Here is a 576,716-nt window from a genome sequence, read left to right as displayed (position 1 = left end):
ACCCTTGCTCAACAAGTAGGAAGAAAGAATCTTGTATTCCGGTTTATGCGCCAGGCATATTTCAGTAGAATATTAATCCTTGCTTTGACCCTCACTGCCTTTCATTGTTTATTCCATGAGTTCAATAAACTGCTCTCTTCAGGCAGTTCTTAGAAAGTAAATTACAAAAATAGTTGTGAAGAGTAATTATCTAAGTGTTATCATTTGCTTTGCTTCAGAGAAATTAATTATATCCTGTATTGAGCTATTGGATTCCTGACCATATGGAAAACCAGTGTGTGGCTGGGGAATAAGATACTATTAAATATGCCTTACTCCCTTTGATCTCCTACATTTAAGATTTGTCTATCCAATTAGCAAGACAATAGATAAAAATCTAAGTCATTAGGAAACAGTGCATTATAAAATGTTCTCATTTCTCCAAATTTCTTATTTTGCTCATTTCTGATTTACCATTTTTCCTAAGTTTTCTCTATTTCATAATTATCGGGGACCTGGGCCTTAGGAACCATGGCCAAGCCTCAATGTTGTGCACGACATTGCTGCCCGTTTGCACTATGTGGAGCCTGGAGGAGCTACACAGCACGGCATGTCCTGGAGAAAAAGGAAAACAGAGTCAAGTAGTTCTTCTACATGATTCCAAGGGGCTAGAGAGAAAGTAAAAATTCAGGTTTACAGAAATAAGGTAAACACAGGAGGGTGAGAGCAGATGAAGAGATGAGGATAATGGCAGAAGTAAAATGCACATCTCAAAATCTTTCAAGCAGGCTTCCTCTTCAGGTATGGACAAGGAGAGCCCCCGTACCATGAACTTCTGGAAGAACTATGTAGGCTCATTAGGAAAAAAATTAGACTCAAACCCTGGAGAGACCTAGGTCTAAAACAAATGCACATGATGGCAGTTATTACACCAAGCCTGAGGTTTAAAGTAGACAAAGAATCAGAGCCAAATCTTGTAGGGAATGTAAAAGCAGAGTCCAAGCCTTGGAGCTTCCTCCAGTGTACACTGAAGCTTTTAGTCCTGTCCCCTATGTACGCACTGTGACCACACATAGGCCACTCTTCCCTACTGCTATAATACTAACATTGAGTTGTTAAAACCGTACGGTTTGGTACTTGATCAGTACCAAAATGTGATCGTTTTAGTATTTTTTCCACCATGTCTAGTGCTGCATAATAAGCAAACAACTCAGGAAGACTATTATGCAGGAGATATTTTCCTGGTTAGTCATCACAGAGTTCAGGTTTACTGGTGGACTAGCAGTGGAGCAGCTGATGTGAATGAGGGATGCTCAGCACCTGAGCTTGGATCTGGGGCAATATTTGCTTTTAGAATAGTGGCTGCTACTCCCCACCCAAAGCCCCGGAACAGAACTATATTTTTCCTCTTTGATCAGCTTTTTTCACCTCCCTGAACAAACAAGGGCAAGTATGAAAAACTGGAGGATTATATCAGATTCTCTAGAGAATCTCAGGAGATTTAGAAGAAAATACGGAAAATAACACAGTATTCTAAAAACAAACACACGCCCTTTCTTTTGAGGAAAGAAAAAGTTTAATTTACCCTAAAGTCACCCAAACATGTTGTGAGGATTTCATCTCATTCACTGCTACAATTCACACATGGCTGAACTGGCAGGTGGACTGACCAAGGTCCATTGGCAAGGAGATTGAAAACTTAAGGAAACTCATCCCAAGACAGAAAGATAAGCTGACCCAGATTCGATTTTTTTTTTTTTTTTTTTTTTGAGACGGAGTCTTGCTCTGTCGCCCAGGCTGGAGTGCAGTGGCGCAATCTCGGCTCACTGCAAGCTCCGCCTCCCGGGTTCACGCCATTCTCCTGCCTCAGCCTCTCCGAGTAGCTGGGACTACAGGCGCCCGCCACCATGCCCGGCTAATTTTTTTGTATTTTTAGTAGAGACGGGGTTTCACTGTGGTCTCGATCTCCTGACCTCGTGATCCGCCCGCCTCGGCCTCCCAAAGTGCTGGGATTACAAGCGTGAGCCACCGTGCCCAGCCCAGATTCGATTTTTTAATTGCTGGAGAGGGCAGTGATAGGTTCAGTGTGATGGATAGTATTTGAATTTTCCCTGTTTGCTTTATAGCATTTTGCCTACTTTGCAGGGACAGAGAAGGGCATAATTAAACATTGAAAAGGCAGTTTCAATAAATTCCATAATAGTTTAGGACCCCTTTATCTCCATTGAGACACAGAAGGGCTTGAAACGCTGACATCTGTTTTTATCACAGATACCCTTGAAAATGTAGCATCATGTATTCTTCAGCTTTCCAGTGACAGTACCACGCAAAAGGTGGCACCTACAAGAGTCATGGCAAGTCTACTAGAAACAGACTTATTTGTGAATACCTGGAAATTCTCCCTGGGGATACCCCAAAACAATTTCGAGAAGGGCCTCAAATATTGAAATATGTGAGACATTTAAAATATTTTCAAAGGGCCTGGGTATCTTGCATCAGAAAGTATGAGCAAGATCCAATTAAATTTGAGTTATTGTATGACAATTTACCTACCCAGATATTAATGAGGTTTGGGGAATTTGGGTTAATAAAAATAGTTTTCTATGGCTGACATAACAATTACTATGCAAAAACTGGGTGGCTTAGAACAAACTAATTTTATTATTTTACCTTTTTGGAGGCTAGAAGTTCAAAATCAAGGTATCAGCAGGGTTGGTTCCTTCTAGAGGCCCTGAGGGAGAATGCGATGGAGGCATCTTCTCTAGTTTCTGGTGGGTGCTCTAGTCTCTGCCTACGTCTTCACATGACATTTTCCTCTGTCCTCTTCTATTATAAGGACACCAGTCATTGGATTAAGGGCCCACCCTAAGTCAATATGACCTCATGCTAACTAATTAGATCTGCAAAAACCCTATTTCCAAATAAGTTCACATTCTGATGTTCCAGTGAACATGAATTTTGAGAGGACACTAGATAACCCAATAGAGGAACAGATCTATTAGGTTTTTCTTGTAATTACTTTTTAAAAGCCTATTTTTTCATAAATGAAAAGATGACACTTGCTGTATTGTTGACATATGCAAAACAATGTTGAATTTGGCATCAGTTCTATGTATTATGCATAATGTGGTTTGTACATAATGGACAAGATATGTTGTACATTTTGGACAAAGCATCTTGTAAGATTCAAGGACTTTTAAAGTTTGCCAGAATGTTTATACTTTTAAAATTTCTGACTTGATCAGCAACCCTGAATCATCCAAGGGAATAAATGTCTGTTTCAAGTCACAGTTGAAACAAAACCAGCATAAGTCCTCTTCATAATTCATCTATAAAATGGATTATAGGAAATTCTACTTTTGATTATTCCAAATGGCATTCCCCTGGGTGTCCATTAAGAATTCTATAATTTATGTAGCATTCTATTCTTATGCTTAATTTAGGATGGCTCTTGATCAATTAATTAAAAAATAAAAAATTAAGGTCATATCAGACTTCAGAAAAAGGGTCTAGAGAAGCTGCCCCAGTCAACAGTTTGAAAGAATGTGGCTAGGAACAGCCAACCATGACAAGACCAGATAAAAGATAAAAGAGAGTCTGAGATTCTATAACACCCACTTTCAGTTGGCTTAGTTTTCCTTTTATCCAATATAGGATAAAAAGGAGAAATCTGTATACAATTAATTTATACTTCTAGTACTTTTTAAAATCATCTTAATCTCTAGCTCTAAAGGAAATGGCAAGAGCCCAAAGCCATCATTGCTAGCATTCCCATTTGAAGTATGAATAACCTGTTCCATTCTCATCTCCTTGAGCTACTTGACATTATTCACATCTTTGCTTCATACTACTTTCTATCAATTTCCTTTTGCATAATTTATCAGGAACTAAAATTACCTGGGTTTGTTATTGGCAAATGAGATGTTGCTAGTTTTGTGTAACTATGTATTAAATTTTTTTTCTCTAGCACAGCTTATAAATTCTCCAGTTAATATAAAAACGATATGAAGAAGGAAAAAGCCTTTAAATAAATGAGAAATGATGAGGTAATTTGGGACACCATAAATACATCCCATGTTTTTGCTTTTTCAAACATGGTCACCACTTTTGTTTTATAGTTAGTTCTAAAGGTTTCACCTCCCTTAATTGACTGAAATCTTCGAGGCCAACAGTTGAGGCTTATTTAAATTTGGGGTCAGGTTTTGGCATTGTGCATAACATAGAATAGCAGCATTCGAGGAGCATTTGTTGACTCGATTGGGAAGTCATGTTAAGACCATATACTATTTTTACAGACAGGATGTCTTCTTTTTGCCCCAAAAAAGGAAGTTTGGGTTATTTTCTAGACTTCTTCAGGGGAACAATGGTGGAACATAAGCTCTGAGGAAGCTTTTTTTTTTTTTTTCCTGAGGTCCTCTTTGGTAGTGAACCACTCCCATTACGTGGGCCTGCCCTTTAACAGCTCAGAAATCTGTTCTACAATGTCAAAGAAAGCTGATAAATAGAGGGTTTATAATCCATCATTCTAATTCTACTTGGAGCTTCAATGTGATTGTAAATAAAGTTAATCTTATTTCATTTCTACTGTACTTAGCTTGCATCATTGCCATAGTTATTGTACATTTAAGTGCATTATAACTAAAAAAGTCTAGTTGCTTGCAATCATTTAAACAATTACCAATTGACTATTGTATCACAAGTTTAAATATAAATGGATAGGAATATGAATTTGCTACACAGGAAACAAAACTTTTTGCTGGTAATTTCCTCTAGCAGCTACTTTTATGCCTGAAACCTGGAATAGACAACTCATTTTCTAGCATTCAAAACAAAATATCTAAGAGGAAGAACTCCTATAAACAGTGTTCTTCTATTACTGACAAGAAAAACCACTGCCTTTACTCATGATGAAAACCAAAGTCACAAGAGGGAGAAGTTGATGCTCCTGGCAGGTGAAGGAAATGTCAGTTTTTAGAACTTAGTGAAGCCTGGTTTTTACATCTTTCTTTCACAGCCTCCAGCACTTTCTAAAGCAGTCTTAGGGCCAGACCACAGTCTTGATATGAAATCAGCTCCTCTAGTTTAGATCCCTCTGAGAAAGGATGCTCTATCATAAAAAGTTTATTTTTGTATATTAAAAATAAAATATTGTATTTAAGAATGCTCTAGAATTTACAATATTCCTGAAGGTCCTAGAGATAATGGCATTTAAAGCCCATTGTGCAGTACATTGCTGCTAAAGTACACATTCAAATAAACTTCATAGATTACAAAATTGCTTCTCTCAAAGGCAAAATAATAGCTATACATACAATCTAATATTTTATTATTCATGATCTAGCAGGTGATTGTGGTTCAGCATGCTAACCATAACGTAACAATTTTAAGAGGTTATAGCAGTTTCCATTATAATTATTAGCAGTATTATAATGTTTGCAATGTTATAATAGTTCAAATTAAGCTTATATTTGTAAAAGCAGTATACACTTCATGAGAACGTGGAATTAACTAGAACTGCCATGGTTAATGGGAATATGATGCAAAATTGAACTTCAACATCATCTAATGCTGTATTATTACCATTAACGAAATCTAGTTCTCTGCAAGAACAAATAAATGCAAAACAAGACAAACAGAAAAACCTCAGGGACAGGCCATACTTCTCTTTAACTTGCTAGCAGCACATCTAGAGGGCAAATTTTGCCAATAGGTTACTTAGAGGATAAAGCTGTATTCCATGTCCACAATTTCATCGTTATTATGATTATGTACTAAAAATTCAGTTTTTGACTTGAACTAGAGGGAAATGTATATAACCATAATGACTAATGTAAGGAAGTAGACCACCCTTGAAATATTTACCATAGCTTTTATAATACGGTATTTACTCTTAATTGACATCATGACAATGAATCTTTGCATTGATGTCCTAAAGTACTGACAAAATCTGCTGAATTATATGTAAGGGAGAGGTCAAGGTGCTGTTTATCATAACAAATGATAATTGGAAACAGATTCTTTAAAAACACTGAGGAATCCCAGAACTAAAATGCTCTTTGGGAAATTACCTAGCCCATCTCAAAGCATAAGGTAGCATCATAGCTAAGTATCTACCCTACTTTAGAAAGTGGATAGTCCAATAATTTCTTCATTATTCCAGTGAAATATTTAACAGCCCTTTGATCTAGGAAATTATTTCACCTAATCAAGAAACTGTAGGTGTCAGCAAAAATTCTTTTGTTTTTTTTTATTGTTATACAATATAATAAAGAGAAAACTCTGGCATAAATAGAGAGTGAGCAAGATTTGACTTTTGTATGTCCAAATGAAAATGAACACATGAAATATATTTGAAAGTGGCTCTGGAGGAAATAGCTTCTGGGGCTGGGCTCTTCCTTCTTTTGTTGAACCAACCCACCTTCAATGTCCAATCAATTTTCCTCCTTCAAACTTTGATCATCACTGGCAACCAGAATGACCAAACTGAGTGCCCTAGGTTGGGAAAGGAGGACCATCTTTATACAAGTACTTTTGTAAATACTTGTCTCTCTCAGCATATATCTCTTCTGGATATATTCACATTTTCTTCCTGGACAATTTTTGAGGGCATTTGATTGATATTTTTTTCCATTACTAAAATTAGCAGCATATTCTTTTCCCCTAAACTTTCCTCCATGAGTTTAAACAGGAACTTCCAACTTGTTGTCCTGGCATTTTAATTTTTTAAATTTCAATATTTGTTTACAGTTTTTTTAAAGTAAAACCTATATTGAAATGTACACACCTTAAGTGTACAAATCTAGGAATTTTGAAAACGGCATATACCTGAGTAATTCATACTCCCACCAAAATATGTAACATTTCCATTACCTCAAAAAATCCTTTCATACTCTTCCCGCCTATTTTCTCCCCATCAAAGGCAACCACTTTTCTGACTTGTTTCACCACAGATTAGCTGTACCTGTCCTAGAGTTTTATATAAATGAAATCACACAGGATGTTGTCTTTATGTTTGACTTTTCCTTTAGCATAATGTCTATGAGATGTTTCCTTGTGTATTCCTTTGGAATTGAGAAGTATTCCTTTGTTTGATTATATACAAATTTGATTTTACTATTGATAAATATTTATATGGTTTCTACTTGTATGGCTACTATGAATAAAGTGGCTGTAAACATTATTATACAAGTATTTACCCAGATATGTTTTTTCTTAAGTAAATGCCTAGAGTGAAATTGTTGGATTGTAGAATAGGTATATATTTAACTTTATACCAACTGTCAAAACTATTTTCCATACTTCTTTTACCATTTTACTCTCTCACTACTAATATATAAGGGTCATAGTTGTTCTCCAATCTTACTGAAGTTTGATACTGATGGCCTTTTTAACCTTAGCTATTCTAGTGGACTTGGAATGATGTCTCATGGCTTTCATATCAAATTTTCTGAAAACTAGTGAAGTATGTTTGCATATGCTTATGGTATCATCCTTTGTCATGTATCTATCCAAATCTTTTTTTTCCCACAACTATTTAAGAGGATTGAATATGCAAATCCTTTATATATTATTAAAATTGGGTTGTCTTCCTATTAAGTTGTAGGAATTGTTTGTTCTGAATATAAATATTTTCAGATATATTCTATGTAAGTATTTGTTAAGATTCTTAAAGTTGTATTTTGATGAATAGAAGTTTAAATTTTGATTAAGCATAGCTTACCCTTTTTTTTCTTCTCTGGTAATTGCTTTCAGAGCTCTGCCTGAGAAATGTTTCCTAACCCCAGGCACAAGGATATTCCCCTGGTTTCTTCTATAAGCTCTACATACTAGCTTTTATTTTCAGTTCTGTGATTTTTCTCAAACAAAAATTTGTGTATGGTGAAACATGGAGGTTGAGTTTTTTTTTTCATATGTATTCAGTTATTCAAAAACCATTTGTTGAAAATGGTTGAATTTTCACTGTATTGTTCCATTGAATTGCTTTGGTGGCTTTATAAAAAATAAATTGGTACAACTCAAATACCCTAGACATGATGTAATGTCAAGGAAAGGAGGACTCTGAAAGGCGGGGAAAAAGTTGGACAGCCCAGAGATCTGGAGACTTGAGAAACAATGCAATGAGTCTTTCAGTTTCCTTATTGTCATCCAAGTGTCTGTGGACAGAACACTGCAGAAGTCTCCAACCCTGAAAGCCAACAGTCACAGTTAAAAAAAAAAAAAAAAGCTTCCAGTAAAGTCTTTCTTCCAGTCAATGGGCTGGCAAAAGGGTGGTCCAATGATAACAAACTTTTAGTATCTACCTAACTTTAGTCAAACAAAATGAAAAAAATTCACTCCTACTTCCACAGGTTTCGGGGTGGCAAAGTGGGAAGTTAATATTCCTGTCCATTGTTTAATCCAGCAGAAGCAGGCAGTACTCTGATTCCCATGCCAGGTGGTGGTGGTGAGCCCAAGGAGGAAGCTTATCTTCTAACGTTGCTGGGCTAAACAAGGTTGTATTCCATTTCTCCAACTAGGGTAGTATGGGGGTGGGATATTTCATCAACCGAGATTTCACTGCCACCCAGCAGCAATAAACTTAACACCGCTAGTGGGAGTAGGCAATATCAGGCTTTCCTCCTCACCCCCCTTTGGGGGCCAGGGAGAATAAGATTCTGCTCCCACTCATGATCAATGAAGGTAGGAGGTGGGAGTAAGTCACACTTCGTCTCTCCCATGCTTTTCTATGGTATCAATGGGTAAAAAGTTGAAAATACATACCCAATTAGCCCTAGTGTTACACCTCCACATGAGGACTGCCTACTAAAGACAAGAAGGTAAAATAGGATCTCACAATATCCAAAATGTCTAGAATACAGTTAAGAAAATTATTACTCATACCAAAACCCAGGAGATGATTCAATTGTTGGAATTATCTGACAAGGATGTCAAAGAAGACATCATAAACAATGCTTTAAAAAGTAATCAGAAAAATCTTGTGAAATGCACTCAAAAATAAAAAATTGGGGGAAAGTAATAAAATTATAAAAAAGAACCAATGGAAACTACAAACTGAAAAGTACCAACATCATTTAAAAATTTGATGAATAGTAGGATGGGAGTGACAAGAGATAAAATCAGCATGAAGATAAATGAATTTATGCAATGTGAACAAAGGAGAGAAAATAGATTTTTTTTAAATGGGAGGAGGCAGAGCAAGATGGCAGAATGGAACCCCTTAGCTATTACCTTGCCCCGCCCCCCCTCGCCACTCCCACAGGAACACCAAATTGAACAACTATCCACACAGGAAAGCACCTTCATAAGAACAAAAAATCAGGTGAGCAATTGCAGTACCTCATTTTAACATCATAGCCATGAAGAAGGTAGAAAAGACAGTCTTGAATTGGCTATACCACCCCTCCCCCAACCCCTGGCAGTGGCCACATGGCACAGAGAGAATTTACAGGCTTCAGGGAGCAACGGCACAATGGTCATGGGACTTTGCACTGGAACTCACTGCTGCCAGGCACAGTGGAAAGCAATGCAAGGCAGTATTGAGCCAGCACTGACAGAGGGAGAATTTAGAGTAGCCCCAGCCAGAGGAGAACTGTCGATCCCAGTGGTTGAAATCTGAGTTCCAGTTAGTCCCCACCACTGCAGGCTAAAGTGGTCTGGGGTTCTAAATAAACTTGAAAGGCAGTCTAGGCCACAAGGACTACAGTTCCTGGGCTAGTCCTGGTTCTATGCTGGGCTCAAAGCCAGTGAACTTGGGATGTACATTACCTAGTAAGACACCAGTGACGGCAGCCAGGGGAGTGCTTACATCACCCCTTCCCCAACCCCAAACAGCACAGCTCCTAGCCCCAGGAGAGACTCCTTCCCTCTGCTTGAGGGGAAAAGAGGGAAGAGTAAAGACAGAGGACTTGGTTTTGCAACTTGGATATGTACCAGCTCAGGCACAGTAGGATAGGGAACTAGGCAGAGTCCTGAGGCCTCCATTCCAGGCCCTAGCTCCAAGATGACATTTTCTATACATGCCCTGGGACAGAAGGGAACCTGCCGCCTTTAAAGGAAGTACCCAGTCCGCAGGATTCCTCACCTGCTGACTAAAGAGCACTTGGTTGCTGTGGGCCTTCAGTGAGATTCAGTGCCATGCTGGTGTGACTCAGCACATTCCCAGCTGTGATGGCCACAAAGAGAGAATCTTCCACTTGAGAAAAGGAGAGGGAATTGTAAAGGAGATTTTGTCTTGCAGCTTGGGTACCAGCTTGGCCACAGGGAAAGAGCACCAAATAGGCTACTGGGGTCTCTGATTCCAGGCATTGGCCCCTGGATGGCTTTTCTGGACCCACCTTGGGCCAGAAGAGGGCACACTACCTTGAACAGAGAGACCCAAGCCCAGGAGCATTTACCACAAGCTGATTGAAGAGCTCTTCACCATTGAATGAATATTGGAAGTAGCCAAGCAATACTCACTGTAGGCCTGGGGTGGTGGTGGCCACAGAGAGAGACAACTGCTGCTTCAGCAATGCAGATGGAAGAATGAGAAGAGCTTTTTCTTCTGGTTTGGGTGCTAGTTTAGCCACAGCAGAACACCAAGTAGATTCCTAGATTCCTGACTTCAGATCCTGGTTCCTGGATGGTATTTCTGGACCTGCCCTAAACCAGTGGGGAGCTTGCCATTGTTGAAGGAAAGACACAAGCCTGGTTGGATTCACCAACCACTGACGAAGAGCCTTGGGTCTTGAGTAAACATTAGAGATAGCCAGGCAGCGGTCACCATGGACCATAGATGTGACCCATTGTTGTGCTGGCTTCAAATCTGATTCAGGGCAGATCCAGTGGTGGTGGCCACAGGGGTGCTTGTGTCACTCCTTCCCCAGCTCCAGCTCCATATATCAATGAACATACACAGACATCAAGTCCATCCAAGAAAGCATGACCTCACCAAATGAACTAAAGCATCAGTGACCAATTCCAAGATGACAGAGATGTGTAACCCTTGAGACAGAGAATTCAAAATAGTTCTATTAATAAAGCTCAAGGAAATTCAAGATAACACAAAGAAGGAACTCAGAATCCTATCAGATTAATTTAACAAAGAAATTGAAATAATTTTAAAATATCAACGAGAAATTCTGGATCTGAAACATTCGATTGACATACTGAAGAATGCAGAGGCCCTCAAAAGCAGAATTAAGCAGGAGAAAGAATTAGTAACTTTGAAGACAGACTACTTGAAAACACATAGATGAGACAAAAGAAAAAATAAAAAGGAATGAAGCACACCTATGAGATCTAGACAATAGCCTCAAAATGGCAAATTTAAGAATTATTGGCTTTAAAGAAAAGGTAGAGAAAAAGATTAGGGTAGAAAGGCATCATCACATAGAACCTTCCAAATCTAAAAAAAAATCAATATTCAAGTGTCGGAAGGCGAGAGAACACCAAGCAGATTTAATTCAAACAAGACTATCTCAAGACATTTAATAATCAGACCCAAAGGTCAAGGATAAAGGAAGAATCCTAAAAGCAGCAACAGTAAAGAAATGAATAACATACAAAGCAGCTTCAATACATCTGGCCGCAGATGTATAAAATACAACCAGAGGAAAATCACATTCACAAAAAGGAAGAGAGGAAGGAAGGAAAAAAAGACCATGAAACAACTGAAAAACAACAAAATAGCACCTTATTAATCAATAATAACATTGAATTCAAATTGACTAAACTATCCAATCAAAAGATACAGAGTGCTTAAATAGGGGTACGGGGGAAAGACTCAATCAACTGCCTACAAGAAACATATTTCACCTATAAAGACACACGTAGACTGAAAATAAAGGAATGGAAAGAGATATTCCATGCAGTGGGAGCCAAAAAAGACCAGGAATAGCTATACTTGTGTCAGACAAAAATAGATTTCAAAACAAAAACTTTAAAAAGAAACAAAGTCATTATGTAATGACAAAGGGGTCAATTCAGCAAAAGGATATAAAAATTATAAATAGATATGTGATCAACACTGGAGTACCCAGCTATATAAAGCAAATAACATTAGAACTACATACAATAACTGGAGACTTCAACACCCCACTTTCAGCATAGGACAGATCATACAGACAGAAAATCAACTAAGAAACACTGGACTAAATCTGCACTATAGACCAAATAGGCCTAATAGTTACAGAACATTTTATTCAACAGCCGCAAAATACACATTCTTATCCTCAGTACATTGATCATTCTTAAGGATAGACCATGTTAGGTCACAAAACAAGTCTTAAAATACTTGAAAAACATTGAAATCATCCCAACTATCCTCTTTGACCCAATGGAATAAAACTAGAAATCAATAACAAGAGGAATTTTGTAAACTATACAAACAAATGGAAATTAAATAATATGCTCCTGAATGACCAGTGGGTCAATGAAGACATTAAGAAGGAAATCGAAAAATTTTCAGATACAAATTAAAATAGAAACACAACATATCAAAACCTATGGGAAATAGAAAAATCAGTACTTAGAGGAAAGTTTATAGCAATAAGTGCATACATCAGAAAATTAGGAAAACTTTAAATGGATAAGCTAATAATATATCTTAAAGACCTAGAAAAGCAAGAGCTAGCCAAACCCAAAATTAGTAGAAGAAATAATGAAGATCAGAGCAGAAATAAATTGAAACAAAAAATACAAAAGATAAATGAAGCAAAAGTTTTTTTTTTTTTTTTGAAAAGGTAAGCAAAATTGACAAACCTTTAGCTAGACTAAGGAAAAGAGAGAGAAGATCCAAATAAATAAAAACAGAGATGAAAAAGGAGACATTACAACTGATACCACAAAAATTCAAAGGACCATTAGTGGCTACTATGAGCAACTGTATGCCAAAAATTGGAAAATCTAGTATAAGTTGATACATTTATAGACACCTACAACCTACTAAGATTGAACCATGAAGAAATCCAAGACTTGAATAGCACAATAAAATTAATGAGATCAAAGCCTTAACAAAACATCTCCCAGCACAGAAAACTCTGGGACCTGATGGCCTCACTGCTGAATTCTATCAAACATTTAAAGAACTAATGCCAATCTTACTCAAACTATTCCAAAAAATAGAGGAAGAGGGAATACTTCCAAACTCATTCTACAAAGTCAGTATTTCCTGGATACCAAAACCAGACAAGGATAGAAAAAAAAAAAAAAGTAAGAGAAAAGAAACGTATAGGCTGATATTCCTGATGAACACTGAAGCAAAAATCCTTGAAAAAATACTAGCATACTGAATTCAACAACACATTAAAAGGATCATTCATCATGACCAGGTGGTATTTATCACAGGGATGCAAGAATGGTTCAACATCCTGGGGATCCATGGGGATGGATCCCTCTTGGCTTGGTGCTATACTTGTGATAATGAGTTATTTTGAGATCTAATTGTTTAAAACTATATGGCTCCCCACACCTCTCTCTTGCCCCTGCTCTTGCCATGTAATGTGTCTGCTCCTGCTTCACATTCTGCCATAAATAAAAGCTCCCTGAGTTCTCCACAGAAGCTGAGCAGATGCTGGCACCATGCTTACACAGCATGGTGTTAATTAAACCTCTTTTCTTTATAAATTACCCAGTCTCAGGTATTCATTCAAAGCAATGCAAGAATGGTCTAACACAGAAAGTAATCCCATTTAGCTACAAAAAAAATAAAATACCTAGGAATAAACTTAATCAAAGAAGTGAAAGATCTCTGCAATAAAAACTATAAAACATTAATACAAGAAATTGAAGAGGACATGAAAAAAGAAAGTTATTCTATGTTCATGGATTACAAGAAATAACATTGTTAAAATGCTCATACTACTCAAAGCAGTCTGCAGAGATTCAATGCAAATCCTATCAAAATACCAATTACATTCTTCACAGAAATAAAAACATAATTCTAAAATTTATATGACACCACAAAAGTCCCAGAATATCCGAAGCTATCCTGAGCAAAAAGAACAAAACTGGAGGAATCACATAACTTGACTTCAAATTATAGTAAAGCTAAGGTAACCAAAACAGCATGGTACTAGCATGAAAGCAGACACATAGACCAATATAACCGAATAAAGAACCCAAAAGCAAATTTATGCATCTACAGTGAACTCATTTTCAACAACGTTGCTAAGAACGTACATTGGGTAAAGGAGAGTCTCCTCAACCAATGGTGCTGAGAAAACTGGATATCCACAAGGAGAGATCTAGAGAAACTAGATCCCCATCTCTTGCCATATACCAAAATCAAATCAAAATTGATTTAATACTTAAATCTAAGACCTCAATCTGTGAAACTACTAAAAGAAAACATTTGTGGGAAACTCTCCAGGACATTGATCTGCAAAAGATTTCTTCAGTAATACTCCACAAGCGTAAGCAAAAGCAAAAAAATGGACGAACAGGATCACAAAAAGTTAGAAACCTTCTGCACAGCAAAGGAAACAATCAACAAAGTGAAAAGACAACTCATAGAATGGCAGAAAATATTTACAAACTATCCATCTGACAAGAGACTAATCTAGAATATATAAGGAACTCAAACTTAAAATAAAAATTTCTGACAATCCAATTTAAAAATGGCAAAAGATCTGAATAGACATTTCTCAAAAGACAACATACAAATGGCAAACTGATTTATGAATAAAAGTGCTCAATATCACTGATCAGAGAAATGCAAATCAAAGCTACAATGATATCTCATCCTAGTTTAAATAGCTTTTATCCAAAAGACTGGCAATAAAAAATGCTGGTGAACATGTGGAGGAAAGGAACCCTAGTACATTGTGGGTGGGAATGTAATTAGTACAACCACTATGGAGAACAGTTTGGAGGTTTCTCAAAAAACTAAAGAAAGAGCTACTGTATGATCCAGAAATCCCACTGGTGGTTATATACCCAAAAGAGAGAAAATCAGTGCATTGGACCATATCTGCACTTTCATGTTTGTTGCAGCGCTATTTACAATAGCCAAGATTTGGAGGCAACCTAAGTGTTCATCAACAGATACATATAGCACTGTTCACAATAGCAAAGATATAGGATCAACCTAAATGCCCATCAATGATAGACTGGATAAAGAAAAAGTGGTAAATATACCCCATGGAATACTATGCAGCCATAAAAAAGAATGAGATCATGTCCTTTGTGGGAACATGGATGGATCTGGAGGCCATTATCCTTAGCAAACTAAAACAGGAACAGAAAACCAAACACCCCATGTTCTCACTTATAAGTGGGAACCAAATGATGAGAACACTTGGGCACATAGAAGGGAACAACACACACTGGGACCTTTTGGAGGGTGGAGGGTGGCTGCTGGGAGGAGAGAGAGGATCAAGAAAAATAACTAATGGATACTAGGCTTAATACCTGGGTGATAAAATAATCTGTACGCAAACCCCCATGACACAAGTTTACCTATGAAACAAACCTGCACTTGTACCCCTGAACTTAAAAGTTAAAAAAAATGTGCATATATACAATGAACTACTACTATTCAGCTAAAAAAATTAATGAGATCCTGTCACTTCCAATAGCATGAAAGGAACTGAAAGACATTAAGTGAAGTCAGGCACAGAAAGACAAACTGTGCATGTTCTCACATATTTGTGAGAGCTAAAAAATTAAAACAATTGAAATCATGTAGATAGAGAGTAGAATTATGGTCACCAGAGACTGGGAAGGGTAGTGGGGTGGGGGGCAGAAGGGGGAAAGTGGGTATCATTAATGGGACAAAAATATAGTTAGAATGAATAAGACCTACTATTTGATAGCACAACAGGGTGATTACAGTTAACAATAATTTACTGTACATTTGAAAATAACCAAAGAGTATAATTGGAAAGTTTGTAACACAAAGAAATGATAAATGGTTAATGTCAGAGACATCCCATTTACATTGATGTGATTATTACACATTACATGCCTGTATCAAAATACCTCATATACTCCAAAATATGTACACCTATTATGTACCTATAAAAAAACCAGAGTCTCAGAGAGCTTTGGAACCATAATAACAGTGCTAATATTTTTTATCATTGTAGTTCTAGATGAAGAGAGATTTGAACTGAAAAAGTACTAAAAGAAATATGGCCAAAAACTTTCCAAGTTTCACTAAAGACATAAATCTACAGATCCAAGAAGCTTAACTAACCTCAAATAGGGTAAACTCAAATAAATCCACAATTATATGTCCAGGGAAATATCCTTCAGGATTCAAAGGGAAAATAAAGGCATTATCAGATGACTCTATAACCCCATTCTAATCACAATATAAACATCAGACAAATCCCAATTGAGGGACACTGGAAAATACCTAATCAGTACTCCTCAAAACTGGTGAAGTCATCAAAAACAAGGAAAGTCTAAGAAACTACCATAGTCAAGAGGACCCTAAGGAGACAGATAATGACAAAGCATATTGTAGAAACTTCAGTTGAAATAGATAAAAGGCATAAAGTAAAAGCTAAGGAAATATACATTTAGTTAATATCATTATCAGCTTATTGATTGTGACAAATATACCATACTAAAGTAAGATGTTTATAATAGCAGAAACTGGGTGTGAGATATATGGGAACTCTCTTGCTATCTCTGCAACTTTTCTACGAATCTAAAACTATTATAAAATAAGAATTTTTAAAATAACCCTAAAATGTAAAGAAATCCCACAACTCAATACTAAAAAGCTACTAATCCAATTCAAATGGGCAAAATTTTTGAACATACCCTCAACAAAGAAATTCAGATAGCAAATAAGTACATGCAAAGATAACATCATTAACTATCAGGGAAAAGGAAATTAAAACTAGAATATGTATAGACTAGAATGGCTCTAATCAAGAAGGTGGACAATGCCTAGTATTGGCAGGAATGTGGAACTGTTATTGGAAATGCAAAATGGTATGGCTAGTTTGCAAAATATTTTGGCTGATTTTGTGAAGTAAAATCTACATTTACCATATGACCCAGGAATCCCACTCCTAGATATTTTTCCGATAGCAATTAATTAAAACAGTTCTGCTAAAATACTTGTACAAATATGTCCAAGGCTATTTTATTCAGAACAGTCCAAAATTAAAAAGATCCCTAACATCTAGTGACTGGCTAAAGGAAGAGTAAATTGCCTCATATACAAAAAATATATTACTACTTAATCGATTTTATGGCCTTTAAATAAAAATTTTATTTGGAATTTTTGTGGATACACAGTAGGCATATATGTTTCTGGAGCACGTTTTGATATATGCATGCAATGCATAATAATTACATCATTGAAAATGGGGTATCCATCCTCTCAAGCATTTATCTTTTGCGATGGCTTTATAATGTGCCAACTTGGCTGTGTAAGAATTTCCTTTTCTTATACGTTTCTAGTTAGTATGTACTACTTTTAATGTTCTTATTTGCCATCTGTGTATACTCTTGGATGAAGTGTCTTTTCAAGGCTTTTGTCTATTTTTAAATTGAGTTATTTCTTACTGTTGAGATTTGAGAATTATTTATATATTCTTAATATATTCTAGATACAAATGTTTTGTTGGATATGTCTTGCAAATGTTTTCCCCAGTCTGAAGGTTGTCCTTTTAGTCGCTTATCAGTATATTTCACAAAGCAAAAATTTTAATTGCAATGAAACCCAATTTGTTACTTTTTTAAATTCCATAGACTCTGCTTTTGATATCACGTCTGAGAACGCTTGTCCTAAATCCTGGCGATGGGATTTCTCCTATATTTTTTTTCAAATTTTATTATAGTTTTATATTTTACATTTAGTTCTATGATCAATTTTGACTTTTCCTTTTGTATAGGGATTAGGTTTGAATCAAGATTGTTGTGTATTAATTTCAAATTATTCTAACATTGCTTGTTGAAAAGACCATTTTCTACAGTATTCCCTTTGCACCTTGTAAAACAAAAATTGCCAAATGAAATTCTTCTGAATTGTACACTTTAAAATTATTAAAGTGGTAAATTTTATGTGAAAATAAATCTGATCACATTTGTGAGGATCTATTTATGAACACCATGCTCATTAGAACAGATATGTTTCATTGATCTGTGTCTACTCCTTCACCAGTACCAAATTGTCTTACCGTTTTTTAGTCTTCAAATGATTAGTGTAATACATCTAACTTTATTTTTGAGAACTATTTCAGTTTTCTAATTTCTTTACCTTGCTCTAGTAACTTTACAACCATCTTATACAGTACACATCAGTAAAAATTCCTGTTGGGATTTTGTCAAATCTGTCAGTTAGTATGGCAAAAATTAATGTCTTAACTATTTTGAGTATTTCAATCAAAGGCATGACATGCCTTCCTATTTACTTAGATCTTTTTTATTTCTTTCCTCAGCATTTTATAGTATTATGTGTAGAGAACCTGTAGATTTGTTAGATTTATACCTGTGTATTTCAATTTTTGTAGCTATTATAAGTATTTTTTAAAAATTTCAGTTTCTAATTGTTCATTGCTAGTACATAGAAATATGATTGATATTTGTGTGTTGATCTTGTATCTTGTAACCTACTTAAGGTCATTTATTAGTTTTAGGAACTTTTTTGTAGATTACATGGACATTTCCACTTAGATCGTCATGGAATCTGTGCATAGGAATAGTTATATTTTTTTCTTTCCAACACATATGCCTTTTATCAGGGCCAGTCATTGCTGCTCACATTTACTATCTGCTACTGTCTGATGGGAACAGCCCAGCATCCAAATTCAGGTTAATATTTGCAGCACTATCACCGCACTTCTCATTCAACTGTCTCCAAAGGTAGAATTTGAATGCTTCCTACCTGAATTTCTCTTATGTTTAATGGTATCACTTGAGAACTCCCTTTTCTTCCCTGCAGAAGCAGCCACTCTGTTCATATCGCATCCCAATGATCTTTATTTCTTTCAAAGTTTATATGAGGATGACTGCTATGATTGGAATGCTTGTGTCCCATCAAAATTCATATGTTGAAATCCCAACCCTAAGGTGATATTAGGACGTGAAATATTTAGAAGGTGATTAGGACATAAAGGCTCCTCCCTCACCCATGGGATTAGTGATGTTATAAGACATGATGCTTGAGAAAGACCCCTCACCATGAGAGGACACAGCAAGAAGGGGCCATCTATGAATTAGGAAGCAGGCTCTCTACCAGACACTGAATCTGCCTTGACCTATGATTTCCCAGCCTTCAGAACTGCGAGAAATAAATTTCTGTTATTTATGAGCCACCCAGTTTACAGTATTTTGTCAAAGCAGCCCAAACAGACTAAGACAATGACATTTTAAAATTTATGAATATTCTAGTTGTTTTCTTCCAGGATGACTTGGAGGCCAAGTGGCTTGAGATGATGCTAGAGATGACCATACTCACTGGTTTGAAAGAGTTAGTTGTTAGATTCCTCCCTACTGTATTCACCAACTTGACATTGCCTCTTCTACTGCCTTTGAAATTGATTTGAGCTAGATGATTAATACAGGAGTTTTGAAAAATCCCACTTGGTTAACTGGATTAATATAGCCCATCCTATGTTAATTATTTTTTGTCTACTTGCATATCAAATCCTGAAAATCACATGTTAAAATCAAAATTTATACTAATAAATGTGTTGGAGTCTCACTTTTTGTTTTTTCTTTAAATATAGTGTTATTTGGTATATAAATGATCATTTCTCTCAGGTGTTCTGAATAGGCCATATATTTTATTATTCGACATCTTCTGTCTTATTTGTTAACCTAATCTAACATTATTTGCACTTCCTTTTTTCATCTTGACATTTCCTAGCACATCTTTGCTCCCTCTTACACTTTCTACATCTATAATCTCAAATGATAAATGGTAATAAATGTGTTAATTACAGCAAATTCAATTGCAATGCTGGGGGACTGTTGATAGGAGACTAATAGACTGTAGGAAGATTTCCTCAGAAAAGTATCTTAATCATAGTAACCCCGTATGTTTACCAAACTAGTTAACCAAAGACAATTCATTCATTAATTTGCTCATTTATTCTTTTAATAAATGTTTGTTAACTGTCTCATACATTCCAGGGACCATTCAATTGTCAGGAATATAGTCGGGAACAAAAGAAAAAATACCTGCCTTCATAGATCATACATTCTGGAGGAACAGATTAATAAATAACAAATGAATTCATGCTATAAAATAAGGTAATGGTCACACTATGAAGAAGTAATAGAGTTAAGGGTGCAGATAATTACGTGGGGTGGAGGAGAGACTATTTTATATAGGCACATCCAGGAAAGAATCCTCTGAAAATATGATATTTGAGCAGATACTTGAATGAAATGAAGAATCCAGCCATGTGAAGAATCAGGGGATACGCATCCCAAGGAGACAAAGGAATATGTGTTTTGTAGTAGAGACGGGGTTTCACCATGTTGGCCAGGATGATCTTGATCCCTTGATCTTGTGATTCACCGGCCTTGGCCTCCCAAAGTGCTGGGATTACAGGCATGAACCACTGCACGAAGTCTCGCTTCTACTAAAAATAGAAAAATTAGTTGGGCATGGTGGAATGCACTTGTAGTCCCAGCTACTTGGGAGGCTGAGGCAGGAGAATCACTTGAACCTGGGAGGCGGAGCTTGCAGTGAGCCGAGATCGCGCCACTGCACTCCAGCCTGGCTACAGAGCAAGACTCTGTGTCAAAGAAAAAAAACAAAACAAAAAACAAAACCACTGTGCTTGGAGCAGAGCAGGAGGCATGAAGGAAGAAGTGAACTAGACCAAAACCTGATCATTCAGTGCCTCATAGGCAAAGTAATGACTGGATTCTTTCTAAAGTATGCATCTATGGGCACATTTTAAGTAATAAAGTAATTTGGTAGGATTAAAGTTTTTGGTAGCTATTAATGCTGCATGGAGAACAGAGTATATAGAGACAAAAGTGAAGACAGGAAGTCAATTTAGGAGAGAGACCGTATTTGAAAGCAACAATAATGATAAAAATACATGCCAAGCATGCACGCGTGCTTTGTTTACATTTTCCTATTTAATTCTCATTACAATGCTGCAAGGTATTATTCCAATCTTATAGACAAGGAGAATGAAGCAGAGGCTAAATAAATTGCATGAGGTCACACACCTAGGAAGTGGCGGACCTGGGGTTTAAGTCAGGTATGGGAGTGATCTCACAAACTATGTATTGCCCTATGCACTTTGCCTTTAGGTCAATTACACAAGCAATGCCATTAGTGCACTTCTCAATTTTATGTATTTCTCATTTGCTGTATGATATTCATTTAGGTATCTTATTTCCTCACTGATTTCTTTCAAGGGAAGGAGGTATATCTAACCAAATTAACATTTTGTGGCTATTTGAAATTCTAAATATTTGCTGGAAGGAGAGAGGCCAAGTGTAAAATCTTTAATTAGAACAGATATATACTACATTCTTCCAAGACTGTGGTATCTGATGAAGTACATGATATAATCCATGAGGAGAAGTCATGAGTGACTTTTAGAGTCTTCATGATAAATGTCAAATCAGCATTTTTAGGCTCAATTTTTATCTTATCTGAATTACTAATTAAAACCAGAAAGGGTGTCTATATTTATGTGATGATGCATAACAAATGAAGACAAGCAGTTTTGCATTTGTCTTTTAGGAACAAATGCACCATTATAGGAAAAAACAGATTAGCATCCTTCTTGGCATATTCCAGAACGATCCTATTTATATGAAAGCTGCAAATGCACAGTATGTACAGAGCATTAGTTTGGCAAGATCAACCCTGTGCTCTGGTTTATGGCTGTGATTCAAACTTCCTTATTGTTTCCATAGTTTTGGAATCACTTTCATTTAACAGTCTTTTATGAAATATTTGCCTTTTTTTGTTCAAAGCTTTTTCCAACACCCCTAAGAAATTATCAGCAGGAGCAGGAAGCCTAGTTTTAGGAGAACTATTAACTACATCAAGGGTTAGCTGATGAAAAAGACCACACAGTGGTCTAAGTTTTGCTTATATTGAGGCTTCTTAAAGCTTCAATAAAAATAAACAGTTATATTTTACTAGATTCAGTGTAGAGTTTTCTCATGAACTATATATGTGATTATCAATCAAATACATACATACATACATTTACAGCATGGGTTAAGGGTACAGTTTGCTTTCTCACATACACCTATGTAGAGACAAATCTGACAATTAGAAGGGTCTCTGTTAAGCATCATGGGATGATACAAATTTGTATCAGACATGGAACCTTCCACATACATTTTGAGAGTAGGTGAAACATAATACAGCCAGTTCTGTGGCTGGTCCTAGGTCACGAGCCTACTAGGATTTCAGACGCATAGCCTAATAACATTTTTTTTGTTTGTTTCTTGGAGGACTTGGGTAGAAGAAAGGCTGACATATGGGACAGGCACACAGTATTACTTGATCAAATATAATCTACTAGCACTATAATGTCTGATTTTCAACAATTCCCTCTACCCAGAGATAATCACTTGACACTTTAATAAAAAAAAAATAATAATCACTTTAATTCCGAGGCTTTATGTCTTCTTTTCCTGCTAATCGGTCCAGGAGGGTTTTGTTATTATTAACGTAATGTTCTGAAGTACACATTATAAAGCCTATATTTTAATATAATAATTGCCTTCCATGACACTAAATATATTTTATAACATTTAAAAGTTTGCTTGCATCTATATTTACATATGGGACACATGGGTGTCCAATATTGTTAGTGCCCATCCAACAGCCATTCTCTCTCCTTTTCCTGCTAATTTAATCATGATTTTATGCTTAGCCCATAGGAAATTATTCAAAACTGCTCCAAATCAATCATGAAAATTCTATTTTTCCAGGTACCTACTTTTCCAGACTCCTTGCAGCTGGAATTTGCCATGTGACCCACTTTTGGCAATTGAGAGGTAAGGGCAAGTCGGATAGCATAGGAGGATTTCAGAGGAATGCCACTCCTCCCCAGGATGAATGGAGAACTCTATTTACCATCTTCTTGTTTTTGTTCTCCCAGCCATGTTTTTTGGATCTATGGCTGTAACTTTATGACCCAGAGAAGTGAAACTTAGGAAATGCCATCGAATGAGGATGACAGAGAAGGAGGCTAGAAAGAGAGTGGTTCCTCTATAAGATCACAGAGCCACTGAAGCAAACCCGGAATAGGCAACCTTGAGAATAGAGTTTTCTGTGCCTTGCAGTGAAATAAAACCTATGTTTCAAACCTTTTCCTCTTATGAGCAGAGCTTTTATGAACATTTATATACTGGTGTCTTTATTCATATCTGTGATTATGTCTTTATGATGAACTCCTAAAGATGGAATTACCAATTCACAGGAGATGCAAAACACCAAGAAAGACTTTTGGTACACACTTGTCAAATAGCCCTCAAGAAAGATCGCACAAATTTAGGATTCAATAAACACTATAGAAACTCTTAAAAATGTAATTGTACCAAAAAAGTTGATTTTCCTTAAGGAAAGCCTACATCTCTGCAACTTTTTAGAAAGCCCAGCAAAACTCCAAGAGAAGACAAAATAAAGTCTGGAAAACATAGTAAAACATATAGAATGATATCTTCAATCTGTAAATGCATAAATACATAAAGAAATCATCTAAGTTTCCAGACTTATGGATACCTGGTAGAACTGTCAATTGACAAGGCTGGCTGAGTTTCAGATTTTGAATATCTCAATTAGCCTGTGCAGGATCAGTCACTTTGGAGCACAGCATAGCTCTGTGGATAATGTGCTTGTCCCCTGAAGACTGTCACAAGAGAGCCTGAAAAAAGAAAACTGCCCCTGGAATTCTATTCTCAGACACGTAGTGCTGAGTTTGTGACTTAAAATCCTTACTTCCCCATCTGCCTAGTCTGTTTTCCCTAACAAAGGTCATTTCAAAGAGTTATAAAGGCAAACATCAGCAGTAGCATATTAAATGCAGTGAAATGGTAGTGAAACATACGGCAGGCTGATTACTGCAATATAGCTCAAATTTATGACACAATAGAACCCCATTATCGGGTTAGTTACCTAAAAGGTAAAAGAAAGGTCAAAGGTATAGAATGTCACTTGGAGAAGTTTTATTTGTCAATCTCTGTATTATAGATGTTTGACAAGTTAATTTTTCAATGTACCCCACTGTGACTATTCTCAGTATCTAAATTTACCTGCTCAGATAGGTCTAAGGAAAATCTTGTGACACAAAATGTCATTTCTCCTAATGTAAAATTTATTTCCAGCTTCCTTTGGGGTTAGTTAACAGTATAAATACATGGCATTTCCAAATATCTATCCATTCTGATAAGAATAATAAATTCATGACTACTATTCTTGACTGCTCTAATAAATGAGTCTATTTACTTCTAGCTATATATTCTCATTCTGTATGTCTGACACACGGATGTGGTGTCAATGAAAGAAGCGATATGGGAAGACCTAGGATCTAGGACCAGCACTGTGAACAATACATTATTTGCTTTATAATAATTTAGGTTATTGACACAGGTGTGAAAGAATGACAACCACATGAGACGTACGGTAAAAGTCAAGAAGCAGTAAAGCCCAGAAAAGAAAAGGAAACAATCTCCCTGGTTTTAAAAGGCTTAAGCTCAACGATAAAAGTATTGTTGTTGTTAAAAGAAATAAACTAAGGGACTACTGCATACATCCAGAGGTATTCACATGATCTTTGACCTTGAGATGTTTACAAAGTTAATTAAGAGGAGAGTACAAGTGCATAAAGTCGACTATTATGCCCACACAAAGAAAACAACATGTGAAGATTGGAATTATGCTCTCACAAGCCAAGGAGCTACCCCAAGCTCCTACCCAAAGCTAGGAGAAGGGCTGGAGCAGATCCTTTGGAGACAGCGTAGTCCTGCTGGCACCTTAACTTCAGACTTCAAGTCTTAGGAACTCTGAGGCAATACATTCATGTTGTTCTTAGCCAGTTTGTGATACTTTGTTACAGCAGCTCTGGGAAAGTAATACACCTGTGTCCTCCATATTTCTCACCATCTGAAAGTTACTTAGTTTATTTTTTTATTTGCATCTTATTTCCCGCATAGACTGTCCCATGAGAGGGAGCACAGTCCTTTTCTGTGTGCCAGAGATTCATATTTGGATGATATGAGATACTTATCTTTGAGGGACTTAATGAAGTATTTGTAATTAAAATGTAAAGCATTTCTATTCCATTAACTGAATGAATATTGAAGTCCTGCTACGTTCTAGTTGCTGCTACAAACATGGGATGCAGTGGGTAGCAGGAAAACCTGGCTCCTTCTCTGAGTTTACATTCTGCAGAGAGAAAGATAGTAAACAAAATAAAGAATATAGAACATGATGTAAGAAATATTAGAATTGTGGGATAAATGTAAATGGCTTGATCAAGAAAGGTCAGTCAGAAATAAACTAGATTGGCTTGAGGAACAGAGAGGAAGTGAGTGTTCAGATCAGGTAAATGAAGTAGTAGGTGGACAAATGAGAATGAGAGGAAGAGGTATTTGATCTCATAGGGCCTGTCAAGCTATGGCTAGGGTTTGGATTTTATTCTAAAGCATAATGGAAAGCCATTAGGAGGTTCCAACTAAGATCATGCCATGTTTTCAATTTTTATTTTTTATGTTAATTTTTTAAATTTTAAATTTTTGTGCATACATAGTAGGTGTATATGTTTATGAGGCACATGAGATACTTTGATACAGGCATACAATGCATAATAATCACATCAAGTATCACTCTAGCTGCTGTGGGGTAAACAGACTATACGGAGACAAAATTAAACCCAGAAAGATTATTTGACATGGGGGCTGTTGCTAATTGTGGCTTTGTCTGTGGTGCTGGCACAAGTGTTGAGAAGAGTACCTGTTATCAATTGTATCTTGGAGGTATAGCTAATAGGAGCAGCCATTGGATGGAATATAGAGGTGCTGGAAAATAAGAAATCAGTCCTAATTCTTAGGTTTCTCCATGACCTCTTACCAATTAAAATAAAACTATTTATTGGATGACAATTCTTCAACTGAGAAGAGTTTACTTGATGTTTATGTAGAAGACGGTAGGTAGCCATCTGGGATAGATGATCTTTAAGCTTTTACAACCCTGAGTGCCTATGATCCTTATGTTTAGAGCAGAGCTGCTACTCTACCTTTGGTCAAACAGTCCTAGGAATTAAGCTCACACAGTGAAATGATAGTATGGAACTAGGATGGAGACTCTATCCATACTCCAAACATGTTATTTATGTATTTTCCAATGTTATATAATGCTTTAATAACAATCCTTTTCTGGATACCTCTGTATTCTGGGTTTAGTGTTAAATTCTTTGCATATGCTACCAATTAATCCTCATAAAAATGCTGTGCAGTAAATAGGATGAGCCTCATAAATCAAACAACTGAGTCTGAGAGGACAGTAATAAGGCCAGGATTTAAGTGCCAGGAAGTGACATAACCAGAGTTTTAACCCAGATTTTTCTAACTTCCAAGTTTGTTCTACCTCCCCTCTGATTTGTAAAGACCTTCAATGAATAATAAAGACTATAAGAAGAATTAAAAATAAGGTAAAACAAATAAATACTTTTGTCTTTTAACTTATTTGAAATTTGGTTTGGCATATAAGATAGTATAAATTTGTTTCCGTGTGTGAATATATACATACGAATTATAAATATATACACATGCATAAAATATAAATTTATATGAATATATCTATTGACTCTGTATAGGTATATACATACTATATACACACAGACACATGCACGCACTCTAGATAGAAACAAAATATCTTATTAAAATAGGTAAAATTCCCTTGCCATGAGTGACTTTTGTGATTTCAGAACTAACCAAGTATTCTTACAATACATCAACACTTTTTGCTTATTGGAGAAGCTTCCTCAAAGCCAAAATGAGAGAGAAATCTTTAAAAAAAAAAAAAAGTGGGATGCAATTTTCATTGTTTGCTGTATGTTCCCATTCACTGGTTGCTTAGAGAAATAAATCAAAGTGACAACGAGTTGAAATGGATATCAAATTTTGCTAGCATTTTCATTCAAAGAAGAATTCTTCAAAAAGCCGAAATTAGAAGAAAAAATGAAAGTCATCCTCATTGCTAATGAAATGTTCCCTTGCTGTCTTGCAGGATGTGGCTGCAAGAAAAACAACTTGGACTTAACCAGAAACTCAAAATACACTGCATTTTCAACTTAGTAATTAGGCTGATATGGGATGTCGCAAACAGTTGGACTGGCTTTGAAATGCATACTCTGGATTAAATGGATCTTGAATGGTGAAGGCACATTCTGCAGGCATAGCTAATCTATGTGAAATGATGGTACTGGGAAAGCCACTCCTGCTGGCTCTGACTAAATCCTGTCCCCGTGCACCTGCTGGAAGAGCAGGTGTTTTTTTTCCATAGATCTGATTTTAAAAATAAGGTTAAAAGATGACAGCTGTGAGAAAATGAAGCCATCCTCTAGAGAGTAGCTGCCTTATGGGATAAGGAAAACAGTTCTTGGAAGCAAACCCTGCAGCACTTTATTAGTCAGGTGTGAAAGGAGAGCTGTCTTCTCTGGAACTTAGGCTGAAAATTTTTCTTTTAACCCTCACCTTGGCAATATAATTTTTTACTCTTCAAAAAGTAAAGAAAATGAAACTCTGTGTCCATATATTCATTTCACATTTTTTGACAAATATTTATTGAGTAATTACTCAAATGTTATAATTGACAATACTAATATGAACCTAAAAAACTAAAGAACTCTATGTATAAGGAAATTTTAATGTAAATTAACCAAAACATTTTAATCCAGCATTTAGCACTTCTACACACATGTGAACAGGCTGTTGTTATTATCTGCTGAGGTCATTTGGTGATACTGCTCAGGGTTACTAAAATTTTTACCATGAATAACATTTAAAAATCAAATATATTTTTGTCTGATTTCTACTTATACAGGACATGGATACCATGAAGCAATTTAATGATAAAAAAAAAAAAAGCCCACAAGAAAGCCCACAAAGTTGAGAAACTGGGAAGTACAGCAGTTAGAGGTGATGGGCCAAGGCAGACAGAAGCAGGCAGAAAAGATTGGAAATGAGACTGAACGAAGTTTAGAGAAGGAGACCTGGTTGTTGAAGTCACTCAAGAGGAAGACAAGAGCAGAAAAGGAGAAGAGAAAAATCTGATAACTAATTGGTGTTACTATCTCTATCAGGCTATACGTAGCATGTGCATACATTCATACATGTACATACATGTACACACATATATGTCATGCATCACTTAACTACAGGGATATGTTCTGAGAAATATGCTATTAGGCAGTTTCATCATTGTGCAAATATAATAAGAGTACTTACACAAACCAAGATGGAATAGCCTACTACACACCATGCTATATGGTGTACCTTATTGATCCCAGGCCATAAAACTGCACAGCATGTTACTGTATTGAATACTGTAGGTGATTGTAACACAATGGTAAATATCTGTCTATCTAAACATAGAAAAGGTACGGTAAAAATAGTGTTATAGGTCAGGCTTGGTGGCTCACACCTGTAATCCCAACACCTTGGGAGGCCAAGGCAGACAGATCACATGAGGCCAGGAGTTCGAGACTAGCCTGATCAACGTGGCAAAACCCCGTCTCTACAAAAAATACAAAAATTAGCCAGACATAGTGTTTCATTATCTGTAATCTGAACTACTTGGGAGTCTGAGACACAAGAATCGCTTGAACCTGGGAGGTGGAGGTTGCAGTGAACTGAGATTGCGTCACTGCACTCCAGCCTGGGTGACAGAGAAAGACCCTGTCTCAAAAAGAAAAAAAAAAGATACAGTGTTACAGTCTTATGGGACCACTACTGTATATGTGATCTGTCATTTACTGAAATGTTATTATGTAGCACATGATTATACATACATACATGTATGTATTCTATAATACCTATGAAATTTTAATATTCCTGTTCCTGCTTTTTTCAGAAATGAGATTATATTTGGGGAAGTATTTTCAAGGTCCTAAAATCAAGTTGTTATAATGAGAGAACAGAGAAGACTCTGTAATATTTCACATTATGTAGTGTTTTTGCAGTCATCAGAACACTTACACATATTACATGGTTTTATAACCCTGGGTACTATTTAGGCAGGAATTTTTTTTTCTATTCTGCAAATGAAAAAAACATGTTGCGGCCACACAGATCTTCATATTTTAAAACCCAACCTACAGCACTTTTTACTGTAATCTATATATCACATTGCCTTTCTGCTCAGACTTTAAATGATTTTTTTCTATGCAAAATTAGAATATGAAATATTTTCAGTGTTCAGGTTCTTATAAACTGAGTTTATATGCATATTGGTATATTAATATACTGCTTATAATAATTTTTATGAAATGTCAACATTCATTACATGTTCCTTTGAATTCCAAGAAAATCTTTCATTGCATGAATATTACCATTATCTCACTTTCCGGCTTTCTGAAAGCCAGGCGCTGTGAGGAATGCCTCAGACTGGCAAAAAAAAAAAAAAAAAAGTTAGGACATTACTGGAGAGAAAAGAAACTGCACTTTGATAATATTAATTATTTAGCTGAAAGGTACAGTTCAAATATTCAAGAAGCTTTTGGCATTTCCCACATTACAGTCAGGCACTAGAAAGTAGCAACACAGAAATGTACTTGTTGCCTGAGGCATGTTTTAATTTGGGGTTCAATGATTCAGTCCTACAGGACCAACTAAAATAAAAACCTATATTCTGGAAGGTGGTTTGTGAGGACTTTGGGGTTAGCAACTCTGAACAACTTAAGCACCACCTATCAGAGTATGCTGCTTGTTTTATTTGGCTTAGAACTGTACACAGGTAGAGAATGATGAACATCCATCCAATTGTGACATCTTTTCTTTCTCATTTCATAGAAAAGGGGATATGTCATCAGTTGGCAGCAATAAGAACTGCATTCTTCTAAAGTGGATTTTAAAGTTATTAACCCAGCGTTTCATCAGGGTTCCTTTTAGCAGGACCAATATCAAGGGACAGTTTCTGTTGCATCTGACCTGCAATTTATTTTTTATCAAGTCATGTCGGAACTAAAAAGTGGTGGGGTTAAGAGCATCAGTGCTTTCTGCAATGCCAAGGAACCCATTTTTGAACACTAGTTCTTTCCCCATGGTTCTGTCTCAGGCATGTAATTTAAAAAGTCTTCCATATTATTTTGGAGGTTAAGCTGAGCACTTCTTTGGGTAATTGGGGTCACCTTCCGGTGGGCAGTACTTGAACTGAGACAATTCTGATTTTAATTATTTTTTTCTGAGGATATCTTGAGAGATGGCAGTGAAAAAGTCAGAATAGAATGCTCTATTTTTAAGAAGGATTTATGAATGTTTTTAAAAATTCTTTGTCCCGCATATATCTAATTTTTTTATATGTACAGAATTGTTCATTTCAGAACTTTTTAGGAAGTACTTTTAAATGTTTTTGATATAGTTCTTAGAAGTAAGATTATTCATTCACTCCATTCCTTTTGATTTTCTTTGATATTGGTACATGTGAGGAGAGCAGAAAAAATAAAATCTGCCTTCTAAAAACGCTTCGTAGGGCCAGGCGCGGTGGCTCACTCCTGTAATCCAAGCACTTTGGGAGGCTAAGGTGGGCAGATCACAAGGTCAAGAGATCAAGACCATCCTGGCCAACATGGTGAAACCTTGTCTCTACTAAAAATACAAAAATTAGCTAGGCGTGGTGGGCAAAGGCCACTCATCCCAGCTACTAAGGAGGCCAAGGCAGGAGAATTGCTTGAACCTGGGAGGAGGAGGTTGAAGTGAGCTGAGATATTTTGCATCTTCTCTTTTATTGTAGGATTTTTAAGAATTTACTTTTGAAATGCAGCAGAGCTGTGGTGCTGCAGAAAATGGATATTCAGCATAGTGAGACTTAACTTTCAATATGAATTTGATTGAAATCAGATGGGAAAACATTCTGGATCATTCTTCCTTCTCTTGTCTGCTAGGATATTATCTCTATAAAAAAAAACCCTCCAAAATGATAATTTGCATAGTGATTTTCTTATTGTTTTTTGTAGGAGAAAAAAAAACACAAGAAAATGACCATGGAAAATAACAACAACTGAAAACGGATAAAATGAAGATGTGTGAAAGAGGACAAGAAGGGCAAAACCAAAAGTATACAAGGAGTGTTTATGCAGTAACTACTTTAGAATGCCTTTGCTGACTTTGAAGACTTCTAAACTAGGGCAGGGACAGATCCCAGCAATTACTGTAAGCATAATAAAAGGAGAAGAATGAGGCATTTTCTTCTCTCATATACAGATTATATGTAGTCAGGATGCCTAGGATAATTTTGTAACATAAAAACGGAGACGCTAAGGAGAATGGTTTCACCCTAGTTTATAGAAGGAGGGTATACTATGGTCTATCAAAGAATGAAAATTGTCCTCTGCTAATAAAGCCTCAAACCAGGGCAATTTTTTTATATACTTTAAGTTTTAGGGTACATGTGCACAACGTGCAGGTTTGTTACATATGTATACATGTTCTATGTTGGTGCTGCACCCATTAACTCATCATTTACATTAGGTATATCTGCTAATGCTATCCCTCCCCACTGCCCCGACCCCACAACAGGTCCCGGTGTGTAATGTTCCCCTTCCTGTGTCCATGTGTTCAATTCCCACCTATGAGTTGAGTTAGAGTTACTAGTCTCAAATAAATGCTTGGTAATGCCATACAATCTAAATATGTTGTTATTGTCAATTCACTATCTCGTATTCTGCAATGATACCTTTCTCTATTCTGAAATTCCTTCCCCATTCTCAGCAGATAGCCTCAGATCATATATCATACACACAATTGAACATATCAGATAGAAATTTCATCAGCTCACTGCCTCCAAACCAATGAACCTAACATCTACTAACATCAACACCAGCCAGGAAACCATGACCTCACCAAATGAACTAAATAAGGCACCAGGGAAAATACCAGTGAAACAGAGATAATGTGACCTTTTAGACAGATAATTCAAAATAGCTGTGTTGAGGAAACTCAAATTCAAGATGATACAGAGAAGGAATTCAGAATCAGATAAATTTAACAAAGAGATTGAAATAACTAAAAAGAATCAAGCAGAAATTCTGGAGCTGAAAAATGCACTGGCATATTGAAAAATGCATCAAAGTCTTTTAATAGCAGAACTGATCAAGCAGAAAAATGAATTAGTGAGGTTGAAGACAGGCTATTGGAAATGCACAGTCAGAAGAGAAAAAAGAAAAAACAATGAAGCACGCCTACCGGATCTAAAAAATAGCCCCCAAAGGGCAAGTCTAAGAGTTACTGGCCTTAAAGAGGGGGTAGAGAAAGAGCTCAACACCCAAGTACAAAAAGGTTATAGAACACCAAGCAGATTTAATCCAAAGAAGACTACCTTGAATCGTTTAATAATTAAACTCCCAAAGGTCAAGGATAAAGAAAGGATACTAAAAGCACCAAGAGAAAAGAAACAAATAACATACACTAGAGTTCCAGTACACCTGGCAGCAGACTTTTCAGTGGAAACCTTACACACCAAGAGAGTGGCATGGCATATTTAAAGTGCTAAAGGGGTGGGGAAAAAAAAAGCCTTTTACCCTAGAATATATCTGACAAAAATATCTCTCAAACATGAAGGAGAAAATAAAGACTTTCCCAGACAAACAAAAACTGAAGGATTTCGTTAATACCAGATCTGTCCTATAAGAAATACTAAAGGGAGTACTTCAATCAGAAAGAAAAAGCCATTAATGAGTAATAAATAATCACCTCAGCTACAAAACTCGTAATAGTAAGTATACAGAAAAACACAGAATATTCTAACATTGTAACTGTGGTGTGTCAACTACTCTTATCCTAAGTAGAATGACTAAATGACGAATGAATCACAATTAATAATGACAACAAATTTTCAAGACATAGCCAGTACAATACGACATAAATAGAAACAACAAAAAGTTAAAAAGTAGGGGGACCAAGTTATGGCATAGTGTTTTTATTAGTTTTCTTTTTGCTTGTTTATTTATGCAAGTAGTGTTAGTTGTTAACAGGTTAAAATAATGGGTTAAAAGATAGTATTTGAAAGCCTTATGGTAACTTCAACCCAAAAAACATACAATGACTACACAAAAAAATAAAAAGCAAGAAACTATCATATCACCAGAGAAAATCACCTTCACTAGAGGAAGACAGGAAGGAAAGAAAGACCACAAAGCAACCAGAAAACAAATAACAAAATAGCAAGTATGGACCAAATTCTCCAGTCAAAAGACATAGGCTGGCTGAGTGGCTGAAAAAACTATACTCATTGACCTTTTGCCTACGAGAAACATTCAACCTATAAAGACACCCATAGGCTGAAAATAAAGGGCTAGGAAAAGATATTCCATTCCAATGGAAACCAAAAAAGAGCAGGATCACTATACTTATATAAGACAAAATAGATTTCAAGACATAAACTGTAAGACAAGATAAAGAAGTTCACTACATAATGATACAAGGGTCAATTTAGCAAGAGGATATGACAATTTTAAATATATATGTACCCAGATATATTAAGGAAATATTACTAGAGCTAAAGAGAGAAACAGGCCCCAAATACCATAACAGCTGGAGACTTCAACAACTTACTTTCAGCATTGAACAGATCTTCCAGACCGAAAATGAACAAAGAAACAGACTTAATCTGCACTATAGACTAAATGGATATAATAGATATTTATAGAACATTTGATCCAAGAGCTTCAGAATACTCCTTTTCCTCAGCACATGAATCATTCTCAAGGATAGACCATATATTAACTCACAAAACAAATCTTAAAACATTCAAAAAAGTTTGAATTATCAAGTATTTCCTCTGACCACAATGGAATAAAAATTAATAACAAGAGTAATTTTGGAAACTATAATACATCAATGTGCACCTGAATGGCCAGTGGGTCAAAGAAGACATTGAGAAGGAAATAGAAAAATTCTGTGAAACAAATGATAATGGAAACACAACATCCCAAAACCTGTGGGATACAGCAAAAGCAGTACTCAGAGCAAAGTTTTAAGCTTTAAGTGCCTAAATCAAAAAAAGAGGAAAAACTTCAAATGCACAATCTAACAATCCATCTTAAAGAACTAGAAAAGCAAAAGCAACCCAAACCCAAAATCAATAGAAGGAAAAAAATAACAAAGATCAGAGCAGAAATAAATAAATACAAAAGATAAATGAAACAAAAAGTCCGTCTTTTGAAAAGTTAAGCAAAATTGACAAAACTTTAGCCAGACTAACTTTGGAAAAAATGGAGTAGATCCAAATAAAATCAGAAATGAAAAAGACATTACAACTACTACTGCAGAAATTCAAAGAGCCATTACTGGCTACTATAAGCAACTATAGGCCAATAAATTGGAAAATCTAGCAGAAATGGACAAATTTCTAGTCATACAACCTACTAAGATTGAGCTGGGAAAAAATTCAAAACCTGAGCAGACCAATAACAAGTAATAAGATTGAAGCCATAATAAAAAGTCTCCCAGTAAAGAAAAGCCCAGGACCCAATGGCTTCACTGCTTAATTATATCAAACATTTAAAGAACTACTACCAATTCTACTCAAGCTAGTCTGAAGAATAGAGGAGGAAAGAATACTTCTAAACTTATTCTGAGGCCAATATTACCCTGATACCAAAATCGGACAAAGACACATCAAAAAGAACTACAGGCCGATATATCTGATGAATATTGATGCAAAAATCCTCAACAAAATACTAGGAAACTGAATTCAACAATAGATTAGAAAGATCACTCATTATAACCAAGTGTGACTTATCCCTGAGATGTGAGGATGGCTCAACAGATGCAAATCAATCAATGTGACACATTATATTAACAGAATGGAAGATAAAAACCGTATGATTATTTCAATTTTTGCTGAAAAAGCATTTGATAAAATTCAACATCCCTTTATGATAAAAACCCCAAAAAAACTAGGGATAGAAGGAACATAACTCAGTATAATAAAAGCCATATATGACAGACCCAGAGCTAGTATCATAGTGAATAAGGAAAAACTCAAAACCTTTCCTCTAAGATCTGGAACATGACAAGGATGTCCACTGTCACCACTGTTATTCAATACTGTATTGGAAGTCCTAGCTAGAGCAATCAGATAAAAGGAAGATATAAAGGGCATCCAAACTGGAAAGGAAGAAGTCAGATTATCCTTGTTTGTAGATAATATGATCTTATATTTGGAAAAACCCTAAAGACTCCACAAGAAAACTATTAGAACTGATAAGCAAATTCAGTAAAGTTGCAGGATACAAAATCAGCGTTCAAAATCAGTAGCATTTCTATATGCTGACAGTGAACAATGTGAAAAAGAAAAAAAAGTAATCCCATTTACAATAGCCACACATAAAATTAATTACCTAGGAATTAACCAAAGAAGTAAAAGATCTCTATAATAAATACTATAAAACATGGATGAAAGAAATTAAAGAGGACACAAAGAAATGGAAATATATTCCATGTTCATGGATTGGAAGACATAATATTTTTAAATTGTCCATACTACACAAAGCAATCTACAGATTCAATGTAATCTCTCTGAAAACACCAATGATATTCTTCACAGAAATAGAACAATCCTAAAATTTGTATGGAACCACATAAGACCCGGAATGGCCAAACCTATCCTAAGCAAAAAGAACAAAACTAGAAGAATCACATTACCTGATTTCAAATTATACTACAGAGCTGTAGTAGCCAAAACAGTGTGGTATTGGCATAAAAACAGATGTATAGATAAATAGAACAGAATAGAGAACCCAAAAACTAATCCACTCACCTAGAGTGAACTCATTTTTTGACAAAGTTACCAAGAACATACACTGGGGAAAAGACAGTCTCTTCAACAAGTGATGCTGGGAAAATTTGATATCCACATGCAGAAAAATGAAATTATACCACCATCTCTTGCAATATGTGAAAATAAAATCAAAATAACAACTTAAATCTAAGACCTCAAACTATGAAAACACTACAAGAAAACACTGAGGAAAATCTCCAGGACATTAATCTGGGCAAAAATTTATTGAGCAATACCCCACAAGTACAGGCAACCAAAACAAACAAACAAAAATGGGCAAATGGGATCACATCAAGTTAAAAAGCTTCTACAAAGCAAAGGATACAATCAACAGAGTAAAGAAACAACTCACACAATGGGAGAAAATATTTGCAAACTACCCTTGGGGATTAAACCAGAATATATAAGGAGCTCAAACAACTCTATAGGAAAAAATCTAATAATCTGATCAAAAAATGGGCAAAAGATTTCAAAAGATATTTCTCAAAACAAGACATACAAATGGCAAACAGGCACATGAAAAGGTGCTTAACATCATTGATCAGAGAAATGCAAATCAAAAATACAATGAAATATCATCTCACCTCAGTTAAAATGGCCTATATCCAAAGACAGGCAATAACAAATGCTGGTGAGGATGCAGAGAAAAGGGAACCCTTGTATGCTGTTAGTGGGAATGTATATTAGTACAACCACTATGGAGGATAGTTTAGAGGTTCCTTAAAAACTAAAAATTGAGCTACCATATAACCTACCAATCCCCTGATGGGTATATACACAAAAGAAAGGAAATCAGTGTATCAGAGATATCTGCACTCCTATGTTTGTTGCAGCACTGTCACAGCTAAGATTTGAAAGCAACCTAAGGGTCCATCAGATGAATGGATAAACAAATGTGGTACCTATACACAGTGAGTGTACATACACACTATTCAGCCATAAAAAAGAATGGAACCCAGTCATTTGCAACAACAACATGGATGGAACTGGAGATCATTATGTTAAATGAAATAAGCCAGGCACAGAAAGACAAACCACATATTCTCACTTACTTGTGGGATCTAATAATCAAAACAATTGAATTCATGAACACAGAGAGTAGAAGGATGGTTACTGGAGGCTGGTAAGGGTGGGTTGGGGGGGCTTGGAGGTAGGTGGAGATGGTTAATGGATACCAAAAAAATAGAATGAATAAGACCTACTATTTGATAGCACAATAGGGTGACTATTATCAATAACTTAATTATACATTTTAAAATAACTAAGAGTGTAATCGGATTATAACTCCAATGATAAATGCTTGAGAAGATGAATACCCCATTCTCCATGTGCTTATTTCATATTGCATTTCTTTGCTAGAACATGTCACTTAACTTGTAAATATATACATTTACTATGTACCCACAAAAATTAAAAATATTTAAAAATGAAATCATTAAAAACCCAGCAAACTTACCTATATCTATACTCATCTTTTTCCTCTCTCCTATTTCATCAGAGAAGTCATAACATCTAAATCTAGTTTTTCCCAGTATACGAGGAATGTGCCTCAACACAATAAAGGCTTTATATGACAAACTCACAGCAAACATTATTCAACAGGAAAAACTTGACAGCTTTTTTATTTAAAATGAGGAACGACATAAAGATGGCTTCTCTTAGCACTTCTATTCAGCATAGTACTGGAAGTCCTAGGCAGAGCTATTAGGCAAGAAAAAAAATAAAAGGTATTGGAATGAGAAAGAAAGAAATTGTGTTAAAAGAAAACTCTAGAGACTCCACCCAGAAACTGTTAGAATAAATTCAGTAAAGTTGCAGGATACAAAATCGATATACAAAAAAATAAGTAGCATCTCCATACACTGACAATCTAAAAAAGAAATTGAGAATACAATCTCATTTTTAATAGCCACAAAAATAAAAAAATACTTAGGAATAAATTTAAACAAGAAGGTGAAAGGCCTATATACTGAAAACTGTAAAATATTGATGAAAGAAATTGAAGACACAAAGATTTCCCGTGTTTATGGACTGAAAGAATACTATTTAAATATCCATACTACAAAAGTGATCTATAGATTTAATGCAATACCTAGTAATAATTAGTTTAATTTAGCCATTCTACAATGTATACATATTTCAAAACATCATTTTGTACATGATAAATATGTGTTTTATCTCTATTAAAAATAAATAAATAGAAAAAAGTAAATGTAGTTCTTCCACTGATGCTTTTGTTCTGACTCTTCCAGGTTTTTCAGGAACTGCATCCTACTGTCCTTTCTTTGTGATATTGATTCTTCCTAGAACGCGTTCAAGTATCACAGATGAACCTTCCTTCGAGTCCTCATCTTATTGCCCCTTTTATCTTCTCCCCTTCACAGACTCTTTTCTGGCCCATTTTCTTATTTTCTACTCATTCCTCAATGTACACCCCACCCTCCAATCGCTCCACCAAAACAGTTTTCAAAGTTTACAGATGACCTCCATAACTTTAAGGATCAGTTTAAGAATGTTTCCAAATCTATCTGGAAACTGACCCCTAGTCCTGGCCATCATCATCACTTGCTGGAATTATTTTAAGAGCCTATCAACTGGTCTTTTTCAGTCTGACAAACTGTCCATCACAATCCATTTCTGGAATTATAGTAGGTATAATCTTTTCAAGACAGAAACCAAAACATTCCTTACCTGCCCATTGATCCCAGGACAAAGACCCAAATTCTTAGCAAGGACAAAATGGTTTGATGGTATGGTCCACTGGCTGCCTCTTCAGACTTGTACCAGAATTTTTTTTTTTTTTTTGGCTTTTTAAAAAATCTCTTTTCTCCAGCCCATCTGGTCATTTTTCAGTTCCTCCTGCTACAGAGGTTTAGTATGTTTGCCTCAAACTTCCTGCTCACCAGCCCTTGTCTCATTAACTCCTACCTATCCTTCAGATTTCGCCTCTAGTCACTTACTACCACAATCGAGATCAGCTTTTGTGTAATATGGCCTCACAGAATGTTCTTTTGTTCGGACAATCCCAGTTTGTAATTATTAGTGAGGTTTTTAAAATATTCATCTTCCTCAGTCTGCCTGTAAGCTTCATGAAAGTATAGATTGGGCTTCTTTTTACTCACAATTGTGTCTCCACCATGTATTCCTATATCCTATGCACTTAATTTATCAATTTTTAAAAAATAGAACTCTAAGATACTCATTATCTTCTTTTATTCCCCCATTTTAAAGTTGGATCTCTGGTTGAATCCACCATGGAGGGGCCAGAGGATGGAGAGTAGGCTAAAAGAGATAAAGCAATATTGAGCTTATAACCTATTTTCAAGTTTTCTGGGTTGCACTTGGGCTGAGATTAGTGGTCTCTGATTCCTCCGTATTGTGCTGAGAACCTAAGAATCTATGACTTTCAGGGGAATGAGTTATAGAACAATTATACTGGTCACTTTTTCATGTGATTTCTCCATTGAGTAACCTATGTCACAATATTCAGACTCTCCATCCTTGACTGCAAGGTGTTTTGGAACTGTAGTTTGTATACCCAGTGGAGAAGCAGCCCTCCCCATTGCCAGCTGCTCATCTTTGTTTGCCTTGCCTCATACATTATCCCTTCTTTCCCACTGTGCTCCATGTCCTCTGTTCCATGAGACAGTACCCTTCTGGTGTAAATAATTCTAGAGAGGTTAGGTGTAATAAGATCATGCCTTATTATTTCTTACAACTGGCCTTCTCCACGGACCCATTTAACATCATACATGAGGGAAAGAAACACACACACAAAAAAAATAAAAAATTTTTAAATATAATTTCCAACATATTTTTCTGGGTAGATTTAGATTTACGTGTATTTATGTATAGCTCTCTAAATGTGCTTTGTTGCTCTTCCACATAAATTATTTGTATATCAGGTTTCTACAACACATACCCTGCCTTGCAGCAAACACACATAAATATTGATTGACATCTCTAGAAAACTTTTATCACTGTCAAAAACAGATTTAGCTTTCCTTGAAAATAAAAACATCACTTAAACCAAATTTTTGCTTTGCAATCTATACTAATATATACAGCATATGCCATTATTTTGTATAACCAAAAAGATGCTCAGAAGATTGTATTCATAAAGTGAGTTAGTATAAAACAAGAAATTCTGCCTCCTACAAAACAATTCATCTTTCCTCTTTTCTCACTCTTCAGTTGAGGAGATGACTATGAACTTCTGAAAATTTGTTAATGTATTACTTATGAAAGAAGCTTTAAAAAAGTTGCTTGATGTATCTTTTGGAGTTGGGAGGTGCATGTCCTTACATCAAAGAAATAAAGCAGTGAATAGAAATCTTGTCCACAAGCACAAGGAGATATGTCATTATCAATTTAAAGATTCCATCTTCCTGGAAAATTACAAATTGGAAAATTTCCCAAATTGCTGATCCAATGATGCATTAGATAAAAACTATTTTTATTTGATCATAAATTCAAGTATTCAGTTTAATGTAGAAACTCAAAAGGTATTACTCTATTAAGTTATTGTTTATTGTGTGATATATATGCAGAGTTAGAATAATTATAAATAAAAGTTCTGTATATAAATAAAATTTTCTAGACTACTGAATTTACTCCCTTTTGTAAAACTTCTTCAAAACAGTGAATTTTAAAAGCTGGTCAAGCAGAAGTTGATTTTTGGTCAAACTTATAGAAAAGTATTTTTCTGAACCAATGATACTATGCTTATGAAAATAAGTTGTTTGTTTGTTTTTTGTTTTTTTCTCCCAGATGGAGCCTCGCTCTGTCGCCCAGGCTAGAGTGCAGTGGCACTATCTCGGCTCACTGTAAACTCCACCTCTCAGAGGTTCATGCCATTCTCCTGCCTCAGCCTCCCGAGTAGCTGGGACTACAGGCGCCCGCCACCACACCAGGCTAATTTTTTGTATTTTTAGTATAGACGGGGTTTCATCGTGTTAGCCAAGATGGTCTGGATCTCCTGACCTCGTGATCTGCCCGCCTCGGCCTCCCAAAGTGCCGGGATTACAGGCGTTAGCCACTGCGCCTGGCCGGAAATAAAAGGTTTTACCCAGTGGTAACAAAACATGCAGGTGAGGTTAAATGCTTTATAGCATCTTTTTACACTGGTTCACCTATCTTGGCTGCCTGGTTGCACAAGTATCCTTTTGAGTTGTCCAATGGGGCAGTATTGTCAAACACCTTAATATTTCCCCATATCGGAGAAATTTCTTCCCTAATAGGTGTTCTAGCAATTCCCTCAAATCTTAGCTCTTCTTTTATAATGCAGTTACACTGTATCTAATAAAGCTTGATCAATAGTATTTCTTCGAACAATTACTAAAGTGTTCAGATATAAAGTTTAGTATTACAGTGAAAACCATATACCCAACATCTAGATTCTAAAATGAACACTATCTATTATAGTTTATTACATATCTGTATGTATCCTGCTATCAATACATAAATCCACCTAACTTTTGAGGTTTCAAATTACAAGGATTGGTACAGTTACTCCATAATACATTGATGCGCATACATGAAGTCCCATCTTCGTTTTTTCTTTTCAGATACATTTTACATACAGTGAGATGAATGTTTTTTAAATGTACCATCCTATAAGTTTTGGAAAGAGCATTTATCTGCCTCTTATCCCTCTTAAGATAAAGAATGGCTTAGAAAGCTTCATGCCCCTTCTCAGTCAATCCTGATTCTCAGAGACAAGTTCTGTTTTATCCTAGTTTTCAAGAATTATTAGTTTTGCCTGTCCTAGAAATTTACATAAATGGAATCACACAGGATATAATAGTCCCCTCTTATCCATGGGAGATACATTCCAAGACCTCCAGTGACTGCTTCAAACGACAGATAGCACCAAACCACATGTATGCTGTGTTTTTCCATCTGACAACCTAGACATATACTAAATGATTAACAGGTGGAGGGCATGTACAGCATAGGTATACTGGACAAAGGGATGGATTCATGTCCCATGTGGGATAAAGTGGAGTGGCAGGACATTTCAACATGCTACTCAGAACACTATGAAAAATGTTTATTTCTGGAATTTTTTATTATTTTTAGATTGTGATTGACCACAGGTAACAAACTACGGAAAGCAAAGCTGTGAATAAGGAGAAGCTTCTGTATGCTCTTTTGTGTTATGCCTCTTTACTCAACATACTATTTTTGAGATTGATCCATATAGTTGTACAAGTCAATAGTTTCTTTTATTGCTAAGTAGTAGCTCATTGAATGAACATATCGGTTTATCTATCGCCTATCGATACACACTTGGACTCTTTCCAGCATTTGGCTCTATGATAAAGTACCATAAACGTTCCTATACGAATTGTTTTTCTTTCAATTATTCTAGTAAGTATGCAGTAGTATCTCATTGTGATTTTAATTTTCATTTCTCTGATGTGAACTAATGTTAAACTTCTGTTCATGTACATAGTTTTATTGAAGTGCTTTTCTAAAATGTTGCCAGTTTTTTGTTTTTGTTATTGAATTGTGGGAGTTCTTTATATAACTTACATACCAGTACATTTACATATATGTTGCATAAATATACTCTCCCAGTCTGTGGCCTGCCTATATATTTTCTTAATGATGAATTTTGATGATCAGAAATTTTACATTTTGACAAGTTCCTTTTATCATTTTTTATTGTGCTTCTAATGTCACATTTGCAAACTTTTGGAGGTACCCTAGGTCACAAAGATATTCTTTTATGGTTTATTCTAAGAAAAGTATAACTTAGAGCTAAGATCCATTGTCAGTAATTTTTATATAAGGTATGAGATTTATATTCAGGTTGATTTTCTTGCATATGGGTATCTAATTGTTCCAACACCATGTGCTGAAAAAACACATTCTTTCTCCACTGACTTTCTTCTGTAACTTTGTTAAAAATTGACCATATTTGTAAGCGTCTATTTTTGGACTCTCCATTGTTCCAAGATTTATGTGTCTGCATTTTTATATCATCATGACTTGAGTACTGTAGGTTTATGGTAAGTCTTAAAAAGAAAACACCATCATTCCTACAACTTTCTTCTTTTTCAATATTGATTTAGCTATTTTAGTTTCTTTGCCCTTCCATTTAAACATTAGAATCAGCTTATTTATAGCTACAAAAAAATACTATTGGGATTTCAATTAGAATTGCATTAAATACATAGTTAATTTGGAGAGAACTAACAGATTTAAATGCTGAGTCATCCAATCCATAAACTCAGTACTAGTCACCATTTATTTTAGTCTACTTTGAGTTTTCAGCATGTACATCTTGTACTTTATGTGTTTTGTACTTGTTTTATGTATCTCTACGTATTATGTATCCGAGACTATTGCAGATGGTATTGTTTTTAACTTTAATTTATAATTGTTCACAACTAATGTATAGAAATACGATTGTTTTGTATGTTGACCTTGCATCCTTTGACCTTGCTAAATCACTTGTAAGTTCTAGGAGATTCTTTACAGACTATCATAGTCTAACATAGGCTATCATATAATCTACAAATCAGAGCATTGTTTATTTCTTCCTTTACATTCCATATGCCTTTTGTTTCCATTTCTTGCCTTATTGTGCTGGTTAAGGCTTCCAGTACTATGTTGAATAGAAGTGGAAAGACTGGTCATTCTTGCCCTGTACCTGATTTTATGGGTAAAGTAGTCTGCCACCATCAAATATTATGTTAGATGTAGGATTTTTATTATGCTCTTTATCAGTCTGAGGAATTTCCTTTCTCGGTTTGTTATTACCATAAATATTTAAATATTTCTCTACATCTAGTAATGAGTCTATCCTTCTTTAGACTATTAAGATGTTCATTACATTAATTGAAATTTGAATATTGAGCCAGTTTTGCATTTCTGGAATAAATATCAAAATTTGGTTTTTTAGATTTTATTACTAGATTCTATTTGCTAAAATTTTGCGGAGGATTTTTGTAACTATGTGTTTGAGAAATACTGGATTGTGGTTTTCAGTTTATTTTACTTTCTCTGCTTATGGTATTAGAGTAATGATGGCTTCATAAAATTGGTTGGCAGAATGCTCTTCTGTGTTCTGCAAAAGTTTGTGTAGAGTTGAAATTGTTTAAATGTTGATAAAATGTACCAGTGAAACCATCTAAGCCTGGTCGTTTCTTTTGTGAAAGGATTTTGACTTCTAACTGACTTCTGACTTCTTTTGCCCTAATTTGAATAGCTATAGGATTATACAGATTATCTACTTAGTTTCGGAAGTTTGCAATTATTAAGGAATTGATCCAACTTTTTTTTTTTTTTTTTTTTTTTTTTTTTTTTGAGACAGAGTCTCGCTCTGTGGCCCAGGCTGGAGTGTAGTGGCACAATTTTGGTTCACTGAAACCCTCGCCTCCCAGATTCAGGTGATTCTTCTGCCTCAGCCTCCTGAGTAGCTGGGACTACAGGTGCATGCCACCACACCCAGCTAATTTTTGTATTTTTACTAGAGAGGGGTTTTCATCATGTTGGCTAGGCTGGCCTTGAACTCCTGACCTCAGGCGATACACCCACCTCAGCCTCCCAAAATGCTGGGATTACAGGCATGAGCCACCATGCCCAGCCAATGAATTGGTCTAATTTATTTAAGTTTCAGATTTATGTGTGTAGAATATTTCTTAGTATTTCTTTATCCATCAACTGTCCATGGAAAGTGTAGTTATATCTCTTATTTCTTTTCTGATAGTAGAAATTTGTATCTGGTCTCCTTTTTTTCCTTGTTAGTTTTCTAAGAAGTTTATTAATTTTATTAATTTTTTGAAAGAACCAGCTTTGGTTTGATTGATTCTAATGTTTTTCTGTTTTTCACTTCATGATCTCTGGTCTTACATTTATTCCCTTTCTGCTGCTTGATTTGAATTTATTTTGCACTTTACCTTAAGTCTTGAGGGGAAACCTTAAATATTTTTATATGGTTTGTAGGCTAATTTCTTTTTATTTTAAAAGTTGTTAAACAAAATACTAAGAGTATGGAATGAGACTTTATGTGGCTAAAAAAGCAAAAAGATAAATAAAAATTTGCTATGTGGCCCTTTGCAGAAAACATATACCAAACCCTGCATTAAATTTTTGATTTGAAACTTATCTTCCTAATACAAACACTTAGTGTTATGAGTTTTCCTCTCAGCACTGATTTAGCAGCACTTTATAGATTTTTATGTTGAATTTTCATTTTTATTGAGTTCAATACAAATCATAATTCACTGACAGGTCTTCTTTTGCCCATAGATTATGTGGAAAAACTTCGTTTAAATTAAAAGTAAAGAGATTTTCTGGTTATCTTCTTGGTGCTAATGTCTATTTAATTCTATCACAGAAAACATACTTGCATAATTTCTATGCCTTTACATTTTTTTAAGTTAGTTTTATGACTCAAGATATACCTTGGTGAATGCTTTACATGCAGTTTTAAAGAGTATACATTCTGCTGAAGTTGTGTGGGGTATTTTCTAAATATCTATTTAATCCAATTGGTAGATGGTGTTATTAGTTATTATATATCCTTGCTAATTTTCTATCTATTAGTTCCATAGATTACTGAGAGGTAATTCAGAACTTCACTTATAATCATGCATTTGTGACTTCTACCGTTAGTTCCATCCATTTTTTTTTTTACACATCTGTACTTCATGTATTATGAAGATCTTTTATTTGGCATATAATCATTTAGGATTGTTATGTCTTCTTGATGGATTGACATGTTTATTCCTAATAATTATCTTTGTTCTGAAGACTAGTCTGATATTAATAAAAACCACTGAAGTTTTCTTTTGATTAGTATTTAACATAGGTTTTTCTCAATGCTTTTAACCTATCTATAAAATTATATGCAAAGTGTTTCATGAGTGACAAGGTTTTGTCCCAGTCTCTGAAAATCCCATAAGCTAAGATTGGGATGTTTAATTCCGTTTTTGGACACTGAACATCATGGTGGGTACATTGATGGAGGATACATGGTGGAGACTCTGAATTTTGCCTTCCTCTGAAGAATGATTCTCATTTTACTAAGCAATTAACTTGGCTGGATTCAAACTTCAAATTCAGGCTTCCCTGTTTATATCTATGACAGAGATTCCAATAGAGCAGATAGAATCTCTGCTCAACCTCTTCAACTTCAAGTTTCTGAGTTTTCAGCAGACCTTGCCATTTCTTCCTGCAACTGCATAGTTTAACAATTAGCCAAGAATTTTGGTGACTTTTACATGCAGATTTTGGAGCTCCTACCTATATGATCTCTTCCAAGATTCTCTGCCCCTTAATTTTTATTTGCTTTGCCAGTCTCAAATCTATCTTCTATTGACAAAAAGTCAATAGGCATGTCAATCCATCAAGAAGACATAACAATCCTAAATGATTATATACCAAATAAAAGATACATTATTTTCAGTTTTCTGATGCCCTGAGCCATGGGGACTTTAGGGAATGCACCAGACAAAAATGCTTTAAATTTACACACATATAACTAGGGTCTTGTCTTTCTCGTTTTTCAAATGAAGAATCCCCTACAGTTTCCGCCAGCTTTTAACCACTAGCTAGCACATTCATATAGTTTGGTGATTTTACATATATATCCTAGATTTTATATCCGGTATCTTAGTTTTTGTTGTATGTGCTAGAGGTTTAGTCTGACCATGCCACATTGCTATTACTGGAATCTGTAAGCTCCCTCTACCATTTCTTTTGTGTGTGTTGATATCACATATTATAATCAGTGACCATCAGGGAAAGCTTTGGATCTGCCTCTTGTTGTTTTATGCACAGTTTCACAGTCATTCAGGCTTTGGATCTGCCTCTTGTTGTTTTATGCACAGTTTCACTCTAGAGGAAGATATTTACAGATGGAAGCAGCTAGCCAGCAGTCACCAGGGATACTGAGACTCCTTCACTAAGTCAAGAGGAGCCAGCCCTTTAGTCTGATTCACAGGTCAAAGTGTTAACATAGCTGGACAGAGCATACTCCTGATTACCTAAAGGAAGAACATAAGAGCATTTCCTTTTGGGCTTATGCAGAATCTTGACCCTATTCCAGAAGTCTCCTGATAATATTCCTATGTGAAATTAGATTAAAGATATCCACATTCAAAACTTTCATCATCTGTTGGTTTCCTGTTCTACTCTTTTCTGGAGACACTGAAATTCTTCCATATTGGCAAAGTGAGATAGTAAATAAGAGAAATATAATGGCTTGATACTTAAAATGTGTTATGTGGATCAGCAGTGTTAGCATCATCTGGCAACTCTTTAAAAATGCAGAAACTCAGGCTTTATAAATCCACTGAGTCAGAATGTAGATTTTAACAAGATTCACCAGGTGATTCTTATGCATATTAAAGTCTGAGAAACACTAAGCTAAAACACAGGCTGCTTAGAGAAGAGCTCCTTAAATTATCAAAGGATATTATTTGTTATTCATGACAATCATAGACTAATACCAATGATATACAATAGAAATCAATATAAAAATATATAAAATCTCTATTTTTAGATTCAGTAAACAGAATCATTATAAAAAATCAGATCATACATTAAAAATGAAAATCATAAAAACTATTCATTGAAATAATGCCTTTTAGCTTATTAATATTCACATATAAGACACTAAACATCTGTTGACTTTATAATTCACTACCTACTCTTTCAAGTTATTTTGTTTGAATTTATTTTATAATGCTTTGTATAAAAATTCCACCTAGGTTTTGGTGATTTCATTGCTTTATTAGCCGGTCAATCTCTGCAAATAATACATTGTAGTTTCCTCATTTCAAATATATTTACAAAATGGAATTAAATGTATGAAATCTTTTTGTCTATTTCTTCAGAATCACTTCCATTTTTACTCCTTGCCTTATTACTATTGCTACATGCAGAAAGTGATATCTTTGCTTAACAGACATTCCAATGAAGCTTGCTTTGCCATGTACAAATTGTTCCAAATAAATCATTCAAAACTTCCTTCCTTAGTTACTAGTTGCAAACAATAAATTTGGAAAAATATCTGATTATTCAAAAATCAAAATGGGAATGAAATAAGTTATCAAAATGTTTACTTTTTTCATATTCGTGTACCTTTTGAATGCGAGATGACAGACTAACCTTAAAACATCACATCTCAGAACACTGTCTTACAAGACATAGTAGTATGCAGTTTGTACCATATGAAAACCATACCATGAATTCAACAACTGAACTGGTATAGATCCTGTTCAGAAGGAGAAATCCACCAGCCATTCTCTTGGCTGTCACAATAATGTCTAATTACTATAAAAATATGCAAATGCTTACTCTCAAGTATAGTATTTATCTTTTTGCAGATCTGTAACAGGGTTGGTTGTATTCATCAATCCACAGACCGTACTCTAAGCAGCATTGTTCTCAAGTACTCAAATTAAATTCTGACCCAGTATACCAAGAAAATGGGCATTCCTCATTTTCATATCCACTGTTTTTCATGTAACAATGCTGAGTAATAAACTAGATGAGGCAATGTAGATACAGCAGCTTTGTGATTTATGTCTATAGCTGCCTAACTAGAGTCCACTTGAGAAATGACAGGTTAGTACTCCAAAACTTTAAGACATACAGATTTGGATTTGCAAATTAAATTTAGACCATAAGTTCCCTTTTCCTAAGTTTCTCCTCTACTCTCCCCCAATCCCTTACTGAAATCTCACTTAATATGGTTCTACAGTATTTTCCATCCTAAGGCCATATTTGACCTATACCTCTGGCTCTTTCAATTTTTATTTCATTACATTATAGAGATTAGATATTCCCTTTCTATTGTGCCTCACCAACAATTTTATATGTTAAACAAATCTATGCATATTTGCATTTATTCTGCTTCTTAGATGAAGCTGGTTTTTCTTAATATTTTTATTTGTGTGTTACTTTCTAAACACTCAGACCATCTTCAATGCTTTATTTTAATCACCATAACAAGACCAATAATTTCAGGCTTCTGTGACTTTAGATCATAGTCTGACAATAAATGGAAGACAATTCCACTGAAGGAGGGGCCTGGCAGGTAATGGGAAAGGAGGGATACTAAATGTCTACTACTTAACAAGCCACTTGAGTACAGCATCTCACTGCCACCAGTACTCTCAGTGAGGTACTCAGTTACCTTATTGACTGGAGTGTTGTCTGCTAGTTCTTCCAAAGGCTTCAAAAATCTTTGAATTGACCAAATCATAAGACATTCCCTACAGCATTCAGAATGCCAAATGCCTTGGAGAAATGGAAACAACAGCTGTTTCCTGCTTATATAACATATATTGTCATCTGGCTTCCAAAGCTGCACTACCTAGTCTCAAAGAATACTTACTGAAAGAGACTTTGAACCTCCTTCTGTAATAATTTCAGGGGTGCATTAGGAAGATAAATCCAGATAGAAAGAAATAGAACAGTATGAAAAAGAATAGATTGGAAGTAGGAGTATTATGATAGGATTTTGATTAAAAGTAATGGGGGCCTGAATTAATGTAGAAGGACAAGAGAGAACAGAACAGTTTTGGGAAACATTACATAAATTGATTGGATATAGGATAATAGGGAAAGCATGGCTTTAGAGAGAGAAAAATGTTGAAAGAAGAGTAATTTAGTATATTTTTAAGTAAATAAAATTTGAGGTGGCACTGAGATTCAAGTAGTAGCCATAAATTTAGATATCTGTATAATAAAAATCCCTAAAAGATGTGAAATAATGGCAAGTAAAGGCATTCAGATAAAATTATGGGTAAATCATAAAAACAGCAATACTAAGAAATGACTAACTAATAAGTCAAGAAATAAATGGATGTTTGTTTTCATGCCCAAAGGGTATTGAATTACATGAATTATAGCTTTAAACAATGTCCTACAATGCAGCATATGATAAAACACGGCAATAAAATATATAAAAAACATAAAATTAATCAGAAAAGCAGTAAGACTGTAAGACCCCAAAAGAGCAAAATAGTCTAATAGGCAAAAAGTTGGAGCAAATAATCCATACAAAAGGAAATATAGCCAATGAACATTTGAAACATTCTATTTTACTAAAAATAAAAGAAATTCAAAGAATTCAGATTTCTATACTTAATACTCTTAAGCTTAACAAATTAGCAAAGATGTTTAAAATATTGTGATTCCTCTAAGTTGGGGAATATATGATAACGCAGACTTAGCTATTCTGGTACATTGTTCCTAAAAAGCAATTTAAAAATATATACATCAAAAGACCTAAAAGTGTTTATGTCTGGAATTATACTGCTAGACCCACCCTATGGAAACTATCAGAAATATGAAGACTTAAGCATAAAGTTCACTATAACTTTATCTATAATATCAAAAAATGTGGGGGGATCCTAAATACCCCATAATATTGCCTTGCTTATTTTAAACACTTTTATAGTAGATAGTATCTTCTTGAATTTTGAAACATATTAGGTACATATTGTTACATAAATAATGTCGACTTTAAATTTTATGTGGAAAAATGGTTCTAATGTAATATGAAAATGGACAAGCAAAATAATGTATATGTATTATAATAATTACATTTTGTTATGTTATGTATAACATACACATGAGAGAAATTCACTAACATGTATATGTAACACTTATATGTAGTTATTTGAAGATTTTATAACTAGCAGGAATATCATTCTTTTGTGTTTGTATGTTTTCCAGTTTATATTCATGATATTGCATATAAGTAAATTTTATAGCTGAATAGTAATCATCTATTTTAGGAATAGATCAGTTTGTTGACCCACTGTGGCAGCCATGGAGGTGTGCTCCTCAAGTCTACCTTCAGGAAACAAGCAAATGTGAGGAGTGTAGGGAACTGACAGCCTCAAATTGCGATTCTTTACAAGCTGTTCAGTGTTTGAGATGAGTCATCCTTTTTCTGGGTGGCACCAGGCGATGACTGAACACAGCTTGTATTCTAGGGTTCAGCTTTTCACAGATGTGAGGCCCACATCATGTTCTTAAAGATTTTCTATCTTATTCCAGCTCTCTTGCATTTTCATCTTTTACAGGTGTTTCCCCAATACACACTTGCAATACTCTATTTTGGCATCCACTTCCAATAGGACATAAACCAACAAATCCATTCACGTGTTGATGGATATTTGAGTTGATTCCACTCTTCAGCTATTATAAATAAAACTGCTATTTGTGTACAAGTAGTTTTGCAGGGTGTGGTGGGGGGATGCTTTTATTTCACTTAGATAACCATCAAGAGCGAAACTGCTGGGTCATGGGATATGTTTATGTGTAACTATTAGAAACTGCCCAGCTGTTTTCCAGAGTATCTGTACCTTTTTCACTCCCACCAGCAATATGAAGGTTATTGTTGTTCCACGGCCCTAACACTATTTGATACTGTAAATTAAAAAAGAAAAAAAACATTTTAGTGGGTCTGCATAGGTCTCTCATTGTGGTCTTAATTTGTATTTTGCTGATGACTAATTATATTGAACATTTTTTCCTGTGCTGAATGACCATCTATATATCTTTCTTGGAGAACCATTTTAAAATTTCAGGCCCCTTTAAAAATTTAGGCTGATGTTGTAATTATTGTATTACAGAAGTTTTTATATGTTCTACAAAGTAGTCCTTTCCTAAAAATATGACTACTGTGAATATTTTCTCCTATTTTGTAGCTTGCCTTTTCATTTTCTTAATGGTGCCTTTTGAAAAGAAGGCTTTAACCTGATCAAGTACAATTTATAGTGTTTTTTTTTTTCTTTTATGGTTGGTTTTTTTTTTTTTTTTTTTTTTTTTTTTTTTTTTTTTTTTTTTTTGAGATGGAGTCTTGCTCTGTCTCCCAGGCTGGAGTGCAGTGGCGCAATCTCGGCTCACTGCAAGCTCCGCCTCCCAGGTTCACGTCATTCTCCTGCCTCAGCCTCTCCGAGTAGCTGGGACTACAGTAGCGCCCGCCACCACACCCAGCTAATTTTTTGTATTTTTAGTAGAGACGGGGTTTCACCGTGGTCTCGATCTCCTGACCTCGTGATCCGCCTGCCTTGGCCTCCCAAAGTGCTGGGATTACAAGTGTGAGCCACCACGCCCGGCCTTATGGTTGGTATTTTTTCATGCACAGCAATTTTCCTTTATTTTTTCAAGAATTCTTACAGTCTTATTTTTTGTATTTAAGTCTATAATCCATTTCAGATTAATGTTTGTTCGGTTTGAAGAAGTGTTGAGATTTTTCTTCTCTTACTATAGGTCACCGGTTTACAATATTTGTTGAAAATATATGCGTTATCTATTGATTAACATGTTTGGGTATATCTTTAAGCACACATTGACCCTGCGTATGTGGCTCTATTTCTGGAAAAGCTACTGTTTTGTTGATTCTAAAGTCTACCCTTCCACCAATAACACACTGTATTAATTATCATAGTCTTATGGAAAGTATTGAAATCAACTTTGCTCTTCTTTGAAAAATTGTTTTAGTTATTCTAGTTCAATTTAACTTCCAAGTCTGCTTGTCAGTTCTAGAATTTTTATTTCTTTTTATGCTTTTAATCTGCTGATATTCCCTCTGTTCATTTATGAAGAGTATATGTCTCAATTCTTTGAACACATTTATAAAAAGAAAAGTCAAGAGAAGACCCATAAATAACTCATCTAGTATAATAATTGAAGAGTTTAAAGCAGCTATTATATATGTCTCTTTCCATATATTCTAATAACTCAAGCTGTCATGAACTCTTGACAGCTGACTTCTCAGCTTAGCATGACTGCCATGCTCTACTTGGACCCTGGCTCACTGTGCTGTGGTCAGAATATTATTTCCAGGAAGATAGCTGGTCTGGTAATGGAGCTCACCTTCCGTTTTCCAGCTCTCAAAGATTGCACTCTTCTACTGCCTGCTGTGCAGCACCTGAATACAGTTGCTTCATATATTTTGTTTAGTTTTATGATTGTTGACAAGAAGAGAACTACTCTAGCAGAGCTTTTTTCTTTAATCTGGAAATGCTAGGTTAGGTTTGACGATGGCATCAGTTAGTATTTCTAGGCCAGTGATATGTAATAGAACTTTCTACAATGATTAAAATGCTCTATATCTCTACTAAGCAGTAAGAGGCTACTAGCCGCATGCAGTAATTGACCACTTAAAATGTAGTTACTACAACTGAGGGACTGGATTTCTAATGTATCATTTCATTTAAATAGCCACATGAGGCTAGTGGCTACCATCTTGGACAGTGCAGTTCTAAGTACTAGGGATAAAAGCATTTACCTTGAACCAGCATAAGTGCCTTATGTGAGTATCTTATGTTGATATTGGTTACTTGAGTCAATTTTCTGGCTTGCTTTGTTTCTTACAGTTTGTTTGGTTCTCAAATATCTGCCCACCCCATCACCACAAATCGCTCTCTGATATGTGTGTTGTTCTTATGTTTCAGTTTCGGCATTGCATCTGACATGATGCCAATCTTAACCTTCCCTCTTATTATTTTAATGTAAGTAATATATCTATTATAAGGAGAAACTGTGTCCCAATCATCCCTAAAATTCACAATAGCACTATGTGCTGTGCCTCATTATGACTGATTGTCTATTTTTGACATTTTGACTCTTAGGGTGAAACTGGAGGTTTGTACTTACAAGAGGATTAGAATTAGATAAATATTGATTGACATTACTTGATTTTACCAAGAAATAATCAAAGGAAAAACTGTGTTTTCCTCATATAGTTCTAAATTTATGCCATTAAAATATTGTTAATACTAGAACAACTTTAATCGTAGCTGTTTTTTCCTACTTCAGAATTCTATGTGCAAGAAAAGGTAAAACTGAGTATTAATTTAGATCTAATTGGCCACTCTAATAAAAGTTAAGGTTTCTGTGTTTTAACATCTACCTAATATAAAGTAACATAAGTAAATATATACAAAAGCTAGATATAGGAGAGTGGTGAAACAAGATGGTAGAAAAGGACTCTCTAGGGATCATCCCCCTACACACAAAATAATCAATTTGAACAACTATCCATGTACAAAAATACCTTCACAAGAACTAAAGAAAGCAGGTGAGAGATCACAAAATCTGGTTGTAGCAAAATAATAAAAATTGAATTGAATGGGGTAGGAACAACAGTTCTATAGGAGTTTGAAAAGAGAGAAAGAAAAAAGCAGAAAGCTTAAGAAAATGATAGCAGAAAACTTCCCAAACCTGGAGAAATATGTAAATATCCAGGTAAAGAAAGGTTAAAGATCTTCAATCATATTCAATCCAAAGTAACCCAAGACTTACAATCAAACTGTCAAAAATCAAAGACAAAGAGAAGATCTTGAAAATAGCTGGAGAAAATAAGTAAATAATGTATAAGGTATTCCAATATGTCTAGCGGATTTCTCAGCAAAAATCTTACAGGCCAGGAGAGAGTGAGATGATATACATGCAGATGTTCACTGTAGTACTATTCACAGTAGTGAAGATATGGAATCAACCTAAATGCTCATTAATGAAAGACTGGATAAAGAAAATATGGTACATATACACCACGGAATACTATGCAGCCATAAAAAAGAGTGATATCATGTCCTTTGCAGGGACATGGATGGGGCTGGAGACCATTATCCTTAGCAAACTAACACAGGAACAGAAAACCAAGTACCCCATGTCCTCGTTTCTAAGTGGGAGCTAAATGATGAGAACACATGGACACATAGAGGGGAACAACACACATTGGGGCCTTTCAGAGGGTGAAGGGTTGGAGGAAAGAAAGGATCAGGAAAAATAACTAATGGGTACTAGGCTTAATGCTTAGGCGATGAAATAATCTGCACAGAAAACTCCCATGACACAAGTTTAACCTATGTTATAAACCTTGACTTGTACTCCTGAACTCAAAAGTTTTGTTTTTTGTTTTTGGTTTTTTTTTGGTGTGAGTTGATATATTCAGAGCTGAAGGGAAAAAAATTCTGTCAACCCAAAATACTGAACCCAGCAAAACTGTCCTTTGGAAATGAAGAGATAATGACTTTTCCATATAAACAAAAGCTGAGGTAGCTTATCACCACCAGACTTGTCTTACAAGAATTTCTAAAGGGAGTTCAAGCTGAAAGAAAAGAGTGCTAATAAGTAACATTAAAACATCTGAAAGTACAATACTCACTTGTAAAATTAACTACAAAGTTAAATTTAGAATAATACTATAATGATGGTGTATAAATCACATATCTATAGTATGAAGGTTAAAAGACAACTATTCAAAATAATAGCCAGAATAATTTAACCCTTTTGCCATTTAGAAAGAGTACAGCTTGCTGCCAAGCTAATTTTACACAGACACACTCTTGGAGGCTGAAGCAAATCTGACTTTCAATGTGAAAATAAAATATAAAAACTGTTCTTGAAGTTACTTCTAAACATAACTAATATCAGAATCATCTGAATCATCTGAGTCATCTGAATCATCTATTTAGGAAAAATTAGATTCATAAAATGAATCTTTGGCCAAGAACTATTCAAAAATGATGTTAACATCCCGTATAGAAATGCTGTCTTTTCTAGCATTTGACATTTTCAGTGAATGAGAATTACTCTATTTTTTAGATGAAAATCCCACTACTAAAAACGGAATGCTAAAAACAGAATTTTGTTTCCAAAGTCAACATACTAGAACAATGTGAAAATAATAATAAAAACAAGATATTTCATGGCAAAGTTATCTCTGGATAATTCTGTAGCCACAAGCACTGCTGGTGAGTATCTCAGGAAAACGGGAAAAGAATTAAGGTATATGCAATATAAAAATATGTAAATTGTGACATAAAATATTCAGAATATTTGGGGAGGAGTGCAGTAAAAGTGTAAATTTTTATTGTGATCACAGTTAAATTGTTATCAGCTTAAAATAACCTGTTATAACTATGTTTTTGTACGTATAATGGTAACCACAAAGCAAAACCTGTAATAGATACACAAAAAATGAAAAGCAAGAAATCAGAACCTACCGCTAGAGGAAAATTACTAAGCCACAAAGAAAGATAGCAAGAAAAGGAAGAAACAAAGGCTTTACAAAACAACTAGAAAACAGTTGACAAAACAGCATATATTTTTACTGTCAATAATTACCTTGAATGACAATGAATTAAATTATCTAATAGAATGACATATTGTGGCAGAGTAGATTAAAAACATGATCCAACTAAATATGCCTACAAGAGACTTGCTTCACCTGTAAGTATATACAAAGACTGAAAGTAAAAGGATGGACAAATATTCCATGCCAATAGAAACCAAAAGAGAGCAGGAATAGCTAGACTTATGTCAGACAAAATAGACTGCTAAGAAAGACAAAGAAGGTCTTTGACTATAATCAATAATACATGTTGATAAAGGAGTCAGTTCATTAAAGGGATATGACAATTGCAAATAGATATACACCCAACATCAGAGCATCTACAAAGCAAATATTAATAAATCTGACTGGAAAGATAGATTGCAATACTATAATAGAAGACCTCAACACTTTCAGCAGTGGACAGATCATCCAGACAAAAAAAAAAAAGGAAAATCTTAACCTTAAAATACACTCTTGATCAAATGGACTCAATAGACATATATAGAATATTCCATGCAAAAGCAGCAAAATATACATTATTCAATTACACCTGAGTAATTATCCAGTATAGATCGTATGTTAGGCCACAAAATAAGTCTTAACAAATTTTAAAAAGTTTAAAATAATATCAGATATCTTCCTAATCACAATGGTATAAAATTAGAGATTAATAGCAGAAGGAGCATTGGAAAATTCAAAACCACATGGAAATTAAACAACATACCCGTGAACAACCAATGGGCCAATTAAGAAATTAAATGGAAAATTGAAAAATTTCTTGAGACAAATGAAAATGAAAATACAACATATCAAAACTTATGGGATGATGCAAAAGCAGTTCTAAGGGGGAGCTTTATAGCAATACATACCTACATCAAAAAATAAGATCTCAAATAAATAATGTTGCACCAAAAGGACACACAAAAAATAAAATACTAAGCCCAAATTAAGAAAATAAATAATAAAATCAGAGCAGAAATAAATGAAAGACACTAGAAAAATAGAAAATTAATAAAACTAAGAGTTGGTATTTTTAAAAAAATATACAACAACAAACTTTTAGCCAGACTAAGGAAAAAGAAGAATCAAATAAAATCAGAAATGAAAGGGAAGACTCTGCAACTGATAGCAGAGAAATACAAAGGATTATAAGAGACTATTATGAATAATTACATACCAACAACTTGGATCATCTAGAAGAGATGAATAAATTCCTAGACGCGCGCAATATACCAAGATTAAAGAGTAAAAAAAAAAAAAATCTGAACAGACCAAAAAAAGTAAGGAGACTTGATCAGTAATTAATGTTTCCCATCAAAGAAAACCCCAAGACCTGGTAAATCCACTGCTGAATTCTATTAAACATTTAAAGAAAAACTACTATCGATTTTTCTCCAAAACCAGATAACAACACTACAAAAGAAAGGAAGGAGGGAAGGAAGGAAGGAAGGGAGGGAGGGAGGAAGGGAGGGAGGGAGGGAGGGAGGGAGGGAAGGGAAGGGAAGGAAAAAGAACGAAAATTACAAACAAATATTCCTGATGAACATAGATGCAAAAATCTAAAACCTAATATTGGTACACCTAATTCTACAGCACATTAACAAGATCATCCATCATGATTAAGTGAGATTCATCCCAGGGATACAAGGATGATTCAACACACACAAATCAATAAATGTAGCATATCATATTAACAGATGAAGGACAAAAACCATAGCATCAACTCAATAGATGCAAAAAAGGTATTTACAAGATTTGACATTCTTTCCTAAATACTGTCAAAAAATTAGATTTGGAAGGAATGTCCCACAATATGAAAAAAGGCCATGTATGACCAAAAAACGGTTAACATAATACTCAGTGGGGAAAAGTTGAAGGCTTATCCTTTAAGAGCCAACATTCCTGTAAGACGTGGATGTCCACTTTTGCCACTTCTATTCAACATAGGACTGGAAGTCTTAGCCAGAACAATTAGGCAAGTAAAAGAAACAAAAGGCATCCAAACCAGAAAGGAAGAAATTAAATTGTCCCTATCTGCAGATAACAATTAAAAAACCCTAAAGACTCTACCAAAAATAGTTAAAATAAACAAATTCAGTAAAATTTCAGGATACAAAAATCAACTTATAATAAATTGCATTTATATACACTAACAGTGAAATATCTAGCTTACAAAAAATAAAATAGGAATATATTTAATGAAGGAAGTAAAGTATCTCTATACTGGAAACTATAAAACATTGATAAACAAAACTGAAGACATAAAAGGAAAGATATTCAATGTTGAAGGATTGGAAGAATATTGTTAAAATGTCCATAATACTCAAAGTGACTTAGAGATTAAACAAAATCTCTACAAAAATATCAATGACATTATTCACAGAAACAGGAAAAACACAATCCTAAAATTCATATGGAACCAGCAAAGACCCAAAATAGCCAAAGCAATCCTAAGCAAAAAGAACAAAGCTTGAAGCATCATACTGCCTGACTTTAAAACCTACTACACAAAGCTATAGTAATCAAAGCAGTATGACACTAGCATAAAAACAGACATACAGCCCAATGGAACAGAATACAGCCCAGAAATGAACCCACACATTTATAATTAGTTGATTTTGACAAAGATGCCAAGAACACAATGGGAAAAGCATAGTCTTCAATAAATGGTGTTGGAACAATCGGATACCCACATGAAGAAGAATAAATTTAGATCCTTATCTCACACCATATAAAAATCATCTCAACATGGATTACAAACATAAATCCATTTTGTTTCCCTGTTAGGGGAAAACCTCTGTGACATTATCTGGGCAATGATTTTTGGATGGGACCCCAAAAACACAAAGCAACAAAAGTAAAAATAGACAAATGGGGCTGGGTATGTTGGAGCATGCCTGTAATCCCAGCACTTTGGGAGGCCAAGGTGGGTTGATCACTTGAGGCCAGGAGTTCAGGACCAACCTGGGCAACATAGCAAGGCTCTGTCTCTACTAAAAATACACAAATTAGCCAGGTGTGGTTGCATGTGCCTGTAGTTCCAGTTACTCTAGAGGCTGAGGTGGGAGAATCACTTGAACCCAGGAGGTGGAGGTTGCAGTGAGCCAGGATTGTGCCACTGTACTCCAGCCCAGGGACAGAGGAAGACCCTGTCTCCAAAAAAAAAAAAAAAGTGGGATTACATCAAACTAAAAAGCTTCTACACAGCCACAAAGACTATCAGAGTGAAGATACAACTCATGGAATGGGAAAAAAATATTTATAAACCATATAACTGGAAATGGGTTAATATCTAAAGTATATAAGGAACTCCAACAACTCAATAGCAAAAGACCAAATAACTTGATTTAAAAATGGGCAGGCCAGCGCAGTGGCTCACGCCTGTAATCCCAGCACTTTGGGAGGCCGAAGCGGGCAGATCACGAGGTCAGGAGATGGAGACCACAGTGAAACCCCGTCTTTACTAAAAATACAAAAAAAAAAAAAAAAAATTAGCCCAGCTACTTGGGAGGCTGAGGCCGGAGAATGGCATGAACCCGGGAGGCGGAGCTTGCAGTGAGCCGAGATGGCACCACTGCACTCTAGCCTGGGGCAACAGAGTGAGACTCCGTCTCAAAAAAAAAAAAAAAAAAAAAATGGGCAAAAGATATAAATAGACATTTCTTGAAAGAAGCCATACAAATGGCCAACAGGTATCCAAAAACTGCTCATCATTATTTATTAGAGAAATGCAAATTAAAACAAAGTATCACCTTACGCCTGCTAAAAAGGCTATTACTGAAAAGATGAAAGTGCTAGTTAAGATATAGAGAAACGGGACCCCTGCACAATTGTTGACAGAAATGTAAATTAGTACAGCCATTATAGAAACACTATGGAGGTTCTTTAAAAAATTGAAACTATGCCATATGCTACAGAAATCCTACTACTGGTATACATCCAAAGGATATAAAATCAGTATTTAGAAGACCTATCTACACCCCTATATTTATTGCAGCATTGTTCACAATAGTCAAGATATGGAATCAACCTAAGTGACCATCAACAAATGACAGGATAATTAAAATGCCGTATATATACACAATGGAATACTATTCAGCCTTAACAAAAAAGGAACTCTTGTCATTTACAGCGGCATGGATGAACCTGGAAGACATTACATTAGGTGAAATAAGCCAGGCACAGAAAGACAAACACTGCATTATCTTATTCATATATGGAATCTAAAAAGTTGAACTCAATAGAAGTAGAGAGTAGAATGGTGGTTACCAGGGGCTGGGACAAGTGGGGAGAGAATTGGGGAGATTTTGGTCAAAGGAAACAAAATTTCAGATACACAGAAGGAATAAGTTTAAAACAACAATAGTTACCATATTGTGCAATAGATAATATGTTATATTCTAGGAAAATGCTAAGAGATTAGATGGTAAGCTCACCATGAAATAACTATGTGAGGTAATGCATATGTGAATTAGCTTGCTGTAGTCATTCTGCAATATATGTATTTCAAAACATTATATTGTATACAATTTTATCAATTGTTAAAAACTAGGTTTAAAAGTGCACAATCATAAGAGGATTAAGTATATCTGTCTAAACAAATGAAATAACAGAAAACAGCTTATTATCAATAGTTCTTGATGTTTTTGCTAGCAAGTTAGTGTGTATAGCATGTAAGTGATTGTTGTTGCTTTAATAATTTGGTCACATAAAAGAAATGTGAATTTGACATTTACATGGACTATAGGTCACCTATTTTTTCTTTTATAGTGTGATAATTATACATCATTAAATGCGTATATTGTCTAATCATTTTATTTTAATATTAAATTATGATTTATATATTTATGAACCTCTCTTCATATCTTACGCTTCACATTTTATTGTTTTGTGACAGTCATGTCTTTGCTACCCAGAAAATTGAAAAAATGAAACTAGTGCATCCACTCCATGTATTTGTCACTACTGAAATATACTGATAAGTGTTTCTGTAAATAAAAATGATAATATCAATAAATACAATATAAATGTGATTATATAAATAATATAGCTTATTCCTTACTGTATTTTTGTACTCATTAACCAACCTCTCTTCACTCCCCACTTTTCCCAGCATTATATTACATGTACCTCAAAAATATCTAAAATTAAGAATGATAAAAATAATTTATAGTTATTATCTAAAACACAAGACTGATAAAGAACAAAATAGTTTTTCTATTTTCCAAAATGAAAGCAGAGCCAGTGCTATTTTACGGGAAAACAGTTACTATCTTCTGTTTTACAAGGTGCTCCTTATAATTAAACCCATTGGCTTACATTTGTGTCCGTTTTCTCTTATTCTGTAGTCAGTGAAGATTTACAATGTAATAGTTACTATCCAGAGAAGCATTTTGACATTTTATTTTTTTACGCCACCAAGCAACATGGAACTGATATTTTTAACATGACTTCTATACAATTTGAGTATGAGAATCCTTTTATAAGTGAAGCTGATTACTAGGAAAAAAATGACAAAACCAAACTGATACTTGGTGTGAATTCATAGTAAAAGCTTCAAATCCAGCCAAGAAGTTGGTTATAATCTCTATCAGCTTTGCATTTGACTGTTAAGGGATCTTTCCATCAGCCTTGATATTGCTGAACAGGGCTTGGTGTTGGCTGATAACATTTGCCAAGAAAGCACTCTCAAACTTTGTGATCTTGCTAGGCTCCAGTTTATCAAGATAGCCTTCTTACATGAGTATAGATTGCAACTGCTTGTTTTCAATAGCAATGGAAGAATACCAGCCTTGTATCAGCAACTTAGGCAGATAAACACCAGCTTTAGAGTTGTTGAGTGACTGGCAGTAAAGTCAGAATCAAATTGGGCAAAAGCAGCATTCACAATAATGAGCCAGTTCCAGCTTCATGGTACCTGCCTCCTACTTTACAGCCCTGGTTCGGGCAGCATATCCAATGGAGAACACAGACCAACATTAATGACAGGGCAGATACATTTGTAGAGCAATTCTGTTTCTAAGAAGATCTGTTAGTCAGCAATGGATATTCCATTTGCTGAAATGTAAGCAGATATTACCAGCTTGTGTTTCTGTGACTGGTAAAGCAGTCAAGGAGCCACTGCCAGAGGAATTACTCATTTTGGCTACCCTCTCCAACAGACAGGATTATAAATGAAACATATCACCAGGATAGGCTTCACAACAGGGAGTCGGCAGAGCAGCAGGGACATCTGATAGCAATCAACAGCCTGTTTGGATAGATTATTATAGATGGCGAATGTACATTTGCCATTATCTCTAAAATATTCTCCCATAGAACAGCTAGAATAAGAAGCCAGGTACTGAAGTGGGGCAACATCAGAAGTAGCAGCTGAACCACAATAGCTTACTTCATGATACCTACATGTGTAAGTCTCTTCACCAGCTGGGAAATGATCTCTTAACTCGTTGCAATGTAGAGACAATACAGCTTCTTCTATCAGATCATTGGAGTGTATAATGATTGTGTCAATAGCAATTTAAATTTTGCCAGTCGGTTGCCAATAATCAGTTCACATGGACAACAACTAATTAACACGAAGCAACCCAGACCCTTAATGCCAGTCTACTTAGTTTCTGCAGCAAAGTTTGAGGAATAATTCCAAGGTTTTTCTAACCAACTTGTGTATAGGTTTTGGCACCACTGGACACATATAATTAAGGGCACGATCAAGAGTATCTACTACACAACCCAATAGCTCCTTACCAACTGGAATGTCTACAGTGGCTCCTGTCCTCTTCACAGTATCTCCTCCTTCAGTTTGTCATTTCCAAACATTTTCAGGTTCCAAGTTCAGAGACATATCCTTTAAGCCTGAAGAAAATTCTTCCATTTCTTCTGCTTGAATATTCGTCAGTCCATGTACTTGGGCAATACCACCACCAGTACTTAAGTCAGGCTGAGTGTCTTCAAGGTCAGCAGAGGTATTAACTCTAAGAATATGCTCTTCAAAAATAGAGGACATCTCCACCGTGCCATTCATGAAGAAGAGTGTTAGAGGCATGGATATTCATTGAAGCAATGAAAGATGATCCCAGAGCATTTTTGGAGACCAGACCAGCTCACCAAGGAAGGGTGCCAGCAATAGCCATGGCAACCACATTGCATGAGAGCATCATTGCAGCTTAAGTGGCTTCTCTGTGGCTACAGCCTCCAAACTGGCCAGGTAGACATTTTCTTATGTAGTATGTTGTACTATTTGGCTAAATGTCTCTATGTTTCAACAAGATGACATGCTTTTCACAGATAAACATTCCAAATATCATTTCTCTTGTCCTCTATGGCACCAAGTTTGGTGTTTTGCATAGAAGCACACATGTTATTTGAGACATCACAGTCCTGCCAGCTTACAGTTTTAAAAGGTGGAAATCTGCACCTATCTGCCTAATTGCCTGAAGTCACCATAGGCTCTCCCACCTTATGCTTTAGCCCACTATAGATTTGGATTTAAGCTCTTTATGCTTCTCAACTTGCTTTCTGGCTGATTATTCCCAAGTGGAGGTTGTCGACTGCTTCATGCCCTCTTTTGTGATTGGCCAGCACAACAGGTACCAACCAAGAAATACTCAAGATAGTAAAAGCACTTTGCTCATGCAACTGGGAATGATTAGTATTCATGTGTTGATAGTCCAATTTTCATTCTTTCCAATGGTGACAGGGGCTTTTTATTATGTGACTAGAGGAAGATTCAACACAGGCAAATATACCTGAATTGAGACTTATTTCAATTCAGTTATATTGAATGGGAATGAATGGGAAAAAGAGAAGACACTGTGAATCACATTGTCCATGGTATTTGGAAGATTTGGACAGAGAAGGAAGTGAGATAGGGGATGAAAAAACTAGAGGAGATTTATGCTTTCAGATTTTTGCTTCAGAATGAAATAAATTAATATCAACAAATTGCTGAAATTATGATAATCATTACACTTGATCTCATGTAAAATAAACTCAGGGAAGGGAGATGAAAAGAGATCAAAAACAAGGAAATATGAAGAAATTTAGTGTAGAGAGAGAAAATTTTGTAGAAAGGACTGAAAAGGGGATCTTGGCCAGCAGCTGGACCTCTTGCAGGGCAAACTAGAATCTCAGGCTGTGTCTTAAAGGCATTACTCACAGCAGCGACCTGGTTTAGAACTTCTGCTTCCATGAACTATGTTTTTCAATTTCTCTTCTTCATGGAATTAAAGTCAAAAGTCAAATTTCTTTTAATTGGTGACATTTCAAATATCTTTGTGCATGTTTCTAACACAATTATAAAATTTTATGGCTTTCCTGAAATGTATTAGACCTGAGCATTGATGCCACATATTCCATTGTTGGGATCCAAGGCCAATATCATGTACACATAGAATAAAAAGAATTCTGCAATTGGATCAGCAGGAAAAAAGGAGTAAATGACTTCTACCTGATTCTTTTTAGAACTGCTCTGAGAGGTCAAAAGGAGATAAGAGAACACGGGTATTCTTATCGCAAGGAGACAGAAAATAACATTTTTAGTATTCGGCCATATTATTCCCATAATGGTGATAAAAAAACATAAATAAAACCACCATTTTGAACTTTTTTTCTGATTTTCAAACTCTTGACATCTAAATAAGCCTGTGAAAAATAACTTATTTGCATTTGGAACCAGCAATAATTAAAAGTTGGACTAAGACACGAAAATGCCTTGAGTATGATTTGAAGAAAAAAAAATGTTGACTGCATAGTATCTTGGATATATAAAAGACAACAGCTAATGATGATTATCTGAGACATTTTGATGATTTAAGTTCATTACTTTGATTCATGAAAAGTAACTATTAGTCAGATTTAACATGATAGTCATTCTTTTATTAATGACCCTAAAAAAACCAAGTCCAGTCTAGTTTATTAACTTAAGTCTATAGCAGCACAACTGATTTGATTTGGTGTAAACATTGGCCTGGTGTTAACGATTCATCGGTGTTTTGTTTATGTAATTTGATTTTACCCAAAGCAAACTTTCCACACTCAAGTTGGTCCAGGCAATCAAATTCATCTTGCTTCTATTGTCAGCCTTTAAACAATTATTTACGAATGGACTGGCTCTAATTTTATAATTGTATCATATATTAGCTAAAGTTCCAAATCTGCTGCTCAATTTTACTTCTAAAAACTTGCTCCTAAAGCACAGAAAATTAAATACAAATTATTCCAAACTACTGACTCAAAACATAGCAAGGTTGGTCAAGGTAAGGTTAAATTCCAGCTTCCTCATCTTTGCCTTTAGGATTCTAATACTGTCCTGAGAAGATTTCTCCTTTCTAAGAGCATGAAATTAAAAATAGCTTAAGGAATGCACAGATGGGAAATAGAGCACATGCATGGATTTAAGGAGAAAGGCCGGTTATTTATAACATATTGCAATGTGTTGTCCTTTCCTTATCAAAGTAATGCTTTGGACAACCAAGAAAGTTTTGTCGTTATTTTCACACACAAAAAAGGCAATACATTTACATTTAACTGAGCTGCCCACTTAATCTCTCTCCTGTTGTGACCATGTTGCCACATTTGCAAAGTTACTGGTGTTAACTAGCATGCTGAGATAAACCTCATAGCAGTTAAGCTGTAATTTTTAATCTCATTTGTTGAATTTTTTAACTACCAATATTCAGTTTTCTAAAACTTTTTGTTTTCTAAAGCTTCATTTTCAGATCAGTCCTTTTTAGTTGAAAATGCAGTGTATCCTTTTAAATTGCTCTGAACATACCAATTAAAATTATTTTTCTCAGTTATTTTTAATTTTTTCAGTGGTATTTGTCCTATTACTTCATATTGGACTTCTTTTGTTCTATTGAGTTTCCTCAACTATTTGATAATATTTAATTTATATCATATGATAATTATACATTTAGTTTATATAATTATATAATACTTATAATTATTGAGAGGTAATTGACATGCATACATAATACAAAAGTGTTTTGGTTCAAATAATCATATGAGTATGTATAGAAGTTCTGTTTTCTGTTTGGGTGACATTTTTCTTCCTTTCTCATTTTTACTTCCTAATATCAACTAAAATCAAACACTCATAATTTGAGAAAACTATTTAAATTTTAAATTTATAAAACTAAAAGTCATTGCAGGACTTCTGCTTCCAGACGTTTTATGATAACTGTCATAAGATTTAAATTACAATGAGTAAAAAGACGGGAAATATATGAGCAGTTCTTTAATGACCTGTGGGACTATATAAAATGATCTAATATAAGGTTAATTGGAGTCTCAAAGGAGAAGGTGGTAAGCAGAAAGAATATTTGAAGAAAATGACTCAACATCACATTTGATAAATTTTAAATATACAAAATGAGTGAAGTCCAAGTGAGAGAAACACATTTTTAAGAGTACAGTAAGGCATATCATTGAATTACTGAAGTGGTAATAAAGACAAAGTCACAAATCAATGAGAAAGACAAATGATTTCAAGTGAATACATGAATGAATCCATACAAAATAATAAAAGGTACTGGAAATGGTAAATGTGTGGATGAACATAAAAAGTATTTTTTCCTTCTAAGTTTAAGAGATAATTGACTGAAAAAAATAAAATCAATATGACTATATAACCATATATACAAATAAAAAATATAAAACAATATTATAAGAATAGGAGGAGTAAATGGAAGCATACTGCTCTAAACTTCTTGTATTATTTGGAAATGGTGTATTACTTTTTGAAAGTTACCCTAAGTTGAATATTCATATTGTAAACCATAGAGCAACCACTAAAATTACTGCAAACAGGAATAGCTAATAAACCAAAAGGAGAGATAAAGTGGAATATTAAAAGGTACTAACTTAATCTAAAAGAAGACAGAAAAAGAAGGAAAAAAGAAGAGAAAACAAACGGAACAACTACAAATAAACAATCCTAAAATTCATATGAAACCAAAAAAGAGCCCACTTAGCCAAAGCAAGACTAAGCAAAAAGAACAAATCTGGAGACATCACTTTACCGAACTTCAAACTATACTACAAGGCTATAGTTACCAAGACAGGATGATACTGGTATATTAAAATAAGCCCATAGAACAATGGAACAGAATACAGAACCCAGAAATAAAGCCAAACACTTAGAGCCAACTGATCTTCTACAAAGCATACAAAAACAAAATGGGTAAAGGACCACCATATTCAACAAATAGTGCTGGGAAACTTGGCTAGCCACATGTAGAAGAATGAAAATGGATCCTCATCTCTCACCTTATGGAAGAATCAACACAAGATGGACAAAGACTTAAATCCAGAGCCTTAAGCCCTAAAATTTCTAGAAGATAACATCGGAAAATTCTTCTAGACATTGGCTGAGGCAAAGAATTCATAACCAAGAACCCAAAAACAAATGGAACAGAAATAAAAGTAAATAAATGGGACCTAATTAAACTAAAAAGCTTCTGCGCAGAAAGATAAATAATCAGCAGAGTAAACAGACAATCCACACAGTGGGAGAAAATCTTTGTACGCTATGCATCTGACAAAGGACTAATATCCAGAATCTACAAGGAACTCAAATCAGCAAGAAAAATACAAACAATTCCATCAAAAAGTGGGCAAAGGACATGAACAGACAATTCTCAAAAAAAGATATACAAATGGCCAACATGTGAAAAAATGCTCAACATGACTAATAATCAGGGAAATGGAAATTAAAACCAAAATGAGATACCACCTTATTCCTGCAAGAATGGCCATAATTTAAAAATAAAAAAAAAATAGATGTTGGCATGGATGTGGTAAGAAAAAAAAAAAAAACACTTTTACACTGCTGGTGGGAATGTTAACTAGTACAACCACTATGGAAAACAGTATGGAGGTTCCTTAAAGAACTGAAAGTAGAACTACCATTTGTTCCAGCAATCCACTACTGGGTATATACCCAGAAGAACAAAAAAGGAATTATATGAAAAAGACAGATGAACCTGCGTGTCTATAGCAGCACAATTTACACTTGCAAAAATATGAAACCAACCTAAATGCCCATTAACCAATGAGTGGATAAAGAAAATGTGATATTGATATACATATATATCATGGAATATTACTCAGCCATAAAACAGAATGAAATAATGCATTTGCAGCAACCTGAATGGAGCTGGAGGCCATTATTTTAAGTGAAGTAACTCGGGAATGGAAAACTATCTTATGTTCTCACTTGTAAATAGGGGCCAAGCTGCTAAGCCATGAGGATGCAAAGGCATAAGAATGATATAATGAACTTGTAGGACTCAGGGAGAAGACTGGGAGGGGGGTGAATGATAAAAGACTACATATTGGTTACAGTGTACACTGCTCAAGTGATGAGTGCACCAAAATCTCAGAAATCACCACTGAAGAACTTATTCCGTGTAACCAAAAACCACCTGTTCCCTAAAAGCTATTGAAATAAAAAAAAAGCAAAGCAAAGCAAAAATAGGCTTAAACAGAGCCATATCAATAATTGCATCAAAAATAATATTCCAGCTGGGTGCAGTGGCTCGTGCCTGTAATGCCAGCACTTTGGGAGGCACTCCAGCCTGGGTGACAGAGCAAGACTCTATCTCAAATAAATATTCTGAACACTCAAATTAAAAGGCAAAGATGACCATGCAGGACATACACAAGACCTAAATATGCCAGCTATAAGAAACACACTTTAAATATAAATAAACATATAGCTTAAAAGTAAAAGATTAAAAGGATACAAAATGCAAATACATAAAAAAATGCATCACTGTATTAATAAAAGACTGTAAAACATGAAATATTATGAGAGAAAATAGGTTACATTTTATAATAAATGGGCAATCCATTAAAAAGACAAATATCCTAAATGCCCGTGTAAAAAGGTTTCAGTATAAGAAACCAGAGAACCAAAGCAAAAAAGATAATTTCACATTTATAGTTGGAGATTAATACTCCTCGCTTGTTAATTTAAAAAGTAGACAGAACATTAACAAGGATATAAAACACATGAAATGTAATATTAAAAAACTTGAACTAATAGACATTTATAAGCAGTCCACCCAACACCTACAAAATACATAATCTTTTCTAGTGCAAATGAAAAATTCACCAATATAGAGCATTTTCTGGGATATAAAATAAGACTAATTTGAAAGAATTAAAGTAACAGAATATTATTGAACCATAAAAGATATAAACTATAAATAAATAGCAAAAGATTTATCAAAAATCCCCTATACCTGGAAAATAAGCAAATTACTAAATAGTCTGTGGGTCAAATAAAAAGTAATAAAGTAACTCAAAAATATTTGGGGAAGAATGATGATTAAATACATCAAAGCAAAATTTGTGGAATGTAGCTAAAGTGAGGTTTAGAAGGAAATGTGTAACCTAAAATGTTTGTATTAGGAAAAAAAAAGAGCTAAGTTAATGATCTCAAATTCTACCTTCAAAATCTTGAGTAAGAAAAATTCAAAGTAAAAGGAAGTAATCAATATATTAGAAAAAGATACAAATTAAAAAAAATCAATGAAACCAAATGCATCTTTTACAATATCAATAAACCTCTAGGCTGAGCAAAAAAGGAACAGCACACATGAGAATGAGAGCAGATACAAATGATCAATATCAGCAATAGCAGGAATGAAAGAATGTATTTCACTATAAATACTACAGACATAAAAGGATAATAAAGAGAATTGTACTTAAAATTTTGCCAATAAAATTGTCACATTAGATGAAATTGACAATATCTTTGAGTGACAATTTACTTAAATTGACATACGTAATAGAAAATGTTAGAACCTCATAGCTGTTAAAGAAATTGAATTTATAATTTTGCAAAACTTACAAGAAAAGTCTAAGCCCACATTATTTTACTGGTAAATTCTACTTAACACCTAAGAATAAGTGCCAGTCATACATAAACTTAGTATATGGAGGTGTAAGTAACAATTTTAACAAATTTGAGGCAAGAATTACCCTGCTATTAAAACCAGAGAAAGACATTAGAAGAAAAAAGTTATAAATATTGTTTATAAATGGATGCAAAAGTCTTTAACAAAATATTAACAAATTGAATCCAGCACTGCATCAAAAGGATAAGTCATATGGTCAAATTGGATTTATTTCAAGAATGCAAGGTTAGCTTAACATTAAAAAAATCAATTGATATTATTCATCATTAACAGGATTTTTAAAAAAGGAATATATTATCAACTCAATAGACATAGCAACAGTATTTGTGAAAAGTAAAACCCACACTCTCAAAACTAGACATAGAAGGGAATACCCTGAACCTGATTAGTCTGTTCTCATGCTGCTATAATGACATACCTGAGACTGGGCAATTTATGAAGAAAAGAGGTTTAACAGGCTTAAGATTCTGCGGGCTGTACAGACTTCTGTTTCTGGGGAGGCCTCAGGAAACTTACAATCATGGGAGAAGGCAAAGGGGAAGCAGGCACATATTCACATGGCAGGCAGGAGAAAGAACAAGTGAAAGGGAAAGTGATACACACTTTCAAACAACCAAATCTCATGAGAACTCTATCACAAGAACAGCAAGGGGGAAGTTGGGAAGTCTGCCCCCATGATTCAATCACCTCACACCAGACCCCACCTCCAAAACTAGGAATTACAATTTGACATGAGATTTGGGTGGGGACAGAGAGCCAAACCATATCAGGATGTGCATGCAAAACCTACCACTTTAATACTTAATAGTGAAAGAACACTTTCCCTTAAAACTGGGAATGGAGCAAGCCTATAACCCACACTATATGAGGTTCTAGATAATGTGATTAGTCAAGAAATGACAGATCACACAAAAAATAAGTAAAAGTCTACATTTGTAGACAACATGATTATGTATATTTAAAAATCCTAAAAGATCTACAAATTTGCTAATAGAACTAATTTAATTTAGCAAGTTTTCAGGATATAAGGTCAAAATAGAAAAATCAACTTATTTTGTTTATACTAACAGTGGACAATCAAGAAAGGAAATTGAAAGGGAAATTAGTTGCAATCCATGTATCTGATAAAACACTTTTCTCCAGAATATATCAATAACTCGCATAACTCAGTAAGATACCAAATTACTAAATTTTAAAAATGAATAACAAGAGTACTTCCTGTTTCCAAGCTAACATGACGTTAGAATTTATCACCCTCATCTTCACAACAAGAAAAATCAGAATGAACTGAAGATCTTATTAGATCCATTGGAGTACTGAGGTCAAAGGGCATACTGCTGCCTTGTAAACCAGAGAGACAGACAGGTAGATACAGAGAATCACAGTGTGCAGGAAGCAAAAGCCTTCGCCTGGAGCCAGCATCAGAAGGATTAATTTAAATTATGAGTTGCTAGAGGCTCAGTGTAGACTAGCTTCAGTTAAAAATTTCAAGGAGATCCAGCTTAATGGGATGCCCACACTTCTGTGAGTTTTACTTCCAGGAACCATTGTGCTTACAGCAGAAAGAAGGAAAAAGTAACCAGTTTGAAATATAGCTGGAACTTTCAGTTATTTTTAAATAAGACCACCCGGAAAAGGAAATTATTTTGCCAGAGCCTAGCCAGCTGGTATTTTACCAAAGCCTAACTAGCCCGGGGGGAAGGGAAGCATTCAACTCCAGCCCTTTCTAGTCTTTGATGTGGAGGAAGGGAAATATCTAACTCAGTCTCACTAAAAGACCTAATCACTGGACTGTAGATTGCTTTCCCTCCCCTCACATCAATAGGGCTCCTATATAATAACAGGAGGGGATTATAGCTAAAGAATTCTAAGCCTAAGGCTATTTAAGGAGTCTTTAAGAAAACCCAAAGAAAACAGGGAGACAAAAAAGGGATAACAGAGCAGATTTTAGCCGCTGATACCAGAGCTACAGCAACCACTGTACAGCTAACCACTGCCTACTTCTAACCAGATAAACTTCGAACCTCACACTAAAAGGCTAGCTATTGTTTGACCCCATGAATTTTCTCAGGTGAACAAATGAAACTGGCATTCTCATACAGTGGAACGCTACTTAGCAATAAAAGAACAAACTACTTCATACACACAACATAGATGAATACCAAAACATCATGCTCAATAAAATAAGCCAGACACAAGTGTACTTACGGTAGTGACTTTGTTTACATGAAATTTTAGTCGACAGTGACAGAAAGCAGATCCGTGTTTGCCTGGGGCCAGGATGAGAGAATTGCTACAAAGAAGCTCAAGAGAACTTTGTGGGGTGACAGAAATGTCCAGTTACACATATCTACCAAAACCCACTGAGCTCTTCACTTAAAATGGGTGCATTTAACTTTATGTAAATTATATATCAATAAAATTTATTCTAAAATACCAGCATGAATTTTTTGGGGTGAGATAAGATTAGTGAGGTAATTCTATAGTTCATGTGGAAAAAGTAAGATTCAGAAAGAGTTTGAAATGCAAGAATAAGAAAAAAATTGATATGCCAATTCTGAAAATGCTAAGGCTTTGTTACATAATACTATAAAAATTTAAGTTATAGGGAAATTTAGTCTACTGGGAAATGGGACATATAATTGATGTCCTAACATCCATGAAGCCATAAATGAAGCTGTATCTCCATTTATATTTCAGTGGAATAAATTTATATATATTTTATTTGGATAAAACCCAAATGCATCAAATAGATACATGTTTATATATCCCATGTATCTATAATATCACTCATAATATAAAACATAAAAATTGAAATGACACCAAATGTGACATTTTCACCCATTTCATGGATGAAGATCCAAAAGTTTGACAATGACTATGTTCTAGAGAATAGGGGCAAGTGAGCATACTTATACTTTTCTAATTTTTTCTTTTTACAATATGTGACCTCTATGACAGGCGATCTTTGTACAACTGAGGGTGTTAATCACGTAGAACTGGAAAAAAAATCAACTTTATTCTAATATTAATCTTGCCTATCCTTTTGTCTAAATATCCAACTGAATTTTATCTGTTTCGTCAAGATCATTTTTCTCCAGGGGCACAGGTTTTCGGCCAGTACAGGAAAAAAAAAAATGCAGGTTTCTAAATTGCTATTCTTCCTGTAACACATGAAGCTGTGATTTGGCAAAGCAGGGGTCTCCAAATTTTCAGGAGTTGAAAAATATGAAGTCCAAGTCTTATGATAGCATTTATTACATCTTAAGCCAAAATTAAATTTCTGAGACAGGATTGATAAAACTTCAATATCAAATAGGTTAAATCGTTTAATGTATTAATTAAACTATTAAGCTACCAGCAATATATATTTTATGCTTGACTTGTCAATTTAGCTAAAAATTCCAATATGCTGGACTTGTTAATTTAGCTAAAAATTCCAATATCACGAAACAAAAATTTGAGTTAAATTTATTTTCCCAGATTACGGAATAACATATAAGACAAGTTCATGTACAAAATACCTTATCAACCATGAATTAAATGAGCAGAAATTTGGGTTGATTTTTAAAAGAGCAGTAAGCTTAGTGCAGTTCAGTGCTATTACACTAGCAGTATGCATTAAATATTAAACTCTTACAAAGGCTTGTTAAAAAGCCTGCTTAAAAATATATCATAAGCCTTATTTTACATGGAACTAATCGCTCAGTCTTTAGTATAATATACGATCTAATTGAACTTTTATCCATTTAGTCTCAGTCATGGTGCAAAAATAAATCTAACCTCTTAGAAGAATAAGAAATTGTTCAGAACAAAAGGAAGAATGCTTCAGAATATATATACACACACACACCAATCATACATATGTGTATATATATCCTGATGCACATATATATAGTACACATGATACTGTATACACATATATGTATTACCTATGAGTTACATATATAAAGATAACCTTCCCATGTAGCTACAAAAATATTCTCTCAGTTGCCAAGAAATGTTCGTTAAATTATGTTCCCAGTTGAAATGAGGTCACTGTGAACTCAATTGCCTATCCTAGATTCTTCATATCAGACAAGTTCATAAAACCAAAAAGAATGAGATAGGGGATTCTAAGTTTGGCTACTGAGTGGTTTAAAAGGAAAAATTAACCAGGATTCTTATTACACTTAATAAACATTGTTTTTGGTAGAATGGTTGAATTTCACCTGTAAAATGTACTTATTAAGAAGTTTTTAATTAATGAACATCAAATAAAAAATCTAGATGACTCTTTGAGAAAAATGTGTTCCCTAAGGATGGTGATTCAGAGCCTTTCAATGTACTTTGGAAATGCATGATTTCCTAATCAGTTCTTAGTTAAGAGAATTAAGAATGACTACTTTTCCATTTCCATGGAATAAAGAATGATTTCTGGCAGGTGAATATGGAAGACCTGGGTTTAAATTCATCTATTCTCTAAATCTGACCTTTGTCAAGTTATTCAATGTTCTTGTTTCACTTTCTTCATCTGTAAAATGGGGGAAAGAAGTCTTGCCTTAAACAGGGTGGCAGTGAGGAAATCATAAACATGAAGGAAATTTTAAAATGTGGTTTTGTTTGAAAAGAAATCCATTGATTTTTAAACTTTTTTTCACTTTTATTTGGGCATTTCTTATAGAAAATTCTGTAGGCTTGTTTCCTTGTTTTCAAGTCCTCACCCTTCTATTCTAATACAGATATGGTCCATGCTGCCTTTATTGTTGGGAAAAATACATGTAATGTACAAAAAAATACATTTATAAGAATGCTTATATCCAGAAATAACTGTAAATAAGTATTTTACTTATTAATAGAATTGGGCAGGAATTGTGTTTAGTTTAATCAAAACTGAACCTGTCCTGAGCCAGGCCATTTTAGGCACCTCAGCTGCATCTAATAGGTGGATATTCTAGATTTCATTTAGGTGATTTCCATTTTAAAGATGATTGCCAATGGCAGTGAAAGTGGGAATAAACGCATCAGATTAAGTGCCAAGGCTCACAAATAAAGCAAACTTCACATTGTTGAAATATCCAAGTTAATTAGAGAAAGAGCATTATAAAAACACCATCTCAGAAAACACATTTAAAGGAAAGCAGTAAAATGCCCAGAGTCTGGGGTGATGGAAACTTATTGATCACGTGGTACCCATCACCACTCCAGACATAGGTGACACGTATGTCAATATATTATTTTCAAGAGCATACATTTCCAAAGATATTTAAAGGTTAAACCTTTCTACACTCAGTAGCATCTTTTGCAAGTTCCTACTTTCAGACTCCATCCACTGACCCCCATCACCATAAAAAAACAAATCCCAAAATGTGCAGCAGAAGCCTCATCAGGAAAGACAGACAGGAGTATGTTACAATCACATCTTGATTCTCAAATAGGAGATACTTGTCTTTGGGGATATCGTAAGGTGCTAGCATCATCTAAAAGGTACCTTTTTTGCCACTTGCATGAGAGAAAAAAACAGATTTTATAATTCTGGTACATTTAATCTATGATCTGGGAATGCTAGATGTTGGAGACAATAAGTTTAAGATTAAGCCATATTTCTGAGAGCTAAGATGTTGATCTACCCTTCATTTACCTGTTTTGTTGTTGTGCCATTCCTTTAATGGATATATATATACCCCAATCACCCACATTTTCTTTCTTTCCCTGTTTATGCAGCTGTTTTTTTTTTTTTTTTTTTGATACAAGCTATTTAGAAGAGCTTTTCCTGTCCCTCTTACTGTTCATTCAGGGCTCTGGCCCAGGCCCTCCTCTCATTCTATGTAACCTTATGCATGATCTCGTCTAGACTCTCTACAGTTACAAGTTACAAGCTTGTGATTCTCAAAGTTACATCCTTAGAGATCTTTTATGAGCTATAATACACAGACTCAAATATTCCACAACCTGTTGAGTATCTTAGTTTGAATTTCCCCAGACCCTCAAGCTGATCACATAAATAAGAGAATCCATTTATATCTACCTTGGCCGAATTCTTCCCTTCCAGTGTTCACTACCTCAATGAATGGTGTTATCCTTCTCCAGGTGCCCAAGTCGGAACCCTGAGCATTTTTCCTGACCCCTGTTTTTCTCTCTTCCTACATATAATCTCTAGTCTTTGCCAATTCTACCTCCCATATATCTTTTATTTTTATTTTGTTTTATTTTATTCTCCTTCCTCAGCCTCCTGAGTAGCTGGGATTACAGGTGCCTGGCTAATTTTTGTGTTTTTAGTAGAGACAGGATTTTGCCATGTTGGCCAGGCTGGTCTCCAACTCCTGATCTCAGGTGATCTGCCTGCTTCGGCCTCCCATAGCGCTGGGACTGCAGACTTGAGTCACTGAACCCGCTTTTAAACGAGTCCACAGCTCTCTATCCTTGTTATTACTGCCTTATCTCAGGTCTCCCCTAAGTTTTGTCTAGATCGTCTCAAAGCCTCTCAGTTATACTCTGCCTATAATTTTATTATCCCAAATAGCTAAGTGAGCTTCCACAAAGCTATCATAGCAGTCTTTTTAACACTGTATACCCAGTTATGTCAGTTTACTGTTTAAAATGCTTTGATGGTTGTTTAATAAAGGCTGAAATTCAAACTCACTATAGCATTATACAAGATCTGGTCTCTGTCCATCAAAAAACTCCACTTCTATTCCCTACCACCTACCTTGTGCTACATAGCTACCTGCATAACAAAGTATTTTATCTGTAAATCTAGGAAATTGCCCTGCTCTTAAGCCCTCCTCTTTCTTGGATAAACTTTTCCTGCTGCTTATAGCATTGTTGACCTCTTTGCTTGTTCAGCCCCAAACTGTCGTAATTCTGTACAAAAGTCACTTCCTCTGTAAAGTTGTTTTTGATTTTCTATTTACCCCCAGTACTTGGACTTGATTAAGGGTCCCTTCCTCTAAGCTCCTATATTATGAAGCTCTATATTCAGTTATTACCTATTTCAGTATTTAGTAAGAACTGAATGCATGTGCCAGGCATTGGACTAAGAGCTGGAGGTATACTAAGATGAAGACACAAACTCTTCCCTCTATGATGCACTTGGTCTAGTCTAGCTCCTTTTTCATACTACGTAATGCTGGTTTGCTTGCCTCTTTCATTGTACTATGAGTTTCTTGAGACCAGGACATTTTGGCCTATAAATAGCTTCAGTTTTACCCATATATGGAATGTAACTTAAGGGGCCGTAAAAATCCTTGTAACATTTTTTAAAAACTAGCATGCCTATCTGCAAATGGGCAGTGATGTTATCTACATATTTGTGGTTAAAAAAAAAAAAACACATCTTTTTTGACATGTTGTTTTGGTCTTCTGTTCACATCCGTTAGCATTTTGGCAGAAGCCCAAGCTGTATCAGGGCATTATTTATGTAATGCTTCCTCTCAATACATGCCTTGGCTGAGTGGCATGAAAGCACCAGCTTTCCCATTAAATCAGGTCCTTATCTCTGACAGAATACTCACCTTGGTTTTCTTATTCTGCATTCTAGTTGCTTTAATAGACATCCTAGAGATTTTCTTATTAGCTCCCACTGCTGCAACCATGACAGCTGTAAACCATCAGTTGCTGGGCTTGCTGGAAGCCTGCAAAGTACTGTGCCATGATAGCATGGCTTCATCCAATTCATGGAACAACCATACTTCTGAATTTATGATAGAACTTTAATAGGGATGGTTGGGGTAGAAAGTATCTCAGAGCTACTAAAACTCACTTTTCCTCCCAATCAATGCCACAGTGCATTTAAGAAAGCACTTTTTTTTTTTAACAACCAAAAAGAAAAATATACATCTTCATATTTTTTGCCTGATGAGGTAAATTGTAGATACTTTTTGGAAATGTTTTGCATAAAACAACTCTTCAAAATTTATATCTGTCATTGGGTACATGAATTGTCTGTACACGGAAAATGAGACAGGAGTTAGAAAATGTCTACACCCACTCAATAAAGGATTCCCAGCTGTTTTTATGATAGTTTCTTTTCACCAAGGATGAATGTCACATACTTAGGCAAGTGTCCCTGAGATTCTGAGATCCTGTCTACAGGTGCAATGTTCCCAAAGGCTCTTTGAAGAATGAACAAAAGCTTAAATACTTCACTGCTGTGTTAGTGCTTTAGAAATTAAAGGAGACAGACAAAAGAAGCAGCAAGATACATTTTTCATACATTATCTCAGTACATATCGGCTACTCAATGAAAATATGAAATAGGGATAATGTGATGTTTCCATTGATCCTTGTATCCTTATCAAGTTAATCCCCTCTCCTATGATTCTATTGTAGCAGGAAGCCAAAAGGAAAAGCAAATATTCCCGCACAGTATGACAGTATAATACTATATTGGTTTTTAAATTTCTCAAAAATACATATTTACTATTCAAGCATTAGTAAATTCTTTTTAAGTGACTAGTTGGTGATGACATTTTGAGGAACGTTGAGAACTCAAAAGTGTTCAAAATGAGCATCTCCCATTCCCTCAATGAACTTAAAATGTAGGAAAGACACCAGCATTAAACATTTTCTCATATAAATACATGATTATAGTAAGCAATAAAGGGTATGAAGGGAAAAGTTAAAAGCACAGTGCAAGAACGTAACATGTGAAGCAGCTTTTTCCCCATATCTACACCCAGCATGGATGTGCAGAGGAGTCATCCTAGAAATGGCACGGACTAACAATTTCACAGCTCCAACGTGGGCAGAGCTGCCCACTGTTTTGCTTGCATCAAGGTTCGTTGTTGTGTTAGTCAGGAACAATAGCTAGGGCACCATGCTGCCTGACAGCCAGGGATAGTCCCTCCCTGGCTCACAGGATTGTCTGATTGGCCACTGCCTGGAAAGGTCTATTTGGAGTTTGCCAAAGGAAAACTTAATGTTGGTTGCAAGGCAGAAAGCTTGAAACATACTCTTCCAGTTTTCTAAGACTCCTTGCAGACTGTTCACAACAACAAAGATAGCATTCTTTATACATCTCTCTCTAGTTCCAAACTCAACCACACACATCATTCAGCTTGAGCCTCACAGCTCCCAAGAGAGGAACAGCTTAGTGTTCTTATTTACAAGATAAGGGAACCAAGGCTCAGAAAGGTTAAGTGCCTTGCTCGAGGTCACACAGTTAATGCATTGTGGTGCTGGGATTCAAACCCAGCTCTCCTGAATCAAAAGCAAGAGTTCTTGCCACCATGCCCTGGTGCTTACCTCCTAAGATGTTCATCACCCCAATTCCAGGGATGATTGTTTACATTCTCATTTCTGTTGCCATCTGGTTTTTGAGCACTTCAGGAACAATTCTAGTCTTTCCGGAACCTAAGTGTGGTAGGCAGAAGATGAGTCACAAGGAACAGATATGCTAAAAGTATCCCTTAGTAGGAGAAGGAAATTCAAATGGCCAGCGTCACATTGTCAGAGATGAAAGTTCGGGCAACTGACAAATTGAGTCTTCAACAAAAATCCATGGGAAGCAGTATGTTAAGAGTAAGAGATAAGGAATAGTTTTGTTAAGACATGGGAGTCTCCAAGTGGCAGATCTCATTTTAGAAACTGTTTAAATACTTCACGAAAAAACAAGTAGATTATTTTATCAATGTGGAAAAAAAGTCCCAGGGAAAGGCATACTCATTTGAGGAAAGCATGCATGTATTCATTCATTCACACATTTATTTATTTATGGTAGTTCATACAAAGACCAGAGTTGAGGTATTAAAGCAACAATTACAGCTAGCTTCTGCTCCTGCCTGGTGGGCAGGTGAGAAAGGCTGAGAGTTAGACCTGAAAAAAAAGCTGTTTAGAGGCAAGTGTGATTTACCTTAAAATATTCCATTCTGCACTTGAAGTTGGCCTTTTAAAAAAATTTCTCTGGCTTACATCGTGTTCTCAGGGTACTTTGTTCTCTCAATTGGTGTACGGTTTTTCTAAGGAACAGAGGTAGTGGTCAAGTCAAACTAGTATATAATTATGCATTCAGTCTGGACTGCTGCAGAGTCTAGGAAGTAAGGTGACCTTGGAAGATTAGAAATTAGTATTTAGTGTATTCTCTCTTTTTCTGGCCTGTCAGAGCCTGGAATGCAACAATAGTAGGATTATTTAAAGCACAGAATTGGTGGGGCATGGTGGCTGACACCTGTAATACCAGCACTTTGGGAGACCAAGGCAGGTGGATCACCTGAGGTCAGGAGTTCGAGACCAGCCTGGTCAACATGGTGAAACCCCATCTCTACTAAAAATACAAAAATTTGCTGGGCATGGTGGTGCGTGCCTGTAATCCCACCTACTTGGGAGGCTGAGGCAGGAGAATTGCTTGAACCTGGGAGGCAGAGGTTGCAGTGAGCCAAGATCATGCCATTGCACTCCAGCATGGGTGACAAGACTGAAACTCCATTCCAAAAAACAAAAAAAACCCTAAATAAATAAAATAAATCAATCACAGAATCCGAACTCAGGCTGCCTGGTGCTGAATCTTGGCTCTACCACTTATCATCTGTATGTCTGAGAGGAAGGTATTTTACTTCTGTTATCTCATCTATAAAATGAAAACAGAAGACATTTTTTTCCTGTTCTTTCTTGTCACTTCACTTTTCCCCATCCTTTCTTCTCTCCTACCCATCTTCCTTCCCTGCCTCACTGATTCCTTCCCTTCTACTTTCTACCCAGCATCATACTCCCTTTTTTTTCTTTCCTTTTGAGGCATCCCCTACTTGTAAATCTTCCCACCATGGTAGCCAAAGAGGCCAGATATCCTCTCAACTGCAATATGACCTTGTATGGGGCAACAACTCTGCCTGCAGAGACTTTGCCTCTGGAGGGCACAGCACACACCTGTAAAGGGAGATGAAAAATGGACGGTAAGAGCACAGCCACGGCAGTGTGGTGCTGCCAGGAGGCAACATCCATCTTAGCTGCACTGCTGCACTCCCAGGGCCCCTGATCCCTAGCCCATGCCTCAGCCTTCCTGTAGGCTGGCTGTAGTTTCCTTATGTCCATCCAAGCAATTTCTTTTCTAAGCTAACCAAAGTTACATTGTTTTCCTCCAAGAATGCTGACAGATGAAATGGGAAGAATACTTCACTTGCAAGGACTAAAAAAAAGTGCAAGTTAAGCACTTAATATACCAGGGGGCATACAATAAGCATTGAACAAATATTAGCTATAATAATTATTAAAACTGGTACTATTTTAGTATTACATGCTATCTTACTGTATTTAAAAGAAATATACTTTTTTTCTGGGTATAATTTAAAATACATATCTGATTAAAAGAGAATGAATGATGAAGTATAAGAATTCTTAAAAACACAGAAAATTATGAGGAAAAAAATGGAGATAGTTCTTACTCTCGTTAACTAAAGAGTAATGGGTGTGATTGCTATGGAGGTAAGCCACTTGAATCTCCCTTCCAGAAAGAACTCACAGTACAGCTGCAAGAAGCATAATGGGCTGACAACCTCCAGATATGAAACACCTCGGGGATTGTATTCGTCCATTTTCATGCTGCTAATAAAGACATACCCGAGACTGGGTAATTTATTTAAAAAAAAAAAAAAAAAAGAGTTTTCATGGACTCCCAGTTCCACATGGCTGGGGAGAACTCACAATCATGGTAGAAGGTGATAGGCACATCTTACAAGGCAGCAGACAAGAGAGAATTGAGAGCCAAGCAAAAGGGGAAACCTCTAAAAAAATAGAGACTTATTCACTACCACAAGAAAAGAATGGGGGATGATTCAATTACCTCAGAGTTATAGGAGCTACAATTCAAGATGAGATTGGGATGGGGACATAGTCAAACCATATCAGGGATCCTCTCCAGCTTTTGAGCTGAGGCCATGCTCTTTCCAGGCAAAGCCAGCCAGTAACTATACTTGAGCATGGTGGAGGTACCAGGGCCTGGCCTGGCCAATCTTGCTTAATAGGGAACTTCTCTAATGATCAGTCTTGCTCCAGAGATCTCTACTGGGTTGGCAGAGACTGTGTCACAACTATTTTGTGAATCCTTCCTGTCCAGTCCTGCCCTCCCTCCTCTCTCCTTTCACACACACTTGTCTGAAGGCTTTTTCTGCCCAATCCTGCTTCGTCTTCCTTTTCTCTCTCACAGGACTTATTCCCACAAAGTGCTTAAAATCCTAATTCCATCATAATGTCTGCTTCTAGAAGAGCCAACTAACAGAAGTATATTTGTTTCCACTCATTTTTCTAAATGTCTATATTTGTATGTGTGCATGTGTGTGATTTTTTGTTACATAATTGAGCTCATATGGTAGACCTAATTCCATACAATTTTTATTCGTCTTCACATTAAATATAAAAATGTTCCTATGTCATCAATTTCTAAAGACTAATGACTATGATTATTTTACTTGAATACAGTACCTCATTTAATTCTTACATCAGTTCAAAATTGGCACTACTAACCCCATGATTAGAGATGAAGAAACTGAAGTTCAGGGAAGTTAAGTAACTTACTTGCAGAAACAAAGGAAGTAGACTGGGAGTAGAGCCCCCCGGTCTGTGGTCCCGTGTTAGGGCAGAACTAGCAAATACAGACAAGGGGGCTGACAAGGTAGGAAGGACCTGATTAGGGAGGTCCTTATATGCCATGTGTAGGAGTTAATGCTCTTACTCAAAAGGCAATAGGGTGCTACCACAAGATTTTAATCAAGAAGAGATAAGACAAAATTCACATTTTATTTTTATTGATTTTTGAGATGGAGTCTCACTCTATCACCCATGCTGGAGTGCAGTGGTGCCATCTCCGCTCACTGCAACCTCCACCTCCCGTTCAAGCGATTCTCCTGCTTCAGCCTTCTAAGTAGCTGGGATTACATGCACCCACCGCCATGTCCAGCTAATTTTTGTATTTTTAGTAGAGATGGGGTTTCACCATGTTGGCCAGGCTGGTCTTGAACTCCTGACCTCGGGTGATCCACCCACTTCGGCCTCCCAAAGTGTTGGGATCACAGGCGTGAACCACCGTGCCCAGCCAAAATTCACGTTTTAGAAATGTTTATCTCTTGTACTCAGTGGTTCCACTTTTGCCCTTATCTAGCTCTCCCATGCTGAAAGAAGGTGGGACTTGAGGGATGAGGAAAGCCACTACCAGGTGGCTGGTTCCTATGTATCTGACTAAGCTTCAAGCTGCATTCTCCTGCAATCTCATCATTGGCTTGTCTTTATTTCCAACTTTTTTTGTTCCTCCAAGAATAATTCTTGCAGCTACAACACAGACTTTCTTCCAGGCCACCAGAGTCCTGCCTGTCTCACCAAATCTCATCACTGCTTATGACCCAGCATGACATTTAGAGAACATTGGAAAGACTTATTTAAGAAGTGACAAAACGGAGGTACTTGTAATTAAGAGCTGTCTACAGAGCCTAGAAAGGGATACAAACTCCTCTGGGCATAGTGAAGAACATAGATGATGCCTGTGCAGTGCCCAAACGAACAAGTAGGCAGGAAACTGCTCTCTGCTGTCAGTGTCCAGCCCAAAGCTTTGGGTGGGTCCCAGGTTAATGGAGGAGAAGCTGGATAAAGTGGGTTCATGTGGTTCGGATGACAGGTACAGAGAATGACTATCTATAACTGGATGATTAGAAGAGATCTCCCCTGAACTTCATGTATCACATTGCACAGGCCGTGTGAGGACGTCTTGCTGTTTGTGGGGCATTAAGAGATTAAAATGTTGGCAAGGAAATTGGAGTTCTAACAGGAAGTAGGTAGACCACAAGATAATTATCTATGAACACATGAAGCATCCTCCCCTTCCACCTCGACTCCTGGGGACTCCCCAAGACACCCTGGGTAGTGATAAAGAAGGGGCTAAGTACTTTCATGGAGCAGGTTGCTGAGAGCCTAGGAACTAGTGAGGACTGGTGAAATGTGCCTTTATCAGGTCAAGGAATTACTTAGGTAATCACTGAGTGTCATTCCCCAATTCTTATTGCCGCTCTGTCCTGTTCCTTGTTTAGTGTGTCAGTACTCATACAGCATGACATATATCAAACTATTATATCTCTTTTCTAACTTCTGGTGGGAAATAACGATAGATGGTTTGGCTAGTTTTGCCCTCTGTATGTAACATGACTTCCTCATATATCTCCTTTACTTTTCTACATTATAAAATGATTTTGTAATTAGTAATAGCTTTATTTTATATAATTATGACAGAGTGGGACCAAGGTACTGCTGTTTCCTCATAAAAATCCCCATGACATTTGATATTATTCCACTCAAAGAAGGCAATAAAAATTCATTGTTGCACTCAAAGACAGTTGGGCAGAATACTCAAAAGCCATCATAAATTGAGTAGAGGGGCCTCTTTCTACGGGGGTAGGGACTAAACTTAAAGGTATATTTACAGACTCAGCCGTGGTTAATTCAGGTACTATGGTGGTCTTGTCTGTGGGCAGCATCTTGGCTTACCTTTTCAGCTTCCTGTGGACCACAGATGCTGCCCACAGACAAGACCACCATAGTCCCTGAATTAACCATGTCTGAGTCTGTAAATATACCTTTAAGTTTAGTCCCACTCCTCAATTAGCCTTGGTAATGGTGTGGCAGATTATATTTTTCAAGAACAGTAATGGCAATATCTCTGGTCTCACATGCATTTCTAGAATCTTGCCACTTTTCTACCACATCCTAGAGGCTACTTCCCTTCTCCTTAAAACAGGGCCAGTCTTTGTCAAACAAGTAGAAAGAAGCAGAAGTAATGATATTACTTCTGAGGTTGGGTCATCAAAGGCCATACAACTTCTACTTGGCTGTCTGTTTTTTATACGCTCACTCTAGGGAGCAAGCCACTGTGTTATAAGCTAGCCAAGGCCCCATGGAGAGACTATGCCTAAGTGTTCCAGCCTACAGCCCCCACTAAGGTCCTAGGTGATTGCATCAACCACCAGACGTGTGAGTGAACAATTCTCCAGGCGATTCTAGTCATCGACCTTCAAGCTCACACCGTGTAGACCAGAGCTGTCCCTCCAGGGCCCCACCCAAATTGTGGAGTCAGGAACAAACTAAAAGTTATTATTTGGGGGTGGTTGCTACACAGTCATAGAAACTAGAACAAATGGGCTTGTTGCCAGCATGACATGGTTTTCACTGTGGTAGGGGTAAGGGCTCAATGTTCTGGTACCAAGAACATGAAGTAGCAGCATTCTGCAACTATCTTTTAGGCTGAAATTACATAGTGAGAAAGAGCAAAGTCTTTGGAACCTGAAGAACCTGGGTTCAATCCCAGTACTGCCTCTACCAGTGGTATATTGATCCTCGTTGTAAGAAGAGGACTATTTAATTTACCTTGCTAAGTTTCAGAGAGCCTTGGAAGTACTTAATACACACCGGCATATACTCTGTTAGGAACTAAGATCACCTACCCAGTGGAGCCCAATTTTTTAGGAAGAAGCAGCAGCACTTTGGGGAATAGGCTATTAAAAATAATAATGGGAGGAACACCTTCCACTTCTACCCTTTGATTCTTGAACCTGTGGCATTTTGGCTGTGGAATTTAAAAGCACCACACTGTAGTCACTGGTTCAGAACATATATAACACTTTCACTTAATAAAAGAGTGTTAATGTCCACGTACTTCATGATTTGGTGGATTAGATGTCATTCAGTTGATGATGGGTATCTCAGGTTGTACGATCACCTGGTATTCTAAGGCCAGATATTTAGACTCTATTTGGGCTCATTAAAAAGCAGGAGCCAGAGGTCTGTAGATAGGCCTCTTTGTCATAGATTTCAGCAGCATTATGCCAGCTGGGTCAAAAGCCCTAAATGGTAGACTAGTTTGCACTGCAGCTGGGACCTAATGCAGATCTTGTTTTGCTCCAGGTCTCACCCAAAACTGTCAGTTGCTTAGTAGATGAATGAGAGCGGCACACTCAAATTGGTATATGCTATTTCCAAAATTCAAAGAGATCATTGTGCCTCTTTTTTAATTTTTTTTATTATACTTTAAGTTTTAGAGTACATGTGCACAATGTGCAGGTTTGTTACATGTATATACATGTGCCATGTTGGTGTGCTGCACCCATTAACTCGTCATTTAACATTAGGTATATCTCCTAATGCTATCCCTCCCCTCTTCCCCCACCAAAACACACATGAAAAAGTGCCTCTTTCTTAATAGTAGGCAACTTGTCTTTCACTTTGGAAAGGATATCCCAACAAGCCCCAGACATCTGAACTCTTAGTAACTTTTCCAAAGAGACAGGGCCCTTAAGTTTCATGGTATTCACCACCCGCCCTCTAACACATCTTTGTCTTACTAAGGCTTCTAGGATACTGGCCATATGCCGTTCTTCCGGTCCAGTCAATGTAATGAATGATCTATAGGATGTCAAAAGTGTCAAAGTTCTCCACACCCTTATGACTGAGAGGAGGAGAGTTAATGAGTTAATACCGCCCTTTCCTTGCCAGGTAAAACAAACTGCTTCTGGTAGTCCTTAACGTTAATATAGAGGGGGAAAAAAAAAAGCACTTAATCAGTATGCATATCAGCTGTCAAGGGCTGCGTTGATTTGCTTAAGTAAATATGCCACATCTGGAACAGCAGCTGTAAATTGAAATCACTACTTCATTGAATTTACGATACTCCATAGTCATTCTCTACAATCGATTTGCCAAATGGGGTGGTTAAATGAGGATGTGATAAGAATTGTTACCCCTTCAACTCTCGTCTTCTATGAGGGCATTATTTTCTGTTGTATCCCCATAGATAAGGCAGTGGTTCTGGCTTACATGTTGATAAAGAAGAGAAATTCCTTGGGATTCTACAGAAATAAAAACCACAAATACCCCCACTCTACAGATCAGGGAACCAAGTGATACAGTTTGAGCATTTTGTCCCTTCCAAACCTCATGTTGAATTGTGATCTCCCATGTTGGAGGTGGGCCTAGTGAGTGGTGTTTGGGTCATGGGGGCAGATCCCCCATGAATGGTTTGGCGCAGTCCTCACCATAATGAGTGAGTTTTCATGTTATCAGTTCACACAATATCTGGTTGTTTAAGAAAGCCTGGCACCTCCTCCCTCTCTCTCTTGCTCCCTCTCTCACCTTGTGGCATGCTGGCTCCCCTTTGCCTTTCACCATAATTATAAGCTCCTGAGGCCCTCACCAGAAACAGATGCTGGCACCATGCTTCGTGAACAGCCTGCAGAGCTGTGAACCAAATAAACGTGTTTTCTTTATACATTACCCAATCTCAGATATTCCTTTACAGCAACGCAAACGGACTAACACAATGTAATGATTTTGCCATTTTCTCAGTATGTCTGTTCCAACTCTGCATTTAGGAACCAAGGAAATGTCTACAGAATGACTAGGCAGAACTGCTGGGTCCACTGTGAGATAAACTACTCTAGCCAAGCCATTTCACTGCTGATCTCCATAAGCTCCCACTAAGATTCTTAGAATCCATTCCAACACATATTTTCCAAGTTTTGGCTCTTATAAATGCACATTTTCCTGCTTTCTAGTTTACACTTAGCTCTATCCTAGTTAGAATTTTTACATGTCTTTCCAGAACTTTCTGAACTATGAGTCTGGTAATGGGTCTAGAAGGAATTAGGTACATTGGAGTGGGTCTAGGGGAGAATGAGCATCTTCTCACAAGGCACCTGCTTCAGGGGATCTTCAGGGCAGGTGAGCCTCTGTAGTAAAGGAGGAAGAATTTCTTGTACTGGCGAGGGTGCTCAGGAAATTGAGGGGCTTGTGGTTTTCAGATTTTACCCGAAGGTTTCCTTTTCAATTCTAAAAATTTATCTCCATTTCAATTAAGACCCTAATTTTCACATGAGACTTGGAAAGTGTACAAATACTACTTACAATTTTCAAACCATAGAAACAAATTTTGAGTCTGGTTTTCAGCTCTGAATCCTTGCTGACGCTGAAAGTTTTAAGCCTTACGCTTGTTTTCTTTGTGTAAGCTCTCTGATGCAGTTAGAACTGCTCAAATCATTTCACCATCCTCAAGCCACCATTACCATTGTCACGGTCAGGTTCAGTGTTCAATTGGCCCCCCAAGCCTTGTCCTCTATGGGTGTTCTTTCCCAGGATTCAACAGATAATACATGAGTTACTTGTGAAAATAAAGAATGCCATGGGTTATCAGTATCATATTTTCCACTGGTAATGAGGTCATTTTTTTCAAGTCCAGTTATATTCTTATTTTGATAACCTTTTTCCTGAGATACCTCTGCTGTTACCAAGTATCAGTAAAGACCTACAGAGGAAAACAAACAAAAGAAAACTGAGCATTTCAAGCAGAAAGAACTTAACACAGTAAAACAATTAAAATGCATGAAAAGGGCTGGAGCAGCAGAAAGAAGACAAGATGTCACCCTGAAATCAGGAAATTGCTATCATCTTAGCAGTGAAGCCCATTGGCATGCACTTTTTAACATGCCAGAAACTAGAACTTCCAAAGAATGCTGCCCCTGCCAGAGCTGGAAGCCATGAAGACTTGGCTTGCCGGAGTAAATGCACAGCCATCTAGTCTCCACAACTCTTTAACAACCAGCAGCTACTAGAGCAACTGCCAATGTGTTTGGAGCCAGAATCAAAATTGTTCTTCCTTCTTTCCATTCTCAGACCCCTTATCAGTACACCTCCTTTTTGGCAGAATTTAACAAGAAGCCAGCTGCTAAAAGAGTCTGGTAAACACAATCCCTTCTTACTCAGAGTCCCAGTTCCGGTAGTTCAAAGTAGACTACAGAATAATAGGTATAAAGTTGGTAGAAAATATAAATAACCAAAGATGGCTGGATGGAAAGATAAATTTGGGGATGTTGGTGGCATTGAGAAGTTGTTTTAATAGCCCTGGGATATTCTGTTTTATGAAAAGTAAAATTCCCATTTATTTAAAAATATTTGTATTCAGGGTGTTTAGGATATCCATCACCTCAAGCATTTATTATTTCAATTAGTTTAGGACATTTCAAGTCCTCATTTCATTAATAGCAGTTTTGAAATATATACTACATTGTTCTTAACTATAGTTACTCTACTATTGAACATTACAACTTCTTCCTTTTATTGTTCCTCCTTTCATAAAGTCTAAGAACCCCTTTGTAGAACACTCAATCTCATATCCTCCTGCAGTTGTTGCTTTTCACCTGCATCACCAGTTTTTACCTCTCTTCTGAATCTTTCCCAAAGTCATACAAACATGCACTAATATGTCCTACCTTGATAGCTGCCTAGATTCCACCTTCTACCCCAGTTACTACGCATTTCTGATTCCTTTATGGCAGAACTCTAGTATTGTTATCTCAACTTCACCTCCTTCCCCATTTCTTCAATCAACCCCAAGCAGGTCTTCACCATTCTCCTGCCTCAAAAAGAGTTTATGTCCATTTTTCCGTGACTTCTCAGGCCTCACCTTATTCTGTTTATCAGAAACCACTAATAGACACAGTGGCTCTGATTCTTTCTTTACTTGACTGTAGAATACTATTATCTTTGTCCTTTGATATAACTTCCTATGTCTGGTTAGTTACTTTTCCCAATACTTACCTGTCTCCCAGACCCCTAAACATTGTGTGTCCTAGATCTTGGACTCACATATATCTTCTGTGTATCTTAACTTTTTAGATTATTTCATTAAATTCCACAGATTATAATATTATCATCTTGGCGAGAATTCTAAAATGTCTATCTGTAGCACCAATTTCTACCCTGGAGTTTGGTCTCAAATATATAGAACTGGCTACTTGGCATCACAACTTTGTTCTACTTTACCCTAAATTAAGACTCTCAAACTTAACACGACCTCTACTGAACTCTTCATTCCGCTCAATCCTGTCTCTCTCTAGTGTCTCCAGTCTCAGAAAAACGGAAACAGCTTTCTTCTAGACATTCAGGCCCAAACCCTTTTTTTTTTTTTTGAGACGGAGTCTGGCTCTGTCGCCCAGGCTGGAGTGCAGTGGCGCAATCTCGGCTCACTGCAAGCTCCGCTTCCCGGGTTCACACCATTCTCCTGCCTCAGCCTCTCGAGTAGCTGGGACTACAGGCGCCCACCACCACGCCCGGCTAATTTTTTTGTATTTTCAGTGGAGACGGGGTTTCACCGTGTTAGCCAGGATGGTCTCAATCTCCTGACCTTGTGATCCGCCCGCCTCGGCCTCCCAAAGTGCTGGGATTACAGGCGTGAGCCACCACGCCCGGCCCAGGCCCAGATCATTGACTTCATCCTTTTACTCTCATATTTACTCATACTCCATTTTGTACCTTGAAGCACATCCTATGTGCTCTTCTAAATATTTCCAAAATATGATTATTTTCAATCCTGCTGCTACCACCTGTTTTAAGACACCCTCATTTCTTGCTTGCATTATTGAAATAGTCTATTAGTTTGGTGCAAAAGTAGTTGCGGTTTTTGCCATTGAAAGTAATGGCAAGGCTGGGCGCTGTGGCTCACACCTGTAATCCCAGCACTGAGAGGCTTGGGCAGGTGGATCACTTGAGGTCAGGAGTTTAAGACCATCCTGGCCAACATGGTGAAACCCCGTCTCTACTAAAAATACAAAAATTAGCCAGGAGTGGTGGTGCGTGCCTGTAATCCCAGCTACTCAGGAGGCTGAGGCAGGAGAATTGCTTGAACCTGGGGCAGTGAGCTGAGATGGTGCCACTGCACTCCAGCCTGGGCAAGAGAGACTCCATCTGAAGAGAAAAAAGAAAAAAAAAAAAGTAATGGCAAAAGCTGCAATTACTTTTGTACCAACCTAATATATGGTCTTTATTTCCATGTTTTGCTATGTTTACTCTTCTGCTGAAAATCAGATATGGGTGAAAGAATAGATACACAATTAGTGAGACAGTATAGAGAATTTGGAAATAGACCCACATAAATATGGTCAATTGATTTTCTATAAAGGCGCTAAGGCAATTCAATAGAAAACAGATAATCATTTCAACAAATGGTGTTGAATTAACTAGACATCCATGAACAACAACAAAAATAAACCTCAATCTAGACCTCCAACTGATATAAAAACTTAGATGGATCAGAGATACTAATGTAAGTGTGTAAAACTATGAAGCCTTTAGAAGAAAACTTTCGTAAACTTGAGTTAGAGTTTCAGACATCACAACAAAAGCATGATCTATAAAAGAAAAACATGATAAATTGGACTTCTTGCAAGTTGAAAAATTTTGCTCTGCAAAATCAGAATAAGCCACAACAAAGTGAAAATGTTTCCAAATCACATTTCTGAAAAATGATTTGTATCTAGAATATATAAAGTATTCTCAAAACTTAATTTTTAAAATTAAATTGGTGAGGATTCTAAAATGTCTATCTCTAGCACCAGATTCTACCCCCAACTTTGGGTAAATTTAAAAAAAAAAACCAAAAATAGACAGATGGATATGCCCTGACTTTCCCAAAAGCTTAATTCTGAGTTTTTCAGTTTCCTCTCTTTGGCTAGAGCTGGATCACATGTTCCCATAAATACAAGGGCACCTGAAAAGAAGAATATTTTCATTTACCACATTGTATCCCTGAGGCTGCATAAAACTAGTGTTTTCCTGCTGCATAAATATTTATATATTGCCTATATGTTATTTATATGTTAATAAGAGTGTCCTTGACCTTTAACACTTCCATTTATTCCTGTCTTGTACCCAGTAATTATGTTCAATAAAAAATGTTCCTAGGATATGGAAATTTAGCAACACACTCTCGAAAAAATATTGCATCAAAGAAGAGATAAAAAAGGAAATTAGGTCCAGGTGCGGGGGCTCATGCCTGTAATCCCAGCACTTTCAGAGGCTGAAGCGGGTGGATCACCTGAGGCAAGAGTTCGAGACCAGTCCAGCCAACATGGTGAAATCCCATCTCAACTAAAAATACAAAAATTAGCCGGGCGTGGTGGTGGGCACCTGTAATCCCAGCTACTCGGGAGGCTGAGGCAGGAGAATTGCTTGAACCCAGGAAGCAGAGGTTGCAGTGAGTAGAGATTGCGCTCCAGCCTGGGTGACAGAGCGAGACTCCGTCTCAAAAAAAAAAAAAAAAGAAAGAAAAAAAGGAAATTAGGTAAACGAGACAAAAACAAAAATACAACATATGCAACTCACAGTATGAAGCAAAAGCAGTGCTAAGAGGAATGTTCATAAAAATAAGTCCCTTAATTAAAAAAGGGAAAGATTTCGAACAACCTAATTTTACATTTCAAGCAACTAGAAAAAGAAACCAAGCCCAAAATTAGGAGAAGACAGGAAATACAAAGATTAGAGCAGAAATAAATGAAATAAAGAACAGAAAAAAACATGAAACTACCAGTTTTTATTTTAAAACAAGCAAAGTTGACATATCCTTAGTTAAACTGAGAGGACTGAAAATCAGAAATAAAAATAGAGACATTATAACCGATGCCACAGAAATAAAAAGGATCATTAGAGACTAATATGATCAACCCAGAAGAAAATTCTTAGAAACATACAACCCACCAATAAAGAAATAGAAGGTCTGAACAGATCTATAACTAGTATGGATATTGAATTAGTAACCAAAACCTCCCCAAAAAGAAAAGCCCAGAGCTGCATAGCTTCATGTGTTCATTCCACCAAACATTTAAAGATGAGCTCATACCAATCCTTCTCAAACTCTTCAAAAAAAAAAAAAAAAAAAAATGAACAGGAGGGAACAATTCCAAACTCAATTTATTAGGCCAGCATTAGTCTAATATCAATACCAGAAAAAGACAGCACAAGAAAACTACAGGCCAATATCCCCGAATAATATAGACACAAAAATTCTCAATAAAATGCTACCAAAGCAAATCCAACCACACATTAAAAGGATTATACATTGTTGCTAAGTAATATTTATCCCTAGGATACAAATATGATTCAACATATGAAAACTAATATGATACATTAGTGGAGCAAATCATGAAAATCATATGATCATTGCAATAGATACAGAAAAAGTGTTAGACAAAATTCAACATTCTTTCATAATAAAAACTCTTGATAAATGAGGAATAGGAGAAAATTACTTCAAGATAATAAAGGCCATATATGAAAAGCCCACAGCTAATATTATACTCAGAGAAAAACAAAGTGTTTCCTCTAATATCAGGAAAAAGATGAGGATGCCCACTCTTGCCATTTCCATTCAATAGAGCACGAGAAGGCCTAGGCAGAGCAACTGAAGGGAAAAACCAAAAGACATCCAAAGCAGAAAGGAGGATGTAAAATTGTAGATGACATAGTCTTATATTAATATCTATAAAACCCTAAAAACACGATTATAAAAAAATCCATTAAAACTAATACATGAAGTCAGTAAAGTTGCAGGTTGCAAAATCAACGTAAAAAAATCAATTGCATACCTATACACGAACAAACTATCTGAAAAGTAAATTAGGACAACAATCCCATTTATGTTAATGCCAAAAAGAATGAATAAAAAACCTAGTAATAAATCTAACTAAGGTGGTAAAAGACTTGTATACAAAAGGATATAAAACACTGACGAAGAAATTCAACAAGACAAAAACAAATGGAAAGACAACCTGTGTTCATGCACTAGAAGACTTAATATTGTTAAAATGTTCATACTTCCCAAAGAGATCTATAGATTCAAAGCAATCCCTATATTAAAACCCCAACGGCATTTTTATATAAATAGAAAAATATTCTTAAGTTTATATGGAGCCACAAAAACCACCAATAGCCAAACCAATCTTGAGAAACAAGAACAAAGCTGAAAGCCTCACACTGCCTGAGTTCAAACTATATTATCAAGCTGTAGTAATCAGAAGAGTATGGTAGTCCAGGCATGCTGGCTCATGCCTGTAATCCAAGCCCTTTAGGAGGCAAATGTGGGTGGATCACTTCAGCTCAGGAGTTTGAGACCAGCCTGGGCAACATAGCAAAACCCTATCTCTACAAAAAATACAAAAGTTAGCTGGGCATGGTGGTGTGCACGTGTAGTCCCAGCTATCTGGGGGGCAGGAGGATTGCTTGAACCTGGGGGGTCAAGGCTGCAGTGAGCCAAGAGTGCACCACTACACTGTGCACCTGGGTGACAAAATGAGAACCTGTCTTAAAAAACAACAACAAAAGCCAGGCACGGTGGCTCACGCCTGTATTCCTAGCACTTTGGGGAGGCTGAGGCAGGAGGATTACCTGAGGTCCAGAGTTCGAGACCAGCCTGACCAACATGGAGAAACCCCATCTCTACTAAAAATACAAAATTAGCTGGGCATGGTGGCGCATGCCTGTAATCCCAGCTACTTGGGAGGCTGAGGCAGGAGAATCCCTTGAACCCAGGAAGTGGAGGTTGTGGTGAGCCGAGATCGTGCCACTGCACTCCAGCCTGGGCAACAGAGCGAAACTCTGTCTCAAATAAATAAGCCATATATTAAAAAACAACAACAACAACAACAACAAAACAGTATGGTAAAGGCATAATGATAGACATACAGAGCAATGTAACAGAATGGAGAGCCCAGAAATATATCCAAGTATATATGGTCAGCTGATCTTCAACAAGGCTGTTATGACTACACAATGGGAAAATAATAGTCTCTTCAAGAAACGGGACTAGGAAAACTGGATAGTCACATATAAAATAATGACACATCTCACACCATATACAAAAACCAAACTCAAAATGAATTCAAGACATAAATGTAAGAGCAGAAACTATAAAACTCCTAGAAAAAAGTAAGGGAAAAGCTCCTTGACACTGGTCTTGGAAATGATTTTTCAGATATGACACCAAAAGCACAATCAACAAAAGCAAAAACAGGCAAGTTGGACTATATCAAACTAAAAAGCTTTTGCACAACCAAGAAAATCAGAATGAAATGACAATCTATGAAATGGGATAAAATATTTGTAAACCATATATTTGATATGGGCTTATCTTCAAAATGTATAAGAAATGTCTATAATTCAATAGTAAAAAATAAAACAAAAAAACCAAAACAGTAATCCAATTGAAAAACGGGCAAAGGACTTGAACATACATTTCTCCAAAGATGACATACAAATATACCTGGCCAACACGTATATGCGAAAACATTCAAAATCACTAATCATCAGGGACATGAAAATCAACACCACAATGAGGTTATCACCTCAAACCTGTCACAATGGCTATTTAAAAAACAAGACAACAAATATTGGTAAGAATATGGAGAAATTAGAACTCTTGCATACTGTTGGTGGGAAGGCAAAATGGCACAGCCACTATGAGGAAAACATTATGGAGGTTCCTCAAAAAATTAAAAACGTAACTGTCATATAATCCAACAATCCTGAGGTGTTCTGTTTTTTTTTTTTAATTGAAGTCAAGAGCTCAAATATTAACACTGCTATGTTCTTTGCAGCACTAGTCACAATAGCCAGGATGTAGAAATAACCTAAATGTCCATCGTCAATAAAGAAAATGTGGTACATACATTCAATGGACACTATTTAGGTGTAAGAGGAGTAAATTCTGCAATATGCAACACATGGATGAGTCTTAAGGATATCATACCAAGTGAAAGAAGCCAGTGACAGTAAGACAAATAATGCATAATTCACTCATATGAAGTATATAAAATAGTTAAAATTGTTAGAATCAAAGACTGTAAATGGTGGTGGCCAGGGGTCAGAGACAGGGAGAAGTGAGGAGTTGTTAATAAACAGGCATAAAGTTTCAGTCCAGCAAGTTGAGTAAGTTCTAGTCATCTGCTGTACAACCCTGTACTACTGTCAACTATATCATATTATACACTTAAACATCTGTTAAGAGGATAGAACTCAAGTATTCTTATCAAAATAAAAATGGGTTTCAAAATAAAATAAAAATGATGCCAGAACTGAATCAGGTATTTTACAACCTTGATAAAAGAATATTTAAACAAAATCTACGTGTTAAGCCATGGGACTATATTAAATGAGTTCATACACAAATTTCTAAGCACACAGTAAATGCTCAAGGATGTTAGTGGTATTACTGTTACTGTGGTTGTTTATTGTTGTATTTTAATGCCTAAAGAAATTCCTCAAATAAAATTGGTGGTGTTGTGAGATTCTTGAATATTTACTATTTTCTCTCTACGGTTCACTAAATTACTTTTTCTAGTAACCAGTTTCCTAGTTCTAATCATATAATCACACGTGTTTAGATGGGCCTGTGCAACCTAACTGGGCTACCCTGTTGCTGTACCACCACCACCACTCCCCCATCCACCTTTATTGAGTGCTTTTGATGTGGGCACTAGGATGTTCCAGATTCAGTTTATTTAGATATCTGATTCAACGGTGACCAACACAGTCAAAGATACTTCACACAGATAAGATTCAAATAAAAGGGTTAGATGATGGAGATTATATATGATTTTAAATCCCATCTATGATTTTAAATCTCATCCACTAATTATTCAATGGTGTTTGTTTCATTCTTCAGGAGTTTAAGATCTCCTTTAAAATGATTTTAAGTGTATGTGAATGATTATGTAAGCAGTATTTCTGTAATGCTTTCAGTTATAAGTATTTCTACATTTTTGTATATTTGTTTTCAAAATTTTTTCTCCATATGATCTTATTCAAAAGTATCTCCCCTTTATTAAATATTAAATGTAAATTTTGACTGAGCTTTCCCCCTCCAAAAAATTATGTCAGGCAACATAACAGTTATTTGTCCTCACAAAAATGATCAAATTTCAAACTCTTCCTTTTTATTTTTACAAGTGCATAATTCATCTTCCAGTTCTATAACAATATCATATGTTATCATGAGATTGCCAGGAAAGCTCCTATTAATTACAAATTATTCTCCTAGTTACCCTCCATCTCATTTATGTATTTTGAGGATTCTACTGTGTTGAAAAGTCTTTGTATTTTAAAATTAACCTCACTGATGATACTGTGGCTTCTACCTCATTGCTAAAATACATTGGCTGTGAAAAATGCAGTAAATGAGTTTTACATATGGTACTATCTTGATTAATAATACTGCTTCAGGATCCTTTTCTTGCTCCAGTCAAAGAAACTACTCCATAATATTCATTCTTACACACAACTTCCTTTAAAAATTATGTTTATTGAAGTGGAAGAACATTACTAGTGGTCGTCAGGCATTCAACCCTCCTATATTTCCTAGGCATATAGGAAGTTCTATTACCTACCATCTTGACATTAATCAAGCAATTAACTATGGCCAATGGAATGTAAGCAGAATTAACTGAAGTCATTTGTTGCCAAAGGCAGTAAAAAGCCCCTGCAAGAAACTTCAGCCCTTTCTTTTCCCGCTAGGGAGACCTAGCAGCGTTATCTAAGTTGATGGAGGACAAAAGTGGAGCACACTAGTTCTCTAGGTCATTGCTTAGAAGATACTTCTTAGGAGGAAGCCATTAGACCCATAGCAAACCTAGTGTGACTAAGAAATAAACTTGTCATATATTAAGCCATTACAATTTTGAATTAATTGATTACCAAATTATAGCACAATTTCTCCTAAGAACTACATTAAAGTTTATTTCAAAATGAGAATATATAATCTCTGGGGGATTTTTTTTCCTTTAGCGGTCCACAAAAATGCAGTTATTTGTGTAGTCATTAAAAGAGTCTTTAAAACTGCCTTAAGCTGAGAAATGTTGAAACATTTTTACTTTAATCTATTCTATAACCATTCTCCCATACTGGATAATTTATTCAAATGCTATCTCCTCCAAATCTGCAGCAGCAACATTTTCCCCATGAGTCTTTCCATAGCATTTGCCGAGAAATGAATTTCAGTTTATACCATATTATTTTCCAAGTCATTTCAGCCAATTATGCTGTGGCAAAAGAACAGGTGTTTCCCCAATGATGTATTTTTGTCTTTCCCTATTAGGTTAGAAAACTTCAAAAGAAAGTTCTAAATATTTATCTATAAATTCACTAAAAAATTTAAAGTAATGGACTGAGAATCCCATGAATTTAAACATTGTTAAAAAGTTGGAAAGATTTTCATGTTCTGGATACTAGATGTTCACAAGTTTTAAATTCTGAGTAGTTTTCAGGCTTACTATTATAGCTTCATGCTGGTATCTCAAGCTCTAATACACATTTCGGGTGAGATTCATCTTGAGGTGTGTGTGTGTGTTTTGCCTGGCTTCTTGTCTGATCTGTTTAGATTGTAATTATTTTAAATTCAGGTTGTGTGTGATAATGACCTTGTCCTGTAGTTTATATTTTATATTCAAATCATGATTTTCTTTCAAGAATCATTTTAAGACACTTCTTTTTTATGTGAGATTTCATCCAGTTATAATTAGATATTATAACCAACGAATCCACCTAACCAAGAATATGTAATTTTAAATATATGACCACACTGAAATTAAATAAGTGGATAAAGATGCCTTATCAAGCCTTCCACATTGGTGAACTCTCACACCCACGGAGGGATACCTCCCATGACAGAGTGAAGGGTGACTCAGTGAGCATCATCATAACCCTCTTCCTTCAATCCCTCCATTTTCTCCAACATTGTAGATGGGGAAAAATAAACCCATTATAAGGCCTTCTTTCATCTAGGGTAGCCATGTGACATTATTCTAGCCAATAGGATATAATCAGAAGTCCCTAGAGAAAGTATCCATTCCTAGATAAAACCTTGCTAGGAGAAGGCTTTCAGTTTGGTCCTTTCCTTTTCTCTCAGCATGGAACATGGATGGAATGCTTGAAGTGGAAGTAGCAGCAACCATCTTACCTTGAGAAGCCTCATGTGCCAAGTCACATGGCTAGGAAGGATCAAGGTGTAAGGACTAAGATCCTGAATGTCTGATTTCAAAACCAAAATGTTTTTACTCCTTGTCATTTACTACCCACCATAGCAGAGATACAGTGAGCTTCATGGGAGGGAGAAAATTTCAAATGAAATAAAACTATAGCAATGGAGAGTTAAGAAATGTCTAACTCGGTAGGACAACAGGATTTTAGGAGGAGTTCCACAATGCAAGGCAAAAAAGCAACTGATGTCCTCAGGACATTTGTGGAAGAAAGGTATTTTGATGAAGCATCTTTAGTATTAAATGTGATCACACATAAATTAACTTTGTAGAGATAATCTAATTGTTGGTGACGCTTTAATAAAATGCAGATTGTTACATGCTGATTGTACCGCAGGATTTATTGGAAGGGCATGAAGTAGAGAAATGATTTGGTATCATTTTGACAAGTATTGTCTACTTATTTAAAAGGTATAATGACATATGATCCAGCATCAGATCCCTAGATAGGAACCTGTTTTACATATAGGTATATGCAGGTTTTTTTAAAATAAAGATTAACATTTTCTCAATCTTTTCCATTTTTTTGCTAAGGATTTTCTTATTGTAATGTGGGTATAAATTTAACTCTAATTCTAGCCATAAAAACTATTTAAAACTATTTGGCCTCATTGTGTGGAATTTAAATTTTCAGAAGCGTTTTTTTTTTCTATTGTACAAGTCCGGTACATCAGAGAGACAAGTAATAAGAGACCAGGTATTTTTTGAAACTTTAATTTACTGGTTTGAGTCGAGCAAGGGCTCATAGAATTCGTGAGAAGTAGAAGCTGAGGAAGGCTGGGGCCAGGCTGAGATTTAACTGAAGAAATCTTGGAATTATTGAGGACCGTGGATTTCAAGGGTAAGTATGTGATGATCATCATTGAGTCAAAACAGAAAGAATGTAGTGTATTCAACAGCTATTTGTTGAAAATTTACAACTGTGTAGGAAATTTGCAATTCTTCTATCAGGAATTATGCTTAACTTTCTGTGCTTTATTATTTTTCAAATATTCCAGAATATAATCAAATCTTGTTTTTATTAAGTCTGCAACCAACTTCTAAATATCCCAACCCCTGAGCAGTGATGGCCAGAAGACTAAAGCTATATTGTTCCAAATCAAGTCAGAAATGAGGAGAAATCAGGAGAATACGGTCCTCTGTGGAAAATTCCCTGGCATTAGTTTCATGAAGCTGAATTTTGAGCACTGATAATAGGAACACTGCTGCCAACCTAGATGTCATAGCACACAGGTAGATTTTGAAAGACATCCAGACCGCATACCTCTTAGCAATTTGTAGCTGGTATTTAGCACCTGGTGTTATATTCTGACATACACCCAGAACCTGGTCATGACATACTGTCTGCCACCTTAACCATTTCAAACTCTTGGGCTCTGTGCCAGATGCCAAACTGGCAAATAGTAGACTAAAAAATTCCCCATAATCCAATTATGGAAGTATAAGCCAGGTGAGTCTAACTTGGAGTTTGAATCACAAAACTTCAATAATTTCCTTCCCATTTCATTCTATCTAAAGGCTTCTCAACTTTGTGGCTATTAACATTTAGGCTGGGTAGTTTTTTGGCTGTGGGAGGCTATTTGTGCATTGTGGGATATTTAAAAGCAGCATCTGTGGGCTCTACTCACCTGAGGCCAGTAGCAACCACCCGAGTCATGTTGATCAAAAATATGTGACAACACTGACAAAAAAGACTTGGGGACAAAATTGTACCCCAGCCTCACCCAGTCAAGAAACACTGCTCTATGCAGAAGTTAAACCAATGCTGAAATATTCCAAATAGCTGTAGTCCACAGTATCAAACAGAACACAGAGGTCGCATAGCACAAGGCTCATTCTATTTGACAGTGTGGACACTGCAGGGGATGGAAAGGCATAATTCTGACAAAGTAAGAGGAATGTAGGCTACATTCAAGGTTTGGAAAGGAGATGTGATAGAAGAAAAGTAGAAACTTGCTACTTTTCTGTAAGCTGGTGTGAAGGGAGGGAAGGTGACTGGTATTTGCAGCATTCAGTGCCGAACTGAACAATGTGCTGAACAAAAAGATTTTTCTTGTTTAACTTAAGGACTTGTTTTCTCCAAGCTAGAGACAGCTGAGCAGGTTTAGAGTCAGAAAAGAGTTAATAAAAGAGTATGTAGGCGGACATGGAAAAGGGAAACAGAAGGGGGAAATGGAAGTTTAACGAAAGGAATGGTAGTTACAGGATGTCTGAAGAGGTGGCTGATGTTATGGAGGACAGAACAACACAGCCAGAAGAATTCAGAATGCAGAACCGGGCTGTGTAATTTTAAGTCTTGGGTTTACTGTTTAGATGCATGACACTGGGTTTTGTTTTTTTAAATCTTAAGAGTTTCAGTTTTCTCATCTGCAAAATGGGGATCATAATAATTCCCACTCTTCAGAGTTGCTGGGATGCAAAAATGTGAATGTCTGTAAGGCATATAACAAAGCCTGTGCTAAATATACAGCTATAAAATAATATTGAATGCATGATGAGGTGTCACGGAACACACAGGGCATACATATGCAGAGTGGCTTCCGCAGTGACTGTGAGGATCCTGTGTAGTCTGGGCTCAGGGAAAATTAACAGGAAGATATGAGCATGCCCGAGCAGGCAGAAGGAGAGAGGAAGATTAAAGTCTTAACGTGACCACAGACCCAGGATCGACCAATAATCTTTGGCCTTTCTAATGGCTGTGCTGGAAATGGGTGAGTGCAGAGGAGGAATGCAATAGCTAATCTGCCAGGAGCATTGAAATTGAGAGATGACAGGTAAGTAGCTACGGAAATTGTGGGAGTTGGGGCACCATGGCCATGGTCTTTCTTAACAGAAGAGCAAGGAGAAATGTCTGGTGACTCTATGGTCCAGGTGTGGTTCATAGTGTCAGAACATGCATTCTCTGTGGAGATGGGGCTTTGAGTTAAAATCTCAGCCCTTAAAATATCATCTCTCCCATGTAAGTGCCCAATGCACAGCTGTTGAGTGGACAATTGAATAGGTAAGGGAAACTAGTAGCTTCTTTCTGATGTAAACCCTTCTTGCAAACCTTTAAAATCTTCATAGCCATTACATTTTACCTTTTATGGCTATTTACATATGTGATAGTTAATTCTGTGTCAACTTGACAGTGCCACAGGGTGCTCAGCTATTTGATCAAATGTGATTCTGGGGGTCACAGGTTTTAGTTGAAATCAGCATTTGAATAGGTAGACTAAGTAAAGCAGATTGCCCTCCCTGGTGTGGATGAGCCTCATCCAGTCAGTTGAAGGCCAATTTCAGATCTTGGGACTTCTACCTCCATAATCGCTTGAGCCAATTCCTTATAATAAATCCCTTTATACACACACACACACACACACACACACACAGAGTTGACGCTTGCATACAGGTTTGAACTGCATAGATCCACTTATATATGGATTTTTTTCTGCCTCTGCCACCCGAGACAGCAAGACCAACCCACCTTCTTCCTCCTCCTTCTGCCTATTCAATGTGAAGATGAGGAGGAAGACCTTTATGATTACTATTAAATGAAAATGGATAAATATGTTTTCTCTTCCTTATGATTTTCTTAATCCTTTCTTCTAGCTTACATTATTGTAATAATACAGTATATAATACATATAACATATAAAATATGTGTTAACTGACTTATTGGTAAGGCTTCCAATCAACAATCAAGTTTTAGGGCAGTCAAAGTTATACACAAAATTTCACAGCTCAGGGTGGCTGGGATCAGTGCCCTAACCCCCTCATTGTTCAAGGGCCAACTCTACATCTACATCTGTCTCCTGTTTTTCTAGAGAACCATGACCAATACACACATTTTGCTGTTATTATAATTACTGTATATTTGCCTCAGTTCTTTCACCAGACTCTACATTTGAGATAGTTGACTATAACTTTTTCAGTTTTGTATTTGTCTCATATGACCTTATTTTTAATAGCCACACATCTAGACATTTGTAGAATTAAACGCAATTTCAAAGAATGATGGTGAAAAAAAGACACAAAGCTACAATGTCAGATTGGCTGGAGAGTCACAATTTGGTGAAATGTTTCTTAAACTGGAATCCACTGATGTATTCAAAAAGTTGGGAAAAAATTTTCCTTTAATTTGCTATTTTAATAATCTAAAATAATATTTTATCAGTTACAAAGACAGACTTGTCTTTTGTGGTGAAAAGCACAACTGAAAGATATTTTGATAGGCCCTGAGCTCTTAAGTCAGTGCTTCTGTGACTTCTCAGGCTTTTTATTCCTATTAAAGGAGTTACATTATTCAAATTTAAGAAAATTTTGGTTGGAGAAAGAACCCTGGGATGGATATCAGGAGAGCAGTTTCTAACTCTGGCTCTGCCAACACTGTGCAAATTATTCTAGACCTAAATTTTGGTGTTTTTTTTAATTAAAACAAAGGGTTTAAATTTGATGTTTTCTGAGTTTCTCTCTGCTTCAAATGTCTAAGAATGTTGAAATTAGCAGGGAAAAAGGAAAATAAAAGTGTGAACAAGATAGTACATATTTCGAAAAGAAAAAACAGTATCAGTATCAACTATAGCTATAGAGTAATTACTATATATCAGGCATGATTCCAGGTACTTGATATTCATCAATGTACAAATAGAAGTCCCTGCCCTCAGGAAGCTTGCATAAAGGGCATATTTGGGTGAATGAGTGAGTTAAAAAGAAAAGAAACAGTGAAATAAATAAATTCACATATGATCTAGAAGAAATATGTGAATTTATATTCAGTGGAAAACTAAGCACTACGTAGAAGATATCTGCTTCTAGTCATTCATTTTCTTTGAGCACTTTTACAGATCTTTAAGTTGTAGATAACAGAGAGCAATGTAAAACAATTCTTTTACAGAGAATCCCTGATTTAGGATAGTTCAACTTACTATTGTTCAATTTTAAGATGGTGCAAAAGCTACATACATTCAATAGAAACCAAACTTAGAGTGCTCAGATAACCATTCTGTTTTTTCACTTTTAGTATTCAATAAATTGTAAGAGATATACAACATTATATTATAAAATAGGGTTTGTGCTGGATGATCTTACCCAATTGTAGGCTAAGATAAGTTTGTGAACACATTTAAGATTGGCTGTGCTAAGCTACAACATTTGGTAGGTTAAGGGTATTACATGCATTCTCAACTTATGACATTTTCAACTTATGAGTTTATTGAGGTGTAACTCTTGTAAATTGAGGAACATCTGTACACCTGAAGTTTAGTGAGGTAAAATTGACTTTTCCCTCATCTCTCCCCATCGCAAATAAAAAGCCAGTTTAGTCTCCATTTGCACATTCACTTCGATGTTCCTGATCTATATATAAATTTGCCAGATCTACAGATTGTCCTTTGAACTTGTCTTAACATCTGCTCGGATGTTAATTAAGGGATAAAATAGAATCTTTAAATTGCTCATTTTTATTTATGAGGGTTATGATTTTACCTTTCTCTGAAAGTTATCTTTTAGTCATAAATAAAGTCTACAAAGAAAATAAACCAGATGAATGTGGCGGAGTGTTATGAGGTGCACTGAGGGGCTGAACAGCTTCACATCTGCTCATCAGGAAAGTTTTCTTGCAGAAGGGAGACACTGAACCGGAATGTAAATGATGACAGTAGCATCTCTGAGAGGCCATGGGGAGGAACATTTCAGGAAGAGGCAGCAAGAGATACAAGGATCCTGAGGTGAGCATTTCTTTGCTGGATTCAGGGTATCAGAACACAGCCAAGACTTGAGACTAGCACACACTGTGTGAAGGGAATATGACATAAGGTGAGGACACAGATATAGACAATTGCCAGATGTTTAGGGCATCAAAGGCCATGATACAGTGTTTGGGTTTCATTCTCAATGCAATTGGGAAGACATAGGAGAGAAATGATCTGAATTCCTCTCCTATGAGGCAAGAGAATCGCTTGAGCCTGGGTGGCAGAGGTTGCAGTGAGCCGAGATCCTGCCATTGCACTCCAGCCTGGGTGACAAAAGTGAGACTCGATCTCAAAAAAAAAAAAAAGATTAAGATGCATTGCATTTTATTTGTTGCTGACATGGTAAGTAGTTTGGAGAAGAAATGTGCCAGTGTAACTGCATTATCTGAGTAGTCAGTAAGTAAGCATATTTGAAAGAACTCCCTGTAGCCAAGACACTTGATTTACTGGTTGATCTGCATCACTTGTTTAGTCCTCATGTTAATTCTATGGGGCAAGCATTCTGATTTCCCCCAATCTCATAGATAAGGAAAATGAAGCTCAGAGGGTAAGTGGGCAACTAATATCTACAAGGCAATGACTGTAATCCATCAATGTAAATAGGTGTTTTTACTACTGTTTGCACAATGTTGGTGATTAAGTTGTGAATGAGTTCCATCTTTTATCAACAATACTTTTCCGAACCATTGAATTGAATTAGGCTTTATAGATTTACTTTACAGAGTTGCTTATCCTTTTTCTTTTAAGGTTATTTTCTGGCTCTCCTTTCAGGAAACATTTGTAAAGTTTGATGAGGAATTTGAGTTAATACTACTATTGAATCTATGCTGGCTATTAAAGCCTTGGGAAGCTTATCCAACTTCTGTATTGTTTCTGTCAGTTTTTATTTGTATATATAATGAACCATAGTGTAACTTGCATATAGTCTTACACACAGCAGATGCTTACTTACTGACTACTCAGATAATGCAATTACACTGGCACATTTCTTCTCCAAACTACTTACCATGTCAGCAACAAATAAAATGCAATGCATCTTAATCTTTTTTTTTTTTGAGATCGAGTCTCACTTTTGTCACCCAGGCTGGAGTGCAATGGCAGGATCTCGGCTCACTGCAACCTCTGCCACCCAGGCTCAAGCGATTCTCTTGCCTCAGCCTCCTGAGTAGCTGGGATTACAGGCTCATGCCACCACGCCCAGCTAATTTTTGTATTTTTTAGTAGAGACAGGGTTTCACCATGTTGGCCAGGCTGGTCTCAAACTCCTGACCTCAGGTGATCCGCCGGCCTTGGCCTCCCAAAGTGCTGAGATTACAGGTGTGAGCCACCACACCTGGCCTTACAATGCATCTTAATCTTATTTGTAATAGCTTTTAGGTTGGGTTTGCAATTTAATGGCTATGTGAATGGTTTATTTTTTTCCCCCTAATTTAGTGAATCTATTACAAACTGTATTATCTTCACTGATAGTTCACAATTTAAGGTTTACAATACTCTCACTATTGGAGTAGAAAAATCGCATTTTGGAAACAAAGGAAAAAAAAAATCAGTGGATTGTTAAGTCAAGTCCCACCAAATGAGCTATGCTGAGAAGACTTGTCAATCTTTGCAACTTCTTTAGATACTGTAACTTTTGTTATATATAATTCCTTTATCATGATGTTGTGCTTTTGCTGTTGACTGGGAATATAATCTGCTTCCATTTCAGCTAATTTTCCATGGACCAATTTAGATGCTTTCCCATCTTAAAATACGAAAGGTTTTGAAGTCTGAAAAGACAGTACCAATTTGGACACATACTGAAATGAACCACCAGTGGTTCCCCAGAAGAACTACAATGACTGTTTTGTGTGGAGAACATTTCTCCCTGAGTCTCCCGAATCATCCAGCTTGGCCACATCCCAATTGTTCTTTCAGCAAAAATAGAGAAAAGGAAAAAACTAGCTAAGCAAAACGTTAAGTACAAAGAATATTTCAGGAAGGGCAGTCAGCTGGAAGTTTTCAGTCAAAACTATCAGCCTTTTGGATCCAAAAGGTTTAGGGATTTAAACCTTACAAGGGAAAATAACACTAGTCATCCTCAGCATGTGTGTGTCTATGTTAATACAAACACGCTAATTGTGCATCCTTCCTCTACTTTAAATAAGTTTTCCAAGCAGATGGTCATGATTAAGCAGATACCTTCCACACTCACAGTGGCATGGTGAGAAACAAAAATAACACACTAAGCATATTAAAATGTATAAATATTTTCTCATACTGATTTTATTAGCTGAGCATCTCATATGTGTGTTGCCTCTAATTCAGCACAATAGGTTTATTTTCATAGATTCTGTATTTTACTTCAGGCTAGGCAGAATTCCTCTGAGGTGAAGACACATAATCTCTTTAGACTCTTGGGTCACCCCAGGGAAGGAGTGCTTTTATTGCTTGCTCCAGCTTTAAAAAAGCTGCTTGTTAAGCCTAAGAGATCAGAATACTATCCTTAAAAAGCCCTCAACTAGGGCAGGCACCCTGCATCATATGTGCTATGCTAATCTTCCTGGGAGAAAAAAACCCCATTGAACCAAATGCCTTTTTTTGGGGGGCGGGGGGGGCAGGCAAATAAAGCGGAGTTTAAAAAATGAAAGGAAAAATAGTGGCTTCTCTTCTGCCTAGAACGTGAAGGCTTTAACTCCATTATTCTACCCAGGTGAACTAGAACAGTTACATATTAGTATATCAGTGATCATTTTTAGAAGTTAACCTACTTCTGGTTTTTGTTCCACATCAGCTTAGACTACAAGAAGCCCCATAACTTAAAGTATCAAATAATAAGAAAACATTACAAATTGAGTCAAACAATTGTTTCAACTAGATGAGACTTAAGGTCAGATAAATGTATTATTTTAGAAATAGTAAGAGTTATAACTGATAACAGCATTAATTACTAACAGTCCTTTAAAAATACTTAATGTATTAATAATGCATATTTTATGTGATTGTTAATTACTTAAGACATCTTTTTAGGGTCCTGAAATTACATGTGCCAAGCACCTGTTACATAGCTTCTTTGAAGGTTAATGAAGCAGAAAAATGGAATTCAAATACACGGAGAAAAATATAATGAAGGAAAAAGAGGAATAGACTAGCCTTTTAGAAGCACATAATGAAAAAACATCTAATGATCTTTTATTGTGTTGACATGTATTTTAGGTTTAAAAAGAAACTATTAGAGTCAATCATTATATTACGTTTTACAACCCGTACCTATTTTAGGCCTCCAAACCGTTTTTACCTGTGATTTTAAAAATAACTTAGAACTGCAGTTCTGCCATTCACTGGAGCTGCTTTGCACTCCAAACTCTGTTCTTACCTAATCAGGGCCCCACTTTCTCACTGGGTAACCAAGCAAAAACATGAAAGCAGTGAGCTGCACACAAAGACACATGAGGGCCAAATTGTCTTAAGTTTCCAGAATGGCCAGTGAAGATGATAGCAACTTCTTGCTACATTTTGATAGATCCCTGGCATGGAAAAGCAAGATGATCCCTTATCCTAGAACTATATACTGTCCAACAATGGCATCTTTGTGATAAGATGTTTCCACTTTCAAAGGAAGCTATGCAGGCAGCTTCCAGAATCCTGTGTATCAAAGTATTTAGGTTGGTGCAAAAGTAACTGTGTTTTTTTGCCATTAAAAGTAATGAAATCATTTTTAGGTTGGTGCAAAATTGTGGTTTTTATCATTCCTTTTGCACCAACCTAACAAAACACAAAACACATCATTTGATAAAATACAAATATCAAGCCTGAACTTAATTAAAAATTCTTACAATGTAACCAATTTAGAGACTATCTTATGAACAAGAACAGACATCTCTTATGGAAATAAGAGCTTAGGTTTATATGGATTTAAACTTTTTGAAGCAATTTTACATTTTATTCCATTTGATTCTTCTATCTGTGAGGATTGTAATGACAAACCACAGAGAATATCATTGGCTTAAAACAGCACAGGTGTATTTCTTGCTCATGTTATTTTTCATGGATCACCTGAGGAGAGCCACTTGCCCTCTATTACCCTCACTCGGGTATCCAGGCCAAGGGAAGCTCCATCTCTGTGCTTCTGTGATTGTGAAGTGGGGGGAAAGGGAGCATGCTGAGTGGTACACTCACTGCATCTTCTTGAGAGTGATTCAGGTCACGTCTGCTCATTGTTTATGAGCCAAAGCAAGTCCCATGGTTCCTTCTTCAAAGGAAGTGAGGAACTTAAACCAGCTCTATTCCTGGAAACAAAACAACCTGACTGTCTAGGAGAGATCAACGACTACCACATTCTTCTTAATAGCCCTATGAGGCCCTATGAGGGCCTGGAAACCAGGCAGATTTTCCAAAGATGAAAGTAGACAATGCATAGGCAACTACATGGGGAAAGCCTCTTTATCGTCTCACTATGCCACTGTAAACCAAAAAAAAAATCCCAAGACCCCCAACCAATTAAATGGACCCCTCTTCTTGGGCAAGAGCATTCCTAAATATACCTGAAAAACTAGTTTAGGCCATGATGAGAAAGGGGGATCCACATACCTCATTAAACTCTCATCCCTTTGGAATTCAAGCACAGTTCACCAGCATTTAACATTAAAATGGAAACCTTAAGACTGACAAAGCAAACTCTTTGTGGCAATAAGATACCAAATGACAGATAGCAGGCCCTAAAAGAAATCAAAGTATTTAACCCTAAAATTTATTTCTTTGACATATTTTGAAATGGCCCTGCAAAGTTGTCTCTTGTGGGGAAAATCTATGTTCTGTAGAGAACCCACTTCCCTTTCCAGGCCTTTTTCCTGATCCAATAGAGAATTAATTAAGAGTCTGGCATCTTTTTAAGTCTGATAAGAAACATTTACTATCTATTCACTCTGAAGCCTGCTACCTGGAGGCTTCATCTGCATAATAAAAACCTTGGTCTCCATAACTCCTTATCTTAACCCAGATACTCCTTTCTATTGATTACAGGTCTTTAGATAAACTCTTTTAACCAACTGCCAATCAGGAAATCTTTGAATCCCCCTATAACATGGAAGTCCCTGTGCTTCCAGTTGTTCCACCTTACTGGACCAAATCAATATTTATATTATGTGTATTGACTGATGTCTTATGTCTCCCTACAATGTGTAAAACCAAGCCATAGCCAGACTGCTTTGGGCACATGTTCTCAGGACCTCCTGAAGCTGTGTCATGGCTACGTCCTTAACCTTGGCAAAATAAACTTCTAAATTGATTGAGTCCTGTCTCAGATACTTTTGGTCTACACCACAATGTGTAAAATTTTATTCTTCCTTTCTTTAGACTGAACAATGCCTTGCTTAAAACAAAAATACCTTTCTTAACATCCTGTTGCGAATTGTTAGATGATGGGAATATACTCTTCAAGATGAACATGAAGCACAGTCACGATACAAAAATCAAACTATTAAGTGGTGCACCCCAGGCTGATTCAGCCAGAAGAGATTTCTGGCCTACAGCGTGGGAGGTCTCCCTGACTTTTGTAGTATGGAGTGGAAAGGTGAGTAGGATGGGAGTGGGGAGGCTCTTTTTACCAAAAGGCAGGACAGTCCTGGGGGGAGAAAAAAGAAAAAAACACCTCTGTGGACATTTTTGAAGATAATACATTATGAAAAAGTTAAGTAATGTGTCCTCCTTAAGTAATATTTCTTAGAACTTTATAAAGCAAATTAAAAACAAAGTAAGAATTAAACAGATGATGCGTGTAAAAACTGCGAACTTGTAGAAAAAAAAAAAAGACTGAGAATTTTCTTGAAATAGCTGTGCTAGCCCTAGTCAAGTAATTGACCATTCCAGTGAAACTTAATTTGGGACACTAAATTCGGAATCAGGACCGTGAAAGAAAAGTTGACAGATGGGACTTGGAGACATACTTCTACTGAACACACTGAAGTATCTAAGAATTTGCAAGTTGATACAAACATCGTGCTGTATATTATTTATATAGCACATATATATACTTTCTTATATTGACAAGGTACTTTGATATTTTTGATCATAAAACTTTTTTGAATGAAGCCTTCATGAAGTCCCATATTCCTGACTTTTTGCTAGCATTCTCACAAAATCCTGTCATACTTTTAATTCATAGTTTCTAGCCATCCTTTTGGCTTTAACGCTCAAAAGCTCCATTGGAAAGCTTTTTCCAGGTTGAAGGAATTGCCTTATTGCCCTTCTATTCCTCTTGCCATGTAAAGACACAGTGTTAATCTCCTCCAGAGGATGCACCAATAAGGCACCATGTTAAAAATGAAGACCAGGTCCTTATCAGACACTTAATTGATCAGTTCCTTGATCTTGAACTTCATCTCTAGAACAATAAAAGTTTATTTTTTATAAATTACCTAGTCTCTGGTATTTTGTTACAGTAGTGCAAATGGACTAAGAAACTGATACTAGGAGTTGGGTGTTGCTGTAACAAATACCTGAAAACGTGGGAACATCTTTGAAACTGGGTCATGGGTAGAGGCTGGAATAGTTCTGAAATGAATGCTGAAAACCTCCTGTATTGCTATGAACAGAAAATTAAGGGTGATTCTTGCAAGACCTCAGAAGAACAGAAGAAGAGCTACAGGGAGAGTCTCAGTCTTAAAGAACATCTAAATGGTCTTGAACAGAATGTTGGTAAAACTGTGGACAATAAAGGCCATTCTGATTAGGTCTTCAGAGGGAAATGAAGATTATCTTATTGGGAACTGGAGGAAAGTCCACTCTTTTCACAAAAAGTGGTAAATAACTTGGCTGAATTGTGTCCGTGTCCCTTCTGCTTTGGGAAAGGAGGAATTTAAGAGTGATAAACTAGGTTATTTGGCATGAGAAAACTTTAAGCAAGGTGTTAAGGTGCTGCATGGTTTCTATTATCTGTTTATAATAAAATACAAACAGAAATTAGTTAAATATAGAATTTATTATCGAAAGAGAAACCAACCAAAGACTTAGAAAATTCTCAGCCTGGCCATATAAAGAATAAAAAGTGTTTAGGAAAGGAAACGAAGGGTGTGGTAAAGTTACCCTTTGATAGATTCCTATAGACAGAAGGAAGCCAGTGCTACTCATTAAGACAATGAAAGAATGTCCCCAAAGGCATCTCAGAGATCCTTGAGGCTACCATGCTCATCACTGGCCCAGAAGTACCAGGTCTCTGAGGGAAGAATTATTTCAAGGAAAAAGCCTAGGGCCCCCTGTGGGATCTCAGTGCTATTTGCACATGTTCATGTCAAGTCTCTGTCCCCACACTCTGGCGCAGTGCCCATTGGCAGCCTCAGCTGTGGCCCAAGGCGGCCCAGGTACACCCTGAGCTACAACTCCAGAGGGTACAAGATATAAACCTTGGCACCATCCACATGATGCCAACTCTGAAGGTGCATGGAGTGTTGAATTCAACAGAACATTAAAAGGATCCTATACTATGAAGAAGTGGAATGTATCCCTAGGATGCCAGGATAGTTTAGCATAAATAAATATAAATAAATACATGTGATATACCACATTAACACAATGAAGGACAAAAACAATATGATTATCTCAGCAGATTCAGAAAAAACATTTGACAACACCCGGCATCCTTTTATGATAATAACTCTCAACAACTTAGGTATAGAAGAAATGTACCTCAATATAATGAGGGTCACATATGCTAAACCCACACCCAATGTCATCCTCAGCAGGGAAATGTTCAAAGTTTTTCCTCTAAGATCAGTAACAAGACAATACTCTCACCACCTCTATTCAACATAGTACTGAAAGATCTAGCTAGAGAAATCAAGCAAGAGAAAGAAAAAAACGGCATCCAGGATGGAAAGGAAGAAATTAGATTGCTCCTGTTTTTGGGTGACAGTAAATAGAAAACCCTAAAAACTCCACAGAAACTATCAGAACTAACAAATTTAGTAAAGTTACAGCATACAAAAATCAGCAAACAAAAAAACAGCAGCATTTCTATACACTAACCAAAAGATAAATCAATAAAACAATACAAATTTACACTAGCTACTAAAATTAACTAAAATACCTAGGGACAATTTCAGCCAAGGAGGTGAAAAATCTATAGACTGAAAACTATAAAACACCAATGAAAGAAATTGAAGGACACACAAATAAATGAAAATGCCTTCCATGGTCATGGATTGGAAGAATATTATGATGTCTATACTTACCCAAAATAAATCTACAGAATCAATTCAATCCCTATGAAAATGCCAAAGATGCTGTCCACCAAAATAAAACAAAATTCTAAACTTTGTATGGAACCACAAGAGACCCCAAATAGCCAAAACAATCTTGAGCAAAAGAACAAAGCTGGAGGTATCACACTACCCGACTTCAAAATTTCCTACAAAACTATGCTAACGAAAACAGCATGGAACTGGCGTAAAAAGAGGCACACAGACCAATGGAACAGAATAGAGAGCTCAGAAATAAATCCACACTTTTACAGTCAATTGACCCAACAGCTTCCAAGAACACACCGTGGAGAAAGAATAGTGTCACATTAAATGGTGCGGGACAATTAGATTTCCACATACAGAAGAATGAAATTGATTTTTATATTATACCATGTAAAAGGTCAACTCAAAATGGATTAAAGACTTACAAGCAAGACCTAAAACGATAAAACTACTAGAAGTAACCATACTGGAAAATCTCGGTGACATTGGTCTGGGCAATGATATTTTCAAGGTGAACCCAAAAGCACAGGTAGCAAAAATAGATGGGTGGGACTACAAACTAAAAAGCCTCTGCATAGCCAAGGAAAGAATTAGAGTAAAGAAAACCTACAGAATGGGAAAAAATATTTGCAAATCATATACTTGATAAGGTGTTAATATTCAAAATATATAAGAAACTCAGTGTAAGGAAACAACTCAATTTTTAAATGGGCAAAGGATCAAAAATAGACATTTCTCAAAAGATGACATACAAAGGTCCAACAGGCATATGAATAAATGCTCATCACTAATCCCAGAAAAATGCAAATTAAAACCACAATGAGATATCACTTCATTCCTGTTAGAATGACTCTTCTCAAAAAGACAAAAGATAGTAAGTACTGGTGAGGATGTGGAGAAAAGGGAACCTTTGCACAAAGTTGACCTAATCAGAATGGCCTTTACTACTGTTGTAGAAGGCCCTCAAAAAAATAAAAATAGAACTACAATATGGTCTAGCAATCCCACTACTGGGTATACAACCAAAGGAAAGGAAATCAGTATGTCAAAGAGATACCTGCCCTTCCATTTCACTGAAGCATTCTTCACAATAGGCAAGATATAGAGTCAACCTAAGTGTCCGTCAGCAAGTGAATGGATCAAGAAAATGTATATGAGCTTAAGAGTTTGGAATGAACAAATCACACGTGTATTCTGGTGAAGAGTGATAGAATCCTTTATATCAGTCACCTGGCCTAAAACAGTTATATATAACTTTTTTTAGCCTTAAAAAAGGACATTCTGTCATTTGAGACAGCATGGGTTAACCTGGCAGGCACTATGTTAAGTGAAATAAAACAGGTACAGAAAGACATATATGATCTCACTCACATGTGGAATCTGTAATTGAATTCAGAAGTAGAGAGGAGAACGGTGGTTACCCAAGGCTGGAGTGGGAGTGGGTGTTGGGGAGATGTTCGTCAAATCACACAAAATTTCAGTTACGAAGAATGAGTTCTAGAGATCAGTTAACCATAGCATGGGGACTATGGTTAATTATAATGTATCATATTTTTGAAAATTCCTGAGATTTTGTTCTTACCATAAAAATTTGAATGAACATTAGTTCAATTTAGCCATTTCACAATGTACATAGATTTCAAAATAACATGTAGTACATAAGTACTATATACCATCTTTGTCAAATATTCTCAGATGGTATTGTGACCAAGCGAGTTATAGAGAAACGCCACGCTCTGAGACTAATTCAGGAGTCCTTTATTAGCCGGTGACTCAGAGACAGCTAACGCTCGAAATTCTCTCAGCCCCAAAAAAAGGGCTAGATTTTCTTTTATACTTTGGTTTAGAGAGGGGAGGGGGAATTGAGCTGAAGCAATCTTACAGAAATAAAACAGGCAAAAAAGTTGAAAAGACAAATGGTTACAGGAAAACAAACAGTTCCAGGTGCAGGGGCTTTAAATTCATCACAAGGTGATAGGTGTAGGGGCTCCGGACACAAATGCGGGGACTTTAGAGTACTATCACCCGAGTGAATTCCTGGGAACTGTGGACATAGCTTGCCACAGTACCTTATCAGTTAATTGCACTCTTTGATGTGCTGAGAGACAGCTTGCATAAGTCAAGTCCTTGAGGAAGGGGGTGGGTAAGGAGACCTTAATGTCTTGCAAATGAAGGAGCCGAATGGAATCTGTCTGGCTTTTTCAGCTAAGAGAGAGTCAATCAAGCTAATACAAGTTAGGGTATCACAGTATGTATTTTATAAAAGTTAAAATACATTTTAAAAATGTATTGCTGAAGCATGCCTGTTTACTTTAGTGACAGCCTTATTTTGAATTTTTGTATAAAAATAGGGAGGCAATTTATATCCTTTACTCTTGGCACCATGCCCAGTTGAAGTCAGAAGACCATCAGGATTTGAGTTCTGGTTTTGTCACTTACATGCTGTTAGATGTACCCCTAGCCATTTACGAGATCAATTTTCACACACATCAAAAAAAAAAGAATAACTGCCATGCCTTAGCTAGCTTGTGTTGTGAAGATTAAGTTTGAAATCATAAAAATGGAAACTTCTAATGCGTTTTAGAATTTTAAACTAGGCCAGGTGTGGTGGCTCACGTCTGTAATCCCAGCACTTCGGGAGGCTGAGGTGGGTGGATCACAAGGTCAGGAGTTTGAGACCAGCCTGGCCAACATGGTGAAACCCCATCTCTACTAAAAATACAAAACTTAGCCAGGTGTGGTGGTGGGTGCCTGTAGTCCCAGCTACTCAGGAGGCTGGGGCAGGAGAATCACTTGAATCCAAGAGGCGGAGGTTGCACTGAGCTGAGATCATTCCACTACACTCCAGCCTGGGTGACAGAGCAAGACTCCATCTCAAAAAAATAAAAAAATAAAATAAATAAATAATAATTAAACAGTGACATTTATAGTTTAAACTTAGGTAGGTCTCTTTACCCTGTGGGGTAAAGAATGCACTTTAATTATCATCAGAATTAGAAATATTACTGATATTTTTAGTTTACTTTTGTGGCAGCTGAAAGCTTTGGAGATTAACTGTCTGCATTCTGTGTGGATTATTTGCTGTCTTGTTTCTCGTATGTGTTCTTAGTGAGTTCATGAGACATGTTTAACTGTGAATGTACTAAGGGTGAAACAATAAAATTTCTTGTTTCATATGAAATTTAGGACCTAAAATAGGCAGACTTCAGTAATAATCTCTTCTCAAATTCAGTAATAATCTCTTCTCAATTTTTCTCCTAGAGCAAAATGTACTTCTTTATGCAAGCTGAAGAAATACGGAGACAAGCTGCCAAATAAGGTAACAGAAGTATTTTTAAATTGAAATGAAGGAGGCCAGGTGACTGACATGAAAGATTCCTATCACTCTTCACCAGAATACCCATGTGTAATTGGTTCATTCCAAACTCTTCAAGAAAAGGAATTGAATCCTGGAAGAAATGTCACTGAAACAAAATATAAAAAAAAATTTCTCAGGGATCAAAAAAGCATGTTGAACATAAAGTATTTGTAGGTAATTTTTTAAAATACAAATTTCAAAAATATATGTAATGTCAAATGAACTCACAGGGAGAAAGATTACTATTTAAATATAAGATATTAGATTCTTCTTCCTAAATTTTATTATTGGATTAGCAGATTCCAACACTTAACGCTAAATGCCCCCTAGATAAGAAGGGATACTCCCTAATGTGGTTTACCTTGTTTCTTTACCTGTAACGTAACTATAATGTTTATTTTCCTTTTTTCCTATAGTTTCTTGCCTAAGGGTAATGTCTTATCCTTCACTAAAACAGCAAAATCGCAATGCTCCTTATTTCTGATAGAAATCAATTAAAGGGCCTTTGATTTCTAGTCTCACCCAAGAAAATCATGCTTCACATTTCAAAAGAAAAGCAGACTAAAATTTTCAAATACGCTTTCTCCATTCCTGAAAATTTTACTTGGGCAATTCCAGTAATAAGACAATCATCACATGGGTGCTTTCAGCAAATAACCCAAGGACGGAAATAGGAGCTGCATTTTCACTAATGCATGAGAGCTACAAGAGAGCCAAACTCTACATGGGTGAGACTTCCAGAGAAAACAGTTTTAATACTTATAGAAAGATGAGGCTATTATCACAGTCAAACTCCACATGTATTTAGTGTCAGCTGGACTTGAAAGCAAAGCCAGCCTCCTCTCTGCCACACACCCACATACAGCTGTAGTCAATTCCCTTTAGATTTTGCTTCCTCAATGCTTCTAACGTCAACCCACCTCCTGCCTGTCTCCAGTTCAGACTGCTACACGTGCAAGTTCAGGCTCTTCCCATTTCTGTTTTTGCTCATGCTGTTTCTTTCATCTAGAATCCCTTCAGACTTGTCTGTTGAACTCCTACCTAAGTTCCTTTAAGAGTTAAAAATTATTCTGCCCTGCTGCACCCCCAGCCCTCCCGCAACACACACACACACACCCCTCCCTCCCCACCTTCTACTCTCTCACTTGGGCACTAGATAACCCTCCAATGTCTTAATGACTTTTTTGGAGCATTCAGCATATTCTGACTTCATTTCTCTTAAATCATTTTCCTGCCACTCAAAAGCCTTTCCTCGTTCCCCATTCCTGAACTAGAAGCTTTATTTATCTCACAGACCTATGCGTCCTGCTACTATTTTCTGCAACTTGGGCTGAAATTCCCACCATTCTTTTAACAAATATTTATTAAAAGCATCCTAGCTAAAAAAAAAATTCTTACTTAATTGACTCCCTTGGAAGAGATGGCCACCCTGGTGCTTTACAGAGGGGAGATTCTGTTATATGCCTGAGGGTCACTCAGGAAGAAAGGATTCTTCTTAATTTTCTCCAGCCCTCTAATGAGTTACAGATTAATTTAATAGTTTGTTATTGCTTTAGATGACCTAGCTGTAGGGATAAAATCCAGGACAGGCCAGGCATGGTTGCTCACGCCTGTAATCCAGCACTTGGGTAGGCTGAGGTGGGTGGATCACGAGTCAGGAGTTCAAGACCAGCCTTCGCAACATGGTGAAACACTTTCTCTACTAAAAATACAAAAATAACTAGGCATGGTGATGTGCGCCTGTAGCCCCAGCTACTCAGGAGGCTGAGGCAGGAGAAATGCTTGAACCTGGGAGGCGGAGCTTGCAGTAGGCAGAGATCATGCCACTGCACTTCAGCCTGGGTGACAGAACAAGACTGTCTCAAAAAAAAAAAAAAAAAAAAAAAAAAAAAAAAAACCACCACCACAAAAACCCCAGGACAGTTGTTTTAACAAAACAATGGAGTTTCAGGGTTCAAGGAACATAATAGCCAAATTCTGGGTGTCTGCAGGAAACATATCTGTGCAGAATACACCCACACAGATTCTAATTCAAGTGCGTGGGGTGGGACCAAGGAATCTGAACTTTGAATAAGCATCCCAAGTGATTGAGACATGTGGTCCAAGGGCCACCCTTTGGAAACAGTGGTAGAGACTGTAAGGTTTTGCTTTCAAAACATAACTCAGATCCCAGCATCTACTAGTTAATTTACAGGGCAGACTGCCCATGAATCTGGTGTCTGAGTAGCCGGAAAATATCTAGATAGCTTAATGCATGGATTGCTCACTATTCTTGTTGCCACCAAAGATCCAACTTAAGAGAAGAATCTATAGTTTTGATACATTTAAGTCTTAAGTCCCCATATCTGTTCCATTTAGTACTGCTACATATTCTCAGCTAAAGAGTATCGCATTTTTCTTTCATATTTTCAGTTGCTTAAAATTCAACATCGCACATAGTTTTCAGTGGTAAAGGCTCTACAGATGTCCCAGTGATAATTCATAAACTCACGAGAGCCAAACATGCAAGTACAAACATAATTCGTTAGCTTTTTGACTTTTAAACCATACCCAGAAAGCACAATTAAGTCTCTGTACAGTAATTTTCTCATGAAAAATGGCCAGTAAATTCTTCCCATAGATAATTTATTTTAGTGTTATTGATTTTTTTCCCCTCCTAAAAAGCTGTATTGAAACAACAGCCATTAAGGCTTATAGAGCTTTGCAACATCTGGTTATGACTGCAGACAATTGCTTCATTCTTTTTTCTTGAGGCAGCAAATAATACCGCTGAGAACACCTTCATTAGCCGCCTACTATTTCCCTTTCAGATGGCACCTGGGGAAAGGCTTGCAAAAGAGATAAAGAAATATCTGAAGGCAAAGCAATGGTTATTGTCCATAAATTACTTATGTCATTTACCCGCAGAGTCTGCTCCCTGGTGGTGCGTTAGAAGAACACTTTGCTTCTATGTTCATTACTTGAGATAGCTTTGGCCAATGCATTTAGTGAATTAAATGCATCCATTTTTCAGCTAGATGCATACTAGCACAATCTTCCACTTAAACAATTTGGTGTAAGTAAACTTCATCAATATATTTTTTTGAGACAGGGTCTCACTCTTTTGCCCAGGCTCAAGTGCAGTGGCGCAATCTTGGCTCACTGCAGCCTCCTTATGCTGGGTTCAAGCTATTCTCATGCTTCAGCCTCCCAAGTAGCCGAGATTACAGGCATGCACCACCATGCCCAGCTAACTTTTGTATTTTTAGTACAGACGGGGTTTTGCTATGTTGGCCAGGCTGGTCTCGAACTGCTGGTCTCAAGTGATCAGCGTGCCTCAGCCTCCCAAAACGCTGGGGTTACAGGTGTGAGCTACCATGCTCAGCTCATCAATATTATAGTCATTTTTGCTAGCTGAAAGAAACAAACTGACTCTGGCCGATTGAAGTGAAATGATTTTATCAAAAAGATTGGAGTAACTCAGGAAACTCCTTGGAAGGCTTGAGAATGAGGCTTAGCAAATGAGGAAGAACTAGGAAATATCAGGTAGGTGCCAGGACCAAAGGAAATTAAGGGAGAATACTTCTTCCTCTGCCACTGGAGAGGACGCAATCCTGGCTGCCACCATTCACACTGGGAAACTTCTGTACAAACTTCTGGTGTGGTTTCTGTACAAATGAATGCACTTCACTGGATGTTGCTGCTTCAAAGTTCAAATGCCAGTAGAATCTTGGTCTGGTTAGCTACATCTCAAGTCTCTGGCCTAGATGATGGCAAGCATGAGACTGAATCTAAATGAACTGGGCTTTCCAGATCTCTAGAAGGATGCAGGTTCTGTCTCTCATTAAGGTACACAATGGAAACCTAAGAAGGTTCAGAGGCTGGACAGTCAAAAAATCCTGAAGTGTTCACTACATTTAGTGGCAAGACCCAACATGAACTTTGAAATATGGTTCCTTCAGAAAACATTGACTCAAACGGTTAGTTTTTAACATGGGCTACAACACATCTAAAAGAGTAAAATTAATTACCAAATACCTGTCACAGTATTAGTAGTTTTAAGGAGTGTAAAATGGTAGAGAGTCAGACTTTATGCCCACAAATATAAAGTTTATAAATATACAAATATGTAGCTGAATATTAAAGTTTCCCATTATTCTTTCATCCAATCTTTAATAAACATACATTTTGTGTTTGATAGACCACACACTCCATTAGATACCGGGAAATTAGAGGTGAATTTAACTCTGTTCTTCTCCTTAATGGACCCATAGTAGAAGATGACATAGGTGCAAACACATGGTGCAATGCAGTGGCTTGGGTGCTTTACGACAGGGATCCCCAACTCCTGGGCCACAGACCTGTATTGGTCCTCAGCCTGTTAGGAACTGGGCTGCACAGCAAGAGGTGAACTGCAGGCAAGCAAGCATTATCACACCTTAGCTCCACCTCCTGTCAGAGCAGTGGCTGCATTAAATTCTCATAGGAGCATGAACCCTATTGTGAACTGTGCATGCGAGGGATCTAGATTGCATGCTCCTTATGAGAAGGTGATGACTAATGATCTGAGGGTAGAACAGTTTCATCCTGAAACCTTCCCCTCCACTACCACCGTGGAAAAATTGTCTTCCAGAAAACCAGTCCCTGGTGCCAAAAATGTTGAGGACCGCTGCTTTATGAAATTATGTACCAAGCGTGGTAAGATACAAAAATGTTGAGAGGTCAAATCTACCTAAGCAGGAAAGACAGACTTCAGGTAAAGAACAATAAACTGTCCTAGAAAAGGAAGAAGGGTTCTCCTGGGAAACTAAGAGAATGGATTTCCAGGCATAAGACACAGAAGCAATTGAATGTGATGTGGAAATGGGAGAATGTGTGTATGTTGTCAGGGTTAGGGAGAGCTCAGGTGAGAGAGGAAAGGAGAAATCATGAAAGGAAATGAGACTAGAGAAGGAGAGAAAGTTAAGATTTGAAGAACCTGTTCCTTGTAGAGAATTTGAGTTTAGCATATAGGCAATAGAGAATCTTAAAGGTTTTTAATCAAAGTAATATCATATTTCACGTTTAGGCTTTGTGTTTCATGAAGTATTCTGTAAAGGTTGTTCTGATATGCAGAATGGATTGGAGGAGGTGAGAAGAGACAGGAAGATCTGATAGATTTTTGGGAATATTCCAAGGAAGAGATTCAAAGCTAGTGAAATTGACTATTAATGGAAAATTAGAGAAGGATTTGAGAAATTTTTTTTTTTAAAAAAAAAGGTCTGGCAAGGCTTTCTAACAGCACATAGGGAATAAGGGGAGTGGTAGAGGAGGTTGCTGGGCTAACAGCCAGACTTTGGCAGGGATATGGGTTGCCAGTGGGAGAGGAGTCAAGGATTGGGAGAGAAAAGAAATATCCTGTAAACTTCAAGAGATGCAAACTCGGAATGCAGGAGCTATTTTAATTAGAAGTATCACTGTTAATCACCAGGGTAGAGGACATGAGGTATCTCTGGGAGAATATACACAATAAAAAGAGAAGAGGACAAAGTAGCCCTGAAGCACATTAACATTTGAAGAACTGACAGGAACCTGCAGTGGAAACACAGGATGAATGGTCAGATTGGAGGAATCTGTGGACAGCGGTAACAGAATGAAAGGGTGGAGAGCAATGGAAGAAAAGTGGCATGGCCAACACCATATTAAACACATTCTTTTCAGTGTCTATAAGGCCATCTATCACAGGGACAATACCTTTCTTAAGACTTAAACTACCCAGCATCTAATATCCTTTTAAACATGGTTGGTACTCGTAAATGTTGAGTTGAAGTATAAAGCATGTTTGCTACCAGAGGAGTTGGTGACATAACACCATTCAAAATTTTCCCCTAAAGAAAGTCTGCATATCAGTGAGTTCCCAGGAATCTCGAGCTGAAACATTCATGGTGGTGTCATAGCATCTATATTCTGCCTTCAGAAAATTGCTAGAACTGTTGCCAGCTTTAGTATAATCAGGATGTTACTCATCTAGCCCAAAGAAGCATCTCTTACTGGCCAATTAGAAAAAGACAGTACATTTGCAGAAAACAAAGGGATGAAAAAGTGGCTGGCCAGAGACCTCAGAGTTCATTTTAACGTGGGCTCCAGCGAGACATGTAGAGCAATCACTCCAAGGGTAACAGGTAATCAGTGACAAGTTGGTAGAAAGTATGTAATTAGTAATATCGAATGATGCTTGTGCTGGATGTATAGTAGAATATGTCTTCTCATTCCATAATAGCGGTCTAGCTTGTTAACACGTCTTTTGGTTATAAACCTCTCTTGGTATATAGACATAAACCTATAGAGATGAGATATAGATGCAGATAGATACAGATACATGCATTCAGATGTAAACACTGTATAGGTATGAAAAATATACATGTAGTAATGGATATGGTCATGAATATGGAGATGTTTGGACTAGGTAGGTGCCTCCTGACTATTGCAGGATGGATTCAGATGCCTAGGGCAATTAAGAACAGGTACACAGTACTGTCAAAAAGCTTATTTCATATTATATGTACAAATAAAATGACATGATACCTGAGATTTGCTCCAAAATATTATGGGAGGTAAAATAGGTGAGGCACAGATCAAGCAAGATTCGTTGTGAGTTAATAATTGTTGAAGCTGGCTGATGAATATATGGATGCTCATTATACTAAACTGTCTACTTTTGCATTTGTTGAGAGGTTTCCCACAATTAAATGTTTTTAAAAAGTGAAAGCTTATTTTAGCCTGAGTACTACGTATTCAAATAGCATCTTATTAGCTGCTAAACAGTGTGGTAGAGATAATTAAATCAGTGGACATTCAAGGGGGATATCAAAGAGGGGATGAGCCTAGAAGCAGGACATTGAAGTGAGGGGATATAGTTTGGATAGACAGAGGAGTTGGGAGGGCATTTGGGAAGGGGAAGCAATAGTGTGATGGTTAATACTGAGTGTCAACTTGATTGGATTGAAGGATACAAAGTATTAACCCTGGGTGTGTCTGCCAGGGTGTTGCCAAAAGAGATCAACATTTGAGTCAGTGGGCTGGGGAAGGCAGATCCACCCTTAACCTGGTGGGCACAATCTCATTAGCTGCCAGCTAATATAAAGCAGGCAGAAAAACATGAAAAGGAGAGACTGGCCTGGCCTCTCAGCCTACATCTTTCTCCTGTGCCAGATGATTCCTCCCCATGAACACTGGACTCCATGTTCTTCAGTTTTGGGACTCGGACTGGCTCTCCTTGCTCCTTAGCTCGCAGATGGCCTATTGTGGGGCCTTGAGGTTGTATAATACTTAATAAACTTCCAAATACATATACATATATATACACACACATATCCTATTCTCTCCTTCTAGAGAACCCTGACTAATGCACAATAGGGAAAGAAAAAGGTATTTGTTGAACAATAAAAATACTAATTTAAGACTAATGGATGACTGATATAAATATTGAATTGATATAGTTCTATGTTATGAAAATCCTTGGATCCTACAGGATTCAATTTCATATCCTATCCATAAAGTGAGAAACAGGAACCCATTCATCATTTCTGAAAAGAATAAGAAATCCATTTTAAAGAAGATTATTCTGGTATAATGAAGAATGGGTAGACTAATAGCAGGAAGTCCTACTAAAAAGACTTGTTAGAATTCCCAGGGATGATGTGATAAAGACCTAACTAGTGTGGTGGTGGTGAAAGGAATGGGTGGGTAAGAGAAAACACTTGAAGCGAGAATTAAATGACTCCGTGACTATCCAGAGAGAGGTGAAGCAAAGGAATGCTCATTGTACCTATGTAAAGACATTAAATAAATCAAATTTTTATTTATAATAAAGTAACTTTGGCAAAACCTGGGGAGCTGATTTAAGGTTTTAAGAAACGACATGTTCAGATATTTTTTAAAGATGTAGCTCCATTTAAATTTTCCAAATTCATGTTTTAGAGAACCATATTTCCATTATCACTTTTTTCTTTGGGCAGAGTATAACATCTATGACTGATATTCCAATGCATACTATATGTGGGTAGGTATTCTGAAAAATACAAAAGTAATTACACCAGGGCAGGACCACTCTATTACAAGTTATACTTTGTAGACAAGAAAAATTTTAAATGTACATTATAACACATCCACACAATAAGTTAATATTCATAAGACCCCATTCTCTGATTACATAAGAATGTAAAAGAACATCTCAATTGTCACTTAATGCATCTGAGTTTATTAAGATTGAGCATAAAAAGAAAGAGGCTGGATTAAAAACCACCATTAAAATACCCAAGTGAATTTAATTCAGTATTTATGGAACTGAGTATGTTTTACTCTAATAAGGAACAGCTTAATGCAATTCAGTCTGAACAAACACAATCCTATGCAGAGGATAACGAGTGACAAGATGCCAACACATTATGACAGCTACTGTGCTGTCTGACCTAGAACATTATGCATTTTCTAAAAGTGCATAAAAAGCAAATTTTATTATTGCTTCTAGCACATCAACCTCATATTTTTAGTTTTTATTACCCATAATCCCACAGGCTCTGGTAAAACATCAAACTAGAGTTTATTAGTTAACATTTTAAAAGGACACGATTTTAAGATGCTTTCTCAGGTGCTCTATTTCAGCAATTTTGCTTCATATGCCAAGTAGCAGACATATCACCAGTGCTGAAAACAGCCAACACACTATTATTACCAACAGGGAAATCCACCCACGAGTTGAACCACTACCAACCAACCACACTGAAATGCTGACAGCATCACGGGGCTTTCCAACTGTAGGGACTTGGAAAGCAGCTGCTATACCCCTTCACTAAATGCAGATGGGGAGAAGTGAGTGTGGTTTTTTGGTGCTCAGGAGGATGGATACCGATGGGAAAACCAGCATGAATTTCCACAGAGGTACCAGTGATGTGGCCATTAGTTCCAGATATTAGTTGCAAACTGATCTCTCATCTGCCACCTGCTCCTTTTCCTGTATTTTCTTTCTCAGTTCACTGCATTACCATCTACCCAATGGCCCAAGCTAGAAATCTCCAAATTGACTTTTTTCTCTATCCCTCCTGACTTCCACTGCCCCTATTGCTCCCGTCAAAGTTAAGAGATCAATTCCATCCCTTCTCTGACCCCACTGCCATACTTCAGGGTCCTTACAATTGCCCTTCACATAATACTAGAGGTTTTAATCAGATTGTGTTTAACCATCATTTAATGCTAACTGAGCTATCCCTTGGTACCTGTAGGGGATTGGTTCCAGGACTCCCCAGAATATCTAAATTCAGAGATGCCCAAGTCTCTTATATATAAAAAAGTAGTACTTGCATATAACCTACAGACTTCTTCTTGTATACTTTAAATCATCTCCAGACTACTTATAATATCTAACACAATGTAAATGCTGCATACATGATTGTAATATTGTATTGTTTAGGGAACAGTCTACACATTCAGGACAAACACAATCATTCCTTGTCTCCCCAAATATTTTTGATCTGCAGTTGAATCCATGGATGTACAACACATGCACAACACACGTGGGGTCCTGACCATAAAAACAAGTCTATAATGTGTCATCTAATCATTGATTAAAGGTAAAACCTATTCTCATGAGAGCCTAAAGACAAAATCTTTTTATCTCTATCAATGATTAGATGACACATTATAGACTTGTTGACGCATTATAGACTTGTTGCTGGAAGATTTAGAAACTGTTAATTTAGAAATTAGGAATGAAATTAGCACTTGGAATCACTTCTCTGTGGTGCTTATAACTCAGATTTAATATTCTGAGTTTAACAGAATATTGGCTGACATATAAATTCCATAGACATTTCAAATATTAAGAAATGCTAACATTTTTCAGAGAAAAAGATACCAGTCAGTTAAGTGGCTGACACTGGATTTAAGAATCCTATCCTTCTGTTGCTCTTATTCTAAGGTTGGTCAAGGACGTGTTTCTCAGATTTCGGATTCGTCTCCCTGTACACACTTGCAAATGTGACAAATCTAAGCTCTTAAGGGATTCATTTTCAGAAAATTAACATATCATCTTTGATTTTTAAATTTGGAAGTTGATACAGGCAGTGGGCTATTTTCTGTTCTGCCACAAAAACAAATTGTTATCTCCCAAAACCTGAAGTGGCTATTTTGAGGAATTTAGTCAGATCCAGTCTCTGAGCGACAGCTTTGAAGGAAGCTGTACTGATTACACAATCCCTTTTCACCCAGGCCACTGTTCCCAGCCTTGTCAGGGCAGGCCTATTGCTATGTGCCAGTCACCTTGGAGACACAGCAAGAACAGCTTCATCTTGTGGCCTTTTCTTTAGTTCCTCATTTTGAAAGCCGCTTACACTTGAATGTATTATTTAATATGGTGAAAAATGCATCATTTCTTCCAGACCTTCAGAGCTCTAACAAGCTTAAAAAGCTCTGGAAATCTTTCTAAAACTAAAATAACCTTGCCCTCAGAAGAGCAGTGTATGGTGTTCATATCAGGATTATCAGCAGTGGGCCTGGATGAGTAAAATAATTAAATGAACAGCTTTATGAATGTGGGTAGCATGATGCCCCTCACCTCCACCCAAGAAGCTTAAAAGGGCCATATGTGTCATAAGCCAATTATTCCTCCCACCATGCCTGAAAGAAGTACAAAATTGCTATAGCCATAGCCTCAGAGGTCCTGTTAAATCCTAGACACACAAGAACTGTGCAAAGAGAAATAACTTGGTCCAGCTTCGAGAACAAAGACTAAAAGACTTGATCAGATGTTCAATTTCCTGACAAATGGAATAAACTGATCATGTTGATTGAATCAGAGATTGCCAATACAGTTAGGTCACTTAAACCAGACTTAGAGAATTTATGTACTTCTTTTAACACTCCTTTTTAGCTATAGACTTGAACCAGAGGTAGAAAGAAAGAATGGCATATGGTGTCTCTGTATTGTCAGAGTAACTAAGCTTCAACTTTCTCAGAATTCTTTTCTCTCTATGGGTCTTGGCTAGAGCTGACTGCAAGAGAAATTTGTGAAAAGAGTGGCCTCCAGAAACAAATTAGGATTCTTGTTTAGCTTGGCAGGAGAGCGTAGTGTCAGAAGTGAAGTTCATGTGTGTTGTGGATATGCGGGCTTACCTTGTTGGCTTCTGTCTTGTCTCTTCCTTCGGCTTTCCTACTCCTGGGCCAGGTGCATTTTTAGGACCCTGAAAGACGGTGTCAGCTTCTCCTGAAAGTCATCGGCCTCATTGAAACTAGAGGCTTTAAAGTTGTGAAACCAACTCAGTTTCCAGTTTATCCTTATGGATTCTAATTTGTCCTTGTTCTCTCTCCGTTCACACCTATTTTTCCTTCCCAAATCCCTGCTCACCTCAGGCCTAGCACCAGATGCAAAAGCAACAGCCATACATGAACTGCTTAACCAGCCCTCACAATTGTACCATGCCCAGGTCCTCTAATAAATCCCATATTCTATCACATGCCTAGTGGTTTACATCTCTGACCAAATTCTGAGTGACACAGGAGGTGTACCAGGCTCTGTGATAGGCACATTGCTATAAATTGCACAATCATCCTCACAAAAGCTTCAGTTTTAACTGAATTGGAAGGAAAAAATACACAAAAATGCCGACAGTCACAAGAGTCTCTGTGGCACCAAATTCAAGCTTTATGTTATTAGGTTGGTACAGATATAATTGTGGGTTTTGCCATTTAAAAGTAATGGCAAAAACAGCAATTATTTCTGCACCAACCTAGTATTTCCCTGGTGTCACATAGCTTGATGAAGTCTCCCCAGTCAAAGCACATTAAACATTGTCATTAGGAAAGTGAAGACCTCAGGGTAAAGAACTTAGCACTAAGGGCCAGGCTATAATAGAGCTAGAAGGAAATAAGTTGATTAAAAAGGCACAGAGCTAAGAAGCAAGTGGTAAGACTAAATTCAGGGAGTAAACAGAAGTTCTCAGTCTTTCGGTACTAAAGAGTCTCAATAAACCCTTACAACATTAAAGACAGAAAAATCCTCACAACATGTATTTAAGATTGGGGCAATAAGCTAATAAATTTTTTTTTTTTTTTTTTAAAAGCGGAGACATCAAGTCCAGAGGGCAACCAGGACAGAATGTCAAGAATTTTGGAAGCCAGGAGATCAAGTATTTTGTGAGCAGCTACTTTTGTGGAAGGTAAATTTGGATGCCTTATAGTTCAAAGGACAGAACAAAGTAGGGGGAAAAAGCCAACTCATAGTTGAGAACTAGACTGCAGGGATTGAAGAAGTAGGAGAAACAAACAGGAGGAAGGGTTTGGGAAAGATTGAGATATGGGCCTTTTGGGTGAGTCAAGGATAATTCTCATTAGAGCCTAACCTAAGCCCATCTCTGATCTTGACATTTAGGCACGAAGAATAAAATGACTATCCAGTCAGTCAACAGGACTCAAGCTCAAAGCCAGGTTAGTGGCAAATCAGGGTGACTATGTTGGACCACAAAGTATTTGTCTGGAGATTCTTTCCCTCTTTCCGGAGGTCAGAGTTTGTCCTATCAGGGTTGTACACTGAGGTCAAGTGATTACTGCAGCTGGCAAAAGATAGGGAACCAGAAGGGGTGACAAATTGTGAGGCCTGAAAAACTGTATGAATAGACATATAAATTATACATAAGGCATGAAGCTCAATGATTAAGTGATTTACCAGTTTTATACTTATGATCCATATATGTAATATTTGTTCATATGACATATCTGATATTATATATGCTCCATATACATAAAGAGGCAATGTTGACCATATTTTCACAATTATATTTAGTGCAACTGAGTGCAAAGATTCAACTTTTCTTAGTGATTAACTGAAGTTCCTGTGTTTAAAGAACTATTGCTTTGTCCTAAACTACTTACACTGGAGTAAAGTAAGTCCATAGACTTTATGAAGTATTATTTTTCTCTTCTGATATGAAGATCCATTATTCCACATTAAGTTGTGCTTTTCCAGTTTCTTGCCACAAGCATGTCTATAAACAATTATATTGATTGAACTTGGCTTTGATGTTCTAATACTCCTGGAATTCACACAATGGAGTTTCAAAAGTAATGAGCTCACAGATGTATATCCTGCCACCACCACCACCCCCACACTCACACTTTTGAATATGTCTTCTGAAAGAAATACAAGAGGACTCTCATGCAGTTACCTGATATTTATAGCCAGCAAAGAAATGTTTGAAAAATATGCAGGAATGGCAGCTTTCTGGCTTTTTGGCTTATTAGATCCCTTGCTTAAAAATAACAATTTCAAGACTCAGCAAATAAAAACTCTCATTGCAAAGATGTGATAAAGTTCACAAAAGGAATCTACTTCAGCAGTATTTGGCTTAGGTCCCTTCTTGGTAATGATTCATTTTAATATCCTCAGTCTTGTTAAATTCTTACTTTTATTTGCTCACAGTGTCCTAACCAGCAAGAAAGCTATTAACATGATGGTCATGGATGTTCCTTTCTTTACGTATTGCATTTTCTGTTCCCCTTCACTGGAAGTAACAGCTTCAAAATGAGTATTAGATTATTAGACTTTCATTTATGCATAATTTTAATGCAGTCAATCTGGACCAGGCAAGCCTCTCCTTTAGTTGAGCTATGGGCAGAGAGAAATTTCTAGATTTCTCAGTTCTGAAACTGGGTGTATAGTACAGAATTAGGCTAAGCCGATTTCCAGAGGAAACCTGGGGATAAATCACATCATGACCAGGATTATCCTCAGGCTGGCTATTGGGTCAGACAGAACTCTAGTTTCCACAGATAGTTTCAGAAAGAAATGTTTATGGGAAAAGTTCTGATCCCATGAAGATCATTTATTTATATTGACATTTGAAGGAGATATGGAGGTGGAGGGAGGGAGGACCACTGACTGCTGTGCACCAAAACCTACTCATTTGACCCAAAATACTTGCAGTTACACAGAAGGGTACAGAAGATGCTAACTTGAGGTACTGAGAATCTTCTACAAGCAGGGTGGTATCAAGGCCCCTGATGGGAGAAGTCTGTCCTGGTACAGCAATAAGGGAAAAAAGGAGCTTTGACTCTACAGAATTGAAAAATAATAAAACCAACCAAAAGTGGTTTTACATTTTATTAACACTATTTGTTGGTAATTCCTAACATCAGTGACAAATTCAAACTTTCTTCGGTCTAAAATCTAAACAATCCTGCAGTTACAAGCGAGTTTTAATTATATGTATCAGCCTTGAATGGGGATATAAAAATGCCAGGCATGCCTGCTACAAAAAGGATACCTAAATACAGCAAATAATTCAGGAGTTTTTGTTTTGCTCTACTTAATGATACGTAATATGTAAATATAGCCACTGTTGATTGTCTCATGGACAGGCATGGCTACCAGGATAACACAGAAGCATTTCATTCAAAATTGTTAGTGTATTTTTGTACAGAGGTATGTGATACCTTTGGAAAATATGAAGCTCAGTATGGCCATAGTTGAGTAGAACAAAACTTTCACTGATTTTTATCCCCTTCTTTCATCCACTCTGCTAGAATCTATGCTTTTCCAAATGAGTACAAGAAGCAGAGAGATGATAAAGAGCTTCTTGAAAATGACTTCTCATGTCTCATCCAAAATTCAGGAGGTGTTTCAAGTCCTGATTACTGACTTAATCTTTGTAACACACATCATCCTTAACCCTCATTTTTAACTAATCAAACAAATCAATAGGAGGTAAAGAAGTAAATCGAAGGTGAAAAAGCATAATCCTGCTGGTTTATATGCCATGGAGATCCTATTTACAGATATTAACACAGCAAGGAAAACAACACTCTCCCCCCAGAGTATAGCACATTTTAAAATCATTGCTATTTTTAGAATGTTTCTTTTTGTGACAATGAAAAAGAGTTTCACATATTAATTGGCCTTTACACCAAATTTGGATAAATAACTGAAACTTGGTTCAGGTTTCAACCATGTCACATTCAATCATCACATGAATGAATATTACGAAAGCAAAACTGAACTACTTTTTATTAGAAATGTTTTTCCCTGTGTATATTTTGTATTTCTTCCCATGTCTTGACATTAAGCCAACTCAATAGATGTGTCCTACTAAATTACATGATCCTTATGCAATTCTAGTGTCCAATTAGTAGTGGCAATCACATGTCAAAAGGACACATGCAGAGTCTGTAGTTTACCATCATTACTTTCCTCTGAGCAAGCTGTAATAATCCTTCATTTTGTTTCTCCCTCTCCTTTCTCCTACTGCCTCTCTCCTCATCTTTGACCTCAGATAGCTTCTACCTGCTTTCTTAATTCTTACAAAAAAAAAAAAAAAGTAGTGCTTACTTTTGAAGCCCTCTGGTATTTCATGCCTGCCTCTAATATTCTTAACTTTATGTTCTCCTTGAAAACTCATTATTTCAAGGTAGTATATGTTGAACTAATAGCTTTTAACACTTGCGTAGATTGGATACAAAAATCACTAATATCACTAATAGTCAAGGATTCTTCAACTCTACTGAAGCAAAACAAAACAAAAAAACTGTCCAAATAACATTTAGTATTCAAAATGGAAAATAGAAAAAAAATTAAAGTAAACCCAGATTATTCTTACCACTTTACAACTTGTTGAATATTCTTGAATACCCTTGGAGAGATGATAATAGTAATTAGAGAGCTTGCATGCTAATGCTGGTTAGATCAGCTGGGTTAAATTGACTCTGCCCTTGTTTTAGCTAGGCCACCTTGCACAAGTTTCTAAACATCTCTATGCCCAAGTTTCCTCATCTGCAGAACTAGGAAAATAGAGTTATAAAAATTAAATGAGCTGATATTTACAAAGTGCTTAGAATAGCACCAGGTCTAAACACCAGTGTTATTTGAGACAGTGTGAGTCTTCCTCTCAGAAGCACTAAGTACGTAGATAATACAAGAGAAGTGATTACTTCTTTCATTGAGGATCATGGAAGTTTTCACAGAAGAATGGACTCAGTCCAAGTGGGGTGGGAGAATGTCAGCGCTACTAACACCAGTTGTATTGTAATACATCATAGATGAGATAATGGGAGCCTGAAATGGTAACAGCCATCAGGTCAAATTAAAGACAGCTTTGATTTTGATTGTGTAAAGAATAAATCTACAGAATGTGGCAACTGACTAAGTAAAGCAAGGAATGTCAGCCTTGGCGTCAGGGAGAACGAGTATGTACTCCATGCACACAGACACAAAGCACTCCAGAACCAGGGCACTGGGTAATCCTTGAGCAGATAGCAGTAGCCTGGAGTGTGAGGGCAGAAATATATGTTGGAAGGTGAATGCCGAGATCAAGGAAGAAACAGGCAGTAGACCAAGCCCAGAACTTAGGTGAAGGAATTAGAGAGTTGAAAAAAGGTTGGTCCTTGTGTGGGAACAAAAACCAGAACACAAAGGCAGGGAGGACTCTCAGGGGACCTCTACCTGTCTCCCAGAGCTTCCCAAACCTCTTATCACCAAGAGCCAAGATTTGCCCTAGATACCAGGGGGTCATTGTAATACTGTAGAAGTTCAACTAAGGAGGAAAGAACGATGAAAATGCCAGGAAATAGAAGGAAGTTCTCCATTGTAGAGTTCTGTATAGAAATCAAGAAAGTCCTAGAAAAGAAGTATTTCTACATGCTTTGATGACCGAATGTAGAGGGGTTTTAAGTGAAAATGAAGAAAGAGGAACAACAGGAGTCACATATTTAATAATGACTACTTTGAAGCACATTAGGTACAATATGAAAAGTAACAATAAAGAAACTGCCTAGAAATTCACAGACTAAAACAGCTGGGAGAGGGGCCAGAAGATACTTAGATGTCTACATACTGACATATAGAGATTTGGCAAATTTAACTTAGATCTTTCACCTGGAAAAGAAATAACTCATATGTTATCAAGACACAGCAACAAACATAGCTGTGGAAAACTATGTCCCACTCAAAATAAACACAGTTTTTGCTTTCTTTGGTTTTCAGAAGAATATGAAAAATGTTCTCTGTTATCAAGGCATATAATATACCTCTGTATATTGACATAAATTTACACAAGGAAATTAAGTGTCATGAGTTTCGTTATGGTTTCTTTCTAAGTTGGTCTTGAGGCCTCTGTATCAAGAGCGGACCTAAGTAGGCCAGGCACGGTGGCTCGTGCCTGTAATCTCAGCACTTTGGGAGGCCGAGGCAGGCAGATCACTTGAGGTCAGGAGTTCGAGACCAGCCTGAACAACATAGTGAACTCTCATCTCCACTAAAAGTACAAACACTAGCCGGGCATGGTGGCGTGCGCCTGTAGTCCCAGCTACTCCACAGGCTGAGACAGGAGAATTGCTTGAACCTGCAAGGCGGGGGTTGCAGTGGGCCGAGATCACGCCATTGCACTCCACCTGGGCTACAGGAAACTCCATCTCAAAAAAAAAAAAAAAAAAGAGTGGACATAAGTAAATGTAGCCTCTCTCTAGGAAAGCCTTGACCAGAGAAAAGTTAGGTTCAGTTGTGTCAATCAGGTAAGACACAATGACACAACAAAACGAAAATCATGAAACAGAAGAAACGTGCTACTTACAGATCCCAGAGCAACGAGTGGTGCTGACAGGAGGCTGACAGGAAGCCTGCAGGCAGCAGAAAGCTCAAGCACTGAGTGGGGAAACAAGAGAAAGAAACAGGACCTGTGGGCCTTATTTATTAAGCTCCATGGGTATTATTCTTTAGGGTTTCCCGTGGGGGGTGTGGATTGGCTAGTTTAGAGAAAACACCTGTGTGACAAGCAGGGCAACTTAATTATAGGACTCAGGTGTTGGCCACTAGGTTTATTGTGGCCAGCAGCTGTAATGTGTCAAGCTTGGGATCAGTGAGATGAGAAATAAGCAAACTATATCACGAACCACCACAAACACAGGAGGAGCAAGTTTTAACTAGGCCATAGGTGATGGGTATTATCACATTTCAAATAACTTACATCAGCTAAAAATGGAGGCTGAGGCTGCAACTTTATTAAACAAAGTTATAACACTAAACCTTTGGCTAGAGAATAGAAGGAAAAAGGGAATATGAAGAGGAGGAGCTTCTGGGAGAACCAGCGTCATACTTTGATTACTTAAGAGTTTTTTTGGTTGCTGTTTTTTGTTTTTTTCTGGGCTCGGATCTGGTCATGAGGCTGAGCAGGTAGCCATCTGAAGAGACAGAAGATGGAGTATGGCTTTACTTTCGGCATTGAATACAGTTGTAAGAATGTTGATGCTAAACAGTTGTGCTATCAATAAATCCTGTGTCTTCAGACTTTCTAATGGCCTGGTTGCTCATTAAGATGTGAGTGAGAAATATTTAGCAACAGACTGTTTTGGCTGCAACCTGCCTGCTTCAACATAATGTTGAAAATACAGATTCTGAATAAGAGGTCTAAGTAACTCCCAACCACAAAAGTGTGTGTGCAATTTATCCAGTGCAACCATTATAGCGGACAATGGTTTTAGCCACAAATCAAAAATCGATGTCATGTGGGTGCAGTGTGGGGAGGCTGGCCACTTGGTATCAATCATCTGAGCCACAGCCTCACACAGAGATGATAATTACCATCAGTCATACCTGCAGAGAAAAGGCCAGCACGCTTCTCTTTCCTTGTCCTTTAGAATAACTCCAAATTTATAACGCTGTAATTCAGCCTTGAACTATTTGTAAGTAAATAATAAGAATTATAACGCCACATTTTTAAAATGGAGTCTGGTGGGTTATCTACTTAGACATTGTTTTTAGCGGTTAATTGCCATCATGATAGTAATTTAAAAATAAAAGAACATGACTTTTACAATAATCTATAATTCTGATAGAACATTTCTGAAATGAGTAGGATTACTGAAATGTGTATATATGTATGTGCGCACAGCTTTAAACTTAGAACTTTTCGAGTAGGTTAATCAGATTAAAATATAAAGGATCACTAAGCAATTTAAAATCTTTTTGACAAATGTAAGGAACTTCCTACTGAGTAGCTGCGACTATGGGTGTGCACCACGACGAATGGCTAATTTTTGTATTTTTAATAGAGATGGGGTTTTTCTATGTTGGCCCATCTTGAGCTCCTGACCTCAGCCAGTCTTGAGCTCCTGACCTCAGCCAGTCTCGGCCTCCCAAAGTGCTGGGATTACAGGCATATGTTGCTTATTTTGAAGATAATTATCTGTAAATGCACAGCCATAAAATAGTACTGTAGTTGTATGCCATTGAAAATTAACACAAAAGAGTTTTCATTTGTCATGAAGCTATTTGCAATGAGAAACAGGACAGCCAAAGAGTTTTGTTGTTATGATAATGAGACTTTCAAGTAAGATAATAAAAATATGTCCAATACAGATTACCACCGTGTTCTTAACAGTATTTTCATGTTCGGCCTGTACTTTCCACTATGTTTGATTTACTAGTACTTCATCAAAATTCATCTCTACAAGAAACAACATAATTTCAAAGTCCTTTCATGTATTAGGGGCTATCATGGCTTATTCATTACAAATTACCTTTTAATCTAATAGTATTTAAGCTGAGAAATATTTGGAACCTTTTACATTTTTTTTCTCAGAAAAAAAAGGAAAACTTTATAGAAAAAGGCTTTCTGTTGCAAAGAAGTGTCACGTTTTTAATTTTTTCATGGATATAACTGTGATAAAGCAAGGGGCTTTTGTCCAAATGTAATAACCAAAGCTCACCTGTGTTCATTGTATCAAACTCTTTTTGTGTAATTCTAACTATGGAAGCTGAAGATGCTCTTGTAAAACTTGTTGTCATGACAACAAAATCCCATAAGAAATGACACAAGACTGTACGTGAAGGAAGTATTCATGACATGATTTAACTGAAAGATGCTTCAGCTACCCACTACAGCCCCATTTTTCAGCTTGTCTATTGTTTGCTTATATTTTTTTAACATCTAACAAAAGTTCCATCTGGCATAACTCTTTAATAAATACGCTAAGATTAGCAATTATTTTCAGCTTCCTTTTACCAACTGTTATTTATAATAAGTAGAAAGGAAGGTTACTAAAAGTTGTCAACCTTCATAAGTTATGAAATATTTTCCTTGACCACTTATCCTTTATTTGATCTGAAGAATCTCCTTCAAACATCCTCTCATAGATTTCTCCACAAAGGAAAGTTTTGAAGCTCTGGGCAAGGAAAATTAGTAAGAAAGTAAAGATTTATTAATATTATTTAACAAAGATGAGAAGGTAAAAAGTGAAAAAGTAAAAATAATTTTAAATAACAAAGCATACTTGTTTTTGTACACACAATCACACACACAAAAAAACTTTAAAACTAGTCTCAAAAAAGAAAGCTTTTGCTACTTGACATTTTTTGGATTTTAGATTCTAGACCCTAGAATGAGAGCAAAATTCTAATAAATTTGAAAATGTAAAATATGGGTGACACCTTCCAGTTTTGGGAAAAATTAAGAAAAAGAAATTATGGGAAAACAGTATGGAGGTTATCAAAAGAACTGCAAGTGGGACTACCTTCAATCCAGTGATCCCACTACTGGGTATCTACCCAAAGGAAAATAAATCATTATATGAAAAAGACATATGCACATATAACAACACACTTGACAACTGCAAAAATATGGAACCAACCTAAATGCCCATCAACCAACGGGTGAATAAAGAAAATATGGTGTATATACACCATGGAATACTACTCAGCTATAAAAAAAAGATCGAAATAATGTCTTTTGCAGGAATAGTAAACCAAATGTCGTGTGTTCTCACTTATAAGTGGGAGCTAAACTATGAGGATGCAAAAGCATAAGAATGATATAATGGACTCCGAGGACTTAGGGAAGGTTGAGAGGGAAGTGAAGGATAAAAGGCTATATATTGGGTACAGTATACACTGCTCAAGTGACAGGTGCACTAAAATCTCAGAAATCACCACCAAAGAATTTATCCATGTAACAAAAAACCACCTGTAGCCCAAAAACTATTTCAATAAAAATAAAAATTAATAATAAAGAGAATTATGAAAAACTTTGTAGTTTTCCGATTCAATGTTTCTTATTACTTTCTTAATTTCTTCTTATATAAGAGCTTAACACTTACTCTGGGACTTGGGGTTCTTCTCATTGTAATGATAAACCATCTCACGAGTCCCTTCTTTGCCTTGTAGCAAGAGTTTTCGTACAATAATTTAATATCTAACTGTACACTTTGCTCTTGCCAAGTTAAACTCTTCTTTGTTTCATGAAGATGGCCATACCACCCAGAATCTTTCTTCATCTCCAACACTTTTAGTCAGTGTAATAAGGCAAGAAAAGGAAGAAAAGTCATATAAATCAGAATGGGAGAGATAAAACTGTCCCTATTTGCAGATGACATGATTGTTTACATAGGAAATCTCAAGAATGGTTTGAAAACACTCCTAGAACTAATGAGTAAATTTGGCAAGGCCAGAGAATGCAAGATAAACATACAAAAATCAATTATATTTCGATACAATAGCAATAAACAGGTAGAAACCAAATTAAAAATACAATACTATTTGCAATCACTCAAAAAAAAGAGAGAAAAATACTTAGGTGTAAATTCAACTAAATGTGTATAGGATTTGTATTTTGAAAACCACAAAAGTCTGACTAAAGATATCAAATATCTCTGAATAAATGAAGGGATATACTACATTCATGACTTGGAACTTAATATAATAAAGATGTGGATTTTCCCCCAAATTAATACACAGGTTTAATACAATTTCTATCAAAATCTCAATGAGCTTATAAAATAGCTATAGACAAGATTATTCTAAATTTTTATCGGAAAGCAAAGGAGCTAGAATTGCTAAATAGGCCAGGCACAGTGGCTCATGCCTGTAATCCTTGCACTTTGGGAGGCCGAGGCAGGCAGACTGCCTGAGCTCAGGAGTTCAAGACGAGCCCGGGCAACATGGTGAAATCCTGTCTCTACTAAAAATACAAAAAATTAGCTGGGCGTGGTGGTGCACACCTGTAATCCCAACTACCGGGGAAGCTGAGGCACAAGAATCACTTGAACCCAGGAGGCAGAGGTTGCAGTGGGCCAAGATCAGGCCACTTCACTTCAGCCTGACTGACAGAACAAGACCCTGTCTCAGAAAAAAAAAAAAAGAAGAAGAAGAAAAGAAAAACAAGAATAAAAAGAATAAATAGGGAGAAATTACTCTACCCCATCCTGTCTTATTATACATTTATACATCTCTAGTAATGGAGATCATGTGGTATTGGTAGCATGATAAATGCATAAATAAATGGGACAGGTGAAGAAGGCTAGCTGATGTTTTATAAAATTCAAAGACAATTCAATGGAAAAAGGATGAACTTTTTTCACAAATGGTTCTGGAATAATAATTGGACATCTTTGGGCAAAAAATGTAAACCTCAATCTAAATCTCATACCTTTTACAAAAACTGATTCAACAGGGGTTGTAGATTTAAGTGTAAAACATAAAAAATCTAAAACTTTTAGGAGTTAACCTAGAAGAAAACCTTCAGGACCTGGAACTTCATGAAAAGTTCTTAGACATGATTCTAAAAGCACTAGATATTTTTTTAAATCTGTAAATTGGACTTAATCACAATTAAATATCTTTGCTGTATGAAAGATTCTGTCAAAAGAATGAAAAGACAAACTATAGATTGAGAGAAACTATTGCAAACCATACATTCAACAAAGGATTCATATTTAGAATACATAACTCATTCTCAAAGCTCAACAGTAAATATATATATATTCAATTGGAAAATGACAAATACATGAAGAGATATTTTTCTGAAAATGATACACTGATGGAAAATGAGTTCAAGAGAACACAATCAATATCACTAGCCAATAGAGAAATGAAAATTAAGGCCACCAAGAAATATCATTATATATCTACAGTACAGCTCAAGCAAACAACAGCAACAATACCAAATGCTAGCAGAGAATGAAGAAGCTGGATCTCTCATGTTGCTAGCAGGACTGTAAAATGCTCCCATCACTATAGAAAACAGTTTGTTTCTTAAAACACTAAATATACACTTACCGTAAGACTCAGAAATTTGTGCCCCTGAATATTTATCTGAAATGAAACTAATGTTCACCCGAAAAAAGCTGTACACAATTGTCCATTGAAGCCTTATTTGTAATAGCCTAAAACTAGAAACAACCAAAACGCCCCTCAATGGTGAAACAAACTATGGTGTGCCCATATTGTGGAACATTATGCAACAATAAAAAGGAATAAGCTATTAACATACACAACCACTTGGGTGGATCTTAAGGGCATTATGCTGAATGAAAAATGCCAATCTCATAAGTTCCCATAATGCATCTTTTTGTTTACACAAAACTTTGAGATGACAAAATTATAGGTGTGGAAAATAAACTTGTAGTTATCAGGGATTGGGGATGGTGGGAAAGGGCTGGGATTTGGGTAGACTAGAAGGTATTAGCATAAAGGAGCTCTTTGTGGTGAAGGAATAGTTCTGTATTTTGATTACAGTGGTGGTTACACACATCAACCCCTGTGATAAAATGACTCAGTACTATAAATGCATATTGGACCAATATCAAAGTCCTGGTTTTGATATTGTACTATAACGAGATAAAATGTAAAATGTAACTATTGGGGGAAACTGGGTGAAGGATACATTGGACCTCCCTGTTTTACCTTATAACTGCCTGTTAATTGATAATTATTTCAATCAAAAAGAGTAACTTAAAAAATTGGTGCTAGATTGTTAAGAATTTACATGTGGGTTTGAGTGGAAAAGATGTTAAAAATGCCTTTGCAGCACTGTTTCAGAAGGGTAATACTAAATCTTGGCAAACTTTATTCACTAACAGACAATAAAAGTGGGTGGGGGGAGTTGTCATCTGCAATACTTGTGAACTTCTGGAATAGCACAACACTCACAAAAGCTAGAACATAAAATGGTACATGTGTATTTCTGTAGGCCATGTTTTTCAATCTAATTTATATCCAGTAAAATAACATAGTTTCTATAAACTTTAACTCATAAACCAGCTAATGATAGACTCTGAAAAAGCATAGGTAATATGGTACCTTATTATACTCATGTTCAGAGAAATTAATAGGTCAGATCTGGAAAATTGTATACATCACTGTAACATCCTTCAATCTTGAACTAAGGCAAGGCACACTCTTGACCATTAGTCACATCATTGAGTCTCAGGGGTTGTGCTTTCTGTCCACCTGCTCTCCTGCTCCCACCTCACCTTAAGATCCACCCAAGTGGTTGCGTATGTTAATAGCCTATTCCTTTTTATTGTTGCATAATGTTCCACAATATGGGCATACCATAGTTTCACCATTGAGGGGCATTTTGGTTGTTTCTAGTTTTAGGCTATTACAAATAAGGCTTCTATGGACAATTGTGTACAGCTTTTTTGTGGGAACATTAGTTTCATTTCGGATAAATATTCAGGAGCACAAATTCCTGAGTCTTACGGTAAGTGTATATTTAGTGTTTTAAGAAACAAACTGTTTTCTAGAGTGAATGGAGCATTTTACAGTCCTGCTAGCAACAGAAGGGAATACAAATGCAGGTAGACCACAACACCCATGCTCCCATCTGGAAGTCTGAGGATAATTCTTTGCACAATCACTATTTTCTCTGCATCCTCACCGCATTCCTGCCATTTGTAACCTAGTCCCTTATATTATTTGTATACCTCTCAGGATCCTACCTTGTATTCTAAACTCCTCTGAAGGCGTGAACTCTCTCCCATATGCCTCTGTAACTCTTCCTTTTAAGGCATAGCAGTTTTATGTAGTATGAATCTAGTGCATGGCTGTAAAATAAAACACATTTGAAAAATTACAGGAAAACTAAAATGATATAGTTATATATTGGTAATTCCACATATTCTATAATGTTATTAGCATCATACCAGAATACACAGTGGTGATCTCTTCATTTTAACCTTTGAACCAAAAGGAACAAATCTGAAGAAACCTGAAAATACTGAGTAGAAGGTAGTCTCTCTGGGAGTCAGACAGTGAGGTATTAAGATATTCATTCACCATTTTATGATGTTGACATTTACAATGTTAAGATAACATTCAACATTTGTTTAGTCAACAATGACTGATTACATTCTACACATGTGGCTCTTTGTTAGATCCTGGAGAAACAAGGGTATCCAGGAAATGTGGCCTTGGCCTTCACAGAATCAGCTTACGGGATCAGTAGAGTGAGAATGGGATTTAACTTTGTAAATTAGTGGGAGCCCCATTTGCAATTTACAGGCACAGAACCGGTGTATTTAGAAGCAGTATAGTCTGAGGTCCTAGAATTGTGAAACACTTTTCAATGGGCATCTTCTTTCAAAGCTTCACCGTGGCTTGAGGTATTGCAGGGAAATGTAAGCCAAAAGACTTGGTTTGGAGAGATATTGAATCTCTCCAACTGTGAACAATTCTGCTTTGCTCAGAATAGTTCATGCTCTTTCACATCAAGTCATTCTGGAAAAATGACCCTTAGCCAACAAGTCAAAAGAAAAATAATAGTATACTTTCCTCAACTCTTCCAGAGTGAGTTTACAACACAAAGCAACAAAGACTTTTAAATTCCATGTTATTATAATTCTTAAGCTTGTGAAACAAACTATAATTTTTTATAACAGAATATTATTGTATAGCCATATCACCTGCTTTACAGAGCCAGAAAAATCTTTTTATTTTAGTTTAACTTAAAAAACAATGCACCAAAGAAAAGCAAAGCCTGCTGGAGAAACTAGCAGATAGAACCTTGACTAAATAACTTTTCCATGAAATAAAGATTCTGACTGAGAGCTTGAAAAGTAAACCAGCCCAAGATATTGAGTTGCTTGAATTGCAAGGAATAGATCTTGCCTAGATGTGCAACTATAATGTTTAAGGTGCTTTACTTTTAAAGTTTTTTATAGTTTAATCTAGCATTTATTACCTGCGTGAATGAATGAATACTAGACAACTATAAGTTTAGTTCAGAATAGGAATGCAAAATTCCTCTTGAATTCTTTTCAAAATCAGCTTTTGACATTAATAAAATCTCAAATCTCTCACTGAGATAAATAAAATTTTTGAGATTAAAATCTTTGGCACCAGACTGCTTTGCAGCACCTATTAAGAAATAGTGTAAATGGGTTCCTTGAAATAGTCAGACATATTAAGCAGTGAAGGAAGCTTTGTAATTTAAAGCAATACCTCCCAAAAGTGCTAATGCGTCTGATCCCCCTTCCCAATAATTCACTAAAATATCTGAGAAGTGCCTAGTCTTATAGCTCAGAAACCAATTAATTGTCAACCTATTGGGACTGAAAAATAGTGGCAACGAGAGGCAAAAAGAAGGTGAGAGATTTAAACATTGTCTCAATACAACATATTCAAATACACCTTTCACCAAAGAAGATATAGAAAGGGCACAAATAAAGATGCTTAAGGTCATTAATCATCAGGAAAATACGCATTTAAACCACAGGAGATACCACTATAGACCCACTAAAATGTAACTAATCAGAAAGGCTGATAATACTACGTGTTAGCAAGGATGCGGAGAAACTGGAACCAACGTATGTGTTGTTAGAAGGAATGTGAAATAGTACAGTCACTTGAGAAAATAGTTTGGTATTTTCTTTAAAACTTAAACACACATCTACCAAAGGTCCCAGTAATTTTACTCCTACATATCTGCCCATGGCAAATGAAAACATATAGCTACACAAGGCATTATTTATAAAGCAAAAAAAATTATAAACAATCTAAATGTCTATCAACTGGTAACTAGACAAAGTGGGGTATAACTGTGTATCGAAATACTCAGCAATAAAAATGAACTACTGACACATTCAACAACATAGATTTACTTCCAAAATATGGGTTAAGTGAAAGAAGTTCGGCATCAAAGCCTGTGTATTGTATGATTCTACTTAAGTGAAAGTTCTGTTAAAGGCAAATCTAAGGAAAGAGAAAGCACGAGAGGATTGTCTGAGGCTTGGGAGTGTAGCGAGGACTGACAATGGGCATGAGGGACCAGCTTGGGGGTAACAGAAACATTCTAGAACTGGATCATGGTGATGGTTGCACACCTATATGAATTTACTAAACCCAGAATATTATATATTTATAGTGAATAAATGTATGCTAGTTACACTAAAATAAAGTTATTAAGAAGCAATAAAGTTTCACAATGAAAGGTTCTCCAATAGATCTCACTGGTGTCAATGTACGAATACCAGACATAATTCATTTGTAAGCAAAGTGTGGCTCACTATCAGGACTAAGGGATGCAAGAATCCTACAGTCTAGAAATATCACCTAATTCTCAAACAAATAAGAGTGGTGGCTATCAAGTTAAGATGATTACTTGCCTCATAAGCTTATTTCATTTACATGAATGAGGTGTATGTGTGTGTAATTATGTAGGAGCCATCACATTCAGTCAGATCTGCAATAATAGTGGTAATGGAAACATAAACCTAAGCAGGATTCTCAATGAGTTTTTGCACTGACGTGCACAGGCAAGCCCATATCTCTGCCTCTAAGCACACACTCTCTTTCCAAAGGTTGTGTAATGAGTGAGTCAGAGCTGTGTACACATAAGAAAGGAAAGAGGGCAAGGCAGGGCAGGAATTCAGCTCAATTAAACCATGGAGCCTCCATGTAAAAATGATACTAACGAGACCACAGAAGACATTTTTACCAACATTTATTAGAACCCCTACAATTTAAGCTATAATAAACTGGATACTATCAAAAGTAGGCTCATTTATAACTTGACAGACACTTAAAAGAGTTATTTGATTGCTGAGCAGATTCTTCTTCCAAAATAAAAACTAATCCATTTTTTAAGTTACAAATGTCACATGAAAGAAGCTAGTATCCGTGTATGAATACTTAAATATCAAAACTTAAATATCAAATGAAAAAGACACAAATATTCTGTAAAGTCTATTCTGAACTGAAAGTTATAGCATTGGACTGGGAATTTTTGCTTTGTCATGGCAGAATATGGTTCTGCTCTCTTCGGACAGGCACAAAGGGACTGTGGGGTATAGAGATTATATACAGACTGAAAGGATGAACATGGATCTGCCGTGCCCTAACCCCCAGCCTCTACTGTGGTGCTTTGCACTATTTCTAGGAATGTTCTCAGGAGTTACTTTCTGAATAAGCCAACTTCTGACTGTGGCTGATTTGTGGGTCAAATCATTCACATAATGGTTTGTGTAATTTGAAAAGAGCAAGCAGCATGCCATATGGTCTAAATCAGGGAATCTCAACCTCAGCACTTTGGGCATTTGGGACTGGATAATACCTTCATTATGAGGGTTATTCTATTCATTGTAGGATGTTTAGCAGCATCACTTGTCCCTATCAGCTAGATGCCAGAAGCACTGTTGCCTTAATTAGACAACCCAAAACACTCCCACAAATTGCCAATTATCCCCTAAGAGCAACATTGGCCCCAGTTGAGAACTACTGAGCTACATGATCATTTCAAACTCTTTGGAGTAGTGAAAAGATTGTAAAGAAACTTTGAAAAAGTATCATTGCCTTCACTGTTGAACTGTCCAGATAACTGTAAATCTATTGATACCTTGAAAATGCAAAGTACCTTGAAAAGTGAAGACATTTGCAAAAAGCAAAGTGTCATTATTTCACTTTTATTGCATCAACAAACTCCACCATTAAGCATGATGAAAGAGGAAAACACATTTGATCTAAGCATTCAAACTGGATTTAAAAAGAGATTCATTTTTACTACCTGGCTGATGCAGGTCTAAGCTAAACTAATCACCTTTATTATGAAATCATAGCAAAAGACAAAATCCAAAATTTATACACAGAGTATCACCACGTTTGACTGCAAAGCCTTGTGATATACAGAGATCCTCACTTAATTAAACCATCAAAGTGAGAACAGCCATAATGTGCTAATTTTTATTGAGCAGTATTAGTTGATGGACACTAAAATTCTCCTGAATAAAGTGAATTATCATTCTGTTCTAGTGGCCTCCTGTTCACCCCATTAGTGAGGGATGAATCCCCCACCCTAAATAATACAAGATGGCCAAACTCCAAACCCAGAGCAGATGAAATAGCAATTTGTTGGTCACATATACTCACAGCCCAGAGGAGAAGAACATCCCGTACCATGCAGGGCCACATTGCGGTTGGACTCTGAACAATCAGGGGCCACGGTGAGGCACGCTTTACAGTAACAAGGGGGTGAGATGACCCCTGGTTCCCACAGGAGAATGTGATTGGATTGTTTGAAGAAATTTGTTGGATGGCAAGAAAGTGAAAGCCTGTTAGATTGCAGACTGGTGGAGTGCAGCTGGTCTGACTAATAGGGAAACTAACCAGGTGGAAGCCTTTTTCACTGGGGGTCAAGGGGACACATCTAGCAAGAACAGGGGAACTTATGGTTAGGTCTTTGGGGCCCAGTGACGCACAAAGATATCAAGGCATCACATGGCGTTTTAGGCCATATAATACACATCGTCAGGGAGTTGGAAGTGTTTATGATGGCTCACTCATTTTGAATGCAAAGAGAATACCAAGTGATAGATATATCCTCCTGCATGACTTAGCTGTACTGAAGCTTTTTAAAACAGTAGTGAATCTTAAAGAAATAGACTTGAACTACTCTAAGCATTCTTTCAAGACTTTTAATAGTAGTAGCTATACTGGGTATAGTGCACACTTCTAAGCACTGTATGGAGCTATTAAAGAAGAAGGAACACAGACTTTTCCCTTTTTTTTTTTTTTGAGACGGAGTCTCGCTCTTGTTGCCCAGGCTGGAGTGCAATGGCGCAGTCTTCGCTCACTGCAACCTCCGCCTCCCAGGTTCAAGGGATTCTCCTGCCTCAGCCTCCTGAGTAGCTGGGATTACAGGCACCCACCACCACGCCTGGCTAATTTTTGTATTTTTAGTAGAGATGGGGTTTCGCCATGTTGGCCAGGCTGGTCTCGAACTCCCGACCTCAGGTGATCTGCCCACCTCAGCCCCCCAAAGTGTTGGGATTACAGGCGTGAGCCACCACACCTGGCCACAGCCCTTTTCTTTAAGTAGCTCATGTATACATGACCATAGTGTCCTGCACAGCTATCAATGCTCCTGTGGGACTTTTCCACATAGGTCATCATGCAAAGGAGAAACTAAGTGGATGCCATGAATTGTAATACTCCATATCTGTAAACAGAACATACATGAAGGGGAACCCTAGCATTTTTCCTATTTTAGGAACTTCAGCACAAGGCTAAACCCTGGAATTCTGTAATCAGATTACAAATCCTCCAAAAAATAATTTTAACATTTATTTCTATAGGTCCTGATGTAAAAACCAAGTGCCTAATGCAGGTCTGAGAGTCACTTTGAGGCAAATAAGATCTGAAAGTCAGAGATCTGAGTTTGAAAACATTTTCTGATACTTTCTAGCTATGTGGGTTGTTTATCACCCAGAGCCTATGGGCTTATTTCTCTAATGAGGTTGTTAGAAGCATTATATGTGAAGGTGTCTGAGACTGAAAAATAGTAGATATTTCTACTTATCCAAATATCTGTATACAACATGCAAAATTATAAGAATCTTGGTTTTATATCAAAGTCAATTCAATAAAACAACAACAAAAACACACAAGATGCAGCTCTGTAAAAGGCACAGACATCTTGCCAGAGCGTAGAAGGGAGGGAAGTTGAATGAAGGTATTGGTGTTAAACATGGTTCCTGTGTCATGTTAGGTAAAAACATTTTAATTTGTCAACTCCAGCATTATGTATGACCTCACTGTATCTAAATGGGTCAAAGTCCTAAATTAGCTAAACATCTAGTGGCCCCTCTACATCTTTAGTATGAACTTTAGGAATTGATCTTATAGCGCTGAATCTTAAATCAGGAAGAACTCTGAAACAGCATCAAATACCTACCATGTGTAACAGAGATCTTACATGATATTGACAACTAAGTGTGAAAGTGAAAATGACGAATAGCACCACTATTTTAGAGAATTTCAGATTAGTAAAACTGGGACTATATTTTCATATAGCCTACATGTTAATAGGTTCTTTACATACTTCCTGAAGTGTGGAAGTAGAGGAGAGGCTATTATAGTGTCTGTGTTTGCCCTTATTGTTGACAGGAAGGTAAAAGGACTCCAGCTGTTGTGTCTCGACAAACTTTGAACTTGTCCAATTTTCTGTATGTATAATTGAGAAAATCTTGGAACTTCACTAGGAGCTGTGTGTGACTATATGTTATTAATATTTATGGCTCTTTCTCAATAAGTTCTGGAATCCACCCTTGACTACTGGGAAAATCAATGACAAATAGAGAGAACCTCAAGGTTGTATAGCCCATTATATTTTTCAAAGCATTTTCACTGCTATTATCTCATTTAATCTGGTCCCAATCTACTATAGGCTATACAAGGAATACCACTAGCAGAGGAAAGGAAGAGAAGAGAGGCTCCTGGTAACTGCACTAGCACAGAAATTTCTTATTTGCTGCTGATGTCCTGAAAGGCAAAACCCCTCCCTGCTCTCCTTCCACTCAGCCTCTTCCTTTCAGGGCGTTCAATGGCAATTGTTGGAAATCTTGCTTTCATCCTTTCTTTTCTCCTCGGGCAGGCAGGGAGCCACAGAGCCATCAGCTTAAGGTTGCCTGCAGAGTGTTCCATCTCCTCTCCCTGCTTATAGCAGAATGGAAAACTACAGGGAAGGAAAGACAGTGTATGCATGCAGCAGTGAAAGCGCCAGACCTCTGAAAATCTGCTCCCTGCTCTCCCTACCTGAGTTGTAAAAATTTAGGGAAAGGGTGTTAAGAATGGAGAATATGGAAATTTAAAGAAAGCATGAGAGGCTGATATTCTCCCCTGTCTCTAAAAGCAGGTATTATTCTTCCTGACACTCCTGCCAGTGAGTGAATTCCATAATTCAAAGGTCATTAACATGAAGAATTTCAATAGAATCTTGCTGTTTGTCTTTGAACAGGATATTCGCAGTTGTGGAAGAAAACTCTAGGGTCCACACTTTGGACCTCTAAGGTCCACTCTGCAGCTGAATTTGGTCAGTGTGGAGTGCCTAGAGCAGTATCATACATGAGAGGAATGTTTGTTGATGGGTTGAATGACTACAGGTGACAAGTTGCTAGCACTTCTCCATCAGCCACTGATGGTATTGAACACTGTTATTTATAAACTGTGATCACAGATACATATTTTTTCTTTTCATGGGAATAGTCCTGGAAATTTTAAGAACTGAGGAAGATGTCATCCCCAAACATGCACACACACACACACACACACACACACTCTTCAAGACTTAAGCTAAGCTTGGGTGCCAGAGGACAGTAGAATCAGATGAGATGGAAAGCTGTGTTTGATGCACCCATATGCACCCACAGGAAGCAGGAACCCAGAAGTTCCAGTTTCTGCTCCACACAGAGTGATCTGGGGTGGTCAGCATCCAGCCAGTCTTTATTCAGTCCTCTTGAACTCTGACCCAACTGTGTATCCTTCGCCAGATACAACAAATAACCTGTCTAGTTCTGATTCTAAAACCAGGTGGACAGAGAGTATCATGAGTGTAGAATGTGAAATTACAATCTTCAATATCAAAGGGAGAGAGTACACCTTTTATGGGATATCAGTTGTTTTTTAAGAAAACTGGAATAAAGGACACACACCTTTATGTAAATGACATAGTTGAACACATAACTATCCTTTCTGCAATATTCAGAGATGAGACTAGCAACACTTTCAGTAGCATTAGCTAAAGAGTGTGTGTGTTTGTGTGTGTGTGTGTGTGTGTGTGTGTTGCACTGTGAAAAACCAGATGGCATGTGATATAGTGTAAGAAACATTGGACTTGGAGTCAAGACAACTGAATTTTAATCCCAACTCCTCCCAACTCCCAACTTTAATTTCCAAAGTTGTCACTATACATACAATTTTGGAGAATTGCCTACCCTTTCCAATTCTTGGTTTCTTCATTTCTCAGATTAGGCATGGTGCTAATTCATCCCCAAGGCCCCTTCTGGCTATATAAGGTCAGCTCTGCATCACTAGCCTTGGGCACATCTTTATTTAATCAAATTAAAAGCATGTTACGCTGATTTTCCTAGATTAAACAGAATGTACCCAACTTGATATAGGAAAACTTGGTGTTTTCAACAATCTCACAGGAAGCAAAAGCCTCCTAACTGGGTGGAAATAGAAGGAGCTAACCACAAGTTTGAAGGTTGGAAGGTTAAAGCATGTTCTATTTTTCTTCACATTCCCTGAAGAAAACATCTTATGAGACAAAAACTTCTCATCCTGCTTGTAATGGTATTTGGCCCTTGAGTATTTCCTCACACATCTATAATATGTATTATCATGTTTTGACTTTTTTTTTTTTTGAGATGGAGTTTTCTGTTTGTTGCCCAGGCTAGAGTGCAATGGCGTGATCTTGGCTCACTGCACCTTCTAACTCCTGGGTTCAAGCGATTCTCCTGCCTCAGCCTCCCTAGTAGCTGGGATTACAGGCACCCAACACCACCCCCAACCAATTTTTGTATTTTTTAGTAGAGAGAGGGTTTCACCATGTTGGCCAGGCTGGTCTCAAACTCCTGACCTTAGGTGATCCACCCGCCTTGGCCTTCCAAAGTGCTGGGATTACGGGCGTGAGCCACCGTGCCCAGCCAAAAATTGGTATCTTTCTTAATTGAGTTATTACCATGGAACTTAGAAGGAAAGATTGCAATTTATTGTTGACTGTGTGTGCATGTGGATGTGTGAGTAAGGAAAGAAGAAAAAAAAAGAGGAGCAAAATCAACAAAAAATGGAGAAAGCATTAATTACTGTTCATTTGTGTAGAAAGTTTCACTTCATTTTGACAATTCATTTTGTTATCTGTGATCATCATATCCTTGATTCCTATATAATTGAAAACTAACTCTAGAATCCTCTACTTATATTCTAATATAGCCATAGCAAAGACGAAGCTTTATTTGATTGTTCTGTAATCAAAACGTAATTTTACGTAGCCATAGGTATGAATAATTTTTCAGTGATGTGCCAAAAAAGTGTTCCTCAAACTTGTTTTTTAGTTAGAAGAAAAATCTGCAGTTCTCGTGTCACAGACATCCTATGTTACATATTCAGCTCTTGTTTTTCAATAGGAATTTGGCAAAGCCATTTATAATCTTTTTCAAAAAATGAGAAAAAGTATACTTTTATTCCATGTACATTCTGCCCTTTAAGCCTCTAAGTTTCACTGCTTGGAAGAAATTCATAATGTTATGATATTAATAGAATTTTAGAAATATTGATAGAGAAATATTTTTTAATCTCGTTTTAAAATAAGGATTTCTCCAAATTCCTATTCAGATATGCTCATTATCTCTATCTTTCATGGTACAGAGAAATATTCTAATTCAACCTAATTTACTCCTGGAGCTTAAACTTTTAATTTCTGATATAATACTACTTTAATTTTATCATTTATACCATAATGATACAATTTATCAGAGGAAAAATATTACGAAAGTTTAAGATAACATTGGAATTCTAATATATCAAAAGACTGTTTCCTCTAAACCTATTGCTTTGTGTTTTAATATTGGGGAGCTTTTCGCTTATTTAACTAAATTCAAAATAGCAATTTCCAACAAAGACCCAATTCAAATTGATTCCATAAAATGCACATTTTATTCTGCATCATGAAAAAATATCCACATTTAAATAAAGTGTGAAAAAAAGCAAAGTTAGTCCTCCCTGATGAAATACAGTTTATTGTGCTGAAACCCAGAATTCTTTTGGGCTAAAAGCTTCCACCTGCCAATTCACTTTTCAAAATGACCATTTCTTGAGAACAAACATTAAATAAAGTGAAAATCACCACAAACTTCCCAGAAGCAATTGAATTTTGATCACAATTATTTCATAATTGACCCTAAAGTCACAAAGTTAAAATATTTTCACACATCCTGTCAGCAATCAGGTGATAGGTCAACAGTACATACAAAATTTCTATATTATACATTGCAGTATCTTTGTTTAAGTAGAAAAAAGGATCTGCTTAGCATGAATCAGATTTTGAAAAGAGCCAACAAGTACTGCTTAGCATAATGGTATTAAAAACATCCCGCATGAAATTTTTGCATTGTTTCCTTTGTCAATGCATGAATCAATTATTTCTGGTGAATTAACCCTTAAAGGCAGAGGCATTTTTAATACCCCCAATATCTCACTAATATGGTTGCAGTGACAAAAACATTTAAGAAGTTGCAAAATTAATTCCCATAGTAACATTAGTGTTATAGTAGAATTTACATTGTAGTATACAAAATGCCACAACTAGTGTAAACAAAGTCACTAGAACATAGACTAAAAAGAACTCTATAATTTTCAATGTATCATGAATCTGCACATGTTGTGTTGTTTGAGTACCAAGCACTTCTAAAAGTCATTGCTCTTTCAACAAACTACAATGGATGTTTTAGGGTAAAATAATGGTTCTAAACTGGTTTCCACTTTTCAAAACAATCACTTAAGTAATCTTTTCCTAATATGAAATGCATATTCCCTCTTGCTTTATTAACTGTGAACAGGTTCTAAGGTGGAAGGCGACTGCTTGATGGAAGATGCTGGTGCAGTCAACCCTAAGGAGATGAAAGTGAACACTACACTTATTCCCTTTCTGATAAAGGGTCATAAGAATAGCAAATGTGAAAACATCCCTGCAGAGGTCAAAAAATCAATTCTGACCACTGTGTTTTTCTGAAAATGAAATAAGCTAATCTTGATTTTAAAGAAAAGTGCATTTGGATTTTGTGAAGGTTGACAGTTCATGGCTGTGACATAATATACCAATATTAAATACTTAGGACTATCAAACACTTTAACATGGAATGAAAAATGAATCTTTGTTGTGATTTTGCATAGTTTACTAGCTAGGTATTCTTCCTGTTTGCAGTCTTGGCCTCATCAGGAATCTTTCCCGCTATAATTTGGTTGAAAAAGTTGAGGAGCAAATGAGGGGTCCATGACAACAATGGTTCTAGGAACAACAATAATCTTTATGTTGCCTTTTGCCAAAGTCCAATTTCTCTAACTCAATGGAGAGTCTGACCAAAAGCTTTGGATAGAGGGAAGTGGTTACATTTTATATTATGAAATATGATTTATCAGAGAATGAGGATAAAGTTACTTAAATTAGTTATTATGGATACTCAATCTGGTTTATTGAAGCGTCAAGGTGAATATTTTGGCTTTGACTGCTTTGGTCATTCAACAGTCAGTGATTCCACATGAATGAGAGAGAGTGATCAGATTTTTTTGTTTTCCCCCCATCAAAATGCAGCCCAACCAGCCAAGTGCTTAGGGGATTGGGTTTGTAGGCCAGAACCAGAGGTTCTAAGCTCATTGGTTGGTGGGAGAGCACTTATTTCTAAAGAAGGCCCCAACATTTGACAAACTTTCAAACTGCTTCCAAAGGTTTTGTTAAAACCTTAATGACAATGTGTCATCTTAAAAACAAATAAACAAAAGCTATTTAAAAGGCACCACATACAGAAAACTCATTAAAAGGAGGCAACTGCTATCCCTTCTCCACCCTCCTTTTTCCTCAGTTATAACTCTGGTCATAAGCTGCACTTTTTGGTTTACTGCTCTTTGACCAAGTGCCTTTACAAGTAGTATAAGTCATGACCTCATTTAAATAATCATGCAGTGGTAATGTAAAAGCCAGGATGGAAGTGAGCTGACTATAAAAAGCTTTGGATAGTGTCAGTGGGGTCCTTCACAGTCATTATTTTAAAAGTAGGATTCTTCCTTTCTATGATTACCTCTGGCTCAGTTATTAGCCAAGTGAAAACAAGATGCTTTGGGCTGAAGATTCCAGCATGTAGTGTTGTAATATCTTGTTTTTTTTTCTCCTTATCTCAAGACATTTGCTTTAGAAATCTCAAAGGGTAGAACAAATAAACCACATTCAGAAAATTAACATTTTTTCATTAGAGAAGATTATTGAAACTCTCTGAAGTAAATATACATACTATGAGCTCATTAATTTTGGAAATAAGGATACAAGTTGCCATTCTAAACAGAAATAGTTCATTTGGATAATGCATTTAATAGTGGCTTGGCCAAGAAGCCAACATCAGCGCAATCAATAAAAATATCTGAATAATCTACTTAAAACCCAATGAGTCAAAAAATAAATTTTAAAAATAAATTCCGGAGTCTCATCCAAATCCCACTATTAAAAAGAAATTATAGAAAAAAATCCTGAATGACTCTTGCTTTCCTTAACCATTATGCATTACCTCTTTAGGTTAAAATTCAACTGGAAAAGAAAATGTTGATACCAGTGACCATATGTCAAACATGCTTCTTATTTATAACCACATTTGACAGTTTACTTTGGCTGATGTCTTTCAACTGTTGGGAGAAGTAAATGAAAATTTCACTGTTGGGACAGGGTGCCTTTTGCTTAAGACAGTATGATTTCAACCTCTGTCATTGACTCTGACCTATCAAGAAAAACCAAATATTTACATTCACATTATAGAGTGCAATTTTTAAGAATTATTTTAAGAAATCTTTAAAAGTATGTATCTGGAAAAACCTAGACTAGATGGTTGAACTAGATAGTTCTTGTAATGTCAGTATTCTACAAAATAAAGTTTTCTCCCTAAGGTCTGACTGCCTGTGTTAGAAACTCAACTTTATCATGTAACAGGTATGCTATCCTGGACAAGTTCCTTAACCTATGCCTTCATGGGGTTGTTGCAAGAATTAAATTTGATAACCTAAATAAAATGCTTATCATAGCGAGCACTTGGTAAATATAAGCTTAGTTAACTTATTTAACTTCTAAGCCTAAGAGTAAAGAAGCAGATAGATTCTACACAGTCTTTTCTCAACCCTCACCTTCATCATCTTCCTAGTTCCCAGTCCAAATCCTCAGTGGCCCTGACCCTCATAAAGAATGAAAACACATGGGTCTTATCCTAAAAATGAAGTGATAGAAAATCTCAAGTCAGAATACAGACCAAAACTTATAACACATAGCACATAGTTAAGAATTTTGTTATAAGAGTGTCTGCCCATGTGGAATCATATATTTTGAACAGGTTATGATTATTTTAATTTAAAAAGTTGAAGGATGAACTACTCTAGTTTTTATTTGTATAAATTTAAGAGGTACACATTCAGTTTTGTTACACAGATATATTGGTGAACTACTCTATACCTTGGCCACTTACCAATTTTTTCACAAAATTGAGAATTTCTGCCAAGCAGTATGATTAAGTAGAAATAAGAAAAATCATAAAATTTACCTATCTTTCTCTTCTTTCTCTCTTCCGTCAAAGGAGCTTCATTCTCTCCACGTTTATTTGATTCATAGTTCTAAATTCCCAGATAAATATCAAGTTTTATGCTTACCTGCCACTAATAATTATTTAGCAAACTATGCCTCTCTCCATCAACCTCTGACCAGCTAAATCTCTTCTAAAACCTAAAAGAATATTTAGATAAAAATCACATCACCGTCAATCCCTGAAATCTCTTCTAAATTCTAGAAGAATATTTTGATAGAGAGTACATCATGGATACTCTTCTATGAAAGAATCAAAAAGTGATCATTTGTCATAATGTGATTTTCACCTGCAAGAAAGATAATTTTTTCACTGACCTAATGGCATGTTGATATAAGAAGGCAACAGCTGTTATCTTTGTTTTCTTATTTATTGGCTGGGGAATGGTAGCATTTGGTACACTAGAAAAGGTTAATTTGCCCATAATTACACTTCGAGTTTGTGGTAGAGCTAAATTCAGAATCCAAGACAAAGCTCAGATACTAATACTTAAGGTGTTTTCCAAAAGACTGTTTTTGTCTTTTCCCCCTTTCCATTAAGACGAGAAGAGAAATACTTTTACGCCTAATAGAAAAAATTATAGCACAACATTCACATGATTACAAAATATTCATATTTGAAAGTTATCCATGTATGATATGCACATTCTAGATAAATGTTCTCATTACCTACATGAAATTTTGGAAAACAAACTCAGAGAAAATTGCTTAAAAGATAAAAATTATACAAGATAGTGGAATTCATTAGAAATATGATGAATAATTTCAAATATCTGCCACTGCAAACTTCAAAACAGTCACTGCTCTGAAGGCTAGTATTAAAAAAATTCCAAATGACTTTAGTTATTTAAAAGAAGATATCAAATGGACCAGATCTCATAGGGTGAACAAAATCTCCTTAAACAGAAGGGAAAATGTGATTTTCATTTGGGCTCCAATAAGGTTAATTTTGATAATAGTACTTTAGTTAGCGGTCACAACTAATTTTTCTATTAAAGTGTTGAGTACAACAGAGGTACACATTTCTTCTAGAGCAATTTCAAATCCCAGATTTTCCATTTTTTCTCTGATGTGCATAAAGTTGTTTGTAAAAAATACTTAGGACATTTTTAGTCCTATACTTAATGCGAGATGCAACTAGTGTCATAAAAATTTTCCATTTTAACAATGAAGCATGGGCCTGTATTCAACCACGTCATTCACTTCAACCACTGTGCCTGAACCATTTTCAGTACCATTCATATAGCTTTGGTATTGTCATCAGGCTTTTGTGTGCCTGTTTGCTTTTTATCATAATCTCTTCCATCTGCTAGATCACATTTAGTGCAACAATATCCTGATACAGACTGATAAAACCTGCCATTATGATACATCACTCACATTTCCATTCTAATTTGACTTTTGCTATTATGTTACAACCACCTGTTGAGGATACAGCATCTGATCCTACCTATTAATAACATCATAGAAAAATATTGAAGGTGAGTAAATTGCTTTGGAAAATGTTTGGATTTCTAATACATATCCATTTACTCCTATTAATATATTACTTAGAAATATAATATTAAAATTTTATTCTGGATGCGCCAAGAGCATCTATACAGTGTAGGAATAAAACATGCAGTTATCTGGTCCCCAAAAGAGCATCTACTGTCTATGTGCTAGTTGAGGCAACATAGAACATGATTGTATCATTATTGCATGTATTAAAGCAAGTGTTCACCCTTCATTCAAATCTGAGTAAATTCAACTGCTAAGATTTGTGGAATCTGGGAACCTAAAAGACTACTCTATATACAATGTTTGCTGAAAACATGCACTCTTGCTGAAAACAGCAGGGTGCATTCAGCACCTCTTCATATCATGCACACAGAGAACAGAGATGGCTGAAAAGACACTATGATAACTGCACCATAAATAAACAATTGATAGTTTCCCTCCTTCTTGACAATCTAGAGTAATTCAAAACCATTATGTTTCTCACATATATGAACAATAACATTGTAGGTCGATTAGGTGAAACTCTACATCAATGTCAGAACACAGTAAATATTTGCACCACTAATATGCAAAGGCATGAATTAGAACTTCAAATCATCACGTTGTTCACAGTCATTCTTTTATAGCTTTACACCAGTAGTTAGTTTTGAAGCACTGGCTAAAGTTAAACTAACAACTTCTGTAATCAGATTCTTATTTTAACCACACATTCACCTTTAAAAGCTTACGCCAGACTTGACTTAAACAAATAGAAAAATACCCTGAAATTCAATAAATGTCAGAGGTCAAGAAAAAGATATCATCCTCACCACGAAAGCAACAAAATCCAAGTTTCAAGGCTGATTCCTTACGTCATAATTATTTCATTTTCTTGTGTTTGTGGTAGGTAGATATTGTAGCATTACATGGAGACGTGCTCCCCTGAAAACTTCCATTATGGTTAATGGAAGTTGCACGCACAAAGAAAGGAAAATGGAGCCCATGGCTCATAACATATGTTTTGAGACTCCTAGATTAAAGAGGCACATCTTGTGGGCATGTGAAGTTCAATAGAAATTCTAAAATAGCAACTGTTTTTATAAATCACTGTTTTGCACTTCTCAAGTCTGAATGTGATAACGTGTCTTTCAGTTCTAGTGGCTTTGGTTGGGAATACTGGGAGATAGAAAAGCTCATACAAATGGGTATAATAGACCAAAATATCTCCTTCGATTTTGCCATCAGCTTTTGCATATTCTTAACATATATGTACAGATGGTCCAGTAATATATAAATTACTCGCACATATTTTCAACTTCATGCAAACACTAACTCCCCTGCTCCCCATATTAAATGCTGTGCATGCAGTGACTGAAAAGCATGCTTCCCTGAACAACTTCCTAAAATATAGTTTAGTCAAAAGAAATAAGTTCTCCTGGGTTCTTAGAAGTGAATGTGTATTTTATTCTCAATCCATATCATTTAAGGGACTAGCTATATACAGGACAACTCTTTGTGACTTTTTTTAAAAACTTGATAATAGGCACTTTCTACAAAGAGGATTTGAATTCAAAAGACTAAAATTCAGTCTTTAGTATCCCCCTTTCATAAATGGATCTGCCTGAGCCACAATAGTTTATTGAATCAACTCAGCAGAAGTCCAGCAGTAGAACTGTGTGCAAAAAGCTTTAAAAAATTGTAACCACAATAAAATGATAGAAAAGCAGTTATCTGAGTTGAGCAACTTAATGTCTACTTCTTGGTTTGTTTGTTTGTTTTACCAAATTTCATGTGTTATAACTACAAACACTAGGATTCATGTGTCAATAATCCGTACCAGTGTTTCATTCTAAGTTACAGACATGCCACAAAAATTTATATATCTGTTTACATTCTTTTTTATTTTATATCATAATAGTTAGCATTTTGATATGATTACTTAAATGCTTTTTTTTGTATGTTTCTTTGCTAAGAAGCCTTTCAATGTCACTCTTGAACATGTTTTGGAAATACAAGTTTAGAGCATTCATCAGCTTTGGAAATTCAGCATCTCTTACACAAATTGTCAAAGGGCCCTTATACCCTGTGGTGCAGTGTTTCTATAATAACATACACTATACTAATAGTTTAGTATTTATGGTGTTGATAATGTCAGCTTACAAGATGGCAGCTGTTCTCCAAGAAGGAGGGAGTAGGGATTTCCTTACATAAGAGCTAATGATTACTATCTAAGTATAATGTTAAAAAACGAGAGGTATAGTTGATCAAAAATGTGATTCATGCACAAAACCCATAGCAATAAGTTTTCAATATCCCACACTGTTATCTGACTTAGGCAACAAAACAGTCATTTGAATGGAGCAAACACTGCCTGTAGGGGAAAAGAACCTAACACTAAGTTACAGAAAAATATCCTATGGAAAGAGATCATAACATGGTACTAATAGTTGAAAAGACCGAACTCTTCCTTGGCATTAATCTATAATTTTAACTTAACAGAACAGTGAGAAAATGATAGCTCGATATACATACTCAGCCTGAGATCAAATTTGTCATGGCAACATTGGCAGGTTGGACCCTGATTCTTCAAATATTACATTGCCTTGGGTAACAAAAATCATACTCTTTCATTATAGAATAGAGATTATAAATAAATGTAAAGTGTGCATGCAGTCAACTGCATAATATACAAGCAATATCTATGTTTTTAATCATCATCTTCTTTGGCAGGCCAGAATCCAGCTGGACATGCAATATTTACATATCAAAATCCATGTGTGGTCATCAACTTGAAAGCAAGTGAAAATATATCTATGTATATACTGTATATACAAACGTATGTATATACTGTTTTAATATATTAACAAATATATATGTATATATATTAAAAGTGGATTTCATCTTTGTCAGATTCAGGTGATTCAGGCCTTGAAACACTAAAAATATCCTGACATGGTATCTGGGGGGGTACTTGGAGTGGCATTTGGGATTTGGGAGACGAGGCCTGGGGTACGCTTTTTTCTGACAGTATTTTTAAAATTTCTGCCACCTGCTTTTCTAGGGCAGTCATTCTGCAGCTGAGCAGCTGGATGTCCTCTTTGAGTTCGTGTTTGACTTCCTGCAGTGTGGTCTGTAAGGCCTGCTCGGGGATGGGATAAAAGGGGTGCTTGGCATCAGCCTGGATGGGACTGTGCTCTAGCGGACTTCGGGCCTCCCCAGCCTTATCCAAACGAAGGTCACTTTTTGTAATTCCACTGTCACAAGAATCTGTTTTCCTTAGTGGGTTTTTGGTCACACTGTTCTCTGAATCACTACTCTTGGGGTCCTCAGACAATAGCCCCATTGACTCAGCTTTAGTAACATTATTCCAGTCTTCCTTTTTCTCCTCATGGGCTCCCATATTATTCTTGAGTCGCAGCCACCCTTTTCCATTTCCATTCTTCATTCTTATTGGGCTGTTGACTTTGAGACATTTTTGGTCAGCACCGCCATTGGGCTTGAGTTCCATGGCATCACGGTTGTTCTGCTTAAGGGATTCGCTGGTTTTCACATAGGCCAGAGACGTCTGAATGGGAGTAATCTGTGACACAGTCACCACACTGGTGCCGGTGATGGAGGCTCCATTCTGTAAGGAGCGGCTCTCTACCTGGAGTTGGTTCCTCTCAGGGTCACCCTGTGTTGAGCCCTGATTCCGCAGCTCCTTCTGCTGCTTGAACTTCTGGAAGAGCTTTCTGACTGGGTGGTCCACGGGAATGCTGAGGGTCACCTCATTCTTCTGCCGGAGGCGCTCCTCCTCCTCTTTCTTCACATCACTGATCTTACGAAAGATGATCTGTGGAACGGGAGAGATAGTCACAGCCTGATTATAAAAGCGGATGGATTAACAGTTGTGTGATACTATGCTGTATGTGCTTTGTGTTACAAAGAAAACCCTTGAATATTTGATGATTATTTCTCAAGAAAAAAATTCAAATACCATTTGTGGAATTGCATTTATGAAATTTATGGATGCAATATGTCTTAAACCCAACATAGAAATGTTGGCTACTTATTTACTTAGTTCTAGTCCCCTACATATCAGAGGGAGAATTACTCAAGAGACAACCGAATAGAGGTACTTTGCTTCTAGTTTATATTCCCATTATATTACCGTTTAGTAGGAAATACACAAATACATACATACATACATATTTGTATATGTATATATGTATATACAGATATAAGGAGATACATATTTATCCCTTAAATTTCTCTGTAACGAATTGCCACTTTTGTATGATTTTCCTTATTGTGTAGAAATAAGATTCAAAACCATTTTTAGTATTATCCTCCGTTTGGGTATCAGATAGTAAGAATTCCAGGCTATAAAGGTACTGAAAAGTTAGACAGTTTAGCAAATGGCATCTGAGTTGGGTGAGGGGAGAATTTAAATTGATTTATGTGACCCTAGAAGGCAGAACTAGAATTTGTGAGGAAAAGTTTCTGGGAGGCAACACCAGCTCAGTACACAGACTTCATTGCAAACTTCTCTCTATTGAATAAACTGCCTCGAAAACTCATGATCGTTCTACCACTAAAAGGTTAAAATAGAAGTATGTTTTCCATATGACATGTTCACTGGGTTGGAGGTTGAACTCTTTAATTTCCCAGATTCTTTAAATTTTAAACAAAAAATTAAATACATAGTACAGGTGAGGGGTTAGATATCCACAAATAAATGAGCATCGTTTTATTTAAAATGTATTTTGAAGATAATAATGGAAAGAACTTATGATAACCCCATCAAAAGAAATAAAAAATGTTGGCTATATAAGAAATTGCCACATATATTATCAGAGTTGGAAATAAAGTTAATAAGTGTGAGATTTTTGCTCAGAGTCCTGAAAAGCAAAGTAACTGCAGGTGTAGGCTGTAAGGAAAATCAAAAAAGACTTATATTAGATAAGGCACTTTCAGAATCAGAAAAGTTTATCACTCAAGGAAAATTACTTACCTTGATCACCCTCTGTACGTTGTTGATTAGAGTAGAAACACATGTGAAGCATGCATTCTCTAACCCATAACAGACACTCAACATACGTTGGTTCCCTCTCCTTGAACTCTCATAAAATACTCCTATCTGAAACCATTTACTATCATTTGAGTATTCAGCAGCTGCCTGGAGTAATATACAATCATTGCTTTTACACCAAAAACCAATACTATTGATGGTCACCGTTAACAGAAAAGTCAGAAAGATAGGAATTCCCCTTCCAGGTAAGAGTACATTTTCTAAAATGAGATTGATGCACTAAATTCAGCTTATCAAGTGGTACTAATTTGTATTTTAAAATAAATTCAGTAACTGTCTGTAAAGGCCAACTTTTTTTTCTCATTAGTGACACATGAAATTGGGTCTTTTCAAAATATGTAATAATAATCTCAAATTCTGACATCAAAGCTCCAGCAGTTTGATTAGAAGTCTTTCAAAGGGTTGACACATTTCTTACGCTTCCTAAATAAACATAGGTTGTACTAAGTCTTCAAGTTATGAACATTCTTTTCTTTTTTTTTTTTTTTTTTGAGACGGAGTCTCGCTCTGTCGCCCAGGCTGGAGTGCAGTGGCGCTATCTTGGCTCACTGCAAGCTCCGCCTCCCGGGTTCACGCCGTTCTCCTGCCTCAGCCTCTCCGAGTAGATGGGACTACAGGCGCCTGCCACCACGCCCGGCTAATTTTTTGTATTTTTAGTAGAGACGGGGTTTCACCGTGGTCTCGATCTCCTGACCTCGTGATCCGCCCGCCTCGGCCTCCCAAAGTGCTGGGATTACAAGCGTGAGCCACCGCGCCCGGCCATGAACATTCTTTAGAACCAGACAGACCCAGACACAGGAACGCAGATACTATTTTCCTATTTCAGCCCCTTTTTGAAAAAGTACTCACTTTGATTCTATGGGTGGACATGAGAGGCCTAATATGAATGATTTTCCACATCCCCCTTCCCACTCACCACTTACCTTTTTTATTTTTTTAAGGTGGTTGTTTAGCCTAGGATAGACATAGTGTTGGCTCGATGTGGTAACTGAGAGCAGCCTTCACATTTGGGAAAAGGGAACCATTTCAAAGTCAGTGGAGTGTGACAGGTACTAGGCACACAGGAAGGTCAGGTAAAATGCAGGTCCCCGTGCAATATTTGGGACATACTAAAAACATCAGACATTATAAATCTGAATTGGACATAATGTATCTTTTAACAAATATTCATTGTTTATTCAAATTTTAATTTTACCTGGGAGTCCTGTATTTTTGGCAACCCTATTGGTATATAATAGACAAGGACATTCCTATTTTTGTAATGTCTACATGTCCTGCCAAGCAGAGATTATACTGAAAGATTTGGTATTACTGACATCTGAGAATTTGTGGGCACCTTAGGCAAGGGCTTTATTTGTTTAGATTTTTCAATATAATGGCCAATAATTGCTTGCAATTATTGTGTGCTTACCAAGTTCAGAGTGTTTTGTGATGTAAGACTGTAACATGCCCATGTAAAATATCAATAAAATAAATCTTTCCCAGCTTCCTTGACCATCAGCTGCCCCCCACCCACCCAACCAAGAACGAACAAAAGTGTTTGAATTGCTACTATTTAGCTAGAAACGAAGACTCCAAATACCAAAATACATAGGGCAAAGGGGGTCTTGGCACAGGGCTTGATTTCTCACCTATACCAGGGGACAAATGAGATAGAGCTGGATCTGTATTTTGCTGTCAAGAAATGTAAAAGTAACTGGGAAAGATTAAGAATCGAGCTCTGACACATTAGATGACAGAATTCTGAGTATTGCACATTGTTCCTTTCCCCCTTTTTACTCCCGGGAGATAGGAAATTAAGTAATTTTAAACATAGCTCCCTTGAGGTTTGAGGGTACTTACGACCAACAAGACTGGTCCTGAATTGTTATCAAGTTTGCAGAACAGCAGGACCTACACATCAAATCTCAGGAGCCAGCAATGCACAGTGGAAAAACATGCTCTTTAGAGAGCCAAAGTTCCCCTCTTTGCTCCTTGACCTTCACGTCCTTTATAGCTCAGAGATGCACTGGCTGGGATTCCCTAGAGCTCAGGAAGCCACTGAAGGTAGTCAGTTGTGAATTCAGACTGCTAGAAGCCAGGCAAGGCAAAAGCACTGTGTGAGGTGGGAAAAGTTATTGCACCCTGTAGGTGATCTGCCACCAGGGACTTGCAGGCCATCAATGATGCCACACATAAAGAGAGCCAGCAGTTGGACATGATCAGCTCAAAAGCCAACACTCTGAGGCGTGGCTACAGGCCCTCCAGATCTCAGACACAAGCCCTAGGTCCTGAAGTAGATCCCTCTTTCTCCTTAGCAGCAGGCCTGCTGACAATCTGCAGCCTGGTGAGAGGATAAGCAAGTGCAGGAGGAAGGTTAGAAAGAGGGGGTCATGAGGAGATTTATCACCCAATCTATACAAGTGGAACTGAAGCCTAACCGCAAACAGTAACACTTGGATTTGATCAACTACTTATTATATCCAGGTTTTTTTTTTTTTTTTTTTTTTTTTTTTTTTTTTTTTTTTTTTTTTTTGAGATGGAGTCTCGCTCTGTCGCCCAGGCTGGAGTGCAGTGGCCCAATCTCGGCTCACTGCAAGCTCCGCCTCCCGGGTTAACACCATTCTCCTGCCTCAGCCTCTCCGAGTAGCTGGGACTACAGGCGCCCGCCACCACGCCCAGCTAATTTTTTGTATTTTTAGTAGAGACGGGGTTTCACCATGGTCTCGATCTCCTGACCTCGTGATCCGCCCGCCTCGGCCTCCCAAAGTGCTGGGATTACAAGCGTGAGCCACCGCGCCCGGCCTTATATCCAGGTTTTTAAGAGGTAGTTTTTTTTAAAAAAAAATTACTAGTTTGAATTGACTTTATAAGATTAGATTACATTTATTTTATTTTACTTTTGACCATGGAACAAAATAATGGCATTGTAAAATGATTATACAATATCTGTATATAGCAAAGTGGTCACTTCCACACATGTATTTTCTCACTGAAATGTCATGGAAAGAGATCATTTTACGAGCTAGGTCCTATAATTCTGTACTGTAGGACACAGGTCATATTATTCTTATATCACAGAGAAGCAAATTGAGGCATAAAGAGTTTAAGTGGTTTCCCTTAGGTCACACAACTGTGTGTCCAGGATACAAATCCAAGGGGTCAGATTCCAAACAGTCTTAACCATTCCACTCTCCTGCTCCTCAAGGTAACTTTCACACTTTCTCCTGGACTCTGTGAAAACTCGGATAGATGAATGCGCGAAGTAGGAAGTCATGCAGCAGTTTCACACCCAGCAGGTCACCCTTCACAGAGCGTTTGCCATGGAGAACCGTCCCTGAAAGCAGTGAATTGAACATGATTGAAGCTGTATACTTGCTGGGAAAGCGGTAGCCTTGACTAGCACCTTGAAAGAGCTTTGTGGGAGGCAGTCTCTAGACCCTCCTTACTCTCCAAAGCAGAGCCAGTCAGCTTAAATGCATGCTACCATTTTGTAGATTCCGGTCCCCTTCAAGGATGCCTTGTGTTTTTGTCTTGTTTTGTTTTTAACTTTCTTATATATATATTAAATACACTACCTTTATGGAAGGCAGGGAGCAGGGAGGGTCAAAGAATGTGACTTTCCCTGGACTCTGACATCAACCTTGATTCCACTTACACCTAAATCATTTGTTTATGAGAATAGGGATTTCTGTCTGCTTTGCTAACTGCTATATCTCTAGTGTCTATAACATGCCTGCTACATTGAAATTCCTCAATAAATAAATGTTATTCATTAGTTCAATAACCTTTTCATACATTCAGCAAATGTATGTTTGCGATGCGTCTATGAATGGCGAATGTTACAAATAAGCAGGGCACTTTATAGTTCCTTCACTATGTTCCACTGTCTAAACAATGAATCAGTGCTATCTGTATATTATTATTATTATTAATCATTAATGTCTACTCATTTGGAAGCAGGAGCTATATCATTTGCCTTCTGGCATTCCTAGAACCTACCCAACTACTGAGCAAATGCATACAGGGTAGACTCAGGTTCAAACCTTTGACCCATAAATCAGTCATTGAAAGGTTTTGAATCAGAACCTGCTTTGATTTCATTGCAAGGATGCAATAATATCCATTAGAAGCTTGTTTTCTAGCTTATGACAAAACAAAATTTTCTTTCCTACTGCAAGATAAGAGAATATAGGCACTGATTTTGAAATGGAAAGCTTCATTAAAAACAAATGAAAATGAAAAGGTGATTTAATCATGCTTATGGGCTTTAAACACTAATTTACAAGGTGCTACCACCAGCTGATCCATATCTTGTATGCAAAGTATGACAGTCTTTTGTTTGTTTTAAGTTTAAAAGAACGTACAAATATAACAAATAAGAAGATAGAACATCAGGGATGCCTAACATAAGTAACTCACTGTATTTCAAAAACGCTAAATGCAATTAGGCCCGCTCTATAAATCCTTACAGTTTTAGAGACAGCTTTATGACCTAAGCTCCAATTTTGAGTGACACTGAATATTTATTACTAAGAAAACTACATTTCCATGGTAATTATTATACATTACCATTATGAGTATTCTCAAATTAATTCTGCTGAATGTTTCCTTTTAAGAAGGGCTTTTTGGCTGGGCATGGTGGTTCATGCCTGTTATCCCAGCCCTTTGGGAGGCCAGAGTGGGAGGATCACTTGAGCCCAGAAGTTTGAGACCACCCTGGGTAACACAGAGAGATCCTATCTCTACAATAAAATTAAAAAAAAAAAATAGATACGCATCGTGGTGCATGCCCGTGGTCCTAGCTACTTGGGAGGCTGAGGCAGGAGGATTACCTGAGCTCAGGAATCTGAGGTTCCAGTAAGCTATAATCACACCGTTGCATGTCAGCCTGGGTCTCAAAAATAATAATAAATAAAAATTTAAAAAAGAAGGGCTTTTTACCTTTAGCTTTATTTTTAACATGCATACAGTAAAATGGTTCAACTTAACATAGTGGAAACATTGATAAATTTTATTTAGTTAAACTCTTTAAAATGGTGTGTTTTCATTTACATTTTTAAAATTGCACCCTACACTTTGGCCATTGAAAGAATCTATAAACAGTAAGATTTTTCATAATCCAATTGAATCTTTCATGGGCAACTGGCAAATTGTAACTCAAAAAGTAAAATGTCTCCTGCTAATTCAATATGTAATTTATATAGCTTAATTTTACCCAATTATTATATGGATAATCATTTTTCTCTAGAAAACAAGCAATTTTTTTAACCATGAAGAAATTATTATAGAAAGTGTTAAAGGATTTGAGTTCATAAGAGTTCAACTTGAATGAATTAAATGGTGTGAAAAATGTATATCCTTACTTATCAATGTAGTATTAAAAGAAATCAGCCTTTAAAAACCTAATATTTGGTTTTATTCTCAGTATTAAAAACCTAGACCCTTTTTCCTTGATGTGCATTGTGTCCATCTTTTGTCCAATGGCAAATCAGATTGCTGCTGAACACTATAAAAATTAAGGACAAAATTTAAAAACCAGAAATCAGGCTATGGTTCCAGCTACACATTTATTGGTAGAATGCACAATAACCTGTACTGTTTCTATCAGCAAAGAGGTTTATTTCATTTAAGCTTTTTTTCCTCTGTGCTTCATTATGTTCTGCAGAATCCATGCTGGAAGGTTTAATTTATTTAAATGATAAAAGCTTCTTAAACTTAACAGGGAACATGGCCAACTGAGCTTTCCATTTCAAAAGTAGGACATTTGATCATAAAAGTGATATCAAAATTGAATAATTTGAATGTGTACTGAACTTTGAAATCCAATAAAGGCAAGAAAAAAAAAGGTTAGAATCATTTGTTTAATGACATGGATTTAGTGTTATATAATTTGCGGAAAAGAGAGAGGTGTTTTCTCTCAAATGGTTTATCACTTTCTAGATCTGTGAATCGACTAGGAATTTATAGCTATATGTTACCAAGCAGTGAGTAGCTCTGGTTCATCTGACTCTCCTGGGATTTAGTTGGTTTGATTCTTTGGTTCTTCTTACTGTTTCCATAATCTTAGTCACTAATTCTAACTCTAGCCCTCCAATCCATGACAAACTGAACTAATACAACAAAGCATTATTTATTCAACACTACCATGTATATATCAGAGGCTTTAAACTCTCAGTGAAGGCCACAGTGATGGGGCTATCACAAATGACCATTCTATAAATTTAGATGTGCTTAGGGTAACAATGATGCATGATACTCTGTTTTGAGATGTGGCAGCCTTGTTTACTTCAGCCACTCATAAATCTGTAAGTTCTCCAAGAGCACAAAAGGTGTCATAGATCTAGTCCCGTCTCTTAGGCCCTAAAATTTTTGAAAAATTAATTAATTAAGTAAATGTAAAGAAAAAGGAAGGAAGGAAAATGGGTAGAGAGGAAAAAGAGAGGAAGGAAGAAAGGGAGGAAGGGAGGGAGGGACAGAGGGAGGGAGGAAAGGAGGGACCGGATGGGATAGGGAAGGAATATCTTTTGGTTTTGCTAATGTGGCAGGTAATGCTTAATGTAGGAAGGATTAGTATGATGCAAATGCAGAAGATTCTAGAATTACTAATACAATTACTAAAATAACTAATGAAATGTTCTAAGCATCATTTTCTTTACCATGTAAAAGATCATTTATCTCAATTCTTCAGGCTATCATAAACATGAAAATATGTTTTTCACAATGAACAAAACATTGTAAACTTTATCAATGCTAGCCTAACTTTGAAATATGGTGCTCAATACCTATGTTTTTATTTGTACAAATTTTTCACTTAAAAAAATATAGAAGGAAAGCAAAGTCTTCAAGAGCAAGAATATAGCTATTCCAAGGTTAATCTGACAGGGTTTTGATTCACTGTATCAAATATTGCAGTAGCCCATGAATTGCTCTCCTTGCCTCAATTTTTAGTCTCGTTTTTCTTCATTCTAGTCTTTGCTGTTGAATATAAAATATAATAGCATACTAGGCTAACAATTACAGAATCAAATCCAAACTCCTTAGTAAGAAGTCAGCAATCCAGCAGTGGTCCAGCCCTACCTGTTTCTCTAACCTCTGCTTCCTTCGCTCCTCACTTGGCCTCCACACACCCGCCATACTGAGTCACTTTGAGTTCGAGCATGTATTCACGGTATTTGCATATACTGTTCTCCTTCCTCCTCCTCACCCACTGGAGAACTCCTACTTGTGCTTTGATACTCAACTCAACTGTGTCCTTCTTTATAAGGTAATACTAGCTACATAATTTTCAGAGCCCAGTGCAAAATAAAAAGTCAAGGCCTCTAACATCATACTTTATAGTAAAATACTAGAAGGTTTCCCCCTAATATCAGCAAAGAAGGAGCAGGTATGATCCCATCACTTCTACTTAACATTGTATTGCGGGGTTCTAGCCAAGGAAATTGTCAAGAAAATAAAATAAAAGATATCCGGAATGGAAAGGAAGAATTAAAACTCCTCTATTTAGAGATGACATGATCATGCATATAGAAAATCTTAAGAAATACATGAAAAACCTGCTAGAATGGATACAGGAGTTCAGCAAGGATGCAGTATACACATTCAATATAAAAATCTGTTATATTTCTATGCACTAGCCATGAACCATCTGAAAATGAAATTAAGAAAATAATGTTATTGACAATAGCTTCACGGAGAATAAAAGGAATAAATTTATCAAAAGAAGAAGTATAGGAATTGCACATAGAAAAACTACAAAACATAGACATATATTAAAGAAAACCTAAATAAACGGAAAGACATCTCATGTTTACATATTAGAAAACAATATTGCTAACATGGCAATACTACCCAAGTTAATCTATAGTTTTGATACAATTTTCATCAAAATTTCAATGGCCCATTTTTCAGAAATTGATAAACTGACCCTAAATTTTAGATGAAAATGCAAGGGACCCAGAATAGTTGAAACAATATTGGAAAAAGAGAACAAAGTTGGAGGACTTACACTTAACACTTTTAAAATTTATAACAAAGCTACAGCAATTAAAGGATTTGGTACTGGCATAAGAATAGACATAAATATCAGAAAACTGAGAGTCCTGAAATAAACCTATGCATCTATGGTCAGCTGGTTTTTGACAAGGTTGTCAAAGCAATTCAATGATGAAAGAAGAATAATCTTTTGAAAAAATGATACTGAAACAACTGCATATACACTAACAAGAAATGAATGTGGATATCTGCCTAACACGATATACAAAATTAAACTTATAATGGATAAAAGACCTAACTGCAAGAACTAAAACTTTAAAGTTCTTAGAAGAAAGCAAAGGTGTAAATTTTAGTGACCCTGAATTAGACAATGGTTTCTTAGATAGGTACATAAATCTCAAGGCAGCAAAGAACAAATAAATTCATGGACTTCATCAAAATTAAAAATGCTTGTGCTTCAAAGGACCTGTCAAAGTGAAAAGGCAACTCACAGAATTAGCGAAAATATTTGCAAATAATATATCTGGTTGCATAAAGTAAAGGTGGTATACACCATGGAATATTATGCAGCCACAAAAATGAATGCAGTCATGTCCTGTGCAGCAACATGGAGGCAGCTGGAAGCCATTATCCTAAATTAACACAGAAACAGAAAATCAAATGCTGCATGGTCTCACTTACAAGTAGGAGCTAAACATTGGGTACACACAGATGTAAAGACGGGCACAACAGACACTGGGGAGTCGAAAAGAGAGGAGGGAGGGAAGGGGGCAAGGGTTAAAAAATTAATTATTGTGTAGTTTTTCACTACCAAATATTGAGTACTCTGTTCACTATTTGGGTGATGGGTTCAATAGAAGCCCCAACCTCAGCATCACACAACATATCCATGCAACAAACATGCATATCTACCCCCTGAATTTAAAATATAATAATAATAATATATCTGATATAGGTTTATTATCCAGAATATATAAAGAGCTATTATAACTCAGAAATAAAAACATAAAAGGAAAATAATTTTAAAATCATCAAAAAATTTGAATAGACATTTATTCAGAGAAGATCTATAAATGGCCAATAGGCATATGAAAAGATACTCATCATTAGTCATTGGAGAAATGCAAATTAAAACTACAATAAGCTATCATTTCACACCCTCTAGGATGGCTGTAATAAAAAACACAGAAAATAACAAGTGTTGGAAGGATGTGGAGAAACTGGAACCCTCACACATTGCTGGAAGGAATGTAAAATGGTGTAGCCTCTGTGGAAAACAGCTTGGCAGTGTCTCAAAAAGTAAATCACAGAGTAGCCATATGACCCAGCAATTCTACTCCTATATATCCAAGAGAATTGAAAACATACAGTCACACAAAAACTTGTACATGAATGTTCACAGCAGCATCATTTATGATAGCCAAAAAGTAGAAACAACCCACATATTCATTAATTGATGAATTGACAAAAACGTGGTGTATCCATACAATGAAATACTATTCAGCCACAAAAAGAAATAAAGTATAGACACATAATGCAACATAGAGAAACCTGGAAAACATCATGCTAAGTGACAGGAACCTGACTCAAGGGGCCACATCTTAAATGATTTCACTTATATGAAATGTCCTGAATTGGCAAATTTAGAATCAGAGAGTGTATAAATGGCTGCTAGGCATAAGGGAAAGTGAGAAAGTGGAATGACCACAAATGTTTGTGGGTTTCTTCTGGGGATGATGAAAATGTTCTAGAATTAGATAATGGGGATGGTTGCCCAACTTCGTGAATATACTAAAAAATGCTAAATTGTATACTTAAAATATTGTGAATTGTATGGAATGGGAACTATACTTCGACAAAAAATACAGCTCCACTTGTTCAAAATTATGAAGAATTTCAAGATGGCAAAAACAGAGCATTACACCAAATGCAGGATCTTTCCAAGTGCATGGCCCTGCATATCTGCACAGGTTGCACACCCATGAAGCCAGCTAGGAAGCTTTCACTAGCCTGTCAGAGTTGGTCCATCCTATGCTATACCGCAATAGCACTTACTTTATGCCTGATAAAAGAAAAACTTCAGCCGAATTAAACTGAAAGGAGTTTAACTGAGCAATGAACGATTCGTGAATTGGGCAGCCCCCAGAATCACAGTGGATTCACAAACACTCCAGGGCAGCCACACGGTGAAAGAAGATTTGTAGACAAAAAAAGGAAAAGATGTACAGAATTCGGAAGTGAGGTACAGAATGGCTAGAATGGTTACAGCTCAGTGTTTTCCTTACTTGAACAGTTTGAAGACTCAGCAGTGTATGAATGGTTGAAGTACGGCGCTGGGATTGGCCAAGACTTAGCTGTTGTTACAGGCACATACTCCTAAATTAGGTTTTCAATCTTGTCTACCTATTAAGCTACGTTACAGTTCATCCACAAGGACTCGAATACAGAATTACAGAGTCCTTCTCAGGCCATATTTAGTTCACTTTAACGTGCCTCTTATTAAGTGCTGGGATGCAGCACGTAGAAGATATTTACATTATGGATATGGGTTAAACATCTACCATGTTCCAAGCTCTGTTTTGGAGTTAAGAATATATCTGTAAACAAAGCAAAAATCCTGAGATATTTTATATGATGTCAGACGGTGATGGGGGCTACAAAGAAAAATAAAGTATAAGGACACAGGGAATGGCAGAGTGGTTGAGAATCTATGGGGAGGTGATATTTGAGTGAGATATTCATGAATGAAGAAGTGGGCCATGGAGAGGGCTCAGAGAGGGGAAATCTTAAGGTGGGAAAATGCTTTGTATGTTTCAACCACATTAAGGAAGATACAGTGGATAGCCCTTAGTAAACAGGAGGAGAATGCTGGAAAGGACGTGGAAGAGGTGGCCAGGGACTTCAGATTTTACCTGTGAGGGGAGGGGAAGTCATGGGAAATTTGGAGCAGAGGAGTCACATAATCTCACTTCCACTCACACATTGAAAGGTTGGAAGGATAGAAGAAGAGATACTAATTAAGAGACTTTTTGACCCCATCTCTACTAAAAAAAAAAAAAAAAAAAAAATTAGCCAGGCATGGTGGCAGACACCTGTAGTCCCAGCTACTCGGGAGGCTGAGGCAGAAGAATGGCGTGAACCCAGGAGGCGGAGCTTGCAGTGAGCTGAGATCCCGCCACTGAACTCCAGCCTGGGCGACACAGCGAGACTCCGTCTCAAAGAAAAAAAAAACAGAGACTTTTTGAGTAGTTCAGGTGAGATATTATGTTAACTTAGATTAGGGAGATAGAAATGGAGGGAGTGAGAAGCAGCTTCAGATTTATTTGGTCAGTAAAACTGACAGGTTTGTGGATGTGCTGGATGAATAATCCCAGAGGCAAAAAAAACAAACAAACAAAAAAAAACCAAAAAAAAAAACCACTCTTTTTAGTCTAAGCCAAAGGACAAATGGTACTGCCATTTTCCAAGATAAGGATACCTGGAATGGTGGCCTATAAACTAGAAAGACAAGTTATCCACACCATTACGGATGCGCATGCGTGCACACACACACATACTCACACACAGTGTATACCTATATACACACATGCACAGTATGCAAAAGTGAAGAAGCAATAGAATAACTGACTAAACACTCCCATAAAAATGGCGAAGAGTGATGGCTGCGGATTGGTCTATAGCAGTGATGAAATCTACCAAGCAGACATTCTGAGGTTCCCTCTGCCCTGGCAGTGGGATAAATTCCTTTATTATTCTCTTAGTCAGCTATCAGGGATAAGCTCTTTCATCCATTGTTCTCTGTGTCTCCTGATTCTATGTTCTTGGAGGTTCTTCTTTGTCCGTATTTCTCTATAGTGAGATCTGATATGGGTAGGGGAGAATTTGTCCTATTTTAGGACTGTAGGGCTTCCTCAGCTACTTCCTGCCTGTGCAAATTTGAGGACCCAAAATTTGCTTTTGGGCTCATAGAAAAAAGATTTTTAAAGATCAAACTTGTGGTTTCTTTGGCAATGTAATTTTCTCAAAAACTTTAGTAAGCTTCTGATCTATGTACAGTCAATTCCATGTTCTGGGAACTTCACAAGAAGTACTTTCCTAGATATAATTCTCTGGTCTGATTTAATCTTTTGCTTTCTTGACACCATGTTTCTCTCTCTCTCTCTCTCTCTCGCTCATTCACTCTCTTTCTTTCTATGGCAAATAGATTGGCAGCTGTATTGAAGGTTTCAGGCTTGGTGGAAAGGTCAGATTCCTGATCTCATCTTTGCCCCCAAACTGATTAACAGATTTTTTTTTTATACAATGGATTTTAATTTTATTTTTATTTCTCTTCTACCTAGTCTAATTTCATTTCCACATCTACATACAAGCCAGCCAACACTAACCTGGCATCACCTCTTTCATTTAGTGCCATATTAAACATGACTAGCCACAACCCAAACATTACTAATATTGTTTTCCACCCTTTTCCAATAGAGCTACAGCATTGGAAGGCAATCACAGGTAGCAAATATACCAAATGTTTTGTTATTAAATAATACTTGTCTTCATCTTTCCAAGTCTCAAATATCAATTTCCCTACCTGTTTCCACTCCTGCTAAATCAATATCACATATTTTAGAATAAATGGTGAGAGAGCCCACTACTGGGACCAGTTTAAGTCAATGCCCAGTAGCATTGGAATTGCCACCTAATCATTAGCATTTGAAAATTTGGAAAAAAATTCAGAAGAATATCATCATTTTAATTCTAAGTTCTTAGCATTGAATTTGTAGCACACCTAAGCTCATTTGAATAAAATGATAAAGAAAAACACTCACCCTCATGTTTTGCTGGGAATGTAAGAATATAGCTGCCAGTACTTGCCTGAGGCCATTAAATGAACCATTAGACCACATTGTCTTTGAAACATAATTATTCCAGTTACAGTACAGATTGTTTTCACATGTTTTCATCTTGGGAACATTAAAATAAAATTCCCAGGATTAGGGGAGTTGTACTAAATACTACAAATGGATTACTGTCTCAGTTAATTTTCATAATAATCTGTTATAAAGATGAAAAAAAAAAACTGAGGCTTAGGGAGATTTAAAAATCTTCCCCAAGTCTACACAGTGAAGAGTGACAAAGCAGGGTTTTTCAACGAAGGTTCCTTGGACTTAAGGACTAGGCTACTTTGATTTAAGAATACTTGAACTAAATTTTTGTAACTGGCCTGGAGTAAAGGAAATTAAATGATGAAGGAGGTTGAATCACTTACTCATGAGTCACTAAAAGTTATGACTCCATAGGCTGGAAGTTTAACATACAGAAAGTAAATACATACATATTAATATATACTGGGACTCTTCAGTATGTATGTGAAAAATAGCATCATTTGACATTGGCAAATGCAATACACTTTATAAAGCTCTTCCATGTTACCTCATTTTCCCCTTGCAACTCTGTACATCAGTCAGGGCAATTATTATTATTTCCATTTGAAAGTTGAGGCTCAGAGAAGTTATATGACTTGCCTAAGCTCACCAGCTAGTAAACAGCCGAGCTCTGACTGAAACCCGTTTCCTATTGCCAACTCCAGTGTTCCTTCCACTATTTTATACCAACACTGCTAATGCTATGTACAATTTTGTTTTGTAGCTTGTAATGCACTTTCAAATACAGTACCCTACTGATCTCATTTGATACTATTCCATTGTCCCCAGAAACACATCTCATAGGTGGCTTTAGCTCTCGCCTTGGAAGATAATGGCTGTGACTCACGGGGAACAATTAGTAACCTAGGGTAGATACAATATCTTTAAAGATTTTTTTTTACCATAAAAGAAATTTTCTACAGCTTGTGCTTATAAAGACAAGTCTAGCATGTGTATTTAAATAGTTGTCAATTTTTACATTTGCTTTCTAAAAGAATAATGTAATTTTTACTTAATATCACAACATGCATAAATTCTTCACTGTTACAAAAAACAGGCTGAGTAGGTAAATAATCTTTCTCTATTATTAAGTATTATCTTCTGGAAAGACTTAGAAAAGTATATCTAGAATAGATGATATATTACAATTTCAATTTTTCACAGCTAAATAAAATTTACATAAAATAACATATTTTGGGGGTTTAGTGTTTGTAATATTGTGGTATTTGATAGCAGAAACTCAGAGAGTCAAAGTGATTAGCCACTTGGATGTATAGCCATTCATTCACAGTTTGACCTAGAACTCATTTTTCTGGTTTCTAACCCCACTCTTCACGTCCCTTATGGGGTATGTTATTTCTGGATGAACAGTGTGGGGTAAAGTTTTTAAAAATAAATAATTCTCTGAGATCCAAGAGGCAAGTGTTTGGGTACCTGCACAAATTTGGCCACGCCACTTTGACCTTCTAAACATCAGGTGTACAGAAAAATCTACTTAAGGTAAATCATTCTTTATTTTATCAGAATGGTATAGCTATTCCACGTAAAATAGATATCAACTGCTTATTTTGAATTTAATGAGCGTGTGTTCGCCCAGGTCCAAAATTGAGAATGGGGTCTCTAAGTATTTGTTGGTTGCAAAAGAATCAAATTCTGGTACAGTAGCATTTTATTTGCCATCTAGATTTTCTAACTTTCCATAGAAGCAAACTCAGACATGCAAGTGGCTTTGCCCTGCCTACTTGGATCATTTCCACCCCATTCCGATTCAAGAATTTGATTGTTCAATACATCTAGATAATCCAGAGGAGATAGTGTTTCCTCACCTTTCACAGATCAGAAAGTAATGTGCCATGTATACTAATTTATGTTTTATTTAGTAAAAGGCTATTAGAAATAGCACTGGTTGTTAATACCACTTCCAATTTGATAACTTCCTTTGCCAGAGATTTGATGTTTAGAGTATCTAATATAAAGATCAATGATAGGTTATTTGATGATTGGCGTTCCAGTACTAGCCAGGATTCTAACTAGCTATGTGATCACTATTCTTTATTTAAATAGTGATTAAAAGATGGGGCTGAACTTACTTCTTTTCAGCTCTATCTATCTTTGAATATACGACACAAGAGGTCAGCACCTGAAGCTTCAAAAGAAAAAGATATATATATATAATCTATTTTATACTCCTTAAATTATTCCTAAGGTAACTTCTTGCTAAAAGATAACATACTTGCCCCATTTTCCAGGTGTCAAAATTTCCTTGCACCCAACTCTGCTGAAATTTCTATGGTCCTTAGTAACAATTATAAATCTAGGATACATGTGCTGCTTTTATTTGTGTTTTAATTCTGCTTATTCCGGTGGCATGCTCACATACTGTGCTGAGAGAAGATGAAATTTGCTGCTAATTACCAAGGTTTGTGCTTCTAAACATTGCTGGCCAGTAATTGACCTGTAGTGTCTAGAGTCAAGTACTAGCTAATAACTTTGTTGCTATAGTGTTGAACTTTAATTATTTACGTCAAAGACAAGTATTAGAAGCCACACTGCCTGTTTCTGTAGTGTTGCAATTGCCAGGAATTGAAACTTAGAATTTGAAACAAAGAAGAGCCTGTTTAAGTGATTGACATCTGCCAGTTCATTTGCCCACCAGCATGCAGGCATGCAAACACACAGCAAAGCTGGCAGAGGCCCTACGAAGTACACTTTGAGCTATCATCATTGGAAAGTCTGGTTAAAGAGATTTGAGCTCTGCGCATTATTGAGGCATGAAAAATAGTATTTTAACACGTTAGAATATATGCTAATGTCACTGAAATCTTCCTATATAAAGATTTTTATATAATTGTTACCAAATCCAGTGTTTAAAAAACACGTATGTATCTGTGATTTATTCTATTCGAAAATGTCTTAAAAGCCCAAACTTCACCGCTATACAATTTATCCATGTAACTCAAAGCCACTTGTACTCTTAAAGCGATTGGAATTTAAAAAGAAAGAAAGAACATGTCTTTATACCGTCAAAATAGATCTCCCACTGTCATATTCTACTTATCTTTAGTTGCGTTACTTTTGGGTGGAAGAACCTCAAATTCCATATATTTCTGCAAAAAGAGGTAGTCTCCTATTATCTTCGGGTAGTGTGAGAAGAGTTTTTGCCATTTTCTAAAGCACAGATTCCTTTGGCCCAGTTGAAACTCCAGGGAGTTGCGACCCTGAAGGAAAGATCATCTCTGAAGAGACAACCGAGTATTTCTAGTTGAGGACAGCATGGTGTAAGAATGGGAAAGTAAACTAGTTCAACCACTGTGGAAGTCAGTGTGGCGATTCCTCAGGGATCTAGAACTAGAAAGACCATTTGACCCAGCCATCCCATTACTGGGTATATACCCAAAGGACTATAAATCATGCTGCTATAAAGACACATGCACACGTATGTTTATTGCGGCACTATTCACAATAGCAAAGACTTGGAACCAACCCAAATGTCCAACAACGATAGACTGGATTAAGAAAATGTGCCACATATACACCATGGAATACTATGCAGCCATAAAAAATGATGAGTTCATGCCCTTTGTAGGGACATGGATGAAACTGGAAATCATCATTCTCAGTAAACTATCGCAAGGACAAAAAACCAAACACCGCATGTTCTCACTCATAGGTGGGAATTGAACAATGAGAACACATGGACACAGGAAGGGGAACATCACACACCAGGGCCTGTTGTGGGGTGGGGGAAGAGGGGAGGGATAGCATTAGGAGATATACCTAATGCTAAATGACAAGTTAATGGGTGCAGCACACCAACATGGCACATGAATACATATGTAACAAACCTGCACATTGTGCACATGTACCCTAGAACTTAAAGTATAAAAAAAAAAAAAAAAAGAATGGAAAAGTATGAGAGTTCATAGTCAATTGATGATATCAGAGTGGAAGGAGGGACAGTAGAAGAGTTCACAATTTTGAGAGTCAGCTGAACTCCAGACACATACTATGCACAGGGAACACAAAAATAACAAATGCAGGGATAGGTCATGTCTATGGTTTGGAAGACTGATCGTTATTAAGATAAAAGCTCTTCTCTAATTTGTTCATATATTTATTATAATCCAAATCAAAATCCTGCAGGATCTTTTTGCAGAAATTAACAAGCTAGTTACATAGTTTATATGAAAATGCAAAAGGCCTACAATAGTCAAAGCAATATTCATTAAGAAGAAAAAACTGGAAGATTTATACTGCCCCATATTTTACTACTAAGAACTACAGTAATTGAGATAGTGTGATATTAGCACAAGAATAGACAATAAGTAAATGAACAGAATACAGTGTCTAGAAATTGACTCACACATATTTGGACACTGAATTATGATGAAGGTAATACTGCAGTACACAGGGGAAACTGATCATTTAAATATAAGTACCAGATAAATTGAACATCCATGTCAAAATATATATATATCTTGACCTTTACCTCACACTGTTTAACTAAATCAACTCTAAACAGACTGCAGATTGTAATGTGATACGTAAAAAAACATAAAGCTTTTAAAAGAAAAAACAGATTGTAATGTGATATGTAAAAAAACATGAAGCTTTTAAAACAAAAAAATCTTCATAATGTTGGGATATGATAAGATTTCTTAAACATCACACAAAAGTGGTAACCATAAAGGGGAAAAAAGAATAAATCAGATTACATTAAAATTCAGATTTTTTCTTTGAGAGACACCAAGAGGATAATCAAAAGGCAAGGAAGAGTGAAAGGAGATAAATGCAATGCACATACCTGATAAAAACTCATATCCAGAATCTATAAAAAATTGTTACAAATTATTAAGAACAAAGATAATTCCAATAGAAAATGAGCATTTTACCACAAGAAGTCATGCAAATAGCCATTAAATATATGGGACAGTGTTCATCTTAATTAGGCATCAGAAGAGTACAATTTAAAACCACAATGTATTACCTCTACACACTCATCAGGATGGCTAAAATGAAAAAAAAGAAACAAAACAGTAATATAGAAAAACGGAATTCTCGTAATCTTATGGGGGGATGCAAATTCATAGAGCCATTTGGAAAACTGCTTGATAAGTATCTACTAAAGCTAAAGATATATATGCTATAGATTCAGCAATTTTACTCTTAGGTACTCCTTCCAGAAAAGTTTGTACATATGTAGATAAAAAGGCACGTACAAGGAGGCAGGCAGCAACACTGTTTATAATAGCCCTGAATTGGAAATAAAAATGTTTATCAAGGGTAGAATAAATAAATACATTGAAGTGTATTCAGTTGGTATAAAACTCTACAATGAAAATTGTTGAACCACAACTATAGACAACAGTGAATAATGGCTACAAAATAACATTGAGTGAAAGGTGCCAGATACAAAAGAATACATATTGTATGATTCTATTTAGATAATTCTAAAAATCCAAAAAAGAGGCAAAATGGATCTAAAGTGTTAAAAGTGAGTTGGGGCAAGCAGAGTGGCTTGTGCCTATAATCCCAGCGCTTTGGGAAGCTGAGGCAGGTGGATCACTTGAGGTCAGGAGTTCGAGACCAGTCTGGCCAACGTGGTAAAACCCCGTCTCTATTAAAAATACAAAAATTATCTGGACATGGTGGCACATGCCTGTCGTCCCAGCTACTTGGGAAGCTGAGGCAGGAGAATCACTTGAACCCGGGAAATGGAGATGACAGTGAGCCGAGATCACGCCACTGCACTCCAGCGTGGGCGACAGAGTGAGACTGTGTCTCAAAAAAAAAAAAAAAATAGGTAAAGCTTGCATAGGAGTGTGTAGTGAATGCAACAGAGCAGGGAATAAACTTCTGACATGTTTCTTGTTCTGTTTCTTGAGCTAGACGCTGAGTACATGGATGTGTTCAGTTTGTGAAAATGCATCAAATAGTACACTTATGATTTGCAGACATTTCTATATATGAGGTATATTTTCATAAAAAGTTTACTTAAATAATAAGTAAGAGTTTGTCCCATCCCCAAATATTCCCAGTTTAGTGGAAGCAGACCCTCTCATAAGCATGTAACTATATTAATTCAGTGTATTATAATTCATCAAACATTTATAGGCACCCCTAATCACATGCAGGATGGGCTGTGGGTACTGAGAATATCAAGATGAATAAAATAAGGACACTGCTTACAGTCTGGTAAAAAAAAAAAAAAAAAAAAAAAAAGCAGGAGACATATAAACAGGTAATTTTAACACACTGTGTAAATCTAGAAGTAGGTGAATGCACAAAATACTAAACAGACTAAACGTTCTTTAGCTGACTTCCACTTAATCAACATGACTAGCTTGACCATGATTTTCCATTCTCCTTTAAAATGCACTGACTGATACGCATAGCACACGAAATACTCCAGAGTAGTAAGCCTGTGAACCTCTACTTCCAGCAGCTGAATTGTATGCGTATCAATAGTCAGTTATATGTATGTCTATCAGCAGAGTTTCTCGCTCCACTTTAAAGAAACCAAAACTGGCTGGGTGCGATGGCTCACACCTGTAATCCCACACTTTAGGAGGCTGAGGAGGGCAGATCATCTGAGATCAGGAGTTCAAGACCAGCCTGGCCATCATGGCAAAACCCTATCTCTACTAAAAATACAAAAAACATTAGCTGGGCGTGGTGTCATGTGCCTGTAATCCCAGCTACTCATGAGGCTGAGGCAGGAGAATCGCTTGAACTTGGGAGGCAGAGGTTGCAGTGAGCCAAGATCACACCACTGCACTCCAGCCTGGGAGACAGAGCAAGACTCTGCCTCAAAAAAAAAAAAAAAAAAAGAAAAGAAACCAACATTGGAAACCTCAGAGGCTATGTTATATTATGGTATTGTTTTTATAGGAAAGATTATTAATGGCTCAAAACATTGGTAACTAAACGTACATTTTAAGGTTTAAAGCTAAAATATAATATCTAGCCAATCTTTTTATTAGTTTATAATTACTAAGCCACATGAAATGCTTTGGTAAGAGCATAAGCTCTGGTGCCATGCTGATTGACATTCAAATCATCATTCACATATTCATTAGATATGTGATTCTGGAGAAGTTATTTAACCTTTTTGTGCCTCATTTTCTTCATTTATAAAAGGGGATAGTAACTGGGGCTTATATGATGGTTGCTGGATCTGAAGAACTTTGAAGTATAACTGATAGATGAAATTCATTCTCTTTGTCAGTATTGGTTATTAATATAGTAGGAATTCATCAAAAGGATAAAGCCTAGAAGGAACAGGGCAGAGAGACACAGTTAGTAGACAGGTGCAGAAGACTAAGAGCATGGAGCATTTAAAGAACCTAGAGCTGTTCTCTAATATGTACTTGAAGTCAAGTGTTCTCAAGACTAAGAGATGAAAAGTTAATCTAGAAAGATAATTTTTAATTTACTTTTTAAAATTTCAATTATTCTCAAAAAACAGTGAGTTCCATGAGTGCATTCACTAAGTTTTCTTTTTCCCAAGGCTATGTAACCCCCACACTCTCCTAGCTCATATGCTAGTCCTTGGTCAGTGACTAGCCTCAGTCACCTTATCTGGATCTTCTTCCTCTTCCTGATTCTAAGTGTCAGAGTACCTGAGGTTTCATCACTTTAAATAACAGCTACAGCTTGATTAATAACACTTTTTAATATAGTTACAGTCTCTTCTCTAAACTCCAGATTCTTATATCCATATAATGTAACATCTAAACTTAAAACATTTTAGAGATGAAGGTGCTATTAATAAAAATTATTCCAGGACTACAGACATAAATCAGCACTGTCCTGGGCAAAGGAGGACATATGAACACTACATATATTTAGGACTTGCTCAACATCTCCACTTAAATAGCCAATAGGGATCTCAATCTTTTTTTTTTTTTTTTTTTTTTTGAGACGGAGTCTTGCTCTGTTGCCCAGGCTGGAGTGCAGTGGCGCAATCTCGGCTCACTGCAAGCTCCGCCTCCCGGGTTCACGCCATTCTCCTGCCTCAGCCTCTCCGAGTAGCTGGGACTACAGGCGCCCGCCACCACGCCCGGCTAATTTTTTGTATTTTTAGTAGAGACGGGGTTTCACTGTGGTCTCGATCTCCTGACCTCGTGATCCGCCCGCCTCAGCCTCCCAAAGTGCTGGGATTACAAGCGTGAGCCACCGCGCCCGGTCTGGGACCTCAATCTTAACATGTCTCAAGACAAGCTATTGAGTTTCCAGACCTGAGCAACAGAACTGCACATTGCCTGGAGATCCTGGACTTTGAATGAGATACCGTGCCTGGATGAGACTTGCTATTGTCTACTCTGAGTTCTAGGTGTAAGAAGGATAAGCCATAGAGTCAGTCTCTATGGCAGAGATGACTGAGATCCCCAAACTATTTCCTCTTCTTCCTTTGCACAATGCTAGATGACATTTCCTTGCCTCCCTTAGAGACAGGAATTGCCACATGGCTGAGTTCTAGCTAAGGAAACATGAGCAGAAATAACGTGATCATGTCCAGGTCTAGCCTACTACACATTTTCTGCAAAACTCACTCTTTTGCTGTCAGCTAGAAGTGAAGCACCAGTACATCTAGGGGATGAAGAAGCCAGGAGAAGAGCGGCCCTTGGTCCCTGAATCACACAATGAAAGGCTGTCCACCAAACCCTTGCTTTGAATTGTTATATAAATAAGAATTACAATGTTATCGTGTTACAACACTTAAATTTGGGGTTAGATTGATTTTAGTAGTGGTTATTTCCTTTACAAAACAAACCTGATGAATTTTCTGTGAATTTTCAGTTTGACTTAGTCTCATTGTCATATAAACTTTTTTATAAAATTGAAGTAAAAAATAAAATTAAAATAATCTACACTTCTTGGCATACAAACCAGGTCTTTGTTTCCAGACTGTGCAAGAATACATAGTTACTCTAGGCACTTCCTTTTATATTTAAAAATGAAAATACAGTTTTAGGATTTAATGGATTATATGTAAGGACAAGAAACATGTGGATAAAGTATTATCTTCTAATCCTTATTTTACTAAAGCCAAAATAAAGTAGCTGCTACAGCGTATTTATTTAATTTCAAGCATTGCCTTAGAAAGTAGAGATTTCTGTAGATATTATTATCCTACCTCCTTGGATAGCTATGAAGGAAATGGTTGTAAGAGAACAAAATTAATAATTTTTCAGCAGTAAGGCCCACCATGGATCAATTAGTACAATCAATAACATACTAATCAATTTGCATGACTCACATTCCTCTTCTTTAGTTTCCTTCTGTTACTCTTCACTACATGAAAAGAGATATCTCTCCAAATTATTTTATCTTGTTTAATATTAGCAGAAGCAAGAAACCTCTTTCCTCATCTATCAAGAACAACAACAGGGGAGTGTTTATTTGTTAAATGTATCTGAGAGCATAATAGACTCACAGAAACCTTCATTTCTAATGGGATGATATTATGTAGAATTAAAACCTGTCTTACTGGTGGGCAAAGTTTATCTCCCATGCAAAGACACATATATCAAAAGCTGGTAGAGTAAAACCACAAAGGAATAATTTACAACTGGCTTGTATTTAACTACATTCCAAACACTTAGTATAGATGGAAGGTGGTAGCTATAGCATGTAGAACTCCTTTCTAACAAGACTATTTTCCACTGAATTTATTTTATTTGTAAAAAATAGCGGCCGGGCGCGGGGCTCACGCTTGTAATCCCAGCACTTTGGGAGGCCGAGGCGGGCAGATCACAAGGTCAGGAGATCGAGACCATGGTGAAACCCCGTCTCTACTAAAAATACAAAAAAAAAAATTAGCTGGGCGTGGTGGCGGGCGCCTGTAGTCCCAGCTACTCGGAGAGGCTGAGGCAGGAGAATGGCGTGAACCCGGGAGGCGGAGCTTGCAGTGAGCCGAGATTGCGCCACTGCACTCCAGCCTGGGCGACAGAGCGAGACTCCACCTCAAAAAAAAAAAAAAAAAAATAGCATTTGCAGGATTTTGAAAATTATAATTGGCTACTTTAAAAAAAACTAATCACAGGCCAGGTTCAGTGGCTTACGCCTGTAAACCCTGCACTTTGGGAGGCTGAGGCAGGATGATCACTTGAGGTCAGGAGTTCAAGACCAGCCTGGCCAGTATGGTGAAACCCTATCTCTACTAAAAATGCAAAAATTAGCTGGGCATGGTGGTGGGTGCCTGTAATCCCAGCTACTTGGGAGGCTGAAGCTGGAGAATCTCTTAAACCTGGGAGGCAGAGGTTGCAGTGACCCAAGATCGCGCCACTGCACTCCAGCATGGGCAACAGAGGGAGACTCCGTCTAAAAAAAATAATAATAATAAATTTTAAAAATAAATAAATAAAATTAAAAATTAAAAAAATGCTAATCACATTGATGGGGAAGAAATGAAGGGAAAATGTCACTGAAGTTCAGTGTAGTTCTCTTCCTTTTGAAATACAACATTCTTTAGTTAACTATATGCTGCATGGATATAGCAAACAGTGTTGATGGTTTACACCTGGAATATAGGTATATAAACATACTACAATTTCTACTAAAATTTGAACCTCACCTGAATTCATCTGCCTTTTGCAATATTTGCTTTAATCTTCAGAAGATATTTGTTGTACCAAGAATGAAAATGCTAATTATAATACTTGTAGGAATTTTGTTACCTGAACTTTATGAAATAGTTCTAAGAATGTCACCATTGCCACAGGTTTAGATGTGTTGCAAATACATTTTTTAAAAACAGCACCCAAAAGAATAAGAGGATAATAAAGTGATCTCAGCTGTTTAAGACGGATTTTGAGGAATGATCACCAATGGCCTCCTTCCTTTTGGTTCTGCCCTACCACTGAACTAATCTAATAAAACTCTGATGCTAAATTATCCCTTTAACGGGCCTTCTTGAGTTACACATTCAGGCTGTTGTGCACACACCACTGAATGAGAAAATTCCTCAGCCACACATATAGGGCACATGTGATCGCGTAGAAACTCTAGCATCAATAGGGCTTCCCATAAAATTTGTTTGTTCTTGGCCAACTCCCTCTTTTGCACCCTTCAGTGACTGTATCAATTAGTCAAAACTCTCTTCAAAATCCACACAGATCCCCACCTCTTACTAACAGCAGAAGGCATATCATGTTTACGCCTTCTGTATCAGGAAAAGTGGGGCAAAACAATCAGCTCTCTCAATTTCTTGCCTCTCCCATCTGTTCCCCTCTCCACCTATAAAATGAACACAACCTTGCTTCTCTTTCTCTTTCCTTTCCCTTGGAGGAAATAAAATTTTCTTCCTTCTGTTTAAAGCCAATCATTTTACTGTGGCTCCTTATCTGATTGTCTGAATCTGTCAAGACTTTTCTGCATCAGTTATATCCTTATATCATAAAGTAGCTTTAACTTCCTTTTTATTGGTATCACTTACCTCGGCTTTTAGCTCATCTCTCCCATCCTGATAAACAAAAAAAAAAAAACTCACAAAAGTCAAAACTCAATCGTTTCCTTTTAATTTGCAGCCACTTTAACTAATATCCTCTTCTCTATCCAAAATGATTTTGTGCTGAATATATTTACCCAATCCAGAGCTACTCCCCACCCTTCCCTACCTAGCCCTGTGCCCTGCGATCTTAGCCTGTATGACTATCTTGATGGGCTTACTTATTGCTTTGCTTTCAGTTGTGTGTGACCAATGGGAAGCACTAGAAGAAAATATAAGAGAGAAAGGAAAGTGAGGATCAGGGTCTTTATTATCCCAGCTCCTCCTAGAGATGTCTCCATAGGCTAACAATTTCCTTGTTAAGGATCACAGCTCCTGTCAGGCAACCCTCTTGATATAGTCTTGATACAGTTTCTCTCTCTCTGTCTCTCTCTCTTTCTCATTGCCTCCCCTTCTCTCTTCTATTCTCTCTCATCTCTCTCTCTCCTTCTTCTTGTCCCCCTCCTTCTCTCTCTCTCTCTCTCTCTCTCCTTTCTCTCATCTCTTTAGGATAATAAATGATAGTGGTGTGCTATAACTAGCCCATGCATAGTTTACAATTACTTACATAGGGAAACCATAAGAACTGTCTATACTTTGTAAGTAAGCCTGTTTTTTAGCCAAGCCCAGATTACCCAAGCAGAATCTGCTGTTTGTTTCCTGCTGGGTCCCAGTCTGATATAATTATCTTGAAATAATAGTTTATATAATATAGTGATATAAACTGAATATGTCCTCTTCCCCCCAAATTCATATGTTGAAATCCTAATCCTCACTGTGATGGCATTTGAAGATGAATTAGTCCATGAGGGTAGAACCTTTATGATGGATTAGTGTCCCATCATGAAGAGACGCAAGAGAGATTGCTTTCTCTCTCTGCCCTCTACCATATAAGGATACAACGAGATGACAGCCATCACAAACCAGGAAACAGGCTCTCACTAGACAACTATTCTGCTGGTACCTTGATCTTAGACTTCTGAGCCTCTAGAAGTGTGAGAAATATGTATTTGTTGTTTAAGCAACCCCCAGTATATGGCAATTTAGTACAGCAGCCCAAAAAAAGACATATAGGTACTACTTGTACTCATGCTGTTTGGGCAGCAACCCACATAACTTAGCTTTTGTGTCACTATTCCTACATATAACTGTTTTCTTTCTCTCTGGTCACTATAATTCATTCCCACATAGACAAATCCAGTGGACACTCTTTGGCCCACAGTCCATACCTTAGTGGAGATCACCCTGCTGCATTTGACGCTATTGACCACTTTACTTTTCTAGTAAATCTCTTGGCAACCATGATATCTTCTTGTTCTTCCTTTATCAGCATTCATGGGCTCTCTATCATCCCTTCAAACACTGGTGCTCCCCATAGTTCAGTCCTTGACCCAATGCTCTTTTAACATTATGTTCTTTTCCCAAGTGAGGTTCTCCACTCTTAGGACATTTAACATACCCAACATGGTGCAGATCTCACTATCCAAATCTGTTAGACACAACCATCTATATTTTCTAATGGCACTTCAAAGTCAGCATGTCCAAGATAATCATGTGCTAAAATCATTATCCTAACAAATGATTATCCTCACACTGTGTGCTCTGACTTCTATTTCCCTCTTGGCCAATGGCTCAATATATTCAATCTGAAGTCTAAGCTATCCTATACGCCTCTCTCTTCCCCACTCCCCAATATATCTGCTTCCAGTGATGATTTATTGAAAATCACCCGTCATTGTTCCACCAGAGAGAAATTTCCAAAGCGAAAATCTGCCTATTCCATCCACTGCTTAAACTCTTTCAATGGCTCTAGTTTGAGCTGTTTCAAGGCACACGGGATGCTTTACTGCTGCTCTGACCCTTACCTCTATCCTCAGTTTTAGCAGCTGGAACTCTCACGCCTATGGTTTCTGTGCTATTAATAACAAACCACTTACAGTTTCTAGCTAAAGTCATAATATTTTATGCCTCCATGCCTTTTGAGGTCTGCATCTCTCCCTAAGATACCTTTGACCATGCTGTTTGACTTTGGCCAAGTGTTTCAGGAAAAGCACCATCATTTCTTTCCAGAAAGCCCCTCCTCTTGCCCCTATTTACCCAATCCCCACATACACTAGCATTATGCCTTCTCCACTATCCTCCTGCTCATAAGTGTCCACACATGGGCTTCTAGAACACCATATAATCTCTCAAAGAATTTAAAATTTTATATTGAAATTACCTGTTAGCATCTCTCTCCTCCTCACCAAACTTTAAGTGCTCTAAGGCAGGGAACATGACTTGGTCCTTTTTTCACAACTAGATAGCACAGTTACTTGAATCAAAGCCAAAACTTAACATCAATTTTTATAATTAAAAGTAATTATTATTAATAATAATCCCTTGTTATGCTTTAACCTCAATGTCATCATTTAGAAATATATACATTGAAACATTTCAAAAATCCATGAAAAATTAGTATTCTGATATAGTATAGGACAGTGCCAGTAAAGTCTTGCACTATGTACTCATCTGAAGTCAAGACAAGTGCAGACAAGTCCTTGGAGCAGGCAAGCCTAGATATATATGCCTTAAAATGGAGGAAGATGTCATATCTGTCTCCATGTGTTAGAGCTGATGTCCAATCCTTATACCTGACACCCTATCAGAGTTCTTGCAGGAAATGAAGCTTAATGATGTTCAGTTTGAAAGTGGGAGGAGGATTTTGTAGCACAAGAGTCAAAAGGAAGAGTAGATATAATCAAACCAATGTTGATGATATAAGGGGGTGACAAGAATGCTGAAGCTGTAGCTGTCGTCAGGAAGGGACTCACTTGGGCTCAAGAGTGATAGTAGCCCTGGTTATAGGACAAAGCAGGCAGTGGGGAACAGCAAGGCAAGGCTACTCAGGAACATGTGAGATACCCTAGAAACCCCTTGAACTGAAGATATGGATTAGATGCTTGAGATTCTTCAATTTCACTGTTACTGTCTTCTTCACACAATACCTAAGCAAATATGGGCTTGTTATCATTCAGATGAGTACTGTTACTACTGGGATCAGGATAATAATTTTAACAACAAAAATAATCATATCTAGTACTTATTGGAATTTATAATATGCAGTACTCCACCTTCAAAATACATCCACAATCCATCCACTTCTCACTGATACCACTCTGGCCAATGCCACTGTTATGAATCCTCCATAACAGTGTCCTCCAAATTGTGTCCTCCAACAAAGATATGTTGAAGTCCTGATACCCAGCATCTTCAACGTCACTTCATTTGGAGGTAGGGTCTTTACAGGGATAATTGAGCTTACAAAAAATGGTTATTAGGATGGATCCTAATCCAATATGACTGATGTCCTTTAAAAAAGAGACAGATAGGAACAGTGGGAAGATGACATGAAGACACATAGTGGGGAAATGGCCAGGTGGCTGGAGTGATCCCTCTACAAGCCCAGGAACTCAAAAGATTGCCAACAAACAACAGAAGCTAAAAGAGACAAGGAAGGATTCTTCTCTAGAGCTGTCAGAGAGACTATGGCCCTGCTGAAGTCTTGATTTCAGGCTTTAAGCCTCTAGATTTGTGAGTCAATAAATTGCTGTTTGTTTTGGTGCTTTATTATGGCAGCCCTAGCTAACTCATGCAATTCCCAATGCTTGGGTGGTTGCAAGACTTTTCACTGGTCTCTTCTCCTATTCTACACTTCTGCATCATCTCCACCCCCACCTCTGCAATCTATTCTCAACATGTAAGATGAAAACAAGAGCAAACCTCTTAAACTGTAAGTTAGGTCATATTATTCTTCTATTCAAAATCCTCCACTGGCTTCCTATCACATTCAGAGCAGAAATGAAAGTCCTTACTGACACAGCAGGAGCATCGCCATCTTGGACAAGCCCCTCATTCTAAAGTTCACCTTAATTTAAAAAAACTGCCTGCATCCAAAGGGCATCAGCCTAATGGCTAAGGTCAGCACGACCATAAACCACAAATAACATCTCCAGACAGAAACATTCCAATCTCCACCCAGACAAGAGACATGCTAGTCCCAAGATAACCTCCCTCCAGCCAGGAAGATGCCAGCCTGGAGATAATGCCCCTCAGGCCAGAAAGATGTCTGCCCCAAGATAAACTTCCGTCCTCCCAGAGACATTCCAACCCACCATAAAACTTCTCCCTCACACAGAAACATTCTAAGCTTCTGATAAGGCCCCTCACCCTAAAACTAATTTATATTCTTAGTCTGTAAGAGAAAGCGCTCCTGACCAAAATCAGCCAGAAGTCCGTCTCAGGTTTTATCTAAAGTAAACCTGTCTTTACTGCTGAGCCACAGCTCATGTTTCTTTCCTCTTTCTTTAACTCTTACGCTTACAGTGAATTCCAAGACTACACGTTTTGACCTTATCTCCCATTGTTTACTCCTTTCTCACCACAGTACAGGCTAACTGGCTTCCATTCTGTCCCTCAAACATGCCAAGAAAACTTTTCTCTCAGGGCCTTTATAGTCAGTATTTCCTCTGCTTGTATCCCTTGGATATCCATAAACCTTACTCCTTATCTTCTTTAAGTCTTTGTTCAAGCAACAGTTTTTTAATGAGGTCTAATTATCCTACCTACAACTGCAACCCTCCACAAATGCTTAAACCTTCTTTCCTGATTCATTTTCCTCCATTGCTCTCATTATCTTCACATAGATTATACATTTTATGTATTTGTTGTTCTCCCAAACACAAATTTAATCTCAAAAAGGACTTCATTTTTTGTTGGCTTTGTTTACTGATGTACCCTGAATACCTAGAACATACAGCATTTGGCAAATGAAAATGCACAAGGCATATCTATTGCATAAATAGGTTATGTCTTGCACATTAGAGGGAGCACAAAATAGTAGCAGAATGAATACTGACTACCACTGGAGTCATAATACCTGGGTTCTATACCCATTGCCTCACTCACCTGGCATAAGTGGCCTTAGGTAAGTAGAGTCTCAGTCTGTTTATTCGTCTGTTAAAATGAGAAGAAATCCAGCCTACCTCATGGCGTTGTCCTGAGGATCACCTTGGATGATGCATAAAAAGTGCATCTGAATCTGTACCGTGTTATATAAATATGAGCTATTTTAAAAATAAATCTACTCAGAGTTTTATAGAATGAAAGTGATTCTGTATATTAAGAGGTAAGTAATAAAAGATGACATTCTTAATTATTGAGAAGTCAAGCTTCCCGAAAATAGGCTCTAAAAAAGAAAAAGTAAAAGAAATCCCAGTCGAGTACCACTTTAAAATGTCTAAAAACAGAAGCTATGAAATGCAGCATTCATTATTAACAGCTATTACTTGCTAAGACTTACTAAAAATACTTTTATATATAACAAAATAGAGTAGTCTCTCCTTATCCACTGGGGACCATTCCAAGGCCCCCAGTGGATGCCCAAAACTGCAGACAGTCTGAACCATATACATTTTTCCTATACATGCCTACCTATGATAAAGTTTAATTCATAAATTGGACACAGTAAGAGATTAAAAACAATCATAAAATAAAACAATTATAATAACACTCCAGCATCACCACTCTTGCACTTTGGGACCATTATTAAATAAAATAAAGATAGTTTGAACACAAGCACTGTGATACGATGACAGTCAATCTGATGACTGAGATGGCTACTAAATGGCTAATGTGTGGGCAGTGTACACAGTAGGTATATGCCAGATGAAGGGATGATTCCCATCCTTGGTGGGATGGAGCTGGACTGCTTCAGATGTCACCACTTCTCAGAACAACCCACAATTTAAAACGTACAAAATGGTTTTTTTTCTAGAATTTTACATTTAACATTTTCAGATTGCAGTTGACTGTGGGTAGCTGAAACCACAGAAAGGGAAACTGCAGATAAGGGAGGATGACCGAATTCAAAAGAACTCAGCACAGTTAAGCTTTCTGGGTGCCACAAAGAGCTCATTATGAGTGAATGAGACTCAACATTACTGGCTGAAAGTTTATCATCTCATATAAATAATAATAAAACATTTTAAAATATCATACAATTATTTCTTTAATTTACTTTGACCATTATGATTTACATATGCTAATAAACTGCCAAGTAAGTATTCCATGGATAATATATAGTTTGTGTTTATATCTCTATCAGATCCTACAATCATACTTAGGGTATCTGATATCAACTCGATATTCATCAAACAGTTAAACAAGAAGCATTCCCTTAAGTACCATCAGGCACTGTGCCTAATGGAGGGTGCAGTGATTAATAAAACATGTCTCTCATTTATAGTAGCTCACAATCCAGTTAGAAATATACAGTCATATGCCTCAATACAAATTAGACTTTAAAAGGGTCCTTAACAAAAGGAATACACATAGAAAGAGCATTATGGAGAAGCAAAAGATGAATTCTGAATGAGGAAATCTGGAAGTCTTTAGAGATGGTGTTATTTTAGCTGGGTCTTAAAGGACTTCAACAGGCAGAGGAAGGGAGAGGATGTAAGGGCATTCCAGGCAGAGGGAAGAAATTGGACAGGAGAAGTAAAGGGTTCAAGAAGAACTTAGATTTGTGGTAACTTTATCCATAATTAGATTTTAAGGTACAATATGAATATTTAAGGATCATCTCAAATATGTGAAAATTAAAAATGTCAACAGTTAACGTTCACTCCAATACAAATCATGCTGCCATGCCATATTCAAAGACAGTGGTATTTGGCACTTCTTATGAATAAAATCAAAATCAGTGTTAAATCACTTCTGGAGTCACACACTTTTTTGGAATCTGATAAAACTTTCAAAGCCTCTCTCAAAAGGACCCATTGTCCAAGACATGAAAATATTTAGATCTTATTTAAAAAGTTCAGTAGATTTATTTGAAGCCTACAGTTGGCCAAGGCTCTGTAGGCTAACAATCTACAGTCAAAATAACTATGCTATTTATGTGAGGAATTTGTGTGTGTGTGTGTGTGTGTGTTAGAGTATGTAGGCATTTTTAGAGAAGAAATTTTGAGGGCAATACTACAGTAACATTTGAGTCATTTGAAAAACAAGAGATTATTGGTCAACATACTGGAGAATATCTAAGTTGTCTATAGAACATCAACAAATACTTTTGATATGGAGTTCAGTGACTCATTGAAACTATAAATCTCAAAGGCCTCCCAGCTTCAATCATGGTACTGTTGCACAGACCAAAACACTTGTACAAGAAAGCCCTACATAAACATTACAAGCGGGCAAAGATTTATGTTCCTAGAGCTACAGCAGGGATTTGGAGTGTTACTCTTTGTCATATAAACCTGCAGGGCGCTTGAAGAACTGAAGGGTAAGTTTGCTGCATATCTCAAGGATGCCAATAGAACATTATCTTTGATTTACAGTCGCCTTTTAATGGTATTTTATAGCTAGGCAATCAACATAAAACACAATGAAATGTAAACCTTTCAGCAAAGTAAGATGATGATTTTGGAGGGTAGGGAAATGTTTTAACATCTGAAGCAGCACTGTTAAGAATCTTTCCTCTCGACAAATATAGACCACATAAATAGTTAAGCTGCTTTTCCTTCCCAGAGATCACACATTTAAACAGGTCAGGTCTGGTTAAATCAACAGAAGAAAAACAAAGGTCAAGTAGGAGTCCCTCTGTGATAGACTCATTATAGGAAGGAATAAGATATCAATGAATGTTTGTTAAACAATCATGTGAACACAATATACGGATGATGTGTATGTGGGCATTTGTGAGGATATATTTGATTATAGAAAGATATGCTTCTTGTCATTATACGCCATCTTTTCGGTGTCCATTTTTATTGAGTGTGTGTGCACACACACGCTTGTCTAATCTCAGAAGCTAAATAAGTGACAATCACTTCTCTGGCCTAGGTTGTCAGAGGTGGCCTCATTCTAGCTATAATTTAGCCACTATTGCTCTCCTCCTGCTCTCCAGCCCCCGTCCCATTTTGCTCTCCTGCTGATTTTCTAACAATACACCTAAGCTTGCCCCTTGTTTTTTCGGCACTCTGAAAAACTCTTCCTGAGCCATGAAGCTAGTTCAGACAAAAACATGACATTTAAGAGACATAAGCCCAAAAGGATAACATCCCTATATTTCAACCTCATTCTGATTTTTTCGTTTATTTTTATTAAGCTTATCTTTCCATTCATATATTTTGATGAGCTACACATAAAAGATATTTAATATGGAGGTAGAAATGCAGGTTAGTGAACTCTGCATTGCATAGCTGATTATTTAGTGTCAATAAATCACTTTTGGATAGTACTTAGTAAGAACGGAATTAATAACCACTAACATGCAAAGTTTTCTCCTTGTCTCTTTAGAGCAATACAGACTAATTAGCTTAGAGCAGCAATTTAAAATAAAGAACTCATTGGAAGCTTTTAATAGTCTCATTTCTAGCTTCTATTATTTAGTTAACTAAACTTACTTTGCTAATTTCCAGAAATGTCTTATTTTTAAGCAGAAGTCACAAACATGTGCCTTGATTTATTCTGAGTAGGAAACAAAAGCAAAAATGCTTATTAATGTAAAAGATATCCCTCTCACATTTCTAAGGGCAGCATTACAATTTCAAACTATATTGATTGCTATGTAAAGAAGACTCATAATGGAGTTTTCCCAGAAAAACAAACAAGCATACTGATAAATTAAGTGGCTTGCACGTATTCCTGAAGAACTTTGTAAGGTGTTTGATGTTTCTAATGTAGGAGATTAAAAAGACTATACTATATTTTCAGATAACGGGATAATTGGCAATACAAGGGTCTACTTAATCAATAGGCTGGTTTAGATGGAAGAAGTCGTGTTAAGGGAAATCTCATGACCTTGCAGGTAGAGTAACTTCTAACTCTGTAATACAGACTGCCTGTGGTTGCAACCTACCTGCATACCTAGTAGCACACACTTTTAATAAACTGAACACACCAAACCAACCGTGAGTCAAAATCAATAAATTATCCAGATTTTAGATTGTAAAAGGTGTTGCATCTTTTCTGGGATCTTGTAGTAGCTTACATTTGGTCCCCTCCCCCAGCCCAATGATAACATAACGCATGGAAAGGAGAATCAACCCTTATGAGTGATATTTGCAGCTTACTTAGGATGAACTTTTTAAAGTTTATTTCCACAGAGAGAGAAAGAGTGAGGAAGACATTTTGGCTAGTAAAAGTTGATACTATTTTCTATAAATTTCCTACCTATGTAATCGTTCTTTCCTGAAAATACACAGTAATAGTTTTGTTTCCTGCTTTTATTTTACAGTAGCCTCTACATTTGTGTTTTAAAATAAATCTCTGCAAAGAAAGAATAGCATTAGCGTTTTAAATGAAAAGCATTATAAATTGTTAGTTCTGCAAAAATTGCCCATGAGTTTTCTGTAACTAAAGACAATGTAACATAAGAAAAGATTACTGGTATCAAAGTAAAACCCTGTGGTTTAAATTCTGTTTCTGCTGCTTATCATGGTTACAGTCTTGATGATCCACTTAGCCTCTGTGAATCTCAGGTTTTTGGCTTATAAAATTGAACAGTAATATCTTCCTCAAAGGCCTGGAAGGAGGAAATGAAATAACATCTGGAAACTGGTGGCATGAGGAGAGTACAACATACTTTAGAAGCTTCGGATAGCTAACGTCCTAAGTAGCAAAAAGGAATAAAGTGCTCTATGCAGCATATGGTTCCACTTATTTTAGATTTTTTACAGACCTTAGTTTCTCTTAGGTTTTATTATTAGACTTCTTTAATAAAAACAAAATAACATAATTAAATTTTAACAGGTAAAAATCCTAAATAAGGCATGAATAAAAATAATTCAGTTAAACTTTCATAACAACCAAAAGCAAAACAAAACCAAAAGATTTCATGGATTGATTTTATGTCGATACCTCCAGGTGATTCTTGTGTACAGCTTTGGAATCACTGACCTAGAACAGTGGTTTTCAACCCTGGCTGCACATTAGAATTACCCAGAGAACTTAGAAAAAGAGGTATCTATATACCCTGTTCCAAATTAATTTAAATTAGAATCTCTAGGGGTGAGGCCCATTGTATTTTATTCAAAGCTCCCCAGGTGAGTCTAAACTACAGCCTTGGTGGAAAACCATCGCTTTAAACACATGTCTTTAATGTCATATACATTTATTTACACTTCTAAAGATTATACAATCTCTAGCGATAAAATTCCAGGCAAAGTGATTATGACATGAAGGACTGCAGGCAACATGGAGGAGATGCCATGGCGCCATTAATTTGGCAGAAGGCCCTTAGATCAAACTATAGAGAAAAGTTAGTATCATGGACTACCTACATGAGAATCGCTTGGAAAGCTTATTCAAGTTGCAGGTTTCTGGGTCTCACTTCAGAGATACTGAATCATAGTTACCTGGTACTGGGGCTTAGGATTCACTCTGCATGATTCGTGTACACAGCAGTTGGAAAGCCACTGCCCCAAAAGCAACTGCCTTGCCTTAAAATAGTACAGAAGATGGTGACCAGTTTTGGTCCCTCTCTATTCCCCATGGAGAGGAGACAGAGAAAATGGCTCAACTACAAGGTGAGTTTTCCAGTCATTTTGCCTGGAATTTTACCCCTGGAGATTGTGTAATATTTAGAAGTGCAAATAAATGTGTGTGATATTAAAGACGTGTGTATAAAGCGATGGTTTTCTGCTAAGTTTAGACTCACCTGGGGAGCTCTGAATAAAAGTACAATGGGCCTCACCCCTAGAAATTCTAATTTAAATTAGTTTGGGACAGGGTATATAGATTTTTTTTTTTTTTAAGTTCCCTGGGTAATTCTTTTGTGCAGCCAGGGTTGAAAACCACTGTTCTAGGTCAGTGATTCCAAAACTGTACACAAGAATCACCTGGGGGTATCGACGTAGAATCAATCTATGAAATCTTTAAGAGTTCCTGCTTTTGGTTGTTATGAAAGTTTAACTGAATTATTTTTATTCATGCCTTATTTAGGATTTTTACCTATTAAAATTTAATCATGTTAATTTGTTTTTATTAAAGAAGTCTAATAACAGAACCGAAAAGAAATTAAGATCTTTTAAAAATCTAATATGGGAAAGCATTTCCTGCCTCATTTGTGTAGGTAAAGGTTAGAAACCTGCATCAAAACATAAACTCTCTTTTATACACAAACCCCCTGCTGGGCCTCACAGCTGAGGCCAGCAAGGTCCTTTACCACCATATTCACTGTGTTGCCTATGTCTACAAAGTGTCAAATCTCTGGATCTGTTCCACCCAACTCCACCTCCAATCTGGGCAGTTTCATTCTCTAGGGACTGTGGAAGTCCTAGAAATTTGCTGAATGACAAGGTTTTGAAAAAGAAAGCTCTCTTAGCGAGGAAGAGAAAGCTGGTTCCTTAAACAAAGGAACAAGAAATAAACAGCCGAGTTTTTGAAACTGCCATTCAAAGATTTACCTCTATTTTAATTGCTTTATCATCTATCAGCTTTGAACTCTTACAACTTCAGGGAACTAAAGAGAAAAGTAAGAGTATTGAAAGGCTTTATTAGTAAAGACAATCCTGCTTATTAATATTAACTTCAGATTTGTACAACTATTGATATTTTAAAAATACCTTTGCTATCACCTCACCTACTTCACCCAATAATTCCTTGAGCTCTACGGGATGTATTATATATAAGAGAAAAATTAATAAACTTTTCAAAGACTTGTTTTAGTTCCAGGACTATTACTTTGTCACTTAATATTGAGGGATTATAGCAAATTATCTAACTCCTCTGGTTCTTGGATTTTTCATTTATAAAATGGAGACAATGTTATATTCTCTGAAGGACATGTAAGATACTGCATTTTAAACAGATTTCTAAACTGTAAGAGCTTCAGAAGTGTCAGATATTATAATTATTCTCATTTAAAAATGATCAAATTGAAGCATAAGAGATTAAGGTGGCCACTCAAATTAAGAGTTACTTCCATCATATCAGTTATTTCCACAGCATCATAGACTCAAAATACTGCTCAATGGACTTTCTGACATCAAATCAAATGTAAAAACACTGAGCACTTATTAGGATTTGGGATACTAAATAATGACAAAAAGAACTGTTCATATCTTGGGCATGAATTATGAAGAGAAGTATAACCACATAAGTTTGCATATTATAAATTCATAAGTAGATAATCTAAATAAAAATGGAGTGTCTCAGCACCCGACACCACATTTCACACTACGGTCAGAAACCATGATTGTTCATTCACCGAAATGATCATTCAGAGGGTTCTGGGAAAACCTCTTCTGACTTGAAATAGCTAAAACAGCAGGAATTTTTTTACACACCACATGCCTCTTTCTAAGGGTTTGAAAAATCAGAATCCCTGGGAAAAAATCGAGTTAAATATCATAGTTTTCAGAGTACCTTCCAATCTGAAGGACTGTCTGGCATGAGGAGGAGTGAAGGGAGAAAGAAGGAAGTTGGGAGAAATAACCAGGGAGATTATAAAGGGTACGTCAAGACGGCAATTCAGATGGTGCCCTCTACATTTTGCTTTGACCTGGAGTCTAGCAGAGGATGCTCTTTACCACCTCATTCCCTGTAGGAACCTGACACTGCACAAATTGCCAGCAAGAGTGAAGGTCAACTCTCCAGGCTTTTAATGCACAAAAGTTATCTTGTGCAGCAAATAAATTCATGGCTGGTTACTCAGTTTGCTTGTGTAGATCAGAAGCTCATGAAGCAGAAAATCTCTGAAAGTCATTAGACCCCTATGGTCAGGCCTGTGTTGTCCTAGACATAGTGGCAGCCATGCCAATTCCATACGCTAGCACATTGTCCCCTACCAATGAGAGGTTATCATCCTAGAAAAGAAAACCTTAAACTAAATCAGTATTAAGTGGAGTCTAACTTTCAACGAAAGCTGTAATTTATTAGAATAACATGGTATGAAATGTTCAAAAACACTAAATTTATCAACTCTCTCAACAAGTATAATATAGACAGAAACTTTCACAGAGCCAATCACATATATTTTATTCAATTTTCTTTAAACAGTCCCCGGAATAAGGACTTTGGTCAGAGGCCAGGGCCAGAGAGACTCCAAACATCATGTCTGTAAGGGGTTGGCAAAGGAGTGACCTCTCTGGTTGGTGAGGTTGGAAAAATAAACAGCCTAGCCACTTCCTCTCCCCTTTCGAAGCCATCCTGCCTGGAGGGACGATGCATTCTATTGCAACTGTCTACTGAGGAGTTATTCAGCCATACCTGTGCCTGCATGGTAAGTTTGCCTAATTCAGGGCTAAAATATCAGGAAGACCACTTGATACAGCCCTGAAACCATCTCCACTAATCAGCTGTCTCAGTAATAACAGTCACATTTTGATATTTCGATTGGTTCCAAATGTGGCATGGACATAAGGATTCTGTATCTTGGACCCTTCAAGCCCTACAGCTTCCTAAAGGATGTCAGGCAGAGTCAACAGAAGAGCAGGTTTCTGAGCACCACAAAGCTGTGTGGAGAACAAAATGGGGGAAGTGGCAACAGAGGCAAGACTAGAAGTTCTAGGAAGTGGGAGAAAAGAAAAGAAGTGTGAACTCATCAAATGGAAATTTTACAATTTTCTCACAACGTGGCTCTGTCACACACTTTCATGGCATTCACTTCTCTTCAACAAATTAAACAATTCTAGCCTCTTTCACCTTTTCCTAGAAATATTATTTATGTTAGAGGAATATAAATCCACGTAATATCTGTATTTGGTCCTCTTGCAAATACAAGGCATGCAAATGTTGATTCACCAACCTGCCAAATATATTTAAAACATTACAGTACAAAATACTACTCTAGATGCTGATTACATTATTCACATGCTTTGCCCTCAAGTTGCACACCAAAAATAAAAAGAACAATGCACAAAAAAAGAATTATAATAAAACATTTAATCAACAAGCTCAAGAAACTACTTCTCTAAGTTTCCTGAAGCTTTGAGGCAAAAACACCTCGTGCCCAGATGGCACAGGTGCCAATCAGGGGGCAGGTTAGGGCTATTTCCATTGGCAGGCCAGCCATCTATTCTGGAAAGAATATCACTGAGCTGTATTTTTGGCTGGTGACTTTCTCTAATTCATGAGCTGCTCTTTTAAATTGACAGTTCTCTCTTCCTGTGTTTCTTTTAATTAATAACCCTGTGGAGTGTTTTTCATTAAAAATGAATTTTACCTTTACTATGAAATGTCAAACATGAATAAAATGAGCAACTTTTCTTGCACGGAATATTATTTTAAAAAGGTATCAGTTCACCTTTTCCTTGACAAATCCGACTAGTGGAATGAGCTTGTTGAAGAAATATTTCTCTTTCTTCCCCTATCAGTGGCCTCTCTTTATTATGTTCTTTCACAAACAGATAAATTGAAGCAAATAATGTTTTTAGAAAAATTAAACTTCAAACATGCTATCATGTTAAGATCAAAATTTTATGAAATCAAAATGTAGTTGCCTTCTACTTCTAGAAGTGCAATTCAAATTTAGTTTGAGGCTGTAAATAAAAAAGCAAACTCAGGCCGGGTGCGGTGGCTCATGCCTGTAATCTTAGCACTTTGGGAACCCAAGGCGGGTGGATCACCTGAGGTCAGGAGTTCAAGACCAGCCTGGCCAACATGGTGAAAACCCATTTCTACTAAAAATACAAAAAATCAGCTGGGCGTGGTGGCGCCCGCCTCTAATCCCAGCTACTCAGGAGGCCAAGGCAGAAGAATCGCTTGAATCCGGTAGGTAGAGATTGAGTGAGCCAAGATTGCACCATTGCACTCCAGCCTGGGCAACAAGAGTGAAACTTTGTCTCAAAAGAAAAAAAAAAAAAAGCAAACTCAGCTCTTAATTTACAAAATTACTGGCTTAATACTAAGCACAGATTGGCAAAGCTCTTTGCCATTTTTCCCAATGCTTCCCCTGAGTGTCTCCCATTAACTGGAACATATTTGTATAATAACTCTATTTCTATAGCCACAAAGGCATGGTTATAAGGACAGTATCTCAGCAGATAGCAGGGTTCTCAGCCAAATGATAGATATAATTCAGGATGAGCTTAGAACCTGAAGTTAAAGTGCAAGCTTTAGGTCAAGTTAAATCAACTAATGCTAATCTTAGCACATGCAGCAAAATAGTATGGAAGCCTGTTCATTAACCTAAATTAGAGAAATGCAATTCATGAACTAAAAGTGCCAAGACCCTAACTTAACATCACACCCCCTACCTGTTCACTTAAGATGTATCATTAGCCAAATAATTTAACAAATGTTAGGGAACACAGTTAAGATATTACTCATAACAGAGGTTATGCCGAATGTGTGGAGTTTTTAGAAAATTGGAATTAGATACTGTTTTGTGTTAATAGGAGAAAAAAAAGGCATTTCCTTTGGGAAGACTCAGTATTATCTTAGGCAAGTGTAGAAGTGTTTATTTCTGCAATTTCAAGCACATTGCATTGCTGTATATGAAATTCCTTGCCTCTAAACGTTACACTTAGCTTATAAGAGGGTGATTCTGGTTACAGGAAAGGGTTCCCAATCCAGACCCCAAGAGAGGGTTCTTGGATCTTGCACCAGAAAGAATTCAGGGCGACTCCATAGTGCTAAGCAAAAGCAAGTTTATTAATAAAGTAAAGTGGTGAAAGGACAGCTACTCCATAGACAGAGTAGGACGTTCCTGAAAGTAAAAGGAAAGCATCCACCCTAGGTACAATGCTGGTATATATGGGGAGATACAGTCTGCTACAAGGGTTTGTGATAAAAGGATTAATTTTCCTAATTACTACATTTTGCAAGAATCGATATTATTATCTTTAAAGCAAAATTAGGAATGTCTTTGTTCTCCAGATATCGGGATATCTGGACACTCCCAAGTCTGGGTCTGTTTAGTAATCATTATTAATTTGTTCCCTTAACTGTGAACATCTAGAGGCTCGGATTGCCTACCTTTCTGAACATGCAGCCCAGCAAGTTCTGGCCTCATTTTCCCAGCCCTTACTCAAGATGGAGTCGCTCTGGTTCGAATGTCCCTGACATATCTCCCCACTTCCTTTACAAGAGGACCCTAATCCTAAGGGTTGCAGAGGGATGAAGATCCATCTTCTGTAACTTCTTCAGGCTGAATAGGAGTGATGATATTCCTGCCTAACTATGGTGTCTTGCATTTAGGGTAGAGAGGAGCTCAGTCAGAGAGCGTTGGTATGGTGAAGGTCGTTCATAACTGCGAGTTCTGACAAAAAAATCTTCCGATATCTGGAAGATTAATGTGTCCAATTTAAGAAAGTGTTGAGTGAACTTGTCTTGTATTCCTACACAAAGAGTACAACTGCAATATATTCCACAAAAGCAAAGTAAAACAAGTAAAATCATTCCAAGTAAACTAAACAGGAAGTCTTTCCAAGAACTGGGCAGTTGTTGGAACCAAGCCAATATAGGGTCAACTGATAGCACATCAATGGCTGAGATATGAGTGTCTAAAGCTTTCATAGCTTGGGTGATATTATTTGAATAGTCTGGAACATACATGCAACATTCGGCTTTGATCAAAGCACAAGTTCTCCCTCGAGCTGCTGTTAAAATGTCCATATATCCAACAGTTTGGTTATGTAGAGAGGCTAAAGTCTGTCCCCACTCAGTAAATAAGTTACTTTCTGCCTGATTCCAACTTATATTCCAAAGTAGAATGCCAATCCATATCTTTATGTTACCCATCCCTTTCATTTCTTCTGAACAAGAGTCGAAGGTCACTGATTGGCTCACAGGAATAAACGAGATCAGTCTCTTGTGTTCCATTGGCCTGTGGGACTTCATAAGAAATGAGTTTAATTCAAGATAAGCAGACCCACCTGTTTATTCCCAGAAGTTTAACTGCAGTTGGGGTACTAAGGAGAACTTGATAGGGTCACCTCCATTTTGAGGAAAGTTGACCTGCTGGGGATCCTTCCTTCCAAGTTTTTAATAGGACCCAGTCTCCCAGCTGTGTTGTAAGAAGATTCTCTTCCTTAGTAGGGGAAGGGAGTCTTTGATTTCCATATTCAAGAAGTGTGTTTTGCATTTGTCCTAAGTTGATCACATAATTCCGTAGCTTGAAAGTATCTATGTCTGTTAGGAGGTCTGTAGTTAAGAAAGGCCTTTCGTCCGTTATTTCAAAAGGGCTGAGCTGCAGATTTCCCTTAGGGGCCACTCGAACCCTTGATAAGGCTACAGGTAATAAAGACAGCCAGGTTTCTGATGTCTCTTGGCACAGTTTAGCAAGAGTCCTTTTTAAAGTTTGATTGGCTCTTTCCACTTTCCCCAAGACTGTGACCTCCATACCAAGTGAAGGCGGTCCTGAATTCCTAGGGCTGAAGATATGTTTTGGGTAATTGTCGCTGTGAAAGATGGGCCATTATTGCTCTGTAAGCTCTTAGGCAGCCCAAATTTAGGAATTATTTCCTTTAGTAGCTTAGAAACCTCAATTGCCTTTTCAGACTGGGTAGGAAAAAGCCTCAATACAACCCCAACTGGTAAAGGTGTCAATGAACACTAATAAATATTTAAATATTTTACATAGGGGCATCTGAGTGTAGTCTGTTTGCCAATCTTCACCAGGATATGTTCTCCTATGCTGAACAGGCCTTACTACAGGAGAAGGTGAAGACTGGTTATTTGGGTTATTCCAGGCACATAGTTCACAGGCCTAGTTACCTGCTTTACTGTTTTAAGTAAGCCTTTACATATAAAAAGCTTTTTTCCTATAAAAAGACATTAAGTGAAACAGGGAAGCTCTTCCCAAATGAGTAGAGTCATGCAAATGCTTAACTATTTTCCACTGATTAGCACCTGGTATTAACAGTTTGCTGTCATCAACAAGCCAGCCAGAAAGCTCTTGAATTAAGCCCTGACCTTTAGCCCATTCTTGTTCCTCTTTAGTATATCTAGGGTCTGTCATTGCCGTGGCTGAGGGTACTAACATGCCGACAAGTCCAACTGGCTCCTTTAATGCTGCTGCCTTAGCAGCTGTATCTGCAAAGGAGTCTCCCTTAGCCACATTAGAGTCTCCTTTTTAACATCCTCTGCAATGGATTACAGCTGGCAGCAAAACAGCATCTAATAGATTTAGAATTTCTAAGTGATGTTTTATAGGGGAACGCTTAGCAGCTCAGAGTCCCTGTTCCTTCTAGATAGCAGCAAGAGCATGAAGTACCAGAAAGGCATACTTAGAATCAGTGTAAATGTTAACTCTTAAATCCTTTCTCAATTGCAGGGCTCTAATAAGAGCTATTAATTCTGCCTTTTGAGCTGAGGTAGAAGCTGGTAAGGCCTGAGATTCAATTACCTCGTGTTAACTGACAACAGCATACCCAGCTTTCCTGTTTCCCTGGTGCACAAAGCTACTTCCATCTGTAAACCATTCTACCTCAGGATTATCTAAAAGCTCATCCTTTAAATCCAGACGGCTGGAGTAAACTTGTTCCATAACTTGTATATAAGAATGATCTAGGGTCCCTGTGGGTTTAGGCAAATAGGTAGCTGGATTCAAAGTTTGGCATACTTTAAGTGTTATATAAGGAGCATCTAGCAACAAAGCCTGATATTTATTCACAGAAAAAGAGAAGGAGCAATTTCTGTCTGTTGAGATTTCCAAAAGATACTACTGTTTGCAGCTAACAAATCCCTTCCCAACAAGGGGTGGGCCATTCAGGAGAAAGCCAAAGTCCTTGAAGAGTAGCTTAAAGGATAGGTAAAATGACATCTATGGGCTTTTCCATCTATTCCCCTGACCATACAGTTTTGGGGTAACAGAGGCCCATTATAACAGGTCAAAACAGAATAAGCAATCCAGAAGTAAGTTAATATTCTTACCTGCCATGTCGTCGGTTACCCAAGGCTCCTCTAGAGACGTGCCTAGTCGTCCAATGGGAGCTGTGGTGGAAGGTCTCAGGTCCCGTCACTCTTGGACTTGCCTGGCTATTTCAGCCATCATTGGTTCAGGTGCCAATAGCTCCCTTCTAAGCACTGGGCAATCCCTCTTCCATGGCCAGTTTTCTTATAGTGTGCACACTAATTCATGCCCAAGGCATGGTGACTCAGACACCCAGATTTGGCCTTCCCACCTTTCAGCTTCCCTCATTCAGGCCAAGAGCCAGGAGGGCAGCCCCATGTGGGGGATGAGCTTAAGGCTAGAGCCAAGAGCTGCACCTTATGGGAGGTCCTTCTTGTTCTTTCTGCCTCCTCTGCTTTGTCCCTGTTATTAAAAACTAAAATGCCATATCTAAGAGCTGTTCCATAGAAGTTTGGGGACCCATAGCTGCTTTTTGTAGCTTCCTATGGATATCAGAGGCAGACTGGGTTATAAAATGTACTCCCAAAAGGGTCTGTCCTTCCCTTGAGGTAGGATCAGTGTTAGTATATTTCCTGATTGCCTCAACTAAATGCCCTTGAAACAAAGATAGATTCACATCTTTGCCCTGAGAAATTTTCTTAACCTTCTCATAGTTAACAGGCTTTTGCATACATTCCTTCATCCCTTCCAACAAACAAGTGACCATATAATCTCTCCTCCTCAAGTCCTGATTGCCCCTTTGATAGTTCCACTTTGGGTCTCGATCTGGAACTGCAATACCTCTTGCCTGGTAATGTATATTATGGTTTGGGTTGTGAGCCAATACCTCATCTGCATGGGTCCTAGCCGTCCCCAAAATGTGTTGTTTCTCTTCCACTGCACAACACAGAGACAACAAAACATGCAGATCCTGCCAAGGAGAGACCCCTTCTGCTTGAGAAGAGTAGAGAAAAGAATGAATGAGACTTTATTTTGCAGCTTATGTACCAGCTTGAACGCAGTGGGGAAGAGCATCAGGCGGGCTCTAGGGGTCCCAGATTGCAGGCTTTGGCTATTGGATGACATTTCTGAATCTATCCTGACCCAGAGGGAATCCTACTGTCCTGAAGGATGAGTTCTGGGCCTAGCAGCATTCACCACAAGCTGAATGAAGAAACCTTGGGCCTTAACAAAACATTGGAGGTACCCTGGTAGTACTTCTATAAGCATTAAGACCATCCAAGAAAACAAGACTAACATGATTTGGCTCTGTGTCCCCACCCAAATCTTATCTCAAATCGTAAACCCCACGTGTCCAGGGAGGGACCTGGTGGGAGGTGATTGGATTATGGGGGCAGTTTCCCCCATGCTGTTCTCATGATGGTGAGTGACTTCCCACAAGATCTGATGGTTTAAAAGTGTTTGGCAGTTCCCCCTCCCTCTCTCTCTCCTGCCACCTTGTGAAGAAGGTGCTTGTTTTCCCTTTGCCTTCCACCATGATTGTAAGTTTCCTGAGGCCTTCCCAGTCATGCAGAACTATGAGTCAAATAAACCTCTTTTGTTTATAAATTACCCAGTCTCAGATAGTATCTTTATAGCAGTGCGAAAACAGACTAATACAATGACTTCACCAAACAAACTGAACAAGAAACCAGGGACCAATCCCAGAGAGACAGAGATATATCACATTTCAGAAGCAGAATTCAAAGTACCTGTTTTGGGGAAACTCAAGGAAATTCAAGATAACACATAGAAAGAATTCAGAATTCTATCAGATAAATTTAACAGAAAAATTTAAAAAATTAAAAACAATCAAACAGAAATGCTGGTGTTGAAAAATGCAAATGACATACTGATGAATGCATCACAGTCTCTTAATAGCAGAATTGATCAAGTGTGAGAAACAACTAGTGAGCTTAAAGACAGGCTTTTTGAAAATAGACAGAAGAGAAAAAAGAATAAAAAAGAAGAAAACATGACTAAAGGCCTGGAAAACAGCCTCAAAGTGGCAAATCTAAGAGTTACTGGTCTGAAAGAGAAGGTAGAAAGAGAGAGGAATAGAAAATTTAAAGGGATAATAACGGAGAACTTTCAAACACAGAGAAAGAGATCAATATTCAAGTACAAGAAGGTTACAGAACACAAAGCAGATTTAACACGAAGAAAACTACCTCAAGGCATTTAATAATCAAACTCCCACAGGCCAAGGGTAAAGAAAGGTTCCTAAAAGCAGGAGGAGAAAAGAAACAAATAACATACACTGGAGCTCCAATACATCTGGCAGCAGACTTTTCAGTGTAAATCTTACAGGCCAGGAGAGAGTGGCATGATATATTCAAAGTACTAAAGAAAAAAACCCTTTTACCCTAGAATAGTATATCTGGCAAAGATATCTTTCAAACATACAGGAAAGATAAAGACTTTCCTAGACAAGAGAAGCTGAGGGTTTTCATAAATACCATATCTGTCCTACAAGAAATGCTAAAGGTAGTTCCTCAGTCTAAAAGAATAGGACGTTAATGAGCAATAAGAAATCATCTGAAGGTACAAAACTTGCTAGTAATAGTAAGTACACAGAAAAATATAGAATATAATAACATTGCAGTTGTGCTGTGTAAACTACTCATATCTTAAATAGAAAGATGAAAGCATGAAACATTCTAAAAAAACTACAACTTTTCAAGACATAGTACAATAATATATAAAATAGAAACAACAAAAAGTTAAAAAGCACAGAGATGCAGTTAAAGTATAGAGTTTTTATTAGTTCTCTTTGGCTTATCTGTTTGTTTGCAATCAGTATTAATTTGTCATCAGCTTAAAATAATCGGTTATAATATATTACTTGCAAGCCTCATGGTAACCTCAAATCTAAAAACATTCAGCAGATACAAAACAAATAAAAAGCAAGAAATTAAAACATACCACGAGAAAAAAAAATCACCTGTACTAAAAGAAAGACAGGAAGGAAGTAAAGAAGGAAGACAAACCAGAAAACACATAACAAAATGGCAGAAGTAAGTCCTTACTTATCAATACAACATTAAATGTACATGGAATAAACTCATCAGTCAGAAGACATAGAGTGGCTGAAGGGATGATTAAAAAAAAAAAAGATCCAATGATCTGTTGCCTATAAGAAACATACTTCACCTATAAAGTCACACACAGACTAAAAATAAGGGGTAGAAAATGATGTTTCATACAAATGGAAAATAAAAAAATAGAGCCAGGAATGCTGGCTCATGCCTATAATCCTAGCACTTTGGGAGGCTGAAGTGGGCAGATCACTTGAGGTCAGGAGTTCATGACCAGCCTGGTCAACATGCAAAATCCCACCTCTACTAAAAATACAAAAAAAAATAGCCGAGTATGGGGGTGTGTGGCTTTAGTACCAGCTACTTGGGAGGCCGAGGTGGGAAAATTGCTTGAACCCAGGAGGCAGAGGTGGCAGTGAGCTGAAATTGCTCCACGGTGCTCCAGCCTGGGTGACAAAGCAAGACTCTCTCTAAAAATAAAATGAAGTAAAATAAAATAAAATAAAATAGAAATAGCTATACTTAGACAAAATAGACTTCAAGACAAAAACTATATAAAGAGACAAAGTACGTTTATAAGTGCCTACATCAAAAAAGAAGGCAAACTTCTCATAAACAACCTAATGATGCATACTGAAGAACTAGAAAAGCAAGAGAAAACCAAACCAAAATTTAGTGGATGAAAAGAATAATAAACATCACAGCAGAAATAAATAAAATTGAAACAAATAAAACAATACAACAAATCAATGAAATAAAAAGTTGGCTATTTACAATGATAAACAAAACTGACAAATATAAAAAAGAAAGAGAGAACACCCAAATAAAATCAGAGATGAAAAAGGATAAATTATAACTAATACAGCAGAAATTCAAAGAATCATTAGAGGCTACTGTGAACAACTACATACCAATAGATTGGAAAACCTAGAAGAAATAGATAAATTTCTAGACACACATGACCTGCAAATATATTAAACCATAAAGAAATCCAAAACTCGATAGACCAACAAGAAGTAATTAGATAGAAACAATAACTAAAAAGTCTTCCAGCAAAAAACAGCTGAGACACAATGGTTTCATGGTTGAATTTTATTAAACATTTAAAGAACTAATACCAATCCTATTCAAACTATTCTTAAAAATAGAGGCAGAAGGAATCCTTCCAAACTCATTCTATGAGGACAATATTGTTACTCTGATACCAAAACCAAAGATGCATCGAAAAAAGAAAAAGGAAGGAAGGAAGCAAGTGAGCAAACTACAGGAGAATATCTCTGATGAACACTGATGTAAAAACCTTCAACAAAATACTAGCAAGAATAATTCAACAACACATGTAAAAGTCCATTCATCATGACCAAGTGGGATTTATCCCAGGGATCTGAGGATGGTTCAACATTTGCAAATCAATCAGTGTGATAAATCATACCAACACAATGAAGGAAAAAAATTACATGATCATTTCAATTGATGCTGAAAATGCATTTGATAAAATTCAACATCCCTTCATGACAACAACCCTCAAAAAACTGGGCATAGAAGGAATACATGTCAACATAATAAAAACCATATATTATAGACCCATAGGTAGTACTATACCAAATGGGGAAAAACTGAAAGCCTTTCCTCTAAGAAAAAAAAAAAAAACCTAGACTCCACCAAAAAACCTATTAGAACTGAAAAACAAATTCAGAAAGTTCTAAGATACAAAACCAACATGTAAAAATCAGTAGCATTTTTATATGCCAACAGCAAACAATCTGAAAAAGAAATTAAGAAAGTAATCCTATTTACGATAACTACAAATAAAATAAAATACCTAAGAATTAAGTAGAGAATTATAAGATCACTATGATGAAGACTATAATACATCAGTGAAAGAAACTATAGAGGATAGAGAAAAGTGGAAAGATACTCCATGTTTATAGATTGGAAGAATCAATATTGTTACAATGTCCATACTACGCAAAGCCATCTATGGATTCAACACAATGCCTAACAAAATACCAATAACATTCTTCAAAGAAATAGAAAAAAATATCCTAAAATTCATATGGAACCACAAAAGACCCAAAAAAGCCACAGCTGTCCTAAGCAAAAGGAAGAAAACGGGAGGAATCATATTAACTGACTTCAAATTATACTACAGAGCTACTATAACTAAAATAGCATGGTACTAGCATAAAAGCAAACACAGAGACCAATGGAACAGAATAGAGAATTCAGTAACACATCCATACATCTACAGTGAGCTCATTTGTTACAAAGATGCCAAGACCATACACTGAGGAAAAGACAGTCTCTTCAAATAAATTGTGCTGGGAAAACTGGATATCCGTATCCAAAAGAATGAAACTAGACCCCTATCTCTTAATATATCTAAAAATTAAATCAAAATGGATTAAAGACTTACATCTATGTCCTTAACTTATGAATGTACTGAAAGAAAACATTGTGGAAATTCTCCAGAACCTTGGACTGGGAAGATTTCTTCAGTAATACTCCATAAGCACAGGCAACCAAAGCAAAACTGGACAAATAGATCATGTTAAAAAGCTTCACAGTAAAGGAAACAATCAACAAAGTGAAGAGAAAACCCACAGAATTGGAGAAAATATTTGCAAATTACACATCTAACAAGGGATTAATAACCAGAATATATAAGGAGCTCAAATAACCCCATAGGAAAAAGTCTAATAATTTGATTTAAAAAATGTGCAAAAGATCTGAGTAGACATTTCTCAAAAGAAGACACACAAATGGCAAATAGGTGTATTAAAAGCTGATCAACCAGAGAAATGCAAATCAAAGCTACAATGAGTTATCCTATCACCCCATTTAAAATGGCTTTTATCCAAAACACAGGCAATAACAAACACTGGTGAGGGTGTGGAGAAAAGGGAACCCTTGTACACTGCTGGTTGGAATGTAAATTAGTACAGCACTATGGAGAACAGTTTGGAGGCTCCTCAAAAAACTAAAAATAGAGCTACCATATGAGCTAGCACCTCCACGGCTGGGTATATACCCAAAAGAAAGGAAATCAGTATATCGAAGAGATATCTGCACTCCCATGTTTGTTGCAGCACTGTTCACAATAGGCAAGTTTTGGAAGCAACCTAAGTGTCCATCAACAGCTGAATATAGATAAAGAAAATGTGGCATATACACACAATGTAGTACTATTCAGCCAAAAAAACCCCCAAAAGAACAAGATCCAGCCATTTGCAACAACATGGATAGAAGAAGAAGTCATTATGTTAAGTGAAATAAGCCAGTCGTAGAAAGACAAGATGTTCTCACTTATTTGTGGGAGCTGAAAGTTAAAACAACTGAACTCATGGAGATAGAGAGTAGAATGATGTTACCAGAGGCCGGAATGGGTAGTGGGTGGATGGGAGGAAAGTGAAGATGGTTAATGGTTACAAAAAAATAGTTACAGCCAGGCGTGGTGGCTCACATCTGTAATCCCAGCACTTTGGGAGGCTGTGGTGGGTGGATCACCTGAGGTCAGGAGTTCGAGACCAGCCTGGCCAACATGGCGAAACCCCGTTTCTACTAAAAATACAAAAATTAGCTGGGTGTGGTGGCATGCACCTGTAATCCCAGCTACTCAGGAGGCTGAGGCGGTAGAATTGCTTGAACCTGGGAGGCAGAGGGTGCAGTAAGCCAAGGTCGTGCCACTGCACTCCAGCCTGGTGACAGAGCGAGACTCCATCTCAAAAAAAAAAAAAAAAAAAAGTTACAAATAGTTAATAAGACCTAGTATTTGATGGCACAACAGGGTGACTATAGTCAGTAATAATTTAATTGTACATTTTAAAATATCTAAAAGTATGATTGGATTGCTTATAATATAAAGGATACATGCTTGAGGAGATAGATACCTCACTTACCCTGATGTGATTATTATACATTGTATTCCTGTACCAAAATATCCCATAAACCCCATAATACATATACCTACTATATACCCACTGAAGTTAAAAATAAAATTCTTTTAAAAAAAGAATCATCCAAAATTAACCCAGTGATCCGTAGAATTTAAAAACAATAAATCAAATTCCTCTTTTCCCTCTTTTCTGCTACTCTTCTGTCAGTACTTACTTCCCATGGGTATCAATTTCTACAGCTAGAAAGGGGAGGAGCACACATTGCTTTAAATTAAGAACTCTGTAATATAATTATGCATTTAATCAGAAAAAGTCACTGAAGTGCTGGCATAGAAAAAGCAGCTGGATATATGGGGTAATAGATGTCTCTTTAAGAACATAACTGTCAGTGCATGCGGATAAGTCATCTGTTCAGCACAACATGACCCTACAAAGCAACACACAGTAAATACCAACCAAATGTTACAGCAATTGGTTGTAGGTTAGTATGGAAAAAGGAGAGTCATGTGGAGCTGGAACACATGAGGAGAATAATAGAGGGTGCAGGGTGGAAGACACTGCTCGAGGAGGGAGCTAGACATAGGATAAGATGTTCAGTTTATTTTATATGCTGGCAATTCAAGGGACACAGATGTTTTTCTTTATAATAAATGTTTTTCCCATGTTCTCTTCCATTTGTTTAAATCTTGACGATTTTATTGTCCTGTATTTCGAAGACATGATCTCAAATTTTTAGTTCTGAGAACAAAAGTCTTTATAAGTCAGTAAAGGAATACCTTTGCTCTTGATCCTCATTTAAAACAATGACTTTCGTTACTATATGGATGGCTATGTTTTGTCTCTATTAGAGTCCTGGTCACTTGTATTAGTTTGACTTATTTTGATAAGATATTAAATCTAACTCTGATCTTCTTTCATCAAAATTAGTCAGCTGTGTTTTTGACAAGCTGAAGCACACCTGAGGATTGAATAGTCCCACTGTCTGAAATTCAGACGAGAGTAGCAGTTTTCTAAATTAAGCATATTTTTTCTGAAGAGCCTTTAAGAAAACGAGAGAATACTTAGATAATTTGAAATCCTGTGGCATCAATTACGAATTTATTTCTGGGGCATGGCTATTTGATTATGGAAAATACCGAGGTGCCTGTGCTTGCACAAGGATATTGGCACGTTTGTTTTATAACATTTGCTCAAAAGCTGAAAATTCAAATCCTTTATATTCCATTTGATATCATAAAGCTGGTTTACCCTCCAGGCGTAGGGTATATTTTTTAATAATTACATTTGTTTAAGTCTTTTCTGCTGACAAACTTGTCCTGATGGAATTTTTGAATTTTTACAGTCCTTTCTTTCTCCCTCTCTTTCAGCATTATCTGATCATCACGACTGTTACCAACCTCCATAAAATTGCTGGTTCAAAATTTAGAAGAGCCCTTTAAAGGAGCAAGCCGAGTAGAATGACTTAGGAACCCAACAACAGATATTTTTCAGCTTTGCAAAATTACCAAATCCAAATCTACTTTCATAGTTTTTTCACCAGAGCAAACATCCATTTTGTGACTTTTTTTTACAAACACTTTGAAGAAGCCAGCTTCACCTGAATGGCGGGGATAGGTCCATATTAGGCACTTTTCTTTTCTCCCCACCTGCATCCCCACTCCCAACAGCCTACAGGGAGTCTTCCCAGAGTGTGATTTCAATAACAAGCCACTTGGTGACTCTCAGGTACAAACATGTTGCTATTTAAAAGCTGCCAGTCAGCCTCATTTGGTGGAGTTGTAAATCCAGGAGGCTGGATCTAATTTCTCCTGCTCACCTTTGCTGGCACAGAAGACTCTCTGCTGTGTACTATCACACTCTACAATGGCCAAGTAGCTCATTTGACATCCTAGTTTCTGAATTCTGAGCACTAGGAAACACTCTTTTTTCACATGGGAAGGAGTACATAACTTATCATGGGAAACTAACTTTCAAAGGACCTGTGTTACATATTACCCATGTAATGCTCTAAGTTATAATACAGTCCATAATCATACCTAACACGGTTGCCGAGGTACCAGTTAAAAAAGGAAGCAAATTCCTGGTCAGGGTCCAGTGCTCTGTATTACCTCTCTGTGCTGTCATTAGGGGAAATCGGCCTCTTCTTATGTGCAGAATTAGCAATTTTAGCTTTTACTTGCAGCTTCCATTCCAGATTGCGAGTTTCCTAAGGGACTATGTCTCTGAACTTCTACAGATGAAGTCACTCTCTAGAGGACAAAAGTGTGAACATAGAACATACCCGAGTGAAATCAAATGTCAACTTCTAAAAGTGTTGGATGAATCAAGTACAACCTGATTCAGAGAGAAGAGACAGAAAATGAATGACTTTTTCCAAGAGAAATTACTATAGCCTTGTTGCGTCATCTGAGTGTCTCTGGCTATTTAGTAGAATTGCTTGATTTGATTCCTTTAGAAAAAGATCACCTGAATGGAAGGCAAAATCTATGAAATGCACCTCCCAGCTGGGGAATAAAAAAGATATTGCAGCAAGGCAGATGTTATTTTGGTGAGAATAGTTAAGTATTAAGAATTCAGTCTAACCACAGAGTAGCTATTTTCTTATTTGCAAAATGTATACAATGCTTTAAAGTCCTTTCTATCATATGACATTCATATGTATTATTACGACATTTATTTTATTTTTTTCACAGCCTGAATTCACCACAAACACCTTGAAATCCCTCCTTTGAATAACCAAATGCTCCTCAAAAGATTATGGTCGGCTGGGAAGGGTGGCTCACACCTGTAATCCCAGCCCTTTGGGAGGCCGAGGTGGGTGGATCACCTGAGGTCAGGAGTTCAAGACCAGCCTGCCCAACATGGGGAAACCCCGTCTCTACTAAAAATACAAAAATCAGCTGGGTGTGGTGGCGGGCACTTGTAATTCCAGCTACTCTTGAGGCTGAGGCAGGAGAATCACTTGAACCTGGGAGGCAGAGGTTGCAATGAGCCAAGATCACACCACTGCACTTCAACCTGGGTGACAGAATGAAACTCTCTCTCAAAAAAAAAAAAAAAAAAAAAAAAGATTATGGTCCGTTGTAATGTGTTACAAAGCTACAGCTCAGAATCAGCATGGATGGAAGCTTTTCAAATACATGTCTGTTGAGCTTCTATATTTTTTCAGACACCTCAGAAAACAGAAAAAGCTGAGACAATAGATTCAGTTCAAAAAGTGAAGGGAAGAAATCCCTAAAATGACAAACCATATGATCAAATTTAGATGTTGCCTTGGGGGTTGGGGAGGGAAGAACTCCCAAAAGAACTCTGGCTAAAAATACATTATAATACAAGTCTATAAAGGAATTCAAACTTAATATTGCACATCATTATATTATATATTCAACTGCAGAGAAAAATTATTTACTTTTATTCTAGAAGACAGAAGAAAAAATGAGCCATAAAATGTGGTATAGGAAGAGCCAAAATGGCAAACTAGATGCAGCCAGGAAAAGCATCTCTCACCAAGATACCAGAGCATCAAGAAGACTGGCACACTGTGAGGAGGCCTTTCGAAGGATGGCATTGAGAACGGACGGAGGGAGGATGCAGACCCTGGGGTGAAGGGAGAGCAAGCTGGAAATCCTACATGGAACTGCCAAGCACCAGTACTCATTCTTGGCCCCCAGCAGCTCCCAGGGAAGAGGTGAGTTAAATAGGTGTGGAGTGGCCCATTCTTGCCATGGACCTCCAGAATCCTAGCTTCAGGAGACCCCACAACCCATGGATATTCAGCTGACAGAGATTGCTGCTTGGAGAGGTGGCAGGGACAGAACACTAGCCTGAGCAGAGCCCAGAGAGTTTGGCTTGGGAAAGTCAGAGAATGGCTGGGGATACCCATTCCCCAAGGCTCTCCATACTCTTCTTGGTGGCTTTGGTCTTTGCTGACTGTCACACCTGGACAGAGGAAGTCTGTCTTGCCCATGGAACAAGGGCAGTCTGATCTGAGTGAACCCTGTCTTCTAGCCTCCCGTGCGGTCCCTGCAAGCCCATGCCCACTGCAGCATAGCCTTGAAAGCCCAAATGAGGCATTTCCCAGCAACTGCTGCCAGAGCTCTTTCACCAGCAGACCCCACTTAACCAATGGAGAGTTTCAGCAGACAAGCCCTCACCAACAGGTACCCAGCAGCAGCCTCCCCACACAGCTTTGCCAATGTACACTCCACCACAACGTCGCCCCACCACTTTGTTGGTGCATGCATGTGCAAACCTTACCACCATGCTATCAATGGTGTGCATATGCACAAACCTTGCCATCGTCACCCCACCCACAGTATGCTGTCTTCAAGAGACCCATTTCGCATACAATGACATCCACAGGCTCAAAGTAAAGGGATGGAGAAAAATCTAACAAGCAAATGGAAAACAAATAAACAAACACAGAGGTGGCTATTCTAATTTCAGAAAAAACAGACTTTAAACCAAAAATAATGAAAAAGAAAAAGAATGGCATTACATAATTATAAAAGCTTCAAATCAACAAGAAGATGTAACTATCCTAAATATACACATACCCAACACTAAAGCACTCAAATTCATAGAACAAGTTCTTACAGCAGTGCAAAGAGACATAGATAACCACCCTATAATAATGGGAGACTTCAACACCCCACGATGGTATTAGACAGATCATTGAGGTGGAAAACTAATACATATATTTGGGACCTAAATTCAACACTTGATCCAATGGACCTAAAAGGCATGTACAGAACACTCTACCCAACAACAATAGAATATAAAATTCTCCTCATCTGCACATAATACATACTCTAAAACTGACCACACACTCAGCCATGAAACAATTCTTAACTAATTCAAAAAAACTGAAAACATATTAACCACACTTTCAGATCACAGCACAATAAAAATAGAAATTAATACTAAGATGCTCTCTAAAAATCATACAATTACATGGAAATTAAACAACCTGCTCCTGAATAACTTCTGGGTAAACAATGAAATTAAGGCAGAAATCAAGAAATTCTTTGAAAGTAACAAAAAAAGAGACAATATACCAGAATCTCACAGCTAAGGCAGTGTTAAAAGGAAAGCACTATAGCGCTAGATGCCCACATCAGAAAGTAGAAAGATCTCAAATTAACAATGTAATATCACACCTAGAGGAACTAGAAAAACAAGAACAAACCAACTGCAAATCTAGCAGAAGAAAAGAAATAACCAAAATCAGAGCTGAACTGAACAAAATTGAAAGGTGAAAAAGCATGAAAGATCAACAAACCAAAAGTTTTTCCTTTGAAAGAATAAATAAAACTAACGGATCTCTAGCTATCCTAACAAAAAAAAGTGGGGGAAGCTCCAAATAAACACATCAGAAATAACAAAAGAGACATTACCATTGACCCCACAGTAATATAAAGAACCTTCTTAGGCTATTACAAACACTTTCATGCATACAAACTAGAAAATTTAGAAGAAATTGATAAATTCCTAGAAACATGCAACCTCCCAAAATTAAACCAGGAATAAATTGAAACACTGAACAGACCAATAACAAGTTTCAAAACTGAATAAGTAATAAAAAGCCCACCAACCAGAAGCAGCACTGGACAAGACAGATTCATACCTAAATTCTACCAGACATATAAAGAAAAGCTGGTACCAACACTATTCCAAAAAATTGAGGGGGAGGAACTCCTCCCTAACTCATTCTATGAGGCTAGCATCATTCTGATACCAAAATCTGGCAGAAACAGTACAAATAATGAAAACTTCAGGCCAACATTCCTGATGAACAGAGATGCAATAATCCTCAACAAAATACTAGCAAACCAAAACCAGTAGCACATCAAAAAGCTAATCCATCACAATCAAGCCTTCATTCCTGGGATGCAAGACTGGTTAAACACATGCAAATCAATAAATGTGATTCATTACATAAGCAGAACTAAAAATAAAACTACATGACCATCTCAATAGATACAGAAAAGGCTTTAGGTAAAATTAAACATATTTTCATGTTAAAAACCCTCAACAAACTAGACATTGAAGGAAAATACCCCAAAATAATAAGAGCCACTTATGACAAACCCACAGCCAACGTCATACTGACTAGGCAAAATGGGGAAGCATTTGGCTTGAGAACCAGAACAAGACAAGGGTGCCTACTCTCACCACTCCTATTCAACATAGCACTAGAAGTTCTAGCCAGAGCAATCAGGCAAGAGAAAGAAGTTAAAGGCATCCAAACAGGGAGAGGAAGTCAAACTATCTCTTCATAGATTAAATGATTTTATACTTAGAAACCCTATAGTATCTGCCCAAAGTCTCCTAAAACTGATCAACTACTTCAGCAAAGTTTCGGGATACAGAATCAATGTAAAAAAATCAGTAGCATTTCTATATACCAACAATGTCCAACCTGAGAGCTAAATCAGGAATGCAATCCCACTGACAATAGGCACACACACAAAAATAAAGTACCCAGAAATACAGCTAACCAGGGAGGTGAAAGACCTCAACAGCAAGTATCACAAAACACTGTTGAAAGAAATCAGAAATGATACAAACAAATGGAAAAACATTCTACGCTCACGGATAGGAAAAATCAATATTGTTAAAATAACTATACTGTCCAATGGGATTTATAGATTCAATGCTATTTCCATCAAACTTCCAATGACATTTTTCACAGAATTAGAAAAAACTATTCTAAAATTTATATGGAACCAAAAAAAGAGGATAAATAGCCAAAATAATTCTAAGCAAAAAGAACAAAGCTGGAGGAATTGCACAACCTGACTTCAAACTATACTACAAGGCCACAGTAATCAAAGCAGCATTGTACTGGTACAAAAATGGACACATAGACCAACGGAACAAGTTAGCTAACCCAGTTATAAATCCACACACCTACAATCATCTGAACTTTGAGAAAGTTGACAAAAACAAGCAATAGGAAAAGGACTCCCTATTCAATAAATAGTGCTGAGATAACTCGCTAGCCATATGCAGAAGATTAAAACTGGAACCCGCCTTTTACCATGTGCAAAAATCAACTCAAGGTGGATCAAAGAATTAAATGTAAACCCTAAAACTATAAATCCCTAGATGAAAACTTAGGAAACACCATTCTGGACATAGGTCCTGGCAAAGATTTCATGATGAAGACTCCAAAAGCAATTGCAATAAAAACAAAAATTGACAAATGGGACCTAATTAAACTAAAGAGTCTCAGCACAACAAAAGAAACTATCAACAGAGTAAACAATGTACATAATGAGAGAAAAGTTTTAAAAACTATGAATCTGACAAAAGACTAATATCCAGAATCTAAAAGGAACTTACACAAATTAACAAGCAAAAAACAAACAACCCCATTAAAAAGTGGGCAAAGAAAATTTAAGACCTCAAGCTATAAAAATACTACAAGAAAATACCGGGTAAAATCTCCAGGGCATTGGTCTGGGCAAAAATTTCTTGAGCAATACCCCTCAAGCACAGACAACCAAAGCAAAAATGAACAAATGGGATCACATCAAGTCAAAAAGCTTCTGCAAAGCAAAGGATACAATAGACAAAGTGAAGAGACAACTCACAGAATGGGAGAAAATATTTGCAAACTACCCATCTGTCATGGAATTAATAACCAGAATATATAAGGAGCTCAAACAACTCTATAGGAAATATCTGATAATCCAATCAAAAATGAGGAAAAGATTTGAAAAGACATTTTTCAAAATAAGGTAGACAAATGGAAATCAGGCATATGAAAAGGTGCTCAACATCACTTCGAGCAAATAAAAACTACAATGAGATATCACCCCAGTTAAAATGGCTTATATCCAAAAGACAAGCAATAGCCAACGCTGACAAAGATGTGGAAAAAAGAGACATCTTGTGCACTGTGGGTGAGAATGTAAATTAGTACAACCACTATGGATAACAAATTTGTAGGTTCCTCAAAAAACTAAAAACAGAGCTACCATATCATCCAGCAATCCCACTGCTGGGTATATACCCAAAAGGAAGGAAATCAGTATATCAAAGAGATGTCTGTACTCCCATGTTTTTTGCAGCACTGTTTACAATAGCTAAGAATTGGAAGCACCCTAAGTGTTCATCAATAGATGAATGGATAAAGAAAACGTGGTATGTACGCACACTGGAGTACTGTTCAGCCATGATAAAGAATGAGATCCTGTCATTTGCAAAACCATGGTTGGAATTGGAGATCATTATGTTAAGTGAAGTAAACCAGGCACAGAAAGACAAACTTCACATATTCTCACTTATTTGTGGCATTTAAAAAAATCAAAATAATTGAACTCATGATTATAAGGAGTAGAAGGATGGTGAACAGAGACTGGGACGGGTGGTGGGGCCTGGGTCGGGGCGCTTGGGGATGGTTAATGGGTACAAAAAAGTAGAAAGAAATAAGACCTAGTATTTGGTAGCACAAGGTGACTATAGTCAATAACAACTTAATTGTCCATTTTAAAATAACTAAAAGAGCGTAACTGGATTGTTTGTAACACAAAGGATAAATACTTGAAGGGATGGATACCCCATTCTCCATGATGTGATTATTTCACATTGCATGCCTATATCAAACATCTCATGTACCCCATAAATACATACACCTACTATGTACCCACAAAAAATTAAAAACATAAAAATATTTTTAAATGAGCAAAGGACATGAACAGACACTTTTCAAAAGAAGAGACATACATGCAGCCAACAAGCGTATGGAAAAATGCTCAACATCAATAATCATTACAGAAATGCAAATCAAAACTACAATGAGATACCATCTCACACCAGTTGGAATGGCTATTCTTAAAAAGTCAAAAAAAAAAACAGATTCTGTTGAGGATGCAGAGAAAAGGGAGCACACAGATGTTGTTGGTGGGAATGTAAATTAGTTCACCTACTGTGGAAAGCAGTTTGGAGATTTGTCAAAAAACTTAAAACAGAACTGCCATTTGATTCAGCAATCCCATTACTAACTATATATCCAAAGGAATAGAAATCATTCTGCCATAAAGACCATACATGCATATTTTCACTGCAACACTACTCACAATAGCAAAGACATGAAATCAACCTAAATGCTTATCAATGGTAGACTAGATAAGGAAAATGTGGTATATATACACACTGGAATACTACACAGCCATAAAAAGAATAAAATCATGTTCTTTGCAGTAATGCGGATGCAGCTGGAGGCTAGTACCCTAAGTGAATTAATGCAGAAACAGAAAATCAAATGCTGTATGTTTTCACTTATAAGTAGGAACTAAACATCGAGTACACGTGGACAATAAGAAGGGAACGATAGACACCAGAACCTACTGGAGGGTGGAGGATGAGGATTGTAAAACTAGCTGTCATTTACTATGCCTATTATCTGGGTGACAAAATAATCTGTATACCAAAGCCCCATTGCAAGCAATTTTCCCATGTAGCAAACCTGTACATGTACCGCCAAACCTAAAAGTCAATAAGAAAAACAAAATGTGATATGTATACACAAATGGAATACCATTCAGCCATTATAAAGAATAAAATAATGTCTTTCGCAGCAACATAGATGGAACTGGAGGCCATTATCTTAAGTGAAACAACACAGAAACAGAAAGTCAAATACCACAAGTTCTCACTTATAACTCGTAGCTAAGAATGTGTGTACATGAACCTAGAGTGTGGCATGATAGATGTTAGACACTTGGGAGGGTGCCAGAGTGGGAGGGGGGTGAGGGATGAGAAATTACTTAATGATAACAATGTATATTACTCAGGTCACGGTTACACTAAAAACCCAGACTTTACCACTTAGCCATATACTCATGCAACAAAACTGCACTCGAACCCCTTAAATTTATACAAATTATAAAAAAATTAAAAACAAAGAAAAAGTAAAACAAGACCTAAGTAGTTAGGATAAGAAAATTTGCATGTATCCTAAGTTTAAATCAATGCCAAAAGGCATTAAGGAAGAAAATAATACACACATTTAAGTCTTAACATTAATACAAACCCTTGTTTTCTAATTCAAAAGGAGTATTTTCCTTCAAATGAAAATGATGTGATAGAGCACATCATTTATTAATCATATCAAATATTAATTGCTGAGGATTCATAAGCAGTAGACATTTTAGAAACAAACAGTCTAGCGTCCAGCTAAGATGCCTCTAGAGATGCATTATGGTGAGGCAGGACTCAGACCTAAAATAAAAACAAATGTCTCAAATAGATTGTTGAATAGACATTTGCAAGAAAAATAATTTGTAAAATGTCTATCTTTTTACATTATGTTGGTTAGTTTTCTATCTATTAAAGGCTTATTTATTTTCTTCTTGTTTACTACTAAAATATGTATTTCTTGCAATAAAAATAAACTCTCGTTTTAAAAAGAAGAGCTGACGAAACAACAGACGGTATAATCTATGGTTCAAAATGTTGGTAAATTACTGAATCCAGCCCCAACTTTGAAACTTGTGAAACTGTCCTTAAAGAACTGCTTTGGAGGCATATTCAAGAGCAAGATATCTGTGAACCTCTGTCCTGGTGACTAAATGTGGAAAAGTTTTTATTCCGTCTGGAAGCAGACCAACAGAGAGCCCTAAATAGAAGCAGCTTAAGGGCTTAAAAGACTCCATAATTAGGTCTCTGCTTCATCTAAATGCACGTGACAAACTTCAGGAATTGCTGAAGGTCTGCCTCTTTCTACCCCCATCAGTGGAATCAGAGCCAGCCTGGAGTTGAAAAACTGAGGCTGCAGGCTCAGAACAATTATCACCTGTATGGCCATGAGCGAAGCACCTTACCTCCCTTAACTCACTTGTCTTACAGTGTTGATTTCAAGTTCAAATGCCATCACGCCTGTGGCGTGTAAACTGTGAAGTGACAAGCAGCATCATTTTGGAAGTGAAATTTCTATAAACCATAACATGTAAGCAGAGCTATTGCCAGCAGGGCCAGTAAGTCGGAGTGAATTTGCAGTCCTGATGATCAGTTGAGGTAATGAGAGTTATATCTACACTCTGCTGAGATTCAAATGTGGCATGCAGGGTTTTCAGAGCAATCGTTTTCTCTTCAAAGTCCTTCAGAATGGGAATAAGGCACTACTCTGACAATCACAGCCCCTGGCATGGGGTGATCTCAATTCACTCCACAGTGATATCAAAATTGCTTTACTACTCTGAATGCATTAGACAAGCTGCCGCAGGACTGTGCAGAATGTGCAGGCACAAATGGTTAGAAACAGCATCTGGGAGCTAACTCTAATCATGATTTAACACCAATTAATAATGGTAATTTTCATAATCCTATTACATAGGGCTTATTGCCAAAGTTATCAAAGATATTGTGTGTTTTTAGATAACAGTGATTATTCTGGTCAGTGATGATAAAAACTGCTGGGCAGCGTGACAGATTCACGTTTCATTCATTCATTTAATTATATAGCAGACTCTATTCTGGCCATTGACAATAAAGTATTACAGAAAATACCTACTGTATGGAGCTCATTGTTCAGTTGAAAAATAGAAATGTAAATAAGAAACCAAATACCATAATCAGTGTTATGAGAGAAGTAAACATAGATACTACGTATTATTTGAGAGTTTTGTGGAAACTATATTATCTTTTGTTGCAAGTGTGGACAATGTTTTAGTAACGTCTTTTCCACAGGATCAAGAATTGGTGGATTCGTGGAACAAATGGGCTCTACTATTTTGTTTAGCTAATATACCATTGTGGGGAGGGTGGGTGAAGAAAAGAAAAAAAAGTAGTTGGAAAACCCATTGTCACTCCTAGACCATCTCTTCAAAGATGCTCGTATTGCTACTGAAATAGATGCAATCTGCGACACATGTACACCAAGCAAATACTTTATGCCTGTTTGATCTCCAATGTTTTTCATTTACAAAAGATCATTGCTACTGAGAAGCTTCATTGCTCACAGAAAAAAATGACATTCTGTGCTGCTGGATTCACCATAATAAGGACGTTTTCTGGAAAGAAAAGCATTATTGAGTTCTGAGTCTGTGCTAATGCCAGAGTGAACCCAAACCACTATTTCTTACCACCGGAACATCAAAATACAGGATCGCTACTATGCTTCTCCATAACATTGCCAGCTGGCTTCAGTTGATCTCTACTCAAGAACAGTGTCATCTGTAGAAAAGGACAGGGGCTTTTTAGGGTGAAATGGAATCTACATGTACCTCTATGTTCTGTTTTTCCATTTTACAATTTGGATTGATCATGCCTGGGACATTTTTCTAAGTTTAAATAGCAATCCTTCTTAAATCACTGTAGGACAGCAAGAACACTTTGCTGCTATTGATAATTACGCATTGCCTAGACATTATAAAAATCAACACTGAATGTTGCTGCTGCTGCTGCTGCTGCTGCACATCCATCCCCAGTAATGTTACACTCTAGCTGTAAGTTTTGATTTTAACATATTTTCAAAGTCATTTCTTTATATTTAACTTAAAATATAAAACTTGGTTGTTATAGACTGAATGTTTATGTCTCCCACCTGCAAACTCATATGGGGAAGCCTTAACCTCTAGTATGGCTGTATTTGGAGATAAGGCTTCTGAGAAAGTAATCAACGTTACATGAGGTCATAATGATGAGGCTCTGATCCAGTGGGACTTGTGTCTTTATAACAAGAGACTCGAGAGCTCTCTCACTCTCTACACACACGGGCACTGGGATGCCATGTGAGCACACAGTGTAAAGGTGGCCAGTGGCAACCCAAGGAGAGAGACGTCCCCAGACACCATCCCTACTGCACCTTGATTTTGGACTTCTAATCTCCAGAACTGTAAGAAAATAAATTTCTGTTGTTGAAACTACTCAGTCTATGGTATTTTGTGATAGTAAGCCAAGCAGACTAATACAAGGGTTAAAGAAATATTGGCAAGGGGTCCCAAATGAACCTGTGCATTGAACTGAGTGGTATAGAGATGTTTAATAAAAATGAGTCTAGGTCGGGTGCGGTGGCTCACCCCTGTAATCCCAGCACTTTGGGAGGCCGAGGTGGACGGATCACAAGGTCAGGAGATCAAGACTATCCTGGCTAACATGGTGAAACCCCGTCTCTATTAAAAAACAAAAAATTAGCCAGGCATGGTGGCGGGTGCCTGTAGTCCCTGCTACTCGGGAGGCTGAGGCAGGAGAATGGGTGAACCTGGGAGGCAGAGCTTGCAGTGAGCCGAGATCGCGCCACTGCACTCCAGCCTGGGTGACAGAGCGAGACTCCGTCTCAAAAACAAACAAACAAACAAACAAACAAACAAAAAGACTCTAAACTAGAAACTATGGAGCTAAAGGAAGACGAGCCTCTGAAGCCACAATGGAAGCACGTCTTTGAGACCACAACTAAAGGATGTCAGTTTGACATCATTTTTATCAACATCCAGTGGGCTCCACTCCATGACAGTAGTAAAGGTATTAGAACTCTAGAGCCATTTGCTTAGAAGCTTTAATTACACCAGTGACAAATAAGCAGAGTCATGGAGTGAAAAGACAACACTTCTCTGGCCATGATCACTCAATCTGGAACCACAAGAGGGTTTATACCCACTGATATAACATAGACATGGTATTTAAAAGGGAAACCCACTTGATTATATAATTTTAGTCTGCATTAACATGGTTTGATCTTAGTTATTTTTTTCTTTTTCAAAATTCAGTTTACATTCTTTTTTTTTGCATTTTTGGAATTGGCCGCATAGTAATCTTCTTAGTTTTCAGCCCTAACAACAACGCCAAAAAAAAAACATTCTCTACCTGCTACCAATCAAGTCTCAGATTTTTCCAGTTCTATATGAAAATATTCAATTTTGTATTTTCTTTTTCTCTTTCTCTTGCTTTTTTTTTTTGATTAACTAATATTTTTAGTACACATAATTTAGTACACATTTGGCGGTAAGCTTGTCAATATTTTTCGTAACTTCTAATATAAAAGTATTCACATCTTTTAAAAAATAACTTAAAATACAAAAGTGAAAAAGTAGCAGCCGGGCTCTGTGGCTCATGCCTGTAATCCCAGTACTTCAAGAAGCTGAGGTGGGCAGATCACCTGAGGTCAGGAGTTTGAGACCAGCCTGACCAACATGGTGAAACCCTGTTTCTACTAAAAATACAAAAATTAGCCAGGTGTGGTGTCGTGCACCTGTAATCCCAGCTACTCAGGAGGCTGAGGCAGGAGAATTGCTTGAACCTGGGAGGTGGAGGTTGCAGTGAGCCAAGATCGTGCCACTGCACTCCAGCCTGGGACACAGAGTGAGACTTTGTCTCAAAAAAAAAAAAAAATGATAGTTTTTTTAATGTGAGAATTTTTATCTATGTATTTATACTAACCAGTACAGCAGTATTGACATGTTAACAAAGAATATATCAGAATGCACTATTATCAGCAAGACAATATTACTATATTCAGTAACACTTCTTAAACAATACTGATATGAAAGTTAAATACTTTCACTAAAATGAGATCTTTTACAATGCAGGTGACAGATATGCTGTGGCCACACTAGACATATTGGTTCATGCCCAGATTGAGAGTCCTGTCCACTGACTCTGAACACTGCTTATTGCTTGTTTTGTTTTGGCTTCACTATTAGTTTTATCCTGAACCACAGTATGAAAAACTAAAATCAATCTATGAATCACATGCAAATTCATGCCACATATTATCCTTCCCTACTAAAAATGAACACAATCAAGTGTCGGATTTTACTGACAATCTTCTTCGAAATGCTTTTATTCTAGGTTAATAGTAGAAATACTGCCAGCATGAGATTCCAAGGACTAGATTCCAGTCTCAGCTCTACCGCTAACTAGCTAAGTGAACTTAGGCAATCACTTAATTTCTTGGGTCTGAATTTTTCTCATCTCTAAAGAAAATAAAATGAAATTGGTGATATACAAGACACTTTCTTGTTCTAGATTATTCCTCTATTTGAAATGAAATCCTAACTCTTGTGTCCTTGTCACCTCCTGGAATCCTTCCCTGTTTCTTCCCCTTGGAAAAACTGAATTCATCTCCTTTATGCCCCCTGTGTACTGCGAATAACCCTCTCGTAGCATTTATCTGACTCATGATCTCTCACTAGACTGGAGCCTCCTGGAAAGCAGGCACCTGGTCTTTTATGTCCACAACCCCACGTTATGTGTTAGGGGCTGGATGGATGCATGGCTATATGGCGAGCCAGCCAATACTTTCTGTGCCACACTTCAACAAAGTGTCTCATGAGAAGACGTATAGAAACAGCAAATAAAATTTGTCTCTCATCCTATTTAAATAGTCAATCTGGAGAAAAATATGTTCTTGCTATCTTGAAAGTGACGAAAATATTCAGAAATAATTTAAAATCTCAGGCATGCTTATTGTAGCCAGCAGTATTCATGTAACATATATTTTAAGTTACAAGGAAATGAAATGTGCTTGACTGCCTTATGGACAAATATAACACTTATTTTTAAATGGTTCATTCTCTTTTACTCATAAAACATACTGTCTGTAGGTTTCAGTATCTTTTATGGAAAAAAAAGGTTACAATGAAATTACCAATATATCTGCTGATTTGAGGACCTTTGAGGATACAGATTTCCTATCAACCTTTATATATGGAGCATTGGTGGTCCTCAAGTCCATGCCAAGGTTGGACAATCCACTAGGCAGATTCACAGAATTCTGCATATCATCATATTCACGGCTATGACTATTGCAGCATAAGATACAAAGAAAATTTAGCAAAGGGAAAAGGGGCATGGGCAAAGTCTGGGGGAAGCCAGGCACAAGCAAGAGTATGACAACACACGAGAAATGCTGTCAACCAGGGAAGTTCATTAAGGACTTGGTACTTCTGGTTTTGTACTGGAGATGGTCACAAAGGCATCTTTTGCCTGACATATGCCAAAATTCCACACTTTGGGAAGGAAAGTCAATATTCAGCATCAATCCACCTTGTTAGAACAGACAATTAAGGCACAGAGAGCTACTCATCAGTTAGTGGTGAGAGTCCCCCTGAAATCAAGTTCACAAGAGCCAGCTTTATAAGCAAGTCTTTCAAAGGACAATAGTCATACCTGCCAGGTTAACTCTTTTTTACACAGATGGTAAAAATCATTATGCAACAAATAGGCAAAATGGGAGGAAGTGTAATATTAACTTTAAAAGTCTAATAAGCCTTTAAAATGTAGGTGTCACCTGTGTTACCTTTTTATGTGTGTGTCAAAGAAGGTGTGTTGCTTACCTTCTGTGATGTATACCTAAGAGCTGGTCATCAATTTAACGAATACCATTTTGTCATTCCAGGAAATAGCATCTTGAATTGGTTAAATAAATACATACATAAAATAAGCAAACGAGTCAACTTCCCTCTGCTTCTCTCTCATCCCTTTTCTGAATGTGTTTAAACTTATTGGAAACTAAGGAATTGTGTTCTTACTATTGAAAAAAAAACCCAACCGGTTCTTTTGCTCAATTCAGTTTAGCTTCTGACTCTCACACATGGGATCTTAATCTCCAGTAGTCTGGCAGAGCCTGTGGACCTCTCCTTAAAAGAATTGCTCTAAATGCACAAAATAAAATATGTAGGATTGCAAAGGAAACACATATTGAAATCCTATCAAAATATTTTCAAATAATTTACAGTATAGTAATCTATGTGCTTCTGTCTAGCAGCAAGTCTAATAACTATCATAACTGTTAAATAGTAATGAGCATAAATGGCATTTCAAGATATCTTCAGCACATATGATATATGAAAATATCCATTAATATAATTGCTTTTGGTACTTCTAATAACACTGTAGTTGTCTAGCAACCTTTCCAATTAAAGGAAAAGCTAAATGTCAGTTAGAAAATAGATAAAATAAATTTTTTTTCATCAAAATGTCCAGGCCCCAGGTAAAAATCTCAGGTTTCTAGCACCATGAGACCAGGAGGTCATTAACTGATTCCATTTAGATCTTGAGCTGTTGGACCAATACCAAGCAAACTTATTTTGTTTGACCACAGAATTTTAAAAACAAATCAAATTAATTACCAAACAAATGTGTTTTCCCATAAAAATGTGCTTCTGGCCTCTTGGAGGAAAAAAAAATATGAGGACTAAGCAACACTAGCCCAGCATCCCCACAGGGCAATGTCCTACCAGACTGAGTAACAGCTGTCTCGTTCACATATGAAATGAACTCTCCATTTTCACAGTAACTATAAATCCTGACTTACTCTTTCATGCTATCTGCCTGCTTTGTGTAGCTACTTCTTATTAATATTTATGGCATTTTTCCATCTCATGACCCTCTGAATAGGCAGCAAGTAGAAGAGATTTGCTTTCTAATAAAGGTGGGGTGATTCTATTCATGTGCCCACTGTTGTCCCCATTTAACTTCTTCCAGTCCTCTTTTTTCAACAATTAACACATTTAAGGCCCCTGGCAGTCACCTGATTGTAAATAAAGTAATTGAAACACAATCTTCCTCATTTCTTTATGTATTATCTACAGCTTTGCTATTGACTAAGTTTTACCCCCTTAAAATCCATCTGTTGAAGCTCTTACCCCAGTGTGATGGTATTTGGAGATGGAGGCTTTGGAGGTAATTAGGTTTGGAAGAGGTAATAAAGTTGGGGCCAGTGCGGTGGCTCACACCTGTAATCCCAGCACTTTGGGAGGCTGAGGCGGGCAGATCACAAGGTCAGGAGTTCGAGACCAGCCTGACCAACATAGTAAAACCCCGTCTCTACTGAAAACACAAAAATTTGCTTGGCTTGGTGGCATGTGCCTGTAATTCCAGCTACTCAGGAGGCTGAGGCAGGAGAATCGCTTGAACCTGGGAGGCAGAGGTTGCAGTGAGTCGAGATCGCACCACTGTACTCCAGCCTGGGTGACAGAGTGAGGTTCCATCTCAAAAAAAAAAAAAAAAAAAAAAACAGTTGGGGCCCTCATGAGTGACTTGGTGCCCTTATAAGACACCAGTGAGCTTGCTTCCTTGCCCCCTCCTGTCTCTCTACCTCCCTTTCTTCTCTCTCTTATATGGGAACACAGTGAGAAGCTGGATATTTGCAAGCCAGGAAGAGAACCCTCACCAGGGAACCAAACTGGCCAGTAATTTGATCTACACTTCCCAGCCTCCAGAACTGTGAGAAATAAATTCCTGCTGCTTAACACAGCCAATCTATCATATTTTGTTATGGCGGCCCAAGCTGACTAAGACAGCTGCTTTCATACTACAGTGGAAAAGTAGAGTAGTTGAGATTGGCCCACAAATCCAAAATTATTTACTATCTGGTCCTTGACAGAAAAAGTTTGCCAGCCCAATGCTGTAGTTGTTTGATGGAATTCCTAGTTATAGCTCTAGAATTTTTACATAGAGGGGCTTAAGGATGTGTAGGAGGAGCTATATTTGCACAGTAAGCATCTTATTTTTCCTTAATGGAGATGAAGGCAAGCAGCTAAAGAAGGCTCACTTTCCTCCTTATGGCAGCCATGGAAAGCCACACACTATTCAAACCTCTCCACTGAGCCACTGGATACACATGTGTGGCCAGAACTGTACCATACCATGGCTGACAACTTAGATTCAAAATCTGCTCCCTTACTTAGCAGGAACACACCCTTAATCAATGGCTATGATAATATTTTCTCACCACTTATCTTTTTCATGAGAATATTGTTTCTCTGAAAATAAAGTGACACTGAATGACATGCTTTTCCCACTATTTGCCAAGTTATTGAGACAATGCATCAAGAGCAGAGAGGCTAGAATTATAAAAACTGACACCAGTTATAACAGGAAACAGGTTGTGAGGGAAGAAAGCCGCTTGATGTTACTCCGCAAACTGGCACCCATGGAGACAGGCACAGCGTTTCTGGGTCCCATTAGAAAAACCAACAGCAGTTTTCTGTCTCTAGCTTCTCTTCCTATCAAAAGTAGCCACACCGGTGTGCGCTCAGCTGTCACAACCAATGAATTTGTGTGTGTGTGTAAGAGAAAAAGAGGTGACAGAGATTTTCTACTGGTGATTTGTTTTAATTATCCCTCCTTGGCACCTTGCATTGCAAAGGTATCAGTTGGTTGTTTGATATTAATCCCTCTGGGCCAGAGTTTTCTCATGTGATTTGAAGGAAAAATAACTGCCCATTTTCTTTCACAGGATAAACATCAAGTCCTGAGGAATGTACAGATGTTGGATAGGAGTTTCAGTAATCTTGCAGTATGGGGGAAGATTTTAAAATGCAAATTTTAGACTGAAAGGAACTTAAAAATACAGTCTTCCCTTGGTATATGAGGGGGACTGGTTCCAGAATCCCCTCACACACCCAAATCCTCACATACTGAAGTCCTGCTCTCCGCCCTGTGGCACCCACATACAGGAAAAGTCGGCTCTTGGAATACACACGTTTCAAATAATACAAATACTGTATTTTTCATCCGCATTTGGTAGAAAAAAAATTGGCGTGTAAGTGGACCCTCGTGGTTCAAACCTGTGTTATTCAAGGGCCAACCATACTACAAGAGTCAACTACCGAACAGGTTGCCTTGTTGAAGGGAAATTTGTCACTGCAGAAGGCAGGGCATAGACCAAAGGAGACATTCCTGCTTAATACTGAAAGGGACTCTGAGCTCCCTAACACGTAAGTGAGAAACTTCCACATTTAGTTAATATTTAGTATCCCTCTTCCACATTCATCACTGCCTTCACTTTCAACTATTTGTGTTTGACATAATATTCACATTTAACTATAGGTCGATTGAGCATAGGTACTCTGTACTTAAGTCTGTGTGTTCTCTACAGCTATTCATTCTGTCTCACAGGTTCTGGATGCTCCATCTATTTGGTAACAAAAGTATGAACTGAAAATGATGTTCAAATATAGATCAAATAAATGTGATACAGCCAGTACAAACACTACTCCTGCTAGTCTCATCCTTTCTTGGAACCCTAAGCAGGAATTACGTTGACTTAATTATGTTCATTTCTACGTTGCTGCAGTATAGACATTAATTTATCTCTTTGCTTGATTTCTTCCCTCCCTGTTAACTACAGAGAAGGTTTCATTTAAGCAGGTTATGGAAAGGAATGACTGTTATTTCAAAATTCTTCACCACAGACAGGCGATCATTTTAGATAAAATCACTTAAGTGCAGTTATCCAAACATGTATTTCATTCTTGGCGATAAAAAAGCCCTACCCAATGCCCAATGACCTAGAAACCAGAACTAGGAGATTTCTTCATGCAAATTAAATTGGTGTCACACCCATCAGTTAAAAAGTGGCAATGAAGGTTAAATGTGCAGCAGCAGTGTAAAATAAAGGATTCTTATCCATATTTGTAGGATATGTCAATGTGGCTAATTAATTTTTGAGATAGCATTTTTTGAAAGAGTAAACTTGGTGAATTGATTATGAAATGAGAAGTGCCTAAAGAGAGCTGAGAATGTAAAACAGGCACCCAGCTTGATTAACTTTACCAGCTTTAAAAAAATCCATATAATAAGGTAAAAGACACTGGAATTGATTTTATGACAGTATTATAAACTCCAAGAACTAACTACATCATAGTAGAGTTCACAGCTTGTTTCTTTTCAAGTCTGTTTTTCATTTTGTATCTTAAATGGTAAAGATTCAAATCTTTACTCATAGAAATAGGGTGTTTTTTCCCTTAAAAAGTAAACAAGATACACATAAAGGGAAGGAAAATTATGCCACTTTACATTGACGGAAATGTCGTGCTACAAAACAAAGTATCTTTTCTACTCTTCAGCTAACAGCACTGAATTAATTAATACTCTGGACACTAATAAGAAAAAGCAGACCCAGACAACATACCCGTTTCCTCAGATTGCAAGTAAGAGTGAGATTCCTTGAGAAGGAGTTTGCAAAAGCTGTATAAAAGTCCAGGACTTTAAGCAAGGCTTCCCGCTTGATGATGTGTAGGTCACAGTACGTCAGTGCCCGGACGTTCGCACATGCATGGGCAAGGGTGGTTTCCTTCCAGAAGATGTCTCCAAATACATCACCCTTCCCTAGAAAACAGTATAAGATACATATTCAAGTATCTAACACTGTTCTTATTGTAATCACTCTTGTTATTCAGTTTCATATACAGGATTGACCTTCTAGCATAATTTAGAGCTGAGGATATAACCGCATATATGAACACATAACAATATACAATGCTTTCATGTAATATGTAAACTAACATCACCCTGAATTCAGTTATTGATGAAAATCTGGAGTGGCATGAATAAATGGACCCAACAGAGAAGCCAAACACCTCATTTTAACAAATAATTTCATTATCTTCTGCCACCTTGACTTTTCCTATTTTGACTAGAAGGAGCAAAGGTGACTTCTGAGTTTCATCCTTGCCTCCGGTCCTTCTGGTAAAGATAATAAAATGCAATACAGAAGGATCTGCTGTAACAGCCTTTATAAATCTAGGGCTGATCCAACATATATTAAATACACATTATTCAGTAACTATATATTGCGTCCCAAGCCAATTAAAACTTGTCACGACTTAGTTCCCCAAGAATGCCCTTCCCTCTCTACCTAGCCAAACTTATACAGGTTCTCAGAGTCCAGCCCAAGAGCTCCCCATCCACAGTTACAAAGCTGAAGGACCCAGGTTGAGTAAAACACGGAGACTCAAATGTATTATCCCATGAACAGTTCTATAAAAAGGGCTATACTATCATCAAATGTAGACGTCTTTTAAAAACTCTAGAAATCCCACAAAAATCACCTATTCACTTCAGAGCACTACCCACTGGTGGCCTGAACTCAACCATTTATCATTTGAAATCAAGTACTTAGTTGCCCAAATAAAAAGAACGAGAAAGAGTCTAAGGTTAAAGGTCCCAAAAGGCCGTTCTGTCGAGGCAGTTCCATAAAAGCCCCTGGTTTCTGAAGTGTAGTCAACTGCATTCTTTGTTCAACTTCTGCGTGAAAGGGAAAGTTTTAAAGTGAAAAAGACAGGGGGAATATATCCAGGAGGGAAACATCTTCCTAGAGGCACTCTGTTAATGATTTATTCTTTCTGCACTCAAACCACAGAGGTGAGCAACTATCTGCTGTCATCATGCAGATTAAAATAAGAACTAACAGGAAAAAAAAAAAGAAGAAAGACCTTGTATCACCCTTCAGGCCAGCCAGCCAACCAGAGAGAAAAGAAAATATGTAACCATAGAAATGAGAGAGAGACAAAGACAGTGACAAGACAGAAACAGAGAGGTTGAGTGAGTGAGATTACACATTCTTTGCTCACTTAGGTAGTTGGGAAGCTCTGAGAGAAACATGGGGCTTGATTTCAAGCTTAAGAGGCACTTCAGGGTACAAAGAGAAAACATGCACATGAGTGAAGAGGTAATTAAAACCACCACATGATAATGTGATCAGCATAAAACAACTATCATGAATATTTCATTAATCTTAAGCAATCCATTTGTTTCTGGACCCTCCAAAAATTCCTTTTAGTTCATGACACTGATGAGCAAATTAACCATCTAATAGCCATTTATTTGGCCAAGGAAAGGAGATTGGAGACCTGGTAGCCAAAGAAAGTCTCTAGGGTTATACAGCAACATAATAACCAAAGGGAGGCCGAGGCAGGTGGATCACGATGTCAGAAGATCGAGACCATCCTGGCTAACACGGTGAAACCCCGTCTCTACTAAAAACACAAAAAATTAGCCGGGCGTGGTGGCGGGTGCCTGTAGTCCCAGCTACTTGGGAGGCTGAGGCAGGAGAATGGTGTGAACCTGGGAGGCGGAGCTTGCAGTGAGCTGAGATCGTGCCACTGCACTCCAGCCTGGGCGACAGAGTGAGACTCCGTCTCAAAAAAAAAGTAAAGAAATAAAAATAACCAAAGGAATACTTTAGCTATAGAAACTCTACCTCATTTTATACAGATGAATTTCAGAAATCTGTACACGGTATTCTCTTCAAACTAGTAATCCCAATTATAGGCATTTATTCTAATTGCATAACAAGAAGTGCCAAATTTATTTATAAAAATGCTCACTGAAGTGAAATTTATAATTGCCAAAAATTAGAAATAAATGTCAACAAATGAAATATTATGCAGCCACAAGGTATCATAAATTTTACAAAGTGACATGGAGGTTATATAAGGTTATATAAAATAGTAAAAGCAGGATATCAAACTATACATACAGCATAATCTCATTTTATGTACCCCATCTCCCCACCCCCAAACATACACACATACATGCACACAAAGCACAGAAGTAAATGCATCAAAATGGTAGGTCCTCTCTGCATTATGGAACAATGTATGGTTTTTATTTTGTCTTATAATTTGTGTAATACTTTGTAAACAGAAGAGATCAACAACTGTTATATTACCACAGTTCTTGATGGTACCAAAAAAAAGCCAAGCTTTTAAAGGGCTGCTTTGATCTACCTCTTATTTCTTTTCCTTTTTATTCTTTCCATACTGGATTTTTCCTTCAAGAGATAGAAAACAGGTTACATTTCTCTATGATTCATTTCTGTATCATTTTCTCAAATTTTCAATTATAACCCCTTACCCATTTATGAGTGCTCATTACTTTTCAGCTATTTGGTTTTCATATATGGTACACTTAAGAATAATCAATGCTTTTGACTCAGTATATTCACTTCTGAGAATCAAAAGATTAGAACTACCGCATGTAATATTCACTATAGTGTTATTAATGATAACCCTAGATTTTTTTAAAACCCTATATGTCCAATAGCTATGGCAATTGTAAAAATATGTGTAAAATATCAATGTCCAAAGAATTAAAACAGCTTTTGAGATAACATGCAAAAAGTTCCTAACTTATGTTAATTAAGAAATAAATATATAAAGAATAATATGCATACGGTTACAGCTATAACAAAATATATAAAAATGAAACTGAGGTGCCAAGACTAAAAGAATTGTCAATTAAGAAATCTACTTTATCTTCTTTTCTTAAGAAAATTATCTTGATAGAACCAAAGTATAATATATTTTATAATTATATGTTATTATGTATAATTTATTAGTCTGTTCTCACACTGCTAATAAAGAATGAAGACATACCCGAGACTGGGTAATTTATAAAGAAAAGAGGTTTAATTGACTCACAGTTCTACATGGCTGGGGAGGCCTCGCAATCATGGCCAAAGGCAAATGAGGAGCAAAGTCACGTCTTACATGGTGGCAGGCAAGAGCGCTTGTAAAGGGGAACTCCCACTTATAAAGCCATCAGATCTCATGAGATTTATACACTACTATGAGAACAGTATGGGGGAAACCGCCCCATTATTCAATTATTTCCACTGGCTCTGCCTTTGACATGTAGGGATTATTACAATTCAAGGTGAGATTTGGGTGGAGAGACAGCCAAACCATATCATATAATATACTATGTTATATAAATTTATCAATTGATATAAATTGAGCTAAAAGTCTAAAGGGATACAAGACTAAAGGAAAATGCATTTAAATAATAATAGCAAATGGATGTAAGTGGTGTGTTTATGGGTCTTTTTCTTCCTACTTATGTTTTCCAAATTTTTCTATATTAAAAAACAGCAAACCATTTTTACCGATGTCTTTCATTATACTTCTTAATAAAACTGAATTCATAAAATATATACATAGACTTGTAGATCATAAATAAATATTCATTGATTATTAAGTGCATTGTCAACAGGTAAAAGGTACTCAAAATATAAAGGTAATTTCTTCTTACCAATATGGGCCATTTTTAATTACAGAAGCATTCAAATATCTGTTATATATTTTATTTAACTTAACAGATGAAATTAAAAATTCTTACACTATTTCTACCTAAAATTTTTAAATTTAAATTATTACATTAAATTATTATGTTTTTGGTATCATGAGGAAATAGAAAGTCTATGATACAGTAAGAATAGCAATAAACTAGAATATGTACTCATGATAAATTTTATTTCCTGCTCCTGTTCCAAAAAAGTTTAGAAAAGCATAGCAAAATTAACAAAAGTAGATAATTCTGCCCCCAACATCAGAATTCACTTTACGTAATAAGCAATACTAATTGTTTCATTACATAGAATTTTCATTGGGATATGCAATATGTAAACTGGATATTAAGCTAATCAACGACTTCAAAGTGTGTTTACTTTGTTGGCTTTCTATGTCACCTATGAGGCAATCAATTCACAACAAACTTCTACCACATTTCTGGGACTACGGTCATCTTTTAAACAAATTAATTAATTTACCAGCCAAAGTAAAGTTGGTTAATGTCTTTCTTCAAGCATATTACGCACATTTACAGTGAGTCATCTCAGAAATCACAGGCTGTGAAAATGTGGTGTTAGGCATGGAATATCTAACGTGCATGCATCTAATATGCATGGAATAGCTAATGAAGAAACACTTTTCTTTATTGTATGAAAGATTTTGCACACTTTCAGGGCGGGGAACTCCGGTTCATCTACTTGACTACAGAACATTTGATGCTGGTTTTTAGGTCAGCTCCCGCTGGGTACAAGTAGTCTCTGCTGTAAACATTTTAGAGCTAGAGATAACTAACCTCCCCTCAAAGTACTAAAATTAGTAGAAAGCTTGCGCTAAACATGAAAGTTGTTGTTTGGTCTATTTATATTTTCTCAGTTCTTTTCATCAAGTCTTATGAAGTATTTCACTGTTAAACTACAGGAAAAAGGATTATAAAACAGAAATAAGTGTTAAAGACTCATATAGTAGGAAACTGGAATATTTAAGACAAAACAGAGACAGAGTTACAACATAATTAAAGGAGTAATACAGACTATGGTATGCTTAGGGATTATGGTCCCCTAAGGGGCTGATTTTATAGCCAGATTTATTTTTTCAAATGTGAGACACATTATTTGGTGAGTTAATGACATGAATAAAATAAATGCATAAAAATTACCACAGTTAGGCAGGGCACGTTGGCTCATGCCTGTAATCCCAGCACTTTGAGAGGCCGAGGTGGGCAGATCACAAGGTCAGGAGTTCGAGACCAGCCTGGCCAACATGGTGAAATCCCATTTCTACTAAAAATACAAAAATTAGCCAGGCACAGTGGCAGGTGCCTGTAATCCCAGCTACTCAGGAGGCTGAGGCAGGAAAATGGCTTGAACCCGGGAGGCAGAGGTTGCAGTGACCTGAGATCACGCCACTGCTCTCCAGCCTGGGTGACAGAGCAAGACTCAGTCTCAGAAAAATAAATAAATAAATAAATAAAAATTACCACAGGTATTCATCAGTGAGAACTGCTAACTAATATCCAACAGGTCCCAAACAAAATATCATCTGAATTTTACTTAGGTAGTTTTCTGTGAGTTTAGGGGTGTGATAGTGGCTCTATTTGAAGATTTTTCTATACAATGAACTTAATCCATGGCTTCACTTCATTTTTTAGTAAGTTTTATTGTATATATTTGAGATTTAACATGTAACATTATAGAACACATAAAGATAGTAAAATCACTATAGTGAATCACTATAGTGAAGCAAATTAATATGTCTATCATCTCACATATTTTTGATTGTGTGTGAGACGAAAGCAGCTAAAATCTACCTATTTAACAAAAGTTTGTATTACAATACAGGCATAACCCTCATTTTATTGTGCTTTACCTTACTGTGCTTGGCAGATACTATGTTTTTTACAAATTGAAGGTTTGTGGTAACTCAGTGTCAAACAAGTCTATCAGTGTCATATTTCCAACAGCATGTGATCATTTTATGTCTCATTTTGGTAATTCTCACAGTATTTCTAATTTTTTCATTATTATTATATCTGTTATGGAAATTTGTGATCATTAATCTTTCATGTTATTGTTGTAATTGTTTGGGGCCACTACAAACCACACCCATATAAGATGGCAAACTTAATCAATAAATATTGTGTGTGTTTTAACTACTCCACTGATCTGTCATTCCCCAACTCCCTCTTCCTCTCCTGGGGCCTCCCTGTTTTCTGAGACACAATAATATCGAAATTAGGCCAACCAGCAACCTTAAAATGGCTTCCAAGTGTTCAAGCAAAAGGAAGAGTCACAAATCTCTCACTTCAAGTCAAAAGGTAGACATAATTAAGCTTAGTGAGGAAGGCATGTCAAAAGCTAAAATAGGCTAAAAGCTAGGCCTCTTGCACCAAACAGCTAGCCAAGTTGTGAATGCACAGTAAAAGTTCTTGAAGGAAGTTACAAGTGCTACTCCAGCAAACACATGAATGACAAGAAAATGAAACAGACTTACTGCTGATAAGGAGAAAGTTTTAGTGGCCTGGATAGAAGATCAAACCAGCCACAACATTCCCTTACGCCAAAGCCAAATCCACAGCAAAGCCCTAACTATCTCCAATTCTGTAAAGGCTAAGAGAGGGGAGGAACCTGCAGAAGAAAAGTTTGAAGCCAGGAGACATTAGTTTATAAAGTTTAAGAAAAGGAGCCATCTCCACAACATAAAAATGCAAGTTGAAACGCAAGTACTGATGTAGAAGCTGCAGCAAGTTATCCAGAAGATCTGCTAAAATAACTGATGAAGGTGAATAGACAACAGATTTTTAATGCAGATGAAACAGCCTTCTATTAAAAGAAGATGCCATCTGGAAATTTCAGAGATAAAGAAAAGTCAAAAACTGGCTTCAAAACTTTAAAGGATAGGCTAACTTGTTAGGGCCTAATGCAGCTGGTGACTTTAAGTTGAAACCAGTACTCCTTGATTATTCCCAAAGTCCTAGAATCTTAAGAATTATGCTAAATCTACTCTGCCTGTGCTCTATAAATGGAAGAACAAAACCTGGATGACAGTGCATCTGTTTATAGCATGCTTTACTGAATATTTTAAGCCTACTGTTGAGACCAACTGCTCAGAAAAAAAGATTCGTTTGAAAATATGACTGCTCATTGACAATGCATCTGGTCACCCAAGAGCTCTAATGAAGATCTACAAGACAAATGTTTTCATGCCTGCTAACACAACATCCATTCTGCAGCCCATGGATCAAGGAGTACTTTTGACTTTCGAGTCTTATTATTCAAGAAATACATTGTGTACGGCTATAGCTGTCATAGATACTGATTCATCTAAAGGATCTCGACAAAGTAAATGGGAAATCTTCTGGAGAACATTCAGAATTCCAGATGCCATTCAGAACACTTGTGACTCATGTGAGATGCGAGAAAGCCAAAATATTAATATTAACAAGAGTTTGGAAGAAGTTGATTCCAACCCTCATGGATGACTTTGAGAGCTATGGACTTCAGTGGAGGAAGTAACGGCAGATGTAGAAATAGCAAGACAACTAGAATTAGAAGTGGAGCCTGAAAATGTGGATGACTTGCTGCAATCTCACTAGAAAACCAATGTGTGAGAAGTTGCTTCTTATGGATGAGCAAAGAAAGTGGTTTCTTGAGACAGAATCTACTCTTAGTGAAGATGTTACGAATATTGTTGAAATGCCAACAAAGTATTTATAATAGTTCCTAAACTCAGTTGATCAGACAGTGGCAAGAGTTTGAGAGGACTGATTCCAATTTTGAAAGAAGTTCTACTGTGACTAAAATGCTATCAGTCAGCATCACATGCTATAGAGAAATATTTTATGAAAGGAAGAGTCAATTGATGCAGCAAATTTCTTGTCATCTTAGTTTAAGAAATTGCCACCTCTATTCCACCCTTCAGCAATCACCAATCTGATCAGTCTGCATCTGTCAACATCAAGGCAGGACTGTGCACCAGCAAAAAGATCACAACTTGCTGAAGGCTCAGATGATCATTATCATATTTTAACAATTAAGTAGTTTTAAATTGAGGTATATGCATTGTTTTTCCAGACATAATGTTATTGCACACGTAATAGACTAAGTATAATGTGAACATAACTTTTATATTCCCTGAGAAACCAAAAAATTGGTGACTCTATTGCAACATTGGCTCTATTATGGTGGTCTGGTACCAAACCAACAAAATCTCTGAGATATGCCAGTACAATATTATTAGCTATAGTCTTCATCTATACATTAGATCTCTAAAAATTTTCATCCCACAGGTGTGCTACTTCCTATCCTTTGACCTACATGCACTCATTTCCTCCTGCCCTACTCCACCTCCCCACCACTGTTTTATTCTCTATCTTTGTATATTTGACTTTTTAAAAAGATTCTACACATAAGTAAGATCATGCAATATATTATTTATGTGTCTGGCTTATTTCACTCAGCATAATGTCCTCAAGGTTTATCCATGCTGTGGCAAATGGCAGGCTCTCTTTCTTTTTTAAGGTTGAATAATATTCCATTGAATATACATACTACATTTTCTTTATCAATTCATCCATCAATGGATACTTAGGTGGTTTCCATGTCTTGCCTATTGTGAATACTACTGCAACAAACATGGGGGTGCAGATATCTCTAGGAGGTGATAAATTCATCACCTTTGGGTATTTACCCAGTAGAGGGATACTGGGTCACATAGTAGTGCTATTGTTAATTTTTTAATAAACCTCCATATTGTTTTCCGTAATGGCTGCACCAAACTACATTTCCCACCAATAGAATGCCAGGATTCTCTTTTCTCCACACCCTCATCAACATTTATTATATCTTGTCTTTTTGATAATAGCCTTCCTAACAGGTGTGAGGTGGTATCTCATAATGACTTTAATTTGCATTTCCCTGATGATTAGTGATTTGAGCATCTTTTCATATACCTGATGGTTATTTTTATGTTTTATTTGGAGAAACTTATGCTCAGGTCTCTTGCTCACTTTTTAATAGGGTTATTTATTTTCTGCTATTTAGTTGTAAGAGTTCTTACATATATGCGGTTTGCAAATATATTTTCCAGTCTATAGGCTGCCTTGTCATTTTGTTGATTGTTTCTCTTGCTGTACAGAAACATTTTAGTGTGATGTAACCCTATTTATTTATTTTTGCTTTTATAGCTCAAGGTTTTGGTGTTATATCCAAAAAGTCATTGCCAAGGCCAATGTCAAGGTGTTTTTTCCTGTATGTTCTCATCAACGTGTTTTATGGTTTCAGGTCTCACAGGCGTTTTATCCATTTTGAGTTGATTTTTTTTTTTGTATGGGTGGAAAATAAGGTCCTAATTTCATCCTTTTGCATGTGGAAATCCAGTTTTCTCAGCACCATATATTGAAAAAACTATTAATTTCCCACTGTGGTCTTTGGCACCCTTGTTGAAAATTTGTTGACCATATATGTTTGGATTTATTTCTGGGCTCTCTGTTCTGTTCTACTGCTCCATGTTTCTTTTTTATGCCAGTACCATACCGTTATAATTACTAGACATTTGTAATATAATTTTAAATCAGGAAGTGTGATGCCTCCAACTTTGTTCTTTCTCAGTATTGCTTTTTGTCTATTTGGGTTTTTGCTACAGCTTCATACAAATTTGAGGATTGTTTTCTCTATTTCTTTAAAAATGTCATTGGAATTTTGATAGCAATTGCTTTGACTATGTATATTGCTTTGGGTAGCATGTACATTTTAACAATATTAATTCTTATAACCCATTAACATGGGACATATTTCCATTTATTTGTGTCTTCTTCAATTCTTTCCTTCTTTTTTTTTTTCACTGTTCCTTGTGGAGCAGGGCTAACTTACTGGTGGTACACCCAGAGTCAGCCGATTTCTTTCATCAATGCTTTATAGTTTTCTGTGTGCAGATATTTTACCTTTTTGGTTAAATTCATTCGTATGTATTTTTGTAACAATTGTAAGTGAGATTTTTTTCTTGATTTCTTTTTCAGCTAGGTCGTTATTTGCATATAGAAATGTCGCTAATTTTTATATGTTGATTTTGCAACCTGCAACTTTACTAAATTTATTTATTAGTTCTAAAAAGGTTTTTGTAGACTCTTTGGCTTTTTCTACATATAGAATCGTGTCATCTGCAAAAGGAGATAATTTTACTTCTTTCTTTCTGTTTTAAATGCCTTTTATTTATTTTTCTTGTCTGATTGCCTTTGCTAGTACTTCCAGTGCTATATTGAATAGAAGTGGTAAGAGCAGGCATCTCTGCCTTGTGCTGGTCTTAGTGGAAAAGTCTTTAGTTGTTCCCCATTGATCATGATGTCATCACCACTAGACCATCATATAGGAAATGCTTAATGGAGTTCTTCACCTGGAAATGAAAGGATAATAACTACCAAAATGAAAATATATGGAAGTATAAAACTCACTGGTAGAAGTAAATACACAATCACAAGCAGAATATTCCATCACTATAGTAGTAGTATGTAAATCATCCAAATCTCTAGTATCAAGGTTAAAAGTCAAAATGGTCAAAAATAACCATAGCTACAGTAAGTAACTTACAGTAAGTAAGTCGCAAGAAGGAAAAAAAAAGGACCTACAAAATAACCGGGAAACAACGAACAAAAGGGCAAGAATAAGTCTTTACATATCAATACCCTTAAATGTAAATAGATTAAATTATCCAACCAAAAGACAGGGTGGCTGAATGGATATTAAAAAAAACAAGACCCAACTATATTCTACCTATAAGAACCATTTTAGCTTTAAGGACACACATGGGCTGAAAATTAAAGAATGGAAGATATTCCATGCAAACAGTCACCAAAAGAGAGCAGGGGTGGCTATATTTACATCAGAAAAAATAGATTTCAAGTCAAAAACTGTCACAAGAGACAAATAAGCTCATTATTTAATGATAAAGGCATCAATTTATCAAGTATATAACAACTGCAAATATATATGTACCCAACATTGGAGCATCAAAATATATAAAGCAAATATTAATGGACTTGATGGAAAAAATGCATAGAGATGCAATAATAGCACAGGACTTCAGTAACCCACTTTCAACAATGGATAGATCAATTAGACAAGAAATTAATAAAGAAATACTGTACTTGAACTGTATTCACTTTAATTTATTAGTTGGCCCTTCACTATAAGTTATCATTGCAATTGGCTCATAAACTTCATTATAATTACATAGGCCCAAAAATATTCATTTATAGATGAATAAGACTATATGATTTTTAATTATATTATTTTAAATGGACTTCAACTATGTACAAACTGCAACGGTCATAAAATAATATTTTAAAAAGGAAGAACAGAAAGAACAAAACAATGAGTATTAAAATTAAGAAATTATATAGGTTTATTAGAATAAAATCTTTTAAAACATTTAGAAATGATGTCTGCCAATCTTCAATGATTGAAGTCCAAAGTCATTATGTTAAAAATTATCATAGATACAAGCTTGAAGACATTTTCAGAGAAGCAAATAATAATTCTTATCTATTTAAAAAAACAACTGATTTAGCTTGTAGATTTTTTTTTACACACACAAAGAATGAGCCAAATAGCTCTTATTAAGCAGATAAAGAGAAGGTATCCTGACATCAGTAAGAAGCTACCTTTAAGGAGGTAGAAGAAATGATAAAAAAACATGCTGATTATCCTGAGTTTGGCACTATTAGTGTTAAGAACAACCTGATTGCATATAAAAATCCAAATATGTGCCTAAATCAAGAAAGGGAATGGCATATTATAAAAAAGAAATCCATGCAAAAGACTAATTTGGAAATCAATTACATCTTGAAACTCTCCTGTTTTCTTTTTCTAAGAAAACATTTAGAGTTGAAGCCTACAATATTGTTCATATTATAATTAAGTCTTACAACTTTTGCAACTGTGAAGTGTGAGAAAAAATGGCTGTCTTTTCTACCTCATTCAATTTATGAATCTGACATCCTGACTCAACCCTAACTCTAACCTATGATGCAATAATCTGACTTCTGAGTATGTATCCAAAAGTATTGAAATCAAAATCTCAATGAGATATCTGTACTCTCATGCCTATTGTAGCTTTATTCAAAATAGGTAGACATGGAAACAACCCCAGTATTTATCAGCAGATGAATGGATGAAGAAAACGTCATGTATGCATACAATGGAATATTATTCAGCCTTTGAAGAGAAGAAAATTCTGTCATTTGCAATAATATAGGTGAACCTGGAGAGCACTATGCCGAACAAAATAAGCCAGTTGCAGAAGTACAAATATTTCATGATTCCACTCATATGAAGTGTCTATAGTAGTTATATTCATAGAAGCAGAGAATATAATAGTGGCTGTCAGGGCTTGGAAGATGGGGGAAGGGACAGTTTTTGTTCAATGGGTATACAGTTTCAGTTATGCTAGAGAATTAAGTTTTAGATACCTGCTGTACACATAGAGCCTACACTTAACAACGCAGTACTGTGAACTTCAAACTTTTTTAAGAGGGTAGATCTCATATTAAGTGTTCTTACCATGAAAAAAAGGACAGAAGAAAGCTACGGGAGTTTTAGGATGTGTCTATTACCTTGATTATGGTAGTGGTATTAAGAATGTTTGCATATACACAAACTCATCACATTGTATGCATTCAATATATGCAGATATTTGTGTATCAATTATACCTCAATAAAGCTGTGTTGCTGTGATAGAAATGTATATGAGCGTGGGCAGAGATCACAGAAGCATATAGGGAAACAAAAAGCAATCACAGGGATAAAGGAGTGAGATTCAAAGCACAGGTTTTCTTTCTTTCTTTCTTGTATTATTGTCACTTGTCTTCTGTTTTTCCTTTACCTTATGCTAAATTATTTATTTATAAAATAAAATACTACTACTTAAAAATTTTTTTAAGTTTTTTGAACTTTTTGTTCAAAAGTTGAAACATTTGCTTTATGCTGTGAGGGGATAGGCAGATTCAGGAAATAGAAATCTGGCTCTCAAGAAGTCTTTAATTTTGTGAGTAAGAGAGACAGACCAAAAAAATTACAAAATAGAAGAAAATGAAGTAAGTGTATACAGATCAGGATAAGCAAAGCACAGAAGAAAAATATTGTTTTTAATTTGAAGAAATTAGGAAAGACCTCACACAGAAAGAAAGCTTCATTTCCACTTTAACATTAACCGACTAAGTAGACTCTGAACTCTTCCATAACCCAGATGAACATGTAACATCCCTATCTTGTGTTCTAAGAACTCATGACATTCACACTCTGGGCTCAGTTCTCCTCAGTCCTAAACACCTTCCTCATGGTAAACCAGTCACTTGGAGAAGGACAGTATTTATAGATACTTAGTAGCTGATTTAGCCAATTCATACTTAGTACCTTAGGTAATATTTAGTGAAGGGTCTTTGTAATGTATACTCTTATGGTGCCTAATTCTTGGCAGTGGTATTAGAGAAATCTTTTTTAAAAAATAAAAAGAAATAAATTGGTAAAGGTAATATAGGTACTCTATTTTCCATTAAGATTAAACCAAATAGTTGTACTATAATTTCAAAATTCTATTTCAAAATTTCTGTTTTCCAGAGCATCATTTTTTTTTTGTAATTTGATGGGTAAGAGCATGCACATAATGTCAGACAGGTCTGGATTAAAATCCTGTACCCACTAATTACTTATTAGCTGTGACCCAGGGAGAACCACCTGATATTACAGAGTTTCAGTTTCTTCCTCTGTAAGATGACTACAATAATTACTTTCTTCACAGGGTTATTAAATGACTTGGTATAATAATGTATACAAAATAATGAGCACTCCATTAATAATTTTTGGTATTTTAATTGGACTTTCAAAGAGGTGCAAGTGTATTTTTCAAAAATATACTTTAAAAGTTTGATAAGGAATATTAAAATCAAAATGTATCTCTTAGCTTTACATTTTACTTAAGTGGGTGGGAGCTCATTTACTAATGAAAAATATGATTTTCCTTTCCTTAAATCCCTTTTAATTCTTAAATGCTTATGTATTAATGAAATTAATTCAGATTTATTGAATCATTCATTCTCGTTGACGACAAAAGCAATGCCACTTTAGGAATTAAAGCTAAATTTCCTTCAATGAATGTAATTTAAAGTCTTCTTATTATGGTCAACAAGCAGGTACAAGTTAGATTCCTTCTTGGTACTGGGGATCCGTGATGGAGAACAAGAAAGGAGCAACTTATCAGAGAGCCATGGGTGGTCTGAGATACTTAACACAGTTTCCCCCTCAATTATCTTTGTTCAAATTGCCTAGTTAACAGTAGGAAAATCTTCCTTCTGCCTATAACAGATCTAAACTAAAGTTACAGGCTTTTGAGAAATGCATTTTACTATAAACCTCTAGACAAAGGAAGAACAGAGGGCATAGAGGAAATTGGCAAGTGAGTCAACAGAATACAATGTATTTTTCTGGGTACCCAGAACTGAAACAATTATGAAAAGAGTTTGTTGGCAAAGTATAGCAGAGTTGGCCCTCCATACCCATGGGTTTCTCATCAATGGATTCAATGAACCACAAATAGAAAATATTTGGGGTAAAAAATGGATGGCTGCATCTGTACTAAATGTGTACAGATATTTTTTCTTGTCATTATTCCCTAACCAATAAAACAACTATGTATGTAGCATTTACGTTGTGTTGGGAATTATAAGTAATCTAGAGATGATTTTAAATACACAGGATGATGTGCACACGTTGTATGCAAATGCTATACCATTTTACGTAAGGGACTTGAGCATCCTCAGAGTAGGGTCTCTGTGAGGGTGTCCTGAAACCAATCCCTTGTGGATACCAAGTAACAGCTGTACTAGCTAATCTGTCTCACTCACAATAGCCTTTACGGAAAACCTATTGAAGAGATCCTATCATAGACAACAGAGAGACAAAAAGGAACAAGAAATTTCAAGTGGTCACTGTGCAGTGGGAGGATAAACAGGGGAAGGATAAAAATAGGAGGTACTAAGAACCCTGTATAGGCATCCAAGTGGAAGCACAGAATAGAGGCATCTAACCCGGACTAGGGCAATAAGGGAAAAATAAAATAGAACAAGGAAGCAAGAGACAAATCACTAAAAAGGAGAGAAAAAGTATTCTAAATGAAGGAGCAGTATATGCATCAGCCTGCCAGGAAGAGGGAACTTTGTTAAACTCAGGAAACTTCCTGCAATTCAGTATGGTGAGAATAGGGTAGGGATAGACAATGACACAAATCAGGCCAGAAAGGAGAGCAAAAGCCAGACCCAAATGGCCCCATAGGCCATGCTCATAGTTACATTTTATCCTCAAGATACTGGAAATATGAATGAGGAGATTGACACAGTTATATCTTAGGAAGATTATTCTGGTGGCAGCGAAACATAGAAATGGAGGTTGAAGCTGCTGATAGATTTATTAACTCCTGACCTCAAGTGATTCGCCCACCTCGGCCTCCCAAAGTGCTAGGATTACAGGCATAAGCCACCATGCTGGGCCTACAGTGGATTTTAAATAACTGATTCTACTTAAAATAGAATCTTAATTCAAGTGATAAGACTCTCTTTCGTATTAAGTTGATTTAATTATGTTATTCCTGTCCTCATTTATGCTCTTTTTCCCAACCCCGTAACAATTTCAACCCCTCCATCCAAACCACACATAAACAAGCATAGCTCTCTTGAGAATTTGAAGTTACAATTAAAAGACTTAGATAGAGATTGCCTTAGTTTAATAACTCTAACCCTATGATTCTATGATAGATTTATGAGCAGGTAAGTCTAATGACTAAGATGGTAGTCATGGCCCATGTGAACCCGGAAAATCTGAGACAGGTCTCGGTTAATTTAAAAAGTTTATTTTGCCAAGGTTGAGGATGCACCCGTGACACATCTTCAGGAAGTCCTGACGACGTGTGCCCAACGTGGTCGGGGCACAGCTTGGTTTTATACATTTTAAGGAGATATGAGACATCAATCAATATATGTAAGAAGTACATTGGTTCGGTCTGGAAAGGCGGGACAACTTGAAGCAAAGGCAGGAAGACTGGAAGCAGAGAGGGAGCTTTCAGGTCACAGATAGGTGGTACACAAATGGTTGCATTCTTTTGAGTTTCTGATTAGCCTTTCCAAAGGAGGCAAATCAGATATGCATCTATCTTAGTAACTTTGAATAGAATGGGAGGCAGATTTGCCCCACGCAGTTTCCAGCATGAATTTTCCTTAGTGATCTTGGGGGCCCAAGATACTTTCCTTTCACACCTAGGACCAAAATTTTAAGAGCATTGACTGCGGTAAGGGATATTAAGAATAGGATTAAAAGATACCAAGGGGATAGAATAAATTAGTTTTGAAGGGTGATGGCGAGAGGGTTTGAAGTTTAATCTAAACTACCAAGATTGTTAAACTCATATTTTATTCCAAAACCTGCAGGCTGAGGAACTCTAAAAGTGTCTATTTTGAACCATAGATAAACAATGTTATAATCACTGCTTAAAATGTTTAAATCAAGACAAGTATGCATGTTTTTAAAAGCAAACAACTGATTTGCCCTTTATAAAAATATCTGAATTAAGTAATTTCATCATCATAATATATAGAACAAATGTACATGTTTCACAGCTCAGCATCTAAAACACAGAAGTGTGGGTGCAAAAGAAAATAATTTTCTGGAACTTGGGAAAAACCCTTTTAAGGATTTAAACTGTGAAGCACTTGACTTCTAACAGCAAGTGCACAGGAAGAAATATACCTACAGCATAAAAATCACATTCTCACAGATTCTCAAAATAACGAAATATTATTCATTCACATCTCATTTTTTTTGTAATAAAAATAAGGAGATTTTTAATTTTGAGCAGCGTAATTTATAAATTTTGTTTGACAATGCACACGTTTATAATTTTTTCTTTTGAGACAAAGTCTCACTCTCTCGCCCAGGCTGGAGTACAGTGGTGTGATCTCAGCTCACTGCAACCTCAGCCTCCTAGGTTCAAGCAATTCTCATGCCTCAGCCTCCCAAATACCTCCCAAATACAGGTATATGCCAGCAAACCCAGCTAATTTTTGTATTTTTAGTAGAGATGAGGTTTCACCATGTTGGCCAGATTGGTCTCCAACTCCTGACCTCAAGTGATTGATTAGCCCACCTCAGCCTCCCAAAGTGCTAGGATTACAGGCATGAGCCACCATGCCCAGCCTACAATGGATTTTAAATAATTGATGCTACTTAAAATAGAATCTTAATTCAAGTGCTAAAGACTCTCTTTCGTATTAAGTTGATTTAATTATGTTATTCCTGGCCTCATTTATGCTTTTTCCCAATTCCATAACAATTTTCAACCCCTCCATCCAAACCATACATAAACAAGCAAAGCTCTCTTGAGAATTTGAAGTTACAATTAAAAGACTTAGAGATTGTCTTAGTTTAATAATTCTAACCCTATGATTCTAATAATCAATGAACACAGATGAGAAAAGACAAAATGAAAATACGACAAAACAAATGTCTTAGGAGCAGGGTCTATTGTTAGCAGGGAGATGTCATTTTTATAACCTCAGAAAGGCACAATATACTTGTCAAGACATTGAGAAGTAACCTGGCTATTTCAGCCATACCAACAAATCTGTTCATATTAAGTAATTATAGGATAGGAACTAAAAAGGAATAAGACATTAAAGAATATAAAATATTATGTATGCATCATGAACTTAATTTGGAATTCTTTGTGTTTTATAAAAGGTGGGAAGGTCAGAAAAAGGTGGAGGTGTAGGAACTGAAAGAACTTCAAATTGAAAAAAGACATGAACTGCAATTATATTTCATATGCCCTATTTCGAAAAACATCTTGAAGCCATCCTCCAGTGTTAAAGGAGGTTATTTGTTGACTAAACTTTTTTATCTTTCCATTAATTAGTTATGCTTCAGAACTTATTCATTAAACTCCTTAGCACTTTTGACACACTAAAGAATTATGTGCCTATCGAGAGACTGCTTAATGGCAAGAATCCAAAAAGATGAAACTGCACCTGTTTTTGGATTCAGAGATTCTAATTAATTTTAAAATAACCTCCCTTCTCTACCTTTTAACTGGCAAATGAATCAGTGTAAGAGATAGCAACGCCTTCTTATTTATTCTATCAGACTAAATAGGCAAGTTCCCATTTTTGTGAGGTGTCCTCAGATGTGAGGGATGTAGGGATTTTGTTCCTCTCTGACCCTTGCAAGACTAAAGGCAAAGAGCATTAAACACTATGGCTGTTGGCATATTTCAATGCCAAAGGCCACAGTTGACAATTAAGACGTAACAATCATAAATAATCTGTACACCAAATAACACAGCAGTAAATGTTATATAGCATAAACCACAAGAGATGCAAGGAAACATAGATAAAATGCATGAATAATAAGATATGTTAACCCGCCACTCTCAGTACCAGGGCAAATCAAAAAGATTTAAAAAATACATGAAGTTGGGCTGGGCGCAGTGGCTCACACCTGTAATCCCAGCACTTTGGGAGGCCGAGGCAGGTGGATCACCTGAGGTCAGGAGTTCAAGACCAGCCTCAACATGGAGAAACCCTGTCTCTGCTAAAAATACAAAATAAGCTGGGCGTGGTGGCGCATGCCTGTAATCCCAGCTACTTGGGAGGCTGAGGCAGGAGAATTGCTTGAACCTGGGAGGCGGAGGTTGTGGTGAGCTAAGATCGTGCCATTGCACTCCAGCCTGGGCAACAAGAGTGAAACTCCGTCTCAAAAAAAAAAAAAAAAAGCCAAAAAGAAAAAAATACATAAAGTTATAAAGACTGAATCAACTTAATAAAGCAGAACTTAAAGATATACATATATATCTTTTTTATGTATATACGTTTATATACACACACACACACACACACACACATATATCAGGGTGTGAAGGGATTAGATATATTTAATATTTAATATATATATCTAATCCCTTCACACCATGATAATTTTTGCAACTTTTCATTAACCATGCAATTATTTCAAAATTAAACTATCAAAAATGAGGAGGAGGAAGAGGAGGAGGAGGAGGAAGAGGAGGAGGAGGAGGAGGAGGAGAAGAGGAAGAAGAGGAGAATCAGGAAAAAATGGTGCTGGTAAGTTACTATTTTCCTCTTCCTTTCTTTAAACATCATTAAAGCATTTTGTATGTTAAACAAACCAACGAAAAATCCTGATCTGATGGGCTTTTGAATGAACTAGTCTTTTTCAGAGCCTATAGAAAAAAAGAAAGGTCGCCAGAGAGTTGTCTGTATAATTTGACTCATTAAGCACAAGATGTGAAAAGTCTCTGAATCCCAAGATTTTTGAGGAGAGAGAACAAAAAGCACAAACTCAAAATAATAAAATGTGACAGATATATGATGAGATGGGTCCAATACCCAGGGGTCCTGTGTTCATTTTTACTGTGTCATCGGGCAAAACAAGTTACCATTTTATTTTAAAATGAAAGGAAAATGCATTTTGTCTGTCTCACTGAGCAAATTGTCTCATTTTATCAGACCCAGGCTAGTGGCACTGTACCCAGGACTTTCTTCAACCTTCTTTTAGAAAAGGAGTTACCCAAATGAAGTTGTAATGAAGAAAACGGGACAAAGCAAATAATAATGAGTCTACAGCTGAGGTAATTTATCATGAGGGTACTCATTTTCATGTAATACATTTGATATTTTTTTCCTACCCACCATTGACGTGGACATTCAGGAAAATAAAATACATTTGTTTTGACCTTGTATTTTATCCTCTTCTTTGAGCAAACAAGAATGGTTTGCATAGTGTAAATATGCTTCATTTTACCACAAAGGATTGTTCTGGTGAAATGTACAACTTTTTATGAAGGGTTATATTTATCTCCTTTATACTCCAGTAAACAAAGCAGAACAAGCACTAATGAGCATTAACCATACCCAGAATGTTGACTCTAAAAATGTTGTATTTTCTTCTTGAAAAAAAATAAAAATAGTTCCTAGAGGAGATCTAACTGTAATTCTAATATCATTTGTATGCAGTTAAGGAAAGGCTTACAAACCTCGGTATTCAGTCATTTGCAACCCTGAACCATTTTCTAGAACTCACAAGTTTTACAGAACCTGTTTTCCTACGAAGGGTCATTTCTTTTCCAATCTCAATTCTATATTTTTCAAGTAATGGTGCCTTTTGAAGTCAGTTTTTCATCATATTGTGCTGGATTTTGCTTTTGTAGTTTTAAAAATCTATCAGTTAATCTTTTACTTTTGAGAATAAGTGGCATTCAAGCTATGGTAGGTTGACCTCGGTAGCTGAAAATCCAACAGTTTAAAAATTGAGCTCATTTTTCATAAGACACAAGCCATGAACAATGTGATCAAAAAGCAGTCGACATCCTGCAATTCTAACTTATTTTACCTGATTAAAAAAAAAAAAGAAATGATTCTCCTCTGACCTCATTATTACTTCCTCTTACATTTGTGGATCTCAGGAACCTGCTGCAGATATTTGAGCAGAAAATGATCTAAAAGGTCATTTGGCAATTTTTTTTTTTTTTTTGCCAAGCTATATATCCTACACTGTCCCCAAACATGCAACATTTTTTTATTTTATCACTTCTATATACTGTTACCGCCCTTTTATTGTTGTGGTTGTGGTTAGTACAACTATCTACTGAATTCTAAATTCTAAAATGCTCTAAATTTGAAAATGAATTTATTATTAGCCAAATAATTTTTATGGCCTATTAATATAGATGGACAGAACCAGCTTTATAAACCTAAATTTAATTTACTTATACTGCGATCACTCTGCTATAAAGGGTCAGACTCATTAACCTCCTCCACACTTTCAGCTCACTACTTAGGTTGACCGTGATGAGGGAGAAAGTTTTGGGGTAAAATGATCTATTTTCAAGCCTCCATTCATTTACTAATTGGGAAAGTCACTAAGCTTCTCTGGGCCTCACTTGGCTCCTCTCTAAAGAAAAGGGATGAACTAGACAGGTTCTGTTGCCCTTCTGAGACTAACACCCTTCGTCCCTACCACGTCAATCATTCCACAAGCCATTTTTACACTTACTAACATGGAGCTACAAGGCACGTTAGGCTGTGACCACCTTTAGTGTAAAAGGTACTGTCCTACTGTTGCCAAAGAAAGTTTAATCAAACTCAGCCCATTATTAGGTTGTGACTGATACTAATGTTCTCTGCTGAAATAGCATGATTAGTTTTCATTAAGATTCACGTCTCATTAGTGACTCAATTTGCAAAGTTACCAAAGGAAATTTCTCTTTAAAAATGCGAAAAGCAAAATATCTAAAACTGTTACTACGCATTTGCTACTACATTAGGAAAGTTCACAGTACCTAAAATAGCCACCACCTCATCATCCTGGATGACTTCCAAGGATCCCGACACCACAAAGCAGAGGGCATCCACACTTTCTCCAGCATGGTAAATGAGGTCCCCAGGAGCACAGTGAATGGTTTGGAACTCTACTGCCAAGGCGCGCAGACACCCATCGCTGGCCAATCGAAAAGCAGGATGTTCATTAAAAACCTTCCGGTTTAGATGAACACAGATATCAGCTCTCATATCCTTGGGACAGATGGAGAGGACCTAAAGAAGGTGAGAGATGAATAAGTGAAAAGGAAAGAGAAAGGGGCCACTTCAGAAAAACAATCATCCAACAAATATTTATTGACTATGACTATGTCTGCTACACTGCTACACACCTTGCTAGGTACTGGGAGGGCAAAGGGAACAAGACACAGCTCCGCTCTCAAGGAGGTAATAATCCACTGAGATGGGCTGATGAGCATATGGACCATGACAATGCAGAACCATGTAGTAAATGCTTTGAGAAGAGTATGGATCTCCCCTCAGAAAGAACACAGCCTTGGCCGGGCATGATGGCTCCTGTAATTCCAGCACTTTGGGAGGCCAAGGTGGGTAGATCACTTGAGCTCAGTAGTTCGAGACCAGCCTGGGCAACATGGTGAAACCCTGTCTCTACTAAAAAGACAAAAAAAAAATTAGCTGGCCGTGGTGGTGCACGCCTGTAGTTCCAGCTACTTGGGAGGCTGAAGTGGGAGAATCACCTTATCCCAGGAGACAGAGATTGCAGTGAGCCAAGGTCGTGCCACTGCACTCCAGCCTGAGTGACAGAGCAAGACCTTGTCTCAAAACAAAAACAAAACAGTTTTGAGGTGGTCAGGAAGAGTCTCAGAAAAAAGTTAATATCATTTCATCAAAGAGTCAAGTAAAATAGGGCATGACCATTCATTTTAATCTAGCAGATGTTTCAGAATTTTTTTATAACTAAATCAAAATTCCACATTGGAGGTGGATTCATGCTAGACAGCCATCAGAAAACAAAATCAACAAAAGCACCCTGGCAACTTGACATACTGGCACTGGCAGACTAACTCCACTCTTGATATATTTTTTTCACTCTGAAGATTTTCCTTTTACCAATAAATTCATGTCCAGGAAGGGACAAGGGTATTGACCAGCCTTCTGTAAGGCTTGGGTGGTTGGAAACGTCAGTGCTGGCAGGGTGGATACGTTATTTTGTATGGCACTCCTTGTTCATTCTGGTCTTTGACTTCTGAAGACTGCTGCAGGCAGTAGCAGAATTCACACTGTAGGCATCCTTTAAAAGAGGAAGCAAATGGCAGAAGTATGCTTATACAGCAAGGGGTAGAGAGCTTTTATTGGCTACAGCTTTCTGACAGGGTGATTAAAGACCTAGATTAAAATGGACATTATCATCATATTTAATCAGAACATCGTGGAGCAAGATGTGATTGCGGAAGTTAATACCGCCCATTTTAAAGATGCAAGTGCATACTCATTTAGAACGCTCCTCAAACCCCATTTGTAAACTACTCTTTATAACCAGAAATGGTTTTCTTTGATCGGATTTCAATCCCTCAAAGCTGAAGCTAAATTGATTTACCCCATTAAGTTATACTGCATATTTTAATAAATATAAAATAGTTTTCTTTCCTCTACTAATTGCATTTTAAGCTTTAAAAAATTTCTTAAGGCTTGAAAATGTCCCCTGACTATTCCTTTTATTTGGGGGTCACTATCAATGAAAACTGGGTTGCTTCCCTGTAGAGAAGACAAGCCCATCATAAATGCAAAAACCATTAATTAAATTATGCTTTCAGTATCCCTTCTCTTAACCTTTCTTAATGCTCTACATACATTTCACATTATTTAATCATCTCTGGGTTTTTTTCATACTCCCTCAAATTCCTATAGGCAGCAGCAATCTGCTCACCCACCTTTCTGAAAAATCTGATCTTTGAGGAAAGGAATGCCTAACACAGCTTTAAAAGTAATTGACACTGTTTTCACAACAGTTATTTTCTATAAGGCAATGTTTTATTTAATATATAAACCTTTATTGACTTTGGACAATATATTAGTCATTCTATAGGCACTTACTGAGCTTCCACAATGGGTCACATCACTGTGTTAAATCCTCAGAACTAGAAGGATAAGTAAGACACTGTGTTTGCCTCAGGGGAGCTAACCAGAAAGTGTGGGAGGTGGGCGTGTAAAGGGACAACTGCAATACAATGAAAAAAGTGGTATGATAGGAGCATGGCCAGAGTGACATAAAAGCATGTGCTGCCTGTGGGTCTTTACTTAGAGGCAGCAAAAAAGATCAGGCTCAAGAGGACATAAGTCTGGGTTCAAAACTATCACAACCTTTGTAACCTGGAGCACCTTATTTAATTCCTCTAAACCTCATCAGTGAAATGGGGATAATGATAGTGCTTATATCTTAGGCTTATTGCGGAAATTAAATGAAAGGGCATGAGTTGAGCCTAGTTTAGCCTGGCACATAGCAAGGGCAGAGGAAATACTAGCTCTTATTATCACTATGGAACATCTGTCTTCCTACAGAGTTTATTGCTGCTTAAACTCTCTACAAAAACAATTTTCTTTTTTCACTTTCCACGCCGTCTGCAGTCTTCATCTGTACAGTTTGATAGGTTTCCAGACAGAATTAAGAAAATATTTCAGCACAAACCTGAAGATATTTTAAGCACTGATTAAGGTTAATATTTTTTTTCCAAGTTGAAAATGAAATTAGCTCTAGAAGAACAAAAAAATTTAAATACATACACACATACACAAACATTACACTGAAGACCTTAATTGAAAAATAGACTGCTCTATTTCGATCCATTTACCATACAGGACTTTCATTGTTTTCTATTCATTTTGGTAATAGTCGTGTTATTTCCTTTTAATAACGTTTTTCGGGATTCATGTTGCGAATGAAATCTTCCAGTATTTGCAACATTCTCTGTTTATTGGCATGTCAAAGGAGGATTTTATTACGTTATGAGTACACCTTTCCTTTTTTGTTTCACTTAACATATGACACTAATTGATTTATTATTTTGATTGATGGCATCTACTTATATCCAGATATCAAAACGTGACAAGGTAAAACTAAATGCTAAAAAGATCAACCAAAGTCACACCCACTGGCAAGCACCTTCCTTCCCCAACCTTAGACAGAGCATGTGTGTTACATGATGTTTTTGTCATCAAAATGTAAGTATCTTGTTATTTACTCTGGAAATGAAATGTTAATCACTGTCTTAGCCAAGGCAAAACTTGGTTTTAAGGGATGGAGTAAAATTATCATTCAAGACCTGGCCCACTGGTCTCAGTTTCCATGTATTCTGCCTTGAATATCAGATCCAATTTATTGTAGGTAGGTTTCCTAATGAGGATTTCATAGTTACAAACAAATAAAATTATATTTCAGAAGAAAATACTTAGGTTAAAAGTGACTTTTGTTTGTTTTCAGAGTTGTTTGTCCCCTCCTTGCAACAGAATATTAATAAATTAGACTCATTAAGATAAGCAATAAATTTTCTTGTAAGAGCTATGGTGTCAGAGACATGTGAACCAGAACAACTCCATCTTGAATAGGTGCTGGGTAAAATGAGGCTGAAAGCTACTGGGCTGCATTTCCAGACAGTTAAGGCATTCTCAAGTCACAGGATGAGATAGGAGGTCGGCACAAGATACACCTCATAAAGACCTTGCTGATAAAACAGGTTGCAGTAAAGAAGCTGGTCTACCAAAACCAAGATGGCCATGGAGTGACCTCTGATTCTCCTCACTACTACACTCCCATCAATGCCATGACAGTTTACAAATGTCATGGCAACGTCATAAAGTTACCCAATATGGTCCAAAAAGGGGAGGCATGAATAACCCACCCCTTGTTTAGCATATCATCAAGAAATAACCATAAAAATGGGCAACCAGCAGCCCTTGTGGCTGCTCTATGGAGTAGCCATTCATTTATTCCTTTACTTTCTTAATAAACTTGCTTTCACTTTGTACTGTGGACTTGACCTGAATTCTCTCCTGTGTGAGATCCAAGAACCCTCTCTTGGGGTCTGGATCAGGACCTCTTTCCTGCAACATATTTCTGGCAACCACAGAAGGGACTATAGTGCAGAAACCCTGACCCAACAGCTACCTTTGGGTAAGTGTTGGGGTCCTGTAACGTATTTCTGGTGAACTACAGAAGGGACGATACTGAAGAACCCACCCTCCCTACAAAGGAAACAGACCGTAGCACTGATTGGATGACTTTGGTTAAGTGGTGGGGTACCCAGATAAAGAATGAGATTGGGTTGGAGGCTCAACTTAGGGGAGTTAGAGTCTCTCCCAAGACAGAGTGGGTTAGAGGCCCCTCTTAATAAAAGGCAAGGATGCCTGACTGACCTTGGGTTAGAGTCCCAACTTAGGAGGGTTAGAGTCCCTTCTAAGATTTAGGGGGTTAGAGGCCCCTCTTGGTAAAGTCCCTCTCAGCTAAGAACAGGTTTGGCACTATGGGATGTTAACTGCTATTCTCTTTGCATTAATCTGCCTCGCACTCTTTGCTGATGGCTGTGGGTGACAGGGTTAGGCATGTACAGGATTGTGAGATATGAGGAGGTTTTTCCTCCCTGAAAGGGGAAACTTGAGAGCTGACAGGATTGCTGGAGAAGATCCCTTTGCTACCAAGAAGCAGCAGCCTGAACTTTTCAGTGTCACTGCAATGGGCGGGTCTTTCTCTGGCCTCCTTGATCATTTTGCCTTCCCCACCCTGCCACAGGCAATGCTTTTCTCTCTCTCCTTTCCCTTTCTTATCATTTCTATTACTCAGGGTCAGGGTGACCATCTTGCCCAGAGACCACTTGTTGAAACTCCAAGTCAGAGGTTGGATTAGACTCTGTCAAAAAACAAATAAACAAACAAACAAAACCAAAACAAAACATGAACCTAAACCCAGTAACCCAAATAAGAAACTCAGAAACCTGCACATGAAAAATCTGACAACTACTCTAGTAACCTTCTGTCTTTCTGTGTAGCTATATATGTGTTGTATGTAATGCTTATATAAAAGAGCTCTAATTAATTGGCTGAAACAAAAATAAGCACTTCAATATTTTGAAAGCAAAATAAACAACTGTAATGACTTTTAGTTTATGTAACTTTAATAATCTTTGCAAAATAAAAACAGCTTTAAAAATTATTGATAAAAGCCAGGTGCAGTGGCTCACGCTTGTAATCCCAGCACTTTGGGAGGCCGAGGCGGGCGGATCACGAGGTCAGGAGATTGAGACCACGGTGAAACCCCGTCTCTATTAAAAATACAAAACATTAGCTGGGCATGGTGGCGGATGCCTGTAGTCCCAGCTACTCGGAGAGGCTGAGGCAGGAGAATGGCGTGAACCCAGGAGGTGGAGCTTGCAGTGAGCCGAGATCGCGCCACTGCACTCCAGCCTGGGCGACAGAGCGAGACTCCGTCTCAAAAAAAAAAAAAAAAATTATTGATAAAATAAAAACATTTAGTCTAAATTATGCAGGTCAGATATTAAGTTTGCTAAATGCTTTAAGGTCATAAACTGCTTCTTCATCTTTTAAAAATTGTTCAATTTACCTACCTTAAAGCTATTAGATTATAGATAAGACCTGGGGACATGTGGAATTCGCCATGCCCCCTAGCTATACAAAGATTATAAAGAAAGAGATTTCATATAAAAAAGGATCTTGTATCATAAATTCTTGTCCTAAAGTAAAATGACTGGTTGTTTAAAAGGAGGGATGTTTAGAGCAAGTCAGAAAGTCCAAGAATGTCTCAGATGGTCTGTGTAAGTTGTGAAAGGATTTGTGAAAGGGAATTTATGCAAAAAGTGTTGTACAATTTAAAGGTTGTTAGGCCTCCTAAATGCCTCATAAAATGCCACTATAACTGTTACTGTACAACTTGCCTTCTTAAGTAAGGTAAGGCCTGGGGACATGGGGAGTTAGTTATGCCCCCTAGCTATGCTGGAGAGTTGGCTCTTATCTGCACTTCTGCCTGGTATATCTTAGGCTAGGCTCCACACCTAGTATATGATTAAAATTGCTTACCAACCAGGGTTTTCACCAAAAGTAAAAGTCACTAATAGTTAACAACACAACAGGTAATTGAGACTACTGAAGATACAGTTTTACATGTAAGGTGTGTAAGGAAAGTAGAATGTACTTTTGGTAAAAGATTATAAGAAGGTCTGGGAATGTGGATTTCTTTGTGTGTAAAGGGTTAAAGAATTGTTTTAAGTTAGATAGAATAAAGCTAAAGATTTAAACAGGTTGTGGAAGGTTTGTAAAAATTAACTGTAAAAGATTCTGTGTGTAAACATATTGGCTAAAGTTAAAGAGGTATTATTCAGTTTTTCCGTAAATTAAACACTGGAATAGAAGCACAACAGGTTTTTCTTAGAGCACTGATCTGCTCTTTCACAAAAAAAATGCAAAGTGTTATAAAAGGTTTATAAGAATCTAACTTTATGGTTAAACATTAAAATTGAGTAAATATGTCTATAAAGTTTTATTAAAAATTCAGTTTAACATTAATAGTACATTATTATAAAGGTGCAATTTGGCTTATTTGGTATAAAAACCATACATCACATTATCAAATGTGAAATGGTATTTTGCTTTCTTTGGACTGTATTTGCATAAAAATGTTACTGGCATATGTTCCAAAGTTATGGGAAACGCCTATAATTCTAATACGACTTAGTGTATGTTATTAATAATTAAAATTATTATGTAAAACTTTGTATGCCACAGAAGTAACCAAAGTTCCTTATCAATTGTGGCTTTAATAGTGGCTGTCCTAAAACTTTTTATCATTCACAGTCAACTGTTGTCTTGTTTTAATCCTCTTTAGAAGGTGGTTTGTAATCAACTATAGAACTCTAGCAGGTGTTCTTAAACGCAGGTTTCTAATAACTTTGGAAATTGTAACATTAGAATAGAGAAAATAACTTTCAGAACTCATGAAGAGCTGGAATGTTCATGAATATCAAACAGAACAGGAGTTAACTGAATTAACTGAACCAAGAGAAAACTTTTTAACTTTGCTTAAAACATTGCTTATCCTTTGTTTTGTTGTTCAGAGTCAAGGAAACTTTTCTTTTGAGCTGTTTACAGCTTGTAGCAATTGAGCAAAGTATACTGCTGTGAAAAAAATTTGGAACATATTTGTTTCTACCTGATTTCTCCAGAATTTGGAAACTAGTTATGAGTATTCTTAGCTTATGGCAATAATAGTTATTTGCTTAAGTGCAATAAGAATCTGTTTTCTTTTGTAACAGGACACAACTGGAAAAACTGGTTATTTTACCAAGACTTTGACTGGAATGATGTGCTTTCCTTTAAGGAATCAAACTTGACTTGTAGAGCCAACAAAAGCCCTTTGGGGAACTAGCCTCATACCTTGCCTACACAGTCCCTATACAGGGTTTCTGGCCTATGGTAAGTAAAGAATGTCACTTTCTCACAGGTCCAGGAGCCCCAAGTTATCTTGGAACCTCAAAAGGAAAGGAATTTACCCAACTCATAGGTATTTGAGGGTAGAAACCCATGGCAGGGCTTGGCTTTAAAAAAGTCTTATATGAGATTCCTTGTGAAACAGAGTTCCATCAAAGCCAGTTAAGAAGCTTATGTGAAATATAATTATTCTTGCTGAACTTTATACAAATTATCAAGCCAAGTATAATAAAGCAAATCAGCCTTACCATAATTTGTCTTTAGTAAAAATGAGAAACTGGAGAGAGAAATATTATTTTTCAAGAACTATGGTACACTTAGTATTAAATTCTAGTCTCATTAGTTGTTTTTAAGTTTGTTTCTGCAATTTAGGCCAACCCTGCTCATTCCTGTGAACCAACCAATGATCTCTGACTACTGTTTAGAAGAAACAAGAGGGATGGGTAATATAAAAACCTGGATCAGTATTCTAATTCTGGGCATATTACAATCAGCTAACAACCCCATATCAGCTTAGTTCCAACAGTTGCCTAGCTCATGAAAAGTCTTCTAATTTAGTTTACCTGGAATAACTTTATTTATTTTGCTTTGCTCTTGTGGAATATATTACTGTTATACTCTTCGTGTAGGAATACAGAACAAGCTTACTGAATGTTTTCTTAAACTAAACACTTATTAATCTTCCAGATATCACCTCTTGTCGAAACTCAAGAGTTATAAATGGTCCTCACTATACTGACGCTTTCTGACTAAACTCCTCTTCACCCTGAACACAAGAGACCCTAATAGTTAGGCAGGAATATCATCACCCCTATTAAGCCTGAAGACATTACAGAAGATGGATCTTCATCCCTGTGCAACCCTTATGATTAAGGGTTCTGTCATAAAAGGGAAGGGGAAATGTCAGAGGGATGTGAACCAGAACAAGTGCATCTTGAATAGGAGCTGGGTAAAATAAGGCTGAGACCTACTGGGCTACACTTCCAGACAGTTAAGCCATTCTAAGTCACAGGATAAGATAAGAGGTCAGCACAAGATACAGGTCATAAAGACCTTTCTGATAAAATAGCTTGCAGTAAAGAAGCTGGCTAAATCCTACCAAAACCATGATGGCCACAAGAGTGACCTCTGGTCATCCTCACTACTACACTCCCATCAGTGCCATGACAGTTTACAAATGCGATGTCGATGTCAATGTCAGGAAGTTACTCTATATGGTCTAAAAAGGGGAAGCATGAATAATCCACCCCTTGTTTAGAATATCATCAAGAAATAACCATAAAAATGGGCAATCAGCAGCCCCCAGGGCTGCTCTGTCTATGGAGTAGCCATTCTTTCACTCCTTTACTCTCTTAATAAACTTGCTTAACAAGTCACAGTTTGTACTGTGGACTCGCCCTGAATTCTTTCTTGCATGAGATCCAAGAACCCTCTCTTGGGGTCTGAATTAGGACCGCTTTCCTGTAACATATTTCTGGTGACCACAGAAGGGACTGTAGTACAGAAACCCTGACCCAACGGCTATCTTTGGGTAAGTGTTGGGGTCCTGTAACAATGACAGTATGTAGGAAACCATTTTTCAGAATTCTGCAAAACAACCCTGGGAAAAAAAATGAATGTCATGGTCTGAAAAAGAACACCTTTTTCAAATTATTTATGATATTCACTCAACCCAAAGTCAAGAGGTATCTTAGCAAGTATTCTCAGGTTCCAAAGATCTGAAACATTGTGACTACAAAACTCTTAGTGAAACACAAATATTATCATGTCATCTCTGTTTTCTTAAAATATCTGGTGGCTTGCTTCCCCACCAACTACAGCCAAAGTCCTAACCAAGCATACAGGGCTCTTTATGGCAGAATCCTGCTCCAGTCTTACTACTGTCCTCCAACTGTGCCTTCCAATCACACCACCTTTCTCACCACCTAAGCTTGCCATGTTCTCCCATTACTCTTTGCCTTCACACATGCTTTTCCTTTTTACTGGCATGTCCCATCTTCCCTTTCTCTGTCTACTCATCACTGATTTATCTGTCAAAGCACAGATTATCCTTCTTTCTACCATGAATACAGCATAGACACAGCTGCCTCATAGAATTTAGTAATATATAGAAGAAAATGAGAGTAAGAGGTGTTGTAATTTGTTGTTGTTGTCTTTAAATAATAACCAGAAATAGTAACACAGACTTATCAATAGATATTTCAAACTTGGTTTCAACCATAAAATCATTCTTTACTTTTTTCAATGAACACCTTCCTTTATGCTCAACATATAAATTAGATATAAGCAGAATTATGCTGAGAGAAGATTTGCTGGAAAGGCAGACTCCCAGGCAGCATTGCTTAGGGCACATTCAGTCATTCATTCAGCTCATGACTATTAAGCACTGGTTACGTGTTAGTTATGTGCCCGGTACTATACAGGCCCTCCAGATCCATCAGCAAAAACTCTTACTGTGCCTGCTCCCCTGAAGCATCCAATTAGGCACAGTTTGAAAAGTCATTGTTCCTAGTTCACTGCCATTTTACAGATAAAGTAAATGTGTCTCATAAAGGTTATGTGACTTGCTCAAGTCCTCTCAACAAATTACTAGCAAAACCCCAAACTCTTGAGTTCCAGCTATTAAGCTACGCTCCTTCGTGAAGCTCAACCAGGAAAAAAATATAATATCTGGTACCTTCTCATGTTTTCTGGTTCTCTGTACTAAAAAAATTAAAATGCCAATTTTTGAAAATTATTTAAGGTCCAATTGATCAAATCTATAGTTTATTTATTAGGAAACCATAAATGCCCCGCCACTGCCATAGAACAGCCTAAATTTCATTGCCAATTTATTTCCATCTTTAAGCACTTTTTAATTTCAGCTCCAGCAAATGTATCACATACTTCAATATGTTGATAAAGACATAGGATTCACTGTTAAGTTGTTATATCACATTACTACTCACCCAGAGGAAGACAACTTATTTGAAACACAAGTTTTATTGTATACATGAAAAGGACCTGAGAGGTTAGCATTTGATAAGTGTTACTTTCCTTAGGTCCCTTCCCTCTATCACTTTCATGCACTACAGTATCAATAATGTCACAAAACCTTAGAAGATAAGGGAGTCTAAATATGATAATTAACAGAGAAGGCAATAAATTAAACCAAAATCCTCTAAAGAAATTGTTGACTAGAGAGAGTCAAAGAAAGAAGGCTTTATCTTCTCATTCATTCTTTAAATATACTTAAAATGCTTTTTAATATTCATTATAAAAATATGGAAAATAAAACTCATAAAGAGGAAAAAACTATTCCATTATTTACACTTATCTATGTGTAGATACCACTACTACAAAACTTTTAACTCTACTATTTTATTTCTTGCTATAATGACTCATTATCACATTACAGTCAATTCCTATGCTATGAAATACATATTTTAAAACCAAATTTCAATACTTGTACAATATCCCATCAAATATGGCACAATTAATTTAACCATTACATTATAATTGGATATCAAGATTTCCAGTTTTCCCTTTCATAAATCAAGTTACAACAAATACCCTTATACCTATATCAGATTGTCTAAGCACAAATTTTTAGAAGTAAAATTAGTAGGTAAAATGCAAAAACATCTTTAAGGCTCTTGCCAAACTGCGTCCTAGAAAAGGTAAACCAAATTACACTCTAACCAACTGTGTATGAGAGTATGTAGTTCTTAATAATATCTCTCTTTAATCTTCCAAATGCATTTGAAAGAGGAATGCAAATTTCACCTGAAACAAAAGTAGAATTGTATAGTGTAATGAAGCAGAATCTGGGAGAGCTTTAGTCTTAGTGAAGTTATTCTACTACCACTACCCTCTAGCTCAGTGTTCACAGACTGAAAACTATTAATGAAGCTATAACAAATTTCTAATGTGCAAATGGGGATAATGAGGATAATTTCACTTTAAGTGCCTGAAGGTAGTAAACTGAACAAGGCTTCTTCTTGAGGTCTCCTACTGCTCTAAGTTATTGTATTGATTATCTATAAAATCTTTCTTCAGGAATAATTCAGTATCAGCTATTTTTAATAATAATGAATAAGTTAAATGATCCCCCTATTTTTAGGACAAAGGAATAAATGCATTAATGACATTTTGATAGACATTGAAGCTACCACCAAATCCTCCCTTCTTTTGACACAATTAAGTTATGCACTGTTAATTAATCTCTCTTCGTGAATCTAATGGAGCTGGTATTATTAAGTCAGTGAAAGCCAGTGGAGAAAGTCAAGCAAGTGACATTTGCGCGTAAAATATTTTTACAACCCTTCCTGGGAATGAGGAGCTTAAGTAGCTCTTTACAGGAATTTAATTCTCATTCATTTCTTGGGAAGAAAAGAAAGCTCACCTTTATATTTAAAGGAAATAAAAAGTGTAACCAGGCAGTCATGCAGTCATGCCAAGCAAAAGGAAGTTGCTCTCTGGATGTCAATCTTACAATCTCTAGGGGTGTCAAAACCTCCAAGGAATTAACCCAGGAACAACATAGGGAATAAAACCAAACCAAATTAACTTCCATTATTTAAAAATAAAAGGTCATATTTAGCAATAAAAGGCTGCCGCAACCAGTGAAGGATTATAGGTTAAACCTCATTGGTTTCACTTTAGAGATAAATTTCCTGTGACTAGACTTCATATATAAAAATGAGACCTAAAGTTTTTGTTTCAAAAACATAGGGAACCAATTCTACCAGGCTTTTCACAACATTAGTTTTGCAGTAACAACAAACAGCAATTGTTACCATTTTTTAACTTGCTACGCAGCAAATGTCTTGGGCCACTAGCTTTCCAAAGACAGGGTTTCGATGAAATTTAGAGTTTCTACTGTGCTTTGCTCTTAATCTCGTGTCTTTATTGTCTTATGTGCAGATATTTGACTAAATAGCAGTGCTTTTACATATCTGTGAAAGTATTTTCTAAAATTAGTAACATACTTTTAAGTGTATTTACTGCCCAGAAAAATACAAACAATATTTTTTTCTACAGGCCATGATCTTCTTAGTCCCCTATGACAAGTGATGTTCCCATCTTTAAAAGAATGAGCCAGTCAGGAGCTCGAGACCAGCCTGGCCAACATGGCGAAATGCTGTCTCTACTAAAAATACAAAAATTAGCCGGGCGTGGTGGCAGGCACCTGTAGTCCTAGCTACCTGGGAGGCTGAAGCAGGAGAATCATTTGAACCAGGGAGGTAGAGGTTGCAGTGAACCAAGTTCACACCACTGCACTCCAGCCTGGGTGACAAAGCAAGACTCCATCTCAAAAAAGAAAAAAAAAAAAAGAATGAGCCACCTCATACCAAGCGGGAGTGAACTGGCACCATTGCTTTGGAAAATTATCTGGCTATATTGTAACAGTTGAACATGCATATATTCTGATACCCAAGAATTTCACTTGTAGATATATATGAAACAGAAATGTCTATATATATGCAGCAAATCTTGTGAACTACAGTGGGTATAGCAGCACTATTCATAATAGCTCCAAATTGAAAATTACCCAAAGATTCATTAATGTTGAAATAGATAAATATTAATACATTGTGGCACAGTCATACAATGGACTGCTATTCAGCAATGAGAATGAAAGAAGTAACAACTATATATAGAATAAATCCATGGATCTCAACAACATAATGTTGACTGAAAAAGAGCTTGATACAAAAGCGTATACTCTATATCCATTCATATAAATTTCAAAAATGCAAAACTCATTTCTGGTGCCGCAGGTCAAGGTTTACATTACTCTTGAGGGCCAGAGTTGGTTAATTCCTGAAGAAGACATGGCAGGTGGACTTCTGGGGTTCTGATAATAAGGTTTTAACATCCTGGCTACACATGTGTCCACTTTGTGAAATTTTATCAAACTATTTATTTATAATATAATTTGTTCACTTTTCAGTATTGTGTAATATCTCAATTTTTTAAATTTACTTTAAAAAGTTTAGTTTAAAAAGGAATATTTAAATATTCTCACCACACACATACAAAATGGATAACTGTATGAAGTAATACAGGTTAGTTTGATTGTAGTGATTATTTCATTTTTTATATATGTATATATCAAAGCATCACACTGTATACCTTAAATATATGCAATTTTTGTTTGTAAATTATACCTAAATGGTGAAAAAAGTTTACATTAAAAACAAAGTTACCTATTAAACAAACAGGTAGTATTTAAAGGAAAAAATAAATGCATGAAACAGAAATCAGAGTTGCCAAATAAATTATTTCTTGGAATGACTGTGATTTTGAAAGTTGATGTTTAAATCTACCAATCTTCTAACAGAGAGAGCAAAGTAAAGTAAGCTGTCTTTCCAAATTATTTATACAATTTAAGACATATACACACACACACAACACCAACTGTAGAAAGTAAAGGTAGTCAAAATAGGTCACAGAGTAGTAAAGGAAGCAAAGAATATATTGATTGATTATATTTTTTATATTACATCTAAATCCAAAAAGGATTTGAGAGCTGATGATATAAAAGAATATATATATGTATATTCAGATGCATACCTACATACACATTCTTATATACCACATGTGTGTATATTCATGTGTGTGTGTGCATATAGATTTTTTTAAATCAAGTATATATAAAATAACAGCTACAAAGTTATCTTGAAAAGATGGGGAAATTATTAAGTGTAAGAAAAGCTAAACAAGATAAAATATATTTCAGCAATTGAAATCATATTGAAACATTTTTTCACAACTCTAACACTTACATAGGTTATAGATTTATACATGTATATCAGTGTGTGTATGTATACATGTATACATAGCAGCGTGTATGTGTGAAAAAATATATCAGCGTATGTATGTGTAAAATGACTATGTACAATAAAATCAGAAATCTTTCAAAGAGTACAAGCTCTTCCTTTCACTCTCCCAATATGCTGACATTTATCAAAGCAGACCCTGATCAATATGTTTTCATTTAGTAAGGGCTGTTACATTATTACTTATAGGATAGCAATATTTGACTGAGCTTTCCAGTAAATTAAACTCTTCACTATAAGTAAAGTTTGCCTCAGGAATTTAGTCCTCTGGAACCACTGAAATAGACAAAAAAAGTATAGGTATTTAAATATTTACATGCACAAGTATGCTTCCTAGAATTTTCCATGGCAGTAATACATGCATAAATAATATATAAGAAACAACATATGCACCATAATAAAGATAATCAACATATAATAGATATAGCAAATACATATTTGACATATAGCTGATAGCCTGCTGGCTATTCCCATCAAGTGAACCAGTTCCATAAGCTGTCTTCACCCTTTTTCATTCTTGTTTCTCTTCAAACTGAATATTTTCAAATGACCCATCTTCAAGTTCACAGATTCTCTCTTCTTCCTGACCAAATATGCTGTTGAATTCTCTATTGCATTTTTCACTGTGTTCATTGTATTCTTAAGCTCCAGAATTCCTGTTTGGTTCTTTTTTGTGACTTTATTTATTGAACTTCTTATTTTGTTTATGTATTACTTTTCTGATGTCTCCGAGTTGTGTGTGTGTGTGTGTGTGTATATATTTATTTTATATATATATATATATATATATATATAAAATGGGCATATATATACATACATACATATACATATAATAGCCATATACATATATGGCTATTACTTAAACTGGAAAAACATGGAATCTTGCCATTTGTGACAACATAGAATGAACCTTGAGGACACTGAGCTAAGTGAAGTAAGCCAGATGAATAAAGACTAATACTGCTTGATCTCACCTATATGTAGAATCTATAAAACTCAAACCCATAGAAACTGGGTAGAAGGGTGGCTATCAGGAGCTGGGGGGATGGAAGAAATGGGAAATGTTTGTCAAAAGATACACACTTGCAGTTATAAAATGAGTAAGTTCTAGAGACCTAATGTGCACCTTGTTGACTGTAATTAATAATAACTGTCATGACACACACACAGAACAAAGGGAACTGTGTGAGATGATAGATATGTGAATTAGCTTGCTTGTGGTAATCATTTATATATATATCAAACTCTCACATTGCACACTTTGAATACATACAATTTTTGTAAATTATACCTCAATGAAGCTGAAAAATAAAAAATAACTTTCTAACATAAAAATTTCAAAAGGTTCTAAAACCATTAAGTATGAAAAAGATAAATTAAAATCATAATAAAATACCAATACACACATCACAGTGGCTAATATGTAAAAGGATGACAATGTATCAAGTCTTGAGGAACATGTAGAGCAACCAAAACCTTCAGGTAGCCCAGTAGAAATGTCAAATAGCACACCACTACTCAAAACTCTTTGGTAATTTTCAATAAAACTAAACATCTACCAACCCTATAACCCATCAAACCACTTCTTAGGTATATACACTAAAGAAGTGTGTAGATGTGTTATTAAAAAGATGTATACAAGAATTCCATAAGATTTTTGTTCACAGTAGACAAAAATTAGAACCAACTCTAATGTCTATCAATCATATAATGAATATATAACCCCAGTATATTTATAAATTAAATGCTATACACACTGTATGATTCCACTTATATGAAGATCTGTGTCAAAATAATGGTTACAGAAAACAACCTAAATACTTACCAAATAATGAATTGGTAAATAAGATATAGGAAACCCATACAAAAGAATATTCTTTTTTTATTTTATTTATTTATTTATTTATTTATTCATTTTTGAGGTGGAGTCTCACTCTGTCGCCCAGGCTGGAGTGCAGTGGTGCGATCTCAGCTCACTGCAAGCTCCGCCTCCCAGGTTCACACCATTCTCCTGCCTCAGCCTCCCGAGTAGCTGGGACTACGGGCCCCTGCCACCACGCCCGGCTAATTTTTTTTTGTATTTTTAGTAGAGACGGGGTTTCACCGTGGTCTCGATCTCCTGACCTTGTGATCCGCCCGCCTCAGCCTCCCAAAGTGCTGGGATTACAGGCATGAGCCACCGCACCCAACCAAGAATATTCTTTAGATATAAAAATACAAAGTACTGATTCATGCCACAATATGGATGAACTTTGGAAGCAGGTCAAGTGAAGGAATCCAGTAACAAAAGACCACATGTTATATGATTCCAATTATATGAAATGAGAAGAATAAACAAATCCATAGACACAGAAAATAGAACAGTGGTTGTCAGGGGTGCAGGGCAGGTTGCAATAGAAAGTAACTGCTCATGGGGATGGGCATTCTTTGGGGGATGATGAAAATGTTCTGGAATTAGATAGTGGTGATTGTTGCACAACCTTGTGGAAATACTAAAAACTACTAAATTGTACATTTTTAAATAATGAATTTTATAATATGTGAATTATATCTCAATTTGTAAAATAGTGGCTACTTCAGGGAAAAGAGAAGGAATTGCCTGAACAAGGCATGGAGGAGGTTTCAGAGGACATAAAAATACTTTTTAAAATCTTGATCCTAGTAGCAGTTACATGGTATATATATATGCAAAAATTTATTAATCTGCATACTTATGACTTGAACACTTTATGTGTGTGCATGTATGTAAACCTTTCTATGATAAAATACTATACGAAAAATCATTACTGTCACTTTCTTCAACCACTAAAAATATTGACTTTGGGCAAATTTGATCAAAATTAATTTGCACTATCTGTAGAGAAGAACATCTCATGAGCCATAAGTACTTCATTTCATTTAACAACTACATGGGCCTGGTATAGAATGTCTACCATATGTGGGACATATATAGGAGGTTGCATTTAAAAATGACTCCAAACAGTTTCCACATGCAGGTTACTTGCTTATCTTACTAGGAAGACAAGACAAATCATTGGCATTTTGCAACAGGAAGCCAGCTTCAGGGGAAATTATAGGCAGCAGCTCTGAGGTGGGTATAAAAAAGGACTGCTTGGGGAACAATGAGTTGGTTTACACAGGCTAAAGCAAAGTGAAACTAGTCAATTATGCAATTATTTAATAAACTTTATGAATTGTGAAACCTCTGTCTTCATGTGGTTGATTCAGCTTTTATTTTTTTGTCATTCCATTAAGTAATTTATTTTGTTATATACTTTTTTTTTTTTTTTTGAGACAGAGTCTCGCTCTGTCGCCCAGGCTGGAGTGCAGTGGGGGTTTGTTGTACAGATTATTTCATCAGCCAGGTATTAAGCCTAATACCCATTAGTTATTTTTCCTGATCCTCTCCCTCCTCCCACCCTCCATCTTCCACTAGGCCTCGGTGTGTGGTGTTCACCTCTATGTGTCCATGTGCGCTCATCATTTAGCTCTCCCCTATAAGTGAGAACATAGTAAGAACATGCAGTATTTGGTTTTCTGTTTCTGCTTTAGTTTGCTCAGGATAATGGCCTTGAGCTCCATCTATGTCCTTGAAAAGGACATGATCTCATTCTTTTTTATGGTTGCATAGTATTTCATGGTGTATATGTACCACATTTTCTTTATTCAATCTATCATTGGTGACTATTTAGGTTGATTCCATGTCTTTGCTATTGTGAATAGTGACAATGAACATATACATGCATGTGTCTTCATAATAGAATGATTTATATTCTTTGGGGTGTACACCCAGTAATGGGATTACTGGGTCAAATTTATATTCTTTGGGGTATATACGCAGTAATGGGATTACTGGGTCAAATAGTATTTCTGTTTTTAGGTCTCTGAGGAATCACCACATTGTCTTCCATGATGGCTGAACTAATTTACACTCCCACCAACAGTGTATAAGAGTTCCTTTCTCTCCACAACTTCACCAGCATCTATTATTTTTTGACTTTTTAATAATAGCCATTCTGACTGCTGTGAGATGGTATCTTGTTAAATTTGCAAGAAAAAAACCAAACAACCCTGTAAAAAAGTGGGCAAAGGACATCAAAAGACAGTTTTCAAAAGATGACATATGTGCGGCCAACAATCATATGGAAAAAAAAAAGCTTTTCTTAAATAACAGGTACATGATAATGAATTTCTATAATTAAATATAGGGTACATTGTCTTAACTAAGTTCGTATCAATGCTATTGATAAGACTTGAAAACAGAACAGTAAACACTGCTAGTTGTTTACTTAGTAATATATATGCTATCACAGTAACTAAAATGGTGAGAACCAAAAATTAGCAAACTTTTCTTATCTATATAAGCCCATTTTGTAAACACAGAGGAAATATATTTTTTTAACTTTAAGAAATGCCTTTAAAGTTCATCAGTATTCTATATGTTAGAAATCAAACTATCGTCTTTTTGAAAGAGTATATTATGTTGACATTATTTAAAGGAGCTTTAGGGCAATAAGCCCTAACTTGAATTTTAGTTTATGTATTATTTACATTGCTGTCTGTCACCAATGTCTTCAGAGCTGAAAACCTGGACATGTCAGTAATATTATCTATTCAGACATAATTTTCATTATCCATAAAAATAGCCATGAATATCAGAATAAGTAAAAATATCTATGAGTAGCAAAAAAGCTGTCACAGAGTATACAGGTTTTATATGTAAAAGAGGCCCTCAAGCATCTCTTAAAGGCTCGAATAATTCTATCAGTCTCAAATCCTGCAAACATGATCTACTTTGTGCCCATGGCAGATCAAAGAGCAAATTGATAGAAATGCTCCTGGAGGTGAATGTGCTGATGATAAGGAAAAACCATAGACGACAGCCTAATGCCAAAGAAATATTCCAAAAGCTAAAGCATAATAATGAACATGTGGAAACCAAAGTTAAAAACACAATAACATTTTCAATGTGTCCACACCAAATGTATGACACCAAATGTACAATCCATAAAATGAATTTTATCGATCATTTTCATAAAGTACAGACATTAAAAGAAATAAAATAGAACACCAAAAATTTAATCCTTTAAAAAATTCATACAGTGCAAATACTATTATCTCTATTTTACAAAAGTTAATAATAGATCCATGGTCTGGGTGAATTTAAAGTCCTCTTTCTCTTTTTATAACACAGCATTCCTTCTGGATACAAAAATAATAAACAGAAATTTATTCTAGGTCCAGTTGTAATGGCTGGAGGTGTACCTGACTGTAGAATCCTGGTCTAATGCCGTATGCTCTCCAGTATGGTTCTCACAACTCCACCTGGCTCTTTTGCAAACATTTCCTGAAAGACCCTCAAATTGTGACCCTGGACTCCTCTGTGGAGTCCACCCTATCCTACAACACTTCTATCAATTTATAGCAACATGTCCACCTGTCCCTTCTTCCAATTTTTCTAACCTTTTCATATTATTTCTGTTCCTCGAATTGACCATTGATCTTATCCTACTCACTTCCATAATAAGTTTAATCATTTTCTGCACTTAGATTATCCCTTTTCAAAAGTCAAAAGTTTTTCTGTTTCAGAGTCATTGAATCAGAAAGCTCACACGTTGCCCTGATATGAGGTACAGGTTGTCATGCTACGCCTTATTAGAACACTGAGAGATTGGTGGTATGAGTAATGGAGTCATGGTGAAATTAAATACCTCTAAACACCCAGCAGTCAAATTCATGCACAGTCTCTGTTAGCAGCAGTTCATTAACTTAATTATGATCCCCAAACCACTGGCCATCCTCAACACTTCCACACTATCCATTTAACCCCTCCTGTCTTCACTTTTTGAAAGGCCAGCACAAATTCCTATTGGTCATTATTATAAACACTTCAGATTATTCTTTCTCCATCATGTCATCTCTGATTTACTCCTTTTTGGCTAGATAACATCACATAATTCTGCTGAATGGTTTTGCTTTGAAATGATGAGTATTATCTTAAAATTGGCATTCATCATTATCTAGAATTACTATTATATTTCTCTGACATTTATGCATCCCCACTTGTCAATATGACTATTTCATACATTTTCCCCTTTCTTCAATCTTCCCCTAAATCTACTCATTATTTCCTCTTATTTTTTATTTAAAAACAATAGAAGCTGGCTTTCTTTCAGCTTAATGATCTGCCTTGCAGCAAACCAATCTTTATATGCAGAGCAACTATAAAGCTTGATAAAACACAAAAAGTAAAGAAAAAAAACTTAAAAAAATCTGAAAACATCAAACATACAGAAAAACATCCAGGATTTAACCAATCCCAGAAAGAAAAAAAAATTCACCAAGATAAGCCCAAAATTCTATTTCATTTTTTCCCTATAGACTATATTTACTAATTTTGTAAGTGATGCAGACATAGTTTCAAATGCTGAGCAAAAATTTCAGCAGTTCAGGGCTACCAAGACGACCAATGCTTGAGATCCCAAGATTTTGAAGAACAAGAAACCACAGAGACATGAGCAAGAGTCTGAATACTTTTCCCCTAAAGGCATTCACTCATTCTTAAGCACCACAGGTCAAAACGTGGTAAAACTAAGCAGAGTTTATGGAAATCTTACTGTGCTGAAAATATAAAGTTTGGAGTTCAGGGCCTACAAGGTAAGAGGAGCATTAGTAAACAAAGTTTTAGCTGGGATTCCTGAAATATTACATGCAAAATAGAATACTTCAGTACTTCAAAAAACTCTTTTTTTTTACTTTAGAAATAAAAGTTTTATATATTGAAACATTTTTCACCTGAAAAAGAACATGCTTAATTTAAAAATCCATAATGGTGATTTTTTTATTTTTTATGATTATTACTTTATTCTTTTCTACTTTTACTTTACATTCAGGGGTACATATGCTATTTTATTACTTGGGTATATTGTGTGATGTTGAAGTTCAGGAAACGAATGATCTTGTCACCCAGGTACTGAGCATACTATCCAACAGTTAGTGTTTCAACCATTATCCTTCTCCCTCCCTCTCTCCTCTAGTAGTCCCCAGTCTATTGTTGCCATCTTTACGTCCATGAGTACCCAATCTTTTGTTTCCACTTATAAGTGAGAACATGTGGTATTTGCTTCTCTGTTTCTGTGTTAATTTGCTTAGGATAATGGCCTCCAGCTGTATCCATGTTGCTGCAAAGGACACGATTTCATTGTTTATTTTTATGGCAGTATAGTTTCCCATGGTGTATATATGTATCACATTTTCTTTATCTAATCCACCATTGATGGGCACTTAGGTTGATCCCATGTCTTTGCTATTGTGAATAGCACTGCAATGAACATATGGGTGTATGTGTCTTTTTAGTAGAACGATTTGTTTTCTTTTGCATATATACCTAGTAATTGAAATTGCTGGATGGAATGGTAGTTCTGTTTCAAGTTCTTTGAGAAATCTCCAAACTCCTTTCTACAGTGGTTGAACTAATTTACATTCCCACCAATAGTATGGAAATCTTACTGTGTATATATGTATATATGTGTTTCCTGTTCTATGAAGCCTTGCCAGAATCTGTTGTTTTTGACTTTTTAATTATAGCCATTCTGACTGATGTGAAATGGTATATCGTTGTGGTTTTGATTTGCATTTCTCTGATGATAAGGGATGTGGGGTATTTTTTCACGTTTTTCTGACCACTTGTATGCCTTCTTTTGAGAAATCTCTTACTACATTAAACTAACCAACACCTAGTCTAATTGTCTTCCAGAAGACAAAGAAAAATCTCTCTGGAGAAAGGTGACATCATCAAGAGTCACATCACTTTTTCATCTTCAGCATCTAATAAAAATTTAACAGGCAAACTAAGACAGGACCAAGAGAAAAAATAGGCAATACAAATACATCCATAGGTGATTAACATATTGAACTTGTCAGATTATTGCTTTTTAAAACATAGTCTATATATTTCCAGATGGAAAGATTTCTCTTTCTTTCATCATTGATTCATTCTTCCTTTCTTTTTTCTGTCTTTTTCTTTGTTCCTTTCTTTCTTTCTCTCTTACTTTGTCTCTCTTGCTTTTATCCTTCTTCTCTTGCTCCTTCCCTTACTTCCTCCCTCCTGCCTTCCTGTTTCCCTTTTTTATACTATAATCAGAGAACGAGCTTTCATTTGTTCTGCCTAATTGAAATTTTTGAGGTTGTCTTTGGGATCAAATATACAGTTTAAAATTTCCATATTTATTTGAAAGGAACTTGTACTCTATATTATCAGAGTGCAAATTTAGGTATCTATCAATAAGCTCTATCTTACTGACTTTATTGTTTAAGTTACCTACATCCATTTTTATTTTTGTGTACCTGACTGAAAGTGATGTCTTAAAGTATTATATTATATGGACTTAAAGTGGACTGCAAATGCTGTGTTAAAGTGTGGTATTATTTTTGTGCTATTTAAACTGTTCTTTCATCTGTATTTTCTATTTTATAAAATTACAGCTATGTTATTTGTCACATAAATATTAACTCCTATAGCTTCATTGTGAGTCATGTTCTTTATGTAGCCAAATGCATTTTGCCAAATTTCCTTATTTATTTCACTTGCCTGGTATACCTTTACCCATCTCTTTATGTTTGGCTTTTATTATTGTTCAGATTGTGTGTGTGTGTGTGTGTCGGCATTTTCAAGGATTTTCCTTAGTAAGCCAATCTAAAAATATTTTTCTTGTACTAGGTGAGTTAAGCATAACTGGTATGTTTGGGCTAAGCTCTATTACATCTTATATTTACTACATGTTAGCATATAAATATGTATCTTTATAATATAGTTTTTTGTTCTGTCTTTTACTTTAAAAGATGTATATTGTAATTTATTTCTTTTGGTATTTAAAACTTTTGTATTAAAACTTCCCTACATATAACCCTTAATCTTTTTTCCTTACTAATGGTATCTGTAAGATCAAGTTGATTTTCCTTCTAGTATTCATGTGGTTATCTCTCTTATCTCTCTCTATTTTGGTAATTTTGTTGTATCTATTTTATCAGAGTATTTATAGTTACTTTCATCATATGTATTTTACTTTATTTACTATTTTTTCTGTATTTTATAAAAACTTTTTCAAGGAATTTAAACATGAAAGGACTTAAAGAAGCAGAAATTTTAAAAAATCAGTATAGAAATAGAAATATAGGGGGTGATCAAGATAAAAAGGTAAATGAAAGGAGAAAAGAAAAATAATCTTATAAATGAAGACTAACTTAGAAGGTGCCCACACTATATCTTCTATTATGTAAGGAGCACAAGAATAAATATAGAAGAGTAAATGCCTGGGCAACAGAGCGAGACTCCATCTCAAAAAAAAAAAAAAAAAAAAATTTAATGCAACTAAAACATAAAAAATTGTATAAAAGGTACAAAAATGTAATAAAGAAGACAAGTGTAAAGGCGTTTAAAGACAGGTGTTTATATTTGCAAACAAATATATTCAGTGCTCACCAACAGTCTCTACCAACATTTCCCCAATAATATCTTGGCTGTCTCATTCTTTTACTTTTCTACCCATAGTATGGTTTGTGAACCAGGAGCATTGGCATCACCTTGCCTTGGTGCTTGTTAGAAACACAGATTCTTCACTCACATCTCCAGACTAATAGATCTCTTGCAAGTCTGCTTGCAATTCTCATGTGTATTAACATTTGAAATCACTGTCATAACAGAATCATCGAAGTAAGTCTCTGAACACTATATTCCCTGAGATCATTAATATTTTTCTATTTTCTGTAAACTTTATTCATAAAGGACAGCTTGCTTAAATATAAAATTTTTAACTCACACATTTTTCTTGAGGATCTAAAAAATGTTGCTCTATTGTTGTTTTGTTGTGTATATTACTATCAAGAAGTCTATTGTCAACTTTATCATTTTACACTGTAAGTGACCAGGTCTTTTTCTCTGATTTTATGATGCTTTAAAATCAAACTGTTCTTGTAGAATATACCTTGAAGTTGATTACAACAGGTCCATTTTCCCAGGTATACAATGGGCCAGGTATGTAGCTTTGGGTTTTTGTTTGTTTCAGTGATGTTTTCCTGAAATATAGTTTAGAAGTTAGTGCTGTTTTATTTCACGTTTTGATGGGCACCAATTATACACATATTGGATCTTTACACCTGTCTTCTCTATTACATGTTTGCACCCTTCATACCTCTTTTTATGTTTTAGTTCCATTAATTTTTTTGAATCGCTTCATTTACGCCTCTATATTTGTTCTTATCTCCCTTACATAATATAAGATAAAATGTGGGCCCCTTATAAATTAAATCAGTCTTCATTTATAGGATTATTTTTCTTTTTTTTTCATTTATCTTCTGACCTTGATCAGCCCCTATATTTCTATTTCTATACTGATTTTTTTGGATTTCTGATTCATGAAGTATTTTAATATTTTAAATTCCTTGTTTTTCTATATTTAATTTAATTTGTGTGTTATATTAGTGTTCTGCATTATAGCTCTTTGTGGGAGATAGGCTTTCAGGTTGACAAGTCTGATTTTTATTACCTGATTTCTTTTCTAGTATCATTATGTGAATTATTTCTATTTATGCTTACATTTTTCTTAATTAGCAACAGCTTCTGTATTAATCCATTTTCACACTGCTATAAAGAACTACCTGAGACTGGGCAATTTATGTAGAAATGAGGTTTAATTGACTCACAGTTACACATGACTGGGAAGGCTTAAGGAAACTTGCAATCATGGCAGAAGGGGAAGGGGAAGCAAGGACATTCTTCACATGGTGGCAGGCAAGTAAGCAAGCAAGGAGGGAACTGCCAAACACTTTTAAACCATCAGATCTTGTGAGAACTCACTCATGTCACGAGAGAATAGCATGGAGGAAACTTCCCCCGTGATCCAATCACCTCCCACAGGTCCCTCTATAACATGTGGGGATTATAATTTGAGATGAGATTTGGGTGGGGACACAGACCCAAAGCATATCATTCTGTCCCTGGCCTCTCCCAAACCTCATGTCCTTCTCACATTTCAAAGCACAATCATACCTTCCCAACAGTCCCCCAAAGTCTAAAGTCATTCCAGCATTAACCCAAAAGCCCAAGTCCAAAGTCTCATCTTAGACAAGGCAAGTTCCTTCTGCCTATGAGCCTGTAAAATCAAAAACAAGTTACTGCCAAGACACAACAGGGATACAGGCATTGGGTAAATGCTCCCATTCCAAAAAGGGAGAAATTGGCCAAAACAAAGGAGCTCCAGGACTTCATTTTGAAGTCTGAAATTCAGTAGGGCAGCCATTAAATCTTAAAGCTCAAAAATAATTTCCTTTGATCCCATGTCTAACATCCAAGGCAAACTGATGAAAAAGGTGGCCTCCCAAGGCCTTGGGTAGCTGTGCACCTGAGGCTTTGCAGGATACAGCCCCCATAGCTGCTTTCATGGGCTGGCGTTGAGTGTCTGTGGCCTTTCCAGGGACACAGTGCAAACTCTCCATGGATTTACCATTCTGGGGTGTGGAGGACAGTGGCCCTCTTCTCACAGCTTCACTAGGAAGTACCCCAGTGAAGACTCTCTGGGGTCTGCAACCCCATATTTTGCCTCTGCACTGCTCTAGTAGAGGTTCTCCCTAAGGGCTCCACCCCTGCACCAGGCTTCTGCCTAGACATCTAGGCATTTCCATACATCCTCTGAAATCTAGGGGGAGGCTCCCAAAGTTGGAGTCTTGTCTTATGTGCACCCACAGGCCCTATACCACACAGAAGCCACCAACACTTGGGGCTTGCACCCTCTGAAGCAATAGCTCAAGCTGTACCTTGGCCCCTTTTAGCCATGGCTAGAGTTGGCGTATCTGGGATGCAGGGCACCATATCCTGAGGCTGCACAGAGCAGCAGAGCTCTTCCTAGGCCTTCCTTCCAGGAAGAGCTCTTCCTAGGCCTTCCTTCCAGGAAGAGCTCTTCCTAGGCCTTCCTTCCAGGAAGAGCTCTTCCTAGGCCTTCCCTCCTAAGCCTTCGGGTCTGTCACGTGGCAGGGGTGGGAGGGGGTTGGGGGGGATGGGAATCTGCCATGAAGATCTCTGAAATTCCCTGAAGACATTTTCCCCATTGTCTTGGCTATTAACATTCGGTTTCTCTTTACTTATGCAAATGTATGCAGCTGAAGGCTTGAATTTCCTCCACAAAATGGGTTTTTCTTTTCTACCACATGGTCAGGCTGCAAATTTTCTAAACTTTTATGCTCTGCTTCACTTTTAAACGTAAGTTCCAATGTCAGATTTTCTCTTCATGAATGGATATTACTGTATACTTTCAGAAAAAGCCAGGTCACATCTTGAATGCTTTGCTGCTTAGAAATTTCTTCTGCCAGATACCCTAAATCCTCTCTCTCAAGTTCAATGTTCCATACATCTCTAGGGCAGGGGCAAAATGCCACCAGTCTCTTTGCTAAATCATAGCAAGAGTGACCTTTACTCCAGTTCCCAATAATTTCCTCATCTCCATCTAAGACCACCTCAGCCTGGATTTATTTCATTGTCCATATCACTGTTAGCATTTTGGACAAAACCATTCAACAAGTCTCTAGGAAGTTCTAAACTTTCCCATATCTTCCTGTCTTCTTCTGAGCCCTCCAAACTACTCCAACCTCTGCCTATTACCCAGTTCCAAAGTCACTTCTATAGTTGCAGATTATCTTTATAGTAATACCTCACTCTTCTGGTATCAGTTTCCTGTATTAATTTGTTTTCATACCGCTATAGAGAGCTACCTAAGGCTGGGTAATTTATGAAGAAAAAAGTTTAAGTTACTCACAGTTCAGCATGCTGAGGAGGCCTCAGGAAACATACAATCATGGCAAAGGGGAAGGTGAAGCAAGGACCTTATTCACGCGGTGACAGGACAGTGAGCGAGCAAGAGGGGAACTGCCACACACTTTTAAACCACCGGATCTTGTGATAACTCACTCACTATCATGAAAGAACAGCATGGAGGAAACCACCCCCTGATCCAGTCACCTTCCAGCAGATCCCTCCCTAACATGTGAGTATTAAAATTCGAGATGAGATTTGAGTGGGGACACGGAGCCAAACCATATCAGTTGGTGATCCTCTGTGTGGCAGAAAAGGAAGAGTTAGGTCAAGGGAGGATGCATAGGAAGATATTTTTTCTGTATATTACCAGAATTTTTTTCAAGAGCATCTTCTTATGTCATTACAGTTAAATGCAGTTTATTTAATAAACAATGCTATTTAGATCTGACTTCTGATATCCTGTTCATTAGGTTCCTTATCTAAAACATTTCCTTCCTTCCTTCCCTTCCTCACTAAGCTTCCAAGGAAAGCATTGCTTTTCCAAGGCTTCCCTTATCCCCAAAAGTGTGGCCTTCCCAAACTGTTTCCTCTCATCCTATGCATTTTCTAAGCCATCTGACTGCACAGTAGCATGTCCCTTGATCCACCGGTCTCAGTCCTGTTCTTAGTATTTTCCATTTAGGACAGGATTCTTTTTTCTGCTAGTGAACCCTGGTGGCTATTATTTGTTCTCCTCCATAACTAACATAACCTTTCTCTTCCTCTCTTTTGTGTAATTTCCTTATGACTCTCAGCTCTGATGTGAACCTGGAAGCCTACTTTATTGGTTTGGATAGGTATTTCCCAAGGGTCAGTTTAATGTATCAAATTTGCAGTATTTTCTGTTTTCATCTGAACTGTAGCTACACTATGAAAGTGACTTTATTTGTTCCCCCTCTTAATCTGTAGATTTAGAGAAAAGATTTCTGAGCACATTTAGGCCACCATAATTATCGTATGGAAATCCAGAGGTAAGCACTGGGTTTTTTTAGTTGTATTTCCCTTACTACTGCTGAAGTTAAGCTTGTTTGTATGTTCATTGACCATTTATATTTCTCCATTTGAGAACTGTCTGTATCTCTTGTCTATGTTTCTATTATGTTGTCCATATATTTCTTACTGATTTTCAAGAATCCTTTATGTATTCTGGATGCTAATGCTTTACTGATTTTGCATATTTCAATATGTTCTCCCAGTTTGTAGATTATTTTTTCACTTTTCTTGTAATGTATTTTGATGAATGTAAATTATTCATTTATTTTTTGAGATACAATCTCACTCTGTCATCCAGGGTGAAGTACAGTGGCATAATCATGGCTTCCTGCAGCCTCAACCTCCCTGGCTCAAGAAATCCTCCCACCTGAGCCTCCTGAGTAGCTGAGGCTACAGGCATGTGCCACCACGTCTGGCTAATTTTTTTTCTTATATTTTGTAGAGACAAAGTCTCAATATGTCGCCCAGGGTGGTCGTAAACTCCTTGGCTCAAACAATCCTCCCACCTTGGCCTCCCAAAGTGCTGGGATTACAGGCATGAGCTACTACACTTGGCCTAAATTACTAACTTCAATAGTTATATTTATCAGTATTTCTTTACCATTTAGCCCACTTGTGTCGTATTAGAGCAATTTAAAACACATAATCATAAAAATCTTCTATATATTTTTTTAAATTACAGTAAGAATGTTTAACATGAAATTTACCCTACTATTAAACTTTTTAGGTGTGCAATACAGTAGTAATAATTATAGGCATAATGTTGTACAGCAGTTCTCTAGAACTTAATTATCTTGTGTAACCGAAACTTGTATGCATTGAATAGCAACTCCCCATTTTCCCCGTTTCTATGTGTTTGACTACTTTAGATACCTCAAGTAAGTGGTATCATGCAGTATTTGTCCTTAAATGATTGGCTTATTTCACTTAGCATAATGTTCTCAAGGTTTATCTTTTTGATCATCTATGGCAAGATTTCCTTCTTTCTATAGATGAATAATATATCATTGTTTGTATTTAGCAGATTTTCTTTTTCCACTTACCCATTCATGGGCATTTAAGTTGTTTCCACATCTTGGCTATGGTGAATAATACTAAAATGTTCATGGAAACACAAACATCTGATATTTTGAGTTCAGTTCTTTTGGATAAATACCCAGGAGTGGGATTGTTAGATCACATAGTGGTTCTATATTTTAATTTTTTGAAGAAACTCCATACTGTTTTCCATAGCAGCTATATCATTTTTACATTCCCACCAACAGTATATAAGCATTCCAGTTTCTCTATATCCTTGCCAACACTTGCTATATTTTCATTTTTTGGTAATAGCCATCCTGGCAGTTGACAGGTAATATCTCATTGTGGTTTTGGTTTAAATTTCCCTGATGATTAGTGATGTTGGGCACCTTTTCATATACTTGAGGTACCTGTCAGCCATTTGTATGTTTTCTTAGGAGAAATGCTTATTTAAGTCCTTTGCCCATTTTTAAATTTGGCTGTGTGTTTTTGCTATTGAATTGATGGAGTTTCTTATCAATTTTGGGTATTAACCCCATATCTGATTTATAGTTTATACATATTTTTTCTTATTATATAGGTTGCTTTTTCATTCTGTTAATTGTTTCATTGGTCCTACAGAAGTTTTTTAGTTTGATGTAGTCCCACTTACTCTCTTTTTTTTTTCTGGTCCCCTCACTATCTAGTTTTGGTTTTGTTGATTGTGCTTTTAGTGTCACATTCAAGAATCATTGTCAAAACCAATATAAAAAAGATATTCTCATATGTTTTCTACTAGTAGTTTCAGTTTCACGTCTTATGTTTAAGTCTTTAATCCATTTTGAGTTGATTTTTATGTATAATATAGGGGTTTAAGTTCATTATTTTGAATATGGATATCCAGCTTTCCCAATACCATTTATTTAAGAGGCTATCCTTTCCCCACTATGTATTACTGAAGCTTTTGTCAACGATTAGTTGACCATATGTGCATGAGTTTATTTATGGTCTTTCTATTCTGTTCCACACATCTGTCTGTATGCCAGGACCATACTGTTTTAATTATTCTAGTTCATAAAATATTTTAAAATCGGTAAGTGTAATGCCTCTAGCTTTGTTTTTCTTTCTCAACATTGCTTTGGTTCTTTGGAGTCCTTTGGGGTTCCATTGTTTTTTCTACTTTTATTTTAAAATGCCATTTTTTAAATAGTTAATTCTTAAAGTTCAGAATTGATTGATGTGGTGTAAAGGAGAGATCAAACTAGTTTTTGCCCATACAGGTAAATATTAATCCCAATAACATTCATTAAATGTTTCCTTCTTTCCCCACAGATCTACATTTGCCTGTCTTTGTCATATATAAAATCTCCACGTATGTATGAGGTTATTTTTAGAATCATTATCTTGTGCCATTATTATATGTCAGTTTGATGATCCCTTTGATCAAGTCCCGCTGTCTTAATTACCTTACGTTACTCCTTACCTCACTCCAATGTTGCATCTGTCTCTACTACTCTAACAAATCTGCCTGTATCAAATCCACCAGTAATCTCCATGTTGTAAAATCCAAATGGAACTTTTTTACATTTTACTTTATTCATCTTTTAGAAGAGTGCAAGGCAGTTTTTCATTTTCTCTCTTGGCTTTTATAAAATCAAACAATTCTGCTTTTCATCTAATATCACCAGTCACTCCTCAGTATCCTTTCTGGCCTTTTCTCATCTACTTAACATCTAAGTGTACAAGTACCTCAAAGCTTGATCTTAAGCTCTTTTCCTTTTCCTAGCTAGAATGTCATTTTGAGTGATCATAACTACCTATTCATGGCCTTTTATATATTAATGGCTCCAAATTTATGTGTCTTTCTGAACTCCAGAATTACATTCACAGATAAAATAAATATTTATTGAACACATTCCACTTACCAAACACTAATCTAGGCAATAATTATTCAGCAGTGAACAAAAGATACAAAACTCCCTGCCCCCATGGACTATTTATTGTACTAGAGGGATAATTAACAAAGAATATATAAGTGAACTTGTGTATCATACTTCAGATTTTGATGAGCCTCATGAAGAAAACCAAGGCAGGCAAGGTACATAAAGAGTTTTGAGATGAAGATACTGTAATTTTTAAATAGGATAGAAATCTGACAATTGGACTAGAGATCTAAAAAGTCATAAGTGGAGGTCAGCAAACTCTGAAGGCCAAATTGGACTCATCATTGGTGTTTGTACAGCCACTGAGTATATAATGGTTTCTACGTTTTTAAATAGCTATAAAAAATCAAAAGAAAAATAATATTTAATGGTATGTGAGAATAAATGGAATTCAAATTAATACGCCCACAAATAACGTTTTACTGGAACACAACAATGTTCAATTATTTACATACTGTCTATGGCTCCTTTCATGCTTCTATGGCAAAGTTGAGTAGTGGAGGCAAAGACCATATAACCCATAAAAGCTAAACTATTTACTATCTGGCTCTTTAGAGAAAAAGTTTTCTGATCCCTCATCTTAACCAATATACTCTACTGCTTGCAAACAAAAGGCTTCACATGACAAAGTTCTTTTTGAATTCAATATAATAAGAAAATAAACAAATCTTTAGACAAATGTGTTTATTTCTTTCAATAGACTAAAGAATTTCACTTTTTAATTCAGCTTCCAAAAGACTCGAAAGCTCAATACAACCAAGCAACAACGACATTCCAGGTGGCTGGACACCTCTATTGTGTTTAACCATTTACCAACATGTGTATGTGTAAATGTTGATGTACGTGGTTTTTACTGTCTTCTTTTTACATTGATTTTCATTTTATGAGAAGCCTATAATTTTGTGTGAAAGTCATTACAAATACAAACATAAGGAAGAGTTATATTTGGTGTATTATTTTAAGAGGTCATTCTTAAAATTGTAATGACCCAACTGCTTTTGTCTCTTATAGGATAAAAAATTATGAGATTAAACAAGTACACATCTAAGTTCATGAGGAAATGCATTGCTCCTCCATGATGAAAAATTACCCAATTAATGTAATACATAATATTCTTAGGAATACTTTAAGAAATAATATGTAATATCATAGCCTTTTAAAAAGATTCTTTAAAGGTTGTAGATGGAAGTGTAAGCTTTAGTCAATTTGAAACTTTACTTCAAATATTGACAGCATAACTGATGCCTTGACACTAACATTCACGTTTTATTATTTAGTAAGTAAAGGTCATATCATTAAGATGTGGGTTTCTCTGCCAGCTCTTCTGATCTCATATAAAATATCTTTAAAAATAAAGTTACAAGAAACAAAAATTAGACTGAAGGAGTTTTTGTTTGCTTGCTTGTTTTGTTTTGTTTTACTTTTGCTACATTTGAATTTTTTATGATTGCCCCCCAAAAAAACCAAATAAATGAAATTCTTCCTCTGTACATTTGTAGGATGATTTCATTACAAGAATTTTTTAAAAAAGATAAATTTAATATCAGAAATAGTCTGGAATTCTGCTGAATTTAGATTACAGAACAGGCCTTTTTATTGTATATATGTGTTCTATGTAAATAACAAGCTTGACACCAGGCCTATTATTAATATATTCACTTGGTGTTTTCTTACAGGAGTACTGTGTGGCTCTTGGCTTGAATAAGATCCCATGATTCTCTGCAATCTATTCATTAAAATGATAAGTTTTTAAGGGAATTTAAATGCTTAAGGAATTTCAGAAAATAAAATTTGTATGTATTTTTGAAATGTACCTGTACAAATGAAAGCAGGTTTTCCTAAGACCAATACCAGAAAAGTACAATAACATTTTTTAAATATTAGAAAACCCTAGTATTAATCTGATATTCATCCCAAGTCAGGCAGCATAAGCTCACTAAAATTCCGAGTTTCATTGTTCCTAGTTGTGACTATATCAATTCAGTTCAGTAAAATTACATATCCCTTAGCAATTAATAAAAAAAAAAAAAAATTACAATCATAGCTATTATTTAGCTTCAGAGTACTTGCAAAGTAGTAAAGATCACTCTAACTGTAACATATTCATAAGGATTCAGAGATTTCAATATATCCCAAAGCACAGTATGTTTAGGGATAGTGTATTTACTTACCATTCTCAATGCAGGCAAGAGCCATCCTTCTCTATGTTAAGAAAGAAAACCAAAGTTAAAAGGATAAAAGAATCTCCTCTTTTACCTAAAATACTAACAACTGCATAAGCATTTTAATTTTTATTAGGGAATTGAAAAAATATTAATTATTTATGCAATTATTTTTATCTGTCTCCTCCACTAGATTGTAAGTTTCATGAGCGCAAGGACCATGCCTATCTTGGTCACAGGTGCATCTCCAGTGCCTGATGTACTGCCTGCAACATACGGGGTATGGAGTAGGTGAGTGATTTAGGGCAAAGGGCATAAAGTTTGAAGTCAGAATCCTAAAAATCAGAATCAAACTTTGACTCTACCGTTTATTAGGTGTATAATCTTGGATAATTTATTTATTTTTCAGAATCTCCTTATTGTTTAAATGGAGACTATAACGCCTACCACATAGGATGTTTGTGATCATTACAGGAACTCAGGAATATATAACACTAAGAAGTGCTTAGAGATGGGCACAGTCCCTAAATGTGTGTTCCCTTACCCTCTGACTCTTGGTCTGCATTCTTCCAGGTGGCCCACACCTGAAGGCCAAGTGCCTCTTTGTGTAACCACAAAATAGTGATAGCAGATCAAAAAAAGTAAAAATGCATTTGTTCAGTCCTACTAGACAGTGAGTCCTGCGTGGCAGGAACTGCCTCATATCCACCACTGTTACTCCAGAGACTGGAACAACGTCTTGAATGTAAGCGGGGGCTTAATGGACATTTACTATTAAATACTGAAATGGGGAAGTATATCTTTAAAGTAAATATCAACACATACATCAATATCTACCTAAATATTTGTGAATTCTTGGTTAAACTTCCTGTCAGGCCTCAGCTTTCAGCATAAAAGAATTTTACCTCCTTTTACAATTTACCATTTTTTCCTCTAAGCATAAAATATTTTATTACATAGTTAATAAGCCATCATTAAATCAAAATTTCTCTAACAGAAAACTTAAATGATAATGAAGCATTAATCCCTAAAAGTAAAAGTGATTTAAAATTTGAGGTTTGGAGTTTTGTTTGCTTCCCTGTTACACAGAAGGACAGCACTCAAGTGTATTGAGAATGGCTGAATAAATGAACCACTTCTGATCTTACTGTCTTCTGTGATTTATCAAATTATATGAATCAGTAAAAACATTGTAAAATTATGTGACAGTTGATTTTACTACTTTACCAGGCACTCTGAAACCAAATAATAACTACCAGATTAAACAAGTGAAGTCTCTATGGATGTACTGACATTTCAAATTGTGTTATTAGACAAGAGGGATCTTAATTGAAACAGCTGGATGTAACACTGGGAGTTGGGTTGGGTTGTTTCTCATTTAACAGTGACTGGTTTTCCCTAGGCAGGCTGCTTCCCATTAACTTCTCATTTATTATCAAGATGAAGTTTGATACAAGGGTTACAATATTAAACTATTGATTTAAATTATGTCTTCTGACTTCTTCCTTGGCACCAAAAATCACTAATATTTCTCACTAACTCTTTCGAAACATGCATTTAATTTTCAACCTTAAAAATCTTGGAAAAGATCATGAAGCATATATATTCTGAGACTAAGTGTGATTGGTCATCCAGCTGGAATACAGGAACTAGACTAGAAGACATGTTAACTAGAACACAAGACTCCCTGTTGCTGGTGCAGTATTTTATTCATCATATTCCAACTGCACTACCTCTGATTCGTACTCACACTGTGGAATCCTTTGGTTTTCATGCTGGTTTCTAGGAGTGGAATCTCTAACCCTGCATTAGATAATCTAGGTCCAAGATCTCTAATTGTTTCTCATGAGCCCATCATGCCTCATCTAAGCAACCTGAACTTGTTTTCAGATGGTCTCTGCTGCATGGTTTAACTCAGAGATTAGGACAATACAATTTCGGTCAAAAGCTAATGGGATTTATCTGGGGTGTATAGGATGATGATGAGTGGGAAGGATAAGGAAAGTTTAGAAGAATAAGCACATTTAAAAGAGCCATAATTAAGGTGTGATAAGGAGACACTTTTCTACCAGATACTGATATGCAACAAGCAGCAGAGTGACTAAGAACATTGCCTTTAGAGCACAGACATAGTACAAAATCCAAGTTTCCCTATGTGTGATCTAAGGCACATCATTTAACCTCTTACAGCCCAGTGTCTGTATCAGTAAATGGGAATAATTATAGTATATATATGTTGGAAAGAGTAAACATTAAACATGCTAAGATTATTGGCCTTCTAAATTCACAAAGAATCAAAGAAAATTAATACCTAGTACTGACAATGTTATTCTGGAAAAAGACATGTAAATTAATGTTGGTTGTAGCTCATTTGATATTTTATAAGAAATAAGCTACAAAAATAATAAAAACAAAAAAATGTACATAACCTTGGACTTGGCACCCCTTATTCTCACTGTTTGTCTTAATGTACTCATTAGACATCTTAAATATTCAATAATAGGTGGATGAAGTAATACAGACCTAGAATAGACTACAAATGTTATTATATTGTATACTTACAACATAAATTGATGTTTACAAAATCATACAGATAAATGTGGCACAATATACTTCTGTAAGTCGTAGCATTATGAGTGACATCATTTTTCTTTTTCTAGCTTTTTTTCTAATTTTATGTAACAGTCACGTATTCTACTAAACAAGCACTTTTGAAAACAAAATGGTTATATAAATATTAACACTAATTCATAATAAATAATATATTCTAACATTTATTTATCCTTGAGAGAAGTAGTAGTGGGAGTAAAGCTATACTCTGATCTGAATATATTCTGATATTTGCCCTGCAGACTCCCCTGTGCCATCTGTGCTGTCACAATATATATGAGTTAAGTCTGTGGATAATGCCCTCAAAGGCAGCAGACACACATATTTATTTAGCATTATTCTAAACAAATATGTGATGATTAGTTCAATCATATTTGGGTACCAATATGTCCCTGGATCAATTTATGTGTTGTTATTGATATTAGAGTAATATTTTAAACCATCATGACTATTCAGTGGAAATCATTCTATTATTTACATGGAACGCACAGACCATTTAATATTATTAATTTCTTTAATGAGTTATTAGTAGTTAATAGATTAACTAGGTCTTCGAATTCCCTCCTTTCATTTGTTTTCCACATTCAGACCAGTTATTTGGCTATTAGCATATAGGTAATTTGAATTTTATTATAAAATAGGTGAAAAGTTTCAGCTTCTAACAATCTTTCATGTCCAAATTCTATTGTTTTTTCTATTACTTTTCTTGACCTTCATCTTCGCAGCTTAAATTCGGTCTCTCCTTTTTTAAAATCTGACATGGCTTCCTGTATTGTATTTCAAGCATCATCACAATATAAAATCATATGTTTATCAGGGTAACTATTGAAGATTTTTCTCCCCCATCAGACTCTGAACAACGTAAGAGCAGGGATTATGTTTATTTCTATTTATCACTCTATAGCAAGGACCACAAAACCCTCTAATACCATAGTTTCCTTCGATATGAATGCAAATTTTAAAAATGGCTATGTCCATATTTTTAAATTCCCCCATTATATAGATCTCTCTTAAATTTATATATGCCATCTCTCAGAGATGTCCCAGTATAAACTAGGGACATAAAGACTTCCTCAAGGAAGTATAAGGTATGGAGAAATAAGGAAGGTTGTTATCATGAGAAAAGAAGAAAATGCCTCCTGAAGGTCTTAAGAAAGAAGTCAAGAACCATAAAAAGCAAAGCTGAGAGGAAGCCATCAGGTTGCACAGCCACACAGCCCTCTCCTTGACTCCAGACCCATGCCCAGGAGGGGACATGGAGCAGCACCCCAGGCAGCTGGCAATGAACAAGATGAATCTCTTTCTTTTTTCTTTTTCTTTTCTGTTTTTGTGTGTTTTGTTTTGTTTTTCTTTTCTCTTTTTTTTGAGACAGAGTCTCGCTCTGTAGTCAGGCTGGAGTGCAGTGGCGCAATTTTGGCTCACTGCAAACTCCGCCTCCTGGGTTCAAGTGATTCTCCTGTCTCAGCCTCCCAAGTAGCTGGGATTACAAGTACGTGCCACCACATCCAGCTAATTTTTGTATTTTTAGTAGAGACAGGGTTTCACCATGTTGTCCAGGATGGTCTCGATCTCCTGACCTCATGATCCACTCACGTTGACCTCCCCAGGTGATAGGATTACAGGCGTGAGCCACTGCACCCTGCAGAATCTCTTTCTTACATAACAACTTTTCCCTTTATTTTAATCTATTCACTATATTTTTCTACAACCTGTTGCTGCCTTCTGCTGTGCCAGACAATGATGCCCATGGCTATTTGGCAATACTAGTAAAGGAACTAAAAGTGGATTTTCAGTACTGAATATAAATTATAAAAAATGAATACAAAATCAAAAGCAATCAGCCTGAGCCAAAAGACAGGCATCTTTTAGTCATTACCATTAAAAAAATCAAGAAAGAGATGGGAGAGTGGGTGGAGAGGAGAAAGCTACAAAGCACTGGATGAGAAATGAAAAATAACAAACACAGTCAAATAATAATAACAACAGAAATCAAAGAAGTTGAAACATTGTTTCTTAAAAGTTCAGTTTATAAAATTCAAATCTGCATAATTCTACTTTTACCTTAAAAACTGAAAAAGTCTCGGAAGCATTATGGTCTCATTTAAAAATAAGTGTATCAATAGCCATTACTGCAGATTTACGGCAGTGGGAGTTTGAAAACAGATCAATCAAGGCAGCTCAGTACAAAATAATAGGTTGGATACAAACACCTACTCATAGTATAACACTGTCTGCAGCATGTGGAAGCATTCATGATTTAATTTTTCCCCAAAGTCTAAAATACATTTCAGTTCAATGTGTATATATATATAGAAATATGTCATTCATCCAAATTACTCCACAATTGATGTTCTATTTTCATCTACACATAGATAAAATACTGCCCACTGAATACCAAGCAAAAACTAAGATTTAAAATGGTGCCAGGCATAACACAGTGCCTGTAGTTTATAACCTGTAAAGGATGAAATGTGTTATAACCACAATAGACTAAATTATCTGCTACCTCTTATTATTGCCTACCTTGTGCAAGCACCATGTGGGCATTTTTCACCTCCCAGCCAACTAAGTAAATGTGGCTGGTGGTAACTCCAATACAGATGTGAACACAAAAGTATGAAACCTGATCCTTATGGTCTAGATGAAGTAGGGTACTGAGCAAGATATCCATGGACCTCTGTAAACAATCCTACCTTCTCATTTCTGGACTGTGGCTATCAAATGATTCCTTTGGTCCTTCCTCAGAAGCTAGTATCAGAGTTATGAGAAAACGAAATATAAATTAGCCCACACTATTATGCTAAATTTCAACGTGATACAAGAAAAGAATGTGCTTAATATTATCCCCAAAGATAGGTTTGAATCAAATAACACAGCCTAAGATTTGACACATGAAAAGTTTACTAATGATTATATTAGCTGACAGTAATGTAAAGCTTGCAATGGAACCCTCTTAAACTACGCTAAAAGCCATGAAAACTAATATATACGTTTGAGTGTTCCAAATTACTATTACAAAAAGTATTGCTTAAAGTTTTCATCTGCTTGTAATGTTTTCAATAAGCCACTGGCTGTTATTTTACTTAACTTCTGATATGCGAAACGAAAAAACTGAGGTTTCACATAAAGTCTACTTTCTCACATAATATGTGTAGGTCAGTCAGAAAAGAAAAATGTCAATAATAATTCCGAATGCTTACTTTGTAATATTTCAGTAGGTAACAACTGAGAAACACATGTAGATATAACAATAGTTAAGTTCTCTGATTATGTTTAGGTACTGATGGAAAAATTATAGTTTTCATATATTTATTGCATAATACTTTCAAATAACAAGCTGGAGAATAGCTTCTCGTAATGATACGCCAGTTTCTTATAATAGTTTCTTAATAGTGTTTCTTGCTGAACAAGCAGGTAACTCAAAGACCACAGGGAAAACTACTACAGTTGTCCCATACTGGCCTGGCATAGCCCCTCTATTAGACATTCTGAGTCCTAATTTTTTAAGGTAGTATATGTTCTATCACCTTGGAAAAGCCCTTTCATTTCATATGTAAAACTACAGTACTTAGCTGTCCTAATAAAAAGTTGTTGGAAAATAATTAGTGAATTATTACAGATTTTTATACTATAATTCTTTTTATATAAAATCCTTTAAATACATACATGTAAATTGTAAATGAGATGTAATAGATAATAGTACTCCAAATCATTCAGACACAATCATATAATCTTACTGTCAGGACCTGCAAGTTTGTTTAGTACTATGTTCTACATATGTGCCTAAATCTTTTTCTGGCAGACTGTGAATTTCCTCCTGAAACAGATCATTCCATTTTTAAAAATGCCAAATACTTCAAGTTACCTGTCCTATCTCTCCCAAGTCTTTTCTCAGCTAAACTAAATATTCATATTTCTTTTAACTACCCATCACGTAACAAAATTCCAAGAACTTTGTGCCATCATGCTTATATAATTCTGATAAGTGTGCTGCTTATAGGATGACATTTCTTTTAAAATATCCAGCAGAAGTTGAACACAATATCCGAACACAATCTATGATCTGATTAAAATGGGCTGTACTGGCGTGATCATTATCTTTCTTGATTCAAAGGCTAGATTACTTTTAGTGCATCTTAAGACCAATTCAGTTTTATTTTATTATATTCACATACATATATTTACATGGCTTTTTTTTTTTTTTTTTTTGACAGTGTCTCACTCTGTTGCCCAGGCTGGAGTGCAGTGGGGTGATCTCGGCTCACTGCAGCCTCCTCCTCCCGGGTTCAAGCGATTCTCCTGCCTCAGCCTCCTGAGTAGCTGGGACTACAGGTGCGCACCACCACGCCCGGCTAATTTTTGTATTTTTAGTAGAGACGGGATTTCACCATGTTGGCCAGGATGGTCTCGATCTCCTCACCTCGTGATCTGCCTGCCTCGGCCTCCCAAAGTGCTGGGATTACAGACGTGAGCCACTGTGCCTGGCCCCTACGTGGCTTTTAAATACGGGACATTTGTCGGTGGAGTTTTCTTACAAGACTAGTGCCTTTGCTCTTGGCTTCAACTATGATATATATCATCACGGGAACCTCTTGAAGTATTTTAATATCGAACCAAGAAAATGATGACATGTATGAAAATATAATCCATTTTTCATATCTAGTAATACGATGAAATATTTAAACATCATTTCCCAAATTAAAAAAATATACAAAATTAAACTGTCAAAAGGAAATTAACTTGTAGAAAAAAATATATTGCCTACTGTATTTGAAAGCAGAGTGCTTCTCTGATAGATTCGGTTAAAATATAATAAAAAATTTTAAAATGTTCAAAATTTCAATTTGTTTAAATTCTAAAGGCATACTCCTACCTGATTTTTTGGTGTAATTCTGCTGGGACATTTCATATAATAGCATCTTCCTACTGATACCTTATGTTTATTATAAAACATATGAAACAAAAATGAAGACCAAATAGCTTTTTCTGATTTTTTTCAAGCTACATGTTAGAGAAAAAAGTAAGATATTGGAAAATATAAAAAATAAGGTTTTAGACCTTTCACTGTATGAAACAAGCTGAAAAAAATCCAGTATGATGGGAAATATGTGGTCTACACATTGTTTTACAAGTCTTACATTTTTTCACATGTTCCAAAAATCTGAAAATAAAGTCCCCAGCCATTTACTTCATCTGAATTATTTCCCAGTAAAGTCATTTCAAACTGCAGGGTCGAATTTTTTGAGCTTTAACCATCATCCTTTCTATTTGTTCCAATAATCCCCTCTTCCCCTTTTAAATCCTCACTTATTCCACCCATTTCTTCTTCCTTCACCTACACAGAATATTAGCAAGTAGCAAAGCCCAGAGGATGGATTTGGCTATTAAATTAAAAAAAAATCTAAAGCAGCTGTACTAATGAGCAGTCAATAACATATTTTCAACTAAATAAAATTGAACTAAGCACTGTTCTATATTAAAAAATATTGCCTAAAGCAAACTTTCATGATAGAAATGCTGCAATCTCCACGTCAGTACAGATTTTAATGCCACAATTATATTAGAGAAAGCATTATTCACATAAGGCATGTTAAGACAGAATTAAATCACAGTGATTAATTTGCTTGTAGGTTAAAGCTGAATTCAAAAATCTATAAAACTAAATATGTGGAAATGATAGAAGGAAATCTCAGTCACTGGGGCGAAGGTTTTTCTCTAATTAGCTTCAATGACTCATTAAATTTCTTTGTACAGCAATTGAAAAAATATACAGCTATTTTAAAACTAACCGGAGAAGAGAAGCGTTAAAACAAAGACATTTGGCTTCATATATTACATTTCCTTTTAAAGTATATATTCATAGTTAAATTTGATAACCTCTATTTAAATTATTTGAAAAAGAAATATCAATAAAATATAAAATAAGAAACATAAAGTAATAAAACGTACATTTGGCTTATGGAGGAACAGGAAGTCTAATAGAGGTCTCTAACATTAAATACTGGATAATTGTTAAAATTCAGATAGTTTATTAAAGCTACATCCAAAAGTACATACATAATTCTAAGATGGTGACTGCAATTGTGGAATTTATATTATTACTGTCATCAACCTTTCATTTTATTTTTCCTACACTTGTATTTTAACAGGTTTAATCAATTTAACTCATAATCAAAAGTCTATGGCATAGATAGATAATTGATGATTGATATAAACATAAATAGGTAGATACACACACACATACATAGAAAGTTTTGTTACAAAAGCCATATGTGCTCACTCGCTGCTCTTTTGAGAACAGACTATACAGGGGACAAAGGTGGAAGCACCAGCCAGTTAGTTGGTATTAGAAAAATCCAGGGAAGACATGATGGTGACGTGGACCAGGTGATAGTAATGAAGGTGGTGCGACTCAGAGGTAGAGCCAAAAGGATTCAGCAGAGGTTTAAATGTGGGAGATTTTGTCTTAAGCAACTGAAAGGTAGTGTTTCCATTAATTTCACTGGGAAAAAAATGTCTGTAAAACAGGTTTTTAGGAGATGATTGGAAGTTTGGTTTTGGACAACTTCACTGGACATGAGTAGGCAGTTGGAGGGGACAGACTATAGTTCAGGGAATCAAGTTCAAGAGAAGTATGAACATTGGGTGGTGTTGGTTTAAAGTAATGAGACTGCAGGATATCATGAAAGAATGGAATACAAACAGAAAACAGACGAGGCACAAGGACTGAACTCTAAAATATCACCAAATTTAAAATATTATCTTATTCAAATTGCTTTCAAGAAATGTGCTACCAATTTACACACCTCCCGGAATTATACAATAATGCCAGTCACCAACCTTTGCTAAGATTGGGCATCATCTTTGCCCATTTGCCATATTAAAAATGTTTCTATGTCTTTTTGTTTTTTTTTTTAAGTTTTAACTCTTTGTTCCAAGGGAAAATAAGCCTTTTTCATGCTTATTAGTAATTTGCATCTGTCTTCCATAAATTACCTATGTCCTCAGATCATTTTTCTCTCCAAGTATTCTAATTCTTCTTATTAATTTATAAATCACTTTACATATTAAGGTAACTAACCTTTCACTTGCAAAATTTGTTGCAAATGCTTTATGTCATTTTCATTTTCATAGTTTTCTAGTGTGAAAGATTTTACACTTTTTAGCAAAATCTATTTGTCAGTTACCTTGTTATATATTCCATTACTTTAATATGTACAAACATAAATTAAATATATTCACATATTTTCTTCTAATAGTTTACAGTTTCTTGTTTTTTTGCATTTAATTCTCAGTTCTTCTGATATCTATTTTAGGTCATGAGTGAAGACCCTTATAAATATTTTATTAGATTTTTAGTTCATTTTATAATGATATTAAGTAATATGTCAATTCCATCTTTACAATTCATTCTTTAACTTACATTCAGTTCTTATTTATAGTGGAATCTAGTTCTGAGATATCTATTCCCTCTCTTTTCTTTAGTTACTAATTCTTTTGTCTATGCTTCAAGTCTTTATTATTGTATTGTATTATTATATTGCATCTTTATTATTGTATTTTAAAGTTAAATATTTTTATATATAATATATTTTATATATATATATATGTATATATATATAATTTATTTGTTAAATAGCTGAATGCCTAACAGGCATAGGAGTCTTCTGCTCTAGCTGTCAGGTTCTTTACAAAACCAGACAGCTGAATGACAGTTTTTGTTTTCCTCTTGTTTAGTATAGCATATGGTGAGTAATCTAAGAATCATTTTTGAATTCAGTCTCTTTGATGATGCAATACTAGAAATCCCTACACCCCCTTTCTAAGCCCAGAATTTGGCAGATGTCTTTCCTCCTTCCTTCTCTTTCCTTCAGTGCTGTTAACCTAGAATTTATGCATCTGGGTGGGGATTTTCTTAACAGACTGGGATAAATCAATACAGGCATAGAGTATGTTTCATACACGGACAAGGAAACTTTTATATTTGTCACAATTATTTAAATATGCTTTTCCTATTAGTCAAAAACAACTTTGAGGATTCCTCACTCAATTAAAAGCCACATCCATGATTTTTTCTTATCCAAATGCTAATCAATTTTGTTATCTTAAAATATCCCCTTAAAAAATCTTTTCATTGAAATTAAATTTTTATTTCACTTTTAATATTAGTCTCCCCATATTTGTTCTATTACTCCATTTTCCTTGGCTACCTTGCTAATCAGAAGTACCTTTCTTTAATTGCAAACGAACAAGTAAACAAAAAAAATTATTTAAGGCAGTACATGGTAGGTACCTAGAAATTTTTCCGTCACGTGTCATGTGCTCTTTGAGACACACTGCATGCCAGTGCATCAGACCCTAACTGCATCATGAATCAGACAGTTAAGCATGTCCTCAAGGGGAGGCTTGAAGACAATCTAGTCAGCTCCATTCATGAATAACTCAGTATTCAGGAATATAGAGAGCAAGGACTCAAAACTCTGCTATGTACTAGATTTGTGCCAGAGGCCCTGGCTCAGACTCTTTTCAAATATGTAAAAGGCCATTATTCCATCATTTGCTGATTTTTTATTAGTTACCATGTGGCTCTATTGCATTTTCTGGAAAGGAAAGCTTCTTGCTGAGATAGTGATTGACAAGGCTGGTGGTTGCCTCTTGATCTGTTTCATTTAATGTGGGCTTCAACAGACATCTTGCTTTTGATGACTTAAATTCTGTTACTCTCACCTTCATCCCAAGGAAGATTCTGTTTCTTCTTTGGATACTCTCTCTACTAACCATATATTGGCTCAGATATACATTAATCAAATTCCATAGAAATGTAGTTTGCTTTCTCCCTTCTGTTTTCATGCATACTACTTCAAGGGGCCATTTAACTGGAAAATTTATACTGTATCTTGTAAAATATTGAAAAAGGAGTAAATGTCGCCCCCTTTCACAATTCCTCCACATAGCTGCCCCCAAGTATCTCACCTGCACTCCCTCTGAAGGCTTCTCTCCCTCAACTCCTACGTTGCTCGTCCATTCCCTACACCTCCACTCAACCATCTATTCCTAACAATACCTGCCCTGGCTTAAAACAACTTACTTACATGTTGCTTCAAGAAATTCTCCTAACTAAACATCTACTTTGCTCATTTGCTTTTTCCCTTTGACATTGAAAGATGCTTTTTGAGCAGGTCTTAAAGAAAAACCATAAGTCAACCTCACAAGGTTAAAAGAACAAAAAAAAATTGTGGCAAATGGCCAGGAAGGTATTATGCCATCGAATTATCATATGTCAAAAATCAGTACCTAAAAAGAATAGTCTCCAATGATGTTTATAAAGTAAAATAGCTCAAGACTGGTTTCCTCTAAAACTCTGTGTACAAGCTTTATTTTTCATCATCTGTATTTGATGTGAATCAGCTGGGTGTAGGAAGTGAGGATTTTTTAAAATTTGGTTTTATTTATTTTAAGGAGGATCTTGAGTTCTTCTTTGCCCCAAATATGAGATAGATGAGAAAAATTAAAATCAGCTCCATGAAAAGGCAAGGAAGAGATTAGAGATATCAGATGATTGGAGAGGGAGATATCTATTTTATACATGTGTTTAAGGCAAAGTGGAAAATAAAGAATTATAAGTTCCTTATAAAACATATAAGATGGGAGAAATTTAAGTGGAGGACAGCATAGAAGACACATACATTTTAAATTTATAGCCAGGGAGTCTCTTTCTAATTTTTAAATGAGAAAAAAGTCAAAGGGGAAATCAAGAATAAATTCTAGCAGGAAAAATGGCAACACTCTGAGTTTTAGAGCGATGCAACAAATTACTGTGAGAGGTAATAAGAGTGTTTTAGGGAAATAGAATAATGAGTTATTTTCACGAACTGAATTTTCTAAATTGAATGTGATGACTGGTACTAATTGATGATTAATGGTTCAGTGTTTTGCACCTTCTAAGCACTCAATAAATATGATTGATTGACTGATATGTCACTTACAAATACAGAATAACAGTTACGAAGCAATTATACAAGCAATACGTGAGTGGAAAAGCTTAATGCATCTGAAGATCTTACTAAAATAGAAACTAAATAATAATAATAATAACCCATACCTTTTCTGTGTCAATGCCTTTTGACATGGACCATGTTGAGACAATATAATCCATGACTCGCTCACTAAGGCCTTTTGGGACCTGATAGAGTTTTAGGAAGTCCCGTACATTATTCAGCATCTCATGGTATCGGTTGGTGTTGGCATACATTTGCTGGAAAATTGTTGTAACATTTCCAAAAATAGTTGCATAAAGAAGAGCTGAAAGAGAAGAAATGATAAAAATAAAACAAATATCTCATGTGAAAAAAATACAAATATTTGCTAAATCAATGAATAATTTGACAAAGACATCCTTATAAACTTGTAGGGGTAAATGCATGTTGAATTCTGAGAAGATTGCCTGACACCTGGTATTCACTCAGAAAACGTTACCTGCAGTAGGAGAAACATGACTTTATGAGCATGCGGAACTCTAGTCAACATGACAAAACGTAAGAGTCATCACAATATTTTCTGAAGAATCAGATGATCCAAAGTTATAATTTTGCCTAAGAAATTCTATTTGTTAGTAGATTAAAGTTACCCTCCACTTTGTCCTCCTGAATGAAGCCTAATCAATTTAAATTTTTCAGGGATTGATGATCCAGTTTAGAAACATATGCTCTTTCTCATTGCCTGCTCCCTCCAGCTTTTGGAATACCTCCCTGGTTATAAATATTTTTGACAGAACATCAGAAATTTAGGGAGTGGAGACAAATTAATGTGCTTCATGTTTAGAAGGTTCTGAAGATAAAGAGGTTTGGAGTTTTTAGCTAAAATAAAACTTTGGCAATGCCGAGAAATTCCAGTTATTAAATTCATGTAATTATTCCAGTGATTTTTTTATTCCATCATTTTAATTAAATGTAAAGTTAGTCCACTGACAATTGTCATTCATCTACGGGAGACTACGGGTGGTATAGGGTATTTCAAAGCCCCAACTGCTCCCTCCTGCTCAATCCATAATTCACCAACTCTTCTTTCTCCAGACCTAGTCAGGCTATTAATGCTGACAGGATCCTACAAAAGCTTATTTAGGGTAGAGTTCAGCCTAAACTGAACAAACTTCCAATCTTCAATAGCATACTACCCGCAACTTGCCTTGCCCCTCTGGTTTCACTCCTTTGTTAACTGGAAGCTTTTTTGAAAAGGGGGCAGTACTTTATTCACCTTAATGTTCAGTACACAGGCATTCCATAAGCATTTCACAAATAAGTAGACTCACAGGCAATGATAATTTCCATCCTACATCCTCCAAGCATTTGAAAAATTACTCTAAGCAAAATATAGGCTGTTTCACTTTGCAGTTTCATCAGCCAAATCCCATTTGATGGAAGTGGTATAAAATCAAGCTAGTGAAGCACTTAAGATCTTTAATATACTGCTTTTAGAAAATTATTTGTCTTTTTCAAGAAGAGCTGTTCTCCTCTGAGTATAACAAATTATAATTTCACAACAGAAAGCTATTATTTTATAAAAATTTAGTCAGTTTTTCTGCTATTATTTGATGTCAGTGCCGGACAATTTTTTAAGACAGATGATATTTTGTTAGACCTGAGTAGGAGGAATACAGTGTTGACATTTCCCAACGGAGCCTTTATACCTTTGAATATTCATATTTAAAAACAAAACAATTATCATTTTGTCAGTCTTTCAATGTCCTGTGTGCATAAATTTATTTTAATACTTTGAAATAAATGTGTTTATCTTTAGTGTATCAGTTTTCCATGTTGAAATGAAGCATTTACTAGGATTGTGGTTATAGTATCCTGAGATCTTGATTCTATAAAGAATTATTAAGTTTATTAAAAGATATAGAGTTCTTTCCTAAAAAAAAACAAAAAAACTAAAGGTAATCACAGACTTAACATCGCTATTCCACCTTTGTTGCTATTAAGAAAAACAAACAGAAATAAGGTTAACAAATTAATGATAGCAGAATCATCTAACAAATATGGAATTTTACATTTTCAGAAAAGAGAAATAAGAAAAATTTACATTTTTAAAATAATGAGTATTTTAGGGGTTAATGAAATAATGCTGCAATTATGATTTTTAGTAGTGCTCAGCTATCATAAATTGTCAATAAATGTCACAGAACTACCTATTATTTTGACATGTTTAACTTGTTTGTTTCTCTAAGATGCTTGCGATATGCTACATTTGCCAAATGTCTTATTACTGCCTTCTAGTTTAACAAATTACTACACATTTCATCTTTTAGGGTACATTAAATGTATACACAAAATATATTCTGCTCATATAAAAAGCTTAAGATAAAATATGAAGAACCTGCTAATGTATTAAAAGTTTGCAGCACTAATAAGTGAAGAATTATCAACATCCCATTAAGTTTGGCATATTATAAAAATATCCATTTTGTTCATTTTTCATTTTCATTATTTTATGAACACATAATTATACATATTTATGAGGTACAATGATATCTTCATATAAGCATATATTGTATAATGATGAAATCAGGGTAATTGGTTATCATTTCTTTGTGTTAGGAACATTCCAATTCCACTCTTCCAGTTCCTATGCAATTTACAATCAATTATTATTACCCATAGTTGCCCTATTGTGCTACTGAACAGTGGATCTTACTTGTATTTTTGTATCCATTAACCAACTGCTCTTTATCCCACACTGCCTCTCATTTTCATGTGAATGTAGTGTCCCTACATTGGATAAGACTAAACAAGATAATAATTTAAAGTAAGAGATTCAATTACCTGTTTACATTTTGTAATTTTATTTTGAAATAATTTTAGACTCTAAAGAAGTTGCAGAAATAGTGCAGAAAGCTTGCATTGCCCACATGCAGCTTCTCGCAAGGATGACATCCTACACAATTACAGTAATATCTCAAAACCAGGTAACTGATAATGGCACAATACAATTAACCAAACTAGAGAGCTTTTTTTTTGGCCAGTTTTTCTTTTTTTCGTATGCACTTGTTTCTTCAGTGTATAGTTTTATAAAATTTTATCACATATATAGATTCATGTCATTTACATATATTTTTAAAAAGAGAAATCACTTCTTCCTTACGAATCTCTTCCATCTTGAGTCTGGAATACATTTCAAAAGAGACAGTGTGACAGCATGTATGGTACTCCAGCAAGCAACAGCAGCTGCCCACCACACTTGTGTTCCAGAACAAATGAGCACATCTTTGATGAGAGAGGCCTTGGAGCATGACACACAATAATGAGGGAAACTGATCTCAGTAGAAGCTCCCTCTAAACTGCTAACTTTCAAAATAATACCTTCCTCCCATATTACAGACACACCTATCTTCTTGGATGTCTAATCATTATTTGGATCTAACACATCCAAAAAGGAACTCAGTCTACAGAACCCTCTCTCCAACAGCCAAATGCACTTTTCACCTCTGCAAACAGCAAAGCCATCCTAGTTGCTCAGATCAAAAACCTCAGTTATTTTTCAATCCATTCTTTGATTCATCTCCTATATCTGATCTATCGACAATTCCTGTTCGCTCTACCTTCAACATATAGCTTCAATTCAATCACTTCTCACTACCTCTACCAGCATCCTTGCAGTGTCTAAGAGTGTGCGTCTTTCGACCAATTACTAAACCTCCGTTGGCCTCTATGTCCTCACTTAGAACTTTAAAATTACACTGGAATCTTCACAAAAGGGTTGTGTTAAATGAGATAACGCATATAACACAGTATAAAAAAGAGTCTAGTAGTGACTAAGTATCCAAAAATGCTATGCATCATCACCACAAAAATCATTTCCCAAACAAAAAGAATAATCATATAATATATATATGATCTTGGCCACATATAATCGTAGCACTGCCTCTTCCACTGGCCATCACTCCTATCAGCCTTCTCTTCATTCCCTCTGCTTCAGTATACATCTTCTTGATGCTAATCAAACAACCTGAACTAACTCATTCTTCAGGGCCCATTTACTAGCTGTTCCTTGAACACTCTTCTCCAAGATCCTCACTTGGTCTGTTTCCTCTCCTCATTCAGGTCTCTGCTCAAAACCTGACTAATCAGCGGGGTGCAGTGGCTCATGCCTGTAATCCCAGCACTTTGGGAGGCCAAGGTAGGCAGATCACAAGGTCAGGAGTTCGATACCAGCCTCACCAACATGGTGAAACCCCATCTCTACTAAAAGTACAAAAATTAGCCGGGCATGGTGGTGCACACCTGATATCCCAGCTGCTTAGGAGGCTGAGGCAGGAGAATCGCTTTAACCTGGGAGGCGGAGTTTGCAGTGAGCCGAGATCGCACCACTGCACTCCAGCCTGGGCGACAGAGTGAGACTCTGTCTCAAAAACAACAACAACAACAACAACAAAAACCCTCATTCATCACTGAGGCCTTCCCAGACCATGCTGTCTAAACATCCTCTTCCCCCAGTATCACTATCTTACTATGCTTTATCATTATTTTATTTATCACTACTTTAACTTACATTACTTATTTATTTTTTATTTATTTATTCACTTATTATGCATCTTTTCCCCTAGGAATGCAAATTCCAAGACAGCAGTTGTAGGCCTGTCCTTTTGGCTCACTGCTGTATTTTCCCAATATAGACCAGTTCCTAGAACATGGCAAGTGTTCAAATATTTTTTTCCTGTGAATTCACACACCAAAAACTAAGAAACAGTTTTTCAGAAACGTTTTATTTTCTTTTCTTTTTTTTTTTTTTTTTTTTGGAGACGGAGTCTCGCTCTGTCACCCAGGCTGGAGTGCAGTGGCGCAGTCTCGGCTCACTGCAAGCTCCGCCTCCCGGGTTCACGCCATTCTCCTGTCTCAGCCTCTCCGAGTAGCTGGGACTACAGGCGCCCGCCACCACGCCCGGCTAATTTTTTTGTATTTTTAGTAGAGACGGGGTTTCACCGTGGTCTCGATCTCCTGACCTTGTGATCCGCCCGCCTCGGCCTCCCAAAGTGCTGGGATTACAAGCGTGAGCCACCGCGCCCGGCCAACGTTTTATTTTCATATCAAAATCTCACTACCAGTGTTACAAACATATAGAAGGAATATACACTGTTAAGGCAGGTAGGGGAATGAAACATTTAAAGGCTAAGGTTATTCACGTCCTAACCATATTAAGGTAAAAATAAATTGGAAGTCCCACTGTCATTCATCGAACATGAATTCCCATGGTCTGGCCAGTTTTGTAGAGACCCCTTACATTATTTTACCTTTTGAATGGAGATATCATATAGTCAATCCATGTACTTTACTATTAATAGTAATAATGAGGTTAATTTGTGACAATTTCATAAGGGTCTTTTTATATGCTCTCCTGCAGACTTATAGACTTCAGATAACTGCGAATTGTGCAAGCTAATCATACTTAAGGTCTTAGTAAATCTGGCATACATACCAGCAAATGCCTTACATAAAAAGTCTTATATTTTTCTTATTCACCACAAAGGGATTATTTTGAAGATCATTATAACACATAAAAGATGGAATATAGACCTTGCCTCTCAATGGAAGGGGTCACAAATTCTTTGAGAACTCTTCCATTGAGAGGCAAGGTCTATATTCTGATCCCTTGAATGTAGGCATACCCTATGACTCTTTGACCACTAGAATATTGTGACCATGATTTTGTGCCAATGTCTAGGCCCAGAGGCCTTACAAAACTAGAAACTCCTAATTCCTCACTACTGAAACACCTGCTCTTGGAATCTAGTTTTCATGCTGTGAGGAAGCCCGAGCATTTTTCTGGAGAGGCCCACATAGAGAGGAATAAAGGCCCCTAGCCAATAGCTTTGGCTGAGCTCCCAGCTAAGCACTGGCCATAGCTGAGCAATTTACAATATTGATGAGTATACATTTCTGGTTAACACTTACGACTATGTAGGTGGTTCGACCAATCCTTTTTTTCTTTTCATATTCATGATATTTAATAATGATACTTAAGAAACAAAACAAAATGTTCCACCAGTCTGTGATTGTATGTGCAGGATACAGCTTGAGAACATCAGCCTACCAGCCATGTGGCTGAGTCAACTAAGTAGAGTTTTCAGCACCATTGAAGCCATCCTAGCTGATACTACATGAACTTGAAATAAGTCATATCCTCATAGCCCTGTGCAAATTGTAGATTCATGAATAAAATAAATAATGATTCTTTTCTTAAGCCACTAAATGTGATTAGTTATGTAACTATGATCGATTTAACGTTAATAACACAGAATGGTTCTCAGTTGGGCATGGGTCCTGGAGGGGGAGGGTAGTGAGTCCTTTATGACACACATCACAGCCCAAGAAAATATTCTGAAAAACCATTTTTAATATATAATATAGTTTCATATTTTAAAATGGAAAAATGCCTCTTATTTTTATAATATGAACATTAAAGACATGAAAGAATACACAATGTTATCAAAAAGAGACAGGTCAAAAGATTGAACAATGTTATAACTCATCACAGACATCACTATTCATTCAAGCATTGTTGAATTTAGTAGTTATTTCTTTGACACCTATTATATGCCAGCCACTATACCAACCACTGGGAACACAATGATAAAAAAGACAGACATAATCCCCACCCTCCAGTAGTATCCACTACTCCCTATAGAAAACTATTCATCCTTAATTCTCCCAAATTATATTCTTTGAAAGAAGATGAATCTTTCTCTTTCTATAGTTTATAAAAATTCATGTAATGAATCTAAGCATATAAACAATATAGTTTCTCAGGGTTAAACAATTTGTAGAGTCAAAAAAAAATCATGTTAAGCTAACTAATTGTAACCTGGCCTTCACTCTTATGAATTGCTCATGATAAGAGATCAAATAGTGATATTCAGGTCTCTGAAAAAATGTTGTCCAGTCATTTCGTTTGCTCATTAGGTCAAGCTGCATCTCTCCATCTCCTTATTAATAATCTTTCCTTCTTAGATATTATATTTTGTGCCCCTCCATAATGATAACCAATACTAACTTTTCCTAAATATCTTCCTTTTATAAATCTTGCCAAGTGATATTGGCCTTAGACTAAGCAGTTTAAACTATTGATATGATAATGCATTTCCGGTAACGTTTAAGGCCTCATAGGTGGTCCAACCATCATTCTCTACTTTTATTTCTATTCACTAAAGTTCACCTTTAATAATGACATTTAAGATGTGGAAGGAAAATGTTCCAGCAATCTGTGATCATCTGTGTAGCACACAGCTTGTTAAAACATTTGAAATGGCTCCGGTTGGCCTTAGCACAAAGTGGAGAAGCTGATCTTCAGAAACTTCCAGTTTCCAAGTGCTCTCCTTCCATCTCTCTCATAATGGCTCCTGGCTTTGCTGGATGCTCTTTTGCAGTGACCCATATATGTAGGCACCCTCTATGCATCTGCTACGAGCCAGGCAATTTCTATTTTCCAATCTTCATTTAATCTACACCCCATTGCATCTAGTATCTGGGCTGTGGCAACTGTTTTGTTAGAAACTGGTCTCATCAATAACTTTAAGTGTTAAATACTGAAAACTATTTGACACATTTTCCCCTCTAAGAGATGTTGGAATTTTGAAAGGGAAATTCCAAATAATACAGTGAGTTGACTGAATCAATATTTGAATGAACTGTCAACTAGTAAAATTAGTTAAGACACAGCAGGATCATTTTTAGAACTTATCAAATTTTAGTATAATGTTGGATAGATGTCACCTATCTTAGAGCTGATCCTGTGATTACCATAACTGACTTTGTCAAAATAGCCTCAATAATTACATGGCAATGACTATTGATATTATTTCCTATATGCCCTAAAGAATCACTTAACTTTAGAAAGTTAATCATAAACCTGCATTAATCAATTACTAATGTAACAAAGATGGAAGAAATGGAGAGAGGAAGAGGAATGAAGGGAAAGATGTGGGAAGATTGTTCACTTGAAAAAATTATAAGAAATTAACATTAACATAAAAGTAAAAACAAAGAATCAAAGTATCCAGATGGCTTGATCTCCACTTTATCCTTCTATGATAGTTACTCTCTTTTAGGCCAAGTGTATTAGTCAGGGTTCTCTAGAGGGACAGAACTAATAGGATATATCTTCACTTAATATTAATCTTAATATATAAAGGGGAGTTTATTAAGTGTTAACTCACATGATCACATGGTCCCACAATACGCCATCTGCAAACTGAGGAGCAAGAAGAGCCAACCTAAGTCCCAAAACTGAAGAACTTGGAGTCGGATGTTCAATGGCAGGAAGCATCCATCATGGGAGAAAGATGCAATCTGGGAGGCTAGGCCAGTCTAATCTTTTTATGTTATTCTGTCTGTTTTATATTCTAGCTGCACTGGCAGCTGATTAGATGGTGCCCACCCAGATTAAGGGTGGGTCTACCCTTCCCAGTCCACTGATTCAAATGTTAAACTCCTTTGGCAACACCCTCACAGACATACCCAGGATCAATACTTTGCATCCTTCAATCTAATCAAGGTGACACTCATCATTACCCATCACAAGTCCACCCCTTGTCAACTTGAACCCATACACATCTCCTGAGATCATAATCGTCAAATAAAGACAATAATAAAGTCATAATTACACCTAACATAATACAACTATCCTTTGTACAACCAGAAACACACCAATCCCCAACCCAAATACTATTACAAAAAGTTAACAATACTTAAATGCTGATGCTGATATGAAGTCAACATGATAAAGAAAAAAAAGGAAATAAAATGAAGATATTTTCTTAGTACAAGTATATACGTGTACAAACATGTTTTTAACAAAAGAAGGAGGAAACACTGATGACAATTACAGTCCTCGTTTCTGCAGCTGGTCACATGGTAGTAGCTGGTATTGATGACTACCTTCTACTACCCATTCTGTATTCCTTTTGCCTTCAGCAAGAACTTCAGCAGGTTGTGTTTTTTTCCTGGTGGAGTGACCCAAACCTTCATTCCTGAAGGGTCTGGGTCATTTGTAGTCCTGCCTGGATTGGGTTGTTGTAGTTTCCCATTGACCTTAATCACAGGGCATGGTAATACTAAGAGATGCCCTAATGGATCTCCTGTATTCCATGCATACTCTTCCTTACCTCCACTGGGGAGTAGTAAACTAATTTCATCTTGAAAGTGTGGGACAATCACCCAAGCCAGCACTGTATCTCCCTTCTTAGCCTGTTGACTTAAAGGTAGGAAGAGCCCAAAGTGTCCAGGTGGCAATCTTAACTTCCAGTTTAATGGAATCATTGTTGTGTCTCCTGGTTCCTCCCTCCGGAACTAAGACCTCTAGGTCAGCACAATGTAATATCGCAGGAACAGGAAGTGAAAATTTTGCTAGTGGATCCCTAGGGGTGATGGTGAATGGTGCCACTTCCACTTCCACCCCTTAATTACTAGACCCATGAATCTTGGCTATGGGAGAAACAATACCATATATCAGATGCTGATTCAGAGCATACATGGCCTTCTGGAGAACTCTGGCCAAGACCTGCAAAGTATGATCACCTAGTTGGCATTGTAATTCTGACTTCAAAAGACCATTCCACCATTCTATTAATCCAGCTGCTTCAGGATGATGGGGAACACGGTAAGACCAGTGAATTCCATGAACATGAGCCCACTGCCACACCTCTTTAGCTGTAAAGTGAGTGCCTTGGTAAGAGGCAATGCTGTATGGAATACCATGATGGAGGATAAGGCATTCCATGAGTCCACGGATGGTAGTTTTGGCAGAAGCATTGCATGCAGGATAGGCAAACCTATACCCGGAGTAAGTATCTATTCCAGTGAGGACAAACCTCTGCCCTTTCCATGATGGAAGAGGTCCAATATAATCAATCTGCCACCAGGTAGCGGGCTGATTACCCAGAGTAATGGTGCCATATTGAGGGCTCAGTGTTGGTCTCTGTTGCTGGCAAATTGGGCACTCAGCAGTGGCCATAGCCAGGTGAGCCTTGGTGAGTGGAAGTCCATGTTGCTGAGCCCATGCATAACCTCCATCCCTGCCACCATGGCCACTTTGTTCATGGGTGATAACAGGGATGGCTGGGGAAAGAGGCCAAGGGGTGTCCACAGAACAAGTCATCCTATCCACTTGATTATTAAAGTATTCTCCTGCTGAAGTCACCTGTTGGTGAGCACTTACATGAGATACAAATATCTTCACAGTTTTTGACCACTCAAAGAAGTCCATCCACATTCCTCTTCCCCAAATTTCTTTGTCACCAATTTTCCAAACATGCTTCTTTCAAGTCCCTGACCATCCAGCCAAACCACTGGCTACAGCCCATGAATCAGTACATAATCGCACATCTGGCCATTTCTCCTTCCATGCAAAGTGCATAACCAGGTGCCCTGCTTGAAGTTCTGCCCACTGGGAAGATTTCCCTTCACCGCTGTCCTTCAGGGAGGTCCTAGAAAGGGGTTGTAGTGCTGCAGCTGTCCACTTTCGGGTGATACCTGCATATCATGCAGAACCATCTGTGAATCAGGCCCTAGTTTTCTCTTCCCCTGTAAAATGATCATAGGGAACTCCCCATGAGGCCACTGGTGCAGGCTGGGGGAGAGAAGGCAGGGTGGCAGGAATGGAGACCATGGGCATTTGAGATACTTCTTCATGTAACTTACTTATGCCTTCAAGACCTGCTTGAGTCAGATCACATATATATCACTTCCATTTGATGATGAAATGCTGCTGTGCATGACCCACTTTATGACTAGATAGGTCAGAAAGCACCCAGTTCATGATAGGCAGTTTAGGTTGCATAGCGACTTGATTACCCATAGTCAAATGTTCAGTTTCCTCCAAAGCCCAGTAACAGGCTAAAAGCTGTCTCTCAAAAGGAGAGTAGTTACCTGCAGAAGACGGCAGGGCCTTGCTCCAAAATCCTAGAGGCCTCCACTGTGATTCATCTATGGGGGCCTGCCAAAGGCTCCAAACAGCATCCCTATCTACCATTGACACCTCAAGCCCCATTGGATCTGCTCAGTCACTAAGTAAATTCATTTTCTTTATTCTCTCTAATCCAGCAAAACTCATTTAGCTTCTAATAAAATTAGTACACTTGCCTTGCTTACACAGCTACAGATGTTTTTTGTAACTTTGATTAAAAACTAGCTGGGCAATATAGAAAAATCCCTCTGAAATGGGAATAATAGTAGATGTTCAGGGAATACTGAACTCACCATTTCAGACTCATTTATTATGGATCAAACAATAGTTCCTAGATGTATCAACTATCAGGCCACCACAGACAACCAGAGAGTAAAACTCTATGTTATCTTTAGAAGCCCCCAGCTACCTCTTAGTGCCCATCTTTTCCCAACTTCTTACTTGCCTACCATCACTCTAAGACCCCTTCTTACAGGACCTACCCCATTGCTTAAGGCATCACACCCTCCTAGTTGGTGCAGTTGCCCATCTAATACAAAGGCTAACTTAGTTACTAAAAGATTCTCTGGAGGGGAGCTGTCTTAGGCACTGGGCCACAATCTCAAGTGAGTGCAATGCTATCTATGCCAACCTTGGAACACTCGTCACTTCTCCATGTTTCTCAGAAATTTTAAACCCAGCTTGGAAAGAAGCAGAGGAAGAAAGAAAGTGAGGGAGGTTTTACAAGGAACACAGCCAGAGACTGCTGATGATGCACAGTCACTCAGAGGTTCCCAGAAGGAAAATGAAATCTTTTTTGTTACATGATTTTTCAAAATCTATAGTTACAAAGACTAAAACTTCAGCTGAATACAAATGACTAAGGAGAAATCAGATAGGTTTGTGTTAAGAGATGCAAAGCTGGAAAAGGGTCAACACAAACACACAACTTTATGTTCTCAAGGAGCAGAACACCAACTAGGAAAAGATAGTAGGACTGACTTATTTTGCCGCTGAAATTTTGGTTTGCTTTTATTTTCTATCTCTAAAAATTGATTTTTTTTTTTTTTTTTTTTTTTGAGACAGAGTCTCTCACTCTGTCAACCAGGCTGGAGTGCAGTGACACAATCACGGCTCACTGCAGCCTTGACCTCTCAGGCTCAAGCAATCCTCCCACCTTAGCTTCCAGAGTAGCTGGGATCACAGATATGTGCCAACACACCTGGCTCATTTTTTTGTACAGACAGGGTCTTGCTATGGTTCCCAGGCTGAAAATCTGCTATTTTTATAGATTCAAGGAACAACTGAAAGTATAACATATTTCACAAGTTATGTAGCTGATGACACATGCCTTTGTCACTTCTATTTTGTTTCTTTTTTTTTCCTATGTTAAGTTAGGAAAAGGCACATTTCCCCCCTACCATCTCCATTTACACACACACGCGCACACACACATACACACACACAGACACACACACAGACACATACACACACACACGGTATAATTATGATCTGATCTGATGATTGATAATAGCATGAGTTGTATCTTTCAGGATATTTGTAAGTTCTTAGATTGCATCTTTAAAAAAAACAACTTTAAAACACAAAATCAGAAAACTACAATGATAAGAGTTCAGCTATTGTAGCAATCCATTATTTTGATACAGAGATTTTCCTATGACCTTGAATTTATAAAATGCAAAGATTAGCTTACCTATTTATAAGTCCAGCTTTATCAGCTACAGAAGAAAAAAAAGGAATAAGAAAATACAACGAGTCCTCTCTTACTATGATGAAAAACTGAATTTCTTTTGTTTATGGCTCTTCTCTGTTTATTTTGTACTAGATACACATTTGAATGACCCAGGAATCTTTGCTTTTCCATGGTGATACCTGCAAGCCATTTCTCCAATCATAAGCACCAGCATGTAAAAGAAGCAACAAATACAGAATATAACTTACATCACTTTTTCTATTTATCTATAAAGTTAGTGTTACTATTATACTTACTTAAATATGGAAGCATTAGGATAATACTTACAATAATACTGAATTTTTTTGTTAAAATACAAGTAAGATTGATCCAAGATCCAAAGACTGAAGTGGCCGGCACTGCCAATAACCTAAACAGTTTTGGGGTCCTGAGAATGATCCCTATGGAATAGCCAGGAGCTTCTCATATCTTCTGAGAAATCATGTCATAACATGTCTTCTGGCTGACTCTCAAAAAAATTCATTTTTGCTTCTAAATCTTTGTTCATACAGTTCCCTTGTGGTGGATTTAAAAACACTACCACAAATCTTTCCTCTCTCGGTATTCAAATCCCTTCATGGTAAGACTTTACTGCTTCTCCCACTAAAAGATGGAATCTCAATAAATTAGGTAGTGATTGGACGTATCTCAAAATAATAAGAGCTATCTATGACAAACCCACAGCCAATATCATACTGAATGGGCAAAAACTGGAAGTATTCCCTTTGAAAACTGGCACAAGACAGGGATGCCCTCTCTCACCACTCCTATTCAACATAGTGTTGGAAGTTCTGGCCAGGGCAATTAGGTAGGAGAAGGAAATAAAGGGTATTCAGTTAGGAATAGAGGAAGTCAAATTGTCCCTGTTTGCAGGTGACATGATTGTATATCTAGAAAACCCCATTGTCTCAGCCCAAAATCTCCTTAAGCTGATAAGCAACTTCAGCAAAGTCTCAGGATACAAAATCAATGTACAGAAATCACAAGCATTCTTATACACCAATAACAGACAAACAGAGAGCCAAATCATGAGTGAACTACCATTCAAAATTGCTTCAAAGAGAATAAGATACCTAGGAATCCAACTTACACGGGATGTGAAGGACCTCTTCAAGGAGAACTACAAACCACTGCTCAATGAAATCAAAGAGGATACAAACAAATGGAAGAACATTCCACGCTCATAGGTTGGAAGAATCAATATCGTGAAAATGGCCATACTGCCCAAGGTAATTTATAGATTCAATGCCATCCCCATCAAGCTACCAATGACTTTCTTCACAGAATTGGAAAAAACTACTTTAAAGTTCATATGGAACCAAAAAAGAGCCCACACGGCCAAGTCAATCCTAACCCAAAAGAACAAAGCTGGAGGCATCACGCCACCTGACTTCAAACTATACTACAAGGCTACATAACTAAAACAGCATGGTACCGGCACCAAAACAGAGATATAGATCAATGGAACAGAACAGAGCCCTCAGAAATAACGCCGCATAGCTACAACTATCTGATCTTTGACAAACCTGACAAAAACAAGCAATGGGGAAAGGATTTCCTATTTAATAAATGGTGCTGGGAAAACTGGCTAGCCATATGTAGAAAGCTGAAACTGGATCCCTTGCTTACACCTTATACAAAACTTAATTCAAGATGGATTAAAGACTTAAATGTTAGACCTAAAACCATAAAAACCCTAGAAGAAAACTTAGGCATTACTATTCAGGACATAGGCATGGGCAAGGACTTCGTGTCTAAAACACCAAAAGCAATGGCAACAAAAGCCAAAATTGACAAATCGGATCTAGTTAAACTAAAGAGCTTCTGCACAGCAAAAGAAACTACCATCAGAGTGAACAGGCAACCTACAGAATGGGAGAAAATTTTCGCAACCTACTCATCTGACAAAGGGCTAATATCCAGAATCTACAATGAACTCAAACAAATTTACAAGAAAAAAACAAACAACCCCATCAAAAAGTGGGCAAAGGACATGAACAGACACTTCTCAAAAGAAGACATTTATGCAGCCAAAAAACACATGAAAAAATGCTCATCATCACTGACCATCAGAGAAATGCAAATCAAAACCACAGTGAGATACCATCTCACACCAGTTAGAATGGCCATCATTAAAAAGTCAGGAAACAACAGGTGCTGGAGAGGATGTGGAGAAATAGGGACACTTTTACACTGTTGGTGGGACTGTAAACTAGTTCAACCATTGTGGAAGTCAGTGTGGCGATTCCTCAGGGATCTAGAACTAGAAATACCATTTGACCCAGCCATCCCATTACTGGGTATATACCCAAAGGACTATAAATCATGCTGCTATAAAGACACATGCACACGTATGTTTATTGCAGCACTATTCACAATAGCAAAGACTTGGAACCAACCCAAATGTCCAACAACGATAGACTGGATTAAGAAAATGTGGCACATATACACCATGGAATACTATGCAGCCATAAAAAATGATGAGTTCATGTCCTTTGTAGGGACATGGATGAAACTGGAAATCATCATTCTTAGTAAACTATTGCAAGGACAAAAAACCAAACGCCACATGTTCTCACTCGTAGGTGGGAATTGAACAATGAGAACACATGGACACAGGAAGGGGAACATCACACTCCGGGGACTGTTGTGGGGTGGGGGGAGGGGGGAGGGACAGCATTAGGAGATATACCTAATGCTAAATGACGAGTTAATGGGTACAGCACACCAACATGGCACATGTATACATATGTAACAAACCTTCACATTGTGCACATGTACCCTAAAACTTAAAGTACAATAATAAAAAATTTAAAAAAGATGGAATCTATTTTCTTGTGTCTTCCCTAGCTTTGTAAATTCCTTTGACCAATAGGATGTGGCAGAGATGAGATTATGCAACTTCCAGAGCTAGACCTTCAGAAGACTTGAAGCTTTTGCCTTTACTCTTTTGGGATGCTGCCTTGAAATCATCACGCTGAAGAAGTCTGGGTTGTACTGAGGGACAACAAGAGAGCAAGAATAGCGAAGTCTAGTTATTCTAGTGGTCCCCGCTGAACCTAGCTCCCAACTAATGCATCAGCTAAATGTAGCTGCCTGAGGAAACCCAAGCTAAATGAGCAGAAGAACCAATTGCTCAGTCAACCCAGAGGATCATGGGAAATGATGAATGGGTGTGGGTTTAGGTCACTTTGGAGTCATTTCTTAGACAGCAATAAACAACCGATGCATCTTTCTCCCATGAAAGCCCTCCCTTTTGCTCCATCCTTCCTAAGTCCCAGACAATCTTCAGGACCTATTATTTTCTTCATGAAACCTCTTCTGGTTATCCCGGGTCAAGAAATTTTTCCTTCTATTCTTCTACAGAACCTAGCAACATACCACTCTTTAAAATATTAATCATACATCTTGCTTTATAGTCTTTGATGTGTGTTGACATATCTTCTATAAATCTAATGAAGTCCTTCCATCTCTCTATAATTGACAGCATAGTTCTGGACACATAACCATGCTATATTTACATCAAAGTACAAATGGAATTAAACTTAAATATTCTCCTTGTGTGGCAAAGTAAACAGCAAGTGCATAAGAACCATTCCAGTTTAAATATGACTGAGAATACTTTTAAAGTACTCTGACATGCCAGTCTGAAGAGATGGAAGACAAAAAACAAACCATTAAGAGGGATGAAATCACAAGGCTATGGCTAATCACAAGGTGAAAATTATCTCCTAATCTCTTCCAAGAATATTAAAACCTGGGAACATCAATTGTTGAAACTTGGCAGTTTATGAAAAATATATTATAAGCCATAGTATATAAAGACTTCCTCAGAAATTAATCAAGAAGAGATGCCTCTACCAAGTATAGATTAAAAGATTAAATGGGTTTACCATTTAGTGCAATTATTTCATTTCTTAGAGACTATACTACGGTATTATAAAAATACACATAAAAATGTTCACTGAAATTTTATATGCTATATAAGAAAAACAGTAAAATGTTTCAAAATGAAGATTAGGTGACACAAACATTGGCACCTTAATACAGTTGTAAACCAGGCAGCCATTAAGACAATGACGGGGATCTCCAGGCACAGATCTGAAAAGATTAATGGCATATTTTTGTCTAAAAATTTACTTAATTTGTATGTATACTTTTTTATATGTATTTGAATGTAAGGGTGAATGATTTATCGGCACCTCTTGAGTATACAATTACCTCTTATACTCATGGCCTCCTTTCTATTTACATTCCAAAGTATGGTCTTATCATTCCATAGGTTACCGTAATGGTTTCCTAATTGTTCTCCTTACTTCTGTTCTCTGTTATAATACCATCTGTACCTGACCAAGAGGCAAAATTCCTACAAACACGACTAAGGGGATGCTTACAAAATGTTAATGTTGTTACTTTTGAGCAATAGGAATTGTGGGGTTCTTTTGCTTTAAAGAAGCAAATTTTTTAAAAGGTTTAAAGACTTTTCTGTATTAATTGATTATTTTGCAATAACCCTGAATAATTTTTAGATAAAGAATAGGTACTTATATTTTCCAGAAAAGTAGAAACTATAATTCTCTGTAAAGAGCAATTAGGTCAATTTCCAATTTGGAGAATATCACTCTTCTCCAAATTGGTTTTCACATTCGTCTGAATGAACATAAAGTATAAAAACACAGCTCTAGAACCTGAAACCACTGCTTTCTTTTCTTGCTGGGACTGTACACAGACTAAGCTGACCTGAGGCTTTAAAATGGATAGTGAATTTTGCAAAGTATATGACTGAGCTGAACCAAGTATGGCCAAAGAAGAAAAGATGAGTTGGTCAAGGTGGAAGGAATTTTATTTGATGGAGCAGTCCAAAATTTGCAAACTGTACTCTCTTAGAACACTATAATTCTCTGTGATGGTAACAGATGTTTATCTAAAAAAGTAGTTTCTGGATCAAATAAGTTTCATTAATGTTGCATATTAATTTTTCCTCTTGGAGAGTCCCAATTCACATTAGCATGTCACAATGCATATTAGCATATCAAAAGCTCTGAGAGGCTTTGCAGTAAGACACCATTTTTCATGCTTGTTTGTTTTAGAACCTTTTTTATTCATTAAAAACCTATGAATATTTTGCAGATCAGCATGGAAAACCATTTTACAATCCCTGCAGTAGGCAGGAAGGAGCAGGTGCTGGCACTGGGGCACATGAGAGGCTGTTGCCACAATCCCAGGAGGCCAATACAGGCAGCAACAGAGGAGCCTATTTTAGCAAATCTAAAAACAGGTGTTTACTATACCAACCAGTGTCACAGACAGACAACGAGATGGAACTAGCCATGAAAGGTCATGCCTAGCTACAAGAAAAGCAAGAGTAAGAGTGCTAGGTGGTAAGGCCCAACTTCAATTTCACCAAAAAATAACCTATGTAGTGACCAAGAGCAAGGTGAAGGACAGTCTATGTGAGTTGGCAGGGCTAGCTGTTTTCTTTACAAGGCTTGTTGGGTTTAGACACAGACTCTTTGTATTCCCTGCCACTATGTTCTGTGGGTCTTAAAGCGGAATTCTTTAACTGAGTCTTAAGTCAGTGTCTGGTGAATAAGGGTAAAATGCTATTTAAAAAAAAAAAAAAAAGCTTGTTCTTGCAGTTTTAGACAAGTTGGACTAGAGTGGGAAAGAGACTGAAGACAGGTAAACAAGCCACCAGATTGGTCACCATCTCTATGAGGAAAGAAATGAAGAGAATTTGGAATCGCACAGGTATAGCAGATGAAGAGAGAAATAAGTAAACCAATAGAAATGAGGAAGAATCACAGGACAGAGTGGCTAAACTTAAGTCAGAGGACTCTGATACAGCTACATTCTTGCAGACCTGGAGGGCCTGGGGGCTGTCTGCGCTGTCTCGGCATTCTGCATATTCAGTGTGTACTCTCTTCCTTTATGTGGACTGGTTCCTTTCTAATTCTTTTTTCAAATCCCTTCAGTTGTGTACTTTTGACTGCCCTACATAAAGTGCAAATGCATTGAAGGCAAGAAAACATATTTTCGATGAATTGTGTATTTCCTAGAGCTACCTTGTGCATTGCTTAGAGCAACAGATTAACTGATGTAAAGTTAATTGTTGGTAAGCAAGCACTGCAAGTTATTTTATATATGATGGGGTACTTTACTGACTTATTTTAAAGACAATATTCCATCCTATGTAAAACAAGATCGGATCTTTTAAAGAGCAATCATCAATTGATTATCATACACTTGACAATCATCATCATCATCTAACTAGAACAAATCCATGTGATGACATATGAAGACAGGAAAACTCCATCATCTGGAAACTTAAAAAGCAGAATATATTACTCTACTTATTATACTTCCCCGGAACTGGGATTTGGAGAAACTTTGAGTGTTGTGCCTACAGAATGTTTCTATCTTCAGCCTATTCATTAGAAGCTGGCTGAAAAGTAACCTTAGTTAATTGCTTATGATGAATGGAATCAATAAAAACCTGCAAGGTTCACAAAAATGGCACTAGTTTAATAGGTTTCAAAGACTGTAAGTTTTGACTTGATAAAAATTATCCCCACCTTTCTAATTTTCAAGACTGTGTACCCCATGAAACACTGTATCCTATGAAAGACTGTAAGACACATTACTGAATTTCTTCTCTTACTGTCTACCACATTACTAAGTTTTATTCTTTTCTAGCAACACTTGGTACCAAACGTTCACCTTTTCGATAAATCATTACTGCCAAGGCTTGACATGTATGGAATAAAGCCATATCAAGTTCATTCTACTGGGCACATCATTGTGGCAGAAATGTCAACTATCATAAGCATGTGATGAAAAAGATCTTCAGGGCTCCTGTCAGGTACTACATAACCTGACAGTGGGTTAAAACTGAACATTTACATGAAGAGGTTGCATGACTGAGGCTGACAGCTGTCATTAACAATATGAAGAAGAAGAAATATGCCAGCTAAGTTTCCCAGCTTTCACTTTACAGGTGCTTTCAAGTTCCCATTTAATCCTTCTGACAAATGTAGGAGCGGCATTCCTTTCCATTTACAGATCAGAAATTGGTCACTTCTCCTCATCCACATTACCACTGACCTGGTCTAGGTACTTCTCTCTCAGTTAAATTACTGCAACAGCCACCTAATTTATATTCTTGCAAACAATCATGTCCTGATAGTAAGAACTGAGTAATACTAAGGTTTCCTAAGGAAACAAAGCCTCCTGCAACTCAGTAGTTTAACAATAACCAACTTTTACTTATAGTTCTATAGGGTATATGTGGATCTACCATCTACCTAGGAGTGATGCCCCAAATGGGATACAGCTTGCTTCCACCTGCAACTTACTCATCTCCCCATGGTTACCAGCAAAGAGGAGAGGATTAGAGGGCCACACAGAACACTTCCTCCCGCCTCTCACTGGCAGAGCCCAGTCATGTGGCACCAACCCACAGCATGGGAGGCTGGAAAAGGTAGAGAAGGCACATAGATATGTGATAAGTAAAAATAGCCTCTGCCACAGCAAGGTTCAGTGCAGTCAGGCAGATTGGCTAAAATACAAATCTGCTCATGTCACTCGCCTTCTGAATCTCCTACAATGGCTTCCTAACACCCACAGGTTTAATCTCTACCTTCATCTTCTGATTCTTCGCACCCCCAAATTCAAGCTCCACAAACATTCAACCACTGGCTTCTCATACACTATGCAGTTTTTAACATTTGCTAATGTTTTTCAAAAAAATCATAATTATGACCAATTCTTAACTACATCCACAGCTACCATCCATGCTCAACCCATCTCTTCCCTATACCTCTACAATAGCCTCCTAACTAGTTCTTTATTTTGACCTTTACAATATATTCTCAACACAGCAGCTAGTACATTACTTTAAAATAACATCAGATCATGTCACTGACCTGCTGAAAAGTTTCCAGGGGCTCTTACCACAAGTAGAATAAAACCAAAGGCTGCACAATCTTCATCTCCAAATTCATCTCTGCCCCTCTCTTCCTCCTCACCAGGCACTGGCCCCATGGATGCCTGTGCCCACTTGGCACCTCCTGCTGCAGGAGCTATGCATTTTCTGCTCCTGACACATAGAACATGCTTACATGGTTCCCACCTTAACTTCATTCAGGTCTTCTAAATGTCACCATCTAAAACAGAAACCCCCTTATGCCATACGCATAACTTGCTTTATTTTTCTTCACAACACTTATCCCCACCTGACATTGTATTGTGAATATGCCTTGTTGTCTATATAACCTGACACTCTCTCCAGAATGTAAACTCCTTGAGATCCAGCTGTTCTCTGTCAAATTCAATATAATATTCCCAGGACTTGGTGCAATCAATGCAGAATGAACAAATTAATCATTGAGTGAGGGGGTAAATCCTGACCCTCTATGCCTAGAAGGCACTTTATCTGATGTCATGTGGTAGCTAGTCTATCTTGCAGCTTCCCTGAGGATTTACTCAAGCCTTCCACATTCTCCCCACCAGGAAGGAACTTGCCCAGTCCCAGTGGGATTCCTCCCCTGCGCCCTCGGGTCTCTACTACAGTGTCTGACATGCTGCAGACATTCACCAATTTTACTCAATTCATAAATTCTCCAAGGCAACAGGCCAAATGGCAAGTAGGTAATGAGGTAGGTAACAAGAGACGCAAACCTATTAGGTTGGTGCAAAAGTAATTGCTGTTTTTGCCATTACTTATTTTTATTTAATTCATATTTATCTTTGGTCTATTTCTGGATTTTCTTTATGGTCTCATGATCATTCTGTTTCTGACCCATTACCACACTGTGCTTTTAAAATTTTTTAATTCTATTTTATTTTTATTATACTGTAAGTTCTGGGACATATGTGCTGAACGTGCAGGTTTGTTACACAGGTATACACGTGCCATAGTGATTTGCTGCAACCATCAAGCCATTATCTACATGCTATCCCTCCCCTACCCCCCCACTCCCTGACAGGCCCTGGTGTGTGATGTTCCCCTCCCTATGTCCATGTGTTTTCATTGTTCAACTCCTACTTATGAGTGAGAACATTCAGTGTTTGGTTTTCTGTTCTTGTGTTATTTTGCTGAGAATGATGGTTTCCAGCTTCATCCATGTCCCTGCAAAGGACGTGAACTCCTCCTTTTTTATGGCTGCATAATATTCCATGATGTATATGTGCCATATTTTCTTTCTCCAGTCTGTCATTGATGGGCATTTGGGTTGGTTCCAAGTCTTTGTTATTGTGAACAGTGCTGCAATAAACATACATGCGCATGTGTCTTTATAGTAGAATGATTTATAATCCTTTGGGTATATATCCAGTAATGGGATTGCTGGGTCAAATGGTATTTCTGGTTCTAGATCCTTGAGGAATCACCACACTTCCACAATGATTGAACTAATTTACACTCCCACCAACACTGTAAAAGCACTCCTATCTCTCCACATCCTCTCCAGCATCTGTTGTTTCCTTACTTTTTAATGATCGCCATTCTAACTGGCATGAGATGGTATCTCATTGTGGTTTTGATTTGCATTTCTCTAATGACCAGTGATGATTAGCTTTTTTTCATGTTTGTTGGCTGTATAAATGTCTTCTTTTGAGAAGAGTCTGTTCATATCCTTCGCCTGCTTTTGGACGGGGTTGTTTGGTTTTTTCTTGTAAATTTGTTTAAGCTCTTTGTAGATTCTGGGTATTAACCCTTTGTCAGATGGATAGATTGCAAAAATGTTCTCCCATTCAGTAGGTTGCCTGTTCACTCTGCTGATAGTTTCTTTTGCTGTGCAGAAGCTCTTTAGTTTAAATAGATCTCATTTGTCAATTTTGGCTTTTGTTGCCATTGCTTTTGGTGTTTCAGTGATGAAGTCTTTACCCATGCCTATGTCCTGAATGGTATTGCCTACGTTTTCTTCTAGGGTTGTTATGGTTTTAGGTCTTGGAGGCATCACACTACCTGACTTCAAACTATACTACAAGGCTACAGTAACCAAAACAGCATGGTACTGGTACCAAAACAGATATATAGATTAGCAGAACAGAACAGAGGCCTCAGAAATAATGCCACAAATCTACAACCATCTGATCTTTGACAAATCTGGCAAAAACAAGAAATGGGGATAGGATTCCCTATTTAACCAATGGTGTTGGGAAAACTGGCTAAATTATTGTAAACTGTAAATTATCTAATGCTTTGAATTACATAGAGTTTGAAGGCCATATGCAGAAACTGAAACTGGACCCCTTCCTTACATCTTATACAAAAATTAACTCAAGATTGATTAAAGATTTAAACGTGATGTCATTACTTTTAATGGTAAAACCATGATTACTTTTGCACCAACTGAACACATCTATAGTTTCTAGGTCCATGGCTACTTCTAGTGTATGCTACAGCCACTGCAAAAGAGACCTTTTGTAGCTGAAATTCAGGATGTAAGTAAATTTCTTTTCTTTATAAGTCTCCCAACAAGCTTAGCATTTTGGCCAATGAATCAAATACTCAGCATCACATCTGCTTAGGACAAGTTACATACCAATTAGCCTCCACTGGTTTCTTTGACACACATACATGGAAACACTTCTGTAAATATTCTCATGCATTTCATAAAGTGATGGTGATTTTTTTTTGACTGCTTGGAGCAGTTGCATGTAAAGAATTTCTCCTAAAAATGGATATTTTACCTGCTATATAAATGTTGTGACTTCTTCATCTGAAGAATCAAGCTCTCATATTTAAATGTGAGTAGTAATGAATCATCTGACTAGAAGCTTATGTGTCCAAAGTAGTCATGTCCTAATGGCATGGCACAGAGGGAAAGTCAAGTCCTCTGAGTAGTGGTAGATGATACACATAAAAATAAGTAATAATTTTTTTAACTTAAAAAGTCTAAGTTTTATTCTATTTATAAATCTAGTTATTTTTCTAGCCTTCAGACGTAAAATAAAAGCAAGGCAGTGAGGATCTTTTATAGGATAATGCATGGAAACCTTTAACCACTGGAAAATATAAGGCATAGTTTTAATACAAAGTATTTTGGAAGATATTCTTATTATGCCCACAATTTAATAATAATACATGTACAGTAATTATTACATATAACTTTTATAAACTCACTTAACCTTAAAAAAACTCTCTGGCATAGGTCTATTATCATTTCTATTTTAAAGATGATGAAACTAAAGGCAGAGAGCATAGGTTGCTTGTTCAATGTCAAACCACTAGTAAGTTATGAAGTCGAGATTCCAACACAGGTATTCTGACCCCGAATCCTGTGTTTTGAATCATTGTCTAAAACTGCCTCTCAACAAACACTTTAAAATTGTTCCCATTAGCCATAAGATCTTGAAAGAGGCTCTCTCTGTTTATACAACATAACAGTGAAAACTGTTTTCACTGCAACTGAACATCCACTTGTAAAGAAAATGAAAAGTCAAACATGTCAAGCTCTTGTCTTCAGAGTTTTTTATTGGCTTATTGGGTATTCAATATTGATTATCATCTGTGTATCAGACTCTTCGTGAGATGCTAAAATACAATGGTATAAAAGATCACATCTATCCCCAAGGAAACTATAGTTAACAGTATCCAGTTTAAGAATTTCTGTTCAGTGTCACAAACGCTACATAGGGTGCTATAAGAAGAACTCACTGGAGGGGCACCGAACCCAATCCTGGGGCTTAAGAAAAGCTTCCCAGAGGAGCAATTTCCAAGTATTTGCTAAAGTTGTTTGGTGTGGCTCCAACATCATGACAGCTAAAATTTGTATTAAGCTATATCAATTGAAAGGCAGTTAAATCACTTCTCCATTAATATGAGATAATACATCTCTCCTTGTGGAAAACAAGAAAATGTCTCATTTACAGTTTCATTTAGAGATATGTCTAAACAATAGAGTTGGGTTGGAAATTTAGGCTTTAGTTCTGACACCACCACACATTAGCTGTGTTGATCCTGGGGAATGAGGAATTGAAATGAATAGAAAGCCCTAAGCATTAGGCAAGAAAATGTGCGTTATGGCTTGTTATGATATGTGAGAAAAGGGGGACAAGGACATAAACAAAGGATGTGGAAGGACATATATGCTTCCATGTGCATCAGTGTTTAAGAGATGGGCTGTACAAGCAGTGTGGTAGGCAAGGATTGGTTTAGGGTGGCTCTGCCTACATATCTCAGAAGGAGACTAATCAGAATCAAGAAGAATAGGTAATTTGCATGAAAATCTCAGACTGAGTCATTGTTTGTGTTCAGTGCATCCCTAAGGTCAGTGAATCCAATGCTCTGATCCCATTAAATTCCTTTTTCTAAGAAATCCTGTTATCATCTCTGTCACCCTTCTCCCTTTTGAATAGTAAATTTCTCCCTTCAATGGGAACTTTCTAATCAGCAGTTAAGCATATACAAGCTTCTTCCAGTTTATTGAAAAGAAAAAAAATCTTCTTTGATTCTTTCACAATTTCATTTCCTGGTCATTCATTCATTCACTCAACAAATATTCATTTGGTTTCTACTACGTGTCAGATGCACAGATAACACAGAGATGAACACATAGTCTCAGTTCATGCCCAGTGCTGGTGGTTTTAATCACTCTATTGTATTATTAAGAAAAAAAAAAACCTCTATGATACCTAATTCAACATTTTCCCTAAAGATGGTTCTGGCAAATGTTAAGGAGCAAGAATTAAAGCATTACATTGAAATATCTATGCCAAATAATAAAAGAAATGAAGGAAGATACAATTTATCTTTAAATTCCTACTCTTGCCTGTAATTCCAGGATTTTGGGAGGCTGAGGCATGCGGATCACAAGGTCAGGAGATCAAGACCATTCTAGCTAACACGATGAAACCTCAACTCTACTAAAAAGACCAAAAAAAAATAGCTGGGCGTGGTGGCATGTGCCTGTAGTCCCAGCTACTTTGGAGGCTGAGGCAGGAGAATCACTTGAACCGGGGAGGTGGAGGTTGCAGTGAGCAGATATCGCGCCACTGAACTCCAGCCTGGGCAACAGAGTGAGACTCCACGTTAAAAAAAAAAAAATCCTACTCTTAGCTCATTGCACACTGTGTAAGGGCACTGAATGAATAGAAATTTGTGATGTTGACATATAGAAAAGTTCTAAGAACTTGCCTTCTACTAACCGACAGAGGTAGTGACAAATAGATGAGGACCTTGGAGTATGGTGAGATGGCAGTGGAAATGACAGAAAAAAGAAGAGAAGGTTCACGCCTGTAATCCCAGCACTTTGGGAGGCCAAGGCGGGCAGATCACGAGGTTAGGAGATGGAGACCGTCCTGGCTAACACAGTGAAGCCCCGTCTCTACTGGAAATACAAAAAATTAGCCAGGCGTGGTGGTGGGCACCTGTAGTCCCAGCTACTCAGGAGGCTGAGGCAGGAGAATGGTGTGAACCCAGGAGACAGAGCTTGCAGTGAGCCGAGATTGCACCACTGCACTCCAGCCTGGGCAACAGAGCGAGACTCTGACTCAAAAAAAAAAAATAAAGAAAGAAAGAAAGAAAAAAGAAGAGAAGGTAGAGAAAGAAAATGGTACAATGTAAATTTCTAATTTGGCATGTTATATACCCTCAAGTGTAAAAATTAATTTGTTTTAAGCTATTAAAAAAAGGAATGACAGTTTCAAAATAATGATAATTTAAAAATAGAGGATACATTAAGGACAGCTCTTTATATTGTTACCAATATATAGGCCTAGAATGTGGCTCTTGAGTGAAAGAAGTGATTTTTGTAATTGTTTCTGGTATTAGGCAGACAAATTCGTGTGATTTATCTGAAAATAAGAACAATATATAAATCAGATTCAAGCATGTGTCAATATATTATACCCACTTGGGCACTGATTAAAAATGAGTTGTCCTACTGGCTAGATCACAGACGTTACATATGGGAAGTATAATTGTAAATCATCTAATGCTTTGAATTATATAGAGTTTGAAGGCATTTAAGAAATCATACAATTTTTTTTTTACTTACCTGAAAAGATTTATAGAAGAAAATAACACAATTCCCTATCTGTTTATTATACATGCCCAAAAATCCTCCTCAATATTTTCCCCCCAATGAAAGGAATAAAGTGATCTAGAAGTAACAAGAAATGATAGCAGTTCTTAGAATCTGCAAGCCTTGAGGGGTGACTGTCACCAGTCTGCTGCTGATAGACACAAACTGATGTCTGTGAATGCATGGCTCAATTGATGGTCCATGTTCCAAGGACTGATCTGGGTCTAGTTTTGCTATTTTTAATTATGATCCCAGGCTTGCAACATGACATCATATTTTTGGGGTCTCAATACTCACTAACTCTTAAGCATGCAGGAGACCTGAAACTCCTGAGGCTAATGATAAAAATAATTTTTATTTAAAACAAGTAAACATATCCTCCCACAGAAGAAAGAACTGAACTTGGACTAAAGTTTACCTCCTGGACTTTCATTCCCAAAGAAGTGAGGTTTTTGCAGGACACTTTGCATATCTGTTTACTGCTACAGAAGATTTTAACTTCACAAGGGAACTCATAATAAAAGGAATGTAGCATCTTGTGTATAAACGTGTTTCTTAAAAATGGCTCATAATATTGACAAGAACTTAAACAAATTTACAAGAAAAAAACAACCTCATCAAAAAGTGGGCAAAGGAAGCAAAAAGACACTTCTCAAAAGAAGACATTTATGCAGCAAACGAACGTATGTAAAAAAGCTTGACATCACTGATTATTAGAGAAACGCAAATCAAAACCACAATGAGATACCATCTCACACCAGTCAGAATAGTGATTATTAAAAAGTCAAGAAACAACAGATGCTGGCGAGGAGAAATAGGAATGCTTTTACACTGTTGGGAATATAAATTAGTTCAACCATTGTGGAAGACAGTGGTGATTCCTCAAAGATCTAGAAATACCATGTGACCCATCAATCCCATTCCTGGGTATATACCCAAAGAAATATAAATCATTCTATTATAAACATACATGCATGTGGCCAGGCGCGGTGGCTCACGCCTGTAATCCTAGCACTTTGGGAGGCCGAGGCAGGTGGATCATGAGGTCAGGAGATTAAGACCAGCCTGGTGTTAGAAATTGTCAATGTTATGTTGTTGATTAGGTTTTATTGCCTTCCTTTAAGAAATGTTGGCCTGGTGCTATGGGTCGTGCCTGTAATCAAAGCACTTTGGGAGGCCGAGGCGGGCAAATCATGAGGTCAGGAGTTTGAGAACAGCCTGGCCAAGATACTGAAACCCCATCTCTACTAAAAATACAAAAATTAGCCAGGCATGGTGGCATGTGCCTGTAATCCCAGCTACTTAGGAGGCTGAGACAGGAGAATTGCTTGAACCTGGGAGGCGGAGGTTGCAGTGAGCCAAGATGGTGCCACTGCACTCCAGACTGGGTAACAGAGTGAGACTCTGTCTAAAAAAGAAAAGTGTTGAACACTAGATATTGATGGAAGTATCATCAGAGTGATAAAGGGAATCTATGAGAAACTAATAGTTGATAACATATTTAATAGTGAAAGACTTAAGATGTTACCCTAAGATTCAAAGTAAATAATGCATACTCACTCTCACCACTTCTATTATATATTTTGTTGAAATTTTATCCAGTGCAATAGTGCAGGAAAAAGAAATAAGACACACCAATTAGAAAGGTGAAGTATAGTTTACATGGAAAGGATATGATTGCACAAATAGAAAATCTTTAAGAAATCTATCAAAAGCAATATGAACAATAAAAGTGAATATAGTCTTGTAGAAAGACACAAAAAGAACAAACAAAAATCCAGTTTTATTTCTATATACTGCCAACAAATAGTTGAAAAGTTAGAAAAACTGACATTTAAAAAAATCAAGTAGCAGAAAAATGTAAGGATAAATTTAACTGAATACGTATGAATCCTGGACAATAAAATCCACAAAACCTCACATACTACATAGCGACCATTATCAAGACAACATGGTATTGCCATAAGGGTAAATATGTAATCAGTGAAACAGAATAGAGTCCAGAAATAAAGCCACACCTGTTTGGTCAATTGATTTTGCTGAAGTATGAATAATTAGAGAAAAGACAGTAGTCCACAATAAATGGAGATAGAACAACAGGGTCTCCACGTAAAACAAAAAGAATCCTGATTCTTACTTCACATTATATGTAAAAATTTTGAAACAGATCAAAGACCTGAAGGTAAAACTAAAGCTAGCAATTTCTAAAAGAAAACACAGGAGAAAGTCTTGCTGACTTTGGAGTAAAAATTATCTCTAAAGAACATCATAAGCACAAAATATTTTTTAAAATTGATAATTGGACTTCTTGCCAATTTAAACTTTCTCCACTTCCAAATGTCATTAGAAAAAAAATTCACACCACAGTCTGAGGCAAGGAGGGCAAATATTCACAATACATGTGGTTTATGAGAAAATATACAAAATATATAAAGAATACTTATAGCTCAATAAATAAACCAGCAATCTAATTTAAAATGAGCAAAAAGTTTGAAGGTCCTTTGTATTCGTTTTTCTAGAGCTGCTGTAACAAAGTACTACAGACTGAGGAACTTAAACAATAATTCATTTACTTACAGTGCTGGGTGCTAAAAGTTCAAGATTAAGATGTCAGCAGGGTTGGTTTCTTCTGGGGCCTCTGTCCTTGCCTATAGATGGCTGTCTTCTCCCTATGTCTTCACATGGTCTTCCCTCTGTGTCTATCTGTGTCCAAATTTCCTCTTATTGTAAGGATACTAGTCATACTAGATTAGGACTCCCCCTAATAACTTCATTTTAAATTAATTATCTCTTTGAAGACGCTGTCTCCAAATACGGTCGCATTTTGAGGTACTGGGAACTTCGATGTAGGAATCTGAGGTACTGGGAACTTCAATTTTAGAATACTAGTCAGCCCAAAACATACTTTATTAAAACAGTATACTAACGACTAATAAAAACAAAAACAATTATCAAAATCATTAGTAATCAGTTTAATAGAAACTAAAATCACATTTAGATACTACTACATACCAATCAGAATGGTAAAAATGATAAAGACTAATAATAGAATACGTTGGAGAGAATACAGAGCAACTGGAACTCTCATGCATTGGTGATAGGAATGCAAATTGGTACAATCACTTTGCAAAACTAGTTGGGCAGTCTCCTATAAAGTTAAACCATATGACCAACAGTCCCATGTAATCTCCGTGATTATACTCTCATTATGTAATCATGTACAAATCATTTGTTCCCAGCTATATCCCCAGAGACTCCAACATTATCTGCCACATGTTAAGTACAGACAAACTATTTATTGAATGAATGAATAAATGAATGGGCTTTCTTTAACCCGCAAACTATTATTGAACACTTAGGTTATTTCCAGTGTAAAGGTAAATCTACAATCATGTACCCTGTAATTTAGGCATATTTCAAGCCTCCTGAAGGACCTTCCTGAATACTTTCCAAAAAACTTGTGCCAATTTTTATATTACTATCTATAGCATGATACAGTTATCTTACTCTGCTCTTTACCTAGTATCAGGCATTAAAATTCACTGTACCATTGCCAATTTGATTTGTAATTTAATTTTAACTTGTACTTCCCTAATTATGAGGTATTGATCTTTTTCCATAGAATTTGTTTCTTCTTTGTAAATTTCAGTCTATTTTTATAGTTGTGCATTATGATTTGTTCATTATACAAAAGCAAATGTCATCCATGTCTTCTAATCATAACACAGTCTACATAATTTTTAAATTTACAGAATTAAAGCAGGACTTTGTATCTATTTTCTGCTACATAAGAACATTTTTATTAAAGAACATTTCATTAAGCACACCAAATAATGTGTTTAATACATACATGCTTCAAAAAATGCACTTTTAGTTTTTTGTATTAGAAATGTATTATTTACATTCAGTGAAGTTTTGGATGGTGACTACATGTGGGAGACACTAAACTAAACATTTTATTTCAATTCCTACTTATGCATTCATAGTCAAGGGCATTGCAACAGTTTCTTTATTAGCAACCATTATATAGGTAATTATATTTTCTATGGAATAGACAGTGGCACTAGAAAAGACAGTTCATTAGTGGTGCAATTATATATTAGAGCTATAAATCCTATTCTTTTTGAAAACACATACACATGCACACTCATGTGCTCAATTCCATATACCACTGTGAATTCTCAAACTTAAAGGAAAAAGACTTCAAAAGTATTCGTCTTTCAAAGAAGAAAAGCCAACATTAAGTTTTAAAACTTCTTTCACAAGTCAAAAGGGTAAAAACCAGGAATTGATTTTCAAATGCTGGTGGAGTGAGAAATTATTTGATGTCATTGAGCACACTGGATATTGTGGCACTAAGCAGCCAGGAGACTCTTCGTCAAAAAAAACAATTATTGGGCATCAACTGTTTTCTGGAACTGGAAACTACATATAATCATACATGTTTAGAATGATATTAAAATAAGGATGGGTAGATGTTCTTGGGGACAAGAGAAAGAAATAAGAAAAAGTAGACTGTAGGTGAGCAGAGAAGAGAGGACTGTGAAGAATTTTATCATGATTAGTGGCAAATTAATCACCATGCTCAATATTTACTGTTTTCTCTTTTGTTGAATAATGAACAATCACTGTAAATTTAGTATCGTATTTATTCATTTGAAAAGATCTCAGAAACATAGACTTATTTTTAGAAGATGAAAATAAATAAGTCCTGGATGTTTGTTGCCAAACAGAATTTGGAACTAACAAAGGTCCCGCATAGAGTGCCAGCCAGCCACTGATAAATGGATCAGTCCTTCTCTACATTGACACAGTGGGAGAAAAGAATGCTACAAAACTACAGCCATTTTATAAGAGCCAGACTTACCTAAATTGGTCACTTTTCAATCCGTTGTGTCAACATTGTATGGAAACATCTTTAAGCCTTCAATAAAACGCTTATGCATTAAGGGCCATTTAGGCCACATAACAGACCACATTTTTCTACTCATATTTGGCATTATAGGTAGTCAATGATACCCTGACACAGTGCTTAGACCCCAAGAGCTTAGATTCTAAAATAAGCAATATTGAAGTACATAAAAAGAAACTATATGCACATCACTTGTTTAAAGATTTTCATGGAAAATCTCACCATTTATAAACCCTCATTATAAGAATGTCTCACTTCTTTTTTTTTTAGTAAGAAACTTTTATCCTATTCTAGCCATTATATTTTTTCTGTTTTTGTTTAAAATTGTTTTTCCTGATACATAACTGATAAGTGGGAACTAAATGACGACAACGGAACAACACACACTGGGGCCTGCCAGAAGGCGGAGGGTGGGAGAAGGGAGAGGATCAGGAGAAATAACCAATAGGTGCCTGGCTTAATATGTGGGTGATGAAATACTCTATACAGCAAACCCCCGGGACACGTGTTTACCTATATAAGAATGTCTCATTTCTAGTAGAAATCCCTCATGCTATGAGAAAGGAAAACAATTCATTATCACTATGTATATTACTAGACATGGGTACCATTTAACAAGCATTTTGTATCACAACAATACTCCATATGGTTGATGTAAGTATCCATATTTTACAGACCCAGATGAAAAAGAATATTCAGATTAAATCATTTCTCAAAGTCACACTGCTAGTGAGTGATAAAGTCTTATAATATCAGACTGTCTACCTTCAAAGCCCTAGTTCCTGAAAAGATTAATATACTGTCTCCTAAAATAACTTTGATGGTCCACTATATGTCTATCACTCTTAGAAACATATTTTAAACATTTAACAATATTTGTGGGGCCTTTAAGAAAAAACTGAGGCCAGGCACAGTGGCTCAATGCCTGTAATCCCAGCACTTTGGGAGGCTGAGGTGGAAGGATCCATTGAGGCCCAGAGTTTGAGACCAGCCTGGGCTAACATAGCGAAACCCCATTTCTTTAAAAAAAAAAAAAAAAAGCTGGGCATGGTCATATGTGTCAGTAGTCTCAGCTACTTGGGAAGCTGAGGCTGGAAGACTGCTTGGGCCCATATGTTCAAGGCTGCCATGAGCTATGATCAGGCCACTGTACTCTAGCCCAGGTAACAGAGTGATACCTCGTCTCAAAAATAAAAAAGAAAGAAAAAACTGAAAACCCTTCAATGTCGCTCTTCTCCTAATCCTCTGAGAAGACCACAGATCTTTTTCAGGAAACTAAGAATTCTCCCTACTTAAAGAACTAGTATTGAGCTGCATGCTGTAATTTCTATGCTCCAAGACATGCACAACCATGGGACTTTAGCCAAGTCTCACAAGCAATGTGCTATACACTCAGTAACCAGACTTATGCTTATCATGTGACACTCATAACTGGACAGTCTTCACAAGACTGAGGTTTGCATAGCAGACTGTAGAGTAGGACCACATGGTTTTGTGGTTCTAATCTATGCTACAATATGTGCCCTGGAGAAATAGGGCCACCATGCTGATCCATACAATAGTCGATTTATAACAGGGTATGGAACATTCGTTTTACTGTCTTTCTTTTTTAATGTAGTTTACTAAATTTGTTTTATCATTAGATTACATGCTGAACATGCTTCTTGGGTAGATTTTAATCGAGGAACATAACTCTTCAGAATTGGACACAGATGCAAATTCCCAAGCCATCAAAGCTCTTATTAACATGGGGTTTTAAGGTCATATTGGTCATCTGACTTAGCATTCAGAAAACTGAGCTAAAAAAATTTTTAAGTACCTTCTATACAACAAGAGCCTTTAGCTTTATATTACTTCCTTTCTACTTTGTGGCCTAAGAAATTTTTCTAATATCTCTGAAAGTTTTATCAATAGCTTGCAATGATAGGCTTCTACAGTTAGATTTTAAATCTCTAAACATCAGATTAGCCTAAAATTACATTGAGGAATCACAGTGGGAACTGTTTAATGAGTTATTTAGTACTCATTCTTCTAATAGAGCTGTACTCATCAATCTGGGAGATAAATAGCAGATGCCTGCTTTCTGAGTTATCTTTCTTTTCCCACATCCTTATTGTCCATTTAACTATTTGATCCAATCAGGACAACTTTTTGAGTAAGAACTGGATATATTCCCAAGTTCAGGAGAATTCAATAACCTAGGATGTATCTAAAAAATTTAGCAGTCCTGTTTGGAAAGCTAGTAAATGAATTAGTCCCTTACCCTTAGGAAATGCAATGATTTTACCTGAAAAAAAAAAAAAAGTCTTTACTCTATGGAGGGTGATTACGATTAACTAGGGGGACGACTTCCAGGCTCAGGACAAGGGTAACTCTGCTGCTGCTCATGGAATTCAAATTAAGAAGATCAAAATTCCAGGACACTTTAAAATCACGATGCTGGCAATCTAGTGTTCATTAATACTAGACTTATAAATGGCATATACAGAAAGAAAAATTGAAATTTCTATCATCTAAATGAAATATATATTTGTAGATACAGAAAATTTATGTTAGAATACACAAGAATCTATCAATAGTACTAATTACCTCTGTGGAGTAGAATGACGGGATAATGAGGGTGGAGGGAGACTTTTACTTTTCACATTACACACTGTTGTCCTTTTTTCCACCACAGATATGTAGTACAATAATAATAATAATAATACTATTACAATAATATAATAATAATGAATAATAAGAAGTGGCTCATAATAGGTACAAAGAGGAAAGTTGGAAGATTGTGAGTTAAGAATCTTTAAGCCACAGAGGCAAAAGTCCTTTGTCCCAACTTACATATCTGACCTCAATTTGCTCCAGTCTATATCCCAACATCTAGATATATAATCATAGCCAGTTGCTTCTCTTATTCAGACAGAGATATAACAAGTTTATAAACTTCTGGGATTAAATCGTCCCAGAAGTATTTAATCTGTTAGCCACAGCCCTTCTTGCCTCTTAGAGAACCACCAGTACTGCAGAAAGGGGATGTTTTCTTCAAGCTCTGTGTTAGAATTTAAAATATTTTTCTTAGTGAAATCATAATAAAACTTGAAAATAACTCAAAAAATTCTATTTAACCCACAATGTACCTATAATATAACACTAATAGCACTCAGTATGGATATAGCCCACATTTGAAATTAGATTTCTGAGTCTGTGAATTGCATTCCAAACAATTGACTTAGAAATGAAAATTACTACAACAATTAATTTTTAAAAATGGAAATAACGGCCGGGCACGGTGATTCACACCTGTTATCCCAGCACTTTGGGAAGCCAAGGTGGGTGGATTGCCTGAGTTCAGGAGTTCATGACCAGCCCTGGGCCACACGGTGAAACCCCGTCTCTACTAAAATACAAAAAATTAGCCAGGTGTGGCAGTATGCGCCTGTCGTCTCAGCAACTTGGGAGGCCGAGGCAGAAGAATTGCTGGAACCCGGGAGGCGGAGGTTGCAGTGAGCTGAGATCACGCCACTGCACTTCAGTCTGGGCGAGACAGCAAGACTCTGTCTCAAAAAAAAAAAGAAAGAAAATAACTATTCTAGTCTTGCCGTATATACAGCTTTGAGATATGTGTATATAGGTGCTATTTTTAAATGTGCCAGCTGTTAAAAAAAGAAGTCAAATGCAAACCACAAAGGAGAAGAAGGTTAGATGATAAGATCAGAAAGTGGAACATATTAAAGATGAAAACATTAAAGTTTGAATTAGTGCATATTCAAAGTTGAGAAAATTTTCATTTGAATTCTGTAACATATGATTATGTCACTTCCAACATGAAAGTGAATTAGACACAAACTAAATGCTTTAAATACAACATAGCAAACAAAAGCACATAATCAATTTATGAACTAGTTGTATAACTTTGTAGGATGCCAGTGTACAAAAGGCAACAATGATCTCAAATCCCAGTGCTCTATAAAAGAAGTATTTCACTTTAATTAATGAAAGTAAAGACAAATTCTTGAAGAGTAAGTTGGATAATGACAGTAATAATGATATTTCTATGCTTGATCTTAATGCTCAAAAAAGATTCTTGAAATCCCACCAATTTTTTAAAAAAATATAATTAAGCAACCCACAACTGATAACCAAAACCTACCAATGTTACTAGACAAGCTTTTTACCTTTTTGTACCTTAATTATTCCTCCTGGGGCGATGTGACATCTAAAGTTCTTCTTAGCTCTAAGACAATTATGTTAACTAGAATTATTAAGATATCCCTTATCCTGAGAACACAGTAAGTATTTAATAACTAAGATCATCAGTTTTCACTATTGACCAGGCTCATAAATAATCATTGAAGAATTATAATTGAAAATATTCTTACAGGAAAACATGTTCTTTATTTACATGATTGGACAAGGTATTTGCTAATGGAGAATTATCCTACATGCCCTACTTGATGACAAAACTTTTAAATATTTAAAGGACAAACACGTATTGATGAACAAACAGTGAAAATGACATCATAGTTTATTCATTATATGTTTTCTAAACACTTCCTATGTGTCACACACTGTGTCAGACAGTGGGAATACAAGATGAAATGGCATGGCCAGTGCCCTCAGGGAGTTGGAGCTCAGCAGAGGCAGTTAATTAAATGAGTTCTTTAAACAATTATGAGTGTAAGAAGAAAAATGTGTTGAAGGGATGGGATTTCACTACCTAAACATCCTTTTGTGTTTCAGGGTCATTATTTATCATTATGTAGTAGAGGAGAGAAGCACAATTAAAATATAACATTAAAGAGAGATAGTTTAATATACAGTGTTAATTGTTTTACAAATAAATACAGTGTTGAAATTCAAAAAAAAAAGTTAGAAGAAAGACCTGGGTCTGTGAGGAAAATATTTATAGCCCTAAATCCCATAGCACTTCCCTAATGTAATAATTTCCGCTTTACATTCTGTGTTGCCAACACCTGTCTGTTTGCAAATAAACCTCTCACAATCATTAGTCATGTTTACTCATGCTGAACACTTCTCTCCTTGAAAAATTAGCACCTGCAGAGAACAGACACACACACACACACACACACACACACACACACACACGAGAATATCACTCTCTGAGCATCTTCAGGCTGCAACTTTGGTACAGATGTGCCAAAACATCTCTTAATTGCACAGCTGGCTTCCTCTGGAACCCATCAACCCAAAAGGTAACAGCCAAGCACGAAGCAATTCGGCCAAAAACTGCAATACTGTGTAGCATGTGAAAATTTGTGCTTTGATTGTTATATTGGACTAGTGGTCTGCACATAAAACTAGCAGTAAACAGAATCCTGCAGGGTGCATGTTTTCAAGAGCACACCCAGCCACATGTTCTGTTTAATGGCTGTACTGCATTAACACTCTGGCATGACCAGGTTTCTCATGGCTTGAACCAGGAGTGGGGTGTGCATGTGTCTGGAAGCCCACAACGATTGTGATACCAGTTGAAAAGGTAAAGTGAATATTTCTGATATGCTATGTGAAATTCTTCATGTTGTCAAGCTTGATTTGAAGCTTGAAAGAAATTGGTCATGAGCTCTTTGTCTGCAAAACTGACTTCATCAATCATACTTTTCAGGGAAAATATGGTTCCTGTCAACATGGGCATTATTCTAACATACACACATAGTTGGATGTGCGTTTCCTTTCAAAGACTTGGCTATGGTACAGTATAGTTTGAGGCTCATAAAGCACTTGAAAATATACAAATTACTGTTATCTTGATTTAAAAAAAGGGAAGAACTAATACCAGAATAGTTAAGACTTTATTAGATGATATCATTTAATAATAGAATATTTAGATATGAATAGAACCGGTAGTGAACGTGATGACAAGGGAAGTCATACTTCTCAGGAGTGTTAAAATATTTCTAGACATCAAAAAATGCCAAACAAAATGCCACATTTGGTTTACTTAATCCTCTATCTTTGACAATGGCATAAAGAGCATGTAAAAGGAAAAACACATAATTAGCCCCTTGCTCCTAATTTTGCTTAAACTCTTATTATGCTACTTACTAAAATGAGATGTTTATTTTATTATTATCACTGCGGAAATCTGAGAAAATACAGGTCTATTCAATTTCACCTGCTAGCCTAGACTTCAAGTAGACTTCAGAGCAATACCACTCAGTTTGTATGGTCTTTTTGGCGATAGCAAGAAATGATACAAGCGAAATCAGTTCTTGACTAAGGGAGGAGCAGAATTGCATTAGTTAGATATTCTGGTAGTGCTGCAAACTATAATGATAAATGAAGACAGCCCAAGACTTAAGATGTAAAGTTATGTAGCTCATGCAATTCAGTGTCAGTATTTGAAGGCTATATGATGAATATTTCCAGAAGTATAAGAAAAAAGTAAGAAAAAATTTGCCTCTTATTGATGCTTCAAAAATCATTTGTGTATATTTAACAAAAGAAGTGTCTAAATAGGTCTGAAGTTAAACTACAATACTGAACACACTAGATAAGATAACATTGAGTATTATACAAGATTTAAGACTTAAGGGGAGGGACTCACTTCATCAAAATGGAAAAAGCCTTCAGGCTGGGGTCAGAATATACATGTATATTCTGGGTCAGAGAATACATGTATGATGTGGGGAGAAAAGACCCATGGAGCGGCCTTTCATGTGCCAGACTGTCTGCTTTGCTCATACCTCTTGTTTGCCCATACTCTGAAATTATTATTAAAGCTTCTTACTGCATAAGAAAAAAAAAGGGGGGTTCTAGTGTCAGCGTTGCTATTGAGTAGTCTCACATGAAACTTTTGGAGCCTCATCACTTTTTTTCTCAACTGTGATGAAATATGTAGCCTCATCACCTAAACCAGTTCTTCCTCCTTAAAACAAGAAGGATAAATGAGATTAGTTTTAGTTTCAGCTGTCTCACTTTATAAATCTTTTTACTAATTCTAACACATGTGTTTCTAAGAGCATTCAAAACTTTCCTAAGAGGGATTTTAAAATGTTGGCATGCTAATTCCCAATCAAGACTCTGAGGCTCTGCAGGTAACTTTTATAGCCTACTAATAAAGCCTATTTTATTAGATTTGATGTGCTTTGTCTTACCAAGAATATAAACCTCCTGCTTTGAAGAAAGGGAATGAAGTTTAATTTTATCTTCTAATTCCATTCAAACTGAAACTATACAGACTGAAAGTCCTGCATATACTATAAGAAGATGTGCTAATGAAGTTGCAGATTTTTGTAAAAGGTTACTATGAAAGGAGAATTTAAACAGAAATTATGAGAGCATATATTCTCTTTTGTACTGTAATTCAATAGATGAAATTTAACTTTGTTTTATCACCCTTGGCAGGAAAATCATTCAACCTCTGAGTCTCAGATAGATGATTTGTGTGAAATTTGAATTACACCTAACCTGGCAGTGGGCAGGCATCTGAAACAGATGATCTCAAGATTCCTTTCAGCAATAAGATCTATATTTTTATATTTCTTGGTTTTAAGTTGGAAACTACTTTTACATATATTCCTATAAGACTCCGTCTTATGGAATTTTAAGGTTCCACTCAGATAACTGTATTAGATTCATTCTCAGGGGCAGGAATAGTGTCACCAGATATTAAAAAGCAAGTTTCTGTGCATATGTTCACCCAAACCATAATAATATCAGTATTATTTGTAGACTTCGTAGGATTGCAGAATGCCTATCACACATCTGTATAATTCATCTGGACCTGTATCCCTCTTCCTAAAAATAATTGTTAATATCACAGAAAAGATCACTGACCCCAACCCAATTAGAGAATTTAGAGAAATAAGTTCACTTATCTAAGCATTTACTGAAGTTGCTCTCTGATAAAACCTAAGAATTTCTTAGCCACAAGAATATCTAATCTGGGACAGGCAAAAGTCACTTGGAGTCAAATTTATCCTTAAGTGTCAGCTGCAACGTATTCTAATGGTTGATAACACCTCACAACAGTAACGTCCTTGCAGTGGACATTCACGGGCTAGAAGTGGCCGGATGTGCATGAGCTCTGAGAAGGAGGAGATTTTGTCTAAATTTCCTATACCACACCCTAGGTGATATAAGTTGTGTACCTGATGACAAAGGCTACTCATGGAAATGCAAAAGTTAGAGTTAAAAATAAAAAGATATAGACAAAAGTCCAAGGATTTTACTCAACAAATACTTATTGATTGAGAGTCAGCTACCTGCCAGACACACTGTTCTAGGCACTGAGCACACAGAATTGAACAAAAGGAATGAAAACCTCCCCCTCACAGAGCTTACATCCCAGCAGAGCATCACATGGGGGCCAAGCCAGGAAAAGCAGAGACTGCACCAAAAAAAGCTCAATTGCAGAGGAGAAGAATATCATGCATGACAAAGCCACATGGCAGGAAGCAAGAGTAAAGTCAACAACTAAGCACAGAGATATTGGGGGATGATGATGCAGTAGTCGAGAGAGCAGCCGATGAGCACATTAGCTGACAGAGCCGGCCTGGAGTTTTAGATGCTGGCCCTGTTCCCATTCCTCTGCCTCTCTGATTCCTAAGAGAGTAGAATCTCCATAAGACGAGCAGCCAGGGCAGATTCCAGACTCTGACATTCAGACTATTTCAGTACCTATAATGTTTGGATGTGAGAAAAAACTTGGCTCATTAAGTGCCATATTCTGCACAATAACAATTCTGTATGGTAATAAATTATCCTGCATAGTACTATTGCATTTCAATTGAATGTCTAACTACATAGGAGAGAAGCTAATTATCCATGGGTATTAAAGATGGTTGTTTAAAAAGGCATTAGAAAACTAAGTAGAAAAATTAGAAGATGAAGTTCATAAAAATGTCCTGATTCAACCAGCCATCAAATTAATATAATCCATCTTTGGCAAAGCTGACAGAAACAAGCAATGGGGAAAAGACTCCCTATTCAATAAATGGTGCTGGGAGAACTGGCTAGCCATATGTGGAAGACTGAAACTGGACCCTTTCTTACACCATATACAAAAATCAACTCAAGATGGATTAAAGATGTAAATGTAAAACCCAAAACTATAAAAACCCTGGAAGACAACCTAGGCAATACTATCCTGGACATAGGAATGGGCAAAGATTTCATGACAAAGACACCAAAAGCAATCGCACCAATAACAAAAATTGACAAATGGGATCTAATTAAACTAAAGAGCTTCTGCACAGCAAAAGAAACTATCAACAGAGTAAACAGCCTACAGAATGGGAGAAAATATTTGCAAACTATGTATCTGGCAAAGGTCTAATATCCATCATCTACAAGGAACTTAAATTTACAAGAGAAAAACAACCCCATTAAAAAGTGGGCAAAGGACATAAACAGACACTTTTCAAATGAAGAGATACATGCGGCCAACAAGCACATGCAAAAAAAAACTCAGTATCACTGATCATTAGAGAAATGCAAATCAAAATCACAATGAGATACCATCTCTGAATAGCTATTATTAAAAAGTCAGAATAGCTATTATTAAAAAGTCAAAAAATAACAAATGCTGGCGAGGTTGCAGAGAAAAGAGAACACTTGTACACTGTTGGTGGGAGTGTGAATTAGTTCAACTATTGTGGAAAGCAGTGTGGCAATTCCTCAAAGAGCTAAAAGTAGAACTGCCATTCAAACCAGCAATCCCACTACTGGGTATATACCCAGAGGATTATAAATCATTCTACTATAAAGAAACATGCACACAACTGTTCACTGCAGCACTGTTCACAATAGCAAAGACATGGAATCAACCTAAATGCCCATCAATGACAGATTGAATAAAGAAAATGTAGTACATCTACACCATGGAATATTATTCAGCCATAAAAAAAAATGAGATCACGTCTTTTGCAGGAATATGAATGGAGCTAGCGGCTTTTATCCTCAGCAAACTAACACAGGAACAAATAACCAAATACCGCATGTTCTCACTTATAAGTAGGAGCTAAATGATGAGAGCTTATGAACACAAAGAAGGAAACAGCAGACACTGGGGTCTACTTGAGGGTGGAAGTGGGAGGAGGGAGAGGAGCATAAAAGATAACTATTGGTACTGGGCTTCATTCCTGGATGATAAAATAATCGGTACACAAATCCCCGTGACATGAGTTTACCTATGTAACAAACCTTCACATGGACCCCCAAACCTAAAAGTTATAAAAAAAGACTTGAAACTAAACATCATGCCCCTAATCCTATAACCCTATATAGGCATACCTCATTTTATTGTGCTTCACAAATACTGTGGTTTTGCAAATTAAAGGTTGTGGCAGCTCTGCATCAAGCAAATCTGTTGATGTCATTTTTCCAACAGTATGTGCTCATTTTGTGTCTCTGTGTCACATGTTGGTAATTCTCACAATATTTCAAATGTTTTCATTATTATCATATTTTTATGGTGATCTATGATTGGTAATCTTGGATATTATTGTGATTGTTTAGGGATATCACAAACTTGGCCAATGTAAGGCAGTGAACTTAATCAATAAACGTTGTGTGTTTTGAATGCTCCATCAGCCAGCCATTCTCCTGTCTTTCTTCCCCTACTTGGGTCTCCCTGTTCCCTGAGACACAACAATATTGAAATTAGGCCAGTTAATCACTCTACAATGGTCTCTAAGTGTTGCAGTGAAAGGAAGAGTCCCACATCTCTCATTTTAAATCAAAAGCTAGAAATAATTAAGCTTAGTGAGGAAAGTATGCCAAAAGCTGAAAGAGTCCAAAAGCTAGGCTTCTTGCAACAAACAATAAGCCAAGTTGTGAATGCAAAGGGAAAGTTCTTGAAGAACTAGTTAAAAGTTTTCCTCCTCTAAACACACAAATAATGTGAAAGAGAAACAGCTTTATTGCTGCTATAAAGAAAGTTCAAATGATCTGGATAGAAAATCAAACAGCCACAACATTGACTTAAGCCAAAGACTAAGCCAGAGCAAGGCCCTAACTCTCCCCTATTGTATGAAGCCTGAAAGAGGTGAGGAAGCTGCAGAAGTTGGAAGCTACCAGAGATTGGTTCAGAGGTTTAAATAAAGAAGTTGTTTCCATAACATAAAAGTGCAAGGTGAAGCAAGTGCTGATGTAGAAGTTTCAGCAAGTTATTCAGATCATATGGCCAAGATGCCTGGTAAAAATGGCTGCACTAAACAATAAATTTTCAGTGTAAATGAAATGGCCCTGTTTTGGAAGAACATACTATCTAGGACTTTCATAGCTACAGAGAAGTCATGTCTGGCTTCAAAACCTCAAACCCTCTCTTGTCAGGGGTTAATGCAGCCAGTGTCCTTACCTTGAAGCCAGAGCTCACTGACCATTGCAAGAATCCAAAGGTCTTAAAAATCATGCTAAATCTACTTTACCTGTGCCCTATAAATGGGACAACAAAGCTTGAATGACAACAGATATGTTTAAAGCATGATTCACTGGATATTTTAAGCCTATTGTTGAGACCTAGTACTCCCGCAAAATTTTTTTTTCCAAAAGGGTGCTTCTCTCTGATGATGCACCTGGTCACCTAAGAGCTGAAACAGAGATGTACAAGAAGATGAATGTTGTTTTCATACCTGCTAACACAACATCCATTCTGCAGCCCATGGATCAAGGAGTAATTTTGACTTTCAAGTCTTATTATTTAAGATAATATATTTCATAAGGCTATAGCTGGTGTAGACAGTGATTGCCCTGATAGATCTGGGCAAAGAAAATTGAAAACCTTCTAGAAAGAATTCACCATTCTAGAGGCCATTCGGAACATCATGATTCATGTGAGGAGGCCAAAATATCTACATTAACATGAGTCTGGAAGAAGTTGATTGTGACCCTCATGGATGACTTTGAGGGGTTCAAGATTTCAGTGGAGAGAGTAACTGCAGATGTGGTGGGGATACCAAGAGAACTAGAATTAGAACTGAAGTATTTTAATTCTGCAGTGAATTCACTATAAAACTAACTAACAAGGAGTTGCTTCTTACGGATGAGTGAAGAAAGTGGTTCCTTGAGATGGAATCTACTCCTGGTGAAGATACTATCAACATTTTTCAAATGATAATATAAGATTTAGAATAGTACATAAATGGCCGGGCATGGTGGCTCACGCCTGTAATCCCAGCACTTTGGGAGGCCGAAGCAGGTGGACCACTTGAGGTCAGGAGTTCGTGACCAGTCTGGCCAACATGGTGAAATCCCGCCTCTACTAAAAATACAAAAATTAGCTGGGCATGGTGGCGTGTGCCTGTAATCCCAGCTACTCGGAAGGCTAAGGCAAGAGAATTGCTTGAACTTGGGAGGCTGCAGTGAGCCAAGATCATGCCACTGCACTTCAGCCTGGGAGACAGAGCAAGACTCCATCTCAAAAAAAAAAAAGAATAGTACATAAACTTAGTTGATCAAGCAGCAGCAGGATTTGAAAGAAATGACTAGTTTTGAAAGAAGTTCTATTGTGGGTAAAATCAAACCACATTGCATGCTATAGAGAAATATTTTGTGAAGACTGCATGCAAACTTCATTTTATTTTAAGAAATTGCTGTAGCCACCTTAACCTTCAGCAATGACTACTCATCAGTCAGCCGCTAGCTACGTACGTTGAGGCAAGATCTTCCACCCGCAAAAAGGTTATGACTCACTGAAGACTCAGATGATTTTTCGCATTTTTTGGCTTTAAGGTATGAACATTGTTTTTTAGACATAATAGTATTCTATATTTAATAGACTGCAGTATCATGTAAACATAACTTTTATAGGTACTGGGAAAACAAAAAATTGTGAGAGACATTATATTACAATATTCACTTCACTGAGGCGACCTAGAATTGAACCTATAATATCTCTGAGATACAATTGTGCTGGATATTTTAAGCCATCACATCACAAAACATACACACATGCACACTGAATCTAAGTATTAAAGAGGAGAGATACATACTCCTATGTACCAGAAAGTGTAGGAGTGCAAAGGGAAGAATTCAGACTAGTAAATAATAAAAACTGTCATCAATCAAGCAATTTAAGTGTTTTCTTTTATTTTGCTCTTGTACATTTGTAAGTGTGTATGTGTTCATCTACCTCATGTAGATTCCCTCCATCTCAAGTAGCAGCACCAATGAATTAATCCAGGTTTCTTATTCCAGAAAATTACTATATCTTTACTTATATCACCATATTCAAACTACATATTCAAACAACACCCCCTAGAACAACCTGGAAGTTGAGGTCGGTTGTCAATAATTTCTACTATATTAACATCCAACCAATTCTATATAGCTTTTGCCTGACCATTTGCTAAATTACAAGCAAAAAGTTAACTGTATGTCATTTTTCCAGTCTTACTTTCTCTTTGCACAGAACAGTTGACTCCATCTGATGGCCTTGACTAAATGAATCCACCTCTGACTTTCATTAAATGCACTAAAATTAAACTCACCAAAGCTCAATAAACTTTACAGATATTTCAAAAGACAACTCTTCTTAATTTCATTTCTAAAACTCTAAATGAATACATTCCCCTCTGTTCTACAGCTGGGAATCTATAGATAACGAACCCTATAATCTACTCTAATGATAACTCAGAAATAGAGCCAAAGACCTTAAATTAATAACACTGAACTTAATAATGAAAGCAGAGTTGACATTCAGCCTTTCTTTGGTTTTAGACTCAGCTAATAAAATTACAAATAATATATAATTCTCATGTACTCAATTAACTCTTAATAAGCCTTTAAGCTTTGCATATGTGAGATGGCAAGGTTCTTTCCTACATCTATTTTTGAGATATTTTAGCATATTATAATTAAGAATTCTTTGTTAATTTTTTCATGCACCTAGGAAATTATAGAAAGATTCTGATGACTTAGTACCCCACAAATTTAACCCTTCTGGTATCAGTACAGATTAAGAAACCTATTAGTCAATAATAATTCATTCAGCATCATGACTTTTTATTTTTGAGACAAAGTTTTGCTCTTGTTGCCCAGGCTGGAGTGCAATGGCATAATCTCAGTTCACTGCAACCTCTGCCTCATGAGTTCAAGCGATTCTCCTGCCTCAGCCTCCCGAGTAGCTGGAATTACAGGTATGCGCCACCACACCAAGCTAATTTTGTATTTTCTTTAGTAGAGACGGGGCCAGATGTTGGCCAGGCTGGTCTCAAACTCCTGACCTCAGGTGATCCACCCACCTCAGCTTCCCAATGTCAGCATCATGAGTTTAATGAAGCAAAACATTTCCTGAGTCAGTATGGGAGTAAATAACAAATAAATATGCACCACATGCCATAGCTATAGTTATAGTCTTCTCAGTTCAGAGAGATGACAACGAGACATTGAAAGTTAACAAAACCCAAAGACTGATGTCTTTTTCTCATTAAAAAATCTAGTGATAGAACTTAAGACTCCAAAGAGATATTTTGTAAAGGTTCATCAGCATTACTTAGGAACATCTCTATGTAGCACACATGGATAGCCTAGTCTACTTTGAACTCTGCCTTCTATGAACTCCTGAAGCAGATATACCCCTAATTTCATTTAGGTAAAAATTTAAGTTACCCTGACAGTAGGGAAAAATAATAATTAAGGGTGGGGGAATAGAAGAAAGAAATTATTTTCACATCATAAGCTTTCCCAGTAGGCAAAAATGATGAAAATTTCTACTGTGTTTTCAACCCAATAGTCCATATATATGTCCAGAAACAGGGAACTTACAACAACAGTCCCAAGAAAAATTACTTTCCCTGATGGTAACATTCATAGTCTAAAAGGAAAAGAGCAGCAGCAATAGTCATCAGTAGCTCCAAGCAAATCCTTCTTTCTATTTGAAATGTCAATAGGCCACCTACAGCTAAGCCTATGAATCAACCAGACTTCCATTCTGTTTGGCTACATAAGGACCTATATGTTAACACACTGAAACAGTTCAATTACTTTTTTCAGCAAATTGCAGATAACTGAGATGAAAATGCTTTAGGATTGGGGAAGGAGTACAAGATGGAGGCCTACTATTGGTATAGCTATTTCAATTCTTCATTTCACATTGCCAACAAATATTTGAAATTGTGAAGGAGCCTCCCTTTCACCTTCCTCTTACCATGAGGAGTATCCTTAAAGGAAAAGGAAAAATAGATTAATCTGTATGTTTTCAAAATTCGTCCTAAGGTAGATTCACAGTTCAGTTTTACAATCAACATAGCATATGTTGTCCATCCATCACCAGAACTCACACAATAAATTGCTATCTGACATATGGAGTATGAAGTGAATTGCTTTTTTTTCTTTATACGTATCCTGATCAGAATTTAAAGATTTTTCAGAAACAAAGAGCTTCGTGAGGTCATAGGTAGCCCTCTGTTGAGTCTTTTCAGTCCCAGTAACTATATACAACGTAATACAATAAATAATCTCAATGGAATATTTAGACATTGTTAAAGATTGTGTATGTACAATACTGTATTGCTAGCATAAAATGCATTTTCAGCTTACAATATTTTCAACTTAACAATGGCTTTATAGGGACATACAAAACCCCATTATTAGTTGAGGGACACATAAATAAGTAATATCACCACAGCCACATATGAGGAATATACATGACAAGCAGCCTGCCTCTCTTTAAAACAAAACAATTATGAAAGCTAAGAATTCCAAATTGCTCTTCAGCAACTGAGAAATGTAACTCGTGGTCACTGTGAGCAGTGGCTAGAACTGACACATTTTGATCACCAAACTGTGTTATGGTGGGAGTCCTCTCCTCCCCATTAATAGCCAGTGTTTCCAATTTTGCTAATGCTTTACTGACATCACAAGCAAAGTGAAAATGACTAAAGACAATGCATGAGTCTCTTGAACAAGCACTCTGAGAAATAAATAGCAATAACTCCTTATTAGCATGACTTTTAGCCATGGATTATAAGTAATGAGTAACAGATGTCTGATCTGGTGTCCCTTTATTACATTATCTTAAGGGAAATTCAGGTTTATTTTTAAGCTATTCTTAGGTCAGGTATTGTAAGGCAAGAAAAGTATTTTTATTAGTGGGAAAGAAATGTTTTTCTAGATGAACCAAGTAACAAAGAGAAGACTGAAAACAAGAGTGCTCAACCCATACAGAAGAAAGAAGCTTTTTACCTGGAATATGCTGGAATATGGAAAAAAAAAAAAACTGCATGGATAAAGAGAAAGGAGAATTGAACTGTATCTTAGCTCTACCATGGCCCTGTTTGACCCAGAACAAGGCCCAAGAATAAAATGTATTACTGCCTCTTCTACAGCACAGGAATATTATGAGAACTAATAGATGTCAGTAAGTGAAAAAGGAAGAACACAGGTAGGTTAAAAAAAATCAAATGAAAAATGAAACTATTTTAGTTTTACCATTTTTCACGTAGTTACAAAATACAGTGGTATTTTTGTGTTCCCTCTTTGTTTCTTGTTATCTCTCTTTCCACCCACCACTTCCCAAAACAAATTGAGGGGGAGGGGTGGTAATTGAAACTTCCATTAAATCAGTCCCATGGAAATGGAGCATGGCAAACCAATACTAACCACAGAAGAAAAAAAACTTAAATGTTTTAATTTGGATGTGAAAATTTCTCATTTAATGGAAACTCATGAGTATAATTGGATGCTGAGTCAATGAGCCAGCAAGTATTTATTAAGCACCTGCTAAGTATATGGCATTGCCCAGGCACTGGGGACCAATGAAAAATAAATAAGACCAGATACTTGGTCTTAAGGATCTTAGAATATGTTAGGAACACAGGTTGAAAAATATAATGTAATAAATTGTTAAATTCTAAGATATTTTAGAAAGTAAGAGAAAAAACAATAACTGATGTCTAATTTCTGGATTTAAAACTAAATAGAAAGGGCTAAAAGAACAGAAGTGAGCAATGGCATAAAATTTCAGAAGAGAATGAATAGATTTTGTTTTAAAGCCTTTGCATCACACTGGAAGAAGATAAAGACACTCATTAACAGTAGACTATGTTAAGCATACACATTAAGATATCTAAAGAAATCACTGAAATAATAGACTTGGAGATTTTAACTCCCAAAATAGTAAACGAGAAAAAAGTCATTCTAAAGGAAAACAGAAAGCACAAAGTAAGATTACAGACATGATTTAAATGTATTGGCAATTCAAACTAATGTAAATAGACTAAAAACAGGTTAAAACAAAAATTGTCAAAGTGAATTTTTTTAAAAAATATAACTATGTACTGTTTACAAAAGATTCAAAAAAGTATAAGAACATTGGAAGTTAATGTCTAAAAATGACATGCAGAGAAATACTAAGCAAAATAAATCTGGTATTAATAGCAGACAAAATGTTCCTTAATCTACAAGTCATTGCTAGACATAAATGCAAATATTGCTAGAGATACAATAACGTAAAAATAATGGATAGAGGTATCATAAATTATTGCTCCATAATAGAAATTACATGCACAATAGTTATATGTAATTACGCATAATTATTAATGGTTAATAGTTGGTAGATGATAATTAGAAATCCATCAAAATTTCAATTCCCCATGGAGACATAATTTTAAATTGGTATGCACCTTGTAACATAGCCTCGTATATATAAAATATAAATTGCCACTGTAAAGGGAGATTTTGAAAAATTCACAAAAGTAATTGGAGATTTTAACACATTTCTTTTAAACAGTGATTTACCAAACAGTTTTTCTAAATAATTACAGATTTGGACAACACAATTCACAACCCACAAAAATTTCATTCTTCTAAAGCATTCAGGAATGTTAACAAAAAGCACATCACCACATCATGGTCATAAAGCAAGTCTTGAAAATTTCAAGAACATTTGTATAATACAGAACTTATTTTCTGATTTAAAATAATAATTTAAAAATTAATAGCAAAAATAAAACAATCCAAAAACTCATGTGTATAGTAATGTTAAAATAAGATTTTCAATAACCTATGTATGGGTCAAGGAAGAAAGAAGACATCAAAATAGGAAAACAAATCATGTACTGTATACTTGAAAATTGCCAGGAGAGTAGATTTTAAATGTTCTCGCCAATCAATCAATCAATCAATCAATATATAAGGTGACAGATATGTTAAATGGCTTCATTTATTCATTCCATAATGTATACACTTCTATCAAAACACAACTTTTTACCCCATAAATCTATACAGTAAAAAAAATTGAATTAAAAAAATTTTAATTCTTGGAACAGTACCTTGTGTCTAAATGTCTAACCTAAGGCACATATTTTTTCATATTTTAATATCTCTGAAATCAAACTATATCTTGTAATCAACAATGACTTCTAATTATTGTTGGCCAGATGACATAATTGCCATGATCTGCATTTAAGCAATTGTTATTCTCAGTGGAGTGACAAGGAAATAGCATTCTCCATGTTTCAGTCTGCAAACATGTAGGACCACCTGAGGAAGAAATATAAATCCTGTTTGTTGACCAAAAAAATCCAGTAGCATATTTCTAGTAAGATCAAGAAAGCACCAGCAACAAAACTCACAGAATAATTGTCAACAATTAGGAAGAAAATCCCAGGGAAAATAGTAAAGCAACCTATAGGAAATGCTCTTGATTACGTAATGGATAATATAAGAATTATATAATGTGAAGAAATTCAGAAGAAGAATTGGAATTTGTATGTGGGGAAGTTTAATAAATAGCTTAACCAATGAATGGCTTAAGCAATTTATTTTTATATATACTTTTATATGTATGCACAAGAACAATATATGGCAAAATTATATCGTTCAACAAATTTTTTAAATCTTCCAAAAAATAGAAATAAAAAAGTAGACATCATGGGAAGTGAATTATAATAGCAGCTTTTCTTTCTTTTATATAAAATAATGCTGTATCTTATAGAAGATGATTATGGTACCACATGTTAAATTTGGTGGTAAAGCTAAGTTAGAGTAAGTAGTGGATATTTACAGTAAAGAAATCAAAGCTTGAAAATCAATGAGCTCTGCATCCAAATGAAAAAGTTTTCTATAAAATGAAAAGAAATTTAATGAAGGAAATTAGTAAGATAAGAGCAAATTTTAATGAAGAAGAAAACAAAGATATGATGAGGAGGGTCAACAAAACTAAAAGTTTTTGAAAAAAAAATTCCATAAGATAATGAAAACACATGTGACACACAGGGAGAAGATATTTGCAACATATATACCCAACAAAGAATATGCCCAGAATATAGAAAGAGCTCTTATGAATCAATTAAAGAGACAACCCAATAAAAATGAACAAGAGACTTAAAAAGTTGCTTTACAGGATAGTATACATGAAATGCTTCCTATCTTTTTTTTTTTTTTTTTTTTTTTTGAGACAGAGTCTTGCTCTGTCACCCAGGCTGGAGTGCAGTGGCATGATCTCGGCTCACTACAACCTCTGCCTCCCCGGTTCAAGAACTTCTCCTGCCTCAGCCTCCTAAGTAGCTGGGATTACAGGCATGAGCCACTGTGCCCGGCCTCCATCACTTTTTTCATTCCCAAAAGTTTTATTTGATTTTAAAATGTTTTTTATTTATTTATTTTTGGGGTTTTTTTTCAACTTTAGATTCAGAGGGTACATGTTCAGGTTTCTTACCTAGGTATGTTGTGTGATACTGAGGTGTAGGGTATGACTGATTCCATCACCCAGATACTGAGGATAGTACACAATAGTTTTCCAACCCTTGCCCCCCTCCCTCCCCAAGCTAGTAGAACCCAGTTTCTATTACTGCCGTATTTATGTCCATGAGTACCCAATGTTTAGCTCCCACTTAAAAGTGGAAACCTGCAGTATTTAGTTTTCTGTTCCTGGGTTAATTCACTTAGGATAATGGGTTCCAGCTGCATCCATGTTGCTGGAAAGAATATAATTTCATTCTTTTTTATGTCTGTGTAGTATTCCATGGTAGATATGTACCACATTTTCTTTATCCAGTCTACCACTGATGGGCACCTAGGCTGATCCAATGTCTTTGCTATTGTGAATAGTGCTGTGAAGAACACGTGAGTGCATGTGTCTTTTTGGTAGAATGATTGGATTTCTTCTGAAAATATACCCAGTAATGGGATTGCTGGGTCAAATGGCACTTCTGTTTTAAGCTCTTTGAGAAATTGTTACACTGCTTTCCACAATGGCCAGACTAATTTACATTCCAATCGACAATGTATATGCATTCCCTTTTCTCTGCAACCTCACCAGCATCTATTTTTACTTTTTAGTAACAGTAATTCTGACTGGTGTGAGATGGTATATCACTGTGGTTTTGATTTGTATTTCTCTGATGATCACAGGTGTGGCACATGTTTTCATGTTTGTTGTCTGCTGTTATATCTTCATTTAAGAAGTATCTGTTCATGTCCTTTGCCCATTTTAATGGGTTTTTTTTTCCTTGTTCAATTTTTTAAGTTTCTTACAGATTCTGGATATTAGACATTTGTCATTGTAGTTTGCAAATATTTTCTCCCATTATGTAGGCTGCCACTTTACTCAGTTGATGGTTTCTTTTGCTATGCATAACCTGTTTCATTAGTTCCCATGTGTCAATTTTTGATTTTTCTTCAGTTTCTTTTGAGGACTTACTCATAAATTCTTTTCCAAGGCTGATGACTAGAACGGTGTTTCCTAGTTTTTTTTTTTCCTAGGATTCTTATAGTTTGAGGTCTTACATTGAAATCTTTAATGCATCTTGAATTAATTTTTCTATGTGGTGAATGGTAGGGATTTAAATTGTCCAATAAATACAAATTAAAAAGTAGACATTATGGGAAGTGATTATAATAGTAGTTTTTCTTTCTTGTATATAAAATAATGCTTGGACACTATGACTTAATCATCTCTCTAACACTAGAATAGGTTGAGTCTGATACAGGCAATATAGTATATTTTGTAAGAGCCCAATTTTTTAGTCAGAAAAAGCTGGTTTAAATCTTAGCTCTACCTCCAGTTAGCGATAGGAATTTAGGCAAATCACTTAATTTTTCTTTGTATCAGTTTTATCTGAAAAATATGTGGATAATAATATATATCTCTTTTTTTTTTTTTCTCGAGACAAGAGTCTCACTCTGTCACCTGGGCTGGAGTGCAATGGCATGATCTCGGCTCACTGCAACCTCTGCCTCCAGGGTTCAAGTGATTCTCCCACCTCAGCCTCCCGAGTAGCTGGGATTACAGGCGGCGCCTCCACGCCCGGCTAATTTTTTGTATTTTTAGTAGAGATGGGGTTTCACCATGTTGGCCAGGCTGGTCTCAAACTCCCGGACTTGTGATCCACCCGCCTCGGCCTCCCAAAGTGCTGGGATTACAGGCTTGAGCCACCACGTCTGTGATAATATCTATTTCATAAGACAATTATGCATAAATGTATGACAACTATGTGATTTTTCACAAATTATTTAAAAATCTGAAAACTGAAACACCACCAAGCCTATTATTTGGGAATAATAAATGGTTGTGTGTAGGAGTACGATACAGTAGCCCTTCAGCAAATGTTTGCCAAATGAAAAAATAGGCCTGTCTTCCTTCTCTTCATTCCATAAAAGACGGACTTCTCAAACCACAACCTTCACCACTACCCACACACACACCCTTGTACTACCAAATCTCAGTTCATTCCTCATTTCTATTATGCTAAAAATCTCAGGGTGAAAATATGTCAAATGTTCATTATGGAAATTAGGTTTCTCCAAGAAAGGGTAGGCACAGGACCCAATACAGCGACTGTCCATTTTGAAACAAGGAAGACATACTATTCTCAAACTGGAAAAAAATATGAGAACTAGGAGGACAGTTAAAGTAAATATAGAAGAAGTTGTATGACTTTGTACATCTAAGCTTTGGTTTCATAAGCGTTTGGTCAGATAATATGTAAGGTCCTCTTCAGTTGTCGCATTCTCTTAGCCCATGTAGGGCTGACAGTCATTGGGTGCTCAGAAAATAGAATCTAGAAGTAGCAGGGAATGTGTCAAAGCACAATAATAAACAAACGTTAAAAAAAACCTATTCTATACTGACAAAGATGAAGCTAGACTGCATCATTCATATGGCCCAAGGAGATATCTAAAGAGAAAAATAATGAATAGATATAGATGAAAGAGTAATTGTCTCCATTTGTGGGGCTATCAAAGTTACACAGAATGTATGATTACTGATGCTATTATAGTTTTAATACTAAAAAGTAGATCTACTATTATAATTTTATTATATTATAAATCATATTTTTTATTTTTCAGAAAATATTTTAGTGAGGAGGTCACACGCTATTTTCTTAAATGAAAAATATCATTTTTGCATATTTCTTAAGAAACTAAAACATCTTTGGTTCAATTAAGAGTGTGATTTTCCAATAGGTCAGAAATTATGGCATTTCTACAAAAATATTCCAAGACTATACCTGATGCATTTGTCACAAATGCAAGCCACTCAAAAACTCACATCATCTTCATTAAGAACGCGAGTAAGTCAAAAAGTAATTGTTTCCACATTGGCCTAAAATAATTTTAGTTTAAGTGAATTACTTATGAATTGAAAATGAAATTACAAGTCTATTTTCTCTTACTCACTGTACCTATTTTTCCTTCACTGGCATAAATCTATTATGTTACACAAGTGAAGGGTCTCCACACTGAATTCAGCCATACTACCTCACTTGTATGCTACTATGACAGAAGAAACAGCAGATGAACCTAGGTAGAGTCAGACTTATTAACTAGAGTGGGTGTTACATTTGATTTTTCCCATTCAACCAAAAAGATCCTCACATCTTCAGCAAAATCCCACATACACATGCCTCTACCTCTTCCTCTACGGTCCTCAATGGTTTCCTTGTAAACCACACCCTTCCTGATGATGTAGAGAAGATGTCTTGGGTCACCCACCACCAATACTCAACACACACATACACACACACACACACACACACATACACATCACAGAAAGTAAGCCTTCATCAAAGTTAGAAAAAACATTTTCTTTTAGACATATTTATCATGTTTTATATTTTTCACAAATGCTACACTGAGGCTTCAGTGGCTGCTAAAGATGACTACAAGGCTGGACTTTGATCAAATAAAAAGGCCTGAATTGTGACTTGGGGTGTACTTCTCAATTCATTTTCCCCCATGACAAGCCAAATGGATATCTTGCATCTGAAATTATGTCTGACTTCTCTAAACCCTACCACCAATGTTAATAACTGGGTCACATGTTCAAGCTTTGCTTTTTAGATCAAAGGAAGTTTAGAAGCAAATGGCACTAACCTCGGAGATTACAAAATAAAGGACACTCATTTATAAAATTCAAAATATACCCCACCATGGATCTAGATGCATTTTTGAGTATCAGTGTATTTCTTCGGTATTGCCCACAGAATCAAAGGGCTGGTAGAGACTTTGAAAAGTCACCAAGCCAAGCTTCAGGTTCCGATGGCATTATACCCTTAGTAGGCTAAGAAAAGAAAATCTACCTCACCAAACAAGTAGCCCCATCTTCTTTTTTTGTCCTATCTTGAAAACTCAAAGCCTCCCCAGTTCATTAGATCCTTCAGAATACAATTAAACCTCTTTTGTTTTGTTTTAGCTTCAAATAGAAACACCTGGTAACATGTGCATAATAACCCTATTACCAAAAATTATTAATGAATATAAACAATAATAAGGCACAGAAACTGAGGCTATGGAAGGAGAGAAGTATGCATGTTTGCCATGAAAACCAGCATCATTTTTGGACTTAATTCCATAGTAACTATAAGATGAAAGTTTGGATTTGTTCGTATTTTTTCCTTTTTTTGCTAAGATCTCCTTTCTATCATTCTCCTTCATTGCGGGGGGCAGGGGAGAAGGATGACAAATGTTAGGTAAGAGTCTTGGACTTTCCCAAGAAAGAGGAAATCATGAAGTAACCAATGGTTAGAACATTTCTCTGCTAAATGTGTTCAATTGCTGTGAAAATCTTGTCACCTTCCCTGCTCTCCAGTAAATTAATCCCAACTTCCTGTTCAGTGAACCAGTTGTCAGTGGAGAAGAGGGAAGCAGTGTTACTGAAGCCAGCCTTCCAGGGTGAACCAACAATGTCTAGTTCTCAGGGCTTTAATCCCTCTCACTTGCTATATCAAAAGGTCCCACAGAGTGCTTTTAGACAGGCTTCCAATGCCATGATAAAAGAGCAACGTGTTCAGTAACAGTTATCAAAATTAGGTCAAGACGGAGACTGGCACCAGGCCCACTTCACATCCAGCTCTCACCCACCCAGAATGTAGCAGTGCTGTCTCCTACTCCCCACCCTAACTCTCCCTTAGGTTTGAAAATTTGCCTCCCTTACTCAAAAAGGTAGCACGTCTAAGGTAAAACTTTTAAGCAAAATCTCTTTTCATGAGCAATGAGTACAGTTCTATTCAACTGCATAGGGTTTTCTCAGCATTTTAATATCTAGACCACATTCACTCTTTACTGGCTCATTCATTTATTGAGAGTGTATTAGGTGTTAGACACCACGCTAAGCTTTGGTTAGGAAAGATGAGCCAAAACATAGGCATTTCCTGTGTTCAGTGGAGCTTACAGTCTATCTAAAGGGGAATATCACATAAGAGTCACAAATATAACATGTATGTCTGTGTGTGTAACCACACACAGACAGACACACACAAACTTGGTGCTGTGAGAATATAGAAAAGGTTGAGCTGACCTTGTCTGGGAAGTCAGAGAAGTCTTCTCTAATGAAATAGTGATTGAGCCGAGATGTAAAGGAAACATAGAAGCTCATTCTGTAACAAAATCCCTTTCTTGTCTTTTACACAACACTATATTTCACTTGGATCAACACTGTTCACGGGTTTCCATTAAGAATGAGAATAATCTATCTTCCTTTAAAAAAAGGTCGGATACTAAAAATGTACAACTCATTTATCTCTCTGTTGAACAACAAACAGAATATAGATGGGCTTTTCCCCTTTGGCTTTCTAATTGATATTGTTAAATTCATAAAGAGAAATGAATAGACTACTCCACATATAAGGGTTATATTGTTTACTCACCATCAATAGAATACAAATTAGGAGAGTTTTTTAAAAATAACAAAACTTTTTTTTTCTTGTCTCATTTTATGGTGACATCCATATTCTTTCTCATTCCACTTTCCTTATCAGCAAGAAATGTACATATATGTAAAGAGAGTTTACTGTACTTGAGAAGGAATCAGAATCCAACCGACCCCAAAGTGTTCTCAAGTACCTTACCTAGGGTGTCTCCAATGCAAAATAAAAAATGTATCCTGCAATGAACAACGTATAGCACTATCTCAATTCTTCCTGAATTCTTTGTAAAGATTCAGCTTGCATTTTCAGCCCTAATCCATTTTCTTAATTTTACAGTCCCAATCCCTTCCTGAATTCTGACTATAACTTTCCACATGTAGGATGTGTCTCATGGTCTTTCTAGACAGTCTTCTCTCCTTAATTCTTTATCAAATTCTGCTGCTCTGATTTTTTGTTAGTGCAACTTATCCAGGATGTTGGCTTGGACGTGGAATCTCAGAGAAACTAGACAGATTAATCAGACCCTATGACAAAGATCCTGTTTCTCATCTATATGGAAATATAAAATATGACCCAGTCATACCTTGAGTGTTTCAGGAGTGATTACAGGGAAGCAAGATAGATCTAGCCCATTACTCTCCCTTGTTTATGATGCCTGTCACTCCATCAGAGAAGAAATGAAATAAGTCTGCCATGATTTGTCTTCACAGTGACACACTGACTATTTCCTAGTTTATCGTGCATTTTTATTCTCTCCCACATGATGGTGTCATTGACAACTTCATGCAAGTCTGGAAGGAAAGGGCAACTGCCAAGGTTAGTATATAACAAGAGTCCTGAAATCCAGGGAGATCAGTATCCAGGACAGGAAACCAAGCACTGCAATCCACAAATGCCTGCAGGGTCTGGAAATTGAGGGTCTATTGCCTAGACAAGGAGTCTAAGTAACAGGTATAGGAAACTAAAAGCAAGTAGGATTGCCATACCTAGTCATTCCTTTTTGTCATTCCCCGCGTACTCATGGCCTTTCTATAAAACAGGAAGCAGTTCTCAAGCTCACATGGCCTGGCTGGAGTGGCAAGTGACAAGCACAAAGCAGACCAGCATGTGCAACTTGCTCTGGCCTCTGCCCTGCGTAACAGCATAATAAAGAACTTAGTGGATCAACCAATAGTTGACGTTCTCCTGCTGTTGGTCACATGAGGGCATTGTGCAAGATGAAGATCATCTTCTACCACAATGACATCTTCAAAATATTAAAGATACGTTCCCAAGCATCCCAAGGGTCTCCTTGACTCGCCATTATGAATCTATCCACAAAGACCTTATTTAAATGATTTTCAAACATAATTATGTATATATACTACACAAACTTTTGTGGGTAATGGATTCTATATGTTTTCAGCTCAGTTTGTATAACAGTATATTTCATTTTATTTGACCAAAAAGGGGGAAAAAAACAGTTTGTTAAGCATCAATATGTAGCAAATAGGAGGCTGTCATTCTTGAACTCATCTCATCTTCACAGGACTACAATGATCTCCACTTTACAGGTTAGGAATCTGAAACCCAATGAAGTCAACGGGTTTGTTAGTTGTCAGGGGAGCAGAGATGAGCACAGATACGACAGACAGATACGTCTGACTTTCAAACACCTTCCTGCTTCCTGTTCACCCGCCTACTCAGTAACACAAAAAGAGCCTCCCTGGCCAAGACGGTAGCCTTTGAACATGCTATGATCTCTCCTTCCCACCCCAAATTCCTAGAAATTACAAAATAGCTTGTTGAAACCTAGAGGAAGAATCCTCAGTAAACCTCAAATTCAGGGAAACTATTAGGAATCCTTGAAAGATAGGAGACAGCATCTAAACAAAGAAGGGACATAAAGCTGCAAACAGCCAGAAGCACAGACTGCAGCCCTCCTGGCAAACAACATTTCACCTGTGTCCAGCTGTAGCTGGAGGAATCAGGCTTGTCCTGTGTGACTTTGCATTGAAAGGATTTTTGGAAGCTTGTGCCCAGTGTCCTCCAGACTTTGCCCCATGTGCCTTTGCCCTTTGTTGATTTTGCTTTGTATTTTTTTTTTTTTTTTTTTTTTTGCTGTAATAAATCTTAGTCATTAGTATCACAATATGGAGTCCTGTGACTCCTTCTAGCAAATCACCAAACTTGGGGATGGTCTGGGGGATGCTGAGTCATCGACCTACTACCTATGCTCTCAAACATACAAAACACTACGCTACGTATTTTAAAGGCTAATATAACCAGACAAGGGATATGGAAGAACAGAAAGTTCTCACACGATTTTCATTATGAGCGACATTGTAAAAGTCCTAAATAAATTATTCGCAAATCAAATCTAGCTTTTTATTAAAAGAAACATCATGATCAGGTTGCTTAGGCCAAAAACCTCAACCTCTCTCTCTCTCTTCCTCTCACACCTTCTATGCAATTGGTCAGAAAACATCCAGTTACCTCTATTTCAAAATAGAAGTGGATGTTCTTCATCCCCACTGCCATCCACCAGGTCAGCCTCCATCACCTCCCTCCTGTATTCCTATAATAAGCTCTTTATATGTCTCCATTTGCTTCCTTTGCTCACACACCCCCACACAGTCTATTTGTCTAGAGTGAGCCTGCAGAGACACAGGCAGGTGATGCCATACCTCTGCTTAGAACCACACAATGTCAGCCCATCTAACTCAGAGTACAAACCCCCAAAACACACTCTGCTCCTTATATGCTTTGCTCCTTCCGCTTCCCATTGTATTTATCTCTTCTAACTAAAAATACAATATTTCATTTATTATATGCATTGGTTTTTTTTTGCTTTCCATCATTAGAATATCAGCTTCATTATACCAGGAATTTTTGAGTGTTTTGTTCACTAACGTAACTCAAGTGCCTAGAATGGTACCAGTACCTGTAGGCACTTGATATTTTTTGAATCAGTATGTGACCAAGAATTGAAAAATAGTTCTAGATAAGAAAGATATCAAGGCAATTCACTACATTAACATGTTACACACACACACACACACAAGCTTCTTAATAGATGCTAAAAAGTTTCATTTTTAAAAACCTTACAAATTATAAATAGAAGAAAAATTGCCTGTTTTATTAAAAAAATAGCAAACATCATGCTTATTATGAAATTGGAAGCATTTCATTAAAATTAGAGAAAGGAAAACAGATGCTCATTTTCATAGACACTAGTACATATTTTACGGGGGGTCCTAGAAATGTAACAAGACAAGGAAAAAAATATTAATAAAACAGTCTAGGATGGAGACAAATAGTCATTATGCAAGATTTTCACTTAATTTAAAAAAAACAAATAGAATCAACTGTTAAAATACTAGCACTAAGTTATGTAACAGGACATAAAATCAACATACAAGCATCAGTAATTCTCCTACACAGCAGCAATAACAAATTGAAAAGGTAGTTTCAGAAAGAACATAAAATAGATATTCAGAGCACAGGCTGTAAAATACCTGGGAATAAATCTAACAAGGAATATTCAAGATCTTTATGGAGACAACTACAAAATGTTTCTCCCTCTCTCTCATGATTCTAACCATGCTGGGCTCTGTACTGTTCTTTGAGCACATCAGGCAGCTTCCCAGCCCACAGTTTTGCACCAGTGTTCCCTCTGGAAAGCAGCTTTTTCTCAAGATATTCACATGGCTCACTTTTTTCCCTGACTCAAATGTTACTTTATCAGGGAAGACTCCCCTAAGCAAACAGGGTATGTGTGTGATTACACCACACACACACACACACACACACACACACCCCTCTGTTGTTCTGTCATCCTATACCCTACTTTATTGTATCATAATGGAACATATTATATATTTGTTTCTTATTTCTCTATTTTCTCTCTTCCCTCACTGAAATATAAACTACTACTTAAGAGTAGGGGCATTTAAACAATGATGTATCCCCAACACCTAGAATAGTACTCTAAAATAGTATATGCTTAAAAATATTTGTTGAGTGAAGGACACACAGGAATACATGAATAAATGAAGGTATACCATGTGCATGGAGAGGAAATGTTGATGGTATAAACAACACAATGATCTTGATTTAACCTATAAATTCAACACAATCTTTTTTTTTTTTGAGACAGAGTCTCATTCTGTTACCCAGGCTGGAGTGCAGTGGTGCAATCTTGGCTCACTGTAAGCTCCGCCTCCCGGGTTCACATCATTCTCCTGCCTCAGCCTCCCAAGGAGCTGGGAAAATTCAGCATAATCTTAATCAAAAGCCAAGTAGAATGTTTCCATGGAACTTGATGAGACAATTCTGAAATTCATACAGAAGAGTAAATGATCAAGAATAGCCAAAGCCTGGAATTGTACCCTAACAGATACCAAAATATATTACAAAGATATAAAAATTAAGAAAACATGACATTGATTCAGAAAATAGACAACTTGATCAATAAAATAGAATAGAAATTAGAGAAGTGGGTCAATTATTTGTGAACATTTTGTATATAAGAAAAAAATCAGCATGTCAGATTATTGGAGGAAGGCTTTTAACTAGCTATTTGTTTTTTAACTCAAAAACTGTCAAGTAGCTGGGCATGGTGGCTCACACCTGTAATCCCAGCACTTTGGGAGGGAGGCAGGTGGATCACTTGAGGCCAGGAGTTCCAGACAAGCCTGGCCGACATGGTAAAACCCCGTCTCTACTAAAAATATTTTAAAAATTAGCTGGGCATGGTGGCAGGCACCTGTAATTGCAGCTACTTGAGAGGCCGAGGCAGGAGAATTGCTTGAACCCAGGAGGCAGATGTTGCAGTGAGCTGAGATCGTGCCACTGCACTCCAGCCTGGGTGACAGAGTGAGACTCCTTCTCAAAAAAAAAAAAAAAAGTAAAGTGTTTTAGACATACCTCTGTTATACTACTTACAAAATATGACTCAAGATTATTTTTACCTAAGCCTGCCTACCTATTAGGGTTGTTATGAGGATTACATGAGATAGTGCACGTAAAAGAACAATGAAATGCATTAAAATGTCCCTCACATAATAAATCTCAGTAAATTCAGTGTTAATAATTTTTTCAAATTTTTATTATAATAAATAGAAATTTGGTTGATGACAACCATCAAATCTTATTCTTTGTCTTTTAGTACTTATACTGTTTGCTGAGTTAAATCAGAATCCAGTCTGCTACTTTCTCTTATCTTGCTTTATCATCATTTACTTCCTTTTATATCTTGATTTCTTTCTTTTTTTTTTTTTTTTAGATGGAGTTTCACTCTTGTTGCCCTGGCTGGAGTGCAATGGCACAATCTTGGCTCACTGCAGCCTCTGCCTCCCAGGTTCAAGCGATTCTCCTGCCTCAGCCTCCTGAGCAGCTGAGATTATAAGTGCCCGCCACCACACCCAGCTATTTTTTGTATTTTTAGTAGAGACGGGGTTTCACCATGTTGGCCAGGCTGTCTCAAACTCCTGACCTCAAGCAATCCACCAGCCTCGGCCTCCCAAAGTGCTGGGACTACAGGCATGAGCCACTGTACCTGGCCATCTTGATTTCTTTTAATAATTGTCTCTAAAAGCAATGTTCCACACACAAATATGACATAGTTAAATATAAAATTAATAGATTTCATAAGCCACTTTAAGTGTGGAAAATGAAGATAGAAAGCTTCAACTATCTTTTTTAACACTGAAGAAATTTACGGGCAGTAAGGTGTAGTCTCTTCTAGTTTCACAGATTGATATGTCTGTCTACTTAAGGCTAAACTCCTGCTGGGAATATAAATTGCTACAGAGAGCAAAATGTTTTAAGTTTTTCTTATCTTAAATTGAGAATTATCTAACAAATGTATCTATATTTTCCAATAATATCTACATAAAATGATCTGAACTTAGTTAAATCTGAACTTAGTTAAAATTTTTGTCTAAGGAGTCAAAATGTACGGGGTAAGGTAGTGATTTGTCAAGATTAATGAAGCCGCAGAATAAATCTGATGCATCTTGTTGGCCTCGAATATAAAATTAGCCAGGAATAATCAATACCGGTATAAATCAAGAACAGATCATGTGTTAAATGTGAAACTTTTTTTTTCTGAGACAGAGTTTTGCTCTTGATTCCCAGGCTGGAGTGCAGTGGTGTGATCTCGGCTCACTGCAACGTCCGCCTCCCAGGTTCAAGCGATTCTCCCGCCTTAGCCTTCTGAGAAGCTGGGACTACAGGCACGTGCCAGCATGCCCAGCTAATTTTCGTATTTTTAGTAGAGATGGGGTTTTACCATATTGGCCAGGCTGGTCTCAAACTCCTGACTTTGTGATCTGCCCGCCTTAGCCTCCCAAAGTGCTGGGATTACAGGCATGAGCCACTGAGCCCGGCCAAAACTTTTTATATTTAGAGATCAGTGAGCAACTGATTTAGAATTTTAGGTAATGTAGCAATGGTTTGTTTAATTAGTAGGGACCCCTTCTAAATTCAATTTGTATAGCCACCTAGAATAATTATAGTACTTGGGAGAAACTACAAAATAAGAACAATATAAAACCCAAGCTTAAATGGTTTTTAGTCTATACTAGAAGAAGCATTGTTTCTTAATGATTAATAATAATTACCTAAAATAATATAGTTTGTCAAAAAATTTTATTCATCTTTAAAGCGACTGTAGGGCAGTAATACACCCCTGAGGCTTTTTTAAAAAAATTGCTCTTGGCTTTCATCCCACAGTATAATCTTGAAAAGAGGAGCAACAATGTTAGCCTCAAACATCCCAGCTAAAATTCCTCATCATTTATATAAAAATCAAAAATTAATTCTCACTTCAGCCTCAAGCTTGAGAGAATATCAATAAACACATTCACAAAAATCCCAGTAATAAATGTAATCAAAAAAAGGCTGAATTTTCAGGAGTAAATGACCACCACTCTCATGTGCTTTCTTAAAATTGAAAAATATGTCAAAGATTATTACAAAAATTAAATTTGCTAATGATGTATAAAGAGCTCTTGCATGCTAACCATATTCCTTCCACAAAAATAGAAATCGTTAATAACCATCTCAACTGAGTTACTTGTGGTGAGTCATCATTTATGTTGGCCTAATGTAGTCTGAGATAGTCTCACTCATGGTTATATTTTCTGGAGGCCCCGATGCCACCCTATAAATTGAAAGAGATACAATAACAGAGATAGAGAATGCTACAAGGATTCTGTATCATCATAGAACTCCAATTACAGAATAAATTAAATAAAACTGTACTCAGAGAGACAGTTGGAAACAGATACTTAAAATAATGATCTTACATAAAACTTCATTAAAAAGGAGGGTGGGGTATACTGTGGTTTTATAATCATTTTTTATAAATGATCAGCACTGTTAATTTCCTAGGAATTTTCCATTGGAAGAGACAAAAATCTTATTGAGCTCTCTTTTCTCACATTTATATATATTTTACATGTATACAAAGCATATTACATGTATGTGTTTCTTTGGAGGTCCTTTGCCCCTTCCATCATGTGAGGACAAAACTAGAAGACACCATCTATGAGGAAGCAGACTCTTACCAGACACCACTGGTACCGTGATCTTGGACTTCCCAAAACTATGAGAAATAAATTTCTGTTGTTTATAAGCTCCTCAGACTATGGTAATTTCTTGCAGCAGCCCAAATAGACCAGACAACACTCATGAGATACCCACATGCCAAACGTGCATACCTTGCCATGTGGGCAGTGAGGACAGGCTGGAAGCGATTTCTCAAACATAAATTATGAGGCACATTCCCATTGGATTTGGGATTTTACATTCCTTGAAGAATGGAGGCTTTGTTTTAGTCATCTTGTATTTCCAGAGCTGAGCCAGTGCCTGGCACAGAACAGACAATAAGTGTCTTACGGAATCAGACCAATGCACCACAGGTGTGAACCAGAGATCTCCCTGCTCCAGTTAAGCAATATGTGAAAAGTCACATATGCCTAATTGGCTTTGCAGCTTTGCAACTGGCCAAACTCATGTGAGATTCCTACTAATTATTTGTGCAGAACTAATTGTGCTTCTTTCCTGTTCATTGAATTAATGTCATAAACTCACTATTTAAATTTGCATATTCTTCTAAGTTCTTCCCTTCCTGTTTCTTGAGAGTGGGGACTATATGTTTTGGCATGACACATCGAATAGAATATTTCAGGTCTATATGGTTCCAAAACTACTGTCATTTATGGAAGAAATGTGATGAAAAAATACTACAGAATACTACAGTAAGAAATATAATTCTTATGGGTAGCATGCTTATATTCTTTCCCAGTAGAGTTAAAGGTTACAAATGCCATAAAAAATGCACATATAATATTTAAACAAGTGAATGCAGTAAAAGGAAAAGTGGAATTATTTATCTTCTGCACTCCTTTAGAACAAGGGCTACATACTATTATTCTTTGAATCCTGATACTGAATACATAGCAGGACCCCAATTTACATTGAAGTGAAAGTATACATAAATGGAAAAAAATGCTATTCCAAGAAGCATTTATAAAAGCTATTTATGAAAGCACCAGTAGTTTGGTAACAATCAGTGCTTAAAAACAGTAATAAAATCTTTTTATCAAACCTCTATTTGATATTAGGCAGTACTATCAAAGTATTGCATGTACATTTCTTCATTTAATCTTAATTACAACTTTAATATGAGATAGGTGTCATAACCCCCACTTGATAAATGAAAACTGTGTTTTAGAAATTAGTGACTTGCCGAAGTCACCTGCATAGTAAGTGGCTTAGCCAGGGTTTCTTTTTTTTTTTTTTTTTTTTTTTGAAACGGAGTCTCGCTTTGTCGCCCAGGCTGGCTGGAGTGCAGTGGAGATCTCAGCTCACTGCAAGCTCCGCCTCCCGGGTTCACGCCGTTCTCCTGCCTCAGCCTTCTGAGTAGCTGGGACTACAGGCGCCCGCCACCACGCCCAGCTAATTTTTTGTATTTTTAGTAGAGACGGGGTTTCACCGTGTTAGCCAGGATGGTCTCAATCTCCTGACCTCATGATCTGCCTGCCTCAGCCTCCCAAAGTGCTGGGATTACAGGCGTGAGCCACCGTGCCCAGCCAGCCAGGGTTTCAGTCCAAGTGTGGCTGATGTTCACGTTCTTAACCACAACCATACCCCAAATAATTGGTTAATTGGAGGAACACTACCAAAAGGAAGACACAATTAAAGAGGACAATAAATTTCTCAGGCATCCAAATTCCTTAATGTGTTCTTTATAACACTGTCAAACAATTGGCGTCTTCTTAGGGTCACTGCTTAATTTTATTAGACAGAACAAACGTGATGTGAGAAATAATTAACTTCAGGGGAACGCCCCCAGTTCAATGAAGCCTTTTTATTAGAACGGTAAAACAATTAAGTTTGTTGTGCCATTGAGTGCCCTCTCTGCTTTTCTGATGAGAAAAAATGTCTTTTTCCACTGCCATACAAACCTGAAAACCTCCAAGCCAGAAAACACTACTAATGAGATTTGAGAACACAGAGGGGCTCTGAGACTGCATATTTGATTTGAGAGGAGAGAAGCACAGCTCAACAGAGGTTCATGCCAATATGCCTGCAGTGTGGCACAGGTGCAAATAAATGCTGAGGCTCTGAAAACAGTCTTCTCAACCTTTACAGCTCTCAGTCCCAACAAATGATTGATTTATTTCAACTGTTAAGGAAAGAGGTCCAGACAAAGTTAAAAATAGCAGAGCCCACATTGTATACCAAGGCAATTTTTTAACAACTTGATCACTGAGAAGAATCCTGAAAATTCTAGAATTCATGTGGGAGCTAAAGAGGAGCTAAAGAGGTTCATTTTCTAGAAATGCTAGAAATTAGAGTTTGATGATATCACACCAGTGATATTGGAATACAAACTAACATAAAAACTGAAACTTACTCTGTAGTTTAAAATATATTTAACTGCCCTGAGAGAAGATATATAAGAAAATGATGACACTTTGATTTGCCATAGTCAGAGTAAGATCTGCTTTACTTAATACATAGCTTTACATTGTTATATTCCTTCTTTTGTTCTGTGTTGAATTACCTAATTTATTTTTATGAGACTGAGCTCTGTTTATTTCATTGCAAGACCTGAAATCATGTGTTTACTGCTCCCTACTCAATTTATCTTTAAAGAGGGACAAAAAAGGCAAAAATGGTTTATTGGTTTTTTTTTTTTGCATTATCTCAAATATAGAGCTTTGCCCAAGATATCCATGCATCCACACAAATGCTGATAATTAATGATGTGAATCAACTGAAATCCATATACCTCTTTATTAGAAAAGCAAAATCTGACCTGAAGACTGAAAGTGTCCTGTGAATGAGAAATTTATTGCACCAAAATCCAGTATAATACCAAGAATAAAACCCTTTCTAATTGTACATGTAAAATCCTGATTAATACTTGCTCTGACTATTTATTGGAAATGAGATGAGAGAAGAATTCATTCAATGTGCCTGCCTGCAAATGGACCAAGCACTCCGACGTGGTACTCTTTCATTGACCCATTTTCACAAATTCATTTAACTACATGGACATCATCCTCTTAATTCTTAAAACCCAAAGCATACCCCACATTATTCTTAATACCTTAACATTCCTATGGCTCTTTTCTTTTAACGTCTAATTGATTTTCCACTGAAATTTCTTTCAAAAGACTGAACTGGAATCCGATTACTCCAAGAAGGATCATATTAACCGTCAAGAATTCAGTTCCTAATCTTTCTATCAAAAGAGGGAAACGCTGTTCAGCATGAGGCAGGGGCCATTTAACCTTCCTCTTTCGCTGCTGTTCCATCTGTCTACAGGATCCCAGTATAGAGTCATGACTAAAACCATCGCTTTGGCATCAGACTGGCCTATATTCTAATCCTTACTAGATGTGTGATTTGGGGTGAGCCATGGGAAGGTTAAGGTATTCTCTTTGCCTCAGTTTCCTCATCTGAAGAATGTTAATAATAATGTTAAAGTACTAATTGAATTAAATAAGAAAGTGTTTGTGAGAGCTCTTAGTAAACTTTAAAGTAACTGACATATAATGGTTGGTTACATGTCCTGGCTCTGGATCCCATTAAAAAGAATCCATTTCTACAATGTAATGTACAACATACAACTCTACAAGTACAGAAGGCCCCAAAAGCAAGAAACCATAAAAGAAAAGGTCTGTTTGACCATATAAAAATTTAAAATTTCTACGTGGCAAATAATAAATAAATAGTTACTAAAACAGGACTGAAGAATCAACTGTTGTCTGGAAAAACTATTTGCAACACATAAGATAAACAAAAGGCTTATATCGCTAATATGTTTTTTAAAAAGATCACAAAAGTTAATTTAAAAGAAACAGCATACTAATAAAAACAATGGATAGAGGACATAGTAGGCAATTTGCAAAATATGCAAATGCTCAATAAACATCATAAATACATTCAACCTCACTAATCACTGAAATATCCAAAATAAAAACCAAACAATAAATTCAAGTTCAGACAAGCAGAGGTATTTTTAAATGGGCAAAATCACCATTCGCAAGGAATAAGAGAAATGGACACACTCAAAACATGTCAGTAGAGTGTTAAGTCATTACAGTCTTTCAGGTTTGACACTATATATCCAATAAAAAATGCATAATCTTTGTGCCAAAAATCTTATTTCTAGAAATTTGCTCCCAAATAGGTAATTGTCCATGTACCAAAATACTTATGAAAATCATTTTTATCATAATATTATTTTTAATATTAATATTGGAAGTAATTTAAATGTTCTTCAATATAGAATTGCTTAAATAAAGAATGCTACAGCCATACAAAGTAGCACTATACAACCAATCCAAAAACGTGGTATATACTTGTATTTGCTGCCACAGAAAAATATCCACGACACATTGTAGGCATAGAAATTGATTACAAAAAAGTGTAGTATAGTTTCATATATAAAAATGCTACATTTATATATATACATGTGCCTAGAGAAATACCAGAAAGTATATTCACTCAAACGCCATTAGGTAATGAAGCTTCCAATTATTATGATTTCTCATTTGCATTTTCTGTATTGCTTCATTTTTCTTCACGAATATGTATTATTTTTACAATCAGAGAAAATGAAGCTATTTTCATTTTATTAGAAAACAAATATACTACTTCCCTAGAGATAATATTTTAATAATGATATAACTGCTCTAGGTCTTTTTCTATATGTTTTATAAAGTTAGAAATGCATTTCTGGGACTCACAGGGATAAAACAAAATTGGAACATTGCAGAGATGATTAAATTGAGAGCATATCACATTCCAAACTTGAACAAGGCTGCTTTACCAAGTTCCACGTCTTACTAGGTGGGTGGCTTTCTGCAAGTTACTTAATCTCTGTGTGCTCAATTTTCTCTCCTCTGTAAAATATGGGTAATAATAACACTTATCTCATAAGGTTACTATTAGGATGAAATGAATCAATCTACTTAAAGCTCTTAGATTTATAGCTGACATCCTAGAAAAGAAGTCTGCCATTCATTGTAAAATGAAATCATACACAATATCTACCCGGCCCATTATGAAAGTACTGATTTCTCTTATTATCATCGACCTACTCATCATGTGTCACCTAAGGACACTGTGAGAGGACTTACAATTTTTGCTGTCCCAGAGTATTGACAGTTGAATAGTCTACTGAGTGTGATTACATTTAAATATAGCATCTTCAAACCAAGCAGGGAGAGAGAGAGAGAGGTCAGCAAAGGCTTAGGAAGGCGTACCAGAGAGCCAAATCCAGGATATCTGAGGTTGTCCAATTCTGGCAAGGTGATATCAATTACTTTGACAAATCAATAAACTTCTATATTAAACTATTACTAATACCTTGCATTTATACAGTGCATGACAGTTTTGGGGGAACTTGCCCATCTCCATGATGAGTTGGCAGTCTTTCTGATCATGCTGCCAGTTGAATGTGGGAATGGAGACTGTGCTCAACCAGCACTTTAGGCTACCAACTACTACGGGGGCAAATGGTACAGGGGAGCTAGACGCTTAGGAAGAATGATGTGGAGGGATAGGGAAAAGAAGGCAGGTCATGGAGAGAAAATAGCCAGGATACTAATGTATGTCGGTAGCAGCAACAGATTAGCAGCCCTCAGAGAAGAGTTTACATCATTTCTGGAATTCTCTAGTAAACTCTGGAAAACTTACTCTGAGAACAATAAAAAATGGAAAAAATGAATCTCTCAGGTTAAAGCAGGGATGCGGGGTGGGGTAAACTTATTCATTCATTTATTGCAGTGTGTCAGCTGTGCTAAGTGCTAGGCTTATAATGAGGTACAAAACCCTCACATAACTTCCAGGGTGATGCCCTGCCTGCTCACCTGCCTTACGCCTCCCTGATTTCCAAGATAATCCCTCAAGAATCTTTGACCCTCCTGTGCAACTTAAAAATCACTAGATTCAGTGTTGTTCTGGGTTCAAAAAAAAAATGCTTGAAACAAACTGATTTAGGGTATGTTTGTATCAAGAAATAAAAATTACAATCTTGAAAATGAGAGTCATAAATCATGAAATCTGAAAGACCAATCAATTATTCAAAGTCATTAGATTTTTTTTAAAGAATTTCACTTTCCTGCCTTCCCCTAACTACTTATAATAATTTATTTCATTAGGACCTCAGATCTGGATTTATGCAATAAGGAAAAAAAATACTGTCTGAAAATGAAAATAAAAATACAGAGATATATGTATTACCAAAACTCTCTAAGTCAGAGGTCATGCATTCATTTATAAACTTATGAAACATTCTTATTACACAAAGAAATTATGCAAATTGCAAAAGAGCTTTTGTTTCAATAAAGCTATTAAATGCATTAATTGCTCTGTGTTATTACTTAAAGGCAGCACAATTAATTTGTCATTCCTACCAATGCCTATCTGTTTTTGTATGGCTCTCTATCTTTAGCTATCCCAAAGTACTTTCCTAAACATTTATTTTATTTTTATCCTTTGTTGTAGAGCTGCAAAACACGTTTCATCACAGACTGGGGAAGCTGACATAAGTTCAGAAACAAAAAAACAATCAAATGTGGTTCGGCATGTTCCGTAATTAAACACAGTTGCAGGAACGTGAGGCTTCGTTTTTCACTCTCTTGCTATCAAAAACTTACTCACTGATCCAAAGTAAAAATAAGAGCTAAAAACCTGTAACTTTTCTAAATAGAAGGAAGATAAATTAAAATCTGTTCTTTAAAATACAGGAAAGTATGATTTATGTTTTCATGATTTTGAAGATACAGTCTCAAAACCTTAACTGAATGTGTAATGTCTAACAGACCATTAAGTAATGAGAAGAAAATGTCAAGTAAAGGGAAGAAAATGCTTTCATTATCACCTAGAAATTGAGTGTGATGGAGAAGGATTTAGAGATGACTTCAGCCTGGTTTTATCAAGTTATGAATCACCAGCATTCTGGGAACTCTGGACTAAGCCATATGATTTCTCACGGCCATAAATGACCCAGGAAAGCCCTATACCTCTGGACATAGGAAGAACAGACAACCATCCTGCAGAAATCAGAGCAAAAAACACCCTGAAACAACTCCCCGTCCATTTCACTGGCTGTTCTGAAAGACTTGAATGAGTCATGACTGACCTGGCTCTTGGGGTCCACCAGCCTAGTTATGACCTGATTTCAGAATGGACAAAGAAGGACAGATCTTTTTATCAAATAGCCTTGTGGAGCAAGATTTGATGAATAAAATACATCTTAAGTTGACCTCTTTTGACAGGAATAGACACATAGGGGCTGGATTTTGAGTATTCTGAGAATAGTAACAATAATTTTGTGCTTAAAAGCTTAAAACATGCTTGCAATGTTATTTGACTGGATCTCATAACAATTGTGTAACATAGGTAGGACTATATAATTATATCTAGAACCAGAGCTCTTTTTCTGGCTTATTATCCTATGATATAATAATGCAAATGATATACATTCTGGGTCCCACCTTATACAGTGCATTTTTAGATTCAGTTGCATATAGGGGTCTTCCTTTGAAATCCGTGAGGTTTTGAGGGCAGGAAAATAATTTTACTTGATTTTTTTAATCCTTAGACGTAGATATCTGCATTTATATCTATATCTATAGATCTATCTATAGCTACATCTACATCTTTATCTGTATGTGTATCCATCTAGATGCACAGAGATATGTCAAGGCACTGAAGACACATATGTATGCAAACATAAATTTACATTATATAGTAGACATGCACATATATGAAGTATTCCAAATAAGCATGTGACTTAATGATTAATAGTTAAATTAACATCTATAAATTCTTTGTTCTCAGTTAAGCAAAATGTAATAGAATAAAACCAAAGCACATTTTCAACATGTTAAGTATTGGCTCCCTGATGAACATAGATACAAAAATCATCAACAAAATACTAGCAAACTGAATTCAACAGAAAATTAAAAGGATCATACACTATACACCATGATCAAGTGGAATCTATTTCTAGGATGCCAGGATGGTTCAACATGCATAAACCAAAAAATATGTTACACCACATTAACAGAATGAAGAATAAAACTTTTATGATCATCTCAATAGATGCAGAAAAGCATTTGACATGTTTATTGATAAAAACTCTCACATTAATTATAGGAAGAATATACCTCAACTCAATAAATGCTATATATGGCAAGCCCCAGCTAACATTATATTCAATGGTGAAAAGCTTAAAGCTTTTTCTGTAAGATCAGAAAAACAAGAATGCCCACTCTTACCACTTCTATTCAATACAGTATCTGAAGTCTTAGAGCAATTAGGCAAAATAAATGAGTAAATAACATCCAATTTGGAAAGGAAGCAGTAAAAATGTCGCTGTTTGCAGACCTTATATATAGAAAACCATAAATCTTATATATAGAATAACCATAAAGACTTCATTACAAAACTGTTAAAACTAAAACAAATTCAGTAAAGTTGCAGTATGTTATCAACATACAAAAATCAGTTGTGTTTCTATACACTAACAATGAATTATCCAAAATAGAGATTAAGAAAGCAATCCCATTTACAATAGCATCAAGGAGAATAAAATACTTAGTAATAAATTTAACTATGGAAGTGAAAAATCTGTACATTGTAAACTATAAAACAGTGGTGAAAGAAATTGAAGAAGACACAAATAAATGGAAAGACATTCCATGTTCACAGATTGGAAGAATTAATATTGTCAAAATGCCCACCAAAGGGATCTACACATCAGATTCAATGCCATTCCTATCAAGATTCCAATGACATTTTTCAGAAAAATAGAAAAACTTCTAAAATTCATGTGACCCACAAAAGACCCTGAATAGCTAAAGCAATCTTGTGCAATACAAAGCTAGAGACATTATTCTCTCTGATTTCAAATTATATTACAAAGCTTCAATAATCAGAATAGTATGGTACTGGCATTAAAACAAACATAGACCAATGGAACAGAACAGAAAATCCAAAAATAAACCCACACCTATACAGTCAACTAATCTTCAACAAAGATGTTAAGAGTACACAATGGGGAAAGAACAGTATCTTCAATAAATTGTTTTGAGAAAACTAATTATCTGCATACAAAAGAATAAAATTGGGACTTCATCTCACATCATATCCAAGATCAAAATAGATTAAAGACTTGAACATAAGAATTGAAATAATAAAAGTCCTAGAAGAAAACATAGAGGGAAATTTCCTTAAAATTGGTCTTGGCAATGATTTTTTTGATATGACACCAAAAATACAAGCAACAAAAGCAAAAACAAACATGTGGGACCACATCAAACAAAATAGTTTCTGCTCAGCAAAAGAAATAATTATCAAAATGAAAAGGAGACCTACAGAATGGGAGGAAATATTTGCAAACCACTAATCTGATAAGGAGTTAATATCCAAAATACCTAAGGAATCCTTACAACTCAATAGCAAAGAAACAAATAACCAAACTTTAAAATGGGCAAAGGACCTGAATAATCATTGCTAAAAAGAAGACATATAAATGGCCAAGAAGCATATGAGAAGGTACTCAACATCATTAATCATTAGGAAATGCAAGTCAAAACCACAATGAGATATCACCTCACACATAAAATGACTATTATCAAAAAGTCAAAAGATAGCAATTGTTCACAATGATATGAAGATAAGGGATCCCTTATACACTGTTGGTGGGAATGTAAATTAGTATAGCCATTATGGAAAACAGTATGGAGGTTCCTCAAAAAATTAAAAATAGAACCACCATATAATCCAGCAATCCCACTTCTGAGTACTTATCAAAAAGACATGAAATCAGTATTTTGAAGAGGTAGTTGCACTCCTTTGTTCATTGCAGCATTATTTACAATAGCCAAGATATGGAATCAACCTAGTGACCATCAACAGATGAATGAATAAAGAAAATGTTTACATATACATACATACATATATATATATATATATATGAGTATTATTAAGCCTTGAGAAAAAGAAAATCCCGCTGCCATTTGCAATAACATGGATGAACCTGAAGGACATTATGTTAAGTGAAACAAGCCAGGCACAGAAAGACAATGCGTGATCTCACTTACATGTGGAATCTGAAAAAGTTGAACTCATAGAATCAGAGTAGAAAAGTAGTTACCAGGTACTTAGAAGTGGGGGAAATGGGGAGATTTGATCAAAGGGTATGAACTTTCAGTGATAAGATGAATAAGTTCTGAAGACCTAATGTATAGCATGGCGACTATAGTCAATAATAGTGTATACTTGAAATTTGCTAAGAAAGTAGGTCTTAAGTATTCTTACCACACACATACATATAAAAGGTAACTGTGAGGTGGTGGATATGTTAATTAGCTTCATTGGGATAATCACTTAAGAATGTATACATATTTCAAGACATCAATCTGTACATTTTATATATATATACAATTTTTACTTGTCATAGTTCAGTGAAAATATAAAAATAAACAAACAAGAAATTGATTGGTTGGCCTGGTGTCTGTAGACCACATTTTGTTGGTTAACCAGAATTTAGATCTATCACTAAGACTAAGGGAGAGAATACAACATAAATTACTGTTTAACTAAAAGACATGTGTTTCCCTAGCCCACTTCAACACTAATTAAAGCACACATTCATTTTAAAATGAAAATAAACTACAAAAGGTTTAAAACAAACTAATGTATGGCATTAAACCATATGGTCTTTCTTTTGTGTAACTGTAGCTTGCATATTTAACTCTTCATCTAAACGTTTCCTTCTCCTCTTTCAAAATTCTCCCAAAGTATACTGTTATATTTATCCTTTCCCCTTGAGTGTTATAATGAATATTCTTCAGCATCAAATTTTTGTCAGCCTAAAATATACTTATATATGTTATATAGGTATACAGATTTTGATACATACTCGTTCTGCATTTCACAGGTAAAGACAGAAAAATAAAACATTAACTGAACCCATCTCAGCACCCCTGGCACATATACCTGATTTCTTTTAGTCTTTACATTCCCAATAAGCAACCATTGTCCTTTGTGCCCATATGTGCATGATCCACAGTCTGGATCATAAGAGCACAATAAAGCTTGTAATCAAGACTTGTAGACATAATTGTGTACTCCAAAGTTAGATTCCCAATTATGGATTTCCACAGACTATAAATAATAGTTAAGTGGTTGAGTGCTCTCTGACATAAAATTAAAGAAGAAAGAAATTCCCACATTAAGAAAAACATGACTTGGAAAAATCAGATAAACCTCCTTGCAGTGCTGGCATTTTTTGTCAATGTATAAATTAGAGGCATAGATAAGGTATTCTTCTCACCATTATAGACTTGCACAAGCTTTAAAAATGACAAAGGCTACATATTGATCAATATTGTATGAATGCTTCATATATGTTAAAGTAACATACAATAAGCATTTCAAAATGTTTCAGCAGAAAATATTGCAAGTGGATGGTACAGAAGGAAAATAAGGGGAGATAGAAAAATAAATGAAGCAAGGAAGATGAGAAGGACAGGCTTGCGTCAGCTCTAGAGAATTAAAGAAATTAGTGCTAAGATATCTGATAAGCTAGAAGTATACCTTCATAGTTGCTCTGTTAAGTTCTTGAAACTTTTAGGTGGCCATCAGCTCAAACCACTATGTTGGATTTAGTTTAAAAAGCTGCCGGTATCTCAAAGCATAAATGAAAATTTTTCTATGCACATGGATAACTTACGAAATCTAAAGTCCCCAAAGAACTAATGCTTGTGCACATGCACACACACACACACACACACACATGCACACGCATACATAATATGCTAAAGACAACAAAAAGGAGAAAGAAAGAAGAGCCTTGGTGTCTTAGTCCATTTAAGCTACCATAACAAAAAGACTGAGTGGCTTGAACAACAGAAATTTATTTTTCACAGTTTTGGAGGCATGAAGTCTGAGATCAGGGTGCTAGTATGGTCAGGCTCTGGTGAGGGCCCTCTTCCTGGATTGCAGACAGCCAGCTTCTCATTGTGTCTTCATATGGTGGAAGAGAGTCCTTTTGTCTCTCCCTCTTCTTATGAGGAGACCAGCTCCACTGGATCAGGGCTCCACTCTCATTTAACCCATTTAATCTTAATTACCTCCTTAAAGGCCCTGTATCTCATACAGTCACACGAGGCGTTAGGGATTTAACACATGAAATTGAGGGAGACACAATTCAGTCCATTGCATCTGCTTCTTTGGCTATGGGTCAGTGTTGATGAATGATGCAGAGGACTCACAAGTCCTTGACTCCTGCTCTGCCTGTCCCCGTTTCACACAGAATGACAGATTATAACGAGCAGAATGTGGATTATAAGCACTGCTGAGAGACGATATAAACCCAACAAAAGGCAAACATTTAAAAAGAAAACAACAGCTCAACAAGAAGAAAACAATCAGATTCAATAATGGGCAAAGAACTTGAATAGACCCTTCTCCAAAGAACATATACAAAAAGCCAATAGTCACATGAACAGATGTTCAACATCAATAATCATTAGGGAAATGCAAATCAAAACTACAATGAGATACCACCTCACACCATTAAGATGGCTACTCTCAGCAAATAACAAGTGTTGACAAGGATGTGGAGAAACTGAAACCCTTGTGCACTGTTGATGGGAATGTGAAAATGGTACAAGCACTGTGGAACACACTGTGGTGGTTCCTCAAAACATTAAAAATAAAACTACCATATGATCCAGCAATTTCACTTCTGGATAGATATCCAAAAGAATTGAAAGCAGGGTCTCAAGGAGATATTTATTCACCTATGTCTATAGGAGCATTATTCACAATAGCTAATGTGGAAGCAACCAAGTGTCCATCAACAGATGCATGCATGCACAAAATGTGGTATAAACATACAAAGGAATATTGTTCGCCCTTACAAATGGAAAAATTTGACATATGCTACAAAATGGAGAAATCTTGAGGACACTATGCTAAGTGAAATAATTGAGTCACAAAAATACATATACTTTTATTCCACTTCTATGAAGCACCTAGAATACTCAAATTCATAGAGACAGAAAGTCGGATGGTGGTCTCCAGGGGCTGGCGGGAAAAGGGGAATGGAAGCTATTGTTTCATGGGTAAAGAGTTTTTGTTTTGCAAGATGAGTTATGAGGCTATATAGGGGTTAAGGATGTACAACATTATGAATGTATTTAATACCACTGAACTGTATCCTTAAAAATTGTTAAGATAGTAAAATTTATGTTACATACATTTTACTGCAATTTAAAAATGGTGGGTTGTGGAGACAACAAAACATTAATAGCTCTAAATGAGTTCATGTGTTCTAGCCCCATCAGATTTCATCCCAACACTGTGAAGAACGTGCCAGAGAGATAACTATGCCACTGCTAGCTATGTTTGAAAAAGAGTTGGTAAAAGACTAGAAATAAGGCAAACCCAACAGTAGTTTTCAAATAAGAATATGAAAATATGAAGAATTCCAACAGGAGACCAGTGAACTAAGGATTCCTGGACAAGATTTAGAATGGATAAGCATCCAGAAATAAGAGGAGTCAGCACATGATCCTGCAGAAGTCATGCGGTGATAACCTCATTTCTTGCTTAATAGAGTTAACATGTTTTTCAGATTTATCTATACTTTGGTGAGGTGCTGAAAAAGATCTTCAATAATAGCCTAGCAGGGAAAACTGCATGCTCATTCAGTTAGGAAGATTCTTAATTAGTTGCAGGACCTTACCAAAAGATTATGACTGACAATTAATGAGCACCTGAATAGACGTTTCTAGAAACAACAGCAAATATTTATTTAGCATTTACAATGAGCCAGGCATTATTCGGAGCATTTTATATGAATTAATTTATTGGGTTTTCACAACAATCCTGTAAGATAGGTAATATTATTACCCCATTTTACCGATGAGGTAACTGAGGTTTAGGGGTTTGTAAGAGCTTTTGCCCCCAAGATTACATCAAATCTGCTCAAGGTCACCAGTGACCCTAAGATTGCAAAATCCAATGATCAATTCCCAGATCTTGTCTTGATTGACCTGTAAGAGGAACTTCCCATCGCTGCTCACTCGTCTCTCCCTGAAACACTTTCCTCAACTAACCTACAGCATTCCTCACTCCTAGATTTCTTCCTAACTCACTTCCTTCTCAGTCTTTTTGCTGGTTTCACCTCATCTCACTGACCACTACATATTGGAATGCACCAGAGTTTAGTGCTTAGACCTCTTCTCTATCCACACTCAATATCAAGGAGGGTTCAACCAGTCTCATGACTTTAAATATCAGCTCTGTATCAACAATTCCAGAATGTATGTGTCCAGCCAGGACATCTCCCCTGAACTCCAGATTTGTCTATGGGACTGCCTACGAGACATATGTACTTCCGTGTCTGTGCAGCATCTCAAACTTAACATGACTTATCAAAACTTAGCTCTTAATTCTAGCACATCTCTCCCCTCAAAAATACTCTGCTTTCCCCAAATTATTTCCCATCCTTAAGAGACGTATAAACCAAAAAACTCTTGGAGTCATCTCTGATTTCTCTCTGATTTTAACAACCACCCCCGGCAACTAGTCTGTCAGCAAATCTTGTTGGCTCTATTTTCAAAACATAACCAGAGTCCCGCCACTTCCTGCCACCTCCATTGTTACTATCTTGGCCCAAACCAACATCGCCTTTCACTAAAATGATTGCAATAGCCTCCCTGAATTATCTTTCTCCATCCCACCTTGTAACCCTAGGGTTTACGTTCAACACAACAGCCAGAGTGATACTGTTAAAATATGTCATATCATGTCATTTTTCTACTCAGAACGCTCTAGAAGTCTCCATCCACAGAATACAATGGTCACCAGGGCCCTTCATGGTCTGGTCTCATTACCTTTCTGACTTCATCCTGCACTGTTTTCTCCCTTCCTCACTCTTATCTCAGACACTCTGGTTGTTCAATTTATAATGAGGACATAGACTTTAATTATGATATTTTTGAATCTTTCTTTTTTTCTGAAGGTAAAATAAAAACTCTTATTTTTCTTATTCTTTCTTTTTCAACTTTTATCTTACATACAGGGAAGATACGTGTAGATTTGTTACATGGGTATATTGTACACAGGTAGTGAGCATAGTATCCAATATCTAGTTTTACAACCCATGCCCCACTCCCTCCCCATCTAGTAATCCACAGTGTCTATTATTCCCATGTTTATGTCCATGGGTGCTCAATGTTTAGCTCCCATGCAGAATTTAGTTTTCTGTTTCTGCAGTAATTCACTTAGGATCACAGCCTCCAGCTCCATCCAAGTTGCTGCAGAAGACATGATTTCATTCTTTTTTGTGGCTGCATAGTATTCCGTGGTGTATATGTAGTACATTTTTTAACCCAGTCCACCATCGATGGACACCTAGGTTGATTCCATGTCTTCGTTATTGTGAATAGCACAGCTATGAACATACAAGCACAGGTGTCTTTTTGTTATAATGATCTATTTCCCTTTGGCTATATACCAAATAATGGGATTTCTGGGTTGAACGTTAGCTCTGTTTTAAGTTCTTTCAGAAATCCCCAAAATGCTCTCCACAGTTGCTGAACTAATTTACATTCCCACCGCAGTGTAGAAGGTTTGTTTTTAACACCACTAACCATGATGATTTTTATTAGTCAGCTTTCCCTCACTTTAAATTTCTGTAGGCAAAGTTCAACCTGACAACAGAAAACTTCCACGTACCACAACATGGAGACATTTATTTTCATTGCTGCTCAGCCAGCAGATCATACTGTATAAACCTATTTACTTGAGACTCAAGCCGAAGATTTTAAAGGCAGTGTTTATATAACAATGTTCATAAGATACAGCTTCACAAGAATCCTAGTGATTTAAACTGAAAAGCGGCTTTCATCAAAGGCACATATGTTCTGATCCTACACTGGCTGCCTCAGGGAAGTATGCCACTTGACAATATTTTAGCCCAAACACAAACTGAAAAACACCTGTAACACGTTTATCAACAAAATTCACATAGCATTGTGAAGAACTCCCTGTGGACTACAGAATGCTGTTCACTAAAATCTAATAGAACAGGAATTCAGCCCTTATTTTTTTAAATTTAGTTCACAGTACTGAGTGAGAGTGATTTTTCATCTCACTCCTTTATTGCTGTCCACTTCTAGTCCAATGAGTATAACAGAAACCTGACTTTAAGAAATGCAAGATATTTAGGTCCAACTTTATCCACGATGCTGGTACATTTCATGCCTTCCTTTAACTCTAAAGTATAACCCTATGTGAAAAGTTTAGACTCCTGACTCAACCTACAAAATGACACAGTGCTTGATCATTTTTACAGTGCTAATCCATATATTTAAGGGATTGGAGAGAGATACCTGCTGGAGATGGGCTTGAGGAATGATGTAGTATCAGGGATGGCCTGGATCTAATAAGCACAGAGAGAATGATTGAGCAGAGGTTGTATGTAACAGCAGAGGACTTCCAAAAAACAGAGACCATGCAGAACAGCTGAGAAGCCAAGCAGACAGTGGAGTAGACTTACAGGTTAAATAGACAGATATTATAGCAATGAACCTCTGATGGATTTAGCAAGGTTGAGATATTCTCTAGTGACAAGTAGCTTGAGACAAATGGTAAATAGCAATGGGAACATTTTGATCAAGAGCTACATAAGTCCGGATGATAAACAAATGACAGAGGAGCATGAACTAGAAGAACAGAACTATGCAAAGAAGCAGAGAAACTCAGCCAGAGATAGAGGGTTGACCACATGTATATACCTCTGTTTCCTCTCAAAACTCCACAAAATAACAGTAAATGGATTGCGTAAAGCCATAAAGCCACAAGAACATACAGAACAGTAGAACAGACAAAAGCAACCAAAGTTTGGAAGCTGGAAAGCATAGGACAAGTAGTAACTAACTCATCAGATCCAAGAAAGCTGGATCTTAAACCAGCAGAAAGGAATGATAATTAACATCTGATATGCATTACAGAGCCACTAAATATCCCAGGAATTGTCACCACCAGGTACTTTGGGAAGTGAGGGAGCAAAGGTGGGGCTAAAACTAGAGGATTTATTGAAAGTCTGTTTAAGAAACAGATGGACACCTACCCCTCCAGATGCCTTCCCTAATTCCACAGAGCCAGTCAATTTCCCTTTTCACACTTCAGCAGACTACAGAGGATCCTTGCAATGAAGGAAGAGCAGAAAGTAGGGGTTCCACACTGCAATCAGGGGGTTATGTGAGAGCTTACACACTGAGTGTCAAACTCTCAGCTCTATTCTCCATTCAGCTTCCAGAAAGATTGGCATAAGGGCTATATTCTCCAGGCTGGAAACTAGAAAATTCCTCTCTGAGGGAATTGGCAGCCTAATAGAAATGACCCCAAAATACTGGTGTTGAGGATTTCCCACAAAATAACCCAATTAGATCTCCCTACATAAAGTTCACAGTCACAAATCAGCCAAAAACAGACAGCCAGGATTCCGAGGCATTTGCATAAAGCCTCCACCATGAGAAGCAGAGACCAAAACCAACAAACCAAATATCATCTTGATAGAAACAGACTATGTGGGGATATGAAAACTGCACATAAACTGTCTTATACCGTCAGCAAGAGAAGAGGAGATTTTGCACTCATGATGTGAAAACACAATGCTATGAGAAGGAACACAAAGAAAAGGCAGGCGAGCAGAAATGAAAACTCAAAGGAAGGATTAGAAATTGGAATACATGAAAACTTCTAGACCATAGAGTAAAAAAGATAAAATCATAGAAAACTGTAGAAATGAGATTTAAAAAAAAAAAAAAAACTAAAAAACCAATCCAGGAGATCCAATAGCCAAACAGTAAGAATTTCAAGAAAGGGAAAAAGATAAAACCATGAAATAACTCAAGAAAATATCCCAGAAGTGAAAAATAGGCATTTCCAAATGATTACACATATCCATTGGGATGAAAATGAATCCATAGAAAGACACCTTGTCATAGTACCTCACAATACTGGGAACCAAAAAGAAGATTCTAAATGTTTCCAGAGTGGAAACAGAAAGAAAAACATAACATTTATAAGAATCAAGGCTCAAATGGAGTCTTCTGAACAGTTCCATTAGAAGTTCAAAGACAAAAGAACAGTGCGCCAAAATTTTCATAAAATTATTTCTAACTTTTAAATCTCTACCCAGACAAGCTACCAGTTAAGTGTAAGGATAAATGAAAGACATTTTAAAACATGCATAATCTCAAAAAAAATTCTTTTATCTATACTTTCTCTAGAGGCTGCTATAAGAGGTGTTCATTCAAAACAGATAGAGGAAACAATGGGTCCACAAAAGAGAAAGGCAAAGGGACTCCTACAGATCAGGGATAATGGGAGACAACAGGCTGAGGGCTTTAAGTCAAGCCTGGGACAGTGCAAACTAGAGAAAGTCAGAAGGCTCAAAGAAAGATCCCTCCAAAGACAAAAAGTTATAACTGCCTAATGTGAGCATGATGAGATTAGAGTTACAGAATGGAAGAGAATTTGGTAATAAATTTAAAAGCAGCAACATAAGAAACTAAGAAAAAAAAATTGTGACGATGATTACCCTAGGGGAAATCAAATGTTGTACAGGAAAATAATCACAGTACAACATATGACTCAGTTGTAAATAGCATATACCTAGTCATAATAATGAAAACAGCTATTGATTTGATCAAAATTATGATCTAAATATAGAGAAGATTTAGAAAATCGGAAAATGCATATATATGCACATATATATTGTGTGTGTGTGTGTGTGTGTGTGTGTGTGTGTAGTGGTAGTTAAGGGACATACGACAGGGAAGAGAATTATATAATTTTATTTTCATCTTCCAAAGATGGAAGTCAACAGACAATGACTAAAACTGAAAATTCTCTCTAATAATCATGTAAAAACAAAAAAATAAATGCCACCAAAAAAAATGAAAATGATTTGAAAGTCATCTCTGGGAAATGTCTAAAGGCATGAAGATCAAGGAATTTCCATTTTTCAAAATAAATCTTATAGCGCTATTTGGTTCTTTAAACTACATGCATGTATTACCTCAATGTAAAAATTAAATTTAAAAAACTACAGTCAGATAATCTGAATTACCACACAGATTAAATGAAAAAGAAGGCAGGAGAACCAGAGATGTGGAAAATATTTGAGATTTCCTTCCCTTCTTCTGTGGGCCCTGTGTTCCTTCCTGTTTATCTCAGCTCTGTCTTCCCTGGTATTAGCTATTATCCAAATCCCAGTAGAATCACCCCTTTTTCTCTGGAAACTTCTCTCTAATGACTGAATAAATTTGCCGTTTGAATTACACAGCACAGAAAGGCTCTGGTCAAACATCAGAAGCCACTGAAATCTCCCTGTGAGTAAATGGACACACTTTTTTCAAATGCAAATTTCTTCCTTTCTTTTTTTTTTTTGAGATAGAGTCTCGCTCTGTCACCCAGGCTGGAGTGCAGTGGCATGATCTCACTGCAACCTCTGCCCTCCGGGTTCAAGCAATGCTTCTGCATCAGCTTCCCTAGTAGCTGGGACTACAGGTGCAAATTTCTTTAAAATACACTTATATGGTTTTGTTTCTTTAGCAAACACCAAAAATGATATTTGTGCTTCTCATCTAACTTAACGCAGTCCTGACCTTGTGTTGCCCTCTATAGAAGAGAGTATCCAAATTTCATAATCAAATTCTGCCCATAGTAAGGACAGTTGTTTCCAAACCATTCCCAGGTTGTTCTCTTCTGTATCCAATGAACAAAGAAAGATTGGAAGTATGGCAAGTGCATTTATGCCAGGCCTCAGCATGATCGAGGATGAGGGACACACAGGTGCAGAGTGTTTTCAGTCCCTCTAATTCCTAGCTCTTCCTAATGACCCTTTTTCTATCCTCTCACTGAAACAGTGGCAGTCACTTTTCAAGAGGAGTGTGGTTACAGCTGAGAACAAAGAAAGCAGCTTAGCTTTGAGTTTCAAATTAGACTTTTTTAAAGCCATAGCCAAAACAATAATCTTAAAAGCACAGATTTCCTTTGCAAGTGCCAGGCCCTTGAGATAGCAAATGGTTTTTTTTTTTTTTTTTTGTCGTCTTTCTTGTTGTGTTTTGTTTTCACTTTAAAATCTTAAGTTCTTTTCCCAGAAAACATGGGGGTGGGTGGCAGTGAAACATAAGAGGGCAGAGTAAAAGAACTATAGGAGGTAACAAGAGAAACCCAAAATAGGTTGAAGGGAAAATCAAAGGCAGCAAAGAAGTATATCCAGCTTCCCATCCAGAACTCTACAACATGATAGACACAGAGTGGCCAGTGCAGCCATAGCACAGATGCAGCAGTCAAGCATACTATGAAAGGTGGAAAAGTGGGGGGACGAGGGAAGAAGTCCTAAACTAAGTTATTAGCTCTGTACAGAAAAATGAAATCAGTCACATGTTCATTCACCTATGTTTCACTGTATAAAAATTTAAACCCAAGACTGAAGAATTTAGGTCTGGAGAACTAGTATGGTTTTGAATTTACAACTTTTCAAATATGGAGATCGACATACATTTATTTCTTCAAGGAGGATTTATTGAGCACCTGCTACACTCCTGTTATGCTAGGGATACAGAGTGGAACTAGAAAGACAAGCTCTCTGCCTTTGTGGCTCCTATTTTAGTTGGAAAGACAAGCAATAATTACATAAAGAAAGAATTAAAGAATATAATTAAAGACCATGATGAAGAAATAATGAAGTACAATGTAACAGGGACACTTTAGACAGACTGGAGGAAAAAGGTCTCATGGCAGTAAACGAGGGAAAAGGTGGTGTGAATTAACAATCCCTGGTTATTTTTCCCACAGAGCCAGGAAAAAGGAAAAAGGTTCTCTTCTTCCTCTTGGCATCATTACCTTAGCTCCTTCCCACCCCTGCCTGCCAAGTGGCAGCCCATGCTCCAGACATCTTCTCCACCCTCCTCTGAAATCTCAACAATTATTTTCTCTTCATTGAGACACTGTGCCAGTTTAAAACTCAGTCCAATCTGATACACAGATGAGGGACTTACATCCTTTAGAGGACAAAATGGCAGCCCTAAGGGGCCTTCTGCAGTCAAGAACACATGAAGCAGAATTTCTAATGGTGGACCATCGAGCAAAATATCTGAGAGTCGGCTGGCTCCCATGAAGTCACTTTTTGTGGGAGAAACTGCTCAGCCTATCAGGAGAGCTGCCCTTGATCTTTCAATAATTTGTTCCCAATATCACAGTTTTCAATATTTATGAGAGTGATGCAGTAACATGATCCAGCAAAGCAAACAGGGAAGAAATAGCAAGAGAGGTCAGGGGAAAGCCAGAAAGAGAGAAATATTAAAGAAGCCAAAGAAGAAGTACTTCCATATGCATGAAAAAGTGCCTATGAAATCTAGCAAATGTACTCTGAGAGGCAGTACAAGAGAAGAAGCCCATTTTCAATAGGGAGTAAATAAAGAAAAGGAAGTGAAGACACATGCTTTAGAAAGCTTAAAAAGGGAAGAATTGGTGGATAATAAGGCAAAGAGAATGCAAAGTCCAGGTCAAGTGTTTTATTCACATATGTATATTAGCTTAGGATCGAAAAGACATGAGCATGTTTATCAGCTGATGAGAAAGAGCCAGTAGAGAGAGAGAGAGAGAGAGAGAGACGGACAACGCAGAAGAAAGAAAGACAGGCTCGGGTGCAGTGGCTCATGCCTGTAATCCCAGCACTTTGGAAGGCCGAGGCAGGCGGATCACTTGGGGTCAGGATTTCAAGACCAGCCTAGCCAACATAGTGAACCCCGTCTTTACCAAAAAATACACAAATCTGCTGGGCATGGTGGTGCATGCCTGTAGTCCCAGCTACTTGAGAGGCTGAGACATGAGAATTGCTTTGACCCAGGAGAAGGAGGTTGCAGTGAGCTGAATTCATGCCACTGCACTTCAGCCTTGGTGATAGAGCGAGATCCTGCCTCAACAACAACAACAAAAAGAAATGCTGGGCACGGTGGCTCACACCTGTAATCCTGGCACTTTGGGAGGCTGAGGCGGGCGGATCACAAGGTCAGGAGTTCAAGACCTGCCTGACCAACAGGGTGAAACCCCATCTTTACTAAAAATACAAAAAAAAATTAGCCAGGCATGGTGGCGCATGCCTGTAATCCCAGCTACTCAGGAGGCTGAGGCAGGAGAATCACATGAACCCGGGAGGCAGAGGTTGCAGTGAGTGGAGATCACGCCATTGCAATCCAGCCTGGGCAACAGAGTGAGACTCCATCTCAAAAAAAAAAAAAAAAAAAAAAAAAAAAGATGAAGAAGGAGGAGGAAGAGGAAGGACAAACAACCGGAAGGGGAAAATAATCAAGCTACAGCACAAATCTATGTACAAATCTGAGGCCACTTCACAGAATGCTAGAATCATATATGTGACTGCCCACTGGACACAGCAAATGACCATCCATCACTAACTTCAGAGCAGTTGCTTGCCCTGAAAGCCTTAAATCCTGACTCTCTTTCTCCCAAACCCTCAAGTTTTGCTGGTCTTACCATATGTCTGGAATCTAACCAATTCTAACCACCACCATCATCATCTCTCACCTTGACCTGTCTGTCTTCTTTCATTTTTGACCCTGTACAGTCTATTTTCCACACAGCAGCCGGATTGGTATTTGTAAGACATAAGACAAATCAAGTCAGTCTGGTCTGCAACCCTCAAAAGTCTTCCCATCTGGCTCAAAGTAAGGGCTACTATCCTGTCCTATAAGGCCCTGAATGGTTTGCACCCTTGGCCACCCCTAGCCCACCTTCCTAAGGGGAGAGTCAGGAGTGTAAAGGAATGCACATCTGCAACACGTTTCTTTTTCACAGAATTAAAAGGAAGGCCATCTGCTGCAATGAAGATGAGTGGTCATAGGTTTGGGAAAGGTAGAGAATGTGTGCAAGTTGTACAGGAATCGTTGCTCAGCAAAATGTTACAGGAAGAAGATTCGTAAGATTGCTAAACATTCATTTTAGTGGCAGCTGTTCACAGGGCTGTCTAGTTGACTCCAGCAAGTGCTCAGCAACCCTGGAACAGAAAAAGGGACAAATAGATCCAGATGGAGTTGTTAAGGCAGCAAAAGGGCACAGGCTGAAGGAATTTGGAGTGTCAGTGTGTGCCTGGGGAGGAGGGTCTGCTAGGTCTCTAGCTAGGTCCTCATAAGGAAAAGAAGTTGGGGAAACAGACCTATGAAGGGACACTTTGGATCCTTTCTAAGGAAACTAACAGGAAAACTCAACAGCCCAGTCTAAGAAAAGTTCCCAAGGTCTGCTATTCCCACACCAAAGTCTCATCAGAAGAGTCAATACCAGACCTGCCTCCTTTGCTGATGCCTAACTAGGGGCATGAATTTAAATGTCTTTCCCTTACAGGACACTTTAAATGAGTAATGGTCCCAAATTAGACCTTCACAGCTTAAGATCTGGTGGGGGGGTGTTGTTAAAAATAAGCTCAACTTTAAAGGAGATAGAGTCTAAAAAGGGTAGCTACAGAGCTAGCTTCAAAGGGAATTTTTAAAGCCTCCAGTATTTCCTGAGAGTTAACTTGAATATAGTTCTCACCCCATAAAGAGCTCCTTACCTACACACTCAGCCTAAAGCCACCAGCATGTGCCTGGTACCTAACCTCCCAGGAAGGGCTAACTCAGTTGTCACAACATATGAAAATATTAAATAAGTAGGTAAGAAGAAGTCACTTAGGAGCTGGCTTAGAAATTACTCCAAATAAAATCCCCTCTCTGGCCATATCAAAGAAATTCTTAAATCCATGCCTAAAGGCCTTTGGTATGACATTTATTTTAATAAGTTCTAAATATATTCATCTATGAATTTGTGAGTCTTTCAGCCTGTGAAAAAACATTTAAGTATTACATATTAAGCAAAATTAAAATCAGATGTCAATTGATGGATATCACATATGTGAGAATCATCTACATCCCCACTGTCTGTTCTATACCAGAGTATCACTTCACCTACCAGGTGACAGTGTGTCCTGAAAAATATTTTCTCATAGCAATTAATATTAAATTCATTGGAAAGCCACCAAATAAGTAAATAAAATTCTCCTCTGACTAAAACGTCTGTTCTAAGAAAGTTCAGTTTCATAAAAACTTCTAAGCCAATGCTATCTTTCATTTTATAACACAAAAGAGAAATTCTATGTATATGTTATGCATCTAATAATCTAACAAGTATATTTTGTTGAACTTGAAATTTGATTTAGAAAAACATATTGGCTGTGAAAAATACTGCATCAGCATAATCTACCTCCATGAAGTTAATGGCTAATAATACATTATTTTCCTTCATATAGGGGAAAAAATGGCTTGGACCACACGAGTTCCCCATGTGGCTCTCTCCCCTCAACTAGCCAATCAAACAAGTCAGAGAAAGTCACTGATGACCTCCTAAGGCCATGCAGATCTCTCCTGACTTGCTCTCTCAGTGGTCCTGTTGTTCTGCCTTCCTTCTTAAAGCTATCTCATCCTTTGTTAGCAACAGACTCTCCTTCCAGAGTCATGCTTCCAATCTACCTCACTGGGTTCTCTTCTCAGCCCCTCTGTGGCTCTCCTTCTTCAGAGTCTACTCTTGGCCAGCTTTATGCTGACTGCACTGTACACTTCCTTGACATGATTACTTTCTATACATTGTTATTCCCAAAGAGATCTCTCTGTGCCTCATAGCTCTGGAAACCAGAATCACATTTCTAACCACCTAATGAACATTTCCATCAGAATAACCTGCAGGAAAAAGAACCACTTTCCTCCAGTAATAACTGCACCTTTTTCCTACTTTAGAAAAAAGCTTCATCATACATTCAGCTGAATTTGCTAGAAATCTACAAGTGCTTTTGAACTCATCCTTCTAAAATATCCCACATATTCATTCATTCACCCATAAAAACTTCTTTCAAAGTTTCAGGAAGCTTGGCCGGGCACGGTGGCTCATGCCTGTAATCTCAGCACTTTGGGAAGCCAAGGCGGGTGGACCACCTGAGGTCAGGAGTTCCAGACCATCCTGACCAACATGGTGAAACCCCCAACTCTACTAAAATTACAAAATTAGCCAGATGTGGTGGTGCATGCCTGTAACCCCAGTTACTTGGGAGGCTGAGGCAGGAGAATCGTTTGAACCCAGAAGGCGGAGGCTGCAGTGAGCCAAGATCACGCCATTGCACTACAGTCTGGGTGACAAGAGCAAAATTCTGTCTCAAAAAAAAAAAAAAAGTTTCAGGAAGCTTACACACAATCTATTCTGGAGTATCAAAAATAACTGCGAAGTACAGACTATTATCTCCATTTTACAAATGATGGTTTACATAACTGATATAAATTCTTATAAATTATGATGCAAAAAAATTGAACCTAGATTCATTTGTCTGACTCCAAAGTCCACAGTCTTTTCACAAACCAGGAAACCACAGACCATGTGCCAAATCTGATCTGCCACCTGCTTAAAGTTGTATTGGAACATAGCCACACTCATCTGTTTATGTATTGTTTATGGCTGTTTTAGCACTACAAAAGCAGAGGTGAGTAGTTTGCAACAGAGACCATATGGCTCACAAAGCCTAAGATAGTCACTATCTGCCCATTTACAGAAAAAAAAAAAAGTTTGCCAACTCTAAATCTATACCATCCTCCATATATCCACCACCTCAATTTACGTCTTCCTGGATTGCTGCAACAGTCTCCTAACTGGTTTCTCTGCCAGTAGCCTTTATCTCCTCCAATTCATTGTCCACAATAAAGAATCAAATTTTTCTTATTTATCCCACAACCTTTAGGATAAAAGACAAACTCCCTGTGAAGCTATGGAAAGCTTTTTGACATCTTGGTTCTTTCATTTCTTTCCATTCACATCTACTTTCCACTCAAGCCAAAGTGAAATGCATGGAGTTCCCCAAAAGGGCCAAGCTATTTGATGCCTATATTTTTGCATATACTATGTTCTCTATACCTGGAAAGTACCTAAGTCCTCCCTCATTTACCTACTCATTTTGTATTCTGAGCTCAAGAGTCACTTTCTCCTAGAAATCCTCCTGGGCTCCCTCAGGCTGAACTAGGCAAACATTTTTATTCATTCATTAATTCATTCAACATGTGTTCAATGGGCACAACTATCAAGTAGGAGATAATGCTTTGTGCTAAATATACAATGATGAACAAGACAAAGACAGATCCTGTTCTCACAAGTCCAACTTCTTTATTCCCTCTTAATTCGTAGTATAAAAAGACATGAGATGAGGATGAAGGCAGAGATGGACATTGAGATGGGGACGGAGAGAGTAAGGGAGAGACAGATGGATCAGTGATTTTCTTGTTTGACCCTCTTACCACATTAAAAGTTTATGAGGGCTCAAAAGTATCTAGTGTTTCTTGAATACCAGTGTATACCAGAACACCTGGCACAAGGCTGAATGAATTCAATAATTTTGAGTGATACAAGGACACAAGAGATGAAGATCCTTGTAAAAAGTTCAGGCTAGTTAATAGGCTATCAAGAAAATGTCCTGTTGTTTTCTGGGGAAAGTCAACCTTTACAGAATTTGAGAGGCTTTGTGAAAATGTGACTAGGAATGAAAAGAAAGATGGGTATAAAAGAACATTCCTGCAAAAGACACAAGCCCTAGTTGGAATAAGAATCAGGGAGTAAAGTATACATCACACAGTCTTTTTCTAACTATTGGACTACACATCTGAGACTGTTAAACCATGAAAAAAGGTGCCTATAACCCTGAACTTGGGGCTCCGTAAAATGTTTTTTCTCATGCAAAACTCAGCTCATTAAAGAAAAGAAAAGAAAAAAGACAAAGTTTTCTTTACAAGCTATGGTAAAGCAGACACAAAGAACTGACCCAGTTTCCAAAATAAACATTAGGCTTAAAGCTCTCCCCATCTGGCTAAAACTAAAGCCAGAAATGAAAGTCAGCATGTACACACTGCATTTTCTACCTACACCGCAATAACAAGACCAAGAAAAATTTTAACATGTAACTTAATATTATACCTGAAATACCTGAAGTCTCATATTAAGATTTGTAGAATAATTTTTTTCTAATATTAGGAAAGGGCAACAACCCACTTTTAAGCCTGTCTGGATATCCACCTAGGTCAAGTACCTCTCCAAGTCCAAGTCCCACTGGGCATGGCGTGCAGTCTCTTCCTGGGCCTTGATCCTTTACCCTGAGACACATGCCTTTCAGTCTTCCTAGCTGCCTAATTTCTATATGGAAAAACACTCCTCTTTCCAAAAGCATATTTTCTTTTCTCCATAATATTTATTCCCTGACAACTTTTCCTCTTAACCTTTACAGAACATTTTCTATAGAAAACACATCTTACTCTCCATAAAGCAATGTATGCACTATATGTAAAAAGCCCTAACATCTTCGTGGCACCACTTTCTTTCCATCTTAACCTCATCTCCAATAACCAGCTCCATGCCACGGACAGGGGCATAACTGCACCAATAGAACCTTAGAAGTATAGAATGTTAGCCCTGAAAGGGACCTTAAAAGTCATTGATTTCAACTTTGGCATTTCACAATTAAAAAAAATAAATAAAGCTCAGAGAAATGTAAAGACTCTCCAGGGTCACACAGGCCTTTGCTCCCAACTTACTCTATATTCTCCCAATCTCTGGATCTTACCATCTTCTATTTATTTCCTTTTCCAGTGGGGAGAGGTCAGGGCAATGCCCATAATCTCAGCTTGACTTTTGAATAAGCTTAGCAACATGAGAATATGATGTGTGGCATTGGTCTCCTCTGTATGGTGCTGATTGACCAGTGTGCAACTAAATGCTTCCCAGTTGCACTTAACTGCCTGCATGAAGATTCAGATTTCTTGTCATACACATCCCACTGGCAGATGGTCTTGCTATACTTTTAGATGTGCTAAACCATTTGTCTACTGCATTACAGATCATACTAGTCAATTACAGAAAGTTTTTAGATTGTTTACGTGATTACCAATTACAACCTATTTGAAAATTGCAGATTAGCATCATTAGGACAGGGCTTCCTGTCTACCAATTAAACCCCAGAAATTTTTATATTTATAATTTTTAGTTGGGTTTGTTTTGCTTTTTAAGACTCAGTTTGCATTGCATCACAGCAGGACAAATTCTCATTGACATATACTGCATGGGCCAGCCTGTCTCAATTTACCAAAGCAGACAATACAAAAAGTAGAAAAATGCTTTAAAAGCAAATGAATAACCAAATTCCAATCTCATAGCCCTTTGAGATATGCTGAATACATATTTAATAATATATTTAATAGTGTACTAAAACATATATAAGGAGAGAGAAAAAATTATGGTTGAACTTATGGCAAAGAGTTATTCAAAACATTTTTGTTTTACATGTTTCTTTCTTTTATAAAATTATAATGAAATATGCAAATATAGAGTCCCTTATAATGGCTGGATTAGACTAAAATACAGTTTATATGACAACTTAGTAATAAAGAAGGAACTAAGTAACTGCTTTCTTGATAGATCTTTGGAAGAGGATTTATAAAAACATATTAAGACAAGAGTATAATTCTCTTAGAAAAATTCCATCATTGCATTCCTTTGTTTTATAGTCATCAAAACAAATCATCCACGTACTATGGTGCCTTCTGAATAGCAGCAAAATTAGTCAGTGTGCCCAATCCTTAGAAAATCTAATATTATTAGGGGCTCAACAATAAGATTATGTAAATAAAATGGATTAGAAAACATTTCATGAAGGCATCATTAAGTTTTACCAAGCAAATTAGCAAGGAGATTACTTACATCTTGATCTAAATAGACATACACACACACACATACGTACGTACATACATATTATTTTCTGCAAGTGCTGCAAAAATATTCTCTCACAAAAGCCCTTTGGTAGTGAATTTCGTGAATGTCAGCAGAGTAGCTGGATTCATTCATGAATGGACAGATACAGAGGAATGGGGAGGACGTGGCTACCCTGGGGAGTAATGGCTGCTACCAGAGCAGTGGAGGTCACTCAAGGCAGAGAGAGTATGAAAAAACTGAGAGAAGACAAATTTAAGGTAAAGAATGCATGATGGTAGATGTATGTAGAGAAGCAACAGGCAATCCTTCCAATTCAGAAATCTGAACAGGAAGATTTCCCATGTTGGGCAAATGTAGGAACAAAGGATTTAAGTCTAAGAAATTCCTAGGTAGCATGTAAGAAAAGTATCCCGGGATCCTGCTGACATAGGAGGGATCTGGAAGGAATCTCAGTTGAGTGGGATTAGGGGAAGGCCAATACTATTTTTCGAAGATCTGTCTGATATATGAACAAGGAAAACTTTTGAGACTGTATTCCTAGACAGAACCCACATCCGACTTAGCATTAGGGTAGCAAGAGCCTAGGAAAGGAAAGGCCATTGAAAAGAGGGCTCATAAGGACCTAGGAATCAAGATTGTTGCCACATTCATACTTCTAAATTTTGCTGAAAGACATACAAATTTTGGATGACTTTCTCCAGAAAAAGAGTGTATCATTTGCAAGTAGTGATTATTTTTCTCAACAGAATATAGGCAGTTGGTGTCTCCATCAACCTTTTGATAAAACATTTTTCTGTTTTTGAGTTATAAGGTTACAAGTGGTGCTTCTTAGCCACACAGATTGACTAGAATCCTGGCACAAGTGAAAAAATGAACCTTTCTGTTTTCTACCTGCCTCTTCCCTATCCTATCTACCCCACCACACATACACACACACACACACCATACAGACACACACACACACACACACACACCCCGCTAAATCCCTGGTTGTGGCTGCTAGCACGTACTGGTTTCTAAGAATGCAGGTGGTTTGTTTTCATTTTTTTGTTTTCCTTGGTGTTCTTGTAGGAAAAAAAGATACTATATTTACAAAGAGCTACAATATCCAAATTCGGTTGACATTTTGTGCATGTGGGTCTAACGAATTTTGGAACTGTGCAAAGGTACTATAACACTTCATGAATCTAGACAGCTTTTTATAATCTTCTCAGGTTTTTCACAGGAAATATCCCACGAAATTACCAAGGACCCAAGGACTAAAAGGGAAATTTAAAGGTATCTCCCTGGAATATTCTGGCTATAGAAACTGGACTTAATTGGAAGCATAAAAGGAAAACCTAAGTCAAAAGGCAAGAAGATGCCAGAAATTGGTATACAAACAGAAAACTGCTACTCAGGTATTCAAAGAATATAATAGAAACTCAGAGAAGAAAACAACCAACTTTAAAACTAGGTTTTTATCGTTAAATCAAAACAGGAACTTCAGAAAAGGAAGAGATGAGTAGAAATGGAAATTTAGATCTAGCAAGTATAATTGGCCATTCATGAAGGAGAGAAGGAATAGAACCAACTCTGAACCAAATAAAGTTTCGGAAACCCAACTGAATATACATGAAAATTTCCACTTTAGGTAGATTCAGAAGGTAGATGGTAAGAAGCAGTAAGAGAACAGCTTGTTGGAGATTCCGGTGACTTGCTACATAGAACTTATATCGATAGGCGTATAAGACACGGGGTTACCAATTCAGCTAAAGGAATGACTACACCCCCAAAGGAAGACAATGCAGGTGAGCTTACCAGGCCTTTCACAAAGGAATCGGGGTCAAAGCTCTAACACCCTGCATTTTGCTGGCATGTACTTCATCAGAGACCTAACTGGAATGGATTCAAGGACAGAAGATCTTCATCACGACAATCAGGGACATCTTCGATTTCATTCATTCATAAGAAAAATTAAGATTGAGCACAACACTCTTTAAGAATTGTTTAAATATTGGGGATACAAGAAACGGACAGAGGCCTACCTCTCGTGAAGGAAAAGAAAAACTAATTACACGTGGGTTCAGATCTTGGTAGGGACAACGAAGGGAAGGGTTAAAGAGTAGAGACTACAGGTTGGCATTGAGGTGATTTTTATAGTAGGGTAGCACTGGAAGGAATTTCTGTAGAGGTGATTCTGTGGAGAGCCACGTGAATTCAGGTCACAGGTCAGGAGAGGAGGGTTATAAGCAGTGGGAAAGCAAGTACAAAGACTCTGAGACAGGCCTAAGGCTGATGTTTTCAGGGAAAATGAGATGGTGAGCATGGATTTAGGAGGATAAGCAAAGGAAGAATGGTTGAAAGTGAAGTGAGTGAGGTAGGCAGGGCCATATCAGGAAGGCCTTGAAAGATGAGCTAGGGAATCTGGACTTTATTTCATACACATTGGAGGGATTTGAGCAAGGAATGGTGTGATCTGATTTGCTTTTAAAGGGGCTGCTTAAGCTTTAGGGTAGAGACTGTAGGGCAAGCATAAGAAAATTAGGAGGATGCAGGAAGTTACTTCAAAAGTTCAGGCCAGAGATGATGGTGACTTGGTCTTGGGTGGTCATCTATGGAAGGAGAGAGAAATAATCAAATGCATTTTGAAGGTAAACCCTACAGGCCATGTTATTAATAGATGTAACATAGAAAAACAGAAATCTAGGATGATTCCCAGCTTTGGGGCCTCAGAAACAAAGTAAATAATTGTGTTCTTTGACTCTACATAGATTTTATTTTCCTACGATTCTCTTATGAAAAATACAACTGTGCTAGTACATCTACTCTGTAAAACAGTTTGGCAATTTCTTTAAAAATTGAACATACACTTATCACATGTCCCAGTAATCACATTCCTGGGCACTTATCCCAGAGAACTAAGAACTAATGTTCATATTAAAAACCTATACACAAATGTTCACAGCAGCTTTGTGTTTTTTGTTTGTTTGTTTGTGTTTTTTTTTTAATTTTCAGTTCCGGGGTACATGTGCAGGATGTGCAGGTTTGTTACATGGGTAAATGTGTGCCATGGTGGTTTGCTGCAATATCAACCCACCACCTAGGTATTAACATAGTAGCTTTATTTGTAATAGCCAAAATCTGGAAACAAATACAATGTCCTTCAATAGATGGTGAGTTAAACAGTAGTACATCCTAACCATGAACTACTACTCAACAATAAAAAAAGAACAAATTAATTACTCATACATTCAACTTAGATGGATCTCAGGGGCATTATGGTGAGCGGAGAAAGTCCATTTCAAAAGGTTACATTTTACATAATTCAATTTATATAACATACTCAAAATCACAAAATTATAAAGATGGAGAGCAGATTAGTAGTTTTCAGGGAATAGGGATAGTTGGGGGAAATGGGTAGATTACATATAAAAGAGAGCTTTGTGGTAAAGGAGCAGTTCTGCATCTTGCTTGCAGTTGTAATTAAAGAAACCTGCACATGTGATAAAACAATACAGAGCTATACACACGCATTATATCAACGTCAATTTTGATGCTGAGCTATAGTTATATAAGATGTAATTATTGGAGGAAACTAGGTGAAGGTAACAAAGGCCCTCTCTATACTATTTTTGCAACTTCCAATGAATCTATAATTACTTCAAAACAAAAATAGTTTTTTTTTTAATCTAACTATGCTCAAGTATAAGGCAAAATGTATTGTATAAATATTAAAAGTAGTATGGTGCTAAATACAGCCTCTGACAAAATGTTGTCTTCTGAATTTATAAAGTACATTTTTGCCCATACATCTTACCACTTTGTATATGTAGGTATCCACTTAATTAATCATCAGGATCTCTCTCTGTGTATAAGGACATTTTGCTGCTGAAAGCCTCTGGAGCAAACAGCACTTGGAATTCTCACTCTCCCTCTAACTGCAAGCTCTAACCAGCAAATAGAGCCTGCCTGTTCTTGTTCCTATACCTGTACAAGGGTGCATTAGACAAACAGAAGCTGAACAACTGCCAACACTGATGCTCCAATAGCTTTCAGACATTCTGATGATGAAAACTACCTGCTTAGACTCAAGATATTAACCTTTCATGTTCCAGCCAACGTCCCTGGAGTCCCAGAACTTTTACCATCAATGTCAAAATCTAAGCCTTTGTAACATGGAATCTCAGAAAAGACAGCTTAGACACACACACACACACACACACACACACACAAACCGATGACCATGATCCAAAGGCTTAAGAGGTGCTAATAATGCTAATCACACCTTCAGTACAATCTTAAGGTTGGTTTAGGTGTGGATAAGTCATCTAAGTCAACTTGAAGGCATGAATAATGGTGAAGTCTCCCTCAAGATCTTCAAAAGCAGCTTCTTTGTATGTATTTCCTTTATGTTCTGGTCTTCTCATGCCATCCAGTCACAGTCTGAGTGCAGAGCACATGGTCTTTGTCCCTTTAGGGGGCATTCTACTTCCAAGAACTTGGTACCCAGGTATACCTGTTAAATCCTAAACACTTCTCATTGCTGAATGGGCTAATATTCAGTAATCCTTTCATTCTCTCAAACAGGCATATATTCAACCTAGAGTGGCTATAATGAAGACTAGCTTTATAAACCCTTTCTCCCAGTCTTAACTGTAAAAACCTATACAAAAGTGTATCCTAAGGTCAACTTTAATTTAGGAATCCAGTATTAACTAGAATATTTATAAGCAATATATTTCACATCAGATCCTATCTTTTTTTTTTTTTGGAATTTAACACATTACCAACAAAATCTATAGAACATGCCAAATGCCACCTGTCTGGATGCTAGTCCTGGTTCCTTCAAGAGAGCTCTGCTGGGTACACACATTAATATGTTTTTCACACATTAATATGTCCTGAAGAGTAAAATATATTATTTTGCATTTCTACGTTCTAAGGTAGATTAAAAAAACCAATTGCAAATAAGATGGATTAAATACCTTTCTGTAAACAAAGTAGTTCGTTTTAATCCTATCTGAGATTGTAGCCAGGAAAATTGCCAATAACAATAATTTTTAATGAAAAAATTAAAATACTTACAGCCAACCATCATCATAGCCACCGAAAACATCTTCTCCACATCTGTGGTAGGAGCTATGTTTCCAAATCCTATGGTTGTAAGGCTTGTCATGGTAAAGTAGAGAGAGGACACGTACAGTGAATCCTTGCTGGGTCCTCCTTCCCATATCCCGGCACTGGTATTGTAGCGATAGGGAGTCCCAATGCTCAAGGCCAGCTGGTAGAGCCAACTGTCTATTTGGATGGTGTTAGTGACTTCGTCAATGACCTCGTAGTCTCCAATGCTATACCATATGCAGGCCAGCCAGTGGGCCACCAGTCCAAACACACACACCAGGAGCACGAGGACTGCTGCTCCATATTCTAGGTAATGGTCCAGTTTCCTAGCCACACGGCCCAGTCGTAAGAGACGCACCACTTTTAAAGAACTGAAGAGACTGCTGATTCCCTGGATTAAAAAAAAAAAAAAAATGACACCACATTTTCAGGAAAAAAAAAAAGGCTGGGGAAACAATACAATGGCTCAACTTCATAAATTTAACCATCCATTTATATACTAAGAACATATGTATACCGTAGGTCTGATTTTAAGAAAACAAAAAAGTCAAAATGATAAACTTTAAAAACATAGATATCTTCCTACCCAGAAATTCGTGTTTGCGAATTATTAGATAAAACAGATTTCATTAGCTAAGAAATTCCCAATTTATTTTCATAAGTAGAATATAAATGGTACAGAGAGAAACCAAAGATGAAAATTGCTCAAATGCGTTATATACAGAGTATACAAATAGGGGTATTGAATTCAGACCTTTTATTTCCTTTTCCTATAAAACGTTCCCTCTACTCTAAAAGGTTTCTTTTCATTTGTTATTTTACGATAGCTACAAACAGCAGAACTCTGAAAAAGGAAGCACAGTCTTACAGGCAATCACACAGGAAATACTTTGGTATATATGGGGAAAATGAACAAATACCATTGCTGGCCCCACTACCTCCTGCCACAATCATGAGAATCACTACATTTCTAGAGCTCTGAAAACATGAACAGAGCTGAACCTGAAATGGGTGTGTGGCCTACTAAATCCGATCCATCCTCTAGCAAAAGTCACCGAAAATAACATCAAAAAAGAACAGCAGCCGGAAAATTCATATTTTGTTGAGAAGCTTAAAATAACAAATAAGGGATTATCCAAATCAAAGCACAGCATACGCTTTCTTAAATCAACGAAAGTCCCATAGTTACTTTTTTGGAAGCATGTAATAGGCCACCTGCAGAGGTAGGATGAGTTCATTCCTGATGCAGTTCACAAAATAGGTGGGGAGGGAAAATGGAGCAGTGATCCGGGAAGCCTCTCATGCAGTCATTACCTGCAAATCCATTCGTATCCAGGACTTCCTTACTGCTAACCCTGTCTCCCAGAATGTAGACAAGGAATCTAATATAACTTACTCCGACATGAATTCTGACCAGCAAAGAGGAATTTGTTGTCGCAGTAGAATAGATGTATATTAATAAGACTCTAATTATGCATGGTAAAGTTCCTGATAGTTAAGAAGGAAACAGTTGGCAGGGCACAGTGGCTCACGCCTGTAATCCCAGAACTTTGGGAGGCCGAGGCAGGTGGATCACCTGAGGTCAGGAGTTCAAGACCAGCCTGGCCAACGTGGCAAAACCCTGTATCTACTAAAAAAATTCAAAAATTAGCCAGGCATGGTGGTGAGTGCCTGTAATCCCAGCCACTCGGAGGCTGAGGCAGGGGGAATTGCTTGAACCTGGGAGACGGAGGGTGCAGTGAGCCGAGATCATGCCACTGCACCCCAGCCTCGGTAACAGAGTGAGACTCCATCTCAAAAATTAAAAAAAAGGAAACAGTTAAGAATGCATCTAGTTTGTTATACTATATTCTATAAGACAGCATGTGTTTGAAATTTTTCATAATGAAAATTTAAAAGAGAAAGATAACAAAGAGAAGTCGAAACAAGAGTTCCTATAGAAACAAAGGAGTAGCAGGGTCATCCTGCTGGGTTTCTGCCTCAACTTCAATTTCCTTAGGCCTACCTCTACTTAAGTTGAAACTCTCAAATATTGTGGCATATATACAACCTAAAAACAAATTCCCATTTCACTTTAACACTTGGGGGAAAAAGATGCTGAACTTTAGTCAGTTAAAAAGAGTAGAATTAATAAAATAAAGAAGACAAATTTGTGTAATTCAGTGACATGAGATGTTGGAAGGCTTGAAAGCTTTCAAAAATGGAACTGTGTAGTCATCAACAAGTAATACAAAAATAAACATTTATTTAGCACTCCTATATGCCAAGTTCTGTTTTAAGCCCTGGGGATATTAAGATAAATATGCCTCACTTCTGCTCTAAAGAAACGCATAATCGAAATACATGAAAAACTCAAGAGTTCAGTTTAAAAATAAAAACGACGTTATAGATGATATTTTCTGGTTAGCTCAAACTTTTAAAGGAACTTTGGGACTTCTGTTTAAATACTGCATAGAAAAGTCATTTCTACCTGAATTCTTTTCTCTGAAAATAACTAAAAGCAAAGAGAAGGAAAAACAGAGAGAAAATCTTCATCCCATTCAAACTAAGAAAGCCGACACAAACCCCAACTAGAATGTCATGAGTTAGGACCTACTAGAATTAGGTCCAAATGGCGGGAAGACACACATCCCTCATCTCTAGCAAGCAGATTGCTCCAAAAGGAGGTGACCATCCTGACAGGCTTGCTCTGGATTCTGCTTACTCAAAAGCACATTTTCTAATATTTAGAAGTAGTTTGACACTACTGAAATATTATAAAATGTTTTATAAGCTTAAAAAGAAATAAAACATTAGTAAACATACATACTTGATATATAAAGTATATATAAAATACTAGTTTTATATAGAGAGCATTATAGACTCTCTGCCATAGGTTTAGAAGTAGTTTGACACTACTTAAATATTATAAAATGTTTTACAAGCTTAAAAAGTAACAAAATATTAGTAAATATACATACTTGATATATATACATAAAGTATATATAAAATGTTAGTAAAATATACACATATCTATCAAGCACTAGAGACTCTCTCTGCCATAGGTTCTATGGCACCACTTCCTCTTAGTTTTTAGCCAACCCTCCAACTGACGCCCTCTCAAAATCACTTTCTAGGGCTATCCTTCTCCATGCTTCTGTTTCATGTTAGGATTCTCATGATTGCCCTCAGTCCTCTTCTGGTTGATCTACTGCATATCTAGGTTTCAACCATCTTCTATATATGAATGATTCTCAGGTCCACTTAGTACAAAAAGAAACCTCTCTCCTAAGCCAAATGTCTGCTGTGCATTTCCTCTTGGATGTCCCACAGGTATCCAAAAATAGGTTCCAAAGGGAACTCTTTGCTTCTCCCAAATCAGTTATCTTCTATCATGTGAATTGACATCATTATCCACCCAGTCACTCAGACCTGGGGCGAAGCCTCAACTTTTCCCATTTCCTGACACATGTAGCTGGTTATCAAGTCCTGAGGGTCTCACCACTCAAAGTGCCTAAGTGCTCAAAATACACCTATTTAATAAATCTCTCAAAAAATTTCCTTCTTTTTCATTCCCATAGGCATGCTTTGGTCATGATTTCACGATTTTTTCTCACTTGTGTGACAGGAACTGCCTCTCCATCAGCCATCCCACCTCTATTCTTGCTTCCTCTAATTCACAGATCACACTATAAAGGCTATCAGTCTTGTATTTTTTTAAAGGACATCTATCTAAACACGTCCCTCTCTAATATAAACTCCTTTCGTGTTGGCTCATTACCTATAGGAATAAATATTAATTTCCAAGTGTGACATGCAAAGCCCATCAGGATCTTGTACCTACCTACCTGCTCAGCATCTCTCTTGCCAATTCCTCCACCTTCCCTCTAGACTGCTGCTATTCTCAGATAGGAGTAGTTCCCAGAATGTCCATGCTGTTTCATGCTACGTTACAAGTTATTCGCTCTGTTTAAAGGCTTCCTTCTCCCACTCTTAGTGGTTAGGATCTTACGTACAGTTTATGACAAATACTCTCTCTTCTATGTGCACTTCCCTGACATCGTCCCCCTGCCTCTGCCATCTTTATTGTCATACCCTCCCCCGTCCCCCACTGGGAAAATTAGGTATCCTTCCTTTATGTTATCATACAGTTTCTGCACATCTCTATTATAACAATTTTCACTGTCACACTTACTACAAGTCTGTTTGCATGTATGACATTCCAGGAAACTCCTTAAGGAGCAGATCTACTGTCAATTACAAAGCTGGCATATGGTAATATGTTAAGCAGCCAATAATTCAATAAATGAAAGAATAAACTTTTGTGAAACAAGCAAATGTTGGGGGTGAATTTGGAGGGCTTTGATTAATTACAAACTCAGAATTATTTAACAGTATAATGTAGAGAACAAAATAGTCAGTGTAACTTAAGGTTGCATTAATAGAGTATGTCATTGAGTACAAAAGAGAAATTCTCCTTAATCTCTACACTGACTAGGTGTATTACTCCATTTTCATGCTGCTGATAAAGACATACCCAAGACTGGGTAATTCATAAAGGAAAAGAAGTTTAATGGACTCACAGTTCCACGTGGCTGGGGAGGCCTCACAATCATGGAGGAAGGCAAAAGGCACATCTTACATGGCAGCACACAAAAGAGAATAAGAGCCAAACAAATGGAGAAACTCCTCATAAAACCAGCAGATCTCATGAGACTTATTCACTAACACAAAAACAGTATGGAGGAAACACCCCCATGATTCAATTGTCTCCACCCGGTCCCTCTCACAACACCTCGGAATTATGGAAGCTACAATTTAAGATGAGATTTGGGTGGGGAAACAGCCAAACCATATCACTAGGTCACACATATAGGAGATCAGTTGAATATATTCATCAGAGAACTGCCAAAAAAAAAAAACCCTCAAAACTCAACTCTATTAGGAAATGTGAAAGGAACTGGAAAAAGGGAGATTGGGGCAGGGCACTATTTATATTCAAATACACAGTGCATGGATGAGGGCTGAGCTCACTCTGTATAATCCTAATGTGGGTAACCTGGAAAAAGGTTGGAGCTACAGGGATAGAAGGATGCAGACAGGATTTCAACAAGCCTGTGCCACACACTTCTATGCAGTTAACCAACAGAAAGTTAGGTCGTTATTGCTACTTGGAAAAGACAGACAAGGCAATAATAACATTGAGTATTTACTACATGCCAGGTACTATTCTAAGTGTTTTCTTTGTATTAATTAAATTAAAATTCACAACAGTCCTATGTGGTACCTATCATTAAAGCATGGCCCAGAAAAGTTAAAAATAATTGGACTAAGTTCACATAGATAGTAAGAGGAGGATGCCAGATTCACATTCAGGCAGTCTGTCTCTAGAATCTTCCTTCGTTCATTCTGAAAGTCTCTATACCTAGAGTATAATGTGTAATTTATCCAACTACATGAATACCTGCAATATTGACTTAAACATGAGCATTCTCTACATGACTGAATAAAGGAGATTAAATACCTAGCCTCCTCTTTCTCTCCACTCAGTCACAGCAATGGCCACACAATAGGGGTCCGTGGAGGCCCTGGAACTCTTATATCTATATAGTCTGCAGTTCTCTAACATGGATCAATTCATTTTGTTTTTATAATAGCAGGATTCCTACCTTCATTGTTCACATGAGGACACTGAAGCTCAGACAGGTTGAACGAATCATCCAAAGACACAGTTAGCAAGGAACAGAAGTATCACTCAGACCCAGTCCTTCAGATTCTGAGTGCATTTCCCATAACAACCAACCACTCTGCAGCCTTCCTGTCCTTACCCCCAATCTCTCCTACATCATTGCTGCAATATTAATCTTCCTGAAAGGCAGCACTGAGCCCTCCAAGGGCTTATCACAGACATTAAGCATAATCTCTTGAACAGGCCTTCAATGCCCGCAATCCCATCTCTGTCTATGCTGCCAGGTCATTTCCCTCTATGCCTCTGCATAGCCCTAGTGCTCCAATCAAACCAAACTCCTTTTTGCCCCCAAACATCATGTTGAGCAAAAAGAGCTAGACACAAAAGAGTATATACTGTATGATTCCATTTCCGAAGAGTTCAGAAACAGGTGGAACTACTCTATGGGGTTGAATGAGCATAGTGTCTCCCTTTGTTGGAAGAGGGGCAGTGATTACAAAAGGCATGAGGAGAGCTTCGGGTTCTGGCAATATTTTGTTTCCTAACACAGCTACTAATCACTAGGTGTGTTGACTTTGTGAAAATTCTTTCTGCTGTACACTTCAGATTGGAATAATTTTCTTTAAGTATGTCATATTTAAATATCAAAGAAAGGTTATGGAAAACCCAATAGTCACTGATGTGTTATTAAGCTAACATTTCACCACAGTACATGATTCAGATTAATAATTTCTTACTCATCCCATGATATTTGGTGGGGGCAGGGGTGGGGCAGGAAGTCATAGCTATCATTGTATCTAAAATAAGAGATTTTCCTTATTTTATGATTCACTCTCACAACCTTTAGATTGAGCCACAAATTGCATTTAATTCCTGTTGGCAATTTTAATTTCACTCATATGATACTACTGGACAGTTTTAGAGGTTGATCCTCCAAAAATGCCCTTCTTATGTACTTCTGCCTTTTTTATAACAATGTTTTGATGCTGTACTTTCCACTAGTCTTAGATATTTATTGATTTTTCTGCTTCATTTCACTCCAAACTTTCCAATCTTTCTGTGCCCTCCTCTGCACTCCAGTGGCTTTCTGCCTCTATCCCAACCTCTGAGCTGTTAGTACACAAATCCCTGAGGTTCCACTGTGGAACAGAATATCAAATACATCAAGTGCATAACAGAACACAGCAGGGTGAATGGAGGACTTCCAGCCACCAGCCTTCCACCTTTCTAGCCAATTTCCTTACTTGACAAGCCCCTCGGGCCATAGTAGCACAAGGAACAGTATCCAGGAGACATCTCTGTGCCATTAACTCTTCAAGTTACTTTTGTGGATTCCACATTAAAGAGATGTGAGATGTTATCAGCATAAAATAATATCTTGCAATGATAAAGCCATCCAAAATACAAATCAATTCTCTCATTTGATCGTCACTAATAATAGTAGGTAGATAATTCAGCCAATATTCCTCCCTATTTTCTTCAACTTTCTTGCCCAAGGACACATTACAATTAAGTGGAGATGAAAGAGCAAGAATACAGACTTGTCATATCCAGTTGCATGATTTTGCACCTACACTTTGCATTCTCACAATACAATGTTCTGGTAGATTGTTTCAAAAACATAGCTGTGTTTATTTTTCTCCCTGTATCCATAACCCTCTGCAATGTTACTTATAATTCCTCCCATCAAGACATAGGGTCTATTTCCTATCTCTTAAATCTGGACTGACTTTAGGACTTGCTTTGGCCAACAGAATGTGATATAAATGATTGCAGCAGATCCAAGCCTAGGCCTCAAAAGGCCTTGCATACCACCTCTACCTGTGGTCTTGGAAACCAGCCCAGCTGCCATGTGAACAAGACTCACTAGGCTTTGGGGGATGAGAGACCACAGAAGCATCCCTTTGAGTCATGCATTTCAGCCATCCTTGACTATTCAGGCCCTAGACAACTCAGCGGCTGACCACAGATGCATGAGTAAACTTAGCTGAGATAAGCCAAACCTAGCCTAAATCAGCAGAACCACCCAATTGAACTGCAGACTCATGAGTTGAATAAATTATGGTGGTTATTATCTATAAAGCTTTAGAGTGATTTGATATGCAGCAAAAAAGATAACTGATAAAAATGTAAGAAAAGTGCATATGTTACATGTTTATGAGCACAGAATTTCATATTTCTATGACAGAACACTGGGGCAATATAGATATCACATTAATAGAGAGGTCCCATTTTAATACAACATTATCCCAAATAGGAAAGATATGGGTATGTAAAGTAAGATTTAATATACAATTGTTGGGTGTTATTTGTCTGTTATATTCAGAAATATGTCGCTATTATGTTTTGCATGGATTGACGCCAACAAATACTTCATGAGAATAAAGAACTCCAAGTTATTACTTCATAAATCGTATAAATATTTCTAAAAGCCAATCTCACCTAAAACTTAACATCACCTTGGGTGATATCCATGGAGGTGAGCCTTCCAATAGCCTGGCCTTGGAGTTTCTTCACCAATTCATGTCCAACAACCTTTCCGCTTCTCCTCAGACACCCACTTTCATGATCAAAATCTAAAATTTGTTATATTCCAAAACTTTCTCCAGCTCTGAAATTTTGAACTGAATCATCCTGCTATCTGACCATGGCTGCTTCTCTGTCAAGATCAATGGCCCAATTACACCAACTGCAAAAGTAGCTTATCCTTACTGAATCTGTAGTCCAATGATAGATCTACCTTTCTCCAATTTATTAACCCTCTTCATTCTCTACCTTTTTTCTTATATAATCCCATAATTTCAATAACATCAACACCCTAAATTGCTTAGCATCACTGTCTCTTCATTATACCCACTATCAAAATTCAAGTCCTGGCTCAATTACCATCTTTCTTCACATCTGTATTATGAACTGCTCGAGAAAGTTATGCAGTGGGTTCCACTATAAATTCATTACCATCACTTTCAATGCATCTGTCAACTACCTAGCAAGTTTCCTGTTTTTCTTGTAAATTTACCTGCTCACTATATTTCAAGCCTTCGCTACTCTACTCAAAACTCCAACCACACCCTCTTCAACTACTCCTTTCCCATAGATACTTAAACATCTCACGTCCCTCTCATTAAGAAAAAAAATTAACATACCCCCTCACCCTCCTAAATCAGCTATCTGACTAAGCAAATCAGAAATCAAGAAGTATCCTTGCCATCCCTTTCTCTAACATCACCTCACCCAACCTACCTTAAAATCCTATTCATTTTAGAACAATATTTTATCATGGAAAAACTCAAACATACAAAAAATAAATAAATAGCATAATCATTCCCCCATTCACCCACAACTTGGCTAGAGTAATTATTAACTTATCACCACCCTTGTTTCTTCTATATCTCTCTTTTAACAGCAAACTCCTGGCCTCACTGGATTATTTTGAAGCAAATCCAAAATGTATAATTTTGTCCATAAATATTTCAGGATATATCTCTAAAAGACAACATATTTTTAATTCAACAAACCTATCACCCATTATCACACCTGATAAAACCTAACACAATTTCTCAAAATCAGCAAATATCCAGTCCACTCAATGCCCACCCTCTCTCCAGCTGGTTTCTTAGAATTAAGACCAAAGAAGGTCCATGCATTGTGCTTTGTTAATGTGTCTCTTAATCTACACATTTCCCTCTCCTTTTTTTAATCTGTTGAAGTCAAGTTTATTTGTATAAAAAAAAGATGGTTTGTCCTATAGAGTTTCCTAAATTCCGAATTCTGATGTTTGCATCATTATGGTGTCACTAATATAATCCTCTGTCGTCCCACTTTCCTGCCAACTGGTAGTTAGATCTTGAAACTTGGTCTGAATCAGGTTCCACTTATTTTTTAAATATTTGTAGTAATAACGTTTTTATCAATACATAATTTAACTCCTATCTCTCAAATTTATCTACTTCTCACCACCTCCACTGTCACCACCTTAGATCACACTAATAGCATCTCTCTCCTCTATCTACAGGAGTTTCCTAAGTGTCAAGGCATTTGTTTAAACCCATTCAATCTGTTCTGAACACTGCATAAGAGTTACCTCTTCAAAATCACTGCTAGTTTAAAAATTATCTCATAGCTTCCCACTGTTCTAAAATCTGTTTTGTTTATACAGCCTCGCACAGTCGGGTCCAGGCTTACCACTCTAGCTCCATTCTCTTCTGCTCACTCTCCATCCAATTTTCAATTCTTTGAATATGTCATTCTCCCTCGAACAAAGGGATTATGCACTTGCTGTTCTTTCTAAATGGAATGTTCTACAACTCTTTCTTGCCCATTCCTCAGCCTAGTTGGCTCTATCCATACTTTAAATTATAGCTCAGTTATCGCTTCCTTAGGGAAATTTCCCTTTCTGATCTAGATCAGGTCATTTCATTATATAATCTCAAAGGACCATGTACATTCCCTTCATGACACTTGTCTCTGTGATTGTGCATGCGTATCATGTTTTGTTCATTCTTTTATCCCTAGCACACTCTAGCACTCTTGGGAACCTAGTGATTTAAAGAATGAAAACATTAATTAAAGAATAACCTAACCAATATATAAATCTCTCATAATAATTTCTGATTCCTCCAGCACTGATACCATAATCAATAATTAATAGCTTCTTAATTTTCACAGGTAGTACCATATCAGGCAACTGGATAGAAACCACAAAACAATAATAAGCTCTGTTTCATAAGCATTGGGCCCTTATTCTAAATAGATTTTATACATGAATGATTACATAGTCCAGTTCCATTTCCTTTTGTAGAGTGCAATTTAAAGACTGAAAAAAAATTGCAAACTACATTTGTTATCTGAACCTCTAACCCAGATAACAAATTACATTGCTTTTTCCTATTCAGAATTCACTGCTCCAACGCAAGCTACCAAGAGCTCCATGGGGAAATAATCCTAATTACTCCATGGATTAGCTAGCATCCTTCTGTAGAAGATCTGAATTTAAATAACTTGTGCATAACACCTGTATTGGCCAATTCATATTCTTATTGAAACATAGTGGCATAAATGGCCAGACAGACAAAGAATAGGCACTTATTTTCAGCAATAGCCATAATGTAGTAACTTTTAGTATGCTTCTTGTTGTAGAAAAGACTTTCATTTTCATATCCACTGGGTCCACAGTGAATATAAAGCTTGATTAAAATATGTACCCTACGAAGAGGTGTATTGCCTAAAGCCCTGATTTTTTTTCAAACATTATGATATATGTACAAGCAAACCAAATTGGGGATGCTTTAAATCCTTCTTCAATAATTTCTTGCTGCCTTTAGAATAAAACTCAAACTCCCTAACACAACCTACCCCTGCCTACCTCTTCAGACTCACCTTGAGCATCTGTCTTCTGCTCTCTACACTCTGTCATATAGGACTTCTTTCCTACCTTAAAAATATGTCCTCTCTCACCCAGGAGATCTCCAAACATGCTGTTTAAAACAATCTCCCTACCCACCAACCGTTTCTTTTGCCTGGTGAATTCTTATGCATCTTTCTTTCAGGACTGGGCTTAAAAATGTAACCCCCTCAGAGACACTTCTAACTATCCCCAACCCTGAAAGTTAAGACTCTTGTTTTATAGCATAAATAATTAGTCCAAGAAATGCCGAGGGAATGAGGTAACAGGCAATGAGAGTTGAGGCAGAGTAAGACTGAAGTGGCCATGATGGGCTATGTAAGCAAAGAGACAAAGCAAAAGAGAAGAAAGACTAAGTATATTTGTCAGGGCTCTCCAGAGAAATAGGACTAACAGGACATGATGGACATGAAAATGGAAATGGAGATGGAGATATGGAAATTGAGGTGCAGAAGGAGATGGATACAGGGATGGGGATGGAAATGGAGATGGGGATGCAGATGGAGATGGAGATGCAGATGCAGATGGAGATGGAAATATGGAGATGGAGATGCAGATAGAGATGGAGATGGAGATGCAGATGGAGATGGAGATGGAGATGGAGATAGAGATGGAGATGGAGATGGAGATGCAGATGGAGATGCAGATGCAGATGCAAACGTAGATGGAGATGGAGATGGAGATGGAGATGGAGATGGAGATGCAGATGGAGATGGAGATGGAGATGCAGATGGAGATGGAAATGGAGATGGAGATGGAGATGGAGTTGCAGATGGAGATGGAGATGCAGATAGAGATGCAGATGCAGATGGAGACGCAGATGCAGATGGAGATGGAGATGCAGATGCAGATGGAGACAGAGATGGAGAGCAGATAGAGATGGAAATGGAGATGGAGATGGATGTGCAGATGGAAATGGATACAGGGACAGGGATGGAGATGGAGATGAGAATGCACCCAGGCATCCTGAATCTTCTATGAAAATGAAAATGTTGAGGTTGTATTTTTACCTTCAAATACAACCTCCTTGTTTCAGCCCTTTGACCAGGACATCATTTGGTTTATCAGTGCCACATACACCTGCCTGATATTTGATTGCATTTGATCAGCAATTAATGCAGACCCTAATCCAGATATAAAGCAATGCTGGAAATCATTCACTATCTCTGATGCAATAGCGTTCATCAAAACTGCAATGGATTAATTAAAACCAGAAATTGCAAATACCTGCTGGAAGAACTTATAGATTGAAGTCATGAATGATTTTAAAGGCTTCCTGGGGATCAATGGAGAAGCTAAGAAAATAATTCACACAGCAAGACAAGGTAGTGAAGAAGAATTTGCCAACATACTTGATGAAGTGGAAGAACATATTGAAGGTCATCAGAAGTGCTAACAAATGAGAAACTGGAAGAACTTGTTGAGCCACCTACAGAGGAAGAAGAAGAAGCTGAAGCAGAACTAGCAATGTGGATACTATGGAAAGTTGCTGAAGTGTTTCAAATCATACAGACAATAATGGACAGAATTATGGAATATGACCCACAGATGGAACAAAGCACTAAAGTCTCCTATATGACCAATGAAGGAATACAATTTCTATAGCAACATTTTAATGAGTTTAAAAGAGACAATAATTTCCAACTACAGTGTTCTTCCCAAAGGTTTTAGCAAAAAATAACCTTCAACTATCAAGGATCCCTAATATTGATATTATCTGCTCCTGCTCCTGACATTCAACCATCAATGTTCATGGCTTGATGATCCAGGATCACCTGAGGAATGTAATCCTCTTCTGATATATTATCAGAAGGTCAATAGTAGCCTAAAGCTAGGTCACAATGCCTACATCATTCACCCTACTTCATCTCATCATGTAGGCATTTTTTCATCTCACATCATCATAAGAAAAAGGGTGAGTATAGTAACAATGAGATGTTTTGGAAGAGAGCAAGCACATTCACATAACTTTTATTACAGTATGTTATAGTAATTCTTCTATGTTGTTGTATTGTTTATTTCTTACTGTGCCTAATTTATAAATTAAACTTTATCATAGGTACGTCTGTATAAGAGAAAGCATAGTATATATAGGGTTCAGTACCATCTGTGGTTTCAGGCCTCCACTGGGGGTCTTGGAATGTATACCCATGGGTAAAAGGGAATAACTGTATATAGATGTTGATGTTTAGGAAGAGAGAGAGATGTATTGTGAGGAATGGGCTCAAATGATTATGGAGGCAGAGAAGTTCCACAGTCTGCCATCTGCAACCAGGAGACCCAAGAAAGCCGATACTGCAATTCAAGTCCAAAGACCTAAGAACCAGGCCAGTAGTGTAAATTCCAGTACAAAGGCAGGACGAGATGTCCCAGATAAAGTAGTAAAGCAGAAAAAAGGAGAGAATTCCTCCTTCTTCCATCTCTTTTTCTATTCAGGCCCTCAACAGATTGGATAATGCCCATCCACATTGGGGAGAACAATCTGCTTTACTGAATGTACTGATCCAAGTGCTATTCTCAGCAAGAAACAGATACACTCAGTAACAATGCGCAATCTGAACACCCCAAGGTCCAGTCAAGTTGAGATGAAATTAAGAAGCATGCTAAGAAATTCAGTCAAGAAAAGAAAGAAAAGCATACAGACAGAATGAATGAGTCACAGTGGTGGGAAACTCAAGTAAAGATCTACAAACCCTAAGAAAATAGCTAGAACAGTAAGCAGTCATGTCCTCCAAAATAATTTTCTAAAATATCCCTTTTCCCAACAATTTTAATGACAATATATGATCATATGGAATGTTAAGGCTATAAGAAAATGATACTGAAGAAAACAATGTCAAAGAAAGACTGTGAGACATATGAAGAAGGAGTTCAAAGAGTAGCTCCATTTTCTTTTTCCTCACTTCCCTATACTTTGGCTCAGCTCCTTCCTTTTTTCAGACTCACTTCCCTAATATTAGAAATTGGCTGTGGCTTGGGCCAAGTTCCCCAGAGCCACCTTGGTCTGGGGCCATACATTAGGTTCTAAGGTACCACTATTATTTGTGCTATGTGCTGAAAAATATCCATCCTTATACTAAATCTTCCATCACTTGAGGTCACTTGAGTCTCTTTCCTTTGTAACTAAAAAGAAATCCTAAACTAACAGCTGCATTTAGCCCATTACATGCTTTCCTACATGTTCACCTCCTCATCACCCCAGTCATTATCTATATCCTATTGCCCCTGTATTATTTTTATTTGTAGAGCATATCACTAGCTGAAATTATACACATAGACACACACACACACACAATTTAAATTGTCCACGTATACTTACTGTCTGTTTTTCCCCCACCAGAATATTAACTCTGACCAAGATGACCTTAACGTGGCTTCTTCCTAAGTCTAGGATCCTGACTTCCCTTTTCTTAGAACATTTACTTTAGAAAACTTTCTATCATAAATTCTTTCTCTGCCTCTTTCAGAGGAAAATCTTCTCCTAGCCTCTTGCCAATTTTATAGCCCAGGAATGTCTTTCTCAAAGACTTGTGGGCTATTCCTTTGGAATATAATCATCAAGAAAGATAGTACCTCTATTTCCTAATGTCTGTAGGAGGGTAGATGTCAAACTTTGATAAGCACCAATTATTAAATGATTAGATGACCTAATCATATTGACCAACATCTCTACCACTTGTTTCAACAAAGTTGAGTTCAATCCCTCTCCCCTAGTGCAAAAATCTCTCTCTACTATTGCAACGGTCTTGAATAAAGTCTTTGTTTTTAACAAATGTCTGGTGCAATTTCTCTTTAAAAATTTTATGAAGATAGGGGAGGATTTGTGTGCTTGTTCACTGCTAGATTCCCCAATACTTATAATAAAGGAGTAGCTCAATATATATATAGAAAGAGAGGTGAACAGATGAATGAAATCAAGTAAGGGATTTGTTTTTTTTTTTTTTTTTTTTTTTCATTTAAAGGATGACATTCAGAGAAGAATAAATCCTTCTTATGTTGTTGCTGTAGTTTGCATGTGGTTTGTCTCACCAGAACTCAAGTTGAGATTTGATCCCCAATGTGGTAGTGTTGGAACATGGGGCCTAGTGTGAGGTATTTATGCCATGGGAGTGAATCTCTTATGAACGTCTTGGTACCGTTCTCATGGTAGTGGGTGAGTTCTCACTCTGGCAAGTCTGGATTCATTCTTAAAGGAATGGGTAAGTTCCTGCAACGGTAGATTTTTCTAGAGCCAGGGCACTGTTTGGGGTTTGTCTCTCCTCATACGTCTGCTTGTCCTTTCTCCACAAGGTTACGATGCAGCATGAAAACCCTCATCAGAATCCAGGGCCATGCTCTTGAACTTCCTAACCTGCAGAGCTGTGAGCTAAATAGGCTTCTTTTCTTTATAAATTACCCAGCCTCAGGTATTCTGTTATAGCTACACAAAATGGACTAAGACAGCCATCCCTGTATATTTTTCAATGTACTACCACATCTCAGAAGTCAAACCAAATACACAATCATTCATAACACTAAAGAGCAGAAATTTAACCATTGATCTAGTGATATGTTTACCATATGTACTGGCAGGCTTCTGTACATGGAGACTGTATATTTCCTAAAAATAATTACTTTCTTTGCCATCATAGGTAAGATGTCATTAAATAGATGTTCTTTTTTTAAACTTGTTAGATTTCAATACTGAAGACAAGAAGTGGTTCTAAAATTCCAGTAGCATCATATTGAATATAAAATTGAGCAAATCTAAAAATCTGTAATCTATGGTAAAATAATTTTTGCACTGGTTTCCATGATATAGACCTCTTAATTTACTGTGACCAGGACAATTGCACCATCTGCAAAAGTTTTTGAGGAAGGCCATTCACAACTCAGTGTAATCCTGTGTATAAATGTGAATGTAACTGAAGATGGCTGATTTTTCCTGACACAATTACCCAAAAACAAACAAATCACAATGGAAACTAGCATCTTCTGGGAAAGTGCACACCGGGCATTTGATCATAAACTCTGTATTTGTATCTGCAATGCTGATCAACTAAACATTCAAACACTACTATCATCAATCATGCTTATTTATCAGTAGACTCAGAAGGGCACAGAATAGAAATCACTGCTCATCAAAAGGGCAGTATTAGCATCCTCTTCCATGGGCATAGACCTCATAGTAGTTTGTGTAGCAGTCCAAAGAGCTATGCTCCCTGTCCCCTGTCTTCCCAAGAAGACAACTTAAAAGTGAGAAAATAAGACTCAGTCAGCAAGTACTGGAGCCATCTTGACTCAAAAGCCTTGAGAAATAGTCTAATCTCACCATCACCACTACTCTCACTCATCCTGGACACTGAAAACTAAAACTCTATCTTACTGTCTACGTTAACACGACTTTGGACTATTCCTCTGTCTCCCTTAGCATGACTTTCTTTCTCCAGGACTCTCCTGCTCAGATAAATGGTTTGATTTTTTTATTACAGGAACTTTGCAAAGACCTATTAACTCTTTAGTGAAAAGTATCTGCAGACAGTTTATGTCCTGAGATTCTTTGAATTCTTTCCTTCAAAATCCTTGCCTTGCTGTTTCCTCCAATCCTGTGCTATTGTATCATATTCTTGAACTTTACCCAGTTCTAATAACGCCCACTCCCCTAGCCCCTCCCTGTTTTTAAAAACCTACCTTAAATCAAACTTTTGATTCTTAATCCATTCTGTCCTTGTCTTTCCTGCTCTGAGTACACTACCAGAGGTTTGCACGGCAGTGTTTCCTTTTACTGTGGTAAGCAATAAATTCAACTCAGCTTTGTCTTTTCAACAGGTTGTGTTGGTAATGTTTGGGGAGGTAGCTTTTGACAGCCTCATGCTCTACCTAATCTAATACTTCTAACAACAATGCCACAGGCATAGGTTTCAGAGTCCCACAAGACATATGCTCACATCTGATGGAACTCTGAAAGCTCCATCATTCAAGGAACCCATAAGCTATGGTGTCCTTATCAAGTTATTTATAGTTTATCAAAAGTTCCTCACAGTCTAGATGTAATTTACTGATGAGGGAATTTTTTTTCCTTTTTGTGGAGATGGGGTCCTGGTATGTTGCCCAGGCTGTCCTCAAACTCCTGGGCTCAAGCGATCCTCCTTCCTCTGCCTCCCTGACTGCTGAGATTACAGGCATTAGCCACCATGCCCAGCCATTTTTTAAAACATAAGTAATATTGCCTAGAAACATAAATGACATGTTCCCTTCATCAATTCCCAGAGAAGCAGAGGAAGACTGCTAGCCAAAGGTCAAATTCTCAAGCAGAAGAAGAAATAATTTTGTTAACCCTTTACCTAAATATAAACAACACTTCTTAAAGATGAAGAAATTCAATACAAAGACAAACACGTTCTTTATAAGTTAGTGTGTGTTGTGTGAAAGCAGTGACATCAGGGAATAAAATGAAGTATTAAAAAGGCTAAATGAAGTAGGGATGAACTCCACTGGAACTTCCCCAAAAGCAGAGTAACAAAACTACAATTTCTCAAGCATGGGGATAATTATTGCACAGAAAGACAATAAACAGTACCCTCTATGCAAGTATTCATAATTAGTTAAGGTAAAAACTGTTTAACAGTTAGCTGTAACACACAAATTCCAATATATTTCAACCTTCTTTGCCTCTATGTTAGAATCATCCCCTGATGCTTAACAATAGGAACAATTTATCATGAATGAAGATCAGTACAGATTTAAAAAATTTTATGTAAACAAGAAAATCAAATAAAGGAAGCTCAATGCTATCCTCATTGCTTGTTATTTCCTATCCTCTCAAAGCTAATTCCCTCAGTTAGACAGACTGCTTTGTCTCACTGGAAATTCATGCAAAAGAATGTTCCTGCAACATCACCAAACTTTTCAAATCTAAGAACGTCTATCTTTAAAGCTGTGTGTTACCCAACCATGATAACATTCTCTACCAATGCCCATCAGGAATAGAATTTAAAAGCTTAGACGACAGCCATCATGTTTCAGTTTGGAACTTAAGGCTGACTCTTACCCTTTCTCCAAATTTTTTCCCTATCTCTTCCTTCACCCTGAACCCTCTTTTATTTACACCCGTGAATAGTTTGTAAGAAAGTTTTTCCCTCAAAGTAGAAGGTAGGTATCTGTTCAGAGACTGTGTCTTGTTCATCTTTGTATTAATTTGTATTTATTTGTCCACAATACTTTGCAATCCCAGTGGGAGATCACAGCTTGGAGGCTTAACCCTAAGGTAATCCTTAAACATGTATGGAAACCTGGTAGGGCAGGTCATCTGACTGGAGGATTATTTACATGACAGCATAAGAATACTCATGGAAAGCAATTCATGAGAGGAAACGTGAACATAGTGGTCAAAGGATATGCCCTACAGTCTGTGAGAAGAAAGAGTTTAGAGCACAGCTAAGATTATGCCACAAAGGTTTCCCTCTAGCCATATCTTTCCCATTATTAACAAAAAGTTGTACAGTTAGGAAATGTGGTATGCCTCATTCACTTCAATAGAAATATTTGTAGGGTAGCAATTAGATGTCAGGCATCTTGGTAGGTATACAAATCCAAGATGAGTTAGAGAGATACAATCTCTGCTTTGGAGATTCTTCCAGAAACAAGCATAATACCTAACCATTAGCTCTCTAAAGATCTTTGCTGGATTTGAATTCTTTACTTGAAGTACAATTAAAGGATGCCAAATAGGGTCACCAACACAACCGCTCTGAGCCTATAGATGAAAGACGAGTATAGATCAGCTACTAATCCAAAACTCAATATAAATATAAATGATTTTTAAATTGTTATTAGAATCACTATGTGTATTAAAAGAATAGAAATCATACAATGTCTGCTTTCAGGTCACAATGGAATTAAATTAGAAATGAATAACAAAACAATATCTGAAAAATACCCAAACACTTGGAGATTAAATAACACACTTTTAAATAACAAGAGTCAAAGAAGAAATCTCAAAAGAAATTTAAAATAATTTGAACTATACGAAAATGAAAATACAATTTAACAATGTGTAGGATAGGATATCACAAAATCAGTGCTTACAGGGAAATGTATAGCTTTGAATGCATATGCTGGAAAAGAAGAAAAATCTAAAATCAATAATCTAAACTTTCACCTTTGCAAACTAGAAATCCAAAGTAAGTCAAAGAAAAGCCGTCATAAAAATTAAAGCAGAAATAAATGAAATTGAAAATAGGACATAAATTTTTAAAAATCAACAAAGCTAAAAGCTAATTCTTTGAAAGGATTTTAAAAATCAGAAAACCAAACACCACACGTTCTTACTTATAAGTCGGAGCTGAACAATGAGAGTACATGGACACAGGGAGAGGAGTAACACACACTGGGGCCTGATGGGGGGCTGCCAGGGAGGGGAGGGAGAGCAACAAGAATAGTTAATGCATGCAGGGCTTAATACCTAGGTGATGGATTGATTGGTGCAGCAAACCACCATGACACAGGTTTACCTCTGTAACAGACCTGCCTGTCCTGCACGTGTATCCCAGAACTTAAAATAAAATTAATTTTTTTTTTTTTTGGCTGGGCGCAGCAGCTCATGCCTGGAATCCCAGCACTTTGGGAGGCTGAGGCAGGCAGATCACCTGATCTCAGGAACTCGAGACCACCCTGGGCAACGCGGTGAAACCCTGTCTCTATCAAGATACAAAAAATTAGCCAGGCATGGTGGCATGCACCTGTAGCATGAGAATCACTTGAGGCTGGGAGCATGAGAATCACTTGAGGCTGGGAGCATGAGAATCACTGCAGAGGTTGCAGTGAGCTGAGACTGCGCCACTGCACTCCAGCTTGGGTGACAGAGTAAGACTCTGTTTAAAAAAAAAAAAAAATTAAATCAATAAGCCTCTAGTCAGGCTAACGAAACAAGAGAGAGCGAGAAGATACAAATTACTAATATTAGAAATAAAAGAGGAGACACTACTACAAATTCCATGAATACTAAAGCGATAATTAAGAAATACTATGAACAACTCTGCCCACAGATTTGATAAATTTGATAATGAAATAAACCAAATCCTTGACACATCTGCTAAGACCCACAAAAGAAAAAAATAATCTGAATAGAACTACATCTATTAAAGAAATTGCATCAATAATTAATAACCTTCTAAAACACAAAGCATTAGGCCCAGATAGGTTCACATGTGAAATCTATCAAACATTTAAGGAATAAATTATACCAATTTCCTCCAGTGTTTTCCAGAAGGTAGAGGCAGAAAGAATACTTTCTTGTGCATTTTATGAGACCAGCATTACCCCAATACCAAAACCAGACAAAGACATTACAAGAAAAGTACAAACCAATATCTCTCATGAACATAGATGTAAAAATTCTCAACAAAATATTAGTTTTGTTAATATTTGATTTAAAAAATTTTAATCTAACAGTGTATTTTAAAAAGTATACACTGTGACCAACTGGATTTGGTTCTAGGTATGCAAACCTGGTGCAACATTTGAGAGTCAGTTAATGTAATCCATAACATCAACAAGCTAAAGGAAAATGGCATGATCATATCAATGGATGTAGATAAACCATTTAACAAATCCAACATCGATTCATGATAAAATACTCTCAACAAACTACAAGTAGAGAGGAAATTCTTCAATATGATAAAGAACATCTACAAAAAACAAAAACAAAAACAAAAAAAGCCCTACAACTAACATCATACTCAAGAATGAAAAACTAGAAGCTTTCCTATTAAGATCAGGAATGAGGCAAAGATGTTCCCTCTCATCACTTCTTTTCAAACTCATCATGGAAATTCTAGCTAATGCAATAAAACAAGAAAAGGTACTGGGAAGGAAGAAATAAAAATGTCATTGTTCACAGATGATTATCCATGGATGAGATGATTATCTATATAGAAAATATGAATAAATTGACCAAAAACCATGAAACTCATAAGTAATTATAGCAAGGTTCCAGGTTACAAGGTTAATACACAAAAGGCAATTGCTTTTCTGTATACCAGCAAGGCACAAGTGGAATTTGAAGTAAAAAACCATAATGCCATTTACTTTAGCCCTCCCCAAAATACTTAAATATAAACCTAATAAAACGTGTACATGATCTATGAGGAAAACTACAAAACTGATGAAATATATCGAAGAAGAACTAAATCAATGAAGAGATATTTCATGTTCATGGATAGTAAGACTCAATATTGTCAAGATGTCAGTTCTTCTCAAAATGAACTAGAGACAACAAAAATCCAATCAAGAACCTAGCAGGTTATTTTGTTGATACAAGTAGACTGATTCTAAAGCTTATATAGACAGGCAAAAAATTCAAAATAGCCACTACAATATGGAAGTTGAAGAACAAAGTCAGAAGACTGATGCTACATGACTTTAAGACTAACTATAAAATTATAGCAATAAAGAGAGTATGGCATTGGAGAAAAAATAGACAAATAGATTAACTGATCAGAATAGTGAATCCAGGAATAGACCCACTTAAATATAAGCAACTAATTAATCTTAGACAAAGGCAAAAAGGCAATGCAATGGAACAAACATAGTCTTTTCAAAAAATAGTGATGAAACAACTGGATAGCCACATTAAAAAAAAAGTGAATCTAGTCACAGATCCTACACCCTTCACAAAATTTAAGTCAGAATGAATCATATAAAATAAAAAACGCAAAACTATAAAACTTATGGAAGACAACATAGGAGAAAATCTAGATGACCTTGAGTATGACAATGACTTTATAGATACAACACCAAAGGCACAATCCACGAAAGTAATAATTGATAAGCTGGACTTCATTAAAATGTAAAATTCTGCTCTGCAAAAGTCACAGTCAAAAGAATGAGAAGACAAGCCACAAACTGAGAAAAAGTATTTGCAAAAGACATCTAATAAAGTACTATCACCTAAAAACTAAAAAGAACTCTTAAAACAACAATAAAAAAATGCACAAAAGATCTGAACACACATCTTACCAAACAAGATATTCCTGTGAGAATTAAGCATATGAAAAGGTGTTCAGCAACATATGCCATTTGTCAATTGCAAAATTTAAAACCTCAAAACAGATACATTTAAACAGATACCACTACACACCTATTAGAATAGTCAAACTCCAAAATACTAACACTGCCAAATGTTGGCAAGGATATGGAACAAGAGAAATTCTCATTCATTGCTGATGGGAATACACAATGGTGCTGCCACTTTGGAAGACAGACAGTTTGAAAGTTTCTTACAAAACTAAACATAGTCTTACCATATGATTCAGCAATCATGTTTCTTGGTATTTACCCAAATATGTTTAAAACTTATGTCCACATATAAACCTGTACATGAATGTTTATAGCAGCTTTATTCATAATTTTGCCAAAACTTGGAAGCATCCAAGATGTTCTTCAGTAGGTGAATGAATAAATAAACTGTGATACATCCAGACAATGATATGTTATTCAGCACAGAAAAAAAAAAATGAGCTATCAAGGCTTGAAAAAACACAGAGGAACCTTAAATGCATATTACTAAGAGAAAGAAGCCAATATGAAAAAGCTACAAACTATCTGATTCTAACTATATGACACTTAGAGAAGTCAAAACTATGGAGACACAAAGGATTAGTGGTTGCCACGGGTTAGCAGAGAAGGAGAAAAGAATAAGCAGAGCATGAAAAAAATTGTAAGACAGTAAAACTAATCTGTGTGATGCTGTAACGGAGGATACATGTCATCATACTTCTGTCCAAACCCATTAAATGTACAAAATCAAGAGTGAAAGCCACTAGAAACGATCAACTTTGGATGATAATGATATATTCATGTAGGTTCATTAATTGTAACAGATGTACCACTCTGGTGTGGGATTTCCATAGTGGGAGAATCTATGCATGTTTGGGAGCAAAGCGTACATGGGAAATCTCTGCACCGCCTCAATTTTGCTACAAACCTAAAAGCTGTCTAAAGACACATGCACACGTATGTTTATTGCGGCACTATTCACAATAGCAAAGAGTTGGAACCAACCCAAATGTCCAACAACGATAGACTGGATTAAGAAAATGTGGCACATATACACCATGGAATACTATGCAGCCATAAAAAATGATGAGTTCATGTCCTTTGTAGGGACATGGATGAAACTGGAAAACATCATTCTCAGTAAACTATCGCAAGGACAAAAAACCAAACACCGCATGTTCTCACTCATAGGTGGGAATTGAACAATGAGAACTCATGGACACAGGAAGGGGAACATCACACTCCGGGGACTGTTGTGGGGTGGGGGGAGGGGGGAGGGACAGCATTAGGAGATATACCTAACGCTAAATGATGAGTTAATGGGTACAGCAAATCAACATGGCACATGGATACATATGTAACAAACCTGCACATTGTGCACATGTACCCTAAAACCTGAAGTATAATAATAAAAAATAATAAATAAAAATAAAAAATAAATAAATAAAGTCTATTTTTAAAAAGGCTTACACTCTTTACAAAGTTAGATTTAAAAGCAGATTGCTTAGGACTCAATGTCGGCATGCTATCATCAGCTGGGAATCACAGTGAAAAGAAAAATCAACTAATTCCAAGAAGGATTGGGTAGCGCTCTGGTTTGATTGGTTTGTCCCCTCAAATATATATGTTAAAACTTAATCCTCAATGCAATAATGTTGGGAGATGAGGACAAACAGAATGTATTTAGGTCATGAGGGATCTGCCCTCATGCATGGATTAATGCTGCTATCAAAAGGGCTTGCAGAAGCGGTTTGCTGTCTTCTGCTATGTGAGGACACATCATTTGTCTTATTTGCCTTCTGCCTTCCACCATGTGAGGACAGCCCCCACAAGACACCAGATGCCAGTGCCTTGGACTTTCTAGTCTCCAGAACTGTGACAAATAAGTTGCTCTTCTTCATAAATGACCCAACCTGTGGTATTTTGCTATGGCAGCACATAACAAACTTAGACAGGCAGTATTTATATGGATTTAATAAGATTAAAACTAGGAAAACAAACAGAAAAATTAGGTACATCCTAGTTATACCACTCAAATATTATTTTAAATTATCTATACACTTTAATGAAAAGCTAATGGCAAGCCAACTGTATTAAATAACAATTTCTAACATGCTATTCTTTGTAGAAAGTCTGAGATGGCAAGAAAAAGGGACAAAGAGGATTCTAGGCTGACAAAAGTTACTGAAGTCTAGAAGCACATTAGCCTTTCTGATTTCCAGTTCTTGTTTTAATGACTAGATCAGAAATAAAAATTATTAATGTAATTATACAGGATAAAGTGAAATAATGCATGTGGCAGCCTGACAAGCATAATTCATGACAAAACAATAATTTAGAAAATTATCTTCCATGAACTTTTCTGAAAATTAAAAGTATTTATATGCTTCCACTTAGCAATCATTGTTCTATTCCTTCTTTCTCCTAAAGCAATGCATGAGTTATCTTTTCCCAATTTCATTTTTGACCTAGTTTTTATGTTTATCACTTATTAAGACAACTCATTATCATCAAAATTCCCCATGTATCATATTTCCTAAATCCTCCTATGCTACCAAACGGCGTGTTATCTGCAGCTGCTCCATCTTTGATGATGTTCTACGGCTCAACTCCCTCTAATATCCCCAAAATCAAGCTCTCTGAACCTCCCAAAGCTGTGTTCAAATGCATACTACAAAGAAGCTCAATCCTATCCTTTGGATTCTTAGTGACAACACTCTTTTACCCTCTGCTTACGGCTTTTAGAAAATTTATGTTCCTTCTTTTCAAACAGAATGCCTTCTTTAATGGAATCTGTCTTTTCTGCCTCACGATTTTCTTAAAGAATCACATATTCAGTTCATGAATTCCTAGTAAACCAAACTACCTTCAGAGAGCATGTCGACAATCTTGAAAATAAAGAATGTTATTAAGTCTTCCAAGTCATTCTGCATTTGCATCATGTAAAAGGATTATATCATAATTTTCAGATTCATATTTTCGCTTATTCCCAAGTCACCATTAATGTACTTCCTCTTCAGGTTTAGGTTCTATTTTATTTTTATGTCATTGTACAATTTACTAAAACCTTGCTAACATTTTACTGCTTCCTGTCAGTAAGTCACCAGTATGCCTTAAGAGCAACGAAGAAATACCAAGGAGATGGAAGACACATTCTTCACCATCACAGGATTTATAATCCAGCTGAGGAAACAAACACATACAAATGAAATAATAATACCCCCACCAGATTTGCAGAATTCTGCAAGCAAAATTTATTAGTATCCCTTTTCCCATTTATTCCTTATAACCACCTTGTGATATAAGTAATTTAGCTATACACTCCTTTCCTTGTTTTACATCATGGAAACTGAGAACCAGAGTAACCCTCTCAAAGTCTCAAAACAAACATGTCCTAGACAAGGCACAAGACTCCAGAACATCCAACAGCTGATATAGTGCTTATGAACACACACAAATCAACAAAAGAAAAAAATATTTTTAACTATATTAAGGCACATACATATACATAAGTGAAGATGAAATATGGTGAAGATATTAATTAAAGCTGCTTGGGAATGACGCAGGCAGGCTTCCTGAAAGAAATATGTTCCAGAAAGGTGAATGTTATAATAAGGGGTAATAAAGAGCCAATCTACAGGAACTGACACAGAAAAAAGGCAAAGAATGCATAAAATAGTATGAATGAAGAAGCTGATAAACATGTGGATAAATCTAAATAAGAATTGACAATTAAATATTAATAAAACAATCATATATTAAAAGAAAAACATTAAAAATAATGTAGATCCAAAATAAAAGACAATAATAATTTGAAACATGAAGGGGAACAGCAGTCCTTGAATTAAATGAAGAAAGGTAAAGATACCTAGAAGCTTCTGGAATCTGTTAAGTCAAACACTGATGTTAAAAATGTAAGAGTAATCGATTAACAGAAAAAATTCCAAACCAGTAGGAGGAATCCAAGAGATTAAAGAAAAGTTCAATCAATCCAAAACCTGGAAAAACGAAAGGAAAAAGAAAACACCAAAAAACAAAGATAAGAAAAGGCATTTAAAAATAGAAAATAAGATGTACTAAGTAAATCAAAACGTAATTAATCACAACCAATGTAAACAGATTAAACTTGCCTGTTAAAGAGATTTTCAGAATCTATACACTACTCATAAAATATATATCCAGAAATATACAGACCAAATACACACCAACTATACAAAAGCAAATTTAGCTATAATAGTATTAAGCAAACTAGACCTTAAGCAAGAAAAGCATTATTAAGGACAAAGAGAGTTAGAAAATAATGTGGAAGAAATCTCCCAGAAAGTGTAGCAAAAAGATAAAGGATTGGAAAATAGGAGATTTTAAAAAAAAAGGAAATTGGCCAGACGCAGTGGCTCACGCCTGTAATCCCAGCACTTTGGGAGGCCGAGACGGGTAGATCACGAGGTCAGGAGGTAGAGACCATCCTGGCTAATATGGTGAAACTCCGTCTCTACTAAAAATACAAAAATAAAATTAGCCAGGTGTGGTGGCGGCGCCTGTAGTCTTAGCTACTCAGGAGGCTGTGGCAGGAGAATGGCGTGAACCCAGGAGGCAGAGCTTGCAGTGAGCCGAGATCGCGCCACTGCACTCCAGCCCGGGTGACAGAGCGAGACTCATCTCAAAAAAACAAAAAATAAAAAATAAAAAATTACAGGACTGGTCTCATCGGTACAGTATCTGAATAAAAGGAGTTCCAGAAAGAAAGACAATTTAGAAAAGGTCAGAGGGCTGGAGAAAATCATAATAGGAAAAAAAATCAAGACAGTAGTCATGCTTTTCCAGGCTGAAAAGGACCACCTAGTTAATACCCATCAAAACTGATGAAAATAGATCTGCACAAAGGCATATCATCAGCAAGTTACAGAACCTTGGGACAAGAAGGTATATGAAACTTCCAGAAAGAGAAAATAGGTCACATGTAAAGGACCAGAAATCATGATGACTTCAAGTTTCTTATCAGAATTACTGGAGGAGTACAATGGCATTGTATCTTTCAAAATTCTGAAGGAAAATTATCTCTAGCCAAGAATATTACAGCTAGCTTAACTATCAATCAGGTGAAAGAGTAAAGAGTGGTTTGTTTAAGAAAATGATATTGATAGAATACTTCTTGCATCAATGTAATGAAGGGAGATTTAGATAATTGTCAGAGAACTTTGTGGTTGAATTAGTGATAAGAACACAGAAAACATAAAATCAGACAGTTATCAGCTCCCAGAAAAATGGAAAGTGCAGAAAAGGAAAAGTAATTACAGCATGCTGCAAGGATCAGCTATAAAGTGCATATTTGCAGTCATAATAATATCAACACTTGGCCAAGCCCAGTGGCTCACGCCTGAAATCCCAACACTGTGGGAGGCTAACGTGGGTGGATCACTTGAGGTCAGGAGTTCAAGACCAGACTGGCCATCATGGTGAAATACTAAAAACATTTTAAAAAATTAGCCGAGTGTGGTGGTGCGCACCTCTAGTCCCAGCTGCTGGGGAGGTTGAGGCAGGAGAATCGCTTGAACCTGGGAGGCAGAGGTTGCAGTGATCATACCACTGCGCTCTGGCCTGGGTGACAGAGCAAGACTCTGTCTCCAAAAATAATAATAATAACAATAATAATAATATCAACACTTAATATTTATTGAATCAAAAGGATGATATATTGTGAGAATGAGGTGATGAAAATGGTGCATGTAAATAGTGAGAGAAAGCAGAAAGGGGAGCTAAAATCTCACCTTTCATGTTGAGATGTCAAAGACAAAACCTAAAATTGACAAACCAAGAGGTAGATATGCAATCGTGTTGTTTGGTGACATGGAAGCAAATAATAAAAGAATCCCCTGAAAAAATTTGAAAGTGGTTGCCTCTAGGGTCCTCTGTTTTTTAAAATGAGACATTGCTAACTGTTCTTTATAGAGATTTTACCAATTCATTCTCCCCTGGGCAGTATATGAGAGTGACGCGCCACATCCCACTTGATCAACTGAAGTTCTGTAAGGAGTAGATGCCAAGCCAGGGTTATTTACACAAGAATTCTACCTAGGTAAATGCCTGGGAAGGACAAAATGGGGAGGAGGGGAACACAAAGAGCCTTTGGACTACAATGCAGGTCTAACACCTGTGAAAGAGGGAAGGAAGACTCAGGTAGGAAGAAAAAGCTTACACTTTTACACAGTAAATGGATAGTCCCAGAGCAAAAGTTGCAGGTATGGACAAGTTATAGTATTCCTACCATACTCAGACATTGACGGGAGCAGCCCTGAGGAAATGTGTGAGCCCAGCTTCAACATGTGAGCTGCAGGTGATCAGAAAAGGCAGCAGCCTTCAGTGAACTGTGTTCAGTGATGTGTTGGAAAATGATTAACAACTAGCTCTACAGAAAGTTTTTTTAAAAGGCCTTAATTTGTAGCTTTTGCTACTTTCTGTAGTGTAAATACTCCCACTGTGGCTAATTTCAAGCTACCACTGTTGAGATCACTAAATGCTGAGTTGAAAAGAGATGGTAACAGTTGGCTTTCTAAAGCCAGGAGCTGGACCCAGGGTGCCGCTGACTGTACTCCACACAGCACGTGTTGATGAAAGGAGATTTGAGCGGTGTGCCTACTTAGCTACTACACTCAACAGCCTAGTGTCCTAACATAGTTTCGGTCTTTGCAGCGTGATAAATGAAAATTGTATTTAGTGGGGTGGGCACCGGTAGTCCCAGCTACTTGGGAGGCTGAGGCCGGAGAATGGCGTGAACCCGGGAGGCGGAGCTTGCAGTGAGCCGAGACAGCGCCCCTGCAGTCCAGCTTTGGCGACAGAGCGAGACTCTGTCTCAAAAAAAAAAAAAAAAAAAGAAAAGAAAAAAGAAAATTGTATGTAGTGTAGATTTACTTTGCATTTCTTGAATTGAGCAAAGTTGAGAGAATCTTTTAATATATATTATTGCAGTATTACATACAATTATAAATGTTATTATTATACAATATATTTACTGTAATACTAATCAAGCCAATCTTTTGATTATTTTTAATCGACAGAAATAATTGCATGTATTTACTATGTACAACATGACGCTTTTAAGTATGTATGCATTGTGGAATGACTAAATCTAGCTAGTTAACATATGTGTTTCTTCACATAGTTATCATTTTTGTGGTGAGAACACTTTACACCCACTTTCCTAGAATTTTTCCAGAATGTAGTACATTGATTGTTAACTATAGTCACCATGTTGTATAATAGATTTCTTGAATTTAGTTCCATCTAACTGAAGTTTTGTATTCTTCAACCATCTCTCCATTCACCCCACCCCTCGGTAACTATCATTCTACTGTATATGAGATGAACTTTTCTAGATTCCACATGAGTGATTGCTTTTATTAAAATCTTTAGGCCTATGTTCTAAATAACCAAAATCTCAATGTATTAATGTAATCATCTGTGTAGTGTGCAAAACATAAATACTGCTTACTGTCCCCTATCATGTGATTTGTATTTTCAAAATTAACTCCTTTAACTCACTTCAGAAGATATATTTGAAAAAAAAAATCTTTAAAAGTTTGATGTCAGTGGACTCAAAACGTGGAAAATGAATTACTATTTCTTTTTTCCCATAATTTATAAAGTAATAATTACATATGCAGTATAAAAATACAATGTCTACACTTAAATTTGGGGGAAATAATATTTCTATTATTATAGTTGATTGAATGTAAATATTTTATAGAAAAAGTCACTGAAGAAAATTTCAATCTATCTCCCAACACACATAGAGAAATAATAATATATTACAATGTATTATAATAATAATAACAGAGTAAAGAAGTTTCCATCTGAGCAGTCTACAGAGTAGAATCTCTAGGAACATCTTAGAACAATTAAGTTAGTAATATTATCAATATGAACACATTTTAATAACAGATACATTCTATATTGACTCTTCTATATATTATGAATTGAAATTACTGGTTGTATCCTATTCACTTGGTGTAACAACTTAAATATCATCCACTATTAAGTTAGAGGCTAAGAAGCTGTGGATGAAGTGGTCTTTCAAGCTTCTACATATTTTAAGTACTTCTAGGTGCACTGATAACACTGAAGAAGCAGAGCCTTACATTAGACCAGACATCAGAAGTCATCTGATATGGTTTGGCTCTGTGTCCCCACCCAAATCTCATCTCAAATGGCAATCCCCACATGTCGAGAGAGGGACCTGGCGGGAGGTGATTAGATTATGGGGGCAGTATTTCCCCATGCTGTTCCCATGACAGTGAGGGAGATCTCATGCGATCTGGGGGTTTTAAAAGTGGCAGTTTCCCCTGTGCTCCTTTTTCTCTCCTGCCGCCATGTGAAGAAGGTCCTTGCTTCTTTCCACCAGGATTGTAAGTTTCCTGAGGCCTCTCCAGCCATGTGGAACTGTGAGTCAATTACATCTCTTCTGTTTATAAATTACTCAGTCTCAGGTTGTATCTTTATAGCAGTGTGAAAATGGACTAATACGTCATCCAATATCCACAAATATATTCAGACAAAATGTATAGCAAAAGCTATGAGGAAGAAACCAAAGGTGCAAAAATTCAAGAATTGCTGTTTCATAAAAGTTTATTTTTATGTTAACTCTACCATTGTTATCATATGTGTCTTGAGAAGAGGAATCAAAAGATCTGTGAACGAATAGTTTTCAAATGCTGCAGCTTTTCAAAGAAAATACATCTATTTATTGGGTTGTTATAAAAGTAAATGTGGTTTTTGCCATTAAAAGTAATTGTGAAAACCACAATTACTTTTGCACCAACCTAATATCTTCTTTTAATCAATTACATAGTTTGTATACTGTAGTTGACTTCAAATGCTGCCGCTTTTCTTCTCCTCCACTTACTTCTTCCATCCACAAATTCCAATTCCCAGTAATCAGTACTTTCAACCAGATATCAAGGAGAAGAAACAGATGAAAACTAATTTAAGGTAATCAAATATAATAACTTTTGGCAAGGGTTTCAAGAAAGTTGAAAGTGGTGGCTAAAAAGAGGTTTGGATTATCTGTGGAATCCATTTATCCTGATGTTTTCAAAACATATGACCCACAGTACTCAGAAAACCAAAACAAAAAACTTACCTCATCCACATTTTCAAAGGCATTGATGATGTCATAAGGTAAACAAGATAGCAGATCGATCACAAACCAAGTTTTCAGATAGTTCATCCTTATGAGCTTAGGGTCAGAAATGACCTCTCCACCGGGCCCCACGAAAGTCGTGTGAAAATTTAAAACGATGTCAACCAGAAAAATAACGTCCACCACACTATCCAGTACCAGCCAGGCTATGTTGTTCTGCTTTGTTTTGAAGGAAACATTATAAGGAACCATAATGGCGGTGTAGAAGGTAAGAATTAAAATCACCCAATCCCAAGTAGTTTTAAAAGCACAATAATGTAAAATAATGTGTGGTGGTGTCTTTGGCGCTTCTTGTTTATACTGAGGAAGGATATCTGATCCCAGCTGAAGAACCTAAAAGAGAGAAAATATGTTTATACATGACTAGGTTATCTCTGCACAGTCAGTGATTAATTCAAATCTACTGGCAGTCAAACCACAGCCAGTCATGCTCCATAGTCTTGCCTCCCTCTTCTCCTGAGTTGTTCTAAAATTTGTTCAGAGGAAGTCACTCCAAGTCCAATTGCTCTACCAAAGCTGATCTTTCTGCTGTTCTATCTGGCCTGCTCTGATGCAGTAGCCAGCATTGATCCACAACACTGCTGGATGTCCACTTCTGCAAGTGCCTCCTGCACACTCACTCTGCAAGCCTGCCTAGAATCACATGGCTCTCATGGACTGTCCAGAGTTATTTGGGTGACACACCATTATCTATTCTTCATACACATTTAGCACCTCAGGAAACATAACTTTGATTCTGATGGCCTTGCTGGACCCTGGCATCCCACTGTTGGTGATGCTGTTGTTGAGTGATACTCAGCAAGGGCCCTGATGGGTGGCACAGCAGTGTAAAGGGTTGTAAAGGGTATCGCTTGCCTTTTCCCTTTCTCCCTTAGATCTGGACTTAAAGAATATTGTGTTTCTTGCCCAAGTGCAAATTTCCTTTAGGGAAAAAAAATATTAAATACTCAAGTTTGTTTCTGTATACCAATTCAAATGGAAAAATTTCAGTGTATGGTTATATGAACCTTGAATTACACTAATTAGGTCTAATTACAGTAGAACAAAGATAAAAAGCAGATGACAGAGCGAGAGTAGAGGTTTGTGTATCCCTGGGCAAAGGTAACCAACACAGGACATAGCATTGCCTTCTGGAACCTGGAACCTGGGAATTCTAAAAAACAGTTGAGGCGAGATCACAAGGTCAGGAGATCAATACCATCCTGGCCAACATGGTGAAATGCCGTCTCTACTAAAAATACAAATATTAGATTGGCGTGGTGGTGCGTGCCTATAATCCCAACTACTCAGGAAGCAGAGACAGGAGAATTACTTGAATGCAGGAAGCAGAGGTTGCAGTGAGCCGAGATTGCGCCACTGCACTCCAGCCTGGCGACAGAGCGAGACTCCGTCTCAGAAAAAAAAAGACAGTTGAAGGGATAAATCAAAAACTTCTGCCCTGTGCCATCAATGAAGCCAAAGACAATGTATGTGTTAAAGAGTTTGGTAAATGGAAATTTTTAAATATTTTCAACAGATTTGCCCATTGTATGTATTCAGTTATTCAGTGTCTCTAGGACTAATGGGACCCAGGAGGTAGGAGTCAAAAAGTCCAAATCATAAAATCATAAATGCATTAAATATTTAGATGTAAGAATGGATAAAAATAAAAATACTTGTTAGCATGTAACTCTGAGTTGTAATATATGACACAAAACAAAACAAATATACTAGCATCTTTGGAAGCTTGGGAGAGTATCCTAAAGTTCCTCTCATATACAGAACTTACATATCTGAAAACTAAGAATATAATATCCATTGTTACTATTTTTGATATGGAAAACATCATTGGTGGTCTCTTTAATTGTATGTTATAGTCGTTATTTTTATATTGGTGTTTGTAAGAATACTTGTAAAGACATTTTATGTATTTGCCATTATCAGTACTTCAGTTATGTTTTCCCCATGATGTCTTAAATTACTTAACAGCAAATCATCCTACCAGGAGTTCAGATTCATGTTGGGGTGAAGTATTATAGATATACAACTGTACATAATCATGTCTTTTCTTTTGCCTTTCAACCACTGGCCTGTCAATTCCAATTTCATTGTGTTAAACATGAAAATTGCCTGCATATTCAATGTTAGTAGTTTACCGTCTATATATACACAGTCTATGTTTAACCACAAATAAATCAAACTTGGGAAATAAGAACAAACTCAGTGCCAGGGTGCATTACCACCTTCGTGGACCGTAAGCCTTTGTGCCTTCCTGGACTCCTTCATGGTGAAACCCCATTCTACTAAAAATACAAAAATTAGCCGGGCTTGTTGGCACATGCCTGCAGTCCCACTTACTCTGGAGGCTGAGGCAGGAGAATCACTTGAACCTGGGAGGCAGAGGTTCCAGTGAGCTGAGATCGCACCACTCACTGCACTCCAGCCTGGGCGACAGAGCGAGACTCAGTCTCAAAAAAAAAAAAAAAAAGTGTGTATGTATATATACATATATGTGTGTGTGTGTGTGTGTGTGTGTGTGTGTGTGTGTATTATAACAGCATTCCTACAAAGATAGATACATTAATATCACACATTCAATTTTTGTTTTTACCTAAAATTACCCTGTTTTCTTCTGCTGTTAATAGAAATTGAAACATCTCGCAGGCCCGTAAAAGTGTTGTGGGGCCCTGGACACTGTGTCTACTGTGCTGACAGATGTAAGCCCTGCTCAGTGGCCCGGATTAATGCAGGTCTCCTCTAAAGATGGAATGGCATCACCCTGAAGTCAGAAAGTCTTAAACCTGGCTATACATTAGAATCATCTGGGGAAGTTTTAAAAGAATACAGTATACTTATACCTAGACTCCACCCTGGAGAATGATTAAATTGGTCTTGTTTGGGTTCTCAGAGAATCTGTATTTTCAAAACCTTCCCAGGTGATTACAATGTACAGCCCAAGGTAAGATCTCTGTCTTACATTTCTTTAGACATTCAGGACCCAATTCTCTAGACAGTGATTTGCATATGTAAAGCCCTCCAAAAAAATGCAAGATGAGGACAAAAAGGAGGAGGAAAGGGTAGAGAAGGACAAGGAGGAGGAAGAAGAGGAAAATGGCAACAACAAAAAACAGTGCACAAAAAATAAGCTTCATCTTTTTCATATGCAAAGCACCACTAATCTTCACTCTGTCCCTGGGCTCTTTCATAAAACAGTGAGTAACAGACTCTTCATTTTCATTGTTATTTCATTTGTGCTTTTATAAGCAATAAGCCTTTGGTGGAGGGAGGATGAAATCACAGTTTTTGATGTATTTTTGTACCAATACAGACACATTCTTCCTCTCTGAAGATCTGAGAGCATTGACTCCAACAAAGTCAGGCCCACTGACTGATGTGGCGGGGTGTATATATTTATCTCTACCCAACATAAAAGTGAACAAGCTAAAGGCAATCAGCAGGGTGTCAGTGCATGCGGAAAATTAATTAACTACCTTTATGGAGACTGGAATCTTTGTAACTGGGGATCAGCTCCAAATTTGGGGGATCGGGTAGAATTGAGATCAGATTTATCTGTCTTTGAAAAAGTAAAAACAACTAAAATTCCATAACTAAACCAACTACTTGCATTGAGCAAATTACGAGAGTTTTGAGTACCACTGGAAAAACGATATTGTTGTACTTATTTGGTATTTCTTTTATGTCTATCTTTGGAGATCTAAGAGCATGCGCTGCAGGTATTCTGACTAAATGTCTATCGACAATCTTGTTATTTCTGTATGCTCTCTGAAATCGACCCTAAGATCTGACAGAAAGCAGTTTTATATCAGAACCAGGTTTATGAATAAGGGATGACTGGTAAAGAAACTAACACTAATCACAGAGCAAAGAAAAAAAAAACAGATGGGATGAAATAGGAATAAGTTTCTCAAAAACAAAAATGAGAAAATGTCAAGGGGAAAGTTTCTTTCTTTTCCCTTGACATAGAGAAAAAACAATACTGAGTGATCCTGGGTGCTAAGGGAGAAGATTTTCTTCTCCATGGCCCCCTTCCACTTGTTCTCGCTCTGTTGTGTAACCGACAAAAGAAAAATCCTGAATAAAGTGTGGTTAAGACCCCAAAGGAATCATGACTATAAAAATTAACAATCACAGAAACAACCTCCTACATTTCAGCTTAATTTGTAGAAAGAAACAGGCAACTTTAGGCAGAAGAGAAACTAGCTCCAAAATCTAAGCATTTTTGCAAAAGCAAGTTGTTATCTCATTGTCTGCTTTAAATCTTGTACCAATTGCAAATTATCTTTTAAATACTGTGATTATTATTACTAGTTAATATTTAGTTATATTAATGTCTTATTTTGGTCTTCAGAAACATGTCTGCACATCAAAGGATTCATCTTTACCCAAGCTAACAGTGCTATTTAGAGCAGAAAACCGTAAGTCTTTTTGTTAGCCATGGTCTAAGAAAAACTCCATGGTCTTCTAAATTCAGGGAACATACTTTACTTCCTAATCCCCTCCAAACCGGATTCAATATTTACAAGTTAAGAAAATTACTCTGAAGTGCTTTGACTCACTTTTCTGCAGCAGAGAAAACTGATAAGCATATGGATTTTATCTTTCTCTTTTTTGGTAAAAGTTACCTGAGAATATTTGGTGAGTGCAAACGTAGTGCTCAGCATAGTTTTGGTAGCTTAATGAGCTTTTTGGCATCTTTCATACCAGTAATACAAATTATGGTTATAGAAGACGTGAACAATAAAGCTATTAGCTGCCTCAGAGTTCTCGCCTCATTTTTTTTCTCCTTAGTCTCAGGGTAACATCGTCTAGTCACATGACTTGAACAGCTGTAACTGTGAGGGTGACACTGAAGCCTACAACTCAAACTCAAATATCCTTCCAGAGTGCCAGACCCATAAATCTCCCTGCCGTTCAGGCATCTCCACTAGGACTTCCTATCGGGCTCTTCAAACTTTGTATGCCCCAAACCGAACTCACGATCATTGTCCTCAAATCTTCTTTCCTTCCTCTTACATTCGTCAGTTTATTAACCAACAGTACTATCTACCCTGTCGTCTAAATCAAAAACATAGAATTGTCCTGGACTCAACCCCTTGTTTCACACACTATTCTAATATATTAACAAATGTGTTTACTCTAATCTTAATGTGTCTGCAATCCACCCACTTCTGCTGCCACTACCCTGCTGACAACCGTGGTCATGCTAACTTACTTACTGCTAGGACTTCCTCACTGGTTTCCCTACCTCCCCATTCTCCACAGAGCCACTAGTTCAAGCAGGAGTTTTTAATCATTTTGTGCCTGGGATCCCTATGGCAATCTGGTAAAAACTATGGACCTCTTCTTAGACTAAAGTTTTTGAATTAACACAATAAAAACATGAAATTACAAAAGAAACCAATTAGGACCCACCTCCCTTTGAGAGGTTTTTCTGAGGCACAAAGGTCATTTTCCTGGCACATGAGACACCAACCACCACCATTTCACTACATGCCACCCCACCTTCTCCTTCCCCATCCGAATTCAACTACACTAAACTCATACTCAACATCATCATACTACCTCATCTCTGAGCCCTTGTACATGCTGGTCTCCCTGGTAGGAATAAACTACATCCCTTCTTTACCTGACTAACTCTCACATTTTCCCTTCAGAATTCACTCAGCCCAGGTATCATCTCACTCACACGGCCTTCCCTAGGACCCCACATTTGGGCAAATTCTGCACGGGCTCCCACGGCACCCTGTCATTGCATCTTTTCACATCTTATGATCGGTTTCCTCTGTTGGATATTTAACTCCTTGATGACAGGGCCCATTTCTTATTTATCTTTACATCCTTTGCAGAGTGCCAAGCACAGAGCATACCCTGAATATGTGTTTGCTGCACATATGCATGAAGCAATGAAAGAACTCCCTATCTGATATGCTCAAAGAAAACCTTACACTCTACAGACATGACCTGGGATGTCATTAGCTACATTCCCATTTCAAAAGTTGGAGAGAATGAATAGAAATATTTGGGATTTCTATATTTCTACAAGGGAAACATAAATTATCAGCTAAGCATTTATAAGATCATAGCCAGAAAAATCTATATTAAATCATTTTGGGGAAGAAAAATGTACCAACACCACCATCTTGGGAAGCAAATTTCGTCTCATACTTACTTCAGCTAGTCTTGAATGTTTGTGGACCACCTCTGTTTTATTCATTGGCGTGAGCTGCTGCAAAACACTTCGGCTATTTGTCAAAGCCCGTGTCAATCGGGCAAATTTCGTCCAACCTTAAAAATAAGGAAAGAAAATCTCAGTTTTTCATACACAATGAATAAGGAATCCAACATTCTTGCTAGCATTAAAAAGATCTCAGCAACCACATAACATACAAAATGAAAGCAAAGTATCAAACAAAAGTATTTTCTTTCCTTCTGTATAGACGTGCTCATTTATTTGAAGTGTGGCCATAAAATAATGAGCAATTTTTATGTGTGACTTTTGTGTTTTGCCCATATCTGTGATATAGTCCCTGTAGCCAAGGCAATTAGCTGTCCACAAAATTCTGTGCTCCTCCTTGCATTGTATAGCTTTCTTACTGGGAAATAGCTGTCCCATCAGGAACATATTTCCCAGAATTTCTTGCATCTTAGTATGACCTATGTCCCTGGTTCTCACCAATGGAATGTAGACAGATGTAATGTGTGTCACTTCCATGTCATGATTTAAGAAGCAACTGTGACTTCTCCATAATTTCTCTTTCTTTCTACCAGGTGGAAGGATGCAAATGACAAGGCCCAAGGGGATAGCAAAGCTGCTGAATAACTGTGTGGGAAAATGCCATATGCCAGCCAGGATCCGTTGCCTTGGACTGTTATATGAGCAAGAAATGTGCTTCTATTGTACTAAGCCACTGAAAGTTGGGGATTTATTTGTTATAGCAGCTAGTCTTACCCTAATAAAAACAGTCCTTCAATGTGTTTGTGTGCAGATATAAGAGAATAAAACTGAATTTCAACACATCTTACTTTTTGTGGTTCATTTCACACACTTCCATCTTCCTTGTAACATAGAAAAATGTTATTTATCTGTTATTAACAACTGCAGTGATACCTAAATTTATTTTTGGAATATCTAGAATTGTTAATAATGTCTTCTGAAAGAGCAGTGACTTTTGGGGGAAAGGAATGCAATTTAATGGGAAAGAATTTTCTTCTGGGGCCTCAAATTGCCAGTAATAAAATCATTAATCTCAAGGAAATGTCAATAAGAAGTGAACAAATAGAACATAACCAGCCATACTCTCATCCTGTCTCAATTATCCTTTTTCTACATATCTCAAAAGCTTCGATTCATTAAAAAATTTTATTAACACTATCTGATAACTTGTACACAATTACCCTTCATAAGGTCATTTATCAGGCAACTCCTTAAAACTGAAAAACTCCTGATGTTCTAAAGGAATGATGGCAATGATGAAATTTCAGATGATATGACAAAAAAAATTAAGGAAGAAATTCTGGAAATACACCTGCCTAATATCTGTCAAACCATAAAATGCAGGTGACATCATTCTTTACTACTATTCTTCAGGCTGATTCTGATTTCATTTAAGCTTTGTATTGCCCCACCAATTCAGGTCTATGTATTCAATAACTGGATTGGAAAAGAAATAAATTGGCATCAATTGATGGAAAGTCTTTATTTCTTCTACATTAATAGACCCCATCCTAGTAATTAGAACAAAAAAAAGTTAGGATTTGGGAATTGTATGCAACCCTAAGGCTTACCCTGTACAATGTGCTGTGGAAACAAAAAAAGGTATCAGATATGACATCAACTCTCTAAAAACTCAGCATTAATGAAAAACCAACATGCAATCTCTATGACAAATTGAGACTTTTCTTTTGAGTGCCAGACCTATGTGTCTAGCTAGCTGCTGGACTTTTCTTACTACAGTATTCTATAGGCATCTGACAACACTCAACATGTCCAAAACTGACACCATCTTCCCCCTTCATCACCCACTCTGCCTCATTCATGCATTCCTGATCTTGTCGAATGGCCCCAAGATATTTCTAATGCCCAAATGAGAAACATGAAATTCGCCATCCTCTTTTCACTATTACCTACACACACACATACACACACACACACACACACACACACTTATTTCCCAGCCTTATAGATTATAACATCAATAAATATCTCTCAAATTGAATCTCCTCTCTGCACCCCTACTATGTCAGACAACATACCATCTTTCACCTGAGTTAGGCAGCATTCCAAAACCACATCCTCATTGCTTGCAAAGTTCTTTCTAAAACACATGCCTTTTACCCTATTACATTACCCTTTAACAGAAACCTGAAGGCCTCCAGGATAACACTGTATATCCTTGGTATACAGGTCATTTATTTTCTGATCCCAGTAATTTGCTCTGCCTCTGTCTCTTGCCACTTTCTCACACATGCTCTGCATCCCAGCCTTATTAAAATCAAGAGCAAATCAAATAAAGAATAAATTCAAAACTAAAATTAAATCTACTAGGAATTCTTTGCACACCCTACGCTGTTCTGTGTTTCCATATTTTCACATGTTACAATCATTCTGCCTTCCTGGAATGTCTTTTCCCTCCCCCATCTGTCTGGCTAACACTTACTGGTAACTGCAGACTCAGTTAAAGCATTACCTTGATGCTTCTTTGATCCACCCACAAGTGAGAGGTGCCCTCCTCTGTACACGCACATCATGGGATGCATACCTCACCTGGCACTAACAACATTGATGCAATTGTTGATTGATATAATAGTCACTCTTGCTAAACTCTTGTTTATCCCTCCATTCTTAGCACTTGAAACAGGGCCTGGCATAAAATACACCATAAAATAAATCAATTATATTTGTAACTTTAAAAATCAGATAAAATAAATCTCATTTTGTTTTATTATCATTGGTTTTTGGTTTGGTTTTGCTTTGTTTGGTAAAAGTGGTGAGGGTGTCTTTGGATGACAGTAACTATATTAGTCATAGATATATTATAATTTTACCTGGTGATAATCTGTGCACCTTACATCAATAGAATGTTATAATTGCCTTGACTATTTCTAGAAAATTCCAAGTCAATCTTTTACTTACTGAAGGCTCAGATTTCTAAAACAGGTAAAATTACAGCGCTTGGTATAACTCAGTTGGATTAAAAGAAAAGCCCACTTTCGTTCCCTATGTGAAAAAAAAGGTTTATCCAGAAAATATTTTGGAAAAAAAAAGGAGACATTTAGGAATAAATTAAATGATCCATAAATGAATACAAATCATCAAATGGCATGTTTTCTCCAATTTCACAGTATCATACATGAAAATAAATGTGAGGAAGGAGAAATATGACAATGAAAGCTTATTGTCATCCTCTGATTTTCCATTTGAAGCATCATGAGCACAGACTACAACTGGGTTTCTTGAGGAAGCAGTTGTTCCTAATAGAAAAAAAACTTGTTCAAATGTCTGCGTATGTGTGTACCTTATTTTACACATGAAGTCAGTGTGATCAAGGAATATTTCATCTCTTTTCTTTACCTTATTTTACTTTCTTGAAGAAAAAAAATCATTTTTAAACAGTTAAAAATAAAACACATGCATTTTTCTCCATGAATAAAAATAGGACTATCATTGATTTAAAAAACAGAAAGAAAATGAAAGAGAAAGGTAATATTAACCCATCATTCTAAAAATGTTTTAAATCAGCATATTCTGAGTAAGACTACCCTTGAACATAGAAGAAAAGGGAAGTGACTGCATCATGTGACTTTTAGGTGCCAGATCTTATATTTTCTATCCTTGAGTATTAGTCCGTTCTCATGCTGCTATAAAGAACTGCCTGAGACTGGGTAACATATGAAGGAAAGAGGCTTAATTGACTCACAGTTCCACATGGCTGGAGAGGACTTGGGAAACATACAATCATGGCAGAAGGGTAAGCAAACACATCCTTCTCACATGGCGGCAGGAAGGAGAAGTGCCGAGCCAAGCGGGGAAAATCCCCTTATAAAACCATCACATCTCAGAGAATTTACTCACTATAATGAGAACAGCATGGGGGGACCACCCCCATGATCTAATCACCTCCCATGAGGTCCCTCCCCCAGTGTGGGGATTACAATTCATATTACAATTCAAGATGAGATTTGGGTGGGGACACGGAGCCAGACCATATTACCTTGGTTGACTAACACATAGTGGGCACTAGATCTGTTTTTGTGGAATGTTTTACTGAATAGTTTTGTTTAGTGAATGAATTAATGATGATTAACGAGGAAATAAGTTAAATAGGAGTATAGCATCTGTATTATATGTAAATATTTAAAATTTAAAGAAGAAAATACATTGAGTTCTTAGGTATTAGCATAGCTTATATGAAAGAAGTCTTTTGGTTGAAGAAGGTAGGAAAGGCATGGTAGGGAAGGTTAGAGAAGGAATTCTGGAAGTGTTAAGGATTATAATCTGCTTTCAGAAAGAGAACTGGGGAACTGCTGGCAGAAAAAAAGAAAAAAAAAAAAGTAGTGGCAAATGTTGAACTGATTCAGACGTACCAGAAGAGAGAAATTTAGGAGAAAAGACTTGGAAAGGATTCTTTCTTCCTAGATAAATCAAAGCCAAAGGCAGTTGTAAAATTGAGTAATCATTTATGAGTTTTGCTATCAAAATGCCCTAGAACATGGAGAATCAATGCAAAGCAAAGGAATGTTTTGGTCCACATTAAAATCAATGGGAGCATTCAAAGATGAGCTTTCTGAGCTACTCGGTAATCTTTTTATTTGTCTCTGATCAGGGCCTTCTTGCAGTTCCAGTTCGAAAGAGTTGGCATTTTTCTCACAATACCTATGCTGTCCTTCTCTCCTTACTGTCAGCACAAACCCCTGCCAAAAACGTTATTGGAGCCATAAGAAACATAATAGTCTTCTTTTTAATTTATATAAATTTATGAGGTACAAATGCAATTTCTTTACATGTATCAGTTGTATAATGGTCAGGGCTTTTAGGGTAACTGTGGCCTGAATAACATGTATTGTACTCATTAAGAATTTCTCATCATCCACTCTCTCCCATGCCTTCACCCTCCCATGTCTCCAATGTCTATCATTCCACTCTCTACATCCATGTGTACACATTTTTTTTAACACCCACTTATGAGTGAGAATATTTGATATTCGTCTTTCTGTGTCTGGGTTGGTTCACTTAAGATAATGGATTCCAATTCCATCCATGTTGCTGCAAAAGACATGATTTCATTCTTTCTTATGGCTGAGTAGCATCCCATTGTGTATATATGCCACATGTTCTTTATCCAGACATCCACTGATGGACAATTAGATTGATTCTCTCTTTGCAATTGTGAATAGTGCTGCAATAAACATACGAGTGCAGGTATCTTTTTGGTGTAAAGATTTATTTTCTTTTGGTACATATCCAGTAGCAGGATTGCCAGATCAAATGGTAGTTCTATTTTTAGAACAATCTCCATATTGTTTTTCATTGAGGTTGTACTAACCTACATTCCCACCAACAGTGTACAAGAGTTCCCTTTTCTCCACATCCTTACCAACATCTGTTATTTTTTGTCTTTTTAATGGCCATTCTGATTGTTGTGAGATGATATCTCATTGTAGTTTTAATTTGCATTTCTCTGATGATTAGTGATGTCAAGTATTTTTCATATACTGTTGGCCATTTGTATGTATTCTTCTGAAAAATATCTATTCATGTCCTTTGCCCACTTTTTAATGGAGTTATTTTGTTGTTGTTGAATTGGGTGCCTTATAAATTCTAGATATTAGTCCTCTGTTGAATAAATAGTTTGCAAATACTTTCTTCCATTCTTCAGGTCATCTGTTCACTCTGTTGGTTCTTTCTTTTGCTGTATAGAAGCTTTTAGTTTAACTAAGTTCCACTTGTCTGTTTTTATTTTTGTTGCCTCAGCTTTTGAGGTCTTTGTCATGAATTCTTTGCCTAGACCAATGTCCAAAAGAGTTTTTCCTAGATTTTCTCCTAGTATTTTTATAGCTTCAAGTCTTATGTTTAAGCTAATCCATCTTGAGTTGATTTTTGTATATGACAAGAGATAGGGGGTCCTGTTTCGTTCTTCTGCATATGGCAATCCAATTATCCCAGCATCAATTTTTGAAAAAGGTCTCCTTTCCCCAATATATGTTCTTACTGGCTTTTTCAAAGATCAGTTGGCTGTAAATACGTGGCTTTATTTCTGGATTATCTATTCTGTTCCATTAATCAATATGTCTATTTCTTATACCAGTACTGTGCTGTTTGGGTTAATATAGCTTTGTAATATAACTTGAAGTCAGGTAATGTGATGTCTTCAGCTTTATTCTTTTTGCTTAAGACTACTTTGGCTATTTGGGGTCTTTTTTAGTTCCATATGAATTTTAGAATTGTTTTTCTAATTCTGTAAAAAATGACATTGGTATTTTGATAAGAATGGCATTGAGTCTGTAGACTGCTTTGGGCAAAATGGTCATAGAAACGTGACAGCCTTCAGTTGCCCTTCTCTCCCATCCACCTCCAGACTAAACCACTATGGCACCTGGTTCTTACCTGCACCTCTATCACCTCAGAGAATTGATCATTTGCTCCTTCCTGATCACACATATGTTTCAATCATGTACATTGAAGTAGATTCTAAATTTTTGCTATCACTAACAATGTCTTATACCAATCCCTTTGTGTTCTTGAACACAACTAGAATTACCTATTATTAGCTATATTAGTTCATTTGATGTCTCACCAACTTGTACTGTATAAACTTTGAAAAAGTTGAGCTGCCATACTGTCTAGGTCAGAGAAAAAAGACATATCAGCAGTTCTAACTTTTCCCAGTGATACATTTACTGATCTCACCTTTACAGAGATCTAACTGGTGTGACTGATTATTCAGCAAAGTTTGCTGATGTTACTTAGATGTGGTCGATAGAGGGTAATGCAAACAGACAGCTGAATATGAAGAGCCTAATACTTGTTCTGTAAGTTGTTCATGGCATTATGAGAACATTTGTTCTCCTAAAAGCTCAGGATGCCAACTCCTTCTTAATAAAACATTAGTTTAGCTCTATTGAGTTGCAATTAACCTCTTTGTCATGGACTGCCTAATCTTAAAAATAAAAAGAAGTCACAGAGGCAGTTAAATCAATCTACTACACTGCAACACAAGATTCTAATCTATAAGAAAAAAGCTTAGGTAAACAATTATACTCTTGGCCAAAGAGACTACATAGTATAATTACTCATATTTCATCTGTTGTTTCCTCTCTAAAGAAAACCATTGGCTTCCACAAGAAGAAGCTTGCTATTTTGGCTGTTATTTTTTATTCTATGGGATTTTTTTTGTCTCAATTATTGGCAAGAAGATGCCATAACTATTTGGCACAAGATATTTCACACTGTAATTATCTTGGCAGTTTTGGAGTCTGTTTGAAAATACTGTACAGTATAAATGGGCAGAGATTTAGGCCATCTCTTTTAGAACACATACGATAATCAACAGAATGGATTTCTTGGCTGTAATTTTCCTCTTTGTATTATTACAATGTATCAGGTACCACTGACTGATTACCTAAACAACAATATCAAGACCTCAATATCAGGAACAAAAAATAACAGGAACACTTTGCCCCCTTAAATTATTATCAGTTAGTTTATTTGGTTCAAAGCAGCATAATTCTGTCCGAATGAAAGTATTCTCAACCTGTGCTTTGTTTTCATGGGGAAAAAAGAAAGCAGGGGATTGAGGTAATTAAACCTCAACAATAAGTCTCCACTGAGAAGCACGGGGCAGCACGGGTGCAATAGAGAGAACATGGGATTTGAAATCAGTCAGACGCTGAGCGCCAGACTCTTCAACAGTAAAATGGAGACAACAATACTAATTTTCAGAATTATAGAAATGACCAATAATGAATACAAAGTTCTTGGCATATATTAACCACTCCATCAACACTGGCTTCCTTCCCTTTTGATGGGTTTTGCAACCATCCATCATGGTATAATTCAAAGGTATTGTTGACATTACCCAGTGCCAGTCAGTTTAAAGACCAAATATCAATTGAGAATAAAAGTTTGGTAATCATAGATCGATTACAAGGAAGAGATACGTTCAAATTAGTTGGCTGCCATCACATGTTGTAGTTATTGTCCCAGATATGATTCAGAAATAAAATTCAGAATGAGTCCATTTATTTAAGTCTTTCAATCATATGTCTAAGTTTCTTGGTAAAAATATTGATACAAGTAGGAGATTAATGTTAATTCCGGTCACTTTGGCAAATCCTCAGAGGACTTGGACCCTTGCTCCAATCACCTGGCCCATTTTCATGTTAAGAAGGTAAAAAGTCCTTGCTCTGGGATTACATTCTAATTTTGCCAGTGTGTAGATTCACTTGTCTGTTCTGAATGCTAAAACACTATTTCTTGTATGCTGGCAGAATTTTTATCAATGAAGTATTTCTTCAAAACTTTGCAAACACCCTTGTAAACATCCTCAACTCCCAGATCTTTGAAGTCCCTGAGTCTTCTCTTATTCATTTGACCAAATTTCAACATTGGATAAACATAACTTTTCACTTACTTCTGCATCTATACCTCTTTGACTAAATATGAGTGGATTAAAACACAGTATTATGCTCATAGATAACTAGTGAAATTTATGACTACTAGCCTGAAATGGACCTTTGTGCAGCTCAGAAATCCTGCTGTTTCTCTTGTCCACTCACTATTCCACTCTCTTAGATAACCAGTTCAGACACACTCCACTCTTCTCACACCCTTTGCCATCTCTACTCTCAGTTGATAACTGGGATTCCTGTTTTTACTGAGACAACGGGAACAATCAAAAGAAAGCTTCCACTATATATTTACTTGTTTGCCTCCCCCACTAGAATGTAACAGAAGAGACTTTGTATCTCCAGAACCTAGAATCATGCCTGCACCATATTCCCAATTTTTGGTTGGGAAAAAAAATAGATAAATGTAAGACAAGGAGGATAAAATGTTCCTATAAGAGTCCTGAACAGGCTCAGGTTAAGTAACTCTGGTGTCCAAAACTGAATCAACAGCAAGTCTACTCTATTCAAGTTCAATGATCTACACCCAAATTATTTTGATATCATGGTGTTATCATGTCATCTCATCCATTATTTCCCAAAAGTTCCATGGTTCCTTTACTTGATTTAAAAAGTTGAAAGATAGGTGCTTATGCCAATATTTTAAAACATACTTTCCTACACTGCTAGCTTCAAGATATAGGATGATGACTTAATGGCATAAATATTTTATTTCTATTGAATTTTTCATCTTAAATGTACAGTTCACATGAATAATAGAAAGTAGCTCATACACACCATTCATAGTTACATTTTACAATACTTTTTCGGTAATCTGCTATGTGTTTGGAAGATACAGAGAAGTCTCAAAAGTCTATTTAAAATAAGCTAATCTACAGATTCTGGCACTGGAAAGAGATCTTTTTCTCTAATGCTTTTCACAATGGGGTCTGATTTTCCCTATAAATTCTAATTTACATGTCTATCAAACTCATAGTTAAAAAATCAAGTGGTCTGAGTTGTCTGGAGCTTTTTCAAATATCATTTTGTATAAAAATGAATTATTCATTTCAAAGAGACTGAGCCTTACAAAGAATTCTGTGATTCTGATGTGGGGATGCAGATAAATGGAGAAGCATTAATTTCAGAAAGAAAAGCCAACACTTCAATATCAGCACCCTTTCCCCAACTTCACTGCAAAATGTTGCCAACTCTGAGTTTCCATAAATAGATATGTAGTTACTGACACCACCACTTAGGTTCAGCCGGTCAAAACTTTTGCGAAAGTACTGTACTTTCTTTGGCCAACTTCATCTGTGCCATGAAATCACTTAAAGTAAATGAGAGAAAACAATAATTATCTAGTGCAAATACAAATACATATTTTTTGAGAGGAAAAGACTATGATCAAAGCTTTTTACTCAGTCTGATTATCATTCATGTATGAATATGTTAGGTCACAAATCAGATGCCAATCATTTCTCTTTTGTTTAAAAATATATAACTTTAAGATATAGACCATTGTTAGCTGTAGAATTTTTTTATTTTTAATTTTTTGGGGTACATAGTAGCTGTATATATTTATAGGTATATGAGATGTTTTGATACAGGCATGCAATGCATAATGGTCACATCATGGAGAATGAGGTATACATCCTCTCAAGCATTTATCCTTTGTGTTACAAACAATCCAATTAAACTCTTTTAGTTATGTAAAAATGAAAACAATTGACATCAAGGACATAAAGAGTAGAAGGATGGTTACAAGAGGCTGGGAAGGGTAGTTGGGGAGTAGGATGGGGAGATGGTTAATGGGTACAAGAAAAAATAGTTAGCATATTATAGGCTTTTTATAGATGTTCCTTATCCAACTAGAGAAGTTCCTTTCTATTCAAACTTTACTGAGAGTTTTTATCATGAACAAGTGCTGGATTTTATCAAGTGCTTTCTCTGTGCTGACTGGCATAACCATGACTTTTCTTCATTATTTTGTGAATTACATTTTTATATGGTAGATTACAGCAATTGGTTTTTGCATGTTAAACCAGCCTTGCATAAGTGGGATAAACTCCACTTGGTTGTCATAATTCTTTTTAGATATTGTTGGATTCAATTTTTGTAGAGGATTTTGAATCTATATTCATGAAAAACATTGGTTTGGGAGGCCGAGGTGGGTGGATCACGAGGTCAGGAGATCAAGACCATCCTGGCTAACACAGTGAAACCCCGTCTCTACTAAAAATACAAAAAAAAATTAGCCGGGCATGGTGGCGGGCACCTGTAGTCCCAGCTACTCCGGAGGCTGAGGCAGGAGAATGGCATGAACCCAGAAGGCGGAGCTTGCAATGAGCCGAGATGGCACCACTGCACTCCAGCCTGGGGGACAGAGTGAGACTCTGTCTCAAAAAAAATAAAAAATAATAAATAATAAAATATGTACATATATATGTCTGTAGTTTTCCTTTCTTGTAATGTCTTTTTCTGGTTTTTTTTGTTTGTTTGTTTTGTTTTTTTATGAGACGGAGTCTTGCTCTGTCGCCCAGGCTGGAGTGCAGTAGCGCGATCTCGGCTCACTGCAAGCCCCGCCTCCCGGGTTCACGCCATTCTCCTGCCTCAGCCTCTCCGAGTAGCTGGGACTACAGGCGCCCGCCACCACGCCTGGCTAATTTTTTGTGTTTTTTTTAGTAGAGACGGGGTTTCACCGTGGTCTCGATCTCCTGACCTCGTGATCCGCCCGCCTCGGCCTCCCAAAGTGCTGGGATTACAAGCATGAGCCACCGCGCCCGGCCTCTTTTTCTGGTTTTGCTATATGGGTAGTGCTTGCCTCAGAATAAGTTAAGAGAGCTCCCGCTGCTTCTATTATCTGGAAAAGACTGGAAGAACTGCTATTATTTCTTCCCTAAATGTATGGTAGAGCTTACCAATGAAACCATCTGCACCTGTTCTTTTCTTGGTTTTGGAAGATTATTAATTATTGTTAATTTTTTAAATAAATAAAGCACAAATGAAGTTTATCTATTTTTCCTTCTGTAAGTTTTGGTAGTTTGCATGTTTCAAGGAACTGGTCTGTTTCATCCAATTTATCAATGGTAGCTATAGAGTTGTTCGCAGTAGCCCTTTACTCTGCTTGAATGTCCATGTCTTTAATTTCTGATATTGGTAATTTGTGTCTTTACCCTTTTTTCTCAGTTAGCCTGGCTAGAGGTTTACTAACTTTAATGACCTGTTCAAAGAACCAGCTTTGGGTTTTTGTGATTTTCTCTAATGTTGTCCTATTGCCTAGCTCATTGATTTCTGCTGCAAGGTTTATTATTTCTTGTCTTCAGTTTGCTTTGGTTTAAATTGTTTTTCTTTATCTAGTTTTCTAAGGTAGAATCTTAGGTTATTGATTTTATGTCTTTCTTCTTTTCTAATATATGCATTTAATGTTACATATTTTCCTTAAGCACTGCTTTTGCTGCATCTCACAAATTTGATAAACTGTATTTTCATTTTTCTTTAGTTAAAAATATTTTTCTAACTTATCTTAAGGCTGCTTCTTTGATTTATTTAGAAACATGTTTAATTTCCAAATATTTCGGGATCTTCCAGATATCTTTCTGTTACTCATTTCTAGTTTAATTCCACTTTGGTCTGAGAACATACTTTTTAAGGTTTATATTTTTTAAAATTTATTAAGGTAGGTTTTACGGCCCAGAGTGTGATCTCTCTGGTGAATGCTCCACTCCATGTGAGGTGAAGAATATGTATTCTCTGGCTGTTAGATGGAGCACCATGAATTTTAAAACAAACAAATGAGCATTAAACCTAAATATTATTAGAAGACTGTTCAGTTTAAAAGTAGTATTTGCAGTTATCTTAAATTTCCCAGGCACTGAGTCTATGTGTAGAGGCATAGAACAGGGAGTATGGGTCCAAACTGAATACTTCATTCAATCTTCAAAGTACAAATAAATTGTTCTCTGTCATACTTTGAATGGTTTGCACACTGTAAAAATTATCCTCTCGCAATTTGATGTTAACCAGAAACTGTGCAGAAACAATATTATATATGTGAGTTCCTATGCAAGGAATAAACTTACCGTGATTTTTTCTATAATTATGATTACAGTTGGAAAGATTAAAGTTTCTATGCCAGTTTTTTAAAAAGAAGTAAGGAAAGGCGATGTTTGCCAAATGCAAAGAGGAAGACATTTTATTTTTAGTTTCCTAAGAGATTATTAAAAATAACATTTCATAAAAACTACTTCTAAGGTTATTTGAAATTCTTCATTTATATGACACCAGTTTCTAATTTAAACATAATTGGAGAGAATAAATTGGGAATAAATTACATAGAAAAGGAGGTAAAAGCAAATGCCACTGACTAGTGGTTTCTATAGCAGTCTCTTTGACTATTATAGTCAATAAGACTACAGTCAGAAGGTTTGCATTTTGCCAGCCAGCCACTCTCCTGGTGACAAAATTATTCTTTCCATAATCTAGCAACATCTACTCTAGGGACTACACAACAAAATAAATAAAAATTGAAAAGTAACTTGAAAAAGTCAACTATTACAATTTTAATTCAACAAAATTCAATCAGCTAACCAACTGAGCTCTAGTTAGATTTCACCCAAACCATTCCACCAATTGTTACGTTTTGGCTCTAAAGCTCACCATGGTATGAGGTGTTGAAATTCCAATCATATTGATTCAAAATTAACAATGCGCAGCCAGGCACATGGCCCATGCCTATAATCCCAGCACTTTGGGAGGCCAAGGTGGGCAGATAAGTTGAGCCCAAGTGTTTGAAACCAGCCTGGGCAACATGGCGAAACCCTGACTCTACAAAAAATAGAAAAATTAGCCAGGTATGGTGGTGCACACCTATAGTCCCAGCTACTCAGGAGGCTGAGGTAGGGGGATCACTTGAGACTGGCAGATGGAAATTACCGTGAGCTGAGATGACACCACTACACTCCAGCCCGAGCAACAGAGTGAGACCTTGACTAAAAACAAAACAAAAAAAATGCTCTATAAAATTTCTTACTCATGCTATAAGTTAACCAATCTATATTTCAACTTTGGATAGCCATGCTATTTCTATTCCAACAATATGATTGAATAAAACAGATTCCAAGAATGAAGCAAAAGAAAGGCCACATAGCAGAATTTTGTTTTCCAGTTCAACCAGCGGAGGTAAAATAAGAAGAAGATCTTTTAGCAACAGCCTAATTTTTCAGTGTAGTAATTCTTTTGAAAATTACCTTTTGTTGAATCATCCTCTATTGGCTGTTTGAACAACGTAATATCCTTGAAAGTACACAGGAACAAGACCACCTTTTCATGTTCATTTCTTATTGGTGCAATTTGCATATAAAACCAAACAGGGGTTCCTGTAACAGAAAGAAGTGGGGGAAAGGACATTAGAGTGTGGCACAGCCACAGCAGTGGTTTGGTCTCCTGGCTTCCTTCTTCCTTCAGCTGCCAACAGCTATGCAAGGAATCAACACCAAAACAGCAGTATATTAATTACTACAAACGATCCATAAACCTTTAATTTTGTATCAACTACCAGTTGTTCAAATTTAATAAACACAGTATTCAAGCCAAAATATCAAAATTCTAAAGTAAAGCACAGGCTGTCATTACACAATGCAGGAACACAAAGGCAGTCTTGCTACTTAAGCAATCCCAGCAATACCTGTAGGTCTGGGTCCCTCAACCACTATTGCTCTCACCAACTTTCTTCTGAGAGTCTTACCAATTGTTATCACTCCTACCTGCTTCTCTCGTCATGTCACTTTGACAAGTGTTTCCAATTAACTGCAACAGCCATTCCTGATCTTCTAATAAGCATTCCTCTTGGAGGAACATCTAAAATACTGTTTCTATTCCAAGGCTCTCTCATCAGTCAGATAGACTTACATGATAGCTCCGTGGCTTTGACTGCATCCCCACATCAGAGAGAGAGGATGTCAGCAACACTTGATGCCTGATGTACACAGAGCTCTACCTGAAACTGTTAAGGCAGGCTGAAGGAAAAAAAGACATGTCCCCAGCCTTTGAGGTCCCCAGGCATCTTTTTGAGCCACTGCTTCCTACCTCCCTCACTCAAAGAGCATGAAGCTGGACTCTATCACCACGTTCTTCAAAGGATGGCTACTGCAGACTCTGCCCTCCAGGACAGAGGGTATCAAAGTATTCAAGGCTTACTATTTGGACAAGTCAGGAACTGGTATATAACAAATAGAAATATGTGAAGGCACAAGAAATGCCTTCAAAGGTGTAATTATCTGTTAGGTGATAAAACACTGAAGGAAGGTTCCATTACAATCAAAGAGACACATTTACATTACAATCAAAGAGACACTTTTCTCATCATATTCTCTTCAAGCCACAGTGCAGTAAAGCCCCTCCAAATATTCTATTTTAAGACATAAAGGTTTTTGTAAGGTTTAGGATCTGGGGAGTGAAACGTGCAGCTATTAATAGTCTGCAGGTAAGACCCTAGCCTTTTACTAGCTTCCATTGAGAACTGAATAAGAAGCACTTCTATTCCCATGGCCTAAAAAAATAAAAAATAAAAAAGTCACCTAATGTCACCACAAAGGGGAATTTTTCATTTGGACAGGATGAGATAACTACCAAGCTCAAGAAGTCAGAGAATTAGAGAAAGGAGATTTCTATGGGACTATTCAGCTGTGACAATCAGGTTTTCTGCAACCCCAGGGGGCCTATGGAAGGACGTGGCCCTTTCCAAAATGATAGTAGAATGAGACAGGGACCTCAGAAATAATCACATCATCTCCCCGAGAGGCTTGTTCATTTTTTTCTGTTTTCATATTTTACACAGCGTGTCCAGGAACTGTGAGTGATGTGCACGGTTTTACAAATCACCAGACTCAGACGTTAGTGGATACATGGCCTGTGGCCATTCCAACACAGTGAGCTTAAGGCAGAAGGGTCATAAACAAAGAAAAAGGGGCACTAAAAAAAGTAATTTTCCAAGGTCTGTTAGAAATGCGAACAGAAAGAGATGATGTTAGATTTCATGCCTTCCTGTGAAAACCACAACTTTTCAAATTCTGGCACAGAGTCTGGGCTCTCTTTAAAACTGCTTTAGATATGAAAGTAGTTGTTTTTCAACTTTCCAAGCCACAGGGTCATTTTTTCCCAAGTAGCCTGAGTATCTGCCAAGTATCTGGTGACAGATTCTTCATATTCTGGATTTGGGGTTCAGGGGGCTGGGGAGTCTGGGAGGGTTAAGCAGAGGAACCTGCTGCCGCTGAATCTCGGTGCAGTGTTCCAGCATTGATACTGATGACTTGGAGGAGCCTCGGCTGTCAGTTCTGCCTTTGAGTACACACATATATATATATATATATATATATATATACATATTTTTTTTTTTTTTTTTTTTTTTTTGAGATGGAGTCTCACTCTTTCCTCCAGGCCCGACTGCAGTGGCGCAATCTGGGCTCACTGCAAGCTCCGCCTCCCGGGTTCACACCATTCTCCTGCCTCAGCCTCCCGAGTAGCTGGGACTACAGGCACCCACCACCACGCCCGGCTAATTTTTTCTATTTTTAGTAGAGACGGGGTTTCACCGTGTTAGCCAGGATGGTCTCAATCTCCTGACCTCGTGATCTGCCTGCCTCGGCCTCCCAAAGTGCTGGGATCACAGGCGTGAGCCACCGTGCCTGGCCAGAAAGAGCTATTTTAAGCTCAGAGCTACCATTTCTTTCCCCACAGTAGAAACAGCCCCCTATTAATCAGAGCACTGGACCTACAGAACAGAGACTGCACACTAAAATTTCAGTGGTGATGCATATTCAATCAGATGCCGCAATTCCCCCATTTGCAAAATGGTGTTTAACCTAATTGCTTAAAGGAAGTATTGGGAGAACTTGGCACATAGGCATTCCCAAAACAGTTTTCTACAGACGTGAATTTTTCTACCTAACATTTTTTTTTAAATCACAAAAATATACTTTTCTCAGTTGATGTTAAAAACCTTTCAGCTATTTACAAGACTTTTTAAAAGCTGCATTTAAATAGCAAAACTCCATTATAATACATGGATAACACCTATCCTTCACTAAAGAGGAAAACAAAAACAAAACCCAATGCAGATAGTGCACAGAAAGGAGGCACGAGTTTTAACTTTCAATGCTATGGGGTATATCTCCTATTGGCTATAAGCAGGCACTTATCTGCATAGAGAGTCATCTGGAAAGAACCAGATAGGCCTGAACAATGGTCAGATAATAATTTCAATCCATTAACATAAGGCAAAATATCTAAACTACCTTGGAAGGACTTCTGGAAATGTAAACTTCAAGTAATTACTAACATGATTTAAAGTAAATAAACAGAAATTTCACTAAGATATTTTGTTGTGGTGGTTGTCATTACAGGGTCTTGCTCTGTCACCCAGGCTGGAATACAGTAGCATGATCATAGCTCACTGCAGCCTCGAACTCCTGGGCCCAAGCGATCCACCTGCCTCAGCCTCCTGAGTAGCTGGGACTACAGGCATGTACCTCCATGCCCAGCTATTTTTTTTTTTTTTTCGTAGAGGCAGGGTCTTACTATGTCACCTAGGCTTCACTAAGATATTTTTTGAGAAACTCAGGAACTAAGGACTTGTCTTTGGGGCTTTAAAGTCAGGCAAATGTTTGTTTATTTTGCTTAAATGTCAGAGAGTGAACGACCTTAGTTATATAGAATATTCTTACATTATTGCTAAACTTGGAGTACATATCTAAATTATTGAAGGGTTAACAAACCATACGAAAATGAAGGGTTTTTTGATATACAGGTCTCCTACAAATTATCAATATGTACTTAGACTTGGCAAAAAAGACCCAGAAAGTACCTACAGCCTGCCTTTTTTCTTACAGAGGACAGAGCTGACCATTCAGAAGGCATTGTTTTCTAGGTGACAAGCTAGCTGACATTTAGCTATGACTTCAAACTGAAATTCTCTTTGGCCTTGATGTAAAATGAAAAATAAGATAAGCCATTCCTTAAGTAAAATTACTAAAAACAAATGTTTCCATTATCAAGTGCACTACTTTGAGGCAATGCCTCACACTGTTATTCCTTTGTTAGTCTACCAATAAAATGAGAAACCGAATTTTAATTCCAAATATTCCACAGATAAAAAATGTTTCAAGTAAATGGAGAAGATAAATTATGCTCCACAAGATCCAACAGGCACTGAACATGGAACAGATGTTTCCTGTTGAAGTGAGAATGTTTTCCAAACTTGGGAAGAATTTAGTAACCATCAGTTTCCATCAAAGATAATAGTGGACTTTGCTATCATTTGCTATTAACAATAAATAAATTGACTCATCTTATGAAGTGACTGTTTATTTCAAAAAAGAAACAAAGAACAATTTGAGGAAACAGCAAAAAGATAAATGTAAGTAACCATGCAAATAAAGTGAATTAGAAAGGGGACTGAGTTGTTGAGTATACTCGCTGGTTTTTGTTGTGTTAGTTTTTTCCCTCCAAACTCTGATGGAAAGTCTATATCATGAAATACTATGTCATTATATAATGCATACCTTACCACATACAAATCTCGTCCCAGAGAACATTCACAACAATCAACACAAATTTACCAAATGTGAATGACCTGTTCTGAGAACAATGACTACTTCTACTAGGCTTTCTCACAAAAGAGTCAGAGGCTGACAAAAGGCCATATTGGTAGAGATTCCCCTCAAGTAGCTACCACATATTCACATTGCCTATGTTTGTGCAGAAAGGTAATTGCACATATCCAGTGTTAGCCATTACCGTTTTCTTTAACCATAAGAAGAAATTAATACATGTATCTGTCATTTTTAGTTGTTGTCACATAATTATAGGATCTTTATTATAAGTATTAATTACAAAATATTTTGCTGCCTGATACAAAAGTCATATTTAAGATGCATCACATTTTTCTTCCATTCCTCAAAAGGTTGCTTTTCATAGGTAGAATTATTTATTAATTTTATTATCTAATTTCACCAGCAACCTCTGCCCCTGCCAAGAAAAGAAGCAATAGAAGTTTTACATGCTCTCTACATTTTAGCTCCACTATGACTTACCAAACATAATATTAATAAAGAGTTGGCACATCTTATTAATAATTGAGATACCTACTGTTTTTCTTGTACAGAAGAACTTCAAAGCAGTTTGATTCGTAGTTGTCAAAAGTTTGCCTGACTTTCTCAATGGTCTTCTTGTCAGTCAATTCCCCATACATAAAACTGGGGGGAAAAAAACAAACAACCGATTTCACTTTTGTGTTGCCTTTCAAATGCTACAAAAATCATATAGTTGTCTTTGATTAGTCAAATGTGGCTACAAAATATAATGTTGCTCCTACACAAAATAGTCAAATCATGAGAGGCAGTTCTTGCTTTACACAGTTCCTGTATGCACAGATTTCAGTCACTGTGGTTTAGTTAAATAACACCAGTTCCACAGCACAGTTCAAATTACAGTTTCCACAGTATGTTAACTGTGGGTAATTGCACAAAGTGCAAGCTTTGCTGCCTGATCTTCAGTCTACAAATCACTGGAAAATAACAGATGCACCTTCAAAACCAGTCACCGACCACATCACTTCTTTCAAAACCTGTCAGTATTGGAAACGCATGGTTGTTATTCAGTTCACGCACAGACAGAAAAGCATGTAGTCATATTGCCTCCTTTTCTCTCAGTGATAAACCCACATGACATTTTACAAAAATGGATAATCAAAAGCAATAAGCAGCCAACAAAAACTAAAGTCCACCAAAGAAATGAAAAATAATAATGTTGGAAGTGGAATTCAAATTGAACATAAATGAAGTTATAAGAGAAATAGGTGACCATGGAAATGATACTCCTGCCATTTGGGAGACTCTAAATATGCAACCAAAAGGACTTAGTGAGGGTGAACTCATCAATATAAATGAGGAAAGTGGTTGTGACAAAAAGGATGAAGGTTTCCCAGAAGAGGTGACACCAGTTTAAAAACAAACAAAGGAAGGGATCCAGTTTCAGCTTTCTACATATGGCTAGCCAGTTTTCCCAGCACCATTTATTAAATAGGGAATCCTTTCCCCATTTCTTGTTTTTGTCAGGTTTGTCAAAGACCTAAATGTTAGACCTAAAACCATTAAAATCCTACAAGAAAACCTAGGCAATACCATTCAGGACATAGGCATGGGCAAGGACTTCATGTCTAAAACACCAAAAGCAATGGCAACAAAAGCCAAAATTGACAAATGGGATCTCATTAAACTAAAGAGCTTCTGCACAGCAAAAGAAACTACCATCAGAGTGAACAGGCAACCTACAGAATGGGAGAAAATTTTTGCAACCTACTCATCTGACAAAGGGCTAATACCCAGAATCTACAATGAACTCAAACAAATTTACAAGAAAAAAACAAACAACCCCATCAAAAAGTGGGCAAAGGACATGAACAGACACTTCTCAAAAGAAGACATTTATGCAGCAAAAAAACACATGAAGAAATGCTCATCATCACTGGCCATCAGAGAAATGCAAATCAAAACCACAGTGAGATACCATCTCACACCAGTTAGAATGGCCATCATTAAAAAATCAGGAAACACAGGTGCTGGAGAGGATGCGGAGAAATAGGAACACTTTTACACTGTTGGTGGGACTGTAAACTAGTTCAACCATTGTGGAAGTCAGTGTGGCGATTCCTCAGGGATCTAGAACTAGAAATACCATTTGACCCAGCCATCCCATTACTGGGTATATACCCAAAGGACTATAAATCATGCTGCTATAAAGACACATACACACATATGTTTATTGCGGCACTATTCACAATAACAAAGACTTGGAACCAACCCAAATGTCCAACAACGATAGACTGGATTAAGAAAATGTGGCACATATACACCATGGAATACTATGCAGCCATAAAAAATGATGAGTTCATGTCCTTTGTAGGGACATGGATGAAACTGGAAAACATCATTCTCAGTAAACTATCGCAAGGACAAAAAACCAAACACCGCATGTTCTCATTCATAGGTGGGAATTGAACAATGAGAACTCATGGACACAGGAAGGGGAACATCACACTCCAGGGACTGTTGTGGGGTGGGGGGAGGCGGGAGGGACAGCATTAGGAGATATACCTAATGCTAAATGACGAGTTAATGGGTGCAGGAAATCAACATGGCACATGGATACATATATAACAAACCTGCACATTGTGCACATGTACCCTAAAACCTAAAGTATAATAATAAAAAAAAAGAACAAAAATAAGAACCCAAAAACAATACAAAATGTGAAAGAAACTAAATAAAAATGTGTGAAAAATAGAATGTCAGCTGGATGAGGACAAAAATAAAATGACTGGAAAAATATTCCAAGTAAATACTGCAAAAAATAAAAATAAAAAATAAAAACAAACAAAAAAACTCCTTATTAAAGGAGCGCTAGTACATTGTTAACAATAGTGAAACTGCAAGAATAAAATATTTGAAATTAATTCTAACTCAGAAAGGAGGGTGACAATTTTTGAGAAGATAGAAAAGATGCTCTCTTTATACGGAAAGATACATTCTGAAAAGGCAAGTATTGTTTAAATGACTCATAAGTTTTTGAAGAAGAAATAAAACACTTCCTCCATTCTCAATGTTTCTAACGTTCAAAATCACAGTATACTGAATAAATATGAGTTTTACTATTATATCATCTCCCTGCATTGATAACCAACAGTAAGAGAGTTTTTAGTGTTTTGACAAACATTTTTAAAGATGCTAAAACAATCATAATTTTTATTGAGTATTGTGATAGTATTATGTGGTTTCAGCTTGCATAGACCTTGTTATGTTCCCATACTATCATTAAAAAAGTGAGGATTGCATGTTATACATATAACGCATTGACATTCTCATCATTTCAGGGAATCTTCTTAAGATAGGTACAGGTGTGGCTAATGGGAGGGAAGTAAAGCTGGCATCTTGAAGGAATCGTACATTATTACACTGGTTAGAGGAACACACAAAACATAGATTTAAGAGTGAATGTCCATATTCCACAAAAACTTTCTAATGTTCGACATTCTCTACTTTTCTAAGAGAACCTTGGCAAAAGTCTGATCATCTAAATAACAAAACTCACTCAAGAACTACATGTCTCTAAAACTTCATTCTCAATGCTTTCAAAATCATCAGTTGTACATCTGGTTTTAGATACACAGTTCTGCTGATCGGTATGATTGTCCAGACCATTTCTTCCACCAGGAAAGAAAATGTGGCATTACTAAACACCTTAACTAAGATTTTGAAAGATCAAACGTACATCTTTGTTATTGCTTTTCTTTCAGTTTTCAAAGAGTTCACATATTGACTAGAGGTAGATCCAAAGTGTGGTAGAGGCTGAAGCTTATACGATTGGTGAAGCCCTCCTTAAAAAGAATACAAAATTATAAAACAAGATTACGAACAGAGCCTCGAAAGACATCCACTCAAATGAGGGCCCCTGAAGGTTCAGATTCATTATCTTCACAGAAAATCTGCACCTGAAAATATCAATCAATAAAATTTACAACCTAAAAGGCATAGTTTGTCAGTGAGATCCAGTAATGACACACAGGATCCAACAGCAGCACCACATTACAACTGGAAATTACAGGGTAACTCAAGCCCACCTTCTATAACACCAACCTAAGCAACTAAAATTCTAGAAAGTAAGAAATGGAAGTGGGTAAGGCAGATCAAAGATTGTCCAAGCACTGAGAAACCTGACTCCTTCATTTTTAATATATTTAATTTAAAAAGGAAAATTTTAATTGTCATTAAAATAATAAAATAAGTAAAAGGATCTCAGAATAAAATGGCAGACTCTTAATTCCATAATCTTATATCTAGACTAACACAGGAAACCTCAAAGCATACCTGCAAGGTGGCATTGAAAAGCCACTGTTATTGTCAAAGCTGAAATTTCAGCTCATGTGAGTTTTATAAAAATCTCTTGAAGGCATTACAATTAATTAGAATTATTCAGCTAAAGAATATAAAGCCACTCCTCTCCCAAAAAAATTAGCTTAATATTGTACATAATATTTTTATAGACAAGGGAACTTTTTAAATCAGTTTTTTACTAACTTTTATTTTTAATTAAAGAAACCTAATAAAGCAGAAACATTTTAAAATTCAAGATAAGGGCAATTAAACTAAGTAAATGTTTGTAGTCTTAAAAGAAAGAAAGAAAAACCATTTCACACTGCTACTAAATGACAGGTGTCTATGGTTTAATAAACTGAAACATAATATTCACAATTGGTCAACAGAAAAACAAAATAAGAATTTATGATATAACAAGCAACTAGGATAAAAATTATCAAATATTAACTCTAATAAGTTTTAAAAGTAAGTTACAACTCAAATTTTAAAAAGAAGCTCTTTGAGGGATTGGTTTAATAACACCAACTAAGAAAAAGTGCAACACAGGTCTGATGCAGCTAAAATTCTGAAAAGAAGATAAAAACAAACAAGCAATTTTTAAATAAACTATAAAAATTTCATAATATCCCTCCCTTAGTTAGTCCTTCCAATGCTAAAATCACTTATCCTAGGAAAATAAAGGCACTTAAGAAAAATAATCCTATATTATTAAAATCTGAATACTTTTTTTAGCCTTTCATTTCTTACATTGTACATTTTTCATTTATTATACCACATATTTCCAGTGACAGAACATGTATTTGAAGGAGCAAAATGAAGCAGTTAAATAATAAGAGGTATTTCAAACCAGACCATAAAGAATGTCAAAAATGTACTATCTATCTATCCTCCCAAGGCAAGTGTTCTGGAGGTTAATTCAATCTCTGAAAGTATTTTCATCCAAAGTTGTACAAGCCATACTGATAAATCAATGATTCCCCATTCTCTATGGGTATGGCACATTTCTTTATTTGCTTGGCTTTGTCACATGTGAATGCTGAAATGTTTTATTACAGGTTCCCAAAGCCTGACTCAGGATGACTGAAGCTCAATGCAGTCTTTGAATGGTTAATGAAATTTGAGGGGTCACAAATTATAGAAACAGTAATCAACACGCTTTAGAAACCATATATAATAATTTTACATAGTTTTCATATCTTCTACTAAATATCCTCAAGGAATATGTAACGGAAATATTTTTAAAATTACAAAACTTCCACCTGCTCTCTTACATAGGATGCCAAGCTACTCCTTAGTAATTATAAATGAACTACTGCACTGTTACTTTATTGAAAAGAAAAGAAAATTGAATTCACAGAAGCAATCTATCTCTGTTATAATATTGGGCAGTCATGGTGTAACAGAGGACTTTTGCATTTGGAAGACCACCTACAAAGTGGATAATTTATGGACAAGTCGTATATCCTCTCTGACCCATAGTTTCATCATCAGTAAAATGATGACAATAATAATATAACACAAAGGGTGACAAAAGGATAATGCAAATAAAGTTACAAATTATAACGTGTTGCACAATGGCTCAAATATGACTGGAATGTACAGATGGGACTAGAAGGCCCCTTCCCCACCCCAGCCTCACTCCCTAGCTTCTCCAGGATTCTCCAGGAACCATGCTTTCCAAAAGGCAAGGTCACTGTGTCTTAAAGGGAGATGTGCATGGTTCTGTGAATCTTCTTTCTTCACAAGCCCATGAGGTTGAAGCAAACGCTCACTCAGAACCTGCTCCCGTATAATCTGGCCACTTTACTTGTCACACAACTGACTGGTTTCATCTCGGGAATAAGGGATGTTTTCTTCAGCCCTGGTCTAGGCCGTACCCAGCTCGCCTAGGCATCTGGCAGTTATCGTTCATATGTATCTGACCTAGAAAACTTTGAGGAACAGGTGGTTTGGGGCTCTAGCAGGATTTATTTATTCTTGGATCCCTTGCTCTGCTCTCAAAATCTCACAAACAAGCCTCATTATAGTACCTAGCAGTAAGAATGGCTATAATGATTGACAGACTTCCAAAGGAGAAAAGAATCTTACAACTCTGAAGAAAACATAACCTAATCATGAGTTCCACCAACCTCTCTTACTCTGCTAAATGTGCAACAGTGTGTCCAGACTAAAATGGAACAAACATTCAGTCACCATAATACAGGGTAATACTATCTGCAGGCTGTAGTTCACAGATTAGCAAATGCTTCATCAAAAAAAGAGCAACACAGATAAATAGACTTAACGCAGTTGGTAAATGTGGTCTCCAGCTCAGAACTGGCCACAACCATAGAATCATAAAAGTTAATGGGAGGTGGACTGAAATCTGCAGTCAAAGGATCAAAAAAGAGAAAGCCTGACAGAGGGGAAGTTAAGGAGGAAAAATTAAAAACAAGAATACAGTTTTCGGCCAGGCACAGTGGCTCACGCCTGTAATCCCAGCACTTTGGGAGGCCGAGACGGGCAGATCACCTGAAGTCAGGAGTTCGAGACCAGCCTGGCCAGGTGAACCCCATCTATGCTAAAAATACAAAATTAGCCAGGCGTGGTGGCGGGTGCCTGTAACCCCATCGACTTCAGAGGCTGAGGCAAAAGAATCACTTGAACCCAGGAGGTGGAGGTTGCAGTGAGCCAAGATCATGACTTTGTACTCCAGCCTGGGCAAAAAGAGCGAAAGTCTGTCTCAAAAAAAAAAAAAAATACAGTTTTCAAAATCTGAAAGAGGTAATTTTGGAATAAATCAAAGACTTTCTTTTATACAGAGGATCATAACCAAAAGGTTTCACAACCCATTGATTTATATGGTCTTCAAAAGATTTCACTGGAGTAAATAAATAGTTGATCCATGACATGTAATTAAGGAAAAACAGGGATAGCATTGTATATCTCTAATCTATGGAGTCTGACATCACCAAGACACCTCTGCCCTTCAACACTTTTCATCAGTTTCACCGTGAGAAGCACAGCCCTCAGCCAAATGCAGCCAGACTGACTGGCATCCATCATGTGTCACATGCTCTTGGTAGCTGCTGAGATAATCCTGTGATCATAAAACTGCTGTGAAATCCGTCCAATAAAGCGTTTCTTAATATCTCTGACTCATTGTCTAACTTGATGGGGTTGGATAAGGGATTGTAAACGGCCTTTCAAAACAATGCATTTGAGAGTTATCTATCTACGCCTCAATCCTCCCTACCTAAACTACCTGATTGTTATTCTCACCCCTCTATCCAAAACGAAATCAAAAAATGACAGCAGAATAGGCTTTTAAAAGTTTCAAGTGGCCGGGCGCAGTGGCTCACGCTTGTAATCCCAGCACTTTGGGAGGCCGAGGCGGGCGGATCACGAGGTCAGGAGATCGAGACCACGGTGAAACCCCGTTTCTACTAAAAATACAAAAAATTAGCCGGGCGTGGTGGTGGGCGCCTGTAGTCCCAGCTACTCGGAGAGGCTGAGGCAGGAGAATGGCGTGAACCCGGGAGGCGGAGCTTGCAGTGAGCCGAGATCGCGCCACTGCACTCCAGCCTGGGTGACAGAGCGAGACTCCGTCTCAAAAAAAAAAAAAAAAAAAAAGTTTCAGGTTAATTAGAAGTAAAATGCTAAAGTGGTTCCTACCTAATCTATGACAGTATATCCCAAATGTCAGAGCTTCTACAGATCATGAGATAAGATCATATGCTTTTAAATGTCATTCTCCCAAAGTCTATAATCTCTTTTAAACATGCAATACTTTTCATGTCCTCCAATAAACAGCAAAACAGTCCAAAGGCGTGGAAAATGCAGTGTCCACAGTAAAATGGACAACGTTTGAAATTCCTAAGGATCTGAAAGTGTCATAGTGTCATAATTTTAGCTAAAACAAAAATGAGACAATACCTAGCACACATCAGATATTTTCAAATAGGAATTTCAGTACCATTATGACATAGCAAAAATGTAGGAAAACCAGAATCCTCACTAATGGCTGCTGAAAATGGAAACGGAAGGCTATTCTGGGCAACAATCTTATAGCAGTTAGTTTACAAACTCTGCATATATTCTATTATCCAGCAATCCCATTTCTGGGGATAGAGACAGAAAACTTCTCACACAGGGCCATAAGAAGTTGTGTAGGAAGATTCTTATTTCCAAGTTGTTTGAGGTAGCAAAGCGTCAAAGTTAGATTCCAGGACTACTAGAATGTATGAATAGAACGAAGGCTGTGAAGACACTAGAACATTAGACAACAATCAGACATGATGAATAGATAGATCATCATATGGTGACACAAAGAACTCTAAAAACATAATGGTGAATGAAAAGAGTAAGAAACCATAAATATTACAGTGTGGTAGGAATTAAATGGATCTTAAAAACCAACATATGCAAAGCAATATCATTTCAAGAATACACATATTTAATAAACAAGCAGAAAACAGATTAGAAAGACGTACAATAAACATACTCTAGAATTAATAACCATAAAAGGAAGAAGGGGGATGGGATGAAAGGGAAAAGAAATAAAAGGAAAAAAATGAAATAAAATAAAGAGAAACCTTGCTTAGAGAGAGCAAAACGATAATATTGTGACAAACTGAGGAATATGTTTAATTTGATTCTGTGTGTCTGGTCCAACGTGGGAGGGGTTGAGAAGGACAAAGAAGAAAAAAGATAAGAAAACAGAAGAAGGCCGGGCACGGTGGCTCACGCTTGTAATCCCAGCACTTTGGGAGGCCGAGGCGGGCGAATCACGAGGTCAGGAGATGGAGACCACGGTGAAACCCCCTCTCTACTAAAAACACAAAAAATTAGCCGGGCGTGGTGGCGGGCGCCTGTAGTCCCAGCTACTCGGAGAGGCTGAGGCAGGAGAATGGCGTGAACCCGGGAGGCGGAGCTTGCAGTGAGCCGAGATCGCGCCACTGCACTCCAACCTGGGTGACAGAGCGAGACTCCGTCTCAAAAAAAAAAAAAAAAAAAAAGAAAAGAAAACAGAAGAAAGAAATATTAGCCTCTTGATATTATAAAAACACAAATTAATGTGTTTTTATTTTACCAGAAAACAATTCACCTTTGAACATTTAAAACTATGGCATGTAGTCATTTACCTAGTTGCCACTTTAACCCTATAGACTTTAATTCGTCTAATGCAAGTTGTATACAAAAATGATACTTTTTTCTGAGATATACAGTGTCAAAGGTTGTATTTTCCCATATAAAATGAAGCTCACTGCTTTGTAGCTTCTTACTCTTTTATGTCTGTCTAAAAACTTATTATGATAAGCAAAATTTTTAAAATTATTTACAAGGATATTCTCAGTGTCAAATACTTATCTCCATATTCACTTATAAGTCAGTAATTCCACATACTATAATAACTTTTAGCCATCAACCCCGTGTTTCTAAATGTGCATCTAATTTTCTTCTTTTCTCTCTCTGTTATTTTGTGTCTCACATTTAAAGGCTTTTCTAGATTTATTCAAGAAATGGGGAAAAAGCTACATGTAAAAGAATTTGAGTCATGATGCAAACACTGTTTTATAAACTGCTTTGGGGGTGGTTTTGGGTTTGTTGTTTTATTTTGTTTTAGGCTTTTTTTAAACTTGATAATATGTTGTTAGTTTTTTGCAGTGTCATTGTCCTTCCAGTATATACAACATATGATGTAGCTAAACTTCTACTACTGGATATTTTGATTACTTCCAGGTCTTCAGTCTTCTAAATAATGCTACAGCAAACATAAAATGGATATAGTTTAATTTTAAAAGAGAATAAGGAAGTTTAAAAGAAGAACACATTAAAATAAATCATGCTTCCAAGAAAAACTGACAAAGGTCAGATATTTGTTCATATATCAGATGCTAGTCTTCATTGTTCTGTGAGGACATTAAACTGGTTGCAATTTTTAGGTTAACAAAACACATCTGGCATTTTATGCAAGTAAGTAATAATTGTTTACATTAACATGAGCATTTGAAAACACTGTTTCTGATAAAGATAATTTGGGGAAAGACTCAAACACTTTTTTATACAGCTAAAAAGCATGGTATAATCCAAAACTCTCCCACCTCAAATGTCATAACACAGGATGAAATACAAGAAATAACAGTATGCTATACAGAGCATGTGAGACCTAGGTTACGGTTTATTGTAAAATAAGCCAATCTAATTCAATAAATACTGACGTAAGACCTCGTCTTGTGTCCTGTTGTGAATACAAAAGTGAGCAAGATGGAGACCCTACTTTTAAGGCACTTGCAATCTGGTACTTGTGTTAGGAGAAGAAAAGCAGCTCTTTCATAGGAGCAAAGAGCTAATACAACATACTAGCACTTATTTTCTTGGTGAATCCTTTATAGGAAAAATTGTACTTGCCAAAGAAAATAGGCCAGGAATAGGGCAGATACGTCGGACACAAGAAGGGATGAGAGCAGGACTTAAAATAGATCCAGATATGAAGAGCAGTACTTCTCAAAAATGGCAACAAAAGCAATAAGAATAAAAACCCAAGGGGTAAGGCGAATTAGTTTAAGGCCAAATGATGATGCCAACAGAAATATACACAAGAAACTATGAGGAGTCAGAGAAGGGAAAAACCTGTCTTGCTTAGGGAAGCATAAATACCTTCAGGTAGATGAGATCTGAGATAAACTTGGCATGAAGACGGGATGCCAGCAGTCCAAGAATAAGAAATGGGAGTGTGAGTATATCTGTGTTCCCTGGAACTCTCTATGGACCTGTTCCACAGGATAAGGTCTACCATAAAACTCAGCTTTTTCTAACTTAAACTGCCTTCTGGGGGATAGGAGAGGAGCAATGCTTAATATGGCCCAAAGATATCAGTGCTAGCAAAGGGACCCTCTCAACCAGAAGCCACAGATTTTCATCACTCCCATTTACCAATTTCCATACCTGGGAATGAAGACTGAATATGAGAATGCCTTTAGTAGAGGCAAAAATGAGAATGGCTAGAGGAGCATAGACTAAGGAAGAGAATGTTTGAGCAGATTATTTCTCAAGCCTGGATAAGCACCAGAATTATCTAAGCTGTTGGTTAAAAATAGTGACTCCCTGCTTGACCCACCCACTTCAGAATCACCTACTGATTCTAATTCAGTAGGTTTAAGCGGGGTAGGAATCTGTTTTGCAAAACCTATTTAAGTGATTGCTATGTGCAGTCAGGTTTAAACTCAATGGTATAATATAAAATATCTACCTTTCATGATGATGAAGGATATCTAGAGAGGGAAAGAGAGAGTCATCAACCAATCCCTTCTGTATACGGAGGATGACTCTCTCTCTCTCCCTTTCTCTCTCTGTATGTATGTATATATACAGATGTACATGTTCCTCTGATTACTCAGCACCTAGACTATTCTTGGCTCATGGTAGATGGTAGGTGATCAAAAAATATTTATTGAATGAATTGATTAATTCACAGATATATATACAGTTATATACATAGAGAGGGAGAGAGTCATACACAGGGGATTGGTTCCAGGATCTCTGCATTTATCAAAATCCATGCACACTCAAGTCCTGCAGTTAGCCCTGCTGAACCCACATATATAAAAAGTCAGCCCTCTGTACCCAAGAGTTTCACATCCCCTTGAATATCATATTTTTGATCTGTATTTCTCTAATACTATATTTCTGATCACATTTGGTTGAAAAAATTAACCTATAAGTGACCCACACTTTTCAAACCAGTGTTGTTCCAGGGTCAACTGTATATGTATATAACTATTATATATATTATGTGTATATATATATATACATAATATATATAAATAATGCTTCTCAGCATCAATGGGTAGAAAAAATAAATCACTATTTCTCTGGGCAAGTCCCTTAACATAGCTCTACCTCAGTTTTCTCATCTGAAAAACAGAGGATTTGGCCTACAAAAAAAAAACAAATCAGATCCCTTGTAGTTCTAAAATAACTTGGTTCAGTGCTTAGTTAAATGAGAGCTTTAAAGAAAAATTAACTCATGGAAAAAACATCCCATCTGGCCTTACTGAAATATTGTGAAAAGTTTTAGGTTCTAAATTAGTTCCTTATATATAGTTTCCTTTTCTTTTTTCTGATCCCCTTTTTCTTAATATTCTCTTTAAGCTCACAGAAATGGCATATTTTTTAAAGAACCATTATAATAATATAAATGTCAGATTCTGTTGTACATGAGTCAAACAATGTACCATTACCAAGTACATGAGGCTTACACAGGATGTAAGAGCTTTATTTTATGTTCTTTACATTCTCATGGACCATGTTTAACTTGGCCAGGTGGTGTTTACTCTGTTTTATTCAAGACAATTTGGTTGTTCCAGAGGTGCTGTAGATCACATGCCACAAGTTGTTCCCTGATACAAGACGTTCCTCTGATTACTCAGCATCTAGACTACTCCTGGCTCATGGTAGGTGATCAAAAAATATTTATCGAATGAATTGATAAACTCACAGATATATAAAAATCTTTCTTTTGGCAAAAGTTCTCACCGATGGCTCTTAAGCTATATGTTTCCATTGATAATTTAGTCTCCCTAATATTCTAATATAATTTTTAACTCTATAGTTTGTATATGGGAGTCCAAGTAAGCTTAAGCCTTTTAATTACATTCAGATTTTTGTTAAATTTCAGAAAAGATTACTTAGCTATTCTGTTACCTACCTGCAAGTGCTGCTTTTCTGCATGACGTCAGCTCGATGATATCCAGAGAGTTTACAAAAACCGTCATTACTATAAACTACAGGCCAATCCACAATCTGGGCATTTCCCAGTAAGAAACTTGATTCTGAAGAAGAAAGGAGAAAAAAAGGAGGTTATTTAGCTTCATTCAACAATGCACTTATTTCAAGTAATCAAAACGGCAAACTCATAAAGATGGACACATACATCTATGGTTTGTAATTGTACAAATAACATAACCTGTTCTTGAAATTGACATAACCAGCTTTGCATGATCATCATATGAGACCTGCAATAAATATCAAATTTATATACAAACTAAAAATTCCCTTTAAAAGAAACCAGTTTATAATATTTCTTTCCATTCAAGTATACCCTAAGCTATGAAATCAAAGTGTAGTTAGTATTAAGTAATGTTAATGACTATAAATTACACCTAAAAATTGGTTAATTTATTAAGATTAGGGCTATGGTCACTTCCCTACAAATTGAGAATATTGAAGTTGATAATAAAAGAAAATTGGATGACTCCCTTCAAAAATTATATTAATATATTGCTGACATGATGGAACAATTTTTTTGTCCATTAGACTGATCTTGAAAAGTCTAATTTAAAATAGAATTTAAAAGTCTTCCTTTAAATTAAAATTATTCAAAGATATTTTCAACCACATAATACAGACAGTTTAGAAACTATCAGTATTCCAAATAAAAGAGATATCTTTGTTCTATTTTACACAGAAAAGTAGGTTTGCTTTTGTATAAATTAATATAAAATGATTGAAAATCCAATCATATTAGGGAGTAACTTTAGCAGTTTTGTAAACCACATGTTATATGTCAACATTAAAATGAATTAAAATTAAAATAATATTAAAATATATAAATGAACACTTATTTTTAATATAAATAATTTAAAAGTAAAAATTTCTAAAGCAATAATATGCTTCAAAATTTTACCTAAGAAAATTTACTTTGAACTCATACTCAGGATAGTATACTAAAAATATAACAATTTTTTAAAAGACTTTAAATCCTCATTCATAATTGGTCTTCATAAAAATAATAATACAATTTAACATTTATTAAGTAGCTGCTGTATAAAAGTCACTGCTCTGGGTCAAACAGTGGGATAAAATAAAGATTAATAAAACACACCCTTTGCTCTCAATAAGTGTATATGTTGAAAACAAATATGTAACAACAAAATACAACTGCCAGAATAGATACTAAATAAAAAAGCATGGGACAAAATATGAAAAACAAAATCTGTTTGAAGCCACTAGAAAAAAACAGAAAGTAGGCAGAAACTGGAAAAGATAAACCTTGAAAAAGAGAGGCTTTATTAGCTGAGATAGTCATTTAACTGTCTATTCCCCTGAGAGCACTTGCCAGTTTCAGAAGTTCATGGTGTGAAAGAGCTCAAGCAGAAGTGTCTTACAAGTCTGAGGAGTCAAAGGTCACAATTTGGGGCTGGCAGAGCAACTTGGAGTTGAGGAAATCCTTTAATTGATGGAGTTTGATAAACCTCTGCATAATATACCTCAAATCCTTCTTGTGGCCAAAACTGGGCAGGCATAGGGTGAGACAATAAGGAATCCAGCAGACAGCAATGGTAAAGGGCTAAAGAGATGGACGGAAATTTCACCAGCTCCCAAAAGCTAGAAGATGAATTTCAGAGTTCAAGTCCCATCAAGCTAGAGAAGCTTGAAAAACACCTCAAGCCTTCCATCTAAACACAGAAGGCCACGCATTAGGAGCAAGAAACAAGTCATAGGATGAATGGATGTGCCCTGGGACTAAAATAAAAAATGTAGAAAATAGACCAACACGAAAAATAATCTTAAAATCAAGTCTCATGATCAAGGTCATCCATCAGTAATTTAACTGCCTGATTTAAAAAAAAAGTGTAACTCTCCTCAGAGGAAAATAATGAAATCCCAAATTTCTACAATGTATTGATATAATGTCCCAGAAACAATCAAAAATTATTAGACAGGCAAGAAATGGAAAACTCTACAATTACTATGGAAAAAAGTAGGCAGTAGAAAGAGAAGTCACTAGGTAAACATAGAAATAATGCAATCTCTGAAATTAAAAATTTATTGGATTGGTTTAACAGCAGATTGGACACTAAAAAAGAAAGAACAATTTGAAAACACATCGATACAAGCTATTGCAAACTGAAGTAAAAGAGAAAAATATTGAAGAGATGTTCTGTGGGACAATATCAAGCAATCTAAAATATATGTAGTTGAGTCTAAAAAAAAACAAAAGAGGGCACACATGTTATTGGATGATATGATAGCTAAAATTTTTCCAAATAGAATGAAAACTAGCAACTCAGTAAACCACAAGAGAGATAAACATAAACAAGCTACAGTAGGAATACATTTCTTGGTCTTTTGTTCCACATTAAAAAGTGTTCTATTTTCTGCAAATTGATCTATAGATTCAACACAATGACAATGAAAATGACAACAGGCTTTTTTGAGGAAATTGAAAAATTATAAAAGTTTGTGAAAGTGTAAATTAAAGTGGTTAAAAATAAAATATGAAAAAGTAGAACAAAGTTAGAGAAACAAACAACTATAGTAATTAAGATGGTGTGGAAATGGAGTAAGGACAGACAAATAGACCAATAAAACAAAATGAGTTCAGAAACAGGCCTTCACATACAACGTCAACATACAACGTCACATACAACACTTTTTTGCAAAGATGCCAAGCCAACTGAATAGGTAAAGTCTTTTTCAATGAATTTTATTGAAACAACTAGATATCCATATGAGCAAAAATTGAAACATGACCCCTACCTCATACACAAAAGTAATTTGAAGTGGGTCATAGATGTAAATATAAAAGGGAAAATTATAAACTTTCTAGAAGAAAACATAGAAGGAAATCTTTGCAATCATGAGGAAGACAAAAATTTCTTATATAAACCTCATATAACAATCACCATAAAAGAAATGTTGATAAATTAGGCATCATCAAAATTACTGTCAACTACTCATTCTAGGACATTCTCAAGAAAATGAAATGGAAACCCACAGCCTGGGAGAAAATACTTATGATACAGATATCTGAGAAAGAGCTCTAATCCAGAAAATACAAAATATTCCTACAAAAGAATAAACAACCCAAATATCAAAATGAGCAAGTAACTTAAACAGACATTTCACACACAAAAAAGATAAACAACAGCCAATGAGCACAAGAATAAGATGCTTACAATAATCACGCATCAGGAAACACGAACTGAAAGCACAATGATACACTGCTGCTCAGTTACTAGAGTAGTTTTAAAGACTAACAATACAACATTGTTGATGAGAATCAAGAACAACTACTAGTGCTCTTTATAAAATGCTAGCAAAAATGTAAAATGGTATGATCACTTTGGAAAACGGTTTCTTGTAAAGTTAAATATGTATCTATGACCCAGAAATTTCACTTCTAGGTATTTATGCAAGTGAAATGAAAACATATGTTTACAAAAAGACTTGTAGGAAAATGTTCACATCAGATTTATTCATGGTAGCCAACAATTGGAAACAATGCAAATGTCTATTAAGAAGAGAATGGATTACAAATTGTGCCATATTTACACAAGGAATACTACTCAGCTCTAAAATGGAACAAACTTCTGATACATGCAACAATATGACTCAAAAACATTATAAAAGAAACCAGCCACTAAAGTAGGTATACTGTTTGATTTCATTAATATGAAGCTTAAATATAGGGAAAACTAATATTATATGATGATAGGGACCAGAATAATGATTTCCAAAGGGAACGGTGGAGGAAGTGACAGAAAAGAGAAGAATTTTCTGGCAAATGTAATTGTTCTCTATCTTGATAGAAGTATACGTTACACAGGTGTATACAATTGTCAAAATTCACTGAACTGTGCAGTTAAGATCTGTGCATTTTGCTGCATAAAAAATTTTTAAAACACACAAAGAGGACAATGGATAATTCCATCTGACCAGAGAATCAGAAGTTTTAGGAAAACAATGGTACTTGAGCTTAACCTTAGTTATGAGGATGGTAATACTACATTTCTGTGGTACCTAGGTACCAACATACCAAAACTTAAGAGATCAAAATGAGCTAATTTCTGCAAAAGTACTTCAGAAAGTATAAATTCCTCTATAAATAAATGATGTTTTCTTTTATTTATAGTATCAACTACAAATATTTTTAATATGACCATCAAAAATTGTTTTCTTTCTCCCCTTAGCCCAAGCCAGTTTACCCTCTCTAATCCATAAGCTGTCCACTTCATGACTAGATAACTGTGGCAGGCCATAGAGCTACATGGTATCCCTGCCTTAACTCATCCCAATGTTCAGTCTGGTGTTTAGGCAAATGCTAAATTGTCTCCCTGAAACCCTTCCTGTATCTTATCATTCTTCATCCAGATCAACAACAACTGTTGATATAATCAAATCTCAAATCCTTTCCGAGGCTAACAAAGCCCTCTGAAATCCAGCCTCACCTTCCCTACCTATACAAACATGTTTCCCATTATTCCTAAAATCTATACTATTACAGTTAGGTCAGTCTCTTCATTATGTTCCAAAAATCTGCTCATTCATGCTGCCCACTATTCACTTGAAATACTTTTCCGACATCTCTTTGCCCATCAAAACATTTAAGAATCATCTCAACTCTACGTTTTCTACGCCACATTCACTGAATACCACTTAGCCTACATCTCCTCTGGCTGCCACCATATCTGTCTCCAAACATTCACAGGACAAACTTTCCATAGAAGTTGTCTATTCTCACTGGCTCCATCTCCTCAGCTCCTGTTCACTCAACTCTCTCCTATTTAGCTTCTTCCCTCACCACTCCACCAAGACAGCAAAGTCACCAATAACCTCTCCCTATCGCCAAGCCCACAGGATGCTTTTCACTCATTTCATAACAATTCAGAAGCGTTGGTAACCATTCCCCTCTTAAAAGTCTCTCAATGCCTGGCTTTCACAGAACACCATTCACTTGTTTCTCTGAACATTCCTCTACTTTTTTTGCAGGTTCACCATTCTTTACCAATAAGTATACATTAGAGTGCCTAAGCCCTCTCCTTTCTTTACTCTTATACACTTACCTATGTCCACAGATTCAGTAACTCATGATTGTATATCTCCAAACTAAACCTCTTCTATAAACTCTCGATCTTGATATCCAAACTTAACCTCTCTTCTTAGCTATCTTAAATGTGCTTCAGTATAACATGATCATGACTTTTTGCTCCTTCAAATTAGGTTCTTTCCCACTGTTTCCTGTCTTAGAGAATGGGGCCACCATCCATACAATTTTATCAGCCAGTAATCTGGGAGCCATCCATCAACATTTATCCCATTACCCTCATATCTAATTAATTACCAATTGCATTACTTTTATCTCCTAAAACTCTTTCAAATCTCTCTAGTTCTCTTCATCTCCATGATCATCACCCAACTCCAACCTTCTATCATCTCTGCCCTAGACTACTCAGGTAACTGTCTGATTTACTCAGAACCTCTGTGGGATTCCTTCAGTGGATTTTTTTATACTGAAGCCAAACAAGTTTTTTTTTTTAAACTAAAATTGTATTGTGTTTCCTCCCTCCTTTAACATCCTTCTTTTGGCTCTCATAAGACCCAAATCCTTTCCATGGCCCACAATGACTTCAAAGACTGCCTAGCCTTAGTTCTCATCACTCTGACCCTTGCCCACGATACTCACCTACAATAGCCTCATTGACTTTTCTTATATTCTTGCAAAAGCCAAGTTCTCTCCCACCATAACGACTTTTTACTTGCCATCATCTCTGCCTAAATACCATTCCTTCCCCTCTTCACCTTGTCACCTTTATTTATTTAGATCTTAACTCAATTGACATGGCCTCAGAGAATCTTTCCCTGACCCCTGATGAGATTGTATCCCTGTTATATAATTTTTTGACACGATGTACCTCTCCCTTACAGCCATTATCACAATTGCAGTTTTATACCTATTTGTGTCATGACTTAATTAATGTATATCTGGCCGGACGCGGTGACTCACACCTGTAATCCCAGCACTTTGGGAAGCAGAGGCAGGCGGATCATGAGGTCAGGAGATTGAGACCAGCCTGGCCAACATGGTGATACCCCATCTCTACTAAAAATATAAAATTAGCCAGGCATAATGGTGCATGCCTGTAGTCGCAGCTACCCGGGAGGCTGAGGCAGGAGAATAGCTGGAACACAGGAGGCGGAGGTTACAGTGAGCCAAGATCATGCCACTGCAGTACAGCCTGGGCTACAGAGCAAGACTACATCTCAAAAAAAAAATCAATGTTTATCTGCCTATTGGATTATAAGCTCTATAGGGATAAAGCCCATGTAGGTTTCTGCTCAATTTGATCTCTCATTGCCTAGCACAGTGCCTGACACATAGTAAATGCTAATTTAATGGTTGAGTATATGAATAGGCAAATGAACTAATACATTTTTGCAGGGTTCTCTTTTTATATAATTGGTATTATAAAATTTATTAAATAATGTCTTTCTAAATATTCCATATATGCTAACTTTGTCTTTTCATATAAATCACATATTCTTCAGGATTATAAATTATATGCCTACTCTGCATACAGGAATTTCAATATAATCATCCAGACAGAAAATCAATAATGAGACATTGGACTTGAACTACACTTTAAACCAAATGGACCTGACAGATATATATATATATATATATATATACACACATATATATACACATATATATATACACATATATATACACATATATATACACATATATATATACACATATATATATACACATATATATATACACATATATATATACACATATATATATACACATATATATATATATATATATATATATATATATATATACATTCCACCCAAAGACAGTAAAATACATGTTCTTCTCAAGTACAGAAAGTTGAAGTTCTCAACACAGAATATTCTGCAGGATAGATCAACTCTTAGGCCACAAAGTAGATCTTAACAAATTTAAGAAAACTAAAATCATATAAAGTATCTTTTCTGACCACAATGTTATAAAGCTACAAATTAATAATATGAAGAATTTTAGAAAATTTACAAATATGTGGAAATTGAACAATATACTCCTAAGGAACCAATGGGTCAAGGAAGAAACTTGAAAGGGAAATTTAAAAATATCTTGAGACAGGCCAGGCATGGTGGCTTATGCCTATGATCCCAGCACTTTGGGAGGCTGAGCCAGGCAAATCACGAGGTCAGGCGTTCAAGACCAGCCTGTCCAATATGGTAAAACCCTGTCTCTACTAAAAAATACAAAAATTAGCTGGGCATGGTGGCACACGTCTGTAGTCACAGCTACTCGGGAGACTGCGGCAGGAGAATCACTTGAACCCGGGAGGTAGAAGTTGCAGTGAACCGAGATCATGCCACTGCACTCCAGCCTGGGCAACAGAGTGAGACTCCATCTCAAAAAAACAAACAAACAAAAAAATATATATATACATATATCTTCAGAAAAATGAAAACAGAACCACAACATACCAAAACTTAAGGGATGCAAGAAAAATAGTTTTTAGAGGGAAGTTTATAGCAACAAGTGCCTACATGAGAAAAGAAGACCCTAAAATAACCAAACTAATGTTACAGCTCAATGAACTAGAAAAAGAAGAACAAATTAAGCCCAAAGTTAGTAGAAGGAGGGAAATAATAAAGATTTGAGCAGAAATAAATGAAATAGAGACTAGAAAAACAATTTTAAAAGGTCAGTGGAACTACAAGTTGGTTTTTTGAAAAGATAAGCAAAATTGACAAACCTTTAGCTATACTAAGGAAAGAGAGAGAAGACTCAAAAAAAATCAGAAATCAAAGAGGAGACAATACAACTGATATCACAGAAATACAAAGGATCATAAGATACTATTATGAACAATTAAAATCCAACAAACTGTCTAATCTTGAAGAAATAAATAAATTTCTAGACACATAGAGCCTACCAAGACTAAATCATGAAGAAAAAGAAAATCCGAATAGACCAATAACAAATAAGCAGATTAATCACTAAGAAAAATTCTCCCATCAAAGAAAAGCCCAGAACCTGATACTTTCACTGCTTACCAATTCAATCTTTCTCAAACTCTTCCAAAAAATTCAAAAGGAGAGAAAACTTTCAAACTCATTTTAGGAGGCCAGCATTACCCTGATACCAGACAAGGAAGCTACAAAAAGAGAAAATTATCCTCCAATATCCCTGAAGAACATAGATGCAAAAATCCTCAATAAAATATTTTCAAACCAAATTCAACAATACATAGAAGGATAATTCACCATGATCAAGTGGTATTTATTCCTGAGATGCAAGGATTGTTCAATATATGCAAATCAATAAATATGATAGACCGCATTAACAGAATGAAGGATAAAAACTATAATATCGATTCAATAGATTTAGAAAAGGCATTTGAAAAATTCAACATTGTTTCATGATTAAAAACTCTCAACATATTAGGTACAGAAGGAATGTACCTCAACATAATAAAGGCCATAGCAAGCTCTAACATCATACTCAATAGTAAAAAGTTGAAAGTTTTTCCTCTAAAATCAGGAACAAGACAAGGATCCTTTTCTTACCACTTCTATTCAATTCCTAGCTGAAATCATAGCCAGAGCAACTAGAAAGAGAAAGGAAATAAAGCTTTCTAAATAGGAAATAAGTTAAATTGTCTCTGTTTGCAGACGATATGATCTTATATGTAGAAAAAACTAAAGACTCAACCAAAAAACTGTTAGAACTAATAAACAAGTTCAGTAAATTTGTAGGATATGAAATCAACATATGAAAAACATTTCTATAACAACAAACTTTCCAAAAAAGCAATCAAGTAAACAATACCATTTACAATAGTAACAACAACAACAAAAAAAAAACAGTACTTACGAATAAATTTAACCAAGAAGGTGAAAGATCTATACACTGGAAACTGCAAAACATTGATAAAAGAAACTGAAGAAGATGCAAATAAATGCCTGTGTTCATGGACTGGAAGAATTAATATTGTTAAAAGGCCATACTACCCAAAGCAATCCACAGATTCAATGTAATTCCAATCAAAACCCCAAAGACATGTTTCACAGAAATAGAAAAAAAAAGTCCTAAAGTTCATCTGGAACCACAAAAGACCCCAATAGCCAAAGCAATTTTGAACAAAAAGAACAAAGCCAGAGTCATTATACTACCAGATATCAAAATCTACTACAAAGCTATAGTATAAAAGCAGCACAGTACTGGCATAAAAATAGACACAAAGACAAATGAAACATAACAGAGAGCCCAGAAATCAAGCCACACATTTATAATCCATTGATTTTCAGCCAAGATACCAAAAACATACAATGAGGAAAGGGCAATCTCTTCAATCAAGGATGTTGGGAAAACTGGATATCCCACATCAGAAGAATAAAATTAGACACTCATCTTATACCATATATACAAATTAACTCAGAATGGATTGAAGACTTCAACATCAAACCTGAAACTATAAAACTGCTGGAAGAAAACATAGAAGGAAAGCTACAAGACATTGGTCTGAGCAAAGATTTTTTGGATCTGACTTCAATAGCACAGGTAACTAAAGCAGAAATTAACAAATGAAATTACATCAAACTAAAAAGCTGTACAGCAAAGGAAACAATCAACAGAGTGAAGAGACGATCTATAGAGTAATAAAATATATCTACAAACCAAACACATAAGGGGTTAATATGCAAAATATATAAGAAACTCAACTTGATAGTAAGAAAACAAATAACCAGATTAAAACATGGGCAAAGGATATGAATAGACATTCCTCAAAAGATGATATGCAAAGAGCTAACAGTTACATGAAAGAAAGCTTAACATCACTAATCATCAGGGAAATGCAGATTAAAATCACAATAAGATGTTACCTCATACCTACTGGAATGGCTATTATCAAAAAGACAAAAGATAACAGCTGACCAAGATGCCAAGAAATAAGAACTCTTATACACTGCTGGTAGGAATATAAATTAGTACAACCATTATAGAAAACAATATGGAGGTTCTTCAAAAAATTAAAAATAGAACCACCATATGATCCAGCGATTCCAAGACTCGGTAAATAGCCAAAGGAAATTAAATCAGTATGTCAAAGAGCTATCTGCATGCTCATGTTTATTGCTCCACTATTTACAGTAGCTAAGATATGGAATTAACCTAAGTGCCAATCAACGGATGAATAAAGAAAATGTGGTATATATGCCTAACGAAATATTATACAGCCTTTAAAAAGAAAGGAGCAGGCCGGGCGCAGTGGCTCAAGCCTGTAATCCCAGCACTTTGGGAGGCCGAGGCGGGTGGATCACAAGGTCAGGAGATCGAGACCATCCTGGCTAACACGGTGAAACCCTGTCTCTACTAAAAATACAAAAAGTTAGCCGGGCATGTTGGCGGGCGCCTGTAGTCCCAGCTACTCGGGAGGCTGAGGCAGGAGAATGGCATGAACCCAGGAGGTGGAGGTTGCAGTGAGCTGAGATCGCGCCACTGCACTCCAGCCTGGGGGACAGAGAAAGACTCCATCTCAAAAAAAAAAAAGAAAGGAGCATTGTCATTTGTGACAACATGGATGAACCTGGAGGACATTATTTTAAGCCAATAAGTCAGACATAGAAAAACACCATATGATCTTACTTACATGTGCAATGTAAAAAAAGTCAAACTTATAGAAACAGAGAAAAATGGTGGCTACCAAAGGCTGAAGGGTGGGGACATTGGGTAGATGTTGGTCAAAGGACACAAAATTTCAGTTGGATAGAAGGAATAAGTTTGAGTGATCTACTATATGTCAGGTTAATGACAGTTGATAGCAATATATTGTATATTTGCAAATCTCCAAGGGAGATTTTAAGTGTTCTCACTGCAAAAAAAAAAAAAAAAAAAAAAAAAAAAAAAAGTGACAAGTGAGGTAATGAATATATGAAATAGCTTGACTTAGCCATTCCACAATGTAGACATATATCAAAGCATTATGTTTCCTAGACTATCTTTTTAAAAACTTCAAGTTGATTTGAAAAAAAAAAAAAACTCGTTGAGTTTTTAAGTCTGATTGACTATGTGAGCAAATACTTTAGGGTATACCTGGCAAATACTTGAATTGTCCATATTCTATATTATTGATTAAAATGTAGATATTTTGAAAAATGGTATTGAAGAGAAAGGCAAAGTCTTGTTGTATACTATAAACATATTCAATTTTTACTTGTCGATTTTTTAAAAAATTTTAAGAAAAGCGTTGCAATATAGTAATTATTTATTGGTTGAATGAATTGCTAGTATTCTAGGAAAAAGGATCCCACAGGCTTAAAAAAGAAAGACTGTAAACATTAACGGCCGGCTGATCTAACAAATAGTGTTTTTCAAACTTTTTTTATTATGGCTCATAATAAGAAATAATTTTTACATAGTGACTCAAGTGTATATACATACGTTCAGACATGTACATACACAATAGAAAAAATTTCCCAGACTACATTTACTCACTACATGAGAGGTACTCTACAATTTCTAACCTATTTCAATTTTGGGTGCATTAATCAAGACCTGTTAAATCAATTTCGTAGCCCAATGAAGGGGTGTACCTTACAATTTTAAAAGCATGCTTCAAACAACTCTGCAAAGGCTTTACGAACCTCTCTCGCTCTCTTATAAACAGACTAGTTTTCAAGACATTTGTTAGGATTTGGATCATTCTAACTATTTCATATGAACTCTGCCATTAAAAACATTACCCTGCCCCCATCATACCATTTTCAATAGCTCTACAATGGGAACGTTCAGACTCCAGCTCAGCAGAGTCCAGCTATCATTACCCCTCTGTTAATATGTTATTTCACTTACACTTGAGTAACTCTGTGTAGTAACAAAATTAATAACAAAAGCAACCATTAGTGGACCCCTACTCTATGTTAGGCATTGGGCCTGATGCTGTACATGTTATCCCTAATCAAGAAAACTTCATTTCCTCCTTTACTGATCACTCATCAGGCAATAAGTCAAAGACTCACAAAGCCTAGATTCCCAAGGTCAGAAGTGGCAACTAGAACACATGTTCCTTAAAATTCTAATTCTTGACTGAAATAATTGCAAATTTAAACTCTTCCTAAGTAGTCTAGGAAATTATGTCTCTTTTTTTGCTTTAGATGGAAAAGTAGGAAGACTAGGAAGGAAGGAAAAGTCCTAAAGCAACTCACTACAGGGAGAACTAACTCTTCCTGTTAGAGTGGAAGCAGAGTTGTTTAGGGAGAAGAACACAGAAGTTAGAATCAAAAGTAGGTAATTAAGACTTTGCTTTTCTCTTCAATCCCATTTTTTAAAATATCTACATTTTAACCAATAATATAGAATATGGACAATTCACATATTTGCCAGGTATACCCTAAAGTATTTGCTCACATAGTCAATTAGACCTCAGACCTAACAACTCAAAGTGTGTTCTTCAAACCGACTTAAAGTTTTTAAAAAGGTAGTCTAGGAAATATGCTCTCCATTCATCTTTATACTTGAAGTTTAAGTCCAGTAATTGAGACCACCAAAGAGTTAAGTAATTGGACTGTGCTCACCAGACCTTACCTCGAGGCCTTAATAATTGCATTTTAACTATATGCACTCTGAGTTTACGGAGGACAAACATGAAAACTGCTTTTACCATTTCTGAACGTTTTATAAAACTGTAGTTGAGTAAAGTAGACATGGTGCTAAGTCTACTTTATATGAGATGTTATCAAATGGTAAACATTTCTAACAATCAATATACCACAAGGAGCCCTGACCCAAATATTCTCCCAGAACTTGGATCCCTTCTCCGTACCATCAAGTAAGTTTCTGCGAAAAAGCTGATGAGCTTCAATTAGGCTACTGGTTGCCTGATATACAAACTGGTGACAGTGATACCCACCATTCTGGATAGTTATGGAGACTAAATAAAGTAAGCAGTCTTTATAAACTATTAAAGCAAAAAGCATTTATAAGCTATTACTATTATGTACAAGATTATGTTACTGAGTTGTATATGCAGAGGTATCTTGGTGTGTGTGTGGTGGGGGGATGTATGTATGTATGTATGTAAGAGAAGAATCTAGAAAAAATAAACTGTTAAATGTTGACCCTGCAAACCAAAACCTATAAAATTGTATTTATCACTAAGAACTAAACTACAGAATAAAATACTTGAGAAAAATGAGAAGAAGAGAGGGGGACAGATTTTCTAATTAAGGCTAAATTAGATAGAAATTGCTGAATATTAACAATCCAGAGGTTTCTTTTTGAGATTTCTCAATTCATTGAAACACTCTCTATGTATATGAAATATTCATATAACTGTTGCATTTCCCTGTAGTCATGAAAATTCTTATTACAACAAATGAAAAATATATTATTAATAAATATTAAGAACAGAATAGCAAATTAATTAAAATTGCTTCCCAGAAAATTTTAATTTCCTTTAGCTTTAAAACATGTTGGGGAAAAGAAATCTGATTACAGAGGAATAACTTCTTTGAAAACAAATGAGTTACAAATCTAGAAAGTGAGAGGGTCTAGAAGTTTTGGAAACATGATACCTTTAAAGAAATTGCCCAGAATTTCAGTGACCATCACCCATTCTTATCGACCAGTCTTGACAGGGAAACCAGTTCTGGTTTGTCCTCACAGCTCTTAAAGGACCTTGAGCCATGAATTCTGGACAATCGAACTTTCTGTGAGATCCAGATTGTTTCAGTCCTTAAAGATGTTTACAAACATTCCATCTCCAAAGGGATCAAACACACAATATGGTCCTGAAGGAGGTGCCTAAGAACCAGGGCATTATCCTCACCAAGAGGCAAGGATTTCAGAAGCTGTAATTTCACATGTCAGCAGATTCTGGAATGCATCTACAAGGGGCTAAGACTTGAAAACAACTCATTATATTCATTCAAGACTATGCAGTATCCTATCAGAGGAGAACATAAAATAAAACAAGCACTATTTCTTCAAGAGTTAGAAGGTTAAAAACGAATCAAAGACCCTTAATTCCAAATGGTCCCCTAGGGATTATTACCAGTGTTTCTCAATCTGGACTGCACAGTTGAGTGGAGTGAAAGTTGAGGGAGATTGGAGGGGGCCACCTAGGAGTTGTTCATCCCCGTCCCCATATGCCAAAGATTCTGTTTTAATTGGTCTTGAGTGGAATCCAGGCATCAATATTTATTGTTAAGTCTTCCAGGTAGTTTTAATGTGCAGCCAGGGTGGAGAACCACTAATCTAGTGCAATAATTCCTAAATGCTGGCAGCTGCAATAGAATCTTGTCACGAATGTCAAAAATAGAGATTGTTAAATTCTAATGCAGATGCTCTGAATTGACTCCCTCACAGGTGAATATAAAAATACAGACATAGAGGTAAGTCTCATGCTCAGCTAAGTCTGGCACACTTTGATCCAGTGCCTTGCTACTCAAAGTATGGGCCAGCATCACCTGGGAGTTTATTGGCAATGTAGAACCTGGGACGAACCCCAGACCTTCTGAGTCAGAACCTGCATTTTAACAAGATCCTCAGGTGACCCCAGAATGCACCCATCTTCTGCTTTTCCTTTCTTTTAGGGATGGGAAAACAGACCAGGAAAGTTAAAGGACTCATCAAATATAGGAAAAGAGTATCTAGTAGGGGAAAAAGACAGGACCAGGCCTCCCTAAGACTTTCTATTCTATCAGACTATATTTCTGAACTGCTGTCTAAGTTTTGTTTTATTTTGTTTTAATATAAGGAGGCACTTCCTCTTTATAGAGCAATTTATTTGGACAATAGGAAAATAACTACACTTAGGTTAATACTACTACATATTAATTCCTAAAGATCATACACAAATCATGGGATCAATAATCCTGGCTGATAAAAAATTCTGGACAAAGGAAGGTTATATTCAGTCAATAAAGGCAATATAAGAGCATGTGGGATGTTTCCTCCCTTTCTATAGCAATTCCAGAAGAAAAAAAGTGGTTTCCTCTGAGCAGCTCCAAGATGATTGGACTGGTTTTTGTTTATTTTGTTTTTATGAAAATTATATCCTTCTCGGATCCAGAAATCTCATGTACATTAACAAGGGTGGTGGGGAGGGGAAGGAAATGGGAGAAATCAAAGGATACAAGCTGGCAGTTATATAGGATACATAAGTCTAGGGATCTAATGCACAACATGAGGACTACAGTTACTAATATTGTACTTACTAATATTGTATTGTATGCTGAAAATTTGCTAAGAGAGATTTTAGCTCTTACCACACACATACAAAAGGGTAAATATGGAAGATGATGAATAGGTTAATTTGCTGGACTGTATAATCACTTCACTATTTATATGTATATAAAAACAATGTTACAGGCCTTATATATATATATAATTTTTAAGACGTGTAGAAAAAAAGGGTGGAACACCTTTTTAGGAGGTTAAGCCTCTAGCTCCCTCTCCTTTTTACCTTTTCTATGCAAATTACCCCCAGAGAGAAGTATTTCAGAGGACTAGCAGTTTTTAAGTATTTTAAGAAATAATAATAAGACACACAAATTTTAGAGTACTGAGGAAGAAAGAAAATGGAGTGGAGTTAAGAAGAAAAAGGACTTCACAAAAAAAAAAAAAAACTTTCACTAATTTATAGATTTGCCAAGATCCAGGACGAAAATGCAGCTGAAGAAAGTCAGCTGCATTTTCCCTCTGACTGTATTCATGTAGTTTTAACTTTGGAGAAGCACAGCACCCAGAAACCATGGCTCTCACTCTCAAAGCCCTCAAACCCTGGGACACACAGCTCTTCCAACAGAAACGAAGTGCAGGCAAGACTAGAAACCCAGATGAGGGCTATTTCAAGCTGCTCTTCCAGATCATTGGGGCTTCAGTGAGGAAGAATCAGTGCAGGCAGTCGCAGCTCCAAGTATCGCCCCACCCTTCACAGTGCTTCCATTCAAAGAACACACATTCCAAAAATCGATGCCTAAGAAGGAAAATCTGAAGCAAAAGTGACCCATTAAAACCATGTAGCAATCACTAACTTTTTTAAAAGGATTTGGCTGCAGAGGCCTTTTCAACAATGCTTACTGTCAAATATTTACTATAAAGTTAGGTTTAGTTTGGGGTTTCAGTTTTATTCAAAAGTTTACTTAGTGTCTTATCCAAATCAGTTTCTTATCAAAATCTGAAACTACATGTTTCTAATCCACAAGGATGACCAGACTGTCCAAGCTAATTACCTGGCTCTTTTCTGAACTCTGCAAGTAGAATGCAGAAATCACATCTGTACACACTTATATCGAGCTAAGCTGTCTTTGGCTGCATTCTTCTTTTCTTCAAGGGAATGAAAAGGGAGCTAGATGACAGTGATGATGCAGATGGTCTTTAGAGTTTCATTCCAAGCGTGGCCTTCTTCCAGTTTTTCCCATCTCAAGGATATCTCCCCTACCTCCATCTGCACACAGATGCTTGGGCCAAAACCTTGGGAGTCATCCTTCACACCTCAACCATGTCATCCAATCCATTACTAGATCCTAATAATTCTACCAACAAAACATATCTGATGCATCCATTTCTCTCCATTTCCACTACTACCATCCCAGGCCAGACCACCATCATATCTTGCCTGGACTATTGCACAGAGACCAGACCTAACCGGTCTCCCACTCTTGCTCCTCCTCCCCTCAAACCTTACAGAATAGCTTTTGGGACCATGAGATTTTTCCACTGCACTAGGAATAAAACACAAAATCTTTCCCCTGAATAGTCAGGCCCCTAACTGTCACTCACCCTTATCTCCTGTCTTTCTTCTGGTTTCACCCAAGGCAATCTAGCTGCACTAGTGTTTAAGCTTCACGAACTAAGCCATTCATTTTCTTTTTCTCCTTAGGAATGTTCACATGCTTTCTCTTTGCCTGAAATATTCTTCTTCCCACTTATCCTCTTGTTACCTCTCACTTTAGGTATCAATTTAACACTACCTCCTTAGAAAGGCCTCCCAATTGTAATTAGATCTCATTGCACATGATCATCATACCCTCCCCTTTTCATCCAAAATGCTTACCACAATTTGTAATTATAGATTTGATGTGGGCTTGGTGAATGCCTGCCTCCCCTACCAGACTCTGAGTTCCATGAGGTCAGGGACCATGTCTATTTGTTCATTACTGTACACTCACAAATGTTTTATGAATATATCAAATAAAAAATTCTGCTTCCTATTTAAAGTCATATAGTCAGTCAACAAATAGTTATAATAAAGCAATTCTTAGACATTGTTAAGAATGTAGATAAGGACCATGGCAGGTATTTTTTTTTCATGGAATTGGCAATAAGTTAAAAAAAAAAAAAAAAGGAGGGGGTGGGTATTGCTAAACAGATATTCCCACGCTTTGAACAGCCTCTAGAAACTTGTGAATTTAAATCATGCAGTCTGTATTATTTTTGTTTGTTTGTTGCTTTGAGACAGAGTCTCGCTCTGTCACCAGGTTGGAGTGCAGTGGCACAATCTCAGTTCACTGCAATCTCCGCCTCCTGGGTTCAAGCGATTCCCCTGCCTTAGCCTCCCGAGTAGCTGGGACTACAGGCATGCACCACCACACCCGGCTAATTTTTTGTATTTTAGTAGAGGCGGGGTTTCACCATGTTGGTCAGGCTGGTCTCGATCTCCTGACCTTGTGATCCGCCTGCCTCGGCCTTCCAAAGTGCTGGGATTACAGGCATGAGCCACCGTGCCCAGCCTGTATTATTTTTTACATGTGTCTTCTGGATGAATGATATCTATAGATCTATTTAAGTTTCATAGAACAGTAATAGTGGAAAAATCTGAAGCATATATAGCAATTGTATTTGGGTTAAATAAAATCTTGGTACAGATGGCTAAACAAAAGCCCAACTTATATGTCAGGCCCACATCCACAATGTTGATTCGTTGTATGTGCACTGCCCATTTCTATGTCAATGACAGAATGTAAGGCTGGTCTCCTTCATGTTCTTACAAAATACACGTGTATCCTACAGCAATCCTCTAGCAATATAGCAAGTGTGCAGATATACTTTGTACCTTCCACAATGACACTAATTATTACCCAATAATATTGGCAACATTAAGCAGACCATCACTGTAGGAATTTGAAATATGCAAAAATATCTGTTAATTTATTCAAACTTGTTCAGCTGTCATCAAAGATAAAAATATGCTTCCACTTTCTATCTCCTTCACGATCAAAGGTACATTTTTTAAGTTTCTGTTTCTTTGATGGCATTAACTTCATTTTTTCATCCAGCCAAATTGGTTCAAAATGCACGAGATACTTTAACATATATTTCTGAAATTCTAGTGGTAGGAATAATAGCAACTTTGCTATTAAAAAAGATTTCTCCACAAAATGTTTAACAATTCAATGTTTCTACTTTTAATAGTTGGTGTTTTGTTCATGAAAAAATGAGTTTCTAAAACGTAAACTGGTCAGAATCATTAGAAGCAAAATATAATTGCAATAATGGCCTATTTGATGCATAGCATCATAGTACAACAGAAAACTTTCACCTTGATATAATAACATTTTACTAAATTTTATTGCAATGAAATTTCTTAAAATACCTGAAGCCATAAGACTTATGCTAGTTACATAATCTTGGGGAATAAAAGCTAAATCAGTCAAGATGTATTTATAAGAGGAACAAAAGTATATATTTAATGTTTAAGCATCATTTTAAATCCTACAAATAAAGATTTTTGCAAATGGACTGCATCTTTTCTGAGGAGGTTATATATTTTCTTTGAAGTTACCCTTTAATGGCAATTAAACACTAATGGCAAGATAAATGATGAAAAACTTCAATTAAAAAGCTGGTCCAACCGGCACACATGATAGAAAAACAAAAGGAGGCTTTTCTGAATGCATTCACAATCCAATTAATTTTCTAGAGCTTTCTCTTGTATGTTTTTAAATTTCTACACTCTATGCAACAGGAGCTAATTGTTCAAGAAACAGTGACAGAGCTACAAATTCAATTCATTTCTCCTTTAGCCAGATTTCACTAGGCTGGTTATAAGAAGAGGCTGATGTTTCTGCTTTATTCCTCAGTTTGTCCAAGAATTATCAGGTATTGAAGTAAGCAGAACTGATACTTCTTTTGCTCTAGGCAGTAGGTTTTTGTTTGGGGCGAGGATGGACAGGGGTGTGTTATTTGTTTGGTTTTAGTATTCTCTCCAAGGTAAGCCCTTAGTAAATTGAACTCAAATGCTTTTAAGCTCAGACCCACCAGTTTCTGCTGGGAAATTCTCAACTACTTAATTTCTTGATTTCTTCAGGTTAAAGAAAATTTCCCCTACCTTACCTTATCTATCTAGAGTAAGTCCTTACTGAGATGAGGCAGTGGGAAATCCACTACATCTGTGGCTTCACCAGATCTTCTCAGCAACCCTGTAAGGTGGGTGTCCTAATTCTGGAGAGCCTCAGTGTGTCACCAGGAGTAAGGGCTAGACAGGAGTCTGTGTTGTCAAGAACTCAACACCTTTGCTCTTTCCATCCATCCCAGCACTGTGCCTGACAGCACAGTTGAGAGCACTGCTCTGTGAGCCTTGGAAATGCCCTCGTAGAGTTCCAGAAAGATTACCAGTTACCTTGATGATGGTGGCTCTAGTAGAGACAGAAGCTGTTTTAGGAATGAGCAAAGGGAATATGTCACACATTTCATTCCTCCCTCTTGGAGACCTTTTGTTTCTGAGCTCAGTTAATGAGACAACTCTTTCCTTCTGACCTGTAGTTCTTTCTCTGGTCCATCACACTTAGAGACATTGGCTGCATATGATGTCAGTTATGCACATGTTTCATGTCTTAAGATGAGTCAGGGTAGTAAATGGGCATGAATTAACTTACTCTGCACACACCACTTACAGGAGACACAAAAGAAAGCTAAGGATTGACAATCTAGTTGGAAAATAAGACTAACGTTATACTGAATGGAAAGTCAAAGATGACCCTAACACTTCTAGGGTAAAAAACAAAAATACTAAAGACACTTTGAATAGAAACAGGGAGATACAAAAAAAAAAAGTCAATCTGAGGCCAAAAGCAAATAAATGCTATTCTGCCCACACTGAGTTTTAGATGACTTTTGAGTAGTACAAGAAGAGAAATCCTGTATACCTTTGGAAACACAGACCTGGGGCACAGAGAAGATAAAGTTCAAATTATGGGAGAAGACAAACTTTCCCTGAAAAGCAGGATGGAGATGCAGGAAAGAAAGTTGAACGGAGAACTTGTGGGACTACTCAACTCATTCTTTAGGAAGGAAAAGGAGATGAGGGAGGAGGAGAGGAACAAAAAGGGAAGCCAGTAGAAAGGGCAGCAGGGTGTGTAAGCTCATGACAGCTATAAGATGAATGGTGGAGAGGGCAGGGGAGTATAGTTTCAAACCCTGCAAAGTCAGAAAAAATATGGACCAAGAAAAGATCTTAAGATTTATGAGAAGAATACACACTTGTAATTTTCTAGGAATTTTCAGCATTATGGAGTAGACAGAAATTAGTTGAAAAGAGGTGCAGAAGGAAATGGTGACTAAGAATTAAAAACATCAACTGTAGATAGTGCATTCAAATATTTAAACAACTAAATGATAATAATAACTACTGGCATGATATAATGCTTATTATGTGCCAGGCACCGTTCTCCATATTTACATGTACCGCCTAACTTAATCCTCACTCTAACCCCATAAACTAGGTACTATTATTACTTGTATTTTATAGATAAGGAAACTAGGTACAGGTAAGTTAAGTCAACGAGCTAGTATCAGAGCCAGGACTCTAATACGGGCCTCTAGAAACTTATAAATATGCACGTGCCCTCCACAGAAAAACAGGAGAAACATTGTTTTTGTCACTGTGTTCATTATGAATCCCTAGTGCTAGATCCCTGCCTAGCACATAGTAGGTACTCAATAAAATTGTGTTGCATTAATGGATAATTAACTAGAAAGGGCATGAGAGCCAAGCAAAAGGATCAGCGTTGTATTTCGGAGTCTTTTTTCTGAGACTCTTTAACCCCCATTGAAGAACTCGTCTATTTTTTCAATGCTGTAAACACATAAAAATAAAGCCATTGTGCTTTAATTTGCCCCCAAATTTAAAACATAAAAATAAATGCCAGCAGACCAAAAAAGGCTTACAGAAAAGATCAGGACAAAGGTTAACTTTTCCCCTCAACCCCAGTGAGTTGTTCAATTTTTAGTTAAATATGGCAACCTGAGGCTGGCCCTGCAGTCTCTAAAAGTCTAAAACTCATTTTCCTCTTCTGCTGGATACTGCACAGGGCTGTAAGCTGCTTCCCAAGGCAAAACTCACTCAGGAGGTACTTAAGCAGGTAAGGATTGATGCCCAGGGATAAAACTCACCATCAATAACTCCTAACTGCAAAGTCATTAAAATAATTTAGTTAGAATCTACAAATTTTTAAGCAGTTCTTTCTGGTATAAAATAGTCCAGCTTTCAAGCTCTTGACGATTAAAACAAAAATGGTAGAAAATATTTCAGCCGTACCTCAATTTGGAATAGGAAATGAAAATGGGATACGTTTCATATTCCTTTCTCACCCTCTCAGAAGTACCATCTGATTTGCCCTATGCAGTGTGGTTTCTGTTTTCAGATATATGCATTGATTAACTAAATAGTTTAAACTATGTAATTACTTATTCAAGCTCACTTAATAGATTTAATCAGCATTGGCTTGGGGAAAGAATTAATTATGGTCTTGGTTACTTTAGGAGACAAAAATCAAAAAAGCATTTATTCAACGAATACTTACTGCTATGTGCTCTGCACAGTGGAGGACATAAAAGTCTTTTTAAGATATGACCCATATCCTCAGGGAGCTTAGTTCATATACCAAAATTTTCATGACTTCCCAATTATATGTCCTTACATCTACAAGCTGTTATGATTGTGCACATAAGCTCAGATCTCAAATTGCATATCTTTTGAGGTCCATATGACTTTGTACTTAATAGTTATATTTCTGTAATGGGACCAGATCCAAAGAGAGAGGGAAATCTATTTTCAATAAAATTTCAAATAGCTTTCTAACCACACTTTCTTTCTTTCTAAATTACTGTGCTCATTAATTTTCCTCTTTTTTCTTTTGTCAACCTAATATATCACAAAACTACCACCTAGAATGTATATAAATATGTCTCTTTACTAGGTAATAGTATCCACATATAACCAAATACTAAAATGATGTCTAAAATACACACTGATCTATGTGACAATAGTTGTTACTGCCTCCATTTGATCGAATATATTTCAAGACTCAGCCTTTCTAATACATTAGTTTCTATATTATATAAAATAGGAATATTTAAATGATTCTTTTTAATTATCTTTAAATGATGAAAAGGACTCATGTCATGTATTATTAAGCTAGACTATTTAGTGGAAAATGCTGAGGATTTTTTTACATTCTGCTTTGCTATTGATAAAGGAATTTATTTCATAAATGTCCATTTTCTAGAATACATCAACACTACTCTCTTTGACCTCAATTTCCACAACAAGAATTGCCACTGGTTTTGGATTGTGGTTTGTTATTCATGTTTATCTGATTCACAACACATCTCTTGTATTTATAAAAGCACTTTAAGACATATTTCAATTTTTCCCATTAAAACCAATATTGTGTGGAACATTTCAAAGTATCTCTCAATATATGGTTTCTAACCCACCAAAAAGAAAAAAAGAATTGCCTTAAACCGAAATTCAGATTTACTGACTAAGAGGAAACAAAACCTCTTAAAACAGTCTATTCCCAATCCTGTCTTTTGGAGTTCAATAATTCAAAGAACTTTGAAAACATTATTTAATAATTTTAAATAATTTAGCTGTGTATTTAATTTTTAAAGTTTGGGTAAAAATAAAATACTAGGATTACATAACATCCTGAGGAAGTAACTATAAATCTGTAAACTATCTTTTGATAAAATTAAAGCACTGTTATGAACTGATTCTACTTCGCCAACTCAATATAAATTATATAAAGATGTCTCATAGAGAAAAATTCTGTTGAAGTGGAAAATATATAGTCTTCTCAGTATGAAGCCCTATGTGCAGGTCATTTTTCTGCAAGACTTTATATTTCATATGTATATGAAATGCTGAAATTGTGTATTACAATAAAATTTTATCTGCTAAAGAAAATGCTCTATTAGTCTAAAATACTCTATTTAAATCCATTTCTTTACAGAAACAATTTTTATCAATATCACATTCATGTAGTTACAAAATGTTGATCACTATCAACTAAAATAAATTCTAATAATTAATATAATAAATACCTTTCTTCATTTAACTTTCCTGCATGTCTTATATTTTAGATATTTTCTTCCAAGAGCACCACCTAACTACACTGACTCCCTCCCAGTCAAATTTGGGGGTGGCAAGCAAGGTGGGGGAAGCGGGAGGAGGGAAAACAGAAAAAGAGAAAAATATTAACTACTTGGTTCACCTGTGACAGAACCCAGAGTGACCTCTTGTGGTAAATACTAACTATAGTACTTTGGTGAACAGTACAACCTTCTCCTAGGCTACACTCTGGAGAATGCAGAAGCATTGTTCCTCCAAGCTAAGAAACTCGGCTGTGACTCACAAGGAAAGAAAAAGATAAACACTGACTAAACTAAAGGGCTTCTTTAGGAAATTTACTCAGTCGCTATCAATTAAAATAATCATAACTACTCCCTTCTACTAAAAATAATGTTTATATGGTCCTTTTAGTAAGTCAGTTACAAGGTGCCTATGTAGATGGATGTCTTACACATCCTACTTCTGGAATCAAGCAAAAGATAAACAAAGAGGGCAATTTCTAGTGAAGATAACAGTATGTTAGAATAAGCATCCCTCTATCAGCAATGTGCTGCATTCATTATATAACAGAGTGCGGGAATCTAATGCAAGGGACAATCTTGTGGCTTATGTATAAATATAATTTAGGAAGTGGTCAGTATAATTTCAACCTCTTTGATATTTTAAATGTTAAAGTGGTACATTATAAGACCTGAGGAAACCAATGCTTCAAAAACTGTGGTTTTATCAATATTTCCTGAATACTGTCTTAGATATTAAAGAAAACCTTTCAAGAAAAAATGTCAATAACTTTATAACAACAACCAAAATAAAGTCCATTTGTTTTCCATCATTTCTTTTAAATTGGCTAATTGTAAAAGTTATTATTTGTTCTGTTTACAGATCACTAGTTCTGCTTCCTCTCTTATAGGTTTCTTTTAAGACCTCAGTTTGTACAAATGTCAATTACAGCATGAAAATAATTTTGGACTTTTCTACAAGTAAGAGATAGCTGAGTAAAAAAAGTGCTTGTGCAACCAGCTATCTCAAGCAGAATGAAAAATTGAGGATATTGAGTTTCTTCCCTTGAAAGGTAAGTGGTTCATAAAATACTACCTTCTCTGTTTTCTTCTTTCCTGAACCCCTTTTTTCCCCAAAAAGAAAAACACTTCTAGTTTTCCACAAAACTAAAATAAACTTCCAATTTGTCATAATGTTTAAAATATTAAATAATAATAATAAATTTCTAGTTAAAAGTATTAATTTGTAGTTACAATTTTTCAAAATAGCAATCTAGTCACTCAAACTAATCATTTCTGCCTATTTGCTAAGGAATTGAAGACCACATATGAGTAAAATGCGCTGCTCAAAGACAAAATCGGGTTGAAGGTCTTTGAAATACTTTTTGACTTTTGAATCTAAATTTTAACCTAAAAGTCCTAAAAACAGTTACTTTCTTCCAGATACTTAAACTCTACCCACAAGTTTACTGCTCCCTAGAGCCCAATTTAGATTAATAGTTTGCATAAATAATTGAAATTTAAATAAAGGAAGGTATCCTAATAACGTTCTAGACAGAAATCTAGTCTGTAAGCCCTTGGGGCAGGGGCCTTCTGGGAGACATTGCTCAGCTGTAATGAACTCACCACATAGTCCTCTAAACCTTCCCTTACTAATGGTTTATTTTGATCGTACTAGCCAAAAATTTGTCTAAACAGTCCTATAGCATTTATACTTTAACCTTTACAACTTCTTAGAGTAATAATGCCGTCTATATTTACTAGAATCACATGCTAAGAATTATTATAATTCCTTTTGTCTAGAAATGATCTTATCTCTTATCTTAAAACTAAAAAGAATTCCTTGCTTCTTTTGAGATTTGGCTATAAAGTGTGTGTGTATCCATCCTACTCAATGGCCCTCATTATTTTATTTTAAAGACTTTGAATCACCAGTAACAATTTGCAATGCTCGCTTATAACAGACTGAGTCAACTAAATAAGGAAAATAAAAAACCAATCTCAAGAGGTGTGAAATAATAGCACAGGTTATAGTTGCCACTCCGGAGTACAGAATACAGCGCTGTTATTCTGGGAAACTGCATCTAAGGAGTTTGGAACTTTATTAAGAAATCCTCAGGTATAAAAGTAATATTCAAATATGCCACACTTCTTGCTTTTTTGTTTCACATCATCGAAAAGTGTTCTGGTAAATTTGTAACTGGCTGAGATTTCAGTTCATTGGTGATATCCATGGACAAATAAATGTCTGACATTTTCTCTTTGTGTCCATTTCCCTTTCATGTCCCATAATCTCTCTCTCTCTCTCTCCCCCACCCCACCCTTTCTCTCTGCTCTCTGTGTTTTGTTTTGTTTTCTACATCTCTGTTTTCCTCCTTGTGTGCAAGACAGAGAAAAAGAGTTAGATTGTTTCCTCTGTGTCTGTAGGGTGGTGGACACACTTTACAGACAAATCCCAAAATAGGAGAAGTAGGAAATTCCTCTTCTCAGTTTTCTGTGTGGATGCCTGACCAGCTGAGTGTTTACCTATGTGCCTGTGTATTATCTGGGTATCTCTCTATATCTATGTCTATGTTTGGCTGACTCTCACTATAAGATCTGATCTTTTCATAAGACGAAAATGATATTGTATCAGAAAGAGCTTTTCTTGGGGTTCAGGTAAAAAGACAAGGCTAGCCTCTGTTTCTTCAATTGTTAAATAGATTGGGAGTGCTGGGTTCTATTCTTTCTCTTGCTACTAAAGTTCTGCCAACACTTCACTTTCAATCTTGTTAAGTTAGTGAATAATGAAACCTTCAAGCTGACAAACCTGATCCATCTGTGAGAATCCTGAAGGGAATTTTCTATTAGTCTCAATTAAACAATTTCGCAGGATAAATTTTTCTATTTCTCTGCCAAATCGTATAGAAATGACAACAACTGTGGGATATTCCCCCGTGAATGTGTAGACCAATTTAATACCACAATTCTCAATTTCTGAGGTTCTGCCTATAAAAGAGGTACTGAGACTTTTCAGTATTTATCACACACACCTGCATATATACTCACTACAACTATCTAACACACTTCAAACAGTTCAGGGTCTTTGAGTAGTGGTATTCAAAGTTAGCCACAGGCAATTAGAGGTGGCATTTAAGTGCCAAAACAGATAAATTTTCATTTGCACTTGGTATTGTCCAGGAAAGAAACATTTAACCAATGAAACGATTATGAACATGAGTGTAAAAAAGATAAAATACTCATTAATTTGAGTGGCAGATACAAAATGGAGGCAACAGAAACAGACATTTCTAAGCCACCTAAGGTAAATCTTCATTTCATAGTATATCTACAATTTTTAAAAATTTAAAAAACTATCTCATAGTTTCATAGTCTGTATAAGAAGCTTCAACCACAGTTGCTGTATTAGTAAAGTTTAGTCAAGGGATTCTCACATTCTTTCTCTTTATAAAGCAGAGCAATCGTAATCCTGCAGATTTTAAGTTTTAAGGCCTTCTCTGAAAAGTCCTCTCATAGGCCAAATTGCGTGGAGTTCAAATAACCCAAGAGGATGAGAAAGCTGAAAGAAGACTTGTATACTTAACTAATTCCAATAACCCACACATTTCCCCCAAACTGTTTTAAGAGTAATATCCCCTTGTATTACAGGTTTAGTATAATCTTAATACAAGAAGGTAATGTATAAGTATAAAAATTGCCTACCATTATGAATTTATATAACTAAAAAATATTACAGGTATTTAAAAGAATACTAAGCCAGACCCTATTCACTATTTTTTCCAACCCAAATACAACACTACTGCTTTAGACTTTTATTGTTTCAGGCATTGGCCAAAACGAAGAAATAAAGTTTAAAACCTCAAATTAAAAACAAATAACAAGTCAGATATTTGGGGAAAATACTTTGAGACACTTAAATACAGTTAGTCTCAAAATCAGAGGAAATATTTGCAAGCCTAGTCTTAAACGAGATTCTAATCTAAGAAATAGTATAATCTAATCTACCATTTAGGGAAAGCATTATTTATTTAATTATTTGTTATTTCAGTGTGCCTCTGTCTTTCTGTGTGCCTCCAACTAGGCAGGGAGCCTCTTAAGAAGAGGTGATGTGTATTAATTGCTTTTTTTTTAATCCCAAGAAACCACAGAGTATCTATGGTATAAGGCACCCAAATAAATATTGTTTCAATGAATGAATAAACAAGGCACTATGGAACTGCATAGAGTATTTCCATTGCTTTGTTCCAAGCTCTACTGTACTCCATATACAGAAATGTCTTTCTTATTCTTCTCCAAGCAAGAGATCTCAAAATAACAGCCTCTGAAGGAAAAACTTTAAAAGATATTCAACATATATTACTTATGAAGTTTAAAATTATATAAAAGAATTAAAAACAAGTAGAAAACACAGATTTCAGTAAGATGCAAAGTTTATAAGGTCTTAAAATGTGGAAATATATAACCATTCCCATCCAGAATATCTTGTAGGAAATGAATGCATAAATGGATGGTATTTTAAAGACACATTAAGGCAAGAAAACATTAACGCCAGTAGCAAGGTAGGATGGCATCGTTTTGATTTTTTTCTAGTTGCATTAAAAGCACAATAGTTACTGCTTCACTTCTACGTTTCTCATGTTTAAGTCAAACGAAATATATAAATTAATGTGTAGTGAAAAACATAGCAAGAAGAAACTTTAAACACAATTTGTCCACAGTAATTGCCTTCCCATTTTTCAAGCACTGAACTCTTTTTTAGGTTCAACCTCAACTACTCTCCCCAGCACAAAGCACCTTTCCCAGGGCCCATGAGGGCCAAAAGCCTTTCCAGAGATTTAAATCTTGTTAAGTAGCCACTTTTGAAGCCATTCCCAACTTGAGGGAAACCTTTCCACTGAGATTAACTCAGAATTTGGTCAGTCCCTGCTGCTCACTTTGGGGAAAAATGTGGGAGAAGGAAGAACAAGAAAAGATAAAAGCAAAACTCAACTCTATGTTCCAGATGTACCTACACCCTATCCAACCCCTTTCTTTCCTCCAGTTCCGGGGTCTGGACAGGTGGGAGGGGGTGAGTCTGTCTGGTAGGAAGGGGATGCAACTAACTTTCCTCCACCATCTTATTGCCACCCTACCCCACCCCAAATCCAGCCCAACTGGTAAATGAAACCACCAGGTAAGGCTGCCTGCATCCCCCTCCCCCCTTGGGAGAGGGATGGGATGGGGAGGATGGGGGGCGCGTGTGGGCGGGATGGAGGTGGGGGTGTTCTGAACTACAACTCTCCTTACCACTGGAGCGCCTGACGATGTTCTCCAAAAATGTGTTCTGCGGTGCCACCAGCCCTCTCTTGCCCCCCGGCATCCTGGGTCTGGAGAGCAGCGGCCAGGATCCGCGGCGGGGGAGGGGGGGATGCAGGCAAAGAAGGTGGAGGAAGAGGAGGAAAAGGTGGAAGAGAAGATTGAGCCGAAAGAAGAGGGGGCGCGGCGGCGGCGACGGGGTCCCCTGACTGTGTCTCCAGCCCGACCCGGATGAGCAGCTCTGGGGAGGAGGACCAGGCAGTTCATGGTAGTAGCGCTCCCCCGGCCGCCGCTGCCCAGACTGTGGCGGTGCCGCACACGGGGCTCGGGAACTGCAGGCTCCGCGGGGCACAGTGCGCCTGCGCCGCCCCCGCTGTCGCTGTCCCGCCGGTGCTGATGCTGAGGCTGTTGCTGAGGCTGCTACCGCGGCGGCGGGCGCCTGGGCGCGGGCTCTGCATCTCTCCCCCTGCTGGGGAGCCCAAGAGGGAACTCAAGCCCCCACTCTCCCAATCTCCCTCAGCTCAGGCCAAGACACCTTTCCCGCGCCTTCGTCTGCCGGTCTCCTCGCCCACCCCCTCGCGCAGCGAGCTCCCGGCTGAACAGCGCAGCCCAACTTCTGGGCTGTGCGCCTGGTGGTTACTCCTCTACCCGGAGATCGAGGCAAGCGATCGCTGTCCAATCGGGCCGGTGGAATGGGAATGGGAGAAGAGGGTGCCAGAGAGAGCAGTGGCCAGTCGGAGGCTCACATCTCGGCGTCTCCCGCTCGGGTCCCGAATCCGGGCTGCTGGCGCGGACGCGGCTCTCGGGGCGGAGGTGCGGGCAGGCTCCAGCTCCAGCCTAGGCTGAGAGCCGGGCAGGCACTGGTTGGGCGGCGCGCGGGGACGCAGAGCAGCCACCTGACGCTGCTACCGCCCCCCTCCGGGCTCCGGCGCCTGAAACCTTCCCAAACACTGGCGCTTTCCGCACCGCCCTTACCCCACCCCCGGAGCGGGAGCGCGAGCCCTGAAGTCCGAGCGCACAGAATGGCCCCTGCGACCCGGGCCGGGCTTGGCGTCTGGGGGAGCGTGCGGCCGCCCAGAGGAGTTTCCCCCAGGGCCGCTGAGCGCAGGAGGCGAGCCGCGAGCCCGCCACCGCTGCAAAGTTGCGGGAAAGGTTGCACTTGATGCGAAGAGTAGGGGAAGAGGGTGAATAATTCACACCCGAGAGAGGGGGAGTGAGGTGGGCAGTATTAGCAACGGAAAAATGGTACAAGCTGTGGGGGCGAAGATGCGCCAGGGTGGGGCAGGGCAGGAATCACCTCTAACAAACCCCCCAATTTCCAGGCGTTGAGAACGGACAGAAGCGGCACCGTTACAAACAGTCCAAAAGCCTGTATGTGTCACAGAGAAAGGAAAATGGCATAAATGCGAAAGGGGTGGAGACAGATGGAAAGGAAAGAGCAGCCCACACTGAGGCGCCTTCCTTGATCTAAGACAGTGGTTCTCAAAGTGGCCCGGACTGGCAGCATCCGCATCTGCACCACCTAAGAACTTGTTTAAAATGCAAATTAGTGGATTCTACCCCAGAGTTAGGGAACCAGGAACTCTGAGGATTGGGCTGACCCATCTGTTTTAACAAGCCCTCCAGGTAAATATGATACATGTAAGGCTTCCTCTCTTCTCTGGGGGCTGCACCTGGGCCTGTCGAGAAAGGACGATTGTGTAAACAGGGTCAAAGAGTGGGGGACCAAAAGTGCACTGCCGCGGCGTCGGCGGTTGGGGGTAGAGTGACGTCTTGAGAGTTGAAGGCGAAAAGATAGTTGGATGGGTGCGTCCCGTTTTGCCGGGGTCAGAATGTGCTAGAGGAGAGGTAATTGTGTTAGAAATTATCAAGGTCAGATTACCAGAAGCAGGGAGAATCCTCAGGCAGGGGTGGAAGTACACATCTCAGCACCTGTCCCCTTTTGGAACCCCCTAGATTACTAATCACTGACCTCAAGACAGGATCTCTCTGTCTGTCTGTCTGTCTCTTTCTCTCTCTCTCCCCCTCCCTCTGTCTCTCTCTCCCTCCTTTCCTCCCCTCCCCTCCCATCCCCTCCCCTCCCCTCTCTCTCCCCTCTCTCTCCCCTGTCTCTCTCTCCCCTCTCTCTTCCCACCTCTCTCTCTTTCTCCCCCCACCTCTCTCTCTCTCTCCCCCCACCTCTCTCTCTTTCTCCCCCCACCTCTCTCTCTCCCTTTCTCTCCTCTCTCCAACTGGGCAAGGGCTACTGCTTGTAGCAGCTAAATGCAAAACCAGGATCCAGCCTTTACCTTGGGGTCATTTTTTCCCTCTGTGAAATTTTCAGGGACCAGGCAGCTGAGCAAACCCAGAAGGTTGACACGAGGCAATTTTATTTCGCTAAAAATCTTTATGCAAAAAAAAAAAAAAAAAAATCAAGAGACTCGGTGGAATAACACTAGGTTATTCTAGCTTTCCACAGGAAGTGCTGCTGGACATGGAGCTTATCCCTTTACAGTTAAAATGGCTTTTAAATACATCAGGTGTGTTTAGTTAAATAACAAGAGACTCGGGTGCAGACTGGATCCATAGTGAGCTTGCCACAGCAGCACTCAGAGATACGGCCAGGTTACAACTCCCTCCCTGCAGTTGGTGGAAAGAACTGAAACCACCATCACCACAGCAGCCTTAAACACATAATTGAATTTCCCACTCTAGCGACTCTTTTGTGACCTGTGTTCAAATGATCCTAAACTAATCAGTCATTCATTGGCTGGGTTGGTGAATAGACAGACTTATTTTTTAAACATATGTATAATTCATTGATTGCTATTCTAGACTTCTGGCATGCTATAATAATTCCATCATCATTAACAGAGAATATTTCAAATCTATATGTTCTTTTGCACATCATCAGCTACCCACATCTCGCCTATGGGTATTGATTTAAAATCTCAGGTTCTCAGCATTTCCCATCTAGTATATATATTCTTGTTCCTAATCATTCCTCTGTGGGTGTATTAGCTCACATTTCCCAAAGAGAAAATTCTTTTGGACTCCTTTAAGACACAATCACAAAATTACTGGTAGAACTTTCTTATTCCCATCAGCAGATTCAATTAAATGACATTCATCCTTTCCTCTTTGTTTCTAATAATTCCATAGCATTATAACGTTTGGATTATTTCAACGATCATAAAAAATGTAGCTGTGAAGTGTCAAAAGGTTACACACTTTTCTTAATCTTCTAGTTTAAATTTTCATTTTATAAAGGAAGAAACCAAGACCCAGAGAGATGAAATATCCTGTCTCAGATGACACAGTGCTTTAGAACAGTCTGCACTGGGACTAGAATCAGGTCTCCTGACCCTGTAGCCAGAGCTCCTTGTAAATAATAGAAAATAACCTAATCTTAGGCTAGTGTGGTAACAACCAGCAACATCAAGGATCTCTGTTGCCATCAATGATTTTGCAGCCCATGTAAGAAGAGAAACCCTTGGCAACAACTTGCAACTGTTCCCAATCAAAATAGAGTGAAGGAAAATAGAGTAGCAGCATCATATAGATTGGCCCTAAGGAATGTGCTGGCCAGTTGCAACAAGGTGCTAATACAGCATTTTAAAAGTGTGTTACAGACTCCATATGTGGTGAACAAACCGCAAGACACAGGAATTAGAAAGCTTCAATGTCACACAAAGAAAAAGCTTCGTTTTGTTATATTGCCAAAACTCCATTTTAAAACAGAATCATTTGTTCTTTTCTTCTGTCCCTCCAGGTATGGTAATTAGACCTTTTCTGTGATAATCAAGAATTCCAATCCCCAGAAGTGTTCACTGATGCCTAAATCACAGCAGAATGAAAGCTGGCTGAGTGAACTGCAGATGTGTTCTGGTCTAACCGAAACCAATATAAACGTGAAGGCTTAGAAAACTGATGTAGGAAGTGATGATTTGGAATTACTACTGATTCACTGAAGGACTCTTTTATCAAATACCCCTCCTCTGAAGATTTTCTAATATAGTTTACTTGATAGTAGCTGTAATTATATGTAAATTTTCAAAAATGCATTACAAATAGGTACAGTTGGACTTACTCTTTGATCCCTTTTGTGCAAATGATCCAACCACTACTTTCTCGGGAAATTTCTATCCTGTTTCTTGCTTTCTGTTTCTGAGCAAACCCGAGTATAGCTCCAAGTTACAACCTGTATGTAGATGCTAAATGTATGTAGATCAGGTGGCTCTGATGGATAAATGGAAAGAAGGAAAAAAGGAAAGGGGCAAAAGTGATTCCCTATCATGGCCTCCAAGGTTGGCCTCACGAGCAGCAGCATCACTCCATTCCATTTTTAACTCTCTAAACCTCACTGCGTGCCCTTCCACAAAGCCCTATCCCAGCTCTAGCAGGGAAGCATACAAACATTACTAAATTCCTCTGCATGCACCAAATCCCACATTTACACCTATATCTTCTACCTTTCCTCCTTTCTGCTCCCCCCCACTCAGGATCAAAGTTGAGAGAAAGCAGACTAGAGAGACCTAGTGCTTGGACTGTGGACCCAGACTACCTAGAATTTAATCTTGCCTCTCCCACTTACTAGCTATATGGCCCAGGGCAGGTTATTTAACCACAACATCCCTTTCTATAAAACGGGGACAATAATTACCTATTTAATGGTGCTCATATGGAGATAAAGTTAGTTCCTACCTGAAAGCAATGCAGACAATATCTGACAGATAATAAGCACTATGTAAGTGTCTGAAGGTAAATACATGAGCCTTTTCCTCCCCTTCAACTTTCATTTACAGTGAAGGCTCTAGATAGTGGCCACTACTAAGGTTCACCAATATCCAGTTGCCTTTTCCTGCTCCTTGAAATCAGTGTGGCTATGCAACTAATGCTGGTCAATGAAATAGGAGTGGAGGGAAAGGGTGTTACTTCCAGGTGGGCATCTAAGAACCAGGACTTATTTTCTCATTCTCCTCTTCCCCTGCCCCAGTGACTAGAGAATGCCAAGAAATACAAGGAGAACACCTGCCCAGAAGTGTTACCTAGACCTGCAGTAGACATTATATAAGCAGGAAATAAACCTTTGTTGTGTTAAGACACTGACAATCCAGCACTATTTGTTACTGTGCCATAACCTAGTCTATCTATCCTGGCTGGTACAGGTTATTAACTTGCTTTGGGAACAGGAGATTAGAGGAACAATAATTCTTCATCCTGACTGCACATTACAGTCACCTGGAGACTTTATAAGAATCCCAAAGCCACAGCCCAGACCAAGTAAATCAAAATTCCAAAGGATGAGACACAGGCATTACTATTTTCTTTTTAAAGTTCCCCAGGTGATTTCTTTTTTTCTTCTTTTTTTTTTTTTTTTTAAATGGAGTCTTGTTCTGTCACCAGGCTGGAGTGCAGTGGCGCAATCTCGGCTCACTGCAACCTCTGCCTCTTGGGTTCAAGCAATTCTCCTGCCTCAGCCTCCCAAGTAGCTGGGACTATAGGCACGTGCCACCACACCCAGCTAATTTTTGTATTTTTAGTACAATTGGGGTTTCACCATGTTGGCCAGGATGGTCTTGATCTCTTGACCTCATGATCTGCCCGCCTCGGCCTCCCAAAGTGCTGGCATTACAGGTGTGAGCCACTGCACCCAGCCGTGATTTCTATGTGTATCAAGGTTTAGAACCACTGATCTAGAACAAGGCTGCATCCTATGGGAATCTCTGGGGTTTCAATACTGTGTCAAAATCCTCAGCTCCCAAGGATCATACCTTCAGTTTCACCTCTCCCACAAAGGCTCTAGTACATGCAACTGTGAGTTTCTGTGTACTTGTATCTGCTGAGTAGCCCAGAAGAGAACCACAAAACCTCCCAGACTAATGCACCATAAATTGAAGGCCTCCTAACTCAACCTGACCTTCTCAATGCAGCCCAATCCTTCTGTACATCCTGATCAGCTGCATCTTCCATTATCTGCTGTAGCTTTCTCAAAGCATCTTGTCTCTTTTCACACCTCAGCTGTCACTTTTTCACCTCCCAGTCTCAGAAGATCACTCACAGAAAACAGGTCATGATGTCAATTCTTAGACTTCCTGCCATTGTTCTCTCTTCCTTTTCTTCTTTCTTCCAAACAAATAGAAAGCAATTTCTCTCACCGTCTCTCCATCACTGATCTGGATCCTATCCATTTGGGCCTCTGGAGACCTCACTTTACTGACTGTCCCCTCATTCCTCACTTTGACATTTAACATGCTTTAAAAATGCTTTCTTAACTCGTTATTTCCCTCAAGCTTTGGCTCTGTCTCTCCCATCTCTTCACGGTCAATCTTCTGAGGAATCTGTGATAGATGTCTCCACTTTCTTGCCTCCTATTCACTCCTTAACCCCCAAAAAATTGGCCTCTTTTCAACTGCTTTCCTGAAGTTGCCTCCCCAAAGGTAATTTTTAAATTGCCAAATCCAGTGAGGCAATTTCATTGTTAATCTACTTTACCCGCCTATGACGTTTGAGCCTGTTACTAATCCTTTCTTCTTGAAACATTCTCCTACCTTAGACTGGCTGGTTTTGAATACTGATGCTGTAATCTCAGCATGCATTTTCATTAGCCCATCTGTGCCTCAGGGGTTTTTTTCTGTAAAAAATTAATAATGCCTACCTCATATGGTTGATTAAGAATTAAATAAGATAGTACAGGTGGAGAATCTTGCATCCAGCTTTCTGAAATAGAAAACTCTGATATCCTAACGGGTTTTTTTCATAAATTTTTTACAAACTCATTTGCCAATAAAACCTGACCTGAACTGTTAGGTGGCTATTTGTACTCTTTTTTTTTATCCCATCTGCTGTGGATAGTGACCATGTTTTGCTGCATAGATATTCATGTGTTTGAAAACAGAGATTGCTGCCCCTAACCACAATGAGAGAGATACAAATACATAGAAATCCACAAATATCTGAATTCCAAAACACAGATCTTTTTCCTGCAACTGTAGACACCCATACCCATGGACTGACTGGCAATTCCATGGGAATCTCTAACATATTCAAAACAAATGAATCATCTTGCAGCCTGCCCAAACTCTCTCCCCCTCCAGTGTTTCTTAGGAGCTACCTCTATCCTCCCAGTTATCCAAGTTAGTAACATCAACACATTTCTACCCCCAACTCCACATCCAGTCCTATTCATTCAACCTCCCAGATATCTCTTTAAACTTTCCACCTCTCACTCTCTCTGTTGGCTCTGCTCCAGGTCAGGCCCAGTTATTTTTTACTTAGATTTCCACATCAGCCTTCCAACTGGTCTCCCTGCTTCCTGCGTTTTCCAGCCGTACATAGTCCTCTCTTTTATTCTCCAAGCTCCACCGCAATTCATTTTTCCCCCTGCACTGTAGCTACAGTGATCTTTCTAATGCATAAATCTGTTATGTCATTTCCCTGTGTAAATACTTGTAAGTCTCTTTGCCCCCAGGTGAAAGCTCGAAGCCCTTACCTGGCCTTTTTATATCCTTCCCTATCTGACTCCTACTTATCTATCCAGGATCAACTCTCATCATTCCCCATTCCAACCCTCCACCTTCATAATTCCTCCCTCCTTATGTCCCTTTGTATTCCTTGTGCTTACTATGCTGTCTCTTTCTTCCTCCACCAATGTCCTGCATAACTAGCCACCTTCCTTCAGACCCTATATGAGACGTCATTGCCTCCAAGAGGCCTTCTTTGACTCTCCATGACCTGGTAAACAGCCCTTCCTTCCTATAAGTTTGTCTAATACCACTCTATGCTTCCTCTTTTGCAACATTGTACCTCACTCTTTGCATCTCAATGTTGTTAAGACAAAAATCATAATAATAAAAAAGAAAATATTGCAAATACAGTTGAAATCTTATGTATCTCTTCACCAGAACTGCCACTAGTGCTTTTGGCATCTTCATGAGAATTAGGAAAAGAAGTCCCTTCTGGCCAGTCATGGGGCAAAGTCACAGCACACCGATTGTTGAGATATTTGTGGGCTGGATTTCAGCCTCTATTTGTTCCCTTAACGGGTGTGCTTGGTGGGAAGAAGGAGAGGGCTTTCTAGGTGACAGAACTAGAAAAAAGGAAAATCATAATGATAAGAAAGCTTGTGATATGTGACAAACAGTAGACAAAATGAACCTTTAAATGGAAGATGGAATTGGAGGCAGTTAGGAGCTCATCAGGCCAACTTAAGGGGTTTGGACTTTATTCTGCAGGCAATGAAAGACATATTTTGAGTAAATATGTGACATGGTATTTGAGGAGAAAAAATCAGTTTCTGATTGAAGATGCTTTGGGGAGAGAAAAGTCCAGGATTGGAAAAACTACTTAAGAGACTCCTATATACAAGAAGCTGATATTTTTGAAATATTAAATTATTCCCCAAGCCCCATATTTACTGTCACCCTCTTGCTTTCATTGTATCATCATTCCTCACCACAGCTCACCTCTTCCTGGCTCTTGAATTTCAAAAGTCTAAGCATTAGAACAGAAATACAATGAGAAAAGTGTTATAATAAAGGCTCTATACATTCTTAGCCGGTGTTAGTCACTGTTCTAAATACTTTACGTGAATGGTCTCATTTAATCTCACTTAATTTTAATAGAGCAAAATTGAATTTAATTCAATTCAACAAATATTTATTATGCATCTATACACCAGGCACCATAGTAGGTATTTACATTATCCTCATTGAACCAAAAACGAAACTGAGAAACAGACAGGTTCAGTAACTGGCACAAGGTCACAAAGGTGGTATGTGATGGAGTCAGGATTATGTCCTCAGGTACTGTCTTCAAGGCCCAAATGCTTAGCCATCTATTTCACCATTGCAATACACCGTCACCCAAAAGATTTTGAAAATATCTAAGAACCAGCTGTCTCGTATGCTCCACATCCACCCTAAATGAGAAAAAAATTCCCCTGTGCTGAGGGAAGGAAGACAAGTTGGAGAAGAAGTCAAGAGTAAGGAGGACCTTCTCCTGCCACAATGCAGGGAGAGCCATGGATCTCCAAGGAAAATAATACAAACCTCAGATGTAAATTTGGAGGAGACACAAATATTTAAACCATAGCAACATTGTGAAAAATAAAAATTTTAGGAAATATTCTTCTAATATTCAAAAACTACTATCAAATGATACATAATCACAATTAGATAAGAGAAATAAACTTCAAGGGATCTCATTGTACAGCAATGTGACTATAGTTAATGGTGATATATTGTAGTCTTGAAAAATGTAAAGTGAATGGATGTTAAGTGCTCTTACCACAGAAATGACAACTATGTGAGGTAATGCACTTGTTAATTAGCCAGATTTAATCATCCCACAATGTATGTGTACTTCAAAACATGTTGTACACAACAAAAATATACAACGTTGGCTGTCATTTTAAAAAAGATTTTTTAACTATCAAATTTAACAAAGAAGTCACACACGTTGACGAATGTATAAATTTTTAGAATATATCTTCATTGTTTCATTTTCATCATTAAGGTAAAGGAAAATACCAACCAATGTTCCTATTGGAACTACCTTATCATCAATTGTAACCATAGGTTGGCTACAGGTGCAAGAGTTACGCAAAAACCGGCGAAAGTATCCTGTGAGAATGAGTAGGCCACATGGAATTTGCAAAAAGAGAGATGACTATTTTAATAGTATTTGAAAATTATGTGCTACATATCCTTTTATCAGTAGAATTTATAATAAATTTAAATATGTATATATGTGTGTATGTATACATATGCGTACATATATACATACATGCATGTTTTTCTCTTGGGAGCCACCTGTTAAACCTTTACCCTCACATCACTGTGCAATTTGCCACTTCAAAGTTTAGCAATCCCAGTGCAAAAAGAAACTTCTCTCTCCCTAACATCCAAATATCAGTCCAGAGGAAGCCCTTGACTTGCCCTACCAGGATCACACGTCTACATGCTAGTATCTGCACCAAGAATGGGGGCGGAGGGGCTGTATTACTGTAACTGACCAAGCCTGGCATGTGCTCTATCCTGGCTGCTGAGCAATGCAGTATTGATAGTCTCACTGACTATGGAGATAGGCACAGTTCTCCAAAAGGAATAATGTTGCAGAGCAAACAAAAACAATAGACCCCCATTATAGTAGGTCATCAATAAGTGGTAGCCACTGTGATCTCTAACCTCTTTTTTTTTTTGAGACAGAGTCTCGCTCTGTCGCCCAGGCTGGAGTGCAGTGGCACCTCAGCTCACTGCAACCTGCGCCTCCTGGGTTCAAACAATTCTCCTGCCTCAGCCTCCCGAAGTAGCTGGGACTACAGGCACGCACTGCCGTGCCTGGATAATTGTTTTTTTTTTTTTTTTTTTTTTTTTGTATTTTTAGTAGAGACGGGGTTTCACCATGTTGGCCAGGATGGATGTCTAACTATTTAATCTCTAGAAAGAAAATTAGCAACAATATAGTCATTTAGTAGTACATCTGACATTTTAAGATTTAAAAATCCCCAACTCACTTAAATGTTCTCCTTTCTCCAAGGCCTACTATAGGGTTCTGACCATTAGCTGTTCATGCATTGCTTCTTTCTCTTAACTAGCACTTCCTAAGTCCCTAATCAGTTCAAGGAACTGGGCTAGGTGCTGTGGATCTGCTTCAGTTTACTTAAATTTGATAAGTGGCAATCTAGCCTGATCACACAAGCCCGTCTGTTGTGTCGCAAACATCCTGTCCTGAATATGCTACCACTTCTTAAAAAAACAGCTTATGCTACCTCAGCTTCAGTAGACTAATTGAACCAAACATGTTCAAAGAAGCAAATTCTAAGAATAAATCCCCAAATGTCAACGCTGTCTAGGAGGAATGAAGAAACATATGGGATCCCAGGCATTCTTCAAATTATGCATGCCAAAGCGTTGGAGGGGGCTGGGCTCCAACAGCAGTTTTATGCCTTCCAGAAAAGTTGTGCGGTCATGTAGTTCTAATTGTAACCTTGAAAACAAATAAATGGAGCATTTAAACAGTCGTTGCAAATAAGATTCTTATCACAAAGGGCCATTCTGTTGCATTCTATTTGTAGTATAAAGCACTGTTACATACAGCTTTAAAATTGGTCAAAAAAGTCCTCTGTTGTAAGATATCCTCTGCATGTGAATGTAATGAATGCTGTTCACCCTCTATACCATCTTTGGAGAAATCAGGTCAGCATCTTCTCTGGATATGACTATAGGGTTCTTCGACCGAAAAAAAAAAAAAAAAAACCCATGGCATGCATCTCACTTACTTCCAAAAGTGAACAAATGGCTCTTATGCCAGAAAGAAATAGATCAAAGTGGCTCAGATGTGTAAACCAGAAGCAGCTAAAAGAGTTTTGATTTAAAGGATATGTATGGGCCAAAAAGAAAACAAAAACTTAAGAAGTGAAAGGAGTCAGCTCAGCTCACATCAAGAGAGAAAGAACAGTCTAAAATAGTCCAGAGGACTCTATAGACACAGGCCAGAACATGCACCATTGGTGGATGGGATGGGAGAAAGAAACTAGAAATAGAGGGCTGGAGCTGGCAGGTGGGAGGCTTGAGTGACAGCTCTGTGCTAGGTTCTGCTTTAGGTATGGGTCAAAGGCAATCACCAAGATTCACTTTTCAAGATAGGTATTATTTGCCACCGCATTACAGATGAGAAAACCAAGACTCAAAGAAGTCAATAACTTGCCCAAGGTCACACAGCTAATAAGTGGCAGAACCAGAATTCAAATTCAGGCCTGTTAAGCTCCAAAGCCCTCTTCCTATAGGCCAGCCCAGTGAAACTGGACAGCAAGCATCCAAATCCCAACATCCAAAGAGATGGTGGTGAACTTGACTACAACGTCGGCTGTCACTCACACCCAGAGGTGGAGCATGGCAAAAAGCTTAGAAAGTGGCAATATTTTCAGTCAGGTGGGTGGAACAGGTAGGGGAGGATAGAAGGGTAAATAGAGGAGGACAATCTGTCTGATTAAAGACAACATCTCAGCCAATGGCTAGGGATGGAATCAGGAACAAATCAGCCTTCAGAAAGAGGGGCTGGTATGGCCGTAGTCACAAAACCACAAGTCCTAGCCTCCAACTTGAGTTCAAACCTAAACTAGGGGCAGAGGCCCCAACACATGGAACAGAAGCTCATAGAAGGGGGAGATGTGAGAGAAAGGGGCAGGGTCTTGGGATGAAAGTTACAGTTCAGTAGTTTGCAAGCCCCTTAGCACCTCATCCCAGAGTAACTGGACCTTAGGCTTACGGCAAGACCACACCTGGCAGGGACATACACACTTAGGTACTAAGACGCCTCAGCCTCTGAGTGGGTTAAGCCTGCAGGTTTAAAGGTCTTCAGCACTGGGATCCAAGCATGGCTGTGCAAGAAAGCCACAGAAACAACAATCATCAGATTATTTGTTGAGAGCCTACTCTGTGCCTGGTTCTGTGCTGCAGTCCAGGGTTGCATTGGTGAATAAGACAGACACAGCCCTGCCCTCATGGAGCTTACCTTCTAGTAGAGGAGATAGACAATGAACAAGAAACCAACAAATGAGTAAAATATTTGCAAGTCAAACAAGTTCTAATAAAGAAAAAAACAAGAGGCAGAAATAAAAGAAAAAAGTAAGTGGGGAGATGGGTACATACAGGTGATCCTTAAACATCATGGATTTGAACTGCAGGGATCCGCTTGTACACAGATTTTTTTCAATAGCTGTATTGGAAAATGTTTTGAAGATTCACATTTGAAAAAAATCTTTCAAATGAACCACATAGCCTAGAAATATCAAAAACAAGAAAAGTTACGTATCTCATAAATGCATAAAATATATGGAGATGCTAGCCTATTTTATCATTTACCACCATAAAATATACATAAATCTACCATAAAAAGTTAAAATTCATCAAAATTTACACACAAACACTTATAGGCCTTACATGGTGCCATTCACAGTCAAGAGAAATATAAACAAATGTAAAGATGCAATATTAAATCATAACTGCATAAAATCAACTGTAGTACATACTGATGACTGTAATCATTTCTTAGCCACCTCCTGTTGCTATTTAAAATGCCATGTGACACTAATCATCTCCAGGTAAGCAGTTCCTCTCTCCAGTAAATTGTAGATCTCAGTGAAAAGTGATCTCATGGTACTCACATATCTTTTATCATATTTGATTCAATACTGTAAACCTTGATAACAAGAAAACCCACACAAAATGCCACTAGTGATGCTGGAAGTGCTCCCAATAAGCAGAGAAAAGTCATGATATTACAAGAAAAAGCCGAATTGCTTGATATGTACTGTAGATTGAGGTCTGCAGCTATGATAACCCACCACTTCAGATAGTCATTCCTCTTGTAAACAGATGGCTTAAACTTATGGTATTGATAAATACAGTACAGTGCTGTCAATGTATTTTTTCTTACCTTATGATTTTTCTTTATCACATTTTCTTTAGTGTAAGAATACAGTATATAATGCATACAACATACAAAATGTGTGTTAATCAACTGCTTATGTTATCTGTATGGCTTCCAGTCAACAGTAGACTGTTGGTAATTAAATTATTGGGGGTTCAAAAGTTATACAGGGATTTTCGACTGTGCAGGTGTCAGCACCACTAACCCCCATGCTGTTCAAGGGTCAACTGTACTTTAAATGTTCAGTGAAAATCTCTCTGTATAGGGCACATTTACACTGCAAACTAGAGGAAGGAAAGAAGTCAAGCCCAAAAGAAATAGAAGGAATAGCAGGCCAGGCAGAGGAAGCAGCATGACTGTGTAACTGACCTTAGGTGGAAAAAAGTTGGGAATTTTCAAGAAACTGTAAGAAAGGGGCACTGGAGCAGAGGGAGTAACACAGAGAGAGATGCAAAGAGATGCTGGGAGGTAAATAAATGCCATAGCATTCAGGGTTTGTAGACCAAAGCAAGGAATTAAAACTTTCCCTTGAAGTCAAAGTAAAAGGGGTACCACTGAGATATTTTAAGGTAGGCTATAGGCATGATCATTAATGGGGGGCCTCATTGTCTTCTTTATTAGTAAGCAATTGATCCAAACAATTACATTACAAATGGGTATTATTAACATAAAGAGTAAATTTTATTATTAGCAATGTATTAACTTTTCATTTTTGTAGCTTCAAGTGCCAAGAAACCTTGTTCACATAAATAACAAGATACAAATAAAATTTTATTATAACAATATCAGTCCATCTTTGTATGACATGATCACCTCTGCAGCTATGTGGGAGAAGTCCAGAGGAGAGAGTGGGAGAAAGTGAGAAGGCTATTACCATCCTATAGGCAAGGAACAAAACAGACAGTGGAAACAGATAGAATATGGCAGATCAGAGATACATTTTGAAGATAAAATCAGCAATGGACTCACCGATGGAATGGATGTAGAAAGTGAGGACATGGGAGGAGGCAAGGATAGCTCTTCCATTCTTGCCTGCAGCAGCTGGACAAACAGCGGTGCTGCTGACTGAGATGGGGAAGACCAGTTGGCGAAAGATGTGTTTCAAAAGAGAGTTGCGTTTTGGACATTTTGAATTTGATATACCAAGTAGAGGCATCAAGGAGGCAATTTGATGGTTGAGTCTGGAGCTCACAGGAAAGGTTTTGGATCCCGGGAGCATGCTACCTTTTCTACAGTTGCCCAAATATGTTAAAATGTGCTGTTTAATAGCTGTCTTGTCTTCAGTAAAGAGATTAGAAATAGAAAGAGATAATAATGAGACGAGCCACAACAAAGAGTCCAAATGCTCACAGCACTATTTATATTAGGAAAACATGAGGAGCAACCCAACTATCCATTAACAGAGTCTAGGCTAAATAGTCTCTACTCATAGGCTAATAGCCTCTGCTCATAGGCTAAATATTGCACGTTCCTGAAGTGAAATCTAGTTCAGCCACCTTGGAATTGCTACTATATATCTACATTTATTTTATTTTCTATTATGAAAAGATATCCACGATATATTATGCAGGGGGAAAAATCATATTATAAAAACAATATACGCTGTATAAATCATGCCTTTTTTTGTTAGAGAGAAATTGATAACCATATTGATATGGTCCCCAAATATGCTTCCCTTAGGCATATTTTTCCCTGAGCGAAATGTATACACCAAAATTTGAATCATTGTTGCTTTGGGTGGGGAACTTCTGCGTGAGTTTTACATTCTTTTTCACACTTAATGCGTTACCAGATAATTTTTACAATGAGCACACATTTCTATGCATGTATGCTTTCACCTCTGCTTTTATAATCAGAATGAACCAAAAAAAAAAAAAAAAAAAGCCATTTTCACTTAGGAAGAACTAGACAAACAACAGTCTGGAAACTTTAGGTGGTAGCCAGAAAGAGCCAGGATGGCAGCCAGCTGCTCTGCCACTGCCATGATCAAAACACAGTTTGTGTTTATTCAGTTAAATTCAACAAACATTTCCCATACACCTACTCTGGGCCAGGTTCTGCTTAGATGATGAGGAAGCATAGATGAATCCAATCTTAGTCCTAGGCCTCTATAAACTGACAAGAAAATAACCTGGCTTTAAACACAGTTATAGAAGATTGTATTCATTTGCTGAGCTGCCATAGCAAAATACCAGACTGGGTGGCTTAAACAACAAAAATGTATTTCCTCATAGCTGGAAGCTGGAAGTCCAAGATCAAGGTCTCAGCAGGGTTTGTTTCTTCCGAGCCCTCTGTCCTTGTCTTGCAAATGGCCACTTTCTCTTGTGGCTTCACTGGCCTTTACTCTATACATGTCTATGTCCTAATCTCCTCTTTTTAGGAGGACATCAGTCAGACAGGATTAGGGCCTGATATGGTTTGGCTGTGTCCCCACCCAAATCTCATCTTGAATTCCCATGTATTTTGGGAGGGACCTGGTGGGAGGTAATTGAATTATGGGGCAGGTCTTTCTCATGCTGGTCTCATGACAGTGAATAAGTCTCACAAAATCTGATGGTTTTGAAAAACAGGAGTCTCCCTGCGCAAGTTCTCTCTTTGCCTGCTGCCATCCATGTAAAATGTGACTTGCTCCTCCTTGCCTTCCACCATGATTGTGAGGCTTCCCCAACCACATGGCACTGTAAGTCCAATTAAACCTCTTTCTTTTGTAAATTGCCCAGTCTTGGGTATGTCTTTATCAGCGGCATGAAAACGAACTAATACACGGCACATACTGAGAATGTCATTTTAAGTTAATTACCTCCTTAAAGGCTCTGTTTCAACATACAAATTTCATGGAGGACACAATTCAAATTATAACAAATATCCACATACTTAGATTTTCAGTGAAAATATCCCTATTTATTTTGTGATTTACTACTGATGTCTCTTAAATTTTTGTGATTTACTACTGATGTCTCTTAAATTTTCTTTGTAAAATCAGAGATATTCAAAAGTAACTTACAAATTAATTAAGAAAAAGCATATAAATAAAGACAATTACTGTCATCTTGTAAAATGATTAGGTGCTATATGACACTTTCACTTTTATGATTTACATTCAAGATAGGAAAAAATTGAGCAAAATGCAGTGATGAAGAATTTTTTTCATTCAGATAACTAGGCAATTTAGAAAAGGAGCACTTAGAATGAAATTTCTAGGGAATGATTTTATATTTATTAACATAATAGAGCTTTATAATCTATTAGTAACTCCACAAATAACCTTGTCTTATGTGTAACAAGGTGAATCAGGAGGCTGCAGTGAGTTATGATGGTACCACTGCACTCCAGCCTGGTTGAAAGAGCAAGACCCTGTCTCTAAAAAACAAAATGAAATAAAATGTAAAAAGGTTAAATAGGCTTGAGTAAAATCAGGGTTAAAGTGCTGAAGCCACCCACAAGATTTAAAGAATATTTTTCTATATCTCATGTTTGTAAAATCCACTCACTTTGTTCAGGAATGCTCAAAATCCATTCTGTTTTAAACTATATTCTATATGTGAGGAAACAGAAAGCACCTCTTAATTGGAGAAAAGGGGGCTTTCCAAGGGACTTAATTGGCCAAAAATCCAACACAAAGTAGCTGCCCATGGTCACAAAAATTAAATGAAAAAAAAGACTATTTTAAATTGAAAGCAAGCTCATTTCTTCTCAGCAATATTCAGGATAATGCTATCAACATATCCTCCTTAGCAGACATGAAAAAAGAAAAAAACCTCCTCACACACCCTCTGCATTCTCTTTTAGCTAAGATTCTACCTGAAAAACTAGAAGAGAGCTAGCAGAGCTGCCACACACACACACACACACAAAATAGCAGAGCAACCAAAAAAAAAAAAAAAAAAAAACAGCGGCCAGGCGCGGTGGCTCAGGCTTGTAATCCCAGCACTTTGGGAGGCCGAGGTGGGTGGATCACAAGATCAGGAGTTCAAGACCAGCCTGGCCAAGACGGTGAAACCCTGTCTCTACTAAAAACACAAAAATTAGCCAGGCGTGGTGGCAGGGGTGCCTGTAATCCCAGCTACTCAGGAGGCTGAGGCAGAGAATTGCTTGAACCCTGTGGGGCAGAGGTTGCAGTGAGCTGAGATCATGCTACTGCACTCCAGCCCGGGTGACAGAGCGAGACTCTGTCCCCTACCCCCACCAAAAAAAGCAATGTTTATCATCACAGTGCCAGGTATAGAGTATACAGTCAACAGATATATAGTGGATGACTGTTTGCTCCTTCTTTGAAATGTGTTTCCCTGTTAGCTCTTGTCCTTTCTCAACTGTACCCAAAGTTCTTTTGGCAACATCCATCTCCCAATTTCAGCCAAATGGCATAGATTGCCTTATCCTGGCTACACCAGGAGAGGGTGTCTATTTGGATCAAAGTCAATCAGCATTTCCTATCCACTTTGTCGACCATGTTTGGTTTAAAGATGAGCACACCACTTCGAACTAAAGAAAAGTGCAAAGATTTTATTGAACATTCTTGGGAAGGAGAAGCTTTCTCTCTCTCTTCTAGTTGATGGATTATGAAGTCTAGGATTAAAGCAGCCATTTCGTTGTCTAAAAAGATGAACCTAATGGATCAATAGATGTAGCTTCATATCCTTGGCATCTAGATATGATTATTGTTAGAGTGACATATTGTTCTCTTGATTGCTTAAACTATTGGAATTATGCTTTCTGTCACTTGCAACCAAAAAAATTATAACTAGTTGCAGTAAAAAATTGAATGAAAAAAGTGATAAACCAGGCATCCAACCACAGCACGTGGATAAGGAAACATTGCTATAGATACATTCTATATGCAAACACTATGAGCAAAGTTGTAATGTGTCACATAACAAAGGGAAAAATTACTACCCATTCCCTACAAAAGATAAAATTAGGGAAAATCTGTACAAAAGTTTTGATTCCCATCTCTTCTCTTGAATGGTCAATTTTCAATCAACACGTGGATGATTCACTTTATAAATTCCCAGTAGAAAACATCCAATTCCAGGATAACTTTGTTATCCTTTCCCATCCCATCATCTGATTTGCTGTATTTGATTATTTTTATAAAATTGAGCACATATTTTGCAAATCTTGGGAATGGAAGTACTTTTATCTAGAACAAAAATAAGTTCTGCATTAAGGACTTTACATGTGTAATCTCATCAAGCTGAATAATAACTCTGTGGGGAAGATTATAAAGTCTTCAATTTATAAGTGATTAAACAAAAAAAGGAGCTTCAGAAAGGCTATGTAGTTTGTGTAAGGTTACACAGAAAGTAAATGGTAGAGTTGAGATTGCAGCCCAGGTCTAAGTACTAGAGCTGTGCTTTTGAGTTATTCATTTATTTATTCAATAATTTTGGCATGCCACTGTGATAACTGATGGAAATGCAAAAGAGAATTATTGAAAAGTTCTCCCCACAAAGAGTTTATAGGCTTGGGGAGAATAAATAAATAAATATATATATGTATATATGTATAATATATAATATACATATAATATATAATATATATGTATATATATGTGTGTTTATATGTGTATGTGTGTGTGTGTGCAGTTGAATCACCACAATACACAAAAAGTGTTTTTACAGAGCAATGAACCAAGTCGGATGGAAACACAGAAGATAGAGCCTGGGAGTAAAAGAAAGGCTTCATAAAGCAGGATGATACTGAGAATCAAAAAATGATTAAGGAGAGATGAAAGAAATATCAAAGAAGAAGCCACAGCACTGAGGAGAAAGAGAGCGAGAAAAAAGAGAAAGGGAAGGAGAAAGGGAGGGTGAGAGGGAGGAAGGAAAGCAAAAAGGAAGGAGAGAAAAAGAGAGTGGGGAAGGAGGGAGAAGAGACAGAAAGCAAGAGGAAGGAGAGGAGAGGGGAGGGGAGGGGAGGGGAGGGGAAGGGAGGGGAGAAAGAAAGGAAAGAAAGTCAAGAACAGGGCGAGCCGCGGTGACTCACGCCTGTAGTCCCAACACTTCGGGAGGCCAAGGCAGGCGGATCACGAGGTCAGGAGATCCAGACCATCCTGGCTAACACGGTGAAACCCCATTTCTACTAAAAAATACAAAAAATTAGCCAGGCGTGGTGGCGGGCGCCTGTAGTCCCAGCTACTCCGGAGGCTGAGGCGGGAGAATGGCGTGAACCTGGGAGGCGGAGCTTGCAGTGAGCCGAGTTTCCTGCCACTGCCCTCCAGCCTGGGCGACAGAGCAAGACTCCGTCTCAGAAAAAAAAAAAAAAAAAAAAAGACTGATGGAAGGAGGGAAGGAGGGAAGGAAAGAAGGAAGGAAGGAAGGCAGGGAGGGAAGGAAGGAAGGAAGAAGGAAGGAAGGAAGGAAGGAAGGAAGGAAGGAAGGAAGGAAGGAAGGAAGGAAAAGGAAGGAAGGGAGGGAGGGACAAACTATCCTGAAAGGCGCTGGACACCAAGGATTTGGATAAGGGTGTGGGCAAGGAAGGAGAAAAATAGAAAATTAAATTGGAGAGGCCCACTACGTAATAGAGTGGGAAAGGAAATACTGATATTAATATACATTTTGCCTCTTTTTAAGTAGGTTTAGGCCTAAACTGGAGACATTTTTAAGCTGTATTACCACTTTTGCTGTAGTTGTTTAAGAGGAATCACGACAATGAGATAGGAACCAAACAAATAACCATGTTCTCATTAGAAACTTCAGTGCTACGGAAGACACCAGGATTTCTGCTGTACGATCTATGCTACAGTGGCATATTGCCAAGCAGAAGAGAACGTACTGCTGTTTGCAAAGGAGAAGAGAGAGCAAATGATCATACGGTATATACCTTCTTTAAAACTTGGAAAGCAAACTGCATGGTTTTGGAAAATATGGTTGAAGCTGAAAGTTTTCAGGAATATTCAGCAATTACTGAAAATTTTCAAATGCAAGGGTTTCTGCCAACCATAAAAGTGTCTACCTCTGATGTATTAGGTGGCAAAATTATGATTCATTTAATTTAATGGCAGTAGAAATAGCCAGGTGTTAATCCACCCATGCAGGCACAGCTTTAAATATATATATATAACAGTTGCAGGGTAGAAAGAGCTAGCACAGTGCTTCCTGTGTTTTGCCATCGCTTACATAGTGAATCTCTTCTCTTTAGTATGCTAAGCCCAACGATGCACTTTCCTAATATATACAGTGACAACAGTGAATTTACAGAAAATAAAATTATTATTCACTCTGCTTGCTGCCTCCACTGTTGAAAGATAGTATGGTAATTTCAGCCACCAATATTTAACAGTGTTTATCTTGGTGAGATTATAAATTTTCAGACATAGTGAAAGTAAGTTACCTGACTAATAAATGTCATTTGAGCATATTTTAAAATTAAGACAATGTAGTTTTGGAAAGTAATTATATGAGAAAGCCTTAGCTCAAGAAATAAGTCAAAAATAATGTTCAATATTTTTGGAATATGAATTTCCTGCAGTAGTCTCCAGTTAACCCTTAAACAACATGGTGGGTTTTTTCTTTTGAGCTTTAATTTGCTTAGTATTTATTTATTTATTTTTAGATTTTGAATACAATTTGTTGTTTTCATTTTTAATTTTTGTGGGTACATAGTAAATGTATATATTTATGGGGTACATGAGATGTTTTGGTACACAATGGGAAATAAGCACATCAGCCAGAAAAAAAGGAGCATGGAGTGTCCATCCCCTCAAGCATTTATCTTTTGAGTTACAAACAATCCAATTATAGTCTTTAAGTTAATGGAATACAATTTTGACAAATGAATTTTTAAAACCTTATCCTATTGGCTTAGGCTGTGTGTGTGTGTGTGTGTGTTTAGAGACAGGGTCTTGCTATGTTGCCCAGACTCAAACTCCTGGGCTCAAGCAATCATCCCAAGTAGCTGAGAATACAGGCATGCACCACTGTGCCTGGCTTTACTGATTTGGGTGGTTTTTTTTTTTTTTTTTTCAGTAGGTTTTTGCAGAACAGGTGGTGTTTATTTACATGAATAAGTTCTTAAGCGGTGATTTCTGAGATTTTAGTGCACCCATCACCTGAGCAGTGTACACTGTACCCAATGTGTAGTCTTTTATCCCTCAGCCCCTCCCACCCTTTCCCCCAAGTCCCCAAAGTCCATTGTATCATTTTTATGCCTTTGCATCCTCATAGCTTAGATCCCACTAATGAGTGAGAATATACAATATCTGGTTTTCCATTCCTGAGTTACTTCACTTAGAATAATGGTCTCCAATTCCATCCAGGTTGCTGCAAATGCCATTATTTCATTCCTTTTTATGGCTGAGTAGTATTCCATGGTGTGTGTGTGTGTGTGTGTGTGTGTGTATACATTTGCATTTGCAAATGCAAGTATCTTTTTCATTTAATGACTTCTTTCCTTCTGGGTAGATGCCCAGGGGTGGGATTGCTGGATCAAATGGTAGATCTATTTTTAGTTCCTTAAGGAATCTCCGCACTGTTTTCCATAGTGGTTGTACTAGTTTACATTCCCACCAACAGTGTAAAAGTGTTTCCATTTCACCACATCCATGCCAACATCTATTATTTTTTGATAATGGACATTCTTGCAGGAGTAACAGGGTGTCGCCTTGTGGTTTTGATTTGCATTTCCCCGATTGTTAGAGATGTTGAGCTTTTTTTCATTTTTGTTGGCCATTTGTATAACTTCTTTTGAGAATTGTCTATTCATGTCCTTAGCCCATTTTTTGACGGGATTGTTTGCTTTTTCTGGCTGGTTTGTTTGAGTTCCTGGTAGATTCTGGATATTAGTCATTTGTCACATGTATAGATTGTGAAGATTTTCCCACACTCTGTGCGTTGTCTGTTTACTCTGCTGATTATTTCTTTTGCTGTGCCAACGCTCTTTAGTTTAATCTAGTCCCATCTATTTATCTTCATTTTTGTTGCATTTGCTTTGGGGTTCTTGGTCATGAAGTCTTTGCCTAAGCCAATTTCTAGAAGGGCTTTTCCAATATTATTTTCTAGAATTTTTATGGTTTCAGGTCTTAGATTTAAGTCTTTGATTCATCTTCAGTTGATTTTTGTATAAAATGAAAGATGAGGATCCAGTTTCACTCTTCTACATGTGGCTTGCCAATTATACCAGCACCATTTTTTGAATAGGGTGCCCTTTCCTCACTTCATGTTTTTGTTTGCTTTGTCAAGCATCAGTTGACTGTAAGTATTCAGCTTTATTTCTGGGTTCTCTATTCTGTTCCATTGGTTTATATACCTGTTTTTATACCAGTAGCATCCTGTTTTGGTGACTATGGCCTTATGGTATAGTTTGAAGTTGGGTAATGTAATGCCTCCAGATTTGTTCTTTTTGCTTTGTCTTGCTTTGGCTATATAGGCTCTTTTTTGATTCCATATGAATTTCAGTGGTTTTTTTTCTAGTTCCGTGAAGAATGATGGTGGTATTTTAATAGAAATTGCATTGAATTTGTAGATCGCTTTTGGCAGTATGGTCATTTTCACAATAATAATTCTACCTATCCATGAGCATAGGATGTATTTCCATTTATTTGTGACATCTATGATATCTTTTAGCAGTGTTTTGTAGTTTTCTTTGTACAGGTCTTTCACCTCCTTGGTTAAGTATATTCCTGAGTGTTTTATTTTATTTTATTTTATTTTACTTTTGAAGCTATTATAAAAGGGGTTAAGTTCTTGATTTGATTCCCAGCTTGGTTGCTGTTGGTATATAGCAGAGCTACTGATTTGTGTACATTAATTTTGTATCCTAAAACTTTGCTGAATTAATTTACCAGTTCTAGGAACTTTTTGGATGAGTCTTTAGGGCTTTCTAAATATACAATCATGTCATCAGCAAACAGTGATGGTTTGACTTCCTCTTTACCAATTTCTATGCCCTTTATTTCTTTCTCTTGTCTGATTGCTCTGGCTAGGACTTCCAGTACTACGTTGAATAAAAGTGGTGAAAGTGGGCATTCTTGTCTTGTTCCAGTTCTCAGGGGGAATGTGTTCAACTTTTCAGTATAATGTTGGCTGTGGGTTTGTCATAGATGCTTTTTATTACCTTAAGGCATGTCCCTTCTATGCCAATTTTGCTAAAGGTTTTAATCAAAGTGATGCTGGATTTTGTCAAATGCTTTTACTGCATCTATTGAGATAACTATGTGATTTTTTTTTAATTCTGTTTATGTGGTGTATCACATTTATTGACTTGTGTATGTTAAGCCATCCCTGCATCCCTAGTATGAAACCCACTTAATCATGGTAGATTATCTTTTTGATATGCTGTTGGATTTAGTTAACTAGTATTTTGTAGAGGATTTTTGCATCCTTTGTTCATCAGGGATATTGGTCTTTAGTTTCCTTTTTTTATTATATCCTTTCCTGGTTTTGGTATTTGTATGATACTGGCTTCATAGAATGATTTAAGGAGGATACTCTCTTTCTCTAACTCGTGGAATAGTGTCAGTAGGATTGGTACCAATTCTTCTTTGAATGTCTGATAGAATTCATCTGTGAATCCATCTGGTTCTGGACTTTTTTTTGTTGGTAACTTTTTAATTGCCATTTCAATCTCACTGCTTGTATTGGGTCTGTTCAGAGTTTCTATTTCTTCCTGGTTTAATCTAGGAGGGTTGTATACTTCCATAAATTTAGTTTATGCACATAAAAGTATTCACAGTAGCCTTGAATGATCTTTTATATTTCTGTGGTATCGGTTGTAATATCTCCCATTTCATTTCTAATTGAGTTTATTTGGATCTTCTCGCTTCTTGGTTAATCTTACAAATGGTCTATCAATTGTGTTTATCTTTTCAAAGAACCAGCTTTTTGTTCCATTTATTTTTTGTATCTTTTGTTTCAGTTTCATTTAGTTCTGCTCTGATCTTGCTTATTTCTTTTCTTCTGCTGGTTTTGGGTTTGTTCTTTTTTCTCTAGTCTTCAGGTGTGAACTTAGATTGTCTGTTTGTGCTCTTTCAGATTTTTTGATGTAGGCATTTAATGCTATGACCTTTTCTCTTAACACCACCTTTGCTGTATACGAGAGGTTTTGATATGTTGTGTCACTATCATTCCGTTCAAATACTTTTTTAATTTTCATCTTGGTTTCATTGTTGACCCAATGATCATTCAGGAGCAGGTTATTTTATTTCCATGTATTTGCATAGCTTTGAGGGTTCCTTTTGGAGTTGATTTCTCATTTTATTCCACTGTGATATGAGAAAGTACTTGCTATAATTTCAATTTTCTTAAATTTGTTGAGACTTGTTTTGTGGCCTATCATATGGTCTATCTTGGAGAATGTTCCATGTGCTGATTAATACAATTTTTATTCTGCAGTTGTCAGGTAGAATGTTCTGTAAATATCTGTTAAGTACATTTGTTCTAGGGTACAGTTTAAGTCCATTGTTTCTTTGTTGACTTTCTGTCTTGATGACTTGTCTAGTGCTGTCAGTGGAGTATTGAAGTCCCCCACTATTACTGTGTTGCTGTCTATGTCATTCCTTAGGTCTAGTAGTGATTGTTTTATAAATTTGGGAGCTCCAGTGTTAGGTGTATATATATTTAGGATTGTGATATTTTTCTGATGGACAAATCCTTTCTTTTTTTTTTTTTTTTTGAGATGGAGTCTTGCTCTGTCGCCCAGGCTAGAGTGCAGTGGCGCAATCTCAGCTCACTGCAAGCTCCGCCTCCCGGGTTCACATCATTCTCCTGCCTCAGCCTCCCAAGTAGCTGGGACTACAGGCGCCCGCCACCATGCCTGGCTAATTTTTTGTATTTTTAGTGAGACGGGGTTTCACCACGTCAGCCAGGATGGTCTCGATCTCCTGACCTCATGATCCACCCGCCTCGGCCTCCCAAAGTGCTGGGATTACAGGCGTGAACCACTGTGCCCAGCCAACAAGTCCTTTCATCATTATATAATGTTCCTCTGTCTTTTTAAACTGCTGTTGCTTTAAAGTTTGTTTTGTCTGATATAAGAATAGCTACCCCTGCTTGCTTATGATGTCCATTGCATGGAATATCTTTTTTCACCCCTTTACTTTAAGTTTATGTGAGTCCTTATGTGTTAGGTGAGTCTCTTGAAGACAGCAGATACTTGGTTGGTGAATTCTTATTCATTCTGCCATTCTGTATCATTTAAGTGGAACATTTAGGCCATTTACATTCAACATCAGTATTGGGATGTGAAGTACTATTCTACATATAGTGCTATTTGTTGCCTGAATACCTTGGGTTTTTTTCATTGTGGTGTTGTTTTTCAGGTCCTGTGAGATTTATGCTTTAAGGAGATTCTATTTTGGTGTATTTCAAGGGTTTGTTTCAAGATTTAGAGCTCCTTTTAGCAGTTCTTGTAGTTCTGGCTTGGTAGTGGTGAATTCTCTCAGCATTTGTTTATCTGAAAAGATAAAGAAAAGCTTTCATTTACGAAGCTTAGTTTTGCTGGATACAAAGTTCTTGGCTGATAATTATTTTGTTTAAGGAGGCTAAAGCTAGGACCCTCAATCCCTTCTAGGTTGTTCTAGTTGTAGGGTTTCTGCTGAGAAACTGCTGTTAATCTGATGGGTTTTCCTTTATAGGTTACCTGATGCATTTGCCTCACAACTCTTAAGATTCTTTCCTTCATCTTGACTTTAGATAACCTGATGACTATGTGCCTAGCCAATGATGTTTTTGTGATGAATTTCCCAGTTGTTCTTTGGGCTGCTAGATCTCTAGCAAGACTTGGGGAGTTTTCCTTCATTATTCCCTCAAATATATTTTCCAAACTTTTAGATTTCTCTTCCTCCTTGGGAACACCAATTATTCTTAGGTTTGGTCATTTAACATAATCCCAAACTTCTTGGAGGCTTTGTTCATTTTTTAAAAAATTCTTTTTTCTTTGTGTTTGTTGGATTGGGTTAATCTGAAAGCCTGAAGTTCTTTCTTTTACTTGTTTTATTCTATTCCTGACACCTTCCAGTGCATTTTGCAGTTCTCTAGGTGTGTCCTTCATTTCCAGAAGTTTTCATTATTTTTTATTTATGCTATCTATATGGAGATTTTTCCATTTATATCCTATATTTTTTTTTATTTCTATTAAGTTGGACTTCAGCTTTCTCTGGTGCCTCCTTGATTGGCTTAATAGTTGGCCTTCTGAATTATTTTTCTGGCAATTCAAAAATTTTTATCTTTGGTTTGGATATATTGCTGGTGGGCTAGTGTGATCTTTTGGGGATGTTAAAGAACCTTGTTTTGTCATAGTACCCAAGTTGTTTTTCTGGTTCCTTCTCATTTGGGTAGACTATGTCAGAAGGAAGATCTGAGGCTCAAGGGCTGCTGTTCAGATTCTTTTGTCTCATGGGGTGCTCCCTTGATGTGATGCTCCCCCTTTCCCCTAAAGATGGGGCTTCCTGACAGCTGAACGTCATTAGTTCTCTTCTGGATCTAGCTACCCAGTGGAATTACCAGGCTCTGGGCAGGTACTGGGGAGTGTCTGCAAAGAGTCTCGTGACGTGAACCATCTTTGGGTCTCTCAGTCATGGATACCAGCACCTGCTCCAGTGGAGGCAGCAGGGGAGTGAAGTGGACTCTGTGAGGATGCTTTGTTGTATTTTTAGGTGCACTGGTTTTGTGTTGGTTGGCCTCCAGCCAGGAGTTGACACTTTCAAGAGCACATCAGTTGTGGTAGTATAGGGAGGATCAGGCAGTGGGCAAGCCATAGAACTCCCAAGAGATTATGTCCTTTGTCTTCAGCTACTAGAGCAGATAGAGAAAGACTATCAGGTGGGGGCAGGGTTAAGCATGTCTGAGCTCAGGCTCTCCTTGAGCAGGGCTTGCTGTGTCTGCTGCAGGGGATGGGGATGTGGTCCCCAGGCCAATGGAGTTACGTTCCTAGGGGGATTATGGCTGTCTGCTGTATCACAGGTCATCAGGGAAGTGGGGGAAAGCCAGCAGCCACAGGCCTCACCCAGCTCCCATGGAGCCCACAGCTGGAAAGGCTGGTCTCACTCCCACCATGCTCCCCCAACAGCACTGAGTTTATTTCCAGGCAGCTGGTGAGCAGGGCTTAGAACTTGCACCAGGCTACAAGCCTCCCAGCTGAGAAACCAATTAGACTCACAGTTCCTTGGCTGTCCCACCGGGTCTGCAGCAGCAATCCACCTCCCTCAAACAGCCTGTGAATTCTCTCCGCTTTCCTGGTATGTTCCTGTGGTAGTTCTTGGAGCAACAATTCACAATGTGGGTCTCCATTCACTGCTCTGTCTGTCCGAGTAGGAGCTGCAAGTTAGTCCTGCCTCCTATCCGCCATTTTCCCAGCACTCTCCTAACATGGGTTTTAACCACACAGGTTTATCACATACTTGGATTTTCTTCCATCTCTGCCACTCCTGAGACAGCAAGACCAACCCCTCCTCCTCATCCTCCTTCTCAGCCTACTCAATGTGAAGATGACAAAGATGAAGACCTTATGATAATCACTTCTACTTAGTGAATAATAAATATGTTTTCTCTTCCTTATGATTTTCTTAATATTTTCTTTTCTCTGGCTTACTTTATTATAAGAACACAGTATATAATATCTGTACAGAATATGTGTTAATCAATCATTTATATTATCAGTAAGGCTTCCAGTCAACAGTAGGCTATTAGTAGTTAAGTTTTAGGGGAGTCAAAAGTTACACATGGATTTTTGACTGTGGAGGCTATGAAGCAGTGACGAGTGTGGACCATGGGCCCAGACTATGCAGCTGAATTCCAGTTCTGTTGCTTGCTGGCTAAGTGGCTATAGGTATATTCCTTATCTATAAAATTAAAATAATAACAGTAATTACTACATAGGGTTTTGTGAGGATTAAATGAGATTTTACATACAAGCAATGCTTCATGAATATATCATTCAATACATATACATATATTCCCTCAATCCATGAAAGGCCTTAAACTCTGTGGAAGACAAATGAACACAACATGGTCTCTAATTATGAAGACTTCACCAGTTAATAGGAATGCCAAAACATGAGCAGAGATAACAATTATTCATTTCAATAAATATGTATCACCTTTCTTATATATGCAAGCTGTTGTCCCAGGTGCTGAGGGAAAGCACTGTATATCATCTTAATTTATAACTCCTCACCTTGTTGCTTATATGATAAGACAAGTTCAATATAAAGCGCATTTGAAACATAGAGTTAGAAGTTATTGCCAGTAGGTGAAGGGAGATCGTAACTAGGTACAAGATAATCCAGATGCCAAAGATTGGCAGGATTTTAGCATGTTAAATACAATGCATGTGCAGTAAAGGGTTAACTCAACAGGCCTGGATTAATCAAACCCTACACATTACAAACAAAAGGCTGACCCTTGGCCACTTCCTTGGAGAAAAGCTCTAAGCCCTTGGACTATCCCACTTGATCAGATTATCTTGGTATGTCCAGGGCCTTGGGCCACGGGCCATGCCATGGAGTTTATGCTAGCAATGTGATTTGCAGTGGGTGTCTTGGGCCATGCTGTATCAGACTGTCCTCTGAATGACCTGAAGACCAAGTAACCAAGGTTGGCCACATGGGTGCCCCATACCTACATAACAGACCTGCAATCAAAACTCTGTAGACCTAGGCTAAGGTGAACTTTCCTGGTTGACAATAGTCCATCACATTGTCACATATCAATGCTGGGAAAAATAAGCACTGTCCATACAACTCCACTGCAGGAGGACAACTGGAAGCTTATGCCTGGTTTCTCCTGAACTCTGCCCATGCACTGTTTTGTTTTGTTTTTTTATTCCAATTTGTATCATTTGACTGTAATAAACTGCAACCATGACTGTAACAGCCTCTCTGAGTTCTGTGAGTACTTCTGGTGAATTATGGAACTCGAGTGGGGTCTTGAGGACCCCTGACACAGGGTGTCCAATAACCAGCACCATAAAGGATGGGTAGGATGTCAGCATCTCAAATATGGGGCAAAAGGCAATTTTGGAGACATGAGAGTTGCACCACAAAAAAAAGCTTTAAATATTTCTATGTCAATGCAGTCTCAAGACTGGAAATGATTTTTAAGCATCTGAGACATACAGACATATAGATCTATAAGTAGTATTACCAATCAACAATCAACAAATCAATTTCTACCAGGAACAGATATATTCCACAATTTTTTATTTATTTAAGAATCATTCTATAATATTTTCATTCATGCTTCTTAGACCTCAGACCTTCTTTTTACTATTAAATACAAAGTATAAAGTATTTTTCTATAATTCTCATTTTAAAGCTAATGATTTCTTCTGTTATATGTAGGGTTAAATCCTTTTGTTAAATCACCAGAATGATTATTTTCAAACATTGATAGATGTTTATTCAGTAAATTCAAAAAAACTGATTTGCATCAAATTTTTTTTTTTTTTTGAGACAGAGTCTCGCTCTGTCGCACCCCGTCTCTACTAAAAAATATTTAAAAAATAGCCGGGCGTGGTGGCAGGTGCCTGTAGTCCCAGCTACTCAAGAGGCTGAGGCAGGAGAATGGCGTGAACCTGGGAGATGGAGCTAGCAGTGAGCCCAGATCGCAACAAAGTTTTTTATAACATGTATTAAAATACTTTTTCCCCAAATTAGATCTATATTGCAACTCAATATGAATAAGTTCAGCAATAAGTTAACTCAATATGAATACGTTATATTCAAGGGCACTAACTTATGCCCTCGAATATAACTATGATCCTTGCTTTTTGATACTATCCCAGTATTTATGATACTAGTGCTTTGCTAACAGAAATTTAATCAGGTATGGTGAAAGAAAATTTTAGCACGGTGTTTTGCTTTCAGTGAACTCGACAAATGTTTGCTGAATGAATGAGTATATATATAAAATGGAGGATATTGATTCTTCCAACCCATGAGCATGGAATGTTCTTCCATTTGTTTGTATCCTCTTTTATTTCATTGAGCAGTGGTTTGTAGTTCTCCTTGAAGAGGTCCTTCACATCCCTTGTAAGTTGGATTCCTAGGTATTTTATTCTCTTTGAAGCAATTGTGAATGGGAGTTCACTCATGATTTGGCTCTCTGTTTGTCTATTATTGGTGTACAAGAATGCTTGTGATTTTTGTACATTAATTTTGTATCCTGAGACTTTGCTGAAGTTGCTAATCAGCTTAAGGAGATTTTGGGCTGAGAGAATGGGGTTTTCTAGATATACAATCATGTCATCTGCAAACAGGGACAATTTGACTTCCTCTTTTCCTAATTGAATACCCTTTATTTCCTTCTCCTGCCTGATTGCTCTGGCCAGAACTTCCAGCACTATGTTGAATAGGAGCGCCATACTGCCCAAGGTAATTTATAGATTCAATGCCATCCCCATCAAGCTACCAATGACTTTCTTCACAGAATTGGAAAGAACTACTTTAAAGTTCATATGGAACCAAAAAAGAGCCCGCATCGCCAAGTCAATCCTAAGCCAAAAGAACAAAGCTGGAGGCATCACGCTACCTGACTTTAAACTATACTACAAGGCTACAGTAACCAAAACAGCATGGTACTGGTACCACAACAGAGACATAGATCAATGGAACAGAACAGAGCCCTCAGAAATGATGCCGCATAGCTACAACTATCTGATCTTTGACAAACATGACAAAAACAAGAAATGGGGAAAGGATTCCCTATTTAATAAATGGTGCTGGGAAAACTGGCTAGCCATATGTAGAAAGCTGACACTGGATCCCTTCCTTACACCTTATACAAAAATTAATTCAAGATGGATTAAAGACTTATATGTTAGACCTAAAACCATTAAAATCCTACAAGAAAACCTAGGCAATACCATTCAGGACATAGGCGTGGGCAAGGACTTCATGTCTAAAACACCAAAAGCAATGGCAACAAAAGCCAAAATCGACAAATGGGATCTCATTAAACTAAAGAGCTTCTGCACAGCAAAAGAAACTATCATCAGAGTGAACAGGCAACCTACACAATGGGAGAAAATTTTTGCAACCTACTCATCTGACAAAGGGCTAATATCCAGAATCTACAATGAACTCAAACAAATTTACAAGAAAAAAACAAACAACCCCATCAAAAAGTGGGCAGAGGACATGAACAGACACTTCTCAAAAGAAGACATTTATGCAGCCAAAAAACACATGAAGAAATGCTCCTCATCACTGGCTATCAGAGAAATGCAAATCAAAACCACAGTGAGATACCATCTCACACCAGTTAGAATGGCCATCATTAAAAAATCAGGAAACAACAGGTGCTGGAGAGGATGTGGAGAAATAGGAACACTTTTACACTGTTGGTGGGACTGTAAACTAGTTCAACCATTGTGGAAGTCAGTGTGGCGATTCCTCAGGGATCTAGAACTAGAAATACCATTTGACCCAGCCATCCCATTACTGGGTATATACCCAAAGGACTATAAATCATGCTGCTGTAAAGACACATGCACACGTATGTTTATTGCGGCACTATTCACAATAGCAAAGAGTTGGAACCAACCCAAATGTCCAACAACGATAGACTGGATTAAGAAAATGTGGCACATATACACCATGGAATACTATGCAGCCATAAAAAATGATGAGTTCATGTCCTTTGTAGGGACATGGATGAAACTGGAAAACATCATTCTCAGTAAACTATCGCAAGGACAAAAAACCAAACACCGCATGTTCTCACTCATAGGTGGGAATTGAACAATGAGAACTCATGGACACAGGAAGGGGAACATCACGCTCCGGGGACTGTTGTGGGGTGGGGGGAGGGGGGAGGGACAGCATTAGGAGATACACCTAATGCTAAATGACGAGTTAATGGGTGCAGGAAATCAACATGGCACATGGATACATATGTAACAAACCTGCACATTGTGCACATGTACCCTAAAACCCTAAAGTATAATAAAAATAAAAAATAAAAAAAATAAAAAAAATAATAAAAAAAAATAAAAAAAATAAAATATATATATAAAATGGAGGAAAAGAAGGAAACAATTAGAAATACACTTTGGAAAGAAAGAATGTCAGCTGGGCGCAGTGGTTCACGCCTGTAATCCCAGCACTGGGAGGCTGAGGCGGGCGGATCACCTGAGGTCAGGAGTTTGAGACCAGCATGGCCAACATGGTGAAACCCCATCTCTACTAAAAATAGAAAAATTTGCTGAACATGGTGGCAGGCACCTATAATACCAGCTACTTGGGAGGCTGAGGCAGGAGAATTGCTTGAACCTGGGAGGCAGAGGTTGCAGTGAGCCGAGACCATGCCATTGCACTCCAGCCTGGGCAACAAGAGCAAAGCTCTATCTCAAAAAAAAAAAAAAAAAAAGGAAAGAAAGAAAGAATGTGAAATTTAATGTAGGGACTCAAAATGGGATGATTGTCAGCAAAAATAATAAAATATGTAATGGAAAATAATTAGTCTAAAGGTTATATGACAACTAAATAAAACAAATACTTGGAGTCTAAATTTTCTTAATTATTGTGCTTTATAATAATTAATATTAAAATAATTCATATATATCCTAGTTATAGAAAAAATATATTTACATCCTAAAATTCATATGGAATCTCAAGAGATCACAAATAGCTTCACTGGACCTGATGGCTTCATTGGTGAATTCTACAAAACTGAAATAATGAATGCATACAAGAAAACATAGGTAGTTATTTGTAATCTTGAATTTGAAAAAACTTTCTGAGCCTGAAACCAAAAATAGATCATTAAGGAACTAGCTGGTATATCTAGCTACAAAAAAATTACAAATGTCTGTATTTTGGAACACTATTTAAAATGTTTTCATTTATAAGCTAAATATTATGTGCAAATATATGATAGACTAGAGATTCATATCTCTAATATATGTAAAATGTTCTTACAAATCAGTAGAAAGGTATGAACATGTATTAAGAAGGATAATCAACATGATCAATTCACAACAGAAGTTTTTTTATCTAATAAATATGAAAAAATTCAACTGTACTAGTTATTAACTAAATTCAAATTATCAATATTTCCACCTGGCTTAATTCATCATATTGGCAAAGATATCTTTAGTTTATAAAAACCCATGTTTTTTCGGAATGTAGAAATGGTCCTCCCCATATTTCTGGTGATATTTACCCGGGGTAATAATTTTCCAATACATCAAAATCATTTTTTTCAACTTGTGTATCCAGTTGCAAGGATTATTATTAAAGTTTGGAGCATATCCCACATATCTCATCATCTATTTGGACCTTCTTTAGATAAACAATGGCCTTCCCTTTGAGTATGTGTTGCTCAATTTTATAGTGTTTGAAAAATTAGTCACATGTGATAGTTGGCAAGGATAAGGAGTTTGGGAGTATTGTGACTAAAGAACAGGGTTGCCTCCTAATATCCTTTTTCATAAAGGGAAGACAGCAATAAAGAGTATAACAAACAAAATTATGCAAAGAAGCTCATGGTAATCAGTGGCTCTTAGAATCAGGGAATCTTGTGCCAATGATCTTGCCTACTTCATATTGTTTTTGCTTCTGAAGCCAACTGTTACAAATTCTGACTCTGTCACCTGGCAGTAGTGATGATGTCAGTGATACCTGTAAGTGTATTTTCTATATTATCTGTTTCACTTACTGTGTTCCAGAACTAAATCAATTTTGGCTACTATCACGGCATAAGCAATTTTTCCAAAATTTAGTGGCTTAAAACAACATTTAATTTGCTTATAGATTTGCAACCCAAGCAGGGCTTGTAAAGCCAGCTTATCTCTGCTTTACTAGATATTGACTGGGACAGCCTGAAGGATGGGGTTTGCAGTCATCTGAAAGTTTGCTCATTCATGTGTCTGATGGTTAATGCTGGCCTTAGGTGGAGACCTTAGCTGGAGATGCAGGCCAGAACGCCTTGTACACGACCCAGCTTCCTCACAGCATAATAAGAGAGAGATACTATTACAGTTCCTTACTGAGATTCTTTTAATATTCCTTCCAGAACACACATTCCAGAGCTTAATCACAGGCCATTAGGTGAATGTAAATGTTGTCTATACGTGTATATTTCAAAATAGCTAAAAGAAAGAATTTTAAATATTTTCATCACAAAGAAATAAATATTTGAGGTGATACATATATTAATTAGTCTGATTTTATCATTCCACAATGTATACAGGCATTGAAACATCACATTGTACCCCATAAATATATACAATTCTAATTTGTCACATAAAAATAAAACAAAATAAAAAAGAAGCAAAAATCCCTGTGGATAATACAACTAAAGGCTCTGGTTAATTTATTATAACAATAACAATAGCAAAATGAAAGAGAATAAAATCCTCTACTGAGCTGTAACATATAATCAATTTTATAAAGATTTAGTCACTGATTATGCTGGCAGAAAGATTATCTTATGAAAAGTAAGAAAATTGACAAACCTCTAGGCCCTTAATTTATTTCATAAATTGTATTATGATTGTTTCTGATTGACAAGAGCATTTAAACCTAGAACTAAACCTTTCTGAAGATATTGTTCTGCCTTTGTGCATAAACATGATAATGTTTATTTTAATATGAAGGATACACAGTCATTAAAATATATTCATATTAACATTTTATTTATACATAAATATCCTAGGAAGGCTGAAATTCTCTTTTGATGTATTGATATGCTGTATTGTTTCTTTATTCTAAGTTCGGTAAACAAAAGTACTCTCACAATAGCTTTGAATTAACTAAAATGTAGAGAATGCCAAGCAAGCATAATTATTCCTATAGTCTTTCTCTTACAAGGATAAAGAAGAAGAAAATCTCTGTGTTTCATGATGGCCTTTCCAGGAAGCTCGAAGAAATTTTAAACATAAACGTTATCCCAACAGTTTTATTATTATAAATTTTGGACCTGATTTGGGAAATCAAAAGGACTTGGCAGAGAAGACAAGAACATAACTCACAAGTATCCAAAGAAAAGAAAGAGTTACATGCAATAATTTTAAATAAGTAACCATGACTATTAACATTTTTAGCCTTAAAAAGTAAGTAATCCTTTTCCAAAGTAATTTAAAAGTATTCAAAAAGAACAGAGTTAACAGAACAATTTATTAATAATAGAAATATCTGTTATCTAGACACAATAACTTTGCTACATAAATGAAAGCAAAACAAAAACCCCAAATTCTAGTGTTAGTTTTTGCTTATGCAGTCTATATTGCAACTTGCAATAAAGTATTTGTAACCTTTTCTTTCTTTATATAGAAATCCACACAAATTTCTCAAAAATTTCAACATATTTCCTCACAGCTTTTCAACTCATTAGTTGCAAGCATTATAATCCTATACTATGTATGGCCTCAAATTTTTCTTTTATAGCTTTATCAAGACACATATCTCTCAGGAACATAGTTGCAAAACTCCTCAAAAAATACTAGCAAATAAAATCTAGGCAAACAAAGAGAAAAATATTGCACAACCAAGTGAAATTTACCCTAGAAATACAAGTTTGATTTAACATGCAAAAATTCATCATGCTTAAAGAATAAAGGAGAAAAATCACATAATCATTTAACAGATGCAGAAAAAGCATTTAACAAAGTTCAATAGCCATGTATAATAAATCTCTGCAAATTAGAAACAGAAGGGAAATTTTTTAACCTAATAAATTACATCTAAGCAAGACCTACAGTTAACATCACGCATAATCATGAAATAGTGAATGCTTTCTTTCTAAGATCAAGGACAAAACAAGCATGTCCACTCTCACCATTTCTATTCAACCTTGTAAGTAAGTGCTAACCAGTACAATTGGCATAAATAGTAAATACAAAAGATAAAGATTAAGAAGAAGGAAGTAAAAGTTTCTCTTCACAGATTACATGACAGTTTAGGTAGAAAATCCTAATGAATCTAAATGAATTTAGCAAGGTCTGGGGAGAGAAACTCAATATACAAAAATAAAGTGAATATACTTGTAGTAAACCATTGGAAAATACTTTTTGATGCCATTTACAATAACATCAAAAATAGTAAATAATTAGGAATGTATTGAATTAACAAAGACATATGAGATATAAACAATGAAAACTATCAAGTACTGCTGTTATTAAAGAAGACCTAAATAAATGGACCAATATACCATGTTCATATATTAGAAATAATATTGTTAGGATATCAATTATTTCCAAACCAATCTAGCAATTCAACACAAATTCAATTATAATCTTAGCCAGCATTTTGTAGAAACTGGTGAACTCTTTCTAAAATCTACATGAAAAAGCAAAGATCCTAGAATACCTAAAGCTGTTTTGGAAATGAAGAAAAGTTGAAGGACTCAAACTACCTGAAATTAAGATCTATGATATGGTTTGGCTGTTTCCCCACCCAACTCTCATCTTGAATTGTACTCCCATAATTCCCACATGTTGTGCGAGGGACCCAGTGGGAGATAATTGAATCGTGGGAGCAGTTCCCCCCATATTGTTCTCATGGTAATGAATAAGTCTCATGAGATCTGATGATTGTATAAGGGGTTTCCCCTTTAGCTTGGCTTTCATTCTCTCGTCTGCCACTATGTAACACATGCCTTTCACCTTCTGCCATAATTGTGAGGCCTCCCCAGCCATGTGGAACTGTGAGTCCATCTTTTTCTTTATAAATCACCAAGTCTCGAGTATACCTTTATATATATATACACACACACACACCACACACATATTTCTCTATAAAAATATTAAGCCTCAAAATTAATTTGAGATGGATTATAAACTTAAAGGTAAAAACTAAAAAACTTTACTTAAAAAGATTTAGCTACAAAGCTGCTAAAAGAAAGAAATGGGAGAATATCTTTGAGATACGAAGATAGGCAAAAGTTTCTTAGGATATAGAAAGCCAAATCATAAAATAAAAATAATGTTAAATTAGACTTTATCAAAATTAAAACTTCTTCTCATCAAATGACACTATCAAGAAAATAAATAGAGGCCGGGTGCAGTGGCTCATGCCTGTAATCCCAGTGCTTTGGGTGGTCAAGGTAGGAAGACTGCTTGAGGCCAGAAGTTCGAGACCAGTCTGGGCAACATAATGAGACCCTATCTCTAAAAAAATTTTTTTTAATTAGCCAAGCATGGTGGTGGATGCTTGCAGTTTCAGCTATTTGGGAGGCTGAGGCAGGAGGATCACTTGAGCTCAGGAGTTCAAGGCTGCAGTGAGCCATTATCATGCCACTACACTCCAGCCTGGGCAAGAGTGAGATTTTGTCTCTTAAAAAAAAAACGGAGAGGGGAGAGAAGAAAAAAAGAAAGAAAAAAATGAATAGGCATACTACAAACCAGAAAAATATATTTACAATACATATTTCTGACAAAGAATTTGTATCTAGAATGTATAATAAGCTTCTAAATTCATTATCTTTATATGTATATATTAAATTACAACATACATAAATGTGTATACATATATAGGATGTTACCTAATGATAAGCAGGCCGGCCACTTCTCCAAGAAATTATAGCAACCTTAAATGTGTAAATACACTGCATGATGATGATTCTGGACTGGATGCTTGAATGAAGGGATGAAGGGAAGATAGCTATAAGACTAATATCAGTCAGTTGAAATTGTAATACAAACTGTAGATAAGAATCCTATTTTATCAATATTAAGTTTCTGATTTTGATATCTGTACTGGGATTTTGTAATAGAATGTTCTTTTTCTAGGAAATACATTCTGAAATATTTGGGTGAGGGCAGGTTGTCCCCAGTTTACTTTCAAATGATTCAGAAAAAAACTAATATACATAGACACACATAAACACAAACACACACACACACACACACATCTATCTATATATATATATAGAGAGAGAGAGAATGATAAAGCAAATGGATGAAATCTAAATATAAAAAGCTGTCAAATCGGAATAAAGTATATATGGGAGTTCCTTATACTATTGCAACTTTATTGTAAGCTTGTATATCAAATTAAAATGTCATAAACATTAATGGTCCAGAGGATTCTGGGGAGATGGCAGAGTAGGAAGCACCAGATATCTCTCTACCAATCTAGACATCAATTACATTGGCAGACTCTGTCTAATGTAACTATTTTGGAACTCAGGAGTCTATTGAAGACCTGAAATTCCCACTTCCAGGTTTGGATAATAAATTGTGGTTAATTTCGGTCCATTTCAGCTCTTAGTACAGTAGCAGCTACTCATCTTCCACCCACATCTCCATGTCAAGAAGCTGTATTTGTGTTCCTGAAGCAACCTTCACACAGTATTCAGGATCAAATGAGTGGGGGAAGAGGGAAGCAAATGCTGGGGAAGGGGAAGAATCTGATTTCCACAATTACCACATTATTAGATTCAAAGGTCCAGTTTTCAACAAAATATCACAAATCATACCAAAAAAACAAGACTGTATGATCCATTTAAAGGAAAAAAACAAGTCAACAGAAACTATTCTTGAAAAAGACCTGTGGCAGATATACTAGACAAAGACTTTAAAACAACTATCTTAAAGACACTGAAAGAACTAAAAGGAGATGTCGAACGAACCAAGAAAATAATATGTGACTTAAAATGGTAATATCAGTAAAATGATAGAAAATCTTTTAAAAGACCAAAAAGAAATTCTGGAGCTGAAAAGTCAATAACTTAAATGAAAAATTTACTAGAGGGATTCAAATCCAGATTAGAGAAAACAGAAGAAAAAGTTAGTTAACTTGAAGAGAGGACAATGGAAATTATCAAGTTTAACAATTAATAGAATGAAGAGACAATCTGTAGAATGGGAGGACATATTAGCAAACTATTCATCCAACAAAGGACTAATATCCAGAATGTACAAGGAACTCAAACATCTTAACAGCAAAAACACAAATAATCCCATTAAGAGAGGGCCAAGGATCTGAATAGACATTTCTTAAAAGACATACAAATGGCTAGGAGTTATATGACAAGAAATTCTCAAAATCACTAATCATCAGGGAAATGCAAATCAAAATGACAATGGGATATCACCTCGACCTAGTTAGAATGGTTATTACCAAAAAGACAAAAAATAAGAAATGTTGGTGAGGATATGGAGAAAAGGGAACCTTTATACACTGTTGGTGGGAACATAAATTAGTATAGCCATTATGAAAAATAGTACGGAGATTTCTAAAAAAAAAAAAAAAAAAAACACTGACAATAGAACTACCATACAATCCAACAATCTCATTACAGGGTAGTTATCCAAAGGAAAAAAAAAGTCAATATATCAAAGTGATACCTGCAACCCCACGTTTATTGCAGCACTTTTTACAATAGCCAATATATGGACTCAGTTTAAGTCGCCATCTATGGATGAATGGATAAATAAAATTTGGTATATATGCATAATAGAATACTATTCAACTATAAAAAAAATGAAATTCTGTCATTGGCAGCAACATGAATGGAACTGGAAATCATGTTAAGTGAAATAAACCAGGCACAAAAGACAAACATTGCATATTCTCACTCATATGCGGCAGCTAAAAAAGTTGATCTCATGGAGGTAGAGAGTAGAATGAAGGTTACCAGAGGCTGCAAAGAATCAAGGGGGAAAAAAGGAGGTTGATTAATGGGTAAAAACATACAGTTAGATCGAAGGAGTGAGTGCTAGTGTTTCATAGCGAAATAGAGTGATGATAGCTAAAAACAATATATTGTATATTTCAAAATAATTGGAAGAGATTTGAAATATTCCAACATAAAGAAATAAAATGTGTGAGGTGATGGATATCCTAAATACTCTGATTTATTACACATTGTATGCATGTATCAAAATATCACATGTACCCCATAAATATGTACAAAGATTATGTATTAATAAACAAAAACAAGAAATATAAAAAAAATTTATCATTTGGGGCACAAAAGATTGAAGAAAAATGAACTGAGCCTAAGAGACCTGTGAGATGCAATTAAATGAACCAAAACAAGCATGGTAGGAGTCTCAGGAGAAGAGAGAAGAAAGAGCCATAGAAAAAAAAATCTGAAGAAATTGTAACTGAAATCTTCCCAAATTTGATGAAAGTCATGGATATAAACATCTAAAATAATTGATGGACTCCAAGTAAGATAAACTCAAAAAAGATCCACATCAAGACATTATAATTGAACTTTTGAAAGACAAAGAATCTTGAAAGCGCCAAGAGAAAAGCAACTAATCACATGCAAGTTATTCTCAAGAAGATTATTCGCAGATTTCTCATCAGAAACTTTGGAAGCCAGAAGGCAGTAGGGTGATATATTCAAAGTGCCAAAAGAAAATAACCATCACCAAGTATCCTATATTCAGCAAAACTGTCCTTCCCATATGAAAAAGAAAGTAAGACATTCCCAGATAAATAAAAGCTGAGACAGTATGTTACTACTAAATCTGCCCCACAAGAAATACAAAAGGGAAACTCATAGGGTGAAATTAGAGGATGCTAGACAGTAACTTGAAGCCATGTGAAGAATTAAAAATCTCAATTAAGTTAATGCATAGGCAATTATAAAAGCTAATATTATTATAACAACTGTTTGTAATTCCACATTTTGTTTCCTACATAATTTAAGACACTAACACATTTTAAAGGATTGTTAGTTTATGCTTTTAGGCACACAATGTAGATACACATAATCTTTTAACATTAGCAACTGAAAAGTGTGGAGACAGAGCTTTATACACAATGTGTAAAGACATATTTTTGTGAACTCAATAGCCAAAAGGGGAGGAGCAGAGTTTATGCATATTATTGAAGTTAAACTGCTATAAATTCAAATTAGAGTGTTAAGACTCTAGTATGTTAAATTTAACCCCCATGATGACCACAAAAAAATAACTGTAGAATACATAGAAAAGGAAATGAGAAAGAAATTTAAGCATTTCTTTTATGAAATAATCAAAAGACACTAATGCAGAAGTGAGGGATAAAAAGCTATAAGGCATATAGAAAATAGCAAAACGACTAAAGTAAGTCCTTCTTTATTGATAATTACTTTAAATATAAATGGATTAAACTCTCCAATCAAAAGACAGAGATTGGTGAATCTATGTTTAAAAATATGATCCAACTACATGTTATCCACAAGAGACTCACTTTAGATTCAAAGACATAAATACATTACAAGTAAAATAATAGGAAAAGATATTCTACATAAATAATAATAGTATGATGGTGATAGTTGTACATTATAAGTATATTTAATACCATTGAAGTGTACACTTAAAAATTGTTCAGATGGTAAATTTTATGTTATACATATTTTGTCACAAAAAAATAAGGAAAAAAAATCAATGGTCCAGGTTCTACTTCTGGCATGACAGCTTGGGGATCTCTGTTGACCTGCTCTCTAGCAAAACTGGTGAAAATATTTTTTAAATAATTTTTTTTTTTTTTGAGACAGAGTCTCACTCTGCCACCCAGGCTGGAGTGCAGTGGCACGAACTCGGCTCACTGCAAGCTCCACCTCCCCGGTTCCTGTCATTCTCCTGCCTCAGCCTTCCTAGTAGCTGGACTACAGGCACCCACCACTACGCCCGGCTAATTTTTTTGTATTTTTAGTAGAGACAGGGTTTCACCGTGTTAGCCAGGATGGTCTCAATCTCCTGACCTCGTGATCTGCCCACCTCGGCCTCCCAAAGTGCTGGGATTACAGGCATGAGCCACCGTGCCCAGCCAAGTGACTCAAAGATTTTGTCTAGGGGAAATATCAGGACTTAGAAGAAAAAGGTCTGAACCTCTCCCCCAGAGAACTGACTTCATGTGAAACAAGATGTGGAGAAGTTCAAACCTAAGGACATACTGTAAATTAATGGAGATTGTGATGATAGGCAATTGAGAGGAAACTGATAGATTCACTAGAGCTATAAGCTAAACTGCAGGCTGGCTAGTTTTCCAGAGATAAATGAGGAAAGAGACAGATGAGGACATCTTGGGGTCCTATAAATCTCAAACACTGGCTTTAGGAGCTATCCCTTCAAAAGAACACAAATTTTTTTTTTTTTTTTTTTTTTTTTGAGACAGAGTTTTGCTCTTTTTGCCCAGGATGAAGTGCAATGGCGCAATCTCGGCTCACTGCAATCTCCGCCTCCCGGGTTCAAGTGATTCTCCTGCCTCAGCCTCCCGAGTAGCTGGGATTACAGGCACGCACCACCACCCCGGCTAATTTTGTATTTTTAGTAAAGACAGGGTTTCTCCATGTTGGTCAGGCTGGTCTTGAACTCCCGACCTTAGGTGATCCATCCGCCTCAGCCTCCCAAAGTGCTGGGATTACAGGTGTGAGCCACTGCGCCCGGCTTCAAAAGAACACAAATTTGACAAATTTGACTGGATCCATTTGTGGAGCAACTAATGCAACAGAGAATTATTGAAAACAATAGAGCAGGTGGAGCCAAGATGGCCGAATAGGAACAGCTCCGGTCTCCAGCTCCCAGCCCCAGCGACACAGAAGACGGGTGATTTCTGCATTTCTGCTTGAGGTACCGGTTTCATCTCACTAGGGAGTGCCTAACAGTGGGTTCAGGACAGTCGGTGAAGCGCACTGTGCGCGAGCCGAAGCAGGGCGAGGCATTGCCTCACTCGGGAAGCGCAAGGGCTCAGGGAGTTCCCTTTCCTAGTCAAAGAAAGGGAAAACAGATGGCACCTGGAATATCGGGTCAGTCCCGTCCTAATACTGCGCTTTTCCAACGGGCCTGGAAAACGGCACACTAGGAGATTGTGTCCCGCACCTGGCTCGGAGGGTCCTATGCCCACAGAGTCTTGCTGATTGCTAGCACAGCAGTCTGAGATCACGCTGCAAGGCGGCAACGAGGCTGGGGGAGGGGCGCCCGCCATTGCCCAGGCTTGCTTAGGTAAACAAAGCAGCCAGGAAGCTCGAACTGGGTGGAGCCCACCACAGCTCAAGGAGGCCCGCCTGCCTCTGTAGGCTCCACCTCTGGGGGCAGGGCACAGACAACCAAAAACTCAGCGAGAACCTCCACAGCCTTAAATGTCCCTGTCTGACTGACAGCTTTGAAGAGAGTAGTGGTTCTCCCAGCACGCAGCTGGAGATCTGAGAACGGACAGACTGCCTCCTAAAGTGGGTCCCTCACCCCTGAGCAGCCTAACTGGGAGACACCCCCCCAGTGGGACAGACTGACACCTCATTCAACCGAGTACTCCTCTGAGACAAAACTTTCAGAGGAACTATCAGACAGCTGAATTTGTGGTCTCACGAAAATCCGCTGTTCTGCAGCCACCGGTGCTGACACCCAGCCAAACAGGGTCTGGAGTGGACCTCTAGTAAACTCCAACAGACCTGCAGCTGAGGGTCTTGTCTGGTAGAAGGAAAATTAACAAACAGAAAGGACATCCACACCAAAAACCCATCTGTACATCACCATCATCGAAGACAAAAAGTAGACAAAACCACAAAGATGGGGAAAAAACAGACCAAAAAAACTGGAAACTCTAAAAAACAGAGCACCTCTCCTCCTCCAAAGGAACGCACTTCCTCACCAGCAACGGAACAAAGCTGGATGGAGGATGACTTTGATGAGTTGAGAGAAGAAGGCTTCAGACGATCAAACTACTCTGAGCTACGAGAGGAAATTCAAAACAATAGCAAAGAAGTTAAAAACTTTGAAAAAAAATTAGAAGAATGGATAACTAGAATAACCAATGGAGAGAAGGGCTTAAAGGAGATGATGGAGCTGAAAGCCAAGTTTCGAGAACTACGCGAAGAATGCAGAAGCCTCAGTAGCAGATGCGATCAACTGGAAGAAAGGGTATCGCTGATAGAAGATGAAATGAGGCCGGGCGCGGTGGCTCACGCTTGTAATCCCAGCACTTTGGGAGGCCGAGGCGGGCGGATCACGAGGTCAGGAGATCGAGACCATGGTGAAACCCTGTCTCTACTAAATGTATAAAAAAAAAAAAAATAAGCCGGGCGCGGTGGCGGGCGCCTGTAGTCCCAGCTACTCGGAGAGGCTGAGGCAGGAGAATGGCGTGAACCCGGGAGGCGGAGCTTGCAGTGAGCCGAGACTGCGCCACTGCACTCCAGCCTGGGCGACAGAGCAAGACTCCGTCTCAAAAAAAAAAAAAAAAAAAAAAAAAAGAAGATGAAATGAATGAAATGAAGAGAGAAGGGAAGTTTAGAGAAAAAAGAATAAAAAGAAATGAACAAAGCCTCCAAGAAATTTGGGACTATGTGAAAAGACCAAACCTACGTCTGATTGGTGTACCTGAAAATGATGGGGAGAATGGAACCAAGTTGGAAAACACTCTGCAAGATATTATCCAGGAGAACTTCCCCAATCTAGCAAGGCAGGCCAGCATTCAGATTCAGGAAATACAGAGAACGCCACAAAGATACTCCTCGAGAAGGGCAACTCCAAGACACATAATTGTCAGATTCACCAAAGTGGAAATGAAGGAAAAAATGTTAAGGGCAGCCAAAGAGAAAGGTCAGGTTACCCACAAAGGGAAGCCCATCAGACTAACAGCTGATCTCTCAGCAGAAACTCTAAAAGCCAGAAGAGAGTGGGGGCCGATATTCAACATTCTTAAAGAAAAGAATTTTCAACCCAGAATTTCCTATCCTGCCAAACTAAGCTTCATAAGTGAAGGAGAAATAAAATACTTTACAGACAAGCAAACACTGAGTGATTTTCTCACCACCAGGCCTGCCCTAAAAGAGCTCCTGAAGGAAGCACTAAACATGGAAAGGAACAACCGGTACCAGCCCCTGCAAAAACATGCCAAATTGTAAAGACCATCGAGGCTAGGAAGAAACTATAGCAACTAACGAGCAAAATAACCAACTAACATCATAATGACAGGATCAGATTCACACATAACAATATTCACGTTAAATGTAAATGGGCTAAATGCTCCAATCAAAAGACACAGACTGGCAAACTGGATAAGGAGTCAGGACCCATCAGTGTGCTGTATTCAGGAAACCCATCTCACGTGCAGAGACACACATAGACTCAAAATAAAGGGATGGAGGAAGATCTATCAAGCAACTGGAAAACAAAAAAAGGCAGGGGTTGCAATCCTAGTCTCTGATAAAATAGACTTTAAACCAACAAAGATCAAAAGAGACAAAGAAGGCCATTACATAATGGTAAAGGGATTAATTCAACAAGAAGAGCTAACTATCCTAAATATATATGCACCCAACACAGGAGCACCCAGATTCATAAAGCAAGTCCTCAGTGACCTACAAAGGGACTTAAACTCCCACACAATAATAATGGGAGATTTTAACACCCCACTGTCAGCATTAGACAGATCAACGAGACAGAAAGTTAACAAGGATATCCAGGAATTGAACTCAGCTCTACATAAAGTGGACCTAATAGACATCTACAGAACTCTCCACCCCAAATCAACAGAATATACATTTTTTTCAGCACCACACCACACCTATTCCAAAATTGACCACATAGTTGGAAGTAAAGCTCTTCTCAGCAAATGTAAAAGAACAGAGATTATAACAAACTGTCTCTCAGACCACAGTGCAATCAAACTAGAACTCAGGATTAAGAAACTCACTCAAAACCGCTCAACTACATGGAAACTGAACAACCTGCTCCTGAATGACTATTGGGTACATAATGAAATGAAGGCAGAAATAAAGATGTTCTTTGAAACCAACGAGAACAAAGACACAACATACCAGAATCTCTGGGACACGTTCAAAGCAGTGTGTAGAGGGAAATTTATAGCACTAAATGCCCACAAGAGAAAGCAGGAAAGATCCAAAATTGACACCCTAACATCACAATTAAAAGAACTAGAAAAGCAAGAGCAAACACATTCAAAAGCTAGCAGAAGGCTAGAAATAACTAAAATCAGAGCAGAACTGAAGGAAATAGAGACACAAAAAACCCTTCAAAAAATTAATGAATCTAGGAGCTGGTTTTTTGAAAAGATCAACAAAATTGATGGACCGCTAGCAAGACTAATAAAGAAGAAAAGAGAGAAGAATCAAATAGATGCAATAAAAAACGAAAAAGGGGATATCACCACCGATCCCACAGAAATACAATCTACCATCAGAGAATACTACAAACACCTCTATGCAAATAAACTAGAAAATCTGGAAGAAATGGATAAATTCCTCGACAAATACACCCTCCCAAGACTAAACCAGGAAGAAGTTGAATCTCTGAATAGACCAATAACAGGTTCTGAAATTGTGGCAATAATCAATAGCTTACCAACCAAAAAGAGTCCAGGACCTGATGGATTCACAGCTGAATTCTACCAGAAGTACAAGGAGGAACTGGTACCATTCCTTCTGAAACTATTCCAATCGATAGAAAAAGAGGGAATCCTCCCTAACACATTTTATGAAGCCGGCATCGTCCTGATACCAAAACCTGGCAGAGACATAACCAAAAAAGAGAATTTCAGACCAATATCCTTGATGAACATTGATGCAAAAATCCTCAATAAAATACTGGCAAACCGAATCCAGCAGCACATCAAAAAGCTTATCCAAGATGATCAAGTGGGCTTCATCCCTGGGATGCAAGGCTGGTTCAACATACGCAAATCAATAAATGTAATCCAGCATATAAACAAAACCAAAGACAAAAACCACATGATTATCTCAATAGATGCAGAAAAGGCCTTTGACAAAATTCAACAACCCTTCATGCTAAAAACTCTCAATAAATTAGGTATTGATGGGACGTATCTCAAAATAATAAGAGCTATCTACAACAAACCCACAGCCAATATCATACTGAATGGGCAAAAACTGGAAGCATTCCCTCTGAAAACTGGCACAAGACAGGGATGCCCTCTCTCACCGCTACTATTCAACATAGTGCTGGAAGTTCTGGCCAGAGCAATCAGGCAGGAGAAGGAAATAAAGGGTATTGAATTAGGAAAAGAGGAAGTCAAATTGTCCCTGTTTGCAGATGACATGATTGTATATCTAGAAAACCCCATTGTCTCAGCCCAAAATCTCCTTAAGCTGATTAGCAACTTCAGCAAAGTCTCAGGATACAAAATTAATGTACAAAAATCACAAGCATTCTTGTACACCAATAACAGACAAACAGAGAGCCAAATCATGAGTGAACTCCCATTCACAATTGCTTCAAAGAGAATAAAATACCTAGGAATCCAACTTACAAGGGATGTGAAGGACCTCTTCAAGGAGAACTACAAACCACTGCTCAATGAAATCAAAGAGGATACAAACAAATGGAAGAACATTCCATGCTCATGGGTTGGAAGAATCAATATCGTGAAAATGGCCATACTGCCCAAGGTAATTTATAGATTCAATGCCATCCCCATCAAGCTACCAATGACTTTCTTCACAGAATTGGAAAAAACTACTTTAAAGTTCATATGGAACCAAAAAAGAGCCCGCATCGCCAAGTCAATCCTAAGCCAAAAGAACAAAGCTGGAGGCATCACGCTACCTGACTTTAAACTATACTACAAGGCTACAGTAACCAAAACAGCATGGTACTGGTACCACAACAGAGACATAGATCAATGGAACAGAACAGAGCCCTCAGAAATGATGCCGCATAGCTACAACTATCTGATCTTTGACAAACCTGACAAAAACAAGAAATGGGGAAAGGATTCCCTATTTAATAAATGGTGCTGGGAAAACTGGCTAGCCATATGTAGAAAGCTGACACTGGATCCCTTCCTTACACCTTATACAAAAATTAATTCAAGATGGATTAAAGACTTATATGTTAGACCTAAAACCATTAAAATCCTACAAGAAAACCTAGGCAATACCATTCAGGACATAGGCGTGGGCAAGGACTTCATGTCTAAAACACCAAAAGCAATGGCAACAAAAGCCAAAATCGACAAATGGGATCTCATTAAACTAAAGAGCTTCTGCACAGCAAAAGAAACTATCATCAGAGTGAACAGGCAACCTACACAATGGGAGAAAATTTTTGCAACCTACTCATCTGACAAAGGGCTAATATCCAGAATCTACAATGAACTCAAACAAATTTACAAGAAAAAAACAAACAACCCCATCAAAAAGTGGGCAGAGGACATGAACAGACACTTCTCAAAAGAAGACATTTATGCAGCCAAAAAACACATGAAGAAATGCTCCTCATCACTGGCCATCAGAGAAATGCAAATCAAAACCACAGTGAGATACCATCTCACACCAGTTAGAATGGCCATCATTAAAAAATCAGGAAACAACAGGTGCTGGAGAGGATGTGGAGAAATAGGAACACTTTTACACTGTTGGTGGGACTGTAAACTAGTTCAACCATTGTGGAAGTCAGTGTGGCGATTCCTCAGGGATCTCGAACTAGAAATACCATTTGACCCAGCCATCCCATTACTGGGTATATACCCAAAGGACTATAAATCATGCTGCTATAAAGACACATGCACACGTATGTTTATTGCGGCACTATTCACAATAGCAAAGAGTTGGAACCAACCCAAATGTCCAACAACGATAGACTGGATTAAGAAAATGTGGCACATATACACCATGGAATACTATGCAGCCATAAAAAATGATGAGTTCGTGTCCTTTGTAGGGACATGGATGAAACTGGAAAACATCATTCTCAGCAAACTATCGCAAGGACAGAAAACCAAACACCGCATGTTCTCACTCATAGGTGGGAATTGAACAATGAGAACTCATGGACACAGGAAGGGGAACATCACGCTCCGGGGACTGTTGTGGGGTGGGGGGAGCGGGGAGGGACAGCATTAGGAGATACACCTAATGCTAAATGACGAATTAATGGGTGCAGGAAATCAACATGGCACATGGATACATATGTAACAAACCTGCACATTGTGCACATGTACCCTAAAACCCTAAAGTATAATAAAAAAAAAAAATAAAAATAAAAATAAAAATAAAAAAAAAAAAAAGAAAACAATAGAGCAATCATCCAGGTAATTAGGGAAACTTAGCAGCTGGGTGTGGCCAGAGAAAAAGACTGTTAAAAAGAACTCTCAGAAGAAAACAGGTGTTTTCTTCACCAGTAATATTCATTACTTCAGATTTAGCAATGCATTCTTAGATATGACACCAAAAGCATGGGCAACAAAAGAAAAAATAGCCAAACTGGACTTCATCAAAATTAAAAAATATTTCTGCTTTAAAAGACTACAGTATCAAGAAAGTAAAAATATATCACACAAAATTAGAGAAAACATTTGCAAATCATGTATCTAGTAAGGGATTAGTATCCAAAATACATAAAAACTTCTAAAACTCAATTATAAAAAGATAATAATATTATTTTAAAATGGGCAAACAGTTTTAATAGGCATTTCTCCAAAGAAGGTATACAAATGACTGATAACCACATAAAAAGATGTTCAACATCATTAGATTACATAAATGCAAATTAAAACCCCAAGACACCACTTCGCACCCACCAGAGTGGCATAATTTTAAAAATCAGATAATAACAAGTGTTGGTGAAGATACAGAGAAATCAGAACTTTCATACACTGTTGGTAGCAATGTAGAGCGGGCAATCACTTTGGAAAACAGTCCGGCAGTCCCTCAAAACATTACAGATAGAGTTACCATATGATCTAGCAATTCCACTTTTTGTCATATACCCAAGGGAAATGAAAATATATGTCCATGCAAAAACCTGTACATAAATGTTTATAGCATCACTATTTATAATAGCCAAAAAATTAAGAAACAACCCAAATAATCATCAAATTGTGAATAGTGTTAAAAGGTAAACTGAGGCACAGTATAATTTTTTAGGAGTTTATATGAGCAAACAACAATTCATGAATCAGCACCAAACTTAAAACTGAAAGTGGTATGGGGCTCCACTAGATGCATTTGAAGGGAAGTCATTTATAGGGGGAACGCAGAAGAGCAAAAAAATTATTTGATTCATTAAAGTTAAGCAGTTGCCTTATTTGGATTATCCAGGTGGAAAGTCTTGATTGTATAATTAGTGCTCAGTTGGTCATTTATGACTGGCCAAACTTAAGTTTTGTTTTTGTAGGAACCCATGGCCTTGGAATCATCTCAGCCTAATGGCCTCCCATTAAGTTATTTTGACAATGGATAAACAACATGTTATCTATTCATACAATGAAACATTTGGTCATAAAAAGGAATGATATACTGATACATGCTATAACATTGATGGACCTTAAAAACATTGTAGTAAGTGGAAGAAGCCAGTCACAAAAAATCGTATATTATTCCATTTATATGAAATGTCCAAATTAGGCAAATATACAGACAGCAAAAGTAGATCAGTGCTTACTTAGGACTAGAGAGGATAGATGGGTAGAGGGCGATAGCTAAAGTCTACAAGGTTGTTTTTGTGATTATGAAAATGTTCTAATATTGACAGTGGTGATGCTTGCACACACATCTGTAGATAGTCTAAAATTCTTGATTTGCACCCTCTAAATGGATGAAGTGTATTGGCATGTGAATTTTATCTTAATAAAGATATAATTTCAAAATATATAGGATGGGTGCAGTGGCTCATGCCTGTAATCCGAGCACTTTGGGAGGCCGAGGCAGGTGGATAATCTGAGGTCAGGAGTTCAAGACCAGACTGGCCAACATGGTGAAACCCTGTCTCTACTAAAAATACAAAAATTAGCCAGGTGTGGTGGCACATGCCTGTAATCCCAGCTACTCGGGAGGCTGAGGCAGGAGAATTGCTTGAGCCCTGGAGACAGAGGTTGTGGTGAGCCAAGACCGTGCCACTGCACTCCAGCCTGGGCAACAGACCAAGACTCCGTCTCAAAAAAAAAAAAAAAAAAAAAAAAATGTATATATATATATATATACATATGTATATATAAAATATCTCAAAAATCAATGGCTCTTTATGTATGCACTCATATATATATATGAGAAGATGGATAGACAGACCTTCTAGCTAGTCATTTTTATCTTAAGTCATGTTCCCTAGAAATAGTCTTGGATTCAAGTAGATTATAATGTATTGAGGGAGTGCTCTTCAGGAAAACATTTAAGGGAGTGAGGACTACAGTTAAGAAAGAGGAAAGGGTCAAGCAAAGATAAAATCTAGCTTTGGCTTGATTTATCAGAGCTCTGGAGCCTAAATTGCCCCTGCAGAATTGTCTCCACTTTGAATCAAGATGGCTGGTATTATGCATACCCATGTTAGTCAGTCTTTGGCTGCAGGTGCCTATAGCAGGTGGAGTTGTAGGCTTTTTTGGCAAGTAGGTTCCACTATCTGAGAGCAGGTATCTATCTGGTGAAAAAGGGCAGCTGTGAATCACTTGTAGCCAAAACACAACAGCTGGGGGATGAGTGTACTGGTCTCAGAAAGGAGGTCTGAGCAGGGCATCACCCAAGTCTATAAGATACCTCAAAGGAATACTCATGAAGACTGGAAAATATTTAGCTGATATAATTCATTACAATATTGTCTGTAATAACAAGAACTACATTTCATTGCCCCCAAATTTGTAAGGTACATGTTTTATTCATCTAGTAGGATGTCAGTAGTCATTGAAGACATGGTAAAAGACCATTTAGAAAAAATGGAAATAAATTTCGGAAATACTGTGAGATGAACAGACTACAAAAGTATGAACACGAAAGTTTCCTCTTTATAAATATAGCAGTATATATGTTTGGCACACACTCTTTCCCTTTTGGAAAAGATGTATGTGAACATTTAAATAGTAGTTACTGCTCAGCGGCAAGATTATGACTATTTTTATTTTCTACATTTTGTTTATCTGTTTATTCAATATTGCTTTTGTTTCGTGTGTATGTGTTTTGGGGTTTTGTCTTTTGTGTTTTCTGAGACAGGGTCTCACTTCAGGCTGGTCTGAAACTCTTGGCTTCCAGTGATCCTCTTGCCTCAGACTCTCAAGTAGCTGGGATTACAGGTGTGCATCACCACACCTGTCTGTATTGCTTTTGGATAATAAAGAAGTGATTTCAAATATTATACATCAACGAGTTAATTCTCAAATTGGAACTGAAATTATGCAACCATACTCAAATAATGCAACCATACTCAAATAATGCAACGCTAAAGAGTAAGACTCTAAGAATATGTTTTTGGAGACATTGACTATCCCAGTGTGTGGTCTTCTACTTTGTACATTTAATTTGTCATTACACCTAGAACTGGTCAGATTGGTGGTCACTGACCAACAAGAGATGAACTTATAGATCAAAATATTTGTGTAGTAATTTTCAGTGGAGTGACCATACATGCCAGCAAACATTCCATTCATTACTTATTCATAGCCCTGTGTTCCCAAGGTCAGGTACCTAAGAAGACATGTAAGTCAACAGAAGGCTATTTGGTGAGTATACAGAGCAGATAATCCAGAGAAATATTTCATCACTTCACACTGAGGCCTGAAAAATCACATTAGACACCCCAGAGCCCCCTTCTTGCCGCTCCAGTCCAGAAGTCCTGGCCACATCTGATAGGATGAAGAATGTGCACCTCTAGCCTCAGGAGCATTATTCTACACACTGGTTAGATGTTTTGGTGTGAACTGGAGCAAAAAGGTGAGTTGATCCAAGTTGCCGCTCTTGGAAATTTAAATTAGGTATTCCTAATATAATGAGGACGCTAATGTGAACAGAGGCTGGAACAAAGCCATGAAATCTTGTCAGGGCCATGCTGTGTCATGGAAAGCCAATATTATGAGACTGAAAAAAAAAAACCCACTGAAAGAAACAAGACACCATGAGCTGAGAGACCACGTGGCAGCCCATGAGGATGCAGAGAGTAACTTTAAGTCTCTAAAGTGACCTCTGTTCTTGACTGCTTCCCTTTATCAGTTCACAGATATCCTTATATAAACCTGACGTAAGCAGAATCTTGAGAGAACCTCAGTTCCTTATAACAAAAGAACTTGACACATGCACGACCCCTCACTCACTACCAGTAAGCAGAAGGCTACATATTCAGCATCTCTTAGGGACCAATTTAGATTAACCCCAATAAAAAGGGTTAAAGGATGTGTTTTTTTCTTCTTCTTCAGTGTGCTTCTTTGAATAATGATAGTCTTCCCATGCTAGATAATAAGCTTCCTGAGGGCAGGCAACTCATCTCGTTTTACACACCAGTGTAGAAGCAACATGGTGCCAGAACATAGGCCCTTCCGTAAATATATGTTGAATAGAAGAATCATCAAATCACTTTAGAATGTTTCATTTCCACAGCAGCCCAGTTAGCTATTTGAGAAATATTTGAGAAATAGTCAGGGCTGCTGTGAAATGAAAGAAATAAAACACTTGAACGTGATTTTTACAGTTTAAATTGCTTATTGCAATGCAGTTGTCTGTTGGCCCATGTGATATTATAACAGTTTTATCTGAACTGTTAAAATCAAAAGTAGGAATAAAAGCTAACTTTTATTATTTCAATTAGTCCCTATAGTTGTATAAAGAATGAGAACCAAAAAAAAAAAAGAAAGAAATCCCTTGCCTAGCTACAATGTGCTAAGCCATTATTGTTATTCTAATTTAATATTCCTATCAACCATATTAAATAATATTACATTCTCACTTTACAGACAAAATCCAAGCTGTAGAGGAGTTATATAGCCATAAAAGGATGAAGCCAGGATTCAAACATAGATCAGATTATAAATTTGTGCTATTTTCATTTATTCTGTGCTGTTTATAGGGATCATAGAGATTGTCCAATTCACCCTTTGGTTTTACATACAGGGAAATTTAAAGAAGTTAAAACAGGACCTATGATTTCCAACTCTTTGGGAGTTATAAAGTGTTATATAGATAACACTGTTCCCCTGCAGCTGAAAAAATATAAGCACACCAGGATTTCTAGTGTGAGAAAGAAGAGAGGAAAGGAGATGAGGGGAGGGGAGGGGAGGAGAGGAGAGGAGAGGAGAGGAGAGGAGAGGAGAGGGGAGGGGAGGGGAGGGGAGGGGAGGGGAGGGGAGGGGAGGAGAGGAGAGGAGAGGAGAGGAGAGGAGAGGAGAGGAGAGGAGAGGAGAGGAGAGGACAGGACAGGACAAAGAGGCTAAGGGCTAAAGCCAGGATCATGTCTTATTGGAGTCACTGCAAATATCAAGACCCTTGATTTCTTATCTAAATATTCATACATTCCATTTGACCACAGTGGAAAAATAACTTATTATCTAGCGATAATTATCATTATCTAGTGTTAATTTTTCTTATGTTATGCATGAATGGATGAATAGAAGGATCAATGAATCTACCTCTCTATCTATACACATGTAATTTCCACTGTAGAGAAAATTACTACACTTTATGTAATCAGTTTCCTCCTCATTCAAGCAAAGGCAGACTTGTAAGAATTTTGTAGAGTTCACTAAAGCCACATATTGTCCAGGTTATTTTACCTATTACCACCTTACTGATTTACAGCCATTGAAAAAAAAAAAAAAAAAACCTTTATTTCCCAAGTCTCAGTCCATCTGGGGAGTTAAACTGTAACATCCGAATCAGCCATGAAAAGGCCTAATCCTGCCATTGTTCTGCACTTACAATTTCTATTTCTGTCAAGGGAGATAGAAGTGCAGGTCCTGTAGTCTTCTATCCTGACTGTTGATTTCTAAAACTGTCTGTAGCTACACTATTGGCTTCATCTCATGCTGATTACATTAACTTTATGTACTTTAGGGCCCATAGTGTTAAAAGTCAAACCAACAGGACAACTTTAGTACTGAATTTCCTATACAGAGTTCTCTACATTCCAGTTTGCATTCAGTAGCAATGATACCTTTGCGCTAGATGTCTGTGGAGGGAAACATCCAAATGTGATGTCTCCACTTCCCAAGTCATATGAGGGGGATCATGTCCATGTTGACTAAGCAGTGCAGTCAAACGCTAGACCACGTCCATGTTTAGGTTTGCAGTCTCTGTATGTACTGGAATTCAGAGATTTCTCAAACCTTCACTTGCAAGTTGGCAGGCTATAATTAAATACACATACCCACATGCACATACAATAGATTTAAACATACTGTGGCACTTTACTGTAACTTGATGATTTCTTTAAAACATTCTTACTGCCATCTGGTACAGTAGAAAGAGCATAAATTTCAGAACCTTCAGAGTATGATACAGTAAAATATATATATTTGGTCTTTGTCCCCATTTCCTGACATACAGCTCCTAAAATCTTTGTAATCTACAAAGTAATAAGGGTGTCTTTTGTATACTGAGATGACTGGTGGCTGGGGACCCTGGATGACTTCAGAAAGACCAAGACATGATTAGAGGTTTGGGACTTTCAGCTGCACCCCTTAACCCCTTCCAGGGAGAGGAGATCAGCTAAAGTTTGAGTTGATCACCAATGGCCAATGATTTGATCAATCATGCCTATGTAATGAAGCTCCCATTAAAACCCAGAAGGACTACATTCTGAGAGCTTCTGGATAGCTGAACACATGGAGGTTTTTGGAGGGTATCACACCCAGGGAGGGCATGGAAGCTCCATACCCCTGCCCACATGCCTCACCCTATGCATCTCTTCCGTCTGGTTACTCATCTGTATCTTTTGTAATATCATCTATAATAAGTAAGCAAATGTGTTCCCCTGGGTTCTGTGAGCCACTCCAGCAAATTAATCAAACCTAAGGAGGGAATCGTGGGAACGCTGATGTATATAGCCAGCTAGTCAGAAGTACAGGTCATAACCCATGCTTGCAGTCGGCATCTGAAGTGGGGGGCAGTCCTGTGAAATGGAGGTATCAATCTGTGGGATCTGACACTATATCCAGGTAGATGGTGTCAGAACTGAATTGAATTTGAGGGCATCCTGCTAGTGTGTCCTGGGGAATTTGCCAGAGAATTGCTTAGCATGGGGACAGCTGGTGTCGGACATGCTCCGTGTTGGTTGTGTAAGAATAGAAACTACAGAAAGAAAAAACATTTTGGTTTGGTTTATCATATATCCCTTTAGCCCCACCTCTAAATTCAAATCTAAGTTTTGTCATCTACTATTTTGTTTACTTTTGAGCTGGAACAACTTCATAAACCTCTCTGCTCCTTGTTATTTTTTTTTCACTTGTAAAATGAAGACAGTAATGGTATTGCCTCATAATATTACTCTATGGATTAAACAAGATAATCTAGATAATGCACCTAGCACAGCACCTAGCAGCTACTCAATAAATGTTAGGCCCCTTCATCTAAGGAGAACGGAAGGCACTATTAAGTTCACAAAGGTTTAGCTTTGCAAGGGTAAGTAGGCCACCAACTTGTATTTGAAAAAGTACTGAAGAATATATAGAGACAAAAACATACAGCAAGTGCCTGGAAAACCATCTAGAATATTTAGAAACCCAGAATAAAATTATCCAAAATTGAAACAACCTCTGGCTGTCTTCCTTTGAAGATGAATTATAAGTTTCAGTTTAAAATATATCTTTCTTAGGAATTTATCTCTGAAACATTTTGCTTTAAGGCATGGATTTAAAGAGTTTATATTTAATCAACTTGAAACATGCAGCATAAGCCCCTCTCAAATTCAAACAGGAACACATGGAATTTATCTGTAAACGTTCCTTAGAGATAGATCAAAGGAAGAAGCTATTCTACAAAGTCACAATATTGAAAATAAAAGAAAACTGAGAAAGAATATGATGGTGCCTTCAAGTGTTTCATTTTCCAGTTAAGTATGACATTCTTTAGGGGATCATATAATTATCAAGCCAGGCAGTGTCTCCAGGCTATTGTGAATCTTTTTGCACTCAGGCCTGAACTGACTGAAACCGTGTCAAATAGCTGGGGCCTCTATCATTTTGAAAGAGCGCTGTTACAACTTCCAGAGCTTCACAAATTTAATTCATAGCAACAAAAGTCACAGAACAAGCTCCCTGAAAACCATCTGAAATAGGTTGAGGTCAACTGAACAAAATAAAACCAGTACTGGTACAGGCACATTTTAAAAGCCATTTTTCCTGCAAACAGATTCAAGGATTATACCACATTCAACCTTCTAGGCAGATGACCGGCTTTGGTCTTCAGGGTGCTTCTTTATAGCAGCGGTCACCAACCTTTTCGGCGCCAGGGACTGGTTTCGTTTCGTGCAAGACAATTTTCCTATGGAGGAGAGGGGGTTGGTTTTGGAATGAAACTGTTCCACTTCAATCATCAGGCATTAGTTAGAGTCTCATACGGAGCACACACCTTAGATTCTTGTCTCCTATGAGAATCGAACACCACCACTGATGGGATGGAGGCAGAGCTCAGGTGGTAATAATGCTGCTGGCTCACCACTCACCTCCTGCCATGCAGCCTGGCTCCTAACAGGCCACAGACTGGTACTGGTCCATGGCCCGGGGATTAGGGACCCCTGCTTTATAGAATGGTCACAGATAAGGACAAACATGCTACCCGGAGGACCATTTGAATCACACAAACTACAAATATGGAAGCCAAGGAGTGGTAAGATGATAGTCTGCAACACTATCTTAAGTCTAAGCCGGAGTTTTGAGGATAGAACAACTTAAATCAGATAAATTCCATAGAAGTAAACAAATTGTTGGCATGACAGTCAATTATGAAGAAAGACACTTCAAAGATCTGAACACACTGAAAAGGCTGACACACGAGAGACTGGTCCCGGGTATGTGATGTAGCAGCGAGGTTTCTCTTTCTTTCCACCCTTCATTGGTAGATATAACCCTGAGAAATAAAAAGGAAGCTAACTGTGGAAGCTAAATGTTAAAAAAAAATTGCTTTTACATTGTGAATTTTGATACAACGATTCCATTGAGTCCAAGTAGAGATGTTCTAAAACAATTCAGAGTATTCGGAAAGTGATAGAAACATTTCTCCAATAATAGTAATTATTATTTTAATAATCACTTAATATGAATAATTAAAACAACTTATATCTGTATTTTGCATCCCATTTGAAAACCTACTTTGACATTCATAATCTCCCCCAAGCTTTCCAAAAACTCCATGTGTTAAATATGATGATTCCCATTTTACAGATGAGGAAATGGAAGCACAAGGAATTAAATTTGATCAGGACAACACAGCCCAGCAGACCTTTGATGTTTTCTAGCCTCACAAAAATATTTGAATGACATAGATTTTATATATATATATAAAACAATTTCATTTAATAATATTATAGCATAGAAATAAAATCACAAATATACACACAAAGGTGTAATAGAAGTAGAGCACTCTCATCAGTTCTTCGGGGGAAAAGTGGCCATATAAGGCCACAGAATAATTTTTATTATTCGTTAAGGGAAAATAATTATTCTCTGGGGATATTGAATTTATTCTAATATTAATACAGCTTTAAAAAACCCAAAGAATTGTTTACTGTGTGGAAGCAGTGTGGATTATACATAAGCTAGGAACCTCTGGGAAGTATGTTTGTCTTGGTTATATGGCTTTTTATTTTTTTTTAATTCATTGTTTTTGTTTGGCCCAGTAATTACACTTTGAAGTTCCATAGTACAGAGAAGATGTAGCAAGTAAGTGGATTTGAATAGGTTTTTCATTGTTTCTCATAAAGACATGATTTGTAGTTACAGTGTTTTCTTTTACAGGGCTTTCGCATGACCAAATCCTCCCTTCCAGAAAAGAAGCAAAATCAGCCAAATTGCCAACATTCTTCACCTCTGCCACCACTCAAGACAGCTTATTTGCATGTTACAGTGAAGGCTCTTATTAGCTCTTTTTCGCCGGAGCCTTATCTTGAATCTAGACTATTTCATTGAAATCTTAAAATAAAAAATGTAATATCTCTAGCTCTGTTATTTTGATAATGACCATCCTATAGAATTTAGTGCACACTTGACACTTTGTTCTTTTCTCAAATCACACTGTAAAACAACCCGAAAGTTTTTTCTCTAACTATTCATTTAACAAGTGATAAAACACCTCTCTAGTACAAAGAATATGCACCTAATGGAATTTCTCCTTATCTGCAATTAAAGTCACCTTCCATTGCTAAACAATGTAACCAAGATTCTGCAATACTAAGTAGACGCATTCAGATTCAAAAGACCCATTTGAAAAATTAAATTCTCTAATACAGCCTGAGTAAAACCTGAGCAGAAGCGGAGATGCAAAGAAAAGAACATTTCTAATTTAATTGGTGGAGCCAAGATGGCCAAATAGGAACAGCTCTGGTCTACAGCTCCCAGCGTGAGCGGCACAGAAGACAGGTGATTTCTGCATTTCCGTTTGAGGTACCAAGTTCATCTCACTAGGGAGTGCCAAACAGGGGGTACAGGACAGTTGGTGCAGCGCACTGTGTGCGAGCTGAAGCAGGGCGAGGCATTGCCTCCCTCCAGAAGCACAAGCGGTCAGGGAGTTCCCTTTCCTAGTCAAAGAAAGGGGTAACAGATGGCACCTGGAAAATCGGGTCAGTCACACCCTAATACTGCGCTTTTCCAACGGGCCTGGAAAACGGCACACCGGGAGATTGTGTCCCGCACCTGGCTCGGAGGGTCCTATGCCCACGGAATCTTGCTGATTGCTAGTACAGCAGTCTGAGATCAAACTGCAAGGCGGCAGCAAGGCTGGGGGAGGGGCACCCGCCATTGCCCAGGCTTGCTTAGGTAAACAAAGCAGCCAGGAAGCTCGAACTGGGTGGAGCCCACCACAGTTCAAGGAGGCCTGCCTGCCTCTGTAGGCTCCACCTCTGGGGGCATGGCACAGACAAACAAAAATTCAGCAGGAACCTCTGCAGACTTAAATGTCCCTGTCTGACAGCTTTGAAGAGAGTAGTGGTTCTCCCAGCACGCAGCTGGAGATCTGAGAACGGATAGACTGCCTCCTAAAGTGGGTCCCTCACCCCTGAGCAGCCTAACTGGGAGGCACCCCCCAGTAGGGACAGACTGACACCTCACATGGTCAGGTACTCCTCTGAGACAAAACTTCCAGAGGAACTATCAGGCAGCTGAATTTGTGGTCTCATGAAAATCCACTGTTCTGCAGCCACCGCTGCTGACACTCAGCCAAACAGGGTCTGGAGTAGACCTCTAGCAAACTCCAACAGACCTGCAGCTGAGGGTCCTGTCTGTTAGCAGGAAAACTAACAAACAGAAAGGACATCCACACAAAAAACCCATCTGTACATCACGATCATCAAAGACCAAAAGTAGATAAAACCACAAAATTGCGGAAAAAACAGAGCAGAAAAACTGGAAATTCTAAAAAGCAGAGCACCTCTCCTCCTCCAAAGGAATGCAGTTCCTCACCAGCAACGGAACAAAGCTGGATGGAGAATGACTTTGACGAGTTCAGAGAAGAAGGCTTCAGACGATCAAACTACTCCGAGCTACGGAAGGAAATTCAAAACAATGGCAAAGAAGTTAAAAACTTTGAAAAAAAATTAGACGAATGGATAACCAGAATAACCAATGGAGAGAAGGGCTTAAAGGAGCTGATGGAGCTGAAAGCCAAGTTTCGAGAACTACAAGAAGATTGCAGAAGCCTCGGAAGCTGATGCGATCAACTGGAAGAAAAGGTATCGCTGATGGAAGATGAAATGAATGAAATGAAGTGAGAAGGGAAGTTTAGAGAAAAAAGAATAAAAAGAAATGAACAAAGCGTCCAAGAAATTTGGGACTATGTAAAAAAACCAAATCTACGTCTGATTGGTGTACCTGAAACTGACGGGGAGAATGGAACCAAGTTGGAAAACACTCTGCAGGATATTATCCAGGAGAACTTCCCCAATCTAGCAAGGCAGGCCAACATTCAGATTCAGGAAATACAGAGAACGCCACAAAGATACTCCTCGAGAAGAGCAACTCCAAGACACATAATTGTCAGATTCACCAAAGTTGAAATGAAGGAAAAAATGTTAAGGGTGGCCAGAGAGAAAGGTCGGGTTACCCACAAAGGGAAGCCCATCAGACTAACAGCTGATCTCTTGGCAGAAACTCTACAAGCCAGAAGAGAGTGGGGGCCAATATTCAACATTCTTAAAGAAAAGAATTTTCAACCCAGAATTTCCTATCCCGCCAAACTAAGCTTCATAAGTGAAGGAGAAATAAAATACTTTACAGACAAGCAAATGCTGAGTGACTTTGTCACCACCAGGCCTGCCCTAAAAGAGCTCCTGAAGGAAGCACTAAACATGGAAAGGAACAACCAGTACCAGCCACTGCAAAAACATGCCAAATTGTAAAGACTATCGAGGCTAGGAAGAAACTGCATCAACTAACGAGCAAAATAACCAACTAACATCATAATGACAGGATCAAATTCACACATACCAATATTAACTTTAAATGTAAATGGGCTAAATGCTCCAATTAAAAGACACAGACTGGCAAATTGGATAAAGAGTCAAGACCCATCAGTGTGCTGTATTCAGGAAACCCATCTCACGTGCAGAGACACACATAGACTCAAAATAAAGGGATGGAGGAAGATCTATCAAGCAAATGGAAAACAAAAAAAGGCAGGGGATGCAATCCTAGTCTCTGATAAAATAGACTTTAAACCAACAAAGATCAAAAGAGACAAAGAAGGCCATTACATAATGGTAAAGGGATCAATTCAACAAGAAGAGCTAACTATCCTAGATATATATGCACCCAACACAGGAGCACCCAGATTCATAAAGCAAGTCCTCAGTGACCTACAAAGGGACTTAAACTCCCACACAATAATAAAGGGAGATTTTAACACCCCACCGTCAACATTAGACAGATCAACGAGACAGAAGTTAACAAGGATATCCAGGAATTGAACTCAGCTCTGCACAAAGTGGACCTAATAGACATCTACAGAACTCTCCACCCCAAATCAACAGAATATACATTTTTTTCATCACCACACCACACCTATTACAAAATTGACCACATAGTTGGAAGTAAAGCTCTCCTCAGCAAATGTAGAAGAACAGAAATTATAACAAACTGTCTCTCAGACCACAGTGCAATCAAACTAGAACTCAGGATTAAGAAACTCACTCAAAACCGCTCAACTACATGGAAACTGAACAACCTGCTCCTGAATGACTGCTGGGTACATAATGAAATGAAGGCAGAAATAAAGATGTTCTTTGAAACCAACGAGAACAAAGACACAACATACCAGAATCTCTGGGACACATTCAAAGCAGTGTGTAGAGGGAAATTTATAGCACTAAATGCCCACAAGAGAAAGCAGGAAAGATCCAAAATTGACACCCTAACATCACAATTAAAAGAACTAGAAAAGCAAGAGCAAACACATTCAAAAGCTAGCAGAAGGCTAGAAATAACTAAAATCAGAGCAGAACTGAAGGAAATAGAGACACAAAAAACCCTTCAAAAAATTAATGAATCCAGGAGCTGGTTTTTTGAAAAGATCAACAAAATTGATAGACTGCTAGCAAGACTAATAAAGAAGAAAAGAGAGAAGAATCAAATAGATGCAATAAAAAATGAAAAAGGGGTTATCACCACCGATCCCACAGAAATCCAATCTACCATCAGAGAATACTACAAACACCTCTATGCAAATCAACTAGAAAATCTAGAAGAAATGGATAAATTCCTGGACACATACACCCTCCCAAGACTAAACCAGGGAGAAGTTGAATCTCTGAATAGACCAATAACAGGCTCTGAAATTGTGGCAATAATCAATAGCTTACCAACCAAAAAGAGTCCAGAACCTGATGGATTCACAGCCGAATTCTACCAGAGGTACAAGGAGGAACTGGTACCATTCCTTCTGAAACTATTCCAATCAATAGAAAAAGAGGGAATCCTCCCTAACACATTTTATGAGGCCAGCATCATCCTGATACCAAAGCCTGGCAGAGACATAACCAAAAAAGAGAATTTCAGACCAATATCCTTGATGAACATTGATGCAAAAATCCTCAATAAAATACTGGCAAACTGAATCCAGCAGCACATCAAAAAGCTTATCCACCATGATCAAGTGGGCTTCATCCCTGGGATGCAAGGCTGGTTCAACATACGCAAATCAATAAATGTAATCCAGCATATAAACAGAACCAAAGACAAAAACCACATGATTATCTCAATAGATGCAGAAAAGGCCTTTGACAAAATTCAACAACGCTTCATGCTAAAAACTCTCAATAAATTAGGTATTGATGGGACGTATCTCGAAATAATAAGAGCTATCTATGACAAACCCACAGCCAATATCATACTGAATGGGCAAAAACTGGAAGCATTCCCTTTGAAAACTGGCACAAGACAGGGATGCCCTCTCTCACCACTCCTGTTCAACATAGTGCTGGAAGTTCTAGCCAGGGCAATCAGGCAGGAGAAGGAAATAAAGGGTATTCAATTAGGAAAAGAGGAAGTCAAATTGTCCCTCTTTGCAGATGATATGATTGTATATCTAGAAAACCCCATTGTCTCAGCCCAAAATCTCCTTAAGCTGATTAGCAACTTCAGCAAAGTCTCAGGATACAAAATCAATCTACAAAAATCACAAGCATTCTTGTACACCAATCACAGACAAACAGAGAGCCAAATCATGAGTGAACTCCCATTCACAATTGCTTCAAAGAGAATAAAATACCTAGGAATCCAACTTACAAGGGATGTGAAGGACCTCTTCAAGGAGAACTACAAACCACTGCTCAATGAAATAAAAGAGGATACAAACAAATGGAAGAATATTCCATGCTCATGGGTTGGAAGAATCAATATCGTGAAAATGGCCATACTGCCCAAGGTAATTTATAGATTCAATGCCACCCCCATCAAGCTACGAATGATTTTCTTCACAGAATTGGAAAAAACTACTTTAAAGTTCATATGGAACCAAAAAAGAGAGCCCGCATCGCTAAGTCAATCCTAAGCCAAAAGAACAAAGCTGGAGGCATCATGCTACCTGACTTCAAACTATACTACAAGCCTACAGTAACCAAAACAGCATGGTACTGTTACCACAACAGAGACATAGATCAATGGAACAGAACAGAGCCCTCAGAAATAATGCCGCATATCTACAACTATCTGATCTTTGACAAACCTGACAAAAACAAGAAATGGGGAAAGGATTCCCTATTTAATAAATGGTGCTGGGGAAAACTGGCTAGCCATATGTAGAAAGCTGAAACTGGATCCCTTCCTTACACCTTATACAAAAATTAATTCAAGATGGATTAAAGACTTACCCTTCCTTCCTTCCTTCCTTCCTTCATTCCTTCCTTCCTTCCTTCCTTCTTTTCTTCCCTCTGTGGCCCAGGCTGGAGTACACTCGGCTCGCTGCAGACTCCCTGCCTCTGGCTCCTGTGATGCTCCTGCCCTGGCCTGTGGGCTGCCTGAGATTGCCGACGCACGCCACCACCCCTCCCTCGTTTTTCTCCTTTGGCTGGAGGCGCAGTTTCGTCATGTCGGCCAGCCTGGTCTCCAGCTCCTGACCTCCAGTGGTCTGTCTGCCTCGGCCTCCCGAGGTGCTGGGACTGCAGACGGAGGCTCGCTCACTCGGTGCTCGGTGTTGCCCGGGCTGGAGTGCGGTGGTGTGGTCTTGGTTCGCTGCAGCCTCCGCCTCCCACTTGGCCTCCCAGGCTGCTGGGATTGCAGCCTCTACCCGGCCACCCCGTCTGGGAAGTGAGGAGCGCCTCTGCCTGGCCGTCCCGTCTGGGAAGTGAGGAGCGCCTCTGCCCGGCCGTCCCGTCTGGGAAGTGAGGAGCGTCTCTGCCCGGCCGCCCCGTCTGGGAAGTGAGGAGCGCCTCTGCCCGGCCACCCATCGTCTGGGATGTGAGGAGCGCCTCTGCCCAGCTGCCCCATCTGGGAAGTGAGGAGCCCGGCTGCCCAGCCGCCCCATCCGGGAAGTGAGGAGCGCCTCTGCCCGGCCGCCCCGTCTGGGAAGTGGGGAGCGCCTCTGCCTGGCCGCCCCGTCTGGGAGGTCTACCACAGAGGCCAGAAGCAATGTGGGGGCTGGACATGGTGGCTCACGCCTGTAGTCCCAGTACTCTGGAAGGCCGAGGCGGGTTGATCACTTGAGGCTAGGAGTTCAAGACCAGCCTGGCCAACATGGTGAAACATATGAAAAATACAACTGACAAACCAACCAACCAACCAAGCGACAACAAAACAGGTCTACCCTGGAGTCATACTCTAATTTTTTCTATTTTCCTCCCATTCTGATCCTTTATCCCACTTTCTTTTTCTTCCTCTTCCTTCTCTTTCTTTTTTGTCAAATAAAGGATTGAGTTATTATCATTGATCCATACAAAGTCCCTCTCTCATTTATTTTCTTTAATTCCCACCCCCCATTTCTATTCCCCGCCTTCCCATGTGCAACCTTCCTAAAATGTTTGATATGCATCTTTTTGTTTGTATGTACTTTTAGAAACTGTTTATTGTTTTGTGTGCAAAAAAAAATTAAAAATTAAAAAAAAAAAAGACTTACATGTTAGACTTAAAACCATAAAAACCCTAGAAGAAAGCCTAGGCAATACCATTCAGGACATAGGCGTGGGCAAGGACTTCATGTCTAAAACACCAAAAGCAATGGCAACAAAAGCCAAAATTGACAAATGGGATCTAATTAAACTAAAGAGCTTCTGCACAGCAAAAGAAACTACCATCAGAGTGAGCAGGCAACCTACAAAATGGGAAAAAATTTTCACAACCTACTCATCTGACAAAGGGCTAATATCCAGAACCTACAAGGAACTCAAACAAATTTACAAGAAAAAAACAACCCCATCAAAAAGTGGGCGAAGGACATGAACGGACACTTCTCAAAAGAAGACATTTATGCAGCCAAAAAACACATGAAAAAATGCTCATCATCACTGGCCATCAGAGAAATGCAAATCAAAACCACAATGAGATACCATCTCACACCAGTTAGAATGGCCATCATTAAAAAGTCAGGAAACAACAGGTGCTGGAGAGGATGTGGAGAAATAGGGACACTTTTACACTGTTGGTGGGACTGTAAACTAGTTCAACCATTGTGGAAGTCAGTGTGGTGATTCCTCAGGGATCTAGAACTAGAAATACCATTTGACCCAGCCATCCCATTACTGGGTATATACCCAAAAGACTATAAATCATGCTGCTATAAAGACACATGCACACGTATGTTTATTGCGGCACTATTCACAATAGCAAAGACTTGCAACCAACCCAAATGTCCAACAACGATAGACTGGATTAAGAAAATGTGGCACATATACACCATGGAATACTATGCAGCCATAAAAAATGATGAGTTCATGTCCTTTGTAGGGACATGGATGAAACTGGAAAACATCATTCTCAGTAAACTATCGCAAGGACAAAAAACCAAACACCGCATGTTCTCACTCGTAGGTGGGAATTGAACAATGAGAACTCATGGACACAGGAAGGGGAATGTCACACTCCGGTGTCTGTTGTGGGTTGGGGGGCGGGGGGAGGGACAGCATTAGGAGATATACCTAATGCTAAATGACGAGTTAATGGGTGCAGGAAACCAACACGGCACATGGATACATATGTAACAAACCTGCACATTGTGCACATGTACCCTAAAACCTAAAGTGTAATAATGAAAAATATATAAAAATAAATAAATAAATAAAAAGAACATGTCTAAAGGGAGTTGGAGGAAAGGAAGACACAAAGTGTTGGTTTTCTCATCTTTGAACTGAGCCTTGGACATGCCCACATGCCAGGAAGAAACCAACAAAACTCAGAAAAGCAAAAGCCAGGAGAAATCTCTAGGAAGATAGAATCTGGGACTCAGGAGTGGTAGGAAATGGCAGCCAAGAGCACAAGAAAGTCAGGCACTACGGATAGGAAAAAGGCTGTGAGAACCTATTTCCCTCCAGACATGTTCTGGATGTTAAATCAGTAGGACCACCTTGGGAATAGCCAGCTGCACTAGGGAGCCAATAACTCCTGGATGGGCCAATCTCTCATCACCACTCCCTCCAACTGTATAGCCTCCTAATTACAGCTGTGGGAGGCATCTGTTAGAAAAGTGTAGTGCCTGAGTCGAAGATACAGGGAGGTTCCCTGAGGGGCAGGATAAATTGGGATGGGTTAAGGCAGAGGAAAACAAACGGAATTGTTAATATTAGATTGTACCGAAGAATTTCTCTACCCTGAGGCATACCCTTCTCAATGTAAGCAGAAGAGAAATAATAAAGAGGAGAAATTAGCATAATAAAGCAAAAAAGAGGCGGGTGTGGTGGCTCATGCCTGTAATCCCAGCACTTTGGGAGGCCAAGGCGGGCAGATCACTTGAGGTCATGAGTTCAATACCAGCCTGACCAACATGGTGAAACCCCATCTCTACTAAAAATACAAAAATTAGCTGGGCATGGTGGCAGGTGCCTGTAATCCCAGCTACTCAGGAGGCTGAGGCAGGGGAATCGCTTGAGCCCAGGAAGCGGGGGTTGCAGTGAGCTGAGATCGCACTACTGCACTCCAGCCTGGGCGACAGAGCAAGACTCCATCTCAAAAAAAAAAAAAAAAAAAAAAGAAGATAAAGATAAGTCAATGAAACCAAAAGTCAGTCAATAAAATTAATGTATTTCTAGTCAGCCTGATCAAGAACATAAGAGAGAAAACTATCCCTATCAGGATTGAGAAAAGGAATATAACCACAGTTCCTACCCACATTTAAAAGATAATATATGGATATTGTAAATAATTTATGCCAATAACTGAAAACTTAGATCAAATGGCTGAATTACTTGAAAGACACACATTTCCAAAGTTCACCCAAGAATAATCTGAATAACTTAATATTTATTATCTACTGAATTTGTACTTCAACATTTTCCCCGTAAAGAAAACTCCAGACACAAAGGAATTTACTGGTGAGCTGTGCCAAATATTTATGGAAGAAATAATCACAAACTCTTCCACAAAAACAGCTGAAAAGGGAACCCTTCCTAAGTCATTCTATGAGGCCAACATTAGCATGATATCAAACCAAACATTGCAAGAAATGGAATTTACAGACTAATATTCCTTATTAGCATAAATGCAAAAAAACTCATAAAATTTTAACTAGTTGATTGCAACAGTATAGAAAAAGGAAAGGACATCATGACCATGTAGCATTGTTCACAGAAATGCAAAGATGGTTTAATGTCTGAAAATCAATAACTTCAATTCACTGTACAGGCTGAGTATCCCTTATTCAAAATGCTTGGGTTCAGAAGTGTTTTGGATTTCACTTTTTTCTCTTTTTTTTTTTTTTTTGAATTTTGAAATATTTACAGGTACATAATGAGGTATCTTGGGGATGGGACCCAAGTCTAAACATAAAATTTATTTACATTTCAAAAACACCCTATACACATAGGCTGAAGGTAATTTTATACAATATTTTTAATAGGGCAAGAAATAAAGTTTGTGTTAAGTATTTACGTGTGGAATTTTCCACTCAGAGCAGGGCATCATTGTTGGCACTCAAAAATGTTGCAGATTTTGGAGCATTTGGTATTTTGGATTTTCGGATTAAGGATGCTTAACTTGTATTAACGGAATAAAAAGGGAAAACCATATGATCAGCTCATTAGGTGCTAAAAAAATTTACAAAATTCAATATTCATTTGTGATAAAAACTCTCAGCAAACTAAGAAGAGAACTTTAACCTGAAAAAGAACATATATGTTAAGCATATAGGCAAAATCATAATTAATGGTGCAATTCTGAATGTTTTCATCTCTTCCTCTAAGATTTTAAGTAAGTAATGAATATCTGCTCTCAACACTTCTATTCAACATTGCACTAGAGGTCTTAACAAGTGAAATAAGTTTTAAAATACATGCAGATTAGAAACGAAAATTTAAAACTGTTTTTTAATTACAGAAAACATGATCATGTGTGTAGAAAATCCTAAGGACTCATTGTCCCTAATTCACAGGTGAGCAGTCAAACATTTTTTGAAGTCTTAAAATCTGCCCAGAGTCATGCAGATTCTATATTTTCATATCCAATATTCAAACCCAGGTCACGGTGACTCCAAAGATTATCCTCCAAGTGTGATCTTCACTACCATTTCTAGAATTCCCTTTGGGAATGCTAACAAGCAGGCATGACAGCCAAGTGTAACTCAGATGCACTTTGACATTAGGAAGTCACTTTCTTGATCACCATCTCCCACTCAGTGTTACCTTGCCCATCCTCCCCAGGGATTCTCCATACCTGAGGTAGGTTGGGGAAAGGGAGATAATAAAAGAGGTTGCCTTTGTCTTTTCTAGTCACACTCACTCTGTCCTTCCAATTCTGTATCAGAATAAACGTGACCCCTTTTCTTTGATTTCTACTCAGAACACAAGGCAGGAAGGTTGAGTACAGTGTACTGTGTGAAAAACAAAATGTAAACAGTAGGTATTCCCTAAAGACTCCATGCTTTGCTTCTCAAGCTGTCCTCTGGAAATTCAATTCCCCTATTTAATTTGCAGAAGACTGTAACTCTCTGCTACCTATGGCGTGGCTTGAGTGTATCACTGCTGTTCTAGGGCTCATTAACGTGCTTTGCTCAGCAATGGATCAGCTTCTCTAGGTTCCCTGATTTAGTTGTCCAGAAGAGCAGGAGAGAGCCCCACTTTCTTCTTTGTCCTTTTTTCTCCCCCATTAGAGGTTTATTTCTCTCACCTATATAAATGGTTCTACCTACTTTAAAAGTCTAATGCTGTTCATTATAATTTGTTTTTTTTAAAAAAGCCTTTTACTACTAATAATACCTTAATTACTTATACTTTAATCACTAATAACCTACTAATACATTAATTACACAGAAAACATCAGTCTCTTCAAATGTAGCAAGAGGTGCTCTTACTAATTAATTCTCCGGGGTGCTAGCAAGCCAGTATAGTGCTGAGGTTATAATGTTTTGGAGGGAAAGTATCATATTCATCCTAGACCCTGCTATTAATATACTCTCAGGTTAATACTTTCCCACAAAAGCTTAAGCAGTAACAATTTAGTAACGAAGAGGCTAGTCTATGTTTTAGCCACATTGGATGAGTGGCAGTTCCAGAACTTCAACTTACTACCACCACAGGTAGTAAGAGGGCCCCGGGTTGTGAGGCCAGCTCAGAGGTGTGGCTGGAAACTGCCCAGACCCTCACTTGCAAGTTACAAAGAAAACCAGGGAAGGAAAATGAGCTCCTCTGAAGCAGAGAGAGGGAAGAGAAGAGCAAAGGGCAGAACCTTGGAATGCACTGTTTCCCCAATGCAGAAAAAGCTGAGAACATCTGTACCATTTTTTAAAGAAGGGATTTAAGTGGTTCCTAAAACTGAGATCAATGTTTTACATAAGTTCAGCATTTGCGGCTGCTGGAATTTTTATATCTGATTTCTGCTTTCCTCCAAATGATAGTCTCAGAACATTTTCTGAAATCTCAGGGGTAAAAGATCAAGGCAAGCCAGGACCTCTAGCATTTGTTAAAATGTTTTGTGTAATCCATTCGGTTTATTCTGCTCCAGGGCAGGCTCATTTTAATCCTCATATGCAGTCCATTGTGACCCTTCTGCCCACAAAGATAAGAGGAGTAAAGCTTTTACAATAATGTAATATCATATCTGGAAAGGATTCCACAAATCCTGTGGTAAGATTGCAATGAAAAATCCAATTTAGCAAAAGCTTTACACACAGACATGCACACATACAATGCAGTATACCTCCAATCTCTGAAGCTCATGGTTGGGAGGGGTGGGCCAGGGGAGAGACATAAACCTGTATTCTCAAAAACACACCACTTCAGAATGTAAGTCTTACTACTGCAAAAATTGTTTAATATACATCGAATAAATTATTACATAAGTACTAAGATCTTTAGACTCTTTTTCCCATTTGTTCTGAATCTCAGACTAGCAAGATATAACTTTTTTGGTTTACCTTATAAATCTCAATTTTTTCTAGCAGAAATGTCTAGCTTTGACAAACCCAATTTTGCTTTCTCTTGCCCTTTAAGATATGTTGCTATGGTTTCAGAGAAAATTCCAAAATATTTCTGATTTTTAAGCTCACTGCTTTATGCTTACAGTATTATCCAGATTTAATGGAGAATTAGTAAACAAACACAAAACCAGTATGATGGTTTGCTAACCAACAGCAGTACAGTTAAAAGCAGTTTGCTTCCTCTGGGCAGATTTTGACCAACATTATCACAATGACCTTAGCCTACAAAGCAAAGTGATCAGCTTCCCCCAAAGCAGCCGCCCAACTACCTGCTCAGACTATTAATCTCTTTTCATTACCTACATTTTTAATCTACTTTGTGTGTGCCCCTAGCTGTTTTTTGGTGGCGGGAAATGAGATGCAGCGGTATAGCCGTGTCCACCAAAGGAGAAAAGAAAGTGCTGGTGGTGTGTGGGGCGGGGGCAGAGGGTTGAAACGAGGACCTTGCTTCCTGTGAGAGCTAGAGTTGTATACAGAAAATTTCTTAGATAAAATTCTCTCTTGTCCTTGGAAAGAGCACACTGCTTATTTATTCTATAGTTAATTCTTTCACGAAACCATTATTTGGCAACATAGTTAACCTTACCCTGATTAATCTGTTTCAAGTGTGAATCTTTACGTGTTGGATTTTGTTGGTGTCTTTCATTTGCTCAAAAATTCAGTCTTCGGCTGGGCGCGGTGGCTCACGCCTGTAATTCCAGCATTTTGGGAGGCCGAGGCGGGCAGATCCATGAGGTCAGAAGATCGAGACCATCCTGGCTAACACGTGAAACTCCGTCTCTACTAAAAATACAAAAAAAAAAAAAAAAAAAAATTAGCCGGGCGTGGTGGCGGGCGCCTGTAGACCCAGCTACTCAGGAGGCTGAGGCAGGAGAATGGCGTGAACCCAGGAGGCAGAGCTTGCAGTGAGCTGAGGTCGCACCACTGCACTCCAGCCTGGGGACAGAGCGAGACTCCATCTCAAAAAAAAAAATTCAGTCTTCATCTCTTTCTGATCCCACCACACCCTCTCCTGACAATTTCAGTCCTTTCCCCTTCTTTTGCACAGACAAGAAACTCACATATTCACAAAAGCTTTCTTTGTGCCTTTCATTCTTCATCCACCCTTCTTTGGAACATCTTAACTTTCCACGTATCCTGACTTTAAATTCCACTGGCTTCACATTCCACCTTGTACTGTAGTTATTAGTTGGAGTGTCTCATTTCCCCAACCAGATAATCATCTCAAAGGCCACGGCCCTTTGTATCATCTGGTGTGTACATAATAGGTTCTTAATCGTTATTTGTTGGATTTGAATTATTTTGTTTCTCTCATCATCACTCAAGCTTCTTCTGACATTTGTGCAAGCAAATGAAGTTACAACATAAAATCTAAATACTCTGTGTAGCATGTAAGACTGATCATATAGTTGCCTCTGAATCAGCCTTTTTTCTAAGCATTAATCTCTCTCATCCTCTCCCAACTACTAGCCCAACCCATATATATTTTAAGCCATATTGATTAAATAACAATCTACTATATTATTTTTAAAGACCTAATCATGTCATCTTAGGCAGATTCCTTATCTTCTCTATTATAAGTGTTTATCTCAGTGACTAATTATACTCAACTAATACTGGTTTCTTTTCTCATCTTGTAGTTCTCCAGACCAATACTATCTCATGCTTCTAAGCTTTTGTACATTCCTCCCCTCCTTGGAATACTGCCCTGATTCCTACTAACTCCCCTCTCATTCTAATAACTCTAAACTTAGAACTGTAACCCCAGATTCTCTCCTGACCCCAAAACCATACATCCAACTGTTTATTTGGCATCTCTGCCAAGAGACACTAGAAGTCTATGGCGTTGGTCCAGATAAAACATTATAGTGGCCTGGATTAGGACTGTAGCTGTGAAGATGAGCAAAAGAAGTAGAATTTGGGATGTATTTTGAGAGTTGTATCAACGGGAGTGTCTGTGACACGTAGATGCAGGTTAGTTCACATTATTCAATGCCCAACATGAGAGCTAGAGCACAGGCTCAATTCTCTGTTAACTCTGCTCCTTTTTATGGCTAAAGCTCTGGTGAAAGACTTCATAAGATACATCTCTCAATTGCATGTATTTAGTTGTCAGGCACAGAAAGCTGGACTACAAATCACAAATCTATTAACACTGATTCAGTATTAGATAATTTAAATTCTTTATCTCCTGATAGGCTTCTTATTTTTAAAAGATCCAGGCTTGCACCTCCACTTTCCTTCTTAAAATTTCCACTTGAATGTCTCACAGTTATCTCATACTTAACGTTTTCAAAACCAAATTCTTGTATCTTTTTTCTCTTTTTTTCTATTTATCTTTATTTGGATAGTTTTAGGGGAACAGGTGGTGTTTGGTTGCATAGAAAAGTTCTTCAGTGGTGATTTCTGACATTTTGGTGCACCCATCACTTGAGCAGTGTACACTGTACCCAATGTGTAGTCTTTCATCCCTCACCCCCTCCCACCATCCCCCCCGCCCTGAGTTCCCAAAGTCCACTGTATCATTCTTATGCCTTTGTGTCCTCATAGCTTATCTCCCACTTATAAGTGACAACATAGGATGTTTGGTTTTCCATTCCTGAGTTACTTCACTTAGAATAATGGTCTCTAACTCCATCCAGGTTGCTACGAATGCCCTTATTTTGTTCCTTTTTGTAGCTGAGTAGTATTCCATGCTTATCCACTTGTTGATTGAGGGGCCTTTAGGCTGGTTCCACATTTTTGCAATTTCAAATTGTGCCGCTATAAACATGCATGTGGAATTCTTGTATAGTATGCTACCCCAGTCTGCTTTTTTTCCAGTGTTCTTTATCTCAAAAATAGCACCATCTTCTACCCAGGGCCAGAAACTTTAGCAGTAATCAATTAGAGTCACCTTTAACAATTATCCTTCCCTTACTCCCCAGGTCCAGTTGGTTGTGACATCCTAATAATTCTACCACTAAATTATAACTTGAAGTCACACAGTTATCTCCATTTCTGTGACTACCTCCTAGTTCAAACCAATGACATCTCTCACTGGACAATCGTAAATAACTGCTTTTACGCCTCTATCCTAGACTTTCTTCAGTGCATTTTCTACACATAAGCCAGAGAGTCAATTTAAAAAATGCTAATCTATCACATCTCCTTCATTTAGAATTCTTCAATTCTTTCCACCCTTTTTAGAATAAAGTTTAAAATCCTCAACCTTACCTACAACACCATGCACAGTTTTGCCTCCACCTCTCTCTAACTGAGCCTCATAACTCTCTCCCCCTTACTCACTATGCTCCAGACACACTAAGTTTCTCTCTGTTTTTACTACATTCCTTGATGACAGCTCCTTATCTGTGCTCTTCTCTACTGTATTCTCAGCACCTAGGTAAAGCTTTGCATGTACATGTTCAAGTAATATTTATTGAATGTATAAAAGAATGAATGGGTTTTCAGGATCATAACCTTTATGCCAGAAGAGGAGTTCTGTTATGATCCTTTCAGCTGTAGGTAATGGAAGATTCAACTAACAGAGGTCTGAACAATAAAGAATTTTATTGTATCACACAACTAGAAGCCCAAGAATAGAGCAGCTTTGGGCCAGTTATTTTAGCTACTGAGTAACATCTTCAAGACTCCAGCTTCTTCCCTTCTCTCTTCTCTGCCATTCTCAGTATGCAGTGCCTCCCCTTATGGTCACAAGAAAGCTAGAACATTTCAGATATCATAGTCAATGATGACAGCCAACTAATAATAGGTGTGTTTTCTCCACGCAGCTCTTTTCAATAATTAAAAAAAAAAAAGCCTTTCCAGAAACTTCTCAGAATTACCCTCAGTTCTATACACCAAAAGTGAGTTACATGCTCTATTCATTCCTAAGCAAATCACTGACAAAGGAAATGAAACCACCACGACTGATGTAGACCAGTTATGCCTTGAAGCTGGGAAGAAGTTTACTTTTCTTAAGCAATGAAAGGAAAACAAGGAAACCAAATCAGAACTTTGCCAACAATGAAAAGTCGAATGGTAGGGAGAAATGAGAAATGCAATTGACAAGAAAAAGTCTGTTAGACAACCAAGAGTGTCTGCCACAAAAGAACATCACCATCATCATCATCAAAGTTCAAAAATAGTGTTGGCCAAAACACACTTCTCTATTTAAGTGAATTATTAGGACTTGAAATTATTTAAATAAAGACTTAAAGTTAATTCTAAAAACATGTGTTGAGATAGCATAATATTTAAGGGCATAGATTGTGGTTACATGTGGTTACACTTGACCCCACTTCAACCAAAACAGCTATACTTATTTCTATTTAAAATATTGAGACTCATGAAAATATTTCATTTGAAAAAAAGGGTTCTGGATTCTAGGCGAAGGTAACAGCTAATTAGAGAGAAATGCCCCAGCATTGAGAGAAGGCAGCAATCGCCCTGTTCTCCTCCTCTCTTTAACATTCCTTCCCCATCTGTTTGCAGCCTCCTCTTCTACCTGCTCTTTCAATGCTGATGTACTACAGTCTCCTCTTTCCGTACTTTTTGTCTCACGTGTTTTCTTTCTTCAGCTTCCACTACCAATTTTTTGCTAATAAATACAAACCTCTAAGCACTCCTCTCCTGAGCCTCAGATTTGAACTCGCAAAGATTCACTGGTTATCTCCAACTAAACATCCCACAAACACCTCCAAATTCACCTAACTAAAAATTACACCCAGCACCTGTTGCCTTCCCACACCCCATCTGTACTTGTTCTTCCCTGGGTGTTCCCAGCATCAGTAAAATGTCTCCCCATCAACTACACGCCCAGAGCAGAAACCTGCCCAGTCATTGCCCAGCCCTCTCTCTTCCTCCCTGACACATCAGAAAGTTGCCAATATTGTCACTTCTAACATCCAAATTTCTCTCACACCAACTCCATTCCACTCTACCCCCTGCACACTACTCTCATTATTTCTTGTATAGTTTTTTCTTCTTTTTAAAAAATATTTTATTATTTTATTTTATGTTCTGGGATGCATGTGCAGGATGTACAGGTTTGTTACATAGGTAAACTTGTGCCATGGTGGTTTGCTGCACCCATCAACCCATCACCTAGTTATTAAGCCTCACATGCATTAGCTATTTTTTTAATTATTATACTTTAAGTTCTGGGGTATGTGTGCAGAATGTGCAGGTTTGTTACATAGGTATACACGTGCCATGGTGATTTGCTGCACCCATCAACCCGTCATCTACATTAGGTATTTCTCCTAATGCTATCTCTCCCCCAGCCCTCCACCCCCTGACAGGCCCCAATGTGGATGTTCCCCTCCCTGTGTCCATGTGTTCTCATTGTTCAACTCCCACTTATGAGTGAGAACATGTGGTGTTTGGTTTTCTGTTCTTGTGTTAGTTTGCTGAGAATGATGGTTTCCAGCATCATCCATTTCCCTGCAGAACATGAACTCATCCTTTTTCGTGGCTGCATAGTATTCTATGGTGTATGTGTGCCACATTTTCTTTATCCAGGGTATCATTGATGGGCATTTGGGTTGGTTCCAAGTCTCTGCTATTGTGAACAGTGCCGTAATAAACATATGTGTACATGTCTTTTGGTATGTATCTTTGGGTATATATCCAGTAATGGGATTGCTGGTTCAAATGGTATTTCTAGTTCTAGATCCTTCAGGAATTGCCACACTGTCTTCCACCATGGTTGAACTAATTTACACTCCCACCAACAGTGTAAAAGTGTTCCTATTTCTCCACATCGCCTCCAGCATCCATTGTTTACTGACTTTTTAATGATCGCCATTCTAACTGGTGTGAGATGGTATCTCATTGTGGTTTTGATTTGCATTTCTCTAATAACCAGTGATTATGAGCTTTTTTTCATGTCAGTTGGCTGCATGAATGTCTTCTTTTGAGAAGTGACTGTTCATATACTTTGTCCGCTTTTTGATGAGGTTGGTTGTTTTTTTCTTGTATACTTCTTTAAGTTCTTTGTAGATTCTGAAAATTAGCCCTTTGTCAAATGGATAGATTGCAAAATTTTTCTCCTATTCTGTAGGTTGCCTGTTCACTCTGGTGATAGTTTCTTTTGCTGTGCAGAAGCTCTTTAGTTTAATGAGATCCCATTTGTCTATTTTGGCTTTTGTTGCCATTGCTTTTGGTGTTTTAGACATGAAGTATTTGCCCACGCATACGTCCTGAATGGAATTGCCTAGGTTTTCTTCTAGGGTTTTTATGGTTTTAGGTCTTATGTTTAAGCCTTTAATTCATCTTGAGTTAATTTTTGTATAAGGTGTAAGGAAGGGATCCAGTTACAACTTTCTGCATATGGCTAGCCAGTTTTCCCAGCACCATTTATTAAATAGGGAATCCTTTCCCCATTTCTTGTTTTTGTCATGTTTGTCAAAGATTAGATGGTTGTAGATGTGTGGTATTATTTCTGAGGCCTCTGTTCTGTTCCATTGGTCTATATATCTGTTTTGGTACCAGTACCATGCTATTTTGGTTACTGTAGGCTTGTAGTATAGTTTGAAGTCAGGTAGCATGATGCCTCCAGCTTTGTTCTTTTCACTTAGGATTGTCTTGCCTATGTGGGCTCTTTTTTGGTTCCATATGAACTTTAAAGTAGTTTTTTCCAATTCTGTGAAGAAAGTCAATGGTAGCTGGATGGGGATAGCATTGAATCTATAAATTACTTTAGGCAGCATGGTCATTTTCACAGTATTGATTTTTCCTATCCATGAGCATGGAATGTTTTTCCATTTGTTTGTGTCCTCTCTTATTTCCTTGAGCAGTGGTTTGTAGTTCTCCTTGAAGAGGTCCTTCACATCCCTTGTAAGTTGTACTCCTAGGTATCATTCTTTTTGCAGCAATTGTGAATGGGAGAGTTCACTCATGATTTGGCTCTCTGTCTGTTATTCGTGTATAGGAATGCTTGTGATATTTGCACATTAATTTTGTATCCTGAGACTTTGCTAAAGTTGCTTATCAGCTTAAGCAGATTTTGGGCTGAGACAATGGGGTTTTCTGAATATACAATCATGTCATCTGCAAACAGAGACAATTTGACTCCCTCTCTTCCTATTTGAATACGCTTTATTTCTTTCTTTTGCCTGATTGCCCTGGCCAGAACTTCCAATAGTATGTTGAATAGGAGTGGTGAGAGAGGGCATCCTTGTCTTGTGCCGATTTTCAAAGGGAATGCTTCCAGTTTTGGACCATTCAGTATGATATTGGCTGTGGGTTTGTCATAAATAGCTCTTATTATTTTGAGATACGTTCCATCAATGCCTAGTTTATTGAGAGTTTTTAGCATGAAGGGCTGTTGAATTTTGTCAAAGGCCATTTCTGCATCTATTGAGACAATCATGTGGTTTTTGTTATTGGTTCTGTTTATGTGATGGATTACATTTATTGATTTGCATGTGTTGAACTGCCTTGTATCACAGGGATGAAGCCAACTTGATCATAGTGGATAAGCTTTTTGATGTGCTGCTGGATTCCGTTTGTCAGTATTTTACTGAGGATTTTGCATCGATGTTCATCAAGGATATTGGCCTGAAATTTTCTTTTTTTGTTGTGTCTCTGCCAGGCTTTGGTATCAGGATGATGCTGGCCTCATAAAATGAGTTAGGGAGGATTCCTTTTTTCTCTATTGTTTGGAATAGTTTCAGAAGTAATGGTACCAGCTCATCTTTGTACCTGTGGTAGAATTCAGCTGTGAATCTGTCTGGCCCTGGGCTTTTTTTGGTTGGTAGGATATTAATTGCTGCCTCAATTTCAGAACTTGTTATTGGTCTAATCAGGGATTCAACTTCTTCTTGGTTTAGTCTTGAGAGGGTGTATGTGTCTATGAATTTGTCCATTTCTTCTAGATTTTCTAGTTTATTTGTGTAGAGGTGTTTATAGTGTTTTCTGATTGTAGTTTGCATTTCTGTGGGATCAGTAGTGATATCACCTTTATGATTTTTATTGCATCTATTTGATTCTTCTCTCTTTTCTTCTTTATTAGTCTGGCTAGTGGTCTATCTGTTTTTGTTGATCTTTTCAAAAATAACAGCTCCTGGATTCATTGATTTTTTGAAGGGTTTTTTGTCTCTATCTCCTTCAGTTCTGCTCTGATCTTAGTTATTTCTTGTCTTCTGCTAGCTTTTGAATTTGGTAAACCTTTGGTGGTACATCTGCCTCCTGTGATCTGCCCTTCATCCTACAGCCACAGTGCGATTTCTAAAACAAACATCCAAAGCTATTTTCTTTCTTAAAAGTTTTCTTTTTCCAGAGCTACAGGATAAAGTTTGAACTCCTCCCAGTACCCTGCAAGCCCCATTATGATTTGCTCTCACTTCTTCTCCAGCCTAATCTCTTAGCCTTTGTCACTTATGGGGAGAGGTGGCCTTACTAACAAATTGATTTAGACCGCAGGTTTTGAAGCCAGACTGCCTGAGCTTGAATCTTGGCTCTGTCACTTAGTGACTTACTTGAGAAAGTCATTTGACCTCTCTGTGCCTCTGATTTCCCACTGGTAACATGGATATAATAATATTCCCTGAAAGTTAAGTAAAGTAGTATATGTAAAGTATGTGGAAGAGTGCCTAGCACATAGTAAGTGCTCAATAACAGTTAACTGCCATGAACTTTACAATCATCCAATTTCTCTAAACCCGATGTTTTCTCTCTATCTCTGTTCATCCTCCTTGAATCCCCTTCCTTGCTTTGTTTGCCAAACAAAGTCTTTCTCCCTGTTCAAAAGTCATTTCTACTGGGCCCTTAAAACTTGAAAAACAAATTCTTAAGCCTGTGTTCTCCATTCAATAAAAAGAGACCTTGAAAATTTATAGAAAAAAAATTTTCAGATTGCAGAACTATCTAACATGATAAAGGAATTCTTCATTATTTATTTATTCATTTATTTATTTAACAAGCATTTTTGAATACTTTATTATAGGCACTATTCTAAGGGCAGAGAATACAAAGATTATCAATACAAGCATTCAAAATCAAAATCCAGACCAGTGTTGTCTAGTAGAGCTTTCTGTGATTATACAAATGCTCTGTGTATTAGTCTCTTCTCACACTGCTAATAAAGAAATACCTGAGACTGGGTAATTTATAAAGGAAAGAGGTTGAATTGACTCACAGTTCCACATGGCTGGGGAAGCCTCACAATCATGGCTGAAGGCGAATGAGTAGCAAAGTCATGTCTTACATTGTGGCAGGCAAGAAAGCTTGTGCAGGGGAACTCACATTCATGAAACCCTCAGATCTCGTGAGACTTACTTACTATCGCAAGAACAGTATAGCAGAAACCACTCCTATGATTCAATTATCTCCACCTGGCCCCACCCTTGATACATGGGGATTATTATAATTCAAGGTGAGATTTGGGTGGGGACACAGAGCCAAACCATATCACTCTGACCAATATGGTAACCACTAGCCAGCTGTGGCTATAAAGCATTTGAGATATGAGTTGTGAAACTGAGGAAATGAATATTCAATTGCATTTAATTCTAATTAATTTCAATCTAAATAGCCACGTGTAGCTAGTAACTACCTTATTAGACAGGATAGTCTAGACCCATATATGAAGAAATAGTTGTCAGGTGAACAGGACCATAGAGAAGATATGTATAAAGTAACATAGGGCCACAGAGGAATGAGTGAACAATTGTTTTTAGGAGTTGGGGAAAAGCTTAAAATATGTGGTCACAAAGAATGAGTAAATTATAGGGAAATATGGTGCTTACTAAGCTTCCTCCAGCTTTGATAGGGTATGAAAAAGTGGTTGGCAACTGATCTGGGAAATTAGTGAAGCCCTTACAAGCTGGGATTTGGTGTCACTGAATGCTTTCTTTAAGAGATATACATTGTTTGGTTGTTTTTCAATCCTCAATGTTACCAAAGAGGCACAATTTGGAGGGAATGTAGAGGAATGAATGAAGGTGAGGGAATTACGCTCTGCATCATAATGTGAAATATTTCATTTTGAGAGAAGTAGCCTCAGAATTTATAATGCAATTGGGAATATTTTTCCATTTTGTAGGTTTATACTTTACTATCTCTGAGAATTTATATTGTCCTCAGAGGGTGTGTGTGGTAGTGTGGGGGGTGTGTGTGTCTGCGCGCTCGTGCACGTGTATGTTTGAGAGAGAGAGGGCAACAGCAACAAAGAAGGAGAGAAAAAAACAGTTAATCACTAACAAAGAATACAAAGGGCATATCTGCAGTTCATTTAATAGAGAGATTTGAGGGGGAAGAAGTCTGAGAGCTCAAGCCCTCCTAGATTGTCTCCCAGAGCTGGATTCCTTTCAAAGGCCATCTAAGACTGCCCCACCCAGATCTCCTAAGGCACATTTCCAAACTATCACTCAAACTTAAAGAAATGTACTATTGGGTAAAAGAGATGGATGTTGAGGCCAGACTTGCCCCTGTGGAGAGAATTTCCAAAAGTTGGGCAGAGATTCACCCTAAGGAAATTAGAAGAGAAGGTAAGCCTCAGAATACAGGAATAAGGTTAGGAAATGTTACAGGGAAAGATGATGGCCCACAGAGTTGCTATCTGACAATGGTTAAACCTCTTGGGTACATTTCTGTTGAGCCATGGGAAAGATAATGCTTTGAAGAAAGTTTTAAATGTCTTCCTCTAGCACAGCTTAGCACAGCAAACTCTTGAAAGGAAGTGAAGAAGAACATGAAGAAAAACAGTGATCCCTGCTGTATTGTTTGTTATCTCTACTACCTCCTCCACCAAACACTCTACAGTGGCCCCTGAGACATGGACAATGTTGTCTTGAAGGAGCTGGGGGTCATTTGTTGCTGGATTTAACTCTTAGCAAATAACTTCATGTCCAGTGGCAGAGTGAAGAGTAGTGAGTAGCAAGACAAGACTCAG

The 576,716-nt window shown here is 37.0% G+C and overlaps 1 protein-coding gene and 1 long non-coding RNA gene across 2 annotated transcripts; one reads left to right on the top strand and one right to left on the bottom strand.

The window, feature by feature from the left end:
- Positions 1-150,734: 150,734 nt before the first annotated feature.
- On the bottom strand, positions 150,735-495,415 carry KCNH5 (potassium voltage-gated channel subfamily H member 5). Its single transcript, XM_055289151.2, has 11 exons — positions 494,613-495,415; positions 465,870-465,993; positions 453,396-453,502; positions 448,499-448,627; positions 434,815-434,930; positions 428,586-428,978; positions 397,305-397,731; positions 299,275-299,474; positions 253,309-253,561; positions 231,978-232,174; positions 150,735-159,737 (listed from the first exon to the last, which is right to left on the bottom strand). The coding sequence occupies exons 1-11, from the start codon at positions 494,683-494,685 to the stop codon at positions 158,790-158,792; spliced, it is 2,967 nt and encodes a 988-aa protein (XP_055145126.1). The 5' UTR covers positions 494,686-495,415; the 3' UTR covers positions 150,735-158,789.
- Positions 428,706-435,660, top strand: LOC129487790 (uncharacterized). Its single transcript, XR_008659459.2, has 3 exons — positions 428,706-428,853; positions 431,612-431,836; positions 435,414-435,660. It is a non-coding gene; the product is annotated as an uncharacterized lncRNA (long non-coding RNA).
- Positions 495,416-576,716: the final 81,301 nt, after the last annotated feature.

The sequence above is a fragment of the Symphalangus syndactylus genome, chromosome 8 (genome assembly GCF_028878055.3).
Source record: "Symphalangus syndactylus isolate Jambi chromosome 8, NHGRI_mSymSyn1-v2.1_pri, whole genome shotgun sequence".
NCBI lineage: Eukaryota > Metazoa > Chordata > Mammalia > Primates > Hylobatidae > Symphalangus > Symphalangus syndactylus.
The sequence above is the reverse complement of the archived record's forward strand: the minus strand, read 5'-3'. Positions and strand labels throughout refer to the sequence as shown.

What these genes read in the sequence shown, in the direction of transcription:
- KCNH5 (XM_055289151.2), bottom strand. Translation starts at nt 494,685, where the DNA reads ATGCCGGGGGGCAAGAGAGGGCTGGTGGCACCGCAGAACACATTTTTG. An exon ending in AACATTCAAGACTAGCTGAA is followed by an intron (nt 428,979 to 434,814) that starts GTAAGTATGAGA and finishes TCTCTCTTTTAG; the next exon opens with GTTCTTCAGCTGGGATCAGA. An exon ending in CCTTTGAAAATGTGGATGAG is followed by an intron (nt 397,732 to 428,585) that starts GTAAGTTTTTTG and finishes TTTTTAATCCAG; the next exon opens with GGAATCAGCAGTCTCTTCAG.